General features: G+C 30.7%; 12 protein-coding genes, 4 long non-coding RNA genes, 1 other non-coding gene and 1 pseudogene across 21 annotated transcripts; 9 read left to right on the top strand and 9 right to left on the bottom strand.

The window, feature by feature from the left end:
- The first annotated feature begins 91,359 nt into the window (after positions 1 to 91,359).
- LOC136985345 (uncharacterized) lies at positions 91,360 to 132,535 on the top strand. Of its 2 annotated transcripts, none has more exons than XM_067282613.1 (6): positions 91,360 to 91,624; positions 115,801 to 115,975; positions 120,718 to 120,953; positions 125,790 to 125,962; positions 131,319 to 131,453; positions 131,516 to 132,535. In XM_067282613.1, the coding sequence occupies exons 1-6, from the start codon at positions 91,598 to 91,600 to the stop codon at positions 131,676 to 131,678; spliced, it is 909 nt and encodes a 302-aa protein (XP_067138714.1). In that variant the 5' UTR covers positions 91,360 to 91,597; the 3' UTR covers positions 131,679 to 132,535. The 2 variants fall into 2 exon arrangements, with proteins under 2 accessions (XP_067138714.1, XP_067138713.1); XM_067282612.1 differs by lacking the exon at positions 91,360 to 91,624 and adding an exon at positions 105,940 to 106,340.
- On the top strand, positions 104,181 to 104,253 carry TRNAT-UGU (transfer RNA threonine (anticodon UGU)). The gene has a single exon. It is a non-coding gene; the product is annotated as a tRNA-Thr (tRNA).
- Positions 132,536 to 140,076: 7,541 nt separating the features above from the next.
- LOC136985312 (uncharacterized) lies at positions 140,077 to 148,488 on the bottom strand. Its single transcript, XM_067282563.1, has 2 exons — positions 147,388 to 148,488; positions 140,077 to 140,139 (listed from the first exon to the last, which is right to left on the bottom strand). Exons 1-2 carry the CDS (start codon positions 148,486 to 148,488, stop codon positions 140,077 to 140,079), a joined length of 1,164 nt encoding a protein of 387 aa, XP_067138664.1.
- Positions 148,489 to 148,564: 76 nt separating this feature from the next.
- On the top strand, positions 148,565 to 150,567 carry LOC136985311 (uncharacterized). Its single transcript, XM_067282562.1, has 2 exons — positions 148,565 to 149,665; positions 150,490 to 150,567. Exons 1-2 carry the CDS (start codon positions 148,565 to 148,567, stop codon positions 150,565 to 150,567), a joined length of 1,179 nt encoding a protein of 392 aa, XP_067138663.1.
- Positions 150,568 to 157,071: 6,504 nt separating this feature from the next.
- On the bottom strand, positions 157,072 to 183,639 carry LOC136985327 (male-enhanced antigen 1). Its single transcript, XM_067282593.1, has 4 exons — positions 183,349 to 183,639; positions 173,446 to 173,517; positions 161,492 to 161,573; positions 157,072 to 157,623 (listed from the first exon to the last, which is right to left on the bottom strand). Exons 1-4 carry the CDS (start codon positions 183,529 to 183,531, stop codon positions 157,487 to 157,489), a joined length of 474 nt encoding a protein of 157 aa, XP_067138694.1. The 5' UTR covers positions 183,532 to 183,639; the 3' UTR covers positions 157,072 to 157,486.
- Positions 183,640 to 183,801: 162 nt separating this feature from the next.
- Positions 183,802 to 187,236, top strand: LOC136985339 (uncharacterized). The gene is made up of 3 exons (XR_010882329.1): positions 183,802 to 183,928; positions 186,673 to 186,771; positions 186,873 to 187,236. It is a non-coding gene; the product is annotated as an uncharacterized lncRNA (long non-coding RNA).
- Positions 187,237 to 189,177: 1,941 nt separating this feature from the next.
- Positions 189,178 to 189,793, top strand: LOC136985331 (uncharacterized). The gene is made up of 2 exons (XR_010882325.1): positions 189,178 to 189,258; positions 189,485 to 189,793. It is a non-coding gene; the product is annotated as an uncharacterized lncRNA (long non-coding RNA).
- A 7,330-nt stretch (positions 189,794 to 197,123) lies between these two features.
- On the bottom strand, positions 197,124 to 224,656 carry LOC136985310 (structural maintenance of chromosomes protein 5-like). Its single transcript, XM_067282561.1, has 21 exons — positions 224,587 to 224,656; positions 223,950 to 224,144; positions 223,774 to 223,873; positions 223,458 to 223,583; positions 223,317 to 223,373; positions 211,398 to 211,515; positions 211,152 to 211,306; positions 210,864 to 211,072; positions 210,599 to 210,779; positions 210,458 to 210,519; positions 210,307 to 210,373; positions 207,769 to 207,870; positions 207,489 to 207,680; positions 204,612 to 204,734; positions 204,411 to 204,536; positions 204,036 to 204,131; positions 203,727 to 203,954; positions 203,341 to 203,456; positions 199,267 to 199,333; positions 199,095 to 199,190; positions 197,124 to 197,252 (listed from the first exon to the last, which is right to left on the bottom strand). Exons 1-21 carry the CDS (start codon positions 224,649 to 224,651, stop codon positions 197,124 to 197,126), a joined length of 2,610 nt encoding a protein of 869 aa, XP_067138662.1. The 5' UTR covers positions 224,652 to 224,656.
- Positions 211,605 to 222,810, bottom strand: LOC136985330 (uncharacterized). The gene is made up of 3 exons (XR_010882324.1): positions 222,750 to 222,810; positions 215,204 to 215,265; positions 211,605 to 211,683 (listed from the first exon to the last, which is right to left on the bottom strand). It is a non-coding gene; the product is annotated as an uncharacterized lncRNA (long non-coding RNA).
- Positions 224,657 to 233,118: 8,462 nt separating the features above from the next.
- LOC136985317 (uncharacterized) lies at positions 233,119 to 286,479 on the top strand. The gene is made up of 15 exons (XM_067282574.1): positions 233,119 to 233,486; positions 239,644 to 239,826; positions 239,900 to 239,994; positions 246,703 to 246,851; positions 254,531 to 254,793; positions 257,453 to 257,643; positions 258,982 to 259,058; positions 262,682 to 262,796; positions 264,031 to 264,149; positions 265,232 to 265,421; positions 271,764 to 271,826; positions 281,693 to 281,848; positions 282,280 to 282,328; positions 285,157 to 285,370; positions 285,696 to 286,479. The coding sequence occupies exons 1-15, from the start codon at positions 233,381 to 233,383 to the stop codon at positions 286,090 to 286,092; spliced, it is 2,367 nt and encodes a 788-aa protein (XP_067138675.1). The 5' UTR covers positions 233,119 to 233,380; the 3' UTR covers positions 286,093 to 286,479.
- On the top strand, positions 236,842 to 237,575 carry LOC136985328 (calcyphosin-like protein pseudogene; annotated as a pseudogene).
- Positions 286,480 to 293,278: 6,799 nt separating the features above from the next.
- Positions 293,279 to 317,235, bottom strand: Amnionless (amnion associated transmembrane protein). 2 transcript variants are annotated; one of them, XM_067282536.1, is made up of 12 exons: positions 317,126 to 317,235; positions 316,867 to 317,027; positions 316,623 to 316,701; positions 316,161 to 316,390; positions 315,912 to 316,052; positions 315,742 to 315,838; positions 302,620 to 302,699; positions 302,392 to 302,527; positions 298,150 to 298,263; positions 293,906 to 293,990; positions 293,664 to 293,847; positions 293,279 to 293,584 (listed from the first exon to the last, which is right to left on the bottom strand). In XM_067282536.1, the coding sequence occupies exons 1-12, from the start codon at positions 317,157 to 317,159 to the stop codon at positions 293,459 to 293,461; spliced, it is 1,467 nt and encodes a 488-aa protein (XP_067138637.1). In that variant the 5' UTR covers positions 317,160 to 317,235; the 3' UTR covers positions 293,279 to 293,458. The 2 variants fall into 2 exon arrangements, with proteins under 2 accessions (XP_067138637.1, XP_067138638.1); XM_067282537.1 differs by having other exon boundaries at positions 293,281 to 293,584; positions 293,664 to 293,838.
- A 2,883-nt stretch (positions 317,236 to 320,118) lies between these two features.
- LOC136985321 (tight junction-associated protein 1-like) lies at positions 320,119 to 404,593 on the top strand. 3 transcript variants are annotated; one of them, XM_067282581.1, is made up of 9 exons: positions 320,119 to 320,130; positions 320,741 to 320,813; positions 353,434 to 353,474; positions 360,641 to 360,808; positions 370,634 to 370,700; positions 374,117 to 374,224; positions 380,069 to 380,152; positions 382,299 to 382,955; positions 403,964 to 404,593. In XM_067282581.1, exons 2-8 carry the CDS (start codon positions 320,787 to 320,789, stop codon positions 382,791 to 382,793), a joined length of 990 nt encoding a protein of 329 aa, XP_067138682.1. In that variant the 5' UTR covers positions 320,119 to 320,130; positions 320,741 to 320,786; the 3' UTR covers positions 382,794 to 382,955; positions 403,964 to 404,593. The 3 variants fall into 3 exon arrangements, with proteins under 3 accessions (XP_067138682.1, XP_067138681.1, XP_067138683.1); XM_067282580.1 differs by lacking the exons at positions 320,119 to 320,130; positions 320,741 to 320,813 and adding an exon at positions 326,046 to 326,577; XM_067282582.1 differs by lacking the exons at positions 320,119 to 320,130; positions 320,741 to 320,813 and adding an exon at positions 350,757 to 351,247.
- Positions 371,573 to 432,337, bottom strand: LOC136985333 (uncharacterized). Its single transcript, XR_010882328.1, has 2 exons — positions 431,959 to 432,337; positions 371,573 to 371,732 (listed from the first exon to the last, which is right to left on the bottom strand). It is a non-coding gene; the product is annotated as an uncharacterized lncRNA (long non-coding RNA).
- A 5,762-nt stretch (positions 432,338 to 438,099) lies between these two features.
- l(3)87Df (lethal (3) 87Df) lies at positions 438,100 to 456,166 on the top strand. The gene is made up of 4 exons (XM_067282528.1): positions 438,100 to 438,342; positions 445,924 to 446,032; positions 453,299 to 453,362; positions 455,958 to 456,166. Exons 1-4 carry the CDS (start codon positions 438,316 to 438,318, stop codon positions 456,085 to 456,087), a joined length of 330 nt encoding a protein of 109 aa, XP_067138629.1. The 5' UTR covers positions 438,100 to 438,315; the 3' UTR covers positions 456,088 to 456,166.
- A 4,976-nt stretch (positions 456,167 to 461,142) lies between these two features.
- LOC136985338 (NF-kappa-B inhibitor alpha-like) lies at positions 461,143 to 487,701 on the bottom strand. The gene is made up of 7 exons (XM_067282599.1): positions 487,495 to 487,701; positions 482,293 to 482,812; positions 474,730 to 474,835; positions 474,384 to 474,639; positions 471,556 to 471,644; positions 471,209 to 471,472; positions 461,143 to 462,577 (listed from the first exon to the last, which is right to left on the bottom strand). The coding sequence occupies exons 2-7, from the start codon at positions 482,799 to 482,801 to the stop codon at positions 462,500 to 462,502; spliced, it is 1,302 nt and encodes a 433-aa protein (XP_067138700.1). The 5' UTR covers positions 482,802 to 482,812; positions 487,495 to 487,701; the 3' UTR covers positions 461,143 to 462,499.
- Positions 487,702 to 512,949: 25,248 nt separating this feature from the next.
- On the bottom strand, positions 512,950 to 563,755 carry LOC136985320 (solute carrier family 35 member F6-like). The gene is made up of 13 exons (XM_067282579.1): positions 563,593 to 563,755; positions 553,125 to 553,216; positions 546,117 to 546,187; positions 542,396 to 542,466; positions 539,791 to 539,852; positions 530,439 to 530,518; positions 529,121 to 529,253; positions 528,562 to 528,656; positions 521,250 to 521,294; positions 516,916 to 517,096; positions 516,699 to 516,781; positions 516,581 to 516,623; positions 512,950 to 513,387 (listed from the first exon to the last, which is right to left on the bottom strand). Exons 1-13 carry the CDS (start codon positions 563,685 to 563,687, stop codon positions 513,179 to 513,181), a joined length of 1,260 nt encoding a protein of 419 aa, XP_067138680.1. The 5' UTR covers positions 563,688 to 563,755; the 3' UTR covers positions 512,950 to 513,178.
- Positions 563,756 to 567,933: 4,178 nt separating this feature from the next.
- On the bottom strand, positions 567,934 to 568,233 carry ND-B12 (NADH dehydrogenase [ubiquinone] 1 beta subcomplex subunit 3). Its single transcript, XM_067282560.1, has one exon. It carries the CDS (start codon positions 568,231 to 568,233, stop codon positions 567,934 to 567,936), a length of 300 nt encoding a protein of 99 aa, XP_067138661.1.
- Positions 568,234 to 576,716: the final 8,483 nt, after the last annotated feature.

Here is a 576,716-nt window from a genome sequence, read left to right as displayed (position 1 = left end):
CTTCATGAACACTAATCATCAAGAAGTTTTGTGTGACACCTTCATGATTAAAGACTTTTAATTAAAAAATACTTCGTCAGCCTTCTTAAAAATAATAATTTTATTTATTTAATCATAGTTTTTGAATTGATTTAATTAAACATCTATACTAGTGCAATTAATTATAAGTTTATTTGTCTGGAAAGGACCGAGTTAATCACATCAAATAATAATATGTTTACTGAAAAATTTTTAAATTAAAGTAAAATAAGAAACGATAAATATTAAAATATTAATTAAGATTAAATTTTAAACAATTTTATATATATATATATATATATTATAACATTCGATTATTTATTTTTTAATAATACACATAATACACACAGCGTATATCTGCTTCGTAGTCATTCATATTTTATAAATATTGAGTATTAGTAAATATTTTTGTAGCAAAGTGATACTAGTTGTGTCTACAACAATTTAATTCATACATTTTCGATGCCCAAATCTTACAATTTGATGCGGATTTTATAATTAATATACTCATAATTTATTTTTTACATTTGTCATTTTAATATCTAAAATCATTGAAAAACGTTTATATAAAATTTCCCTATCAAGATTTTATTAAAGAATTACAAAATCATTAATAAATTATTTTTAATAACCTCTTGTTGGTTTCAATTAAGACTGAAGCTAGGGAATCACAAAATGTAAACAATGGTTTCCAGTCAATTTTCCTTTTGAATTTCGTTCAAGTCCGATATTATTAACTTAAAAGGTAAATTTGGTAGGCACGTAAGCATCTTTTCCATCATCTGGTCCCAATAAGAAACATAAGTATATTGTATTACTCGTATGCATTTTTTAAAAAATAATTTGTCATTATTAATAATCCCATTCTATTTGATTTTCTTTACAAATTACGTTGAAGAATCTCTTGATTTTTCAATTTTGATATCATTAATTTCAAATCCATAATCGGATTTTTTCTGAGGAATAGGAATGTAATGATCTCCAAGTACCACTTCTAATATCTGCCTGTACTTTATCGAAACGAAGAAACATGTTCTGTACAATAATAGCATCTTTGCATATAATGACCTTCATTTCCAGTAATTTTTCTTTCGGTAAAATGATTATTTGGTGTCGTTCTGGTTTATGATTTCAAAAAGACTTCTATTGATGCTGTAAAAATGTAATTATTGATTTATTTAAATTTCAAAAACAAATATTTTTATTAGAAATTTTAGCAAACAAATTAATCATTAACACATATTTAAACACTTTATTGCTTTATTAAAATATAATGTTTTCTGTTTAGTAATTTTTAGAGTTCATGCCTAATAAAAACTTTAATATATATATATTCAATGAAACCTCTGAACAGCCTCCATTGTTAGAAACAAAGAGAAATGGCCGTTGTTTGAAGGTGGCCACTGTTTGGAGGTTATTTTGTATGGATTTGAAAAAGAAATGTTCCTGAAACAGTAGCTGCAGTTTAAGGGTGGCCATTATTGAGGATTCGACTATATACATATATCTTAATATAACAACTTGGTTAAATACATTATTTTTAAATCGTTATTAAATCCTCTTATGTTATTGATTAAACGACAGTCTTTAAACTAAGTATTTATATACAGTATAAGAATCTGTATTTGTAAATTAATTGATAAGAAATGAACTCAGTATTTAGTGTATTCACATGTAACCAGAATAAAAAAGAAATCTAAATACAATATTTTTATTTTTCAGACAATATTTGTACTTCTTTGTAGTTCTTATATTTCGCTGATTTATGAGATTTTGTTTGGAAGAAAAATTTCGAACTTATGGAAACGCACGTTGAATATTCATGAAGAATATCAAATAAAAACAAAATATCAAACCGAAATATTTGCTGGCTTTAAATTTTGAAGAATTTCGAGCGTCGAGAGTCTCCCAACACAATTAAAAAAATATTGGCTAGATGTGAATAAATGGCATTTAAATAGCATCAAATTCTGCAAAATGGCACCAACATGTACTTTTCAGATAAATGATATAAAATGTGATTTGAGTTGCGAGGGTGACGTTCCGAATAAGAAAGTGATATTTATGAGTAGAGAAAAGATAAATCTTCGATGATATTAACGATGCAAAATGTACTACAAGAAATTTCTAAAAATGCATGAATGTTATTCACGTCAATTACTATAAATGATAGATCCTAGCAAGAGCCTATAATGCTTTAAATAATCATAAAATATATTTTACTATTTATATTTCGAGAATAACAAATAATTGCAAGTTGCTATTCGAAAAGTCAAAGAAGAAATAACGATTAAATTAATATTTAATATTATTTGTAAAATTTCGAATTTTATTTTTCAAGATGTTTAAATTGCACGAAAATAAAGTTAAATATTATTAATTTAAAAGATTTTTATTTAAATATTTATATTATTTTTCGAATGTTTATCAAGGCGAAAATTTCATCAAAAACGAATGAAATATTTGCGAGTCCCTCAGAGATATACTTTATATAATATTCTTCTCGAAATGCGTACAAATATTTTGAGTTTTATACTTTATCACTATATACATGACATTGAAAATATTTCCTCTGCCAGAAAAGAACTATGTTGATATTTGTCCAAAGTCTTCCGACAGTTTTTGTGTAAATTCCTATATAAAAAGAATATTTTAAGGAAGAAGAATTTTGTTCTCAAAAAATTTTGACTCCTTATCGAAAGAAAATATTATTATATCAAACATTATACGTTATTATAAAAATATGTCGAGATTTTTTTGGGAATTTAATTGCTAATTATCCATTACTCTTCAATTTCCATTGTGTGCATCTAATAATTGGAAGTGAATGCTTTGATAAAACCTGAAGATGTACAGTACAGTACGTTAAATAACGAACAGATCACATTTGGAAAGTAAAAACTTTCAAATTCACCTGTCAACAAACAAAGTAATCTCTTCTGTTAAATTGATTATTTTGACGTTTTTTATTTTTTTTTAAAAAAAAGAATAAGATTTTTCCTAATTAAAATAGGATATTTTGTCCTTGTTAAACTTCAATAATTTCTTTCATATACTTGACATTAAACTTGTTTCTTTTACAAACCGAAAAGTAAGAATAAAAAATTTTATTTTTATAATATTTAAATTAATTTAATCGTTATTTATATTATTATAAATAAAACAGATTGGTGATCTCATATAATTTTTTTTATTTTTTAATTAATAATGTTTTATTTTTTAAATTAAATTACTCTATTGGTTTAAATATATAAAAAATTAAAACGTACTTTAATTTATATATTTTTATTTGGATTTTCAGAATAAAATTTAGTTTATAAGAAGCATTCTCAAAAGAATAAAAAATCAATAGACAGTAATAAGTTTTTGTAATTAAAATAAAATAAAAAATGGGGTTTTTATAACCTTTAGGAATTACATTTATAAGTAGCATACAAGTTTCTGATTTTTAAAAAAATTCTTTTAAAAACTATTGTTCACGTAAAAAATAGGAATTTTAAATTAGAATTAAGAGGAAAATTATCTCAATATTTCATCTTCTAAATAAATTTCTACGCGTATTCTTTGACCAATTACTTGGACTTACAAAATGGCAGACCATCTTGTGTATCTCACGAATCAATGAATTGGGCTGCTCTAGATAATAATATCTGTTATTATATCTACTTAAAACTCGTTTATATCGAACAATAAATAGTTTATTTTTCAAATAAATAGATTTTTCTGTAATGTCTTTCGAAAATCTGCATTATCGATATTATAGTAATGACGTTATTATACGTTATGATGCATATATTTATATAAGATTTCGTCTACGGCAGTATTATTTTTAGAAAATTCTTGTTTATCACACTATTCTTGTTTTCTTTTAGACTTAATCTAATATAAATAACTTTTGTATGTATAGTACTATATACATATGTAATGATTAATAGACTGAGGATAAACTGAGTATAGATACAGTAAATATCTTTTCTTCTATGTATTTTAATGTGTTTTTCTTTTATATATTTATATGGTAATTTATAAAAATGTATTATTATATGTTTTAGTATTTAGTATACAATATTTAGTATGCATACATTAGTATTAATATATATTATTGAAAACAAAAATTACTATTCAAAGAGTTTAGATATATTATTTTATAATAATTTTCTATAGAAATTTCTAAATTATTATTTTATATTTAAGAATAACATTACTGTAATTATTTTTACATAACAATTGTTTATTTTATCACTTCTATATAAAATAAAAAATTAATATATATAAAATATTTTCTTTCAAAAGTTTTTTTATTAAGGTTAGCTTGAAGCATTAAAAAAACATAAAGAAGTGAAGTTTATATATTTTGATAAAAAATTCCAATTATTTTTGAAACAAACTGTATATAAAATCAAATATTAAAATTATTTTAGATAACCTTAAATTTAATCCGAAGTGATTGTTAAAAAAAATAAAGATTAAAATATAATTCAATTATTTTATTCTATATTTTATAATTTTGATTTAAGAAACTTATTAAATTTAAAGTATTAATAATATTATTTTCTCTGTAATTATATTAGTAAAAGACAACTTTAATTATAAATTTTAAAAATAATATTGCCTTTATCTGAATATTTATATTAAAATGGATGGAAATGAGTTCATAAAGAAATAAAACTTTTAAAAAATTTATTACAAATTTTTTAATGATTTTGATAATGTTATTAAAATAGTTTGCTAGTAATCATTTTTAATAATTTCATCATAAAATGCAAGAAAAAGTAGCTTTGGCTTGCAATGGCATCTCTTGTTAAAAAGAAAAACTCTATGTTTATATATATTTTTGATGCTGCTTACGTTAGTTGCTGTTAATCTAAATTAAAAAGTCTTTGTATATTCGTAAGAGAGTTTGAAGAAGAGCAATAGAAAACTGAATTAACATATAAGTGTTGTAAAAAGAATTAATTTCCGTGCGTGGTGATAAAATATATCAAAGAGAAGGAAAGTAAAGGCAATAAAAAATAGAGAAGAGACTGTCATATTGTGTTGGAAAGCTGCCTATTGTTTGCCATATAGCTGAGTGTGGTAATCAAGGGAATAGTTGAAGCAGACTAGCAATCAGGTGTACTCTATATCTCTTTTGTCATTACCGTGAGAGGGCCTAGGGGCCCTTTGGGATGCCGCTACATCTCTCGGGATACACATCTTGTAAAAGTTGATGATGGGAGCATTCCAGTATTTGTGGAGATGTGCTTACTTCAGCTGTTAATTTACTTTCGCCAGCATTTGATCCATACAGACTGAATAGAATCCTTGGTGACTGAATAGCTTCGAATGGTATTGAAGAAGACGTATCGATAAAAAAAAATATTCAATCGTATCAATATCTCATTTTGTAAAGTTTTACGTTTTAAATTTGTCCTTACTTCGGTAAAGTTTGACTAAATTTATATTGTTACAAGAAACAAAATTTGTAAGGCACAATGAAATATATTCAACTAACGACATTTCCGATGAAATTTTAACGTCATTAGGATGATAGATTGTTGTTGTCTCGTAGTGACACTCCTCTATCAGAATCTCATCGCCTTGACTCTCTCCCTTCCAACAGAAATTTCATCTTGGAAATAACTTCTCCAGCGTATGACTAACAACATTAATAAAATAATACTTCAAAAGGATTCTCTATTGAAAAGCAATTTAGAAATTTACGTGATTGAACAACTTGTTTGTTTATCTAACTTTAATATTCTGCAATCGCTTTTCTTAATTTAAAAATATTCATTAAACAAGATGAAGGAAAGAGATTTGCAAGACATATTCAAACCCGTACTCGGAGAAACATTTAGTTTATGATTCTCACGGATTGAAGTAAATATCAAATTTCAACCATCCATGCACAGGTGCAGATTTAAGTTTTCACTCGACGTGTTTGGAAAGTTAATTTCGAATTTTTAGAATTTCTTCCATAAAATACCAAATTTTTATTTTCAATGAAAGAGAAGTTTCGGAAGAGTTATTGGCTAAAATTGATCAAATTTTAGACGACGAAACCTAAATAAACACATTGGTTCACAAATGAGCTTAGAGACGGGAATAAACATTGCTTTAAAAATGATTATATTTTATTAAATATAAATTTTCAATGCACGAAATCCTAAATCGCTTCAATATTTGCTACTGTACAGATTAAATTCATATTTAAAATACCAATAGGAATAAGTGTTTACATAACGTTCGATCCTAAAGTATTTACTCGAAAACTTGCTATTTTTATGCCGTGTACAGACTGTAGCATGTATTAAAACGATTATTCTATATGTATATAATTATTTCCAGTAACTACTTAGTTTCTGATTTTCTTATTTGACTTAATTTTCAATTAATTATTTAAGTACTTAAAGAGTAATTAACATGTTAGCAACACTTATTTAAAAACAAAATGACTTGTTTATGTTCAGAATTCGTGGAAGGAACTGTATCAAATGATTGATGTTGTACTCCAGAACATGATACTACACATAGACGACTTTAGTAAACACAAATTCGATCTTACGTTGTACTGTACATCATGAAATTATGATCGTAAGAAACGATGTTTTATTTTTTATTTTGTTCCTTCTCGTTTTCTGAATCTTTATAGGGGAAATTTACCCTTTTCTTAAACAAAATAATTGGTGTAATTGACGACGAATACAGGACACAATATAAATTGGAGAAAAATCTAATCGCAATTGTAGTGATAATAACTTAGATAAGCATTTAAGCACTTCAGGAAATGGAATATTATATTTATGTTAAAGGAGATAAAAAGTGAAAGCAAAAAGCGGACTTTTTCATGCATGTGATGCGGTTGCTCATCTTTTCGACTTACTTCATTACAATGTTATTGTAAGAAAAAAGCAAGAGAATTGTTCGGAATCCAACCTGCTGGGAAAGATGAATGACAACGAGAGGAGAGATTTGGGAAGGAAAAACGCTATTTAAGACGTTCCTTCCTGACTCCCTATACCAGACACATCGGAGGCGATTAATCAAGGTGATGGATGGAGCTCCAGCAGTGGCGACGTGTACTCTACTAACACAAGCGAAGCTTCTTCTCGTTACTGCGCCGATTATGACGCTCTCCTTACACAAATTATGTCCTCGGCTCTCACAATTTCTAATCTTTTTGTTTCTCTTTGCTTCTTTTCTGCTTCTTTTCTCGTAACACTACACCTCCTAATCGCATTTTCACAGCTTTGTTTATGTTTTACCGAGTTTAAAGTTCTAAATCAGTTTTAGAAGCTTTTAAGACCGTTAAGTTTATTCTATGCTTCTCTTCGATCAGTATTCTGAATGATGCCATTAGACAATGAAATGCGATACTTTCTTTTATAAATGTTGTCCTTCGTATTGCCATTAACTACTAGGATCTCGGTATGTGCAATGAACGTCGTTTAAAGCTCCGGAACTAAACCTATAACTTTTTTCATATTGAACACTTTGTTTTCTTTTCTAGATTCTCTTCTACTTTTTTCCTCTTTTCAACCTGTAATGGAGGGAGTATGGTCATTTATCACCCTTTTTTATTGTTGCTCCCGATCTAAACCACCTTCACTCTTGTCACCTCTACTTTTGCTTGATATCTATTACACCATTAATGACGTAAATCTCTTTAATGCATTATTATATACCATAATCTACCATGCGGTCTGTAGAAGCTATTTCTATAAATAAACTTTTAGCTTTTGTCCTTTAAAATTAATTATAAATAAGTGTAAATTAAAATGAATTATTTATATAAAAGACATAGAAAAAAGAAAAACCCTTTCGACCTCAATATTCTGCACGAAGTGGGAGATTTTAAAGAGGAAGCCATTAGAGCTGTTTAAATTCTAAAATTTAATAAAGTTTGTACCATTAAACAACCACTAATACACAAATTTCTTAAGTTTTGCGTTTAATATTATCATCAGAAAATCTATCACACTCAATAACTTTCGCTCCATGTGGTCTGTTCCTAAATTAATCTTCTCCTAACCAATCTGCAGCAACTTGCAAAATCCTTCGCCTTCATCGCATACCAATGAAGCTGTGAAGTATACACCTATCATTTGATGTAAGGGAAGTGGCTTTAACGATGCCGTTAAATAATTATACTTTACAGAATTTAAATTCCTGGCTTAAAGCGTTGCTCATTGACTTTATTCTGAAAGGCGATTTTGGCTCCCATCCAGCTTGATGTTTGAAAGTCCCTTTGGTGATATTACAGAATCTTTATTTAGATTGAAAATGCAAAATGGGCTTTGTTTCTGATAAAATCGATTCTCTTGTACTTCAATATTAGAAAATAAAATTACTTATTAGGCCCGTCTACAAGAAAAATTTTCATTTCTTTACACTTTCTAATGTTATGAAACTTTTACACAATTCAAACAAAAAATAATTACTCTAGAAAATATGTATTAAAATTCAAATCCTAGTTAATAACTCTAAATAATAATCATTTGTAACTCTAAAGTATTCATTTAAGAAATACGTAACAAAATTCTGAAGAGTGCTTTGTACGAGTTTATTGCAGATATAGATTTTACATTAACATAATTACAAGTATTTTTTAATTGTAAAGCATCACCGCGTTACATTTTCTCAGGTATATTTTTTATGAGCTTCTTGAAAAATTTACCATAAATCAGTTAAATTTAGTGAAGGGGAAGAAATTGTTTTGAAAAGAAAACAAAAAAACTTCAATATACATTTTATTCTAACTGGATGTTGCAAATGTTTACCTTTTACCTTTACAGCAGGAAACTCCTGTTCTTCAAAGGAAGTTTCTAAAGTTGAGAAAATCCCAATACTTTGATCCGAACGTGACTAGAAGAACGAGATGGAGCTAATAGTGACTGAGATTTCAGATGAAGCGTGACCAAGACAGTCCATTCTCACACAATGTTTACTGATTTTACGTTTTATTCGGATACGTGGATCCATTACCAGGATTTGCCTTAATTCTATTCAATCACTGAATGAATAAACCTTCTTATTAATACGCTTACGCTTAAAGACAATGACATTTCCTGTAAGAATTGATAACTTTAATTGATTAACAAATTTTAATTTGAATTTAACAAATATACAATGTTATGGGAAATTAAAAGTATGAAAAAGACATATATTTAGATTAATTATGAACTAAATTTACATTTTATACAAATATACGTTGAATTATTTATTTATTTAACAAGGCCCATAGTTCTGTAGCATATGTTAAACGTGATATTTTTAAATTTCTTCACTTGAAAAAATATATATTTGAAACTGGGATATTTAATCATTTTATTTTAAAACTTTTTATAATTTTATTTTTTAAATCAAAAATTCAATTTATTGTTCTCAGTTTAAGTAGACGCAACTGTTGCATTAAAAAAAATTATACAGGAGTTTCTTCTCTCTAATACTAAATTGCAAAATCTATTTCAATTTACTTTTTTTTAAATATAGATTTTATTCAAGCATTCAGCTTTATTAGTTAAAGAATTTCGGGGAAAAAATGAATAATTTAATTTGTATTTTTTCTTTACTTTTGTATAATAAAATAAATTTTATATTAAATACATTTATATCATTATAAAAAGTGCCAGACAACGAATATATTTTTATTAGAAATAAATTTTTAAGAACTATATACTTAAAAAATTGATTGATAGTTTTAAAAAATGAAAGAGTTTGATACTTTTTTCATTTCTCTTCATTAAAAGAAATTAAATATTTATATTCGTAATATATTTTTTATAGTAGTATGAATAGTCGCTTAATATTCTTTATTTTTCGATTATTTTACCTTATATATATATATTCTGATATATTATTAATATGAGATCATTTTAAACATATTTATTTTCTCCAATAAATACATTTTCTATGCTTTTTCTGTCATCTTTGCCATCTTCCAATCTTTCTTGAATATAATTGAGCTGCAATTTGAAAAAAATGTAAACCTATAAATTACCACTGTTGTCCGTCCATGTGTCTGTCTTCCTTAATCTCGAGAACAATTTTAGTTAGATGAAAGTTATGACAAATATGGAAAGCTTAGGGGAAGGAGTTTCCTATTAACTATATAAATATACTTTCAATTTAAATACTTTTCCCAGAAACAGAGTTACATAGATGATCGGCATGACTGTGTTGTCAGGAAAAGTATGATGTACAGGGACAAGGCACTAATAATTTGATATCCAGATCATACATTTTGAATTAAATAAATTAAAAATTGCAATTTTTACTTCTTTAATTTTTTTATATTTAATATATATTTATTCGACTTTTTCAATCTTAACAATTTTACATTATTTGTAAATTGTTAAATATGGAAGATTAAAAATGTTTATTCTAAATCGAAAAGACGTTCTTTCACGAAATATAATTATTTTAATATATAAATTTCATATTTAATTATATAAATTCTTTTCTTTTTTAAATTGGAGGTCATTTTTTAATGTTATGCAAATGATAAATTTGGAAATGGCATGTTTTATTGCTATCCAACATAAGACGATATATTGTTGTATAATGCAGAATAAAAGAAGAAATAATCTAGAAGATGGTTTTAAGGGCTTGTCTTATCGTTAGCCTATACCTCCGGGAAGAAGCCATCATCCGACTGTTTTTATATGGCCGATGAGGTTTGAAACAAGAGCCAATGCTACAACCAATGTATGATGTAGTATTTCATCGGGACGGAGAGTGCTGTAAAACAAGCCCATTCTATTATAAAGTGGATGAAATGTGCGTTAAGGCTTTGGCGGTTGATTATGTAGCACTGACTGGATCTTAGCTACATATTTAGTTGGGTGATTAAAACCCATTAGCACACAGTGGGAAGCGCTTCTGTTCGATCTTTCTGCAGCCGTAAAGAGGGTGTTTTGGGAGTTGGAACGTTACGAGAAACCGCCCATAAATGATCAAACGACCCAAAATCTTGCTATCTCCCTACATTGACGAAATGAAGATGATAAATAAGATTCCGTGTTTAAAGATCGTACGCAGTAAATTGAGCATTAAAAATATTTAATGGAATGAAAGATAAATAAAATTTAGAGCCAAAAACTTTTCTGATGGTAAAAACTGGAAAATATTTTTGTGCTTGAGAGATGCTTCCATTAAAAAAAAAATTGAATATAGCGTCAAACTTTTTCAATTTGATTCTGACAACAAATATCTGTTGTTGATTTATACTGAATAATAGTATATTTCACCAATAATATCCATAAAAGAATGATACCTTGCGAAAATAGAGTTTTCAGTTTCTGAAATCTCTCTTCTACCTACTCAGTTGACATCGCCGACAGCTGTCTCCCAATAGAACTGACGTATGGTGCACATTGGGATTTATCACATTGACATCTGTGTTTTTTAAAATTCTACCCCGTTCACTGACCCGCGTTTCGTTGCTATTCATATTAATTCTTGTCAAAACGTTAAAAATGTGTGGTTTGCTTTAAAACTTGCTAAATCCACGTCACTAACAATTATACAGTTCCTCCGAAATATCCAGAATTTACAAAAAAAAATAAACAAAAATCGATTATAAATTCTTAAATTAAAAAGCCAAAGTTGAAAAATGTAAAAATTAATAAAATTCTTTAAGAATTTGTCTTTTTATTTCCTTTTCAAATTGATATTTAATACAAGGAAGAATTGGAAACGAAATGGTATTTGATATTTTTTAAAAAAATTTAAAAAATGTTGGCATTTAACAAATTGCTTGAATCAAATTTAAGTTTGTTTTCGAAGATAGATTATAAGAATTACAGAAATTTCCTCTAACTTATCATATTTATCGATACAAAACGGAAAGTTTTAGAAAATGGTACTACTTACAAGTAAAACAGGTATTTTTAGTAGAAACATCTCGTCTGATAATAGTGAAAATTTAAAACTTCATATTTTAGAAAGCTTAACGATTACTAGAATAGAAAAACAAAAACAAAGGAAAAAACTAAATGTTTCGATACCTTCTGTTTATTCCCATTCCCAATTTTTTTTAGATTGGTTAAATTTCCGAAAATAAGATTGAAAAATATCCCTGTAAATTATGCAATTTTAAACGTTTTAATTTTACTTCGAAAATATGAAAAATTAAAGATAAATTTTAATATAAAATTATTTTTTTATTCAGTTTAAAAAAAACTTGGCATTTTCGGATTATAGCCCGACTCTTGACGTCATCTCTAATCGCATGAACTTCTGCAATAATGGAAGTGGTGAAGTTGTTTCCGCTTTTCTGCTCTCCATAGACCAAGGATCACTATCTGTAGCGGGTCAGGGATTTGCTGATGTTCAAAAAAATCACGGATTCACGTACAAGTCATTAGTAGGTAGTTCTTTACTCTGATGGTTACGCAAGAAAATCCGGGTGGACCTTATTATCTCGGTCCATGGCTATGCGATTTCTTTATATAATATATAGAGAGATATACAGTTTCTATGGAAACGGATCCTAAGAAAGATTTTATATTATTTGCAGTAAGACGAACACATTATTGAAACTTGGGAGAACCTCTATGGAAATAATACGACAGAAATGGTGTGGATAAAAGCTAGAAGTTTTTTTTTTTTACCATTATTGTGAAGCGAATTTCCAGATGATATTATTCGCATGTAAACGAATTTGCTAAAGGTAAAATACTGATGATAAAAGATATGAGCTATTCGATGTTTCCGCATTTTACGTCGGTCAATCAATCCTAATGTTTTCTTTCTAGAAACGTAGCAAAATATCTCGTGTATATATCGAATGGAATATTCCGGAAACAAATAACTCCATCAGCAAAATGTTTTTGGGTTAAAATCAAGTATTGGAAATTCCGGACGTTCAAGTACAGCTGTACCAAAAAATGTCGGAGCGGTATGTAAATGGATAGTGGAAATTCCGGACATGGTTGACTTAGCTTAACAGTATCATCACTCTTGGGAATTTTATACAGAGCAGTTACTTCAATGAAATAATTCTTTTAAATTATAATCAATCGAATTTTTGATTTGTTTAAACAGTTATTCTACAATTTCTGTAGCTGAAATGAATCATTTTACAGAGACTTCTTCGTTCAATATTGCAAATGGGGTTCAGTTTTTCTCTTTCTAATGTACCACACTTCAATTTATTTTACTTTTTTACTCTATAAAAGTATATCACTTCTTAATGGTTAATTTCAAATTACCGAAAGTTTTTTTTTCGATTAATGTATAGTAACGTAGGCATTTTAAAAAAGGATTTAAATCAGTGCACTTGTCTCTTAATAAAAGCGATTTTATTCACATTACAAATTCATTTTAAATTACATTTATTATAAATTTATTTATTCGATTTGGAAACATTTCTATCGTCAATTTGTTCGTTATTTATTTACTTTGCTTGTTTTCTTTTAGCTAATATCCTTACAGGTAAGAACTTTATATAATGTACTCCTAATAAATATTTATGAATAAAAATGTTAATAAATAATGAAGTAAATTTTAATAAATAATAAACTTCAGCCCATCAAACAATTTTAATTAAAATTAGAGTTAAAAGAAAATGTTCTTATTATCAAAGTGCAATATTATAATAATAAGTCTTTATATAATTTAAATATTCGCAAATATCATTGTCTTTGAATAGGATATAAATTACATTCGAAATAAATTTGAATAGACTATTTATTTCCAAAATGAGATGTTTTGTTAAGAATTGTCCAAGTTTAAATTTTAATTTGATAAATTATAATTTAAATTTTCCGAATTTTGATGAAGAAAATTTATAATATTCAATATAAACAGTAAACCTTGCCGCATTTCTCTCCATATATTCAATTTACGCAGAAATTGCATTACTTTATAACTAGATTAATTGATCATGCTCATTTACGCTTTCGTTATTACTAGTTACACATTGATAAGAATTATGGAATATAATTAAAATGCAAGTTTCTCTTAACTAAAGTTTCGGTGCCGGTCACATATTTCGAACATAAATCATTCTTGATTTGTAGCTGATGATGCTTAGTTCTGGATAATTCCATTTTCGAATTAAAAATTAGCGCATTCTGCTTATTTAACTTTGATTAAGTGTCAAACATATGATGCGGAAATTTATCACAGTCTGAAGTATCTTCTCTAAAGCAAAGTTTTAGATGAATGGTCATGACATTATTGATCACGAGGAGGACTGATATCTCTTTCCGCAACGGGGAGAACTTAAAGGGGACATTTCAGAACCATCCCGCTGATATTCCTCCCATCATACCATCAGGGGACCTAAAAGACTGGGAACGGTGAATTCCATCCCATTACAAAATCGCATTCTCCTCTCCAACATTCTTTTCGTGTTTGTCGACAATGGACGATTACAGCTGAAAATACTTCGATTTCTTTTTTTCCTGAGAAATCTCTGTTCAGTTTAAGATCTTTGCCTTATGACACTTGTAAAGATATTTCTTATAGGTTACAAAAGAATGAAGAAAGGCATCAAACTGGAAAAATTACATCACCGAGTTTAAAAGCTTTATATCCGAATCTGGCGTTTGGATGCGGCTATTTTTTCTATTTAAATTCAACTACGGATCTATTCCTTTGGCGCAAATGCCAACGACAAATACAAAGTTACAGTACAGAACTTTTCAATTAAATTTATAATAAAAAAATTAAATAATTAAGAGTAAAAAATGATAACTTTGCGTAAGTTCAGAAATTAGTTAAATTAATTTTATTCTTTTCGAATGAATATAGTCGAAAGTTTTTACACCATACATTTTTTCCTTAAGACCCGAGGCATCGTAAGCGGATTCAAAGTCCAACTTCAGCAAGTCTCTTCACTCGAGTCGCCTGAGGTGTCCTAACTGTAGACCAGTCAGCATTTTTCCTTTGGACTTGACTTAAATATAGTTACGATACTTGTATCAAATTTTATCTGTAAAAGTTTGATACCGGAGATGTCTATTATTAGATCATATTTTCATTCAATCGAATTTGTGAGATTTTTTATTAATTTATTAACGTGTAGCGGTATCTATATTTCAAAATATATAATAAAATTTCTCTTCAAATAAAGGTGTAAATAAAATACAGGACACATTTTTTTATTATCCAAAAATTCATTTTTTTCCTGAAATTACTCACACAAAAATAACGAGTTTCATAAAAATTTATTTGATTAATTTTATACAAATAATATGAAATTTTCTATCACTGAAGTAGAAAAATCCAAAATTCCATTAAATGTAAACAGTTGAAATATTTGCAAATTGCTGAAAATTTTTACATTTTGATAACACGGATCTTCTGTAAATGTGAAATAAAAATTTTTATATCAAAATTTACTGATTAAAAAAATTAGCAAAGAGAAAAACGTTCTTTTTATATGTTTAAAATGCAAAATTAAGAAGTTTTAGAATTCCACTTATAATTAAAATACAATTTAAAAATCCGGAATACTAAACGATATATTTTAAACGAAATATTAATTTAATATTTTAATTATCAAAAATATTTTATTAAAAAAATAAGTTATAGATTTATAGTTAAAAAAACAACCCGCTTATTTTTTCGAATATTTAAATAATTAAAAAAACAAATATCTAAACTATTCTATTTAATTTTAATATTAAAAAAAATTCATTTAATTAAATAGAATGATGCATTGATGCAATGATGCTAAAACGTGCAACATTTTTTAAAATTAAAAATTTACAATTTTATAAAAATTCAGGATACGATTTAAAAGGAAATTGGATGTTGTAAAATTCTGTAAATATCATTTCAACTCGTAGTTATGTGTTTACTTTTATAGTATGTCTAGTTGTAGTTATAAGTGAAAATACTGTAGAAGTAAAAATATGTAACAGCTAAAGATATACGATATTTTGAAAGAAGATGAAAACTTTTTCAACCAATGGGGATGGAAAAATTTTGGCTAAGCTTTTAGCCATTTACAGCAGTGGGACTAACGCTTGTTGGTGTTTACGGTTCAGAAGGCGCTTCTACTCTACACAGCAAGGCCATCGTCCATCTTCTGTTCAATCTCTCTCTCTCTTTCTAACCAAAGAGCCATAGATTCTCGTCTTCGGTCCATCCAGACTGATGTCAGTGATTCAGAGCATCTTGTATCCGATCTGACAGTAGATTAGTTCTGTCTGATAACACTCGAATCCAGAAGCTTTTAGCAGACTTACTAATCTGACACACAATAATTGAATATATCCTGATCTTCAACTCGGAATTAAATCCTATAAAATGATGCCAGTAAAGTATTTCGGTGATTATATCATCCAGCTACGAAAAGCTATCACATTTACTTTGAAAGAGCCATTTACTATCTCAAAACAGTCATTTACTTATATGCAATATTTATCTTCACGATTAAATTAATTTTTAATAATTTTAGTAAAGGATGTTTATTAAACTTTTCACTTAAATTGCACAAATTCTATAATAACTTAAATTGCAGTATTTTAAAGACACGCATAGTCACTTTTCGGTATCTTTAAAAATACAAAAGTAAATCCAAGATTTACGTTCGAATTTTCGTAGAGTACTAAAGGACTTGCAAAGATAGGCTTATACTTTGGAAATGTAGCGAGGTAAACTACTGTATATTAGAAGATTGAAAGCTTGTTCATGAGCTAATTGCTTTCTCCGAACTGAGCTTCCACACGATTAGCTTCTTGCTTGCTTGTTGCATCTGAAGAGAAGTGAGGGATTTTGTTTTTTCTTTTTTTTTCCTCTTTATCCATTCGACGATGTGTTTCATGCGTGGAAGATTACGATACTCTGATCCGGTGGTCGTTATTTGGTTGGAAAAATCAGTGAGGTGAAACTGAAACCGACAAAAATGAAATGAAAGTTTTCGAAATTTTAAATTTTCTTTTATTTTATGTAAAAATTGATACTTGAATATATTCACTGTTAAAGAAGATCGCATGGATTAATAAGATTGTATTTTATATATTTATTTCTTTTTCTCGTGTTTTATATTACAATAATTAATAATAGTAATAGGCTATATATAATATTATTCTATTAATAAAAACAACTGTTATGGTTAATAGAATTATAAAATCTATTAATGAATATATATCGTATTTTATATAATTAAGCTTAAATGCATTTAACAAATTAACATTTTAAGCCTATTAATATTTTTTATGTCGCTTGACAACGACAAAGAAGGATCCTTCGTGCTGCGAATAAGCTTCAAAAGAAAATATCTCGCGGACAATAAAATTGTTTATCTTCAAAGAAAAAATGTTTTGTCAATTAGAATAGAATTACTGGTATGTGGTTATTGTGTTTTGGATTTAAAACACAATAAGAACATAAAACTAAGAAGAAAATACCATTAAGAGTTGATATGTGGCAAATGCATTCTTGGCAATTTTTTCGCTTGTTATTTTAAAAAGAAAAATTATTTCTACTTCGTTAATCCGAATAAAAATTTTGATATCATTCCAAAAAACGAAAGTCCCATTTGTATACACTTATTTTTTGCAAAAACTTTCTGCAAAATAACAATTGCAGAATTAAGAAAACAAGTTCATTTCATTTTTCGTTCTCTGGAGAACAACATTTATATTAGAATATCATTAACTTTCGAAATTCTGACATTAATATTATTATAGTATGACACCATAACGAATTAGAAAATTTATAGCATGATTATTAAATTCCTCGTACGCGTACCTAAAGGTAATAACGAGTTAAATACAATAATTATTAAATGGCTAGTTTAATGGCATTACGGTTGTAGTCATTACATTAATATAATATTATAACGTCGGTACCTGTTGTATCACTCAACCTGGTTTGTTTACGTTATATGTTTATTGATAAATTTGACTTAAATATTGTAGCCACCATAATTCATAACATTTTGATATATCAAGAAAGTTGTCAGAGTAATGGATCGATGGGATCATTACATATGCATGTCTGCTCGTCTGCATAGATAGATATGAATGAAAATTAGGATACGTCTGGGTATTCTGCTGATTATGAACTTACGCAAAGATATAATGAAATAAAATAAAATGTTCAAATAAATTAAAATGTAATTTGAAATTTGTATCCTAGTAGTTAATTGTGATTTAAAAAGGAAGTGACAAAGCACTCTGAGAAATAGAACTATTAAAAAAGCCAGAATGTTCATTTTGAAAGTTAATGGCAAGATTATCGATCAGACTCATTTTCTTGAAAATAAATGCTTGGATAACACAATCATATTTGCTATTATCCTTTAATGAATAAGCTCTCGAGAGAAATAAAATTATTAGATTAATATAATTGAGACTTTAATCTATGTTAATACATTTTTTCCTCCTCTGTAATTACTTAGGAATGGATCTCTTTCGAATTTCGATAAGTTGGCCATTGATGTTTTCATCTTAATTGCCGTTAAATTTAATTTTAGGCTATATTATTTACTAATTTAATAGGAAATAACGAAGAAATTTTATCTTCGGAAATGTGAGAAGAATAACAAAATATATATTTTTCTTGGTATCTTTAAAAGATGATATCCTGTCTTTAACTAAATTTAATTTTTTTATTTTTTTCCTCTTTGTTCTATCGAAATTGTACGTGACAAGATTAGTTATAAGGAAAGAAAATGTTCAAATTTTATGAACTAACTTTGAGAGAAAGCATTAATTTATCGAGATAGATCTGACATTCGTGTAATTTATAAATTAATAAATATATTTCATTGGCAAATCAAATTAAAGTGGTAGGGAAAAATTTGTACATTCTGATAAATTATTGATTTTGTTCTTCTACCGGTAGAATTTATCTCTAGTTATTATTTTTATCTCTTATTGTGTTAGAGTTTTCTAGATAATCTGAAAGATCTCTTTAATAAGCGCCAAGTTCTAAGAAGTTCCATTCCTCCGTTCTCTCTGAATTTAATTTTATTGATAAAAATCTACAAAAAAAAATGTTCAGAGAGAGAGAGAGAGAGAAAACAGAACAGTTGCTTTAAACATTATTGATAAAATTTTGGCTCATCCTAATAACTTAAACTCGGTGATTGCTGCAAAGTTTTATAAATTGTCCAGAAGAAATCAATTCGGATTTTATCGATAAAGTTTTTTTTTCTTTTTTATTGGAAGCAGTTTTTGCAGGAAATTGAATCAGAACTGAGGCTAAATCTAACACGAAGGTGATGAGAGTATGGAAGCAATCTAGATACACACTATCATTGGAAGTGTCGCTGTGTGCTTGGACTCTATCCATCAAAAGTAATTGTACAGATTTAACCTGACGTACACAACGAGTCGTAGTTGGAACAATCACAACTGATTTCTCTTTTCTCTTTCTTTTTAATCACTCTTCGCGGTCTACATTCCATTCTCTCATTGGTTGGAAACTTCCAGAGCCTTACTCTTCATTTAACCTCATTAGCACTCTTACTTCGTAATAAAATTACTGTTTCTAATCAATTAAACTCACAAGTTTTCCTTCGTAGTTTTTTTTAAGTTTTAAATTGTTACGACGCTAATTTCAACTTAAAGTTATATTTTGAATGCGGTTATTTATGGTTGTCTTATTTATTTTATAATAGTAAATTGAAAAATAATCATACAATTGAGATGAGAACTTGTTTTTCTGTTGGAGTCTTATATTATACCTTAATTCCTGTAATACTAGTATCGGGTGATTAGCTGGAATCTGTTTTGTGGTTGCTTGCTGATATTTCGAAGATGACAAGTGGTTAGACTATCCTTTAGGCTTACTAGTCCTCTGTAGTTGACACTCGATAGTGCCTCATCTTTGCTTCTTCCACTGATAGACAGATGTTTATGAAGATAGAAGCCAATAGGCCGATTTTCTTAATTAACACAGTGTAAATTTACCGAGTGAAAATTGCCCGAAAACTTACTTTGAAAGTATTGTACTTTCTTTTTTTATGTGTTTTTACGCTCATTTTCTATGCAGAAGAGCAAAGAAAATATTGTAGAATCATTAGAATTTTCAAGAATTTAGAGTTATTTTCATTTCTGGTGTAATAATAACTATTATTTGGGACATAATTTTAGAAACAATTTTTTAACCTATTTCAATTTCTTATAAGATGCTTGAATGTATTTTTGGCGTGTTTCTGCAGATGTCCCCTCTCCCATTGCTAATAATGTAAGAAAGTATTGTGAAAAATACCATCTGGATTATAAAAATGAAAGAAAATTTACTTTTACGAATTCAATTTACAGAACAAACATTCCAATCTTGTCGCAACATGTGCATAATTTAATTCTGTCTCTTTTGTTCTTCGAGACATCAAAACAACACCAATGCCTTTTAAACTCTAAGAAATTTTCTATTCTTTTTTATGAGTCTGTTTCACTTCCTGGAGTGCTTAAATTTCAAGTTCAACAAGTCCGTTAATTAAAGTGGGAAAATATTTAACGGTTGACAATTGAATTTTTATTGCCTTGTACAAAATTCTTCGCTTTTCATTTCTTTAAAGTTAACAACTACCGCCAACTATAGTAAAGAATAATAAATGTTTTGTACACTCCCGTTTCTAATAATTTCATTAAAGAACTTTTCTCGGCATTATTTTTATTTCTGGAACAGAAAATAAAACGCCACTTTAATAATTCAGAAACTAACAAAATTAGAAGGATGCAATTTTCTTTCTTTTCTGAACTTCGTTAACGTTTGGTCACGGTTAAACTGAATAAGTTTCATATTAAACTCCCAAAGAATGTTTGGAATTCGATTAGAAACAACAAAAATGATAACTGTGTGCGCGCATTTTAAAGTATTTTATTAAGTTACTGTAAATATTTTTAATAATTTTGTGAGAACTTCTTTCAAATTCTCTTTAATGAATTTAGTTATTTTCGGCAAAAGAAAAACAAATTATTACTTCGTTTTACTGGAATATTTATTGCTTTAAACATTTTTGTAATTGGTTTATGATTTAAGAGTTATTCTTTAATGTTAATTAATAAAATGTTTAAAATATATAAAGCGTCGTAATTAAATTTTCTTTCCCATTATTCGCTTCAGAAAACTTTTAACTGTTAAATACGAACAATGTTTTCAATTTGATTCGAGTAAAATAATTAATGATTAAAAAAATTCATTTTATTTATTTATTTACTTTAAAAGCATGAATAATTTGTTATCAATATAAATATTATTTTAACGTACAAACTAAATTTATTTGAATATTTAAGTTGTCTCGTTTATTCATTTATTATCTTCTGTTTGTGAATTGTTTATGACTATTCCATATTTCTTAAAGATTCATAAATGACGAGAAGAATAATTTATGAATGGCATAAAGTCATCCATTCATCTTTCCTCTTCTTAATTTAATTAATTTTATTAGAAATTAACTTTAATTTATTAATATTTAATATGAATATAGAAATTTATGCTTATTTTTATAAAGTTTATTATTTCCATAAATGTTAGATAATAATCGTTTATATATTTTTGACAATTTATTTATATTATTTTTAATAAAGATTGTTTTATTTTCCTGTAAAATATTAATATATTTGTATAAAGAAAATTATTTTTTATGGGGATATAATTCAGGAAATTATTAAAAACAAGAAACTCTAACTGAAGGACCAAATTACAAGAGGAGTGGAAACAGCCTATAAAAGAAGTGCGAATTCCCAAACTATCAATTGTGTACAAAGATCACGTTAACCTAATATAATTGAAGTAGGAATGTTTGAAAGAAGCAAATTTTATGAATCCCCGGCCATCTATAAAGGTATAACAGCCTGATAGAATTTCTGAATTTGATTGCAATTCTCCACCAAATAATTTCTTGAGAATTGTAAAAGTCAAGTTTCTATTATCATATCTAACTTTTTTCTACAGCAGAATAATATAAACAGAACTTTTTATAACTATTTAATTAAGCAATCGTTATTTTCCTAATTATATTATTTCTTCAAAGAGAGAAACTCTATTTGGACCTGGTAAACATTACATTTTCTGTCTCTACTGTTTTAGTTGCAAAGTGGGTTGCGAGTATAGTAATGCTGTAATGTTCTGTGATATATTTCACTTGGGATTACACAGTTAATGTGGGTCTGCTGTCGTCACGTGATTTAGTTGGCCGAAAGAGACTGAAAACAACACAGCAATTTTGGGATTACTTATGGATCCAAAGCTATCACTAATACATCTGAGCTTTAAAAAAATAGTTTATCTACTATAAATTTATTTATCCCTCTTATATTATATATTAAATTGCAGTATTACTTTTGCTGCAAGAATTTTAATAAGCTCAGATGTCACGTAAAATTTTAAAAAATTCATTACAATGAATAACATTCATTTATAAATTATTCATTAAATCTATTGTCAAATTGAAAGAAACAATAAATTTTAATCACGACAAATGATATATTTGTAATGATGTTGGCATTAAGAAATTATAAACTTAAAATAATATTTAATAAAGACAGTTTCTATCAATTCAACAAGATTGTAATCGAAAATTGAACAAGTATGAATAATTTTTGGCATCTTTATTTATGAGTTTCGTCTCAACATCGATTACTGTTGAATTCTGAATTCCACCCCTTAGATATTTTTGTCTTTGTTAGTGAACAAAGATTTGATCAATATTTTTCATCTTCTCACTGATGGTTCTATCAGTGGAAGATGATTCTCTTGTGGCCATAGATTTCAGATAGTTTACGAGATCGATTGGCCACAATACCAAGAAGTCTCTTACGAACAATGGAAAACTGGGCATAAAAGACTATTGGTGTGCTTCATTTACTAACAGAGAGATTCATTGCATCAGAAAACATAGAAAAGCTTTTTATATATGGAATATGTATCTTATTCTGAAACAAAGTTATGTGTTGATCTTCGGATAAATATATGGCCACTTTATCACCTCATTATTTATGGCTTCCTTTATTTTTAAGAATATACACGCATTTCTTCATTTATATGTATTTCTGTTATAAAACTAAACTTTTTATTTTACAATGGTTGTAAAACGTTTTGGGATATTTTCAAAAACACATTTACAATGTGTACAACTATATATCATTTATCGCAATGCATTAAAACGGATGAAAATTCTCACATAACTCTTTATGACCGTAATTAATTTGATTAAAAATCGTTATAAAAATTAATTTTTATTATTAATAAGAAACTTTTATTAAAGTATCCATTTAATTTGTTGTAAATAAAATTAGCGTGTATTTTTCTTGGCAAGTTAATGATTAATCAGTCCGTCGCTGTTAAAAATAATTATATTAATTTTTTTAATTAAACAGCAGAATTTTAACGAGTTTCTTTTTTCATTTTTTAAAGCGTTAATAATTATATATAGCCTTGTTTGAATATCGATTGTTTTTAATGGAAAATGTTAACCGATATTGAGAAATTATGAAACGTTTTCTTATAAGAATTTCTAAGAATTATTATCATTTTAATAACTTTTGAGCAGGACGAGAATTTATGTCCGACTAACCGAGTAGAAGATAGAATTAACCTTAAAAGATGTTCGATCAACAAAATCCACTCGCAGACGGCAAACCTAATCACCTGTGATAGTCCATGCTCCAGAGGAAGATAGGAAGAAAATGAAATATATCTTTAGACACCGTCGTCGAGGGATTTTCTGTTCCCTCATTTACTCCCCCAGTTATTATTATCATTATATCATATTTCACCAGCGCTTGATGCAGAAGAATGGAAATCCGTCCCCTTACTCTGACAAGTAATAGCTGACAAGAGAAAGAAGAGAGAATATAATGGGTTGCCCCATTATTCAAGTAGACCCTCCCACTAATCGCTTCCTTCCCCTCGCTACCCCCAATGGAAGAAATATCTGGAAAGACTTCGCTGTCACCACGGCAGGTGGGAGTGACAGTTGCCTTACTTACGCACTAGACTAAATGGCAATTGAAGACTGCAGAGCCGAACGCAGCTGGGATTGTTGCAAAAGTTTCACGATGTCCCGTGGTGCTGCGGAATATCCCTTAGAGTGTTTCCTTAACATAAATCTAGGAACAAAAACTTCACGGAGACTGTAGATGACTGGCGAGTGTCTTATGGACACCTGCAGTTCCTTTATATAAATAGAACAACAGTCTTTAGGAGGGAAAGAATTTATGTTTGAAGATATGAAGTGGGATTATTTTACTATCGAAAGCAAATAGCGAAGCTTTCTAAATCACTCCTTGATTATATTAGGCTTTTCGAATTGATAATTTGTAAAGCATTCTACTTACGAAGATAAGAAAAATTCTTTTCACATCTAGACATTCGCTGCAGTTTCTTCTGAAGTAATTTATGAGAAATAATACCTGAAGATAGACCAGAGTTGTGTACAGTTTCGCGTTTATTTTTTAATTTTTGTAGAATTCAAATCAATTGTAGAACGACTTAATTAGAACGGGCTGCCGAAATTTGCGAATATTATGTAACGAAATTCGCAGAATCCAGCTACAGTAATTTATAAATTTCTAACATTACAGTTAAAACGTAATCTAATAAAGATTATAAAAATCATTTACTACACTTAAAAACAAATGATCATGGCAACAAATGGGAAATATTCGCGACTATTGAGTAATATATATTTTTTATTAAAATTAAAAATTACCCGACGGTATTTACATTGAAATGTAAAATATAAATATATTGAAGATACAACATTTTCCGCCGTATACAATAACCAGCGACAGTCCAAAACAATTTTCACTTACGGAAAAGACCTTTTATTTGAGGCTGCGCCTCTGCAAAAAATTGTAAAATGGATTTAAAAATAGTCCTCTGGCGACGATGCCAAATGCATTTTTATGGAGGCGCAGCCTCAAATAAAAGGTCTTTTCCGTAAGTGAAAATTGTTTTGGACTGTCGCTTGTGATTGTAAACGACGGAAAATGGAAACAATTTTATATCTTGAATGTATTTATGTTTTATATTTCTGTTGATAAATATACACGATCATTTATTACATTCAACCTGCGGTAAAAATCGTATAAATTGGTAGATTCTCAATCACAAGAATAACCAATATTTTTTGATGGAAACTTTGCAGATGTTTCAATCTTTTTAAATATTGCTTGCCCCGTAGATATTACTTACGAGCTTCGATATTAATTTTACTTTGTTGTTATTTCATAAATATTATATTACTACATTCCAAATATTAATCCCGTGTTAAACGAGAAGCAAGAATATCTGAAAATTAAATAAGCAGCTTTGTATGTATTAATCAGAAGAAAATTACTTTCTATCTCATAATCCCAATTCAGAGAGACATTTTTCAAAAAGTAATCTTTAATATTTCATATGTTTAATCTACGTGTCTAGTTTCATTATATTTAACTTTTTAATTTTGGCAATTCGATGCTTTTCTTAATTTAAAAATTCTTGAATAAAAATTTCGAATATTGTAATTATAAGATATGATTTTTCATTTAAAATAAATTATTCTTATACATTTCATTTTTAATTATTTAAATTAAATCAATTTTTAATCGAAATGCTGTTGAATCCATAAAATCTGATATTCTACCGTATATTATAAAGTATTAATTTTATCCGATTTAACAAAACAAGACAGAATTAATAATATAAAGGAATTAGTTGGAAAATTATTTATAAACTAAAACCAGTGCCTATTAATATTGTATTATTACGTCTTCTATTATAGAAGAAAATACAAGGTTTTCTTTTCTATTTGAATTTGCATTGTTTCTTAAAGTACTTCAAATTGTACAAGGATTGTGGTTACGTTATAGTTTCTATAGCGTAAGAAAAGTCTCATAAAATATTCATTTTAGTAAATATTTGTCACAAGATTGTCAACTTTATTCCTGTCTGAATATTCTTGCAAAATTAATATCCCTTTCCTCGACAAAAATCTGAAGCTTTTTCTGGTTTGAAACTCTCTTTAAAAATACAGTGCAAAATACCTGAAAATGGAATTTTTTCAGAAAATATGGTCTTATATGATACTTAAAAACTTCTTTCAATGATTTAAAAATCTCTTTTTATATACAAAATGTATAATGTTAGGATGTTATTTTTTTTTATTTAATATTTTGATTTCTACTGTTTCGTCCGTTTTCTTATTTATAAAGAAATTCATTAAGATTTCTAAAAATATAAGATTATAATAAACGTAAATAATTGCCATCAGTGTAAAGAATGATTTCAATAATCACAGTAAACACAGTAATCAAAAAAAGCAAAAAGTAATAAAACAATATAAACAAAGATAATTTTATTTTAGAAATACTCGGTGCCAAAGTTCCAGAAAACTTTAAGTAAACAAGGAAAGTAATTGTGTTGAATAGAACTGGCTCCGTTTGTGAATCCAACACAGCTACAAAGAAACCAACAGATGTTAGTTTGAGAGACAAGAAGATAAAATATTCAAGGTGCTAGCTTTGTTTGAATAAATTTCTTTCTAGAACTGATGGATGAAACAGAACTAGAAATAATTTTATTAGTCAGAAACGAACTAAAAAAAAAAAGACAACTCGTTTAAATAATTATTTTTTTCACGACTAAAAGTAAAAAAATAGTGAAGAAACTTTAAAAACTTTCTAAATAAAATATTCGAATAAACATTTACCTTAATTTTTCATTAATAAATCCTCTATATAATTTTTAAAAAAACAGAAAAAATTTAATTATTTTTATTTTTAATTAATTTAAAAGCCCGGTAATCGAATTACTCAATTATACTTTTCATTAAAAGCTAATTAATAAGAGATTATTAAGTTAAATAAAAATAAAATCATTTTATTGACGCTTTTATATATTTTAATTAATTTCGTCGAAAAGTTATTAAAATATTTTTTAAGTGTAAAGCGTATTTTAATAATTTTTTAATGAACGTAGTGGAAAAGTTTTGAAGTAGATGCATGTTATCACGTCAGTGAATAAACCTATAAAGTCGGTGCAGCTGCATAGAATAACAGGAAATATTAATCTCGTACAGGAGATGAACGAGTCGAATGGAGATTATAGATGTCGCTTAAAGCAGAACATGACGAGAATGTCAAACCTATGGCCTGCAGTATCTAAGAGGTTGAACGAGATTAGAAGAAAAGTGCAAAATGTTGTTCTGTTGGAGAGAGATTGCCAACCTTGAATTAATTGTAACGGAAAGTTTTCGAATTGTCCATTTAAATCCACTTTCAAACCTCTTTTTTCTTCTTTAAACATACATCTTTCTTACTTTCGCGAAATAATAATTGAAGTTTGGACGCGCTTTCCCTTCCCAATTTTTATTATTTTTGTATCCTTAAAAAGGTGGGGGAAAGACAAATTTTGATTTATATTTTTGCAATCTAAAATTATTTTAAAATATGAAATAAAGTTGCAGAAGAGAGAAAATGAAGATTCCATTTTTATAACTTTATAAAACATTTATCCGAAATAAATATTATTTAAGTAAATATTTTTACTCGAATATATTTTTATACGTTGCCGGTCATTTCTATTGATAAACTCATAAAATAAGCAATAAAAGAGCTCATTTGTAGAATAAATCTCTAGAAATAACCGATTTAATGCATTTTCACCTTTCATAAAATACCATGCTTCGTGTTTTGCAATAAATTTTTTAAACAATAAAAACCAAACTTTTATACATAAAATCTTGGGACAAATAATCTTATCTTTTAATATTAAAATATCGACTTCGTAGAATTTCGAATTTTGTATTCTTCTCCTATCACGGATATTTATTTTCATATGATATAGAAATGTTGGCTTTTTAATAATAGAAAAAATCTTTTATTCATTATTCGCCATTCAAAAACAGTAATTATTATTTTATCAATTTCTTTTTTAAATATATAAACGTATTTTATATATTCTGTTATTCGTGCAAAGATAGGCAGTGATGTCTTCTTTCTGGATTATGCGAATTGAAGATTGATATCTTTTTATAATTAACACTTTACGTTAATAAATTATCGATTGAGCGAAAGATGTTTATCAGAAATGCAGACATTATTCTTTGTTCTTATAAATAATGTAGCAGAAACAATCATATTTACCTGATGATTGTTTAGTAAAAAACAATTTGTTGCTCGTCGTCGTTCCAGCTGCTGCATATACCATCTCGTATTGGTAGTTTCTGTATTCCAGTGGTTACATCTCGAGTCGAAAGACACCATCTAATCAGAATCCTTACTTCACTACTCAATATTCTACTTGAATACAGAGTGTATTGCATCGGCAATAAGGTAAAGTGCATATTTTCAAAGATAGAATAGTATGTTTTCCATTGAATAGAAAGTTTTTGACGTGTTTTGTATAGATATGGAATTGTAGAAAAACGAACCCGTGAGAGGTACTCTTGCAATGAAAGAATAGTAAAAAATTGATTGTTTCTGGAAGTTTTTCTGACAATAAAACCGATTAAATATAAAAATATCCAAACATAAAAATATTAATTTAGTAATAATTTAAAATACAGTAGCCCCTCGTTATATCGCAGATTCGGATATAACGTGCTTTTTTTTGGTTCCCCAAACTTTAAAAGCACTCGAATCAATAAATTTTAAAATATCAATTTCCAGTGAATTTCTTTTTGCAATGAAATAAGATATTTTATTCTTACCATTGTCCTATAAAACTACACTGCAGGTGGAACAAAAAACTCGTCAAGATCTAAATAAACAGAACAGGTGTACGGATCAATTATCATTTACGTTTCCTTTTGGTATTAAAAGTTGTTTATTTATTGATTTAAAGTACTGTACCATCTCCTCATTTACAAGTTTCTGTGAATTCGAAATGTCACACAAAATGTGCAAGGGAAAGATTTTGTTATTTCTGTACGGAAAGTTCAAGTTTTATGATTTTTAAAATTTACTTTATACTGAGAAATTTTTTGTGATGTTAGAAAATTATTATAATATTTGAATAATATATTATTTGATAACTTTAATATGTACCCGTGAAAATTTAGAGTCGCTACGATTAAGAATTGTCCTAGTGAAATATTTATATGTTATTTTTATTTAAAGTTACGAAAGAGCAATTTAATACTTGAAACGAAGAGAAAACTTCTTTTTGTAAAGTTGTTATATAATTAATTGCTTCCAGTCTATATTAAATTCTATTTTTTAAATGATTTATTGGAAATAAAGCCTTTTTAAAACGTTGAAAAACGAAAAGTGTAACTAGTCACACATTTTTGTTACTTTAAAATGACTGCAATTAATCTTAAGATACGAAAACAAAACCATTTAATTTGACGTTTCGTTAGAAAATGTTTTTTATTATTTCATTTTGTTTAAGGTTTATTAACATAAGTTAAAATTTGGTTGTTATATTTCTTTATAAATTTTAACTTTTAAAGTAATATTTCTTGCGACTTATTATTTTCCTGATTGATGACTAATTTTATAACTTAAATTTTAAAATTTTCTTCGCCTTTTCCTTAATTTATTCAAAATCTGATATGAAAATATATTTAATATTTAAAAAAGAAAAATTACAGATAGACTAGAAAACGAAGTCTACAACTTAAATAAGTTATAAGTCAACATCATCTTTCTAAATTGTAAGTATTTATGACGACGTACACAATCACAACATATTTCTATAAACGTAGAAAACCAGTGGCCGGTTCGTATTTCTTCTGGCTTAAACTAGGAGAGTCCGGGTCGAATTTCTAGTCTAGTCAATCCCCACCTTCTATCGACTTCACCTAAACGTACTTGGCTTGTCGATGGCGAGTATTTTATCGGGTCTGGAGAATTATAATCCTAATGCAACTGAAAATCAATATCGAGCCACGTAAACGGAAACATTTGTGTTTAATAACTAAGTCTGTGGCCATTTATAAATAAATAAACTTCACTTTTATTCGTAGAAATATAAATATTCAAGTTAAATATAAAATTTAATTTGTATTATTTTATTAATAAACATGTTTATTTTGCTTACATTTGATAAAAACCAGCTTTCATTTTTTTGAAATTTCAATTTTATTTCATTATTTTCCAGTTTTTATGTATGGATCATCAACAACTATAATCAATCCACTGTTGGATGAAGGTCTTCTCTAATCTTTTCCATTTTTCTCTGTCCAATGCTTTGGTTTTCCATATATATTATATAGATATATGAAAAGTATATAAAATTATATACACTTTTGATCTTTTCATCTTTATATAAACATATAATATTTATCTTATCAATATTGATAAAGAATTCACAATATTACATTACGATATAACTTATTTTGGTATTAAATGTAGCAGTAAAGTAGTAAATAATAATTTTATAATCCACTTTTTATAATTTTGTAGAATCTTCCTTCTATCGCGTAAAATAAACATTTCTACTTGTTCATTTCATTTATTTACAGGCAAATATATAAAAATATCAATTATGAAGTAAATTATACACTTAAATAATCAACTACCGAGTTAAATTTAATGTCACGTGCAAATTAAATATTTCAAAATGAAGCTGCCAATCTTTTCCTAAGGCAATTTTATTGAACAGATCGCAGTCTTCTATGCTTAAATATTTCTGGAGTTTATACAGTAACATCTGAAAATCAAATTTATACAATAAACAAAGTAATTATATATTACTGTTTGCACAAAGTTTTTGGTTGTGGTAACTTGTTATATTCTTGAAATTATTAATATCTGAAAGACGTCACTTTTAGTTAGTTGCTATTGTCTTTTGTGTCGCCATATAACACAGTTGCTGTTATTAACGTCTAAAAATATTTAGATTTAAATATCACACGTTCTCATTGCATTTAATGCAAAATTTATACGAAGAAATAAATATTCCTTACATGACCTCATCTTAATATACAGTATATTTTACATCCATATTATGTATTTATTATGTTATGAAAAATCCAGATTACATATATATAGAAAAATAAAACAAAATACGTTTTTTTATCTTATAAATTTAATATATTTCAGTCGAACAAATGTTAACAACAATATTCATAACCTTATTTAAAAAGAATAATTTCTTAAAAACTCGTATTATAATTTGAAATTTAAAATAATAAAAGATTAAAATATATAAATGTTTATTTTAGCTACTAGCCTATTTACTTTATATTATGTAAAGAAACTTGCGTAATTACATAAACAAGATAAGCAATTAAATGTATTTTTAATGTAGACAACATTAAAGTAATGATTTTAAAATTCTTTCAATGTTTCAAGTGGATGCATTTACATATAAAATAATAGAAAACGATCTACATTTTAAATGCAGGATATTCTACATCCGACAATGTTTAAAAAAAAAAAAAAAATAGAGAAAACACTCCTATTTTTTCTAATTATCAAAATTTTTCCTCTTTTGTAGTTGGCCTAGTTATAATGTTCATACTAACAATAGTAATTGCATACTTGGTAAAAACATCATTATGGAGGATTCTCTTAATCTTTCATTACGTGAGAGTAACTTCTGAATCTTCTTTTGATCTTTTCATCTTTATCTAAGTTCCCTACCAGTTTTCACAATATCTATTTCTCTCTCATTACCAGATCCTAGATTCACTTCAATTTTGAAACATGCAATTTGTATTTTCTGAATTTCTAATTAGATTCTACAAATATATAAATTTAAAAAAAATTAATTATCTTGCATCTTAAGAACTATATTTTTCTTCATTATGTTATATTTAAAATTCCTGTCATGCATATATATATTAATTTAAAATCAATTTTTATTTACATTTTCTTAAAGAGAAGCTTATTGTATTATAAGTTTGTCCGTTTGTCTGTTACAGAACGATACAGATAACTTTCTCAAAATTACTTTAATTTGAATGAAACTTCAATTATAAATTCTTTCGCTTCTAAAAATTAACATAATTACAAATTAATGACATTATTTTAGTTCCTATATTTAAAAAAAAATTAATTAAAACAGAAATATATATATATATATATATAGGTGTTTAGAATTAACGCCATCTGCCGAATAAAAATACCACTAAAAGATGAAAAACAATTTATTTGATTAAATGGTATTAAAGGTAACAGAGCATGGAAGAAAATTAATCTCAATTAACCAATTTAGCAAATTATTGCAATCATTTTTATCGTTTAATACTAATCACATTGTATTAAATTATTTTTATTTTATTTTAAAATATAATTTTTTTTTCTTTCTTTATTGATATAAAAGAATAATTTTACATTATACAATAAAAAATGCATTTTCTTTTAGTCCATTTTTTCTAAATTTCTATTATTTCTACGGAGATGGATAAGATATTTTACACCAATATTGTTATTCAAAATGAACTAGTTTTGACGAGCTTGAATAAAAACAAGCTTAAATTGATTTTATAATTTTGTAATGCAGAAACGATGTAATTTCCGAAAAAAAGCGAAAAAAAATCTGTCTTCGATGATAATGCAACCAATTCATACATTATTTTCGATATTGTGTTGGAGCAAAAAAAATGGAGGAAAGAAAAAATTAGCATTATGTTATTCAAAAATTTAATCATTTTTATTAAATATTTATACAAAAATTGAAAAGAATTATCTGTTAAACATCTTTTTCTCCCTCCCTCCTTTCATCATGGAAAAATTCTTTAGAATTTGAATTAAATGTATGTATTTTCAATACTATTTCTGGTAATAAAAAAAAGCATCCGTAATATTTAAAATGCACATTTAAAATATTAAATAAAATAATATAGTTTTGGTGTGGAGAAAAATTTTTATCAAATTGTTGTATATCAGAAATTTGTAAACTTACTTCAGTCGTTTCTTAAGTTATGATCCTTATCACTTTGTACTAAAAATACGTACAATATATCAAAAAGTTCTTTATCGATTACCTAATAAATTATATCACTCATCTGGGCTAGCTTGTATTTTCAACAAGCAAATTTCACAATGATTAAGGAGGTAATAACCCCTTAGCTCTTTTGATGTTTGTTTCGCACGAGCAGGCGTGGTCAAACAAATCCATCTCCTAGGGATGTAGGACTTTCTACGAAACAATGAAATTCTGTAATCCAATAGGGAAAGGGGCACGCTGCTCTGGGAAAACACAACAGTTGGCAGAATCACTTAAATCAATAGGAAACAAAATAGAAAAACAGCAACAAAATAATAGAGGAAAATTCATTATTTGCATTTTTCTTTCATTCCTAACTGATTGTTGTCGATGCATAAGGATCCAACTAACAAAATTTAATCTCATAACTTTAAATTTCAATAGAATACGAATCTTTTGAATATTTATTTTTATACATTATTGTGTCCACCTTGGAGACGAATATAATAAAATTCAACTGTTTTTTAGATATTTCTCAAGTTAAACTTTTCCATTACATTCTCTATTTAAAAAAAGAACATGTAATGGAATTTTTTTTAAATATTATTACAGTTATACTCTCTATAAAAGATAATATTTTAAAAAACTATTGTATATATAATCGAAAAATAATAATTTTTTATAATAAAAAATAAGAGAAACTGATTAATTAATTTTCTTCTCGTGTTATTATTTTATGTGTGTAAAGTAGAAATCTATATTTGATAATTCATTTTTTTAATAATTTAAAAAAAAATCTATTTGTAAAATATGCCAATTAATTATTAATAAGCCTAAATTATATAACATGTAGTTGCCTGAGTAAAAATTATTTATATTATATAATAAAATATATAAAGTGGAAAAAAAGTTATTCAGAAAATTATAAATTTTATTCACTAAAAAATTAATGAACTTTTTTACGACGTTTTTATTAAAAATAATGAGTACACATTTTTTTATTAATTTAATTAATAAAAATAATTGAGAAATTTGGAATTAAGAATCAAAATAATGAGTAAGTATTCTGCCTGCTATTATGTTCTGTGTAAAAATAATAATCTTCTGTAACAAATAAAGAAAAGAAACTTTAAATTAAACTAATAAGTGATTTTTTTTCAATTTTTGTACTTTTATATCAAAGAAAGATTTTAAAAAAACTATTTTTACATGTAAAATAATCTTTCTTTACATTGGAATTCTTTAAAAATTCATTTATTTTAATAAAATCTGCAGTTATAATTTTTATCTGTTTTATTAAAAGATGATTAAAAAGTATGCAATTTGTGTTTCTTCAACAGGTTAGATTTTTCTAAATTAATTTATCACTTAGTAATAATTATTGTCAATTTAGTTTTTTTAGTGGTAAAACAGCAATTAAGATTTGTAAAAATTGGGAAAGTTGTTTTGGAAAATACTTATTACTTACTGAAATAATCGCCGTTATGAATATCTCAAAATTTTATCTTTACATTGATTCGATTTTTTTATATCATTAATAATTTAGACTTGGCCATAATTAGGTAACTCTAATGGAATTCCATTAAATATTTTAGATGATGATATAACATTATAGATTCTGTAATTATTTATACCGCTATTAAAAAATTCTTCACAGATCTCTCATAATACATTTTATTACTTTCTATATATATATATATATATATTTGTTTTTTTTCTGAGTAAAATTTTAACTTTATTCTTAGCAATTTACAAGAATAAATATTCGCGTGATGGTTTATTCCGAAAACAGCCTTCAGCCCACAACTATCCGATTTATTTAATATTTTATTTTGGGAATTTTCCAGGTCATTTTATTAGATAGAAGTCGCTAGAATTATTTGATATTCATAGAACGCAGTTATATTATTTGGAACAAGTTTTTAGAGTTTTGTAATAAAACTTCTTCCATGTTATTAGTTTGATGTATTTGCACATAAAACATATTTTACTTTATATACTTGTAAACTTAGATCTTATTTTCTCAAGAAAATTTTTTCGCATTATTGCATAATAATTTACTCAATAGTAACCTGAGCACTAGCAATTTTTGACAGTATTTTTTCCTTTTTTCTTAAAGAATAAAACATTCCTCAAACATTTTTTCTCACTTTTTATTCTCTGTATTTCATTTTATTTAAGAAAAATATATTCATTCGAAACAGGAATCCTCACGAAAATCTGGAATAAATTCTTTTTAACCAAGTTAATGAAAAATTTTTCCTAACTCGAAGTCTTAAAATTATTTGCACGTCACGTTAGCTTCCTTTTAATTAATATTAAATGCAATTTATAATAAATATATTTACTTAATTTTAAATATTTTAAAATTAGAAATTAATTATAAATATATAAAAATTGCAGAATTCTCTCCAGAGATTCTGTTCGAAGAAGTGTATACATTGATCGCAGCACTTAAATTCTAAAATGTGGCTTATAAATATGATGAAAATTTAGGATAATGTCGCTAGATGATTCATTGAAGAAGTGCGATATTAAAATTGCTATAAAAGTGAAAAGAACTTTTTAATACAATGAATATAACGGCGTAGGAATGGTCAGATGAGCAAAGCAGCTGCTATCATTCAGAAAGGTCACACCCTCTGCTATCTATATAAAACTCTAATCTTTCTTGACAATTTATAATTAAAACATGATTAAAATAAAATGCGCTAGTAACATTCTTCGCTATAGTTAATTCCGTTTCAATTAAATTTATTATAAAAGAATTATATACCATAAGAATTCGTAATTTATTTTTTCTTTAATTATCGTTGCTGCTCTCAAAGAATTTAATTTATTGTTGGTCAGTATTTTTCATAATTTTGGTTTATATTATAAACTAATTTAACTTAATAATTAATTGCAAAATTTTGTCTATTTAGAAGACTCTTGTAATTAAAAATGTATTTATTACACAACATTAAAATATGAAATTTTAAATATTTCCATTTTATAGAGTGAAATTCTTTATTGTATCAAAGTCTCGAAATCTATTGTTTCCTATATAATATTTTGATTCATAATTAATTATGTTGTTATTTTTGTTCGAAGCAAATAAACTATTACTTTATAACTTGTTTTAATACAAAATATACGTTTATTTATTTTATAATTTAATAAAATTAGTATTAGCGCATTATAATCATTGTAACATTTAAGTCTCTTAATATAATTTCTTTTCTTTTTCTTTTTATTAAATAATACATTTCTCTATACATTTTTATGATAATTTTTCGCGATGTACTCTTTGTTGAATAACAGAACAACGTCGATTGTGTAGAATATGGGATTACATAACTTATGTAGATGCTGTGAATTTGGACAAATGTCACTCCTGTGTGACGATTACATCTCCTGACCGTGGCTCTTTTCCCACAAGATAGAAAGGATGGTTGGCTTAACCTATTACTGTGTTCATCGAACGTAATTCCATAGATTACATCCATCCTTTAACAAATTCAATCGATACACAATCTCATTTTAGAAACTTTATTACATAACAAAGTATACGGCTAGTATTTACTATTAAAAATAACAGTCTCTCTCTAATCATAAAATGGTGTGAAGATGCGGAACTTATCGTTACACTGATCAGTCATACGATAAGTAGATGATTAAAATCATCCGAATATTAGTAACGTAATACTGTTAAATACTTCATGGTGTGCGGGACCATTTTCGATTTGGTGGTAACAGTTAACATCGGCCAACACCCTTACAATGAATGACTACGTAATGATTATAATGAAATATTAATTAGTTGGATGAATCATTATTTAAGACGATCCCGAATCTATCCAATAAATCCTTATAAGATTCTATGTTGGTCGTGTGGTATATTTACATTTTGACACGTGCTTCTTGTCAATTATTATAATGTCCGATCTCAATTCATGTTTTATGTATGAACCCATAAATATATTAAAAATTCATTCTTGTATTATTTATTACATATATGTGGAGATGAAGGCTTACTCTTAATCGTACAAAAAATTTATAAAACTATGCAAAGAATACCGCTTGATTAAATATACATTTTCCAAAGATAAACAGGAGTGAATCAAAGATTTTAGTAATATTTTTTTCCTTAATACAATTACATTTTTTAAAAAATCAAGATTTTAACAAAATAAATAAATATATATATTTTTTTCTTATTGATTTTCTCGTGAGAGGAATAAAGTCATTCTACTTGTGAAGTATTAATTTAAAAATTTAATTTTAAGAATAAACTAGTCTCGAAATCTTTACCAAACATCTTAACTTTAAAAAATGTAGTTTTTATTGTAATAAATCTATCTTAACAATCATTAAAAAGTTCATTATGAATCTCTCGTGGATAGTATTTTTTAATTATCATTTTAAACGAGAGAACTTAACTTAATCTACAAAATATTTTTTTTGTATATAAAAAAGCAGTTAATGAGCGGATGTTAAAAAAATAAACAAATTTTTATTTTATTACCGGAGAAAAGAAGTTATAAAGTTTTAAGTAACTGTTGCCGCTTTAATGGAAACATTAAAAGATTTTAATCCTGTACATTTCTCTATTGAGGAATGTTTAGAAGTTTAGAGAAACGGTTATTAATTTTATGAATAATTAAAAGTTTTGATAGTATGAGGAAATTTAAATTCTACTGATAAAATTCCTTTTCTACAACACGCCTTTAATTATGTAAGAAAAAAGTGAGAAGGAAAATTTACCTTAAAAGTTAAAATTTATGAATGAAATGATAAGAAAGAAACTTTCTGAATTTCATTTAAGATTATTTCCAGTTGAATATTATTCCGAAGAATTGATTTGAGAAACATCTTATATGTATAAACATCCTTCTCTTAAGACAACACTTAGAAAAACTTTTAAATTTACCTTTCTGTCATATGCAAACGCGTAATGGCTTCTCTAAGACGAGGATATTAAGAAAAGAAAAAAAAAGTTTTAAAATGATTTAATTTTGTGAGAAAAATTAAACTACGCTCGGACCATATTCCATTTATTATCTTATATTTTTAATATTGTAGGGAATGATGACAGGAGCGGCTCTTATTGACTTAAAACGTCAATATTTATAAGTAGATAAATTTATTTTCTCATTGTTAATTCTATTTTCACTTAAAATTTTCGTATTAAATTTTTGTTTTAGTCATTTATAACTAAAATATTGCAAGGAACAACTTAATATTATATAGAAAAAAGTTCTGTAGAATATTTTTTTCCTTCTAAAGAAACTAAAAATAGTAAAGAAAAGCGTACTCGGATTTATATTTATAATCCACTTATATTGTTATTTCCTATATCTATTAAGTCTTTTTCTTTTGATAAAGAATATGTTTACTACAAAAGAGAAAAGTAGCTATTTGTGTTTTTATTTAGGTTCTTGTAAATCGATCGATGTTTATTATCTTTAAAATGAATTCCGAATTTTTCTTTACTTGACGTAAAACCCTCAATTAATTAGATATTATTGAATTTTAACGAAATGAAGAGAGGATACAAACTTTTTAGCATTTGACGAATTTTTCTTGTTCAATCTGTCGATCTGCGAGACTAACTAAATGCTTAATGGATAGCAATTAGTCAAGATCTAGACGTCTAGGAAATACTTGGAGGTAGAATAACCTCCCAGCCGACAATTCCACAACCTCTGGCAAAATTCCAAATATATTTCTTTAATGATCAACGGAAACCTGAAAGAGTATAGAGGGAGAAATAGTGGGGAAGGGAAAACGATTATTGCCAAGCGCACTACCACTCATAACGTGGACGAAAATAATCGATATTCAAATTTTGGCTTCTTTTCTTTTTCTTTTTCGGTACCGGTTCCGTCATCTTCTCCTCACAGTACATTAGTGTCGTTAATGCGAAGGCAAATTAACGTCTTCCAGACTGAAGTAACTTCCTTTCTGATTTCTAAGTCAGCAAAACGTGACTAATGTTAACTAGCAAATTGTATCTGAAAACTTTATTAGTCAATATCGCTTTACACGTATTTAAATGGCAAGATTCTCATTTGTCACTTAATATATTCCTTTTTTCCTCGTGTTAAAATAATTTTATTTCCCGAGTAATGTAATAAAATGGCGCATTTTATTTTATTTTTTCCTCTGGAAATTTACTTAGAAGCTTTCTGTTGTACAACTTCTCTATTCGATTAGAACTCAATGTCTATTCGAAAAATATCGATGGTAAAATCTGAAGATTTGAAAAATTACGCAACTCTTGCCATTAATTATAATACGTTGGATATTTGAAAATGTCATTAATTATTTGATTATTTTTTTCCGATACTAATCATTCTTTGGAGGATTTTAATCGAGTAAATGACGTAGACAAATCTAATCTCACTTAAGGTGTTTTAAATATAGTTGCGAAATTACAAGTACAGTACAGTTGTGTGGGTTTTATACGCCCAGTCTAGACATTCAATTTATCTTTTTCTCTTTACCAATTGCATGGTAAATCCGGAGCAACTCAATCCGTTCCTGTCAAACTTGGTTTTATTGTTTTTAGACAGTTCTTGTGACTTAATACAACTGGGAGAATAAGTCATTTCGCTCGATACAGAGACAGATAAGTAAATTTTAAAAGAATCGAAATGGAAAAAATCTATATTTATTTTATAGCTTTTTTAAATTTTTAAAAGCAATGACAAAAATTTCCTCTTCGGTAATAAATCTGACTGATGTAAAACATAAATTTTCACTAGTGGGCCAGGAAAAACCTACATTTTACAGAAAAAATACTACAGCAAAATGGTAAACTAAACTAGAAGTTATTAAGAATTCAGTAGTGTGTAGATTTGTCTACATTTCGTATGAATTTTAAGTCAAGTATCACTTTCTATGTAAAGGATCACTCAAAAATGTAGAATCTCGACTTATTACTTATCGTTTTTGATCTTTCTCCTGTCTTCAAAAGGACTCCTGTATAACTCGATTCCTATTGAAAATATTAACTAAAATCATTATTATTTTCTCATTAAAACAACCACTTTAAAAGAACTTACTTCATTTAATGATTAAGAAAACAGTTGTTGAAGTTAAACCCTTCTTAAAAGATAAATCGTTAGTCGATCTTTTCTAGTTAAAGTTCTTTTAAACCTTTAAAAAGTGAATGGATAAAACAGCAGTTTAATCTCTTCAATTTTCTTCAAGTCGGAAATTGATGGCAAAACTTCTTGAGAAAATCACGCAATATTTTCCTGTACTTCAATCATGTTGGACAACTTCAGGTAAAATGCTCTCTGTCGAACCGCTGTCGGCTCTATTAAACGTCTTTCGAGTTCAATTTTAATTAAAATTATTTCTAGAGGATCTTCAAAAGACAAGCATTTAAAGTAACAAACCATAATATTCATCTATATATTCACAAAAATTTCATTTACGAGAATATAATCAGATTTCTGCAAATTAAATTCTGAATACGAATAATTACAATCTAAGTAAACTTGTATTTAATTTAAATGATGTACTGTATTTTATTTATAATTACATAAATATATACCTACAATTTTTATAAATAAAATTATATTCTCTTTTAAAATTAAGATTATTTTTGAAAGTTTTATTTGAATAATAATAATAATAATAATAATATATATTTATAATTATAAATATTTTATATTATTTTATATATTGTGTACGAATGTCGTACATTGAAAATAATACGAGCTCTAGGAAATTAATTATTATAATAAAGACGAATGAGAGTACAATCTGAAATTATATTTATTTCTCGCATCTCTTATTACTGTTTATTAAAAATTAAAAGACCTGTACGTGTTTAATTTCGAGCAAAGCTTTAATCTCGTGATATATAATCACCTCCTTTTAGAGTTTAATAATTTAAGCGTTAAAATAAGAATATATTATATAGACGATTTTATATTAAAATAAACAACAACAAAAAAACGACTGTACACAATATAGCATTTGTTTTACGGTAGAGGAAGGCTGTGCAGATTAATGTAAAAATGGGTGCGGGGATACAATGCTGTGTAATAATTCTAATAATTTATTTATTGAAAATTATTTACGTTTTACCATTTATAATATTGATGCTAGCTTCATATTTAAAATATATATATATATTGTAATTATAAACAAAATACAGTACATCATTTAAAATTAAAATATAAATATATATATTAGAAACTATCGCGATTTAATTGTAAGATCGAACATCTGTAATATCTTATACAGATCTATAAGATGTGCAAACTTTGCAGTTTACTTCATTCTTGCTGTGTAATATATATTTATATAGTGGTGAACTATTGGTTATATTAATGTTTAATATATATATATATATATTAAACATTAATATAACAAATAGTTCACCACTATATAAATATATATATCCTATCACAGTAATGTATATCACTTTATCACTATTGAAGTGATAGAGCGGCATAGAGTACATTTTTTACAAATTCGTTTAACTGATTCAACATTTTCCACTTTTCATTTGTCTAGAACAAATGATACAAGGTAGTAGAAACCCAATAAATAAAACATCCTTGTTTGTAAAAATAAATATATTTAATTTTTAAGATAAAAAATAAAGAACTTTCTGTATTTAAAACACAAAAACAAATAAATTTCTGGAGATTGTTTGTAAACTAAAAACATAACTCTCCCCAAATTTCGGTTACTTTATTGAATTATTACTAGCGTTTGATTAAAAGTCATAAATTTATCAGTCTTACTTTTATTCCGCTATCTTTCTTGAATTTATATAAATAGTTTGGATCATAGTATTATTTCCAATCCCTCGATTGCGCTAGTCGACCTCATTGAGAATTGAAGCTCGTTCGTAATAAATAAAATTGCAAATGCTATATTTCATTGTGTAATGGAGTTTTGCGAGAAAAAATACCAATTTATTCCACTGTTTATTGACAGCTTTATTAAAAGAAATCTCTTGTTCATTTAATTTTACTAAAAATAAACAAAATATATTAATAGTTCTTTTACTTATATACTAATTCAGCATAACGATAAATCGCGATAGAATAATTTCATTTATGTTAACAAAGTTTAATTTTAAAATTTTTTAAAATAAGAATATAAAAATATAAAATTAAAATAATTGTACATTTAACCTAAATTACAAAAATAAAAATAGAACAAGAACTAAATTAAGACTGAACCAATTAAAAAGTAATGTAATTTACGCTTGAGATTATTCGTGCTATACTACTTTTTTTTATCGGCAGAAGTTTATGCAAAAAATATTCAAATTGATGATAAATGTCATCTCCTGCACTGTCACTGTACTGAGAAAGCGGAACTGACATTTGACATGGATTCAAAGTTTCTGAAGATCCATGCATCGATTTCGACATTTCCTTATTCTTCTTTGATTTTGTATTTAAGCAATCAAATACATATTATAATAAGTAAGATTTTGGTGCTAGATGTATTTAAATATTTTAGCTGTGAATATCGCTAAAAATATCTTATTTAAATGCAAAATTGTTTTATAAATAAAGATATATGCAGTAGAATTATTTGATAAATTTTAATTATTCAAGATTTTTCTCTTCATTTAAAACATAATGAAGTATTAGAATATGTCACTTATTTTAGGAATTTTTAAAATTTAACTGTTTTAGGAGTATGAACTCAATAAAAATTAATTATTTAATATTTGCATATTATTACTATTATAGTAAAAGAATTTTATATTAGTATTTTCGTTATTAATATTAATGGTATATTGATGTACTGTACAGTACTTCCTATGTTATATGTACGAACTGTAGTCTAATTAATCTGCTGTATTTAATGTTCCGATTAATTATATTATGTAATTAATATTTTACATTTTAATGTAATATTATTATATATTTCGTGATATTTCGTATAATAATTATTAAAACTATTATAATCATTTTTGCTTGTGATTATTATGAAAGCTAAACTTAATTAAAGATGCATCCATAATTTCCTACGTAATTAAATTTCCCTTCAAAAATACAAACAACAAAAACAAAAAAATTATTAAATCTGAAGTTTACTTTAAATAAGTTTTTTTAAAAAATAAATTTTAAACTTGAGAGAGAAATGTATAATAACAATACAAAACATTTGATTTCAGTATGCAGTATGTTAACTACTGTATTATTATTTTTCCAGCTGTCATGTATAACAGAGGGAAAGTATGACGATCAGTCAAAAAATGACAACAAGATTTTTACCTTTTTGTACTCTGGGACCTTGAAACTCGATAAATGCAAAAAAATTCGGAGTTTTTTACCTGTTTGTATGGATGTTAATGTGTGTAATTTTGTTCACCTTCTTTGAAGCTTAATAACTCATGTATCTTTGGTCGAAAATTTCTGAAATTTTGCAGGGAGAATCGTGTTTTAGGGGAATTGATGTTATTAAGTTTTGGTGCCTAAAGGTCCAGCGGGTAGAGAGATAGAGGGGTCGTGTGTCGTATCTCGAGTAGGATCGGACTTAATGAATATTTTACTCGTGATTAGCATTTGAATTTTTTATAAACCTCATTTTTTTTTTTTTTTTTTTAAGGAAAATCATCATTTCCCCTTACGGGGATCAGAATACCCCTCTGTTCCGCATTAGCACTGCAGAGGGCTTCCCGTCCTTTATTAGCATTAATCTTTATGCCATACAACAAATAAAACAAGTAAACAAAACAAAGGTATATACAATGTCTACATTGGTGCGTTTCCAGTTGAACAAACACCGAGAGGTGGCCTCACACCACCAGAGCCACATGGGAGGCCTATCCCAGTGACTTAGGTCCGTTTAAAAATGGCGTTAATAAGCCTTGAGAATTCCGGGTAAGTAGATTTAGTCCGAGTAACGTTGTAGAGGTCAAAGGTATGACTTGGCTTTTCATGATAAAAGACACATTCCAGCTCCTGCCGCAGAGCGGCGAATTTGTGGCAATTAAAGATAAGGTGTAGAACGGTTTGCTGATCTTCCCCGCAATCGCACTCGTCAGTAGGGCTCCTATTAATCCTATGAAGGTAGGAGTTACAGAAAGCGTGCCCAGAGAGCACTTGAGTAAGGGTGAAGCCTGTGGGCATCCACCATAGGTCTTCCAGCCTTTCCTTGATGTTCGGCAGGATGTTATGAGTATGCCTGCCTTTGGTGGACTCTGTCCACCTAAGCTGCCACCTATTCCTCATTCCCTCTGCTATTTGCCTTTTTATATAAGTGGCTGGTAACACTGTGTAGTCTGTGTTATTCTTGTTAATTGCTGCCTTAGCAAGCTCATCCGCCCTTTCGTTGCCTATCAGGCCAACGTGGGCTCTGACCCACCTGAATTTGATGGTTCCACGTCCTCCACAGCTTTTAATAATATTCTTGATTTCCATCGCAAGATGGTTGCTGTCTTTAAATTGCTTTAATGCATCTATAGCACTCCTGCTATCTGAACACATGGTTACATCCTCGTCACTCATCTTATCGCTATAATACTTGACTGCCATTTTAAGAGCCAACAGCTCGGCCTGAAATACACTGCATCTTCCGTCAAGCTTATATTGTCGGTTGGTCAGTTCTTTCCCATGTTTGAACACCACGAAGGCTGCCCCGACTCCTTCATCCGTCTTGGATCCATCTGTATACACTTCTATATTCTCGTGTCCGTTCTCTGTTGATTCCATTATAGTTATCCGATCTGGTGGGCTGGGAAGGTCGGTGAGAGCCGGCCTGAAACCATAGGTGCCGGCATCAAACCTGAGATCCCCAACACTGATGGCATCCCCTTTCCTGACCCGATAGCGTTGGGCCTTTTCATGTAGCACAAGGTCAATTGGTAAGATTCCACATATCACCAGGAGAGCCTCTGTAGAGACAGTCCGGAAGGCTTTGGCCATACGTAAAGCAGCATGCCTCTGGGCGGCCAATAAGGTCCGTTTGTTCCTTACCTTGTCTGCTGCTATATGCCATGCATTCGCAGCGTAAGTGATCTTGGGAATAAAGACAGCATTGTAAAGTTCTTTGATGGCTGCTGAGTCTAACCCCCAGTCAGCTTTGGCCACCCTGGCAAGGTGATTGAAGAGTAAGTCGCTTCTGGTCTTGACCATAGTGATGTGATCTGCCCAATTCAGGTTCTTGTCCAGAACCACCCCTAAGTATTTCATGGATTGAACTATTTTGATCGAGTCGTTATTCATTTTTATAGTCGGGACTCTCTTATAAAGGTCCGTTTCTCCCGGCCTATGAAACACTATGCCTTGCGTCTTCTTTGAGTTGAATTCAAGCTTGTAATTATGCCCGACTTCCGTAACTTTTTCAAGCAGGGTTGTTCCAACTATCTCTATCTCCCTTCTGGAATTGGCACCAAATAGAAGCACCGTATCGTCAGCATAGGCGTATTCTGTCACTCCTTTGTCAACCCTCAAGAACCCGTCATACAAGACGTTCCAGAAGAAGGGGCCTGAGTTCGACCCCTGTGGGCATCCTCTATTGACCTTCCGAGTAATCTGGACATTGCCGTGTGTGTAACTGACGTTCCGGTTATTGAAGTAATTCCTCACAAGATTGTAGAGGTTTTTCGGACAGCGCCATTGCCTTAGATGCAAGAAGATCTGCGCCCACCAGGCGTGGTCAAACGCCCCTCTAATGTCCAAGCTTAGGAGGCAACAATACTTGTATGCTTTGATAGTGTCTTTGACATCGGTAACGACTGAACAGATGACATCTTCAGTAGATTTGCCCGGTAGGAATCCGTATTGTTTCGGGCTAAACGCCTTTTCATGCAGGACTTGGTAAGTTAGCCTTTGGACGATAAGGTAGTCCAAAACCTTTCCCATCACGGGAAGGAGGCTGATTGGCCTGTAACTGCCCGCCTCGTCTCTCGCCTTTCCTTCTCCTTTAGGTATTATAGTCAGTTTTCCCTGTTTCCAGCGTTCTGGAAAAACGCCATGTTCAAGACATGCGTTGTAAAGCGTGACCAAGGTGTCTGGTATCATCGTCCAAATCTTCTGAACAATCTCACTAGTCAGGTTATCCACGCCAGGGGCCTTGCCCCTCTTTAAGTGACGCACTCCATCTTCCACTTCTGCAAAGGAGAACGGAGGCCCATCCTCTGCCTGATAACTCTCTTCGATGGTTTCCCTGACCTTCCTATGCTCTGGACGGTCAGAGTCAGGGTCATCGACCGGAAAAAACCGGTCCATGAGGGCATTGATAGTGCTCTCAGTATCCATCGTAAACTCGCCGTTGGCATTGAGGCTCCGAAGAATGTTTGTTGTTTTAAGCTTTCCTGTGCAACTTTTATATAAATAACTCCATGGCCTGTTGGAACTAGAAGTACAAAAGTCCTTCCAGGAGGCAAGCTTTGTGCTCAAGATAGCCGCCTTATATTTCTTCTCGTGTTCTCGATAAAGAGTATATTTCCTTTGCCGTTCATTCTGGTCCCTTGCCCTTTGATAACGCCGCCTGAGGCAATTGTTCTCAGACCTTAAAGCCGAAAGCTCAGGGGTCCACCAGGGGACGGCCCTGTCCCGTTTTTTCTTCCTTGGAATTGTCTCACAACAAATATCCTCGAGGACATTAATAAAAGTACTGATTTTATATTCTGCAACTGTACTGTCCTGAATCTCATCCAGCCTAAGGGCCTCAACCGTTTCCCTAAGCTTTGATTCAAGGGTGGCCCAGTCGGCCCTTTTAACATCGTATTTCAGGACACCTTCTTCAGTCTCTCCCGTAATTCCGATCTTGTAAAAGATATAAGAATGATCACTAAGACTAGCGTGTGCCGACACTCTCCAGTCCGTAACATGCCCAAGCGACCTGCCGTTACAGCAAGTGATATCCACCCAGCTTTGCCCTATGGCGGCATCAAACGTGGGGAGGGAACTGGGGTCATTAATAACGTACAGCCCTTTGGCGCTGACAAACTGTAAGAATTCGTCGGCCCGGTCATCGTTATCGGGGTCGCCCCACAGTTGGGAGTGGGCGTTAATGTCCCCACCTATTATGATCTTCTCTCCTCGAAACTGCCCAACGATATTGTCCAATGGGGCAAGAATCTCCTCAAGATCTACGGTTATTTGGCAGTAGATGCTGACCAGAACATACTGGTTGGAACCAGTGCCTATAGTGGCGCAGGCCACCCTACGAGTGCTAAGGTTCCCGTGATAGAAAACTGGGATCCTGGCGTTCCTAACCACTATGGCGGCTAGTGGAGAGGGCTCGTGCAAAAGCACGTATTGCTTCCGAACACAACCTATTGAACCCCTAATACAGTAGGGTTCCTGAATAATAGCAACATCCACTCGCTCCATCGTTTTACATAAAGCTGCCATGGCTCCTTTAGACTTTTGTAGATTAACTTGTAAAACAGTCATTTCATTTTCTTGATTAATGACGGGACTATTGTCCATAATCGATCTTTGTCATTATCATTTTTCTGATTCTCATTATTGATGGGCAGCTCTTGTCGCATGAATTATGGTTATAGTTACTTCCCTTTTCTTTCTTGCAGTTAACACACTCCTTAATGGTCTTTTTGTTTGGACACTCACGATATGTATGGTCTTGGCCGCACTGACTACATACCCGTTTTCCTTCCGGGCAATCCTTGGCGAAATGCCCGAGACGACAACATTTAAAACATTGTATTACAGACACGAAGTCGTCGACTCCACATCTGATCCACTGTATGTTCACTTTCTTGAATTTTTTAAGAATATTCCTGTAAACTGGGGTAACTTCTAGTACCCAGTTTGTTCTGGGCTTGTCTCTCCCTCCCAGAGGGAACTTTGCTATGACTTCTGCTTTATATTTCTTGACATCGTTATGAACTGCGGCTATTCCTTCATTTTGGTGGTAAATGCTTTCTATTACTTCTTCCTTGGTGTAATCCTTGGGGACGCCATATATTATCACCCGTGGCTTCCTCTTGGTGGGCTCTGATGTTTTAAGCCCAACCCCTTCTATTTCCTTCCTTAGTTTGACTTTCTCCTCTGCGCTACCCACTTCAATAGCCACTCCGCCTTTCTTCAACTTTCTCACGGCCTGAATACCTACCCCAAGACTTTTGGGGTCAATCTTCTTCTTCAGCTTCTTCTTCGTCTCTTCGGGGTCATCCCCCTCTGCTTCTGGTTCCACGAAAATGACTTCTTTAGTAGACACCGCTTTCTTACTCGTCACAACTTGTGAATAGAGCGGTCTGGTTGGCTGCATAATGCTTTCTATTTTATCGTTAAGTTCTTTAATCTGGACTTGCAGATCTTCTCTCTCTCCCTTCCGAAATAAATCTATGATATCTCCTACCACACCCATTATATAGTCGTAATGTTCTCTCGTTCCCATGCAAGATCGCCCATTTTTAGTCAGGTACTTTCCTAACTCCCGCTGGAGTCTTTCAGCGGCTGCAAACCTGTTCCCATCGGGACCCAACTCCAACTCCCCTTCCTCCTTGCCAGCAGAGGAACTTTCCTCACTACAACTGTCTTCAGGGTTTGGCCTATTAGCCATAAAAGAGCCTTAAAAAGGCAAAAGAGATGCCTGCTTTTAGCTTCACTCTAACGAGCTACTGACAGGACGCACCTCGAGAAGGTAGCAGACTTTCCCAAAAGTCAGTCCGTGTGAACTACAGGTAAGCAAAAAGGCACGCAAACAAACGCTCCAAAAAAAAAAAAAAATCGCAAAATCACCTACGACACGTAAACGACTTCAAAAAGCTTGGGATCGCGTCCCTTTATAAACCTCATATCTACCCTCAAAATTAAGCTTTTTGCCAATTTATAATAGTTAATTATATAAAACTTTTTAAATAGAATGCCATAACAGATGGCGCCACTCGAAATTTTGAATGCTGTTGCCGGGAAAGTTACGCAGCTCGTTGCTGGATTTTTTATGTTGACTTATAATGAAAGTGTAAACAAATGATTTAAGAAAAGTAAAAATTTAATTGTAATTTGTTTTAATAATAATAATATTATTATTATATTTGTTAACAAATTTAGTAATAGAATAATATTTAAAAGAAAGTGTTACACTAAGCAACAGTCATGATAGTTCTTCAAATGTATAATTAGTCACATAAGTGATAAAATTATTCATAATTGTTTTAGTATTTAAAAATTTTTCTGCGTTACGTAGTTGAATATTGCAAATTTTTTAGTCACATAATTTTTTGAAATGCAGATAAATTTTCATATGCTTTGTGTTGAATATATGAAAATAACTCTTATTGAAGATAAGATTAAAGGTATAATGGTCACGTTCGTCTTTCTCAAAGATATTTGATTTGTTTCCGAGGTATTTTCACTTATTACTTTTAGTGTGTGCTTTTTATATTGAGTATGCTAGATATAGAAATATTTATGATGTAAGTTTGTTTTTATTCATCTAAGTAACTGATATTGGTTCTGTTGTGATATATATTTTTATTTAATTAGTTTAATCTTTAAAAATATCAGTTAAATAGGCTATTTTTTTAATAATCTAATTATTTAATAAAAATTTATTTTACTTTAAAACGTGTATACGATTGAATTAAATTTTGTTTATTTAAAAACAGTACAAGATGGCACTTATATTGTAAACCTCCCAACAAACCACCTTTTGTGCCATCTTCCACCAATGTTACATATCGAAAATATCCGGAAATAAAATAAGAATTTAAATTATAATTTTTTTTATTAAGTTTCCTAAATGAAATTTTGAATTGTTATTTTATGTAAGATTAAATTATAATGAACGAGAAACTGATTGAAACTAATTTATTTGGAACAATAGTGTGTGTATATACTTGTGTATAGACATAAACTGGATGCTATAATAATTGATTGCTGGTTTTGTTGGTAACAATAGTATAAATAATCATTAAAACAAGTTTAGAATTACTAAATTACAATCAATTATACCTTTATGAAAAATTTTCTATTCACTGATAATAGGTTCTAACAATTTTAAATTATTATGTTAATTATCAGCATATTTTGTACTTGATAAACAATTTAGAATCAACATAGTAAATTCATTTTAAATTGCTAAACTGTCTTTAATTATTTTAATAATGGAGTTAGTTTACTCATTTGGAGATGCCTGGAAACATCCATAATGTTATCAATATCCATAATATGCAATTTATAAAACTTATGGATTTGAGTAAATTCCTTCTAAATTTAGAATTTCAGTTCTGTATTATAATTTTTTTTTCCATAATAAATACATATTCATGACAGAAGCTGGAACTTCTAAAAGAACTAAGTCCATAAATACTTCGAAAAAATATTTTCTGAAACATTTTTTATTGAATATTTATTCATGTTAATAGGGCCTATACGGATGCAAAAATCAAAAATCGTTTTCATTTTAAATTACTTGGCTATAATTTTCAAATTGCAGATTTATAGATTTTCACTGTCGTCCGTCTGTTCGTCCGTCCGTCCGTCCGTCCTTCTTTAATCTCAAGAAGGGAGTTAGATACATGGAAATCGAGACCAGATCCATTATCTATATACGAACTTCGGTCTGGACCGGAAATCACGTGATTTTTTAAATTAAAATATAATTAAAAATTGCCAGACATTGTGATAATGTGACAATAATTTTTCGATTTTCATTATTACGTTCATACAGTTTTAATTTACTTTAATTAAATCCAAGTATAAAAATATTATTGACTTCAAAAAATAAAACATATTTTTACAAGTCGCTTGGAATAAGAAAAATTATCTACGATAAAATGATTGATTACAATAAAATATATTAAGTAATTAAGATAATTACACCGATCATCATTAATTCGAGAATCTAAGGCTATATTAAGGATTTATTAAGGACATCGCCATTATATTCGTGTTGAAGGTATTAAGTCTAAACAGAATTTATTTGCGAATTTTTATAATAATATCTATTAATTATTGTCAAATGACAATGAAACGGAAATTATTATTTTCGATAGGAATTTAGATTTTTTACAAAATTCCCGTTATTTTAATATTAAAATAAACATACTCTTTTAATTAATAATTACTATAGCAAAGCGCTATACAATATTTCGAATAATCAATGTATCAGATATATCAGAATTTTTTACATAATATTTTGTACTTGGATATAAACATATACCCATATTTTTATTTCCAGTTGAATAATATAAAGCCAATTTTTTATTTTACGTTATTAAAATAAAAACAAAGACACAAAATATTGAAAAATCTACAGTTTATACAGGATCCCAACAACCAGAGGAATTTTCAACAATTTTATATTTTATATGTCCAAAGAGAAGGAAATTTATGAGAGAAGATGAAAGCCATTGATGTAGACATTCGTGCTGATAGAAAGAGACAACAGAAAAATATCTAAATATTTGTTTTGATTTTTTCTTATCTTTAATAACTGATCTGCAGACTTATTTTTCTTTTATTTATTTATTTAAATTATAGTTATTTTACTTGTTAACATTGAATTTATTTACGATGACAAATAATAATCTTGTGATTTATTAAATATTATTCTTTTATAATTTATTATTTTGACACTATAAATAATTGGAAAGAGATCATTAACAAGGTAAACATTTTATTTTTTAATTAGAATACACATTCTTTCAAGTATTATATTAATACTTATATATATATACTATAAAATAGTAGTATATATAAGTATATATAATATATATATTATCTTAATACTTATATATACTATAAGTATTAATATAGTATATAGATATACTATTATTTTTTAAAATATATTTAATGGAAATTGATATAATGGATTTAATACGTCTTTAATTTTTTTACATAGTATAAAACATAAGTAACTCGAATCTATAATAGAAATCTGAAAAGAAATTTTATACTTCTTTTATCTAGAGACAAAAAGTTAAAATCTATAAATTTGTGCGTAACCTGTTTAGCTCTAGATAATATTATAAATGCTATTTTTCTACGTTTTTAATTTTGCCTGCTTTCTTTATGTGCAATAAAGAAGGCAGAGAAAGAAGAAAATTAGAAATACCCCGTATATACGGCAGGTCCTCGTTTTAACAGACCTCAATTTAACAGACTTCGGATTTAAAAGACATGAAAGTTTCTATCCTAAAGGAAAATTTAGAAACGTTTTTTAAATTTACGAATAGAACACGCAGAAAACAGGTTGGGTCGAGTAAATTATACTGAATTACTAAATGTAAATTATAATATTTGATTTGTACTTATACATTATAACAAAATGTTAACATACCCTATACGCTGTAAGTTCTTATTAATATACGTATTTTAAAATATATTCGATTTAACGGACTTTCGGCAATAGCGATTACCATTTTCCCAGTTGTCCATTAAATCGAGGACCTTCTGTATTTCCAAACTCCCACGCCGTATCATTGAATAAAAAATATAACTAAAAATTACAAATTCAGTTAAGGCTATAATTGAAATAAAATCGGTTTATTATATCGTGATCGATGGCAAAAAATGTGTTCGATGGCATACCAAGTTTGACTTTTATAAATAAATAATGAATGATATTTCTCACTGGAGAATATATCCGAACAATGTAAAAAAAAATTGAATCGAAAAATCAATATCAATATAAAATTTCAAACCGAGAAATATCTATCGTATGACCAGGCTGAATTTCAAGAATTCAAATAAATTTAAAACCACAAATGATTAATTTTATTATAATCGAAAGTAGATACGAGTACAATTATATTAGAATATGTGTAGCTGTAATGAAACGATAAAAAAGTTCAGTAAAACAGTTTTCGGTCATTCTTACTTTCTTACAAATCTAATTTTTTAAACTTTAATAAGAATTCAAGCAGCTTTAGGAATAGAATTCACTTTTTAAAGCCACAATTATAATTTATGGATCGTTTTATGGAACTAACGACAAGTATAAAAACAAAAATGAAATTGAAAAGTTTGATATTGATATTATAAAAATTGAATTGGATTCCATGTAGGTTTTGGATATTTATCACTATAATATTCTTAAACAGAGAGAGGGGAATTGCAAATTATGGCATAAATCAGTAGCGTAACCAGGTAAAAGCCCAAAAGACCCGACTTCCTCTTATCTTTGTAAATAAATAATTTAGAAAAATCAAATAAGTATAGAAAACAGAGTTGAATGAAAGAAACGTACTTTTACACACGTATAATTGCGTTATACGTGTGTAAAAGTACGTTTCTCTCATTCTTCAAATGTGAATGTATCCCTAGCACTGTGAATGAAGAGTAAACTCTTCATTCACAATTGAATGGAGTTTATACGTTCAAATTCGGACCCTCGAATATCGGTTCTGGTTACGCTATTGGTATTAATGCTCAGAAGAAAACATTCACATGGATATGAATATGAAGAGAAATTAGTTCGAAACGGAAACCATTACTAAGTATAAAAATACCAACTTTCTGAATACTTCGATTTTAATTTTTAAATATTAATTTACAATAATACTCCTATTAAATAACTACAAATTAGGACAAAGCTAGAATTAATAATGATAACATCAAATTAATGTTGATCAGATGTGAAAAATAAATCTCAAGTAATTTTGCAAAATATATAGACCTGTATACAAATTTGTGGTTTTTTTCCCCTTTCAGAATTTGACTTAACATATTATTTGTCCTATATTGTACTTCATTATTAAGTTTATATCGGTCATTTATCGAATTTTTATTTTGTCAGTTTTAAAAAATAGTTAATCCTAATTCTCTTTATATAAAATAAAGATTAGATATTTTTCAAAAATATATTTTACTAAGCAGTATTTATTTATCAAAAGTTTCTAAATTGAGAAAGAAAAGAACATTTTTATCGCTATATACATTATATGTATAATATAACACTATCAGTTCTTTCTATTGATCGTTATTTCATGTAAAATGTAACCATGGATCATTTAAACAGAAATATGTTCTAAGTTTATACCAACTTTAAGGATTTATAAATCTATAATATTATTAAAGTAATTTAATACCTTCATGAATATTTTAAACGAGGTGAGATATTTTAAAAATCGCAGATAGTCAAGAACTACGTGTTTGAATTTTTATTATTTTTACGACGAGAAGTGATTTATCAACATCATCATTTCAAAACTTCTGCAGTTTTGCAGTTTAGAATTTTTTAAACGTGTATACTCCGTACAATAACGTGGTAAACGAATATTCTTTTTCCTCTGTTGGAGAAGGTGTACATTAATTCCATGAACAATTACGATGAAGATTTTAGTCATTATCATTTATTCAATGTTTGTACCTTACAGAAATTTTATCGTATGTATTCGTAGATATAATGTAGAAAAATGTATCTTTTCTAACTTTTTAATAGCAAAAACTATTTACTTTTTAAAAATAGAAAACTGAAATTGAAGTAGTATTTGCATAATATTAGAAAATGCAAGAGAAAAAAGTGATGGAATTTTTATAAAATAATTGAAAAATACCAAACTGTTTCTGAATATATTAAAAATTTGTTTTAAATACGTTTTTTAACGAACCTGGGAGAATTTTCAGCAATGTTTTAAAGAAATAAATTGTTATTCCAATCGATATCAATGATATAGTAGATAGGAACAACTTACAATGGCTTCAATCATCTGGCTACGTCTCTGGAAAGAGGTAGTTTCTTTTTCAAGTTTTCGTACCGAGTTGGATTGGTTGGCAGAAAGATTTATATCAACAATGCTGTCGTCGCTGCAGAAACAATTTATTAAAGCTTCAACTCTTCGGCCATCTCCCTCTCTATGTGATGGGAAGCAGAAAAAGAACGAATCTGATCTCATTATACATCCCAACACCACATAAATATATCGATACTGGCAAGCGGGGATTCGCGAAACAATGGAAATTCATAGCAATGCCTGGATATTGGTCATTTTTTTCCTGCAAAAAATAGAAATGGAATTTCTCATAGAAGTCGTAGACGGTAAAATTTTTAATTTTGAATTATTATTTGTCTAGAAATTCTACAGTGATTTATACTATTTATAATTTTGTTTCTCCAAGAGTACAGATAATGAATTTCAATTTTTGTAGATAGAACTTTATATAATAGGTTTCGTATTTCTTTTTCGTTTGCAGTTAACAATTCTTCATACCTTACTAGAATTACACTCGGAGTCAAACAAGCTTTTCTTGACAGAACGACACGTAAATGACTTTAATTAACATCATTTCAATCGTAACTGTCAGGAGAGTCCTGTTACAATTTTCTCTATCACAAGAATACTTTCAATCACCTAACAATTTCAAACTGCTCTGTAATATCAGACTAATATTTCTAGGATGGATCGTTAGGAAGTAATTAGAGATTTCTCAGACACCAAGGTTGCTTTAGACCATATTTCTAATTAGGCACGACACTGGAAAAGACAGAAGTTAATGATTTGAGTTATCGAATGGACGTTGTCTCGACAGGTGACCACTTTTCTGTCGTCACATCTCGACTTGATTTCCATTGCAACTCTTTTATAATTGATTTGCTACACTAATTGACGTCCTAATGCACCCCAGATGTTTCTAATTGTACTCAGGTGTGCTTCTATCATCAATTTTTCTTGACACTAATCTATAAAAGGTTTCATTGTGAACTCAAGATGTTTACCTAACTATTACCGTTCGACAAAATTAAGCTATTGCCGGATATAACAATTTATTACACAGAAACTCGTAAGATCGATAAAATCGATTTCTTTATCACATAATTTTCTTCAGTTTCGATTAGAACCAGTAATTTTCGTATAATATTCTAATGTTTTCTTCTGCGCAATCCAATTTTAAGAGGTCGTCATTGGCGAATAAATTTAAATAAATTTACCAAATTCTAGACATTGTAATTAATGCGTAACATGTTCAAATTGATCATTACAAATGATTTAAACAAAGCAAATCACGAATCATAATCTGACAAACCAGATAATATGTCACTTTTAGCACGAAATTTTGTCTTTCCATTTTATAGAATTTCAATAACATCGTGTCTTCTATTAAATAAAACGAATTTTAATTTCTGTTTCACTTAATAAATATATAATTTTAATTTTCGTTTAACATTTCCAATTAAATTTTTATTGAATTAAGTAATCAATTTTTTTTAAAAATGAGAGTGTTAAAACGTGTTGATGAGTTGTATTCCCCAACGATTTAGGTATGTAACTCTCTGTAATTTGTGGTTTGGGATTAAGCCGAGAAGGCCAAGTATAATATGAATTGGACAGTTGGTGATCGAAGTTTGAGTCATTTACTCGAAGTGCCACTTAGTAGATTCGTGATTTATGACCCCGATGCAGAAATCAAAAAAGCTTAAGTTCTGTTGTTTCCTATCTTACAGAACTTACATTCTTGTGTTTCCGATGATTCCAACTCGAAACTTTAGTTTTATCTAAGATAAATTTGTTTTCTAAGCATTTAAATCAAATGACTTTTTCTGCGCTGGCAATTTATATATTAAATGGAGGAAGACAAAATTCAGAAAGTTTTACAACAATTTCAATGCTAATCAACATCCGGACCCCAACAGCCCTCTTTGGTGAGATGAAATTACTTTTATCAGATTTAAAAGGCATAAATACGGTCACTTTTATGATGCTATCGGACTGACACGTTCGAAATTATTGCCAACGCGTTCCTGCTAAGGGAAATTGAATGAAATCCTTCCATAAATCGTTACATCATTGCGCATTTTCCCGATTTTGGATAACATGTATTAAGAAGGATAATTGTAATGAATGGGATCACTACTACACCTTTAGATCATGCGGTGCCATCTCATCTATAGGGGCTCTTTTACTGTCTCTCTACTAATGGAAGCCATTGCGGGTGCTATAATTAAAGCCACCGTAGACGGTGACGACAACATCCTCCATTCACTGATATTAAATGCACCGTGACTAACAACAGTGTTTCAACTTACTGGTCGAAGTGGTCCCCGGAGAAACAATAATGCTTCAGACATATCAGGTTATTCCTGTTTACGCTTAATGTTTTAAACAATTGTTCTGTATAAGACATTCATCAATTCTCCTTTTGATTTAAACTACATTGCCTTAATGTACTCGATTCAATTGAGGTAAACATATTTAAGGTTTCAATGACAGTAAAAACAACTGTTTACTCTATGGCACTACTATAACAAAGTAACTAACTTTTCCATTAAACGAAACAATTCGGAAGAATCATCCAGTCGAAATTTTCTTTAAAAAGAAAAATAATAATAAAAGTTTAAAGTCAGAAAACATGAAATAACACACGACCTTTTTTCTCGTGTCGCAATTTTAAAATAGAAATAAATCGAAGCTTTGCATATAAATTAGAATTATCTATTGGATATTTCTCTTGGAAATAACTAATCCTCCTTTTATTATTTTTTATCAAAAGAAATTATAGAAGAATTAATTTTTTTCTTAACATAAATAAAAGCATTTTATCCGACATTTTTTCCTTAACGTTCTTTTCATTTTCCAAAGGAAAAAAGCCAAAAATTTATCTTACTATTTTCTGTCAAAAATATATAAGATACGGCGTCATCCTTCAAGCAAGTTAGACCTCATAAAAGCACAAAAAAGCCGCTTAAAACGCAAATAGATAGGGTCAAGAGAAATAACTTTTTGAAAGGCACTCGGACTGGGAGCCAAAGCGTTCTAGCGAAGAAAAGAAATGGCGTGAAACTGCCCTAAAAAAACATCAATAAAAAATAAAAGAAATATATTACAACAATCGGATTATTGGCGAAATGGCATCTTGACTCATCGCATCATTGACCAAAATCCAGTCAATAGAAAGTGAATAATGAGTAGGCTTAACTTTCCATTTTCCGCAAAGAAAAAATAGAACCACTTTCTAATTCACGGAGTCATTCTTATTCCTCGGAACGTTGCTTGTGAGTCCAGAAATTGATGCTCGCTATCCAGATTTCTAAAGCCCCCCCTACTGAAAGTGTGCGTCATACTTTAAATGGAAGCTCGCTCTTGCTATGAATCATGTTTTATTACAGAGCAGCGGAGTCTTGGCCAGAAAAATCTCTCCAACAACTATAAGCTCGTCACAAACGGCTGTTTATTAGAACATATCGGTTCCATTAGAAACGCGTCTCGAGCCGGATCTTTCTTACACCTGCAGAATATCTTTACTTTTTGCATCTTCCTTCCTGTTTTTATCTCCGTCTCGACACCGCCAATAGGAAAAAAGCCGTAAAGTCTCCAAAGGCCGCGCCAGATACGTATAAAGGTGAAACGCCCTACAAAATTTCCCCTCGTTTATCTCGGGGTGTACATTAATCACGTACAATTCGATAGGAGAGATGACAGGCGATATATTTCTTCGGCTTTTTTATGAATTGATTGACTTAAAGGACCTTTTTCATACATAAAATAACGGCACTCTTAAATAATTATCGCTCTAACTAGTTCTACTAAGAGCTAACGTCGCAACAGTAACAAAACTAATTTGCCGGAATAGATTTAAATTACTAGAATTAATTTAAAATTCCGACACATCTCCTTCGCGCAAACATTGCACTAGACCGGCGCTACAGTTTATCAAAAATCGAGGGATTCTATATTTTACATGACAAAAGCCACAACCCCATATAGTTAATTACACGGTAGATTGCACAGAGTATAAAGCAATTCTCAATGGGTTGTTTCTTACTCCAATTTATCTTCATTAGAAGAACATTGGTTCATTTTTCTCATTAAACTGCAGGTGTAGCATTTCCAAGTGACGCTTCCTTGCTTTATCGATTAGTTAAATGATCCACACAAATTGTACAACAAGCAGTTATAGTAGACGTTAACTTTTGTTTTGATACTTTACAAAATAGGTTTAGTATTGATCTTTAATCTCGCTTACATTATGGTTAAAGACTACAAATTAAGTTGTTTTTTAATCTTTAATGCTCCAACATATAATCTCTATAATATGATTTAAGATAACCGCGCGAAAATTTACTAACACACATAACACTCCCATCGATTTTTTCGCCTTTTTTTCATATCGAAACTATTAAAGCATCGTCTGTTTATCTCCAACCAAAATTCTATTATTCCTTACATAAATAACCGACTGGCACCGATATCCTATCTGATTCCACTATTATTTTGAATATTAATCACTCCATTATCTAAAAACACGATATATTATTCATAATATTGAGCCAACTTTTATCCCCTTATGTAAATTACTCGAATTAGCTTCGGATCTAATCAGAATTCTGATTAATGCCTATGAATCACCATGAATAAACTATAAAATTTGTTGTCGAGCAATTTTTATAGCTGCTGCGTTATGATTTTCGTAAGAGTGTTGGCATTTACTCCGACGACTCCGGTTAATGGTCGTAATTGCTTTCAACAATATGCAGAAACATAGACATTAAACTTTGTCATTAATAAATATACCTTACTTAAATCTTTCTCCCTTAACGTTCGACCCTTTTAACCTCTCTCCGTATTGTTTATACATATATATTCACCCGAGGGGGTATACTTGCCGTACAAATCTATCAATTTTTAATATGTCTTTCTTTTCGAATTCTTCAAGTTCTCCAAGGATTTTCTTATTAAAATCTGAAGTATTTTTGGAGTAAACATCGTAATGATCAGAAAAAGGAGACTCGACACGATAAACAAACGTATTGAATTTCACTTTTAATTTGGATTCAGTTTAACGAGAAATTTATTTAAGTGAAAAATAAAATAATTATTTTCTAATACGCTTAAGTCAATAAATAAATTACTTTTGTTTATGATTATTTCTCATCTATAATTCTATTTAACTGAATTAATAAATATGTTAAGATCCATTTGTGTACTTATCCCTCGCTTTATCATTTTTATATTAAATATTTACATTTTTATTTTAAAGATCGAGACAAATTTATTTCTTTAAATCATTTTTAAAATAATAATAATAATAATAATTGTGTAGCATTTATTAATTTCATATTTTATTAAATTATAAAAATAAAAAAAGAAATAGAAAATCCTTTGCATGTTCTATTTAAAAAAATAAATATTAATGGAATTTATTGATTTTTAGTAAATGTACAGTACAATACATTAACATAACGTCTTCGTCTCTACGCTTTAAAGTGTTTCTATACATAAAAAGTCGAATTATTAGCAAATTTTCTAATTTTACTTATATTTAGCTACCGGTAATTACTTAAAAAATTAAAAATATTAATTTTTTTAAACGTAATAAAAAGTGTGTAAAGAATGTAAATGTATTTATCCAAATCTCGTGGATAAAATTAGGGCGTAGGTATCGACAAATTTATGTGCTCATCCTTCATCAAATATTGACATCCGTTTGTCTGCAGCCTGATTAATTACTCCACGAAAACAATTAGATGCAGTGGAGAATGAGATACTCCATGATTGATATGATTGGACTGTAATTCTCGAAGAACTCGTTATTGACGCCTCAATCTTTGCAGTCGGATATTCTTTATAATTTTAATTTTTAAAGGAAAGGTGGGTGGAGAACTCATAAACCTACCGGTAGATATATGAGTTTTCTCCGAATCAACGTTTAATCAGTGAAGAAGCAGGGAGCAACTTAGTCATCACGAGGTGTGATTCTTGATTACGACAACGCCCTTCCCATTTTTTTTCTCTTCCAAATACTAATGTATGAATAACTTCTTATACAAATTTCTAGTAATAAAGTTCAATTTTCTTTAAATATATTTAAATTTTCTTATTACAAATGCTATCGTAATTTACGTACACATTTTATATTTCGTTGATCAGTTATGTAACTATTTGATTAAATTTAAATTAATTTAAAGGGGAAAAAATTGAAAAATTCGAGCGTATTTTTCTTCTTATTTATTTTTTAGATATATTTTTTAATTTCCTGTATATATATTTTTTTAAAATTTTAAATATACTACATGAGATTATTAAACTTATATGTAATTGAATAATTGAATAGCTAATGTATTTATTTACTTTTAATTTAATTCCCTAAAATATTTTTATTTTAAAACTCCTTAAAATGTTTTTTAGTTCAAAAAAAGAAGAAAATGCACAAAAAAATTATTATTTTTAGTTTTTAAGTTTTTAAAGTAATGAAATTCTAATTAACGTAAACATAAACTTGTAAATTTTCATTTTTTAAAATAATTATATCAAATTTATGCATGAAGATATTTAAATATATATATATATATATATATATATATATAAATTTTGCATACAAAAAAAATTACTTACCTTTGTTTAAATATAAATAAATTAACTTTTAATTCGTTAAACATTCTAAATTGATTAAATCATTATCGAGATATAAAAAGCGACATATTTTTTTGTAGTTAATCCGCAAATTTATGTAAATTTCGAGGGGAAAAAATATAATTATCATATTTTATAACCGAATATTAATTAAAAAATAAACAATTTTTAAAATTCATGTTTTAAAAAAAACGTTTTTTTAATATACGTATTTTTAAATATTTTTTATTTTTTTTAGGCAATTTTTTATGGCTTTGCGTGTAAATTCAATTAAAGAACTCTAAATATAATTTAAATAAAAGGGATTAAGTTGAAGAAAGTTAAAAGCCCAGGCATTAGATAGAAAGTTCTTTAACAAATTCAATACAAAGAGAAGAAAAATCTAGAAATCAACTTAATTCCCCAAAGTGGAGAAAGGCTTATATTTTTATACAAGAGCAGATCTTAAAGGCCTATCCTATATCATTTTAGCTTCTTTGGAAATCTGGATCGATATCTTCTAAAACGCGATTTGTGTGGAATTTCGAAAAGCGAAGTCTCAACTTAAGATAAGTCATCCATCTTGTTCTAACTTTTTACCTTTATTTTTTTCTTTCCTATCATTTTGTATCCACGACGAAAGATTTAGAACTAATTTTTTAAAATTATTTCCTCACAATTAACGGGGTAATTGGAACCGACTTATTTTTTCCTCTCTTAACTGCTACTCTATAAATTTAATTTGTATTTTTAACAAGAAAAGAAAGAAAATTTCTTTCTTAACTTTTCTTTCCTAAACTGTTTAAATGCTTCGTCTTTGTGTAAACTTTAGGAAAAAAAACGTGGAATTATTAAATGTGATGCGTTAATTTTTTTAATTTGCTTTTAATTGTATTTTTCAATATAAATTAATTAATATTGAAATACTTTTTCTGTATAATTTATGTAGAAATGAGTTTAAAAAGTGTTTAAAAATACAATTTTTTTTCAAACTTTTATACAAAATATTATCATTTTTTGCCAATGTAAAGTTTAATTTTTTTTTTTCCGGAAAAAATATTTTGTTTCGACAGAGTACTTTTATATATAAGAGCAATGACTTACTAACTATTAAGAGCCACTTTCTCTTACAGCTGTTACATCTCGGCTGATATACAGTATCACCAAATACAGAATTTTACAATTTTTCTTATGGTTGTGTTTATCCGCCAAAGGCTGACTGAAAACTGTTTCATTTTTAAAAAAAATCGCCTTGGATTTTTTTCTTAAAAATAAATGGAAAACGTGTAATAGTTGGAAGTTTTTCTTGTATAAATTTGTCGTTTATTCTTGTCAGGTTTTTCGTATTGTCTCGATTCTTTCAATCTGTGTTCTAAGGGAATACTAAGTCAATATGGCTCGCAGCAGTTCTTTTGCACCACCTGAGAAATCTATTGCCGAACATTTCATCTTCGTTTATTTGTTTTATAAAAGTTTCGTTTCCTCAATTTAGTTTACCTCTCTCCATCTTTAATACTTGGGAAATTAATTTGAAGCGAAAGTATCTGTCGTCGGTGCTTTTTATATTATCGTAGATTTCGACGAGTGGACGGCAAAGATAATTTATTTCCATACAGTAAACACCGAGTACAATGCAATTCGATGAAGTGAAAATTGACGAAGTTAGTTGCTCATCTTTAGAAAAGAAAAACGAATTGTCACGAACGAAATGTTAAGCCGAAATATAAAAAAATTTAACACCGACAGGAGATGGGACTAATTATCTCTAATTAGATTTTAATTACACTAAAAATTACATTCAATTCATCATTCGATACATTAAGCAGAATGAATATAAGGAAGAAGCTTGCACTTGGCAGATTTTCTCAAGAGCTTGTACTACTTTTAATTGTCCTTTTTAGTTTTGATGACCGATTTTATTATTTTAAAGCTATTAGAATCTTAATAACTACGTAATTTAATTTAACTTATGTATTTAATTACTTGTGATAAATATTTTACAAATGATTTTATTAAGATATTTTTTTTTCTTTTATCGTTTACAATTTCTTCTCGAGTCGAGTCCGCAGAAAATTTGAAATTTTTACAAAAATTAATTTGCTGAAAATTAAAAATTCTCGTTAATTAAACCGAGTGTTATGAAGAACTAAACCGTAGAGAAAAGTAATTAAAATAAAAGAAAAAAGATAAAGCAAAGTTGGAAAAAATCCTACTCTGTCTGTTCTTGTACTTCCTTTCGTAAATTAGATTCAACTTGCATCGGTCTGATAAAATTTGTGATAGAAGATAACGTCTGATCGATTAAATAACTAACTCGTTCTACATTTAGACGATCGTTTTATAAATGATTTTGGTGCTCGACGAGTTTCACGTGATAAGGATGAATTAATGAAAATGTCTCAAATGTTCCTCTCTACTCGATAAAACTGTATTCTAATTTTTCTTAAAAATTTTCAAATTATATAAATTTACATATTCGTAATTTTTTCTTATTTCGACATTAAAAAATTTACATTATTTTCGTCTAAAATGATAAGGTCAAGCAAGTTTCTCAATTGAAAATGCGTAACTTAAATTTACTATTTTCCGTACTAGAAAAACAACGATATTTACATAATAATATACATAAAATATTGTGTAGTTTAATATTGCTAATATCATATAGAATATAGAAGAAGTATGTAAATCGATAGTAAAAGTTATTTGTCAAAGGAACGACGAGGGAATAGTATTTCAAGGGAATTGTCGTTAACTAACCAACAATTTGTCTTTTATGGACGACTTCACAACGTCCACAAACGGAACACCTTCGAGAATAGCGTTGTTTTACTCGAGAGAGATAGGAGATGTCTTTCTTTTCCAGTTAAAGAAACGAAAGAAAAGAAAATCCCTGCCAAATTAAGGATGTGCCTAGGGGAAAAGGAACTTTTCTCATTCCCATAGCGTCAAGGTGTTTGAAAGTGAGCAGAAGCCTTAGGCCAACGAGGAAAGAACCGCATCTTGCTATGACCCTCCGGGAAAGTGGGCTTGATGCGATCCTTGAAATATAACTGTGCGATAGTTGGAATCGGAAGAACAAAAGACGGCAAAGAACAAAGACCTATTGATCGCATCAAAGAATTTCTTCTTTGAAAAATAAGATGAAGGAAGAAACTACAATTTCTTATTCCTTTCTCCTATTGTCTATTACAGACTCTCTTGTACTCTCGCGACCACAATATTGCTTCGGGTAAAGTGAGACAAAATGACTGTCTTCTAGTGAAATTGTCAGCTTAGATTACGGCCAGATGAAATGCTGATGAAGTCATCATCCCTTTAAGGATTAAACAATTTGCTACTTAATGTAAAAATGGCAAAGACCGCTTTTGTCTTTAGTTGACATTTTAAAATCATTCAAAATTTCTAATCACCGTCTTACACTTTTAACCCGCAAGATACATTATTTATAATGAAGTCGGACGAGAACATCGAACGAGATTGCCATTTTAATATCAAGTGTAATACATTTCTAATTATTATTATTAATTCGAATTCATTCTTTCAACATAATACTGTATATTAAAGCATCAATAATATTTAATAAATCCGATAAGAATTTTCCTGAACTTTTCATATATTTCTCCTAATTTCTGATTGTTTAGATTGGAGCAAACTACAATCAATTTGAAAATACCACTTAAAAAACTCAAAAATAGTGAATAATTTTACCGAATTCACAAAGTTTTCAAAGCGATTGCTTCATAGATTCACTCGATTTTGATGAACAATAAAAAAAATGAGAAAAAGGTAACAAGGGACGCAGTTTAATAACTTTTCGTCTAAGAAGATAAAAGATAGTCGTTTATGAAGTAAATTACAGAGGTTGTGCAAATCCCACGTGGCATGTAGGCGTGGCCCTTCTGTTTCAAAGTACACAGACGATGTGTTGGCCCAAAAGAGATGCAATACTGCTTTAACTTTTATATGTTTATACCCATTATATTTGAACTTAAATGGCTCAGATGTTCACGGAAATATAAGCGTAATTTAAACCTTACCAATTATGTAGAGTCATCTCGAAACTGGGTTACTTGTTTAGAATGATAATTCGTTTCCGTGGTAGATGTTTACAGGCATTTAATAATATAATAAAGAAAGGTATTTTTTGAATTAAATAATTTAAAATAATATAATTTATTAGTCATATATATTATATACACATATATAAAAGTTCGGTTCGATTTTTGTTGGTTATTCTTATTTTTCTGTACGACTGGATTCATCGCTCATTAAACCGAATAATAATAATAAATCTTCTTCAAACTGTACACGCAAAGTGTTGAAAGGAATCTGTTTATTCACGGGAGGAAAAAGTGCTCTGGTTATTTTTTTCTTTGGATGTCGTTGCGTGAGCTGCCATTGTTACATACAGTAGGCTGTATATGGAGAATCTAAACGGGTGGATATTCGTTTTATGAGATAATCCATCATGTAAGAGTCGAAGTAGCTACGTTGCTAAAGTACAGAAAAAGGTATTGAGAAAGACGTACCGGACATCTATCACTCGTAGCCTTTCTAGCTTCTACATGGTTGGGAAGACAGAAAGAACTGCCTCAAAAGGTCTTATTACGGCTCTTTCAACTGGATTCTGACGAAATGGGTTCATGGTGCTTCTACTTTATCGCTTCCAGATAACGTTAGTGAATAGTACAGGAAGCTTTTTTGACCCGAATAAATTCCTTATCAATTTTCTTCCTATATTTTCGCAATCCTTTTCTTAAAACAATAATATCCGTCTTATATTTACGCGCAATTTGCATAATTTGCATGTAATTTGCTAATATTTACTGTATAATATTTTTCGTTCGTTACTTTATTTTAAAACAATACTTTATAACGATACTTAAAAAAAGTTATTTAATTCAACTAATATTAATTGGTTTGTTAAAGTGCGCGAGTAGTAAAAAAGGAAAGTACTTAGAATTTTTAAATTTTCTTAGTTTTCCAAGAGAAAACAATAGAGTAATTTAAAAAAAAAACGAAGAGCAAAAAAGAGAATTCCTTGCATGGATCGTTTCGATTTTCTTGGTTTATACTTTTACTGGAACCACTCGAATCGAAAGGCATCTTCACAGATAAACTCCCTTCTTCGATATTGACAAGCGAACGAGCCCATTGTTCCTTTTTCGTGTTTCAAGAGTTTCTAAAAGTGTATTTTTCTTAAACTGTTATCATTTTAAAATAAAACTTTTTATGTTTGAAAAATGACGTTGAACGATTTTGTAATAATATCTTTGTCCCGATATAAGAAAAAAAAGTACAGGCTTCTTTCTTCAAACTGTAATCAGATAAAGTTTAAAAAATAATGTAGAATAAAAATAAAAATAGTTATTTTGTAAATTATTTAGTGTAGGTTTTAAAAAATAGCGTAGAAAACTGCTTACGCACGAAAAAAAATCAAATTACTGTATTTTGCATACACACATCAAGGATCTTCGCGCCTTAACGCGTTTAAAATATTTAAATAAATTATAATAAAAAATAATTTTTTAATTAACTAAACAGTAATTTAAAAAATTATTCTTAGCCCACTTCGCTGCTAGCTCCATCTATCGAATGACCGATAAATTAAAAATTATCATTTAAAAAATCGTTTTTTTCCCCTTTGTTATTAATAAAGATGTTATCGATAAAGGCAATTATTAATGGCAACCTCGTTAGTAAATCAAGTTTTTAGAAGGTAATAAATAGTTTCTAATTAAATTAATTTATTTAAGGATTGTAAAGATGTAACAAAGCAAAAATGGGAGAGTTTAATTGTTCGATTTGATTGCTTTTTAATGTGTATCTCTTTTCGACCAGAAATCTTTATTTGCAAATTAAGGGACAGACATTTTACAGAATGGCACTGAATTACCTAAGATAATAAACGTCAGAATAATGGATATCTGGATTATAATGTCACGTTGGTAATTGTAATTTTCGGTTCCAATGTTCCACTTCGGTAAACATAGCGAAACAGAGTAGAACATTTCTTGATAAATTATCCCGAAAAATACTTCTTTAATTAAACTCGTTGCTTTTCCTGTCTCTTTCCAATGACACTTTTATATTTAATAAAGACTTTTATCAAACAAAGCCAATTGTTTTCAATTTTTAGTAAAAATTAAATACTGGAAAATATGAAACAAACTTGCTTTTAATTTTTTTTATTGGATCGATGATTTTTTTAACTTCACATTTTATATGTTTCTTTATGTAAATATGCCGAAGCTATCGGAATATATTAAAAAGCTACTTATCGAACCGCTATTATTCTGGAAAAAGTGCTTAAGAAAGTCATTTCGTAAAGCGTGTTAAAAAAGTTTTGCCATCTTAAAAATTGTAAAAGTTTGCACCAAATATTCTAACGAGAAAAATAAGTTTTATCTTTTATTTTTTTCAAAATTTAAAATAACCGAACAAATCACTGAATAGACGAAATTTATTTTACGCTTCTGTAAAATAAAATGCTATGGTTGTATTTCTATTTTTTTCTAAGAATTTTGCCAGATATCCTATATTTAAAAAAATCTTTTAAGTCGATTTACATCGGATAAATGAACTCGAAAAAATAAAATCAAAAAACTGCTGTGGCTAAATACACTAAAGTACGAAAGAAAATGCTATCGAGAAAATTTTCCTGGCATTTTGCCACGGATGTTTAACATTTTGGACTCAAAACATTCTCTTGTTTGTTGTCTGTCCATTTACCCCTGAACTTTATTTCCGGATTTATGGAAAAAAAGGAAGAAAATTGGATATACTCCAAGAGAATGCAATGTTTTCTTCTAATATATCAAGTGAAACATCATTCTTAACACATCTACAGAGTTTCTAGACAGTTTCGGTCTTTCAGAAATTATTCGCTAACTTAATGTCGCGTGGAACATTCCATTACTCCAATATCAAATTTAGAAACGATCCAAATGACTGGTGTAACAACCTATTTTAATTCTATTAACCGAACACAAAACTAATAATTCTAATTTTCGATTTTATTATCTTGTTCTCTTATAAAGGGTTGATAACCCGAAAACTCATTTTAAAATGAATTTTCTGTATTACTTTATAAAATAAAATGGTTCGTAAGATTAAAATTTAGATGTCAACTAGATGAAGATAATCGATTGGAATATTGTCGTTAAAGTTAAATTGATTTTTACTTTAATATTAAAGCTGAGATTTAACAAGTTTCGCCGAGATGATAGAGAAGTAATCATCTCTATGATGTTTTTGTAAAGGGTAAACCGGCTATAATTTCCAGAAACGATAAATTTTCCATAATTTTATTCCTTTATTCGCATTAAATAGTTGTGATGGTGTGATGCGTCCAAAGGGCAAAAGAATTGAAAACTTATTTAGGAAGGCTTCGACAATTATCTCTGGCTAAATGGAATATAATAGCTTTGATGTTGGAGTTGACCTTGCCTCATTACCAAACTAATGGACACACCATTAACTTTCGAGTTTTCCTTTTCTTTAAAATACACGCTATTATCTAGAGGATAAGCTTTTTTAATTAATGTATGATTTTGGTTAAATTTCTTAACACTTTTTAACTTTTACAATAAGCTGTTATTAAAACATTGGGTTAATTAATAAGGTTATTATTTAGCGCGAGTTAAATTGTTACTTAAGAATACAACTCGGGAGAGGAAGTGTTTATAATTTAATTTTAAAGTTCATTTAAAAAAAAGTCTTTGTGCCGTGATAAGAAGCAGCTGTTAGCATTTCGCATCCAATCAAAAATAACCGCCTCGATTACCATTAGGATCAATCTAAGCCGCGTATGCGTCATTACACTGTATATTATTGGTGTATAATATCCGCATTAGGAATAACGACCTTTTTCCTTAATATCCATTTTATATAAAATTATCTCCATAATTCTCTTCGACTCGGATGCAAAAATGTAAATTGAAAGGAAGAAATTTAAAAACAATAATGAAGTTCCTATTGGTAATTTGAAGAAATCGAGACTTTAACAATTCGATTCCCTAAGCGTTAATAGATACGATAAACAAACGAAAAGTAAATGTTAAGTCAGTGAAAAATAAAAGTTACTTTAATACGAGCCGATGTACTTTCGATTGATCAAAACAATTCAAAAGTTTGTTTCACATAAAAAAAATTGAGATCTAAATTTCCAGCTGCCATATTGTTCTTCTTAGATTGAAGCCGGAGAGAAATATTAGTGCAATCTCCTCCCCAATCCCAAATCGATGTAGACGCCATATGGTAGGAGCTAAATTGAATTCCTCGGACAGGTTTTTTTTTCCACCTTGACTCTCTTCGGGGATTGGGGGCTAACCATACTGGACACACCAAGATACTCCAGTAGCTTCGCTGCTGGCCAAGTTCTTTATTGTTCTTGGCGGAAAATATTGCAACTTTGACACAATCTGGAATGAAGACGATTTCTATGATTCCAAGAGAAATAAACTCTTATCAAACTTAGGTTTCGGCTAACATTCTTTCGCTTTTACTTCAATTAAATGTATATCACGTTCGTCCTTATAAAAATAACGTTTTAAAATTCAAAAGCTATGTAAATATTTAACTATATATTTTACCGATCCTTGCTATAGAGATGTACGTATGCTTGATAAAACAAACAAATTAACTTTGTATGTGAAGCGAAAACTGTCACTTTTGGCATTTATCCGTGTACACGTCGCAGCTGTTGTTCTATTCAAACATAGTCGTAGCAATCATTACTTGTTTTACGCTTTTAAGATCAAATACACCAAGTGGCATCGTATATAAATGTAAATATCGTTCTACTTTCGGATAATGGCCTGGTTTCAATCGTATATTTTATCAACTTTACGGTAAAAATTTAAATATTTGAAATAAGAATATATACGAATTAGCATCGAGGACGTACAGAACGGTACATGAGACAGCTTTTACATATAATTATTTTCCCATTGACAAAAATATCACTTAATTGTAATCGCTATTAGAAACTAAATTTGTAAGGAGAATTTATTTCCGAATGTAAAAATTATACCATTTTAATTAACGATTGTGATTTAATTACGCATTTTTGATCGTAATTAAAGTATTTGTATGAAAGAACGTCGGTTTAAAAATCGTTTATCTTGAGGCAGGAATTACCTCTAATTGTTTCGTATTTTGGAAATAAAATGCTTTCTTCGAGTAAGCTGTTGTGTGCTCTATTAAAGGACTCTAAAATAGATGCGAATTGCTAGAAGTTGACTCGCTGTTTCGCTTCAATCGATACAAAGAGCAAAGGAGTAACGATGCGAAATACAAAAGGGGTTTCGGTTCAATCCAATTTGCTTATTCCTTACATTTGTTTCTTTAAGTAAATTTATCTCCTCTTTGAATTCTCTCGAAGCGAAAAACTAACTTAATTCCTATAAATAAACGATGGCTTAAATGGCACCCGAATTTATTATTGAGAAAAAGAATAATTTACGAAGGATAAAGTCGATAAAATAATTCTACAGTCAATAGTATAAGTTACCAATAGAATCTCGATTTAATACACATTAATACAAATAAAACTCTGAAAGAAAAAAACGGAGTCAGCTCTTTTCCGAGATCAATGTGTTGTAATAATTTTCGAATCCCCACATTCGTTTCTTTAAATAAAAATGTCCGGAATATATCTATATCGATATTTTTTTGAGAGGACCATTTCGGCTTAAGTTATGACAGAAACGTCTGCAAAGAAGAGATCCTACTTGACAGCCACCATACTATAACAAATAATTGTGTTTTCTTTAAAGAAAACAGACGTAACTCTTTCTGTCTTCTTACAGTGGCATTTTTCCTAGCTTCTTGCCATACTACAGGAAGTTGTTTCTGTATTTTTTTTTAATCGATACCCACTTTCCAGAATTTTCCAGTTTGTTTACAATTGTCTGTCATTGTATAGTAGGATGTATTTGTTACAAATGTCTCCATGTATCAACGACACAAAGAGACTATCCATCATTGGCTACAACCAATGGGTGCCCGATGTCGAAGTATGACAACCATTCAGCATCACTGATTGACGAGCCGTGCTCTTTTTTTTCTTCTTAGTTTCTGTGTCACTCCCTCCAGCGACACCCTGCCGCTTTCACGTGATTAATGGCGGTCGGGAAAGCTGGTGGTTGCGCCACAATGTTTGTTCATCTGGAATTCAATTTGTGTATATGTGTTAGAAGAACTGTCTTCATCTTGGAGTAATGCTGATTAAATGATAAAAACTGGAAGTTTTCCAGTTTCTCTTTGGAATCTCTTACACGTTAATGAGTTGAATTTACTTCTCTCTTGCGTAGTTTGCGGCTTGTTTACGTATGATTTTCCATTAATTAAAAATGAATCGCTTTATTTGATGGCATACAAATTGTTTAGACGAAAGAGAGGATAAATTTAATATAAATCGGTCAAACGAAACCGCGCCGATTGAATTATAGTATTGCTTTCAAAATTAATGTAAGACTTTCGGCCTTTCTTCTCCAGAGAAAACTATTTTGTTGCAGCCGAAGGAGAGATTTGCAATGGCATTAGCCTTACATAAATCTGTCTCAAAATAGTAGCTGATTGATTGCATCTAACGCAATATATCAGTCTCTGCTATCCAGCTAGATTGATGATTAAAAGAAACTTACGGTATCTTTAAATTTCCTTTTAGAATCCCGAAAGATTATCAATTAATTCTTATTAGCATATATTTAAATTTAATCAATATCTAATCTTTCCTTTCTACTTCTCCTACTCCATTGGTGACACTTTCATCCTGATAAATACCGAAAGCCCTATTTTAATAAACATTACATCCCAATCTTTTTTAAACACAGCATTCGTGTCTATCAGTAATTTTTTAAATTCATATATCTATAAATTATTTATAACAATATATTATCTTTATTTAATTCTCTATATCTAATTTTTAAGCTTCCTTAAATTTAGATTTTTTACTTAATTTTAATAGAATTTACAAATGATTTGTCGTTAATTCGGCTTCTTAGCAGTACAAGAAGTCATGCGGAGAAAACACTTTTACAGCTTAATTATAATACTATTAAAAAACAACGTTTAATTTCATTCGATCCGAAGGATGTTGTTATTAGCAAATTTATTATTACGAAAATAATGCAAAATTTTATGATTATGTAGGAGTGACACGTATTGAAAATTCAATGGAAGAGAAATTACTTTGGTGAAGCAGTTACACGGTTTCGATGTTGTCAGACACCTTAACTGTGTATTCTGCTTTCATCCCATCATTAATCACATCTTCATTTCGGAATTAACCACTCCGCTAATCCGGGACTTCTATTAATCACGATTAGAAGCAGCGATTAACTCGCAATGTTAATCTTCAAATTGAATTATTTCTCTGGACTATTCGAAAGCAAACGCTGTTATTTATTAAATTAACACCATATGTGGTTGAAATATAATAATTTCCCTTTATTTTACAGACTTTTACTTAATAATAAATAATTTTAATATATACAAACGGCATATTTTCAGTCGATAATGAAAATAATTAATTTTATTAAATATTAATAAACGCCCTTTTCATAATTATAAACGAGGTATTGTACTATTTATTTACTTCTGTATCGTTCCATTCATTAGATTTTCACAATTTGAGCCGAGAAACAACTTGATTAAACATTAGATTTGATTTATAGCTCGTGACTCGCTTATTAAATGAGTGGGATATTGTGGTATACAAGTAACTCTTTGTAAATTATACGACGTGTTTGCAATTAGAATATTCACGAAAGCAATCAGTTCTCTGATAATAAATTTTGTGAAATTTTTCATTTACTCCCTCGGAGCATTTCGTTTATCTTTGTTGGGGAAAATTTACGTTCGCGTTACAGAATTGTATCCCATATCAAGGAGATAAATACGTTAATGCATCATGCAGCGACATAAACTGAAGCACTATTATTGAAGGTGTTAGTAAATTGGCTCATACTTCACCAAAACAATGACGCCAACAAAAATAGTTTTTTCTAAAGAATTTCGTGTTTTATATTGGAAAATAAGCCTCGGATCCTAATGAGGATGTCGTATCGATTTCTCTCTCTCGCTCTCTCTTTTTTTAACTTTAAATTAGCATTAAAAATTAAATAATTTTTTTATTATTTATTCTAAAATAATTTCTCGTTTTTCATCTAACAAAAGTGTCCATTTTAATCATAAACATTAGAAAAATGACAATTTTCCGGTGTAATTAAAAGATAATTGCCGCTTTTTCTGACAAATAAGCGTATGCTGACGTCCAATTAAAGATAATATAGAGTAGTGATATGGATCGTGACCACCCTGCAAGACTAAGTACACCTCTGGTATATTTGACACTACGTTCAATCAAACTGACTTTGTCTCATGCGGATTTCCCAAACGACAAACGGAAATTGGAGTAAGACAAATTTTCGCCAGTCACGTGATGGAAAGTGATCGACGCTGATTCTTACTGTAATAAGATTTTACAACCAAATGTTTTTAGACACTAAACCTTTCCATTTACAGTCAAAAGTCTTTTATTACAATTAAAAATGTCTTCTCTATTTAGACTCGTTAAAAATTATCAGCGACTGATAAGTCTGCATCATTATATATTCTCACATGCAAGGTAATTATTTTTAATGTATATTTAAGGTTTACCGATAGTTTAGAAACTCCTTTTACATTCTATAGATAAAAATCTAATTTTCCTTCGACAGTTAATTTTATATTTATAGAATGAATTATTTAGTAACTATTAATGGTTGTAGATGGTAAGACGAGTATTCTATTAGGAGTCTTATCAGGATTTCAGCGAGTTAAGTGTAAGTCTGCTAGAGAATTTATAAGGTAAAGTGGAGAAATGTCATATAGATAGAGTATAAAATCCATAAGTTATCCTGATTGATGACGGATAGTTTTGAATTTACATTTATAATTGGCGTATGATAAATTAACGGGAAAATTTCAGTAAGAAATAAGAACGAACAAGTAAAAAGATGTAAAGAAATAGAAGAGTTTTGGGATCAATCCTGAGAGAGAGAAAAAATAATAATAAATGCGGTCAATCCATCACAAATTGCTTAAAAAAGATAAAAATATTATATTGAAACACGGATTTAGAAACTCGAACGAAAACAGTTCAAACTATTCTTAAAGTAATTTTACTTTAGTAACTTTAAAATCAATAAAATTGCTCGAATTTCTGGTTTTTTTAATATAATTTTTTTAAATAAAATAGTCTCGAAATTTTAAAAAAATGCCGACTGATACGAATGAATTTTAATATTTTTAAATTAATTCGTATACAAAATTAACTATCGACAACTTTCTCGTAATAAAAGTTAAATTGATAATTGGTTTCGGTCTTCGTCTTTAAAGGAAAGAAAGAAAAAAATTTCGAATATCAAATCTTCTAATTATAAATTGTCTTTTTATCAGAAAAATTACGAAACTTATCGATAATAATTAAATTTTGGATATTATAATTCTTTTGGATTTTTTTGCATCTTTAAAGCCTCATCAGTTATCTCCATCCACGATAAATCCATCTTTATGAAATTCTATCGAAATAAGAAGTAAAAAAAAAGAGAACTTTAATTACTTTGAAAAGTGGTGTCGTGTCTCATGCGTCACGTGTTTTATATAATAGCAATTCCGTGACGGATCACAGACGTCGTTAGAGAGAATCTCTTCAAGCGATTATAATTTATGGATAAATTCTCGGGGACATTAGCGAAGATACTCTTCAATTAACTTGGGTGATTAAATCGTTGAGTCGGTAGCTGTCTCACACAAAATTCAAACTTTGGCAACGCCTCTCGGTGCCATGCATCATACAACTACAATATATAAATTCCATACTACAAAGGATGCCATTTATTTACATATTCGCTCCGTTCCTCCGTTCTTCGCTCCAAATTCTATGAACGAGATGAATATATAATAAACGAGACCAAAAACTGTTGATGATAATGGCTTTGAAATGCTTGTCGACGTACTGTAAATTCTATCTTTCCCCTATCACATCCTTACCTGTAATATATATATCAAAGCAGTGCATCCTTATCGACCGAAAATAAAAAGTAATTTTCGTATTATACACGTAAAATCTGTATATTTTAATAGCAACGATTGTCATTAAGAATTCTCAGACTATATCATTTTTAAAATTAATATTATTATTAGGGATCTAAACTGAAGGAAGGAAGAGAATGAGGGGATGAGAAAGAGGAGAGAAGGTCCCAATAGGATACTGTGTAAGTCTGCTAGATATAGAGCGGGTAAGGTGAATGAGAAAGCATGAAAAAGATATTTAGAATACACATATTTGATATTAAAATATCAGAATTTAAAACGGTAATTTTCTAAATTAAAATACTGAACGAGCTTCGACATAAAATGTATCAACGTCAAGAAATTATTCATTTTAATATTACATAATAATGATAAAAAATCGGCAAGTTTTCTTATCTTTTACTATGTAGAAGTCATATTATAATAATTGTATTATAGTTTAATATATTAAAAATATGCGAAGTTATAAGCGAATATTAAGGTAAATTTCCAAAAGCCTATTATATAACTTTGCTAGACGGCGCCTTTTTTTGGGTGTTGACTAAACAGAAAAATTCGATAATGTACAGTATATATTGCAGGTGTAATTTTTATCGGCTGATTAATGTAGAGAATATTCTAAAGTCAGAGATAAGAGGTGGATGGCATATTAATTGACTAGAGAAAACGCTTTAGGAGAGAGTGACTATGATTAATCATTGCTAAATCAACAAAAGAATTAATAAAGCGCTAACTCTCTCTTCCACGAAACAATTCGAAACTTTCAACTTTCAACTTTACTCGCCCTTTCCAAATATACTCGAAGCTTTTACCGTTTAAAAATACCAGCATTGTAAATATATAGGAAAATATAAAACGTTGTTCTTCGTGACGACGCGTTATTGGCTGGCATTTTCTCAGTCGATGACATCACGGTTTGATAATACGATGACGAAGAAATCGTGACAATAGTTTCAATGACGTAACGCCGGCAGGAAATATCATTCGCGGTGTTTATGACGTCATCAGTCGTGACCGAAGATAACGTGACGAAAACATAATAGTTACGTCACGATTCCATTTATAACCGTTTATAAACATGTTGAATCATAAATAATCTTTTATAATTAATCCTATAAACATTTGAAAAATCCATTTAAAAAAAAAATTGATTTTACGCTTAAATAAATTAAGTGCCGCGCAATTTTAACAAGTTCGAGAGGAGATTAAAGGACACTTTTTGATATTTTTGTGGTTAGGTCGCTATTTAAATCAGAATTAAGAAGAAAAAAGCCAAGCAAAGTACAAGAACAGCTGTCTTTAATTCCCATGCGACAGCAACCACTTATTGACGTTACAAAGTGATTTATGAGACTGCTGTCCTAATAACTCTTTATTCCGTGATCAACATTCATCAACTATACCATCAAATCAGGTAAAAATTGTCAAGAAATATGGTGAATAATTACTATCTAATATTGCAATCTATTACTCACTAATGTTCAAACTTTAAAAATTAAATAATATATTTCTTCTTTCAATGGCTTACGGCGAATTAACACTTTCGCACAAAGTATCTTTTATAATAAAAATCCAAATTAATTACATTCATTGAATTAAATACGTTTCTTAATTATAGTCAAAGAATTTGTTATGTTTACATGAAACCAGTCGATCGGTTAAAGCGTTAGAGTACCGTCTAATGCGACTTTTCTTCGTCCCTATATAATATTTGGGGCAAGATGATGAATGGTGAACTGTAAAAAGGATATTAGAAAAACTTTCCCGCGTGTACAAGTAATAAAAATCCCAACGTTTAAAATTCCTTTGTGTTGTTAAGTCCTCGATAAAAGATACTTTACGCGACTGGCCATACGTAATATTACTTGGGGAGAGCATCTCGGAAGATTGCAACGATATTTTTTATGATACTAAATCACTGGGCTCAAAACTTGGAAATAATTACATAATTTAATCCCGATTAATAGAAAGAGGAGATGATAAAAAAAATACATTTTTTTCCAATTTCTTTCTGTTCTTTTTTAATCTGTTTAACTACCTTCGGAAACTGATTGAAAAAGAAAAGTTCTAATCTGAAATCTCAGAGCGCAATGAGCGTGAAATCTTGTTTAGTCTTGTCTAACAATACAAATCGCGATAACAAAACTTAATCCTCAGTTTCTCTTTCAGTGTCCTAATCGTCAAAAGTCTCGGTAGAAAGTTAACGAGCATCTCTTTCTCTAATTGCATCTTCACTTCCTTTTCAAAACACTACAAGGCCTTCTCGAGTGAAAAAGGAGACGTTGAAGAATAAGTGACCGAGAAAAACTATTCCCCGGATGGGTCATAAAATCATTCATCTCGTAAAATCGCGACGTGAAGGTGTCGACGTTGATCGCCTGTTAAACCTTACAGACACGGGCGTCGATTTACTGGTAAGCCCGAGATTTAGTAGGAAACCCGCTAACGAGAAGGGATCGGCCATCTTGGTTCCAGGCATTTCTCCATTTTCTTACGGGTCTACAGGGAATACACGATACGCTTCCTCACCCTCCCATTCCTATCCGTCTGCGTCAATAACCCCCTCCTACTAGCGCTGTATTTCAACGTTAGTGGATTCCACCAGGGACCGTTAGAGAAAGGCAGAAAACAAATGATACAACTCTCCCTGCGACGCCCGTTAGTAAGACAAATATCGCATTTGTACCACTACAGTGCTTTTCTGGAAGACTGCGAGATCAACATAAGCACGGAAGCCACTTACTCATCGTTTAGTCTTTCGTGGGATTCTTTCGCAAATTATATCACAAACATTGGCCGAAACCCACAAAACTGATATTGGTACGCATTGACATCAATATATAACAATTATTGAATGATGATAAATCAATTTGCATAATTATAATTAATTAATATAACATTTTCACGTTGATATCTAACTGGGTGCACATTTTTGTTATCTAAAACGTGCCAAAGGCGCTCGTAATCTTAAAAAATACAGAAACAAAAACCCATTTTGAATCTTTAAAGCGTTTTTACTGCCTTTACAAGGATTTTACCACCAAAAAAATATAAAAAGATATGTTATATTCTTCCGAAACCTTTTCAAATAGTGATGATAATCGTAAATTCGATTTGATTAGAAGAGATATGCAAGGAATTTTAAAAATAAAAATAAAAAAAAATTGAGAAAAGGAGAGAAGGCATCTGATAAAATCCAAACACCGATAAAAAAGGAATTCGCTATTTTTAAATCGAGAATAAATTTTATTCTTAGAAAACTACGCTTAAAATTACAAAAAATAAGAGTTTTTTGTGTGTAAGAATATTTAAAATTCGATAGTATTTAAACATTATTAACATTTCTTTAATGCGTGAAAGTGAGTTAACAAATTAGCATAGAAGCAAAGAATTGAGAAATTAATTTTTGTGAAAGAAGAGCGTTTATAAAGGAAGAGCTTTAGATAAGTAATATTGAAGAGTTTTTCGGTGGGAGATAGTCAAAAAAAAAACCGAGTTGTGCTCAACTGGCTTTAGCAGAGAAGGCAGATAGCGTTAGTTGCGTAGTGAGCGTTTGAGATAACTACACTGCATTCTGTTCTGTCACTGTAATTGTCACCAGACGTCGTCTTGGGAGGATTTGTGTCGATCTCAATCCCTTGTCATAAATAGCAGGGATTTAGTCGTACCTTCCCGAGATCAACAAACGTCAGACGGGGATTGGGTGCTGGCTGTTTCTTCTCTTTCGGAAACGCTGTCTGGTCAGTTTAGAAACACGATTCTCTACAATTGTTAGATGGTTTTAGAAAGAGATACGAACGTTGACCAATCGCGGCACTCCAATAAACTTTTAACTTAAGTTACAAAACTTTTTTCTTTTCACTGCGATTAGCATTAGGCGATCGATTGCATCCAATTTGAACGTTTCGTCCAAAGAGATAGCGGCAAATTATCTTTCCTTCTACAAACTAAATAACCTTAGATTTGAATCTTAAATCGATCTCCATTCTCGAAAAGTTCACCCAATTTATTATAGTATCGAAATAGGAACCAAATTTTTATATGTGTTATAATCGTCTTCGTAATAAATTTTACATGAAATAAATACTTATAAACTTTAAAAAATATTCCTTGTTTTATAAAGAAATAAATAAATAAATAAAAATGGCGTTAAAAATTAATAAAGTATTTAATATTCATTAAATTACTCGTGCTGCCATCTGGTGCAAAATTTAATTATTAAAAATTATTAAATTTTTAAATAACAAATTCGTAAAACGATAGAGCGAAAAATATACCGTTTTTAAAGTATTCAAATTGTAGTAAACACTACAATTTATAAAATATCGTTATAAGTAATATTATTTAACAAGTATATACGCATAACTTGTTATTGTAAGAAAAATCCTTTTTTTTTTTTATACACGCCGAAAACTAAACTGTTACGGAGTAAACTATGTTTTGAAGCACTAAAGTAAATTTTAGATTTCCGAATATGTTTTGAAATGCGTTTAGAGGTGAATACGTGATAATCCTATTAGCAGGAGCAAGCGCAACAAGTTATTTCGATGTCGCTCGAGATATAATCCTACTTGGATCAGTACCTTCTTCTAACATCAAAACGAATTTAAGAAGACATCGAAATATACTTTGGCAGGAATCTCTGATGTCGTTAATTTTCATAGCTTCTATCTACTAAAATTGAAATGGCCTCCGGTTGTTTTACTCCATTCCGTTTTAAGGGGGTCGATTACAATTAAACTGTATTTAATCGTAAATTTATCAAAATAATTTAATTTTTTACCATTAAATTTCACTTAATTTTAATGTCGCTGTAAAGGAAGAGGAAACTGAATTCGTTTCCATGTAAAATGCCCTTTTTTATCGAGAAAAATCGATTTTTTTCTTAATTATATAATTCTAAAATGATGTATTTTTATTATAAATTTCCATCGACCTACAGTTGCTAAAATTATAATATAGGAGTATAATAATTAAAATAGTTACATTTAATTAATAAAGAGGCGTATTTTCTTAATTACGCATTATAAATTGAAGTAAACATTAAAAGCGAAAATAGAAAAATATTTTTCTAGTGTTTAAACGACTTGAAAGTTTTCAACAGTTTTAATGAAGTTGTAGGAAATAATTTTATTAAATATTAAATTATCAAAGTTTGAAATTTTCTACTTTAATTTACATTCTTATAAACAAATTTAAAGTATTTTTCTTAATGTTTCCTATGCTCTTTTATAACATTAAAATGCTATAAAAAGAGAATCAATTTTGAAAAATATTTTTTAATATTTATTACCTAACTTTAATTCAACTTTCGTTGCTAAAAATTGTGAATATTTGCTTAGTAATTATTATTATTATTAATTTTTTAAATTTATTATAGTTACAATTTAAAAAAATGAAGAAAAATGATAAAGATTTTCTTTTTAATTTTTATTAATTGGGCGTATAAAAGTAAGCGTAACATTTGAATGTTTAAGATTATTGTTGTTGGGTGCGCCTTATATACGAAAATTTAATAGAAAATCTCCATTGAGAAGAGTCAAAAATCTTGAATTCTTTTCTAATATTAACGTTTTGAATGACAGATTTTATTATAATAAAGTTAAATTTAACTTTTATTATATTTTACATTTTAAAAATACTGTATAATAATAATAATAATAGCCTTAAGATTTAATTAAAACTTTTTAAAATTTGCTTTCTGATATAAATTATTTATCTGTGAAATAAATTATTCTTTCCTTTTAATGCATTGTCGTTTATAATTACATGAAAGGCAAAATTGATTTAATTATAAATATAATTAGAAAAATTGTATTTGAAGAAAAATAAATAAAAATAAACAATTTAGACATTTTATAATTTAAAATTCTTGTACAGTACATTGAATATTTTATTTCTTAAATAACAATTATTGTTATAAGTTAAGCTTATATGAACATAGTTGTGTATTATTTAAGACGATCCTTATGCCATATCAGGAATGAACAATCATCACGAAGCTCCTCTTATTATCTTCTACTATGCTAAGAATCTTTCATCCGATATCATAAAGGCCTTCATACATTTCTTTTATTTCTAAAGGTCGTCGAATGTCATTTCAGCCTTTACAAATACATGAAAATGCAATTACGAAAACATTAGTGCTTAGTAAAATTATGAATTTTTGTTTTCTCTAACCACGCATCATAATACTTAAGAGATTTTTTTTCCTACTTGTTTTTGTTTTATATAATATAAATGATATTTGTCCTTCGACTTTATAAATAAATATTTTAAAAATTACAATGTTTAAATCTATAAAAATTTTGATATTTCCACAGTAAGAAAATAATACATTTCGACGAGTGTCGAGTTTCGCCAACAGATGGCGAAACTTTATAGCTACGTATTATTTTTATAAAAATGTTTATCTGGACTCCATTTTTAGAGTATGTAGATAATTTTTATAACTTATTTATATATTAAAAATAAATTCAAATTAAACGTATTCCAATATGGCTCCATTTATATAAATATTTGTGTATTTATCTCTCTGGCCAGAGTTACCAGTTGCAGGACTTCTGAAGGGGGAGAAAAGTACCAAACTAAACAATCACACACTTCAACTTTCCACATATTTTTTCCTTTTCCTTCGTATAAACATCCTTCGAAATATTACATTATTTTTCATCCATTTATTTATCAAATTATTAACCATTATTTTCCAAGAGTAAGAAATTTCCGTGTATTTTTAAATTTATGATTTTAACCTTTCACCTGTAATTACACGCATAATATATTATCTACACGCTACCACGTATGCAAATTATCATTTTTAAGTTTTTATAAAATATTTTAACCTTCATTTTTACCAGTAAAATACACAATAACCATCGATTTTTTATAGAATTAAATCGAATTCATAATATATTCCAGACTCTTTTTAAAGCAAACAGTAAATAGTAAGTTATCTGAAAAGATAACATTTTATCATAATATAAACGAAAGAGTGAGCGGGATGTTTTGTATTCAATTCTGTATAATAACTTCCTGGAAAATATATCATTTGTTTCATTAAATATTCTTGAAATTGTAAACTTGGTATATTTAAAGCGTCGGGCGGTATCATTAAAAGGCGATGACAAAGGAAATAATCAGATGGAAGAAACAAAGAACCCAACCCAAAGAAAAAAATCTGTGATGAATAATAAATACAGTAAAGCTACTATCTTAAACTATATATAAATAGAATGATGGCATGTCACTAAAACAAAGAATGCAAATGATATTCACCCGCATTTGAATTTGTATTCATTACATCCGCAAATTGCGTATCAAAGATTAATTTATGCATTACTAATTCTTGGCATTTAAATATTTATCTTTAAGAAATAAATAGGTAACGCGATATATTAATTTACTTCGTAGAATTTTAATGTTTTTTTATTATTTAACGATAATTTCCTTTAAATTCTTTTCTCGATAAAAGAGACGAAAGAAAAATAGTTTTTCACTTGTCAAACGCGAGAATAAAGTAGGAAACTAATGCTTTATTTAAAAATAATGAAGCTGGTCAGAAGGGAAATTTCCATACGTCAAACTTTAAAGTTGGGATTGTTAGAGTTTAGAAAAGCTAAACGTGCTAAGTAACACCCCCAAGGCGGACAAAGTTTTTTACCTGACAGCGACAGAGGTCAGTCGGTGTTTCCCGACCTGCAACATTCCCTCACGTGTCGTTACTTAAACGGATACAAGATAGGATACAATGTCCTCAATATTTACAGTCTAAAGAGATATTTCGAAGTTCGATTTGGCTGCTGTTAATCTTAGTAAAGTGTAATTGTGGAAGATTACGAAGAAGAAATTCCGAAGAATAAAATCCGAGATTCTTATAAGATGAATATCTTTCTGCGAAATTCTTAGTCATACTTTGTTTGACGTGTGACAAAAAGAAATGTACTCGTCGCAGACGTAGACGTAGAGAAATGGCGTGATGGAGAAGGTTGGCTGGTCTAAAAGACGTCTTACAACGAGACATCTGACACCGTCCCTCGGTACAATCATTCCCTAACAATAGAAGAAGAATTTGCCACAGACTTGTTGAAGACCTTTTTGTGATGGAAAGACACAAGTCTACTCGACTATGAAAAAAGCGCTATTGATACGAATGAATGGATATAAAAGATTTTATATCCCACTCCAGTTCTTTTCCATTTATTCACAAAGCTTTCCTAATAAAAATATAAGAAACTCTAAGCTAACTTTATTTTATTTTATTTTAAATTTTGGTTAATATAATTATAAAATTTAAATTATTAAAAAGTGCATTTTTTCAGGTTATTATCCGGAAGGGACACATTTCAAATTACCATTGCAAATTAATATTTATGAATTAATCATTTAAAAATTTAATGTCTTAAAAATAAATTTTATATCCTCGATTTAATAATTTAATTAAACACTAAAACTGATGAATAATAAAGTGAAATTATGAAATTATTTGTTTGATTTGATTAATTTCGACTTTCTTGTCACGTAATTGTATTTTTAATTAAATACATCAACAATTTAAACAATTTTTTCCCCAAAAATTATTTTAATTATATTACAAATATTTATTTTAAACAGACTTTTATCTACGGAGATAAATGATAATTTCAAAATAAATATTTAAAATAAAATTTCCCTCATAAATATAAATTAAAACTAAAAATTCATTTAACCCAGAAAAGAAAAGAAATTCATACTCTCGATAATTGCAATGAAGAAAAACAAATTAATTAAATTATAAATCAAGATTCAAACGTAAGGTTTTAACTTTTAATTTTCTATATTTTTATAAATTTTAATCAGTCAAACGTAATACTCGATTAATTCGTAAATATTTCTTATTTAATAAAAAAAATAATAATTAACTGGTATAATTGTAATTTATTTATAGATCTTCCGTACAAATATCAAATATTAATTGATTGATTTACCCATTTTAAATTATGCGATAAATCATAGGAATTATATTAAATTGCCCGTGGCTTAAACATCTTTATTCAGTTGACAGACTTCGACCCTGGAGAGCAATTTCTGAAATGTATACAGTGCAACATAAATTCCCTGACGTTGACAGATGGTTATGCAATCATGACGTCATCCATCAAAACATAATAATTTATTCAAAAAAAGGAACTAGTTAACTTCACGCGAATATTACACGAACTTCTTTAGTTTGACCTCCATTGTACTATGATTGATCTCTGACTGCGTAACACTTGATAATCATCCCATAGTGAACTATTGTTTAATAGTTACGCAATGAAGAGATTCTCTTGAATATTTCCGTTATATTAAGACCGAGTAGAAATGTTTTTACGAGTATATTCACGTTTTTTTAACGGTACAATCATAGGATAGAGAGATAAAAACGTAAGTCGTAACGTCGAAATTATGCAAGGTTTTTTTTTTTGCATTGGATCTCATGTACGAGCATTAATTCCTTCCCGATATGAAATCATTAATAATCTTGTCTCGATCAGGTGCATGATTTGTGCCGTATTAACTTGCGTAAACACACCAGGTGGCACGGTACGTGTGGCAAAGCACCTGCTCCAAAATTATCCCTTAGGTAATGAAAGTAAAATTTAAGTATTGAATTCTATCATTAATGGAGAAAAACTAATGTTAAAAACATGAAGATCTTTTCTTAATGACGAGTAAAAATGATGTCCCCGCGTGTGTACAGTTATTTACTTTTTGTAGAACACATTAAATTCATTTGAAAGCATACTTCTTCTGAAACAAAACACAATACTTCACTAAGGTTTTGATCGTTTTAAATGATCGATGCGTTATATCTACTCCCGTCTCTTTTAATCTCTATCGAGTGGGTCGAGGATTTCGAGATAGTTTATGAGGTCTTTTAGCAGTAAACTCCATTATAACAATTTCTTTTCCTTTTTTCTAAACTATACTCTTAAAAATTATCTTTAATTTTATGAAATTTACTTTAAAGAATGTATTATTTATTGATAAAATCGTCGTTTTGACTTGTTAAATCTCTGTATAGTTTCTGTTTATTCAAGTATATTTCGCTGAAAGAAACGTGTATTAATTGATTGCATAAATCAGATGGTTGTAAGATAAGGGTAAATAATAAAAATAAAAGACGTGGAGGGTATTTAAGAGAAGAGATTGGACGAATTGTAAGAAAGAGATTTCATTGGAGAAGGGAAGACAAAAATAGAAAATGACAGGAGCTATTATGTCATATTGTTGAAAATCGGGGAAAATAAATGAAGGAAGTAAGGAAAAGAAGAGAATATAAATGGATAATGAAAAGACAAAGAAAAGAAAAAATGGTGAAATTAACCGATATTGGAGGTTCGAAGTAAATTGTGTACACCGTTACTTATATTAAATGTTTTTATCTTAAATTCAATTAATGTCTTACAATATTTATTACGCGATTTTGCCAAAAAGTAATTATTGTATTTAATATTTAGGTCCTATAATCCGTTTAAATGAAAAATTATAATTTATTAAGAAAGTTATTTTTCTCCAGTAATTATAATGCGTTTAATTCGCGATGCAAAATAATTGTATTTTCGTTTAATCATCTTTTCTCGTTTTTGCAATTAACGTAAAAAGTGTAATTATAAAAAAGTATAATTGCTTAATATTTCATTAAGTTTGTTTATTTTCGCTAGACAAATGATGCTAATTCTTAATACATTAAAACAACCAATTAATCTTATAAAAATATCAGAGAATTATTTAGTGAAAATTCTTCTTTCTAAGTAATTCTAATTAATTAACATTAAGAATAATTAAATTATGTTTCATTAGACTTCTTTTTTCCGCATTTAAATAAATTATTCCTATTAATGTTTAAAAATTTAATTTAAAGTAATTTTTATACTTCATCACTCATCTTTGTTGGCTACAGATTAAAGTAGTTACATCATCTCATTATTTCATTTTATTAATAAATATTCAAAATGCTTACGAGTGCATTTTTTTAAAAAAAGAGAGAGCGAGTCGAGTACTAATTTGCCCAATTTTTTAAAGGTTTTAAATCAAATAAATCGTGAGCAAACAGAAGAAATCTCGAGATGTTTCGAGATGTGTGAGAATTGTTTACTTAAATTGTTATTGATGTTTCTTGTCTACCTATCTTACACGACCTAGAAAAATAGGTCGAGGTTAAATAATTTTGTTGATTAATGTTTCCTGAAATTTCTTATTTCGTGTTATATTCTAAGAATTAACAGTAGAGAAAAATTCAAGCCGTCATATTAAAAAAAATTTATTAAATTTACTATCCGAAATACCTGGTTTCTTTTATCGTCGATATTATAAGAGAAGTTTTCGATGATGAATTATGCCATCCCTGTGATGCGGTAGAGATAAATCATGGCGGTAAACTTTGATTTGGGAGAGGTTATTCGATCTCCACCTATTCGACTGATTAAGATCTCAATTTCTTTTAACTTGCATCAATTAGTGTCTTAAAAGATGGCCAGAGTGTTGCTAATGTTACGCATCTACTCTATTAATAATTATTTATGAGGACTGATTAATTATATATGGCGAATTCGAATTTTTTTCTTCTTTTAAACTCGTCGAAATATTTTTCCATAACAGAAACCGTGGAATTATATTTCATGGCATTTACATTGGATATAGCTTTCAATCGATATATTGTACAAATACGTTCTTTAAACAGCGTGTTTCCTTATCTTTATTAGCAACAACCTGCTGATAATTTGTAATAAAATTCTTAATTTTATATCGCTTTCCATTTTTTATGCCTTAAAAGTAGATGTTGTTCTTAGAAAATATGTGGCATTAACATATTTTAAGATTTCTCCAACGGTTCAAAGACCCTATTCCGACCGCTTCTCGAGTTCTGCATAAAAACCCCACCCATGGGTGGCAGAAGACAAACCCATTGGACGCGAAGTTTATCTTTTCCCTATCAGAAGTGACGTCATGAGAATCGTGAACCGGAAGTTGACATCATCGCCGAATAACGGAGACACCTCTACAGTTATAATAGCTTTTAAATAAACAAATCTGGATGATTCCATAAACTCGGTAGTTTGGCTAACTTCTGACGTTATGTGGTTTAATATCGTTCCAACGTTAAAAAAGTTATTTGAAATTAAATTAAATTATTATTTTTTTAGTTAATAAAAATTTAAAATTATAATACTGTTTGAGAATAGAACATCACGCAGATGAATGTCCGATGCAAAATACCAAACGTAAATGGGCTATTTTAGACTTTGTGGGAGGTCTAATTTTAGAGAAACCAGAGCTATTATTGAATTACATGGCAAATAGAGGTTATTTACACAAGAAAATAGATATTTCATGAATATATTTGTACAGAGGCTTAACTAAACAGTTACGTTTTATGGATCGGATTTCTCGCGGGTATATTATATTATTACTACTTAAGGTCCGTTGTCAGATACGTAATATTGCAATTCCTGATTTATTATGAGATGTGATGCCGTGTCATAAACAGAAATCTGGATTCTGAGGTAACGTTAATGTCGACATAAAAAGTTCCTAACGACATTTCTCATTAGGATGAGAAACACGAATTGTCCATCCGTTAAATCGCCGCTTCTTATAATTAAGTAAGGCGTCGTTATAAAGATGAATTGTGATTCTTTCCTTATTCCTGCACTCATCCCATCCTAATTTTTTATCCTTAATATTTAAAAAGACTCCGAGTTAGTAAAAGACTCTCCCATCTAATGTTTCTAGCAGACCCTTTCTCTTCCTCAACCTCTTACAACCGTGACTTTCTCCGCCCTTTGTTAAAAACATTCTATCATCTTTGATTATAAGAGAACAGAACTAATCTATTTTCTTAACTTATTTTTCAATAAATAATTAAAAATTATCTTACAAGATTATCGGATCTAAGGTGGATGTGTGAGGAATTACGCCAAACAATATAGTTGTTGTCTCTATATTTTTAGAAAATTACATTAATCTTGCTTTCATCAAGTTTTTGTCGGGCATTTGATTAATTATTTATGTTCTAAACAATTTCCTGGTGCTAACGTAATTCAAAAATTCCTTGGCTAAAAGGGAGGAATCTAGGCATTTCCCAAGAGAATAGCTATTTTACTTATTTTCCAGAAAGACACTTAAATCTTTGCTGGACTTTGGAGGAGATTTCAAAGTAATCGCACGAGATGACTCAAAGAAGGGAATTCTTATTGTTCCCTTTTGGATTGGTCACTGCAAGCAGATATATATACAAATGTGTAGTAACTTGGGTTTTCGTATAGATTTACACTCTCTCGAGATTAAAGAGCCCCTTAAAAACTGCTTACAAATATATAAAAACATTTCGAAACACTTAGTGATATAAGAAAGTGTTTAATCGAATGCCGTCTAGAAAAAAATGAGTAATTATGTTTATTACTTATTTACGAAGAATAATATGTAATCTTAGCTTCGACAGCATTACGTATAGTATCTTTATAACACATTAAATTTAATGAGAAAATTTAAATAAGCAGTAGAAAGAACTGCTCACACTGAAAGTATCAGTTTACCCTTTCAATTTTCAAAGGTTGTAGAAATTGTGTTCATGTCAGACGTGGAGTCTATTAGATCATTCATCCTGTTGTAAACCTTCTCTCAGACACATAAAAACCTTTCGAGTACCCCAGCATTGGATTGCTTGACCCGTAACCATTACTTAACTGGGAAAAAGAAAAGCTTCGACTGTAATAATACACAGCCTTATATCACAATTTTCCCACCTTCCAGGACGTGAAATTCCAAAACTATCAATTCCAGGCATTCAATTAGATTTGTGATATAAAAGTACTACTGTTCGACTTATTTCTTCTTTGTTCTATCCAAGTAACAAACATTCAATTGTACCAGATATTATCTTAGTTTTAGACGCGAAACCTTCTCAGAAGTGATTAATAATTGCTTATTTTAACGTATCCTTATATTCTTTTTTATTGCTTAATAGCTCAATAGATCATTGAACAGCGAGAGTAAACATAAACACAATTCATTATACTCTGGCTAATGATGAAATAAGCTAAGTAATAAATTTTGATGATAGCTCTTAAGTGTAAATGAGTAATAATAATTAAATTTGTAAGAATCGAACACGTTTTTAATTATTTGATGATAAAAATCCTTTCATGGTTTATGCCAACAATTAAAGTTTGATTATTCTTATAAAATCTCAAAGGGGTTTTTGTTGAGTAATTTAAGTTCTTGACACGGATATAAATCCATTTTGCATCCTTTTCCCGATCGCATTTGTCTCGTTCTTAAATGACAGAACTTTATTGTAATTCACAGAATGGAACGGACACTTCTATAATTCGTCATTTCGTTGGATAATTAATATACGTCAGTTTGTCTTTATATCGGTTTAGAAAAACCGCATTTTGTATCATCGTAATTAATGACGTCAATAAATTGCTGCCATTAATAACAACACGTTATATTTGGAAGTCCTTAAAAAAGCAATGATGTCTTTATACTCGTCAGATGTGGTCTTCAAGGGCAAAAGGGGTAATATTGGGGCCAAAAGACCCACAGAGAGGCCATTTTGCAATGATTATCAGCAGTTTTGAAGTAACCCACAATATAATTATATCCAGAAATATAATTAAAACACGCCTAGTCGATTATCCAAGTAAAAATAATTAGCTTTAATGGGAACACCTTAAATTTCCAACACTCTTAAATGTTAATTGTATCTATCTTATATTTATTGAAGCGATCAATCTTGCAAAATTTACGAGGATTTCATTTGAATCTTAAATCGGAATTAAGCGATTCGATCTCATCTCTTCACATTTTGTTTATTCGTTAAACTAGAGATTGGAATCGAAAGGATAAAGTTTCTCACACGTGATCAGAGATTATGGGGTGCAGGTGGTCAAATTCACGTGACACATTGACAGTCAGAGCGATTGGAACGTCAAGAGATAGACGAGTCACGCAAAACTACAATTAAGAATTCTCTATCGACGAATGACGTTTCTGATTTTGTATTGTTAAACAATTCTTACAGTAAAAGATAAATTTTGGAAATTCTGAGAACTTTTTTTTCTCTCTTCCTTTATGGGCGCGCTCGACGGACAGGGACGTAGACAAAACAATAGAAGTACTCATATTCAAAGAATGATAACATTGTTGGACTCAAACTGGAAAGTGGGTTAACTCAGATGAGACAAGAATCCATTTTATATCTCCGAAATATGTCAGAGGCAGTAAACTTCATTTTCTGCATTCAAGGTTGCTTTTAAATAAATATTTCAGAAATGAAATATCTTGTTTGTACAGGTGACGAAACTACTTTTCTACACGAAAAAACAAGCAAAAAAAATCTCTGAAATCATGCAAGAAACACGTTTCTTATGTCAAAAATAACTAATTAATTTTATATTTTCCATTTTAAAAGCAAAATTACTTTTTGAAATTGCAAAGATAATTTATAACATTTTCTTTCCGTCATCCATACTTTCAGTATTTGATGTTTACATAAAGTAAATTCCTTTTTAAAAATAAGTTTTTTTTTAGACTCAAATAAATATTTTATATTAATATCGATTCAAATACGAATAATAAATATTAAAAGAAAAAACTTCTGAAAGATTGAAAATTTTTATGAACAAAATATTACAAGAAACGGAAAGAGGAAATAAATTTAAAAATGTAACTTTTACGAAATATAATGATGATTTCTTTCGAGAAAACTTCCAAAAAAGTTTCTTTTTTGTAAATAATAAATGTTATTTTACCTCGACATTTATCCTTAAGAATTAATATACTCGGTGACATAAAAAGATAACAAATACGACAATACCCGTCGGCAAAAAAATAATGATCCACTGACAGAATATTTTTTTTAACTCTTATGATTTCTCATTTTTCAAATGCTACATTTTTCCACCGAAAAAAAAAAGCAACTACACATAAATTTTTCACAGAATTTTAAACTTGACTCCTGTGTACGGTGGCAATTTAAATAAATTTAATTAAATTCCATCGATAAATTTAATCGTAATTATAAGTAACGAAGATTTCTAAACACCATTACTTAAGTTATATTTATTTTAATATTATTCTGCCGCACGAAAATTAAACAAAATTATTCGTGCCAGTTCATTCTTTTTTTATCTGAGAAGTTACACACTTTGCATTCAGTTCCTCAATGAGATACAAGCGAAACAATAAAATAAATCCAGCGAAACTCTTCTAGAATCTACAATGAATTAACCAAAACTTAAATAAATGTAATCTTTTCAGGTCTTAAAACATTTTTTCTAGAAAAAAAGTGAAAAGTTTATCGACAGAAGAATTGTTAAGATAATTTTGATAAGAGAGGAAAAAAATGCTTAAGGTTGCGAGCTTTAGAAAATTGAGATAACATCGATAACCTCTGTATTATAGAAATTCTACGCATTCGTATTATAGCTATTTTTCAAACTATCGGGAGAGATATCTTCGCGGATCAAATTGGACAGATATATCTTACCAATGATGGATGCAGAAATAGGTTATCAGGTAAGTTATCGTTTATGCTTTATTCTTATATCGAAATAGTCTAGGAATTTTCTATAGGAAGGCCTATACTAAACGGTAATTGTGTAAAAATTACGAGATTAGATTAAATTAACCGTATCCATTAATGCTTTTTTTCGATAGGAGAGAAGCGTGTTAAATGAATGAAATTTAAGAATATATTATCGTAATTTTATTAAAATTTAAATTAAATAAGCGTGAAATTAGTAAAAATGATATTTTTTCCTCGATAAAAATTTTAAAAAAGTGTTTACGTATGAATTTTTGTATAGATTTGGTGACAAAAAGAACCGAAAGACATCCTTTCGCTATTATTAAGCGGGCAGAATTTTAATTTGATCGATAGCATCTTTTTATATTTTCTTTTCGGTCATAATGATAAATTTCCTCCTATTCTGATCGTCGAGTCGACCGTATTTTTATTGTCCATTTTCAATGGGTTAAACTTAAAAGTACTATTGATCATCTTCCAGAAATTCGGTTCCATCGACCATTAAACGAAAACTTATCTTGCCTGGCTATTATTGGAAAAATAAAGGCACGCTTTAAGTGGCTCTTATAGTATTTTCAATATGATCTAAAAATCGTTATTAGATTGTGTTGCATCGTACGGCCATCGTTATAGCTCCATACTTTTCGATTATCGTTGTTTCGCCAGTTTTTCTGCTGCAATTACAAATATAAAGAGAACAATTTATAAAAATATTTCGGTAAGATATAGTAGACCTATTTTTAAAGTAAAAAAAAAATTTTAAAAACAGTGTACAGTACACTGCCTACTGTAGTATTATAATCGTTAAAATGATTTATTAATTAGTCATGGATATTTTATTATAAAAACGCTTCGAAGTTTTAAATAATTTTAATAATTATTGATTTGTATTTAATGAGAATGTAATTAATTTTAAAGGAATTTAAATAATATTTACGCCACTATATGCTCAAAATGAAAGAATAAATAAAAATTGTGTGCCTTGTTCATGTTTTAATGTACTCTACAGTACATTTTAGAAAATAGAATTTCATAAAATTTTGTTTTTAAAAATGTACAGTGTATTAAATTTAATATATATATAGTAACTTCTACAGATCCTCTACATAAATAAAAAACGAAATAAAATATTTATTTCGTACGTGCAAGGTTGACGTTTTCTGGTTATTCCTCGCTTCTCTACCAAATATTCAATAGAATAGGATATTAAAATTAGAGTTATGTTTATTTCTGCTAGAAAATGAACGATTTAAATATAAATATTTTATAATTTCTATATAATATAACATTAAAGTTTTGTTGTAAATTTTTACTCGGTTGTGGTATGAAAATTCTATTTGTAATAATAAAATAAAATTCTAGAAAACAATAAAAACTTATTGCGTGGAGTGGCATTTGCGGAATCTCTTATAATAATTAATGAACTTATTCCAGTCTTTAGCAATATTTTAAAGCGAAGCCATTTTAGTTACCGAGGCAACAAGCTTCTTATCTCGGTGTTAAAGTTCAAAATAATCTACCTTTTCAAAGTGCTAGCATCATTGTTTATTTACTTTTTAAATTAAAAATTTTATACGATTACGAACATAAATTTCGTTAAATCCGGTTTTTGTTTTATATTATTTTTTTTTTTTTTTTTTTTTTTTTTTTTTCTGGTCGCTCCAATGGCTCTTAACAAATGTTCTATTATACTTCTAACGCTGTTTATTTTTCCAAGCAAGACTACGCCTTTTGAAATAAACACTTGATCACAACTGCATTCAGTCTTATGACAACGTAATTTGTCATAACATTGTGACTCTTACCGATAATTCTACTCGTATTAAGGCATAAACTTCGTCAAAAAAATGATAAAATCCGTATTTAAATGACATAGTAACCATATTTTAAATAACTTTTACGCCATAATAAATCTAATAAAATTTATTCATAAATTTTTACGTAATTCTTTAAGCATTTCCTGCATAGCAAATAAATGCAGATTTGCATTTTAAATACATTCTTAATACATAATTCAGAGAATATGTAATTTATAATGTTTATATAATAATTAATTTCATTTAAGTATGTGCAAAATGTTATTTATAATTTACGAATATCTTAACTGTAATTATTCTTTCATTAACCGACTCGACCTTTGGAAATGACAAGTAAAAGTAAATGAGAGTAATCTTGTAGAGTTAATTAGATTTGGAAGGAAAAAAAATGAAATTTAAGAATTGTTTTTATTTGATTTTTTCGGTAATGGTGTGATAAATTCGAGTAATTGTAACTGGTAAAGGTATCCTAACAGTGAATTTAAGCAGAAACGATCGAATGATAGTATACATTGCGTGCTAGATGAAGACAGTTCTTTCCTCTCGGAGTAAACGGGTCGGTCACTTTGATGTGACATTCTATCAGTGACATGACATCTGGAGGGGAAAAAACACACTATGCCACATTGGACAAGTCACTAAATCTTAACTCGAGAATAACGCGTCCAGTTGAAAATATGCTTAGACAAACAACTAGTCTCTCCACCTGCAACTTTGTACACATACTAAGCTTGTTCACTTTTTTCACTTTTTTTGTATTATAACAGATGTTTTTCTCGATAACAAAGTTTTTACTCACGAAAGAAGAATGCAAGCTACAGTAGCAACAAGAGAAAATTCCTTAAAAAAAGTATTATACATTTTATCAGTTGTATATTGTGATATTCGAAGTAATCACTTGCACGTTTGGAGTAATGACTTCCAGATGGTTAAAAATAATATCTAGAATTAAGGCGTATCTATTGTGCAAAAGTCTTTAAAGTTTTTGAATGAACTCAAGAATATGGTTTCTTAAACAATAGACCTAAATAAATTGACTGCATAAACTCGAATTAAACGAGTGTGTAATTTTACTTACTAGTATCGTAATCTCGGTAATATTTATAATGAACCCAATTTTTAAAATGTATTCATTAATATCATAATTATAAGTACTTGAAAAGATTGAAATTCGTGTTAAAAGCTTGAAACTCGTGAGGTTAATACGAGTTTCATGATTGTAATCTTTTCAAGAGGATGTAATTAACAATCATAATAACCCAACAAACTGCTTTACTGCAAGTCGTATTATAACATCAAAAATGCTAAATAAATTTTAAAACTTTATTAGATTTATACGGGGTTAATTGGATGGAATGTCACCGTTTCGTCGAAAGGATGGCACTTTATTCTATATAAATATAAAATTTATTTATTTATATTAATTAAAACGAGAGGAAAAAAAATCATACAATTTATTTATTTCTTTATGTAAAGTCTGCAAATAGATGTTTAGTCTATCGTGGATATTTTTTGCAGGATATCGAATATAACGCAAATGTAGGTTGCTGTGGAAGTATATAAATATCGAACTGTTGATAAGGTTTCGATGAAATTCGTATTTTTTTAAAAAATGCGCGATTAAAAAAATAGTTGAAAGGTCACGAGAATTGAAGAGGTGTTAACCCACGAATTTTCCTTTCAAAAAAAAATGAAATTCTTCAAAAAAATAAAATTCTAACTAGTCTATTTAGTGTTGATATCCGCGAGTTAATTAAGTGGAAAGGGTGCCAAATTTATGTTTTTGCAAAATGACTTGCCCAAGCCCCGTTCACAATACACTTTGATATATTAGTCGTGCCAAACGGAGGAGGTTTACCTATCCCTGACACGTATTTTTAAATGTAACCGACTTTCTAAGCACACCTGACGTTTCCTTTTTTAGTAGTTTCCTGTACAAGGGTGACTTCAAAAATGTAAATTATGGACGGCACAACTCTTCTTGTTTGGTTGTCGCGTATTTGTAATCTCACTGGGAATCCTGTCTTTCATCAACTTATCTAGATACGTTCTTCGTGTACAAAGTGGATATATGTATAAACATACGATAGAGGTTCGTCTTCGTCAAGATTCTCAAATATAATTTTTGTTCGAAAATCATCAAAATTAAATTTTCTATTTGGATAAAAGTCCAAATGTATGCTTACGTTATTTATATTTAATTATTTTCAATTTTTGAATATTTTCGACAAAAATACTTTGACGTTAGACAGAGAAGTTACTTAGAAAACCGCACGAGATTATTCGAGTGGCAATCGGGATGAAATCCGAAACCCGGGAGTTAGACAAACTGTAAATCAGCAGCAATGTTTAAAGATTCGCAAAAGTGTGACATTCACCAGACACCGTGCATATAGTTTATGCTCTAAATATGGTTTACAAAAAAGAACTCTTCGGTGACACACGTTCAGCTGCTCAATAGTAATCTTAGTACTAAGATACGGTTGTGAAACCGTGTCGAGACTTCCGAGAAACATTTTCCGAATTGTAACTTCAAATTTCCAGGAAATTTGCATTTTTATGAGAAATTCTAAACGTTATGCCACCTTTTATATAACTTTCATATCGCTTACGACTTACGCTTATAAGACGTGAAGCGATAAATCGAGTTATTTTATGTCTCGTGAGCTTATATAGAGCAAAAAATAGCTCGATTCGTTATTCTAATCAAATATTTATTGAAATTGTCAGTAAAATATGATCCAAGGCCGACTACTTGCCAAGTCGGTTTCAAGAACATTTCTAATTAAAGTTACACAGTATATAACCCTTTCATTACAGCTTCCTCGGAAGAAATGGAGGAAAAAAAAATTATGATCTTATAATTATTGGCTGTGACCAATAATTAAAAGAGTATAACGAGTTCTTAAAGAAGCTAAATTTGTTTGCATATAATTTTAGTAACGTGTTATATAGAAGTATAAACAATTTACAAATCTGCAAACTTAAATCTGCTATTAATGACTTCATTGTTATTCAAATTAAGGAAAAAAAGTATTATAACTATAATATTCGTACTTGAAAACTTTTCTTGTTTCTTTTATTACGCGGCTCACCCACTCATAAAATTTATTCTAACCAAACTTTAGCGTGATGGAATTTCAATTGTGTTTTTTCTATTGTTCCAATTTCTTATTTAACATTAAGTAAGTTTACATTTATTTTATCAATATTATTTAAATTTTTATTTTCATCTGACGGTGAAAACTCAATTTAAATATCTCTGCGGCAATAAATTTATTTGTTTTCCTCGTTACAATCTATGCTTATTGTAAAAGATAATGTACGGTCGTGTTTCTAATTGTTCCCTTCCATCGATGTTATATTTTTGTAAAGCGTTGTAAGCGTGCAAATATATATTAACTTCATTCAGTATCGTGCGGATGTAAATTATTTCCTTTCAGCTTTGTTTATATGACTCACATTTTGAAGGTAATCTAGTAATTTGTCAAACCTCAGGCGAATTTTCTACAGTTAAATTACTTTCAGGAAAAAATAGTTGAAATGTTCGGCGCTACTATGAAAGAGATAGCTTTGATATGAACAAGTTTGAATGCTGGACTGTAAAATAAATTTTAAAGTTTATATCGTAACTTAAAGCATCTCTACATTAAAGCATTTTTTTGTGTTTTTTTATATCTTGTCAACATTAGAAATTTATTGAATTTTTATAAAACAGTTTAAACTCTCCAAATACATATTTACAAAATATTTAGACGTTGTAGAATTTATTTTTTAACATATAAAGATGAAATTATTATATAACAGTATGCGAACAATTTATTTCGTTATTTGTAACGATGTTTGTTCTTTCAGCTAGCCACTTTGTCAATGAAAATTTAAAAAGTACCAGCATAAAATGAACAATAAAAAAAATCTTTTTTTCTCTTCTGGAAATTGTTTTTTTTTTTTTTTTTTTTTTTTGCTTTCTTTGACATTATTTGGCAAATGATAAGACTTCATCAAACAAGAAACGATCTTCACAAATGATTTCATTGTTTGTGCTGCCTGTCATGGTCAATCAAAGCGAGGAAGAATGCCAAAGAATGTTAATAGTGAAAGAGGAGAGTTTTTACATTTTCTTATATTGCCCTAAATATAGAATCCGTTGTAAGTTTTTAAAAAAATCTAAACACAGGAGACGTCTTTCACTTGGTTCCACTAGACTATATTTAAGTGAAAGGTAGCGATATACTTGGAAATATCGTCAAGTTTAGTAGGACCTACTGCATGACGCTTTCGATGGTGTCCTCAAATGGATAGCTGTCAAAAACATTTCTCTTCTATCTGATCGCTAGACATTTACATTTGATTTTAAATAAAATTTATAATTGCTTTCCAGTACAAACTTCAGAATATCATTAAATAAAATGAATTCACCGAATACTTTTCTCAAGCGAGAAGGTTGTTTAATGTCATTTAGTTTTAAAAACGAAGAAACTATTTAATTAAAATAAATGAAGTCTTTAGAAAAAAAACTGTATGCTAAATGATCCGTATAAATTATTTCAATATAAAAGAAGATAAAAATATTCTCTAAACGTTCCTTTTAAAAAGTGTCCGCATTTTTCGTAACAAATAAAAGAAAGATAATGTCAGACAATTACAGAAGTTTTACTGTCCAGTAATGACGTCATAGAATCCGCTGAGAACTTAATGAGAATAAATGATGGTTCTAATATTACCCCTGAACTAAGAACGTCAGTCTGAGAATGTCAAGGACTTGGTTTGCTTGTGTATTCACTGGAATTTCATCAACCGTTAAGTTCTGGACTGGCATAATTTAGAGAAAACATTCTTGCTAACTACAAAGAACGATAAGATTGGGGATGTGATACAACTTCCGGAATACCAACAAATGTATTTACATCTATTCTCGTGGATACGCCTACCGAAAAGATTATATTAAGAACGGGCCTATAAGCTGAACAAGCTTAGGTCTTCGCAGTTTTATATTTATCATTATTTGATAGATGGGAAGGGCCCATTGTATGTTATAGCTTAAATCCGCATCGATTCTAAGTCCAAACTGATGAGAGCTTTTAAAAAATTAAATTTCTTTATTTTCTTTAGTACAATAAAGAATTATAAAATTCTTAGGAAACTTTTATAATTATAAAATTTTAAATGAATGTTTGCCAAGTTCCAGTTATAAATCTCGGGTAAGTGCTGATATAAAAGGAGCAGAATTAATAAATTTATGGCAGTAAATCATGAGAAGACGTTGACAAATTTTAAGTGTAATATCAATTTTATGGCTCAATTAAGATAGCCAAAGTCACAAATTTTAATAACTGGCTGCAGTCGCTGAAAGGCGTTTAATTCGAGATTTCTCGCTATTTATTTTCTAATACTCTCACTTAATGGAAACACACGCTTCAAATTGTTCACGGTTTATAACACCGTTAACAATGACAAGTTTTTCATATCGAAAAGAAGAATTTTTCTCCATAAAGCTGAAAATAAATTTTCTATCTTAAACAAACTTTCACGTTAATTTTAATAGAATGATGGCTCCTGTTTGTTCTCAAACGTCCTTTATTACTAACTAAAAATTATAAACGTCTTTATGAAATAAAAAAATAAGAACAAAATTAAGACATTTATAAATATTAAAATTTATTTTAAAGTGATATGAAATAATCGAGTCGGTAGTTAATCACCAACACTGAAGTTTTTTAGCATCATCATTATTCTGTCCTCTTCGTTATGTAAGTGCTCCAATAAATATTGAAGATACTCATCGAGTAGAAGCAGTAAATCACAATTTTCCCAATCAAATCTAATAATAATTTAGTTATGGCAAATATCTGAATATGCGTAATTTATTAGTCAGAGCAAAGTTTTAATTTCTCCTTAATAACGTTCCGTAGGTCTAATCGAATGCACTAATTATTATAACCCCCCACGGTTCTGGACTGCTGGATTGTATAATTAATCTTTATCACAGGCATCTCCTGCCTCTTATATCTTCGTCAAAGTGACCAATTAAGCTATATTGGTGGCAGATGGTAGGTGTCATTGTATTTCTCTCCAAAAAGAAATGATGGCAAGACTTTATAATGGCGAATGGCGCCGTTGTGTAGGTGTAGGTCTATTCGTTTGTAAATATTCTTAATTAAATTTGCAGTTCTGTTGCTTATTTTTTGTATTTACTGCATTTATTCTGCATCATCTAAAATTATTTTAAATGAAAATGTAAGGATTTTTTTTTTCAATAAATTTAAATTTTCCTGCATCTTAAATATATAAATTGGCATAAAATTATTTTAAATAAAACACCGAGAAGAATTTATAGATTTGTACGAATTGCTTTTGCCTAATTAAAATATGAATATTTTAAAACACTAAAAAACTATTTTTTAGTAATATTTTCGAGTTTATTTATTTATTTATTTATTGTTATTTTTAAATATTATTTAACGTTCGTCGTGGGAGTTTCCGTTACAGAAACTTGTATATCTTACATATCTAGTACGTAGAATATTACGTAAAATATACTTTTGAACTTTGCCGCCTTCATCAGTCGTCGAATTTGTTTACAAAACAAAAGTCCTGCGAGAAGTTTAGGAATAATGTCGAATGCCACATCTACCACAATATATCTTTTATGTAATCTTGACAAGATGCGATAAAAGTTTTAGAAAATTGAACCATTCAAACATTTCTATAGACAATTCGGCTTTTTCTTATCTTCTACAGCGCTCATTTCTGTTGCCAGACGCGCTGGGGGCTGGATTTTTGACGTCATCGTACCATCGCGTGAGTCTTGCCGTTGTTTTGTGGTTCGACTCGAGTCGGAAAAGTTCAAACGTGGGGTTGTGTAGGGTAACAAAGATTTAGGCGACCAGAAAAAGAAAAAGAAGAAGGGGGAAAAAAAACTCGACTATCGTCTCATTGAAGGGGAAAGTGGAGCATTCGCTCAAGCGTAACTCGCTAATTCTTACATAACCCTGATGCTACAGGAAGTAAATGTACGGATGTATTATTTTGTTGGACGAATATACAAATATAAACAAATAAATATACGTATGTCCATATTTTATTAAAACATTTAGTATATAATAACGTGTTCGTGAAAATTCCAATTACATGATTCATATAAGTTCGCGAACTTTAACCCCAGCTGATAAATCATGATAAAACTTTATGAATGGAATATAAAACTTTCGAGTGCCTTATCTAACGTGTATTAGCTATAGTTATGAAAACTTACGAAACATGAAAATTATTAGGCTGGCAAAGAAAACAATTTAAATTTAAGAAATAAAATTTTTTCCTCACCGAACAGTAATCATTTACAAGATTAAAGGAAAAACTTGATGGAAAATGTTTTTTGACCCTAATTTGGTGACCCGTAGATGTTTGTAATACATCTAACTACGTTTGTATTCCTTAAAAGTATACGTATAGAAAAGTTTTCATTTCTTATTTTTATATTGTAACAAAATATTTAAAATTTTCATTAATTTCTCGGTTTTACGTGAAAATAAAATTACGTAATTTAACTTTCTGTTATAATAAAATAATATCTTTATTTATTTTTAACCGGAATTTAATTTCCCTTTGTTTAAATGTGTACAAAAACTAACTTCAACTTTCAATTACGTTGTTCGCATGTTGACACCAGACGATGACTTCGGCTTTATTACTCTTTTCATCAGTTGACTAATGTTTTGCATATAAGTACAGATAGAGTTAAGTGGTTACAGCGATTTGAGGAAATCATAAGAACCGCTTTTCCATGTAGAAAGTAGGTCCAACTGACACTTGTGCGTTGACAGATGACGGTAGCGGTACAGGCATCTTAAGCCGTGTAAGTCAACATGGTGTTTTTTATTTTATTTTTTCTCGTAGAGTGAAAAGTACTTTATAAAAATGTAGCTTAAAACATCGAAACAAATGTTTAAAAAATTATACAAAAGTAAAATTGCACTAAAGAGGAGATAAACTTTATATAAAAATTTTATGGAGAGTTTATAAGATTCTATCTAAACGAACAGAGGATATTATCGCTAGTACTATCAGTAGTCGAGATTGACTGTATATATATTGCGATAGCTCTAATCAATGAAGTAGCTGAGGGGTACGTTAAAGTCTAGCTCCACCCGAAAACATACACTTGATTGACCATTTGTGATAGTTGCGTGCTTTTCTCTTTTTTTACTTTAGCAAATGTGAAATTATATAACTACATCCTGGAACACAAATTTAGATTTATATACACTTTTCTTTTTAGAACAGTTTCACAATTATTATACCCAGCAGCATTTACTTGTCCAAAATTGTATACAAAACATAAATGATAATTTAAATCTTTTATGTTAAAAATTATGTTCTTTATAGTAATGTATTATTTATTTATTTATATATATCTTTATACTTTTCCTCTCATTCATTCTATCGTAAAACAGGTTCCGTACTTTGTTTACAATCTGACCTTCAACATTTTTCGGGTTTCGATGGTTATCTCGAGAAATACATGCGAAACTCTCTAGATAACAAAAGTTTGGGGATAACTACCTGTTAAAAAAAACGCTAAAGGCAGTTATATAAAGTTTATAGCTTTTTAAAGATAAAGCAGTAAACCACAAATTTTGATACACCCCTATTTTATATCGTGGTCAATCACTAACAGCGTTGTTGGCTCTTATACCCGGAGGTGCTTTTGAAAATAAGAATAATGCTAAGTTTTTTGAATTGACATAAAACTCGGTGGCCTCGCACTATTCAACTAATAATATACTAGACGTGTCAGTTAAGCAAATCCCGACCGTCTTATTCGACAGCTGCAGTTATTAAAGACGAAGTAGGAGGTGTTTGCTTGTCTTCTCTTGCCTTCGGGTGTTTGAATCAAAAAAAAAAAGAAAAAAAAATCCCTTCATCTGTGTGTCTAAAAAGTTAAATCATATCCATTCGTAACGTAGCGAAAACCATAGTTATATAATATTGTTTTTAAATAAGTTATTCTTATTTAATATGTTAATAGCATCGTTTTTGATTCATACGAGAAATTGTCCTTTGTTTACTTTCGTTAATTTTGACTTATTATTGAGATAAAGATCTCTGGCATTGCGTGTCTGCTCAAGTAACGAAAAGGCACATTGTCCTCTTTAATATTCCATCCGTACTTATATTCGACCTAACCTAGAGCTCAACACTATCTTTATCCATTCGTTGTACAGCACTTTGTACTCGGAGGGTTATCTGGAGGTGATGTCAGCCTTTGGGCGTTTGATGCTTTAGTTCGAGGTTAAACTAACACATCTAAACCCCAGACTGATCTGGTAGCTAAAATGAGGAGTTAAAATTTAACCAAAGGTGCTATATAAATCCTCTTATCAGCCGAATATTTACCTCCAACCGTCTACGTCTACTGATTTATTGTTTTTCTATTGGGGAAATAACAGTATAATCTGTTTCCACTTTGACTTCCAAATAATCAATGGCCCATGGCATGATACGGAAAGTCCATTTCTACTAATAAAGAACTATAAATTATTTTTATGTACAGTACGTATCCCATATAGAAAAATCAATTAATGTTAATACTGATATTTAATAAAACATTTTCAAAAATAATCATATTAATAAAGATAAGAATCGGTTTCGATTTTATCTCTATTAATATCAAAGATTACTGTTTAAGCGTAAATAATTAAAGTGGGATAATGTGCCATTTAAGTGAGATATAAACGACTTTCTCAAAACAATTTTGTTTTCTTCACACTAAACGTAACCAATGAAATCGAGACGAATCTGACCTTGTAATTTAAGCCACAGACTACGTACTTGGAGTCTTATACTCCAAACACAATGTCTAACGATATCCAATATAACATTCATTTAAAACATTTATTTCTACAAAAAATTAAGTAACTTATTTGGTATACTCACTGGCATTACTTTGTATACAATAAGTTACAAGACGACAAACAAGCACCTACAGCTAACATCAATTAACAAGATTTAAAACAAGAATGTAGCCTACTTTAATCGTGACCCGATACAAAAAACTCAATATCGGATTTCTCCGGAAGAATATCTGAAGTTTAATCCCAAGGTTATAGTCTTGTTAGTTCATTTAAAGAAAATGTCAAACTTTAAATGAGTTACGAGGTTACGGGAGCGAGTAAAACGTCGATAGAGTTCTTATTAATAATTGGGAAAATATTTAATAAATTTCTACAATATATAAATGAATAGGTTATTGTCCATCTATAGTTTAAAATAGTCTTAAGTAAATAAACATTTGCTTTATTTTTTAATATAGCTAGCAATTATTCCCTACAAACAGTCTGCATTAGTGTTTAGTACACGCTGTATCAAATATTGTAATTATTCGTTTATCAGCTGTCTAATAAAAACTTTAACAGTGCGTAATTTTATTAAATAAATAGGCCCTATATAATTACTAAAGTTGTGATAAAACATTTAACTTGTCTAATAAAGACATTTCAATGTTTACATAGCTAATTTTACTACGTTACAAAAAATTGATATAGATTTTAGTAAGTTAGTTGAAAGCTACTGAGTTTTAATCTAAAGAAAAAAATTATCAATACACTTGTACATTAATAATCTTTATCGAAAAAATTTCCGAACACAGGTAACGCCCTTCATAAATCATTACTTGACACCAGACATAATTTCAGGTTTTTAACATCGAAAGTCGGAAGATACGACGGGTGCCATCATAGCTCAGTGGTGAGAGCACTGGTCTTGTAAACCAGGGGTCGTGAGTTCGATCCTCACTGGTGGCTACGCATTTTTTTTTCTTTTATAAGATTCCTTTTTTATATCTTTTAGAAATAACTAACACAATGTAACGTATTATTCCCTAACTTAGCAACTAGGGGATAATGTGTTATTCTTCATTCTCTGCAAAGAACGACATTGTGAAGAGAGGTACACACCGGTAAACAAGATCCACTTCAACGGGATTTTTACTGAATGCTCAACGGTACTTCAAAGGAGGATATTGAAGAAAGTACCGCGGACGCTTGAGTATTAGCGAGTCCTAAAGAATTAATTTTCTCCGAGTTTATAGCGTGAGTGAGATAAAACGTAAATAGAGTCATCGAGTGATGGGAGGCGTGGAATTAGTTCCATTGTTGCGCGTACGTTACGCTTTTGCTAGATGGGAGGCGTAACGACACCTGTTGAATACGTGAATAGCGTGGGCTTTTTTCTAAACTGATTCAAAACCTAGAAGGATGATAGTTAACGTGTATAAAAGTCAACCGACTAGTTTCTAGTAATCAACTTAATGCTTTATTATCTTCTTTTCCATCTTATTGATATCAAGTAGTACTACTCAACTCGAGTTTTTGTTTTTCATTTCGTGAATAAGATAGAGGAAGCTGTTATGATTTTTCTGACGGACTAGTCTACATTTCTCATTTATCTAGATATGTCAACTTATAAATCATTTCTTCATTGTACATATTCTTTAAACCGAAGCACGATTTCAGTTTCCACAACGTACAGATAATATAAGTTTAATCTCTTTGCGTCGGCATTTCGAGTGTCGCAGTTTTCTAAGCTCGGATAAGTCTAAGAGAATCCTATAAACGTATGCGGATCTATTATAAGTACAAAAACAAAGCTATTTTCTCCTCTGCTAAAGCACCATCTGTTTCATTATAAGTACTTTTTTCTCACTCGATTTATGTTGAATCAACATGGGTTTGTTTATATGCGCTAGCTATTCAAACACGCGTGAAATAAAATGTGTAAATGTTTACTGTAAAAATGTTTATAAAAAACTGATACCGATGCATTTTTTACAGATAATTTATCTCTATTCTAAAAGGAGCATTCCTTACGTACATCGATGTTGATCTTTAATCAAAAGTTACCGATTTTCTACGTTAAAATGCATCATTTTTTAACCTTAGAAAGTATATAAATCGAATAGCATCTTCGAGATATTAATAACATAAACATTTAGAATATAGAAGTTAATTCCGGAATGATAAGTTATATAAACAATTCAAAAATATATTTGGAGATTTATTTAGTCATTTTCTAAACATTATTTTAAACATTTTAAAGGAAACGAACACGATACATCCGAGGTCAAAGAACCGGAATGTAAAATTTGGAAAGTGGCTAGTTAAAATTGCTCTACTGTTATCGTTTTTTATTCCCTCCTCGAAACGTTACGCGATCGTAAAACAATGCGTTAAGCCAACATTACACGAATTGACTTTTAACGAAGTTTAAACTTTCCTCTAGTAAATTATAAAAAGAAATTATAACTCGATGACGTTGCAAACTTCCTCCCCCCAACTCCACCGTTGTTGTAAGAATATCTGTCCGAAACTTATTTTCGAGTGGGGCGAAGGTGTTGAGAGAACGAAATAGTTCGTTCGTCAAACATTCGATTCGACAAATTGATGCACGACCGCTTCATCCGCGGTCATGGCTGTAAAAAAGTGTCACGTGACTTGCGCGACTTGGGTGCGCATAAATATGAGAACGGCGATCTCGAAGTTGGCAGTGTGGAACCAGTCGACGGGTGCAAGGTACCATGTCGGGACAAACTTAACCGTGTTCTAATAACATTTGAATATATTCCAAGTGTCATAGTTTCACTCGTGCCAAATTTTCATGTCTCAGCATAATTCTAGTTTTTTTTCCTCCCTTCTATTATATTCGTCGGTAATGGTAATAATCGCCTATTAAGTGGAAAAAAATATATTATAAAATTTGGATAGCCATGCTGAGAAAAAGAGAATCCGTCTGTTTATGGTTTTTGGTGACTTATTTCTCTTTGACATTATCCGGGTCGGCTAAATATCATCATTCCACGTGGAAACCGGAAAATAGACAATTTGTCGAAGAGGTAAGTCGGAAGTTTGGTTATTTATCAGAAAACGTTGACTCGAGTACATAGAACGGCGGGGCACGTTTACCCTTTCTTTAAGTTCGGCTTATCTAATATGTAGAGCAGAGCATCACGTGGTCAGACTCGACTGCCACCTGCATCGCCGCCGGACACGTGTACGCTGTCGCCATTAAAGACTCTGCATAAACTCGTTACGTGTCTATGAATCGCACCGTGACGCAACTCCAGACCTCTTAGACTATGACGTTTTATGGCTATTTTACTTTTGAGGAACTTCATTTTTATCTATTTATAGTCCGTATCAATCAATTTCCCGTATTATTTAGTTCTATTTGTAACGCGACTTTTACTACTTTACTTTCACTGTTGCCTACGGGGCGTAAAATACACGGTAAAGCTTCGATATTTTCACGCATTCCAATTATATTACGGTTTAACTTTGGCGTGTTGTTTTTACCGAAGTTCTTCAACCGGAAAAATCATTAAATAATGGCTATCCAGATAGAAGGTCAAAATAAAGAAAGGGGGAAAACAGACGCGTTGAAGGACATAAACGACCCAAAGGATTACGCGTTTTGATAGTCAGGTAGTCGTAGAGGCTGTTTGATTAGTTTGATCTAACCGACGAGGAAAGTTTTATTTTCGCTCAATACAAAATTAAAGTTGTTTAAATTACACGTAAGCGATTGTTTTATAAAAATAATGTCCGCCTGTTTTTATCTTTGAAAATTCTTTTTTCTATCATTAATCTTAATAAAATTCGAAGATTTTTTTTGGAAATGTATTCTCAATTTACGTGACTATTAAATTTTGCTTAAACAAAGCTTGCTTATCGCAGCTATGCCCGAAGGGATGCTTAGTAAAGAATTTCCCTAAAGCGAACAAATCCCCAAATTATATAACGAAAAAGCCTATACGGGTGATCCATTTGCAATCGTATTTTCAAATCCATATCAATTATACTCTCCAGATCAACCTTGAGAATAGTCAATGAGAGGTTTATACTTTTCCTGTATAATTTTCATTAGTGAAGATCAGTACAATTATCAAAACTCAAGCACAATGAACAAGCGCTTCATTAATCATCTCGTTAAACTTTAATTAACGTTAATTGTTCGGACGTATCGAGTGATTGTTCGAGATAGGTAGCTGCACCGTCAAACAGGAAAGAAAAAAAGCTGCAGTAAGACGACACTACGAAAGATGTCGTCTCGGAGGACAGATGTTAGCGGGCTTAACCCCATCGAGTTAGCGATCAGCGAACTGTCAAACAAGTCCCCCGAGACTTTATAATATGATTAATAATATTTTAAATGCATTGATGAATCAGAAGTTTTTAATCAATCTTTCAAACGTATTGACAGCGTTGACAATCTTTAATCACATTTTCAGTTGCACCTTGAAGAATTTTATCGCGTTTAGTCTCACCTATGCTTCATTTCCGTATCAGCTTGTTTTTTCATTCCGATAATTATAATTCTGTTCTCATCTATAGCCAACTAACCGGTTATTATTTTAGATTTTTACTTTAATTAGATCGTTTGGTTAAAATTTCGATAACCAGATTGTGCTGAATTTTTCTTAATGCAATTCATTGGATTTACAACAGTGTCTTACAATGTTTCCTTAACAGAGTTGCAATAGACCGTGATGAAGGTCGCCCCCTTAGTTTATTAAAAGCTCAATTATCCCCTCCTCCGAGTTCACTAGATCTAATATTTCCAAGAATGCTCTCCCTACCGATCTCCGATGGTTGATCTTTCCGGGAAGTCAAGCTCTCCCCTGAAAAAATCGAACGACAAAAATGTCATAGTTAATTATTAAGTAGAAAGTTTAAAAATTGATAGCCCTTCGAGACCGAGTGATAAAAAGTTGCGATTAAAGTTTAATTGAAATTTAAAGAGCTATAAGGAGAAACTAAAGATGCTATTGATTCGAGCAGTATACAGACTGGTCACTTTTTTAATGCTGTTTGTATGATCGTCACGTATTCTTTAATTGTTGATTAAAATATTTTTACCGGAGGCAAAATAGTTTCTTCTAATCCAATTTCTATCTTTATATCTTCGTCTGATGCTTCTCATTTCAGCTTTATCAAAATCCACGCAACTTAAATTATATTACCGATAAGTTTTAAATTGTTATTACTGGTTAATTTCCTAAATGTTTATTATCGTTCTGTTTGCCAACTGGATTCGCTTCTCTTTACAATGACCTCGGAAAAACTGTTTAGAAAACCCACTCGAAAGCATTCACGTGCCAGTTAAGACCTCCTTATGCCGAGTGACTACAAGAATTGAAAATTAGCCAACTGCATCTACTCATTCATTTCGGTAGTTGATTGACTTATTTTAAGAGGAGGAACTTCACCACCAAGGTAAAATTATAAAGAAGGGTATAGAATTAATAGGGTGGAGAGGAAATCGTGGCGTATTTTGCAATTACTGAATTGCTATTTACATATTCTAAATATTTGCGGATAAAATGCACAAGAGATTTTTAAAAGAATTGATTAAAATTCATAAGATAGTCGTCACATTTTGTATTCATAAAATTTAATTATGGATAATTTAGTCTTATATTTAAATAAATATTTACTAGTTTCCCATTACTCGATTCTTCGTTGAGGCATCCATATCTTCGAATTATTCAGTTGTTTTTTTTGTATTTAAATAAATCCTTGAAACTTCAAATTTATGCCATTTCTATCACATTTTTTTTCTTTTAGATTAGTTTAATTTGCATATGACAGATTATTTTATCGCAAGGATGTGATTATTATTTCGATTCATTAATAAATTAAACAATATATGAATATGCATAAGAATTTATTATAAATCAAACACTTTGTCTTACCATGGCAAAATAGCATGCAGTCGCTAAAGGAAAACGGCTTGAAATTTTGCCAGCGGTCTTTCTTTAGAAAACAACATGCACACGTTAAATCGTTGTATAGGTCCTACTTGATATTCATTCGACGACCGGTCGTGTGTGAATATCAAGTAGTATTAGATCCCTCATTCGGAGGATGGTAGAATGTAAGACCTTGAACTCGTTCGAAAGAAGTGGCCAGCTATTGAATCGACATTAAAATATCGTATAGTAAAATATTGTCAACCGTGGTTAGTATCTGTGTGTCATTGTGGGCGTTAAGATTATCTCGAACTGTAGGGCGTTCAAGGATGATAATATATGACATCCTCAAGGAGATAATGTTTTGAATGCGGATATACTGACTATAGGTATTAAATATAGGCGAGAGAGTAAAGGTGATAAAGGAAGGGATTGTGCAAAGCTTTCTCCTCATTATGTGTGTAAAAAAAAAAATACGAAGTTTCAGGTATGTGGGACTCGATAATAATATCACTAGCCGAAAGCGAAAATGGCTGTCTTATAACTCATCGTTATATTTATATAAGCATTAAATAATTAAAGCGTTTGAATTTTTTAAACATAATTTTTAAATAAATATAAAAGTAGATTATTATTATAGATTAAATTCGAAAATTGCAAAGATAATCTCCTTCAAATTTTTGGCATCTATACATCAGATAAATTCGTGGATGATACAGAGAGGCGGGTGGACTAGGTTGTTAACTGGGTGTACACCCAAGTATAGGGGCGGTAGGGACTTTTTTACGTCCCCTTCCCCGGGGAAGAAAGGTGACAGGACGTCCACACCCCTCATGCGTCCGTGTCTAATCGGTAAAGTGTGGGAACTTGACACGCTCAAAGAACTGTATACTTTAGACTGTGACAGGTCTTGTTTGGGTGGTGTAGTCTAGATAACACATTAAAAATGCGGGCATATTTATGTTTTTGTTCGAGTTATTAAATTATTTATATAAGTTGATGCTGTATCAGATATCAACTTGGAAAAATTGAAAATATCCACCCTTGTACGAAATAGATATTACTGCGGATCATTACACATTTTACGCTGGACGTTATCAGTTTATCAACTATACAAAGCCGGATATCAATTTAGTAACTAATATCAGTTTAGCAATTGCTTTTAACAATTTACTTGCTAATTTTTTTATTATTTAAATAAAGGAGAAATTAAGGTATTTATTTGTGGAAAGAATGTTGCATTAATATTTTAATTATATCAAAGCTACGAAAGATGAATGTGTTTATTAAACAGAAATATCTGATCCGTAACTATCGTTTCACCGTTCTCAAATTTAGCTATACCCCTTATAACCATGGCCTCCTTTCTATTCTTAACATTTTGTATCACTTCGTTCCAATGACCTTTGGTCCCTGTCGTACAAACTAATGAGTTCCAAACGATGGTTAATGTTAATTGATGCAGTTTTTTTATATGACTGCTAGACTTTGCGCTCGACTGTCAACTATTATAATTAATTTTGTTTATTATTAAAGGACATCTTAAAACTTTTCTTTATACTATTACTTTAACTGCGCTCAAATTTACGCTGAAAATATATAAACTAGTTATTAATTATGTGAAAAAATAAGAATTTAATAAATTTCAATTTGAAAATGTTTAAATAATTTTTCAGTTCTACTGTAAATTATGCAACTGTTAAATGAATTTTGAACTAAGAAACTGAATAGTGATTTAATTTATTATTTTATCATAATTAATAATTTTGCTTTATAATTACAAAAGACATCTGCAGATAGGGTGAGGTTTATCTAAGAAAAGTAATTTTTATTTTAATTATTCTTTCATAAAGTTCAAGGTTATTGGAGTTTCGAATTACAAATTCAATGACCTTTGCAAATTTTTTTTGCACGTTATGTTTGCGGTAAAAGAATTTTTCTTGTTTACAAACAGTGGTTTATAGATGCCGATAGAGTATATCTTATTCAGCGCATATAAATAATTAAGCATAAAAACTCTGTGATGGCTGACTCAGAATGATATCTTTGGGAATGGAAATCTGGAAGGAATAACGATAGGTATTTTGTCACCTCTCACACATGACTCATCGGTATATTTGTATGAAGAAATTTTTAGCTTCCCTCCTCACTCTCTCTCTCTCTAAATGCTAATTTTTTTTTTAACCCACCCAATATATTTTTGTCAACAGCTTTTACGAACACGTTTAATTAACAATTTCCATTTGTTAATCTTTGTTTTATTATTTATTCTTCCATCATTCTGTTCTATCACGTGCTGATATGTATCTTCATTAAGAGTAGCCTATTAAAAACTAGAAGAGAAATTCTACCGCCTTCTTATTCAATGTCGATCACATACTTTCGACTGGCTTCCCCACAAAATGATTGGAATTCTGCCTACTTGATAAAAGAGTTATATTTCGGTACGTGTTCTTGTCCCATATATGGCTACTAAATTATAAATCGAATGTCATCAACCTCCGACTAGTCCAATTACTGACACGTGGTTCTACTAAAGTGCACCTCTCGTCACTTCCCTCTCGTAATAAAATTAATCGAAACGTGAAAGGATGTGAAGCATTTTATACAACATAATTAAAAAAATTCGATAGTGTAGTAAATAACTATCAGAATATCTATTCCGTTCATATTTGTAATATGTAATATTCTATAGATCGATCATCATTTCGTTGTATGGTTACCTTCCGACAAATAATAGATTCTTTTTAATAAGTAGATAGCATCTATCTGTCATCTTATTGTATGTGGACTGTATACTTAAATCATTTATAGCGAAGCAAATATATTTTACGGGAAGAAACTAAGCTATTATTTAATTCCAATTGGCTGTCACGGGTCACTCATTCATTCTTTACGTCTTAATCCTATAATAAGAGATGGGCGTAGTGTATAATTATTGCCTAGGGTATTCGTTTAATATCACACATAAAAGATATCACTTATGACGGATCAAAGGTAAGATAATATGTCTTTACAAAAAACATCATTTGCACAATAATTAAGACATTGCAAGTTACAGGTAAAAGATTTTCTTCTGCAAAAAAGAAAGGGAGGATTAATTTAATAAATTTACGAAACAAAAGAGTTCATATTCCAAAAATTCTTTTAATTTTTACGATGCTGTATATATAAAATGCATGGATATAAGATACTTGCTGTACAGTTGAATGACATCTATTTTGCAGTATTCTAAAGTATTGCGGAGAAGCCCTGTTCAATTTACAAATTAATGACATTGTATACTTGCGTCTATTCCAAGATAAATTTTTTTTAAAAGTTTTTCTTAATTTGTGCCAGAAAGAAAGTCACTATAAAAAAGCCGAAGTTAATATCCGAGGAAAAGCTAACAAAAAGATACGAATGAACATTTGAAAGAAGAAACCGTCTATTGTGCATCTGGGTCACGGGCGTGATTTTTGTTTCCGAAGGGAGAGGTGACCTAAATACCGAACTTCTCTTTATCCAGAATTTCTGTATTCATCCTGTATAAACGTGAGTTTTAAAGAAACATTTAAATTCTGTCAATAGGAAGTAATTGGTTTGACAATGAATAGCCTATGGTGTTTGAAACCAACGGGGGTAATCTGAAACATCGGAGAACGGACATCGTGGGGTGCTTAAAGGAGGTGCAAATCTTTAATAGCAGATTATAAAAAGACGGGATGGGGCTCCTAGAAGTTAAGAAAAAGATTGGAAAACTAATGTCGGTCCCAGCAGGGGAGAGGAGGTTGGTTGACCCGACATATAAAATGTGCTAGGTTTTGTGGACAGATCGTAAAAGTTCTAAGATTATATTGACGTTTAGTTTTGAAAATGAAGGGTTCTCTTATACTCTCGATAAAAAAAAAATCATATAATATTTCTTCTAATTTAATACCAGATATCGATTAGTGGCAATCTTTAAACTCGAAATCACTCTGTATTCGAGCCTAAATATTTTGCACCTTAAAAAAAAATATGGATTAATTTTCTGTAATACGAGTATATTAATATTACCCTGCTGTGTAGGAGTCGATTCGTTTGCAGATGGCGATGTGGGTGTCGGGATTTGTATAGAGACTTTTCATACTCACCCACTCACAAATTCAAACAATTCGGGTCATGTTTTGTCTATATTTTGATGTCCAATAGTAACTCACTTGTCCCAAGGATATGGTTTACACTGAATCATAAACAACAGTTTACTAATCCTTAAAAAAGTACGAAAAGACAGAAGCAAAGCGGTAGTTTAGATGTTTTCAATTTACCATGATTATTATAAATCTTCAAGGGAGTTAAACTTGTTTTACCAGTGGTTGACATTTCCTTTAACCCGGAGATCATATAAATAGACTAGTACGCGAAGAATGCACGAGATCTTAAAATTTATAAAATAATTATAGTTTCGACTGTTTCATGTTTCATATAAAATTTTATGATTTTAATATCGAATAATTTAAATTATCTTAAACCATATAAAAGCTATCATCACCAACAGTCATAAATAAAAATGTATTTTTTTTTAAATTAGTAGAGACGAGGGTGTGCCCTTTATCAACAGACACACCTTCGAATATGTAATATTGTTACGAGTCAAGTAACCGTTATGTATTATTCATAAAAAAATGTCTATCAATATAGACAAAGCATTTTTAACAAAATAATTTCTTATACAGTCAATGTTTGGTATGAAATTAAATTTTTCTAAAGATACAAGATACCATTAATTCCTACTAATATTGTGCAATCCTGAAATTACCGAGGGAGAGCTTTCGGCCGTATCATAAAATTAAATTGTAAAGAACGTAGAGAGAATCTTTTAAAATTCTTACAACAGGTATCTACTTTGATATACAGGATGTGCTTTAGATAAAAAAGAACACGCGGTATTCTCGTGTTTAACTCTCATTAATTCTTGTCTATGTGAAGAAGCTTTTCTCGAGATTTTTATGTCCAACGTTAAAAGCGGCATTTTAGAGACACACGACCGAAAGCCATGAGATATAAAAACCTATTCAGAAAATGATTTGGCTCGAGTGTTTTCCTATCAACATTTTTTTTTAAAAACTGATACGGTCCTTTCCATTACAGCGATCGTGACCTGAGTGTAGCAAGGAAACTGTTTCCATTAACAACGATGGATTACACAAGAACATATCACGATTTTAAACGCTGTCTCACACCCGATATCAATTCTCTTCGCAAGAATATCATTGCTCAAAGAGGAAAATCTTGATTAATACACCGAATCAGCCGCCAAAAGATTTTCTATGTAGAAAATCCTAATATTTTACGGCCATTCGTACGAAATTTATGCAGAATTACCCGTTATAAAAATTATAAAGAATAATTATCTGTGATTAAATATCGCAAAAATTAAAGAATTATTATATAACATTATTCATTTTTTTCTGGTGTATTTTATAAATAACGATAATATAACTTATAAAATTAATATTGGGATCGCATATAGATCATTATTCACGTAACGAAGTTAAATCTCGAATGACTGGTTCCGATCGTAAATTAATCGGGTTGCTTGGGTGCAGGATACTACTTTTAAATTCTACGTTTATATTCTGTTGGGAGTTTTTATTCACTATAATATATGATCCGTAGTTTATTTCTGAAGATTTCGTATGATTTATCGGCTACATATCCTCTCTAAGGACTTTTTAAGTGGATCTTGGTAAAGTTATAAATACTAATAAACACTCGAGCTATCTTTATGGTTAATAATGACGAAGTCGTCATCTTTTTTGCGTAGTTTTAACTATTTTTTTTTTCTTAGGAAGCTATTTCACCCACGCTGATGTAAATCGTACACTTTTTATGTTGATATTAAGGACCGAAAGTTGAAAAAACTTACAAGACTGTAATCTGTCAACTCGTTTTTTTCTTTACTTTTTTAGTATAGAGATTACTCAAATATTCGCGAGTTATTCTTTTTATTTTTACTAAATATTCTTGTTTTTAACACGAAGTTTCAATTAGCGTTTAACATATTAAAATAGTATAATCTCCACGTGGTTTACGTCAATGCAAATATTTAGTTAAAATTAAATTGATCGTAGATTTTTGCACTTAACTTTCATCCACTTTTTTCGTGCAATAAATTATACAACGTACTTTCGAACGATCGTATTACGCTCTTTATTTTTATTTACGTTATCGAACAATTTGTAAAAAGTTAAAGCATAAAGGACTTTCACCTTAACAACAAAGAAACCGATCGTCCGTTTAGTAAGACAGAAGAGTCAAGGTCAAATCCTAAATTAGGCAGTACGCGCTAATTGACCAAAAGTCGTGATTTCTATCCTCCTGATCCTATCTATATTCAGGAAGTGGTCAATGGTCTCTCTTCACTTTTCTTAATCACGACTTCCTAAATATTTTCAAATATTTCCTAAATATTTCCGGGATAGAAAATTCCTGTATAAATCACGAAGAAAATTAACGTAATTCGCATGAAGCTTGCTAATAATTAACGTAGTTTTGACGCTAAAACTTGTCTTTAAATGAAAATTTACCGAATAATTCATTGTTTATGGACAAAAATGAACTCTATTTGTATATTTTACAGACAGATACGTGGTCATCTACAGTGGCATCTGGCCCCAATCGATGGTCCACGACTCATTCGTTAGGAGGTTCTACGAGAACAATGTATGGAAGTCATGAAGGGGTGCAGCTCTCTCGAAAAAAGTATGGCCCCACCAATCCTCCAATGGCTCGTTCCGGATATATTATCAGTCAAGGTAAGGTTGGTTATAGGTCCTGGTTGTACCTCTCCAAATACTGATTTTAATCAGAAAAGGAGAGGATACATGTTAACCTCATTATATCGACCCAAGGGAGTGATCGACGAGAAGACAGACAGACCACCAGCAGTGTGTTAGTTTATCCCTTCATAAATTTCTTTCGTTGATGGAAAGGGTACATTCAATCGAAAACTTGAAAGGGTATTAATAAAAAGAATGGGTTGTTTCTCGTATACATATTGCTTTTAACAAAAGAAAAAACTTCTGTTTAAACTACAAGATTATATTTATTATAATAATAATAAAAATATTGATTTTCTTACCATCGATAGATAACATAATTTCGATTGCAATAAAAGTTTAACGAGAAAAGGAAACAGAATTGTTAAAAGAAAACTTTACAATTCTAAGTTTAATTTAAAGATGCCAATTGTACAGCAAATATCTAAAATAGTTATCAAGCCAAGGTCATTGAGGTTAAGGGTCAGGACGATTCCTCCCTGTAATCCGAGAAGTGGGGGAGATGCCTGTGAATCATCACCTGTGTTTGTAACAGACAGGTGGTGTAGTTATTAGAACTGTAATTTAGAAATGCCAAGGGTGAAACGCAGTCACACTCGTGATGTCGAGGTGGGTCCTCAATTCTGGGGATGCTTTGGCTGTTTTTTATGTATGTGTGTGTGTGTGTGTTTTCCCTCTTTAGTATTGCTTAGAATGCATTTTAAAAATAGTTTCCATTAACGTGAAGGTTGAGAGCGATAACTTATGTAAATGGAAACATAATTCAGTCTTTTATATTGATAAAATTTATTAATTACTATTATTTTCATGTAAATATGTTTAAATTTAATCTAAAAATCATTAAATAATTTTACACGTAAAGCAAAAATATTTTTGCACGTGTACTCATCGTGAATAATTTTCTAGTGATGTTTGTATTCGGTTTACTTCAAATTTAGCAAAATTGAAAGTAAATCGGACATACGAAACGATGATATCGAATGATTATGTCCTAAACAGTGTTTTTTTACAATGAAAATGAATGCGAAATATTAACAAGAAATTGACAAGTAACATAAAATTTAAAAAGAAATACTCGAAAAACCTCACAAAAGAACATTACATACCTCTTGTAAGGTAAACGCATTGAAATGTAAACAATGATAAATTTACTTAACAATCGTTATCTAAAGGAAATAAATTTCGAAGTAAAAGAGTTTCTTAAAACTAATTCAAACAAAGTTGGAAAAACAGTCAGCGGGAAATCTGTGATAAGAGAAATGGAACTACTTTAGATAACATCATACTAGGATGTAATAGAGGATAAACAGCCACTAATTTACTTTGATACCTTTATTTTACACTATAAACACATTTTCGTTATTAGGAGCGATATATCAACTTATCACTATTTAACAACAGTTTACAAAATGCACGTAATAATAAATCAATACATATTATTTTGTTTAAATAATCACTAGAATATATAATGTTGTTTTTCCTTGTTTTAAATATTTTTCATCACCCTAATAATTCCTTCAACTACGAAGTACAGTACTGTAATCCTAATGCCGAAGATTTACGACAGCAACACTACCTCTCCAGTCAAAGTCGATATTCGACACCTCGACTGTCAGGTTGTGCTGACACAGAAAAGTCTGTTTGGTCCCCGGACTATCGTTACTAGTCGTACGTCAAGAGTCTTTAATCGTACATCAACGTTTGTGCAACACTCTGAACAACCTAAAGATTCGAAAAATATTTGCAGCAGTTAAGAAATTGTTTAGATTTTTTTACATGACAGGTTTTTCATCGAAAAATAAAATGAACAAACTATTCGTCAGCGTAAATTTTCTGTCAGCACTCTTCGATTGATTTAAAATGTTAATATTTATTCGGTTCTAAATTTGGGTCGAAACTATCTGCAGTTTGGGAAAGATCACTAGCGATTGGCTTAACTTTTTTTTTAAACTTCGGAATTTTTAGGGGGAAAAAAGGTAATTTCGAGGTTCACCGGCCACATTTTTTGCCAGTAAGATAACGTGAGAAGACAATGGATGCTGATGATTATTTTTTTAACATAATTTCATCCAATGCAAGACCCACCTATAATTATGGGTGCGACTAAAAAACTCTACCTAAATTTTACTTTTTAATCTGAATTTGCACATTTGATAATTGAAATTCCAAATTTAGAAAATAATCTGCAAGTTTCGACTTTTTAATTTTTCAAAATAGATCTTCTTTTCTAAAAAAATAAATATACAATAAACATTGACCCGACACTTTTGCATGGTAAAAAGTAATAACGGGAAGTACTGTACAGTACATGGAACGTATCGCTGATGTTTTGAGTATAATCCAATACAACTTTTATTGCCGTTAAAATTTAATTCATCCATCATATCTTTCCCCTATTTGTGATGATTGACGGCTGTTTCTACCCACAACTTTTACTGCAGGAGAACTAAGGACTGGGTGGTCTACTTTTCTTAATCTTCTTCCTCGGTGGTCGTCAGTTTATCGAGAACTCGGGGAAAAGTTCCTAGCAATTAGACTAAGTGTCCCTTAAGGTGTCCCTGCTGCACAGACTTCTGTCATTGATCTTGATTACCGGACCATCTGTTCTGTTCCCTTCCAGACCCTGCATTGCTTATCTTTTGACCCAGTTACGTCATCGCTTCAAAATTCCAAAATATTTTTACTTATCTAAACCCTTGGTATTTTAGTACCGCGTGATATCTCGTTTCGTCCACATTTAATGCTAACTTTACGAGCCTTTTAAACTAGCGAATAGTACATTCTACACTATTGTAAGACCAAAACAGATAAAGATAAGAAGGGGATTATAACAAACGATAGCTATCTGACTAGATCCATTGTTTCTTATGAATGAAAATTTTTTTCTATCTCTGTAACAAGGTGACGATGCCTGTGGTTAAATATCTAAAATTATGTAACCGTCCTCATAATCGCATACTTTAACCTTATGTAATATCCATTTTATTATATGCTTTCGAATTATTTAAGCAAATTTATTCCGAAACAAGTTTCTCCACACGCTCTCGGAATATCATATAGAGGAGACTGCATAAATTTTAGGTCTACATCTTCAAAGAATCGATTACGCTTTTCACTGAATCGTTAATTAAGATCTGATACATTTCCGAAATACTTTCAAAGCAATTAAGAAATTATTTAGTTCATCTGAAGAATTATTTTAGGAAATAACTCTCAGCCAAATGATTCTTTTTGTGATTTAAGCTACGTTAGTTTGCTCCCTGAGCAGTGGCTTAACTTCTCATCAATTTCTCTAGTAAAACCTCGGTTATGTTTCTTTACATGGCTTCGGGGTCGATAATTCTTTCATGCTGAGGTATAATTAGACGTTCCATGAGTGGAAGACCTAGTTTTTCGGAAGTCGGAGTGACCCATCAAAGTAAGACAATATATTCCTTAACGTTGCGACCTTTCGCCTTCCGCTCACAACCTTCCAAAGTAGAAAAGGCGTGGCGTTTCTTTAGTGATGACAACTATAAATTGAAGTAAGAAACCTTCCGAATACTCCTCATAAAAATGGATTTTTCTTCCTTTAAGCGATTTGTTTACTTTGCCGTAAAGATTTCTGCAGGTGTTGCCAAACTAAACATACCTTCACGGATAAAACAGATTAACATTCTAAAAATTAAGAGAAGAATCCAGTAGAATTAACACAATTTTGATTTTACAAAGCAACTCTTATCTGGAAACTGTCCGGGCCAATTTGGTTATCTACACTTTCTATCTTGATAAGTTTGACATTCTTGATTGTGCCACTGACGTTCGGCTGTTCAACCCGTTCGGGTGTAACTAGATTTTATTTTTTATAGCTTCTTTTAAATTATAATTTTATAAAAAAATAATAATAATATAAATTTTCCAGCAATTAATTCGATAAAGTAACAAAAATTTATTCTTGAAACTACGTAGGCTCATAACGGTATATTAAAAAATGCGAGGATAGAAAAGTATTAATAACTGTCCTTAGGCGTGGGATGATAAATATGAGAAAAAAACAGGGTCAAGTGATTTAGTTTTTTGCCTTCTTCTGTTTCTACCGTCACAGCCGATGAGCGCAACGATGACGTCATTAGCCTCCGATGAGAATCCCGTTCTTTTAGGGCATCTAGCGGATGTCAATTATTGGCGAATGTTAGGTTAATTAATATGTCAAAATTATTACTTTCGAAAATTCTTGCCAATCAACGAAACTATTAAGTCGTTAAATACGTCAAATTATTATCGTGTCGGTTTGATTGCTATTCTCACTTATAACACGGATAAGGGTCAAACATTTCGTATAGAAATGCTCGACAAATATATATATATGAAACTTATTTTATTAAAGCGTTTATTCACTTCACTTTTATAGGTGTTGATTGCTAGTAGGCCTACTTTTTAAAGAAGAATTTGTATTTATAATACAAATAAAAATGATCTCATTAAAAAACCTACAAATTATATATATATAACATTAGTTTTAAATATATAGCAATTGTTCTTTTAATGAGCATTTACTTTAAAATTGTACAAATTAAAAATTTTACAGACTTAATCTACTTTAAATAGGGGTTATTCTATTAAAGTAAATCAAACTTTCCGTAGTTTTGATTCGTTAGATCTTATTCTGATTCAACAAAATGAACATAATTTCTATTTATGACCTGGAAATTCTCATAAATTCTAAAATTTAATTTCAGAATTGGAAGATATTCGATTAGCTAATGAACATTTTTTGAAAATGAGAGCGTCGGGAAGATGTAAAATTCCCAGAGAAAGAGTCGTTAGAGTAAAGGATTATTATCCGGATCCTTCGAAGGAATATCTTCCGAGATGCACTCTGTTGCACAGATGTGGGGACGAAAGTGGTTGCTGCGATAACGATGCTTTCGAATGTGTAGCGCATTCCGTCCAAGAAGTAACACTATCTTTTTATGTAAGTCCTTCTACAAATAATTAATAAAATCCTTTATTAAATTGCCTTTAATAACAGCTTTTAAAGAAATTACGGCGAAACGAGAACCATTAAGATGCAGTAAAGTTAATGATGTCTTTGTTTACGAATGCCGTGTTTATTAATTGGATACTTATTAATCTTGAATTGAATTAGCCTTGATATATTTAGATTAATAAATTCTTATTTAAATTATCAACACGTGCGTGTGTTAAAACGATGCATATAATTATTTACTCCGTTTTATTAAGCTAATTACAGTTTATAAAACTTTACAGTTTAATAGGATCTTTGAGATCTAATGTAAATAGTTTCTTTGATCCCACTGTAATTTAACGTTTAAATGAATATAAATTAATAAACTAAATTAACAATAATGGAAAGCTTTTTCACGGGTGTTTTCATTCGATTAAAAGAAGAAAACAAACAAAAAATAGATTAATCATAAAATATTTCATTATTAATAATAGAAAAGATTAGAGGAATACGTCTTTAAAATTCATACTTAAATTTATTTCTTTTGTCAACTAAGGACTGACAGAAGGGCATTTGAAGTAACAAAAGCAATTCGTTGGCACAATGGCAGATTCCGAAGAAGAAAACTCATTGGAAGTTGTAACCATTCAGTTTGAGATTCACCTATGAACTCAATTCTCAGCACGTTTTCATATTTACGCCCCAGAGCCGGTGGTAGGTTCTTGTGAATCACTATAGAAAGATTAATGAAAGAAAATCAGAGAGAAGAAACTAGGAGGACAGTCTTCCAACTGACTCCCGCCACGCGCCTCCCGCAGATCCCCGAGTGGCCCGTGTGGCCTTCTTTCTTCACGTTCTTAGTATGGACATCAATCAATATCCTCTCCCGAACAGATAACGTAAGAACTAGCGGAATCGAGAGAGAGAAGGTACCCCAAATAAATGACGGGGCGTATTTAGCCTCCAGCTTCCACTGGGTGCTGGTTGGGGGAAAGGGTCAGAAGTTGTAACTCACCCGCTTTAAGGGAAGCTTATTACAAACACAATGAATGGAAAATCTCAGGAAAATATGTCGTAGGCTTCACTCCTATATTGTAGTATATATTACAGTGAAGAGAATTTAATTCAAAGCTCGTAATATACGTCAAATCTTATAAGGATTATAATTGCCTTCGTTCTAGTAAATATTTAAAATAATTCTAGAGAAACTTGATCTCATAGGTATTTTGCTGAATTTTAAACAATCAAATAATTAAATTGATATAATGATAGTCATAATGTAGCTATAAATTGCTAATTGAATATTATATTTAAAAAAAACTTGGATACGTAAAATTATTTTTATAAACCTACTTAAAAGGAGTGGTTAATATTTTATAATTACAAAAAATGAATAAAAAATAATAATATAATCATAAATTACATGTACACTTTCCAAAAGAATTTTTAAAAATTACAGACAACCATATCATATAAAGAAAGGTCAATCTCCAAATAGAAGTGGTCTTTCAAGACGAATAATCTGAGTTTTTTCGACATTAAAAATGATTTCAAAATGAAATTTGAAGTCCATTCATGCTAATTAGCATTGCTGGCATCTCAGTAGCAAAACAAATAAACCGACTGCTCGTATATTTCAAAGTAAAAATTTCTTATGAAACACGTTATTGTGAATTCTACTTTGAAGTTTTTAATTATAACTTTAGTAATGTGTTCATTTTAAAACCGTCAAAAGTTACTCGATATATAAATGCATCGTTTAATGTAAAAGTTATCATTTCCGGAAGTACTCTACGGCTTTTTCAAGGACCTTCCAGCTGGTTACTGTTATTCAAATATGAATGAAAATAATAATGGCATTAATTAATTTATTTTCCGATTATATTATATAATAAAAAATCAAGTTGATTTGTCGTAACCGTATAAATATTAAGCAAAAAATAAATAAAATATTCAATAGAACTTTACGTAAAAAAACAAAAGAAAAATGGAAGAAACTAAATCTTCCTTCCTAGTTATTCTAAGTCCCACTTTGACCCAATCGACACGTGTTCCACACGTGTATAATAACTTGGTGGGTGTTTGCAGTTTACGATCAAATATCTCACCTTAACTGCGGGAATAAGAATCTAAAGATTTTAATGGTTGTTTATACACACTCAAACTTTTAGCCTGTAATATTTAAATGGTTTATATCCGAAGCGGATACGACCTATACATGTTTTCTAATCTACTTTTAATGAGAAACAGCGATATAAAATTCTACTTCTACACTCGCATCGGAATTCCGTAACGCTTTCTATTTATTTATGAAGTAATAGGCTCTTTCCTTCTCTAAATTTACGTGCCTTTGATTAAATAAATTTCTTTGTCGTAAATGATGTTCATTTCCTCTTTACATTAATATTTGCAAAGAATTTTCTGTTCTCGCATTGTCTCTCGGTAGGAGGTGGTTATACTTCGCAGGTGGAAATCGTTAGCATTAAATGACCTTTTGTGTCAAATGCGGTTATTAACAAGACGAGAGATGAATGTAGAAAACAAAACTTCTCTTTGGTATTTTCTCATACGAACAAATCTAAACATAATGGGCAGGTGTTATAAATGACTCGATTTATTTGTAACGCCTTGACATAGTTAGACCCTTTAAAGGTCAGTGATTTACAGTGACTGAAGGCTCAAAAACTTTTTTAGTTTCTACAAAATAATTTACGAAAATTTCAATTTTTTTTTCAAATTTCTTTGAAAAATAAAGTTCACTATTTTTAGACAAAATAAAAATTTGAAGAATTCTTCCAATAAAGATAAAACTAAAATAGAATTTAGTGTCTTACACAATTATCAAAGGCTTACACACAAATATTTCCTTATTTAAATTTATTATTATAAATTATGAAATTATTACATTACATCCATTCTTTTCTGAATTTATGAAAGAATAATTTCTATTTTTTCAGTTTGACCTTTCAGACGGCCATTATTATAAGGTTGTATCGAATAGGCGCCATGTCTGGCCTATTTGACCTACGATATGGCTTTTTTAGCATCGAGTATTATTCATTGAAAGTGGATCTCGTAGCAATGTAACACGATACTAAATTTGTAAGTCGGAGTGATTCTATTTTTACACGTCATTCTCTAATGATTTAGCACGTGTTAGACCCAAAAGTTAATATTAATATCAAGAGATTCATAATTCTGTCTAATTTTATTTTATATTAATAGTTTGAACGAAAGCAATTGACCTTTTAGAAGATTATTATTTCTAATTATTTTATTTATCAACGAAGGCGATGACAAAAAAAATAACGAAGAATAAATATAATTGATGATCGTATTAAGTAGCTCTTAATCGAGGTCTTTCACTAGATGTAATTTTTTAATATTCTGCAAACCAGCTTGACAGTATTATAAATTAAATACTGATCTGTGTAAACTCTTCTCGATGATGGTTATCATTTTGTATTTATTTGTTCACTATTTAGATTATTTACAACAAATAAAAGCAAAGAAATAACTGAAAAACACAAATTATTCATTTCTTCTTGGGTTTAAAATTACTTCTGAATGACAAAAACGCTTCTGATTTATGATTTAGTTTCAATAATATGGCGTGGGCTGAGTTTTTTTTCCGGAAAAAGTTTCTGGTTTCGCCTGTTTTGGTTTTTTAATATTAACTTTTATGGTTACGGAATGGAGATAAAACATTATATAATACCATAAAACAAAGGTTTCAAAAAAATATTAAAATGCGATAAATTTTCTGTTCGTCTAATGTAACCAGGTTAACGGGATCATCTTGTTAGGATATTTATGGGTGGAGTCCGGAAAAGTAAATTGCTACCATTTATCACCTAGGAATTCATGGTTTTGGACAACCGAGAAATTGTTTGCAAACATTTTACAGCAGGTTGTGATACTGGATCTCTATCATTAGCTTATTATTTTATTTATAACAAAATTAGGAAAATTTATTTTCACTTGTTAATGAATAAAATCCCAGCTAACTGGAACCTAAGTGAATTGAAATATTTATCATCCGTAAAGCGATATTTTGTATTGAAATTCATTAGTTAATTATATCTGGATTTCACTTTAACATTAATAAAATAGAATAGTTGAAAAGTTATTGATAAAGATAGTAAACGTTTTAGAAGTATAGAGGAGACTTATTTTTTCCTTTCTTGTATCTTTTGTAGAAATAAATAAATTGTGTATTTATTATAATTTAATTAGCTACAAAGTTTATATTATCCTATAAAAATTAATCAATTATAAATATGTAAATTAACCTTCTTTTTCGAATGAACTGGTTTTAAGTTAGAGATAAACCAACTGTAAATAACCTTTTGTGAAGAATTTAAAAATTGTTTTAATATCAATTCTTAAATAATATTTATGTTGTAAATTATTAATATAAATACTTATAATGAAATTTTACAGTTTATTTATCGAGACTTAATTTAATATTAAGATATTTGTAATTTCTATTAATAAAACTTGTTCTTATTATAGCATTCAGTCAATCTTTTATCGTTTAGTTTTTACAGAAATGACAATTTTCATCCCTATTAACAACAGCGTTTGATCATTTGAATCGTTAGAACAGATCAAACAAGAGATTTTCTAAGGATCTCCGCTGATCTTATTACAAAACATATAAAACATAAGTTTTATATGTTTTGGCACGAACTCTGGAATGAGAGCAATGAATAACTTGTCTAGTCACTTTAAAAAGAATCAGACGGAAAGTTATCAAAACATTCCAAAATGCTTTTCTCTTAATTCGAATATTTTCTCGATTTTAATTAGTTCGGTTATTATTATTTTTTCTTTGCGTAGACTATTCATTTGGGAAGACATAACAAAAATGTGGGCCTCAGCAACTCCGTTGAAAAACTACTCTTCATTAACCATACGGAATGTGAATGTCAACCAATCAATGATGTACCCAGAATCCAGGAATCGCCTCACGTTTCTAATAAAGAAGAAGATCGCCCTGTTGGTTACACCAGGTGAGTCTAAATCAGTAAAATTATTTATCTATAATTTACTGTTTCAATAACTTCTAGATATAAGCTTGCATTATTCATAAACAACATTTATGATTAATTAAACTGAAATGAATTATTAGTTATGGTTTAAAAATCTTTTAGGCCTATATCTTTATTATTTATCGATTAAGATAAAATTAAACTGTTTAAATATAAAATATATTAAATCTACCAAAATTTATTACGCTCTCATTTTAGAGGAAAATGTGCTTAATTTTAATTAATTGAAGAGATTCGGTGAATGTTTATGTAACATATTCACATACTGTTTGGCCTAATTAATCAAAAAAATAAAAATAATTTTGTTCCTGGTATCAAGAAACTGCTCTGTATGCGATTTCCCTTTAATATTACTTATCTTTTTATATGTAAATTTATATCGCGTGTTTTTATAATTTCAATGAATCCTTATTTTTTTGAGCCCGCAGGTGTACAGTTTAATCGCATTATGCGCATCTTGTCTTCGATACACGATTTTTCCCCGAAGGGAGGGCGGAGAATAGAAGTTAATAATTAAAGAAAAATGGAGTAATTAATTCATCTTCGGTGACATTGCTGATCAGTTATTAATTGTTATATTGCAAATGGCGATAGAAAAGGGTAGGGAAGTTACGTGATTAACATCATTCGTGACAGGTTGTCAGTTTAGATATTGCAGCGAAACATTTCCTATTCAGATATCATTGCTTGAAATTCGAGAAATTAGAAAATACTGTTATCAACATATTTATTCTTTTTTAATTCTTCAGTTATAAATTTAAGATTGCAATGCGTTTTTTCCTCTTTAGAAAAACTATAGGCTACCCGTCATTCAGTGGAATGATAATCTCGAAAGAAACCATCTTACTGGGTCGAGGCTGGTTATCTCAATCGATGAATGTAATTTTTGGAAACTAAATAACTGAAAAACTCAGGTTTCATTTCTTCTCCACCCAAAATTTTACGTCTCGGATATACCGGTATCTGCAAGGGGACGTTTCTCACATCTGGATGATTTTTCGTTTTAGTAGCTGTGGGGGTTTGATGAGTTTCGGTAGGTGGTCCTGTCGAACATAAGCAATATTTGCCAAGACACAGTAGATCCTCCATATTTATATAAACTTTGACAAAATAGAATAATAAACATCTCTGTTTCGGTAAGGCGTTTTCAACGCACTACTAAAACCGTTATATTTTTATTATATATATAATAAAATACATCATTATACGAACGTATATAGATAGAAAATGACTCATTATTAGTCGATTTGCACAACAGTTAATACATAATTGTCTATTTTTTTTAATGAGGAGACAGTAGTAACTTTATATAACTGAAGTTCAAAGCAATAAATCAGATTTGTTTCTAAGCTATGAAATCAAAGGGTTCAGTTCGTGACCCTTTAGAAAATCCAATACCATGTAGACCTCATAAAGATACTCTTATCTCTCGATACTTCCTGAGTCGCCACGTTGCTTCTCGTTTATAAACCTTAGACAATTATGTGATAAACTTATATTCTTTAATATTATTTATATCTTTTAAAATAACGCATAACGCATGTTTATATATTTATATTTATACGAGCTATTCGAACAATGAAAGGTTAAAAATTTAATCTCGGTAATACGTATAAATAAACAAGAAACTGGTTTATGTTGTTGAAAAAAAAACTGTTGAATTCAGACTATCGTTAAATAACATCGAGTTTTTCTTTTCCCTTCAACAGTAGAGAATAGAAAAAAAATGAATTAAAAAAACTGAAATTAGATATCTTTATTTAATATTTAATCATTTCGCACATCATTCCTTAGCTGATATTTGATTAAATTTTATTAGTATAATAATTATTTAAACTGTTTCAATTTAATGACGTAGTTTAGATTCGATAATGTTTTTCAGCCCATACACAAGTCATTTGACAAGCTCAATGCGATAAAATACAGTTCGTTTTCTGTATCGTGTAATCTGCAATAACTTTAGTGGAACTGATAAGAGATAGTCCCTACATATATTTCTGATATATTAAAACACAGCTGACAACATCGGAGATAGTCTAGCATTTCCTTAATTGCAATAGGCCTGTTAATATTACTTGTCACGTACTCTGGGATCCACGCCCCGTTTTTCTGTAGGTCATCAGACGGAGAGGGAAGATGTAACTCTATCGCACCGGTGGTGACATCGACCAGAAAAAATTATCCCGAATGTTTTTCCAACCTCCCACTAGTATCCTATGCGCCCCTTAGTTTTCGGGGCTAGGAGAGAAACAGCGTGTCACCTGACACTTCTAACCCTCAGTGAGTTTTCTAAGCTCGATGCTTGTCATAGTTTGCTAGCCAGTCACATTATTTACCTGCCAGTTGATACTCAGCACGTGCTTATACATAGATATCTTTACTTCTCGTTTTTTGTCTTTCTCACAGAGAGACAAACAGAGAGAAAAGAAAAAAGATATCTCACTTATGGGAGCCAGAAGATATTATAGTCGTGTCTGGACGTAATATAATGCCTTACCACAATGCAGAATTACATAAAGCACGACAGCTATGTGTTCATGTACACAAGTGAGAGGCAAAATATTGTATTCTCGAGTACTCTTTATAGATTATTTTTAAAAATTCTGTAGAAATAATATTAAATACATTTTTATAAACACTGAAAATGACCTGGACAATATTTATTTATGGCAGATAAATTTAAGAAAAAAGAATATTTGAATAAAAATTAAATAATTATTCTTAAAATATTCCACTTTAAATTTCTGCTATATATTTTGTAATAAAATATTTCCAACATTAATATGAAGGCCAAAAATCAGATTTTAAATATAATTCAAACAGTAATTTATGTAAATTACTACTTTGAATGAAATATGTTTAGAAAAATTCGACTGTTTCGTAGAAATAAGCAAGGACAAATTTAAATTGCCGGAAAGTAACATACAGAATCAATATTTCAAAATTTAAATTTATTCTAAAACAAAAAAATAAGCAGAAAAGAAAAATTGCCTTCCCATTATTACTGACAGAAATAGAAACATTACACATGAATTGATATTTATTTAGGCTATAACGTATCTATTAATAAAATGAAATTATTAAAAGTCTTTCCTGTGTATAAAAGACAGTTTTTAAATGTCATACACATTTAATTTTTAAAGGTGCATTCATTTTGTCCAAATAGTGTATGTCTATCTGACGTCATTCATCTAGTTTTCTTGTGAGAAAATGTAATAATGACGTCGATTTGACTTAAAAGTATGCATTATTTAGACAAAAGGAATAATTCAAACATTTTAAATCTAGAAATCGTAAATTTCAGCATGATAAAATATATTTTTTATATTATATTTTAAAATTAACTTTATTATGGTTTTAACATAAAAATATAAAACTTTTAGAGTAGTTGCCACAAATATTGCTCTAAAATTTATATAAAAAAAGCATGAACAGTTGTGGTTACATAAGTTTATAAAGATGATGAACTCTATTCTTCGTTTGAAGAAATTAAGGAAGCAATTATCAAAATTTAACAAGAAATCGACAAAAGACTTCTGGAGTAATTAATTATCAGTATAAAGGGGCCGTCCATTAGTTACAAATATGGTTTAAGAAAGGAGGGGAAGGTCGCTTAAAGTTGGTTACATCACTGTAAACGATAGGGAGTGAGGATCGCAGCATGGTTTACGTGGAATTTTTTTGGTGGTATTGATGGAATTAAAATGTGCTCTTGTAAGCTTAGTTTATCCACATGGTTTGTAAATATCAGTTAGAAAATATTTGCAGAACGTTTAAAGCTGTTTCTTTGATGTCAGGGAGTCCACGAACTATTGTACAGTGCATGTTATTAAAGGAAAGGGAATATACCATAAGTACTGTACCGGTACATCAATGTACTGTACAGAACATAACAGGGAGGGAAGGCGTCAAAAACTATACACGTAATTAATGGACGATCCCAAAGACATTTACAAATTGGAAATACATTATATATATTTATATATATTTACTCTATATATTTTTAAAATTTACCACTAATATTTAACTCAGATAATTTATTTATTTCATTTTATTAAATGATAAAAACTCTAAAAAGTTTCAATTAAATCTACTATAATAACGACTATAACTTTTTTATATTTCTTTAATGAAAAGTGAATTTTATATACATACATTATTCAATTATATTGTGAAACTACTTTCACCTATAAGTTCATTAAAACAAAAATATAAATAATAATATAAATCTCTCACTGTATGCTGATATATACAAAGATCAAAACGAAACACTATCTATAAATTCCTATGTATTAACACTATTAAAAATTTATATGTAAGTTATAATGTTTTGATAAGTTGAATTCAGCATTTAAAATGATTATTTGATCGCTTATTTAAAGTAACAGAACAGTTGAAAACAGTTTAATAAACACTTAATGCATTTATTAATTTATTTTTCAAACGTCAAATATTTTTAAATATAGACAGTATTTAAATATACTATGTGTAATATATTTTGCAATTTGTATACTCTATGTATATTATATATATTCAATTCTTTTAAAATATACAGTTTGTTATATTATTGCAATCTATTGTATACGGATTACACTTTAATAATCCAAGCTATTTATATTAAAATATATTTTATTAATATTAAATGCGAGATAAAATATAAATCATTTAAAATAATGATATCGCACATTTTTCCTCAAAAGATTGTAATATTTGATACTAAAATGTTGTTTATTTAACAAGTTTAATTCATATAAAATTTAAATGTTTGTTTATTTTAAATAAACACGGTGACAACACTGTGACAGGATATATGCTGATATCAACTATTTAAGTACGAGAATTTTCCCGCAGTTAATATAAATTTTCGACGATAATAATGATGTTTTCTTTAAGTTTAATGTATTTAATTTGCATCTTTTATTTTTCTTGTATTTTCATTTTATTTTGTATTTAGGAAACCATTAGATGTACATCGATAAATTATGTCCAAATAGGATATGCATTTCGAGCTTTTGATTTTATTTATTTTTTGTGGAGGAAAATAGGGGTAAAATATGGTTTATATTTTAAAAAATTGATTGAAATAAAAATATTAATATTTTTAAGGAAAAAAAGTATATATTTTTACTTGGAAAACTCCCAAAAATTGTATTTAATAATATTTCCAATATAAAGGTTATCTTGTTAGAAAATTTTGCGACTTTGCCAATGACAACTCAGTGATTCAAAATAAAACAAGCTTTACTGTGAATACTTTTATAAACTATATCCGTTGCTCGAATTTATAATTTTAAATTTAAAATTGTAAATATTTCAGGTGCAGAGATTGCCCATTTCCGTACGCAAGAAGAAATTACACGGATGGAAGATGCACTTGCGATTGCTTCGATCGCCATAAACCTTGTTTGAAGGTTAAAAGAGGAAGAGAGGCGTTATCCGAAGTAGAAAGAAGGTACTTAAAATAATATATTAATTATGATTTTTAAATTTTAAAATAATTATGTGACTTTCCAGATGCGTCGAAATTCATCATTGCCATAGACCCGAATGCGAATACGGCGATTTCGACGTAAATACAGGAAGATGCCCTAAAAGACCGGACGATTTTCATCGTCCTTCACATAAACGGCACAATCCAAATTATCCTAACAGATGGACTCATATCGAAAGAGATTAAAAATTAAGATCGAAATACGCAAACAGATAACCTAGTCCAACATTCTAGAGGACATCTCGACTTTCGCCTTGTCCTCGTCAAATACGAATGTTAGATATTATTATCTGACATATACTGCCAGCATTGCTCAGGACTGTGTAAATACAGTAGTTGGGTTGATAATCCAATAGAGCAAATTAGTTTTTCAACAGAATTATTATTAGCAGACATATCTGCCTGAGAAACGGAGAATGATATATTTTCGCTCTTTCTCGTACCAAAAATATCAAAAAAATAAAAAAAATAAAAAAAAACTTGGCTGTTACGCGTGAAGAATTGCAGAAAATGCAAAATAATTGAAAGTTTTTAAACGCATTACAAGGAATTTCCGTCCTTTTACTATATTTTTTTTTTTCCGCATGTCAAAGCCGAGTGCAGAAATCGATGACGTGCCTCAAAGTTTGAGGTGTATAAAATATTTTTCAAGCGATTTGCGTATATGCAAAACGATATATTATCAAGAAAAGAGTCGTATTAATAAAGTTTTAAGAATGATCATTTATATATAATTTACAACAATATTTTTTAAATGTCGAAAAGCTTCAAAGTAGAAGTTCTGCACATTTGTGAAGATGCTTACTGCAGCCTAATCACACCATTATTATTAAACGCCACAAAATTAATGATCTGATACCGTGTAAATGTAACTATCTCTTGCGTGTTTAGCGTTCAAATGTGAAAACGTCCAATTTAGAAACAGAATGAAGTTGTGCATTTTGTATATTGTTGATAATTAGTTAAGCCTCGTTAAACATTAATTAAGAATTTGTAATAAAATTTTTATTTTATGTTCTATTAAAATATTTATTTATTTATAATGTATGTAAATTTAACACCGACATTTTTCATTTTCATATTTCGACATTATATGCAGTACACATTGTGATATTATTTATATTGAATAATAACACCTGAAATCTTCTTTACAAGTCAATTATAAACCTGAAAAAAATAATTAAGGAAGAAAGATCTTATACGATTGCATTGAAAACGTGAAAAAACTAGAAATAGAGCAATAAAAGTTATTTTTATTGCTATCTGTGCCAATAAAAATAACTTTTGATTCCAGCTTCAGGAAGTAACTTGTGTTCTCTCAATTATTAACACTTAATTTTGATTTAACTTAATATTTAAACTTTTATAGACATAATTTGATAGTAATAAACATTTCCACTTAAATTTACACTTTTTAAACTAAAAGATATAAACAAAATTAGAAACTTTACTACATAAATTCATAAAATCTCACTGTAAAAATATCCTGTCTAATCAAAAGACTTTTTATACTTTCGAATTACAGTTATTTTCATTTTGAAAGATACAATTAAATAAACACAGCCATTATTTCCATTAAATTCTTATTAACGTTCAGTGTAAAACTGTTAAATTGCTTATCTACTATTTTATACAGGATGGGGCATGTACAGTTTGTCCTAGCAGGAAAACAGTGTAATTTTTGAACAGTTTGTTAGAAACGAGTTGTGTTTGAGAATTTGATAGAGGGAGGGATCGTTAGTGCACACTGTACACGTAAGCAAACAATAAACATGGAATTTGGTTCCAGATTTATAGGTCTGGGCGCACCGGAAAAGGCTGGAGGCGATATTGAATGGTCCCTGTTTAACCTCGATTTAAACCTTCTAGACTTTGCAATGTGTGGACAACTAAAGATAGTTTGTTTCTTCAATGGAGAACTTGCAGATTCTTCGGAAGTGCATCAGAGATGCAATGAAAGAAATTTCGGCAGAGATCAGACGACGTATTATTGACCAATTTTATGAATTCCTACAGAATTTGATTTTGTCTGAAGGCAAACATTTTGAATATCGTATTTCGTAGTCCGTTTACTACTAAATTAATAGCATTTATACTTTTTGAATAATTTAATTTTTCTTCCGAGACATATTGGACAGTACATATCCACCCTTACATGTAAATTTTAATTCTAATTTTTATACAAATTATTTTATTATATTAATATGTAAAAAGAAATTTTTAACTAAATATAATATTTATTAAACATTTCTTAGATACTATAATACATTCTATTAGTGTATAACACATATTAAGCGAGAAAGCTATAAATAATGTATAGAATTTAAGTGTATTAAACACAGCCTATCTGTTCTAATAAATAAATTTATAATAATGTTGTATTATTGAATTTAATAGCCTATTAATATAACATTGACTTATAAAACGAACTTTTAATGTATTAAATTTAAACATGACAAATTATCAACAACTTATTTAAGTCATACAAAATAATGATAAAATTATTTAAAAGTAGAACTCACTTTAACAAATTATTAAATATTCAAATACTCACAATATTTAATAATTTTGCAATATTGTGTATAGTTAGCCCGAAAATTGTTAAACATACGAGGTTAGGATGTTTATATGCTATAGTTTATAGATAGTCTTTAGCACTGGATCCAATTTACAGTATGTTTGTAGTATAGATGTACAGTACATTGAATCTAACCAAAATGCAAAAAAAATAGTTAAAATGAATTAAGTTGCAAAAACGCTGATAAGAAAGAGGTATAAGTTAATTTATGATCAGTATTTTGTTACAAGCTATATTCATTAGTCGTATATTACCTAATATATACAATAAATTGTTGAGTGTCTAATAAATATATACTACATTATATATATATATATATATAATATAGTAGGTCTATATATTTATTAGACACTCAACAAAATATTAATATAATATTATACAACAATAAATTTTATATTATACAGTATATGTAATACAGAATTTATGATATGAGGTTCATCTAGCAACCCATCGGTTTAGTTATAGTATCATAAAATTTTGCATTAAGAAAGAAGTAAATGGACGAACGTGAAGTGAATATACATTTCTATTCTCTAGATATTAAATCAAATCTCCAAGAAATTTATAATTTTATGCTTAGAAATAACATAATCGGATATAATCTTTTGAAAAATTATGCAAGAAAGCCATTTCGGTTGCGGTCATAAAAATTTCAAATGCTAATTTTCGAGAAATTTTATAGGTGAATGACAATAAAATAAATGAAAATGCTACTTTTAAATCTCTATAATTGATTTATTATTATTCCACGAAATATTTAGAAAGACTCTAACAATTTAATTCATTATTTATGTAGCTTATTAACTTTTTCACAATAGTTTTATTAATAAATAATCTTTAGAACTGCTGAGTTCCCACAAAACACTAAGCCAGGGTCTTGTATTGTTTCTAGTTTGATCTGAAAATGGTACAATATAAAAATAATTTTTCGGACATTTATTTTCATTTTTTAGATAGATAAAGTTTTTAAATATACATATACTTAGTTAAATGTCTTTATTTTTTATGCATGTATGATGAATATGTATGCAGTTCAAGTTTCTATACATATGACTTTATGAGATCTCTTTGAAATGAAATGTGGCCTCCCAATTAAAAAAAACGTTTTCACCTCTGCACTAAACAATTCCAAAGGTTATTTATTAATAAGCACTTAATAATAACAACAACAAATTCGGAGAGAGTTTGTTATTATAAAGAGTTTAAAAAATAAACATTTAGAATAAAGTCAAATTCTTAAAAATAGTTGAGATATCATATGAATACTATTATTATATTCTGAAGTAATCGAAAACAAATAAATCCATTGACGTCATTAATTTTCAAAGTTCGTACACAAAGAAGATACACAGGGTTTTTTTCTTTATTTTAATTACAAACTACTGTATATAGAAAGTGGAAAGAAATCTCCGCAAGCTTCTTCGAAAGTACACTTAATCATTATTTTCATAAATAATTAAATTATAGTAAAACCTCACTTATGTGGTCTCCTTCGAGCCACATAAGTGATATGGTCACCTAGGTACGGAGTTTTCAGGTACTTGGGGATAAAATCCGGGACAAGATGAGCTATTTCCAAAAGATATCGGAACGCTTTAATTCCAGGACATGCAATAGATATGTATTTTTATTCTGTCAGTGACAGAAATACATTTTAAATGATATTTAATTGTAGGAACAGTTTTTAGAATAGTCCTCTGTCTCTAGATGGCAGTCGAAAAACATCCGGGACAATCCCGGAAAACCGGGACATCTGGGAACTCCACTAGGTAAGATTATGAAAAAATTGACATACAGAACTGTAATAATAGTACCGTATTGAATCCTGCTAAAAGTTCAATACAGATTATAAAAGTAAAGGAAAAAATGAATAAATAAAAACATTTACACAATACGATACTATACGATTACATACTTTCAATATACAGTAATTCAATTTTCCATACAGATATTAACACTAAAAAATAGAGTATTGAAATACAGAACAATGTACAGTGAATGTTTTCAGTAGGATTCATTCAATTACTGTACAGCACTAAATAGAATTACAGTATTAGGTTATACCCATAAACGGAATCAATATGTTTATAAAATAATAGTAAAGGTTTTATTTAAATACTACATTTTATCAGGAACATTCATGAAAAAACGTTAAATAGAAGTCAGATATGCAGAATCAGAAGTGTCCAAGCGTCGAAAAAATGTTAATAATTAAACCGGCTTTTACATCATATCCGCTGATCTATTTCTTCGTGGAGTATTGCAAATAACGTATTAATGACGTACACCGATCATCGTCGATTTATATAGTTATGGTTTTTCTTTTTTTAAATAAAATACAGTCAGATTTTATGTAAAAATTGCACAAATATATAATTATTTTTTTCTTACTAAATCTTAGAGATAACTTAAATTGCGGAGTATAAGATTTATTTTCTTTGAAAGTCATCTGTCAGACGGATCTGGGCAAACTATAGCAACAAAGCTCAATTTATTTAAAGCTCTTTAAACAATACGTTGAATTTAAGAATGCATGGATTCTTATTCTGTTAGCCACGTAAACGGGTATAAATGTCACTTTTTGACACTCCTACTTTGGCCATTTAAATGTGAATTTGATTTATATTAAAACTTATGCAGTTTAACGGGGGAATTTCGGGAGTAGTCACTTAACTAAGGTAGCCACGAAGCAAAGTTTTACTGTAATGACAAAAAAAAATTAATTTATTTCTCTGTTTACATAAGAATAGAGCTATGCGAAATAACAAATTAAGAGGAAATTAATTAAATAATAGCTTATGCAATTATTAATAATTACATGAAAAATTTTTTCGAAATTCAGCATTATCATTCCGATCGCCGTGGGTTATCATCGTCGCAGACATTGGTGCATGAGATCGTTCACATTGTTACTCTATTATATTTTATGCATGCAGTTTGTGTCGTCTAAAAATTACTTGTGTAACCTACGAATATAAATTTTTTTATTTGCTGATTCGTTTTTTTCCCATCAAATTTTGATTGTTTAGTATGGCAAATGATAATAAGATTGATTTTCCTGTGTGGGGTTTGTTACCGAAGAGAGAAACGGGTGTTGCGGCATTTCTTAGCAAAAATCCCGAATACGATGGTAGGGGAGTAATTATCGGTATTCTCGATTCGGGTATTGATCCTGGTGCACCTGGATTGCAGAAAACTAGTGATGGAAAGCCAAAAATTATTGACATGATGGATGCGTCAGGAGCAGGAGATGTTGACACATCTAAAGTAGTAGAGGCAATAGATGGAGAAATTGTTGGATTGACTGGAAGAAAATTAAAGATTCCTTCATCTTGGATAAATCCTAGTGGAAAATATCATATAGGAATTAAATAATAATAATAATAATAATTACATGAAAATAGAGGTAGGAAAAAATTTATTATTATACAAATAGAGGTAGGAAAAAAATATTTTCGAAAACTGCAAAAAATTATTTGTTTTGATTTCTTAAAAATTTAGTAATAAATATAAATAACAAAAATGAGTCATAATATGCCTTTCTAAAATCAAGAATCATTAAGATTTATTATAAAATAAATATATGACTAAATTAACTTAATAATAAATTTTTAGAGTTTATTTTATTATTATTTTTTGTAAAATCTAAATTTATTTTTCTAATTTCTATAAAAATAGAAATGACATTCAATTGTATTTTAGATATAACAAAAGATTTAAATAAAAATTACACAGCACAAATTTATTAAAGTAATCATTGGACTAATAAATCTACTTATTATAAAAGCGTGGAATGTTCTTAAAGATTTTAAATTTAATTTTTTAAAATACTTACAGATAAAATATTCTTTTAAACTTTCTTTAATAGATCGAAGTCAAGATATTAAATATAAACTTTAAACTAATTTAGTTGTGAATAAATTTTATTTCGACTATTACGATTTAAGCTAATAAGTAGGGGGAGGAAAATGTTTATTTTACTGAATTTCGGATGTCAAAACTGTTCCAGACAAAATGTTTCGAAAATTCTTTAAAAGGTTATATTTTTATATATTTTTATCACTAATCTCAAACTGTATTTAAATTGGCCAAATAAGAAAGAATATATTGTATATATATTCAATATAATTGCATTTTTTTATTGGGCTGCAACTTGAAAAAATTGTAAGCTTATAAATTTTCATTGTCGTCTGTTTATCTGTTCGGCTGTCCATCCTTAATCTCGAGAACTGAGTTAGATAGATGAAAGCTGAGACCAAATATGGAAAAATTTTTCCCCGAAAGGAGTTAGATGACTCTATTTCTAAAGGAAAAGTATGATGTACAGGGGCAAGACACTACTAATTTGAAGGTGGAAATTAAAAAATTAAAAATATGATTAAACATTGCAGCCCGGCATTGTGATGATGTCACAATAAAATAATTGCTAGTTATTTGTAAATTTGTTTAAAAAATTTATTTATTCCACTGTCAACATTACGTTTTCTATTGAGAAATTCTATTCTATTCTACAATACATTGCAAATTCTATTATATTTTTCTATTATCCTTTTATATTGTTATATTAAGAGAATAACATTTTCTAGTACTTTCTAGTGAATTCTATATCTCTATTAATTTATATATATATATATATAATATATATATATATATATATACACATTATTATACATTATTTAAGTATATATATATTTAAATAATGTATAATAAAATCAATTTTGTTGTACTGTATTTAAAATGAAAATAAAAGATTTCAGTATTTCAATTGTTTAAAAAACCTATCAAAATGCTATATTAATTATTTAAAAAATTCTATTGAATGAATAGAACTTTTAATATTGTATAGGAAATTCTATTCATTTTTGTATTGTAGTTTATTTGTTTTGAAACATTATTATAGAAACAATGAAAACAAAAATATTTCTCTTTTCCAATTTTATTATTCACGAAAATTTAAAGTAACTCCTATAAATGATATTTACAAATGAAAATAATACAAATAAGAAAAACAAATATTAAAAAACATTAAAAATAAAAATAATAGTAATATTAAAAATATTAAAAAAAAAATAAACCAAATAAGAAATACTATAACCTTAAAATTCTTCCTGCGAATTAAAAATATTATATATCAAGTATATATGCATATAAATAATTATATATATATATGTTCTTGATAAGAATTGCTTTCGTCAAATGAATTATGAAAGCAATTCTTATCAAGAATTACCTCCTGTGAAGAATTAATTAATTTTTAAATGACTGCTACATCAGAATTTTCGAAATAATATAGTTTAATGTATTAAACGAAAAATATGTACATATATTCTCTCGAATTTCTATTCTTCTTATAAATTTCTTCGTTTTGAAACTCATAAATTAACTCATAAATTTTCATAAATCAATTACGTACAAGGCGCGTTGAAAAGTTCCAGGAAAGGGTGAGAAAAATCAAAAATGATGTTAGGTTAGAGAAATTTATTCAGCATTTTTTAAAATAATCACGCCAACTTTCAATATACTTTCGGCAATTCGGGAAACATTTAGAAAAATCATCTTCTTTCGGAGATGGCAAAATTTTCTTCGATTCGTCTTGTACAAGTTCTATTCACTCGAACCGTTTTTTCCTTTTAAACTAGGAATCGTTATTCTGCAGCATCCGTTCTATTCCTCTCTACGATACAGTTCCTAATGGCTTTTCTTTACACAAAGTTAAGAAAATCTTTAACAGGAAAACATTTTGAGTGAATAGAACTCGTACAAGTTGACTTTAGGAAATTAATGTTCTAAGATTCGTAAATTTTACATGTTAATTTATCAATTTTTATTTTATTGTTTATACAGTACATATCATAAAATAACAACCGATGTCAACACTGAAAGGAATTTTGCCATTCATTATATAAAATTTATTACAAAACATATTTAACATTTTTATTTATTAAACTTATTTTGAAATAGAAATTATTTTATTTCGCGATATATTATATTGTAATTTTACATATTTTAACCATCAAATTCTAATGTTTTCACGAAAATGATGCACCACGCAGCTTGTAGCCTATTTATCTATTTTAAAGGAGTTTTAATAAATATAAACAAAAATAAAAATAAAGTAAAATAAAACAAAACATAACTTGCGACAGTATTGGCACAAGTTGCCATTCCGCCTTCTGAGCCGAAACACTGCAACTTACTATCATTATTATAAGCATAGGTTGCTGTGGTGCTGTGGATTTTCTCCACTCAATATAATACAGTAACATATTTAAAAAATAATTTATACTCTTATATGAAAACTTTCTACTTATGAAATGGATGTTCCATTTGTATTAAAAAACCGACTTACCCAGTCATTCACAATGTCCAGCAAGAATTTTCATGGGTGAATCAATACTACACTGATATCGCTCTCTTTTCGCTTTTTGATTGATCGTTGGCCAGACTCTACTTCTCTATAAAACATATCTACTTCACCTGATGAAAATATCCCGAATTGTCCCGCTGACGAAATAATCGTAAGCATCTAATTTTTATACGCTTTTAATGACACTGCAATGCAAATTTCAGGAAAGTTAATCAAAGTAGTTATATCCTCAAACATAATTTTTGGCTATCTCTGGGTTTAAGGAAAATCTGGAGTGATAAAATGTCATCAAATGGATCGGAAAAAGAAACAGTAGGACACAGGTTTAATTTCCCGAGGTACCTTAATTTTTTGTTTGTTTGTTTGTTTTCTTCAGTATGGAGGATATACAAGGTATATTACTATATCATGTTTGTTTTATTTTAGTAAATGTATTTCTATATAACTGGTTTCTTTTGTAATTTTATTTTATACCTTTAAAAACATTATTCTGAGAAGGGTATCCGTGACCTTCATCTGACTAGAAAAGGGATCTATGAAACAAAAAAGGTTAAAAACCCTGTTTTAAGATATATCCGTTGTAAGACTTTATTAATATTTATTGATAAAGGAAAAGAAATTTTATAGCTGTATATTCTCCAAATAGTAAATTATTAGGCAAAATGCGTATAATGCAGAATACGTGCATCAGAATATTTATAAGAACAATAATTAAATACTAATCAGAAACGACAATTTAGGTGCTATACTAGTAGGACGGGAGAACAAAACAGATTGGAAGTTTTAAACGCTTATTATATTCTATTTAAACATCTTTTTCCTTTTTTAGGATTTAGAAATTCTAATGATAAGTTAATAAATACACAAGTTAATTTTCAAAGTAAAGAAGAAATAAAAAGAATAGAAACGTAAAAAACTTCATCACAAATCACCGTAGTCAGTAAACTTACGGAAAAGAGAAAAACTAGAAGCAGTTTTGCTCCTAGGTGAGCAAAACAATATGCGCATTGGTCAATTGTTTTGTATACAACCAATACCATCTATATGCAATGAAAACCCATTTTTGTATTATTGGCATATTTATTATTTTAATAAACAAAATTATATTCTACCTGTATATATATATTTAATTAAATATAACATTATATACTATAAAATATATTTAATTATTAAAATTAATCATTTTATAACTATACTTATATAATACTATAATAGATAAATTGTTTTATTTACTAAAATTCGTTTTTTTTAATAAGAAACTTCATCTCGCTATATAAAAATCATACAAAAGAGCTCACGAAAATTTTTCGTGATGTAGGCCTATTATCCTCAGAAGAAATTTGTAATAAAACTTAATATAATTTTTATGAATTATTTTTGTTACGAAGAAAAAATGTTCTAATTTTAAAACTTCCCAACACAACACTTATCGATATCAATGGGAAAGTTGTAACTAGTAATAAAACAGAAAGAACAGAGAAAGAACGAAATGAAACAAAGATAATCGAGTGTAAGAAATTTATACGTTGTGTTCAGTTGTATGGTTTCATATAAGTAAACACAATGAAATATTTTCAGTAAATGAACATCGTGAAAAACTTTTCGACTCACCCATATTCATTCTGGGTGGTCAATTATTTCAACTCATAAATGTATGTAGGCCTAACGAAATCTGTAACTTGTAGTAATGTAGTAATGACATTTAGTATACAAGACCTAATCGACTATATACAGTAAATATCTTTCAAAGAAAAACGACACTATTACGTTACTACTCAATATATATTTGATAGAATACCCGTAAACAAAATAATATTGAAATGTCGATATCAAATACACTGTCGGCATCGTGGTATTAGTTTTGTAGTAGGCCTGAGTGGGATTTCTTTTCTGGCTTTTACATGTTAAGTACGATATACTGTATTTCTAAGCAGCTTCATTAAATTACAGAGATATCGGCTTCGCTGTCGGATTGAACGTGACATCGTTGAGAAATCGTCATTGCAGAATACATTTCTTTACATTCGATTTTTTCCGTTTCTTTCATAGATACATTTTCATTTTTTCTCTTTTTACTTTTCCGGCTGTTATATATAACAGAGGGAAAGTGGGGTCATCTTTTGGCGATCGGTCAAAAGATGACTCCGAGATTTTTACATTTTTGGACTCAGGACACTTTGAAACGTCGAGAAATGCAAAAACATTTGAGTGTTTTTTCTGTGTGCATGGATTGTGTGGGGCATGATTTTGCTCACCCTCTTTGAAGCTTAATAACGCCTGTGCTTTTTTGTCGAAAATTTCTGAAATTTTGCAGGGAGGTTTGTGTATTAGGGTGATTGATGCTGTTAAATTTTGATGAATAAAGGTTGAGGGAGTGGGGGAGATAAAGAGGGTCGTGTGTATCTTCAGTAGGGTCGAAAATGCTAGTAACGATTTTACTCGTTATTAGCATTTAAAATTTTTATAAAATCCATCCCTACCTTCAAAATTAAGCTTTTTGCCATTTTATAATAGTTAAAAATATAAAGTTTTTAAAACAAAATATGATAACAGATGGCGCCACCAAATGTTGCCAGGAAAGTTAAGCAACTCGTTGTTGGATTTTTTCTGAGTATTAGATCTAAATGTATAGGATTAGAAAACTTTTCTCTATAGATAAAATTAAATTTTTTTTGCCTTAAATTTTTGATTGAAAATTCATTACCAGAATACAGGTATACCTCGTCTTACGTCGGTAATTGGTTCCAGGAGGGGCGACGTAAGTCGTTACTTGTGTACTTACGTGTACTTGTGTAATTTACTTGTGTAGTTGCGACGTAAGTCGAAACTACGACTTACGTCGTAACTAAACGCCAATAATGGAGGAAACGCCAATAATGAACACTTAAAGACCGCTAAATAAGACGACAACACAGAAACACAGATGTTTTCATGTTTCGTTCTCTAGGATTTATGATGATTATACTAACATTTACTGTAAATGTACATATTTTAATATGATTTTATGTGCTTTTAACGCTTTTCTAGTGATATTACGACTTCAATATTTGTGGCGGACGGATGTAAAGTCGAATAAAATGACTTAAACTTGATTTTTATTTTTCCATATACTTTTTTGACAAACGACGTATAATCGGGAACGACGTAACCAGTGGTGATATTCGAAATATTTAACAAAGGGTTCGCTAGCAGAAAATTTTTCCCTGACAATCACTGACAAACGAAATGGAAGTTTTGGCTAGAAATAAATACATCACCTTTTCTTGCGATATATCTAATAATCAGTGGCGTATTTGGAACGTAACGAGCCCTCGGTGAAGACCAGGTAACAATAGTATATTAGTGCTGTCGACCTTTTTTTTTTGTTTTTTTTTAGGCAGAGAAATAGTAAACAGATGTCATCATCTCTCGTAATACAATATCCTTTTTATTTCGCTGTCCATAGCCCGACACGTGTTCCACGGCCATCTTGTATTATCTTGCACGCGTGGGATTGTGGGATCTCTGTTATGACTGGATCTAGTTTCAAGAACTCTCTTGAATCGATCGCGATTAAACCTCGTTTCAGTCGAGATTGAAACGGTCGAGAGAGATCGCACCAAGACATAGTCCCTGATCTTGCTCACAATCTAGATTGAAATGCTCGGTGCGAACGGGGTATAAGGCTATAGTTTAGTAGTATTACAGAGTATAATCCGTATATTTTAATATATTTAAAAAAAAAAAAATCAAAACCACTGAGAAATGTTCCGTGTGTTTAACAAGGTTCGGAAAACTGAAAATTTTACCAACGGGTTCGGCCGAACCTGTGCGAACCCGTTGAATATCACCATTGGACGTAACTCGAGGTATACCTGTATTTCGTATAGAATTTTCTAACGAACTTAGTGATTATAATTAGGTTTTTCCGATGGACTGACACATGAATTAAAGAAATTATTGCGCAGAAAGATTTGTAGAATACGTTTCTAGAATATGTGAAAGATATACTTACAGAAACTAATTTTGATTTTCGTCATTAGCGTTATGCAATTCAAGAAGCGCCGTCAACCTACTTCTATGTCTACTCTAGTACGTGTTGAGAGAATTTTTTCCTTAATAAATGAACCTGCATTTCTATTTTTATATTGAAAAATCTTTATTAACTAAAGCAGTATCGAATAATGTTATGCACGTGTTCAACTATCTATTGCTTGTATAAGATTGGCATTATTATTTTTACAGTAAGTTACTCGATAGTTCTATAATGCATTCATAAGATTTCGCTCCAGACAGTGTTGAATAGGAAATTCTTAGTTTAATCATTTGTGTGTATGTATAACAATTTCAAGTTGAATTAAAGATTTATACGGATATAAACTTGAAGTTTTTAATATTATTTGTAATTATTATTTTATGGTGTTTAGAATGACTTTTAATTTATTAGATTGTTTTTTTGGTCGAAGACTGTAGACCAGCGATGGCAAGCTTTTGTCTGAAATAGGTGAAAATTCAATACGAAATTTATTAACTCCAAATTGCGGATCAAATATTTAATTCGAGTAATTGAAAAATAACAAAACGTGTTCACAAATAAACAATAAACTTTGTTAGAAATCCCACTATGGGTTCGGCCATGCCCACAATGGGGCGACCTGATATGTCGGCTCCTGTTTCTTACCACCCGGTCGCCTGGCTGAACTCATAATGGGCTTGCTAAAAGTGGCCTTCTTAGTGCACACAGGACGGAAAGAGTTTAAAATATATATATATATAAGTGAAAAGAGAGTAACAACAAACAAATATTTCGTGCAGTGCGTTAAAGTGCAGTGTAATGTGAAATCTGCTGCTTATTTGGTGATCATTTTTCTATCTGAGGTTTATAATTACAGTAGTGGTTTTTAAAGCTTTTCACGACAGCGTTAGGATACTGCTTTACATATGCAAAGTTTTGAAATCTATCAAATCGTCGGGTACCTTGAAATTGTCACGTGAATCATGGATTCGCCACTGCTGCTCTACAATCTCTGGATAACATATATTTTAGGAATAGAGAATGATACTTTAATTGGAATTGCTTATGAAATGCCATAACAGATTCGATTCGAACTCAGTTTTCTTATTAAGGTAAGAAAATGCTTTCCCATAAGGTCATAAAGTCAATTTTAGAAAGTTTCTCGTTTAAAATTGACCTGATTTTATTTAGTAGCTAAAATTATTTAAAAAAGTTTTGACACGTGCGTATATCCATTTATTATTAGCACAACTTTATATACATTCTTGTCCAAAAAATAAGTTTACTCGTCCAATCCGTAAATAGAAGTTCGGGTATGGTCTACAAAATTATTCTTGTCGAATTAGAACTGAAAAGAGAGGGAAAATCCGATTCTGTTCCATGAATATTGTGAAAAGAAACCTATTTGTAGGTGGTGGTATTAGGGCCTAAAATGGCGTTATACTTAATGGTCGCATCAATCACCACTTTTTGTAAGGGGCCATTACTGCAAGAAGGCACAACGATTAGGTTTTGGAATTTCGTGTCAGATTTTTCTGAGTTGCTGTGGGTGCAGATTTCATTTTCATGAATGATAGTGCCCAAGCACACAGGACTGCACTTGTCTATGACTTTCTTGGCAGTGAAGACATCCGTCGCATTGAATGACCAGCACGTGAATATATCAGCACCAGAAAATATCCGTATGTGCGGCATGTGAAGATGTGTTGCATCTCGTCAGTTTTCACGAAGAATACTCCAGGAGCTTCGAGATGCTCTTGTTCAAGAATGGACTTTTCTCCCGAGAAAGCCAATAAACAATGTTTTAACCAGGATGAGCAATCGTTGTGCAGTATGTGTGCGTGCATGAGGCAACTACATGTCATATTAATCATTTTCTGTGCAAAACATTTACAATACTTAATAGTTTATTTTGTTGTTTTTGGATTAGCTTAATTTAGATTAAATTTTTGCTTTTTAATTGTTTTATTGAATAAAGAATACAATATTCTGCTTGTATATTAAGTGTCACGCTGTTCTGAGATATATAGACTAAATTAATATGTTTATTTTTCCGACAAGAGTATAAGAGTGGACGCTAAAGATAACGAAAAGTTATAATTTTGTTCATTAAGGACGAATCTAATACGTACGTAACGGGTATTAATGAAGAATAGAAGATGATGATCTCTTCACGTAAAATCATTATAGGACTGATCAAACTCGAATTTGGAAGCACATGACAATATTTATTACATCGATATGCAATTATCTGTCAAGTATCTAATCATAACAATAAATCATTTTCTTGATTTCTTTTCTGATAGTATAGAGGCTTAATATAAAATAATATTTCTGCATTCATTATTATGTTTAAAAAGAAATGTGTTCCAAAATTATTTCAATTCTTAAACATAATATTCTGGTGTAAATGCCATAAATTTTGGTGGTGATTGAATTATAAAAATATTGTTAATTTTATGTAAAAATATCCCCATAAATAAAACGTGCCCAGCAAAAATTATATAAACAAAATCTAACACCTTATCTTCGCTGAGAAAGTTTAATTTTAAACAAACGTTTTCAGCCTATTCTATAGGCCATCATCAGGCTAAAAAATCGAATAGTATTGTTCCATAAGAACGAATACAAATATTTAAACTTTAAATTAACAACGGATTAATACAAATATTTAAATTTAAAAAAATGAAACATAATAAACTAATAACGTATAGAATTAAAAACAAAATAAAAAAACAAAATAAAAATCAAAAATAAACTCAGAAAAACTTCTAAACACAAGCATAGAACCATAAAATAAACATGTAAATTAAGAGTTCCTTGCAGAGTTCTTAACCATATACTTCCAGGCCGATGGAAGGCCTTCAGCGTCCCTCGCATTTATACACGCCCCTTCCAGCTTGCTCTTGTAAATCTCTATTTTCTCAGCGGTCTTCGCCAACGTTGGGGAGCTCACGGGTTTTATAATGTCCGCTTCATTCCATTTAACTATCGAGCTTTCGGTCTGAGCCATTTGGGATAGTACCGTGGCGTTGGAGCTTTTTCTGATGTTATACTTGTGCTCCTTGAGTCTTACACTCAAACTCCTTGTCGTAACGCCGATATAATCTTTCTTAATTCCTAGCTGTGCGTTCTCGTATGGTATCCTATACACACCCGCTTTTTCTTCCTTCCTAATGCTATCCTTGTCATTCCTTAAAATCTTATAAAGGTTCGGGGCTCTTTTCAGAATTATTGATGTCTCATTGCGGTTCGCAATTTCTTTCATAATGCTTTTGGCATATCTGTTATAAGTGAATTTAGTGATCTTAGCGGGACGTTGTTTAGAGCCTCTTGCTACGTTCTTCTCGTACCTTTTAACCATTCCTGTTATTGCGCTTTTCCTGTATCCTAAGGTTTCGGCTACCAGTAGAATTCTGTTAATTTCCTTTGCTCTGTCCATAACGTTATCACAATATAGAAAGGCCCTTCGGATTAGATCCCGGAATGCCGCCATCTTATAATGATACGGATCATTTGATTGCGAAGGGATATAAAGCGGACTGTGCGTTGGTTTAACGTAAACACTGGTAGATAAATGCCCGTTCTTGAACTGGATGTTGATGTCTAAAAAATGAATTGTTACGGAACTTTTCTGTTCTAATTTCAGTTTTAGGCCGTCGTTATTACGATTGATGCCTTCAATGAACTCATTAATCTTACGGTTATTCTTCCATAATATAAAGATGTCGTCTACATATCTTTTAAAATATACTATATCCTTACGGAAGTCAAACAAAACTCTTTTCTCCAGCTTTCTCACAACCAACTCACATAGAATTCCTGAGATTGGACTTCCCATTGGAACCCCTCTTTTTTGCCTATATGCTTGTCCATCATAGCTGAAGATAGATTCGTAGCATATCAGGTTAGCCAGTTCTACTACTTCGTTGTTGTAATGTAACAATTCAGGGATTCTGCTGAACAATAATTCGAGTAGTGCTTCCTTGCATGATAGAATTCTTATGGACGGATATAAGCTTTCATAATCTAATACCGTTCCTACTTCATTTTCCATTAACGATATGTGTTGAATTTCCTTAACCACAGTTCCAGGATCCTCTGCCACTAAGGAAATTCAACACATATCGTTAATGGAAAATGAAGTAGGAACGGTATTAGATTATGAAAGCTTATATCCGTCCATAAGAATTCTATCATGCAAGGAAGCACTACTCGAATTATTGTTCAGCAGAATCCCTGAATTGTTACATTACAACAACGAAGTAGTAGAACTGGCTAACCTGATATGCTACGAATCTATCTTCAGCTATGATGGACAAGCATATAGGCAAAAAAGAGGGGTTCCAATGGGAAGTCCAATCTCAGGAATTCTATGTGAGTTGGTTGTGAGAAAGCTGGAGAAAAGAGTTTTGTTTGACTTCCGTAAGGATATAGTATATTTTAAAAGATATGTAGACGACATCTTTATATTATGGAAGAATAACCGTAAGATTAATGAGTTCATTGAAGGCATCAATCGTAATAACGACGGCCTAAAACTGAAATTAGAACAGAAAAGTTCCGTAACAATTCATTTTTTAGACATCAACATCCAGTTCAAGAACGGGCATTTATCTACCAGTGTTTACGTTAAACCAACGCACAGTCCGCTTTATATCCCTTCGCAATCAAATGATCCGTATCATTATAAGATGGCGGCATTCCGGGCTCTAATCCGAAGGGCCTTTCTATATTGTGATAACGTTATGGACAGAGCAAAGGAAATTAACAGAATTCTACTGGTAGCCGAAACCTTAGGATACAGGAAAAGCGCAATAACAGGAATGGTTAAAAGGTACGAGAAGAACGTAGCAAGAGGCTCTAAACAACGTCCCGCTAAGATCACTAAATTCACTTATAACAGATATGCCAAAAGCATTATGAAAGAAATTGCGAACCGCAATGAGACATCAATAATTCTGAAAAGAGCCCCGAACCTTTATAAGATTTTAAGGAATGACAAGGATAGCATTAGGAAGGAAGAAAAAGCGGGTGTGTATAGGATACCATACGAGAACGCACAGCTAGGAATTAAGAAAGATTATATCGGCGTTACGACAAGGAGTTTGAGTGTAAGACTCAAGGAGCACAAGTATAACATCAGAAAAAGCTCCAACGCCACGGTACTATCCCAAATGGCTCAGACCGAAAGCTCGATAGTTAAATGGGATGAAGCGGACATTATAAAACCCGTGAGCTCCCCAACGTTGGCGAGGACCGCTGAGAAAATAGAGATTTACAAGAGCAAGCTGGAAGGGGCGTGTATAAATGCGAGGGACGCTGAGGGCCTTCCATCGGCCTGGAAGTATATGGTTAAGAACTCTGCAAGGAACTCTTAATTTACATGTTTATTTTATGGTTCTATGCTTGTGTTTAGAAGTTTTTCTGAGTTTATTTTTGATTTTTATTTTGTTTTTTATTTTGTTTTTAATTCTATACGTTATTAGTTTATTATGTATCATCTTTTAATCCGTTGTTATTTTTAAATTTAAATATTTGTATTAATCCGTTGTTAATTTAAAGTTTAAATATTTGTATTCGTTCTTATGGAACGATACTATTCGATTTTTTAGCCTGATGATGGCCTATAGAATAGGCTGAAAACGTTTGTTTAAAATTAAACTTTCTCAGCGAAGATAAGGTGTTAGATTTTGTTTAAATATCCCCATAATTTTAGCATTAGCATTTACATTTTAGAAAAAAATATATTTTCTTCTGATTTATCCCATAGTTTTTTCATTTTTAACTCTTTTTAACTCCTAGTAAGAGAGCCTTTTTTTAGGCTCATCTTGGGTTCGATCAGGTCCACAGTGAGATGGCTGGGGATGAGGTATGGGCTCGGCATATCCGGTGCTTCAAGATGCTCTTGTTGTACACGAACCCATTTCACTGTACTTGAAGATACGCTTATTGCATTGCAAATGCAATTAAACGTTTGCAATGCAATTAAGTACAGTGCTACAATGCAATTCCTGTAATAGAATTTTAAAATAAAGAAAACGATTTTTATTTACAGTTATCTTTTCCAGATTATGACCATCTCACCTTACAGAGACTTATCAGAGATCATTTAAACCGTAAATGTTTAGGTTGAATCTTTAATTATTCACTCTGTCAAAATTTCAGTATTGCAAGCGTCAATCACTAAATTCTCTCCAAGTCTAATCACTCATCTTTCTATTTTTCCTGACGTTACAGCAATGCAATCAGTAACTAACTTTTCAATATATTTGATGGCTCATTCTTTCTATAACTAATCTAAACACGAGCCGAAATAGAACTTCTCACGGTCCACGAGGAATGATCATAATAAGTGGTATTCGTTTTCCTCCCCGAATCTGTATATAGATTCATTAATCAAATAGTTACTTGCAATTACAATTAGTTTTCGAACATTTATTTTAGAAAAATTTAAAATATCTTAAATATTTCAATTTATCCCTCATCAATATTAATATTTAGATAAAATATCTTTTATATTGAACTTATATTTGGCAGATGAGGTATTTAATTAACGTCAATTGGAACAAATTGTACTTTCGGGAAAATTTTCAGTCGGCCACAATTTTAATTTATAAATATTTTAAAATTTCTACTTCAAAACTAAAATAGTTTATATTTATATCTCGGCAATGTATCAGAAATTTCTCACGCAAAGAAGATAAAATTATGAAATAAAAAAATAGTGATACTGTACAATATATATGCATTCAGATGTATTAATTCTCATTTTTAATTAAAATTTTAAAAATATTCTATTCTATTTCTAAAAGATAAATATATTAATTTAGCTTTCAAAAATAATACTTTAGATAAAAGTATTAATATTTAATGTAGGAGAAGTAACCTTAATAACAAAGAGCAAAATAAATTAATTCAGAAAAGAAAACTTACAAAATGAAATATATTTTATCATTTTATGTATTCTTAATAAATACTTAGAAAAATAAAAAAATACAGTTTTATTTTTCTATTTTCTAAGAAAAACTTTCTAGCCAAATATTTTGAAACGGGCGAAAAGATTTATGTCTTTTGTAACATCGTAACAATAACAAATGCTATTGAAATAAAACATCGAAGGAAAGTCTTTTTTTATCACACGAAAGTAACTTCTGTGTAAAGATAATAATTCATAAATGCTAAAATAATTATACTCGTAATTCACTTTTTAGTGTTTATTTTGAATAAAACATATTTTATAATAAAATTTAATTTGAAAAACTCGATGCGTGATTATTTTTTCTTCTTATATATAAATCAATTTTATAATATTGTTTTGTGTAAGAAAATAGAAAATATTATAAATAATATTAAAATTTTAAATTACTAAAAAATAATTGATAGTATCAATTATTGGTAGCACGAGTCTCAAAATTCTTTAATTTATCTTCAACAGTTCATTAATTACATGCACAAATTCTCAAAAAGAGAAAAGTTTTATACTTTGCAGTTGAGAAGATAAACATTTTTCCAAATAAATCGTAGTAGAACGGCTAGATGGCCGACTTGTTAAAGTATCAGCTTGGGGATCCGGGATCGAATTCCATCGCGTGAATAATCCCAGAAATTTTTCGAGAGTGGTCGTTCCCAAATATATCGGGGGGACTAGACAAAACCGGCAAAAAAAAGCCCTCTTATCGCTCACATTTCGAAAAAATGAGAAAATAATAGATAACAACAATAAACTTTGAATGTTCAATTAATAAGTGGTGGAAGGTAAATGAGGACTGCTTGAAAAACAAAATTCACACAAAACGCATTGAAATACGTTGTAGTTAAAATTTTAAGGTTAATTTTACGCATGAAAATATAATGCTCCTTCCAATTATCCAATCACAAATGACAATATGCAATTAAAACGTAGTTTCGCTTTTTAAGTAGCAAGACACGTAGCTATGTGTTACGCTATAGTTTCTTTTATTTAATATATAATATATTAATTTTGTATTTTTGAAAATATCAAAAGTAGTTAAATCATTTGAATTTATTTGTTTATTCAAATTTGAAACTTACTAAGATATCAAAATTATACATTATTTAAATTGTACACGTAAAAATTCTTATTTGTTAAAAACGGATTTTTTTCGTATAAATATTTATATTTATTAATTTATTATTCTACTTGTAAAATATAAAGTAAACTGCAATTTTGGACAAACGTGACGACTGGAAATTGAATTCGAACAGTCGTGCTTATTTAACGCGTAGCGCCATCTTTTGAACATTGAAAAATTTATTTCTAGTCGAAAAATTTTTTGAATTAATTTTAGTAATACAGAAATTTAATGTATTTTTATATACGAGATTTTCTATGGAATCGAAGTCTATTGCCGGAATTCTCTGCCTGACCGTCATCAGAAAGAAAAATCCTGCGAAATTGGTTTTTGATTATTCTTCGGTGAATTTTTTCTGAAAGGGGGATTTATTTTAAATTGACATCGCGGTCTCCAGTAATCTAAAGTTGATTTTCTTTTCCGAAATTTCTTCTATTATGTCAACTTATGAGTGTCAGATTGGTACAGTATATATTTATAGCTTTTACAACTTTAACTTATAACTAAGCTAAACAAGAAAATGCTGTCTTAATAATTCCATAAAACGTGAATTTATAATTTTTTTTTCTGTGTAATATTTTCGAGTATGCTGAAAATATCAAAATTATATAAAAATAAATCGAAATTCCAATTTTTTTACGTAGAACGATATTTTAAGATTTAACTGAATTAAAGTTAATTTCATAAATATGAAACGGTTTTACTTTACACCATTGTAATTTCCGGTGTTATAAACCTCCTTATGACATTTCAAATTTATTCATTTTCCGTTGATTCAGTTATTGTTATTCTATTTTAGATATTTTCTGTAATGCATTCATCAAAATACTTCAATAATTTTTTGGAATTTTAGGTAAAAATTAAAATAAACCACATTATTATTTTGTGAATTGTTGCTAATTTATTAATTCGAAAATAAAAATCAATAATGTATTTTTATACACTTTGTGTAAATATTTGATAAGTAAGAATCCTAAATTTTTTTCCTCTTTTCCATTTTTTCTCACTTTGCGAATTAACAATAACAGTCAGCGTATACCTGGACAACTTGGAACTTTTTGTAACGTCTCGATCGAACAAGTTGAGTGATTCTTCTAATAAGAAGGTGCATCACTATATTGGGGTTAAGTTTCCTTATTGCCGCATTTTTCGACAGGTGAATTGGACATCCGATATCCTGGCCACCATCATCTTCAAACATAACCCTCATGGATTTTTTCCTGTGAGGTTATGTCAAAGACTGTCTCTTCAACGTGTGTCTAATGTTGCAACACTGAAGAGGAGGATAACAGACGCTATTGCGTATGTCTCTGCAAAGTTGTAGAGAAAGCTTGACAAGAAATTGAATACCGGTTAGATGTACTGTACTCAGTCACAAAAAGTGCAAGCGTAGTGCACACAAAGGTGAAAATTAATTCAAATATTCCACACTATAAGAACATGATTCTATCATTTGTATCTGCAGATATTCCAATGGCTAACTTACTGTAAAAAGAATAATGCCACCCTTATTCAAGCAATAGATTATCCGACAATGGTTTAGTGAAAGTTTTTTTCAATATACAAATAATAGAAATGCAGGTGTAAAATATTCATCTTCTCGTGAACAGCGGTCACGTGATCGTTTATTTTGTTTTACAGACCCTCTTAGTGGATACTAAGAGTGTCTTTTTAGCAAGCCCATTATGAGTTCCGCTGGGTGGCGAGGGACGGAGACCTACGTAGCCGGAACAATTCCTGAGAAATGTCGGGATTTAAAACCCGTATGGATTCGATTTCGGGTCTGCAGAACGGCAAGCTGCCATCTTAATCACTCGGCCATCCGGCCGATCGTAATCGGGATTGAAGAATTCGTGCTGCTATCTTATCAGAAGTTCCACACTGACACGATATGAAAATACAGTATAAGTTTGGTTTAACGAAGACCGTACATCAGGCAATATAAAATGAAGTTAAAGCAAATGCGTTGTCAAATAAGCTTTGAATTTATACCGCAAAACCAGAAGAGAATATCATAGAATTAAGTCTAAATTTCATGGCATTTAAACAGTGACATAACTAGAAATTTTAGTCCCTTAAGCAAAATATGATAAAGAGCTCTTCACATTGCGATAGTTTCCAGAGAAGATTCGTGTATTTTCCCTTACTGTAGCGCCGCCATAAAGATTCTGCAAAAACTTCGGTATATGGCAGAACTATACAATTAAGAGTATAATTGACTTTGAAATGAATAATAGAAATTGGTTTATGATGCCCACTTTTTTAGTAATTGTAAGGGTTTTACATTTTAAATTATAAAGAAAATATTTTTAATCGTTTTTACACAAGTTTAATTTTTTCTAACATAAAGAAAAAAAAGCGTACTACATGTTTCGTGAGGAAATATCTTTTAAACCTAATAAAAATTTAAATTAAGAAATCCTAAATCATATTTTTTATCTATTATTTTTAATTCTAGAAAATAATCGGCAAAATTAGCTTCTGTAATTTTACTAATATTCCACTGTTATTATCTGTCAGGAAATATTTATATCGCCGTCTAATTCATAAAGTAGACCAAAATATTCACAGATTATCATAGAATTAAGTCTAATGCAAAATTTTCGGATTTTTGTATAATTTTTTCGACAAACTTGTATTCTCTAATTTATTTTCAGATGGACAGTCGTTTACATCAATCAGTACTACAAAATCGTAGAACAATGAGAGAATGACTACCTTTGAAATATCCAGCATATTTGAGTAACTTATTAAAAATAAAGCCTGTGATTTCCAAAAGATGCTTAATTATAGGAGTCTTGAGTCTTATAATTATTTTTCATGTAGTAAAATAGGTAAAAGTTTAATTAATAGTCACAAAACACTTGTGTCCTTAAGACAAATGTACAGTACAGCCATCACAAATCCTATCTGCAAGTAATCATTCTGTGTGGACTTGTGTCTTATGATGGCAAAGATATTTATCTAGCTGGATGTACAGTACATGTATATCCGGTTACCCATTATCTTCTTAAATTTTTATCGTGTGGAAATGAATGTAACTGGAATGGTTCAATAAATACATAGACAATCTCGATGCATCATGTTTTCGAGTACTGTACATTGCATACAGCTTCAAACCACTTATAAATAACTCTCTGGCTATTATGGCAACCAATTACTGTACAATGTTAACCTGGACTGGTTTTATAAAGCATGTCGCCAATGAAAAACTAAAAATTGCAGACCTACGCTAACACCTAGCAATATTTCAATGGTTGCCGAGACATAACGTCCTTGTGCGGCAAAATTCAAAAACACGTTCTGGAAACTTGTGGTTACAAATTTAAACAAAATTGTTAAATCGTTATAAACTATTATAGGTAAGCAATATTAAAAAATTCTTTTGTTCTAACCAAATTTAATATCGAACACAAAAGGAAAAAATATTTCAAAGTCCATAATGTTTACAGCCGATATTTTGAAAGGAAAAATTGATCAAGTAGAACAATGTATCAATCACAAGAACCTCTATAAATAAATAACGACTAACCCGTTACAAAGCTACACATCCACAAGAGCCGAATTATCGGGCTAGAGTTGGCTATAATAAATAAATAATTAATAAGACAATTTGGCACTAGAGCTTGGCGTTAGGCGCCATCTCTTACTAAACTTAATAATTACAATTAAATTAAATAAATAATTTTAATAATTTCGAACTGGAGGAAAAGAAGTTTTCCTCCAGTTCCAAATTATTAAAATTATTTATTTAATTTAATTGTAATTATTAAGTTTAGTAAGAGATGGCGCCTAACGCCAAGCTCTAGTGCCAAATTGTCTTATTAATTATTTATTTATTATAGCCAACTCTAGCCCGATAATTCGGCTCTTATGGATGTGTCACAAGAACCTCATTCGTTTGTATGGTTCTGGGAAGTTTTGATTTTGTAGAATAATCCCGAAATACTCGGAAGTGTTATATAATATGAAATATAAATGAACATGATATGAAATTTGTTAAGTCCGGTCTGATAATGTTCAATTATTAATATTTTCTAACTATTTTTTTAATCAACATATTAACATATCCAGGTACAATGCCCTGCGCTGGGGATATTACCGAACTGACAATGAATTAAATCTGATCAGCATATCGATCCTTACATAATACCGAAACGAGGATGAGTTATTTTTGTTAAATATATCTCGTATAAGTAATGCCATTTGGACATACTATTTCTCGTATATTATTGTATAACTACAATAGGACTACGTTGTTTTTTCAAAACTGTAGAGTTCAGAATTTCCGAGAAAAACAAATGTAGTCTATATAGTTTGACTTCGTATTTTATATTCTCGTTCAAGAATAACGCTAGACTATTTATTTGATTTACTTTTTCTTATTCGTAATTACCGTGTGTTGCAGTTATCTTCTAGTGAATTGTGAATTGAAATTTTGTTTAAGGAAATTGAATATTTAAAAATGTGTGTATAAATTTAATGTTTACACACATTTTAAATTGAAATATATATATAATAAATAAGTTCAGAAAATACACAAGTATATTACAATTTAAACTTTATTATATATGCAGTTTTAAAATAGAAAAGAATCTTAAAAAAGATTGTGTCAAAAGCAGTTTCAGTTATCTTTGTCGAGTCTAGAATGATGCCAAACCGGATTACAATAAATAATTATGCAAAATTATACATTGATATATTAAGATATTTTTTATTGCACAAATTGAACTTCATTTATAAACAGCATTCATTAATACAGCAGCAGTTAAATATTCTATTTATTTCATAATTTACAATTGGCTTTCTAAAGAAATGGACCCTTCATCTGCAATATCTCAATATTTTACAACTAATAAAGTTATTCTAAGTATCAACTTTTAAGAACAAAAATACAATATGTACAATTAAGTTTTCATAATTTACATTTATTTTATAGAATTACATTAAAATTGAATTTTAATTTGTTTTCTTCTGTAATATTGTGACTAATCTTTCTTTCCATTCATCTTCTGGAATGTTGAATGCCCAATTTGGGACTGAAGAACATGGTAGGGTGAATCCAGCCATTGCTTGCTTTATTTTATCAACTCGTTCTGAAAAAATTCACAAAATAAAAGGTAAGAGCTCTTGATTATTTTCACAGTATTTAATCAATTTCATTCACCTTACAGCTAAAATTTATCATTTTTATAATTCTGTAAACAATTATTATTATTATTTATGTTAAACATTTTATAATTTTTATGCATCATATTTTCAATGAATCATTAAATTTTGATTCCTATCAATCTATTTTGTTCAGAATTTTAAATAAATAATTTGTTGAAAGAAATTAAAAAACAAAAACCTTAAATTTTTTGTTTTTTAATACTTTATTTTCCAGTAGCTAGTTTACTTATTGTTGAAAGAAATTAAAAGTAATAATTAAAACCACATTACCATGCAATTATTATTATTATTAAAACAAATGAATACCCTTCATAATTATGTTTAATTTTTGCTTTTCAAATGAATTCTTTATTGTTAAGAAATACAAAAGAAATAATTTTGTCAATTTTTAGTTTAAAAAATAATAAGTACAGATAAAAAAAACGTACGAGGGTAGGCTGAAAAGTAATGCACACATGCTTGTAGAACACGAACAAAAACAAATAGCAAGATTTGGTGAAAAGTAAAAAATAGTGTAGAATTGGTTCAAACTTCAGGTTTCGCAGAGCCTGTCCAGTTGGCGTGCAAGGTGTGTGGATGAGTGTTGTCATGTTGCAAGATTATTGGCGCCAGGTGATTATTTGTCGCGTTAGAGGCAGCCTGGTGCCAATAATCTTGCAACATGACAACACTTGTCCACACACCCTTGTGTGCAACTGGAGAGGCTCTGCAAAACCTGAAGTTAAAACCGATTCTACACCCTCCTTATTCCCTTGATCTTGCGCCTTGCAATTTTTATTTTTTCCTCTACTCAAGAGAGACCTCAAGAGTAATCATTACACCTTGGATGATGAGGTGAAGACAGCTGTCAAGTCCTGGATCTGAGAAAAGTCAAAAGAATTTTTCAGTGATGGAATGAAAAAAACTTGTTTCACGTTGGGAGAAATGTGTTAGCCTTAACGATGACTATGTTGAAAAATAAATATATGATTTTGAAGCTTAAGAATTGTATTTCAATGTACTTTTCTCTCGATCTTGATATTTGTTTTTGTTTGTGTTCTACAAGCATGTGTGCATTATTTTTCAGCCTATCCTCGTATTTCCAAGTTCAGAATTATTTGATCAAGAATGGCATTCAAAATTTTAAAAAATCTATAATGCCAACAGCCAACTTCTCCAGACTCAAGGGTAACAATTTTTGTAAGTGGCCAGGGTTGCAATTTGACATACCGTGTAACTACCCACTTATCTTCTCTACAAATACTGTATTACCAAACCCAAGCTTACTCCATAACATTGTGTTATAAGAAAACATAAAATATTGAAAAATATATTTTATCTTTATTTAATGCTGCTAATGTGAACACTTTGAGTGCTCACAAAGACAAAGTAAGATTTGTAATTGGTGCAAGATTTTTGGACAGCACTGTATTCAGCATGATTATTGAAAAAAATGTGCTGAAACATGTCATTATTGTCTGTCTTGTGGAGCCTGCCTTTGGGCCATCACTGTTTCATAATAATATGAAAAGTCAAATAAAAATGAATCAATGTAATATATTTGCAAACTTACCTGTAAGTTAAAAGTACTAGTTAACTACCATCATGGAGGCATTTGTCCCACTGGGGAATGAGGCATGATCATAGAAGTTTTCTGGTTTCTGCTTTAGGAAGTCTGTGACCACCACTTGCCATCTGCACCTCTACTGGTATCTATCAGGTGCTTCTTCAAGTCACCAAACACATGAAAGTGACATGGTGGAAGATCAGGACAGTAGGATAGGTTCTGCAGAATTTCCCATTTGAAATCCTCAAGCTTGTCACAAGTCATATTGGCAGTGTGCAATCTCATATAGTCATGTAAGAGGATCATGCCTTCTGACAATAGACCTTTGTGCTCATTCTATTCTTGATTGCTGTGCAGGGTTGTTGCAAAGTTTTACCCTACATCCAGACCTTTCACTATGCAACTTTCATGTGTTCAGTGAATTATTAGGAAGGTACTGTACCTGAAGGGCTGCAGTTTCACCTGAAGGGCTGCACTCTGTTTCATGAAGTTTGATCATCTGCACCTCAGACACACAGGTGCAGATGATTAAACTTCATGAAACAGAAACCAAAGAACTTCTACTAGCAAGAAATCACCAGGCATTGAGGCATTTGTTATTCAGTGGGACAAATGTTTCAATGCTAGTGGTGATTACTTTTAACTTAAAGATAATAGTTTGCAAAAAAAAAAAAAATTAATTGGTTCATTTCATTTGACTCACCCTAATAAAAAATATTTTTTCATTTTTAACTCTTTCCACCCTGTAGGCACTAAGAGGGCCTTTTTCATAAACTTTTTTCATATTCTGGGTTTGGCCAGACTCTCAATGACAATGGCTAGGTGGTGAGGGGCAGGCTTCAACTTTTTTCACATAAACTTCCCCTGAAAAATTTCTGAGGAGTTGCTTGCCAAAATTTTACCCCAGATCCTCAGAATGGTAGGCTGACACCGTAATCAATTCAATCATCATATCTAATTTGATTTAAGTGTGAATAAAATGATGAATTGTTAAGAACTATTAATGTAATCATTGTGGTTTTCCACTTTGATAAAATTTATTTATTTATTGCTATATCTTATTAAACTGGTAAACAGTTATTAAAAACAATTCAATATTCTCTGCAATAAATCAAAAGGTCTAGTCAAGTAAAATAATTTTCTGCTGATTTTTATTAAAACATTGACTCTTTAAATTGTTTTGATAAAGTAAAACATACAGTGTTTTACTTTATCAAAACAAATTTTAAACTTATAATCTACATTAAATTATTAAAAATGATAGCAACCAGTGTTTATATCAGTACTATTAGTTTCATTTTGATCATTAGATATACAAACAACCCAATAATTATTACTAATCAAATGTTAGTCAGATTCTTATGGGGTTATCATGAAACAAATTAATTAATCTGATAGTAAGCAATTTGGACTAGAGATAGGTGGTGCAAACACAAACATTTTCGATCTGCACAGGAGATGGTTAAAATGTTTTCAAATGGAATGTGGAAATAGAACATCCTTAAGATCATTTGAAAAAATAATCTTAAGAATGTTCTATTTCTGCATTCCACTTGAAAACATTTTAACCAGAAGATCTGTGCAGACAGAAAACATTTGTGTTTGCATTAAAATATCCTGGAAGTTTTTAAGGTTCAGAGGCATGCTGTATTTTATAATATATATTCCAGTCTTACAGCATTTGATCTAGAGATAGGTGGTTAAGCCTTGGCATCTTGTGTTAAATCAAAAATAAATAAATTTAATTTAGAATATTCTGAAAGAAAAAAAGTCAGCCCAGAGCAGAACTCAAAGTTGTAATGCATCTATACATCAATGAGTTCAATTACCATACTTTAATTATTAAATTTAACACAAGATGGTAATTTAACTGCCTATCTCTAGTCCAAATCTAGTTTAATATTGGTATTATGAGAATCCAGCAGTAAGTTTTCATTTTTATCATAAAGATGAAACTGATAGTTAATTATATTAGTTTATGGAATATTTACATATTTATGAAACATCTTCATAAGAATATATTTATTAAAACTCAGATCATAACTGTGTTAAGTTTTAATTAAAAAAGCCATTTATTCAGAAAACTTTATTTGTAAAATGCTGTCTATGCATTTTACAAATAAGATAAATTATTGCAAAGGAATATACTTTTAATATATAAACATTACATGAACATATTACAGAAATCAATTTTATGAACTGAATATTAAATAAAATTATGTTCTCTGAAGTACTGTAAATTATACCTTGATTCATTGGACAACTGTCAATTTCTTCGGGTGTCTTCTCCTCAGTATTATCTCTGCTAGTGAAACATGAAGTTTCTACCTAAAAATAAAATTAATTTTTAAATAATAAATACTTTTAACGAATACTACTTCATCTAAGAAGGAATATTAGAAATTAAGTCTTCCTATTATTCTGTATTCAGATAAAATAAATAAATATCATATTCTACATGTTTTGAATCTTTACCAGGAGAATATACAATCTTGTACTTGTATAACTAAAGTCTCCTCCAATATTACCAATTTTTATTGGAATTGCAAATTACATTTAAACAAAATAAATTCTATTAACTAAATAATGTGCGAGGACCGGGTTTAACCCAGCCCAAAATCTTTTTTGTTCAAACCCCCTCGTGGGAAACAGAGAAAAAAGGTCGAAATTCAAAGGATGTGCAGCCTTCCGCCGTCGGAAAGCACTTCCTTTCTCTCCGGATCCAAACTCTTAGTCACGGAGATCGAATCATCAGTGATTCACCAACTATCGCGATTGGTGATCGAAGATAACGTGACCTGTAGTATATAAGGGGGGAAAAGGCTGATAACGAGGTTGCTGAAGGTCCACATAAGATGCACGTCCTGAGAATCGAGAGCCGAAACCTGAGGACTCCGAAGCCCGGCGATGACGAGCCACCCCGACCGATCCTCCTGCTTGCCTCCACGACTGGAGAACGACCAATCCTCCTGCTTATCGAGGTGATATTCCTACGATTACAGCCGATATATCCTAGGAAGAGGTATGACCCCTAAATTTGTAAACTCTCTCTCTCCCCCGCGGTTAGGAACTGGACGCGTTAGATTTTCTGTATTTTGTTTATCTGTCTAAATAAATCGTTATTTGTTTTCATCATGGTTCCGTTATTTCGAACATCGCCTTAAACTTATCGATGAACCCACACAATTCCGGCACTCGACCTGACAAATAATTACCCAATCCCAATGAGTCGGGATATCATAAAAATTTAGCCATCCGTGTCAGTGGGGTGGGTCTTGCCGACCTGTTCGCCGAGGAAAAAGGAGGTACAACTCCGTCCTACCTCCCAGCGTTCCACAAATATATACAGAAAATATCAAAAAATAAAATCAGTTTGTATATAGAATTAATAATTTATGCCAGAAAATGTTTCCAAAGTCATCACACACACTGCATTGTTAGATGAGTCTAAATCTGTTCTTTGTAGTGGAATATATTCAATATGGTCCTGGAAACTAAAGTCCAATTATTTTGGTCTCACTTTCTAATTACATACTATACAGTGACTAACTTGTAGTATGCCATTAATGAACAGCAAGCTGTGCTCAGTTTTTTTAAGTCCAAAGCTTGTCAAATCTTAAATCTATAAAAAAATATTAGTATTCTTCTTTTGTGATGTGTTAAACTTCTCTGATGTTTTTCTCCATATTATTGTAAGAATAGGTAGAAAAATTCAATGTAAAATAGCAAAACAAAGGTAACTGACAAAGATCACAATTTTTTAAAATCATCTCTGAACATTTTAATAATAATAAACATCATTGATTCAGCTACTCAAGAGCTATTTCAGCTATTCAGCTACTGTTTCCATTATTTGTTAGTAGATTAGATATCTGCACCATATTCTTAAAATACTACAGAAAAATATAATTTTATATTTGTATTACAACCTAAAATGATGGCAATGGAAATCTAAAGTAATATAAGAACTGTTTACAGAACAAAGGGTCCACATTGAAAACTAATTTGAAAAAACTTGCATATTTTCTTCTCCATGATTTAATAAAAACAAATTTCCTTTTCTTTTTGATTTAGTCTCATGTTTTGTTTTTATCATTCTTTTATAAAATTAACAAATATAAACAGTAACAATTTCAGGATATATGAAGTATATCCAGAAAGTTCTAATGGGCTATTAAAACCAGACAATTTAGTTTCAAACCATGTTTATTGTCATGGGATATAAACATCTTACATACTTTTTGACAGTTTCCACTATTGTTGAGGAACCAGTTTCTGTATCCCCGGAATGATGCTGCATGTGATGCAACCACATGTTCATGGCTTCTTTGGCATTGTTATCATCATGAAAATGCCAGCCACCAAGGAACCTTTCAGTTGCAGGAAATATGGAAATTGCTTGGCATTAGGCTGGATTGTAGGAAGATGATTTATTTGTTCCCAGTTGAATGTTGTGATGAGATTTTGTATGTTGGCAGCAGTATATGAGCAGGCATTGTCATGAAGCAGTGCAACATCCCAATTAAACAAAGCAGTTTCTTCGTTCTGGATTATACAAAGTGGTTTCTTTAATGTCTCACAATAGAAAGTTAAACCTGGAGACTAGAATTCCACAAGCAAAACATCTACTCACTCCCAAATTACTACGCATATGATCTTTTGGATTAAAATGGTCTATTTGAATTTTTTCTTGCTTGGTGATAATACATGTCTCCACTCCATATACTGCTGTTTCAATTGAGGGGTCATGAGCAACATCACCACCAGTAACAATGCAGCTCAAGAATTCATCACCTTTCTCACTGTATCTGCCAGTCCATTTCATTTTGTGTTCCTTGATGAACATCTTTGGCACCCAATGTGAGCAGAACTTTTAAAAATCCAGATAATCAGACACAATTTTATGGAGAAATGACAGCAAAATTTGTGGGAAATGAAGAAAAATTGATGAAATGGTATATTGTCTATGCTCACAAAACTTCTCTTCCATCACATGCACATTTTCATGTCCATCAGTAAAGTTTCTCACCCATCTCTATGTCATTACCATTCATGGCCTGTTTGCCATACACTGAATGGCCAAAAAATTAGACACACCCTCTAATAACAAGTTGGTCTACCTTTAGCTCTGATCATAGCTGACATTCTTCTTAGAATGGATTCAACAAGTTGCTGATACCGTTGGCCCATGCTGACATAATGGCAGTTCTAAATTGGGTCAAATTGAATGGTGGCATTTCCAAGCTTTGAAATGATCTTTTGACTTTGTCCCACAAATGCTCCATAGGATTGAGGTCAGGGACTGAGCTGGCCATGGAAGCAGGTTAAACTCTGATTGATGTTCCTCAAAACAATTTGAGACCAATTAAGCATAGTGGCAAGGTGAATTGTCTTGCTGAAAGTGACCATCTCCATCAGGGAACATTACAGCCATAAACGAGTGTACATGATTGGCAATGATGTTGAGGTAAGCTGTGCTATTCAGAGATGTGTCCACAAATATCAAGGAACCCAGTGTACTCCAGGAAAACATTTCCCATACCATAATTCCACTGCCACCAGCCTGAAGAGTTATCATTTGGCAGGAGGAGTCCACGAATTCATGTTTGCACCATATTCTGATCCTGCCATCTGCATGATGGAGCAGGAAACAAGATTCATCGGACCAGGCTACTTTTTCCAGTCCTCAAGTGACCAATTTCATCATTCCTGGGCCCACAACAGGTGCCTTTTCCTATTTTTCTGTGATACCAAAGGCACACTTGATGGTCTCCTGCTGCTAAAGCTCATTCTTTGTAAAGTCCGTCTTGTTGTACATTGGGAGATGCTTTATGATGCACCTGCATTGAATTAAACTGTAATTTGTCATGTTGTTGCCCTTCTGTTGCTGAAGACTGTGTGCGCTAATTGCCTTTTACCTTTCTCATTCACCAGCCTTTTTCAACCAGAATTGTCCTTGATGCTTGAAGTTTTTTTCCCTTCATCCGCCACTCTCTAAACACCTGAGATACTGTTGGGTGAGAAAATCCTAAAAGAGTCATCATTTCAGAGATGCTGGCACCAGCTCTTCTTATACCAATGATCACCCCTCATTCAAAGTCACTTAAATCATTCGTCTTACCTATTTTGATATTAACTTCTGTGATAACATCATCGTCCGAAGCCGAGCATTCCTTATATAAGCAACTCTATGTTGTTACGTATCTATGTCACTTCATTCATTCATTCATTAAGTTTATTTAACGTAACATTTGTTTGTTACATGCCCTGATATCACATGGCATAATCAGGCATACAGAAAACAATGGATACAATATACATGAAATTCTACATAAGATTGAAATGTATTTAAATATAAAATATAACAATATAATATTAAATAGAGTATTAACAATAATACATTCAAAGATGATGCATAGTACATAGTGTAGCATATAATTATCATGAGATTAAGATGATAATATTTACAAGAGAGATACTAACTATATACAATTATATACATATCTTGGTAAGTTGCATACATCAACTAAGAGAAAATAAGTGTTAACATATTGATGAAACATGCACTCAGTAAACAGATTCTTAAGACTCATTAGTATGCAGAGTAATTAACAATTTACCAATAAGAGGATAACATTACAAAATAATGTATCCAAAATATTATAGTCCTGTAAACAAGGCGGATTTTCTCTCTGTTGCAATGGCATAGTCAGTCTTTAGTTGTAATTTGGTTTTTTCCTTAAGAAATACTGGGCAAGTTTTGTCCATTGTATTGTGACAAGTATCAGTTTTATTTTCACGTGAACAATTGGTACACTTTGGTGGACAAAGTATGTTGGGACAATTTTTGTATAGATGAAGCTCACCACAGTGACTACACACATTATCTGTAGAAGTACAGTTTTTTGCAAAATGTCCAAAAGATAAACAGCGATAACACTGAATAATGGGGAAAAAGTCAAAAACTTGGCAGGTCGTCCAAAGGAGGTGGATCTTTCCCGCTTTTACCATTTTTTCTCTGACCATAGGAGTTACCTCAAGAATCCAGGAGATGTGATCTTGATTCTTTTCATTAAGTGAAAACCTGATATGAGTATTTTCAAGGAAAGTGCATTCTGTGAAATCGGATCCTAAAAGGTGTCCATTTTGTTCAAAAATATCCTCAATGAGGTCCTCTTTATTGATATCTTTGGGGACTGAAGCAATTTTGATTAGTGGAAGTCTCTTTTTCGGTAGTTTTGAAATTAAGCCCGGTATCTGTTCAACATTCTCCTTAAAATAGTTTAGCATCACTCTTATGATTCAAATCAATTGCAAGTCCTCCATTTCTTATTTTTCTTATACGACATATACCTATTCCAAATTTATCTGGTTGCACATTATTAGTTAAATGAGATTTAGTTTCCTCACTCGTAGTTCCTTGTTTGTTGCTAAATACCAATACTGTATACTCTGGTGCAGGTGGATCATTTGTAACTGAGGTTGATTTTATTCCCTTTGAAAGAGTATCTCTATAGCTTGGAGTGCAAGAAACTTTTACGCTAGCTGGATCATTGGAAGAGGTTTCCTTATGATTATGTACTGTGTGTTGTATATCCAATAAGGTTTCTTTAGATTCGTTAATTTGAGTAACTTTAAATTCATTTAGATCCTCTTTAGTAACAAATTTTGAAAGTGCTCGTTCAATTAAATTATTTTTCTTTAGTGTAGTTTCGGCTAATTCAATAACTCTTGTAAACTGTGTCAATATGTATGTGAGATGACAATCAACTCCAAATTTAGCATTTTGATTATGCTGGGAATATTTCTTAATTTCATCAACAATGCCATAGGCAGTATCATGAAAAATTTGTATTTCAGCATCCATATTAAACTATAAAAATTAATTTTGTCTAAAATATTAAATTTACTATCTTAAAATTATCAGCAATGTCTTCTTCTACTTGAGACAAATCTAAAAATATATGATATGCCCAGGAAATTATTAATACAAACAGAAAAAAAAAAAAAAAAAAAAATGAAACTTCTGGTAAAAGTTCTAGAAGTTTCCGGAAGAGGTCAATGACCGTTACTGTGGAGACTGTGAATGTTGAAGAATGTTGATTTAGTGGAATGTGAATAATTTAAAAACTATTGAAGATAAATGGATGAAATTTTCAGAAAAAATCATATTTATCATCTTCTAAGAACTGCCCGAATATTTTTTAAAAATATCCCACCGGAAGAGAGTTACGTCTTGTTGAAAATTAACCGGAAGTGATTCATATCTCATAAACTACTGGGCCAATAACCCCAAAATTTCTGAAGTTGTACTCACTTATTATGTGCGAGTCAGATTCCGCTATCACTTCCGGTTGACCCATTCCATAAATCCGGATAATCGAATTAGAATATCCCAAATTTTTAAACTTGCACAGATTCTCACAAAATGGTCTGATTTTTATAAATTTGACATTTTCATGATCCGGAAATGAAACGGAATCCAAAAATGTATAACACTATAGGCAAACAATAAAAAATCCACGAAAAAAACATTGGAAAAATGAAGAGCACAAAATTCCACCATTTAACCACATCGGTACAGCGCCGCCTCTTTCGTATCTGTGTCACTGTTGGACTGGTATATTTCAAATAAGGGGGGGTCTCTAATTTTTTGGTCATTCAGTGCACGTCTTGCACAGTTGACAATGAATGTCAGCAGTATGCAAATGGATAAAGGAACTCACTTTCCAGACATGCCTCTTATAATAATGAAAACTATATCAATTAAAAACTTCATTCAACTTAGTGCCTTTTTTTGTTTCCAGTACTGTTTAAAACCTGTCCTGCGTTGTTCCCGAAAATTTTCGCGTTGACCTCACTGACCTGCGTGGGCGATCCCAAATATTTTCGTGTCTGCATCAGAACGTTTTTGATACTAGATGTTGCTATGCATCACAATTTTTATATTGAAATGAACTTTTAAAATATAATTTTTTTTGTTTTTATATTTTTCAATATATTTATTTTGTTTGTGCAACATAAAAAATAATTTTTAACAACACAGTAAACACAATTATTATTTTTAAAAAAATTTTTTGTTAGGCTTAATATCGACGAAAATTCAACAAGGCATCACAGGCAACAGAGAAGAATTTCAACATTGATTAAGGCAAATGTTTTTGATCCAATTGAGATCTTCCTCAGATCTACATGAACTAGAATGTGTTTTGGAATGTTAACATATTTTGAAAAAATGAAACGTTTGAATACATAAAATACAGAAATTGTGCAATAACAATATAACTACAGGAAAAGTATCATAAAAGCATAAAAATAAACATTAAAGAATCGATGTATCCCATATACTATCATAATGACACAATCATGTTGTGTTTGTGTCGTTGTTGTTCTTATGCACATATGGTGTTTTCCAAGCATTGACAAGTGTTGATGTTCTTAGTTGACAGTGGCCTTTGTTCTCCGATTTAAAAATTACTATGGTATCCAGGGTTTTTATGTACTCAGGATGTCTAGATGTTTTGATAATAGTTGCCTTGTTGAGAAGGGCATGTACACTGTTATCATATGTGTAAGTGGCCATGGTGATGCAGTTTTTCTTTTTATTTATATCATATTTGTGTTCTGCTATTCTAACTTCAAGGGAGCATAAGCTTGTTAAGCCTAAATATTCCAGGTTGTTGCCAAATCTATCATCTCTCATGGGAATCTTACAAACTCCTGGAATTCTGAGCAAGTTGTTACAATCCTTCCCATTTTTAAGTATATTAAAGATGGTATGGTTGCATCTGAATATTAATTGTATACCCCTGTGTTTTGCTATCTCTTTATGTATTGGTAGCATGTTGTGATGGTAATCAAGAATGATATGTCATGTGTTTGTGTGTTGTGCATAGTCATGGGGAGTGTTAGCATTCATGTGGTGTATGTTGTTAGAAAGGGCCCAGGCTATATTCCAAATCAGATTCTTTTGGTATCTGTGATTAATAGCTACCCGCTTGAGGTGTTTGAGTTCTTTGAGTGTATTTGTGTATTTTAAACTTTTGTTTATCATTAAACAGTACTGGAAACAAAAAATCTCAAAAAAAAGTTGAATAAGGTTTTTATTAGTATTACTTTCAGTCTAATTTGGTGAGAAGTTATTTGTATATCAATTACAAAGTATGATCAAAAAGTTTCTGGACTGGCTTAATATAAAGAAAAATGAAGAGAAAAAAATACAAATAGGTTTAAAACAGCAGATATACTTAACTTTATTGCATGAGCAATACCAATCTCATATTTCTAGAAAATATTATTTGAAGCAGATTTAGTAACATCATTTTGGCAATTTCCAATGGAAGATTTATACAAACACTGCATATGCTTGAAGTTTTGCTTCAATTTGGGAAAATCAGTCATTGAAAGCCATTAAATGATACAAAAAGCTTTTGGAACAGCTTCAATAAAAATTACAGGAGCATTTGAATAGTACAAGAGGCTTAAAGATGGCCACAAATCAATTATAGAAGACTCAAGATCTCAATGCATAAAAGTGATGAGACAACCCAAAATTGTTGAAAAAATTAAGAATTTGATATTTAAAAATTGGAAGATAATTTTGAGAAGTTGCTGAAGTCAACTTGTCATATGAATTGCATCATTCAATTATTCAGGAAGATCTTGGCTTAAAAAGAAGAGCAAGCAAGTTTGTTTCTTAGGATATTGACCCAAGAGCAGAAAAAGGAACAAATGTCTGCCAAAACATGCTCCAAATGGCTAAAAATGACATGATGTGACAGATAAAGTGATAAGTGACAATGAGATTTTGGTCTATGGGTATCACCCTGAAACAAAACACCAATGAAGTCAATGGCTGGCAGACACCAACTCAAAATAAAAAAAGCCAGGATGTTGAAAGTTCAAGTTAATGTCTTGCTAATCAAGATGAAAAGTCAAGTTAAAGTCACCTTCAACAATAAAGGTCTAGTCCAACATTAATTCATGCCAGAAGGAGTAACAATCAACCAAGAAATTTATTTATCCATTTTGTGAAGGCTGTGGAAGCTGTGAGAAGGAGGCCTGAAAAATGGTGCATTTGGAATTGGTCTCTTCATTATAATAATGCTCAGCCACATACAACCCAAGTTAGTTTACTTCAGTTTTCTTTACTGGCTAAAAGCAATACTCCCATACTTCCTCAGCCACCTACTCTCCAGATTTAGTCCTAAATAGATTCCCCCCCCCAAAATTAATGATGCTGCTGAAAAATAAAAGATTCAATACAAAGGAGATGATGAAATAAGCAAAAATTATTATGACTTCTTCACAATGCTGGACTGCAATTTTTAATCATATTTTTAATTTATTTAATTTAAAATATACGCTCTTAATTTTATTAGTGTCTTGCCTCTGCACATCATACTTTTTCTGATAAAAACAAAGTCATGCTGGTCTTCTATCTAATTTTGCTCTGGAGAAAAGTTTTAAATTGAAATCATGTGACTTCTGGTACAGACCTGAAGTTCGTTTATAGTTAATCGGGGCCTCCAGTCTCTAAGCTTTCCATATCTAGTCTTGACTTTCATCTATCTGATGCATTCTCGAGATTAAGGAAGGACAGACAAACAGATGAATGCAAATGGGAATTTATAGGTCTGCCCAACAAAAATCATTGGAAGTTTTGAGAAGCTTGCAAAAGAATGATTTTTCTGCATATTTTCAGAACTGGGAAAAAAATGAAGGTATTATTGTTTAGATTCAGGAGTATCCTATTTTTAAACTTTTAAAATAATTTTTTTTTTTCATTTTTATTTATAAAGTTGTGTGCACAGTCAGAACTTTTTGATCATTCATTGTGTGTTTATAAAAATTTGTACATCTCTGTCTTTTTCACTTTAAAATATGTAACAACAATAAAATAAAAGAATTTCACAAAATTAGTATGTATGTAATACTGGACATACTAAACTTTATATGACAATATTGACATAAAAGTACACCAAAACTGTTTCTATGAAGTATTGTTATAGATACATATAGTGAATATGTCACCAAATAATTTTGAGAATAAAAATATACTTCATGATTCATGGAATTAAATTAAGTTTGAAAAACAGAATGGTTTTAGTCAATTTTAATAACTCAGTAGAGTTCCTTTAGAAGTGTTGAACACGAGATCATGTTATTAACCAATCACATGGCTTCTTTTCCACCTTTATTTAGTACCAACTAAATAAAGGTGGAAAAGAAGCCATGTGATTGGTTAATAACACGATCTCGTGTTCAACACTTCTAAAGAAAATCTAGTACAACATGGATTCACAACAAATGAACTCAGTAGAGTTATTAAAATAGAGTTAAATTGGAAGAAAAGAATCGGCCCAATGGTTAATAACCTGGATGGTTATATCTTAGTCTTATATATGCTGGAAGAGGAGATTGGACTGAAGGTCTGGGTAGCATAACTGGCAACGCGTCCGCATGGTAAGCAGGAGTCTGTAAATGGTTAAATTTTGCAGCTGAAAATTCACAACTATACACAGCACTCTGAATTATTTCTAATGCTATTTTTAATGCATTTGTGGAAGAAGAATATTTGTAAGTCCTCCATGTGTAATGTAAAAGCAGGATTAACAAACCTACTAAACTGATATTAGACATATGCTGTTTTCATGATAAACACTGAATGTTGTGCCTCTAGCAAGAACTGAACAGACAGAAATATACTATTAATATGATTAAAGAAAATATCAAAATTACTTTCACCATGTTGCCACTATTAAGCTATCATCCATGCACTTCACCTTAAAACTGGGTATGGGACTGCAAAAAGTCTATACCGTTTCCCCGAAAATAAGACAGTGTCTTATATTAATTTTTGCTCCCAAAGATGCGCTAGGTCTTATTTTCAGGGGATGTGTTATTTTTTTGTATGGTATGGCGGCTTCCGGCCACCAGGGGGAGCTCACCACAGTACACTCGTACAGCACAGCAGGGACAGCATATGGTATAGTGGCAGGCGATGGGCTTCTTGATGCCTTGCCTGCACATTTACAAGTGACGGCCATGGAAGGGAACATCAGGGTTGGTGGTAAGTGACGGTCTTCATGTCCTGCATGCATCTGCTCTGCAATGGACAGTGAAGGTAGGGATAATGGCAACAAGCTAAAAAGAATCACAGCTGCATGCTCTGGTGTTCTGTTCGGCGAGCATGCTTTCAAACGAAAACTTTGCTAGGTCTTACTTTCTGGGAAGGCCTTATATTTAGCAATTCAGCAAAACCTCTACTAGGTCTTATTTTTAGGGGATGTCTTATTTTCGGGGAAACACGGTAGAATACCCATTCTTCTGCATATAACAATTTCTGCCAAAAGGGCTGACAACAGCAAGTCCATTGGAATGTCAACTGTTATAGGTAAAATTTGTTTTTAAATCAAAAATAATTCATATGACAAATTAAATATAGCATGCCAACAATAGCTTGCCTAGTATCCATAGCTATTTCTTCTGCTAATAATAAGTTTCTGTAAATTGTATAGTTAAGTGTATAAAGAAAGGTGTAAGATATATAATATACCTTATAAAATTTTAGATTTTGATCTATTTGACTGAACAAATACAAGCAGTATATTGTTTGAATCCCAAAACTTACAATGTAAGTGAAATCACACAAAATGTGTTGCAAAAGATGAGTTAGTTTTTTTTTCTAAAACAAAAGTAGAATGACAATGTTTATTTACCAAAGGTCTTAAAGGTCAATTAGCTTTGTGTTCTTTAGCTTCAAGAAATATTCTCGCATAAAATGTTTCCACACTTAAAATTTTAAATTTAGGGAATCACATTGCTGCTTCTTTAAAAATGTAACCTTTTGAACACTTGAACCATCTGAAAACCCAAGTATTCAAATTTGAATTGTATTCATTTTAGAACAGTATAAACTGAAGAAGTTTAAGTTTTATATAAACAAAAGTGTTTGTTTATATAAAACTTTTAAAATCATTATTGTAGTTTATATTTTTTTAAAAAACTGCTTAATATTATGGACTGTTTGAATCATGCTTTTGTTAAGTTGACTTTCTAGGAGTTAAAACAAAGTTAATTCAGGATTTAAAATGTATTGCAAAGATTATAAATAGTTAATTTTTATTTAGAGTAAATTTTTAAAATTAATTTTGAAATGCAAATTTTCTAATTTAACAATTATTAAAATCATATTTACCTCGGAAATTTCTAAATGTCTCGCTGAATCCTCAACTTCATCAGTATCAAATAAAGATTCAACAACTAATTCCTAGAAAGAAAAATTTAAATTTTACATTACATAATACAATTTGCATAGTATTATATAATACAAAAATATGCAAATATCAGTTATTTTTATTCTTTGTTATCAAATCTATGAAGGAACTGAAATAGAATTTTCAATGGGTTGAAGCCAGCTTTAAGTTGTTATATTTAAAATTTTCTAATTTAAATTTAGTTTATAGTTTATGTAACTATGATTCCCAAATATTTTAAATTACAGAGTGAAATAAAAAATTATTTTAAACTGTTTTTGATTATAACAGTTCAAGCCTTTTCCAATGCTAAATATTTTATCTATCAAATGTTTTTGATTATAAAGCAATATATAAACATCGAAATAGCTTTAAAAATAATCATAAATAGTAAGAAATAATAACTCTCTATCAGACACTCAAGCCTATTTCAAGAAATCAAAAATTGTTCTCACCAAAATATTTTCTGGAGTGTTACCCTAACATCAGCAATTCAATTTAAATTTTTATTTTTAAAATTTCTGTGTATATCCTGTCTATCTGGACCTTGTTTATTAATAGGACTTATATTGGTGTAGTTTCTGATTAGCAGATAGAGGAGAATTTAGTCAAAAGTCAAAACAAAATATCTTTATTTTCACCTGTACACTCTGTGTTTTGGATCTGAAAACACCTCTTCAGGAAGTTTACAACATTAGTTCCTTTATTGTCTATTATTAATACAACATTAATACAGACATAAATTATCCATAAAATAGAGTGTAACATAATGTTTTTTAAAATATGGTGATCAAAGTTTTGTTTTTTTTTTCCTGTTCTACTTATATTCTTATCTCCTTTTTCTACAAACACACAAGAGTGTACAGGTGAAAATAAAGATTTTGTTTTGACTTTTGACAAAATTCTCTTCTATTTGCTAATCGGAAACTACACTATAATAAGGCCTATTAATAAACAAGGTCCAAATAGACAGGCTATACACAGAAATTTATAAGAATAAGGACACAGAGGTAAAAAGAATTTATTTTTTAAGTTGAAAGTTTAAATTGCTGTTTATAGAATGATACACTTCAAAAATGTTTTAAGACAAACTTTTAGTTCCATTAAACAGATTTGATGTTCTAAAAGTTTAAAAATTAATTTAAAAAAAATAAATAAATTTTACATTATTTTCTATTTGATTTTATTTACTACTGAATATACAAATATAATAAAGACTGTTAATAAATTTTAAACTAATTTAAATGTGTATAAAAATATATGTAACCAATTTTTCAAATTTATATTTTAGAAAACAGATATTTATCTAAAATTTTTAGGTAGTTTTCTCTATCTTCTGTTTTTGATGATTTCTAAATTGGACTGAATTCTAGAAATAGATTTTTATTCTTAAACTTCCAATATATTCCAATGCAGTCTAAAAATTACAATAATGTCTTATTTAAAATTACAAAACTAGAAAATAAATGTTTTTAAGCTTAACAGCTCAGCCTATAAAATGTTATCATATTGAACATTTTAATAACTATGTAGCAACAATTTCTGTTAATGTTGTATAAAGTTAAAATCTAACATCCAAAATTAAATCATATTTTCTGAATTTTTTACAAAACAAAACACTTTCCAAAAATTTAACTGAAATGTTCAAAAACTAATCTAAAAATTCAGCCTCTTTTCAATCTCTACAAACTTTTGTCAACTTTATACATTTCATTATTGGCCTGATATGCCTAAATTCATATATTAATCATTATTTATTTTTCTTCTTTTTGTTGTAAATCAATCTTATATACTCTGCTAATTCTATTAACAGAAAATCTTTATTCTTACCATTGTTTGACAAGTGAACAATGTCAAATAAATTTGAATACCTTTTGCATATTGTATCTTTTTCAGGTTTCTTAGGTTTCCCTTTCCAAAATTATCTGGAAATGTTTCTGAAAAACAAATCAATATCTATTCTGATATTGTTTTTCTCCTATTCTGTGAAAAATTTATCAAAAAATTTTTAATTTCTGAAATTATAGTTTAGTTATAACAATTTAAAACTTACTCTTAGTGCATAGTAACTTTTATTGTAGTTTTATCATAGAATATGGTTGCCAAGCGGAGACCATAGTGAAACATTTATTGTCTGATTTCAAATATAATTAGATATAATATATATTTTAAAGCAAACTACAATCCTCATAATAAGCTATTTAACTCAAAAATGTTTATTTTCTTGTTTTGTATAACTTCATATTACCAACTGAAGTATTTTATAATTATTTTTACAATTTTTGAGTTTACATATAGGATAGGATAGGATGTTAAAGGAAAGGCCTGACTCAATGGTATAGCCTTGGGAAAGAAAGGGGGATAGGTAAGGTAGTAGAGAGTGGGGTGGGTGGGGATGAGGAGGAAAAAAAAAAAAAAGAGGAAAGGAGGGTTGTAGGGTGTCTGCCGGAAACTGAGGAGGATGCAATTGAAACAGAAGGGACCGCAAGTAGAAAGTAAACAAAAAGGGAGTAAGACGCGACGGTAACCGATTAGGGGGAGCGAGCTACAGGAATAACCATAGCAGCAGGGAACCGGAGAGAGGAGGTAGAGGTTAGTAAGGGATAGGTGTCGGAAAATGATGCACCAAGATACAGGGTATGGCAAGGAAGTTACGTAGAACGGATGTTGAACATAAAACAGCAGAAATACAAAGACCAGTGGATAAAAATGTAACAGAGGATGAACGGTACAGGATACGGAGATTGTACATAATACGGGGGGAGACGAAATACAGTGGTTATACAATAAGCAAAGAATGTACAGTACATTATACAATGGTAGCCTTATGATAAAGGATAAATAAAATATAATGGTTAAACATGATGAGAAAGAGCTCGATGATGCCAAAGTTAAACAGGATACAACACACTAGGCTGAATAGGAGCATGGTAACACTGCAACGAGGATGTGGAATTATGAGTTGCTTAAGAAGGTCTGTTGATAGTTCATAAGATTAAGGTTGTGAACAAAGTTTGTAAAGGCACGGAAGATTTTCCTATTGTCGATGAAGGTGTTTAGTTTACAGGGCCAGTGGTGCCCGTCTTTTTCCACCAGTTGCCTCAGATGAGAGCGGTGAGTAACGTACTTAGTGCAAGTAAAGATAAGGTGATGAGGGTCATCACCTTCTACACCGCAGTCACACAGACCGTTGCCTTTCTTTAAGAAACGACAAAGGTAGGCCTTAAAGTTACCATGTGCCGTCATAATCTGAGTGAGAGCATGCGAGGTTTCTAGGTGTTTGTTAAACATCCTATTGTTAACATTAGGGATGAATTCATGAGTGATGCGACCGGTGTTGCTTTTATCCCACTCATTTTGCCACCTGTCCATGATGATATTATTAAGTTTGCTACAGAGATAGGACATTGGGAGTGACGAGTGGTTGCAATTCGTTGCAATATCCTTAGCTTTTTTGGCCAAGTGGTCAGCTTTATCATTCCCGACGTTTCCAGAGTGACCTCTTATCCAGTAGAAGTTTATTTTGGTGGAGTCTTCGAGTGCATATATTAACTTGAGGCTGTTTTCAATTATGGGGAGTTTGACATTTTCATTTTTAATTTGATGGAGGGCAATCCGGCTATCACTGATAATATTGATTGTCCTGTGTTGTAGCCATTGGATATTAGTATGAATATACTTTAATGAGTTGAAGATTGCTAGTGATTCTGCCTGGTTAATAGAGCAGTTTTTATGCAGTTTGTATACTGCTTGCCAAAAGTTCCTTTTTGAAGAATCTTCGAGGCATACTGAGGCACCTACATCATCTGACGTTTTCGAGCCGTCGGTAAAGAAGTTGAGGCCGTTCGGGATAAAGGTTTCTTTGAGGTAAAAGTTGCTAGAGATATTATTGGCTGGGTGTTTGTTTTCCATTTTCGTGTTAAGGTCAATACCATTCTTAACAATTTCATTGACAAGAGAGTGGGTAAGATCAGGAAGCTTTAAGTCGGAGATGTGTTTATGGAGTTGATCTTGATTGATGTCTGCTGTGATCATCTTTATGAAGAGATTCTTAATATACCTGTATAAGATAGTCAGATGAATAGGGAGTAGCCCTGCAATAACCAATAGGGCATCCGTAGGAGCTGTTCTATAGGATTTGGTAATTGCAATGGCTGAGGTCCGTTGTGCTGAGAGGAGTTTACGGCGTATGTGGGTCTTGGCAACAGCATGGCCCCAGACCTCACAGCCATACGTGAGAATTGGCTCTACGGCCCCCTTGTAGATTGTCCTGCTGTTTTGATGATTTAAGCCCCAGTAATTACGGGCGATGCACCTAAGTGCATGATTAACTCTAACAGCCTTGTCGTAAGTGTAGTGGATGTGGTCCCTCCAAGTCAGTTTTGGGTCTAGGATCAGACCTAGATACTTGATATTGTTTGTCCACTGGATTTTTTGATTGTTAATTTTAATAGAAGGACGCTTCTGAAGGGGATTCCCTTTAGGGAAAACCATACAGTTACATTTATTATAATTGATAATGAGCTTGTTCTCCTCACTCCACTTGTGTACCAACTTCAGCAGATTATTAGTATAAGTCTGTAAGGTATCATGATTATGATGGCTTAGCAGGATGGCTGTGTCGTCTGCATAGCCTTGAATATATGGGTCTCCATTTAGATTTGTTCCTTTAGTGATGTTCAATAGACCATTATATAGGATATTCCAAAGGAGAGGTCCTGATTTTGAGCCCTGAGGGCATCCTCTGGAGATAAACGATCTATAGTGGATTTTACCAGTCTCAATTGCCATTACCTCCCTTTCCGAAAGGAAGCTGCGAAGAAGTTTTAGAATGTTGGCCGGACAGTTTGTTTTGATCAGAGTAGACAGGATGGCTGGCCACCATGCGTGGTCGAAAGCGCCCTTGAAGTCAATGGTGACCATCATGGTGTGCCTACCTTCGAGTTTTGCAGTCTGAATATATTGGATGATTTTTCCAATGGCCTGATGTGTATTCTTACCTTTTCTAAAGCCATATTGTGCTTCATTTAGGGCTGCCTGATTCTCGAGGTGATGGAGGATTCTTCCCGCCATCAGTGCATCCAGAACCTTCCCAATCACTGCTAGGAGAGAGATTGGGCGATAGCCGGAGGCGTCAGTCGGTGATGAGTTCTTCTCTTTTTGAATGAGTCTAACAGAGGCTTCTTTCCAAAGTTTTGGGAAGTATCCCAGAGATAAACACTTGTTGAACAGTATGAGAAAAGTGGTGGGGATGGCAGAGAACGCATGCTGGGCCATCCTCCAATCGATAAGATCTGGGCCTGGGGCCTTTCTCTTCTTTATCCTTTGAAATTCTTTGCCAATTTCGTTTGAAGTGAAAGGACAATCATTGCAAGTAGTTAATTCCTTTTGGCTTTTTTCCCTCGTGTTTTTATGTTCTGCGGAGTCGTTAATAGGATCATCAGGGGGGAAAAGAGCTGAGAAAATAGCTCTATATGTCTCTCTCAGGTTGGTGGTATGAATATTGGGATTAGAAATGGTGGCCGGAATGGTAGAGGCTTTGTTTTTTTTAATTACAGTATAATATGGAATACTCCAAGGGCCCTTTGAGTTAGAAGAAGTGCAGAAGTTCTTCCAAGAATTACTTCTAGTGCGATTTATGAGAGTTTTATAATCCCTGAAAAGAGTTAGGTACGTCTGCTTAAGAGAGAGTTTAGTAGTGGGGTCTACCTCTCGCACGTAGCGCCTCTTTGCCGCCCGGACTTTTTTCCTGTTTGTCTCCAGTTCCTTGTTCCACCAGGGAGCCGAGGGCTTTTTAGCTTTGATGTGGGTGGACCAATAGAATGCTTCCCTTAGAGCCCTTTGGAGCTGTTCAACAGCGATGTCAATTTCCTGACAAGAGTTGATGCTAATGAGGTCAGAGGGGTCCCACATACATTTGATATTTTCCTCATAATGATCCCAATTTGTGTTGTTACAGATGTTGATGTTAGCAGGGCAGTTGATGTCTGTTATCTTGGTGAGGATGTAAGCATGGTCGCTTGCAGAAACCTGATGCTGAGTCCTGCAGTCGATGTTAAATATGGTAGATTTCCTGTTGCCCAGACATAGGTCGATCCAACTTTTCCCGTTACTACTGGAGAAAGTTGGAAGCGTGCTGACGTTATAGGACTGAATGTCCAGTTCGGTCATAAGTTCACAGACTGCACGGCCCCTTGAATCTTCTACTGGGCTGTGCCAGATCGGTGATTTTGAATTAAAATCTCCACAGATGAGTATAGAGTTAGCAGGGAGTTCTTTAAAGATGTCTCTAATTTCTTGTAGGGGAGCCTCTATTTCCTCCGAAGGCGGGCAGTAGGCACTGATAATAAAAATTTGACGCTCTCCATAGTCAACACTGATCGTAGTGGTATAAATTTTGCTACACTGAGTGACTAGCTGGCAGTTAAGGTGCCTATTGGTTATCATGAAACCTGTGCGGATCGGGTAATTGTCTATTCGTCTAGTGAGGATTTTACCACTTCCGAGCATTGAGACCGTATTATCGCGAAGGTAGGGCTCCTGGAAAACTAGGATGTCTGCTTCTTTCTCAATTATTGCTTGTATTGCATTAGTGGAAGCAGCCATGCTCCGTTGGAGATTGATTTGCAGTATATTTAGAGAACTTTTTGTCTTGTTTTTATTTTTCAGATAGGTAGCTTTTATGTTATTGTCCATACTGGGGGATGGGATAAGAGGAGGCTGACTATTCATAATGGGTGTTGTGAACTTGATTAGCTCTGTGCCATTTTGTTATTGGGCAGTGTTTATCAAATGCATTATGATTAGTATTCATTGCCTTATTCTCTGGTACGGTTTTGTTATAATTGATACAGTTTATACATTTCGGTTCCTTCTGTAGGTTAGGACAGTCCTTAAATTTATGACGTCTAGTGCAATGGCTACAGCGTTGCCTATCCTCACATCTATGTGAGGTGTGCCAGTATCCCGAACAGTTAAAGCATCGGATGGTTGAGATGTAATCATCCACGGTTAGGGAGTACCATCCCACGAAGACCCTTTTTTCTTGCATAAGTATGTTCCTAATACTAGGAGTAACGCTTAGGATTACATGCCTTGAATGAGTTGTTCCTTTTGGTTGAAAGCTATGGCTCAGTTTGGTGTTTTCCATGAAGTCTTCCTGTGTGATTTGTTCCTTTATTTGATGGTTCTGATCATATATTTGCTGAATTAGCTCTTCATTTTCTGTGCTGTTTGGCACATTGAGTAGTATTATTTTCGGGAGCTTTTTATTTCGCTCTGTTACTCTAATTTGCTGTGAGAGGTGCTCATTGTTTTGTATTGCTGTTTTTAAGGATATTAGGTCCTGCTCGTCATGCAGCTGTATTGCAATATCTCCACTTGGGAGAGGCCTCACATGGTTTATTTTGACTCCAAGTTGTCTTGGGTCGATGTGAGATTGCACTATATTCATTGTTTCCTCTGGTAGAGGGACAGGCTGATTTGGGTCTTTGACTGCTGATACGATGATGTTGTGGTTAGCTTTCTTAGGGTTCTTTCTCCCCTCTAACTTTGCTGAATTTTCAGAAATTAATTTAGTCGTTTTACTCATTGATTTTAGATTTCTCTTTAGGACGTCCGAGAAGGATCCCTTATCCAGAGAAGATACTGGCTTTGAAAGTTCCTTGACCCTTTCTCTTAGCGCTAGGACCACTCCAAAAATTTGGTTAGCGGCCGCATGCAAACTGACGGCCGCTACCCTGGCATGGGTCCGTTCTTCTTTATTGACAGCTATGCTCATGTTTGTTGGAATACAGTTGAGAATGGTTTCCAGGTGTCCATTGATTGATGTTATAAGATCTTCTTCGATGAAGCTATTGTTTAAACTTTCTGCTGCACTTTCCCTTGACATGTCAGGAGAGGTAATTTACTCAGCAGGTTAGGTTGTATAGCACAAATAAAACGATACCCGGCAAGGACCGGCTTTGCAATAAGAGTTATGATCAGGGCTAAAACTTGCCACAGCAGCGGCTTAAGCAACTAGTGTGACGTCTGAGGTAGTTGAGAGGCGCTGAACGGCGACCTCACGCCGAATGGCTAGGACTTCCACGTGGCTGAGAACAATGCTCTTTGTTCGGTGCGGGATTTTGAGCGGCAATGATGTGGCTCTTAATTAATGGATTACCACGATATTTGCATGGTATATTAACTTCATATCAGAGCATACAATATCAGTCGTAGAAGAATGTAATCCAGTACGATCACGCGTAACGGCGACAAAGTCCAAAGACGCGTGCGACGATGGCCACTCAGTGCAACGTTCGATTCGAAGAGAAAAATAATAAGACAAGTGTACTCACAGAAACCAGGCTTTTTACACGTCCCAATGATATATAATTTATCGGTGTCTACCTCACCAATTATCCAAGTTTTCGATCAAAACACGGAGCACGTTAATCCAACACCACGGAACGACGATGACATCAATGTTTTTACATATAGTGAAGGATATTTTCACTTAAGTAATTTTGGTGGATTTGTTTTGTTACATTCTTTCCTTTTACTTATGCTAAATTAAAACAGATAGTTCTGAAAGGTTTAAAAATCAAAACATGGAATATTTTTATAAATATTATCAAAACATGTTCAAGGCAAAAAATATTTTACGACGATAACCTAATAACTATTATATAAGAATTACATTACAGTCACTAAATAATCACTGTAAAATAATCTCTGTTTTGAACATACTACATTGATCTATCTGCTAGCATATTTCAAAATAATAAAAAATAGCTAATTACATGTATAAATTTAATATCATACTAATAGAATAAATCTAGGTGTTCTTGAAACCGTGTTTTCTTATATGTTGAGCATCAAACACAAGACCGTGTTATTTATTAAACACTTGGCACTTTATAGAATAATATCTATCACAGAATAAATCTAAATAAAAAAATTATGATAAAAATGCATCTAGGTAGTCCCTGTGGTGCAAAGGTCAGTTTTTAACATGTATCAGTCTACTGCCTATTCTACATGCTTCACATGTAAACTTGCGCCTCAGTGCCTGGGTAGGGGCAAGCTCCCACACCCCCCTAAAACTATATAACATGAAGTACTTCATGAACAGTCAAGTGGGCTACTAGAAGCAAGCAGTCACTTGGGCCAAATAATTAAACAGTTGAACTTCAGATATGTATACTGCCATGGCGGCGCTATGGCCGTGCTTCTGACTATTCGTGCACTTGACTGACCTCCCGGAGGGGAGCTGCCGGCAGGCCGCCATGTGCTAAACATCACTAGTTATTGATTCACGGTAGTTATTGAACAGAAGAAAAAGGAAACGTCTACTAAAAATATAGTTAATCTAATCTAACCTAACCTAACGGAAGTGCCGCCATGACAGTATACATAAGTGAAATTTAACAGACTATATAAATCAGACGAATGTCAAAAACCATTGCAAAAATGGTATTTTCTTATCTTATAACATTCATAGATTTGAAAATGTTGAATATCTTATTGAAACACTTCATTAAAAACAAAAAATAAATAAAATAAAACAAATAACCTGTTTATCATAAAATTTTGTATTGTAAACTTACTGTTATATAAATATCGGATTTACTGAATATAATCAATTTTACATAACGTTTATGTAATAACTGTACATAATTTATATTTAATTAAATCTAATAAACTTTATTCATTTATTTCTTAAATTGATGCTTGTCAAGACTCCAACTCATCTATGGGGTACAATTGCAGATGTGAATGACATTAACAGAGCTGTAGAATAGTCTTATTATATTTTGGACGTTCTTTTTACTCTAATCTTACCAAATACATTGGAAACTAACAATTCCATCATCGTTGTCTGTGTCTTGAGGTAATAATTGATAACCACCAATGTCGATCGCATCATCTTCGTCCGAACTGGGATCGGATTCAAAATTATTAATGACAATTTCGCGAGAATAAAGCTCTTCGTCGTCATTTTCTGGACGATCGCTCTGATTTGGAGAATGTACGATCGGCGCCATCTTTCCTTCTCTGATTTGCTCGAAATACAGTGCTGCCAGATACTTAATAGTTCCTGTTGTGGTGTGATCGAGATTATGGCTACTTTGCCTCACTCTGTAACGATTACGCTGAATTTATGGTAATCGCTGGATTCCCCTTCTAACTATTACTAGAATATATTCTAGTAATCGTGCTCTAGTCAGATCCCATATGCCCTTTCCTTTTGTTCCGTGTTCATACTGCGATCACCATAAATTCAGCGTACTCGTAGAGAGTAGGGCAAAGTAGCCATAATCTCGATTACACCACGGGTGTATATACTTTTCGTTTCAGATAGATCGATCTGCAAGATCGCATCAATCTTTATCATGTGATAGATCGATTTTGTCATTTCTGCTAGTTGGCGAAAGTATACAAGTAAGATTGAATCGTATTTACTCTGTGAATAAAATTACTCACAAAAGGCAAAATGGGAAAGTGCATGCCATGCATTCTTGCACTTTCTCAGCCCGTAGAATAAAACGACCTTGTGATACGAGCGAAATCCCGTAGATATGCTGTATCAACATTAGTACTTATTCTTTCCGCCAGGAGAAGAAGTGTTCGGCCTATATGTCCAAGGACTATAAACAAAGTCAGGACACCAATGTTCAAGTGGAGCTGCCATATTGGGTCCATGGTTACTAGATAAACTGGTTGTTAGCCACCATAGCTCAGTGGTTTACACCTGGTTTTACCTGGTTTTTACCTGGTTTACACTGGTCGTGTAAACCAGGGGTCGTGAGTTCGATCCTCACTGGTGGCTTAAATCTGATAATTTTGACGGCCGGATGGCCGATCGGTTAAGGTAGCAGCCTACCGCTCTGGGGGACCCGGGGTCGAATAATCCCCAGGAATTTTTCGGGGGTGGTCCGTTCGGATATGTCGGGCCCCGTCCCTCACCACCCGGTCGCCCCATTGTGGGCCTGGCCGAACCCATAATGGGCCTTCTAAAAGAGGCCCTCTTAGTGCCCACAGGGCGGAAAGAGTTAAAAAAAAGAAGGATTAATTGCTGTGTTTTTTTTTTATTCGTAACGATATTTCATTTGCACACAAATTGCTATCGGTGAATATTTATTATTATTAATTCCTCCAGTATTAGTAAGTATTATTATTTCTTTATTACAATTTAATCCTAAAAGTTAGAGAACCAAGTAATCAGATATTAAGGAAAGACCGTGTTTTTTCCTCTCCTTATCTCCCCGCGTTTAGTTTATTGCTAATTGTTCGATAATGACTAGTTTTGCCGTTTTGAGTTGCAACGACGAATTTGGGCGAATTTGGACGAATATTCTATAAGAGGCCCTCTTAGTGCCCACAGGGCGGAAAGAGTTAAAAAAAAAAAAAAAAAACACATGATTGTAAATTCGGCTGCAGATAATCTCTTTTGAATGAGACGCGGCTGAAATCGTCGGTTTTTTCGAAGAACCAAGTTAATTTAGAATCGGTGGATTTCTAGCAACTGGGATGTGAAAATGTTATAACAGTAAAAGTACATTTTTACATCATTTGCAGACTGCACTTTTTTGCAAGATGCAGAAGCAAGATATTTGGCAAGAAAGTTGTTCTGCTGACATAAATTCGTAATAAAATTTTGGATAAGTTTATGAAAATATTGCTAATAAACTGGATATTGAAGTATACCGTATTTACTCGCATACAAGACAGGGTTTTTATTCATTTTTCACTGCTTTAAAAACGTAGGTCGTTCTATACGCGCGTGCGAAGGATTTGCGTTTTTGCAATAATTTTTGTAAACCGTGTATTCGCATTTTTTACCGGATGCTCACTCTCTGGTGTTTAAAAAAAAGTATTTTATCTGACTCGTTTCAATTATTCTTGTGTATTGTCAGGAGTAAAGATGAATAGCAATAGGAAAAGCAAAGTTTTTGAATTGAATTCCAGAATCACACGGGAACCCTATATGAGTTTTAATCCATTCTCACGTGAAAACAGATTATTCGGAAATCAGAATTCGGAAGAAACTCATCAGTGTAATCGAGGTGTAGGAGAGTGGATTCGACTGTTAACAATGGGCAAAAAAGGATTGTCCAGCTTTACATGAACAAATTGTGAGCTCGCGGATTTTTAAGGGGATCTGAAAAATTGATGTTAATCGTTTTGTTTTTTTTTTTTGAAATGTAAATATCCCCGATAGAAAAAACGGAGAATCAGAGCGGAGGTCACCAGTTGTAATAACAAATCAGTGGGAAAGTTGACACTTGGCTGTCAAGAATGTTTTGTCACCGTCAAAACGGACGATCACGTAACTCCTTTCTCACGACAATTGTATAAAGGCGCAGCCACTGAAAGCGCGGGAGTTCAGCCCACCAGTGGCCGAGTGGACTCCGTTGCCGCTCATAGCGGTGGTGACCAGACCGTAAACATTGGGAAGTTCATGGGTTCACGCCCCGGTCAGACAGGCTGACAGCTTGGAGTTTTCCGATTTTCTCCTTGCAGATAACGCCTAAATAGGGGCTAGCTCCCCATAAAAGCCCTCCCGGAAGGCATTCTATCTTTCCCCGCGCTCCGTTCGGCCGTCTTCTAAAAGACCAGCTCTTCAGTCGCTTTTTTTTTAAAACTCTTTCCGCCCTGTGGGCACTAAGAGGGCCTCTTTTAGAAGGCCCATTATGGGTTCGGCCAGGCCCACAATGGGGCGACCGGGTGGTGAGGGACGGCGCTCGACATATCCGAACGGACCACCCCCCGAAAAATTCCTGGGGATTATTCGACCCGTTCGGATTCGATCCCGGGTCCCCCAGAGCGGTAGGCTACCACCTTGACCGCTCGGCCATTCGGCCGTCTCTTCAGTCGCTTAGCGATCAACCACTGTCTCTCGGAGTAAAAGCGAATAGCAATAAACTCCAATCGTCAGGTTCCACATAGAAGAAAAGAAAGGAAAAGAAAATGTAGCTCGGGAGTTCGCACCTGAAAGTTATAATCAAATAGTTTATTACGACAATAGTGGAAACTTCTGCTAAAAATTGGCGACAAGCTTCTGCCCGCCATCTAGCGGTTCGAGGAGATAACTATACTTCACTCCATTTGTACCGCGTGTATAAGGAGACGTTTTGGGGTATTAATATAAAGTTTTGAATATTTTTATATCTTCCAATAATTAGAATGGCCGAAAGAGGGGTTATTTGCGCTATGTATGGCTGTTTTAATTACAAGATACAAAGTGATCGCAAGTCGTTTTACAGATTCCCGAAAAAACAAGTGTAAGTAAATTAATAAACGATTAGATTGTTTTCATTTATATTAACATTCCTCCTTTAAAATATTGTTATCATTCAACGTATGTATTTATATTGATTTTCAGATGCACTCTGTGGGTTATTAAAAGCAAACGGTCCGATTTAGACGAGATTTTGAAAACGAAAGGGCCAGAATATTTAAATAGAAATTACGTCGTGTGTTCCGACCATTTTACGGAAAAAGATTATTTTCAGAAATATCAGCAATATTTCAAAACAATTTTAATATATTTTTGTTACAGAGCCCATAAGGAATTAAAACTACGTTAATTAATTATATCTTAAAGAATGCAAATTTTAAAGGTGTTTGTGACAATTGTATTAAATTATTGGCAGATAAATATTTCAAAGTCCTTATTAAAGCATTTGTGACAAAAAATAATGGTTCATCTGAAGGTTTTCTGAGAACAAAAAATGCTAAATCAAAGATTTCACATATGTAATAACTGTATTATCCATGACCTGTATGATCAAACTGTGAACATAATACACTTTGGTGTTCAATGTGTTTTAATTTAATGTAAAAATGTTTTATTTTTAAAAATTGTTTCAATTTTAAAAATTAAGTTAAAACCTCAGATTTTAATTTAAAAAAATCGGTTAATGTTACCTAAGGATCCAAAATGGCGGCCGGGGAAATTTTTCCCTACCTCGCCGACTACGACAGGGAAACAATTTTCCCCGCAATTCAAGATGGCCGCGTTACCGGCCGCCATCTTGAATTTCTCTGCAGACTCCGCGGATTTTTTAACCGAAAAACACAATAAAAAACAACAAAAAGAGGAGGTTTTTACTCACTTTTCGATTGTTCGATATTCTGAGTATGATCTCCTCTTTGGGGGTCGACATAATTTTTCGAATGGTTGATTGTTCTATGTTCGACCGCTACTCCTCCTATGTCGCCAATGTGCATATATCCTTTCCATTCGTCCGTTATTATCGTACTGCCGGAATTCACGTATTTACAAACGATCCAATTCACAGTGTTTTCTGATCTGTCGTTCACCTGACATATGAAGTATTTATCTTCATCGCAATGAATGCAAACGGACTCGGTCGGCTGTATGCTTAATTTTACAGCAAAATTCGATGCGTTATCGATACGGGGAGGCAAACCTAGCTCCGAAAAGTCGTCTTCCATTAACTTGTAGAAATCACGGGAAGTGCATCTCGACCAAAATTCGTCGTTGCAACTCAAAACGGCAAAACTAGTCATTATCGAACAATTAGCAATAAACTAAACGCGGGGAGATAAGGAGAGGAAAAAAACACGGTCTTTCCTTAATTTCTAATTACTTGGTTCTCTAACTTTTAGGATTAAATTGTAATAAAGAAATAATAATACTTACTAATACTGGAGGAATTAATAATAATAAATATTCACCGATAGCAATTTGTGTGCAAATGAAATATCGTTACGAATAAAAAAAAACACAGCAATTAATTCTTCTTTTTTTTTAACTCTTTCCGCCCTGTGGGCACTAAGAGGGCCTCTTTTTAGAAGGCCCATTATGGGTTCGGCCAGGCCCACAATGGGGCGACCGGGTGGTGAGGGACGGGGCCCGACATATCCGAACGGACCACCCCCCGAAAAATTCCTGGGGATTTTCGACCCGTTCGGATTCGATCCCGGGTCCCCCAGAGCGGTAGGCTGCCACCTTGACCGCTCGGCCATCCGGCCGTCTAGCAATTAATCCAATACGCAATTCGTCGCAACACAGCAGTAAACGATTCCAACAGGAAACTAGTCGATTTGCATAAAATTGCCCAGAAATGAACAGAAATCACGTCACAGATCATGCATTTGCATATTCGTTCGTAACATCCCTACGAATTTTCCGCCGATTTTACTCTCGCATGACGTCACGAAAAGGCTCCCTCTACCGTCTCCGTTTCGAGGTTACAGGATACTCGGCAACGTCGAACGCAAGGTAGAAACCGAACGGGGAAAAAATCCCCACGTCGTCGACGTCTGGACTCTAGGGAAAAATTTTTTCCCTGTCGCAGTCGGCGAGGTAGGGAAAAATTTCCCCGGCCGCCATTTTGGATCCTTAGGTAACATTAACCAAAAAATCTGACTCTTATTGCATTTGATTTGGTTTGTTGCTATTATTCCTTCCATTAAATCACTATTCATCCACGTTTCCTACAAATAAAATTATAATTCATGTTTTAAGATCATAAAATAAAGACAAAAGATGATAAAATATTTATTTTGTTGCATTTTTGCAAGTTTTGTTAGACTTTACATAGTCTGCGGTGTTAGTGTTCTACTCGAACCGCTAGATATCACTAGTTTGCGCTGTCGCCACTACGGTACATGCTAATTCACGAGAGTTTCCACTATTGTATAAGCCAGGGGTGGGCAAGCAAGAGTTCAGTGGGAGCCGAAATGTAGGTTTTGCAAAATGCATGAGAGCCGCAGTTCTATGCTGTCGTGGCGAATAGTAGGTAAGGCGCGCGATTCGATTATATAATATAAATATAATATAAAACAAATATTGAATATTTTTTAATAAACATATTTTCACAAAATTATAAAAATAAAATTGTAATAATAATAATAATAAAAAAGAAATTAACACTTTCAGCAAGAGCCGCATGTAACTCAAAAAGAGCCGCATTTGCCCATGTCTGGTATAAGCTATTTGTTATAATTGTGAATGTTCCATTTTAGTCTCCCGGACCCGCACTGACTCAGCGAAAGGAGAAGACCCGGTTGGAGGACATGCAACGGCTCCAGAACTTCCATACAGTATCGCCGCATATAGCTCACAACCCACATTCGAGGTAGTGTGTTGCTCTCACTCTCTCACTCTCTAGAAAATAGGCCTAGCTGGTAGATTAGTCCTTTGTAAAGGATTAGACTGAGTAACCGCATCTTAATCGCAATTAGCCGTATATAACCTGTCTACGTATCGAATTTTGTGTAACATCTGTATCTTATAGTTAGTAATATAATAAATGCTTTATTTTATTTGTTAAACCTGTCTCCTGTCTATTCAAGGACACCTGTCGACTTGCTCACCTCCCACGCCACTCGATTTAAACCATCCAAACGACAAAGTGGGCGAGTTTTACCAACTGGACGTGTAAGTGATAAGTAGAGTACTGACTCTGTGCCCTCGTATTCTCACAAAATTATGTTGTCGATTTTACAAGATTTTTCCTTAAAGTTTAAAATGCCAGAATTTTTGCGGGAAAATGTATGCATTTACGTGCATTTGATATTTTATTTCTGATTAAACGAAATAAAAGTAGAATTGTATTAATAAATCTAATTTTCTATATTTTGATCTTTAAAGTCACATCTCGTCCTATATGCGAGATCGTCTTATACGCGAGTAAATACAGTATCTTCCTAAGTTCTCCCAGCTTAAAGGGATAAGGCTTCTGAATTTTCTTTTCTGCCTCAGCCATCCACTCTTGCTTAATTAACCCAATCAATTCAATTTCATAATGTCCTGACTGTTTTAAACAGTTCAAAATAGTCGTAAGGGACAATCATTATTTCGTGTTTACGAATTAGTTTTTCAACTCTGTCAAAGGCTTTATCTGGAAGTTTGAACTTTTACCTACTTCTTTCCCATAAGGAGTTCTGATCCCTTACGGAAAGAAGTAGGTGAAAGTAAGATTGTATGTGCGTGCCATTACAGATAACCTAGAAATAATTCTTACTTTTGACTAGGGCTATTACTAAATGGTCTCACACGCTTTATAACTACGTTCCCATTACTATACAATGATAACGTATTTAAAATATTTATTATTCTACATAAATATTAACATCTATAAACCCGAATCTTACAATAAAGTCAAATAATTTCCGGATTACATCAAGCTATATTTAATGCTACTAATTACTAATTAAATGTTAAGTAATTTCGCCGGAGGCAGTCTTTAGGCGATAAATTTAATAATTATAATGAAATTAATATATAAAATTTATATATTAATTTCATTATAATTATTAAATTTTTACGCACAACTTTTACGCAAAATTAACTATTAATTAATTTCTATTACTGTATTTATAAATAATTCTGGCACTTAACACTATTCTACCAATATATATCGAGGGCATTGCGGTAGAAAAGAACTTCAATATGTCTGATCTTCACTGAGTTCCTTTAAGAAAACTTTCGAATCCAAATTATTCGGGTCCTAATAGTCTAATACAGTGGGTGATCGGTTAACGAACAAATCGGATAACGAACACTTCTGCGAACGATTTTTATGTTCGGACAACGAACACCCCACAGAACAAACACAAGAAGCGACGTAAAATAACGAATACCGATTGGTCTTCTCTTGTCTTCAGGCAACAATTCGAAACTTTTCGGAGTGCGGGAGACGTCGACATCGACACTCATTCCGGTATATACTGATCGGATAAGCATTCCTCCGAACTTTGAAACTCTCCCTTGCAATTCCAGCCTTTTATTTTTCTGACAAAAACAATTCTTTTATAGTATTTGCGAGACTGTCGGGCGGGAACTCGTTAAGTTTTGCATCGTTTTTATTTTCAAAAGGTGAGCGTATAACAGCAAAGATAGAGAGTGGGCAGAAGATGTCTGATGTTGCTGGGCAGTATGGCTTGAACAGGTCTACAGTAGGCTGCAGTTCAACCTTATCTGTGAAAGATACTGTATAATCAAGAAGACTCAAGCATCTTAAGGAGTAACAAAAATCACATCTGAGAAATAAAGAACATTAAACAGCTCATAATGGAATCTGAAACTGATCCGGCGATAGAAGAACGCCAAGAACTCTTGAATGAAGAACACCAAGAAACTAGGTTAGATATGTTTTCTTCTGAAAAAGAGAGTTAATGTCGATATCTGCTATTAAACATTTTTTTTTTTTTAAGAAGTGGGAGGGTGTCAGAACGACGGTCTTAGAATGGCATCCAAACCAGGTTGAGGTTAATAGGCTTGGGGATCTCTGCAATTACAATGCTATTAATTACTTCCGAAAACTCTTGAAAAAGAGAAAAAAACAACCAACAGTAGACAGATTCTTTAACCCCCACAAACGGAAAAACATGACTAATAAAAATGCAAGACTGCGTATATATGTATTTTTATTATTACATATAAATAAACGTAATAAGAAAGTATATACAGTCAAACCTGTTTTTATGCGGGGGATAGGGACCGCATTAAAAAAAACGCATTAAAAAAAAATCTCACGAAACTTCACGAATGGCTGTAAATAATAGTTTTCGCAACACAATTAAAAAATATTTTTTTTATGCGGTCAACAGGGACCGCATAAAAAAGTCTCACATAGAAAATAACTCAAAACCGTACGAAATAGAATTTATTGACAACAGATGTCAGCACTTGACTGCATCGTCTGGTCTATCGTCTGTTTTACATATTTTTGTCCAGGTGGTGTTTTGTTGACTTAAAAAGTAAATTATTTCATTTTTCGCATATTCATGCAATAATATTACTATAATAAGTGCATTTATGCTATAATAAGTTTATTTAGCTATAATAAGTCAACGTAAGACATGACGAATCGCACGAGACTAGTCGCCAACTATACCGCACAAATTAAAAATTCGCATTAAAAAAATCGCACAAATAAAAATCGCACATAAAAAGAGCGCATAAAAACAGGTTTGACTGTATTTTTTTATTTTTTGGGGTCTCCAGAACGAATTAATCAAATTCCCATAAAAAGCTATGGTAAATCGATAATCGGTTAACGAACAATTCGGATAGCGAACAAAGTCTTGGAATGGATTATGTTCGTTAACCGATCACCCACTGTATTATGAAGTAAAATAATATAGGTATACCTCGAGTTACGTCGTTTCGAGTTACGTCGTTTGTCAAAAAAGTATATGGAAAAATAAAAATCAAGTTTAAGTCATTTTATTCGACTTTACATCCGTCCGCCACAAATATTGAAGTCGTAATATCACTAGAAAAGCGTTAAAAGCACATAAAATCATATTAAAATATGTACATTTACAGTAAATGTTAGTATAATCATCATAAATCCTAGAGAACGAAACATGAAAACATCTGTGTTTCTGTGTTGTCGTCTTATTTAGCGGTCTTTAAATGCTCATTATTGGCGTTTTCCACCGTAGCTTCGACTTACGTCGCCTCTCCTGGAACCAATTACCGACGTAAGGCGAGGTATACCTGTATACATTTGCAATATTCATTTCCCGCTAGAGGCGCTACGGTAGTTCTCAGCCAATGTGTTCCTGCAGCTAAAAGCTTGTCATTTGTATCCAAGGTCGATGCAATGCATCACGGTAGTCGCCACATTGGGTCCTTTGAGGTTGTGTGTAGGTTGTTTCTAGAGCGAATTTGGTTATTTACTTTTTTCGATCTCAATTGAATTTCTTGTTATCAATAAAAAAAAAAAAAAAAATGATTTGGTGTTCAGCACCGAATTGTAAAAATTCGACAGCGAAAGGTATAAGATCGTTCCGTTTTCCCTGTGACAAATCCAGGAGAGTGATGATTTAAGAGGTAATAAAAGTAATGGTTTATTAATGATTATATACAGAAAAACCAGATTTATTAGAATTGAATAATACGGTAAGTGAAATTTCACACATTTTAGATATAACGCTTATCTTTTCTTCCCACATATTACTCAAAGTAAGTAAAAAGGGGTTGAATTAATTTTGGTTGTGGCAATGCGACACGTGGGCGACCTTCCGGAGAGACTTTCATGGAAAACTGACCCCCTATTTAGCTTTTGAAAACGTGAATAAAACCTAAAAACTCTAAGTAACCAGCCCGAATCCACGACCAACTAGCAATGATCAGTAGGTAAAGTACCCTCCCATTCGAGCACTGGGGGACACGGGCAAAAAGTAGCTTCCGAGTAATGTTAATGCATTGCCCGGATTTCACAGGCAAGAGGATAAAAAGGCCGTTATAAAAAGGCTTCTGAAGTTTCTGGAGATTACGGAATGTCACGAATACTATTATTTCTATAAGAGGGTGTTAGATTCAAGAAGCGTATCTGATGAGGTGCAGTACAGAACAGTACATACAGTACAAATCCGATAAAAATAAATAATTCTCGGTCGAACCATATGAATAAAGTTTGTTGTGTTAGAGCCGCCGCAAACTAGCGCTTTGCGAGAACAAAATGCTAGCAAACGTGCCCTAGCACAATCGATGACGTCAAATGCTCCGCCCCTCTCTTCTTGCTCACGTGGTTTTTCCTTTGCTACAGCAGCGATACGAGAGTACTTTCGCTGTTCATAGAATTCAAAAACGAGAGCAGTCACGCTAGCAAGAGAGCAGGAGAAAATGGATTTTTTTTTTTTTTGTAACTCTTTCCGCCCAGTGGGTACTAAGAGGGCCTCTTATAGCAAGCCCATTATGGGTTCGGCCAGGCCCCCAATGAGGCGGCCGGGTGGTGAGGGACGGGGACCGACATATCCGGACGGACCACCCCCCGAAAAATTCCTGGGGATTTCTCGACCCGTCCGGATTCGATCCCGGGTCCCCCAGGGCGGCAGGCTGCTAACCTTGACCGCTCGGCCATCCGGCCGCTGGAGAAAATGGATAACTACATAAACATACCACATGTCGAAAAAGAAATTATAAAAAAAATTATTATTAATTTATTTAATATTACAAATATTAATTTATATACAGTAGAGCGTCGATAAGTGGAACGATTTTATGGTCGGACTGTGTCGTGCTGAATCGAATGTTTTTGATACTAAATTTACTTCTAAAGTATAATTTTCATGTTTTTTATATTCTTTAATATATTTATTTTGTTTGTACAAAATGCAGAAATAATTTTTAACGATACGATAGCCTCGATGATTATTATAAAAATTTTCGTTAGGCTTAAAATCGACGAAAATTCAACACGAAGCGATACGCAACGGAGAAAAATTCAACTGGAAGCGATACGCAACGGAGAAAAATTTGAACATCGGACAGGTTAATGTATTTTTTCGTACAAAGTCGGAAACTGGAACAAATCATTAACTGGAAGGACCCCAGTCCCCAATTGGTTCCACTTATCGACGCTCTACTGTATTTATATTATATAAATATTATAAATATAATATGAAATTATAAATACAGTAGAGCATCGATTATCCGACTTAATTGGGGACTGAGGTTGTCGGATAACCGAAAAGTATGAAAAAATACATTATTAGTATAGAGTATTAGGCCTGGTTTAAATATTAGCCTCCCTTTCATGGTCGAGCCAGTGCTACCAGCTAAAACATGCAAAAATTTAACAAAAATAATATTAAAGTAGCCAAGACATAACCAAATATTGTAGCGCCACATCACTAGCGGACATTTGAATTTGCCGACTAGAACGCGGTCGGTTAGCCGATAAATTGGTTAATCGAGGGTCGGATAATCGATGCTCTACTGTATTATTATTATAAGAAATTATAGAATTTTATCGATGTAAGTAAATTACATGATTAATACATTCAGTATTGAAAAGAAAATAGTATAAACTTTGTATATAAATAGTTTTCGGCTAGTTAAGCCTAGTTAGGCTTAACTAGTAGGCATGTTTTTCTCATACTGTTTCAAAGTTCGGAACGAAAACTGACTGATTACAAGTATAGGTTATAATAAAATCTTTGTTCTATAGCCAATCCACGTCATGTGGAATCCATGTTCTGGTAGGTCTCCGCTTTCTACGCCATTTGTTTTCGTGTTGTTTTTCCAGCGACGCAACTATGATGGCACACACTGAATAATCTATTTTATCTTCGCGATCGTCCATTCTTTTTGTCGAACAACTAACTACACGATACAATTAACGATCTGCCAGCACGCTTAGCTGAAAGGGAAAATCACGATAACACGTCTTCACATAAATCGCGAAGTTGCCACCTTTTCAAAATTGCTGACCCGGACATTTTAAAATTAGGATGTCATACCGAGGCATTGCAAGTGGGGTAAGTTTTTTTTTTTTTTATTTACCGTATTTTACGGACTATAAGACGCATTTTTTTCTTCGAAAAATTGCCTCCAAAATTCAGGTGCGTCTTATAGTCCGTAGCATCTTATATGTATTTTATATGTATTTTTTTTTTTTTAAAAATGCTTAAAAATTAAAGTGCGTCTTATAGTCTGTAGCGTCTTATAGTCCGTAAAATACGGTAACTCTTTTCACCCTGTTTGGATTCAGAGGGCCTTTTTTGGCAATTAGTTTGGGTGGGGGTGTGAAGGTAGTCTTTAACTATTAAAATAAAATACTCGCAAATATTTTTATAAATTTATTTTGTATAATTTCACAATTTCTACGAAAACGGGACAAATTAAGAATTAATCCGGACAATGAATTTAAAACCGGCATGGTGGCAACACTAGTCCTAATCTCCCATGATGCAGCACTTTTACGCGAGCAAACGTTGTGTAGTTTGCGGATGCTTCGTGCCCGCGTAGCTTACCTAGCAAAAATGGCCCATAGCATCATGGGAAAAAAGGCGGGGCTTGGAAGCGCGACCGAGCGTACGCTAGCTCTCGATTCCTGTAGTTTGCGGCGGCTCTTAAAGATAATTGACTTAAAAGGTAAAATTAATATAACTCGAACAGGCACGTATAAATACGTAAAATATTTAACTTTATACGCCAAAATATAGTTCGAAGATTTCCGCTTCTAACACAAAGTTTCCAAAAGACGATACACACAAAGAAACTACATACGGTGGAGCGTAATGTGACATAGTTCTTCGAAATACATCCTCGGAGAGGAATAATATTCCGTTACGAAAATCTAGTTTACTTGTAAATTTTCATTTTTTAAATTATGAAAGATAACGTTTAATAAGAATAAAATATTTTTTTTATTTTGTAATAAATGAAAAATATAAAACGTTTCCTTTGTAAAAACGCTTTTTTTTTAAAACTAAGAACACGTTATAACTGTATAACAAATTGAATGTACTGTATATATAAACCCAACTGAGGTTTAGGAATGTCGTAGCTTAATAACAATGAATATTTTTGGTATATTCCCCATATAATTATTAAAAATAGTAAGAACTCTAGAAAAACAAACAACCAATGTGCTGTAGTAATAGAACTGACTAGAACAACAACAATACGTAAGTAATAATATGTGATGCATTTTCTACAGATAAAAAAAAAAAAAAAAAATCAGCACAATATATCTTTTTAAAATACACGCTTATCCAATCAGAAATACTAGATAATACATTTGAACATGTTTTAGAAAATAAATATAAATGTAAACTTTTAAGGCAGAAAAGGAACTTTTTAATAGTCGTTCCTTCCCGAAAATTGCCTGGTTTAAAGGTATAGAGAAATGTTAACGGTATTTTAAGTTGCCAATCTTTGTCGTCTTTTAATAAACGCTTGCATGTTCCACTTCTTGTGACTGATAAGATTCGGTCCATTGTGAATCAGAAGTACTGTCATGTTTTCTGAATATTCCAAGTCTGGTAACAGCTGCAAAATGGCAAAAAAGAGGGGTGGAAATAAATTGTTTTTATTTATTATTTTTTTCTATTAATTATAATACATGAAGAATCATTTAAGGAAAGAACTTCGGGTTATTGGTTCATGTCTTTTAACGCATACAATTAAAAGATTGAACTTCAGATTATTGAATAACAATAGCATGCAATAGATACAGAAAGCAAACACACGGCCCAACTAAGCATATAAAACTGTTTTATCACATCAATAGCTACTATGTACAGAAAAATATCCTTTCCTCTACATGTTCAATGCTAAATGTGTGGCATTAGTCACCAACAAGTCACCAAATTCATTGATAATTTAACAAACTTTTTAGATCTAATCAGGTAAAGTCAAATGAATGAAGTGATCCCCTCCAGCTCACTAATGTTAACTGGAAAGGATCACTTTAGTCGAGTTACGTAATAAAACCTGTCTCGCACCTAATGCTATCAAAAGATGTTTGAGGTATCAAAATCCTCTCATCTCGAAACATATGTTTATAGGCCTATGCCTTTCTTTTCCTGCGAGGAATCATTCGCAAAGTTTCTCCATCTATTTCAGAAACACCCCCTGTATTTATATCATTGTATGAGATTTCTATGAAGATAAATATTGCAAATTTTTGAAATCAATTCAAAGTTACGTATAATGTAATTAATACTAAGCAATGATGTTTTTGCTTTATAAATTTCAGTTTAATTCGAAATATGTAAAATGAATTTAGTTTCTGACAAACTGGGCTCGTTTGGCAGTTTCTACTAATTTATAAATACAACACGCAACGTCACAAATCGAGATGAGTAGAACAGATTTTAACAATCAGAGTTCCGTTACGAATGTAGAAGGGACTAAATATAATTGCGTGCCAGTTAGATTTGTAATTACTTAAAATGGATCGAACAAATTAAATAAAAAATTATATTGTGGGACGCAAGAATAAATAAAAATCTTTGATGTTTTGTAGAAAGAAAAGGTAGCTTACGTAAATGAAATAGGCACTGCACACCCAAGTTGACAACGACCGGAGCATTTAAGACGATAAACATTTTCGTAAAATATATTTAACGTAACAAAAAAAGTAGGTACGTAATATCAGAAGTGACATAATACATATTCGTAAAATAATTTGACGAGCGGCGAGTCATTGTTTCGTACTTTTCACATTTAGAAGGATTAAATAACGATGGTTATTATAAGATTTGATTGCGTCTTTTATAACGGGTGCTTCATACATACTTCTATTAATAAAAACTATTACTAAACCGTTATTTCCGGTAACATAGCATTTAATACAATATCGAACTAACGCTTTCGACCTTACTCAAGGTCTGCTTCAGGTTCTTAAATAAATTGTATTCCAAAAATAGAATGCTTGGAATCGAAAGTTTTTAAATGCATCAAAATTTTAAAATTTGGAACATAAATCAAAATTAAACCTAATGGTGGCATTTACGCAAATTCAATATATAAATATAAGGATGCTTATATGTACTTATTAATTGAGGATCCCGCGATTATGCAGGATCCTCAAATATGAAGCAGACCTTGAGTAAGATCGAAAGCGTTAGTTCGATATTGTATTAAATGCTATATGTTACCGGAATTAAAGGTTTAGTAATGGTGTTTATTGGTACCGGTAATTAAATTAGAAGATATCGTTAAGTTAAAAAACGCTTTTCGTTTTGTCGAAATAACAAATAATAATTGGAACCATAAAAAATTGCTTTCCGTTCGATATATAATTTTAAAAACACTTAAATTCTAACCTTGCACGCAGTTAAAATTAATGGCACATTCTAACCGTATTTTATACTAACAAATAATTACCTTGGGCGTTAAAAGGAAATACTGAGAACTGTTTTCCTGGCAGGCGGTTTTCACCACGAGTTCGTAAACCTTCCTCTCATTAGTGGAATCCATACCCTGAACGAACGAATGAGTTTTTAAAAATTTTTTTGGCAAATTAATACGATTTGGTCACAAAACAAACTGTTCCCACCTGGTTGATTTCGTCCACGCACCGAAACGGCACCTTGGTCAGCTCCTGTAGGGATATCATGTACAGTCTAGGCCACTGACGTTGACGCCAGGTAGATCGATTGCGCAGCTCAGGCAGTTGATCGCTTAATATGCCTGGACGTCCTATCTGTTAGCATAGGCGTTTCAGGTGGACTGACCCGATTTCCGCCATAATAGGGGTGAGGAAATCGAGCTGGAGGGACTTACCTGTGCAGTCAAGCGTGCTACAGGTTGACAAGACTAATCGCTCATCGCTTGCCTAGCACTGGGATCGAGGCATCGGTCGTTTGTTTTTTTTTAATTGTAAATTTCCGTCACTGATCATCAGAAATATAATTTTAGCTGTTATTTTCATACGTTTCTTTCCTTATAACGTTTTATTCGCGTTTATTTTCCTGTAATTTGAGACGATACAGCTTTAAAATAAACAGATCAGGTCTCACTTGCCAATAGACTATCTCAACTTTCACAGATTGTCGTCGGTTCCTTTGTAATCGGAGAGGAAAAGATCGTGTGTCCGTGTTAAGTGTTTATTGCTTTTGCGGTAATCTGAGTAGAGCTGGAGAGGTCACTTAATAAACCGCCAAGTGTTTTATTATCCTTTAAACAACTCCTCCCCATTTGTTATTTTTAGTAATCAGAGAAGGGTAGATCGTGGGTCAAGGTCGGTGAAAGTTTATTGCTTTAGCAACAGGGTGTCATATGAGCTGCCACCCACTCCCCACTCTTAATGACAACAACGCGCTAAGTGTATTATTACTATGTAAACAAAAACTCCTTTTCCTGTCAGAAGTGGGTCAGATGTCAAGGCTACTGTTTAATTGTATTGAACAGAATGCTGTCCATGATATTTACGAATCATTTTGTCAGAACTGTTTACTTTTAATACCTTTCTTGTAATTTATTTCCGTTTCGGTTATAAAATTGTTTTTATCATATTTTAAATCTGCGCGTTTTATAATACGCTTGTATAAAGTAACGAATTAAAATTGAAATGCACATTTCATTGTTTCATAAAATATTTATTGATTATACAGAGTTGAAGTTTGCAAAAATGTTTCCATATCTCTACATCTTCGTTATTACATATATATGAATAAAATATATTGCCATTTTATAAACAGATCTTATTGAATTCAATTTGTTTTATTTTCTTGCATTTATATTCGTATTGTATTCGAATTCGCCATTTTATAATTTGTAAATATGCACGTATCACATTATATTTCATTCGTTTAATTCTATACTACTTATGTAAAAACTATTTTTATATCATTTAATTTCCTTTTATATGTTTTAATTAGTTTTTTAAGCTAATGCGACCTAATCTACGAATGGCAGCTTCCCACGCATCACATAGAATTCTACGGGGAAGCCATCATTGCAGGCGTAAAGTTGCCTCTGTAAAGTTGTTTATCTGGGTAACATACCGATCAGGAATCCTTTTCGACATTTTAAAAGAAAATAAATATACACACTTGTTTAAATTTTTAATGAATACTTTTTTATTTTAACAAAGCTATACATTTTTCTGAGCACGATTTCGATAGAAGCCTTCTAATGAAGAAGTTAACATATTGGAAACAATCTGAAGATGTTTTGAACTACAATGACAATATTTATTCTAAATGGCGTAATTAAGAGCGAGTTTTGTTAACGAGTTGTTTGTAACTAGAGTTAATAAATGTATTTACTCATTTCTAATCTGATTGTTTTGCAAAGAAGTCATAAAATCGTTGCAGAATTAAATGTTATAATAGTTATTATAACTGTTACTTGATATTAATGTGCATTGCTGGCAGATTGGTCGCTTACATATATTTGTGACCTCTGATTGGCGATTCTGATATAGGTCGGTAATGATTTACGGCCAATACGCTTTATGCAGGGTGTGACCAACAATAATGACCAATCAAGCAATTAGAAGAAGGTGTGGCTAAAACCATTTAACAAATCATGTTCAAGGAAATTTTCCAATGTTTTATTGGATAATAACAAACCAATAAACTTCGTGTTTTGTCTGTCAACTTTCAAAACTTAATCAGTAAGCAATACAGTGGTGTGTTTGCGAAAAGGGGAGGGGAAATAAAATTCAGAAAGAAAAAGCGATTAGGAAAGAAACGTAGATGTGGAAAAAAACAAAAGCATGTCACCTTTATAGTTGAACCTGTTTACTTAGAAAAACAAATTGGAATCTTAAAGAGTGGGTCTTCGAAGCAACACATGAGTCCCAATTTCCTGTCGTTGCTCTCCAATTAATTTCTTTTCTATATCCAGGTAACGGCAGACTAGATCAGTTGTAGAGAAAGGACAATGTTCGATATTCATCAACCGAATTGTAAGAATAAAAGTTTCATTACCTGGTTTGACATTCGTAGCATTACAAATCGTGTGTTTGTCGAGTCAACTCAGAACCCGAAAATTGATGATGACGATAATGCGATGTATCGCTCTCAATTATGCCATTTAGAATAAATATTGTCATTGTAGTTCAAAACATCTTCAGATTGTTTCCAATATGTTAACTTCTTCATTAGAAGGCTTCTATCGAAATCGTGCTCAGAAAAATGTATAGCTTTGTTAAAATAAAAAAGTATTCATTAAAAATTTAAACAAGTGTGTATATTTATTTTCTTTTAAAATGTCGAAAAGGATTCCTGATCGGTATGTTACCCAGATAAACAACTTTACAGAGGCAACTTTACGCCTGCAATGATGGCTTCCCCGTAGAATTCTATGTGATGCGTGGGAAGCTGCCATTCGTAGATTAGGTCGCATTAGCTTAAAAAACTAATTAAAACATATAAAAGGAAATTAAATGATATAAAAATAGTTTTTACATAAGTAGTATAGAATTAAACGAATGAAATATAATGTGATACGTGCATATTTACAAATTATAAAATGGCGAATTCGAATACAATACGAATATAAATGCAAGAAAATAAAACAAATTGAATTCAATAAGATCTGTTTATAAAATGGCAATATATTTTATTCATATATATGTAATAACGAAGATGTAGAGATATGGAAACATTTTTGCAAACTTCAACTCTGTATAATCAATAAATATTTTATGAAACAATGAAATGTGCATTTCAATTTTAATTCGTTACTTTATACAAGCGTATTATAAAACGCGCAGATTTAAAATATGATAAAAACAATTTTATAACCGAAACGGAAATAAATTACAAGAAAGGTATTAAAAGTAAACAGTTCTGACAAAATGATTCGTAAATATCATGGACAGCATTCTGTTCAATACAATTAAACAGTAGCCTTGACATCTGACCCACTTCTGACAGGAAAAGGAGTTTTTGTTTACATAGTAATAATACACTTAGCGCGTTGTTGTCATTAAGAGTGGGGAGTGGGTGGCAGCTCATATGACACCCTGTTGCTAAAGCAATAAACTTTCACCGACCTTGACCCACGATCTACCCTTCTCTGATTACTAAAAATAACAAATGGGGAGGAGTTGTTTAAAGGATAATAAAACACTTGGCGGTTTATTAAGTGACCTCTCCAGCTCTACTCAGATTACCGCAAAAGCAATAAACACTTAACACGGACACACGATCTTTTCCTCTCCGATTACAAAGGAACCGACGACAATCTGTGAAAGTTGAGATAGTCTATTGGCAAGTGAGACCTGATCTGTTTATTTTAAAGCTGTATCGTCTCAAATTACAGGAAAATAAACGCGAATAAAACGTTATAAGGAAAGAAACGTATGAAAATAACAGCTAAAATTATATTTCTGATGATCAGTGACGGAAATTTACAATTAAAAAAAAACAAACGACCGATGCCTCGATCCCAGTGCTAGGCAAGCGATGAGCGATTAGTCTTGTCAACCTGTAGCACGCTTGACTGCACAGGTAAGTCCCTCCAGCTCGATTTCCTCACCCCTATTATGGCGGAAATCGGGTCAGTCCACCTGAAACGCCTATGCTAACAGATAGGACGTCCAGGCATATTAAGCGATCAACTGCCTGAGCTGCGCAATCGATCTACCTGGCGTCAACGTCAGTGGCCTAGACTGTACAGTACGGTGGCCACGCTGCGTTCGCCTCCGCTCTGCTGATACGGCGTCAGTTCTTTTAACCGTTCGCTCTCTCGGTATTTCACCTTGATGCATATCCCGTACTTTTCGAAATCGTCCTTTAAAATTCATTTGCGATATAAATATTAACGAATATATTAGAGAAAAGAAAACTTTCTTATATACATTTATATATAATTATTGTAATTAAAGTTCTAAAATTGTCATTTATACTGTTGTAAGATAATTGAAATTTAAAATACGGATTTAAATAGAGATTAAATACTTATGAAAAAGTAGTTAAATTTTTAAAAATATTGTTACTTATATACTGCTGGCCATTAACTCGGTAATTCTCGACGTGATTTAATAAACGAATGCTCGTTTACCTGGTTTTCGCCCTTGTTCAGACTAATTTCGCCCGCGTAATGCATCATGGACATGAAACGACTGAAGTTATTGTTTATTGTACTTATCAAACCTTCCAAATGAGGAAGCCAACATTTCTTAATTTCTTCTATTTTCTCCTTCAGCTTATCTAGTTTGTTTTGTTTTTCGGTCACGTCCTTCTCCAGTTGATGGACGTAGTTGAGTTTCTGCTGATATTGACGAACGATCTACACGGAAAAGTTTCGCGTCATACAGAGATTAATTAATTAACAATAAAAAAAGACAAAAATTACGGAAAAATATATTACGTTTCCGTCTTTCTCGAAAATGCAATCGGCCTTGGCTTGTTTCTCGTGAATTTGATCGTCTATTTCGTCTAATGTTTTCGGCAGACAATTAAAGAGCTAAATGAGAGAGTAAGTATGGATTCTTTTACCTCTATGTCCTTACTGTTTTACTTTTTTGTTTCTATATTGTCTATTTGGACCAGGTGAAAATAACGATATTTTATTTTGACTTTTGACTAAGCTTTCCTTTCTTTGCTAATCAGAAATTACACCAAAGTCCTATTAATAAACAAGGTCCAAGTAGACAATATAGAAACAGAATAGTAAGAGATAGTGAGCAATTTTAATGTTATACTTTAATTAAAATCGTTGGGAATTATCATATATTTCGCTTACTTTTTTACATTTTTCTGGCAGTTCTCCGTTGCCATCGACGCCGGTGATCTCTCTCGCCTTTTTTAAGAGATGTTCTGCACTGTTTCTTATTTCCATAACGGCTTTTTTTGTGACTTCAAACTCTTCCTATAAAAATTACGTGGCATACAAAAGTTAAAGCATGCTATATATTGTTACATAAATAGCATCGTGACAGCTAACCTCCAAACTCTGTAAATTCTGGTTGGCTTCGTGCAATTCTCTTTCTGCTTTCAGTTTATCAGCAAGAGTCTGATCGTAATGGAGACTAACGCGAATTTTATTCATGACCAATTTGGCGTATTGCTGAAATTTCACAAAACAAACAACTGCTAAATAAGAAAAACTTTCCAATTATGTATACAAATATATAGCTATTTTTAGCACGCTTCACGGTGTGAAGTGCTTATGTTAGGACTTTTGTCCGTTTGTCTATTTCCACGCGCATGCACAATGACTTCACTTTTGTTACCTAAGTGTTATGGTCCGTCGATCCATTCGATTCAAACGTTGAAAATTAGTCTTATAACTTAAGCCTAAACTCGATCAACAAGAAATTTCAAACGCTAGGCTTAGCAGTTAGGCCTAAACTCGGTCGGCTAAAAATTTCCAACGTTTGGCTTTGAGTTACCTAAGTGTTACGTTCCGTTCAATCCCTTCATTGCGCATGTCCTCGTGCATGCGCAAAAGGGAACTGAACATTTTCGTTTACGGTCACTGTAAGCTATAGTAAAAACTACAGTGATACCTCGGTCTTCGTCGATAATCCGTCCGAAAACAATCGGTGAAATCCGAAACCGACGAAAACCGAGGCAATTATTTCCATATAAATCAATGTAAATCCAATTAATTCGTTCTAGACACTCCAAAATACATACCAAAAACACATTTTATAGAGAATTAATAGAGCGCTAAATGCTAAAAGCAATAAGAAATTAACATAAAAGACTAATTAGCATAAAGATAAAAGCATTAAGATTAAACATAAGATAATTAGCATTAAGATGAAAGCAATGGAATTGTTCGGCTAGACACGCGGGGTAATGTCTTGTCTTGTAGAAGCTAGTTGGACATGAGGTTCTAGCCTATATCGCCCGTGGTAAAGTGTGACGTAATTGTCATGTAATAGTAGTTGCATGCGTTTATTATGGTCGTATCGAGGGAAATAATTCCTTCCGGGAAATCTGTTTAAGGACTGGTCCCTATTCAGGCGTTAAAGACGTGGAGAAACCCAGAAAACTTCACAAGGCCAGCCCGCCCTGGCGAAGCGCGAACCCACGACCAAACTCCCACAGCCGATTGCAGAGACAGAGTTTACGTTAAACGACATTTAACAACAAAACGGCCTATAGATGTTGGTTGGCTGAACCGCGGTTTAAAATGCGTCGCAAAGATGACGAGCGTCTATTTCTGAACGCCCTCTACATGATCTTCGGCAAAACATTGGCTCTTACTTTCTTGGCCATTACTCCCGTTTTAGGAGTCGTTCGGCCAATCGGGTTATTCGTTTGTGACGTCAGAAATGATCGCCAGCTATATTCCGAAAGCTTCCGGAAATAAATTCTTAAAGCCGTCAACAACCATTGTTCGGCAGTTAATGATAACCCTTTTCCATTTCGATATTTAATTTCGTCGCCAATACGGTTTAAAATACGAACAAATCCATATTTAGAAAATTTATACCGAATTCGAAATTCGTCTTCGGAATAGATTTTTAAGGAATTATTTCGACATCGTATTACTGTCTCCCTTCGTAACTGTCGAAATGAATAATTTTAAATTTTTTATTTCTATAAAAATATTTCGGTAATTATTAAAATTGTCTCGTTTGTTTAACAGTACGTTCTGACTAAGGGATTAACTACAATGACCCCGAAATGCATTAACGTTTTATAATCGACACGATACTCGAATTTTAAATAAATGCATCTAATTTAAATTAATTGTAATTTTAAGTCTTCGCCCATTTAAATATCGAAATTGGCACATTTAAAACAAATTTAAAGGATTTAATTTTGTTATTTTTGCTCCAAGCAATTAATTAATGAATAATTTTGTCGATTCGTACCGTTTACAACATTTATCGAAGGAACGATATCCATTTTTATCTAAACTTTTCCACCAATAAAACTATCACTCGAATTTTTTAATTCGAGTGGTAGCCCTCTAATCCTGCTGTCGAGTGAATCTAGAAAGTAGGTCAAATAACTTGTTTGTAATCGCTGTCTACATTGTGGCAAGCGAGAAACGCCGTCTCTGCAATGACATTTATCTGAACCGCGGTCTACCCGAACTGTAAACCGTCGTCGGCCTCTAAACGTTGTCTCTGCAATCGGGTGCCAGTGTTCAGGGAACGGAACCGTTGGCCAGTGGTGGGCCGTCGCGGGGTAATGTTCACAGAACGAGAAATAACGCCACACTGCGCCGGAAAACGCGTGGGTCGCTTTTTGTTTTCGCAAAATTAACAGCGAGGTCACTTGAGCACGCCGACAAAATCCGAGGCAATCAACGAAAGCCAAGGTATTACTGTACTCTACTCGGATAGTATACTGTATTAAATTAAATTTTATAATAAATTTAATATAATAATAATATTCTATATAAATAAAAATGTAATGTTCGTTTGTTCCTAATAGCTAATCTCCGAAAGTTCTTCACCGATTGTTTTGAAATTTTGACACAACGTTGCATTCGAATACGCGCGTTTTTATATAATATAGATATTGAAATTCCCCCTCCCGCGCGGGAGAGGGAAAGGATTAAGGCTTACAGTGAAGAACTCAACTTCTATTATACTATTTTAGCTGCGGTTTTTTGCGTTTTTCATTGCGTTTAGAGTACGTCAAGAGAATGTACAGTACACTTAGAAGGGATTTTTCGAAATTTCTCCCGCGGGAAAGTGTTATACATTTATAATAGATACATTTTGAGCCACAGCAACGTGTGGCGGATACTGCTAGTTATTATTATAAATTTATTTTTAAAAATATTTGATTCTCTTTTATGGAGCGTGCTATCAGATAAGCTTGACTAGTCTTTAGTAGTTTAAAATTAACGTACCTTTGAATGACCATTTAAATCTTGAAGAGCGGCACATCTCTCATTGTTAATAGTTAATGTCTGGCTGGCAGCTTTTGCCGTCTCCTCTTCGATGTTGATCGCAGCTCTCTCGCTGTGTTGAATACGCTCCGTTTTCTCGTTAATTTTCGTCATTAAAGTTTTCGTTTTGTCTCTTTCGACTATTAATTCTTTCTATTTATTACAATAATATAAAAATTATATATATATATATATTAACAATATTAAAAATTTTAAATTAATCCTTAACAATAAACTTTACCTTCTCCTTTCGTAATTTATCCTGTTCTACGTAGAGCTGCTGTAGTTCTTGATGTAATTTATTAAAAACAATGTTATCTTGCTCGATTTGTTGTTGCTTCATCTAAAATATATTTAAATAATTTGAGTTATGGATAAATACGAGGTCTGTTTCAGTGGCGTAGCGTAGTGGGGGCGGCAGGGGCGGCCCGCCCCGGGCGGCACTTATAGGGGGCGGCAAAATTTCACAATAAATAATAATATCTTGTAAAAATATCTAAATAAGGGGGCGGCGAAATTTTCCTCCGTCCCGGGCGGCTGACACCCACACTACGCCGCTGGTCTGTTCAAAAAATACGCGAACTGTTTGAATTGCGCGGCTTCAGTTGGTTCCAGGGGAATCAGCTTAGCGTCGCTAGGTTTGTACGGATCGTCTCGTGATAAAGCCGTTTCGCGATTACAGATATCTTTATTTGTTGATTAGCTACGCAGTGTTTAGTGAAGTGCGATTTTTTCGTTTGTCGGATTTCAGAATGAATGACCTGAAGGAGCAACGACTTGCTGTGAAATTTTGTGTTAAACTTGGAAAATCTGCAACTGAAACATTTGCTATGCTCAACACGGCTTACGGTAATGTTGCTATGAAGCGTGCGGAATGTTTCAAATGGCATGAACATTTTAAAGATGGTCGACAGCAGTCGATTGAAGAAGATGAGCGTTCCACGTCAACTGACGACCCACACATCGACAAAATCACTGTGGTGCGGGCAAATCGACGTCTGACCATCAGGGAGCGTGCTGAAGAGTGTGGGATATCAGTTGGATCTTGTTACGAAATTTTGACCGAAAAATTGAAGATGCACCGCGTAGCTGCGAAATTTGTGCCACACCTGATGACAGACGACCAAAAAGCCAATCGCGTCCAGGTTTGTCAGGAACTGCTTGATCGTTCTGAAAAAGATGAAAACTTGTTGTCGAAGATCATAACAGGTATGAATCATGGGTTTACGAAGGTCCAATCGTCCCAGTGGGTGGGTGAAACATCCCCCAGACTCAAAAAAGATCGCCAAGTTCGATCCAATGTCAAGGTGATGCTGACAGTTTTCTTTAATGCTAAGGGTGTTGTTCACCACGAGTACCTCCCCAAGGCTCCACAATGAACCAGACTTACTACATTGAAGTTCTGAAACGTCTGAGGGACGCCATCCGTCGCAAAAGGCCAGAAATGTAGAGGAGTGGCGACTGGTTTCTCCATCACGACAACGCTCCAGCCCATTCAGCCCTCAGAACTCGCGAGTTTTTGGCCAAACACTCGATCACTGTTCTTCCCCTACTCCCTACTCACCTGACTTTGCTCCTTGTGACTTTTTCTTGTTCCCCAAACTCAAAAGATCCTTGAAAGGAAGAAGATTTGAGACGATTCCCGAGATTAAAGCAAATGCGACGCAGGCGCTGAAGGACATTACAAAAGAAGCATACCAGGACTGTTTCAACAAGTGGAAACACCGTTGGGATAAGTGTGTGCGTTGGAAAGGAGAGTACTTTGAAGGGGACCCAGACATGTAACTTCTACATAAAGTACATTTTGTTTTTTGACGTCCGCGTATTTTTTGAACAGACCTCGTAAACTAGATTTATTATCAATTGTGCACTAACATAAATTTTAACTTTTATACAATCACGGTCTTAACAAATTCCTTAATACAAATACCTTCCTATTCTAGATTCGAATCCAATCTGGATTCTCAAATTTTCATAGGCAATTCGATTTCAAACATTAGTGTAATGAGTTATTATGGATTACATATAATCCATAATCCATAGTAGCTGGTGTCTCGCGTTTCAGTTTAATGAATCTAAGCTAACTTTTGCTTTTGGACTATACTTTAAAAGCAAGTTTTGATTGAGTGTAAGAAAGTTCTGTTTAAAGATAAGATAGAGCATCATAACCATCTAAGTAAATTACTAATTTAATTAATTAAGTATTTACAAAACTGTACAGAAAATCATGGATCTGGAAAAGGATTCAAATTCACAAATCCCACATTCCAGACAGGTTAGTTAATTAAGCTATGGTTCTATGTTATCCGTTACTAGATCCTCATCCGATTATCATTAATTTGAAATGTATATATCATGTAGATTAACTGTCCTCATTTCAACTAGGCATTCAGAACGATATATAATATAACTAAATTAACAGTCCAATATCTACCATAAAAATAGTTTATACTTGGCTATTAATTCTATTTCAAATGTAGTGTGTTTTGTTAGTTTAAGCTCTAAGATCAAATACATACATATACATACGAAATGTGCTGTTTATTAGAATAAATACAGTATTTATAGCATGTATCATAAATTTACTTAGAAAACACGTAAGATGAAAATTATTTATACAGTATAGTATACTTAAAATGCCATAATTCAAAGATTGATAATGATGACGTCCACGTAAATTTATTAAAGTATCGTTTTCTCCCATTAGATGACGTATCAAGGATCAACAGTAAATTAATCAATCATAAGAATAAACATTATTACTTTTACATTTCCTTACCTGAAGTTTAGACGTCAACTCTTGGTGCAGAGTCATGTCGATGGATACGGTCAACAGAGTCGGTTTCCTTCGGTAAATTTATTTATTTATTTATCGTGGATTAAATTCGGCAAAAACAATTTTTAAACATGCTAAAATGTCTAACGCTTACCTGACTTCCATACTCAAAACCGATTTGGCGTTTGGATCGTAACGAGAATATTTAATAGAATACTAAAACAACCACATAAAAATGTTTACTTAAAAATAAGAAAATGTAAATTTATTATTTATACTGAAGTAATTAACTAACCATATAATCATCTGTATAAAATCTGCGAAATTTAACATCACTTAAAACTTGTTCTATATTATCCTGAGTATATTTATTACCGACGGGAATTTCGTGAATTTTGTACATCAGGCACAAGTATCTCATGATGGCATTGGGAGCAGTGAATAAATCTTTCAAATAACTATGAAATCCCCATTTTCTACAAATAATAATAACTCATTACGTAACTCGACTTTTAATTTGAAAATCGCATAAAATAAATTTAACATTTGACATCGGTTACCTATAATATTCGATGGGTTTGGAAGGTACAAAGCTTTCTAGGGGATCGGACGGCGCGAGCACAGCACTTATCTTATATTTGAGGTTGTCTCGGACGATATCCATAAAAACTTTCAGGTCGTCCTTATCTTCGAAAACGAAGGCTGTCATATCGTTAAATGAAATGTGCATTTCGACGTACTTGGCATTCTGCTGATGTATTACGTTAATCTATGAATAAATAAATAAATCTTTATAAAAAGCAACCTATTCCTTTTATATCATTTTGGAAAACGGAAATAATTCACACCTGTGTCATTATCGGATCGTATACGGGTTTTTTGAATTGGTTCTTATTTTTCCAAAGCCACAGAGAAGCCTCGTAGGCGGCGTTATGCCTCTGACGAAGAATGTTAAATTTAATTTGAGCCACGTCTTGATTTCTCTGCAGATCTCGTTGTAAAGCTAAAAAATAAATAAATAAGAAATGATATGCACAGAACACACAAATTACGAACGCTCGCTTTAAAATTCCATTTAATAAAACAACACCAACTATTAATTTCTCCGTCCTTCTTCTGAATCGAGGACCAACACTTGTCTTTCTCGTTCTGTACCCGCAACAGTTCTTGAGATACTTTTTGTTGTTTTAGATTGACTTCTTTTAGTAATGACTTAATTAAATAAGAAAATGATATTAATTGAATTAAATAGACGTTTAAAAAAAATAGGTAACTTTACGGTTGTTAAAATTTCAATATACCTCGATGTCTCGAATGTTCTGCATGACGGAGGCTAATTCGTTCTTCATTCCTTCTAATTGTTGTTTCATCGTGTGGAGTCTTTAAAATACGAGAATTGTTAGAATTCTAGATTAGTGGTGCCCACCCGTCGGTCGCGAGAAAATTTTTCGGGGTCGCCAAATTCAAAGAAATTTATTTGACAATAAAAAATTTAAGTCTTTTCTTCAGCAAGTATCAGGTACCAGTAAAATAGAGAGATGAAATTATATTACAGTAGAGCGTCGTTTATCCGAATCAATTGGGGACTGGGGTTGTTCGGATAACAGATTATGTACTGTATGAAAAAATATATTAACCTATCCCATGTTGAAATTATTTTCCGTTGCGTATCGCTACACGTTGAATTTTCGTCGATGTTTAGCCTAATGTAAATTTTTTAAAATAATAATTGTAGCTATTGTATTGTTAAAAATTATTTCTTTATTTTGTACAAACAAAATAAATATATTGAAAAATATAAAAACAAAAAATTATATTTTGGAAGTTAATCTAGTATCAAAAACGTTCGATTCAGCACGACACAGTTCGACTCGAACGCTTTCGGTTAACCGACGTTTCAGTTGATCGGATTTTGGATAAACGACGCTCTACTGTATTTATAAATACAGGTAACCCCGTATAACACGGGAGTTACGTTCCAAAAAATTGCCGTGTTATGCGAATCCGTGTTATACGAAACAAAGAACTAGAACGAAAAGGGGGGTTAGGTTCCAAAAATTAAAAAACATGCTATTATATTTTCATAATTAAGATAAATATCTTTTTTTGTTTAAAATTCAATTTCTTTAAAAAAGATCTTTCTTTCTTAAAAGTAATTGATGAAACTTCACAGTTAAGAACGATAAGTTCAACCGTTGTTATTTTATCTGGACCGCATTTCATCAGAGACAAAGACTACTGGGTATTATCTTCGTTATTCTTTAGTTTACTATGCATTTCGGGTGCAATCTTTTGATCTAACTTGCACCCCTCATCAGGAGTTACATTTCTTTTTTTACATTTAGACATTCAGTTACGAGGTGTTGTGTTTTGTCCCCTAAGGCATTTCTAACCTATGAAATGCCTTAGGGGACATTATCGTTCTTAACTGTAAAGTTTTATCAATTACTTTTAAGAAAGAAAGATCTTTTTTAAAGAAATTGAATTTTAAACAATATAAAGAAGCCGCATCATTGATATTACATATCTGTTACTTATAGAAGATAAATATCTTTATTAAAATTTTCTTAAGTGATACATATTAATATAAATTAAACGATGTTTTCTTCGTCATCACTAAGCACTTTTAACCGAGGGCGTTTCCTTTTTGGCAAGTTATCCTTATCCTCTGAGCATTTTTCTGCATTATCTTCAGATCCATGCTTTACGTTTTGCAAAAAGTATGTAATTTTAGATTGCTTGCTTTTAGTTAAAAGATCTTTATAAATTTCTTTATATGGTGCTAAGCACTTATGAAGAATAAAGCAAGTATAGAATAAGGAAAAAACATCTGGTAACATCAAAAGCAGAAGCGTCGAGTTCTGGCAACATTTAAACAAGTAGGCCGCGTTTCTTTATGCAGCGAGAGTGTAGCGAAATGACGTCACGAGCAGTGTTGGCCAATTAGAAACCAGTTTCAGTGTGTTCGCTGTAAAGCGCTTCTCGAGCGCTGCATAAAGAAACGCGGCCGTATCGAGAAGGACCATGTGTATCGACAGAAGGCGGGAAAAGAAAATTTACATACTTAAGTGCTAATAGTTCACGAAAATTATTATTTTCGTGAACTATATACAATACTTAAGTATGTAAAAATTTATTACATTTCATGTTGTACGAGGGTTTTACCCAATTCTCGAATCGTGTCAGAGTGAATCCGTGCTATAAAAGTACCGTGTTATACGGGGATGGTCCCAATTCTCGAACCGCGTTAGAGTGAATCCGTGCTATAGAAGTGCCGTGTTATACGGGGGTTACCTGTATAGAACTTATTTTTTTTACGAAAACAACTGTCTGAATTAGTACCTAATACCTATACTCTGGCAGGCGAACAGAGAAGGTAATACTGATAACGTTGTGGCAACAGAAACACATGTTGACACATGCATATTTAGCTTGCAGTGCAAGAGTATAGTCACAGCACAGTAAAAAGACTATATCAGACCAGCATTCAATTTAAGTCTCTGACTTGCCAAAAATTTTGGTTATCGATTGGAAACAAATATGCCGATTTGAAGAAAAAGACAATCAATATTTTGATTCAGTTTGCATTGACTCACTTATGTGAAACCGGCTTTTAAAAATTAGTTGCCATTAAAACAAAATATCGATCTCGATACAGGTCCTAACACAGAAGCAATCATGAGCTCTTTGCAAATGCATACCTCACATTGAATTCTTATGATGTAAAGTTATTTTAAAAGAATTTTTTATTAAATAAATATTTATACCCAAATACATAAATAAAACCATTGTTTCATAAAATTATGTTTTATTCAGACCTCTAATAAGGCAGAAATATAAGCGCAAATCTCAGATCTTTAACTACGTTGACAATTAAAAAAATGTCCGCTGTCTATCCAGGGACTGCGACAAAATTTTTCACAAAACGGGAAGTCGGAAATAAAGATAGTTTGCGTACCACTATTCTAGATTATGAGTAGTGAGAGAAGAGTTATTTAATAATAATTTTTAAAATTAATTAGCTAAGGTTATCTTTATCTCATGCAACAAGCGAGAGAAAGCAAACTGCCCAAACATTCAAATGATATAATTTTTTACAATTTATGCAACTGTTAATAATTACAAATGAGCACGTGGATTACAGGTATCCTATTTAAATATATATAATTCAACATTTTTTATTTGTGAATCCTGTTAGATCAATATACTACAAATGCAATTCTTTCAGTAGATATTCTTATTACAATTTCATTGTTCAGTATTATTCATTTTCACTATGTTCAATCTTTTTGAAACTTTTGTCTATTTTCATCTTTTTAATTTGTTAGATTAAACTTTATTTTAAAAACTTCCTACAATTTACAACAATTAATTTTATAGGAGATACGAGAATCTTGTGATAAGTTTTTAGAAATAAATGCAGTCTTATGTATGACACTGTTCAAAAATAATAATACATAAGTAAATTTAAATTATAATTCTGGAATATGTACTTTTTCACCTTCACCTTGCATATTTTTAAACATGTTTATTGCATCAGATTCATTAACACACACAACTTGCTAATCGGATAGTTTACCAAACACACAAGCGTCTTTCGTGTTGGCGATATCAAATACTCCATTAACGATTAGTGGTCGTTAATTTTTACAAACTTCTTTAAATTTAAAATTATTAAGTTCAATGCTCATATTTAACATTTGTACCTGAAATGCTAATTTGATAATTTGTGGATAAAGAAATGTAAACAAAGATTTTGATGTTAACTTAGAAATTTTTAAACAATATCAATATTATTTTTCACTTTTGAAAGAAAGTAACTATGTGCAAACTCGAGAAAACGTGCTATTTCAATATCACCGTATTATAAATAAAATTTTATCGTATTCTTGAATCATACCTGGCTAATCTTTGCATTTCGTCCTGTTGTTTAGCTGCTAATTCATTGTTGCATTCGATTATCTGTCCGAAAAGAAAACAAAAGGGATCAGAAAAAATATAAAGTCTGTTTTTGAAAATAATGAATAAAAATTCTAAAAAAACAATCTAGAAAAAGTTGTCTAATTTTCAGTTTTTATGAGATTTTATTAAAATAATAACTTTTATATTATTAATTATAATAAAAGGCAAAAGGCATAATTTTGAGGGCAGAGATGAGTTTTTAAAAATATTGCAAATGCCAGTAACTAAAATTTTCATTACGTCCAACTCCACCTGAAATAGACATATGACCCCCTCTCTATCTCCCCACCCTCTCACTGTAACCACCAAAATTGTATTATCATCAATGCACCTTACATACAGGTTAACCGATCATTCACCATCCGATACATAACAGCCAGGAGGAGTTAAAATACTCAAAGAAGGACAGTCTATACCAGCGTTTCTCAACCTGGGGTTCGCGGTGGTATTAAAGGGGGTTGCGAAACAATAATGAAATCATTTTATGAGAAAAAATCATTTATTATAAACTTATAAACATTTTACTTACAATAAGTACACATGTAAAGAAAAGAAATTAATGTGATGGTTGCATTTGTTTACATTTATAATTACAGTCAAAATTCAATTAGTAATAGTAAAGCTTACTGTTATTATTTTTTTGAGTGAGGATCGCGAAATATTAATTTTATTTATATTTACTATTTGAGGGGTCGCGGAGCTAGGAAGGTTGAGAATCGCTGGTCTATACTAATTCTACAATATAGATTAAGTTAAATATTTTAATAGCATCATTAACTTAACCACTCTGTCAATTTATGTCTAACAAGGGAACTGTCGGAGTGTCATCTAATAGATTTTAATAAAATTTAGTTAATAATTACGTTAAAAGTATACAAACTCTATGACAAATTTCTAGTATTCACTAAAAGTGTTAATCAGAGTTATTAGCAATCAAATGTCGTACTATTTTATAGTACTTAAACACAAATATGCAAATTTTTAGAAGTGAAAGGGTCGCGGAGGAAGACGGCGATATTACATTTAGAATAAATTCTGGAATTTTCGAAAATGGGAGAAGAATTAATAAAATTTAGTTTAATTACGTTAAAAGTATACAAACTCTATATTAAATTTGTAATGTTTACTAAAAGTGTTAATCAGGATTAATAGCAATCAAATGTCGTACTATTTTATAGTAGTTTAACACAAATATGAAAATTTTTAGTAGTGAAAGGGTCGCGGAGGAAGATACAGTAATACCTCGATTTTCGTTGACTTTGGTTTTCGTCGATTTTTTGCAAAAAATTTGCCTCGGATTTCGTCGGCGTGCCACATGATCTCGTTGCTAATTTTGCGAAAACAAAGAGCGACCCACGCATTTTTCTGCTCACAAGTCCTCGTGGCGGTGTTTTTTGCTGTACGAGCATTACTCCGCGCGTCTAGCCAAACAATTCCATTGCTTCCATTCTTTTTAGTTCCATCGTGGGACCAAAGAAAGTTTCCAGAGCCAGTAGCCCTTCGAACAAGGCCAGGAACACGATCGAGTTGAAGGAAATCATTAAAAAATACGTGACTGGCATTAAAATTGCTGAAATCGGTCGCATGTACTGTACTTTTCGGGAAGTCATCATCCACGATAAGTTTCGTTGTGGCGAAAAAGGAAGCAAAAAGGAGGCTAATGTAGCGAAAGGCGTAAATGTGCTAATGAAACAGAGACCGCAAACAATTGAAGAGGCCGAACAGTTATTATTAATTTCGATCAATCAAAAACAGTTAGATGGTGATTCTGTTTCGGAGACCATTGTATTAGTTTTTTATACTCATTTTATATTAATTCCTTAATTTTTTAGTATTAAACACTACGAAAACAGAGGTATCACTGTATTACATTTACAGAGTAGAAGAAGGAATAACTCAAATAGGAAACTCAATAACTCAATAAGGAAACTCAAATAAATATTATAAAAGATTAGATATATATACTAGTTTAACAATGAAATTTAATATAAAAGTATTGATAGAATAAATATAAAGAAAACAATCGAAACGTAATAAATAAATACATTTTAATAGATATATTTAAAAGTTATTATATTCACAAATTATTAGATGGACAACTATTTACATGATATTTTTCAACAAAGCAAAATAAACAAAGAATCTGTTGGCATCGTGCACATTTAACAAATCGAAGATTTTCGCAATTACTCTCGACACAATTTAAACTGTCAGTGTTTAAAAAAGAAAAACAAACTTGTTTTACATTTAAGAATTGACACTTTTCATTTACGAGTCCAGAAGCGAACCATGCATGTTTAATCAAATTATTAAATATTGGCGCAGATAATTGATGATGAAGAATCGAATGTAATTTTATAATGCCATTTCTAGTTGTCCAAAACAATTTCATCGAAGAATCATTACAGAATAATTGTATAGCATTTAAAATTTCTTTAGCTAAAAGTTTTAATTGTCTATGAAATCCGACATCTAAAGGTTGGCATATAGACGTACACTTTGGTGGAATAATTAATATTTCGCATGAATTTTGATTTGTAGATGTTTGAAATACTGTATTATAAATATTAATATTTGTTTGTCCACTCCACGAGTCAATTATTAATAAAGAGTTTTCTGTTATATTTGGAGATAATACGTCTTTTACATAGTTTGTAATAATTGCTGTAGATAATTTGCCAGATGAGCTAGCTGTAACAGTTACGTTTGGGGCATTGAACAGCGATGCTTGAACTCTACGTCCAAAGGTTCCATGAGCCTCTTGTAAGCAAATAAATACATTACCTACAACTTGTCCGTTAGCATTAATTAAATATTGAACAGTGTAGGAATGCGTTACTTTATTACTTGGAGAATGTGCAAATCCAATAGTGTTTTTTTCTCCTTTATATGAAAGTGTTCTTGGTGAAATCATTTCGTATGAAAAACCACACTGATCCGTATTGAATATGAAGTTACGTGAATAAGACGGCAATAAATTTTTTACTGTTGTTTGAAATTGCGCAGCTTTTACTAATATATCCTTTTCGTTCACTATTTCTGTTTTATTTACAAGTTTTGTAATCTTTCGAGATACTAATCTATATTCTTTTTTAAATTTTGCAACCCAAGAATCACTAGCTGTAAACTTAATTGAACTATTCAGTTGAAGAAATTTCTGTAATGCCCATATTTTTAATTGATTTCCTTTAACAATTTTATAGCTGCCTCGAGCTTCGTCAAACATTTGTTTAGTATGTTCTTTAATGATTTTTAACGTTTCAATTCTATGCTTTCGAGATTTAAATTGTTTTTCCCATTTATATAAATCACTAAAACGTTTTAATTCTTTAGCTCCTTTCCGCTGTAATGTGTGTAATTTCCATTTTGGGTGTTTCTTATGCAAGTTAAGAATTTCTTCTTTTCGTTTTGTTGAGATTATATTCTTATCGAATTTTTCATCATCTGAATATCCCGATTCACAGTCAGTGTCTGCGTTATCAGTTTCTTTCTCTAGAAGCAGACGTGTTATTTTATTATCTGAAATAGGCCTATCTATAATCAAATTATTATTTTCCATCTGACAAAACTCTTCGTCATCTCTACTTACATAACTACTTAAAATATCGCTAAATGCATTAAAAAGCAGTTTGGCTACCTGTTTATCAACGTCTGAAATATTAGGCCTACAAATATTTTCTGTAGGCCAAACATTATCACATAAACTTTTAAATTCTGCTATAATGTTTTGAACATTTACATTTAATTCTCCCATTTTCGAAAACTAGAATTCATTCATAAATGTAATGGCGCCGTCTTCCTCCGCGACCTCTTCACTACTAAAATTTGCATATTTGTGTTAACACTTTTAGTAAACATTACAAATTTAATATAGAGTTTGTATATTTTTAACGTAATTAAACTAAATTTTATTAATTCTTCTCCCATTTTCGAAAATTCCAGAATTTATTCTAAATGTAATATCGCCGTCTTCCTCCGCGACCCTTTCACTTCTATAAATTTGCATATTTGTGTTTAAGTACTATAAAATAGTACGACATTTGATTGCTAATAACTCTGATTAACACTTTTAGTGAATACTAAAAATTTGTCATAGAGTTTGTATACTTTTAACGTAATTATTAACTAAATTTTATTAAAATCTATTAGATGACACTCCGACAGTTCCCTTGTAAGTAGATCGAGATACTTTAATCATACCTTTATAAATCTTATCAATTTAGTCTGAATATCCTTTATCTATAACTAAAGTATTAACCATAAGTATTTACTTTTATCGGGTTTTCCATGTTGTGCCTCCTAGTAACAAGGTCTGAAAACCCTGACTAACGGTGGCTCTGGTCTCCAATGACAGACTCTGCGACAAGCCGGTTGGAGTATCTTTCGTCGCATCTTATGGAATGCTACTAAACGGATTTCGAAATAGGGCTAGGGCACACCCCGTAGGCGACGCATGCCGCCGACGCCCAGATGACACTAGAAATGAACGAGGGCTACCTGCTCAAGGACAAAACAGGCTAATCTATCATGGTCAAAGTACAAAACGAAATGGAGTCGCAATAGCAGTCAACCAGAGATTCCGGGACAGTCACTGCTGTCAATCAAATCTCTGATCGCATAATATCTATCAAGCTCAGCTACGACTCGATCATTATGCATGTCATCTCATGTTACGCCCCACAAACTGGATGCCCTGATGCAAAGAAAGATGATTTTTGGGTTACACTTGATGGGCACCTTCAGACATTTGCTCCAGAAGATTATGTCCTAATCGGCGGTGACCTAAATGGACATGTGGGGTCCTCTAGGCAGGGATATGCACAATATCATGGCAGTCACGGACTTGGCGAACGAAATGAGGATGGCTGCCTCATCCTGAATTTCGCTGAAGCGCATGACTGCTATTACTAACACATTCTTCAAAAAGAGGCCCACACACCTAGCCACTTACAGCAATGGAGACCATGCAACTCAAATCGATTACTGATTGATCAAACGCTGTGATCTGAAGCTCGCAATAAATGCTGAAGTGATCCCATCGGACAACATTGGTCCCTACACCGCTCACTCATTCTGGACTTTCGAATCATCCAACCTCAAAAAGCGAAACCAAAATAACCGGACCTGAACGAATGGTGAAAATTGGGTAAAACCGGAACGAATGGTGAAAATTGGGTAAATTGAAAACCGGACCTGAAGTGGCGAAAATTGAGCAAATGAGAACATAAACAATTGACTGCCAGGTTGGTCAGTTTTGCTGTGAATCCTGACCAGCCTGTGGATGCACTCTGGAGTGAAATAGTAGAACAGATCCAGGGTGCTGCTGCAGATATCTTAGGAAAGACCAAACCAGGACGCAGATTTATTGACAAACAAACCTGGTGGTGGAACGATGAGATTCAAGTAGCTATTAAAGCAAAAAAGTTTGCCTTCAAGGCCTGGAGAAGAACATGGCTTGATACTGATCTCTGACACTACAAAACCATGAAGTCAGCGGCAAAACAAGCAGTGGCCATAGCAAAAGGTCGTCACTACCAGCAGTTGTATGCTCAGTTGGACACGCCAGAAGGCACTAACCAAATCTACTGCTTGGTAAAAGCACGCCACAAGGCAACTGAGCACATCGGCCAAGTCAGGCAAATCAAAAATAGTCACCAGCAAATCCTGCGAAACCCGCAAGATATCCTAAACCGATGGTCTGAGTATTTTGCAGGCATATGCAATGAGAAGTTCCCCCATCCACCCATCCCAGTCACAGCCTATTCATAGATCCGCACCGCCCATAACACAAGAAGTCAAAGCAGCCAAAGGATAAAGAACGGAAGATCAACAGGTCCAGACGACATTTCAGCTGAAGCCTGGAAGTTACTTGGGGACAAGGGAACTGAAACCCTTACTAAACTATTCAATCATATTACAACTAAAAATAAAGCCTCCAGTACCTGGATGACAAGCATCGTGGTGCCAATCTGGAAGGCCAAAGGTGATGTCAGTAAATGTGCAAATTATCGATCCATCCGTCACACAATGAAAATCTTTGAACGCATCATAGATAATCGCCTCCGCAATATCGTGTCCATTACCCCAAACCAGTGTGGCTTTGTCAGGGGCTGCGGGACCACAGATGCAATCTATGCGGCACAAATGCTTGTTGAAAAGCACTGGGAAAAGAACACAACCATACATATGGCATTCCTGGACCTCGAGAAGGCCTTTGATAGGGTTCCAACATTACCTTATTTGGCATGCAATACGAAACCATGAAGTCCCTGAAGTCTATGTGAAGTGGACCCAAATGCTTTACCACAATGTCACAAGTTCTGTCAGATGTCCTGCGGGAATTTCACCATCATTTACGATTAATGTTGGAGTTCACCAGGGATCTGCGCTGTCACTGCTGCTGTTTATTTTATGTATGGACACAGCAACTGCTGATATACAAGCGCCCCACCCATGGTCCTTCCTGTATGCAGATGTTGTGGCCCTTACCAGTGACTCAGGACAACTTGCAACATCAAACACAGGAATGGAATGAACATCTAGAGGCAAACGGCTTGTGACTGAATCTTGGGAAAATTGAATACCATGAGTGTGGGCAGCAAAATCCTGGCACTATCAATGTCAGTGGCATAGAACTCCCAAAAACCACCCAGTTTAAATACCTATGCTCCTTGATTACGTCTGACGTAGACACCCTCCCTGATGAACGAGCACGAGTCAACGCGGCATGGTTGAAATGGAGACAGGTCACTGGAGTCCTTTGTGACAGGAAAATGCCCATTCTACTCAAATCGAAGATCTATAAAACTCTCGTCCGACCGCGTTGTATGGGACAGAGTGCTGGCTGGCGACTGCAAGGCATGAGCAAGCTTTTCATGGAATAGCGATAAAAATGCTTCGCTGGTCATTAGGACTCACTCGACTTGACCATGTTGCGAACACACATATCCGCAAGATCACGGAAGTGGCGCCTATTATTGAGAAAATGCGTGAGAACCGCCTATGCTGGTATGGCCATGTTGTCAGAAGCAGTGAACAATCTGTTGCAAAAACGGCCACCCATCTCAACCCAGCTGGACAGCGCCCTCGCGAGAGGCCCAGGAAACGCTGGATGGACAGGATAAGGGAGATATGCGGCTAGTGGGTGTCACTCCAGGATGCCTTGGATCGAAAGAGGTGGAGATTGGAATGCCAAAAAGCGGACCCTGCACTACAGTGGGACTAACGCTAGAACAGAAAGAAATTTACTTTTATTGGGTTTCAAAGCACGAACTACCTGAAATGGCGCAGGTGATATAAAATAGTGCTAGGACAAATTTCTAGAAGAGTACAGGCTGTAAAAGATTTCATTTGACACTTGAAAATAAAATCAATTGCTTATATAATTAATATAATAAAATAGTTTTCTGCATTTAATGATAAATAATGCAAAGATAACGTGTTACTATATATGTATGCATAACTCCCAAAATATTTATTCTTACCTTATCTTTATACGATTGTATTACTCTTGTAACATTAGTAGCATTCACACCTTGACTCCTTATTTTCAAACTCTGTAAATATTATAGTCTTTACCTATCATATATTTATTCCAAAGTAAACATCCACGTAATAGTTTAAATAATTTTATGATAAACTTACAATTTCTTTCAGTTCCTCATCAAACGTAGAAACTCTATTTCTTGATTCATGAACTTTTTTTTCTAAAGACTGATTGGAATTTCTTAAAGCTTTTAATTTGTCTGAGAGTTTATTCTTTTCTTGTTTCTTAGCACAGAAAACCTTACGAATCTCGTTGTATTCCTAAAAAAATCAATGGTATTATATTCAGTTTTGATGCAGAGATGAATAACTTTCCTCAATGGAGATTAATAATTTTCTTCAAAACTTACCACCCAAGCCCTCTTCTCTTTTAAAACTGCCACTTCTTCGAGGTATCTCTGACATTCTTCAAAGTTTTCTCGCTGTTTCTCGAAATGAATAAGTATCTTTCTTTCTTTCTCGAGATGGCTTATCCCACTTTTATTAGAGTTCTGTAAGTCGCGAACTTCCGCTTGTAGTTTTTTCAGCTGCAGGTGATATTCAAGCATCTCTGGAGTCCCCACCTAGATTCAACAGCAGAAAAAATCCGTGCAAATCAAGATATAAGAAAGATTAAGTTAGTTTCCCTCTGTTACGTATTAACTTACGGCCTTTTCTGTATTGATTAAGAGATCCTGCTGCGACATTCTCGCAAACTCGCAGACACGATCTTGAGGTAAGAACTGGCATAAGTTTCCAGTCTGAATGTTTAGTTCGTTAGTAAGCCTTCCTATCTGTTAAAAATTACAATTATTAGTAAAATTATAGCAAAATCCATTAACAATTAGTTTTTTTTTTTATCAATTTAATGAACAAAATTTATTTTCACTAAGAATATTAAGAGAAAAATCTTGAGAATTTTACAATGAACTTTTTCATTTTTATAGTTTTAATTATTTCAGTTTTTATTCGAATGTATCTTACCTCTTTCTGAGACGACGACTGTTTGTTCAACATCCAAGTCGAAGTGTTATCGGGGAATATTTCTCTGTTCACGATCCAATTATCTCCATTGCTGTTGTATCTATAATGCAAAAACTACTTAATAAAATTAAAGTTTTAACTTAAAAATTTGGTTACAGATCAGTTTTATGACGTACAATTCTATCTCCATCATTGCCTTGTCATTTCCGTGTTTGATATAGTCCGATATTCGACTGGCACGGCCCATGATATTCGGTCTACCTCCCAGTCCAAGACATATCAGACAGACGATAGTAGACTTTCCCGTGCCATTTGGTCCAACGATGAGATTCAGTCCAGGTCCTGGTATCAGTTCAACCGAATCGTAAGTTCTGTATTAAAAAAATCAACAAAAATAATGACAATAAATTAATTTCTTTAAATTATAAAATAATAAAAGCAGAAAAGTACTACAAGAAATAATTCACGAAATCTCATCATATTACTTCAACCAAGAGGATTTTTTTGAAGTTAATTTTTGAGCACTCCAGCTCGATTGCAACTGAGCCGAAGAGTAGAAACACTTCTCCGCCTGGACTCGTCAAGTTACCCACCTCTTGGCATAATCGACTTAAAATATTAAAAAATCATAATTCTTCGATTAAGATACAAGTAATTGCGATGTTTCATACCGGCTCGAGGGCATCGCCATTAAGGGGAGTAATTGGGGGAAAAAGGCGGGAAGACTAACCGAAGCCATCCAAACTAATGGTGGACGCCATCGTTGGTTAATGATATCGCACTGAATATCTACGTTTATTCGTCGATACTTACAAAAAGTTTTCGCATTTTATTCGGACGATGGATCCCAATGCAAATTCCTTACGAATCGTCGCCATTATTTTATAAATCTAAGAAAATATCCGCGTTGTCCACTTTTCGTTTTGCACTCCGCGGCGTCCTGACGCTGTCTTTACGTCTTCTCCCGCCGTTTATATTAATTAATTTATTGTCGTTTCATTAGCACTTAAATTAAAAAATAATTCATGTAATTCTATTTAATGAAATAATATAATAATTCGAAAATTTTATATTTTAAATATTCGTGTTATGAATAGTAAGTTCAGCCATCGTAACTTATGAAATGCGGGCGGATCATTCTGATGATCCGTCCAATGAAAGATAAGCTTTTCGAAGTATTTTCCGATGATCGCTTAGTTACAAACTTTAAAAAAAATTCACAAATGAATTTCTTCTTGGACTAACTGTATAAGTGTGTAATTTTATTTTATTATTTTATTTTATTACTTTATCGCTCAGTTACGTTCATAGACCAAGATCACGTGCCACCAGAATTGTCGGCCCTACCGTAAATCGCGCCAAGATTTTACAAACTTTTAGGTGTGGCCGCGTTTTTTTATGCAGCGCTCGAGAAGCGCTTTACAGCAAACACTATGAAACGCGTTTCTAAATGCAGCGCTGCAAAGTAGCGAATCGTTTTTAAACGTTTGATGCAAGAGGTCGCTACAGCAAACAGAACATTCCAATTTTCAACACGATTGTTGTGTTGAAACCAACAATTTGACGTCATCAATGACGTTCCAACTTTGAGAACGAAGTGCTTGCTTCTCATAATTCCGTTCTCAGCAAGACGGATGTTGCACCAATTATCCAAAATTCATTGGAAAGTAGCGGTCAACATATCTGTTGGGTGCTGAGTGTGTTGAATCAGCGTTGACAACAGCGCCACTTCAATGTTGAAAAAATGAATCACTTTTAACGAACGTTGAGATCAGCGCTTAGTTAGCGTTAAAAATTGGAATGTCTCGAAAGATAAAGCAGCTTTTACGTGTAAAGCAAAATGGACGCTTGTGTGTATAATACGATATTATGCTGTAAAAATAAAAAAGTCGAAGTGAATGTTGATAAAAATATTATGGAAAGATTAAGAAGGATTAAATTTTATAAAATGGCTCTGAAAGTTATCTAAAGAATAAGAAAATACTAGATTTTAAATATAATTATATATCTCCTATCTCTTTGTTCACATTTTTGGAAAGATAAACTCTCAATTCTTTATATCTCTTTATTTAAATATTGTAGTTCTTTAACTAAAGCACTACTTTCGGCTGTAACTGGAATTAAAGGATAAATTACGGCGTCCATGTTTCGCTCGAGCGGAAAGCGTTTCTAAACCATGATGCAGCGACGTGTAGCGATAGCTGTTCGTGACGTCATTTCCGCTACACTCTCCGCACAAAGAAACGCAACATGCAGGAACACATTGGGCCTACCAGTGCCCAAGCGGTCTTCGTTCCTGAACACAGAGTTCGGTCGTGGGTTCGCGCCTCGCTCGGACGGGCTGGCCACGTGAAGTTTTCCGGGTTTGCTCCACGTCTGTAACGCCTAAATAGGGGCCAGTTTCCCTTAAAAGACATCCCGGAAGGCATTATTTCCCCGCTCGCGTATGGCCATTCCATCCGAAGGCTGGCTAATCGGATCTATTCTCGTCTCTCGGAGTAAATAGCTTATATGAGCTGCACACTCCATATTAACCATTGTATGAAGGAAAGGAACACATTGGCTGAGACCGACCGTAGGCTTTACGGCCGGTAAACTTGTAATTAAACACATTTATGTGTACAATTACCGAAATATACGCCAAATAGATTTTGCTTATTTTGAAAAATTCTTTCAAAATAATAATATAAATATACGAATCGATTTGCTAAATTATTGTATAAATTATACATTGATAAATTTAAAAGTATTATTTGTTTATAAAACTTTAATATAATTCTCGGGTGTTAAAAATTAAGTAAAATGTTTTAATTTAAAAATATATTTTTCATAAATAAAAAGGTTTAAATACGAGTTTATTCTAATTTCATTTATTGAATTAATGATAAATTGATAAAAAATAATTTTTCTGGAAGTTCGTAATTCTAAAGTTATTTTAACAGATAAAAAAAATTCATTTACTGTATCATAACAAGTGTAAATTAATTTGAAATTTTCACTATTTTGCACTGAGAATTTGACATTATTACTAAAGAGACACAAATTTATTAAATATAAAACAAAACAATCGGTACAATAACGCAATATAATAATCAATACAACACAATAATCTAGGTCTGTACGGTAATCGGCAATTTGCTTTTCTGACAACCAACAGAAAAAGTTAAAATGAAGAGAAGTGTAAGTTATGAAAAATCATTAAATTGATGGAAATTTAACATGACCCAAACTAGAGATTGCACTCCAAACATACAACACGATCGCCTACCATAAGTTACAAAATGCTCCTCTACGGTAGGGCTCAGCCAATAGGTTCCTGCAGCTAAAAGCTTGTTGCAACAAGGTCTATAAACATAAGGTCAGGACACCAATGTTCTCTATGGAGCTGCCATTTTGGATCCGCAGTTTCAAGGTTACGGTATAGATTTCATGCTATCTACGTGCTGTAAACTTCACGTTCCTTCGAGTTCGAGTCACGGAATTTCTTTTGTAATTTCAAATAGAGTATCTTTTCGTTTAGAGATTACTTTGACACACAATTAAAGGCTTTAACTAAGTAGATTTCAAAATAAAAAGCTATGTCAATGGTACGTATAATAAAGTACGAGGATAAATTTATTTAGTTTTGAAATGCAAAATTAGAGAAGAAATTTGGAGATATTTGTTAAAATAAGAATATATTTAGTTTTCGATATTCGCATGTACTTTTAAATTCCACAAACTGCAAACAAGAGCTCAGATTAAACATTTTTATAAATTAAAATTATATGAAGAGAAAGAAAACCATTCTCACAAACTTTACATGTTATGTAAACTAAACTTTCAAAAGTATTTGCAAGAGATAACAACTTACTTTATTTAGGAACTTTCTTATGCATTATAATTAAATTTAATTATTTTTATAGAGAATTAAATAAATATTTTTATAAAAATTTATTAAACAGTATTCAATACCAATAAATAGAAATAGCAGCTTCAACTTTATTTATTGTTTATTTTATAATAAAATATTATTAAGCAACATAATTATTCATTGGACTATGCAATTTCCACTATGTTAAATTACTTTCAATAATTATGAAATACTAGCGGGTGGACCCGGCGTTGCTCGGGCAAAATTAACGATAGTGAAGATTAATTTAAGATTATTACATTATAGTCAACCTTACCCGTTTTCACAGAATGCAAGAATTGGGATCCCCTGTTTTCAAACTAATTAGAGAATTTTTAGATGGGTCTAAAAATATGTTCGATTTCCCGCAAAAACGAAAAAAACTGCATCTGCGTCTTGCACGTCGCTTTCTCTTAACAATTGCATTGTTATACAATACTTCCATTGTTGACAATTCCATTGTTACGCAACACTTTTATTGTTGACAATTCCATTGTTATGTAACACTTTTATTGTTGACAAAACGAACATTTCAATTGTTACGTAACACTTCCATTGTTGATGGAAGTGTTAAGCCTTATTTCTGTCCCTCTCCTCCGTGGAGAAGAATTTCGAAAAATCCCTTCTTAGTGTGCGTTTTCGTAACGTACCCTAACTGTGTACCAAATTTCAACTTTCAACTCCTACCCGTTTGGGCTCTGCGCTGATTATTATTATTATTATTGTGTTGGGTTAAGTGAGAGATACTCGGTTAACACCGGTGGCTGTGTACTATGCCGGACCAAAGTCAAGGCATAGTAACCAAAACAGAAATTAAAGAAGTGTATCAGTGTGTGTGTCTGTATTCAGGAATTTTCTCACAATACGACATGTATTCAATATAGTGGCCTTCTGTAGTGTGATGTATATGTTTCTATTCAATTGTAATGTGCCCAGGCTTTTGTGTAGTGTGTGTGGTATGACACCTGTAGAGGAGAGAACAACAGGTACAATAAGCACCCTATCCATCCTCCACAGATGCCTTATTTCCTGGGCGAGTTCTGTGTACTTGCTAATTTTTTCAGTGCATGCGTTTTGTACATTGTGAGTGTTTGGAATGGATATGTCTATAATGTATGTGATTTTATTGTGTTTGTCAATGAGTGTGATGTCTGGTCTGTTGTGGTAAATTGTTTTATCTGTGATTATGGCTCTGTCGTAGTACATTTTGTGCGTGTTGTTTTCCAATACTGTCTGTGGAATGTATTTGTAGTATGGCTCGTGGATGTCTACTAATTTGTGTTTCTTATTATTATTATTATTATTATTATTATTATCAACTCGTCTCGATTATATATATAGATATATAGATTAATTTAAATGACTGAAATTTTTAATTTCAATTACTGTATTTCATTTAAAATTTTAAAGTATGTTTTCAGTTCACAAACATATTATAACATTTATTCTGTTTAACAAGTCTGTTTAATGTTGTTATAAAACCTGTTAGAAACCTAAAACTTTACCACAAACAGTCTATAGACTAAAACTGATCTGAGAACCATGTTTTCATGTTGTGATAATCGGGGGTTACAGATTGCTATTGTTAACCCTTTTTCCCGCGTCGGGCCTGTGAGGTCCAGTGACAAGGAGAGCATCTTGTCACTGGATGGCTATATATTTCATTTGTCGTCGTAATTGTATGATTCCTTCGACGTCAGCTCTTGACACCAGTTAAGATAGTTATTCGTATCTTAACTCGCGGTTATAAAGGTCTATTTTTAGCGATTCGTGCTAATAGGAAGGCTTGTACGTGCGGGGAGAGTCGTGGATATGCAGATAGGGTAATCCGCCCTCAAAAGAATTCGATTCGAAACCAAGTACCAGTACATAAAACCAACAAGTTTAATATTATAAATGAATCGATGCTTATATATGAACTAATAAAATAATACTACATAGGGATATAGTGATCAATAATACAGTATATCAAAGGGATAAAATATATTTAGTTCGATAACTAACTAAACACGCCTCTAAAAGACCGAGAGAGAGAGAGAGAGAGAGAGAGAGAGAGAGAGAGAGAGAGAGAGAAGAGAGAGAGAGAGAGTTTACAAATGGTTGAACAAAATACCTCATGTTGCTTAGACGGTCAGTTGTCTTTTCTATAGTGACCAGAGGCAGCGAGATGGCTAGGAATAGTATCCTTGCTGAAGACAGACTTCGGTGGAGAGACGGGAGACGAGGGCTAGCGGACAGAGCTTTGGTCCACGCTCCTTGAGGGGAATGTCCGCCCCGGGCCTTGGGTGCAAACCGTTATACGCCTATTCCTATCGGGTGTGGGAATTTGATCAGATGACCTTATGTCACTGCTGCGATGTCATTCCAGATGTATCGTCAATGGGCCGACTAGAGCCATGGGAATTTGACAAACTGGGCGGAAGGTTTATTTCCCCCTCTTTGTTATTCGACTCTCATTACCGTGTAATTGTTTAAGTGATGATGTTCACACACATTAACAGTTAGTTGTTATGTATCCAAGGAACTTTCTCAAGTAACGTAGAGAGGGAAGCTCGTCGTCTCGAAGTTTACATACAAAAAGTTTCCTCCCTACACGATTTGTTGATTTTTGAAATAATAGTCGATATGGGAAAGGAATTATAGCGGATGTCTTCGGTTTACCGATCCCGTGGGATACGGACGGAAGGCGGAAATACCGATGTGGAGAAAAATGTCTTATGATTTTTTCCCACGTTATAACTACCGTATTTTAAGGACTATAAGATGCTACGGACTATAAGACGCACCTGAATTTTGGAGGCAATTTTTCGAAGAAAAAAGTACGTCTTATAGTCCGTAAAATACGGTAATCGTAAGAATAATTCCAGAATCTCATGTCGTAATTTAAACAGGGTTAATTAAAACTACTTTATGATGCATACTGCAAACATTTTAGAATAAGTGTTAAATATTAAAGCAGTTTATTTACTAGATTTTTGTTTTCATCTAACCACATAAAATATTTAAGAGAAATCTCTATTAGTAACCTGATAATATATTTTCCAATTTCACTAAAACTGTTACTTCAGAAAATGCAACATGTTCACACTGAATGACAGTATATGCAGAAAATAGCATTATTTATATCAAAATATGAATTTATAAAATTAATAATAATTATAAAATATGCACTAAATTTCAGTTGAAGTTTTCTTATTGGATATATTCAAGTAATCTTGTATGGCTGCTGTTCCTGCTAAAGGAAAATATCAACTAGAAGAAGAAAATAATTTTCTGTAGTCTTTAAGCAAGTAATCATTATTTATTAAAACATTTAATATTATATTTCAAATCTCACACAGTAGAAATCTTCATAATAATTAATAAATAATAATAATGATTTAATTAATATAAATAAGATGTTTTTGAAAAATAATTGATTAGTGAATATCTCTTACGATAATGTTATGTAGTTCCTGTGATAAATATATCTTTTTAAATCTGAAAAAATGTTTAATGTCCTAAAAACATCCTTAAAAAAGCTCCTAAAATGTAAGCAAATCATGTTTTTTTCTTAATTTACAGTACATTAAGAAAGTTGAGAACATTCAAACAATGAAATGTCATCTTGAGACAAAAATCTTTAACGCATTTCTTCAAATATATACGGTGAAAATTTACTATTATTCAATTCTAATAAGTCTAGTTCCTCTGTATATAATCATTAATAAACCATTACTTATATTAACTCTTAAATCATCACTCTCCTGGATTTGTCACAGAGAAAGGCCCATCAGTGGCCAAGAGGTCTTTGCACCCTAAACACTTGTAGCAGGGCCCGCTCTGGGGGCGGACAACCCGGACGGCAAATCTAAAAGCGGCATTTTGGTTGTGAACGTGACAAAATATTTATAAATTAAATAATTAATCGAAATTTATATTTGTCGATTTTTTCTGTGGCTAAAATTACCATGCAATTTACATTTCGCATTTATTATTTTTGCCTAAAAGCTAAGAAAATATTTGCATTCTTTAATTCTGAAGAAAACAACCATAAAAGAGGGTTTTTGAGCAAAAAGGAAAGCATAAGCAACAATGTTAAATTTTGTCCCAAACCTTAGTGTCACCTTAAGAAACCTGCCGATCATACCAATAACTGTAGCTAGTGGGGGAAAGGAGTTTCTCTAAATAAAAATTAATTAAAAACTTTTACGTTCCACTACCACGCAAAATCACCTTAATAGTTTGGCCATTTTGGCGATTGCGCATGAAACTGCCGATCAAGTAAACTTAAAAGAGTTAATAAAAAAGTTTGCAGAATTAAAAGTAAGAAAAAAATTCTTTTGATTTTAGTATAGTTGATGTACTTTTGTTTAATTTTTATAGGATATAAGTTTTTTGTTTGATTGTACAATAATACATTTTTGTAATATTTAAAATGCATCTAGTTAACAATTTGTAACTAGGTAAAGGTATATTTTAACTTTTACCGTTTTGTACTACTTGATTCTTAATTTCATATTACATGTTTCTCTGTAAATAAATTTAAGGGGCGGCAATTTGTCTTTTTGTCCGGGGCGACATAAATGCTTGAGCGGGCGCTGCTGGGAGTTCGGTCGTGAGTTTGCACCTCGCTCAGACGGGCTGGCCACGTGGAGTTTTCCGGGTTTTCTCCACGCGCTAATGCCTAAATAGAGGCCAGTTTTCCTCCTGGAAGGCATCCCCCCAGGCAGATCGCCTAAGTGTAGCGTTGCCATAACTGAACCAAACAGACAATAACTTAGATTTACAGTTTATCCACGCCATTTCAACTTGCCGTCAACTTTTTATTTGAGACCATTGAAATTTAACAGAAACAGTACAAATAAATTCCTTTCCGGTATTTGTTAAAAATAAATCTTTATTTCTAGAACGCATTCAGATAAGTTATAATCCAGTTTTTAAATTAAAATAAAACGTTTTATTCAACTTTAAAGGAAAAAAAATTAAGAAGAAAAAAACGCGTGACGTAGTGACTTTTTCTAAAATATGTAAAAATGAAGAAAAATGGAATCATATAAAGAATTTCAAAACCGTCAATCAAGAATTTGTGGCCGAGTGGTCTCCGTTGCCGCTCATCGGTAGTGACCAGACCCTGAACGCTGGGAAGTTCGGTCGTGGGTTCGCGCCGCGACTCAGACAGGCTAGCTGCTAGGAGTTTTCCGGGTTTTCTCCTACCCGAAACGACTGACTAGGAGGCCAGTTCCCCATAAAAAGTCCTCCCGGAAGGCATTATTTCCCGCGCGCGTTTAGGCCGTTCGATATACAGCTGGCTCTTCGGTCGCGTCGCGATCATATTCACACGTCTAGTCGGAGAAAGAGCCTTTATGAGCTAAAATCTCCATATCAAACACCTGTAGAAGACGAAAGAAATCAAAAATTTGGCAATTCAAACTCTGGCAATACTGATTGGAAGAGAAATCTTCCGATAGGGGGTGTAACGATAGCAAAGTTTTCGTGTTTGCGATTTTAAATTTGGCTTAATCAGTTTGGCTTGTTGACAGATGACCATTATTATATAAATTAAATAATTAATGTTATGCAAAAGGAGTTTTTGGCCGTCGATGAATGAAAGGAAGTTTAATCATGTAAAACATGTTGCGCAATCGCGTGAAATCATAATTCATAAATCACCGTAAACGAAAACGCAAATTTTCACTTAATTGCGTGTTTGCTTCCTGTGTCCCGTTAACAAAAATGGCAAAGGCTAAACCACTGGAAAAATACATTTACGATATTCCTGGCAAAGAAAGATTGAATTTATGTCGAATATTAGATGCTGAAGAATCGTGGTTTGAATTAGGTTTGTAAAATAATTTTACTGTAATAAATAATATATAGTAATTTACGGAAATAACTAGATTATTTCAATGGATAATTAATTTTTCTGATGTTTTAAATTTGAAAGTATTCAATTCCAGTTTTTCTATTTTCTCTTAGCATGGGGAGTAAAATATATAATACAAGTAAATGAAAGTAACTACGACTTTAGATTATATCGCTCTTTATTAAGTACATTCTGATTGAATCGCACTCCATTAAATATATTTCTTTGAAACTTATAACAATGTTGCTCTGTCTGTGATTGGTGTTCTTTCTTGTGTGAATAGGACCTGCAATTTGCTGAGAAAATAATGAGAATTATGATGATGATGAAAGAAACAAGAAAAGATGGAGTGGATTATGAAAAACGTGTGAGGATATGTTGACTGAGTGCTACGTGCTCTGTATTCATGCTTACCTTGTTACAATTGGTCGTCGTAACAGAAGATAAATAGAATATTAAACTGTCCTATATAGAAATTATTTTGAATAAAAATCTTACAAAATATAAAACTGAAATTCTCTAGAATAATTTCATTTATTACAGTTTGTTCATCTGTTCACTGTTAATAGTCTTTGTTAGGAAAAAATATAATAAAAATTTTTCAAGTTGTAACTATACATTCATATGATTCCAGTAGCAAGGGGTTTGCAACATAGATAATACTGTAAATAAATATATAAAATTGTAAAATTAATCATTTTACAGTTATATAAATATTCTGCTAGAGCAGTGGTTCCCAACCTTTTTTTGACCAGGGACCACTTTGATTTCATTGTTGTTAGCAGGGACCACAAGGTTTAAGAAAAATAAACTGTCAGTCTAAAAATAAACTTTAATCAAAACTTTTAACATAAGTAATTGTTAAACTGGAGTAACATGCTTTAACAGTACTATTATAATAGAAAACATAACATTTTCATAACATACAAACTGAATTTAATTTTTAGTAAAAATTAAATTCAGTTTGTATCAATGTGGGAATAATAATTTAAAATGAATAAAAGTTTTAAATCTTTCGCGAACCATATTTTAGCTCTTGCGGACCACTGGTTGGGAACTGCTGTGCTAGAGCATAGTTTAATTTTATTTCTGACTGGTTCATAGTTAAAGAAAAGATTTAAATAAATTTCTAGAGTGAGTTCCTTTCACAAAGGAATAAATAGTTTTCTTATTTTTGCATATATTAAAAAGTATATTATAAGAAATTTCTGCAAATGTGTTTAATCTTCTCTCCAGTAACATCATAGATCAATGTTATTTTCTTTATTGCCCCAACACATTGTAAAATTTTTGTTTAAAAAATAAATTATTATTTCACAATTTGCCTTTCAGTTTTTTCAATGCCATAATCCTTGTGTTTTCTCAATTAATGATAGCATATTATGAGTACTATTCACATAGGAAAGAACACCCACTGCTAGTCGATGACCTATAGACATAGTCTACTATTATGACATTCCATATTTTATACCAAAACAATTCTCTACCATTTAACATTATCATTTTATAATAATTATACAACCATTAAACAAAAATTCCATCTCATTTCAGAACTTTTCCAGCCAAAAAATAAACATTTTTCAACATAATGTAAATTTGTTATTTTTTGACTATAAAAAGTAACTATTTATTCCCAGCTTAGCTATCACTTTTAAAAAGTACATTAGACCCCCCTATAACACAGTAGATACGTTCCGTGTTATATGAATCCGTGTTTTACAAGTCACTTAAATACATGAGCCAATCACAGCCCGGCACATGTGCAGTTTAGGGACACTACGGCTGTTTGAGAGGTTTTCTTCCATAAAATTAATCGATTCTAGACTAATTTGACTCAACATTTCCAAATCACGTATAATCCATATAAACTATGCTATAAATAAAAAATTGTAGGATTACTTACCGAGTGCGCACCGTTCAATGACGCCATTGCTTAAGCTTGTTTTTGTCGCAGAACGGCTCATCGAACGGTGGGCGCGTGCTTCCTGATCAGCGAATTTTTTGCAGAAAAATAACTTAACTTTGGAGACATCATTAATATAAATGTAATTTTTATGGCCATTGAATAATAATTGTGTTTTTAGTAGGTCCAGTGCTCGTTTAAACTCGACAGTTTGTACAATATTCGCTATTGGTCCAGATTCGACCCATCCTGTCGCGACACGAGTTGGTGATGACATTTTACCGTGTTATACGAGTCTCTTTTAGCGTGTTATATGAACATGATCACAATTTTTTCACTGTGTTATATGAACCCATGTTATAGGGGGTCTACTGTATTAACAAAGTATAAAAGTAAAAATATAAGTAATAACAGAACAGAAGAGAATTTACACAGAGGTTTGATACCTATAACTAAGTGCATTCAAATACTGTTTAGAGTTTGTTATATCAGTTTACTTTGTAATAGGCCTATATACAGTATGTGTAATGGCTAGCCTGCCTACAATAATTAAAATTTATATATGAGAAATAAACTTACTTTATCTGTGATGATAGCAATTGAAAGAACCTGGTCATAAACTCACTTTAATGTGAGATTTTGTATATCTGTTTTGATAGTATATTTAGTGTACAGTACTTCTTTATAAAGTTAGCAATACAGAATTCTTGCAGTTTGATTATAAATATTTTAATTGCTGAATGCTAAATTGTGTTTTTAGTATGTTAATGGATTTACAAAATTAGTTATGTAATAAATGAAAATTTGCATTTAATGAGTAAATACTTCTAGTAAAACATGCATTTATTAACACTTTTGGACAGAGCTATTCATTATATGTCATTATTATTATTTTTTTTTTTTGGTTTAAAAGATTTTTGTAATGAAAATATGTTGATTATAATTTAGTTTCAAATTTTTGTTATAGCTGTGTTTTTTTTAAAATACTTTAATACAAATTTAATACAAGTTAAATACAAATTTTTCTTTAAATTTAAAAAAATTTAAAGAAAAATTTGTGATTACCAGTATCTAATGTTTGTAGACGGTGCTTTACTGGAGATAAACATTTTATCTACTTTTGAATTTAAAGTATTCCAAAATGTTTATTGTAGTTTATTTTTAAATTTTTCATGCAAGTTTGTTCATTAAGGCCTTACCTTAGGGGCTAGATAATTCTGAAAATGCTTGAGGATAAGTAAAGTATTGGAGAAAAAAATGAAACAAAGCAGTGCTTGTGTGATGTTTGAAGATATAATGTCATTAAGGTTTTTTGCTTTAATTTTGCACGTATGTATGTTTAAATATTTAAGAGCAAATTTATCTTACAATGGTAATATAGTAATAATATTGGGCCAAATGATCTGCCAGATGTGGTTTTGTGAGGGAAAGGGTAGGATTGAAGTTTTTGCCTTTAGTTAATATCAACAGAAATTAAGAGGATGGCAACAACCGCTAGATATGAATTAGAATCTAATCCTCAGAAAAAGGTTATCCAAGTGAGAACTCCTATTGAGAAACTGAGATATCAATGTCTCCAAAGAGGAGTTGATGGTATCAAGACATAGGGAAGAACATTCCGTATTATGGACGATAACAGAGATAAAAAATTGGATGAAGCAGAATTTGAAAAAGGATTGCATGATTATGGAGTTAATTTAGAACAACATGATGTTGATTCTCTTTTTTCGGAATTTGATAAAGATGGAAGTGGTACAATATATTTTAATGAATTTCTTTTATCTCTGAGACCTCCAATGTTGGTGGCTCACATAAATCTGATAAATCAGGCATTTAAAAAGATGGATTGCACTGGTGACAGCGTGATAACTATTGAAGATTTGAAGGGTGTCTATAATGCACGAAAACATCCTAAGTACTTAAATGGAGAAATGACCGAAGATCAGGTTTTTCTAATGTTTTTGAAAAGCTTTGATTGTCCAAATAATCCTGATGGAAAGGTAACAGAAGAATAATTCCTTAATTACTATGCAGGCATTAGTTCCTCTATTGATACAGATGCATATTTTGACTTAATGATGAGAAATTCATGGAAAATTTAAAATAAATTTTACATTCCATATATCTCCAGTATTTCCATTCTGAGAAAAAATTTTTTATTGAATTAAGCAGATCCAGCAGATTGTTTGGCCTTAATGAAAAAGCAAGTTAATGGATGTTTATATTTGAATAATAATTTCATTATTATTATGCTGGGTTATGTGAGATATACTGTTAACACCGGTGGCTGTGTACTATGCCGGACCAAAGTCAAGGCATAATAACCAAAACAAAAATTAAAAAAGTGTATCAGTGTGTGTGTCTGTATTCAGGAATTTTCTCACAATATGACATGTATTCAATATAGTGGCCTTCTGTAGTGTGATGTATGTGTTTCTATTCAATTGTAATGTGCCCAGGCTTTTGTGTAGTGTGTGTGGTATGACACCTGTAGAGGAGAGAACAACAGGTACAATAAGCACACTACCCATCCTCTACAGATGCCTTATTTCCTGGGCGAGTTCTGTGTACTTGCTGACTTTATCAGTATGTGTGTTTTGTACATTGTGAGTGTTTGGAATAGATATGATTATTATTATTACTGTTATTTTTTTGAAGCAATTATATTTTTATAATAATTTAAAATTTATTATTAAAATATTGATGTCAAAATCTGTATATGAAAAATAAAGGAAAATAATGTTTATAAAAAGATGATAAAATAGCTATTTAGTTTGAGGCAGTTCAGAAAAAGTTTTCAAATGTGGTCATCTATCCTTTTATGAACTATCATATGTTGATGTTTGCTTTGGCTGTTTTCATTTGTTGCCTGTTTGGCAGAAATGTAATAAATAAATGAAAACAAAAACGGGGGCATCATAAACAACGGATTTGCTGTCATATTTACATAACTTTTATAATTTCAATAAAATTAATGAAATTATTTATATTTTTACATCTATGAAACTCTATCAAACAAACTTCGATTTGTAATCCCAGTGTAGCAAAGCCATTGCTGAAATGAGACAAATCACAATATAAATATGTGCAAGGCTTGTTTGTGGTCTACATTATGTGTTCCTTTCTTGCAAACTTTCAAATGTGTATGAGCATCTCTAAATCATCACCCAAAAAAATCAAACATGTTTAATCTGAGAGTCATCGAAGGGATGGCCTACTTTCTGTTGAAGAGTATGACGTAGAGTGATGTTGAGTTGATGATCATGTGGTTGATGGTTGAACTTTCAATGATTGAGTAGACTTTACCTCCAATTAGTTTGCCGCGATATAGACTAATTTGCACCAGGTGGATTGACAAGCATATCCTCTCATCATCCATCTGCCTCCAAAACATGTTAAAAAGCTTCTGTTAATGAAACATGTAGCATATTTTTATTTCATAACTATAGTTTAGTAAACAAATTAATATGCATAGCAGAGAGTTGTGTATTTGGACTTGAAGTAGGATGTAAATAGCCTCTGAACACTTTTGATTTTTTAAGTAAATATATGTAAGTCAATTGTTGTACTTCAATTGAACAAATTAACTCAATGTTATTCTATCTATGAATTTTTTCTGTTTAGTTGTATCTAATTAATCTAGTTGTTCAAGAGAATCATTTTATGACTGGTTCAAAATGATTATTATTTATAAAAATTTTTATTACATATAGAATATTTTATAATTTAAGTTGGTATCTTTTTTAATAATTTTTCTTTTAGGTAAATTTTTATCATTTTAAAGCTGTAGATTTAGAACATTATGATAAAAATTGACTAAATATACAATTATGATTTCATGATTTCTGATTTTAAGTTTGCCTAATAAATTTTTTCTTCATTTAAGTTATTTTCTTTTAATACAAAAAACCTAGTTTATTACTAACCAGTTCATTAAAAACTATCATAATTGAGTTACAAATACAAAACATAACTCATTATCCTGTTTAATGTTTAATACTGTCTATGATAAGTATCTATCAAGAATCTGAATTTGTTAAATTGATCTAATTTTTTGATTATGTATGTCTTTATAGAAAATCTAATTATATTTTATTTAAAATTATATACATTCTTATTTTTTTTTAAGTATGTAGTAATCTATATCTTATGCTTAACTTGAATAAGAACAAAAATTTTACAAATACCAGTGAGATGATTTTATATGGAAATGATTCATGTATTTTTCAGGAGCACAAATGAATGTAGATAGAATCACTTTAGCATTAATTGGGAAAGCAGTTCAAAGACGTCAAAGTCCAACAGATGAACTTCTTACAAAATTAGGTGATAAAAATATCACTATTAATAGATTATTTAAAAAATTATATGAAATTGAACAGTATCGTGCTATGAAAATATTGAAACCATTTGGTAAGCATAATTTTTATAAAATTTTTAAATTATAAATATACAGTCTTACAGCTATTATGTTATTAAATTGCAGTAGATCAAAAGTATCTGGTACTATTAAGAGATGACATAAATAATAGTGAAACTATTGAATTTTCACAAAAATCATGCAATTTAACATCTAAGCAGGTATTTATTATTATTAATTATTTTATTTTGAAATAAAACTTGTTTGTTACTTTATACGTCACATTAATTTGTAAGCATATGAAGTAAATTCTAGTATGTTGTGAACATTCTAATATATAAAAATATAATGAAATCTATGTAGAAAAAAATTATACAAACCAGGAAAACTTTTCTCCTTAAATGTGATTTTATTTTATAATTTTTATATTCAGATGTACAAGGAGAGTCAGGAGGAGAGGGAATTATCTTGGGAAAAGATAGTATAGATCATTGTAAGCAAAATATTTTATGTGAATGTGGGTATTATTCTCTGTAGTTTTGGAGGTACTGTTGTATGAAAAGTTACTCATGTACAACAATAATAATAAATGATGTGTATTACATTTAAAACAAATGTTCAAAAATTGAATCCTGAACTTCAATACACTTTACAACTCATGTCCAAACATCAAATGTCATTTATCTGAGTTAGCAGTGATGACCACCACATAACTCAGACAAAATTTAAGTCTCATTGCAGCATAACCTGGAAACAAATTTTGGACATGCTGATAGTGGTAGTGTAAGTAAATTGATGTAAAGATCAATTGACTTGACTGTAAAATGTATTGAAGTTCAGCATATGATTTTTGAGCATTTGTTTTGAATGTAACACATTTATCATTCATTGTTATTATTTTATGTGAGCAACTTTCATACAGCTATATCTCTGAAACTACTGAGAATAATACCCACATTCATATAAAATTTTTTGCTTACAACAATCTATACCCATGGTGGCCAAACTGTGGCTCTTGAGCCACATGCGGCTCTTTTCTAGTATACTTGTGGCTCACTGTAAGATACTTAAATTTATACCAAATTTGTTATTATTTTTTTTAATTTTGCGTTTATTATTTTTTATGTATGATTCCTGGATAATATAAAATAAATAATATATTGTTTGAAATAAAAAAGTCAAAATATGGTAGCGTTATACATTATTTATTAAATAACATAATACGTAAAAACATTAATAGAAAAAATAATTATAATTATGGTCATTTAAAAAATGCAGCATGTCGACTGTTATCATTATTTGGGTCAATGTATGAAGTTGAATCTTTATATTCTAATATGAAATTTATTAAATTGAAATTTCGTTCGCAGCTTACCAATTCCCATTTAAATGAATTGCTCAAAAGTGCCGTTAAAAATTACACACCAAATTATCCAAACTCAGTTTCCAATTTACAAATTCATCCTTCAACTAGTAAAGACTAAATATTAAATGATTTCGTTTTGTATTTTTTTTTTTTTGTGTTAGTCAGTCAATTTATTGTTATTATTTTTAATAGTGGTGCAATCTTTTAAAGCTTTATGTATCAATGTGATTTTTTTTTATTTTCATGCAAGTTAATTAATAAATGTGATTTTTTCAAAATTGTGTTAGTACTGTTTATTTTACTATATAAAAACTGACCAAATTTGTCTTTAGCTGTGGAAAAATATGTATATATGTATATGCGGCTCTTCAACGAATTCTGTTTTCAATATATGGCTCAAGTTCTAAAAAGTCTGGCCACCCCTGATCTATACTGTCATTTTCCAAAATATTTACCTCTCCTCCTGACTCACCCTGTATATTCATTTGTAAATATTATTTGTAATTTTAATGTTAACTTTTGTTTTTACTTTAAAAAGTTATGAATTCAATAACAGGTTTAAAAATATAATTATTAAGATAACGAATAATTGTTGAACATAATTTATTCCAACAGTAAACTGTGTGTGTTAGTAAGAGAGGGAAATCAGTTGGGAGATGATAATATGGATCATTGAACAAAAAACTTTATGAATATAGATATTCTCAGTAGTTTTGAGGATATAGCTATTTGAAAGTTGCTTAGGTATCATTCATTATTAATGATATATATATGTTACATTTACAACAAATGCTCAAAAATTGAACAGTGAACCTCAGTATACTTACAACTTGTCCAAAGTTGTCATGTCATTTCTCTGAGTTACTTGGCATGACCACATGTCCACTGACAGAATTTCAATTGCATTACAGCATCTTCCAGTAGCAGATGTTGGACATGCTGATAATGATAAGGATGTAAACTAAAGTAATGTAAATTTTAATTTGTTGTTGTCTGTGAAACACTGAGGCATGTACTAACTCATTGTGGTGTAGTAGGAGAGGATTCTATTATTGGTAGAATAATTTCTTTTTCATTTGTGTGTAGATGATAAAAATTCAAGGACGATTATACAATTAAATATTTTGTATAATGGAAGAAATATTAAAAGAATATAATCTCTTTTTTCACACACCTCAGAAACCATAAAATAAGCACATAGCAGCTTCAAAATATAGGTCAAATCTGCTATGTTGCTTTGTTCCTGAAGTGTGTGAAAAAAAGAATAGATTATGAAGATGTTCTTTAATTTTTTTAATACTTCTTCCATTATATAAAATTTTTAATATAATTGAAAACATTTGATATTTTATATCATTGAATGTTAAAATTTAAAAATTTGATTTTGTGATATAAAATTTTTTTTCTCCTTGAAATTAGAGAAAGAGAAATAAGGGTACGTTCTTGTTCCTTTAGCTTTAAGCATTAATTTTAGTTCCTGAAATAATGTTTTAAAGCTAAACCATTAATTTGTGAAGCAAATATCTAGGATTATAATGTGTAAGATTAGACTTTGTGATTAAATAACTTATTTTATCACAAAAGAGTCATAGATAAACTAAAGAAATTCTATCAAAATCTTATTAGACCAAGAATAACATCTTTAAATTGAATCCATGAGTGGTTTAGAGAATTTTTAAAAATTAAAATTATTGATTAATCATTACCACTTTGAATCTATAATGAAGAAAACATCTTTGTTATAGATTTAAAGTGGTGACAATCAGTGCTTTTTTTCTAAAAATATTACTGTTGATATGCATATCTGGTAACTAAAAATAAAGTTCTGTTTTAAAAGAATGTAACAATAACTAAAACACATTGTGTAATACTATAATTTATTTATTTTATTTTTTATAAATGTACACACTTCAAAATATGTAACACCTACAAACCAGCATGAAGTAGATTTAATTAAACGAAAACAAACATTTTCCTCCATTTTTAACAGTCATCACCAGGTTTACATTACCTAGAACTAATAGAATGCTTATTTTTTAAAAAGGAACAAAAATTTTATAAGTTTTGAACATTGTGAAATACATGCATGCCCAATGTTGCATTTTAACAGGTACTTCTAACTGGATAACAATTACAAAAATACACAGTCTATACAAAATATAAAATTCCAAACTTAATTTAAGACCTATTGTAAGTCAAAGCATGCCCTCCACATGATTGCAAGTGAGTCCATTTCTTTAAAATTAATTGCTGTCCCTCTTATAAATGTTTTGAATATTTCTAGCCTTTCAAGATACTTCAGTTTGACCAGGTCATCACTGCAATGTAGTAATCAGACATCCTCAAATTTAACTTGCAATGGCGTTATCAATGGCGAACGAAGCTAATGTGGTAGTGGAAAGACCCTTTTGAATTGTGTATTTATGCTCCTTGATCCTCATTCGTAGGGTGAATATATTGGAGTTACTGCTTATGTGAATATATTGGAGCTACTGCTTGTGGTCTAAAAATGAGGATCAAGGAGCATAAATACACAATTCAGAAGGGTCTTTCCACTACTGCATTAACTTTTTTTGCCATTTGATAATGATGTGCAAGTTAAATTTGAGGATGCCCGATTACTATCAGGGCTATTTTTCAGCCAGAATGCACCAGAACACTGTACTAGCAGTTGCTCAGTAAGAGAAACTCTATATGTTCAGGCAAAAAGTCTGGTGACTGGCATGATAAAAACAGACAAAATGAATTGGGCCCCTCTATTCGCTGTACTAATTTATTGTGGTGTAGTAGGGAGAGCATTGGCATTTTTCTAAGTGAAATTAGAGACTTTCTTGGCTGCGAGATCAATATTGACAATTAATTTGACACAGAATTCAATCACAGTTGCAGATGTTTGTTGATTTTGGAACTCTTGTTGTCTTAAATCAGACAATGCATATCTCTTCATGACAGTTATTCCTAACTTTGAAATTATTAATTTTTTAACTGTGGAAATTATTAAGTTATTTAAAATATTATTAGATGAAGGTTACAGTGAGTGTTTGGATAGTGTGAAGATCAGGACTTTTATATTGTGAACTTTAACAGTTTTATATAATTTTAATTAAAATATTTAACTACATTTTATACAAAAACGGAACAAAGTAAACCAAAAATGGTTAGTTTAACGGGAAATCAACTGATAAAACTTTCTGATAACATCAGTTTAAACTCGATTTCCATAAGTTGAGTTCCTTGTTAAGAGGAGTAAAATCTCTGTGTCACCCATTGTTCTATTGGTCCAAGGAGATCATCTCCTCTGACGAAATCAAGGAAGGGCCTGCAAAACAACTTTCCATATAAAAAGGGCATACAATGAGTAAGGATGTAGAAGTTGTCATTTGACGTGTGTGTGTGTGTGTTCCCATACTGATCTACCTATTGTCGTTGAGCTCCTCATCTATTCCATCCTCGCCAGACTATCGTCGAAATCTACAGTTGGACTGAACCCATCTTTAACGATTACAAGTTACTATATCATCTATTATTTTATTGCTGTTTGCTGATACGATCAACAAGTATCTTAAGGTATTTATCCTGCTCGCGATAATCTGTAAGCTCTCTCCCTAATCCATCTAGAATTGATAACGATCATGACTCTTCTAAATAGGAATAGTTATCGTTCTAATGACTGAGTTATGTATACTAATGATGCTCCTTTAATTAACCTATAAATCTCTACGTCAATTAACTGTACCTAACTAAACATGTAGTTAAATAAATGGGTATTTTTGTTGTAAATCTCTGAGTGCTTTCCTTCTGCCATTCTCTCTATTCACTCCATTCCAAGTCTAACCCATAAGTAACCACTCGTGCGAATTTATGATCTCTGTATTGATCTAAGGGATACAGTGGTGTCATCCTGACGTGGTATCGAAGAGATACCAGCCCTATGGTCACAATAGTGTCCTAGACCTCACACAATCAAATAAAAATGAACATTTTAGTTAATTATGAATCAATGATACCAATATTTACAGTTATATTGGTTGATCAAACAATAGATTTCTTTATAAGAATTATAGCAAGGAAAACTCCATACTATAATTCTTATAGCAAGGAGTGGCACTATGAGTCAGTGTAACCTGACTGACTGGTTACATGTGATTAAATTAAGTGTTGTTATAATGGAAAAACTACACGAGAGAACAGAATTTTTATAGTATTACTAATTACATAAGTTATAAGGAAAATCACATAATTAAGGAAAGTTACTGAAAATTAAGATAATTTACTTTATGAAAATATCCTGAATCATCTGTGTCTACAAAGATATATGTACAAATTTTTTATATACAGTAGTGAACCGAAAATCGGAATCAATTGGGGACTGGGGTTGTTCAGATTAGGGATTTGTTCCGATTACGGATTATGTACGAAAAAATATATTAACCTGTCCGATGTTCAAATTTTTCTCCGTTGCGTGTCGCTTCGTGTTGAATTTTTCTCTGTTGCGTGTTGCTTTGTGTTGAATTTTCATCGATTTTAAGACTAACGAAAATTTTTATAATAATAATTGAGGCTATCGTATCGTTAAAAATTATTTCTGCATTTTGTACAAACAAAATAAATATATTGAAGAATATAAAAACACGAAAATTATACTTTAGAAGTAAATTTAGTATCGAAAACATTCGATTCAGCACGACACAGTCCGACTGAAAATCGTGCCGATTACTGGCAATTCCGATTACCGGGGTTCCGATTTACGAGTCTCTACTGTAGTGGCAGTTTTGGGGTATATATGTAATAATAAGAAAGTTGTAAACTAAAACTTATCTGATGAAAGACATTTGGCACATGATTAGAAGGAAGATCTACAAAATATAGGACATTTTTATCAATGGACCTTGTTATCTTATTATTCTGTTCTTATTATAACTTTTGATAAGGTTTTGCCTTATTTGGAAATTAATACATTAGCATTTTAAGAAAATTTTGAGATTGTGTATACTGTAAATTTTAATTAGCAGAACTAAGAATTTTATTGTTATTTTGAAATAATATGTGATTTTTTTAATTAAGTAACTTTTATCAGCTTTATTATTTTAATAACTCAGCTTTATAATGATAACTCAGACTGAATGTCTGAGTTATCATTAGTGATAAGATTTTATTTAAACGGAAAGTTTATAATCAAATAGATAATAAATACTTATAGATATTTTGCATTCGTTTTTTTTCTTTATTTGTAGTTAAGAAAGAAGAAATACTCTCATAAACAGAATGATTCAAATACGCTTAAATTTTATATATTTGATGATTATTATAAATTACAATAACAATTTCTCAATATTAAAATTAGTAAAAGCAAAAAGAATTTAAAAATTTGAAAGTTTAAAAAGATTAAGCGCTTTTATATTTTTGTTTGAATTGTGGAATGATCATATTTCATTTCCATAAAAATGATATAAAAATTAATCATTTAAATGATATTTATTAAAATGTTTTAAAATTTAAAGATAGAATTATTACTTATATTAAAATCTGTGATTAAAATTAAACTTAAACTTTTTTATTGTAGTTTTTTACTGATTCAGATTATCTGGAAAAATCTGATCATTGGAAAATTAAATTTAAACTTGATTCAAACAATTTAAACAATAAATTTTCTTCATCTGTAACAAAATTACAGAATAGTAACTATTACGACAGAAGAAATTCTTCTGAAAAGTAAGATGATTTTTTTCTTTATAATACTCCTATATTTATATTTTATTTGATTTATATTATTTTTATATTTTTCATTTTATTTTCTTTGTTAAATCTTCAATTGTACAGTAATAGAGAAGAAACATTTCATATTTAAATAAATAAAAATATAACAATAAAAGAAATTTGATGTATTATAACTATGAAAAATACTTTTAATTTTTAGTGGCAAAATTTATACAGAATAAACAGTGATATGCTTCAGTTTTAGAGAAATGTTATAAATTTAAAACATTTTTGTCTACAAATTATTATAAAAACATATTTGAAGGGTTTGAGTGTAAAAAGGTGCTTTAATGGAAGTTTAGAGAAAATGGAACAATTAAATGTCTTAAAGCATTTTCTGCTTTGTTTAACATGCACTTCATTCTGATTAAAGTATAGTTAAAAAGTACATGTAACAGTTAAATTGAAATACGTGGAGAAACCCAAAAATAACAGGAAAAAATCATGTATTTATTTTAACAACTTCATATTTTAATCTCTTTCAAAATAGTCTCCATTAGCCTCAATTCAATACCTTTGTCCAAAATTTTTTTCAATTGTTCAAAACACCTAGAAAATTCCTGTTCTGAAATGCATCTTAGTGCCTCTGTCATTTTTGTTTTCATCTCTTCTACTGTCTGAAATTGCTTCCTTTTGAGTTCTCTCTTCATCTTGGGGAACAAAAAAAATTGCAAGGTGCTTGATCTGTTAATCTACATCCCTTATTTGCCTGATTGCAAAATTGCAATCAGGCAAATAAGGGGTGGGGGATGAGGGTCACACCATTGCTGCACAGAGTGCGCTGTGTGAGTGGGTGTGTTGTTGTGATGAAAAAACCAATTCTCTGTTTGCCACAAGTTCCTTCTTTTTCTTCTCACAGCATCACAGTCTTTTGAGGACTTCCAGATAACAATGTCGATTGACTGTTTAGCCTGGATGGACGAATTCAGAATAAACAGTTCCTTTCACATCAAAAAAACAGATTAACATGGTTTTCACATTCGACTTAATTTGTCTTGCTTTTTTGGGTGAGGAGATTCTGTGATGTTTTCCACTGGATGCATTGACATTTGGTTTCTGGATCATAACCATAACACCACAATTCATCATTAGTTATCATCTTAGAAAACAAGTCTGGATCATTTTTCAAATGTTCTTTCAAAGTCCGACAAGCTGCCAAGAGATTGCCTTTCTGATCGGCAGTCAACAAGCACGGAACAAACTTTGTGGAAATTCTTCTTGTGCCGAGTTTTTGTGACAAAATTAGCTGAATCGAACTCCATGAAATAATAGACAAATCAACAAGTTCATCAATGGTTCAATGGCGATCTTTGTTAATGAGATTGCAATTTTCTCAACATTTTCATTGGTTCAAATGTTGGATGGGCAACCAGATCTGGGTTGATCTTCAAGAGACATTTCTTCCTTTTGAAAGTGGGAAAAACCATTTGTTAAACTTTTGTCTTACTCATGGCAGCTTGTTTGTAAGCACATTGAATCATTTCAGCCATTTCTGAACCACTTTTCCTTAACAGGAAACAAAATTTTGCAGCAGCGTTTTGCTTTTTAAAATTTGACATCACATTTTCGATGAAAATGAATAAACAGCTCTCACAAAACAATTGCTACAGGCCAATAAGTCTTGACATGCCGATGCTGCTTCACTTACTGATTCCAGAAAATTCTGTCTACTGATATCTAGTACAAACCTCCCATCCTCCACAAAATTATTCCCATTATTTTTGGGTCTCTCATGTAAATTGCTGTTTAGCTGTTAGAATGCATTATAACATACTGATGAAAATGGTACATACTATCTTTTACACCCAAACTTGTCATTTATAAACATCCAAAACTTCAATAGAACTTTTGTTCTTTGTGTTTGTTGTTTTTATGCTGTCAGATCTTTTTATAATTTAATAAGTTATTAAAATGATGCACTGAATGAAAATATATATTAAGTAAAAAGTGTGAAATATAATTTTTAATGAATTATCAATACCACCTTGTGCTGCTGAAAAATGTTTATTAAACAAAACATAAATATTTTCAGGTGGTATTGATAATTTATTAAGTATTTCAGTTTGATTTTTGGTTCATCAATTTTTAAATTGTATATAAAAAAATTTAAAATTTACTATTGTAGTGGACTCTCATATAACACAATATATGGGTCCAATATTCATAAAATGTGTTTAACTTTTTGACTATTTCACCATTAGACCACACTCACAGCTCATACATAACATGTGGTTGTATAATATGGTTTACTATCATGTGGAATCTATTCCCATATCATATGGGAATTCACTACAAAAATTTTAAAATGTTATTTTTAATAGTGACACAAATTTTGTTTTAATGTGTTTATTGAGCATGTATAATAAGACATACATAACATTAGAATGCAGTTAAAGCACATCAAACACTAGCAACACTACAAATTATTTATTCCAACAAACATTTTATTCCATATACACAGACATCATCAGGTTTGATTTAGAAAATAGAACAGCAAATTGAAAACTGGAACAGAACATTAAAATTAATCTTAAGCATGTAAAGGTCATTACACATGTCTATTACAGGATACTGCTACAGTGATTTAGGTAAGCTCGAATAATGCTCTCCATACCAACAAAATTGAGTCTGCTTCTTTATAATTAATTGCTGTCCCTCTTCAGAAGTTAATGGAGTAAATGATTTGTAGTTTTTTCTGGTATTTTTGTGTGTTTGATGTGCTTATAGATTTAGCCAGTATCTCCACCACAGACTTTAGAATTCAGTTTTTAGAAGCAATAGTATTTTTTAATAGTTTAAAAATCCAAAAAATTATGTACCCAGAACCTTTTATGGTGTGATAACTCAAATATCGTCACACAAATGTTTTCAAACCCCTTCTGGGCTCCAAATCGTTTCTAGATGGATGTTCAATTGCCATTAAAAATTTGTTCGATTGGCATGTCATTTAAATATCAGTTCGATCATATTTTGAAAGGATTTACAAAAAACCCACGTCACGCATGTGCGACAAGTCAGCCTGTCCATGTATAATGGGTTGACTAGAGTGTGCTGTGAATTAATTCTTGCCAGGCCAATGATAAAACCATCTCCTCTTTAAAATTTTATGCACCTGCTGGTGATGGAGGATTTAAAAATGTGCATAGCCTCCAACCATTTGAGGTGTTCAATGGGAGGTGCATTGTGGAGGAGATTTGCCTGGGTGAAGTCTGTTACTATGTCTGGATTGGTTACATAAGTAGCGAGGGCCGTGGAGGTTCTCTCATGACAAATATCCGCTTGATGATCTTGTAATCTGACACCCATGGATTGTTTAATAGTGCCTATATATATCAGGCTCCTATCGCACCAATTATCCCTTAAAGGGACACTATAGATTCTGGGGCATCTGCTGGGGTTAGGAGGGTCCTTCCTATTACATAGGATGTTGAAAATAGTAGGTCACCTCCTGAAAGCAAGACATAGCTGGCACTTCATGGCAACCTTGGTGTATGAGTTATCACATCGTAAAAGGTTCTGGGTACATAATTTTTTGGAAGTAATTCTGGTGTGGTGAGTAGTGAGTTATTTAATTTAAAAATCTTTTACTTATTCAGATACGTATCTACTCTATTTTTTCTCATTGTCTTTCATATAAGTTAAATTTGTTTAATAATCACAATTAGATTAGAAATGATATTTTTTCTTGTACAGTCCTATTTGTGAAAATCTGTTTTCATACGGATGGCACCTCTAACATAATCTTGATTCCAACTGTTTACAGTTGTAACAGTGGTTTTTTATTTTTCTTTTTTCCAATGATTTGTCTTTTCTTTTATGATTACTTTGACAGAGACTTCTGGGTTTTTTACTTGTTAGGAGGTTTACCTTCCTTTTATGATTTCCTCTGCAATAATTGCACATAATGTAGGGTAATTAACAAGAGACAGGATTAGCGTGTTTATTACTTGTTAAATGATATGTCATGCAAGAAAAAGTTATTAAATTCAGAAAATTTCATTTAACAAAACATGAATTACAAAACAAACTTAAATACAATTCTTTATTTTATAAATTTTAATAAGTTTGTTTTGTAATTCATGTTTTGCTAAATGAAATTTTCTGAATTTAATAACTTTTTCTTACATGACATATCATTTAACAAGTAATAAACACTCTAATCCTGTCTCTTGTTAATTATCCTACATTATGTGCAATTATTGCAGAGCAAATCATAAAAGGAAGGTAAACCTCCTAACAAGTAAAAACCCAGAAGTCTCTGTCAAAGTAATCATAAAAGAAAAGACAAATCATTGGAAAATAAAAAAATAAAAAACCGCTGTTGTGTATAAAAAAAAAATTTAGTTGTCTTCACTACTATTTTTCGAAACATTATTTCATCAATATTTATTTGCCAACAGTCATTGTTATAATTTTTTTCATCACTAATATACCATTATGCAATTTTTACAGTTATAAAAATTAATAATATATGCTATTCACCAGGATATATGATTTTGATCACTCAGGATTGATATACACTTACTACTTTAACTAACTTGTCCACGTTTATTATCTAATTTAATGCTATTTTCAAGAATGCAACTGAAAAAGAAAATTACAAGCAGTATGCAGCTTAGACAAGAATTTCCAGTTTATAAAATTGTCTTGTTAGCACAGAACAGTTTAGTCTTTTAAATTTTCTAACAAGGTTGCCATGAAAAATAAAAAGCTTTCACCAAACAGAGGGAAAATGCACAATCTACATTTGCAAACTATTGTATTAACTGAAAGAACATTTACTAGAATAAGATAAACAGATGATTTCATATAAATTCTTACATTGAAATTGCATTGTATAGGTACTGCATTATACAAGAATTACTTTTATTAAGAAGTAAATATATTTTAAAAATTAATATTTTTGAGTCATATTTTTTATATAATGCATTAATTTCAATTTTCAAGAACTAAATTTTTGTGTCAACACACTAAGCAATTTTTTTCTCTTCTGTTGATATAGTAGAACTTCTGATAAACCTCTTCAATTTGTTGGGCTGCAATTTGAAAAAATTGTAGACCTATAAATTCTCACTATTATCTGTTTCTTTCCTTAATCTCAAGAACAGAGTTAGATAGATGAAAGATGAGATCAGATATGGAAACCTTGGGCAAGAGGCCCTGATTAACTATATATGAAGTTTTAATGCAAACCAGAATTTGTGCTGTAATTACAAAGTTAAAGATGTAATGTTTTTATTTTCTAGGGTTAAAAAACAAATTTTTTTCCTTAAAAATAATGTTGGAATCATTTGAAAATAATTCATAACTGCTTAAAAAATTTATAAAATAGAAATATTTGCAATATTTACATTATAAGGAAATATTACTGTATATTTTAAATGAAAGAATACATGGCACAGACCTGTAGTATAAGGAGGAAAAAACTGAGGACACTAAATATTTTAGCATTTCTTCTATTTGTTATTTTAAAAGCTTTTTACATATCATTGATGATGATTTTATGATTACTACTTAATGCAAAGATTTGACTTATTTTAAAGAATATTATTACAGTAAGACCCTGCTTAACGTGTGAGGGATGCATTCCTAGACAACAAAGCGTTAAATGAAACAGCATTAATGAAGTCATTTTAACATAGAGTAAATAGGGATAGGGGAACACATGACCAAAAATAAACAAATTTTACTTTAATTTTAAGTTATTTTTATATTAATTTGTATAATAATATATGCTAAATAACACACAAACATATACACACAGAAATGTAAAGTTCATTTTTTGTGAAGAAGATCCTGACTTTTCTGAAATTCTTTTTTTTATTTTTATTTTGCAATAAAGTTCTAAAGTTTTATTTGTCACTTTTTTCTTTCCTTAAGCAAATGTCGGTAGCAGAAGATTGCATCCAAAATGCCTCGTTTTGCTTTTGTACTCCTCTCAAAATCGGGATCGTTCACTACGATTAGATCAATGATTTCGGTTATCGTTACCAAACTTTTACTAAGGAAGTCTGTAGAGAAATTTTTTGGGTTCTTTGTTTTCAGATTCTATTTTCCGGTTCTACACAAATTCCTTGTTCTGCCTGTTCTTGAAGGTCGTCATTGGTAAGACTCTCATCAGAAACCTGTGGTAACTCCTCAATATCCTGCTCATCTACATCTTCTAGTCCTGCTGTATCGATTAGGTTGAGTTTGGTTAACCTAACGATACGGCAATAGGCTCTTCTTGTTGAGAATTCTTGGATACCTTCAGCCATAACTTCTTCCACACTTCGTTCATGCATTTATCAGTTAATTCTAGGCAAGCAGAGCCAATATTGCCTATTGCATCCATGATGATGTATTTTTTCCAAAATTGCATCAAACAAACATAGATTTAAAGAAAGTGCACCTTTTTCTGATTGGTTTGTGTTCGTAAATAATCCTATTATATATGAATCAATAAAATGCCGCGATAATTTAAATCAGCATAAATTTTTACCTTTTTTAAGGCTTCGAGCAGACCACATTATATCGAATCGGCGTTAAGCGAGGCAGCATTAAGCAGGGTCTTACTGTATTATGTTGGGTTTAGTGAGTTATACTCAGTTGACACTGGTGGCTGTGTACTATGCTAGACCAGAGTCAAGGCATAGTAACCAAAACAAGACAAAAATTAAGTAAGTGTGTGTGTGTGTGTCTGTATTCAGGAATTTCCTAACAATATGACATGTATTCAATATAGTGGCCTTCTGTAGTGTGATGTATGTGTTTCTATTCAATTGTAATGTTCCCAGGTTTTTGTGTAGTGTGTATGGTATCACACTTGTAGAGGAGAGAACAACAGGTATAATAAGCACCCTATCCATTCTCCACAGATGCCTTATTTCCTGGGTGAGTTCCATGTACAGTACTTGCTGATTTTTTTCATTGCATATGTTTTGTATATTGTGAGTGTTTGGAATGGATATGTCTATAATGTATGTAATTTTATTGTGTTTGTTAATAATTGTGGTGTCTGATCTGTTGTGGTAATTGTTGTGTGTGTGATTATGGCTCTATCATAGTACATTTTGTGCATGTTGTTTTTCAATACTATCTGGAATGTATTTGTAGTATGATTTATAGATGTCTAATAATTTGTGTTTCTTTGCAAGCTCTTGGTGTATTATATTTGCTACTTGGTTATGTCTATGTAAATAATCTGTCTGTGCCAAAAGTTTGCAACCAGAAATGATGTTTTATATAGTTTCTGGCATGATGTGACATTTTCTGCACATGTCATTTGTGAGTGTTGTATCTTTGAGTATGTTTTTTCTGTAGTTTTTAGTATTTGACCTATTATTATTATTGTTAATTAACAATTAATTAATTTTTGTTTTTTGAAGAATAAGTTCAAAATCCAATGAATAAGCCATAAAATTGAAAAGTGCATGTTTATTAATTAGAAGTGCCAATAAAACAAAGTTTGATTACTTCTTCAGATAAACATATTTATTAGGATTAGACAACAAACTAATCTTAGCAACAGTATTAACTATAATATAAAATAATTTATATTTTTTATTGTTGTTTTTAAAGATGTATATTATCTCTATTTTAGAATATTATATTGATATTATTTAGTTATTGATTTATTCTGTAATTTTAATTAGGTTGGTTAGTTATCATTCGGCTGAAGTTACTCGAAACTCTGATTCAAAAATTTTGAATAAAGAATCAAAGTTAAATTCATTATCACAAAATGCATATGAAAAAAGCATTCCAAAAGAAGATACACACAAGTTGCCAACAACTAATAAAAAGTCTGAAAATAGTTCTGAGTCTGCAAATTTTGAATATCATAAAAAAGAGAAAAATGATAAAGCATTACAGAAAGAAGGAAAAGTTCCTCACAACATTTCAAAAAAACATAAAAGTAAGTTTTTTACATATTTTTTTGATTATAGTAGATTTAGAGTATAGTTATTGAGTTAATATTTATTAATACTAATTCAAACTGTTACCAAATTAAAATTTACATGGAAATATTTATTGGTTTTATTGTTATAGTTGATATTGATAATAAATAGATTGCTCTTTTATTATGTTTGACTATTTTTGGTAAATTTATAGTATATTTCATTTTATGAATGTTCAAGCATTTCATTTTGAGTAATTCTTGCTTTATATGTTTAAAAAAAAAATTATAATTTAAAAAACAATGCATCTTCAAATTTTTTAAATCATATTGTACTAGTTATTGAATATATTTATTATATTTATACATCAACTGTATATCTATTCTTTGCAACAGATTTATTTAAATTTGAATTTGAACTATTAAAAAAGTATACATATACAGGGTGGTTCATTTTAAGCAATTTACTGAAATAACTTGAAAAATATGCACATTTGCATCTTTTTACAATACAATACAATACAAAAATTCATTGAACCAAAATGTTACATCAAAGGGAGCCACAAGATGGGACTACAATAGATGGCACTACAACTAGTAAAAACTGGATTAACTTTATTTTCTTTAATGGGAACTCTCAGTTTTTATAGCATATTGTGATTCTGCATTAAAAACAAACTTTTATTCGAAACATTTTTTCAGAAGATGCACTTAAGAGAAGTTATGAGAATTTGAAGTTTCATGCAGCCACCACACAGTACATGCGTGAATCTGGGGCTATCTGTGAAGTTCATTGAAAAAAGGAAGGAAAAAGCTAACAAAAATAGATAGGAAACTATTATTATTTGATAGAATTAAGATCAACATGTCTATCATAAGCTTAATGGCTTTAACACGCTTTGACTCTAGTTTTTTGTATCAGTTCATTATTTGAAGAAAAAGAATGATTCCATCAAATAATAATAGTTTCCTAATGTTTCTAAGCATTCTTTTTTCTTTTTTTGACAAATTTTGTCAATATCTGTACAGGTAACCCTCAGTTTACACTGCAGTTCTGTTCCTACAAAAATTGGTGCAAATCGAATTGGCGTAAAATGAACCCATATTTACAGTGAGGTATAGGGTTAGGTTCTACATAAGTGAGAAATAAACAAATAATTTTATTTATTAATACAATATAATACAAAATACATATATTATAAATTTAATTTTTTAAATGTATTTTATGATAAAATAAAGTGAAATGTTTTTATTAAAAATTCTTCTACTTTTTTGGCTATTTTAGACGTATGTTTCTATTTTCTGCAAGTCTTTTTATTTTTGTGAGACGCGGCTTCTTTGTTGACAATATTTTCCTGTTTTAAAGGCATAGACGTTTGTTTTTTAGATATTTCTTTCAATTTTCCTACGCAAACGAAAACAAGTGCCGCTTCACGATGCTTGTTTCCATCGCGGAGCGGCTCATTGAATGGTGGACACATTTCCTGATAAGTTATTCTTTCTGCAAAAAATTCACTGAACTTTGGAGATATCATTAATAGAAATATAATTTTTATGGCCGTTGAATAATAAATGTTTTTTAATAGGTCCGCTGCTCATTTAAACTCAATGGTTTGTGCAATGTCCACTATTGGTCCAGATTCGACCAATCCTGTCAAGACAAGTCGGCCATGGCAATCTGTCTCATTCTTTTACCGTGTTATACAAGCCTCTTTTAGAGTGTTAGACAAACACGATCGCAATTTTTTCACCGTGTTATACGAATCCGTCTTATATGAACCCGTGTTATAGGGGGGTCTACTGTATTTAAATTATTTCCATTATTAAAACTATATATTATGAGCTAATTAATTATCTAGTTATAAATTGTTAAATGATTAAATTCAGACATCACCTGATTTAGTACAAATATTCAATGTTTTGAACCATGTAGGGTGGATAATTATGAACATACAAATACTCTCATGCCATCAATTAATTAAACCATGTTTAACCACCATTTAGAATTTTCATATTCAACTAAATGTTTGTGGGTTGTAATGTAAACATTTGTTGCTATAAGACCTATTTTTACATGAGTATTTTTATTATTTATAACATGTACTTTTACAGTTACACAGCTATATTTTAAAATTTGAAATTATCTGTTTTATTTTAAATCAATTAGTATATAATGTCTTATTTATTTTAATGACATCTTCAAGTGTTTATTATTAAAGATAGGTTAGGTTTGGTTTGGTAAACTATGGCAATGCAGTATGTGGGCAATCTGTCAATAGGGAAAGAGATGCCTTCTGGGAGAACTCTTATAAGAAACTGGGGCCTATAGGTGATAAAGAATATAAAGAAAACTTTGAAAACTGTACGTGGCCAGTCTGTTGGTGGGGCATGAACTGTGACCAACTACCAGTATTTAGTGGTTTTATTCATTTAGCCACTGAAAGGCCATTTGTTTGAGATTTATTTTATGTTCAATAAATAATAATAATAATAATGTAATATAAAAAAATTTATAGGCCTATATTACCAGTAAAATTCAGTATTAATCAATATATATTTGATATATTTTGAATATTTATACTTACTAATCATATTTGTAGTAAAAATTAGTAATATATATATGAATTAATATGTTCAGATTAATTTTTCAGATATAAAATTTGATTTTTTTTAACAGCTGCAGTCAGTGAATTCAGTTCTTTGGAAGAAGCCCTTCCTTCAATTTCTATTAAGCAAGTATCATATATTGATATTGTAAAATCTACAAATAATTTTAGTTCAGAGAGAATTTTAGGTCAAGGAGGATTTGGCATAGTATATAAGGGAGAATTATGGAAAATTCCTGTTGCTATAAAGAGACTGAAACCAGTAAGTAAAAATTAATGTTTTATCTTCTTGGTTCAATGTTTTTAATGTTTTCAACTTTCTAATAATAATTTCTTAAATGAATATTTTACTTATAATAATATTTTGATTATTTTCTTTTTCATCTTTTGAATTGTTTATTGATTTTACTAAAGAAAATAAAAAAATATTGTGATAAATCTGAATATTTTTTTATCTTTGGCACATTATTTTCTATCTAAACATATAATATAAATATTGCTTAACTATTTGTATTTACAAATTAAATTATTACAGTTTAAAAGCATAAAAATAAGATGATTATTATTTTTATACTTTCTAATAAAGTTTTTGCATTATGCACTATAATAATAAATGAATGTATTTGTTATTAACTGCTCAACATTGTTGCATGCCTGGCGTGGTGTCATCGTCATTATCACAACTAGTGGTCCAGTTGAATGGCATCAGGTATTGTTTACAGATAAATTCTGCTTCTGTCTGTGAGAAATGACAGCTGTGGACAGGTCTGGTGATATCCTGAGAATCATATTCATGCCAAGCCTTTTTGCCACCAGCCCCACATCAGGCATTGTTGTTTGGGGAGGCATCATGTTCAATCAGCAAATCCCTGGTGCACATTCCTGGTACTTTGACAGTGGACCAGTATGTTGCAAGAATTGTGGGCTTGTTGTATGTCTTTGTAGTTGCTGCACCCAACATGGTGTTCCAGCAAGATAATGCCTGACCACATGTTGCATGGCAAACTCTCACCAGCCTGAATGGAATTCACAGCCTTCCCTGGTTGGCAGCCTTGCCATATCTTTCTCCCATCAAACACCTGTGGGACTTCATTCAACATGAGGTGCACTAGATACCACTGCTACATACCATAGATGACATGCATGCCACAGTGGATGCAGCTTAGCAAGGGATACTTTAGGCAACCATTAATTGCCTCATTGATAGTATGCCTCACTGTATAGTGTTCTCTATAGCTGCCTGAGGGAGCCATATTCATTACTGAATAAACAAGTCTGTTGCATGTCTTTGTTTGTTCTTTTAATCATTTGTGTATCTCTGTCACCACTACAAGTCCTTCAATGTGCATGTGGCTGTGCACATTTCTTCATGGTGTTGTGATTTTACTTTTGGGGAGAGTACATGCTTTCATTCATTTTAATGAAAGTTTGCTAAATAAATTGTCATCTGACTTGTATATTTGTATGTAAATGCACCAATGTTCACAATTTGTGTGTGTGTGTGTGTTTAAATTGTATAATAAAAGAATTACATTTTTTATTATAATTTAGCTTTAAATATTTATTTCTCTGAGTAAATAAAATTAATATTTCATTTTAGAAAAATGATCATAATAAAATATCTAAAGAAGAAGTTAGCATAAAACAATCATTGAATGAACTTAAATTCTTGAATTGGTATGTATTATTATAAAAAAATTACATAAAAATTATTTTAAGTTTAATAATGAAAGATATATTAAATATTCAATTTATACTGTCAAAAAATATTAGTGTAAAATGCCATAAATTTGAATAAATTTAAATAAAATTATTAGTTTTCACAATATATATCAAAAGAATTGCTTTTCGTAATGATTTAAGATAATGAAACAATAATTTACTATTTTATATTTTAAAAAATATTCTCAACATTGAAATTAAGTGATTCCATCTTCACTTTTTGAATACGTTATTTGGAGTTTGTTATCAAGAAAAACATATTTGGTATTTAACACCATATTTATACTTACAATAACTCATTTGCATATATTGCAGCAAAATTAATTTATTAAATATTGTAAATGAAGATGCCTAATGTACAGAGTGATCTAAAAAAAGAACTTTACAACTTTCAAAGCATGTAGAATTTTAATCAGAAGACTTAGAGTTATTTGAAGTGTTGATTTACAGCAGAATGCATTAAGTTTTACCTTAAACAGTCATTTTAGTTTGATGTGAGTGCATTGGTATATTACCAATGACAGACATTCTATCTAAATTGAATTTCTTGCCAAACTCAAACCAGAAGAAAAATCAAGAAGTTGTCTACAGAATGAAATAGCCAGTTTAGCCAGATTATATTTTGTTCAACCAATCCACTGATTTGGGAAATATATATAGAGTGATTCAGCTAAGCACATACAAATTTCTAGGAGTTGGTTGCACAAAGACAAATTGGAATCATATAGCAATGCTGGGTCGGAAATGCCATCTTTGTGCGGTAGATGGCATTTTGGATATTTTTGGAGGACATCTTGTTAGAGTTATTGCACAAACAACAGATTCTTCAGTCACTGCATCATGCAATGTGATTCCAGCGTAATGGGTCTCTGCCCATTTCAGCGATGATGTTTATCACTGAAACATGACATTTGGACATCAGTGGATCAGGCATGGTGGTCCCATTCATTGCTAGACTTAACATGTCTTGATTACTTCTTCTGGAGTTACATCAAAGGACTGGTGTACAACATTCCTGCTAAAAGTGATGAGGATCTTGTAGCACACATTTCTGTAGCTGCTTCAGAAGTTTGAAGCACACCAGGATTTTTCCAAAATGTACGTGATGCCATGTGCTGATGATGTCAAGTGTGTATTACAGTTCATGGTCACCAAAGTTATGACCATGAACTTTTGTAACTTCAATGCATTTTGCAAATGTCTTGTGAGTAATAAAAAGTATTTTGTTCTCTTATATGCTACTCTTTCATTTCTTGTTCTCTCTGTACATTAGCACATGAAGATGGTGTTTCTGACCCAGCATTGCTATATGATTCAGATTTGTCTTTGTGCAACCCACCCCTTCCAGAAGTTTGTACACTCTTAGCTGAATTTCTCTTTATTGAGGAAATCTCAGTCATCTGTACAACTATATAACAACATACACAACCTGATGTGTTAGCAATATCAAATGATCTGTTTATTTTTATTGTGCTATTGATTTGTTTTGGCTGCATTTTCTCTTTTTTGGCTGCATTTTCTCTGTTTTAATCTCATATAAGTTTTTCATATTAGTTTTTCATAATAGAATTCTTTTTGACAGAAAAGAAGAATTTTTTTTTGAAGAATAGAATTCTTCTTTTCTTTTTGATTTTTCCTTTGTCCTCAAATTTAATTTTTAAAAATATGTATATTTCTTTAAAAAGATACATAATAGCTTTGGAACTAAGCTATTATGTATCTTTTTAAAAAAATATACATATTTTTAAAAATTAAATTTGAGGACAAGGGAAAATCATGATAAATGAAACATAGCATATTTTAAAATAAATATTTGAAATCTCATCAATAAAGCTTATTTTTTAGTAAGAGAAAGGGTAATTACTGTATTATTTTAACTGTATTGCAATCATTATAATTGTTAAATTTGATTCTTCTCAAGCAGACATTGATGCTAATGTAAGGTAGACTAAAAATAATGGGTAAATTAAAATAAACAAAATTCATTTTCAACTTTTAATAATTAGTATGAATATATAATTGTAAGTAAAAAACCAAAATCAGATGAAAGATGAGCATTTATGAAATCAACTTTATTCTTGATGAGAATCTTTGTTCTTAATAAAAGCAGCAAAAACTTGTAATGAGTAAAAGTTTGTATTATATTGAAAATTTTTATGACTATCATGAGTTGAGTTAACTTTCAATATGATAACATAAATGAAATATTTAATTAAACAACTTTCCTTTCTTTAAAGATTTTAGTGTTGAGTTTTTTGCATTGGTAAAAGTTTCAATCAAGTATATTAAACTGTTATACAATCTAGAGGATTTAGTCAAATTATGTACAAGTTATGTTTTTATTTACAAGAGAGGAAAAATAGAAGTTTATTAAAAATAATACTTAAATATTTTTAGATTTGAACATATACCTAAGCACTAATTTTCCAGTTTTTTGAGGAAGTTCTATTTGGTATTAAATATTTTTAGAGATTAACAAAATTTTTAAAGTTTAAAGAAATTTACATTAAAAACAAAGATTTATGATATTCTTACAATGATGATAGTATTGAAGAAATTTATTCTGAAATTAGAAAACTAAATTATATTTAGATTTGAATTGCAAATTAATGAGTTGAATTCTTAATTGATATTAAATAACTGAAAATTTTAAAATTATATACTGTATTTCCTTGATTTAAATCCTGGGGAATAAAGGTGCTGTTAAAAATAAACCCTGGATTGAAAAGCACAGGAAACATGTAGAAATATTGCATTGTGTATGTTAATGCACTTCAGAGTGGCAGGTGAGGAGTTTAACTAAAATTCTACTTCTTTCAATTGTCCAAGATTGAATAATGCTTTGTTTTAAGGTTCACAGAAACATTTTTAAAATGAAAAATAAATATTGTTGAATATTGAACATAGGAAAATTGCAATCAAGTTTTTAAGTTGAGAGTTTATTGGTCAGAGTGGAATTGGAAAAAGATGATGAGTTTGAACCAGAAGAGGTAGTCAAGATGTTGATTCCTACAATGACATCAAAGCAGACAAGAATGACAATGTAATAACCAAATTGGAAAACACTGAATCAGGTTAACTATGAAAATAGTAATTATTTCAAATGTAGGTGTAATTCATATTGACAATCAATGGTTTTGATAGTTGGAAGACAATCAGTGGCTGAGTGGATAAAACCACAGAATACTGGTAGTTGGTCATGGGTTTATGCCTTGCCAATAGGCTGCCCAGGTGGAGTTTTGAGTTTTCTTTACATTAGTAACTCCTAAATAGGGGCCAATTTCCCATAAAAGACCTCCCAGGAGGTGCACTCCCATCATCAGATTGCCCATGTGTTGTATTGCTGTATATGAATAAAACTTAAAACCAAATGATAGTTTGGAAAATGTATGAGTAATTAAGGTATTTCTTTCAATTTTTATCCACTCATCTCCAGTTGCAAGATAATAAACATTGGCCTTGAAAAATCCCCTGAGATACGTTTAAAAATAAACCCAGGAATTAATTGAGGAAATATGGAATGTATATTAGTACTTAATTATTAAATTATGATTTAAAATGAACTGTTTTATTTTCAGTGCTCGTATTGATAATATTCTTCCATTATATGGTGTAAGTCTTGATGGCCAAGAACCCTGTCTTGTTTATCAATATATGGATAATGGTTCTTTAGAAGATCGCTTGAGGTGTAAAGTAAGTAGAAATGGAATAAATTAAGTCTTAGTTTTATTATGATGATACATAGATTAAGTCTTATGTTTTATTATGAAAGAAGTACCGTATTTACTCTCATATAAGATGATCTCGCATATGGGATGAGGTGCAACTTTTAAGATCAAAATAAAGAAAATTAGATTTATTAATACAATTCTAATTTTATTTCGTTTAATCACAAGTAAAATATTAAATGCCCGTAAATGCACACATTGTCCTGCAAAAATTACTGGCAATTTAAACTTCAAGGAAAAATCTTGTAAAATCAACAACATAATTTGTTTGTGTAAAGCTGGACAATTGGGAACCTTTTTGCCAATTCTTAACAGTCGAATTCACTCTTTGTCGATTACACTTATGAGTTTCTCTGAATTCTGATTTCTGAATAATCAAATAGCAATAGGAAAACAAAGCTTTTGAATTGAATTCCAAAATTACACGGAAGCCCGATATAAGTTTTAATTCATTCCCACATGAAAACTGCTATTCATCTTTACTCCTGACAATACACAAGAACAATTCAAATGACCCATATAAAATTACTTTTGTTTTTAAACACCAGAAGGTGAGAATCCGGTAAAAAATGCAAATACACATTCACAAAAATTATTGCAAAAATGAACAGAATTCTTCACTCACATGTATAGGACAACCTAGGTTTTTGAAGCAGTGAAAAATGGATAAAAACCTCGTCTTATATGCAAGTAAATATGGTCTTCCATTATCCAAAAGCATGGATAAAATTAATTATGGTAGAATGCATTTGTATTAAAATGCTATTAAAATTAGTAGTGTTTATATTAAATGCTGCTAATTTTATTTAAAAAGTTTATTCAGTATTATTATTAAGTTTTATTAATCTTTTTGTATATCATAAAAATGACTTTTTTAATTGAGTTTTTAATTTTAATTGAGTATAACATAAATTTATGTATTTTTTTTATTTATATACTTGTATGTATGGCTTGAGATTGGCTAAATAATAGTCAAAACAAGTTCCTAAAAATTGATTAAATTTAAGTATGTTTAAAAATTGCATATCTTTTTAAAATTAAAATATTTTGTGCATTTTCAAATGGTAAAAGAATTAAGATATAAATAAATTATTTATTTAAGATTTATAGTCAGCTACTGTATTATTAAATAATCTTCAATATTTTATATTGATTATTTTATGAAAGCATTGTTAATGAATATATTCCTTTTTTTTTAGAATGGTACAGCACCTTTGACTTGGTTTCAACGAAGCTTTATTGCAATAGGGACAGCCAAAGGGTTGAACTATTTACATACAGCTGATAAGGTACCTTTGATTCATGGTGATATAAAAAGGTATTTTTATAATTTTCTATTACAAAATTTTTCTTAGCTTAACTTGTACCACTTACAAAAAAGTAAGTGGTACAAGTTAATAATTAGTAGTAATAAAAAAATTAATACTATAAAATAAGTTGGCACTGAGGTTAGTTTTTATTTGGATCTAAAAAGTGTAGAATGATAGGATTGTTTAATTAAACAGTTATATTTAAAATTTACCTACTTATTTTATGAATATTTATAGTTATAAGAACATAATAAAAGTTTACAATTTATATTAGTTAAAAGATAAATATCACTAATTTTTAATAAAAATTACTAATGCAACTATATCATATGCTTAATTAGATATTAAAAATCCACTAATTGATCTTGAAAGATTTATTTGTTATTTTAACTTCATATGAGGATTATCCTGATATGTTAGTTACAAAAACAGAAACTACTAAGTACATTAGTTTTCACAATATAATGTTAAGTTTATTATTGGTTTTTTTTTTCCAATGGTAAACCTTATGTTGTGGTAGACCTTTATTTTTTTTACTTTTGCTTGAATGGTTACCAATCTGAACTGTCTCAATATTGACAGATCTACAACATAACAATAAACATTATCTATAGCTATAGTACTTATTAACAAAGCACTGATCATATGAAATGACACAATTTGAGCCATTTTGATGAAGACATTGACTAGCTTATGGAAAATGGGAGGGAATGGTTATTAACACACAGTCTACTGGTAGATGGGCATTTGAATTGCTGCCAGAAAACATCATTTTGGGCATGAGGAAAACCATGGGCAGTTGTCATGTTTTGATGAATGTACACATGATTTTGTTAGTTAAATGAATAGTTTTATTTACAAAAGTGATTTGACTATTGGATAACAGGGGTAATGCATCTTAAAAGCTAAAAGTGACAATGTAACACAAGCACAAAATCAAGAAGTTTGAACGGTACAGATTTTTAATGATTTTTGAATAAAACATGAAAAACTTAATATAAAACTTTAATTTAGATTTACAATAATTTAATAAAATAATAATAAAACTTTAATTTAGATTTACAATAATTTAATTTTTTTATGCATTTAGTGCCAATATTTTGCTAGATACCAATTTTAATCCAAAAATTGGTGATTTTGGTTTAACAAGAGAAGGTCCTTTAGAAAATCGAACTCATACAAAAGTTACTACTGTTCATGGAACTCAACCATATCTACCTTTAGAATATTTAAAATATCATAAGCTCTCTACAAAAGTAGACATATATAGTTATGGAATAGTAAGTATGATTATATTACTGTTTTTAAAATTTTATTTAAAAAATTTAAAATGTTTGAAATAAGGTATTTATTAAAATAAAATAATAATAAATAATAAAATATAAAATAATTTATACAGTGATACCCCGAACTTACGCGATAGGTGAGACCAAGCGATAACCACGTAAGTTGGGGTATAATTTCGCATATAAGTACATACAAATTATTTTTAATTGGAACCAGAGACTAAAGAAAACAATAATTTAGAAAAAAAATGTTTAATAAAATCTTAGATAATACACATGTATAACAAATTATATTATTAAAATCATAAACCGAAGTTATTTTGATGTAGAAGGCTTCATAAAATCAGCGATTCTCGATCAATCTCGGTCGACCAATCAGCAATTCCCGATGGTCATAGCTTTATTAAAGGTCCGCAGGTGGTGTGATGGTCTGACGACCAATTAGTGGATATGCATTCAAACTCTAACAGTCACTTCCTCAATCGTCTTTTTGTAACGGAGACCATTACCAGTTTAGAAAAAAGGCGGGAATCGTGTTCCTGCACGATTCTACCCCGACAAACACAAAATAAATTGTAGCTATGCGTCGATTCCGTGCGACACATCCGAACATGTAAGCTGAACAATAATGTGGGGGGAGTGAGTAATCAAGAGTTGCATGGTGCTCAAACAAAAGATGAATTGATGAGATTTGAAAATCGCGTAACTCCGGGTTTGCGTAAATCGAGGTATTACTGTAATCAATTATTATAATTGTCAATGGTAATATTTTGTTGAATTAATTACATTGTATAATTATTACAAAATGTTAATAGAATCACAACTGCTTCTGAAGTCAACATTTTAATATGGTAAAACCTGTCAATTTGGACATCCCTATATCTGGGGCACTTCCATATCTCAAACACTTTCATATTGAACAAGACAAATCCATAGCCTTTAGGATGCAACTATGCAGACGCGAGCGAGCGAGAATATGTGGCAAGAAGAGGCGAGATGCGATAAATATCAAAACCTGTCAGATATGTGCGAGAACCAGAAATTTGCTCTCACCAGCATTATTTCTCACTTCTTGCTTGTGCATGGTTTTCCTTTACGAAAACTAAATCGCTCGCAACCTCTCGCTCGCTCTAAATTCATGTCTGCATAGTCACACCCTTACTGTATATGATACTCTGCATCTCAGACACTTCTCTACCTTGAATTTTGGACATCTTTTTATGATGTACATTTTCAGAAATTTGTCTCTCTTCTTTTTAACTGTTGAATCATTCTACATAGCTGTCCTATTTTAAGGTCTTGTAAGTTTTCTTATCAGCTTTTAACTAATAACAAACACCCTTTTTATTGCATTTGGGCAGATTTTCCACATTCCTGACCACCAATAGCCTTAAGCATCATTTCTTAAAGAACAGGGTGCCATACTTGGCTATTTCAAAATCCATTCTTTGCACCCAAAAAATTACACTGGCAATTGGCTATAAATTTGGCTATAGTTATTAGCTTTGGAGGGGAAAAAAGGCATCTTTTATGTGCCTTAGTTGGCATTTATTATTGTGAATCTGGTCAATGTTTTATTGTATTTTTGAACCTACATCAGCCATTGAGTGTAAATTGTATGTAAATATTTTTTTATTTTTGTTTCTGTCCAGATATAAGGTCTCTTTTCAAGCATATGGTAAGTTTAATCAGATTCACAATAGAGTAACTGGATACTTAGAGACGAGACTTAACATATTCAGTATAGATCACTCCCAAAAAAAATCCTTGGGTTTGTTGAGCTGTCTGATTTCAGATACTCCAAAGCAGTAGGCTAATAGCTTATTCACCTTATCCATCCAGCCTTCATGTATTTGATAACCATCAGTGGCCATGTGAATAAAATCACTGAACACTAGATAGACTGGTCATGGGTTTGCTCCTCACCAGCAGGCTGGTGTGTGGAGATTCCCTGTTTTCTTCACATATATTGGGGCTAGTTTCACCATAGGTTTTCCTGGGAGGCATTCCTTTGGCAAATTGCCCATTTCTTGCTTTGACATATCCCATTAAATTAATCATGTGACTATGAGTTCTCAAAGGACAATATAATGATTTAAGAGCATTAAAGTGCTAGCAGCAATAAAACGTTACTTTAAACATATTTAATGCCTTTTTGTGAAAGGTTTCCTTTTTTATTTTAGTAAAAAAGAAGGACATGGCATTCAACCTTTAAGTTTGATTAACTTGCATTAAAGCTCTGAAGCAAGATTAAATAATTGTGACAGTGATTGTGATTGTGTTTGTTTAAAATGTTAATACTGTATAATACCTGAAGAAAAAGCAATAATTTGATGATGTTATTCGTTCAATGGAGACACATTTTGCTCTATAAATCTTAGAATAGGCACAGCATGCCAGCAAATTTAGATTAAGTTCCATGCTTTCAGGACCAAAACTACTTGCTCTATATTTTGGACACCTGTCTAAATCGGATGCATTCTTATGGAACCAAAGGTTTCCAATGTAAATAGATTTTACTGTATATTAAAGAAAAAGAACTTGGTGATAATTAGCAGATTATTACTTCAATTTATAATTTATTCAATTTCAAATTACTTTTTCATTTAAAAAAAAAAATCATTTGTATAAATGAAAAATTGTTTGATCTTAGAAATTTAGTATTTTAATCTTAATTCACTAATATATGAATATAACTAATTAATATATTAAGATTAAATTATTAAATATTAAACCATTGTATGGAATTCCTAATATAATTTAAAGTTTTTCTAATATTCTGAAGATTAGGATTTAATACAAAAGCAATCTGTATATTAATATTGAAAGAAAAATTTCATGTTTGAGAGCTATTTTGTTCTTTTTTAAGAAAAATTGCAAACAAAATTGAACAGATATTTCTTAAAGAAGTTTTTCTCAGTTTTATTAACTGTCATCACCATCTGGCTATAATACCAGACTTATTAGTCCAGCATAAACCCAGAACCAACTACCAATAGTAATGGAATTATTGCCTGATTAAATAAGTGTTTTTAAAATTACTAAAATAGTAATTTAAAAACTGTAATAATTATAAGTTATATTTAATATGAAAATATTAATTGTAGAAGAAAGTAAATTAAGATTCACATATACAAAGAGTAAATTATTATCCTATGCTAATTGATTTAAATGCTTAGATTGTAGGTCATAAACTATTTTTTTAAATTTTGATTTTTTGACTATATCATTCAAATTTACAATTAAATAAAACTGTTTAGATATTGATTATGTAGAAAGTATCTAGAAATAATTAATCTAGAAGTCCATATAGAAGTAATTAATTCAGCATGGCCCAAAAATTAGTTAATTGAAATGTATTTTTAAAATTTAAGAACGGTTAACACTAATTTGGAATAACTGCATGTTGTTATTTGTTAAAACCACATGCAGCTGTTAAATGATTAAAAAAAAAAAAGAAATGTCAATTAGAACTTTAGAAGACTTAGTAACAGTTTTAGGTGATAAAGTAATAAACAAGAAACATGAAGGTGTTTATGAAACCGTGCCGGTGCTTATTCTGCAACTTGAACACAAACTATATGGTGTATTTTCTCGGACACATGGCAAATTTCATCACTAAGTTTTCCTCAGTTGATACGTGTATTAAGTTTTGTACACGTTTCAGGCTGTTGACACCCCTCTTCAGCCAACTTTAAATCACAGATTTTTGCAAACATAAAATAGGCCCATCTACCACATCACTATGTAAATGAATAGAGTCATACGCAACAAAACCAATAAGAATTCGTTTGTACAACAGAATCTCTGGCCTCGATGAAAAAGATCGACTAGATGATAAAAAATTAATTAATGTACAGAGAGGTTTTAAAACAATTTTATGTTTGCAAAAATCTGTGATTTAAAGTTGGCTGAAGAGGGCGTCAACAGCCCGAAACGTGTACAAAACTTAATACACGTATCAACTGAGGAAAACTTAGTGATGAAATTTGCCATGTGTCCGAGAAAATACACCATATAGTTTGTGTTCAAGTTGCAAAAGAAACATGAAGGTCAAACTTTAGACCCATGTTTGAAATAAATAAGTAATTTACATATATAGAAAGACCTCATTTTACAAAGATTTGGTTCATCAGTTCTGTTCATAAAGAAATTATTTGTAAATTTAGGTATTTATATATTTAAATGAGTTTAGTTCTTTCTGTAAGAAAACTGATATCTATGAAGTAGTAATTTTATAATTTTTATAAGGAATTTTGGTAGTTTTATGATTTTAGAAAAATAACATTTATAAATAAAATAAAAGAAAGTTAGAGTAAAAATATAATAGAAATTTCATTAGGTAAATTGGTCCAAGCCATTATTGGAGTAATACCACTGTCTGGTTTCCACATTGATGGTTTTTTGATAGGTATAATAGAGAAGACTTGGTTGATGAGATAGGTTTAATTTTGTTTGATATGATTGGGTAAGGCAATGCTATGGCCAATCTGTCAAGGGGGATGCCTCCTGGAAGGACTTTCTGTAGAAGAACTGACCACTATTTAGATATTGGACATTAGACACATGAAATAAATGTAGAAAGCTCTGAACAGTCAACCCATTGGTCAAGCATAAACCCAGAACCAATTACCAGTGTTTGTTGATTTTGTGCACTCAATCAATTGTAGTTATCCACTCCTGGTTAAAATCTCAGGTAGTGATTTTAACTGTGAGAGATATGGAGCCTATCTATTCTCATGTTGATAGACAAGCTCCCCATTCCTCTTGGTTAAGAATTATTTTTAAATTTTAAATTCAGTTCTGTTTAAAATGAACATTTTATTTTATTTTTGTTAAAGACCATTAGAAATGGTATCAGGAATGCCAAAAAGTGTGGATTTTCTGTTTTTATCTTAATTTTATTGATTTCTATATCAATAAAATTTATTGTTTGAGTTTAAAATGCAAGTAATAAGAGGTTAAAGAATTTTTATGTCGTCATTAAAAAGAAATATTAAAAAAAATCTGATTATATATTAAAAATCATTTTGGTTTTGAAAATTATCACAAGCTCTATTTAGTAATTTACATAATTTTATCTGTTTTATATGAGAAATGTCACCTCATAAATACAAACCTTCTTTCTCAACCTGAAGCTTGGTGGGTAGCAAGTTCATCAACTATTAGTCTTCTTTTTACAATAAGACTCTTAATACTTAATACTAGTTAAGTAGGGCTTCCTTGCTTGATAGTGTCCATGAATTTAGTTCTTGTCTTCCTTTTTCCAGTATTCCCTTCCATACATCCTTCTAATAGTGTTATAACACTAGTAGAAGGATATATGGAGATTCACTCAGAAAGATTAAACTACTAACATGTATTTGAAGCATTATTAAATTAATATTAAAAAAATAAATTATAAATAAGGTATACAGTCAAACCTGTTTTTATGCGGGGGATAGGGACCGCATTAAAAAAAACGCATAAAAAAATCTCACAAAACTTCACGAATGGCTGTAAATAATAGTTTTCGCAACACAATTAAAAAAATATTTTTTTTTTATGCGGTCAACAGGGACCGCATAAAAAAGTCTCACGTAGAAAATAACTCAAAACCGTACGAAATAGAATTTATTGACAACAGATGTCAGCACTTGACTGCATCGTCTGGTCTATCGTCTGTTTTACATATTTTTGTCCAGGTGGTGTTTTGTTGACTTAAAAAGTAAATAATTTCATTTTTCGCATATTCATGCAATAATATTGCTATAATAAGTTTATTTAGCTATAATAAGTCAACGTGAGACATGACGAATCGCACGAGACTAGTCGCCAACTATACCGCACAAATAAAAAATCGCACAAAAAAAACTGCACAAATTAAAAATTCACATTAAAAAAATCGCACAAATAAAAATCGCACATAAAAAGAGCGCATGAAAACAGGTTTGACTGTATATACAGGGTGAACCAAAAGTAGGTGGACAGTAAATGGTAACATACATTGAGATTACATATACAATTATATGGAGTAATACAATATGATTTTACCAATGCAGGTGCTCAAACTGCTATCCATCACAATTTACACCACTTTGAAGTGTACATTTCATGCTTTGACAAACATTATTAATTTCTTGAAATGCATCTCTGATGCAATTTTTTAACCATAACCAAGTTAAATATACACCATCGCTATAGTATAACCCTAACACAAACCCTATTTCATCTACTGTCCACCTACTTTTGGTTCACACCCTATATATATATATATATATATATATTTTGAACATTTACTATATATAGTAAATGTTCAAAATTATTTTATTCTATTTTAAATTTTTTTATTTTCAGGTATTGTTGGAAATGGCTACAGGCCAAAGAGCTTATGATCAGAAACGAGAAAAGAAACTTTTGGTAAATTTTCAAGATATCTTTATTTAGTTTTATTGTTTACTTTATGTAAAATAAATGTTGTTGATTCTATACCTTCAAAGTTTAGTTAATGGAACATATAGATACATATTAATTGATAGAATATTTAGACATAAAATTTTCAAAAATATGTAGATAATTTTTTACTTATTTAAAAATTCTGAAAATTACATTTAAAACTAATGAGAGAATTGTTTACAGCTGCCTCTTTAAAGTCTAGCGTTAATAGCCTTTTTTTCTTATTGTAAAATTTATTTTATTTTAAATCCAGAAAAAAGATACTTTAGCTTTCTTGTCAAACTAATTATGTTTAAAACAGAAATACATCCCATTGTACATATATATTATATGTTAATTTGAACTATCTTCTGTGGTATTTTATTTTCTTTTAACAAAAATAGTACTTAAATAAATAGCAGTTTGATATTAATTTTAATAATTTACTTTTTTATTATTAATACAACAGTATACTTTACAGAAAGCATTACTTAATATAAACAAATAAATATTTATTTATTTATACCTAGTGTTTAAAGATTTAAACATGTATGCTTTATATTTAATGTTAAAAATGTGTAATAACTTGCTCTTAAAACACTTTTGGTAGAATTTAAAAACATTCTAAATTTAATCATGAAAACAGGCCTCAGAATGGATCACTGTTTTCACTATTTTTAAATTTAGTCACTTTTTCTCAACTATTTCAGCGGTATATCACTATTTCTTACTTTTTCTGTCATTATGGGCAAGAACATTGTTGTGAAGCCAAGCTGTCACATGGAGTGGAAAGATAGAAAGGGATCACATGTCATAAATCAAGTGGAGTCAGACTTCATGAAGATTTTACACGTTATTAGCATTAATAATTTTATATAGAACTTGTCTATACCCTCAAAATTAAACTGTTTGCAGTTTTGTAATTATTAATAATATAAAAGTTGTTTTTTAACAAAATCTTATAACAATAGTGCCGTAAACTAATATTAAACTTGCTCTATTACATTGTTGTGTTTTTGTCGGTTAAGTTATGCATTTTATTTCTGTATTTTTTATTTAATGAAACGTCTTGTTTTAAGTTTTAATAATTTGTGACTCTGAAAACTTTTTTCTAATTAATAATTTTAACCAATTAAAAATTTTAATTTGCAAAATTTAAGAAGATAACTCATTAGAAAGAACAGTAAATATACAGGTGATTTTTCTTTCAATTTTTTTAAAAGAGAGATATGCTGTATATCCTCTAATAGTATCCTCCAATAGCCTCCTGTGTTTAATTGCCGAACTGGTTGATTGACCTGGTGCTTATTAACCTATGGTTATGTTGTACAAAAAATAAAGAAATCGAATAAAGAACACATCAAAATATACAGATATAGCAGATGATAATTAACAAAGCATTTTGCTAATTTTGGTCAACTCGACTTGGATATGATGCACTCAAAAACGAAACCAGAAATTCCCGAGTTTTGGTTTTGCAAGTGACTGGCGTCTGTTTGAGTCTTTGCTGTAAGTCTGCATTTATGCAAACACAAGGAGAGGGAAATCACGCTAAAATGAACTTTTTGGACCAGAATCTGCAATTGTGAAACCATTTATGCAGAAGTGAAAAACAAATTTCTCGTGCAAACATGTGAGAAATGCACACAAATGTCTAGAACCTGTGCAAGCATTATTATTGCTTTATATGTAATTACTATTAGTTAATAATGAAAATAAGTTATAGCCTTTTAAACAAAAGAAAATGTTCTCAAACTACTATATTTACTCACATATAAGACGATCTCACATATAGGACAAGGTGTGACTTTAAAGATCAAAATAAAGAAAATTAGATGTATTAATATAATTCTAATTTTATTTCATTTAATCACAAATAAAATATTATCAAATGCACGTATTAAGACAAACAACCATTGTTGTCTTAATACAGCATTTCTCAAAGTGGGCGATAATGCCTCCTTGTGGGCGGTGAGTAAATCTAGGGGGCGCTGGTGGCAGGGTACTGAATGGTGACCAAAGGCAAAAGTTGGGGTCACTGACAGCCGTTCCCTTTTCCTCTGTTAAACGGATAAGAGGAAAACATTGCATTTAATGGTTTCCAGATGTTGAGAACAATGTACAGTAAGGGCACAAAGTGTGAGATTCATAGAAAAGTTTTCCTAAGAATATTTCCAATCCTTTCTCACACAAGAGAAAATGTGTTAGGGGGCGTTGGGTATAACTTCATGGAACAAAGGGGGCGGTGGATCGAAAAAGTTTGAGAATCACTGTCTTAATACATGATGAATGGAAAACAAAACCAAAACATTATAATTGTGAGGTTTGCCAACTGACTGCTTTAGCCATGATAGTCACACGGTCACGACCAATGTGTGGGGAGTGAAAAAAAAACTTTCAGAGACAGACTCATCTTTAACCCGTTTATATAACAAAAGGTGCTTACAACTATGATACACTTTTGTCAGCGACGGTGTTTGAGTCTTCTGGGCCCCTTTTCGAATGCGAAGGTCCACAAGAAAAGTTCTCCGATGTTTTCGCAGGAGTTTGATGGCCCCGGGGCGCACTGTTCAGTTTCTCGAGGGAAAGTTCCGGAAGCAGGGACGATTCAGATAACAGGTGGCAAATCCAGGGGAGCGGGTGACATTCCAAAAGAGATGTAATCCAACTGCCAAAGATCACTGAAACAGTCGTAAGATCGCGAGACAAAGCTCCAAGAACCAAGAACAAAGAACCAAGAGCATCACATCCTCTCTTTTATGGTTTTATACGTTTTTCTTGAGTCCTAGATCGAACATTGCGATAGGTCAATGCCGACTGGCTCCCACTCTCCAATTGGTCCCCCCCTCGTTACGAATTGTAACGAGATCAGAACCCCGATCATTGGATGAGGTCAACATCGACTGACAATTCGATTCCTATCGAAGATGTTTGATCACAGTACTCAAATTCATTTATTGTTTCAACCTGAGAAGCCTCTGTCTACTTTCTTGGAAATTTCCACAGACAAATATTCATTTTTTGTTTTCCCTTGTTTTTACTTGTTGATGGGTTTTTTTTACAATATTAATTTATTATAATAATAATAATAATAATAATTATTTGCTTCTATTCAAAAACAATAAAATATTTTCTTTTTTCATAAATTCTAAACCCATTTCCGAAGCTTCACATAATGTTCATGACCGAAAAAGTTTATTTAATGATTCAGAATATGCTAATATTCATAAAAAATAACAATTTAACAAATATGAAATAACTATATTTATAATCATTGCTAACTGACTGTATTTCATTAATGATTTTATAAGTAATGAAGAGCTATTTTCTGTGGACAAATGAGATGCAATATGTTATTTATTGATGGATGTAGGTTTAAACCAATAAACAAAGAGGGGTGTGTCTTAGTTTGTTTACAGTAGGTGCCGAATTACAATAAATAGAGTATAGACCTATAATGGCAGCATGAACTATACACAGTTCACAGAAATTATTGCAAAAATGCAAAGAATTCTTTGCTCACACATATAGGATAACCTAGGTTTTTGAAGCAGTGAAAAATGAATGAAAACCTTGTCTTATACGTGAGTAAATATGGTAACATCATTATAACATCAAATGAAACAAAATGCATAAACATAAAATAACATTCGGACTTGATTCCTTACAAATAATGTATATCATCTTGGTCAACTATTATAATTTTATTTCAGTCACTGTTTAGTCACTTTTTCTTGCTTGGAGTTACTATTCTCACTTATTTTGAAGTCATTTTCTGTTCTAAGGCCTGTGAAAAACATTGAGTAATTAACATTACATTACTTCTACATCAAACTTTACATATTGTATAAGAGAATAAAAGTGAATTGTTAAATCATTGATGATAAACAGATTTTAATATTACCAACTAATATTTTTATTACTAAACAAATTCATGCACATAAAGCATTTTTAATAGTGTACTCTAGTTATAATGGAATTCCTTCTTTTCATAAGGGCAATTAGTTTGGTAGGAATCAAAAAATGGCACACTTATAAACTGGAACTGTGTGATCAAATAAACAACACCTAACTGTGTTTTCCAGCAAACAATTAAAAAATTTTACTGCTCAAACGTTTTTGGCCATCATTTAGAGGCCCTCATCAGGAATGAATACATAAAAACTGTTCTATCTTTCTAAAATTTCCATCGTTTGAACTTTGCTGCGTTCCAATCTTTTAAACATTTGAAAAGATGTTTGATATGGAATAGTCTTGTTTACACCGTAAAATTAAATAATTATTTCTCCCTGTTGCGATGAAGCTACCTTTTTCATAGGGTCTTTGACCAACACGACATACGATCTTTGCAGGCTTTGGAAATTTATATAGCTGGCATGAAAGGAAATTGCATAAACTTGGATGGTATTCCAGTACTGCAAGCATGGAAATATTATTTAGATTGCCACAGAGTGTAGTAGTAATAATTTTATATGTAGCTTTATTTAAAAATAATTATTTATTTAATTTTGTGATGTAAATGAGACTATGTCCGTATCGAACATTTTTGAAATCTTTAAAAGTTTGGAATCCAGCAAAGTTCGAATGATAGAAATTTTCAAAAGATAAGAGAGGTTTTTATGTATTCTTTCCTGATAAGGGCCTCTAAATGATGATTGAAAACATTTAAGCAGTAAAATTTTTTGTTTATTGTTTGCTGGAAAATGCAGTTAGGTGTTGGTTGTTTGGTAGGAAATATATATATCTTATTAATGAGTTTTTTAATACAAAATATAATCAAATTACATTAATTATTTTAATTTTTAGTTTTAAAGAGAGTAGGAACATCTTTTTAATGCAAACTATTTAATAGTGTTGTCAAAATTAATTAACTTTCAGTTGTTTTTGGTTGCCAATGATTTGGCTAAGGAATTAATTGTTTAGCCAAATTGATCAGTCTGTAAAGTTTGTCAAATTATTATGTTATATATATATACTATATTCTACTATCAGTAAAGACTGTTTTAACCTGGCATAGGTGTTGCAGTAATCTTAATTATAGACCTATTCTATGGTATCCATCGCTACAGTATTTATCTTTCTATGATCTTTACCTACAGAGTATGTTTATTATTACAATAAATCTTCACCTATCATCATATTGCGAGTGATAATGATATTTAACATATCCTGAGATTCTTTATTTCGATTTACTTTAACGATAAATGAGTTCGTCGGTATTGAGGCACCCATTTATTACTGTTTAAAATATAGATGTATTCTCATTAGTTATAATTATAACCTATACAATGTCCGTATCGAACATTTTTGAAATCTTTAAAAGTTTGGAATCCAGCAAAGTTCGAATGATAGAAATTTTCAAAAGATAAGAGAGGTTTTTATGTATTCTTTCCTGATAAGGGCCTCTAAATGATGATTGAAAACATTTAAGCAGTAAAATTTTTTGTTTATTGTTTGCTGGAAAATGCAGTTAGGTGTTGGTTGTTTGGTAGGAAATATATATATCTTATTAATGAGTTTTTTAATACAAAATATAATCAAATTACATTAATTATTTTAATTTTTAGTTTTAAAGAGAGTAGGAACATCTTTTTAATGCAAACTATTTAATAGTGTTGTCAAAATTAATTAACTTTCAGTTGTTTTTGGTTGCCAATGATTTGGCTAAGGAATTAATTGTTTAGCCAAATTGATCAGTCTGTAAAGTTTGTCAAATTATTATGTTATATATATATACTATATTCTACTATCAGTAAAGACTGTTTTAACCTGGCATAGGTGTTGCCAATGAGAGTAAAATATTTGTTGCAATAGGGTCTTTAACAATCCCATCAAGTTGAGGACTCATAATGTTCATAGTCATAATTTTTATCAGAAAAATGCTCAAGCATAAAAACTTTTGAATGTTTCTCTTGTGTATTCTTGTTTCTCATATTTTCATCTGATTGATTGTCATAGCAAACCTTGCATATAATCACCTTGTGGCTCTGATGATGAAGCTTTTGGCATTTTTTGTGTGTTCCATTACATTTGTAATCATTTTGAAAGTTGTTATAATGTTTGTTCAAAAAATTTTTAGGAAGATTGTGGTGTAACAATATGTTTAGTGTCTTTGACAAACTTTGAGATTCTCCTTTTCAGTTTTTGTGATTGTCTTCATGCCTTAAAATGACTATACAATTTGGGAAGTATACAAGAAACATTATAGGCTGCCTTGTTATACTGCAACTGTTAGGTGTTAAATGAAACAATAGGTCTATGATATAAATATAGAATTATACTAGAAAAACTCGTTTTTGTATTTGAGTACCAAGTTATTAAATACAGCTTTTTTTCCAGCAAAACTTTCATATTAGATAAGTTTATTACATATTTATATACTTTAATGTGAATGTTGAAGCTACAAAATACATTGTCTTTATTTCACATTTTTATCATTCAATATTTTGACAATTTTCAATTTCCAAAAATTCAGTTGACCAAACTCTGGAACATATTTTGTGAGGATGAAAAAGACCTCAATATGGTTTATGTATTCTAATAATAATGATCAGGAAAACTAAATTATTATCCAACATAATTTCAATTAGACATTTTTAGGAAAGTAGGAGATTGAGTGATAAGAATAGTAGTGTAAGAGCAAATTTCAAAATTAAAACATCAGGGTCTTAATGACCTCATCACACAATTCCCAGGTTAATGCTAATTTAAATATAAATTTTTTTAAAAAAATTTATATTTAAATTAGTGTTAGATACTTAAATTATTTCACTTGACTAATACCTGGATTAATCAAGTTTGAATTAATCAGATTTGACTATATATATGTGTTAAAGCTAATGCCCAAAATGTTATTTCTAGTTTTTGCTAGCTAACATATATAGCTTAGAGTTGTACTTTACATTTTAGGGTCTGGTCAACCAATTCTAATTTTGGCCAGAAAATGTTGGCAAGAGTAAGAAGTTTGTTTTCCTTAAAGAAGAATTTTAAATTTATCAAAATTTAAACTCAGCTTAGAAATAGGAACCTGTTTTTTAAAATTTTCTCGTACAGTAAACACCTGCTAACTTGGACTAATATGGGTGAAGATCAGAGCCGTAACTAGGGTTTTGGACGCCTATGGCCAAGAATAAAAATGGTGCCTTTTTAATTTTTATTATTAAAAATATTATTATTTTATTCTAAAAAAGCTATTGTAAAAAAATTATCTAATGACATTCAAAATACTATATAAATATAAAAATATTTTTGTGTTATTAATTTCGAATACATATTATTCCGAAACCTTCTCGTTGGCGCCTTTATTAAATCGGCACCTATGGCGGGGGCCACATTGGCCATACCCTAGTTCCGGCTCTGGTGAAGATTGTCCGAGTTTATGAAAGTCTGAATTGGGTAGTGTTTTCTCTGATGATGTGGAAAATGAGAAGCTTGATATATAGTACAGAAATTTTTTAAGAACAACTTTGTGCAGAAGTTTTACTGAGCCTTAGTAGGTTATACTGCTGAATTTATTATTACAGGAAATGAGCTCAAAAAATTTCATTCGAATACAGCAATATACAACTTTTAGTAACTTACTGACTGCAGTTACAATGCATGCAAAGACTTTCAGACATTGAAAATACTTATTAATTGTAATTTTGTTGGGCTGCAATTTGAAAAAATTGTAGATCTATAAATTCCCACTGTTGTCTATCCATCTGTTGTATAATCTTGAGAACAGAGTTAGATAGATGAAAGATGAGACCAGATATGGAAAACTTAGGGACAGAAAGCCCCAATTAACTATATATGAACTTCTGGTGCAAACTAGAAGTCGTGTTATCAGTTTAAAATTTTCTCAAGAACTGAGTTAGATAGATGACTAGCATGACTCTATTGCTAACAGAAAAAGTATGATGTACAGGGGCAAGCCACTACTAATTTGAAGATGGAGAGCATATATTTTAAATTAAATAAATTAAAAATATGATAAAAAATTGTAGCCTGGCATTGTGACAATGTTTATAATTAAAGTTTTTGTTAATTATAACTTTTCTATTATCAAGAAATTTTAAAATACTGTACAATTTTTTAAAAATTTGTTTGTCATGCAAAGTCAGAGTTTGCAGTTTGATTTAGCAGCAATCTGTAATTTAAAAATGTTTCATTTATTAACACATTTTTATAAGTTTATAGTTAGTAAAATGTTGCAGCAGGATATGTTGACTATAATTCTGATATTTATTCTTTAGAATGAATATACATATTAACATGTGAAAAATTTAATATGAGATAATTTGCAATTTTTTTTTATGCATTTTCAACTGTATATTTGGTAATATAATGTTTGACATTTCTTCATTTTAACTGCAGCTCACTAATAGATAGATTTATGCACTAATGGGTTAGTGCATAAATCCCTGCCATATGTTTTTTGTATGTCAGATTTAAAAAAGTTAGTTTTATTCAAGATTTCCATTTTTTCCATTAAGTATGTATGGAAAATAATGTCAGTTTGATGACCTTGATGGCACAAATATACTTTTTTCTTTTTCAGTTTATTACTAAAGCAATTTTTCATGTCACTCGTCAGTTCTGTTTTACTGCTAGGTTTCTAACTCTGCACAACTTCTCACTCTGAATTTGACATCTTTTAAGAAAAGATGTTTGAAAATGTAATTATTAGGACATCATGCTTTGGAATGACTCTCATTTATACTATCATAAATTGCACAAGATAAGAATGGGATGATAACAGACTAGCTATAATTTGTTCAAACATATCCATTTGATGTAACATGTTGGGTTTTAGCCATTCATTATCAGCCACATCCCAAACTGACCAAACCAAGTGTGAATCAACAAATTTATAGCACATGACACATGCATCAATGTGAGAAGTGGTGGCTAGATTAAAAATTGGCCAATTCAGACATTGACCTATACTGTATATACATCCATACATTATATATGCATGCATGCAAGTACTTATTTTTGCAGAATGACTGGCATGCCAGTCTATTCGGGGAGACCATTAAATCAGATATTTCTGTATGGTAAAAATTGGCATGCTGGTTTAAGTGAGGTTATAGATTTCTTTCTAGAGGACACATTAAAAAAACAAATGAATTCACAAAAATGATTGAGTTTTTATTCTAAAACTGTGAAACTGTCTACATTACATCAAAAACTATGATTATATGTTCAATTTCTTCATTTTGTCTTCTTAATGACATAAAATACTATTGGTGCTTTTTTTTTTTTTTGTGTATTTTATTGTTTGATTCAAATGATCAATGATTCAAAAATGCAAAAATAAACATATTAAATTTAAGAAACTATCTGTAAATTATCTCAGCTTACACAGATTAACATTGGCTTTGTGTGAAATTTGAGAGGAAGGTATTATTTTTAAGGTCAGGTTAGATGGTTGGTGTAGCCCACACTGACTAACTACTACTATTATTAATGTCAATAAGTCATTAATTGTTTTATTGTCTTGTAAACCAAAACTCTTCCTGATTTTAAGTTGGTCAAATTAAGATGTTATTATTTTATTGTACTGGGAAGAATGTTTTCTGTAATGTTTAAATAACAACTAATGTTATTAGATCTGATTAATTTTATATTTTAGTCTCAGTTTAACCAGCATGCTGGTAACTCCAGGGTTAATGACATGCTGGTTCCCCCATTTTTATGCAGTATGTTGGTTATCCCATGAAAATATGGTATATATAAAAATCAATATAGACATGCATATGCATAATAATTAAATAGCATAATTGTTCATGTAACCTTATTATGTCTGAATTGGAAAGATTTACTATATTCTTTTAATGATTAGCAATTTGTTTTATAATATTTAGGTTGATTATGCCATGCAGTGTGTAGCTGAAAATTTGGGAGAAAAAATAATTGATAAAAAAGCTGGAGAAGAAGGAATACCATGGTTTAACATGTTTTTAGATAGAGGACTAAAATGTACTTCAAAAAATAAAAGTGAAAGACCAGAAATGGCTCAGGTAAGTCAAAATTTACTTTTACTTTATTTATCCATGATTTATTGGAGGTGATTATATGTATTATTCGAAAAATAACAATAAGTATAATCATGTTGCATTGTGAATGATATGTTAGGAAAATAGTTATTTCTCAGCTTATTAGAAAATTTCTTATGTGGTTTATACAAATTTAGAAGTTTCATTTTTCCTTGTTTTGGTACATACAGTTACAAATATTAATTACAAGTCATAAACACAATATTATATTCTATTGTCATAAAATAATATATTATTAATTAACTTATCATTCTAATATACATATTAATTGGATAAGACTGTTACTATTTACATTAATTTGGAAAAATTAAATATTGGATTGTTTTCTTTCAATTTTTTTTTCATATTAATATTTTCAACATGTTTCATATAGTTTTATTCTCTTAATTTTTTAGGTTCTTGATCATTTCAAAGAATTTGAAAATGCTGTAGAAAAGTTGAGAAGTAAGTACAAATAAATTACTTTACAATAAATTTTATTATAATTGAAATGTGCAGTTTCCCTGAAATACAAAATGCATAAATTATTAACTCATATTGCACAAAAACAATAATAAACCATTAGCTGAAGAGTAGTGGTTTATTATTGTTTTTATTGATAAAAATATATTCATGGTCTTGAATTTACACAGCTGTATATTTTATCTTTCAGAGGAAATGTCATATAACTATAATCATTTTAGATTTATTAACAACATTAATTTAAATAATGACATGATAATAGATGCATTCTGGGATAGAATCATCTATTATCATGCTTAGTTGTGTGAAGGTTCTTATTATAAGAACCTTCACACAACTAAGCATGTTATCAAGATTGTGATGAGGGCAATAACAAATACTCTTCCCACTGAAGAGGCTTGAGCTTCATTACTTAGCATATGCATTTAACCTATGTTGATTTTTTTCTAATAAATACTTTACATCTTATTGTTGTATTTATTGGCACCCTCAAAAGTAGGTAAAGAAAGAGAATAAACTTTTTTTTTTTGCAAGAATTAATTTTTTTTAACAGTGTGTGTGTGTATATGTATATGTATATATATATATATATATATACATATACACAGTAGAGCATCGATTATCCGACTCAATTGGGGACTGGGGTTGGTCGGATAACTGAAAAAACGGATAACCAAAAAGTACGAAAAAATACATCATTATTATAGTATATCCCATGTAGTTAGTATATTAGTATATCACTATTAACCTACTTCGCGTTGAATTTTCATCGATGTTAAGCTTAACAAAATTTTTTTAAAATAATAATCGTTGCTATTGTAGCGTTAAAAATTATTTCTTTATTTTGCACAAAATAATTACAAAAATAAAGCAAAAAATAGAAAATTAAGCCTGGTTTAAATACTGGCCTCCCTTTCATGGTCGTGCCAGTGTTGCCAGCTAAAACATGCAAAAATTTAACAAAAATAATATTAAAGTAGCCAAGACATAGCTAAATATTGTAGCGTGACATCACTAGCGGACATTTGAATTTGCAGACTAGAACGTGGTTGGTTAACCAATGTGATGGTTAATCGGTGGTCGGATAATCGATGCTCTACTGTATGTATATGTATATATATATATATATATATATATATTATGTATATAATATATATTGTTGTTTTTAAATATATTTGGAATGTTGTAATACTTTTTTCCTGATATAATTATAAGTAAAGGATAACTAAGTTTTGCTTGTCTGTGAGAAAGTTCAATTTGAGAACAATTGCCTGCAATGATGAATGAATTATATAAAGAAATTTTAGATATAAAAATTTATCATGTTCAATTAAATTGTTTGAATCAATTTTGTTATGGACCAAGAACAGAGTTTTTAACAAATTCTACAGCTTGATTGAATTATAAAATCTGGATTATAAATCACAATCCTGATATATTATCTTCATAAACTATGTAGGAACTTATATAAATACAATAATTTGACATTGATTATATTTTAAATACTTAATGTTAGATTTGTTAGAAAAACAATATTATATATTAGTTTATTCATTAAAATCTGTAGTTTTTTTTTATAGCTATTGTAAATTTTAAAAATATTTTTAAAATTGTTATTAAGTTTTGCTTTACATCTTCAATTAAATGTTGATTAAAAAACAATGTTTTTGTATCAACTTGTTTTTTTTTCTTTTAAATATTGAATTAATGCTAAAAGATAATTCAAAAATGCTGAATATTTCAAAAATTTTGAAAATTTCAATAAAAAAAATAAGTGTATTTTGTAAAATTAACATCAAAATAATAATTCCATTTTAAATAATTTATACCGTGTGTAATGTACCACGTGACACAAAATGGGGGGTTATGCAATTTAGGGTTCAAATCACGTACCAGGCCTGGACTTAATGGGAAGCAAAATTTAATGATCCAAAATAACACTTATGTAAATAAAAATCCACAATGATATTTATTAGATTGAACAGTATTATTTATATATAAACAACAATGATTATAACAAGAATTAATAATAAGTCTACACTGTATTTCAAATATTCCAAAAATAATTCAAGATCAGTTATATACAAAATAAACAATCAGTCTATGAAAGAAATTCTTTTTTGTATAATTAATGAAACCTCCACCAAAATAATTAAACAAAGAATATGCTTTTCACGAGCTGATCGGTTAACAAAGACTGCCAGACAATTCTCTTTGATGAAGGTTGCTGTCAGGCGCTACACCACGCTTGAACAGGCGTGTCATCTTTTATCTGTCTATCAGTGTAACTCCGCATTGCCCTATTTACATATCTGCGTGTCACAGGATTAGTCACTGATGTAAATTAGTATATTTAGATTTTTAGTTTTGAATTTAGCACATTTTGGGGGTTTCTTAGAGTTTGTCATAAAAAAAGACCCCAAAAAGAAAATAGCTGTAACTAAAAATAATGCCCAAAACATAAAATAACGATTGGACTTTGACTCCTTACAGGTGTTAACAAAATTATAATAATGACTCTTTTATTCTAAAAGTGTTTAGAATCAAAAAACATAAATTATAATATATATATATATATATATATATATATATATATATATATATTATAATTTCAAACTTTGTAAATGAAGATTCAAAATTAAATAAAATATAATATTACATATAAATTAATAAAAGTATTTTTTGACAGTAATAATTCATTGAATTTGAGTGATTAAAAATTATTTAGTATGATTATCTTGTTAAAAAAATAAGACTAATGGAGTGTAAAATGATTAATCTTTTGTAATAATTGCATCTTCTCTTTTAAGGATCATCTAATGACTTTAATCATCCACCCAATTTAAATCAGTTGAGCCCATTAGATCTTCAATTGGTTCATGATATCTTTCGAGAACAAATACAACCAGATAAAAAGCAGTCTCCTATTCAAATTGATTTTTCAAAATTACAATTGCCTAAAATGGAAAATATGGTTGTGAGAGGTCCACCAGCTTCCGATAATATTAATATATCAGATATCAAGTAAGTAAAAGTAATAAGTTCTATGAAAATCAATTTTATCATTTCTTTATCTTTAATTGGGTCTAACTTAGTCAGATTATTGAATTAGAAAATATGTTAAAACATCTTTTATTACATTTTAAAATTGTTCTTAAACATTTCTACATATGAATATTTTTTCCATTTAATTTTAATGGTTGTGGCATTTATATATTTTTTATTAAAGAATTAATGGAGGAAAATTCATAAATTTTTGCTTTATTTTAAAAGTATTATATACTTTTAAAGTGCTCTATTTAAAATTTTTAAATTTAACTAAACTGAATTTGAGTGTAAACATTTACAGAGCCCCACCGGGTGACAATTTTCTAGAGAAAAAGTGTTTTCTTTCACCATTAAAGCAGCAACAGAATTCATCTATGGCTGTGATTGTGAATACCAATCATAGTAATAGTTGTCAAGCAGAATTTCCTGCTAATGGGAATGTTGTATTTACATCAAATCCTTCACTGCCTTTGGTAACTATTCTAAATCAACAAGGTAATGTTACTAATGAACTAGGTTCGGCACCATCGAGATCCTGCGTACTTAGTGATATGAACTTTTCAGATAAAATAGTAAATGCAGAAAACTCATCAGATAGCAATGTTAAAAATTTTCAAACATCTCAGGCAATTGGAGATGATGATGATGATAATGAAGAAGAAAATTATTCAAAATGCAATTTGAATATTAATGAATAATTTTCTATTTTTTTATATTTCATTAAATTGCATTTATATTAAAGTATTTATGAATGTGACTATTATGATTGTATTTCTGAAATAGATGATTGCATTTATTTACAAACTTAAATTTCAGTTATAAAAAGATAAAATCTGATACAGTATATTGTTAGTTGTTGTTGTTAATATTTTAAAATAAGGTAGAATCGAAATTAATTTTAAACATTTATAATTCATATAATAGATGTGTGAATTTTGAAGTATATCATCATATTAATCTGTATATTAAGAATTTTGCTTAAGAAATTTGAATATTTTTTTATCATTATCTATTAGTCTATTTCATACAAAATATATTTTTTTAATATTGATAAATATGTAGTGCTACTATATTTTTAAAATATAGACTTGTATATAAAATAAGAGTTTTATTAAATAATTTTTGTTATATAAAATTTTTATGTTAATGTTTAAAAAAAAATTATATTTGTTACTTATATTAATAATTTATAAAAAAGCAATAATTATTATTATGAATGGTATAGAGTGCCTTAAATGAATATAATTATTAAATATAATTATTAATGCCAATTTTTGAATAAAATACATTTATTATTGTTAAGTATGGATACAAAATTTATGATTATATTATTCAAAAAGTAAAAATATTTTTTGAAAAATATACTGCATATATTTTTAATTTGTAATAATTTTTTATAACATATCTTTTCTGTTACATGTAAATTAAAAATTATGCATTTAATTTTATATTTTATGTCATTGCTACCAAAATAAATACATTTATGTAATTTATGAAAAGTAATAAATTGTTTTGAATCTAATTGAATGAGAAAATAAGAATTTTCTCCATGCTTCCGGTAATATATAAGATTCGATGCCATTAAATTGGAATAAGCATTTTTTTAATGCAAGTTATTATTTTGTATTAATAGTCAGAATAATTTTATAAAGCCACATTAATTACACATTACCCACTTAAATATTCCTAGGATGTTAACAAGGTAGAAATTTTTGTTTCATGTAAAAAATTGTTAGATTTAGAGAGAAGTTTATGTTTTTAGTTTATACTTGTTTTAATGGTGATAATTCTAATGTTCAGAATTAAAAAGAGAGTTAGTGAATTTTTCTGTGGAAAGTTTTTTCTTTTTAAAAGGTATTTGATTTTAGGCCAATTTTAATTTATTAGACTAAGATGAATAAAAAGTTCTGTATTCTTTATTGGTGTGAAAATTTCTATTATTAAAGAAGTTTTACTTTCTGAAACTTGCATGTCTCACAATTTTTAATGTAGTTATAGGAAGACATTTTACTTTGGCTTGTTGTTGTTAAGTTACATTTAACTTGATTATATAAAATTATACACAATCAAATATTTAATTCTTAATATAGTACAGGGTAATTATAGACTCAATCCATTTTTGTGAAAATGATGATAAAATCATTTGTATGCAGGTCATTTGAACCATGCTGAACCAAGAAGACAGTATTATTGCTGTTTGTGCATATTTTAGTGGGGGAACGTACAAACTTCACCAAGAAATTCAGGAAGTTTGCTCTTACTAGGTCCAATATCCAACTGTTGGTTACCAAATTCAGGCTAACAGAAATGTATACAATGCACAATGTTCCAGGGGATCCATCATACCAGACGAAACAATTAAACATGTAGAAACTGCAATAACAAGAGTCTACATCAGAATACTAAGCTGGGTGCTCACTGTGCCACAACTGACAATGTGGGAGATCAATACAAAGTTATAAAACATGCAATAAGTGTCCAGGTGTTATATAAGCTGGAGGAAACTAAAGAATATTATACCACTTGCCAAGCAATTTGTCACGATGTCTTGAAAGCTATGGAACAAGAGGATTTGATGGTACTTCTGTGTATGTTGTTCCACTCAAACATGTGAAAAACCATGGCAATTCTCTTTTCTTGGATCAGCAAACAAACAATTTTATTACCATTTTCACAAAATGGATCGAGACTTAATCACTGTATTATCAACTAAAAATATTTGAGTGTTTATTCATAACTCAGACTTACAATATAATAAAACGGATAAAAATTTTAAGAATTTTTATATTAGTGCAATATATTTCGTAGGATCCGATGGATATTTGACATCAAATGTTCTTTATGCATGACTGTGCTCCAGCATATTTTAATCACTATGCACAAGAATATCTTAAAAATGAGTATCTGAATAGATGGATTGGAAGAGGAGGATCAGTAACTTAGTCCTCAAGCTTTTCCAATTTAAATACTCTAGACTTTTTTCTTATGAGAACAATTAGAAACTATGGTTTATGCTACTGCAATTGTCAATGCACAAGTTCTAAGTTATTGGTTGTTCAAAAGTCACGTAACAGTTTACAATATGCTTGGTGTAATTGAGCGTATTCAACAATCAATGGTAAGACTCTGGCAGACTTATGTGGATGCTCACTGGGACATTTTGAGCACTTGCTATGGTGTCACAAGCTTGGATTTAATAAATCAATTTTTTGAAAATATCTTTTTAATATCTAAAACATAGAGATTAATTCAAAATGAGCTGTTTAATAAAGAAATTATATTAGTAAATGAATTTAATTACAGATAAATTACATAGACTCAAAAAATGAAATGTCACTGCACTTTGACCTCAATAATTTGCTAATTAAACTTCAGATAGAAAAAAGGGCCTCGACTTTTTGATGGTTTTTCCCTCTAAAGCCTGTAAAATTTGACCGACATTTCTAAAACACCCTGTATATTTTTTATTTTAGAACTATATTGTATAGAGTAGTCTTTCCCTTATCAAATTTTATTAGACAACAACTATTGCAGGTATAACGAACAGATTTTACCAGAATGTAAGGCAAGAAGTTATTTAAAGTTTTTTTGACATATTAATAAACTTCTGTGTGTGTACGTTTTGTAACCCTGAGTACATCTAACAGATATTCAATTTTCTTGCTTTCTCCAACATCTCTCCAGAGACAGAAGCAATACTTGCAACTCATGTTATCCTCATGCTTAATGTCTCAACATTAGGTACAATACACATATTGAATAGACTCTATTCTGAAATAGCCTGACAGGAAAAATCCGAAAGAGATTGTCTATCGATCGTGATGGCAAGGTTATCGGACCGTCACGTCCAATCTACATGTCGGAAAATGTAGCATTGAGGAAGTCACGAACACTTAACCCCAATGTGGTGATGCACAGTCTTATTAGAAAAATCCCTCGACTTCTTCAGTTGAGGTGCTACAAAAACTCCAACATATCCAAGTACACGCTAACTATTATTGGACGTGGTGCCTAATAAAGCAGTTTTAATACAGTTGAATAAGCATACCAATGATCTAGTCCGTTTCATCTGAAACTGTCTACCGTTGGCTTGCTTGTCCAGATATATTAAAGTCACTTTATTAGGTAACGCGACCATTGTCTATTCTGCAATGAAGGAAAAATGGGATGGGGAAAAGGAAAAAAAAAGATTTAAATGTTCCTTTATCTTCGGTGCAAATCGAACATTATTAACTTTAATAAATTTTTTAAAATAAAATTTTATAATGGAAAGACTATGCCTGTCTTATATATCATGCCATATTAGATTTCTTTTTAAATGATAAGTTAGTTATCGTTTTGTAATTACTGTACTGTACAGTACTGTACAGTACATACTCGCACTGCTGTCGCATCACTCGTTCTGAATCGAAATTGCTGATTTATTGCCCTCGCTTAAAGTTGCTTCTGCTAATAGTTTTCCAGATAGGTGCATAACATTGTGCTGTAACACCTTCAACAGATAGACTACACTGCAACCATAACGATTTTTTTTGTATAGAAGCAGCCAGGCTATGTGACTAGCTCCCCTCCCTCATTGTAGTGGAAATAGCCCACTAGAAAGGAGTAAGGGTACCGACTTACCCTTAATGCTTTCTACTGGGCTATTTTCTTGCAATCATTACGGATTGGCCTGATTCAGAATGGAGTCAAACCGGCAGGGTCGGTCGGGACAGAAAATTAGGCCGGGAGAAGAAACAGTATAAGCCCATAGCCATTAAAAAATAAACCAACAACGAGTTACTCAACTTTCCCGGCAATATTTAAAATTTTGGTGGCGCCATCTGTTATCATATTTTATTTTAAAACTTTTTATATTTTAAATATTATAAAATGGCAAAAAGCTTAATTTTGAGGGATAGGAATGAGTTTTATAAAAAAAAAAAATTGTAAATGTTAGCGATCATCATCAAGTCCGACCTTACTGGAGATACACACGACCCCCATTATCTCCTCAGCCCCTCGATCTTTAACCACCAAAATTTAATAACACCAATCCCCGTAATAAACAAACCTCCCTGCAAAATTTCAGAAATTTTCGACAAAAAACACGGGCGTTTCAAACAGGGTGAACAAAATCGTGATTCCCTCCACACACAAACATCCATACATACAGAAATTACCCCTAATTTTTTTGCATTTCTCGTCGTTTCAAGGTGTCCTGTCTAAAAATGTAAAAATTTTGGAGGGATTATTTTTGACCATACGTTCCCTCTGTTAAATGTAACAGCCGGAAAAGTAATTATTGCAATATAATTTTAAAATTTATATTTATACGTATATATACAACATTGATATATTAATTAAATCTCGTTAGATTAACACACGTCTTAATAAATTACTATTTTCGCTCATTTTATCCGTAATTACTTCATTTTTTATTTTCGTCAATAGGTCATATCCTGACTACATAAGTATGTTTCTAAACAACATCGACTTAAATTATTACGAACTATTTCGAGATGAAAATGAATTTTAAATAATGATTTTTCGCGAGATATCAGAGCGAATGATACAGTTAAAATGAATTTATACGCTAAAAATATAATAGTATGTGCTACCGAAATAAAATGTTTGCAATAACTGTGTAACAACAAAACATGCAAGTTTTACATGAACCAAAAGTTTTGACTTCTGAAAGGTTATTTCTATATATGGAATATTATTGCTATTAAATTTTGGAGGTTAAAAGTCGAGGGGGTGGGGAGATAGGGGGAGGACTCTTGTTATATCTCAGATGGGGAAGGTCTTAATGAAAATCTCATTTGTTATTAGCGTTTACATTTGTTTTTATTATCAAACTCACTTCTACCCTCAAAATTACGGTAAGGTTTTTGACATTACATTATTAATTATAATAAAAGCACTTAAAAAATAAAATCTCATAACAGATGGCGCCGCACACAATCTGTAACTCCTGCCGGGAAAGTTACGCAACTCGTTGCTGGGCTTTTTTAAACATTTTAAAACCTGATTTTGGATCATCAGAATCTGAACATTCACATTCATCTCTTAAGATTTTGACTACAAATAGTCCATTTTTGCAAAAAGGAACACTTCCGTCTGTAAAAGTTTCTTTGTGCATCAGAATTCAAGTTATTTATCAAACCCGCTATACTCTGATATATCAATTTTTTTGTTTACATCTCTCTCTCGGCCATCCGACGGGGCAAGATACCATGATTATTACCAATGTGTATACCATTGTAAATGTATTTTCTAAAACGATTATTTTTACTTTAGTGGCTATTATATATCTGTAACCGAATAAATGTAATTTTTTAAAAATGTGAATAAAAATGCTTGTATTTTTTGTTAAATATTTTGATGAATAAAATTATTTTAAACTTCACATTTAATTACTTTCTCAATAGGAGGACAGTTTGAAAATACCATTTTTTGATTATTTGAATGATTTCTGAAAAAAAAACTGTGTGTTTGGACTTTGAGGAGTATTATTTCATCACGAGTTGGTCAAACCCTCGCAGGAGATTTGTACAGTGAGCAACTACAAAGAGTACATGACAAATTAAAGCTAAAACAGCTATCTTTGGCGAATCGTCGAGGTGTTTTTGTTTTTTACAAGAAACGCTTACCCACACATTGCAGAAATTTCAAGAAACAAAATAATGCAATTGGGATGGGAACTTTATTTCATCCTTTCTATTCTACTGACTTATCTCTTTAGGCGTACCAAACTTTATCTTTGGATAATCATATTCATAGAAAACAATTTACAAATCACGCATCTATAAAAGAGGAATTAACTCAATTTTTAATGCTAAAAATGGTATTTTTAAACTGCCTCCCATTGGGAAAGTGTAATTGAAGGTAAAGGTGAATATTTTGATGAATAAAATTTTCAACAAAAAATACAAGAACTTTTATTCACATTAAAAAAATCATCATCATTTATTTGGTTCTGATATAACACAACGAAATGTTGCAATCGGTCAAAAAATTATTCCTTCCCAAGATTTTTATAATTTTAGACTCGGAACCCTGAAATGTCGAGTAATGCGAAAACTTCGGTATTTATGGATGTGCAGTGTTGGTGTGGGGGCATGATTTTGTTGGCCCGCTTTTGTCGTAAATTTCTTAAATTTTGCAGGAAGGTTTTTGTGTTGAGGTATTGATGCTATTAAATTTTGGTGGTTAAAAGTCAAGGTGATGTGGAGGTAGAGAGGGTCAAGTGTCATATCTCGAGTAGAGTCTGGGTACGTTCGCAAAGTCGAACGAGTTAAACGCGTTAGTAACGAATCGGTCAAAAAGTAGTAGTTTCGCTCAGTGCGCATGCTCTGCGGTGATGACTTTTCGAACCAAACTCTAACGAAGTTCACGAAGGCAAGAATTAGTTCATTTCGTTAAGAAAATGGCGCCCGACGATATCGATGTTTCTAAATCTACTCGAGTGTTTAAATTGTGAATTAAAAGGTGAAATGATAGAAATAACTGTCCACCTGAAGCAATCTAAGAAAAATATTTCGGATAAGGGTTCACTAGCATCATTCATATCTTCGATTTTAGAAACAGCCATTTAGTTAGTTATAAACGAATCGGTCGAAAAGTCTAACGAAATAAGAATAATGTTTAACTCGTTCGACTTTACGAACGTACACAATGCAACAAATACGGGATTCTTGTTATAAAATTAATATAGAATTCCTAAAACTATTGCTGTTTTATTTTTATTATGTTATGTTGTACTAAATTATTATTTTGATGACTGTCCAACGAGGTGAGCCAGTCCAACCCTGTCAATCAGTATGAACAAAGAATATAAAAGAAAGCCCCGACCCATAATAAATGATGGGTGTCTGACGACGTAGGCTGAGATTTTATCGCGCTAGCGACTTTAATTGATATTGTTAAATGTTCACATAAAATTTATATTCAGTTTTTCATAAATTTAATTATTTTTTTATTGATAAAAATTTACTCTCAAAAAGTTTTTGAGTTTGATCGAAGGCAAATTTTTATATTAAGAATCTATTTAGTATTAAACACGTTTTGATTGTATTTAATTTAGTATTTGACTAAATCGGAGCTTTCTCCATCTTCGTCTAAAACCATAAACATAGGATTTTCTCGAGTTTCGGTTGTCTTCGATATTTTGCCTTCCGTGATTTCTTCTATGTACGACTGATTTTCCTGAAAATTTCGTGTAATATTTTAATACACAATTACATTATTTTCGAAATTTTAATTCGTTAAATTAAAATTTATTTACCAACGATGTCATCGATTTATCGTAGACTGGATTATCAAAACCTTTATCTTCGGCTTGCTGAACAGGAAGAATGGATGACGACGAAGGATCTAACATCTCGTGAGGAGTAGTTCCCAATTCTACTTCAATTCTACTGCCGTCGGAATCGAATCGTGCAAAAGCAAATCCCGGTATCCTAAGAATACTTAACTACATTATAATAATATTAATTAATAAATTTCTACGATATATTTTCTGCTTACCTTCTTTTTTTATACATCATAAACAATGCTAGCAAAATAGCTGCTCCAATAAAAATTGCCAAAATGATACCTACGGTTTTACCAGCTGCAATAAGACAAAAATTTAATAAAAAATTTGACAATTTAGTTGTTTAATTATTATTAAGAATACATGTTATAAGCTATGAGTTTTTTATACAGTATTGCAGATACCATATGTACTACAATGGCTACTTGTCCATAAGGGCTGCAGCCCGTATAAACAAGTCGCCATAAGGCCCCTTTTTTATTTTTTTAACTCTCCGCCCTGTGGGCACTAAGAGGGCCTCTTTTAGAAGGCCCATTATGGGTTCGGCCAGGCCCACAATGGGGCGACCGGGTGGTGAGGGACGGGGCCCGACATATCCGAACGGACCACCCCCGAAAAATTCCTGGGGATTAATCGACCCGTTCGGATTCGATCCCGGGTCCCCCAGAGCGGTTGGCTGCCACCTTGACCGCTCGGCCATCCGGCCGTCGCCATAAGGGGCTTACTAATATGTCCTCTTAGTGCCCACACTCCCACAGGGCGGAAAGAGTTTAAAAAGTTTCTATGGCTTCTTTAAGAGTTGTATCAGGAAATTTTTTTTTCTTTGGTCGTACTGATGAATGGCAGGCGGTCCAAGTACAATACTGCATACATTCTAATAACTCCAGTGCTGTTGCTACGTAAGATTGTAAGGATGTTAAGTCACCTACGAATTAAGTACAATACTGCATACATTCTAATAACTCCAGTGCTGTTGCTACGTAAGATTGTAAGGATGTTAAGTCACCTACGAATTAAGTACAATACTGCATACATTCTAATAACTCCAGTGCTGTTGCTACGTAAGATTGTAAGGATGTTAAGTCACCTACGAATTATAATAGCCCTAGTTTAGTGCAGTATTGCCCATAGAATCTTTCATCACGTAAACTTAGACTACTGTTGCTTTTTGACAGGTGGACTGTAACTAATAGGGCTGGCTGGAAAATAGAAAAATACTACGCATTTGTTATAATCTTGTTCTCTCTATAACATTTTAATTTTTTGTTGTGTGTCCAACCCTTCTGTTTCTGGATTATTAGATAATGTAAACCTATTTTTAACATTTTAAATTAACAACTATCGCTTACATCGAGCTTGGAAAAGCGGAAAAATTAAAATGATAAAGTTGAAGGTGTTCGTCTAGGCCAGGGATGGCGAACCTTTTTGAGTCCGCGTGCCATATTGTAAGCATACTTAGCTTTAAAGATGTTAATGCGTGCCAAAGTCTTAGATTTCGAATAATGACATTTAAAGAAATTAAACGAATACGCTTTAATTCAAATAAATGTAAAAAATCTGATTGAAAAGAGGATGATCAGGTGATAAACAGAAATGATTTCTGTCCTTTTCAATCATCCTATGATGCATTACGTGCCAGATGATTTCTCTTACGTGCCACTTTGGGCACGCGTGCCATAGGTTCGCCACCCCTGGTCTAGGCAATCATACCAATACCTGGCCTATTTATACACCTATACAAGTTTCTCATCTTGCCTTCATTTATTAATTTAGCCCGCCACCGATTTACTCTTAGCTACCAGGACTGGATAACTCTTTTATTCTCTGCGAAAATGCAAAATTTGGTGCCTAGATCCAATAAACCCAATAATCTAGATTTATGATTAGCATTCATTATTGCATTGTTCAGCTTGCCGTCAGTTTTCTTTCATCCAATCGCAATATAACACAATATAAGTCGTATAAATTCCTCATTTGTTAAAAATAAAATCTTTATTTCAAGAACACATTTAAATAAGTTATGTCCTAGTTTTTTAAAAAAAATGCGCAAACAAAACAAAAATAAGTTTATTTTTATACACAAACTTATAAAACAAATACTAAAAGCAGACGGTAACAGTTGCCTTTTAATATGTAAGTGAAGAAAAGTCGAACCAAATGAATTCCAAAGCTGTAATGAAGAATTCAGCCATAGTCTACAAAGACTATGATTCAGCAATTCAAAATTTGGCAACGTGCTTTCGTTTGGATGTCGTAAGTACAGTAGTTTCTTTACATATTAAATATATGCCTACTGTGTATATATATATTTACATTACACACATTAAAACTTTATCTCAAAAATCTCTAACTGTATTTATAAACAGATTCAACTCGAAATTTATTTCCGCTCTGCATTTTCGGCCTAAATGCAATATATATTCCATGTTTATCTCAAATATTCTTCCACAAACATCTACATCTCAAATTATGGACTGAAGTGTCAATTACAAATTTAAAGCTCAGAGACTACATTTTGATAGTCTAAATCGTATCTAATAAACGTCTATTACAATATAATACATAATTGCAATTAATGCTGCTTTTCTCCGATCGGCTACGAGTTTGGCTTGTGTCTTATTAGTCGAAGAAAGTCGGGCATCAAACTATTGAGAAACTATTTCCGTTAAGGTATGTATAAAATATTTTATTTATACCTATTGCAGATATGTACTGTACCTGCTATTGCATTAATAAAATACAATAGCATAAATATAGTATCTTTCTCCAATCGAACTTAGAGAGAGATGCAATAAGAAGTACTTTCTCCTCAACCAATGGTTGGTGGGCAAACATGGATGTGTGCAGTCTTATAGCTTCTCTCTTTGCTTAGCTAGCTGTTTTATCTGTTACTAAGGCCTTTTTCGTAATAACTCGTCGAGATATTCCACTCTGAGTCTCCCACGTCCCCATATGCCTTCTATCTTTCCTTCCAGTAAAACATTCATCCATTCCGAGTGTCGAATTAGGTGACCAATCATGTCATTTCTTCTTTTCGCTATCGTTCTCAAAATCTGTCTCTTCTCTGTTGCTTCTTCCAAAACATCCTCATTCTTCTTTCTCTCCGTCTACGACACTCGCACCATTCTTCTCCAGTACCACATCTCAAAGGCCTCCAGTTTTCTTTTCTCCGCTGTTCAGTGTGTCCGTGTCGCCGAACCGTACAATGCTATGCTCCAGATGAAACTCTTAATGAATCGCTTCCTAACATCTATTGATATATTTTTCCATGTTAACGTATGTCGTTGCCTATAGAATACCTGTTTTGCTTGGGCTATTCTTGCTGTAATATCTCTTTCACTCCTTCCGTCTGAGGTAATTATGTTTCCTAGGTACTGTACGTGAACTCATTGACTTCTGTTTTTTCATCGTCCAAATAGACGTTCATTCTTCCTTGTTCCTTTTTTTCGAACATCTCATTATCTTCGTTTTTTCCCCTATTTATTCTCATCCCACGTCTTTTAAATTGTTTCCTAAACACTAATAAGTGCCACACATTTCAACACCTGGCGTTTTTTCTCATCTTTATTTAGTTGAATTAATTATCTTTTAAATTGTTCGTTTAAATTTTCAAGAGCTATCTGTAGATCGTCTACATCTTCCGCTATCATTGCGATGTCGTCAGCAAATCTTATTGTGCTGTACAACTTTCCGTTCACTTTTATACATTTTGTATTAGTAGCGTTGAATTCTTTCATTGCCTCTTCTATGTATACGTTGAACAATAGTAGTGATGGTCCACAACCTTGTCTTACGTTTTTCATTATATTGGCTTCTTCTTCTCTTCCTGTAACCACAGTTTGATTCTTGTATAGCTGGTATAGTATTCGCCTATCCCTGTACTCTACCTTCAGGTTCATCAGTGATCTGAACATTATGTTCCAGTCCACGTTGTCGAAGGCCTTCTCTATGTCCATAAATGTTATGATTGCATAGGAACCTATATATCTCGAAACCTGTCTATCTCGATTTTTTTTCTCGTTCCCGTGAGATTCAAGGTAGAAAGGTTCAACTACATATTACTAATTTCGCAAGAAATGTCGGAAATTTCAAATACATTATAACAGTTTAAATATATCTTAAAATTTTCTAATATTGGCCTCACTATTTATACGGATCGACCTGGATGCAGTGAGAGACTACAGAAAGATGTTTAAGACTAATATGAAAATAGATTTTAACATATGAGCGTTAATGCTTAATTAAAAAAATGTTTAATTTTGATAATCTTTCTTAAAGAAGTGTTAAAAGGATTCTGAAATTTAAAAACATAAATAAATGTGTGTAACTGCATGCATGAAAAATGAATAAAAATCGTAAAATGGTTTTAGAATAAACGAGAGAAAATAAAATATGATAAAATTAAGGCAAAGGAATAAATTAAAAATTACAGTAGTGATTTTAAAATTATTCTTACCTGATCCCTGCAAAGATTGTGAAACTGGAGGGATAACATCGTCACCAGAATACCAGTTTGATGATACTTTTAATGTAGCAGACGTTAAATTATACATTTTCAGATCAGCAATATCTTAAAATTTTGAAATTTTATTATTTTAGTATTTTATTTTAATATAAAAACACATAAGAAATAAATTGTGAACATTTTGAGATACACGATAAATTAGTTTTACTTAAAGTAGCCAGTGGACTTTGACAAACGATCGCCGAGAAAGAAGAAATATAAAATAGACGATTGACACTTTTAGTTTTTCGGCTTTGTTATATATGACAGAGAACGTATGGCGATATGGTCAAAAAATGACCCCCCAAGATTTTTACATGTTTGGAATCAGAGGATCTTCAAACGTTGAGAAATGCAAAAATTTCGAGGGTTTTCTTTGTATGTCTGGATTGTGTGGGGGACACGAATTTTGTTCATCTCTTTGAAAGCTTAATAACTCCTGTGCTTTTTGTCGAAATTTTTTGAAATTTTGAAAGGTAGGTTTGTGTATTAAGGGAATTAATGCTATTAAATTTTGGTGGTTATAGGTTATGGGGTGGGAAGATAGAGGGGGTCGTATGTCATATCTCGAGTAGTCGAAAATTTAATAGTATCAATGCCCCTTACACACAAGCTACCGTGCCAAATTTCGTTTCTTAATCTTCACTTCTCCTGAGATAAACGAAATAGACGCCAGCACACACATCCACGGAATTTTGTTGACTTTTTTTAGGTTCAGGGGTTTTAAAACATGGAGATTTGCAAAAAAAACTTGGTGGGTCAAATTTGACACTATTCCAATACTTCCCCTTGTTACATTAATACATAACGGCCAGGTAAAGTAAGACTAACTCATTAAAATGTCATAACAAAGTTATAAATCTAAATATATTCATCACATTATTTGGCCAAAAATAAAAAGTGTAAAAATATTAAAAATTTTTTTTTATCTAAGTATACCTACAAATTTAATGTGCAATTAAATATATATTTAGACTATCAACTATCAACAAGAATAAGAGCTTTTTCACTGAAAAGAGGTAATTTTCAAACTGCAGACCAATATATTCCCACTGGCTGTTTGTCCTTCGTTACTCTCGAGAACGGAGTTAGATAGATGAAAATCGAGACCAAATATGAAAAGCGTAGAGACCGGAGGTGGTCTATACAGGAACTTCTGGTCTGGACCGGAGGTCTCGTGTTTTCAATTCAAAAGTTTCTCGAGAACGGAGTTAGATAGATGATCGGCATAACTCGACTGTTATCAGGAGAAGTATGATGTACAGGGGCAAGACACCACTAAAATCCAGATTAGATATGGATAGCTTAGGAGCCGACTGTGGGTTATGTATACAAAACAAGGGGAAATATTGGAATCGTGTCAAATTTGACCATCCGCGTTTTTTTTTTTTTTGTTTTGCAAGTCTCCAAGTTTTGAAATACCTCGAAACCAATAAAGTAAAAAGAAGGAAAAAATTCCGTGGATATATGTGTGTATGTGTCTTGGCGTCTATTTCGTTTAATATCTCGGGAGGGGGTGATAATTAAGAAACGAAATTGAGCACGGTGGCTTGTATATAAGGAGCATTTATGCTATTAAATTTTGGTGATTAATTAAAAATCGAGACGGTGGAAAGATACAGGGGTGTCATGTGTCATATCTCGAGAGGGGTCGGATTTAAATGACGACTTTACTCGTTATAGGCATTTACCATTTTTTTATAAAACTTATCTATTCCCTCAGCGTTTCGCCATTTTATAAAAATTAATAATAATAAAAATTTTTTATAATGAAATCTCTTAAGAGATGGCGCCAAACACTTTATTTATTAATAGTATGATTCATAATATAAAGGTTATTTTTAAAATAAAAATCTCTTAATAGCCGAGAAAGATGCGCAACTTTTTGATGAATTTTTTATTTTTTGGCTTTTTCTGTCTTACGCGCATCAAGAGGTATTTTTCCATACCTGTCGTGAATTCGTCTTCACACACCAGGCCTATAATGGGGGTGACTTGATTTGAAGGACGGGATCCAACATATTCTGGGACAGAACGCTCATGAAAATATTTCTGGGGATGGCTCGCTGGAGTTGGCGATTCTCGATCCAGGAATCGAATCCGAACGATTTTTATTTTCGGAAAAAATTTTACTTCAAAATTTAGCCGATAGGAAAAAGTTTTGTGCTGTTGTTCCTTAATGCGCATATTACGCACGTTTTCTAACGAATTTTGGAAAACGAAATGCGATAATTTCATTTCAATTACAAATGTGGTTATAGAAATGGAATGTGGAATTGACGAATTGACGAAAGTTTTGTAATCGGAGATGAACGACAGAGCCATACCTTTGCAAAGGTATGTCTTTCATCTCCTTGTTCTAAAAATTGTATTCGCTGCAAAACACACTCGACGGTCTGCGTGGATTTGTCGAGCATGCGACATTTTGTCTTTTAAGACAGCTACGTTGGGAACATTGCCTTAATAAACGAGGCTCTTTAGGTAATATATACCAAAAGTCAAAGGAGTTCAGAGCTGGTGATCGTGGTGGCCATCATGTTGAATTATTGATCGGCTACTCAATTTTGTGAAAAATATGTTGTTGCAATAAGTTTAACATATTTAAGCCGTATTGTAGGGTGCATCTTGCATAAAGATCGTGGTGTTCAGACAATTTCTTTGCTGCAGTGCTGAAATGGCGAAGTTTTGAACATATCTTGTATCAAGCGACATTAGCAAAACATGTCACTAGCCCAGATCTAGAGTTTTCTTTTAAGAAAATAAGGAGCAATGGTAAAGGATGCTGAGAAATCACACCAAATCATTACTTTTGGTGAATGAACGGAATTTGTTGGTGAACTTGTAGATTTTCGTCAGACCAAACACAGCAGTTGCATATGTTCATATCATCATGCAAATGAAAATGATCTTTATTGCTTCACAGATTTTACCATGTATCATCAATCATCATTCAGGTTGCAAATGTCACGGCAAACGTTTTCCGCTTTTTATTACTATAGTAAATTAATTCTTGACTCTGGGATATTTTGTATGAATAAATTTGCAAGATTTTTTGCAGAACTTTCCATACTATCGTACAGCGCGTTTCTAAAGGTATGATATTGCATGTGTACTACTGTTGCCACAAGAATTTTTCATTTGTTACTCCGCTAATGCAGTAACAACGTCTTCCGTTTTCAGATGTCCAATCGGTTAGCGATCCAATCCTAGTTTTACAAGAAAAGTTTCAGTCTTCTCAAAACGCCAAATCATTTTGCTAAGATTTCAATAGTCAGAGGACCCACTTCATAACATTTTAAGCGCTAAAATTTCATAAATGCCGAGCTGGCATTGCTGTTTCGTTGATAGAAAAGTTTAAGAAGTAACTTACGATCTGGAAAAATGAATACCGTGACTTAGTTACCTGTATTACCTGTCAAAGAATTGTGAAGAACTTTTTGCAACCCTTTTATATCTGAAATTCGTTAGAAAACGTACGCAGTGTGCACATTAAAGAGACAGGAACGCCAAATTTTGCCCTAGCGGCAGAATTTTGAAATTAAATTTTTTCGAAAATCGATACCACATACTCAGGACAGTACATATACCAAATTTCATTGAAATTTATCCAATAGTTCTTTCTAGAAAGAGCTCCGAATACCTACTCTTTAATTGTGACCACTCCATATGTTTTTAGATTACAGCCAATTTAACGGACAGTCGACATAGCAGATATCCTTTCCCAATTATTGTAGTCTATTAAATCGAGGGACTTCTGCATATACATATACAGAAGCAGACGTTAAATTGATTCAGTTATATATGATTATGAATCGAAAAGTATAAATACCACGTAATTAAGTAAAGACATATTAATCTTCAATTTTACTCCACGTTTAAATATCTTTTTATAAAAAACATATTCAAGAAAAATAAACCTATAACAAAAGTAATCTATGTACAGTACGTGTAAATAAAGTTATATTGGTCTTAAGACTCACTGACACAATGAATGAAAGCGGATTTCTTATAGGAAAACGAAATAGTGTGGTCGAAAAGTATGTTAGTGAATATGTTACTCCGAAATCTATAAATCTACGATTTCGTGTAACCTTAGACCATATGTTTTGAAATATTTAATTTAATAATTACATCGATTTAAGCTGTGAAGTAATTTTTAATAAAGAAATTATCATAATGTAATGCACTATTTACCTTGTTGTAAATAAGCATGAATATTTCCTGCTAAATTAGCAGCAAGTCCTTTTTCACGACCCGCATCAGTAAATATCATTTGTATTTTAGCATCATACGTTTTTGATATATATCCTTGAACAGATTGGAACTCGGGCTGCAAGAACGAAAAATTAAAAAAATAATAAGTACATTAATTATGTAACGATTTTCTTTTAATGTTAAAAAAATAATTTATTCAAAATTTACTTTTTTAATATACATCAAGAAGAGCTGTTTCATCGTATTCCATATAAAACCCTCTTTATATGCCAGTATTATAGATGATCCTGAGAATAAAAATCATTTTCTTGTAATAATGTGTTTTAAGTTTAGGGAATTGAGTCTAAAACCAATAACTTCTTAAATAATGAGGATATAAACAAATTATACTGTTGTAGAGCGAGATTACTTACATAAGAATGTAAGACTATAAACCAAATTTACTCATTTCATCTTTCCCGGTTGTTATAGAAAAGGAAAAGTATTGTGATCGGTCAAATGTTGACCCCCCGGTATTTTTGCATTTCTCGACTTCAGGAGCCAAAAAATGTAAAAAAAAAAACCGTACAACATTCTGTGTCGGCGTCTTTTTGTTTTAGCCTATATTTCAGTACTGGATAAGCCAAAAATTTTGAAACTTTGAAGGGTTATTTCTATATATGGGGCATCGATGCTATTAATATTGATAATTAAAAGTAAAGGGATAAAGAGATAGAGGATGATCAGATGTTATATCTCGAGTGAAGTCGGATTAAAAGAAAGTTTTTTATTAGCGAGGTTGAGGCCGAAGTTTTCAACGCGAAAACGTGTACGTCGGACGTTCAGCGCAGCTTTCCTGTAAGCCTAGAAGTTTGACAATGGTGTTTGGAATGTCAGTGGAATCATGCTCGACATTCCAAACGCTATTCGCTTGTGCCAACGATAGATCTGACACCTAGTGGTATTAGCGCGAACTACATAAAGGCGGCTGCTATGAGTATAAAGTAGTTTGTTAGAATAGAAAGTGTTCACCCTTGCTAATATTGTGTTGTGTCCTTTGTCAAAACTGTATGTATCTTATCGCAGACGTACCGCCAGGTTTCTTTTAGTCATACCCACATAATCTTTTTCGATTCCTAACTGTTGATTTTCAAATGGAATTTTATATACCCCAGCTTTACCTTCCTTTTTTACGCTGTCTTTATCGTTCCGTAGCAAGCTACAGATATTAAGTGCTCTTTTATAGATTATTCTCGATTTTTATAAGAAAAAGAGCACTTGATACAACGTTGACAAACGACACAACAGCACAATATTATCAATTATAGCACAGACTGAAGGAGCGATTGTAAAATGGGAAGAGGCTAAAGTCATTTAAACGGTGCACTCTCCATCCATTGCGTTGGAGAAGGAAAAAGTGGAAATTTATAAAATTAAAATGAAAAACCGTTGCCTAAATGCCATGGATGCTAATGCGCTTCCAACAGCGTGGAAATATATAATAGAAAAAAGAATGACACTTAAAAACCCTTAAATCTTTTCTTTTTACTTAGCTTTGTTTTCTGTTTTATTTGTTTATTTATTTATTTAATATACACACTTCTTTCAATTTATTTTAAAGTTAAATTATTTTATTGAATTTTAAATATGTAAAATATTCGAAAACGGTACGTTCCATCTTGGAACATTTATAATATTAAATCTGACGATGGCCTATATTAGATAGAGTGAAAACATTTGTATAAAAGAATTTTAAGCACAGCAAAATTAGCTGTGGGAAACTGAAGTGAATTGTTTGCTGAGAAAGAGCTGGATAGATATGAAGTTATCAGTTTTGGTATTTCCTCTCCTTCTGTAAGACATCTTTTTCGATCAGCCACATATTCTAAAATGTCACAAAGTGTAATCATAGTGACTTAAACAACTACGAAATCAACTAGGATTAATGTCGGATACAAATGCGAATAAAACGTTTTGACTACAGAGAGAAAAGTTATTAAAAAGACAACACACAGGTAACTCTCGTACATTGTCAAGCACGCTATACCCTTTGTGGCAGCCATTTTGGTCGACTCATACGCCACCTATATTTACTGGCACAAGCGAATTGTCAAACTTCTAGGCTTACAGGAAAGCGGCGCTGAACGTCCGACGTACACGTTTCCGCGTTGAAAACTTCGGCCTCAACCTCGCTATTAACGGCTAACTCAACGCCGATGATACGATTTTACGAAATTTATATTCCTCTCAACTGGGAAAGAACAATTTATATTTCCTTTCATTGTGGATGAATGATAGTTAAGATAATAATAATTGTTTGGTCCAAAAATTAAAACCTATTGTTGGAATGAACGAATACAATGAAATCGGACAGTATCTAAAGCCTCATACAATAGGTATTATTTACATTAGAAAGTATTATTTTTTGCATAATATTTTAAAATTTCTTGAAATTGGATTTTTTTTATTGAAATTATATCGAATTTACGTTATATTGATATTATACTCATTTTAAATTTTCAACAAAATAGTATATTTCCCTAAAAATGATATATTTACAATATATTTAATTTATATTAATACAGAAGATTTTATTGTGCCTCGTTATTGTTATTTAATTATAGTTAATCAGTTTACATTAATTAATAAATAAATGTATAGCTTTCATTATTAACTTAATTAAATAAATTAAACTTCTCTTTAAACAGTTTTAAGTAAATTTAGAATAAATACTTAATTTCTTAATTAAACTTAATGTGAAAAATTTCCAATGTTGTGAAATAGGCTATGCTTCATCCTCGTTCTAAACTCATCATTAATTATAATTATGATTCATAGAACTTATCACATTGAGCTGAAGGGAAAAAAGCAAATTCATTATTCACATTATTTAAATTTTATGATTATTTATATTATTTTAAATGCAGTTCTTTGTTGACATAGGAAGGAATTCCCCGATCTAGGGTATACAAATATGAAACAAAAAGTAATTAACGTAAATTTTCATGCTGATATAATTTCAGAAAATAAACTCAATACTTATTTCAGTCTAAACATACAAAAATAGCTTTTATAAAGTTTACATAGCCTATTTGTATATGTTAGCCTTTGAGAAAACTCTACAACAGAATCATTTCCTGGAAGAATGTGAAGCAACAAATCAATTGGTAATTTAATATTTTTCTTTCTGAATTTTCATTTAGAGCAGGGATGTCCAACCCACAGTCCACGGGCCGTACTGCGGCCCACTTAATATTTTTATGCGGCCCACTGCACCCTAAATTTTTCGGTACATTTTCATTTATTTTGGTAAAGTATGTTGTAAAAAATATTCTCGTTTCACTGGATACGCTTTGATGTCGTAATTCGTGCTAGAAAACTGTTATGCGTGTGTGGTAGTACTGTACATACTATTGTGAACAATTCTTTTCGTGCATGAAAAACATCAAAACTTCTGAAAGAAATAGGTTGAGTGATTCCCATTAAATTAACATTCTTACAATTAAGACTAGTACCATAAAAGCAGATATTGACAATATTGTAAAAGGAAGACAATGTCAAAAATCGCATTTATTTTTATTTTGTGTGAGTATAATTTCTTTTTTTTTACTATCAATAAATAATACTGTTTTTTGTAATTATATATATTTGTTATTAAAATTTGATATTCACATTTTGAACATTTTTAAAAAAATAAATTTGTATAAGGTATCTTTGTGGCCCGCTGAATATACGTAAATTTTTAATTTGGCCTATTAGGAGAAAAAATTGGACAACCCTAGTTTAGAGGATCTAAATTCGAGAAAACTATGATTAAATTAAATATGTAAAGGGGTTAATAAGATTGACTTTAATAAGAATCTACTCGATTCTAATCTAATCGCGTAGCCAAGAACCGAACGACTCAACTAGAAAAGCATTTTTAAGAATTGGATTTGAATCTTTTCAACTCTATCCAAATTGATGCAGAATAAAAACAATTGTTTAAACGTAAAGACCGAAAAAGACAAATAATTATATTTATTTTTAGATGCGAAAATAAGTAAATGAGATTTTTATTCACCCATGTAACATGAGAAATTTTAAAATAAGTTAAATGCAGTGCAGGTGCGATGGGTGCACAGACATGGGGCCCAGGACAAAGGGGAATACTAAAGTAGGGTATCAAAAAATGATTAATATTATATTTTTATTTTCAAATTTTAAATTTTACCGCTGTGGGCTCGATTTCGTAACATTTTCGGTTAAAGTTAAAAAATAATCAACTATTTCTATCGCATTTATTTTTTAATATTTTTTCCCCAAAAAACAGGCAGTCAAAAATAAAATCTTGTACAGAGCACACGAAAAGCTAGTTACAGCATTGGTTAAATAACAAAATAGTATCAATTATAAATTATATTACATTTGGCCATTATCCCACAAAAACACTTATCCAAATTTCTTAAAAGACCGTCGAAATACCACAATCTGATTTGTTAACATTAATTAATCTTCGTTCCTTTTCTAAACAAGAGTTATGAAAATAATTAGTTTTCCTTTGCTTTTCAATTTGGGTTTAGACAATAGCAATATCCTCTACATATGCTATGTGAGATATTGTACCTAATAATTTGAATATTATTCAAAGAAGGCCGAGAAAGATAACTATGAAGATCGACAATATACAAAAATACATTCATTGACAAAAAAGCTGCATATCAGAACAGTGAAAGTAGTTTATGTCTAATCTCTTTCGGTCTCTTTAATATACTAGCACAAGGCGATTGATTTGTGCAAAAAAATGTTACACACAAAGAAGGGAACGTTGGAATCGAATGAAACTTCATTAGTGAAAACGTAACGACGATGATAATAAGTAATTACTATATTGTAGAAACGAACAATTTTCTGTGGAACAATGATACAATTTAAAGAAATATTTAGTATTTTGTAAGATTTCCTCTTGCTTTGGATACAGATGGCGTTACGGTCGGCATGGAGACATACAGGCAGGCGGACACTATATTCTAACCTAGGGTTACCAACTTCTAAAGGAGTGATCACTCCAGGAGTAAAATATTCCGAGAGACAATCTTGAAAGCAAAATCACTACCTAATATTACCAAAGAACATGCATTCCTTATTATTAAAAAACACAAATCTTCGTTAGATTCCGATTTGAGTATAAATGCTAGCTAAATCCATATATCAGAGGAACTCGAACATATTTTCAACTATCTTAAGATGAAAATGATGTATGAATTTGATTTTCTCAGCATGAGCATGAAAAAAAACTTTGATACCTACTTTTATTGTGAATCTATGAAAAGTTGTTCACTCTCTTTTATTCCAAATTTTTGTGTCGTTTTCGCTCGTACTTCAGCATTTTTTCGTTTGCTTTAAAAAACAAAAATTTGTTCTTCGACGCCGATCCAGAATTGACTAAGAAATGTCGACTAAGACTTACGAGTGAACTTGTTTCCTCGAGAAGTAGTTATAATGTAACTAATTTTCCAATGCGTTTCCTTTAAACTCACAGAGAGCAAGCCAGTTTACTAAGTGGAATTGGTATTCTGGCAGGAGAAATAAAGATTATTCTTGAGGATCTTTCAGAAAGTTTTCTTTATTTTTCCTGTAATATTGTGGTTTCCAAAAACAACAACTTGACTAATTCTCGATTTAATAATATACATTTGAAAAAATCATAAGACTATCTGTCTTATGATTTTTTCTTGTTGAGAAAAAACGGGAGAGACAGGTCTCAAATCGGTAGTCGGGAGAATTTCAACAAGTTTTTAAAATTCTGGGAATCTTCCAGAGAATTTGGGAGAGTTGGAAAACCTATACTTACCTGCGACAGATGTTGCAAATGCCGCTCTGAATCCTTCCCACTCTTAGATGATAGATGCTGGTCCCATCGAGTCCCATAAGTGTTCGATGGGCGATAAAACCCGGAGATTACGCCTGAATAGGGGCCAGCTTCCCCCAAGTCCTCCCGGAAGGCACTTCTATCTCCCTTTCTCGCGGGGGCCGTCTCCTATAAGGCCGACTTTGGTCGCGTCCGTGACCTCTCCTCTGTCTTCTCGGATTGGCTGTCTTCTATAAGGCCGACTCTTCCCACTCTGTTCTCTTCCGGCGTAAAGGCCTGAGTAGCCGCAGACGCCTCTAGAATACGAATACGAATACGAAACCCGGAGATTGAAGCCAAGGAAGTGTGAAAATTTGACAAAGATACTTCTGGAAAACCCTAACAGCGTGCACCGAGTTGCCGAAAAATGGCTGTTTGCAGTTCTGCCGCGAAAAGTGTGGCATTGCTGCAACACATGACGGCACAGGATTTCTTGAACATATCGCTGCGCCATCAATGTTTCCCGGTATACTATTTGATAGTGACTGACTGTCAGACGAGGTAGCTTACCAGATCAACACGTCAACAATGGGGGCAGTATGCGCTCAACAGATTGAAGCGCTTACCGGTGGTCTTGCATGTGGTCGTCTATTCCCAAACGGAACCAGGTTCTGTCGTTAAAGATGCTACCTCTTCTCTGTCACGGAACCGCTGCAAACGGATCCGACGATGTTGGAGTGCTAATGGTAGAAAACGCAGTGGTCACTGTGCATGTAAATTTGCATTAGTAAGTGGACTGCTGATGGTACGGGAAGAGACGGGGTTTTGCAGCGAGACTTCTAGCTGCGTCTGGATGGTGGACAAAGACGCCGTTAGAACTGTTTGTGTTAGAACTAGTCTGTTTTGGTGACCTGTCTAGAGCATCCAAAATTTTCCCGTCGTGTAGGCTATATGTGCCTTCAGGTATTCACCTCCTGACAGTCGAATCAGATTAATCCCGATAACAAGCAACTAGGCAAAACGGCCATTCTACCTCTAGTATTCCAGTGATGCGGTCTTTGTTAAACACCGTGAATTATGTGCAATGTCTTTGACTGCGTCTTGAGGCGTGTCCGGCGTTCGAACATCTCTAAACATTTCAAACATAATTAGTTTCTGCGAGCCTTTTTACAGAATACTGGATTACCCGACGTACAATCGGAGCACAACTGTAATAGTTTACATATCTGTTTGAGACAGCTATAGGAGTATGCCGAGTTTTGCAGTAATCGGACAATTCTATCAGAGTACATAACTTTTTGTCATTGAGTGTATACACGTATTCAATGTATTTATTTATTATTCTTATCTCAATATAGAATCTTCCCTTGCATCCGGAAACCTAGTAGTCTGCACGACTCTCATCGAAACCAAACACACAAGGATGAAATATTGATAGATTTCACCATTGTTTTAAGAGTGCTTAGTGAAGAATATGCTGACTTTTGGCCTGGATACAACGCAAATGTTTATATTTCCATACTCGAACAGTTAACAGAAAGTAGCCTAAACTACAATGATAAAAATGCTACATCGATTTCGTATACGTCATACAAACATTTGATTCTATTTCACATATGGATTGTAGAAAGTTTTGTACAGTACATATTCGAAATTCCAAATAAAAATATAAGACTAAATAAAAACGCTTACAGTAAACCGATAACTGCAATAAAAGTAGAAAATAATTTAGTGGAAAAATGGTTCTTAATCTGGTTAATGGTTAGTTCGGCTATAGTTCATCGTGGATGTAATTTATCATATTGATTTATTCACTCTGGCATTAAAAATGACAATATTTTTTAGCATTAAAATATGAAAAAGTTGGATCTATTATACGACAATTTTAAATTACAAACTTTCGGTTTGTAATTTAAAATTGCAGCTTTTAAAAATTCTGTCTTGGTAATTCGGAAAAAATTTGTAATGAATAACAAACAAGCTAAAAATGAATGTCCAGTATTTGGTTTATAAAATAATCCTTTATAAATATAGTTATAAATAATGATTTTACTATAATTTACATAAAATGCTTCTAATAATTGTTATGAAATACTTAATATTAAAAAAACAACAAAATTCTAACAAAATTCTAACATAATAGCCACAAACATCGCTGTTTGTGGCTATTATGGCGAATTTACACGGTGATAGTTTTCAAGAGAGTACTGTCATGATAGTACTATTTGAAATTTTGTTGTTTTTTAATATTAAATATTTACGGATACTGTCATAGTACTATCATGGCAGTACTCGCATCACGTAAACCGCATGATAGTTTCTTTAGAGCACTCTCGCACTATCAAATTTGACGAGATAGTTGAGAGTGCTATTGGGAAAGTGAGAATCTCATATTCACGTCAAACTATCACCGTGTAAACATCGCGATAGTTGCAACGGCGAACTCTTTCGATGTCGTCCTTTTTTTTCCTTTTTGGAAGAATATGAAAATTCCCCGTTTCTGGAAGAAGAATTATGCCAGTTTTTAAAAATAAAGAGGGATGCAGCTGAAGAAGCGTTGCTGCCTCTGCTAGGCCTATATTTTCTGTTTTCCATAAGGGATAACTCCTTTATGAAAGACAGACAATATAGGGTTTCCATTCAAACGTAAAAAATTATGAAAACTTTTTCGATCTTTAATACAAAAATCTCTTATGAGAGTTTCAGAAGCACCCAATGTATACCTTTGTATGCATTTTCTCACATTTTTCTTCTTTTCCTCCCATTTCTGATTTTTATACTTATAATTTTATCACCAATGTCTGAAGTGCAACCAGCTGCACTTCAGACATTGCTGTAATAGTATGCTAACAATGTTATCTTGTAGACAACAGGCTATCGTTAACAAGATGGCAGACCATTTGAAAAAAGCACTGATGACAGTAACTGTCGTGATAGTCAATTATCACCATGTAAACATCAAACTATCGTACTGTCGCACTCTTACATTATCGATCGTTGTTCTCATGACTCAAAACTATCACCGTGTAAACCCGCCATTATTGATAGACTTAAAGATCCTAAACTTAATACCATTTTAAAAGCGTCATGATTTTCTGTTTTAATTACATTTAAAATTAAGAAAATTCTCACTTTCGTTACTGAAAAATAAATATTTATGAACAATAATAATAATAATTGGGAATTAGTATAATAAATCTTCGCTACAAACAAATGGAAGTAGACTTACTATTTGACTGTTCATTGTTCATTGTCTTACTAAAAATAAGAACACGACAATTAAATAACAATGACCTTTAGACTAATAACTGCAAACAAAGAATACACCACTAAACTTAAAAAAATAATATAATCTGGATGTAATATACAGTAGCCTATATAAATAACATTGACATAGAGAAGCTGTATGATAGACTCCCTACGACTTTAATTAAGATTATATTGACAAAACTGCGTCAAATTGCTGTCTGGCTTAAAGTTATTTCTTTGAGAAGACTGAAAGATTGACACGCAAGATCAGAATATAAATACAAAAAATTACGAAAAATATATATTAAAAGATAGACACTTATATAATGCATATTGTATTTCTGTCATGCCTGGGACGCAATATATCACGTCAGAATACAAACTCTAAGCCAGGGCCATCGAGAGGGAGGGAGCTGGTGACTTTTCCAGGATCCTTAGAGGCCTGTAGTAGTTTCTATCCGTATAAATTAATATTATTTTTAAAATAAAAAATAAGATCTTTAAAACTACTTTTTATCAATAAGGAAACATTTTACGTATTTTGTTTATTCAAAAAAAAAACAAAAAAACAAAAAAAATCAACTTCACTTCTGGGTCCCGTACAAGCTTTCGACGGTCCTGCTCTTAACACATAGCAAATTAAGTTGCATAGACCTAATTAAATAAAAAATATAATACACCCAAAACTTGCGTATAGACACAAATTATATTCTCAGGAATTTTTCACACACATAGTATAGATATTATATATATATATGTATTTCTTGTTTATATATGTATATCTTGTATATATGTATTCTTGTATATATATGTATATCTTGTTTTACCTTTTCAATTTTTCTCAACTTTTATCATCCATCACAAGTTTTCCCATTTATTTTTATACTTAATGAATTTGATGATTTGTCTGAAGCATCACATATAATTCCAATAATTCCAAATTTTCTTTTCAAAATGTTTTTATTATTTCATTTATTATTCCGAGTTTTTTTCTACATAATTTCGTTACACTTGATATTTTTCTATGCCACTTTATTTCAGCAAATAAGAATTTTCTATTTTAATTATTTTTTTAACGTCGAATAGCTTATTGGCTTTCATAAAGAAGAGAAAATTCCGTATTCTCATAAACTCTAATTTCGTTCTTTTTATTAAAAGTTTCAAATTTCCAAATGTGTCAATAGTTAAATTTATTTTTTCTTTACGTCTTTATTGATTTTTACCTTGTTCGAAGTTTCAAAGTTTTAGTGTCTATTTTTATTTAAATTTCTTTCTTGTTTTGCTTTTAAGAAAATGTTTGATGTTTACATTATTTGTTTAATTTTTAAACAAACAGCAGACATCAAATATTTCCACAAGATGTTATAAGTCCAGGGGCGTCGAGGGATGTTGCTTGATCTGGGGAGGCCCCAAGTAAATAAATTATTTGAAAATTTATTTCGAGTATTTTATGGATATATTAGTATTTTACACAGTAAAGGACAATAGTTATTGTTAAGCATTTTATATTACAATAACGCGTTAAAAAATGTGGGATGATGTCCTGGCCCCTATGAATCCAGGGCCCGGGGAATTTTACTCCATCATCTCCTCCCTCTCGTTGGTCCTATAAGTCAACTATAATTTTTTTTTCATTATGTGAAAATCAACAACTTATATTAAAAAACGTCAAATGGGGAAGATGAAAATCAAATGAGAAAAATAATATTTGACTTGTGTCTAACAAATAAATCCTAAATAAATGATAAGGAATACAATAAATAAATTATTTTGTGGTAAAGGAAATCTCGACGTAATCCATACGAAAGTCAAATGTCTCATGTTATAAATAGGAATCCGTTCCAGAGAGCTAAAAGAAAACATCATAAAATCTTTTATTAAGGCAGAAAAGTTTTATTTTTTACAGTGAATATGCTATAATGAGTTAACATTGTCCATATGACGAATGTCCGAAAATCGTTTGTCATATAGACCCGATGACACGAGAACCAGTTCTTATAAAACAAGGTGTTAGAACACGTTCATTTATATGGCAGACAGCATATACTATACCGCATAAAAAACTTTAGTAAACATAGGTCGAAAATTCCATTTCTAAGATAAATAATCCGACAAAGACCCGGAATTTTTGAGAGAGTTTGCAACTCTGCAAGAAGATGCCAACCGTGCGTGGAAATGGAAGGAAGACGTAAGCAGCACCTTCTTTAAATATCGAGGTAAAGATTTGGCAAGATTATCCTGTCTTTTCACGTTTCATGCAGCACATAACATAGAAACCAATAAGTATCATGATACTAACATACAAAACTGGAAAATTTCAGAAACGGTGGAGTTTTTAACCTGTGATTACTAAGGTTTTTGATGCGTACTATTGTACCACATAAATGCCGAATGCCGTTTATAATATTACCTATATTGTGATAATATTAAATACTAAATTGTACACAAAAAACTCAATATACTGTACATACTTATATAGAGTATATTGAGTACACTACCCTATGTATATAAAAATAATTACATTTTCAAAATTCCTAACTTCATATTTTTAACGAATCGATTTAAAATATTTAAAGATGATTGAATTGACAAAGCCAGATAAGAACTATTTTAATTATAGGAAGAAATTTAAGAATTGAGAAAAACTGAAAATATGATTATAATATATGCAGTTTTTATATCTATAATATACATTTCATTTAAAACTTTTCGACAGTTGCTAAATCTTGAAGATGGAAGACCTAACGAATAATTGATTAATGCAATTTCAGACAAAAGTAAGGAATAAATTCAATAGATTCGGTTATTATAATATAAATTACAAGAATGTATTACGAGAAATGTAATAAAGTTATTCATAAAATAACTAAAAATAATTTTAAAATTTTCATAACGATTTAAAATTAAAACAAGTTTATACTACATTAAAATTTGAGCATAAATTACATAGCAATGAAAAAGCTGTTTCTTATCTTTGTTTATCTTATAAAATAAAGATGCAAATTTTATAAAGCAGTTTTTACTCTTAACAAATGAGCTTCTGTTTAGAATTAAATTAGTTACAAAAGTGAAATAGTCGAGTAAAAAAAAAAAAATATATATATATATATATATATAATATATATATACACTAAATAATAGAAAGTGAAAGATGGCTATTACAATGAAAGATGCAGATGAGACCTTTGTCTCCGATTTCGCAAAAAACGAAGAGTAAATATAGATTCAATTTTAAAAAAATCTCAATTAAGAAAATGGCAGAAAGATCGATAGAGATGATTTTAGAAGAGTCCAGAATCATAAAAAAAAGTAGTAAAATGTAACGAAAATGATAACTGAAAAGCTTACAATTTACATTTTTACGTCAACGTGATTATTTAAGCTATAAAAAATGTTTGCAAAATGTGAAATCAAATATCATATCAATATTTTTTTTTACTTAGCTACTTATTTTACTTATTCTATTTGCAGTATATCTCTTTCTTTAGTTTTACTTCGTCTATGGACAATAACTGATTTGTTTTACAATAAAAAGCTATCATAAGATTTTGACTATATATTTTTAAATTTAAAAAAAAAATTGATTTGTTTTTAATTTAAATTATCGCTACCAGTTTTTAGAAAATTGGCATTATCAAGTGACTAAAAAATTCAGTGTAAATTAATTATTTTATTCAATTATCATTGCGTATTTTACGTTAATATATTCTTAAATTTAACATCTTAGTTTTATGTCAAAAATACTTTTGATTAGTTTAGAATTTTGCTTTTAAAGAAAAATATAGAGATTATAAATTATTCATATAAGAAAAAACGTTTTAAAAATGATATTAAAATTAATAGAATATAAAAAATGTGACATTCATTGAGAACTACTTAATTTAATATGAAACTAAAAGTTTATTAATAGAATTCTCGTATATATATTCTATATATAATCACATATATGTATGAATTAATTTCACAAGTTCGAAAGATATAAAAGTATTACTTTTTAAATTAAAATTATATACAAGAATTTAGCCTGAGTAGTCTATTAATAAACGTATAGTTTTATATTAAATTTAATAGTTCTTAATGAATATCAATAAAACGTTTACTTCAATATACGTTTTAGAATAATATACAGTATAAATTAATGTAAAATATATATTTTATATTATTCTAAGACGTATATTTTAGTTACATAATTATTCGTAATTCGTATAAATATCTTAGTTAATCTTGGAAACTCAACTGTTAATGACATTGCAAAAAAAAGTGTCATTTACCACAAATAGAACAGCAATGACCTTGAGGAGTAATAGGATCCGCACATTTCGGGTTCGGACATTTCGGTGCAGCGTGAATACAAATTTTCGATTTAATCTTAATAAAAGTAAATTTAAAAAATTAAAAAATATGTAAAATTATATATAATATAATTAAATACAATCCATACTTGCGGTTTATCATTTTCACAAGCGCATCCGGATGGATTATTACATAAATCTTCTGTTAATGTTAGTTGAGGAGGATTAACAAATAATAATTTACCCATATCTGACGTCAGAAATTCTCTAACATTAGAGGATCTAAGTAGCTATAACATTTCCAATTTATGAGAAAAACGAAAATGGTTATTAGTAATAATAATATATTATTTTGCAAATAAGAAAAGTTTGAAAAACTTCTTTATCTAGACCTATACCTTTCCATTGATAGATATCGATCGCATCTGTAACGGAATTACATCAAAAAGTATTCGAAATGTTGTATCAATTGGAAATATAATATCGTCTTGCTGACAAGGCACTTGTTCCGAGTGGGGGATTGGAAATGAATCTTTATCTCCTACCACATTAATCGCTTCAGGTGATGTAACATTCCAATTTTTTGGATCGTACCAATAACTGGAACGTCCTCCAATAAAAGTTATATCTAAAATCCATAATATTTCTTTACGTATAAATTTATCTTAAAAAAGAGGAGAATGTAACCAACTAATTGACGAACTTTTAATTTAAAATAACGATATATTATTATAACTTTTAAGCAAAAATAGGCAATAATGTGTTATATTTAATAAGACATTATTGTCTTATTAAATAAAACAAATGAAATTATTGATAGATAAGTTATAATATTTATTAAAACAAAACATTACATTTACCTTCACTTGGAAGATTTGACTCAGAAAGACGCATTTCGCCATTAGTTGGAAATACTAACATTCCATTAACTGGCAAAAGCTAAAATATTTTATTTAAATATACAATAATTATGTTTGATTAAAGAAATTATTGCGCTATAAATATTCTATAAGTATTCAAAATTAACTAAGATAGAAAATTGAGTTTATTTATGTAATTACAGATAAATATTGTAGATTAAAGATGAAAACTCATTTAACCTACCAGTTCCTTAACAATAAGAGATTTTGGCATAAATATTGCCATTTCACTATCTGTCATTATCGCTACGTCGCTTTCTTTGGGAATTCTCTTTAAATTCCAATTGTTAAAATTATCAAAATTTGTATTATCCGTCCAAGTTTTAATGGCCGATTCTGTTAAAACTAAACAAATGAAGAGTTCAGAAAATATTAACTCTCTAAACTCTTTAAACATTCAAAATTACAATTTAAATGAAAATTTTAATTAACCTAAACGTTACCTGATAATGATAAAATACTAATAAATAATTTCATTGTGAAATTCGCATCCGAAGCGATGTGATTGTAAAATTGTATAGAAAGAGGGGCGTTTGAGAGATGATCGGTACTGGTCACATGATCGTACATTTCGGTAATACGATCTTCGAAGATCTACATTTAACACCAACCGATATTTTAAAATTTATATTTGACTAAAATCAAAATAAATGTAATATTTGCATACTTTAAACTCGCTAATGAGAGAAATTAATAAATATTTGGGATAATATTTATTAATTTTTCTCGTTAGAGTAATGTACTAATGAATGTTTTAAGTAGTGAAAATTATCATAAAATTTGATCGTTTAAACTTTATTTAATAATTACACAAATTTTCTAGAAAAATGAAATATTTTCTAAATTTTTTATAAATTATTTATTGTAAAAATAAATAATTTAAATGTATATATTTGTTGATAATAACCTTAATAAATGCGCATTAATAAAATAATGAAGATTTAGTTGAGTAGAAGAATTAAAATTGAGTATTATTTTTAAATTTAAATTTTTTTATACGAAAAATATCTTTCGTACATTAAAACATTGAATAACACTACTGTATTATGTTAAATTATACTATTACATTACATGAATGAAGAGATATTCTTCAAAGAGTAATTGATGTTGTTTGCTTTAGCGATAAATTTTAATATATTTACTGTATTCTGGCCGTTGAAAAATTGGTCGATTAAACAACAATCATCATTTAATGTTACTCCAAGGGTTGTTTATCTGATTTTCTAATCGAATAAGACCGTTATTTTCCAATAAAGAATGAATAAGAACACTTGTTTATTATTTCATTACTTCGTAGTATAGTTTAACGCATAATTAAACGAAGAGATTCTAGTTTATTACGGTAAGTAAATATTATAATTGTATTAACAGGTTATTGTATACGAAATAGCAATCTCTCTTAAGTATACACCTGTATTATAATAAATATACTTAAGTTTTAAAATTAAATTTGAAATATTTAAACTAAATAAGTTAAATAATTTAATAAATTTTGAATGGAAAAGTAAAATAATATTGCTACATTCGGAATTAACGATACAAAATTGTTAAATTTACGTTCATTTTATAGCGAAATTAAATAAATAGAGGCATAAGGAATTTCAATCGATAATACTTTATTTAAATATTAAAATCTGTAACTACCATTAGATGATATTTATAACAATAACTTTAATACATTTTCTTTATAATATTGAAGTAAAAAATAAATTTATTCCCCTTTGTTCGCTATCGTACATAACTTAATTACAATCTCTTTTCCTAATATAAAAATATATTCACTTTTGCAGTTGAAAGTTTTAAAATAATTAAAATTTTTTCAATAGATTTTTCTAAAGATACACTTTACTTTATTTTCTATTTTTCGTTAAACTTCATTATCATAAATTCAAAATTATTTATTTTTTAATACTTCGATTTTTGATAAAATTTTCATGTAATTTAATTTCTGTTGCTAAATTCTAATCAGATTTCAATCATAATTTTATGAAATATTCGATTGCAAATCTATTTTTAAGTTTTGCATAAAAATCAGATTTGAAAACTTTTTCTTTATTATTAAATGCAAATATAAGCTAAAATTTTAATAAAGTAAAAATAAGTCAGGCTTTTAAATTTATCTCGTTAATTATAACTTCTATATTTAATTTTATAACTTTAAGAAAGTTGTGTTATATAGCTTCATTTTATATTCTTTAGAATTAAACCTGCAAAATTAAATATATAAATATATCATCGTTACGTTTTGAAAATTACTATATTTAGAATTATTTGCTAAGTGAATACCTCGATATTTCGATAACTTTTTACTAATCATTCTCCATAAATTTTGTTCTTGGAAATTCGACAGGAAAGGGTGTGGTTCTCTTAACCAAGCAAACACTGGGCGTGCCTCCGACTAGTAAAAGTACATAAATAGATTTAAGAAGTGATAAGAATGTGCAATGACCAGTGCTAGGTTTTTGCACTCGCATTTCATTGTGAAGGACAGGGAAACAATGTAACCACTCGCCTAAGGAAATATCAAGAGTCTAATTTTTCTTATCTTCGCTTTAAGTAAGATAAACGAACCAAAATAGCTATAATACTTTCTTGTACAGATAATATCTATATAGTCATATATATACATTCTTTCGATTAATTTCCTTTATAAAAATATTTATTTTGTCTTAAATATTTTATTAGCGAGCTATGTTTTAATTAAAAGAATAAAATAATTACAGTTTAAAGACAAAAATAATTTTTTGTATAGATAATTTTAATAAATTTTCCATGTTTTCATTTAAATATATATATTTATTTATTTATCTATTAAATTTTTAATATATTCTATCCAAGAAAAGCACACTTTATGTCGATAAACACATCAATATGTATGAAAAGAATCGGTCTCTAATATGTATTTTTTATATTATTTACTGCAGACATAACTCTTAATTTTGTGCTTATTTACAACTTGATTTTAAACTTTGAATTCGTTTAACTTTTGTTTTTCACAGAATTATTGATTCTTGTTTCGATCCGAGTTTTAATTTTAATAATCTAAACAGCTTTTAATTGAAATTAAAAGTAAAAATTGCGAAAATACTTTTAATTTAATTGATTATAAGATTGTGAATATTTTACTAATTAATTTTATGTTATTTTAGTCGGTTAATTATTTTATAAAAACTTGTTGAATAATTAGTGAAAATTGTAAATACAGATAATATTTATTTAAATAAAACAATATATAATATAACGGTAATATTAATAACTTATAAGCAATAAGGATAAAGAAGCGACGCATATTTAAATTACATTTTTAATTCTTTAATTAAACTTTAAATAATCAGAGTAAATTGCACCAATGTTCGGTAGCTTCTCTGCTTGCTATAAACACTGTGCAGCAAAATCTACCGATAGGGGCATCACCGGCGCAGAGGAGAGAAGAAGACGGAGGAGTGAGGTAAGTGCAGCTGCTCTGTTAGTATTGATAATGGAAACAGTACTGATCGAGAATGTACCCATTTAAACTTACTGATTGTAATGCTGCATCTTGCATTAGGCAAATTACCTCTGTTTATTAAAATCGACACAATTCTTTTCTCTCGAACAGACGTGAGCTTTGGATGACAGTGATTTTCATTTGACAGGTTTAATCATTCTAAATAAAATAATAATGTCTTGATGAAAAATAAATGTTCATAAAGGAAAGATCATAATCGATTCTACAAAAGCTAAATGAATTATAAAATAGTTTCATTCTGAAATTCAAAAATAAATAAAATAAATAAATAAAACTATAAATAATTATTTATAGTAAGAATAAAGTTTCTAGAAAAAAATATTAATTTATAAATTTATAAACTTAATAAATAAACTTTTAAATAAAATAATTGAATAATCGTATAAAACAATCGTAAAAATATTCTCCTTTATCTTTAAATAATTTTTAATTCTTCCATATTTTAAATTAAATTCTCTGTATTGAAAAAATAAATTGAAAACGGAATTATGAAAAGTACTTTGCCAACATTTTATTCGATATTTTTATTATGAGATGTTAATCTTTGCAGCTATCATCTTACAGGAAATAATGTGAAAGTTATTTTTCACTTCAGGATGGATCAAAAGCAGCAAACATGCCAGGTAAGCTTACTTTTGCTTATTATCTCTGTTGGGTGCAATGTAAATAGCGTTAAGTGATCGTTATACTGTACATTTATTAACGAATTAATAATAATATTTACTTTTACTTTTCATCCATATTCGTTTAAATGTCAGTTTATAAAATGATTTGCTCTTGAAGTAAACAAACTTTTGCTAATTTCAATCAGTTGAATTAAATTATTAATATCAATATTTTCCAGACATTTATGAAACTAATCATTTATGTAATGGATAATTTGAAATTTAAACAATCATATCTTAAAATTTATCTACTTTACTGTTACATTTTATGTTTGGAACTTGATTAGAAAGAAATCGAAGAAATTCAATTCGAAATTGGAATGAGACCTGATTGAAGTAGTAAAGTATATAACGATTATTTTTTCCATTCCGTTTTAATCTGAAGAAGTATGTTTTTTTTTCTTTCTTTTTAAAGTTTCAGTTCAATTTTCGGAATGTTGAATTTTTCTTCGAAATCTGAATCCATTTAGATATTCGAGAAAGGAATAATGGATGCATAAATGGAATTCAGACCTGGTCTATACTAGTCAATACAATAAATCAGTCAACAAACCTTCTTATATGACAGAAATAAGTCAATTCGACAATAAGAGAATATAAATAACTGTCGACAATTATTTATATAGCGTATTTATATCCCATTTTATGAGTGAATTTCGTTGTTTCGTCATCATAGATTCGAAAAAGAGCATAAAATGAATTTTCTAGTACACAGATATTTTACATAAGCTTGAAATAAAAATATATAGGAAAAGAGAGAAGAAAATACAAATTTAAAGCTTCCTCAATTTTTAAAGTAGTGTAAGGTTTTAATGATATAAATTGATATAGGCTTCAGCATATTGTTTGATATCAAATTAGCGCAGTAAATATTCTTATAATAAAATGCTAGGGATTCATTAAATATTCCTATGCCATCATTATAAAATTAAGACTTTAACTTTTATGATTGATTTTGAACAAATCATGCATAATTAATTAAACTTTATCTTTTAATAAATAATCAATAAAATAATTTATTTAAACTTCTAATTAAATAGAGACCCATTCTAAGAATCCTTATAACTCAGTGAATGTTTCATTTTTATCTGATATAAGATTTATTTGATTTTTTTAAAGTTGAATCTTAACTTCTTCCTACTTCACAATTTATTTATATAATAATGGCACGCTTGCTTAAGTATAAAAATATTTTTATTAATATTATTATTGTGTTAAAACTGACATTACAAAAATTATTCAAAAGAATATTTTATATAAAATAGGAATATATTATTATATTTACAACAAAAACTCATAGATGGCGCCAACAAGTAAATAACAATGCAGTGTACTGTAACTGTCAATTAATATTTTTAAAGACTAAATAGAATATGAAAATATTACTTTATATAATAATTTTTAATTGTTAATTTGTTTAACTTCTTGCATGTATCTACATAGAAATAAATAAATAATTAATTACAATAAATGGCAGATTTTTATATTTTTAAATATTTAATTATGTTCTACACATTTAAAGTGTATTAGAAAATTAAACAAACATATTTCATGAATAAAACTAATTTAGATTTACTAAATATTGAAATGCATTGTGAAATTAATTTTATTTCTTGATTTAGACTTACATTCATCTTTGACATGAGATATCAAACTCAAATATTTTATTTCAGTCGTTAATTTCATTTGATACAGTACACTCTCGATGATCCGACCATTCGATAGTTCGATACGTCTAGTAATTCGACACCAGTCGACTCTCGGGTATTATCAGCTTCCTACTAAATACGGCATGACGTCGAGCCCGAGCTCGGGGTACGATATTAAGGATTGTTAGGGTCGTAATTTTGGCTGCTCAAAAAAGTACCACAATACTGCATGAGTATAAAAATAAGTTCCCGAAATTCCCCACTAAAAATACTGTACTTTCCACTAAATTTCTCACGGTCACTTTAATTTCCCATTAAGTTTAGTTGGAATCTACCAACTTGGCAACATAGATTACCGGTGGCGGCGGCAGCGCGCTCGGATAACAAAACGACAGAAAATAATTGAAAATTATTTTGAAAAGATCGACGATTACTTTGAGAAGTTTAAAATACAGTAGCATAATGATTGCTCTTCTTTCATATTTTCTTGACACTTGATTCCTTGATTCCTGGTATATATTTTGATTAATACAATATACTGATAACACGTAAATAAACAAATGTTTTCATTCTAAATGTTTAAACCCTTGAATTCATCTTACTTCCAATAATCCGGCAGTCTCCATAATTTGACGCTGTTCGGTTCCATACGTGCCGGATTATCGAGATCGTAGTATACTTATGCTATTTTACGCTAACTGTTTTTACAAACTGTAAAGTTCCTAAATTGTATCTAATAATTGACGAATGCCATTAAAATCAAGCATATAAATACTACATCGTTAATCTTTTAAATATAAACGTAACGATGTGTTATAATGAAAAACTGTTAGTAAATTTCTCATATTATTCATTACGAATATTTATTTATCCATTGAATATATTTCTAACGTTACAAAATTGTTTAAATTATAAATGTTTTATTTCGTACTTTTATAGAATAATTGAGTATTTCATATTTCTCGTGAAATTTATTATAAACTTAATTATTCGAATTTCGTAATGTGAATTCTCTTTTTATCATTATTAACATGGAATAACTAAAGTTACCCATGTGTATCAGAATGATAAATTTACTTCAGTATCGAGTATACGAGTTTTTGAAGAGAAATATCCATCATTATCAATTGTAATTATGATCGATGTTTCTTCTTTTAAATATATATAAACATTAATATTCGTTGATTAGGAATTATCAGTTTTTATAGCGTGTTTAATAAATTATTTCATTATAGAAATGAAAAGTTTTTAATGTTTTGTTTAAATACCGAGAAAGTTTTGCTAAAACTATAAAAAAATTAAAGGTAAAAATAGTTCAATTGGAAAGGTATCAAGATGTCAAGGTTTATTTAAAGAGAAAAATCGATATGAATTATTTTTAGAATTAGTAATCTAGAGATTAAATCGGCAGAAAAATAAACACGCAAATTTGTATCAATTCAATAAACGATAAAGTCATGCATTATTGTTTCCTCTTAATAATCCTTCATTATTGTTTTCATATAAGCTCTAGTTTCTGCACAACGTGTAAATATTGCGATACAATATTTGCCACGGAAAATGAGTAAAGTCGCATTGAAAATGACTAAATTATCATTAATAATGCTTTCAAATTAGCATTAAAGTAATTTTTCGTGAAGAAATTTTCAGCTTCAATTTGAATTATAACGAAATATAAAAAGGCTCTATTCTATTATCACGTTGTTATTAAGTTAGTTCCTAAAAGAGGATGAAACTTGCCAGAATATTAATTATAATTAATATTTTTATAAGTTGAAAAGATAACAGCGAACAATACAGATCAATAATTTGTCCTCAAAGTTAAATTTATACAAGAATAATAACAAAAAGATATAGCTTAATTTATATTCTAATGTATTTTTTATTATATTTTTAATATCAGTTTTATAACGATCGTATCAATAAAAATGTTCATTTTATTTATATATATTATATGTTATTTTAAATGCATTTAATTGATAATAATATTAGTCATGAATCTATAAACAAAAATAGTAATAATAGTATTATCATCCTGATTACTGTAAGTCTATTTTTCTGAGGCAAAGACAAACAATCATCAAATTTCCAATGTAATTACGATGGTTTCTATATAAACATCTTGATAGAAAACTGATACAAAGTCGAGTTTTTGTAATTAGAAATCTTTAAAACTAACACGAAACTTATATATTCAGAAATATTTATATAAAAATAGTAAAAAAAATTTCATTTTGAGATTATAATAAAAGTTTTATTACGAAGTTGAAATGTTTCAAAAATCAATAGTAATTTCAAATATTCAACTTACCATGAAAATCTAATACTGTATTAAATTTAACTATAACTTATGTGTATTCTATAATTTAATATAAATATAATATATTACAATATCTTACTACTTATTGATGAATAGCTAAATTGGCTTATATAAAATATATTAATAAAAACTATGCAATTTCTAAGCAAAATATAGTATTATTATTAATGAGAAAAATAAATTATTTCACCATTGTTTTGTAATTAATTCATATTTTTAGGAGAATTGTCATATCAAATGTGTTTTTGGTCTGTGAAATATTCATTAGATTATTTTTCTATTTAATCAAGACGATTTCAAAGTTCTGCAGATTTTTATTATTTATAAAACAAAATATATATATATATATTTAAACCTTCAATCGCCAATCATTCAAATAAAAGAATACCAATAAAATTATTTAATTTAATTTTTATCATTTTGATATAATTTAATATTTTAATCACGTTATAAACGAAATTATTTAATTAATAAATTTAATTTGTTACATCATTATTGAATATTTTAATTAACCGAAAATAACTTTTATCGAACGATTTAATGGATTTTAGTAACATTTGATTATAAATTTAATTTTTTTTTTTCTATAGAATTATCTAATTTCAAATTTTCAATTAATTAACATTCAATGATTATTAATTATTCTTGTTTCGAGATTTATTCCATTAATACGACGTTGTTGGCTTTACGCATCTAAAAACGAGTGACGTATTGTGAAGAAATATAAAATAGTTCATTCGATGTTTTTATTTTTAATATAATAAATATGAGTTGATTGAAATATTTTAAAACTGGAAAAAAATATTTTGGAAATTGGTAGATTTTCATTCAACGATAGACGTCTATCGCTCGAAAATGTATCGAAAAAAGCACGATAAAGACCTTTCGGGGCAGAGAAAAATATATTTCACTACACAATAAATCTCGTTTATCTGCACCGAGAGACGGTTTATTTAACTTGGTGACAAATATTACGACATTAGAATTTACATATTTAAACGATACATCGATAAGTCGAGATATAAAAGTTGGAAGTGCGCGAAGCAGGCGTCGATATTCATTATTTTCTTATCTGTAAGAAAATAGCGAAACCCATTAAAGTCATTCAAATATTTAATCAAGCAAGAGTCTAATTCCAAATGACTAAGTTTTGGTCATTTGCCAATTTTTATTTTCGAAAAAAATTCGACCAGGAAATCGGTACCCGAGAATTAATGCCGAAAAAGTACTGGACGTGAATAAATGAAGCTAAACTGGACCATAGTGTAATTGCATTTATGAATAAATCATTTTAATTAACGAAAATTAAATTAAAAGAATAGTTAATAGGAAATTGGTACATTTTTGCATAAAAAAGAAATGGAAAACTCGCTGAAGAGTTAGAAGATTATTCGAAAAGCGTCGAAAGAATTCGATTGGTAATCATTTGATTGCATTTTTTAGCAGCTATTTCGGAATTTACGCAATTTTAGCGGTTGTTTTTCCTAGCTAGAGATATCTATTTATGGAAAGTAGACATTTTTATGCAGCGTGCTTTACGTTGACAGTCGAAAGTCGATCGATTAACTTCCTTTTACTGTGCTACAGAGTCGAAAGTGTGCGCACCTGCTGCACCCGTTCCCCAGCACGTGGGACCTAACCATGCTGCCGAAAAGGTGTTTCTTTTCAGAGTGTTTCTATAATGGAAACTGCTGCGGGAATCAGCGTGATGACTGTCTTATTACCCCATTCGCGAGATCTCTCTTCGTGGCAGGTAGGTGGTGACGCCTCTCCTCTTTGTTGTTAGGTACACCTCCATTTTTGTTGCTGTACGAACCGTTAACGATGCTTTAATCTTGATTACGTTAGAAAATCAACGAAAAGTTTTGCAGTTAATATGTATATTTTATAATCGGTTTTGTTCCGTTTTTTAATACGAAAAGTTTTTGCGGATTAAAAATATTTAAAAACTTATCAGTTCTAAGCTAACGGGGATATCCTCTTTCGGTGCAAAGATATATCGAATGTCAATCGATATCTCTGAAGCGCTTCCGTCAAGACAAAACATAAAAAATTTTATCTAATCAATAATTTTTCTAATTTACTTTTTTAATATATATCATTTTAGAAATGGTTATTTTCTAGAAATTGTTTCGAGAAGTTTATTTCGCTCTTCAATATAGCTTTTTTCATATAAGTAAAATTTTCTAATTTAAATCTACAATGATATTGATTAATGTATATTCTTATAGCAGTAATACAAATCATTTTATATTTCATTAAAAGTAATATTTGAAATAATAATTTTTAAGCAAGGTTTTCCGTTGTTTTACAAATAAGAATATTAAGTGTGAAATATGTGTACGCGCGAATAACATACTTTTAAATAGACGAAAATAAGAAAAGGTAATGAAAAATAAGGTACATTTTTTATTGAATATTTTCTACTCGATATTATCTACACGGCAGAATATCGATGAGTTCTTATATAACTCAAGATTAGTTTTGTTAAGAACGTTTCCTAATAAGTGTTTAACTAAAGAAATTGTTATTATAAAAAACTTCCTGGTATTAATTATAAATTGGGAAATCCCTAATTCTTGGACGATTTTTAATCCGAAGTAATATATAAGTTTCTAAAATCACAAATACTTTATTATAATAATTGAAAATAAATGTATAAAAATACTGAATATAAGTGGACCGACGACTTAAATAAATTTTAATTACCTTAAAGCTTAAGTTACTTTTCAATAATATCGAGTATTATTTTGCCTCGCTATACATTTACGTAACAGTTTTCGTAAACTTACTCTAAGTTTTCCATTAAATTACATCATTACAATGTCCACTTGTTGATATTCTCTTTTAAAAGTAATTTTGATAATCCTTAAAATTCTTAGTAAGATTAACTCTGTTTAATTTATTATGTTTATGCAAATTATTATTGAAAAATCTTAGTAATAAATAATTGGCATTGAAATTCAATATTACCTTCTTGCTCCTCTTTTGTGAATTAAGCTATCTTATATATTTTATGTCATATAATATAGCGAGTCGTTATTAAAAATGTATTAAATTTTAATAATAGTTAAATAAAAAAATATATACAAAATTAATATTTAGCTTTAAAATTAATTAATGAAATTTTAGTTTATATTATTAAGATCTTTCCTTTTAACAAAAGTTATAATTTATGATTATTAATATTATACCATTTAAGTTCGATCAGAAATAGAATTGCGTTTGAAATTATTAAAATAAATGTTACTGTTATAAACTATTCGATTTATAAAATGCCTTTGTATCTCAATTTAAATAATACAATTTTTATTAACTTTTGTCTCGTAGTGAAATTTAGGTTCTGAATTTTTTATATCGAAATCTTTCATGCAATGTACTGTACAAAACTTACGTGGATTCGTGATTAAAATTGCCAATCTAATTTTAATAAAATGTTTAAAAAATAAGAAAATTTAATATACTGACTAAATGGACATGTAATCAATCAAGCAAAACATAACACCTTAATTTAATATTTTATATATATACTGACATTATCAAAATCAGGTTTTTAGGCCTCGTTTCGATTTCAAAGTTTGTCATTTAATAAAACTTGTGTCCTAAAAATGTAAATACAAAATTCAATTTATAAATTGCAGAAGTTATTAATAAATAAATAAGATCTTCCAATCTACAGATGTTAACTTCATTAGATTTCAAGTCCTGTTGGCAAATTGATGTCTCTTTGCGTAATATATTTAATATATTTACCAAAGTAATGATATATCGTTTTGATACATTATTTCTAGGAATTGTTGAACTAGAAAATCAGAAGCATTACATTAATAGAAGATGAATGATTTTCGTAAATAAAAAATTGACATTAAGAGACTTCTAACGTAAAACTCATTAAACTTGATTACAAAGTTTAATTTTAAAAAATTCAGATTTAATTTTAAATTATCAATTGAATTTTATTTCTATTTAAATTTAATTTTTCTTTCGATTTTGAAATCTTTTTCTTCTTTAAATTTATAAAGTTTTGATCAAATCTTTCCTGAAAGTATTTTTTAAAAATATTTCTATTGATAAAATAATTAAATACGATTTTTATTAATAAATGATAATAGTACAATTTTTTGTAATTATTATTAATTAATATAAAAATGATTTTGATCTTACGATAAAAAAATAAAAATAAATTTTAGAAATCATTTATTTGCCTTTAAAAATCTTCACTGATTTTATTAATAAGCAATTTTCCATCCATAATGTATTTTATAACTTAATTTTTAACATACGTAAGCAAAATGAGACGATTGAATATTTGTGAATATTTTATTAATTATCTTGACCTATATTATTAAATGATTTTTTCTGGAGAAATTTAAACACTTTTCTTTAGTTTTATTAAATTTTATAAGAAAGTAAACTGATATAAAATGGAAAAGTCAAGAATAACTTTCGAGACTCAACTACTTCGAGAAAATCGATAAATGCAATATAGTAATGCATTTCGAAAATTTATTCCTCAACCGATATGGTAGAATTAAGCATTGGTATAATATTTATAGGATTTTAAGAGTTTTTCCAAAATAAATAGTTTAATTAATGATGTAAACTTTTAAAATTTTAATGCGATTTTTATTTTATTATTCTAATCTTATTAAAATTTTAAATCACCAAAATCTAAATAAAACCTTTTCCGTAGCGAAATATAAGAATATTATGCTACAATAATATGATAATTAAACTTTTTAGAGCTTTTCTTTAGATAATTATACTTCTTTATCTTACTGAATTAAGACTTTGTTTTTAATTATTAAATCTACATTTATTTTTAAGAATTAAATCGTTTAAAATATTTTTTTTAAATATTAATATTTATCTAAACGATTTCAAAATGGATAAGATAATAATCATTACTAATAGAAACGGATGTAGGGATCTACAGTTTCGTGATAAAAATTTTAGCCAGTTTCCATAAAATATATGTAGAAAAGTCGTGAGAGCAAAAGCAGATTTCAAACATGATTTTTATAGGTTTCTTTGCCAAGTTGGTATATTGTCACTAGTAGTTATGGCAACGTTTTTATCTCATCTCCATATCACAGGACTTTTTTTTTAAAATTGGATATATCGAACTTGACTGTTGCTTTGTTTCCAAGTTAAAAAAAAAATTGATTCGCATTAGGTTTTTAAATTAATTGTCTTGAAAATTTATTTTTAACTTATCAATATCAAAACGAATAATCGTTATCGCTTTGAGGCAATATTTTAATTATTATTAGTTTATAAATTTAATAATTTAATATTAAATACAGTATATAAATTTATAGAAAAAAGTAGTAGTAGTTTAACAAGTTAATTAATCGATCTACAAAATCGAATTACTACTACTTTACTTCCGATTTTTCAACCAAGTATATTGCTTAAGCTATTTTTTATTTTAGTAGCCTTTTTAATGCTTAATTTCTTTCTATATTTATATTTAATATAGAAAAAATTAAGCATTTAATTAAGCAATTAAGCAATGATAATAATAATAATATTATTATTATTATAGCAGTGCAGTTATAATAATTATTATTCGTTGTAGACTATTTTATTAAATTTATATTCTACCACTAGATTATATTGCTAATTATTCTCCAACTAAAAACATCAATTTCTCAATTGGCACGCATTCAATAGAAGTGTCGAACAACTAACAACATAAAAGTATCATTAAAGATAGATTAAAATTTTCGCTAAAAATACTAAAAATTTACTTCGCACACTCGTTCGATTTTAATTTCTCAAATGCATCTATTTTTGAACTGTTATAAATGAAAGCAGTTTAAAAAAATTTTTATATTTATTGGCTAATTATGCAATATTTATTGTTAGAAACTGAATGTTTAATATTAAAGACAGCGAAAAAAATATTAGACAGCGATTTATTGAGAAAATATCAATTAGATCAAACAATTAAAAATAAATTAAACGATTTTTCTCTGCTGAATGATATATTCGCAGAAAGAATTTTCATTAAAGCTTAAAGTTTAAAAATTTATTAATTTGATATAAAATTTAAGATAAATCCTATAGTTTTAAGACGTTTAAAAATTATATATATATATATATATAAACAATAAAAGTGATAATCGATGTCTAAATAATGATGCATGTTTTACGCTCTATTATTAAACTAAACTTTTATTATTTATGTTTAAGCATAATGTGAATCAGTTATTCAGTAGATTATTGAGTTGCAATTTGAAAAAATTGTAGACCTATAAATTTCCATTATCGTCCGTCCGTCCGTCTGTCCTTCCTGAGAAAGGAGTTAGATACATGTAAATCGATACCAGATATGGAAAGCTTAGGGCAGAAATCCCTGATTAAATATACGAACTTTCAGTTTGGACCGTAAGTCACGTTATTTCAATTCAAAAATTTTCCCTTGCAAGAAGTTAGATAGATGACCGGCATGATTCGTTTGTTGTCAGGAAAAGTATGATGTACTGTACAGGGGAAAGGAACTACTAATTTGATGTGGAGAGCATATACTTTTAATTAAAAATATGATTAAAAATTGCAGCCCGGCATTGTGACGATGTCACAATAGATAATTTATCGTTGATAATTAACTTATATAACTTTGAATAATTATAATTTAATAAACTAAACTAATATACTTATATTTGTTAAAAGCGTCAATAACTAAAAACAGGAACAACCCGAAGCGAATATTTTAACCTATCGCTATTGTACTAAATATTCAAAATTAAAGCTCAAATGTCATTGTTGATAAACAAAGCACTTAATAGAATTGATTAAAATATATGTTTTTAGGCTGAGAAACATTATACAATTAAACATGTGTCCTTATTTTGATAACTAATGATCATAGATTCCGGACTAAGGCATTGATATTATCAGTGAAAGAGATTAATAGGAATATGATCGTTTTTTACGGCCAAACAGCTATCGCAACGACGAATTATGCTAATTAAGTTGTTCATCGGCTCCGCAAGTAACGTATTTAATTTCTCACCAAGAACAAAATTTATGTAGAATTCTAGGAAAACACCCGACGAACTACATTTAGTTTCTTGATTCGGGTTCTGAAATCTAATGATTAATCTTTTTGTTCGGATGTTTTCATTAGCTGGGATAGAGGATCCATGTTCTAATTTATACGAACACGGTTCAAGTCACAGTCAAGAATGCCCGCAAGATTTTGTCTCAAGAGGATAAACGTATACGAGTTAGATAAACTAATCATCGAATGATTCATTAAAATCATATTCCTTAAACAGATTTATTGCTATTTATACTTTTATATATTTAAATTTTTCAAATAATTTCGTGCCTGCGTAAGGCTTAAAGGACAATTAGAAGTTGCATTTTATTGTGTGCTGAATCTAATAATTGTAAATGTAACCAACTATTAAAATAAATTTACTCTTATAAAATACCTTTTAATTTATAAAACTGTTATTAGAAAAAAACCAAAGAAAATTGAAATTATAAAATAAATCTCAGGAGGATGAACTGTCCTTCCTAACTCCCCTGTGTTTAGAGTCCTTGGTCAAAAAATCATTTCCCATTTCTCACTCATACTCGCCGATCTAAAACGAGCCAAATTAGCCCATAATGTAAGTAATTGTAACTGGTCTTGAGTTAATTACGCATTTTAAAGGAAATTTCTGAGAAATTTAGTTTTTTACCAGCTATAATTATTATTTAGAAAATAAATTGGGATTCAATAACGTTTTGGGTTACATCGTCGTCATTAATGTTTTTTTTTCTAGATAAAAGCATGTCAAAAATTAATCTGTAAAATAAATGCTGGTTTGGCATCCATTAGTTTGGAATCCAAGAATAGTGATGCCTACACCAGTTTGCACGAACTTTCTTATGAGAGGAGTTAAGGAGGATACAGATGATCTGGTCGCGCATAAAGACTTTTAACATATAATTTTCCTTAAAACAATCATCCATTGGCCGATAAGAATTCTTGAGAGTTTTTAGAGTTTATTTCCTATAGAACTTTCGTAAGTTTCCTATAAGTTTCGTGTAGTGTCTTACATTTAAAGAACGATAGCAGTAGTCGCAAGTTGTAATATCTCTTGGGATTTGCCTAGACCTCTTTGACACTGTCTCTTGGAATTCGTCCTATAATAGTGAAATTACTACTGGATGGATACTCATACCGAGTCAGATTGGCCCGAGTCCAGTTTTTCGGAGATTCCACTTTATTAAAATTTATAAGTATGCTTAATATTTTTAAACATTATTAAATTATTTTTTTATTAACAAGAGAAGTTTTTATATTTATTTTTGATAAAAAAAAATAGTTATTGTTTAATTCGCATATTAAAGTGTAAATTTAAATGTATGCAGAAATGGATTGATCTTGTTTAAAATCAATACGTAGAATTTAGTTAATTGATTTTTATTTTTAATTTTAAATTAGAAATCTTTTGCACTTTACGTATAATTAGTATTCAAAATTAATGAATAATAAATTAAGTCCAGATTGATAACAGTTGAATTTGCAAATTTTAATATTTTAATAATAATAATAATTAATAATAATAATAATAATTTAATTAAGTTATAAAATAAAAGCATGTTTATAATAAATGAATTTAAATAAAATGTAGCGTAAAATCTGTCTAAAACAATCCAGCAACGAGTTGCTTAACTTTTCCGGTAACATTTGGTGGTACCATCTGTTTTGATATTTTATTTTAAAACTTAACTAATTTTTAACTATTATAAAATGGTAAGAAGCTTAATTTTGAGGTAGGGATGGGTTTTATAAAAAATTTTAGATAACGAGTAAAATCGTCATTAAATTCGACTCTACCGGAGATACACACGACTCCCATTATCTTCCCACTATGGTTAAACGGGTTAAAAAAAAACAGCCGGGATCCCGGCTATTTTTTTAACCCGGGAAATATCCTGGGATATTCTTTTCATCCCGGAAAATCCCGCAAATTTCTTAAAAGTTCACTTTTTTCTTATTTTGTATTGAAGTTGAGGAAATTTTGCAATAGAAAGTATAATTATTCATAAACTGTCAGAATACATTTTGTATTTATTAATTTTAAACCTGCTTATTCGTTTTTTTAAAATTTTTGTTTGTTATGGCATCTCACAGATTATTAGTAATCAATATGTAGCCTATTTGTGATAAAACTTGAAAACTCTTTACTTGTCAGAACCTGTAGTATCTTTAATAATTGCGCTGATGCTATCTTAATTTTTAACCATGACCAGTAGCCTCAATAACTGCATTATGCCAGGTTGTGCAAATTGGACAAGGATACAAACGAGTATGAAGTATGTAAGTATGAAGTTTTTCTTCATAAACCTGGTTATTAAAGCCAAACGAACTACCTATACCGCTGTTAAAGCGCAAATCAAGAATACTAGAGAGCAAAAGAAGTACTACAACGTATCTCAAAAACGAACTAGAAATCTTCGAGGCTACAAGTGAAAAACCAAATAATATCTGTCTTTTCTTAAATGCATTAAAGACGATTCCACCCACATCAATTGAATCAGAAAGGGCATTCTCGGTAGCACGACTTTTCATTACTTAAATAAGAACCAGATTGAGTGATTTGAGTATTGACCATCTTTGCTTTTTAAAATCTTAATACAAAATATTATTATAAATTTTATAATATGTTTTATTTAAATAAAAAAAAAACGAAAATTACCTTCTAAGTTAGAAGTTTGATCTAAGTTCATTTTCTCATTAAATTTTCAACTTGATTCAAAGGTTTTTTTTTGTTGTAAGCAGTTTCCAACAAACTTAATAAATGTTTTCTATTTGTGAAAATTCAAAGGTAATTTTTAATACATATTTTACACAGTATTATTTTAAATATTATTTTGGAGGTAGCAGAATGTATTAAATTATTTCAAAAAATAAAAAATAATAATTATATCATTTGATTCAAGATTAATTTTATATCTTAATTATATCACGGGATTTCCTGGTATCCCGGGAAACAGTTCACTTTTTTCCCTACATCCCAGGACAAGCAAAAGATCGGGAAATGAGAAACCCTACTTCCCACCCCTCGGCCTTTTAAACTTTTAATTTGAAATTTAATAGCATTAGTCCCCCTAACAAACAAACATCCATGCAAAATTTCAGAAAATTTCTACAAAAAGCACAGAAGTTATTAAGCTTCGAAGAGGGTGAACAAAATCGAGCCACAAACACACGCACACACTAACAAACATACATACAGAAATGACCCTCGAATGTTTTTACATTTCTCGACGTTTCAAGATTTCGTAAGTCTAAAAATGTAAAAATCTTGGGGGGGGATTAGTTTGTGTATGATGGCGTGTATTTTGTTTAATATCTCGGGGTGGATAATGATTAACTCTTTCGCTCTGTGAGCACTAAGGAGGCCTATTTAAGAAACGAAATTTGGCATGATAGCTTGTACATAAGAAACATTGATGCTATTAAATTTTGTTGGTTAAGGTCAAGAGGAAGGGAAGATAGGATCTCGAGAGGGATTAGACTTTTAGATGTTATTCATTATTAGCATCTACAATTTTCTATGAAACTCACCCACTACCATCAAAATTAAGCCTTTTGAAATTTTATAATAATTAAAAATATAAAAAGAATTTTATAACAAAATATCATAACAGATGGCGCCATACACAATTTTATTTAATATAATAAAAATATACTGTAAAAGTTTGTTTTTAACAGCCGAGAAAGTTACGCAACTCGATACTGGATTTTTTTAAATTTTATCTATTGTATAGCCATGTACAGTGAACTCCCGTACAACGTTCCTCGATAACGCGAATTCGTATACCGCAATAAGTTTAAACTCGTATAAATCGTTTGATAATGCATGTCTCGTATACCACGATTTTCTATAACGCAGAATGTATCCCGCGTTGTACGGGAGTACTCTGTAATTGTTACTTTAATGGCGCTTTGGATATACAAAGTACTGTATATTGCGCTTATATAAGAGATTCCGAGCTCGATTGTTGATGTACTATATTTTGTCTTTCTTCCTCTCGGACATTCCTTCCGAATATTTTCTATGAGGAAATTGAATTAAAAAAGAATAGAGATAACATCTATTTAGTCCTAATTTTTATTAATTCAATTTGTTAACATGCGTAATTATTATTCATTAAAAAATTTTGTTGATACGATTTCATACAAGAGAGCCAAATTATTCAATGCAGTAAAATAGAAGAAAAATGACGAAAATAATGGGTAAAATGAATTTTAAAATAAAACTTTTTGAGAAATTCTGTAAAAAATAAATAAAATTGTATATTTTTCATCAAAAATTGAGTAATTTTGGTTTGTTTTGATTGTTCTTACAGTCAAATTACTCATAATTGTATTCTTGCTTTCTGAAATTAATATTTTCTTTAGACTGAAAATAAATAAATATTTTAAAATGAATTTTATAATAAATAAATAGTAAATAAAAAGAGAATTTACTACTTTTTATTATCCTACTTTTTACTATCCCGGCTCTGTTATATATAACAGAGGGAAAATATAACGATCTGTAAGGCCAGGAACACACATACGTAAAATTCAGCGTAAAATCTAGTATAAAACAGAAAACGTAAAAATTTTTCTGAAATTTTGGCTGAAACAGAACTGAAAATAGAGTAGAGCATGTCTCTACTTTTTACGCCAAAATTTCTCCAATAAAGAGAAGTCTTTTCTGTGATGTCAAAGTAGACACGTGGTTTTTATTCTAACAATGGTGGTAATGAGGGTTAATCCTACAATTCTGACGGTCTGAAAAAAATAAATGAAATAGGGGAGTTTATTGAATCCGTTCGACCACATCAGTGTCATGTATAAAGACACTGTATTTAAACAACGTTTATGGATGGCTATAGGTGCAAAATTTCAAATAACAGGTAGGTCTAGTAGAATCGATATATAGGCTTAGTAGTTAGATCGCACGTTCTTTATTTCAATTCAGAATACAAGTTTATTAATTTAAATTTTCTAAATTATAGCAGAGGCAGTACAGAAAAATGGAAGATACAAAGGGATAGATATATGAGAGGAAAAAAAATTAATAAAATTAGCACTGTTAGTGGCAGTGATGTTTCCTATTCGGCCAGAATTTTTATGTATGTGTGTTCTGGCATAAAAGCGTAAAACAGAAACTGAACTGAAAGCTTATTTCTGATTCAGTTTTCTGCCAAACAATTTTACGCATGTGTGTTCCTGGCCTTACAGTCAAAACCCGTTTTTAGTTAGAACGCATTTTAACTAGTTGAAACTAGTTTATACTGGATGTCTTTGTTAAAACCCGTTTTGTCTAGTTAAAACTAGTTTTAACTCAAATTCATTTTTGACTAGCAGTAAATTTTAGTTTTAACTAGACAAAACGGGTTTTGTCTAGTTAATTTACTGCTGTACATGTTTTGATTTTAGATAAAACTAATTTTAACTTTTAACATTAGTTAAAACTAATTTTAGCTACATAAATATGTTTGGAGGAAATAAATAAAGTTATGTATAGTGATTCGGGGGAAGATTCCTAACATTTTGCTTATGAAGGAAATTATAGCGATAATTTGGGTTTTGGAGGCCTCTAACGAAAATATCATATTCTTGAGTATGTTTTTCAAATAAAACTTTAGAGTATATGAAAAATAATTGTATATTGTGTTTGCAATGACGACTTTTTCACTGTCTGGCATTTTAGGCATCTCACCCCAAGTATCCGGGTGAGATGCCAAATGCCATTAGGGTAAGATACCAAATATAATTGCATGAAATTAATTTTCGAATATCTTAACCAAATTTAATTCATTGCATATGTAGTACAAAGTACTTCGTAGTAAGTATAACAGCACAGTATACGTATTGTTAAGTTTTCGCCCGTTCTAACGTGCTCTATAGCTAGCTGAAAGCTTTTTTCAGTCCAAAAACCTTTTTGAGAAGTCCTTATATAATTTCTATGCATATCCTGCAATAAAACGAGAAAACAAAAATTTATTAAAAATAGGCATATTGGAATTCAATTAACAAAAAATAGGCATGTTACCCCAAGAAAAATGTGACATCTTTCCTATTAGACGGGATAAGATGCCTAGTGGAGTCACGTGTTCCAGCGTGTCCGATCGGGATCGACGGTAGCTCACAATGGAAACTTTAAAACCTTAACTGCATCACACATTAGTTGTTTTTCGCAATTTTTAATAAATTCTATTTTAACTTTTAGTTTTAAAATGATTCTAGAAACATTTCACAACAAAAACTTCGTTCTTGCTTTTATTCTTCTCAGATGTAGAAAATGAGGTAACGGTAGCCAACTACAGCTTTCCGCACTCAATATTGGCCCAACGATTCATCATACAAACGCATGACAATATCTGACGTCACCGTTTGAAAATATCAAAAAGTAGGCATCTTCCCTGCTTACCATCTTACCCCGAATCACTCTATATGTTGCAGTCAAAACCAGTTTTTAGTTAGGATGCGTTTTAACTAGTTGAAACTAGTTTATACTGGATGTTTTTGTTGAAACCCGTTTTGTCTAGTTAAAACTAGAATTTACTGCTAGTCAAAAATGAATTTGAGTTAAAACTAGTTTTAACAAAGACATCCAGTATAAACTAGTTTCAACTAATTAAAACGCGTTCTAACTAAAAACGGGTTTTGACTGTAACAGATCGGTCAAGAAATAACCTGCCTCCAAGATTTTTATATTTTTGGACTCTGGACTTTGAAACGTCGAGAAATGCAAAAAAAAAAAAAAAAAAAAATTCGAGGGTTTCTTCGTATGTATGGATGTTAGAGTGTGGATGTGGGTGGGTGGCATGATTTTGTACACCCACTTTGAAGCTTAATAACTCTTGTGCTTTTTTTGTCGAAAATTTCTGAAATTTTGCTGGGAGGATTGATGCTATTTAATTTTGGTGGTTAAAAGTCGAAGGGATGGGAAGTAAAGGGGAATCGTGTGTCGTATCTCGAGTAGGGTCGGACTTAATGACGATTTTACTCGTTATTAGCATTTACAATTTTTTATAAAACTCATCCCAACCTTCGAAATTAAGCTTTTACCATTTTATAAAATGATTAAAAATATAGTTTTAAATAAGTTTTAAATAAAATATCATAACAGATGGCGCCACAGGCAGTTTTAAATGTTGCCGGGAGAGTTAAGCAACTCATTGCTGTTGTTGTTTTCTTAAGATTACATTTTTATTCCCGAAAAGTAGTTTTATTTGTTTGTTTAGTGAGGATGCTGTATCGCAGTTTTCTCTGTCTGAAAGAGTTTGTTCCCCAAGAGTAATAAATATTTGTAAAATATACACCATCTTTGGGAAACGTTACGTGCTAAACATCTAAAAATGTAATTATTAAAAAATAAAACAAAATTTTATATACTTTTATTTCTTTGTAAATAAATGTTATCAAGCAATTAAGCGAAACGTTTTAATTTTCTTGATATTAACTAAAGTAGAAATAAGTTGTTACCACAAAGTAAAATTTTTAGAACTAATCAAATTTCGGTACTATGCTTTATTACACTAGCACGAGGTATAATAATAATTAATCTGTAAAAGTGATTACGCTTATAGATAATATAAGAATAATTTTTTAATAAAAATTCTGTTCTGTGTTAATTTAACTTTACAATATTAAGTACTAGCTATTCTTGAGAATAGCGTAATTAAAACAAGTGCGTTTGGGCTTTTACATAATTTCGATGTTTTCAAAATGTCTTCGAAACGTAAAACACTCACATTAATAGAGAAATAGTTATATGAAATAGTTACATTAATGAAATAGTTATACACTCTGTTGCAGAGCTGACCGAAAATATTTCACGAAAGAAAGTATACATTTCAAAAATAAGATCATCATTGTAATTTATTCTCATAAAGATTTTACGAATCACAAATTTTACTATTGACGATTAAAAGTTCACGAATTTGCCAACGATGTGCAATAACGAAAGAAAAATTTTTCGCGATTTAGTCAAAATGTTTTATAAAACGCGCGACATACAGGCAGTGGTGATATTCGAAATAGTTAACAAAGGGTTCGCTAGCAGAAAATTTTCCCCTGACAATCACCGACAAACGAAGTGGAAGTTTTGGCTAGAAATAAATACAATACCTTTTCTTGCGATATATCTAATAATCAGTGGCGTATTTGGAACGTAACGAGCCCTGGGCGAAGACTAGGTGACAATAGTATAGTAGTGCTGTCGACCTTTTTGTTTTTTTCAGGCAGAGAAATTTTTCACCCCGAATGGCACTGCTGATAATAGACAGATGTCATCATCTCTCGAAATACAATATCCTTTTAATTTCGCTGTCCATAGCTCGACACGTGTTCCACAGCCATCTTGTATTATCTCGCGCGCGTGAGATTGTGGGATCTCTCTTATGACTGGATCTAGTTTCAAGAACTCTCTTGAATCGATCGCGATTAAACCTCGTTTTGGTCGAGATTGAAACGGTCGAGAGAGATCGCACCAAGACATAGTCCCTGATCTTGCTCACAATCTAGATTGAAATGCTCGGTGCGAACGGGGTATAAGGCTCTAGTTTAGTAGTGTTACAGAGTATAATACGTATATTTTAATATATTTAAAAAAAAACCACTGAGAAATGTTCCGTGTGTTTAACAAGGTTTGGAAAACTGAAAATTTTAACAACGGGTTCGGGCGAACCTGTGCGAACCCGCTGAATATCACCACTGCATACAGGCGACAGATTTCACAAATTAACAAATCTAAGACAAAGTATTATCGAAGTTTCCATAACATTATTTCTAATTTTAATTCAATAGTTTCGTTTCCTGTAACATCGTAGGTTTCTTTGATATACATTTTAATACTATATATAAAAATATACAACGCGAATTCTTGATAAAGTAATATACCGTGATGAAACGATGTTATATAAACAATATAAAAAATATGCTACAAATTTTTCTGACGTAAATGAATAACTACACGGTAACAGGTTATAACAGAGGCAAGTCATTGCACGTTTTTTGTAGCATTCCTTCGTAAAGTGAAACGATCGAACTAAAATTAGAATTATTATTGAAACCATGATAATAATTTGCATTAGATTTATTGAAAACCGTTGTTTAATATGTGAAATCAGAAGCCTCTATTCTGCATTATTTCGCGAAAAGTTTTCACTAAATCGCGAAGACTTTTCTTTCGTTATTACACTTCTTTGGTAAATTTGTGAACTTTAATCGTCAATCATGAAATCTGTGTATAGATTTGTGAGATCTTTTTGAGAATTAATTGAAAATATCTTATTTTTGAAATGTATATTTTCTTCCGTGAAATGTTTTCTCTAAATGTTGCAACGGAATGTAATATGAATTTATTATTTTTTCGACTTTTCTCTTTTATTCATTAATAAAAATATAATCTTTTATAAAACGGAAAATTCTGGCTAGTAACGTCTTATTCCATAATACACTTTTCCGTCTACCAACGGACTATTATTATTCCAAACTTGTACGTTCAATAACGAGTAGATAAATAAATTAACTTAAAGAAACAGCTTTATTTTTCAGTATGCATTTCGAGTCCTCCACGACTCCTCCTCTGCTGAAATGTACAGTACAGTACATAAAAATACACTTAAGTAGATCGGTACGGATGACCTGCTTATTAAATCTATAACTTTAATTACTAAACACTACACCAAATCAAAACAATAAAAACCTTAAAACTTTAATTAGAACCCACGCATCGGAAGACATTACAAGCAGGATTTTTACCTCTCCATAAAAGCACAAATACTATAATTCTAGTCACAATTTTTAGTTTACCATTATTACATAACTTCACATCCAGAAAGTCACTTCCTTGTTATCATCCTATTTCTTAACCGAAAACCGCACCTCTACACTGGATATAACCACTTGCACAGGTGAAAAATTTCCAAGAGTCTAGTTTCGAGACAAATAATTACATCAAAATATCAAATAATTAAATAAAAATTTATTGGAGTTTTATACACAAGTAGATTGTAGAATACAGTCATAGTCGATGGTGTAAGGTTACATATCATAATCACTTTTCAGATGATAATTTGCAGAATTGTTTACTTGATTTCAAAGTGTTTCGTTTCCTCCTACGGACTCCCTTGACATTGCATACTTGAAAACGAGTTAATTTCTTTAAGTTAATATATTTATGTCCTCGTTATTGAACGTATGGAATAATAACAGTCCGTTGGTATACTAAAAAGTGTATTAAACAATATTAGGACAGGAAAGCTAAACTCGGTCTCATTCCATTTTAGACAGGTTTTTACTGTGTTAATATCTTGTTTTATTTAAATTAATTCATTAAATTAGTTATACTTTTACATAAATTATTAAATTTAATAATTTGGCACCTACTTGAAGTTAGAAATATTCAAGACAACTTTTTAAGATTAGTCTTAAGCGCATCGATTCAAGAGAATCACCTCATGCGTTTGCATTCAAGGTTGATTTTTTTAACACGATTTAAGATTTTGTTATTAGTATTATTGTTACACTTAATTTGGGTTTTTTTATTAAATAAATATTTGACTACATTTATTTTAAATTAGAATCTTTTTTGCTCCTATTAGTGAAATGTTTTATCAAAAGTTCATGATATTATTCACAAAAAGTTAAAATTTTAATTTTTCTACAATGAAAAATTACATATACCATCATAAAATTTGAATAATTTTGTAATGCGCACTTATAATATTTTCTGTATCCGTATTAACACGAATTTATATTTTAAAAACATTTTGTTCTGGATTTTCAATTGATTATTTAACTCGTGGCATCTACTAAGAGTACTCACGGTTGATTATCTGTTGTAAATATGCAATGGAGTTAAACCAATGTTTCTTGAACTGTAGAGCGCGAAACCCTTTTTAGGGGCGCGAAGAATGATCAATAACATTATTTTCGAGTATAACTCCCGTGCGCACTCAATTTTCTATCCACTAGTTTTAAGACAATGTAGCATTAAAAACACCCTCATTTCTGTGTTTATTTCATTAACATTGTTACATTGTAATTTATAATTATTTATACCATCAAGCTTTGTTATATCATCAAACTTTATTCCGTTTAGCGGTATCTCTGTATGCTATTTTACTTTAGTTTTGTTCGAAATGTAATTGTATACTTGTCAAAAAACTAAGAACATTCTGTGTAAGCAGATAACAGAAGATAACAGACACAATGAAAAGTGTAGGGGCACAAGAGACGTCCAGTTTTTTTTTTTTTTATAAAATTGGGCGTATTTTGATAAAGATGGAGAGTCGCCGAGTTAAATGATTTCCTTTTTATCTAGGAATTGAAATCCTTCTTGACCTGAAAATCATACAGCCTATTTTGAAAACATTCCACGAATCATATGTATGAATTCGTATACGAATTACGGATATATTCATTTTTTACTTTATCCAGGAGAAATAGGAACATTTCTTAACTGGGAAAAACTCTTAAGATATGGAACCTACTTCTTGTTCTAAAAATTTTTTATTGTGGGTTGTGTTGGTGACATGCAAAAACCATTTTCTAACTTATCCAAATTTTCTGAGATCGTGTTGTTTATTCATCATTATATAGGTATCATTTTACAATTTCAACGATTTCCCTATCTAATAAATGAAACACTGGTCAGAAAATTATATCTACTAGAGAATAAATCCGTATATCTAAAGCCCGGTCGATGCGGTTGCTTGGACGCATAAACAGAAACTGGTTCTCATGTCACGTGACTTTGCTTTCGACTACTGTCGACGATGATTAGGTATTGACGATCGAGTGATCACGAGCGTCGCTAGTCACCGAACGAAAATATCCAAGTCGAATACGCTCTTCGTCAATAGAACTGACTTCGAGTCCACCGTTCGATTGCTGGCAAATATGCTTCGACATCGAAGGAGACCAGTTTGCGCCGGGCTGAAGGAAATAAAGTGCTTTCATCCCTTTATGTCTTTATATGTCCCTCTTTAGGAGTCAATATTCCCTCAGTGCTCAGTCATCAGCTTTCGGATAAAGTATAAATGGCTCTTAACTTTGACTGCCTACAGTAAGGTTTCCCGACCATAAGGGAATTTATTCTTTTTATTGGGAATGGGATAAATAGCGAAACAGAACTAGAGGAAATTAGCAATACCTTTTAATGAGGCGCCTGAACCTTTTGAGAACGTAGAGAAACTGTTTATCGTTTTAATTGAGAGATCAACTTATATTATGTTTACTTTCCCTTCTCTGCTATATATAACAGAGGGCAAGTATGACAATCGGTCAAAACATGACCCCCCAAGAATTTTACATTTTTGGATTTCAGGAGACTTTTAAACGTCGAGAAATGCAAGGGGAAAAAACAAAAAATCTCCGACTGTTTTTTTATATCTGGATGTTAGTGTGTATGGGGGGACACGATTTTTTTCACTCTCTTCGAAGCTTAATAACTCCTATGCTTTTTGTCGAAAATTTCTGAAATTTTGCAGGAAAGATTTGTATATTAAGGGGATTGATACTATTAAATTTGGTGGTTAAAAGTCGACGGGGTGGGGGATAAAGGGGGTCGTGTATCACATCTCCAGTTAGGTTGGACTTAATGACGATTTTACTCGTTATTAACATTTACAATTTTTTTTATAAACCCATCCCTGCTCTCAAAATTAAGCTTTTTGACATTTTATAATAATTAAAAATATTTTATTTAACAAACTTTTTATATCATAATAGATGGCTCTACACACGCAGTTTTAAATCTTGCGAGGAAAGTTAAGTAACTCGTTGCTGGATTTTTCATCTGGCTTTAAATGTCATAAATAAAATTGTTGTAATTTATTCCCGTACTTTTTATTTTTCTGTTTTCATAAATAATCTTTAGAATATAAGCAAATTTCACTTATACTTCCCCGGCTGTTATGTAGGCTATACAAAACACGGGAAAGTATGGAAATCGTGTCAATTTTGACCCTCCGAGTTTTTTGTAAATCTCCATGTTTTGAGACCTCCTGACTCTAGAAAATCAAAAATACGGCAAAAAATTCCGTGGATGTATGGATGTGTGTGTGTGTGGTGTTTTGGCATCTTTTTCGCTTAATATTTCAGGACGAGGTGAAGATAAAATAACGAAAATTGGCATGGTAGCTTGTATATAAGGGGCATTGATACTATTAAATTTTTGTTGTGAAAGGTCAAAAGGATGGAGAGATAGAAGGTGGTCATGTGTCATATCTCGCGAAGAGTCGGACTTAATGAATATTATACTTGTTCTTAGCATTTACAGTGTTTTATAAAACTCATCTTAACCCTGAAAATTAAGTCTTTTGCTATTTTATAATAATTAAAAATACAGTATATAAAGTTTTTATAACAAAATCTCATAACAGATGACGCCACATGCAATTTTAGTTACTTATTTTGATTAATAATACAAATTTTATTTTTAAAATAAAATTTCATAAAAGCCGGGAAAGTTACGCAACTCGTTGCTAGATTATTTTATTTTTAAAAAGGTCCCCTGACACTCGACATTTCAGAGTCATTCAACGTTATGCTAAAACGTTGTGCTAATTTCGCGTTGGTTAATTTTGTTACAAATGAAATAAAATGAATTGTCTAAAAAGTTTAATTTAAAATATGACGTAAACGAACAAATTTAGATTATAACAATTTATTATACTATAATTTAAATGCGCAGATTTCGGCAATAATGATGTTTTTATACAATGAAAACAAAAACATTCTATTAAAGTATTAACGCATATCGTAAGCAGATTTTATAATACTGTATTAAAAATATTAATTAAATTGAACATTTTAGCTCTTCTGTGATTAATTAATAAACTTATTTGAAATAATAAAATGAGAATTCTTACAAATTGGAGCATTTGCATATTTTAGAAAGCGTGCCTCTAATAAATATTCTGAATAATACAAGTACTAACCTACTTATCTGGCAATTACAGTTTGGAATTTAAAATATGTCTAAATGGATTTGCTATTATACGAATTATAGATTTAATTACCAAACAAGCTTATGTAGTCTAGAAAGCAATATGTTTGGAATAAATGAATTAAATAATACCGAGAATAAAATAAGTAAAAGTTAATAAGCGATACAGAAAAAAAATACAGACGTTTTCCATCACTAGGCAAAATTATAATGTTGAAAAATCGTATACGTAATTTGTTTATTTATTAATTTTTGTATTTTATTATTACTAAACCGGGATGTATCATGAAATTTTATTGTAGGAACTATCCTTTCTAAAATTGCAAACAATAAATTAGTATAATAGCGTGGATAATGCAATATATAATGTAATTTTGGAGTTATTGACACAACAGAAATACTCTCGAGTATGTTACAGAATATATAAATGAATATGTCATGTTTTATTTCTCTAACATGTTTTTATAACCGACTATACTTATTATTTTTTATATCGTTAAATTTAAACAATTTTCTAAACAAAATACGTATTAAATTCTTAATGTAAAAAAATACAAAATACAAAAATACATTAGCTGCAATTATTAATATAGCTTCTGCCTAGTTTCTGTGTTTTTTTTTCATTTTTTACAACTATATAGTGCCGTAGCATTTTGTATGTACTGTGCAAAATTTTACTTTTGGCTCCTCCCTTTTTTTGGAAAATATCTTTTTTTTTATATACGATAGAAAGGTTATTTTTTAACTTTAACCAAAAACGTTATGAAATCGGTCCCACGGCGACAAAATTTAAAATTTGAAAATAAAAATATAATAATGATATATTTTTATACCTATTTTTGCTCCTCTTTGTCCATGGCCATGAGTCTGTGCACTCGTTGCATCTGCTTAGTTACGGCATTGCAATTATACATATTAAAATATTTGTTAGATTAAATAATTTGAAAATATTACAAATTATCTTTGTAATAAGGCTACAAATTTATTTTTGGCTTTATAAAGGTTTTACAATTATTGATATTTAAAAAATATATATATAATTCAGCCTTCTGCTTAAAGTTTTAGCTGTATGCAATTAATTTTTATTCGTTTCATAGATTTAGAATAAAAATATTTTTGATATTTTTACAGAAAATTTGGTATTTCATTCACATTCTTAAAGAATGTGAATGAAATACCAAATTCGACTTGTGAAAAAAACATACTTTCGCATAGAGAAAGTAATTACTTTTTCTATAGAAAAATATCTGCGAAAGAAAAATAAATAAAGCTTTTACTTGAAATGTTAGGATAAAATAGATTAAACTATCACAAAAATATTATTTAATGTATCGTTTGATAAATAATTTCTGAAGTTAGAATCGACTAATTCTAAACAGAAAATCAGTAATAAATTATTTTATCTTTTTTCTTTTTACCTTAGAAAAACGGGTTTAATTCCAAATTCAAAGATGGGCATCGACAAGCGATCCTGCTGTGAGTAAATTCAACTACAGTGCTACCCAATTCGTCGTCTCATTTCCTCACCTGTCGGTCTTTCGTATGTTACACTATTTACATTGGAGTACTCATAACTCGTAACTTTATTTTTAAATTGTGGATCTTAAAGTTACCTTTCGATCACCCCGACATATTCTGGAGGGTTTGGATCGGGACGTCCTCTTTCATTCTTCTCTCATGCTATTTTTTCTTTTTCACATTTGACTCTCCGCCTTATGCCTGTTTTGAATTCGGCAATATTCACAATGTAGCAGCCGGCTGGGAAAGATGGGACCCAACATATCCGGGACAGATCGCCCATAAAAAAATCTTGGGATTGCTTGCACAGGATTTCATTCTTGTTCCTCAGAGAGGGACTGGCACCTTATCCGTCCCCGTCTGAATGCGATTCCGGTCCCAGAGCGGTAGGCTGCCACCTTAACCGATCGATCATCCGGCTGTTGATGATTAATATTAACAACAAAATACATAAAGTACTTCACAAATAAGAATTTTCGCTACTCGAGAATTTAAATAATTGCAAGAATGCATTAAGTTTCAACGAGCAATTATTTATTGTGACATCCTCACAATGCCAGGCAGCAATTTTTAATCATATTTTAAAAAATTTATTTAACTTAAAATATATGCTCCCCACCTCAAATTAGTAGTGTCGTGCCCCTGTACATCATACTTTTCCTGTTAGCAATCGATTCGTGCCGGTCATCCATTAACTCCTTTCAAGGGAAGTTTTGAATTGAAATAACGTGACTTCCGGTTTGCATCGGAAGTTCGTATGTAGTTAATCGGGGACTCCTGCTCCTAATATTTCCACATCTGGTCTCGGCTTTCATCCATTTAACTCCGTTCTCGAGATTAAGGAAGGAAGGACAGATAGACGGATGACAGTGGAAAGGTTTCATTTTGGTTTCGAACCGCAATTGAATGGTTGGTGTCATTTTTTGGTACATGAGTGTCATGTTTCTCCAAGTCAAAAGGTAAAATAACCAAGAAAATATATGCGCATAACAAATAAGCAACAAATGTAAAATATAGCAGGATACATAAATATTAATTAAGTTATGTAAATAATAAAACAGTGGAATATCTAAAAATATGAAACATAATAACAACAGATACTATTAGTTTTTATGAACGATAAATGTTCTTTGCTACATTGCGCTATTTTCTTCATTTTTTTTTTTTTTTTTTTTGTCTGGAATGTTTTATTTCCAACATTCCAATTCATTGATGCTATCGGAGTCTCTTCTAATTTTTATTTATTTATTTCTTTTAAAGTTTGTCCTTGGTACTCTGTTGTCTTTTTATGGTTAATTCTGCTAAAAATAGGCTTTATTTCTCTTTCATCAGCCAATCTCATGACATGACCAAGTTTCACTTTTAATGATTTAACGTAGTCAGTTATTTCAGATTTGTATACAGTGTAGTTTTCAAAGGTTTCCTTTTTCTTCAAGGATCTTATATTTGTATCATAGATAGGTCTACTATGCATTCAAATATGTTCCATTCTCTTATTGCAATTTTTTTTTTTTTTTTTTTTTTAAGTCATTGTCTAGGTTTGATAGTCTTGTACGTCGTCCTCGGTATGATCAGTGTTGGTAAATTCTAGTTTTTGATTTAACAGTATTGATAGGGTTAAAATTAACATAAAAATGACTAAATAAGTATTAATTTAACTGCTATATAAGTTGCATATTTATCCACACCGTTCATATATTTCTGACGTATTTTGTTTTGACATTCGAACTTTTTCATAGCAAAAATAAAATGAGATTTGTTTTGGATTTAGCTTTATAGTATTTGCGTTTATTCATATGGACTCTAACTTAGAGAACATCTATACACTATTCTTGCATTTATAATATAAAAAATACATTAAAAGACACATTGATGTCTAGAATGTAGTTTCCAAATGGCTTTGATAGCTATAATGGCCCATTTCCCATTTTTAAAGCATTTATTTAAATTTAACCTCTTTGTCAGGTGGATTCTTTGTTTCTGTATTTTTCAAATGAGATTTTAAGTTTATATAATCTAATCGCATTTATTTAAAAAAATCCTTATTCTGAAATAGCATCCTTATTTTGTTTGAAAAGTTATATATATCATAATGTTTGTAGAGCTATTTCTGTTGTCATTATTTAAAGAAAAAGGAAAAAATGATAAAAGTGTACTTTGTGCTTGAAATATGCTATAGTGAATAGAATATACTAAAATATACTTAAAAAACATCACGTAATATATTTTAATTTACGATTAATAAAATAAATCAATTAATGATTTATTGAACCTTATAATTAAATTTAAAAATTTTTTGAGTTGAAAAAAAATAATTTTTTAATAAAATTACAGTAATGATTTTAAATTGTTAATGAAAATTAACAATAATAAATGAAAACAAAATAACATACACGTCCAAGATATTAAAGTGATATGATATATCACTAAAGCACTCTTAAACCTTTACCAGCATGGGAAGCATATCCCATATATCACTTTATACCGGTATTAATTTCGTAAACATTGTGAATATGATTATTTTACAGTAGAATAGAATTTTCACTTTATGTGAAAGGGTTATGTCTCTTGATGTGAAACTAAATTACATATGCTAATGAAAAAGTTATTTTTCTTGTTTTTGTACTTTTTTTCTTTCCTGCGATCCACAAAATTAACTAAAACGAACATTTGCAACAAACTCTCAAAGGAAACTATTAATAGTTTTCTATTAGCTTCGAAAAGTACCAATAAAGAATGTTTTTCGTTAAATGTCTGTCAAAAAATGCTAAATGGGATGAATGTATGCTAAATACTTTTTGTATAGTTTTATTTGCTTAAAGGTAGAGGGACTCGTGCTGTTTCGTTACTTCTTTCCCTTTGTTAAAATCTACGTATCTTTTTTTTCTTTTTACTCTCCGCCCTGTAGGCACTAAGAGGGCCTCATTTAGCAAGCCCATTATGGGTTCGGCCAGGCCCAAATGGGGCGCCAGGTGGTGAGAGACGGGGGCAGACACACCCGGTCTGACCACCTCCCGAAAAATTCCTGGGGATTTTTCGGCCAGTCCGGATTTGATCCCGGGTCCCCCAGAGCGGGCTGCCACCTTGACCGCTTGGCCATCCGGCCGTCGTAAAATCTCTGTATCAGTACGATCTAGGCCAACTAATAATATTTGTCCCCTCGATTTATTTCTTGTTTTTCTGTAAATAACTTTAAATTGAATGAAAACATTTTATAATTACACCAATATTTTTTATGTATTGTAGGTAATATTTTAATTTATCTCGGGGCGTTATTTTTCATTGTTTTTAAAATGGTTTATTTTTTGGTTTAATGACGTAAAAATTTGTTTTATTTTAGTCTTTTTTTGACCCCGTATTTGATTTATTTTAAAGAAACAGAAATGGTAACACTGACTCAAAGTGTCAGCCTACGGATCTGAGGACTAATTTAGAATCCGTATCGTCTGTTTGGAAATTTTCGTGGGCAATTTGCCCTATATGTCGGACTTATTCCAAACTATACGACGTTTCTCATATACGTAGCGTTTCCATACGTCTCGTATATACGGGATTACCCTTCCCTTTTTAAGAAATGTCCTGGTGTCCCAACACATTTTGTCGAGACGCCCACTTGTCTCGTACTTAGCAAAAGAAATGATTAATTTAAATTTCAGAATAATTTTATACGAAACAAGAAATTAATTAATAACACTATCCAAGTTGGATACCCCCAATCCTCATATAAATTGTTAAAGTAGAACAGGGAAATATGACATTGCTTTAAATATTAGCATAATGAATAGTTTATAGTGGCAACAATGGATTACATATTTATGTCATTGCAGTGTAGGCGTTTAAATTCAAACATTCACTCATAATTTCATAAACTCCCAATAGCTATCAGTTGTTGCTTTTGCTTGAACTGGATCAGAAAGGAGTGGTTGATTCAGGACTCAGGTACTCTAGTTTTCTTTTACTTTGTCATGCTAAAAAGAAATTGCTCTTACAGCAGTTACTATTCTAAACAATGAGATTTATTTCAAGAAGTGATGACGAACGTGAAATCTCGTGTAAATTGTGCCACTACATTCGACGTCTGTGGTGGAAAGACAGACATTTTTCAGCATATTTAAACCCGAAAACATTGTTAGAACTAAATATATAGCCTCGATAAAAAATGTGATTGCTCCCAATTCCAAGAAAGATGCTATTAATGATGTAAACAAAGGAAGACTATTCTATTTCCACTGATGCTTCCAATCATGGCAATGAAAAGATATTTCTTGTGCAATATTTCATACCTAAGAACAGAATAGTAATAAAATTGCTGCTAGTTGTTTCACTCAAAACTGAATTGTCAGATTCCTTTGAACTTTGAATGAGCAAATTGTGCTCATTCAGTCTTGTGGTTTGGATGCTAAAAAGTGTATCGCATTCTGCAGAGATAATTGCAATATGAATTTTGGAGGTAGAGTGCCACGGAACTGACAATGTTTACTTTAAATTATGGCATGTAGTGGATTGGCTTCCTTGCTCATCTCTTGCATAACACCGTTGCAGATACTTTGTCAATCGATGGTGAAACCATAGCAATGAAAATATTTTCTCATTTTTTAATATATACTGTATGGAATGAACTATTGAAGGAGTTTTGTGTATTTGTGGAAATTCACTAACAAACAGTTCTATCTCATTCCAAGACATATTGGCTTTTGTTGGCTCCTGTCCTTGAAAGAGTATTGAAGTTGTTTGATGCTTTGAAATCCTATTTTCTCTCACAAGATAATGCTTGCTCCTGTAATTTTAGTTAATTTTGTTTTCTTCTCCCCTAAGTGAAGCCTATTTGTATTTTGTACACAGCTTTGTTTATGTATTCAATGTAAAAATAATGGAAATTGAAGGGAAAGACAAAAGAATTTTTAAAGTTTTGTTCACACTCAGAGAGACAAAGAAGATTATCAATGAATGTTATGAAGTGAACTCTCTATCAGCATGAAGAACATTTTAGAGTCAGAAGACATTTTCTCCTGAGATGAGTGAACAGTACTTGGCTGAAACAAGAAAGTTGTATAAAGTTGATCATGATTATCTGGTGAGTTGGATGAATGAAATTATGAAATATGAACTACAGTAGAGCATCGATTATCCGACCCCCGATTAACCGACCGCGTTCTAGTCGGCAAATTCAAATGTCCGCTAGTGATGTGGCGCTACAATATTTGGTTATGTCTTGGCTACTTTAATATTATTTTTGTTAAATTTTTGCATGTTTTAGCTGGCAGCACTAGCTCGACCATGAAAGGGAGGCTAGTATTTAAACCAGGCCTAATACACTTTACTAATAATGTATTTTTTCATACTTTTTGGTTATTCGACCAACCCCAGTCCCCAATTGAGTCGGATAATCAATGCTCTACTGTATTTACATCGATGCTTCTTAATAATTCACCGACCTTTCAAGAGGTGGAAGAAACATGTGCTGCTTTGATTGAGAAATACTTGAAAATTAACAATAATGGTCTTTTAAGCCAATGCATGAATCTTTGCAAATTTGTGGAAAATAAGCAGAAAAAATGGAGTGCAATGGAGAAATGAAGAGCAATGTCTAGCCAGCAGAATTGGCAAACAAATTTTTAGAGTTGTAAATTTAAGTGTCAGTATTCAGAGTTACTGTTAATATGCCAATATCTTTTCTGCACACAATGCATATGTGGAATGAATATTTTCTATGATGACTGTTCAGTGGATCAAAGAATGAAATCTCCTAGACCAGGTTGGCAAACCTTTTTGAGCCCACACCTGTAAAGTTTTCTTCACATTTTATACTTATAAAGTAACAGTTCAATGTCTGTTTTGAAATATTGACTGAAATGTGTTAATTTGCGACTACAAAATACATTCTCATAATTATAAATTAAAAGTTTCTTAGAGTTAATTTTCTGTTGTGATAAATTTTTGAGTTTTATCATATACTGTATATAAATTCTCATATTTCTTTAAATTTTAAATTTCCATTTATATCTTATTTTAATAAATTTTCCATATAATTACTATTTACATTTCTTGAATGAAAATGATAAAAATATATATATTAAAATGAAACTTTTGGTAAATTTTTTAAAATAACATATTATTTAATATAGGTCTGTAATGATTCATCTATAAAATGTACAGAACAAAACAAGTAAGAATTTTTATTTTTTTAAAGAATAATGAATAGTTATAAGAAACTATAATACATTAATTGTATAATATTTACTTATTTTAGATCAGATTGGAAATAAAACATTAAATGATTAAAATAAATTGCAGTGAGTCTAATAAAATCCATAAAACAAAATTTTTCTTTGTAAGGATAATATATTTAAAAAGTCTTTGTATTGTTACTTCAAATCAAATAAATTTATCAATATTAACATTTAAAATTATATCTAAGAAGAAACTTTAAAATCTGGTTTCTGAAAATGTTTATTTTGAAACCTTAAAGATTTCAAAGTTTTTAGACATTTGGCTGTGATAAAGTTAATATTGACAAAAGAACTTTAAAGAATGATAATATGAAATGAAATGAACAATAAAACAGTTATTTGATTTTATTTTTTATTTAAAGAACTGTTATCTGATAAAGGAATTATTTCCAGTATTAATTTAATGAAAAGAATAACTAAGTATTAATTTAAAAAACATGCAGAAATATATTTTTTACTTGGGGGGACTAATTAATGTGACATACAGAATCTTAAGTTTATTATTTCATTACATTTGAACAACATTAACCTGCAGCAAATTAATAATTCAAATCCATTAACTGTATTTATAATTTTGTCATATAACAATCTCCTTAAGATTATTTATAAATTCTTAATGTATTTCTTCAACTTTATTTACAACTCAACACATTTGAGAGGGGAATTTTGTATTGCCTAAATATTTTCAGTTTACATAAAACTTTTCTTTTGTAAAAGTAACATTAATTTTATCTTGCTATCTAAATTTACAAAATCTAATAATTTTATAACTAGATAAAATTAATGTTATTTTTAAATATTTATATAAAAGATAAAATGAATAGTGAAATAAGATATTTTGTGTAAGGATTATAAAACTAATAACTAAAACCAATTTAAAAATTAAATGAAGAAATTATTTTAATTTAAAATATGCCACTATTTGATAATATGTAACATAAAAAATCAACTGAATCAAAAATTATACTTTTCTGTTGTATAATGTTCAATCATATCTATTTTTAACTGTTACAAAGAAAATGTTTGTATTGATAAATAATTGCAGTAGAGATGTAGAAAAATGTTATAAAACACATCAAATATCACATAATGTTTGCTGAGTACAATTTTATTCATTACACCAACATTTTCAACCTCTTTTTAGTATAGGCCATCCTCAAGTTTTAGAATACAATATAAATGTTCCAAAATGGAACATACCGTTTTTCGAATTCAAACTATTTTAAATTCGAACATAATTCAAAACAAACTAAAAGAACTGTGTATATTAAATAATAAATAAATAAAGTAAACAAATAAATAAAACATATTAAACAAAGTTAACCACAAGGAATACATGATTTAAGGGTATTTAAGTCCCCCTTTTTTTTTCTATTATATATATATGTTACCGGCAAAACCCGATTTTACACCAAACTACCAGGTTGTTCAATAAGTTTTGTCCTTCAATAAGAGATGGCGCTATTAGGTTTGTCGTTTTATTACTCTAAAAATAGTACTACTATTTTATAAACACGTGTGAAGTTTCATGTAGATCTGTCAACTCATTTCTATATTTGCAGCTGTTCAAAGTTGACGTGTCAGTGTATTTTTTTACAATGGAAAAAATTGAATATCGTGCAGTGATAAAATTCTTATTTTTGGAAGGTGTAGCACCAAAACAAATTCATGAACGTTTGATAAAAGTGTATAAGGACTCTTCACCTTCAATTAGAACAGCAGAAAGATGGGTTGCTGAATTTAAACGTGGCCGTACAAGTCTTGAAGACGATCCACGTGAAGGATGTCCAAAAAGTGCATCAACACCAGAAATCGTAGCAAAAATACAGCATATGGTTTTGGAAGATCGTCGATTAACTGAGAGAGATTTAGTAGAAGCCCTAGGGATCTCATTAGGCAGTGTGAGCAATATTTTGGCTGATGTTTTGGGTTACAGAAAGCTGTGTGCACAATGGGTGCCGCATTCGCTAACTATGGAGCAAAAACACATTCGAATGCAACTTTCTCAGCAACATTTGGAGCGTTTTAGAAAAAATAAAAAGGATTTTGTGCGTCGTTTCATTACTATGGATGAGACTTGGGTCTACCACCATGATCCTGAATCAAAACAAGAAGCTAAGGAGTGGTGTGAACCCGGTACTTCGGCTCCGAAGCGAGTTAGGGTCCAGAAATCGGCCAAGAAGGTGTTAGCATCAGTTTTTTGGGATGCAAAAGGAATTTTGTTTGTGGATTATCTCCAAACTGGTAAAACAATCAACTCAGACTATTATTGTAATCTTTTGGACCAGCTGGATGTAAAAATTCGTGAGAAAAGACCTGGTTTACAGAAGAAAAAAATCATTTTTCATCAAGATAACGCACCCTCTCATACAGCTCAAAAAACCATCGCGAAAATCAGCGAATTAAAATACGAATTGTTGCAACATCCTCCCTATTCGCCAGATTTAGCTCCCTCTGACTTCTGGCTGTTCTCACATCTTAAAAAATTCATGCATGGGAAACGATTTTCATCGAACGAAGAGGTAATAGCAGCCGTGGAAGCGTATTTCGACAGTCTTCCGGATTCTCACTTCAGGGATGGAATCCATAAATTAGAAGATCACTGGAACAAGTGTATTGAAGTTCAGGGAAATTATATTGAATAATAAAATGTATTTCAAACCATAAAATTGTGTTTTTTTTATCGAACGACAAAACTTATTGAACAACCTGGTAGTTTTGCCTAGGCCAAACTAGTTTAGAATTATTATTCAAGTATGTTAATGGTTAAAATAAAATTAAAAGGCAATCAATTAGATGAACAATATTTATTCAAACATAGTCTACTTAGCAATTATGGTAATTTATTAGAATAAGTTAGTGTGAATGTATGTCTCTTTAATTCAAATAAATAAATCTGGTAGACTTCCTCACAGCTATTGCTGTTTTGTTTAAAAAGCAGTAGGCTATATTAGATTATTTTGCATTTGAATGTAATATTTACTCTTAAATCTTAACAAAAAACCTAATGCATAATTTTCTAAGTAAAATTGGCATGTTGAGCGATTGCATAATTTAACTTTGGCAAAATGTATAAAAAGGTTGACAACTTTGTTAGGAATTTTTAATGGAAGAGAGACAGTTGACAATGATATCAGATTGTACTACTATTCCACCTCAGATATAGTTTAATATTGTTTAGATCCATAATCTTTCATGGTGATTTGCTTGCAAAAAAATTAAAAATTTAATCAAAATTTTCAACTATATGTGAATTGGAAAAGTAGTCTAACATGGCATCATTTACAATTATTTTAATTTTTTTTTTACAAAAAATATTTATACCACAATAAAATAAATATGTATATTTCTGTGACCTTTAATCTCACTGGAAACAAAAATTAATGTTTATTATTTATTCATTCATTGCCACAGTTCACTATTTGTTATAAAATATTGTGACAGCAAAGACCTCATTTGTGAAATGAAGAAATTACTGGTAATCTGGTTTTACAACCAAATATAAAAAGAAATGTTGATGAGTCTCTTAATAATTCAAGCCAAGGCACACAGTATCTTTGAGACTTTGAAGGAGCACAAAGGCAAAGAATTGATGGCAAAGCCATGGATGATTTCAACAGTTTCATCAGAGATTCAACCTGCATAATTGGAGTATCAGTAGTGAGGTGGCAAACATGGACATAGTAGCAGCAGAAAAATTTGTTGACCATTTTTATGAAATTATTGAGAAAGACAATTACCACCTGGAACAAATTTTAACGTGGATGAAACCAGACATTTTTGGAAAAAATACCCAAAAGGTCCTACAGACACAAAGAAGCTAAAACAGTGCCTGGTTTTAAGACTTTTAAGTGCTTACTATTTTTATGAATAAACTTTTTTGGTACCTCATTTTTATAATTTTTTCTGATTGTATTTTTATGTTTTGTAATATGTAAGAGATGCAAATTGCAACAAAGTTATCAAGTTGAAGTTTCCTTTAGATATTTTCTTTATCCAGAAAAAATAAAACAATTAAGTTTCTTGTTTATCAACCAATTTGCTTAATTTAACAACCTAGTCATAGGAACAGAACTCAGTCATTAAGTGAGGAGTGCTTGTATCTATACTAGTAAATATGTACAGTACATTTAAATTAAAGACTTACAAAATTAGGAATCTTTTTTTTTCAATAAATTTACATTATTTTAATTTTAGATCCATGTTACTTGCATGTTTTGATAAAAATTAGAATTTGATTTGATTTTTATATGCACAAATAATTTTAACATTGTAATGTGTAATCTTTTTCTGATGATTTTAGTATAGATTAAGTTTGCTTTCAATAGATTCTTTTGTATTGAATGTTATTTTTCAGAATGGAAAGAAATAGTAAAACAAAATCAAAATTAATAATAATTTGAATGATGAAGAAATGAAATGAAGTTAACAACAGCTTAAAAGATTGTTATAGATTATTGGGAGACATTTGAATAGATATTTACACATTCATTAGTCTCATTTTATATTTGCCAATTTATTTGCAAGTATCCAGCTTATTAAGAAATTAATTTTTTATTTTTGGAATTGAACTTCTTTCAAAATTTTGTTTTTAATTAGCTCATTCATTGTAATATGAATGTTATAATAAAAATCCAAAATTTTAACATATTTTATTGTGTTTAAAGTTTTTATAATTTCATATTTGCTACTGGTAAGATAATAGAAAGTTCAGTGTTCTGAAGATGACATGTATGATGGTAAAATATATCTTTGGAAACTTTTTAAGTTAAAATTATAAATATCTTTAAAACTTATATTTTCTGCTGAAAATAAAAAATTAAACAACACAAAATAGAATAATAATTATTTGTCTACAAAATATATGTTTAGATATATATTTTGTACAATTATAATTGCTACAAAATGAAATAAACAGTTTTTGCTTCATGAGAATATATAAGTTTTGGAAGTTTTTCAAATAATATTTATTTCCCAATATCAGACATAACTATAATAAATTCTGTGTTAAGTCTAATTAGCTGTAATTAATTTTATATTACAAGATTATGGTTGTTGATCAAAAATAAAATTATCTGAAAATTTCTAAAATGTGCACAGTTTATGAATTTTTGAGAAAGAACTTTATTATATTCATATAAATCTATTTTATTTTCTTCCTAAAATATTAATAATTTTAGTAATTACAGAATTGTTGCAATTACAAATTTTCAATATGTAGTTATTAATTGCAATAAATTGGAGCAATTTGAATGATAAATAAACGGACCTTAGTTTTCCAGCAAAAATTTAATCTTTACTGTAGTTTTTGACATATTTGATATGTCTTCCTCAGATACAAATAGAAAAACTACTATAACATTAAAAAGAATATAATTTAGAATAACCATATATAATATTCAAAATATAGAAATTGTCATGCAACAAACTTGCTTTAAATACAAATATATGAAATTTACAATAATAAAGACACATGAAAATATTAACAAATAATAACAGTACAATACATATATCCATACATAATATATAGGATTATATGTTTAAAATTATTGTACTGAAATTTTAACGTAAAATGAAATATTATTTTGATTTTAGTTACTTTTATATTTGTTATAATCCAGAATGACTTTTGTATATTGATAATATATTATAATTTAAAGCTACTTTTTAAAAAAATGTTAATTGAGTTACCACTTGTTATGGTTATACAGAAAAATTCAGAAATATGATATGGTTTGGAAAGTATAACAGTACTTGACTAATTTAAGGAAATGTTAAATTCTTTTCCAATTTGTTTTTCTACATTATAATAATATTTAGTTTAATTTATTAACATCCTAATATATGCAAAAACTGTTTAGCACAAGATTCAAAATTATTGGGGTTATTTTTAGACTAACTTAATAATTAGTTACTAGTATACTACTAGTCTGCACAGTGAAAGAGGAGACTTGAACATACATAGACATGTATCTGACATAGACCCTTCCTGCTCAGACTGATTCACTGTCTGAGCAAGAAGGGTCTATGTCAAATGAAAAGGGTGGAACTAGATATGTGAGAGTTGACACATGGCTCAAAGTAATAAAATTTTTATAAAAAATGTAAAACAATAAAATAATTTATGATAAAGATGGTATAAAAGCATTTTAAAAATGTAAAAAACAGAATAGTTGAAAGAGATCAGATTCATGTGTCAACTTTCATATCTTCTTCCATCCCTTTCATCTGATATAAACCTTTCCAGCTCAGGCTGACTATCTCTACTCATTTGCTGTGTGGACTATAAATGATTTGACTAGAGGTAGGTAGGCGGTTATGCCACCATCTCATATTGATTTTTAATTTAGAAATTTTCTGGAAGAAAAGAATCATCCTGGTACAGGAATTGAACCCGCAACTCCTGCATACCATTCAGATGTCTAGTCAAATTAATTAGTAACTGATTAAGTGATTATTAACTTAGCCTAAAAATAACCTGATAATTTGGCAGATTGTTTGGAGTTAATTAATTAAATCCAGTTATGAGTTGTTTGTATTATATATGTAATTATATATATAAAATTAACTCATATGTACATACACCAATATTTAGTTGAATGCTCAAATATTTTAAGATTATAATATTTTCAGTGTTATTATATTTTGAAAGTACTATGAAGTTGAAGATTTACACAAGCAAATCTTTAATGCCTGTTATTTTCGTTAGTATATAAAATTTTGTTCTTAATATAACAGTTAGTTAATAAGACAAAATGAAAATATATTATATTTATATAATTAAAAACTTTACATTGAAAAATATGAACATGGCATGTATTCATATGACATCTAATAGGTTTTCACCAAAAAGTTCTCACACATTTTGTAGAAGAATACAACAAATATTAACTGAATGTAATAAAGTATATATCATTGTGAAAATGCATTTAAACAGAAACTGGCTGCAATAGAATAATTGCATAAATAACAGAAATTTAAAGAAGAGAGTTTTTAATGATAGTAATAAATAAGAAATTGAATAAATGTCTAATATTAAAAAGATTTTTATTTGGTATATATTCCATGTTTCAATCTTTTCTTTTCTAAATTTTAATTTCAGTTTGGGTCTTCAGAGAGAAATTGAATTTCTTCGAAGAGAAGTATTAGAAAGAGAGATCCATATCATGCAAGTAGAAAGTGGGATGATTTCTCACAAACGTCAGATTCATGGTGGTGAATGGGATCTGCTTCGAGAAAAACTAAGCATTTGGCAAGAAAAATATGAAAGGTATAAATGTAAAATAAGTTTAAGAATTTTAATATTTCACTATATTTTAGTTTAAATTTTTATTCAAAATAGAACTTTTTAAATCTAGTAAGATTTTATTGTAAATAAATCACTATTCACTTATATATATATTATATATTGATTATATATACAGTGGAACCCTGGTTAATGAACTTAATCTGTTCTGCGAGTCCATTCGTTAACCTAAGCAATTTTTCCCATAGAAATTAATGCAAGTACAATTAATTCGTTCTAGCTGTCTGTATTTTTGTAATTTTATTTGTAAAATGGGTTTTCTTTGATGAAAATATAAGAAAATGTAGTATCTGTCATTACAGTAACAAATATGTAAACTTTATTTAATAAAGTAGCACTGTACATACCTTTGTTTCTACGGAGCTTAATGCTTGGAAGAGGAATCCCCCTCCATAAAAATATTGGGTAGGACTGCATCGAGAGATTCTTAGAGTCGAGGTCTCTTTTGATAAGGAACAAGAAAGTGGTCTAAAGTTGATTGTCTTACTCTCTTAATCAAAATTTTTCTAAAATGTGCTAGCACAGTGTTGTTCATTAAATTAATTACCCTATTAGCCACAACTTTGTTAGGATGATGCTTGTCGATAAATTCCTACACATAATTCCATTTTCTGCAAATTTCCTTAATCTCAGCACTGGTGATTTTTTCCCTAGCCTCTTTCTCTGATGAATGCTCTTCTTGTTATGACTTTCATCTGTTCTTCCTTCATGGCAACCAGATCTTCTGTCATTAGTTCATTTTGATGGTCTTTCAGCAACTCCTCCACATCTGCATCATCTACCTGTACTCAAACTCTTGCCAATGGACACAATTTCATGCACTACATCAGGCGAGCTCTCTTCTTCAAATTCCTGAAAGTTTCGCTCTGGGACACAAGTTGACCAAAGTTTCCTTCAAGCTGATTGCAAAGTGTGGTGAGAGACCTCACTCCAGGCTTTGTCAATAAGGTTGATACAATGCAGGATGTTAAAGTGCTCCTTCCAAAAAGCTCTAAGAGTTAAGTTGGTATCATTGGTAACCTGAAAACACTTGGTGAACAGTGCCTTGGTATACAGCTTTTTAAAATTGGACTATTGTAGGACCAGCGATACGCCACACCTCAGTGCCGGGAGAAAATACTGTAGATAAACCATTTCCAACCACCTCAAATATGTAATCATTTTCCCATTCTAATAAATGATTTTCACTGTAAAATACTTGTCATCTTTGTCTCTTCTGCCATTACCAACGTACAAATGGACCCTAGACCATCACCAATGCACGATTAACTGATTCCCCATGAAAGTCGGCAAGCTTACAGATTTGATACAAAAACCATTAAGTTCGTTATCCGAATTTCGTACGTTATCCGAATTTCATACGTTATCCGAGACAAAAATTTTTGCAAAATAAGTTTGTTAACTGATTTGGTCATTAACCAGGGCGTTCATTAACTAGGGTTCCACTGTACTTAATATTAGGACTTATCATACATATACAGTTGTTTTTAATTACTATTTTATGTTATATTCATCAAGATGCATTTTGGATTAATGGTCTTCAGTTGGATTTTTTCAATATATAATTTACAAATAAATTTAAACCCAAAACTGACTTTGATAACAATTATTATAACACACTTTTTGCTGGTAATTATCCTTACACTACATTTGATTTAATAAAACTTAAAATTTTCCAATTAATTAAACATTATTTTCATTTTTGCTTTCTTTTCTTCTTGGCTTTTAATTCATTTAATACAATTTTTAATAATTACTATTTTTTTTTATAAAAAACAATTATTTCATTCAGAAAACTATTTACTTTCAGTTAACATTTTTATTCAATTGATGATTTTTGTGAAACCGTGTTGTATTATTCTTCGAAGTATCAAACACAAATCCGTGTTAATAACAACCACTTGGCTTTTTTCCACCTTTATAAGTTCAGACTAAAACTTATACCCAAAGTTGGTCTACAAATTTGTCTTTTAAAAAAAGCCAAGTGGTTGTTATTAACACGGATTTGTGTTTGATACTTCGATTTTTATTCAACTTTGTTTTAAATGCATTTTCATTATTAAATGACTTTTTTACATTTTAATAGAACAGTAAATGAAAACCACTGTAATGACATTATTTTATGTAACATGACATTGCTCTGCTATTTATTTGCTTGTTTCTCCTGCCCTCTATCATCCAAATATTTAAACCAAATATTGTCTAATTCAATCCCTCATTCTCATTTATTTGAAGTTTCTTTTTAATTTTTCTGCCTTCTATATTTCTTTTTAATGTGTTTTTCTTTTTGAATATTTTAACTGAATATTCAGCTAGAATTGACGAATTATGGATTTTTTAAATAGCGGATAGGCTACTTTAAAAATCTACAGAGAAGTTTAATTTTTGTCCAGTCTACAATCAAAATTTCTATAAACTTTAACTTGAATAAATAGATAAATTTTTTCCAATTTTTTTTTTTTCCTGTATTTTGAATAATTGAAAATTTTGAAATTCAACTAAATTCAAAATTTTATAATATAATATAAATGGGCAATTATTTTATTGTGACATCGTCATGATGCTGAGCTGCAATTTTTAATCGTGTTTTTAATCGTGTTTAATCATGTTTTTAATTTATTTAATTTAAAATATATGTTCACCTCAAATTTGTAGTGTCTTGCCCCTGTACATCATACTTTTCCTGTTAGCAATAAATATGTGCCAGTCATCTATCTAACTCGTTTCATGGGAAAGTTTTGAATTGAAATAACATGACCTCTAGTGCAAACTGGAAGTTTGTATATAGTTAATCAGGGCCTCCTGTCCTGATTAACTATAGACAAACTCCTGTCTTAAAGGTTTCCATATCTGGTCTTGGCTTTCATCTATCTAACTTTGTTCTCGAGATTAAGGAAGGACAGACAGCAACAGTGGGATTATGTAGATCTACAATTTTTTCAAATTGCAGCCCAATCAATGCTGTTTGATGACATTTTAATCTTTTATAATATTATCTAACAGCAATAATTTTAGCCATGTAGTAGACATATTTTGCTTTAATGGAATATAAAAACTTAGAACAAAACAAATTTAAATGCTTTTGTACTTATGTCCATCTTCAGCAAATACATAGAATGTTTTAATTTAAATTAATACAAGGTTTCCCAACCTTTGTAAAGGGAACAAAATAATAGAAATATATCAAAATAGAATTACATTAAATGAACAAATAATGTACAAAATTCAAATAATTATACACTTTAACTATATGTTGTATAATAATCAAATAAATAATAAACAGTAATCAAACTGTGATGGTCTGGTGCCGTATAATAAAGATAAAAATGTATTTGAACAATATTTAACATAAACCAAAAAGATGTAAATTTTATTGTTATTACTATTTGATAAAAATAATAATAATAATAATGATACTATAAGGGGGACATCTAGTTTTTTCAGTAATTAATGTATTAACATGATTATGCCAGCCAAACTCTACAGAAAACTTGTTTGTTTATGTCATACCAATGCTAAGTTGGATTTTATACTTTTCTGTCAGTCCCTCCTTGTATTTCTGACTTCTATCAAGAGGATTAACCTCTCACTGTTTGATTTTATTAGCCACAGTCAAGAAAAAGTGTCTGGTGCAATCTATAAGGCTTACAAGAAGATGCAGAATTCCATCATTGATAAAATTATTTGTTTGGAAAATCAGCTTTATGAAGTTGATCCACCTGTATTAATGGAAATCAACACAAGAGTTGTCTCCCTAACTGACTGTTGATAAGATGTGCAGAAACAATCAGCAAAAGAAGTTAGTTATATCGAAGGCAACATCTTCATTGAGAGAAAGATCTTAGTACCAGGTTCATCTGTTAGGATAACATTAATCCTCCTACTCAAATACCAGAAATTACTAGATTGGGTCCATCACTGATCCACACAGTCCTTGACACATCATTCCACAGTTGGAGGGTATCATTGAAGACCTGGATCATACCCATATAGAATTTTATCATTGGAGGGCTGCTTTTAAAATCCATAATTCCTCTGTTCCTAGACACAATAGTCTTCTGAAATACTTTACATGCATCGATAATGTGATTATGGGTTGAAGATGTTGTAGCTATCAGGACTGATAAATCAAAGGAGTCTTGTTATCATGAACTACATACAATACAGCCATCCTTAATTACATACATGAGACTGAATGTGTAACTATGCCACAGGATTACTTACAAAACAAAAGTCTAGATTTTGATGACACATTTTCAAACACAGCTTACTGGTCTACTACACATGTGGAATGCTACACTGTCAGCTCCTACTACTACTTGCATGTTTGCCTTTGCAAAAATCCACAAACAAGTAAAATTTTGACCATACAAATAATTTTGGGACAATCCAAAAAAAATTTTTTTTTAATATTCCATCTAGAGACAGATGGTTGACAACTTTAAAACCGATGACATGATATTAAAAAATACATACAATATACAATTGACGCTGACCTTTTCTTGGAGGATCCAACATCAACAACACAGAATTAAAAATTCTTCACAATATCACTCAGGTACAAATCAGCCGTATTTATACTCATCTACAGACCTCTGGTGGAAAACTAGGAGAACATCATAATTATATATTTACATGAATAACAAAGTCCCAAGGATAAATTTGATTTAATCAAAAATTTTATCCTTGGGACTTTGTTATCCACAAACAAGGTTCTCAGCTATGTCCTGTTGTTGATAAAACGGCATCTCCCACAATATACATTGAAAGTATTCTTAATTGTTTTATTACTGAACACCGACAGCAATCTTATGTAACCTTAATGTGTCAATCCACTGTATTTCTCCATTTGTGATTTTCAATCATTTTTCCTTCCATTAGGATTGAGCCCTGCTTTTGCAAATTGTGTGATTTTCTGTTTTCCAACATTGAACATTTGCACAACTATCATTCTTCTATCTTAGAGTTGGTTTACCTCTTCTGCCACTCCTCCTCCTCCTGCTATGAGGATTCCACATATCTCCAGTCAAGTGGCAAACTTATGGGTAGTCCAATTTTGGTACCCTTCATGAACTTGTGGTTCAACAATTGGAAGTGATTGTGCTCTGACCTTTGAAGACTGCATCCTTCTTTATTCCAAATACAGCAGTGATAGCCAGCCTGATTTTATGGACTTGTAACTCTCCCATACAAAGTTTCATGGATATAATCACAACAACCCTTGCAAATTAACATTATGCCTGGAACAGCAAAGAATAGGATAGAATGTCTCTATGAATATTTTGGTGCTACATGTAAACCTCTGCATACAAGGATCAAAGAACATGAAGACTCTATCAGAAAATACCTGACTACAACTACCTTAAGGGCCGCCATAATGATATTGAACATAAACATACTCAGCAAAAAACATAAACTCCAATAACCACCACCTTATAAGTTGCTGAGGGAATATTTAATTAAGAAAACAAACGTTTTCGATCTATTCCATAGATCATCTTCAGGTTTAAACTGACGAACAAAAATAATTCCAAAGAATGGAACACAAAATATTTAAATTAAAAAAACCCGACAACGGAGCAACTAATTAGAATTAAAGCGCAAAAAATACCCAAATGTAAATTAACAAACACATAACAATATTAAAGTTATTAGTACACGCTAAAAATCATTTAACAGATAATAAAATATTAAGGTTCTCCAAATACGAAACACATCGCAAATCATGAGCCATTTGTAAGTCTCTTAATTGCAAATTTCCAAGCTGACGGTAATCCCTCAGCGTCCCTGGCGTTAATGCATCTATTCTCGAGTCTACTCTTGTAAATTTCTATTTTTTCCGCCGTCTTTGCTAAAGTTGGAGAATATATTTGTTTGACGATTTCCGCCTCTTCCCATCCAACGACGGATCCTTCGGCCTGGGCCATCTGGGCCAGAACAGTTGCATTAGAACTTCTCCTTACATCATATTTATGCTCTTTGATTCTTACACCTAGGTTCCTTGTTGTAACCCCTATATACTCCTGTTTTAGTCCTAATTGCTGATTTTCATAAGGGATCCTATAGACCCCAGCTCTATCCTCTTTCTTAATCTTCCCTTTATCAGTTCTCAGAATTTTGTAGAGGTTCGGGGCTCGTTTGAAGATCAATGTTGATTTTTTAATGTCCGCTATCTCCTTCATAATGCCCCGTACATTTTTGTTGAAAGTAAACTTGGTATATCCACTAGGTCTTTGTTTAGAGGTTCTTGTGTCACTCTTTTCAAACTTCCTCACGATACCATTAATTACGCTTCTTCTGTAGCCCAAGCTCTCTGCTATTCGCATGATCCTGTCGATCTCGATTAACCCTGTCCATAACGTTATCGCAATAAGTAAAAGCCCTCCTGACTAAGGTACGAAAGGCTGCCAATTTATAACGAAATGGATCATTTGACTGTGGCGGGATGTAGAGTGGGCTATGTGTGGGTTTAGTATACACTTTAGTGGATAGATGCCCTCTCTTAAAAGTGATATTGATGTCTAAGAAGTGTACCTCCACTGAACTTTTTTGCTCTAGTTTCAGACGTAGGCCGTCTTCGTTATCGTTAATCCTTTCTATAAAGGTACTAATTCCTCGATTACTTCTCCAAATTATAAGGATATCGTCAACATATCTCTTGTAGTAAACTATACTGTTTCTGAAGCTGTGCAGAACCTGTGGGTTTAGTATACACTAAAGTGTATACTAAACCCACACATAGCCCACTCTACATCCCGCCACAGTCAAATGATCCATTTCGTTATAAATTGGCAGCCTTTCGTACCTTAGTCAGGAGGGCTTTTACTTATTGCGATAACGTTATGGACAGGGTTAACGAGATCGACAGGATCATGCGAATAGCAGAGAGCTTGGGCTACAGAAGAAGCGTAATTAATGGTATCGTGAGGAAGTTTGAAAAGAGTGACACAAGAACCTCTAAACAAAGACCTAGTGGATATACCAAGTTTACTTTCAACAAAAATGTACGGGGCATTATGAAGGAGATAGCGGACATTAAAAAATCAGCATTGATCTTCAAACGAGCCCCGAACCTCTACAAAATTCTGAGAACTGATAAAGGGAAGATTAAGAAAGAGGATAGAGCTGGGGTCTATAGGATCCCTTATGAAAATCAGCAATTAGGACTAAAACAGGAGTATATAGGGGTTACAACAAGGAACCTAGGTGTAAGAATCAAAGAGCATAAATATGATGTAAGGAAAAGTTCTAATGCAACTGTTCTGGCCCAGATGGCCCAGGCCGAAGGATCCGTCGTTGGATGGGAAGAGGCGGAAATCGTCAAACAAATATATTCTCCAACTTTAGCAAAGACGGCAGAAAAAATAGAAATTTACAAGAGTAGACTCGAGAATAGATGCATTAACGCCAGGGACGCTGAGGGATTACCGTCAGCTTGGAAATTTGCAATTAAGAGACTTACAAATGGCTCATGATTTGCGATGTGTTTCGTATTTGGAGAACCTTAATATTTTATTATCTGTTAAATGATTTTTAGCGTGTACTAATAACTTTAATATTGTTATGTGTTTGTTAATTTACATTTGGGTATTTTTTGCGCTTTAATTCTAATTAGTTGCTCCGTTGTCGGGTTTTTTTAATTTAAATATTTTGTGTTCCATTCTTTGGAATTATTTTTGTTCGTCAGTTTAAACCTGAAGATGATCTATGGAATAGATCGAAAACGTTTGTTTTCTTAATTAAATATTCCCTCAGCAACTTATAAGGTGGTGGTTATTGGAGTTTACCTTAAGGGCCTTTGCCTCTGACCAGGACATTGATGTCTTTTTTTGATAGCACACATCTAATACATCATGAATTAACCCCATCTCATCTAAAATATCTGGAAGTACTCAAAATCTATAAGGCATAAGCTGCCAGAGTGATGGTTGCAAAGAATTTTTTTTTATGGCTAAACTCCAACCAAATGCCAAATTCAATCGGGCTAGATATGGCTAAGTACTAAATAAATTATGTAACCAATTTGGCACTAGAGGGAGGCGTTAGGCACCATTTCTTATTAACTTTAATAATTATAATTTAATTAATTAATTAATTTTAAATAATTTAGAATTACTGGAAGAAAAAAAATCGGCCTGGAGCGGGACTCAAATCCACAACTCCTGCTTACCATGCAGATGCATTGCCAGTTATGCTATCTGGACCTCCAGTCCGATTTCCTCTTCCAGCATATATAAGCTTGCATTATAATCATCAATGGTTATTACAGTGCCAGCTGGAGACGTTTACAGGACATGGGCACTGGATATATCTTACAAAGCACTCAACCAGCCATCGCAAACCCCAGCAAGGCGTATAAATATATATAAATAACATTGCTAGATCTGATATACTATAAAACTAAACTCCAACCAAATGCCAAATTCTATCGGGCTAGATATGGTTAAATACGAAATAAATTATGCAACCAATTTGGCACAATTTTTTTTTTACTTTTTCATGCTCTCAAATGCAAATGTTTTAAAGATCTGTTCATTGCTCCCACATATTTTAAATTTTGGTTGATTCTGTTATAAATGATGAGGATAGTGTAAATCCCAGGTAGATATTTCCTATCAACCAGGTCCTTAGCATTTCTAAGTAAGTAAAACATTGTAGGATGTCTTCTGTAAACAAGTATATGTTGGCATTTGCTTCTTTACATATGCTGGAAAGTCTATATTGTAGGTTACAGCCTTGCATGTTTTGTCTTGGTTCAGGTTGTGGAACATATTTGACCTGTGATGTCAAATAAGGACATTGATGAGATTATGTGAGTAGTCATGCTGGGAAGCCAATATTGATATGCAGCAAAGTTCTTGATCTCAGTTCTGAATGTTGATAGACTGTGTGAAGACCTGGAAATGAGGACTCTGAAGACAGCCAGCTTGAAGATATATGGATTATGTGAAGGAGCTAGGATAAATATGGATTGAAGGTAGGCTTACAGAATACCTACAATAGTCTTCTGTATTCTTAAGCATACCTATAATTCTCTATTCAGATTCTGTCTTTAGAGTCCTTGCCACCATCAACTTTTGGGAGGCAGAATCCATTTATCCTGCATGGAAATCACTCTTTGACATTGTCTAAGATTTATTAAAATTTAAGAGAATAAAGATTTAGGTCTTTACCTTTTCCCATGGCTATCATGTGAGCAGTATTTTCCAAAACTTTGACAGATTTTTAAATTTTGTGTTCTATTCTCATTTTGTTCTTTTATGGAACTTTCTTAAACTTGAAGATGGCCATTATAAATGGTATAAAATGTTTGTTTTTACATTAAATTACTTTTACTTGCTGTATGTTTGATATTAATTTTATTTAAGCTTATCTAGCAACTCTCATACACAGATGTTATACTTTGCTTTCATCATAAAATAGTATTTTACTTTTTATGATGGAGAAATGCAATCATTGAAACACTATTAAGTTATTTTATTCTATTTTAAAATTTTTTACATTGTAGAAATATATTCATCCAGAAAATGAGTTTATTTGTAACTCAAACATTTAGACTTTGTGTATTGTAGAAAAAGTACTGGTAATTAGGAATTTATTTAATAAAAATTACATAAAATTTTTATCATTGTTCTTAATTTAATAAAACTTTTTATTAAATTTTTATTTAGGTGAAATGTTTGCTATGTAATAATTTTCAAAATTGTTAGTGTTTAGCATACTAGTAATAAATTTACAACAATTGATTTAAACATATATAACATGATATAATATTTTCAACATTTACAGATTATCAGAAAGCCATAAAAAATTACAAAAATTAAATCAAGGTTTAGAAGAAAAAATGTTAAAAGTTGTAAGTAATATTCATATCAATTTCATATTGCATTGTTTTTTGTAAACCATAATATAATTAAAATTCATTTTATTTTAAAATATAATAATAATGACAAATATCCATATTTGACACTTTATAATTTTCAAAAATTGTTCTTTAAAATTTTTTGAACATATGAGACAACTTAACCATGCTAATTATTCTTTAAAATTTAATAAAGTTTTGAAGAATAACTAGCAGTTATAAGCTCAGAAGTTCACAATGTTAGGTTGCAATTTTTAATCATATTTTTAATATATTTAATTTTAAAATACTCTGCCTCAAATTAGTATTGTCTTGTCCCTGTACATCATAATTTTCCTGTTAGCAATAGAGTTGCACTGGTCATCTATCTAACTCCTTTCAGGGGAAAATTTTTGAATTGACATAATGTGACCTTTGGTCTAGCCCAGAAGTTCATATATATTAAATAGTTAATCAGGGCCTCCTACCTCTAAGCTTTTCATATCTGGCCTTGGCTTTCATCTACCTAACTCTGTTCTTGAGATTAAGGAAGAACAGACAGTAGGCAACAGTGAAAATTTATAGATCTACAATTTCTTCAAATTGCAGTCTAATTAGCATGATTATGTTGTCTCACATTATCTCTGAACTCAAAACATTACTAAAAGTAATAACAATATATGTCTGCTGGTGTCAATATATTCTGAATATTCTGATTAATCATTCACTAGGCAGTGAAAAATTTGCTTTTCATTATTGTTATGTTATTTCATAAAAACAAAAATTCTCTTGGACATATTGAAGAGAACAAGTATGAGAGGAAGCTGAAAAGTTATGTATCCTTTAATAAAACAACAATGAGTTGACCTAACTTAACGAAACAAAAGTGGAAATCTAAATTTACCATTTATTTACAAGACTACATAATTAAACATTCTCCACTTCTAATACACCGGGATGATATACTCAACGTATGCAACAGACCCAGACATCACGGCGGAATTTGACAAGGCACGTATCGTTCTCACCACCTCACATCATGATCACCTGAAAATATTGGAAGCTATTGAAATTTTTAGAGTGGAGTGCGAAGCCACGAGCATTAATTTTAAAGAAGAAATGTCCCTATCTATAGCGTGGCAATTCGTAATGGACGACAGTGTTTAAATTATATTTATTTCATGCGTTTCGAGCTTATAGTAGGAGGGAGGATAAGCGGTTCACAGTTAGAAGTTTTATTAGGCTTGGTGATTCATGCACTTTAGAGTATTACATAATTGAACACCGTCGGATGGGGAAGTGTGAAGGTCAACAACCAACTCACTACGATGTTTATTGAATGCTTGAGGAAGAACCCAGGTGGGGCATCAAAAGCGTTAGCAAATATCGAAAAGTATTACTCCAGTTAATAGGTTGGAGAAAACGTTGACTACATAATTATTTTTCAACATAATCTTCTCTAACCTCAATACATTTACGCCAACATGTCACAAGTTTGCAGAGTACATTATTGAAAAACTGAGTTTTTTGTGAAAGCCACTGACATACTATTGACTTTATTATTAAAGACAAGAATCTGACAAGAAAGTAATGTAAATGTAACTATTTTCTTTTTTAAATTTTCTCCTTTCTTAAATAGTGGATGATTCAAAAGTCACAGAAATTAAAAAAATTAATAACTCACAATCTATTGATGATGCAGTTTCACAGAAATGCTTAGAAAGAAACGGATTTTTTTAAGTGTAATAAAAATTTTAGTCCAAAATAGTTACATTTCTTGCCATAGATTGTGCTGTAAAAAACTGAAATCATTTGTGAATTTGTTAAAGTAAGAATAAAAAAATAAAAATGTAAATGTTCTTAGTATACGCTCTAGTAACAACTTCACAAATTGTGTAATTCATAACGTGCCATCTATGGCAAGAAATGTAACTATTTTGGTACTAAAATTTTTATTACATCTAAAAAAAATCCCGTTTCTTTCTAAACATTTTTGTGAAAACTGCATCATCTTACTGTAAATAGTTTGCGAGTTATTAATTTTTTAAAATTTCTGTTGAATCACCTTGTATACTAATAATTATTAAGGCATCTTTGGCTATAAATGAAACTTTTCATTGTTTAAGAGTTAATAAACTAAATTCACAATTTAGAAAGAGTAATTTCTTTGATGCTATTAATAATAAGTAATTTAGCCTTGGCATTTGGAGTCTGGCATAAAACACTATGCAAATGTAGCATAAAAATTTACTGTTTAACATAGTTTTTCTAATTTCTTTTTGTTTTCATTTGTAAAGCAAAAAGCGTGTATTGAATAGATAATATATATATATATATGAGTAAATTTATTAGAAATAATTTGATAAAAGAAACATTTTATATTAGAAAATTATTGAATAGAAGTTGAGAAAAGCAAATATGAAAATTTAAAAAAGCCTTTATACTTGAGATAGTTATTGTGACTTATTCACAAACTAGATAAATATCTTGTATTTATTGGTTGATTCATATGAAAAAGAACATTCAACTAAGCTTTTTATAATGTTTAAACACATTATAAAAAGCTTAGTTGAATGTTCATTTTAAAACTGATGAGAGATTCTAATTGTCACATGCATGATCATGATTGAATTATTTTTAATGATAGAATCAACTGTTTGATTGTATTATTCATATTTATCTATTGCTTTGATAACATATTTATATCTTAGAATTATGTAATCTCTCATTTATTTAAATTTTAAAATTACTAAGTTTTGTTTATGGAATTATGAAATTAACGTGAAATATTAATACTAATGATTAAAATATATATACAGATACATAGGCAAATGGTTGCCTTAAATACTAGGGCTATAAATTCGCTATTTTTAATAATTAATACCAAGTAATTTGCTACTGGAGGTAGATGTTAGATGCCATCTCTTATCTAAGTTAATAATTCTAAATTATTTAATATATTATTTAAATTATAATCATCTGGAAGAAAAGAACTGGCCTGGGGTGGGGGCCTGAACCCACAACCTCCGCTTGCACTGTGGTGTGCTTGCCAGTCATGCCCCCCAGACCCCAAGCAAGCCTTTGCTTCCAGATGTATTTAAATATAGATATAACCTTACGTGGGGTCCAGGTGGTATGGCTGCAAGACATTGCATGGCAAACAAAGGCTGCAGGTTCAGACCCCTCCCCAGGCCAGTTCTTTTCTCCCAGATGATTCTAAAGTATTTAATAAATTATTTAAATTATAATTATTAACTTAGATAAGTGATAGTGCCTAATGTCTACCTCTAGTAGCAAATTACTTAGTATTAATTATTGAAAATAGCAGATTTATAGCCCGAGTATTTAAGGCAATCATTTGGCTATGTAGCTACATTGAGTTAAATTTATTATATTTATTTTAAATATTCATATTTTTTAATATTTTGCAGGTTGAAAAATTTGAAACTGAGAAAAATGCTCTTACTAGAGATATTGCAGATCTAACATCTAAATTAGTTGATGCTCGTCTTACAATTGCTGAATTAGAAGAAGAAAATGTATATTTAAAAAAGTTATATTTTGAAATTATGCAATATTTTATTTAATTAATAAGTAGAAATAGCATCTGTAGAATTAATATTTAATTACCTCTATCTTTATAAATGTTAATCCCATCAATTTTACAATCACATTTTAACTCTTGAAATAGTCTGACATATTGAGTCATTTCAATTTATTAAAAGTCTAATAATTTAAATATAAGCATCCAAACCTGATAGTTATATATTTAAGTTAAATGATTGCTGAATTATATTGAATTATATGATGAACTATACTAGTGTTATTTCAGCAAAATGTTGTGATAAGTTTGGCAAAACAGCACTAACAACTTCAATATATTATAAAACTCTTCTTTTAATCCTTCTAAGTACCTTTAACAAAATGCATTTAGGATTCATATTGTCAATTGCTCTTCAATTGCTTTATAGTCATTAAAATTAAATTTCAGTGTACTTTTCAGATTATTAAATACACATTTACTATCCAAAACTTCAAAAAATAACATTATTAAAACCAATGAAACACAAACCATGAGACAAAAAGCAAATATTTAAAATTATAACTAAAGTATGTAGTGAGGAATCTAGGATCATCCCTCAGCATTTACCCAACATCATACTATATAAATGGTACATCGACGATATTCTCATCTTATGGAGGGTAAAGCCAAATATATCAGCGTTTATTGATTCATTCAATGATAACCCATCATGGCTTGACCCTAGAGATGGACCAGGCTCATGCTTCCAAGGCCCATTTCCTCGACATTAACATCAAGTTTGAGCAAACAGCAATCCACACGGAAGTATACCGTAAACTGGGGTCGGAACATCTATATATACTGGTAGCGTCATGTGACCCTCCCCATCATAAAATGGCAGCCTTTAATGCCTTAATTAAGAGGGCCTACACACACTCCTCTTCTCGGATAGCTCTCCAAACCGAGCTGAGGCATATTGAACATACAGGCAAAGAACATGGTTATCCTGCGATCACACGTAAATTGATCCTCAAATGGCACTGCTACCAAGAACTAGACCCAACCCAGGCACCCAACAAAGTTCCATCCAGTATCATCCTGGTTACATACAATCTGTACCTTAAATTGCTATACACTGCGATTGATAAGAAAAATAATATTTGCATCACTTATAGAAGATGTCCTACAATATTTGACATTTTACGGAACAGAAAAAACACCCCCAACAAAGAACTACTCCCGGGTGTGTACACCATCCCAATCATGGACCATAGATGGGACAGAAGCCTAGTCTACGTAGGATCCACCAAATGCTCCCTAGAAGTGAGAATGAAAGAACATACAGCAGATATTCTATATGCGAGGACCACCACTGCTCTAGCCATCTATGCCTCAGACCTGGGCGTAGAACCAATTGTCGTGGCAGGAATCGCCCAGATGCTTTTTGTTTAGTTATAACGTACTTTGACAATTCATATCGATGGCCGTTACAAGGTCAGTTGGAGAGTGACCGTTAGAAGAATGACGGTTGGGAAAACTGCTGGTTGTTTGAAATCTACGATCAACGATTGGCATGGGAAAGATCGTATGTCAGCTGGACGAGCTGGAGACATCAGGCGCTGATTGGTGGAGTCAATTAACTCCAATGAGTATAAAAACAGCAACTTTAGGCAGGAAAGGGGTTCCCTTCTTGAACTTGGAAAGGTTGGAATATCACATCGAAGTGCCAAGTGTGAGGAGTGATCGAAGGACTCGTGGACTTTACGGCTGATCGTCATGGAAGGAAGGTCGCAAGGTGTTCTTCCGACAGACCTGATACGGATTTAGTGTTGTTTGAACTTTTAGTTTGAAACGTGTGTGGAAAGTCACTTTGTAAACATCTTCCATTTATATTTGTAATGGTTTGTGAACATTGTACTTTGTAACATTAGTCTTTCACTATAAATGTTTGTGTTATCGTCAATTGTACGTAGTGGTGACTCATTTTGAATTTGACTCCAACGTTCAATCAAGTGAAGGTGATCCACACTACGCAACACATACACCATCTTAGATGGCTAGAGGCTATTTACATCTGCATGACTACACTCAAAGATGGTAATTGCGTTAACCATAATGACGAAATTACTTTGTCAACAGCCTGGCAGGCACTCGTAAACAAGAACTTACAATAATCTACAGCGGTTAAAGGGGCACATGCCCAAATGATGTTATCGATATCCACGCAATAGAGTAGTTCTGACATGCTCCAATTGAATTTAATTTGAATTGCATTTGTTCAGAAGTTATTAGTTACCTGAGGAAGAACCTGAGAGTTCGAAAATGTTCGTAACGGTCTGTAATTAATGAACATGTTAATAGTTTTCAGATATGTAACAAATCTTTCATGACTTTTGAGCCTTTCTTTGTTGTTCTAATCATTTGATTCTTTTTGTAGACTTGTTTTGTACTGCAGAAACATGAACTGCCATAATGAGGTCATATTTTGCCAACTAAAAAAAAACTGTAGCTAAAAAAATTGCCATGATTCAGAATCTCATCCAGAGTGTAGGCTGATTCATTTCTGTGACCTCAAAAAGGAAGTGCTTTGCCTAACATCTTTATGACGTCTATAATCCTTTATATTTAAATTAAAAGGCATGGGTGATTGGGTAACAAACAGTTTGGACTGCAAAAAAATTGGACAACAAACACTTTTGCGAAAGATTTTTATGTTTGGACAACAAGTGCATGTTCGGATAACGAACACCCGACAGAACAAACACAAGAAGTGATGATACATTTAAGATTTCTAAAACTAGGCCTATATCTTACTGGTATCTATGAATGGTTTAAGGTGTGATAACTGACAGCGAATGACAAGCGAGGATTAACAAACACACTGTGTTAATTTACAAACAATACTTTTATTCACTACAGTATCGGGTTCTTTGTACACTGGATCCCAACGTGTAGGCGGTGAAATTACAAAATCCGGAATACATAAAATAATACTATTAATATTACAAGTATCCTTATATCTATACTTAACCTACTTACAAAGTAGGAGAAGGAAAGAAGAGAGAATATAAGTACAGAATAAGGGAAAGGTGGAAATACCCGGGTTTCTGCTCTGGGTGCTCCGTGATACTGGACGGGGTTACTGATGTCTCCGATCATCCACTCCTATCAACGAGGCTTTCCTTGGCTCTTTCTTTAATCTATTTTAATAGATTTCTATCGTTCACTTTGTCGATAATCCACTGCCGAATCAGTCCAACAAAATTGGCAGATCAGTAAGAAGTTCTTTGTCTACTTTAACAGACTAGATGGCTTCTCCGCCTTGACCTCACTTGTTGAGCCTCAATTCCTATCTTCTGTCGTTCTGCTTTAGAGCCTGTTCTCCTCGACTTTCCTCGTCGAGAGCCGAGATCCCTTCTCTCCGTTCTTTCTTCTCCTTTCTTTTATTACTTTGTTTTTAACAATGTTGTTTTTCATGTCAGAGGCATCACTCCCCACCAGGTAGTAAAGCAATTAGATAATAAAGTAATTAAATAGTAAAGTAATTAAGAAGGAAGTCTTTTTAGTCAACAGGAAAGGGAAACAAAAGAAATCTTAAGCCTAACTTAAATTTATAGAATTATTAATTACAAAAATATACATTAATATGGCCAATGGCCACAAAGGAATGAGACTTTCACAGTTGTATACATAACCTTTGTTGCACTAGTTAATTTCTGTTCTTACAATTTTTGTGTTTTTCTGAACTTTTTATTTAAAAAAAAACTGATAATATTATGGGACCTAAAAGGAATGGAGTGTCAAGAACTGTGTTCACTATAGAAACTTAGCAAGAGATAATAGCCAAGGTAGATCTAATGTTGCTAGGCAATATGATTTCAACAGGTCTACAGTAGATACAATCTTAGCTAAGAAAGATATAATCAAAAAGACTCAAGCAGATAAAGGAGTAACAAAAATCACATCTGAGAAACAAAGATGTGCCATCCATGAAAAAATGGAGAGATTGCTTTTAGTTTGTTATTACATGTAAATAAACATGTTAAGAAATTATATAATTATTATTATTTTTTTTTTGGAGTCACTAGAACAAATTAATCAAATTCCCATAAAAATCTATGGTAAATCGATAATCGGTTACTGATCAATTCAGGTAGCAAACATTGTCTTTGAACGGATTATGTTTGTTAACTGATCACCCACTGTATTAATTAAAGAAAAAACACATAAAACACAACCAGCATGAGGTGAAGAGCTAATGAAGCACACTCAAACTGAGGCTGACACAATTAAAAAAATATTTCCTGCCTTTGCAATGTATCCATAAGCTCAATACAAAGTTGACTCCAGCTGTATGTCACATTCCCAGCTAGGATATGCAGCAAAGTTTCATTGTGTAGTCACAATAGTAAAGATCCAAGCTTATATACTGTATGCATTGGTCTAACATAACCCAAATCAAAATTATTTTTTCAGTTATTTTTTATGTTCTTAAATATAAAGTATTCTGGGAAAATGATTTTATTAAAATAGCAATACAACATAAATTTTAGTTGCACACAGTAATAATATTAGAATTTCTATTATATTTTTAAGCTAAAATAAAATGTCATTAACATTTTTAACATATTGTGTATTGTTTAAGGGGGCCGACTTGTCATCAGGCAAGCTGACACCCTGGCCAGTCTTCCACTGTGTATAAATACATTAATTTTTAATATTTTAATTAACAAAATTCTTCAAATTGTGTATTGTAAAATTTACTGTAAACTTGGAAATACTTCAGATACTTCAGCTATGTTTTGTTTAAAAAGAAAATACACAGGGCCAATAACTTTCAAAAAAAAATATACATATATATATTTTAATTATTAAGTTAACCATATTATTTTATAAAGTATATATAATTTTTTAAACTTATTTATTAACACTAAAAATATGCCCTGTACCACTATTATTTATTTATTTAGCAGTATTATTTCAGTAAAATAAAAAGGAATACCAACTGAAATTTTTTTATAAGAGGAACCAAAACCAACCTTTATTCAGATCCAGCAGGGTATGTAAACATAATTAAAATACATAATTGAAATGCATTGAAATGTTAAAATATATAACCAGATACCTAATTATATATTTTAATGTTCATCTAATTATATATTTAATACAAGTCATTGCTTATTTAAACAAAATAGAATAAGTGCAATGTATTCTAAAAATACTGTGAATCTGAAGAAGGATTACAAAATAACTCAAAAATATTTATTTAGTAAAAGTTTGCAGCTTGAACTAAATAAAGGTTATTTTTGTTTCCTCTATTCATTGTGTTTACCTTAGCTTTTTCTTACTTTTGAATGATCCTACAAGGTTATTTTGATATTAAATAAATAAATAATTCAAAATATTTTGTCTGTTAATAAGACCTCCAGCAAATTATTTCTTTATTTTATTTTTAGTCAAAGTTATAATTGTTAGAAAAGGAGTTTTCAGTATTGAAATATTATATGATATTTCAGTACTGTAAAAATTTTTACTGTATTATATTATCTATAATATAGATTGTTCTATTAATTTAGAATGAAAAAGTTTGAAAGTAATTAAAAAGTATATTATAATTATTGATGATTATTAATAATTAACAACAAATAATTTTAAATGCACTTCCCAAAAATTAAAATTTTTATTTTTCATAATTAATAATCATTCAACTTACTCTCTGAACTAGTTCTATTATAATATGATTAAATAATCAATATTCTTAGAGAAGCTTTTTTCTCAATTGTTTTTATTTTAAAATATTCAATTCAAAATATTGCCTTAAACTGAATATTGTGTAATTAAATTATATTATTTTTCTTAGGAACAATATAGAAATGATTGTAATGTTGCTGTCCAACTATTGCAATGCAAACCTTCAAGTTTTATGTCTCATAAATTAAACTCTGTAAGTATATAATTCATATTTGCAAATATCTATAAATTAAATTTTTTTCTTGTTTATATAGTGTTTAAATATATGCTTTGAGTTTTAAAAAAATTGAATGCAAGAAGATTGAATAACATTTTAATAAATTCATATTATACATTCTAGACACTTCTTTTATTTACAAATCTTTCTACATGAATTTATTTTTGATTTAGACTGTAAAAACTTAACTTTTTTAATTATAATTAAAAAATTTGTTACACATTTGTTAATACAGGATATGAAAGCATTCTTAGTTTAATAAGTGTTTATCTAGAATATATCCAGCATGAAATTGTTTTTATTGTCAAAAATTTGTTTCTAAAAAAACTAATTCTCCAGTAAAATCTTTTATTAACAGGTACTAATATTTTCAGACAGTCTCAAATAGAACTACAGAATAGAATGCAGGGTCCATCAGTTTAAACTTAACCTAAAGCAGCATCTATGAATGGGGTTCCTCCTGGCCCTTTACCACTTATCAATTCATACAACAATTTCCATGCATTGGAAATTCCTTTTGCATCCTGGAAATTAATACAGCTGTATTATCCCCAGATGGATGAATTTCCTTAAGTTTGTCCAATAAAATATATTTATATATAATTATAAAAAGAAACCCATAGCCTAACATAAATCCTAATGGAAAACAATGCAAGTTTAACCAAGATACTCACATCATTACTGTTGTTGTTTCATTAATATTAGTTTTCCATATGTATGCAAATGGCAGATTTGCTAGGTGGGTCAAGATGAAAGGTGTTAAAACATTTATAAACAAGCACAAAAATGCAGTGCAATAATGATAAAGTTTTATGATACTTAACAGAGATTTTGCACAAATAAAGAATCAAAAAAACTCAAACAATGAGCTATGAAAAATTTCAATTTTTTCAAATATTATGAAAGTTTACAAAATAATTTATGTAATGAATGTTATATATGTATAAGTTTTAAAAATTCCTTGTACACTCCTGAATAAAATGATACCATTTTGATCATAGACAAATACTAAGTTGAGATATGTTGATTTGAATACTTCTAAATTATTTATTTAATTATTTTATTTTTGTATTTAATATTTTTCTTGTTTATTATTTTTCCTATTTTCTATGTTTTATTTGGAATATTTATGCTCCTGCACATGTGACGTGGTATGTAAATTTGTAATTTTTGAACGTTTTTAATTCCAAATGTGCTTCCTATTCTATTTATTAATTCCATTCTAGAATCTGAAGGTGGCCATTGTGCATGGTCAAAAACATTCATTCCATTAATAAACATTTTATTTTTATTAGATTTAAGGTTTTTTTTTCTAATATTAATTTTAAATAAAGAATTAGTGATATTATAGTACAACTTTTCTACACTTACTTCAAATTAGTGTTAAAATTTAGTTTATTATACTGTAGTTCATGATTTAGTACATTCATAGCATGCATATAAGAAAACAAAATATTAAATTTCATTTCTAAGAACAGTGCTTGTAACAATAACAGTGAACTCGTTTGCTTTTCTTTTAGGACCTTGTTCATTTATAAACTTGATTTATTCATTTGATTCTAGTTTTTAGTTTAATTACATTAAATAAGTTTAATTTTTTTATACATATACAAACATCCTGAAACCTGATACATAATGATAGGCCAAATGACTGCTAATAGGTCTGGAAGCTTGGGTAGCATGACTGGCAACATATCCACATGGTAAGCAGGAGTTGCAGGTTGGTGTCTTGCTCCAGTCCAATTTTTTTCTTCCACAATATTCTAAATTATTTATAAATTATTAATTTAATTATAATTATTAAATTTAATAAGAGATGGCAGATAATGCCTGCCTTTAGTGACAAATTATTTAGAAATTAATCAAAATAATAGCAGAGAAGTATCTTGATTTAATCCATCAGTCATTTGGCCTATTAATTTTTTTACAGAAGAATAATAAATACATATGTTAAAAAATTTCATAACTTTTTATTTTTGTATAATTAAGTTTCATCTTTTGTTTAATATTTAATTCAATAAACAATTTTATTAAAACTTTAACTACGATATATTCAATATAATAAATATGCTTGAAAACTTGTAAAAGTAATCATTAATATTAAATAAGTGATATATTCCAGCTTCCTCATGATTTGCAAGAAAAAGTTAAGAAACATTTGACTCCACGTACAAAACGTGAAATGCCATCCCCTCAAAGTACTGAGATACGTACTATTAGAGTTCCAATACCAACTTTGCCTTCAACAGCAATGGTATATTCTGTGAGTGATGTAACATCATCAATTAATTCACAAGAAGATGTAGGAAATGGTTCTAATGGTGTAACTCCAGATTATGTATCTGCAGCAATTATGGCCAAAGTTTTAGAAGAACGTGCTAAAGAAAGAACTTCACGTAGACAGTATAAATGCCAGTTATGTCGAAGATGTAAATATCCAACTGATTTAAAAGATAAATCTACTCAGACAAAACTGTTAGCAAAATCATTTACACTTTGTAAATGCATTGATGGATTTTATCATTCACAAGAAAGATCCAATTGTTTTTCTAATTGGGAATTACCAAATTATCGAATTCGATCTGCCCCGTCCATGAGTGTTGAAACTGAAATTTAAAATATAAAATAATATCACTTCAAAACATACACAAAATTACCAATGCACCCTTTTCCAAGCTTTTGTGATGTTGAGCTTTCAACTTTATTTTGCTAAATGCAATATCACAAATATTTTATAATTCAGTTTATAATGGAAATTTTGTTTTTGAAATAATCTCAGGTAAGTTATTGATAAATTTAGAACTTTTGTAAAATTGATATAGAAAAAATATAAATTTGAAAATACTGATTTCAGCATAGCTTTATTTTAAAAAAATTTCAAATGTTTTTGAATTATGCAGAATCATTTTCAGGATATCAAAGTACAGAATTTTAATAATACAAATTGTTATATTAAGACAGAACATCAGATGAAAATAAAAATCAAAACATGTTTTACATATCTAAAGACAATATGAAACTCAATTAAGATTTAAATATGATTCATAAAAAATAATATAATCATGTAATAGAAAGTTTATTTATATACAGCGTGTGTTTATATGTATCCAAATTCATAGGCCAGTCTATATATGTTTTGTATCTTGAAGAATTATTCAGCTACAGAATAGCAATATTTAGTTCAGAAATTGCTCTTTATTCAGATTAAAATTAGTGATGTAACGGATATTCGGTTACTACCCAGTATTTGGCCTATTCGGCCTATTTTTCTCTATTCGGCCGAATACCGAATTCCTAAAAACAGGAGTAAGAAATAACAAAAACACAGTAAATTAATCATTTTGGAAACTTTTATTAATGCTAAACATTAAATTATAATTATTAAAGTTAATAAGAAATAGCATATAACTCTAGTAAATTATTTCGTAATTAAAATAATATTATAGCCTTTATCTAGCCCGATATCTTATGGCATTGATGGCATGTAGGTTAGAATGTATCGGGCATTAGTGTTATTGTTTAGTTAATTATGTTATATTCGTATTCTTGTATATTTTAATATTTTTTACGATATTTTAAAATGATTTACGAAATGTTTTATTGAAACTTATCGTATTTAATGAAAGAATTATTTATCTATTTCTAGAAGATGAATAACTAATATATAATTTATTTTATATATAAAGCAAAGAATGAGCATTTCTCATTATATGCAAAAGATAACATTTGAAATCATGTTAATTTTAAAAATATTGACAAAAACAACAGCAACAAATTATCACAAAACTTCACAAATAGAAACCCCCAATAATATATTTGAACTGTTCCACATCTGAGGAGAAACTAGACCATATGTTCCCACTAAAGTATATATCCTTAGGGTACTATTCAGTCTACAAATACGTAGTAAAAATAAAATTTTACTGCTTAATTAAAGAGTTAAAAAGATCGATTGCAAATAAAATAACTTATAAGTTATAACTTACATCTAAATACCAACAACTGCTGAATCATATCGGGCTATTTACAGCTATTACATAAATTATAAACCAATTCGGTACTAGAGGTAGACGTTAGGCTCCATCTCATATTAACTTTAATAATTATAATTTAATTAATTAATTTAAATAATTTAGACCTACTGGAAGAAAAAATTGTAGTGACATCGGGCCAATAGAGAGCAGGGTGCGCGATCCTTGAATAATGAGGTTTGCGCGCTAATTTTTATATGTGCGTTAATCAAGCCAAATAGTTTGGCCGAATATTCGGCCATTCGGCCACGCTCCTGGCCGAATATTTGGTATTCGACTGAGGCCGAATATACTATTCGTTACATCACTAATTAAAGTAAATTGCAGAAGGAAATAGAAAGTATTAAAAATACAAAACAGAATAAATTATTTGAAGCTGTATGTAATGGAAATATCAAAAGTTATAAGTATACTGCTTTTTTAAGGCAACTGAAAAATATTTATTTGTCAAAACATTATCATCTTTCTCAAAGCCATCCTCAATTTTCAAATAAGTGTCCGTTTTGGAATATGTATAACTTCTCTAATTTCAGTAGCTGAGAATGGCCTTGAAAAAGCCAAAATTTCTGAGAAATTTTTATTCATTTCTGAAGAAATATTTAAGGCAACCAAAAATTACTTAAGCAGTATAATCATAAGTTTTGATACGTTGGTAGTACCAAGTTCAATGGAATTTGTAGGTGTAATGGAAATGTATCAAAAGAAACAAATGGAAGGACAAAATAAATAATAAGAGAACAAGATTATTTCCTTTTACTTTGATTAGAAAAATGGAAAAAAAATTAAAATATTCATCAATAAGAATATATAGAGAAACAGAATATGTTCTTAACTTTCAGTTAAACCAATCTTCTGTATATCTCATATCTTACTTATATACAAAGTTGAACTGCTATATACAAGTAAATGTTACTAAAGAACATTAGACAAAAGGCTAAAAAGATTTATTTTCATTAACTCTTTAAACATGGATTTGGCCAAAATCAGCCTTATCTGTTAAAAACAAAATTGGCAGATTGATTAGTTGTTAGGCTAGTTTTGCTATACAAGTTTCCCTTGTAGCCTGAGAGGTAAAAACAATTTAGTCATTAACAACAGAGATGGAGTGAGTTTTCAGAACTTAGATTTAACTCTATCAAGATAGAATGAAAAAGGGTAATTGAATTAAGTTAAATAGATTGTTAATTAGGTTTAATTATGCTCACAATAAATTTAAATTAATATCTATTTTCTTTTCAAATTTTATTATTCATTTAGCTAATACATATTTTAGAATGATCTCAGAGTTTTCATGCAAGTTTTCCCATGTATTGTTAGTTATATAACAAACAATACAATATAAACAAACAATATTTTAATCCTATGTAGGCAGTGTTGTAATGATCTGGTACTTGTTTTCAGAGCCAGAATGTATTCTAGAAATCTTCCAATACAATTATTAACATGTATTCTGTATAAAAGTAATTATATAGACAGATTTTACCCACTTTTACTCATTTGTTATAAAAAAGCCAAAAGTTTACCCAGACATTGTTGAGTTGTTCATATGCAAGTCTACATAACTGGAGATGGGAATTTTAATTTCCAAGCACACTGCACCTACTGCAAAGCAATGCAATTCAATACAGTTATAAATATATTGTATTTTCTAGATGTACTGTTACTGATACTGACAATAGCAGGCCCAGAAGAACCCGAAAGGAGGCTAATTCAAAAATTTAAAAATATTTGAATAATTGTAACTACCTTTCATTAACATGTGCAAGACAATTGCACATGTTAATGGTCCAATAAACCATATTTGTCATCATAAATGTTTTAAAAAATATTTTGAAGTTTAAACGAATAAATTTTAATTTATTTTTATGTTAATGGGGAGGGCTTAATCTCCTGTAGTCCATTGTGGATCTGCCTGTTTATTGAAATATTTGTTACACACTGATTGATGCTTATGCTATCATATGCAATATTTTTATGCAGGGCAGAAGCATTTAAACCGAAAATTGCCAATAAATATTTTACTACAAGATATCCATTCAGAAATTGTATTAATAGCATAATATTGTAGCATATTCCAAAATCATAACATGTAGCTCTGCTTATGTGAATGTGGCTTCAGCAAGATAAATTTCACTATAACTGAAAAAAGCTCCTGCATTCTTTTTGAAAATAATGTTCCATCTTTATTTATTAAACTGCATGATTTATACTAGTAATGTTGTATCTGAACTATTATGAGCAGATGAAACTTGTTCAAGCAGCAGCATGGGATATGTATGGACCAGTGCAAGCATCAATGAATATGAAGGGAGGAAGTTGACCAATCATCCATTTTTTATTTTTATAAATGTCTTACATCATAAATTAAGTACATAAAAACAATATTTATTGATAAAAACATTATATATTTATTACTGAATTATTACAAAACAATCATACATATGCAATAACTAAAAATAAAAAGATAAACTAATGATTTATAACACATTGAAAAAAACTATTTAGGTAGGCTACTCTCCTTAAGGAACTCAGAACAAAATATCATAGAAATGAAGCCTAAGATAAGTAAAATAAAGACTTGTTTTCTTATTTTCCTGTATCAAATGGATATAGAAAAATAGTATCTATGCATTAAAATAATAATTTTTTGATTATAGGGATGCAATTTGGATAGAGTTGTGGTAATTTCTTCATTTTCAACCTTGCTAATAATTCCTTTTTTGCAATTCATTAGCATGAATGCTTCCAGTTGAAATTCAGTCAAGATTGATCTTAATCTATTATTTTTTGTTTTAATTTTGAAAAAGTCCATTTGTAGACTACTTGAGAAATTAGCAAAGTTAAAAATATATTGATATCAAGAGTGAATATAGGATAAGCTTTCTGGTACATATTGTATTCGTATATATTAATAACTTGCATAAGGTAACATGTACCATACATAATTTATCCAGAATTTTTTGTTATTAAGAGCAATATGAGGTAAGCTCCAAGAAAAACTTTGGATGTATCACTGACGTATCTATGAATGTACAATTAAAACTTAGAATGACTTGTATACTAAGTTTTAATTGTAATTTTATAATAAAAATTTAGATCATCTGACACCTCTAGAAATTTCTTGACATCTCAATGGATCCCTCTGTCACTGACTATTAATATTATGTACAGACCTGGGGTCATATTCTGGTCATCGTCTCTCATTTTCAAGAGAAAGTGTCTATGTCAAAAGCTGGTCACTGATTAGTTAAACATTTGCTTAGGTTCAAGAGATCATCACTTCTCCTGAAAAACAACTCTGGACAACTTTTTCTCTCAAAGAATCTCTTGTCTTTCAGAGATCAGCAGATAGTTGTCTTTTGTCTGTAACCTCAATTTCATTATATGCAATATGGATGCTACTTTCACAATATAATTGCATTAAAGAACTTTCCTATCTCAGGAAAGAGTAGTTTGAGATAGAGATAATGCTCTTGATCTTGTTTTAAAGTAGCCACTTTACATTTTTCACAGGAATGCCATTGACTTCATCTTTTTTTTAATAATTCTTCATCAATTACTGAACCACTGAACATGCTATTAACCTTATCCATTACTTCTAGTATTCATTTCTCAAAGTATTTTTTGAAATACAGTAGAGCATTGATTATCTGACTCAATTGGGGACTGGGGTTGGTCAGATAACTGAAAAAACAGATAACCGAAAAGTATGAAAAAATACATTATTGGTATAGTATATTAGTATATCCCATGTAATTAGTATATTAGTATATCGCTATTAATTAACCTACTTCGCGTTGAATTTTCATTGATGTTAAGCCTAACAAAATTTTTTTAAAAATAATAATCTTTGCTATTGTATCGTTAAAAATTATTTCTTTATTTTGCAAAAATAAATACAAAAATAAAGGAAAAATTGAAAATTAAGCCTGGTTTAAATACTGGCCTCCCTTTCATGATCGAGCCAGTGTTGTCAGCTAAAACACGCAAAAATTTAACAAAAATAATATTAAAGTAGCCAAGACATAGCCAAATATTGTAGCGCCACATCACTAGCGGACATTTGAATTTGCCGACTAGAACACAGTCGGTTAACTAATGTGAAGGTTGATTCAGGGGGGGTCATTAATTGATGCTCTACTGTATTACCATCTAAGTTCTCCTTAACTTAAGTACACATCCTTTTCTAACTAACTTAACAAAATATAAATTTTTGTAACCTAAGAGAAAATGTTACCTGAAAGATTTTGACATTACAATCTGTAATGATGTTATAAAACAAATTCATATCTTTGTCAATACTACATGGTTTATTTGAATCTCATTCTCTCCCCATGACCTATAATTTTGTACTCTGTATTTTTGAAAATTTTACAAATTTATTAGTTGAAATTCTATACTGTGTTGTGCATGCAGATAACTTGAATGTATATAATCAACCTAATAGAATTGTGACATCAACAATAAAGATAAGAGTGGTAAGAGTGATCAGAATTGCCTCTGTCTATGGAAGATCAGTTTTGTCTCTTGTTTTGACATTATTTGTCTCTGAAAGAAGAGATGAGAGAAAGGTTACCAAAATATGGCCCCTGGTTTGCATTAAAGAACTTTCCTATCTTACTTTTCTGTTGTTGAGTGACTGCTGAAGAAAAGCTATAGCACAAGAATAAAAGTTTCAAAATAGCCTTGACAGACTGATGACTTCTTAATATTAGTTTAATAATAATTTCAATTATGATTTATGTAATTTTACTTCAATATACCCTGCAATCAAAAAGTATCAGGAATGGCTTAATAAAATACAAGATTTGAATTTATTCATCAAAATTTACTTCATTTCCTTCAAAGTAATTCCTTCCTACTGAAATGCACTTATGCAATGTTTTTCCAATCCTCAAAACATGTTTTAAAGTTGTTTTCAGGAAACCTCTTCACGACTTGCAATGAATTTTGTTTTATGGCATCAGTTGACTCAAAATGGTGAACATGAAGTGGCAATTTTAGCCAAGGAAACAGGAAAAAATCACACAGTGCCATATCATGTTAATATGGAGCTTGCAAAACTGTATTTGTTAAATTTTAGCCAAAAATTCATGAACAAGAGCATTTTGAGCAGATGCATTATTGTGGTGCAAAATTCATGAGTTTTCTTGATACAAACAGGATGTTTTCTATGAATTGCTTTGTTGACAGTTTGGTCAGTCAGAAGGAATTTGTGATACACAACACCATGACATTTGTTTTCTGGTTTTCTGAAAAGACTGTCAAAGTGGTCAAAAATCAAGGTCAGCATGAGCTTGATTTTTGACCACTTTGACAGTCTGTTCAGTCTTGCTTCACCTTTCAAGTGCCATTCACTTGATTGTTGAGCTTTTTCAGTGTCAAAAGTGTAGATCCATGTTTCATGATCCACTTGTAATCATGTGTTTTAAAATGATTTGCCTGGAGAAAGCATTTCCTCAGTCACTCAAACACATTGTTGTTTTTTGAAAAAATTCATCATTTTCAGGACGACTCAAGAAGCAAGATGCTGCAAGCCCAAATGATCTTTTAAAATTGCTTGACAGGATCCAAACGATACTGGAGCATGTTCAATACTGTCTCTAATTGTTAAACGACGATCATTGAGTACTAATTGTCTGACTCGAGCAATGTGTTGTTCTTCAAGTTGATGTGGATAGTCTACCAGAGCATGGTTTGCCTTTGATACATTCTCTGCTTTCCTTGAACATCTTGTATCACTTGAAAACTCTTGTTTTTGATAGACTATTGTCATCAAAAGCTTTTTGCAACATTTTCAATGTTTTTATAACAGTAGACTAATTCTGTTGCAGAAACAAAATTTAGTAATTCACATTCTTTTCTCAATTACACTCAACATTTTTAAAAATCACTGGCACAAAAATTCTTTACACACAGATCAAGCATTTATTTGTAAATGAAAACAAACGATGACAAATGGATTGCTGCTACGTTTTGATGAAAGTCGTAATGTCAAACAAAACAATGAGTGTGTCCTCTTGCATGTGTGCAGTTTAAATGAACCATTCCTGATACTTTTTGATCACAGTAGTATAAATAAATGGAAAAAAATTTGTAAAAGTATTTAATGAAATTGTACTTATCAGTTACATAGTAATGTTCCAGTATTTTTATTTTAGCAATACATCGATGTTTGTTGGCCATTTTTAAACATGAAAAAAAGAAAAACTTAAAACATAAAGAAATATTTTAAATGTTTAATTATTACGTTTATTCTTGTCTGATGTTCTTGTTCAATATAACAGAGTATACTTTTAAAATTTTACATTTTGATATACTAAATATAGATACTGTGTAATCCAGAACATTTTGCATTTTGTAAATAAAACGTTGTTGATAATGGTTTTTCTTTATCATTTCAGTAAAATTTCAATAAGGGAAATAAAATTAAAGATATGAAAATTATTATTTTTAGAATGTTCTTAAAAATTCCTACCATTCTCATAATATTATACAATTATTATTATTAAATGATGCATATATATTTAACAAACAAAAATATATTTTTTGTGTAAGAAATATTGTACTTAAATAATACATTGAATGAAGTATATTAATTATTACTCACATTTCTCTACATCTTAACTATTTCAAAAATTTTGTTTATTTTATTAAAATTTTAATAAATAATTTGAAATGGCATTAGAGGAAGAGAAATGTTTAATATATTCTATTTTATAATTTTAAAGAATAATTACTAACTTGTAAAATTTGTAATAGCTATAATCTAAATAATGAATCTTATTAGATAAAAATGTTTGTTCTCTATTCTATTTTCAATTTAAGAAATCTTTATGATCATTTCTAAATGTTTCACATTTATATAATTTTTTTACAAGAAAACTTTTAATTTTTTTAACAAGATATTTTTGATATTATGATAACAAGTATATAAAATAAAAAATGACTAAGTACAGATATCCACCATATAACCCAGTAGTTAATTCCAAAAAAGTGCCATGTTATGCAAATCTATGCTATAACTAAACAAAGGACTACTAAAAAACATAGGGTTAGGTTCCAAAAGTTAGTAAAAGTTACTTTTTTTTCAATTAAGAGAAATATGTTTATTAAAGCAATCAATAATTAATTAACAATTACAATCAAAAGTATTGCATGTTAATATTATTTTGTTCTTCACTGTAAACACCAATTTTGATTTTTCTCTACCTTTTTTCATAAACTCTGATATTTTCATTTGCTTGCATTTGCCTAAGAGATCTTTAAAAAATTTTTCTTTTTATGTAATAACTTTTTAATTTAATGTATAAAAACAAAACACTGTGACAATCTTTTGGGTTCATTTACAGCACTATCACCAATGACAATGACATCTAGTTTATAGGAAAACTAGAATAAGAAGCCAGGACAAGAAAGAAGAAAAATTGTACAATCAGTTCTCATGAAAATAAACCAGATGAAAGGCACAAAACATCATCACAAATTTCAATATTCTAGAATCTATGGTAAAATATTAGACAACATGAATTATTTTTGTTATTTTCATTTTTTCAGTACAGAGGGTCACAAAATCTGAAAGCATGCTAATTAGAAATTTTCTGTATGCTCTTCTTCATTTTAAGCACAAATTTCAATGTAAAATAAATATTCATAATTTCTTCAAATCATTTCTAGCATATATTATTTACAGGTTACTATCTCACAAAACTTTATAAGTCAGTAACTAAAATGTTTTTTAATCTATAGATCAATGCAAACAATTATTTGGACATATTTTGAACATTAAATAAATTAGAAGATATCTGAGCAGAATTTTCTATATTTAATTGCAACAAATAGATGGCAACAGACCTACTTCTGATACCAAATTCATTTGTAAATTAATTTTGGTTTACCTTAAAACTTAACCAAAACTTGCTAAATTTTTTTTATTTGGCTATAATTATTTAGGCTTATAGTTATTAATTTATTTTTCTTTCATTGTAAAAATATTGCATTAAATACATTTTCAAATAAAATATGTTAAAAAAACAGTTGTGACTTTATACATTTATATGTGAAATAATAATGTTTCTTAAAAATAGTTGAGATGTTTTATGCAGTTATCAATAAATGAATCTTGACAAGTACAGTAAAATAAACACATTTAAATTTCAAATACAGTCAAACCTGTTTTTATGCGGGGGATAGGGACCGCATTAAAAAAAACGCATTAAAAAAATCTCACGAAACTTCACGAATGGCTGTAAATAATAGTTTTCGCAACACAATTAAAAAATATTTTTTTTAATGCGGTCAACAGGGACCGCATAAAAAAGTCTCACATAGAAAATAACTCAAAACCGTACGAAATAGAATTTATTGACAACAGATGTCAGCACTTGACTGCATCGTCTGGTCTATCGTCTGTTTTACATATTTTTGTCCAGGTGGTGTTTTGTTGACTTAAAAAGTAAATTATTTCATTTTTCGCATATTCATGCAATAATATTACTATAATAAGTGCATTTATGCTATAATAAGTTTATTTAGCTATAATAAGTCAACGTAAGACATGACGAATCGCACGAGACTAGTCGCCAACTATACCGCACAAATTAAAAATTCGCATTAAAAAAAATCGCACAAATAAAAATCGCACATAAAAAGAGCGCATAAAAACAGGTTTAACTGTACTATAGTTTATAAACACTGCACATATAACCAATATCAGCAAGAAGAAACTAAAAGAAAACAAATGTCTTCATCTATGTTTATGGGCAACATCAGGCCAGTAACTTTCCTGTTTGTTTTAACAGCTGCATTCAAACTGCAAAGAGCAGTTCAAATGCAGCTGTTAAAACAAACAGAAAAGTTACTAGAAATAGGTGATTGCCATCTGTATTAAAAAAAGATGAGGTGTGAGAGAGAGGGAGCGTGAGAGGGATTGTAGGATTAAACTTTGTAAATCAACTTCCATGCAGGGGTGGAGTCTACATTTCTAAAGTTGATAGCTGCATTTTTTTCTCACGGTGTTGTAAAGTTTCCTGTCAGATACCCTTTGCAAACTGGTTATTTGGCAACTTGAGGCCTCTGTACTTCCCACTTTTGACCATCACATTCTCTTATATTCATGTTATGTTGATGACATTCTTATCTTGTGGCAGCAAAAATCTTGTATTCAAGATTTCTTGCATAAAATCAACATTAACCCCTGCCTCCACCTGGAATAGGACAGTGAGCAAGAAGTTCACTTCCTTGATCTCCAGTTTACCTTTTCCAATGGTTGCATCTCAACTAAAGTCTACAAGAAGCCTAAACACCATCTGATCTTTATCCCTGCCTCTTCTCATGATCCTTTTTACTTCAAGATGGCCAGCTTCAGTATCCTAATTAGTTGACCATACACCCATTCATCTGATAGTCAAGACAGGAATAACAAATTCAAAACTATTGCCTGGCTACTCTCTGAACACCACCAAAGGCCTAATTTGTTGTCATTCCTCTGCCACATCTCGCTCCCATCAATCACTCTCATGACTGTATTGTATACAAAGATGTTACAAGGCTGCCCTGTACAAGGAAATTGTCAGAAATGATAATTTTCAATTAGCTTTCAGAAGTCTCTTAGTTTTTAGTTTTCACCTTCTTTTGCAATGCTAAAGACCATCCAGATATACACCGCCAACCTGATATATATATCAGGATGGTGGTGCATATCTGGATGGTACTTAACATGGAAATATATATAATCTTCCCATTACGACAGATCACAGTGCCAATTGCAACTTAGAATATGTGGGTGCTACAGGGTGACTTTTAAACACCCGCCTCAAAGAACAATAGACTTCCATCATGAAAGGGCTAGCCAACACCACATTAACAACCACAACCCCAACAAAGATGTACTATACATTTTGACCGAACACACTTCATACATAGCACCTCCCACAAAGAATGGCTTAGATATTTAGAATAATTAGAAATTTACAAAGTCCACGGATGTAATAAGGATGTAGTATAAGGACTCAAGATAATGACCAATTACACGTGCACGAATTGGCGAAACAACAGTAATTTATTCTAACAGTACAATAACCGCGAGATGCTTCCTAACCCTCAAGTTTACACGATACACGACTTAAAACTAACGAAATTTACAATACTCTATATACATATATACATACACATTTTCCTTCTATACAATAATTGCATATATTAGCCTTCGACGAATCACGGTATTATGTTAAGTAAATGCAACACGATCTCGAGTTCCAAGCGTTCCTTTTCTTTACGTTAATTCACAAAACTAATAGTTCTTTCCGATACCTGAACGTAATTTACGTCACCAGAAGTACGTCCCTCGTTGATACTTCTCAATTACACTACGATGGAAACGGATTGTGCTTCCCGACTGAAAGTGGTCGCCCTTTCTAGACTCCTGTTCTCCCGGTCTAACTCCGACGTCCTTGCTGACCCTTCCTCGGCAACCTTCCTCGACGAATCCAAAAGCAGCCAAAAAGTGTCCTCAATCGTGAGAGTCCCTCAATTTATATTTCCCGCTCTCCGGAAGTCCGCTTCACTTATTGTCCCACTCTGGACCAATCAGAAAGCTTCTCACGTATCCTAAGGTGACATCATAAGAAAATTCCACGCGACACGGTACAAACCAAGAAAACCCGATACATACAAAAAGGAAACCGAGAAAATAATTAATAATAATAATAATAACAATAATACATAGTTGCGTAGCACTACATATCTCCCCCCCAAGCGACTCACTTCCCGTAGTGCAAACTACGGAAATCAATTTTGCGTTCACGTAGGTTATAAGGTTTCTTACGCACCTCAAGGTCAGTGCACTTCTGCACACCACTTGTGTCAACACCTTGCGTGTTAGTGACCACCCCACGTCTCCTCACCAACCGATCATCCAGGACTTCATCATCATCCTCCAGTACAATTCCTCTATCCTCCCTCTTTTTTTTCTTATTACAAATCGGATAGCCATAGCAAGGTTTTAGGCGATCGACATGGACAGTCTCCTGATCCTTCATATTGCAACCCTCCACACGATACGTAGTTGGGTTTATCACCTTGGTGATCCGAAAGGGTCCTTTATAATTATAAGAAAACTTATTCCCTTTAACACCTTTCTTTCTCACCCAAACCCTCTGCCCTTCCGAAAAACTTACTAATGTTCTCCCTTTGCTTTGATAATCCCTTCCTTTCTTGTTGTAATTTCGCGCATGGATACTCGCATTTTCCCGTAATGCACGGAGTTTCGTGACCAGGAATGCCCTACGCTCATCGGTAGACATATCATCAGGCAGGTATTCGATATTAGGGGTACGGGGATCAACACCATACAAGAGGAAGGCAGGTGACTCATTTATGGCAGTGTGGTGCGAATTGTTATAGGCAAAACATGCAGAAGGTATCATTTCATCCCATTCAACTCTCCCATCGTCAGAGGATTTAGTTATCATTTCGACTAACGATCTGTTCACCCGTTCGCACGTGCCATTCGCACAAGGTCGATAAGCGGTAGTAATGTTCCTCCTAATTCCTAACCACTTGCAACAGTCCGAGAATAAAGATGATAGAAAGTTGGTACCTCTATCGGAAATAATTACTTCTGGGGCACCGTACCTACAAACGATTTCATTAAATATTGTATTACTCACGGACCATGCAGTTTGGTCCTTCAAAGGGTGTGCTTCGACGAAACGAGTGAAAATATCTACTATTACAAGGATGAATCGGTTACCGCTGCTCGATGTGCGGATAGGTCCTACTATATCCACAGCAATCTTTTGGAAAGGTGCCTCAGCCGTCTCGTTTTCTTGGAAAGGAGCCTTTCCTTTGTGTACATTATGCCTCTGGCACCTTTCACACGTCTTAATGACACCTTCGACCTTCTCTCTCAAATTCCGAATATAATAGTGTTTCTCAATGTTAATTATAGTTTTTCGCACGCCCCAATGCCCCGACAGATTGTTTTCGTGAACAGCCTTAATCACTTCCCTAGCAAGATCCTCCCCTACGCATAATTGGCTAACATACTTGTCACGGGACTTCAAGAGGCTTCTTCTATACAGGCATTCGCTTATTACTACATACTGGTGCATATAGCTCCCAATATTTCTATTCCCGGGGCTTCTCAGTAAATCCCTTTTTATGGGGCCAAAAGTTTCATCGCGATCCTGTGATAAACCAATCTCGTATCTATTAGGGATTACAGCCCTTGTAGATTCAACATCGAAGTGATGAACCCCGTTAACGTTCCTCGAAAGGAAGTCCGCTACTTTATTGTCAACGCCTTTCACATGTTGGACTTCTATATGGTAGTCCATAATCTCCATTATCCAACGAGTCAGACGCTTGCTCCCATTTTGAATGTTGCTAAGGAACACAAGGGGTTTATGGTCAGAGAGTATTATCGTTTTTTGGCCTAGAATTAAAAATTTGAAGTGTCTTAAGGCTAAAACAATTGCTAGACATTCTTTCTCAATTGTGGAATAATTGATTTCTGCCCCTTGAAATCTCCTACTAAAATAGCCTATCGGAGCCAGTCCCTTTTCGTGCCGTTGTTCGAGCACCGCAGCTGCCGCGTTGTCAGATGCGTCAGTGTGCAAATAGAATGGTCTATCAAAATCCGGGTGAGCTAGAATTGGTGGGCTTGCTATTGCCTCTTTTAACTTTTCAAAACCTCTCTGACATTCTGGGCTCCATAAAAATCTCTTCCCTTTCTTGGTGAGTTCTGTTAATGGAGCAGCGATATCGGAAAACGACGGGATAAAATTCCGAAAAAATCCAACCACACCGAGAAAACTGCGGACCTCTTTTACACTACGAGGTGTTTCCACTTTCTTGATCGACTCAACATTGTTGGGATCAGGTCGCACACCCTCGCTATTAATAATATGTCCTAAATATCTCACCTCCTTTGCTAATATTTGGCATTTACTCGGATTTAATTTTAGGCCCTCATCCCTTAATGTACTAATTACTCGATCGACAAGCTCAAGATGATCCTCCAAACTTTGTGAAAATAATACAATATCATCTTGAAACACAAAGCAGCTATTTCCGACAAATTTTGCTAAGATCTTCGTCATAATGTATTGGAAAAACCTCCCACTATTCTTCCCACCCTGAGGCATCCTACAAAGTTGGTATTTTCCCCATGGTGTGGAGAACGCAAATATGTGTCTTACCTTGGGATCTAGAGGAATCTGGAAATACCCTGCTTTTAAGTCCAATACCGAGAAATATCTGTTCCCATTAAGTTGGGATAAGATGTCGTCTATTCGAGCCATCGGGAATATTTGGGGTTCTGTTATATCATTAATTTTTCGCAGGTCCAAAGTGATACGAATCTCACCAGAGCTTTTAGGAACAACATGTATAGGAGAGTTCCACTCCGATGAGCTCTCCTCACATATACCTGCTTTTATCAGCTCACTAACTTGCTTCTTAAGGCCAGGTAAGTAACTGTACGGAATTCGGTACTGTCTAACATTGACCGGACGTTCCGACGTCAGGCTAACAGAGTGCATATGTCTGCTAGTGCCAGATAACTCGGCAATTTCGCTAGCAATAGCGTCCGGATACTTTCTCAAAATATTTATTATTTTCCTCTTAACCGGTTCATCTAGGTGATCCAATCTCCACACCTCTCTTTCTACCTCTGCCACCCCTACCTCACTATTTATATTAATACAAAATCTCCCTTCACGACCTTGCTTATCTGCCTTAACCACTGATTCGATCCCCACCAACAGCCCAGGGTGCTGGCAAATAATGTCCATCCCGATGATCATCTCGTAACCTGCCCTTTCAGGAAACCCAACACTTGGTGTTGTCGTGCATACCTTTTTCCCATCGTGGAAACAGCACTCGATTGCTACGGCCTCATCACTGTTTATGAGTGCTCCCGACATCCCACTAATACATGAATTGTTTGGGACCACCCAATTCCTATTTTCACGCCTGATATATTCAGTCAATTCATTCTTAATTACGGTCCTTTCTGCACCTGTATCTACTAGACCAGCAATTTCACGTCCTAGGATTACACCTCTTACAATCGGTAACCCCCGGTCTGACAAGTGGATCTTTCTGGTCAGTTCTAATTTAACTAACCGGTCATTCGCCTGACCTTTCAAATGACCTCTGACTAGTTTAAACCTCTTCTCTTGTTGCATTTTCTCGAAATATGGCCTATTTCACCACACGTGTAACAACGGCGCTCTTTTCCCCACCTCTCGCGGTTATTGTTCCCCTTCATGTGCTCGAGTAAAGATGCCATGGACTCGGTCAAACTCCTTATTTGAGTCTCCAACTCCTCTACACGCTTACCCAATTGTACTTCCCTTCTCTCCAACCCCCTTTCATGCTCAACATTTGCGCATACCTCACTTATCCCACCTCGTTTGTTGCAGGCCGATTCGATTTCCTCTTCTTCTTCGGCCTTTACTATCGCCTCATCCAAGGTGTCCGGCCGCCTCTGCATCACCTGCCTCCTAATCTCCGCTAGTAGTCCTTTTATAAAGCATTCCTTAACAGCATTGTCGCGAAGCGTCGCTAAATTAGAATTGCGCGTCACCGCTCGTGAAAACAACGACTTAATCCTAATCCCGTATTCGCAAACCCTCTCCCCTCTTCTCTGGGAGATCTTTAATACCTGATCAAACGGGTCCTGTTCTTTTTCTTTACGACCAAAGCACTTTATAAGAGCCCTCCTTATTTCATCATAGCTCATGACGCCCTGGTCCCTTAAATCGAAAAATAAAGACAAGGGCTCACCTTTTAGGCGGGCTTGAACTACGGTGACCTTCACAGTCTCATCCCAGCTTGCCAACGACGCGACGTTCTCGACGGTTTGGAAAAACCTACTCACATCTAAAATATCTCCGGGCAGGTTCGAAAAACATGGGATCATGCCCATAAATCCCGTTACAATAGGCACATTGCCCAATTCCCCTGCCCCTGAAGATCCGCTGGTAATTTGTTCATCCATAGTTTACCGAAACCTTTTGGTTTTACAATAATATAATTTACAATTCCAATGGCTATAATTACAGATATAAGCGGCAGTAGGATGAGGGGTTAATACAAGATGCACGTTTGGTCGGTCCTTTTACAACAAACAACCCGATCAATATCCTGTCGCGGACGCCAATGTTGATTATCCGATGGATCTAAGTCCACGGATGTAATAAGGATGTATGTTAAGGACTCAAGTAATGACCAATTACACGTGCACGAATTTGGCGAAACAACAGTAATTTATTCTAACAGTACAATAACCGCGAGATGCTTCCTAACCCTCAAGTTTACACGATACACGACTTAAAACTAACGAAATTTACAATACTCTATATACATATATACATACACATTTTCCTTCTATACAATAATTGCATATATTAGCCTTCGACGAATCACGGTATTATGTTAAGTAAATGCAACACGATCTCGAGTTCCAAGCGTTCCTTTTCTTTACGTTAATTCACAAAACTAATAGTTCTTTCCGATACCTGAACGTAATTTACGTCACCAGAAGTACGTCCCTCGTTGATACTTCTCAATTACACTACGATGGAAACGGATTGTGCTTCCCGACTGAAAGTGGTCGCCCTTTCTAGACTCCTGTTCTCCCGGTCTAACTCCGACGTCCTTGCTGACCCTTCCTCGGCAACCTTCCTCGACGAATCCAAAAGCAGCCAAAAAGTGTCCTCAATCGTGAGAGTCCCTCAATTTATATTTCCCGCTCTCCGGAAGTCCGCTTCACTTATTGTCCCACTCTGGACCAATCAGAAAGCTTCTCACGTATCCTAAGGTGACATCATAAGAAAATTCCACGCGACACGGTACAAACCAAGAAAACCCGATACATACATAAAAGGAAACCGAGAAAATAATTAATATACATATTGACCGAACACACTTCATACATAGCACCTCCCACAAAGAATGGCTTAGATATTTAGAATAATTAGAAATTTACAAAGCACGAGAAAAAATGTGGCTATCAACTTTAGAGATATAGATTTCTTCATCCCCGAATAGAAATCAATCTATGAAATTTAATCTTACAACCCTCTGCATCTCCCTCTCTCTCACATCTCCCCTTTTTAACACATGGACAGCAATCAGCCATTCCTAGTAATTTTTTGTTTTAACAGTTGTACAGTACTTGAGCTGCAACATTTGTTTTCTTGTAGTTTCTTCTTGCTGATATTGATTGTGTGTATAGTGCTTATTAATGTATACCCAGTTTTGAGTAGTTGAATTAGTACTATAATGTGTTATTAGGACTGGAAGAAAGCAATGATAATTTCAGTGCATTTGCATCATAAACAGTATTCTAATTAAATAACAAAAATTAATATCAAAAAACCTTAAATCCAGTAAAAATGGAATGTTTGTTAATGGAACAAATGTTTTTGACCACGAACAATGGTTATCTTCAGATTGTAGAATCTGAAGATAATTTGAGGATTCGAAGAATGTTTTACATGGTCAAAAACATTCATTCCATTAATAAATGTTCTATTTTTATTACTACAGAATGTATTTATGAGATGCGAGTGGATTGGAATAAACATATACAGACTCAATGGTAGCATTTGAAGGAATATATGGTTTATTGATAGGAAATTATGGTACAAAAAAGGTATATGACAAGATTGACACTAGGGGCAGGACTATTAGTGATGATTAGAACATAGTATACTGGATTTAAGGATTTTTAATATTAATTTTAATTAATACATCCAGTTTTTAATGTTTTTTCATGTTAAATAACAAATATTGCTGAACAATAATGTCCATGAAAAACCAAAAACAGTGCATTATCTCATATAAATAAAATTGTCACAAATGTTTTCAAACATAAAAGTTCTTCATCGGGTGAAAAACGGACAAATTGCAAAAAAACGTTCGATGGAACAGTTTTCGAAAGAGCTGTGTGAAAGGTTTGAAACGAAACTCGTGCAGATGTCGTCATCGTTGCGCATGGGTGGAAGTAGAAACTTTTCTGTAATGACGACATCCGCACAAGTTTTGTTTCGAATCTTTCACACAGCTCTTTCAAAAACTGTTCCATCAAACGTTTTTTTGCAATTTGTCCGTTTTTCACCTGATGAAGAACTTTTATGTTTGAAAACATTTGTGACAATTTTATTTATGAGATAACACACCGTTTTTGGTTTTTTGTGGACATTATCGTTTATTTATCGCGGTGTGCGGTTGATGTTTTAAATATTGCTGAATTTTAGAATACTTATATACAGTGGCGTAGCATGGGTGACACCCGGTGCGGATATCATGATGTTACCCTTTTTAACTCTTATAAAACACTGTTGAATTGTAATATCTTCACACTCAAACAACTTGAACGCTATATTGAATATGCAATGTTGCAATGTATGAGTTTAGATTTATAGAATAAATCATAGTAAGATTTTTAGCTGGTGCTGGTGCAATCTTTTTTTTTTTCTTTTTTAGGTACAGGCCTACCGGGTGTCACCCCTGCACGGGTGACACCCGGGGTGGGCCGCCCCCACTGCCCTGCCCTAAGCTACGCCTATGCTTATATACAATACATACCCAGGGCAGTCAAGAGAGGGAGCTGGGAACTTTCTTCCTGGGCCTAGATAAAACTTAGGGGTTTTTAATGATTCATACTACCTATAAAATTAATGTTATTTTTACTAATAAAAAATAAACCTTTAAAACAACTTTTTATTGATAAAGAAATATTGTACATATTTCATTTGTTTAAAAAACAAAAGGAAAAAGTGTCCCATACAAGCTCTCAATGGCTCTGTGGGAGTATACTAAGTACAAACGAGTCAACACGGAGAATTTTAGCGATATCTTCAATGGGCCAAATTAATAACGTGTGTGCTTGATAGAGCAGATGCTTGAAAGGGAAAACCCACTGATCTCAGTAGGGACTAGACAAAGACAACTATCCAAATTAACAAGATAACCATTTAATTTTCCTCAAATGAACATACAGTACTTCCAAGGAACTCGCCGGAAAGTACAGAGCCTGACAATCCAATTTACCGAATAACGTTAACACACGATTTTCCCAACGATGTACTACTACAGAATTCCCGTAACATACAGATGTAAAAGTATCGAAAATGAATTTGAAGCATACTTCTTCTTTTACACTGGACAGACACTGTTCGAAGCTAAATCTCACTGACCCAATTCTACAGTTTTTCCTTTTCACTTCCCGATTATTTCACCACACACTTTCACACACTATCCTGCACCTATCCTCGAAATTCTTTCTTTTCTCTCTCCTTCCGTCCTCCTCTTGTTGCCGAGACACCCCGAATAAATCTCCCCACCACTAGTTACACACACTGTTTTACACACATCACCCCGATCCAGACACACCCGGGTTTTAACCTAGGAGCATGCCACTGAGTCAAACCCACCATGTGGTGAAGGGGGAAGCAGGAAAAGATGTAAGGCACAACCCTATACCTATATAAATAATCAAGCTCAAATAGATTGCAAATTATCTTACAAATATATAGATATGGAAGCAACAATTGGATGGAGGTCCAGCAGTCTTAAAGATTTTATTTTCTGTTAGTAAAAATAACATTAATTTTATAGAGGTAGGAATCACTACAAGCCCCTAAGTTTTCTCTGGGCCTGGAAAAATTTTCAGCTCTTTCTCTTTACTTCCCTGTTTATGTATTTAAGTATGCTAAAACATTTAGCAATATATGTTTATTTAATTAGAATTCTGTTCTTCCAAAATATTCTAAATTACTAAGTTTATTTAATTATTAATATTAGTATAAGATGGTTGACTAACCAACTTTAGTACAAATTGCTTAATATGGTTAATTATTAGTATCAAAATGTATTCTGAAATAATTTGACATTTTACTGATTTGATTTAGATTAATTTTAATTTGCTGAAAAGTTCTAGATTGATTTGATATATATTCCAATTGAACATCCACCAAATCAAAGATTACTTACAGAAGTATGATAATTTCAGGAAATAAATTCTGTTCAATCCATGTTTTCTTTGCTAAATTCCTTTGGTGTCTTTGTTGTTATAAATGGAATTTTAAATGAGGATAATTACAGAGTACGCACAAAGTCCATCACCCTGTAGAAAATTAATTGCAAGTTCTACTTGTTTGTTTGTTTCAGATAAAAGACTATGAATAATGGCTGATATAAGTAACTATACTATTGAAGCAAGTATAAATGCTAGTTATTCAGTTTATGAAAGGGAAAGAACAGGAAAAACAATGAAAGAAGTACATGCAGACTTTCAGCAGAGATTTGGATGACAGCCTCCAAAAAAGAACATAAGATTTTTACAACAGGTAACACAAAGGGTAAGCTTATGCGTTGTTGTTCAGGTATACTCAGTTCCACAGAATGTTTCCACATTGAAAATCTCGGCACTGATTCCTTGATTTCACTAAATTTTTCACATCTACTGGAAGTCTGCTGTTTATTCAATTATCTTTTGTGTTACCTGTTGTAAAAATCTTGTGCTTCCACCAGAAAACTGTTCTTTTTGGAGGAGATTATCAAAATGTCTGTTGTAAGTCCATGTGCACATGCATGCACATATCCACACCATTATAATAATAAGATAAATATAATAAGATAAAAAAATTACAATTGTAGAATTATAGAAATTAATTTCATTTTTTAATAAGAAAATTATGTATTATTCACTTTTAAAAAATGTTCCAATTATTTTTTTCAGGTGCAGCTGTTAAAATACATTATTACTTATGTTTATATAAATGTTGATAGAAGAATATTCAGTGGATACATATGTAATAATTGCCATCAAAAACAAATATAGTCTATTTTAACTAAATATAAATTAATTTTAACTACAATACCTATATCAAAAAGAATTAAATAATTGAATATATTAGTATTGCATTACATGATAATCATCAAATCTACAGTGCCAGTACATCAAATTAATATGTACACAACGAATTTCTGTGATCTTATTATTGTATATTTTATAATATACTGTATTTGTAAGCATAAAACAGTTATTTAAATTATAAGGATTTTATATTTCTTAATTGACATTTTAAGTGAAATCTTTAAATGATGTATATCTGAAATGAAATATTTGACTAGAGACAAGATGTTTGAGATAATGCATATCAATCAGAATATATAAAAATATGGCCCAAAAATTATCAGTGTTACTATATTGTAAAAAATACAAGTTGATAATAAATATTGATTATATACAAATATATAAAATAATATATTAAAATAATTTTATCAAACTGTTTTATTTGCAACAAAAAAATTTTATTTGTTTCAGATAAAACATTTTGATCAAATTATATGATTGAGAAATTTTCAACACAAGGGCTAATCTATTAAATAATAAAATTTTAATGACAAATTATTTTAATTTTTACAATTTAATATGATTCATATGAATCAATGATTACTTTAAAATAAGTCAGTAATTAAAAAATAGTTACTTTAATTTGTTAATATATAGTTTTTATGTTTAAAATCATTTTTAATATCTTTTTTCTTTTATTTTTAAAGATTTATAAGCCCCTCTCTTTGTTTTTGTTTTATTTTTCTGTACAATATATAGTTAACTGATCAAATATTATATTGATCAAGTAATGATAATTTTAGATATTTATCTAAGCTATATAATGAAATTGTGAAATGAAAAATACCAAGCAATGAAAATATTTTACTAAATTTATTATAATGAAATGTTACCATCTGTGACAATAAAAATTTATATTATGAACTTAAACTATAAATTTATAAAGTCCAAGATATCACTATTTACTGTACTCTTAAAATGTATGCATTTTGTTTTTAGTGGAATAAACAATATAACTTTAAAATATATTATTTACAAAATATAATTATATGCAATATAGATATATGAAATACATTTATATATATAAAACTTAATCACAAATTATAAAACTTTTAATACTGTCAACAGTTTAGTGTAATTAATATAAACGATAGAAACATAATATAATATGTGGTATGAAATCTATATTTTATGATTATTGTCTTTTTAAACAATTTTAAAATATTGTAAATATGTATTTATAAAATTTGAAAAATCATATCTTTAAGTTATTGTTTATTCTTGGCCAATATTTTCTTATAAGTTTAAAATAAAGAATTTGGGAAAAACTTTGTTTTAGTATAGATTTACTGGTTAATTAATTTTTAGGTCCTATATTCTAATCATAAATACTATGATGTAACCTAAAATATGCCTAAGAACTTAACATTAAATTAAAGTTTTAATTAAAAATTACCTAAATAGACATCAAAAAGTTACATTCAAAATTTAAATATATGATTTAAGAGAAAATATTGGCTGAAAGTAAATAATATATAATTTATTGAAATATTTTTTCTATATCAACAAAACTGAAAACATACAAAAACCAAAAATATTCTAAAAACAAATTTTCACTTGTAATGCACTAGTAAAAGAACACAAATCAAATGTCAATGTCTTCATTGTTATGCTCTGTCTGTAGCAATTTTTTCAATGTAAATAAAATTTTATTAGTGTACACGTTTATGTTTTTATTATTTTATATTACATATAAAATAATAAAAACATAATTAAATGCATAATAAATTCATAATAAAGACTTAAAATAGAAGTAAGATTTGTTTTAAAGTTGCAGTTTAAAATGAATAGCATCATAGAATACTAAGTCACTTATTAATTGAACATTACAGTGCAATTATAATTTTTTTTCTATAAAATTCTCAAATTATAGTTTGCTTTAGAATAAATCCTTTATTATTCTTTATCATCTATTCACTAGATTACAAATTTAATGTAAATTAATAGAGCCTATTTTATTTTTCTTTAGTACCATTATTTTTTTTATTATAGGTCATATAAATTTAAATGTAAATAAATGCAATATGTTAAAAAATATACATATATTATTGTTATTAGCATCAGAAATAATTGTGAAATTTTGATTAATTTACTTTTTAATTAGTGTTTTTCTTTTGATTTTTTACATACTTATTTCATGTTTATTTTTCACTAATTACATAATAAATTTTTGTCAACTTATTCTAAAACAAATGTAACTACTGTCCATCAACATTAAACAATTTTAACTGACAAAAATAATAGCAAATCTCATGAAACCTTGCAAGTACTTTCAAAGTTTATTACTATCATCCTCAGGTAAAAATTCAAAATTAGAACAAATATTTTCGAACTTCATAGAAGATTCAAAAAATAACATATTTTTGATTTACTATATTTTAAACCTAAAACAAGATACAAAAATTTAAAAAAATAATTGATAAGAAACATTATTATTATGTTAATATTAGTGACTTTTATAACATCATTATTTACCCAAAACTATCCTATCCAAGGATATTTAATTGACTTTAAAAGAGATGCTCAATAATCTGGAGGTTCAAAAGTTAGCTAATTACAATTCACAAGACAAGATGTAATAACATCTCCCAAATAAACAACATGTTACAATCATTGCACTGATGGCGTAAACTTATGACCACTAAGGCTCATAATAATAATCTAACACCTTTTTAACTAGATCTGTGGTGTATCTTCCATGCATATCAAAATCCTAGTGCTCAGATAATCTATTACCTGAGCAATATAGATTAGCTCCTAACATATCCCAAAGTTTTTTGAGATTGCTTATTATTTTTGTCAATTAAAATTATTTAATGCTGATAGACAGTAGTTACATTTATTTTATTGTGTACCTTGGCATCAAGTGCATCTTGGAATATGTTAACTTATTATTTTATTATTTCTATTTTTCATTTCGTAAGTATTTATTTAATAACAACTTACATTTAATAATTATTATAGTGTGATATGTTTGAAAAGTATATTTGAAAGTATATTTTAAAATGAATGAATAGAAACTATAGAAAATTATCATATATACCAGTATCAAATTTTTGTTATTTATCTTTATTTTTGAAATAAACCTGTTCTAAATAAATAAATATATATATATACAGTAGTGAGTCGTTAATCCGAATCAATTGGGGACTGGAGTTGTTCGGATTAGTGATTTGTTTGGATAACCGATTATGTACGAAAAAATATATTAACCTGTCCGATGTTCAAATGTTTCTCCGTTGCGTGTCGCTTCGTGTTGAATTTTCATCGATTTTAAGTGTAACAAAAATTTTTATAATAATAATTGAGGCTATTGTATCGTTAAAAATTATTTATTTTGTACAAACAAAATAAATATATTGAAGAATATAAAAACATGAAAATTATACTTTAGAAGTAAATCTAGTATCAAAAATGTTCAATTCAGCACGACACAGTCCGACTGAAAATCATTCAGATAATCGGCGATTCGGATTAACGACTCTCTACTGTATATCCTTTCCCAAATTTAATACTTTTATGGCAATTTAAATTTTTATTTTTTTTAAAAAAGTAAGAACATAAATAAAATTTAATGCAAAAAATATCTTGTTTTTAAAAATAAACATTTTCCTACATTAGAATGCATATTACAAAATACAAAAAATTTAATTGTATGTACAGTCATTTTTTCAAAATCTTGAAATATTAAAATTTTTCTTATTTGCAAATTTAAATAATTTTATTTTTTTATGCTAACAAACATTTTAAAAATGTTTTTATAATTAACAATGAAAAATCAATAAAGAGATTAAGCTCTGGATTAATGTATGGAGGATTTAATTCTAAAGTGGACCAAGTCCACAAAAACTATTTCAGAGATAATGATATACTTAGGAAATGTTATTTTACGGAATTTAAAAAAAATTACAAAATATCCCAATTGGGTACTATATATACTTACTTGAATCATATTTTTTTTTTTTTTTTTGCTATGTTTAGTCATTTATTTGAAAATTTTTAGTTTCTTTTTAAATTTAAAGAATATATACACTAGACTGGACTTGATTTGTTTTGGAAATGATATAAAACAAAAAGTATTATTATGTTTTCCAATGAAAATTCTATTTTATTTCAAACATAAAATGCAAAAAACTTAATGATTGCATAGTATGTCCACATTGCTGCTTTTTAAAATATATTCCATGGATGTGTTTCTTTGAATTTTATCATAAATTGATCTTTCTCATACTGAAATCAATATATATTCAATCAGTTTGCTTTATAGCTATGTATGGTAACTTTTCTGTTAATTATCACATCATCTAAAGATTTTGTAGATAGGAAGGTATCTTTAGAAATCATCTTAACTTGAATATGATCTTTATTTTTCTGTTAATATATCTTTGCAAATCATTGGGAGTGAAAATATTGCTGAGTTTGCAACTAGCATTTTCAGTTATTCCAAATTCACCATCATTTGGAAGATATCGATTTATATATTTTAAATTTCCAAATTATAGCCCAATGATTTACGACAGTTGTTGATGTAGCATTTATATATTTTATTACCTAACTAGAGATACAGAATATCTTATATTTAGAAAATGAATACCTACCTATTCAATCTACTACATTTGGACTTGGTCTCTATTAGAATTGTCTTTAGTATAATTTTTAAATAATCTATTAATATTATATATTATAGAAATGAATAGTTTGGAAAATAAAAATGCCATATATTAACATTTTATGTGTAGATTTGATTTTGCTGTTTTATGTAATTGCAATAGTATAAAGAAAAAACTTTAGTATCTAATATTTTTTTGTGCTTACAAGTTATCTAAATAAAGTATTACCTCAAAATATGAGTTTAGATTAACAGAAGAAGGTAACTTGATAGATTTGTTTAATGGCAGATTTGAAGGTTAGTGGCCTTAAGTGTGCAACTAAAATGATCTTCACAATTAGGTAAACTATTTTTCTCTGCTATTTTTGGAAAATACTAGTAAATACTTTAAAACATCAATTTATTTTTGCGATATTTCATATGATATTGTTTAAATTGAAATTATTGGTATTGAGATAATTGAAATGGCATTAAATGATGATAGTATCATTTGAAATATGAATTTATGCCATGCTATAGGAATTGTTTCAAATAAATATTTTTGAACTTTAAAATGGCAACTGAACATTTTGTATCAATTAATATTCAGATGATATCTATTAAGGGGTCTTCCATAAGTGATGTCACGTTCCAAGAGGGAATTTAATAAATGTGATGATCTGTGGGTAGGGAAGGGAGTTTAGGGCAGCATGTTGTTACTACTTACTAAATATACAATTTCAGTTATGGGTGGATCTTGTATAATAAAATTTTACATGCATTGCACTCTTATTCTGCAACTCTCACTATTGATATTGCAAAACTCCCTCAGAGGTTCCACTGACTATGGGCATTTGTATGGCAATAAAAACACCAAAACTGTGGAACTGTTGGTTATGATATGACAACAGTAGCCCAATAGCATGTCACATCATCATTTACCACATGTTTCCCAGAATGAGACATATGGCAATTGTAGATTATATCATGTCTCCTTGGTAAGCTTGCACACACAATAGTGTACTGCAAATTCTCAAGGCCAAGCTCTAGTCCAGTGATTTCCAAAGTGGGTGCTACAGCCGTATGGAAACGATGAGTAAATCTAGGGGACAAAAAAGAAGCACAGGGTGACGGCACTGGAGGCAGGGTCCTGAACAAATGGTGACCATAGGCAAGGGTTTGGATCACTCAACCTTTCCTTTTCCTCCATTAAAATAGGTAAGAAGAAACATTGCATTTAATGGTTTGAACATGTGGAGAACAATGTATGGTAAGGACACAAAGTGTGAGGTTTGTAGAAAAGCTTTTCTAAGAATATTTCCAAGTCTTTCTCAATAAGGGAAAACAGGTTGGGAGTATTGGGTATAAGTTTATGGAATGAAGGTGGTGGTGGCTCAAAAATGTTTGGAAATTATTGCTATAGTCAGACAAGAACAACAACCAGTGCAGGCAGAAAGAAGGCAGAGGGAGCTAATGGTGAAGATTGTACATGACTCTGCCTAAGACATTAAATGGATAGACAAATAATTTATTGACATAGAAAATCTTCCCAAAGTGTTCATACAGAAACCAAAGTAACCATTTTTGGTATAGTTTCAATAAAAGAAAACTTATCTAGTGCATGGGAGTAAAAAGTATTGGAATAATATACTTGATATTTATACTGTAGATAAAACTTCTTAAACTGAATTTCACTTTTGATTGTTGTACTTTTTAAAAAATAAAAAAGCGTATGATTCATATGAGATTATTTTAAACGGGGATTAGAAAAATGTGATAACATGTGACAAGGGGTTAAAGTTAAAATTCACCAAAAATAGCATGACATCATAAATGACCTCCTAATGTTAACATCAGTGGCGTGCTGTCATTGGAAGCGATGGAAGCGCCGATTCCACCTTTCAATGACCTTCCCTTGAATTTTATAAAATATAAATTTTCATATTTTAACGTACTTTGAATTAATTAAAATTAATATTTTATTATAACTGCATTATGTATCTTTTACAAATTTCTATACTACATGTGAAAAAAACGATAAGATTGCTATTGTATATTCGAATAATTCGGTGGCGGAAGGAATGTCGAAACCGGGTCAGTCTCCAATCAGCCAGATTATATAGGCATTAGCACATGCGGTTTACAGTGCACCAACCTCACCCGGTTTAGCTGGTAGAAGCGACACACTCGTAAAGAGTACAGCTTTATATCCCGGAGCGGTTGTGGGCTGTTATCCGCCTGCCTGTCAACTTCCAAGCAGCCAGATTATAGGCATTGGCGCATGCGCTTTACATAGCACAAACGTCACGGTTTAGCTGGTAGAAGCGACACACGCGTAAAGAGTACGCGACTTTATATCCCGGAGCGGTTGTGGGCTGTTAGCCGCCTGCTAGATATTCGGCCACCCTCGCCCGATTATGTGAATCACGAGCAGACTAGATCAACGGCGGGCAACCCGCGGGCCAGCTACGGCTGGCGAAAAGTTTCTATCCGGCCCGCGAGATCTTTAATAGATTATTAAATTGGAAAAATAACTAATTAATAGTTATTTTTCCAATTCTTTGTAATTTTCGAAAACGATAAGAGAAATAAATGTAGTAATTAACTTTTTATTTATTTATTTCATATTTGCAGACTAAAAAAATTACGAGTCACAAGAAGGTGTCAATTAACTACTACAGCGCGGAAAAAAACGTAAAATTTATTCTGGCCCATGTTATAAAAAGGGTTGCCCACCCTAGACTAGATTTATAACAACCCAACCGATAGGAGTTTACTGGCACGTTTTTATGATAGTTCTGTATAGTTGACAGGAGTTTAAAAAAACTCCATTAAAATATTTGATATATTTATTCTGCGTTTATTCGCTCTCCCATCTTATATTACTTACGGATTTCAATGTTAAACCGGTGATATTACGATTTAGTATGTCCCATCTGTAAGGGGATGCAGAAAAAACATGTACAATTCTAGTACAGTGTTAAAAATTAACTATTACTTTGGCAGCATCATTTACAACCAAATTTAATGAATGAGATGTACAGTACATACAATGGTACAAAAAAAAAGCTCTAGAATTTATTTTCCTTAAATTTACGATTTATATATCCGTTGTCATAAAAATTTGTCTTTCCACTGTTTTCCCAAGACTACAGATATTCAGGTACAAAGTAACTGGTTTCGACTTATTTCTACTTAAGAAGTGACTAAATAATTAAGAAATTAGGGAATGGGGACATAAATAAAACCCTGTTGAAAGAGCCAGAATTTCACTTCAACAAAAGCTTAACAGAACCAATCACTCGCTCAGTACAGTGGGAAACTGATTTCCGTGTACACCTGGTATTAAAACGAATTAGTTAGAAAACGAATGACTATTAAGTTTAACATAGTTAGATTTTTACAGCTACGGTGAGAAACGTTTAAAATTTACAACAGCCCTGTGGCGTCCTTTGAGATATACTAGTGATGCGACAAAAGAGGCATTTGACATTGACCGGTATCGGCACCCTCGGGATTTGGCACACGCACACTCACTACACACCTACCTGGACCGTCACTAGTTCCATCCATTAGCTACTCGTATCAAGATATTTGACTAAGTGGATTGTTTTAAGATTTAAAAAGTAAAGAATATTTTATGTTATTTTTATGTACGTTTCTTTACAAAGCTATATTTTAATTATAATTTTCTTTAAAAGTATATTAATACGATCGAACAATACATTGTACCAGGTATGTATATCCACCGCACATTTTATTTCACCGAGTAAGTTTTTATAATTTATTTTTAATTTTAGCCCTTATATCGTGGCTAGCGATTCAGAATGTAATTGTGATATTAAAAATACATTTAGAGAAGTCTACAGTTTTTACTGGCTTATCGAACAAATGAATACGAATGGACCTTAGACCAGTGATTCTTAACAGGGAGGCCGCGGCCCCCTGGGGGTCCATAAGAAGTTTGCCGGGGGCCGCCAAATTATGCAAAATTTCCTTCAGAATATAATAAAAAGAAAATTGATGTATAATCTGAATATCGTATTGAAAAGTGAAATAAGAAAGATAAAGTTTTCCTATTTAGTTTTTATTTATTTATTTTGTATTTCTTCCTACATACAACTTTGTTAGTACAGAAGAAATAAATGCAAATATGCTACTTACACCGCAGTATTTACTTCTTTTATTCCAAAGCAATTTTAAGAAACTATTAATGCTTGGAATTTTAAAAATAATTAGGAAAAATAGTAGGCTTTGAAAATTTAAATATTTTTGCAAAAGTTATGCAAAATCCTTACGACAAGTGGGCGTTTTAGTTTAGTTTTAGCATCGACATTGGATCGATTTATCGACATGTTTCTTATTTTATTTTCTGTTAAAAATTAATGAGTTTTCATGTTTAATTGTGAAGTTTGAATGTTATTTAAATAGATAATGAAATAATAAAGTTATGATTTACATTTATTATATAAAAATAAAGCAATAATAAAAAAATCAATTTATTATAGATAAATTATCAAATTATCAAATATAAATTATTATTAAAAAATGGGGGTCACAAAAAAATTATGAAATATTTGGTGGGCGGCGAGTATAAAAAGGTTAAGAACCACTGCCCTAGACCATCACTGACGCGCAATTAACTGATTGCCCCTGGAAGTCGGCTTCTTACAGAAACACAGCTTCCCTGTCATCAAATGTCACGGCACGCCACTGGTTAACATGAATATTTCATATTTCATTTATCATTTTAAAATCTAAAGTATCCATTCAAAACACTTCATAGTAAATGATATTAGCTGTTAATGTTAAACAAAATTATTTTCATTTAATCAACCAATGCTTCAAAAATAAGATAAATATATGTATATCTCAGCAGATAAGACGAGGTATAAATTTTCATCAAAGTTTTATAGTTTTAGCATATATCTGTCCTATAAGACGACCCCCAAACTATCAATGGCCTATGAATTTAGTTTAGATCAGCGATCATCATCTGGATAATAATACTGTATAGCGTATACGGAATTATGTCCTATTTGTAATTTTTTGAATGAACAAATTTTATTTTCTTGCACTGCCTTGCAATTGTTGCAGACATTTGCACTGATTTGGCATTTGGGTAATGACCTTGACTATTCACAAAAACGTCATATGGGCTTTTCTATTTTGTGCACATACCCTACTCTCTACTAGTAAATAATTACAGTTTGTCCGTTTTTTTATAATGGTTTTAATTTATAGAAATTTCAATCTAATTTTTTTTGTATCTGTCCTATAAGATGACCTCGGATTTTGGGGGCCTTTTTTTTATGATTCAACTATCGTCTTATCTGCTGAGATATACGGTAATAACAATAAACTGCTTAATTGAAGCATAAGGGAGACAAAAATGTGTGATGCCTGCCTGAAGATTGCTGAGCCAAATACTCTCATTTTTTGGGCTGCAATTTAAAAAAATTGTAGATGTATAAATTTTCACTGTCATTGTCTGTCCTTCCTTAATCTCAAAAATGGAGTTAAGTAAATGAAAGCTGAGACCAGATATGGAGATATGGAAAGATTAGGAGCAGGAGGCCTTGATTAACTATATATGTTACTGGCAAAACCCGATTTTACGCCAAACTAGTTTGGCGTAAGTGTGTCAGGCCAAACTAGTTTAAAATTATTATTAAAGTATATTAATGGTTCAAATAAAATTAAAAGGCAATCAATTAGATGAACAATATTTATTCAAACATAGTCTACTTAATAATTATGGTAATTTATTAGAATAGGTTAGTGTGAATGTATGTCTCTTTAATTCGAATAAATAAATCTGGTAGACTTCCTCACAGCTATTGCTGTCAGGAAGTCTGCCAGATTTATTTATTTGGATTAAAGAGACATACATTCACATTACATATATACAGCTACCACATCTGACATTGGGAAAAATAGGTTATGTTAGGTTAGAACGCGCGTCCCCACTGTTCCCTGTCTTCTGATTGCTGGAATCGGAGATGAGCCACCACCGGGGACGCACATTCTAACCTAACCTAACCTATTCTAATAATTTGGTTGCTAATAATTATGGTAATTTGTTACAATAGGTTAGGTTAGGTTAGAACACGTCCCCACTGTTCCCTGTCTTCTGATTGCTGGACTCGGAGACAAGCCGCCACCTTCGATACATAGGGTAACATTAACCTCATTTTTCATAATTAAGTAGACTATGTTTGAATAAAAATTGTTTATCTAATTGATTGCCCTTTAATTTTATTTGAACCATTAATATACTTGAATAATAATTCTAAACTAGTTTGGCCTAGACAAAACTAGTTTGGAGTAAAATCAGGTTTTGCCGGTAACATATACAAACTTCTGATGCAAACCAGAAGTCACATTATTTCAATTCAAAAATTTTATCCTGAAAGATGTTAGATAGATGATATTGTTAAAAGAAAAGTATGATGTACCGGGGCAAGCCATTACTGATTGGATGTGGAGAGCATATATGTTAAGTTAAATAAATTAAAAATATGATTAAAAATTGTAACCAGCATTGTGACAATATCACAATAAATAATTGCTCGTTTTCATTTGAAATAATATCAAATGATATCATTTAATGTGAGTTGCTTTAAATGAATATTTTTAGCTTATGAAATTGAAATAAAATTTACAGTTAAGGGATTAATATTTAATTTTTGTAGATGCAGATACAATTCTTATTTATCCAAGAACACATAAACACTATTTCCTTCCAGAATCTTTATTTAGACTACATATGCATTTCAGGAAAGAATTAAAAATGCCCAAGCCTGAAATGCACATGTAACTATGGACAACAACAGAGAGGGATAAACAGGGAATTTGCCCTCCCCTAGGATTGAATAAAAGATTCCACAGATTATAATTGTAAAAGTGACAGATGTATGTTTACCCCCTTGACCATGAGATGCTTTGTCTCCAAGCTTTGCCCCCCTGCTGGAAAACTTTGTGGATGCCTATCCATGTAGCCTAAAAAAAGATTCCAGAAGGAAGCAATGTTTGTGTGTTAAATGAGACTTATGTTTACATTTACAAAAATAAAATTTTCTAGCTGAAAGTTAGAGATAGATAGATTAAAATTGTAGATAGAGATTTAAAATTGTTATAAAAAATATAAAATTATTTTGAAAAAATATATATGATTTTGATATATATACTTTTCTGGAAGCCAAGAAATGAAAATATCTCACTTAATCTCAGTGGTGCATTATAGCTTCATGGGGCCCAGGCAAATTTGAATTAGGGGACCCTCATGTATAGTGTTGACTTCAGACATTTTTCTTTGGAGGAATTTTTTGGGGAAATATTTTCTTATAAAAGATTGGTTTGAGGGCCCCATGCAATTATCCTTTTGCCCATAGGATAATGTGCCACTGCTTAAGACTAAAGAAATCCACAGTTTTTGGGTCTTCAAGAAAGCAGAGAAGTATACTTGTTAAGGTCATTGGAAAAATTAATTTGTTAATGATTTTAAATAATCTAAGATTATTTCAATTGATTTGAATCAATACCCATAATTGCCAAACAATGTAAATTTAACCAAATTATTTGAAATATTTCTTAAACTTAGATCTATTTAAAGATTTAATTTTAAATGTTATAAATTAAATAATTTGAAATGCTCTATTGACAAGTCCATTCATATCTTTTTATATTTCATTTGAATGCCAAACAGTATCAATTATTACTATTAGAGTAAAATGACAACATCCCAAATTAGGTGGGACAATTCCAGTTTTTAAACTGTTTGAAAAATTCCTCTTTTGGACTCTTTTCTAATTATTTAATATTCATTATATGAATTATAAGTCAAAGATAATCACATATAACTTATAGTGTAAAAATTTTAATATCAATTTATAGAAACAGTAGCTCAATTGGCAATTTATTACCCAGTTTGGCAACTCTGTTTGTCAGAGAACAGTGAATATATACCATGTGTAAGTACCACAGTTGTGCAGATCAGTTATAAAAGGAAATTGACGTTAATTATCTGAGTTAAAAAATGGTGAGTAAAGCAAATAAAGCTATACTCAGTGTGGTAATTAATTATTAATTGTCACTATTGCTGTAGGTCATTATTTTGTAAATTAACATGTGGATAAATAAAATGATCATTGATTGTTTGTAACATCTATCAACAATGATGTCAAAAAGCTTGACAGTTGATGATCTTTGAGCAGGATTGCATGACTCATCTAACTCCCACTTTTTACATTTCAGGATCTGATCATTTTATACTAAAATATTTTTTATAAAAGTAAAATACGGGTGTACTATAGATTACCACCTATGGAATTTCAGGACTTTGATTATATATTTGAACTCAGGGGACTGAGACGAGTTCAACGGTACCCTATTTTTGGACCGGAGACGAAAAATAAAAAAAGTTATCATACTTTTTAAGTTATTATACTTTTTTAATGCTCTCATGAAGACGGCACTATAGTTGCTAGTACTGCCATCTTGCGGTAAAGTCTGCAAACCATGACATCGGACTACGGTCATCTCCAGTAGGGTTAAACACGCGATACGAGAGTGGAGAGAGTGACGCGACTTCCAATCATCGTGCGATTGCCATTTCAATTAGTGTTACCAAATAGCTTATACGACGTATAGTCGTATAAGCTATTTGGTGTTACTTATGGCAGCGAACATGGCGGCCATTCCCACTGTTTGTGCTCCTGACTGACCTCCCGGAGGGGAGCCGCCGGCAGGCCGCCATGTGCTAAACGTCACTAGTTATTGATTCACGGTAGTTCTTGAACAAAGTAAAAAAAGGGGAAAGTCTACTAAAGGCAATTTTAATGGCAAGCAACGCGACTCCTGATCACGATAGCGAGGCCGACTTAGCAGAGAGAGCGACACGACTCCCTATCATCGCGCAATCACTGGAAAAAAGTATGATAACTTTTTTATTTTTCGTCTCCGGTCCAAAAGTAGGGTATCGTTTAACTCATCTCGGTCTCCTGAGTTCAGATATATACCCAAAGACCTGAAATTCCATAGGTGGTAATCTATAGTATCCCCTAAAATACTTATATGTTTCTTATTTATAAATAATTATTTAGTACTTACTAATAACAACAAGACTTTAACAAACAAATAATTATAAATTCACAGAAGGGCTATCCAGTAATTATGAGTACAGTTTAAGGGAGAAGGGGTTCACAAAAGTACAGTACATCCTTATACAAGTATATAATGGAGAGATGGAATCAAGGCATTGTCTATGTAGACATTTTTAATGATATTACAGGGCATATGAATTTGTTTTTATAAGCCTACTAGTCATATGAATAAACTATCAGAAAATATTTATAAAACTTTTTTCCAGTCATTTCTTCAATGTCTGGAGATCCATGAATTATTGTACATGTAATTAAAGGGGAGGGAGTTTGCCATAAGTATATCATTGTGTCAAAAGGAAGGAGAGAGTCAAAAATGGCTTAAAAACTGTAGTGCAATTAATATACAACCCAAAACAGTTTGGTAGCTTTCAATAGCCAGAGTTCTAAGCAGTAGTCTGCATATTGGTAAAACATTTGTTCATCATGATTAGATTATGAAATTCAGATAGATCTGCTATCAAATGAAATTGCATTAAGCTTTCATCAACCAAAGTTGGACAAATTGCAAAATTTCATCTGTAAATCAAATCCATCTCATTTTCAATTCAGATTTATTTGATTTGAAAACAATATGTATATTTCATTTTATTATTGGAATTTTTTTTTCTATTAATCCTTGAAAATAAAATCTTCAGACTATATGCAAATTTTCCAAATATATTGCCTGAAATTTACTTTCCACGAAGAAAGAAAGAAAATGAATTTTTCATCTCAACGATATTTTTTATTATAATTTAGTGCAAATTCATGCTGTTTTTATACATTTTATCAATCATTCCATAAAAGCATTGCCATATCTATAAAAATTGTTTTAATGTCTGAATCTTAGATCGTTTTTCTTTGTACTAATTAAATTTAGCTAAATTTTTTATTGAATGTTCATTTTTATAGTATTAGCTGAAAGTAAAGGATTATAGTAATAGAAAATTTTAAAAAATATTGTAAATATTGAAAAATATATAGTCTGTGTGATTGTTTTGCATTATATAGCTTCAAGAATATAGTGTGTTGTAGCCAATGACTAAATATAAATTTGAGATTTTAGTTGTGAAAAAATTAATAATAGAATCATAGAATTTAAAAGTAAATTACAATTATTATTATTAAAAATGATTATTTTAAATAAAATAATAATTTTTAATAATAATCAGATAAATAAAATATCTGAGAATTAATCATCATCTGAGTAATTCTTGAACTCGGGTGAACTTCAGATTCGAAGGACATAAAAGGGATTTTTTGAACAAATAAACTAAAATGTTAAGTGGTTATAAAAGTGAATGATTATATCCAGCAAATATTGCTAATTTTAGCTTCCTATTAAACAAAATATAATTATTATATTTCATTTCTTTATTTTTCAATAACTATTGATAACTTGTTCTAGTCAGTATTTTGGCTTGGAAAAACAATTGGTCCAATAATGATAGCTGTTTGAAAAAAACATTACTATTTGAACAAGAAAATAAATTATCACAAAAGGCGTTAATTACGTATGAATACCACTTTATTCACTAGCACTTTCGATGTATTATAAGGCAAATCACAAAAGGTAATTAATGCCTTTTGTAATAATTTATTTTCTTGTTCAACTAAAAGATTGGTGTGACATCCGACCCTCAAATTCGATTAACTTACAAGCATTACTATTGTATATTTACTTAAAAATACCAGTATGAATTTAAATGTGCTTAAATATTTTTAATATTTTAATAGTAGTTACTGTATATATTAATACTAAATAATTTACACTAGTTATAATTATTGAAACTATTAAAAAAAGCATTTTAGTTCAAATGTAATTTAATTGATTAATTAGTAACCAACAAAATTTCTTTTGAAGAATTAACTATCATTAAAATATTTTAAAAAATTAAATAAAATTATTATATTTCAATTTATTTTAATAAAACACATTTGAATAATTATTTCTAATTATACAAATATTAAAATATCAATATTTAATTACAAATTTTATAAAAATTTAACTAATATTTCAGGTATAAAAAGATATTTTGTTTGGGGTTTTATATCATAATAAGAGTTGATTCTGGGAGTTTTCCTTTCCAGGAGTAAAATTTTTGGGAGATTTGATGGTTTTTGTTCTCAGCAATATCGAAATGCTGTTGTCTATGTCAGTCTGTTTTAATATATATCCAAAAATGTATCTTGTCATCTAAATATAGGAGAATAGGCCTCAATTTGGAAACTAGAAAACTTTAAAATTTTTTCCAAATTCCAGAGGTCTCCTAACAAATCCAAGAAAGTTGGCAACCTGTATCATAATAATCCTGGAAAAATCTGTTTTTATTCAGATGATGAGGATAAATTCCAGATTTTGAAGAACTGACTGTATAAAAATATATAAATATCACATTTAATATTAATTAATTAACCATAACCACTCCACTATTAACTTATTGTTGAGTATACTAGAAAAAATACTGTATATATTTAGCAATAAAAATGATACATAAGTATTAACACTTCAAAGATTTTTTTTATTAATTAATTTTGAAATCATTTCTAAATAAAATATCTTAGAAATTATATAGTATATTCATTAATGTATATTTTAACTATTAATAATTTTAATTAGCAAAACAAACTATTTTCATTTTTTTTTTTATTCTCAAAAATCTTGTCTTCTAGTAATTGATTATTTGGTTTGGCATAATTCGAAAGTAGTTTAAGGGCTTCCACACTATCTTAGAATTTTAAGATCATATTGCATCTTAAAAAAATAGTATAAACTAACATCTATAACAATATATGATAATATTTAAAATTTGCTAATTTTTATGTGCTGGCATTTATATAACTCAGGTAAATTTATAAGAATTTTTAATTTCTATAATTAAATGCCATTTATAACATTGATCTTACAATTTATATATTTTAATGTTGTTTATACACAAAATGATTATATTTTGTTTATGCAATTTTAATTACGGATTTTAATATAAAATCTTGTCTTTGCTTATAAACATTTTTTAAATTAAAAATATGAAATATACTTCATTTATTACAGCAATATTGCTTTTTCTATGGCAAATATGATTTAAAATTTACTTATAATTTGTAAATATTATGAATAAAATAATACTTATTTGTTATCATCAACAATCATATATTATTAGTAATGATATTATATGATATTAATAGTAATGATATGATGAGTTTTTCTAAATGATATAGATTCAGTTTATTAATATGTACCATGTGTAATAAAAATATCATGTAGCCTGTTTATAAAAAAAAAAATGTCTTTACATATAATTTATTCTTTATATACAACTAGTGTTGCCACCTTTACAAAATCACTGACCTGGACGGCAGGTCAGGTTTGTTTGAACAGAAGTTCCTGACACATGCACAATGCCATTTTACAATGCAAAGAAGAACGTGCATGCTGGTTCTAATCAGTTACAGTTAGAGACTAGGGAAAAAAAAGGTTGAGAGGCAGGTTGCACATCACACGTCAGCATAGAGTAGCATGGCAGAATGGAAGATGAGTTTCAGTGAGTGTGAGGTCTTTCATTGTTCAAATGGTGTAAATTTATAACAATATTTGCAAGAACTTTGTTTCATCATAATTTCTACGAAATTCCCGGACAAAATTAATAGTTCACCCGGACAGAGAGTCAATTCCCGGACTGTCCGGGTAAAAACCAGACGAGTGGTAACACTATATACAACTGATAAACTTCATGGATATGATGTTATCATATGGATTAAAATTTAGGCTAATTTATGTTATAGATAATAATTTGAATTAGTACATTTTTTCAAATCTGTCATCAAAAATAAATAAAATAGGTTAGAAGATAACTTATAACAAGTATTTATTCATATATAAATTTAATAAAAATATTTGACTAAAAAAATCAAATATATAGGCCTAACTCCATAAAAAATACAGTCAAACCTGTTTTATGCGGGGGATAGGGACCGCATTAAAAAAAACGCATTAAAAAAATCTCACAAAACTTCACGAATGGCTGTAAATAATAGTTTTCGCAACACAATTAAAAAATATTTTTTTATGCGGTCAACAGGGACTGCATAAAAAAAGTCTCACATAGAAAATAACTCAAAACCGTACGAAATAGAATTTATTGACAACAGATGTCAGCACTTGACTGCATCGTCTGGTCTATCGTCTGTTTTACATATTTTTGTCCAGGTGGTGTTTTGTTGACTTAAAAAGTAAATTATTTCATTTTTCGCATATTCATGTAATAATATTACTATAATAAGTGCATTTATGCTATAATAAGTTTATTTAGCTATAATAAGTCAACGTAAGACATGACGAATCGCAGGAGACTAGTCGCCAACTATACCGCACAAATAAAAAATCGCACAAAAAAAACCCGCACAAATTAAAAATTCACATTAAAAAATCGCACAAATAAAAATCGCACATAAAAAGAGCGCATAAAAACAGGTTTGACTGTATTTGGAAAATTTTCATTTACAGCAATTTAGATTTTCTGATTCAAGTAGCTTTCTTTATCAAACAATAATGAAAAATACTCAAAAAAATTATTACAATTAAATTAAACAGAAAAATGCATTAAATATATGTCATTCGTTATGTATTTAATATAAAATTTATTAATTATTGATTAGCTTATTTTCATGTTTATAAAATTAAGATGATGAAATTTTATATATAATCACTTTTCAGAATATCAACTCACATTTTATTCAAAATTAAACTGCATTAATAAATAAAGTAAATGAAACCAATTTCCAGCACAATGCATTGATACAGTAGCAAAATAACTAAAAGTACTATTCAAGACCCCTTTTTTTAGGAAAAGTTACATTATGCCATAGTAACAAAAATACAGTGGAAGATATAAAATTTAATAACACAAGCTTACACTTAAAATATATTTTTAATGCCCATGAATTATACTTTTTCCCACATTGGATCCAACATGTCTTTGATTCAAACTATAGCTGTTCCATTTTTATTAAATTTTCTCTAAATCTTCTAGATCCACTTCTCTTCTCAATTTATACAGTCAAACCTGTCTATAATGGAATCTATATATAGCAAAAACCTATTATTAACAGAAAATTTCTTTGGTTTCTTGAATTGTTTGTAAAAATTAATGTAAATTAACCTATATGTAACAGAACCTGTGTTATGTGGAAATGGAAAGGAAAATTGGGCCGTATAACAGAAAAATTGGTATTTTTATCTAATTTAACAAGAAGTTTACAAGCCTAGCATGTACAAATCATAAAAAAGTCAAAAAGTACACATGCAATACAGAATTGCAAAATATGACCACTGTATTTCAGTAATTTTGTTGGGATTTAAATGGAAAGTTTTTGCATATTTTTATTAATGGCTGTCTTCACTTAACATAAATATGTGATGTAATTATAAGTTGTGAAATTTAACTCATTATTCCTGATGCAAGAATGTTTTCTTTGTTTTGAAGTTTATCTTAAACTTTTTTACATCACATTTCGTTTGAATAAAATCAAGTCGAAATGTCTGCAGATAAAATGTACATCAAGCATATTATGCATGCTTTTTAAGTTTCATACTGTTTGTATAGCAATATCACATTATACAAACAGTATACTTGTACTGTGTATGGGAAAGATGCTTCTAAACTCCGGATGTCTCGAACGTGGTTTTGAAAGCTTTGTTCAGGAAATTTTGAACTAAAGGATACAAAATGTACGGGCCTCCAAAAGCTGTTGAAGAGAAATTGTGGGAAAAAATTGTTAAAGATTGACGAATGACAACTCATGAATTTGCAACAAATCTTAGTGTGTCACAGACACGTATTTTTGAAACACTTCATCCACTTGAAATGATTATAAAACATGCTGATGATTGTGTTCTGCATGCAGTTTGTGTTTTTTTTTTTTTTTTTTTTTTCACTTATGAAGAAAATGAACTGAATTGAGTATAATTTTGTCTTACGAAGATTTGCAGCTGTAAGGTTTTATTTTTTTAAACTGGTCACTCAATTTTACCTTACAGAACTTTTTTACAGATGAATGAAAAAATTAAAGTTAAAATAAAAATATTTGTTATTAACCAAAAATTTGTTCTAGTGGGTGGTGATTGTTTGGTTGAGACCAAGGTACCACTGTATTTGATTAATGCAGTACACATCAAGAAATTTATTAATTGCATTAGTGAAGGGATACATATAGTAGGTACAGCAAAAACTTGTCTACTACAGAAAAGTTGTTTGGGCCCTTGGGGTTCCATGATAGACAGCTTTAACTGTATAATCAATTACTCAAAACTGGGTATATTTAATAAATAAAGCAAATGAAACCAATTTCCAGCACAATTTTATAAGAAAGTAAAAATAAAACTTAAAAAATTGTGCTGGAAATTGTTTTCATTCACTTTGTTTCCCAATTTATAGTTTTATAACCTTATGTATAATTAATTTTATATTTAATAACAACAATTTTTAAAATAATTTTTTTCTCCAGAGTTTGATTTGCTTAGCCAAAATCACAAAATACTGGTAGTTAGTTGCAAGTTTGCACCTCACCAATGGTCTGGCCATATGTTTTCTGGGTTTAATTCACAGATGTAATATCTGAATAGAGGCCAGTTTCTCATTAAAAGTCCACCCAGGATGCAACCTTCTTGGCAGATCAACTAAGTGCTGCATTGCCTTATTCTATCCTATCCATTCAGAGTCAGATTCCTTTAAGTACAGTTTTTCAGTCTTTCAAATAATAAAATGAATTTTATTTTCAATACATCAGTATCGGAATTGATTTCATCAATAGTTTTTTTGAAGCACCTGCATTTCCATACAGTCCAGGTGCTGATTAAAGAGGGCAAATAGTATTCAAATAGAACTTTCACTTAACATGGATCATGCACTGATGTTACAAGAAAATTGGCTAATTTAATTGACTGCCTGTAAAAAATATCAATGCATTATTAAATGAAAAATATAATTTTTTAAGTTTTCTAAATTGATTTATTTTATTAAAATAATTATAACCATGTGTGTTTTTGCATTATCCATCCCCTATGTGGTCTTTTCTTATATCCTTCCCTCTCTCTAAACTGGGACACATGGTTTATGGAAGAACCATAATCTAGAAGTTAATAGCAAAAGAAATTTTGTAACTCATATATTTGCATTTCATTGTTTTCATAAATAATCCAAACTTATTAAATAATTACATTTAAGTTAATCTGAATTATCAATGATATTTATAGGTATCCAAATTAACATAACAGTATATCATTTCTATATTTCCAATGTTGTCATTAGAATTACTGTACTATTATAAAAAGTGTTTTATGTATAAATAATGTTTATTTATTAGAAACAGATTCACATACACTTCATTAGAAAAATACTGAGACTAAGTGAATTAGGATAATTTCAGATTGTATTCTAAGAAAAGAACTTCATTATAAAAGATTACACATTTAAATATGTCAAAAATCAAGTTTTAGTACAAAGCAATAAAATTAAAAAAGGTTATTCCCTTTTTCAAAAAATACAGTAGAGCATCGATTATCCGACCCCCAATCAACCGTCACATCGGTTAACTGACCACTGTTATAACACGCACGTGGTGATTTGTGATCTAACAAAGAGATGACAAGAAATACAATAAAAAAAACGTTTTTTTTTATTTCACCCGTGGTCTTTACAATAATCAGGATTCTTATGGATTCCGATGCTCCTCGTAGTCCGTTCGTTCTCTTGTACGATCAATTAACACTAAACCCAGACAGAACGGTTGACGCGATTCCCGCGACAAAAAATAAAAATAAACGATCAATAAAAATCTACCGCGGTACAAAGAAGTCTTATATCTAAAAAACTAAAAACTACTTATGCTAACAAATAAAAAGGGAAGAAGGAAAAGAATAGAGAATAGGACGAGTATATCGATAGAATGAGACAAGAAGGGTACCCAAAATTGGTGAACACTCTGGTGGTGGTGGTGGTGGCCGAAATATTTCTTTCGTGAGGGTTGAGGAAAAACGACGTAAATATCTTCAATCAAAAAAACTTTCCTATAACTTTCCAGAATTCCTGAGATCAAAATATTCAGTCTTAGCTTGACTAATGTCTCTCCAACTGATGCTAAAACAGTCTGGAGAACACTACACTGCGTCTTCTTCCTTCGACGCCCCAGCTAAAAGTAGCTTATCCTTTCTTACTTTTGCCCTCAGGGTTACCACCTTTCTTTTGTGTTCGAAGTAGGTGACTCACCACCCATACTAAGAAGCTTCTAGAAATTGAAAGACAAAAGAATCGAGAACAAAGAAGGAAGAAAGTATAGAAATATATACATATATATTAGATATATACAAATAAATATTGGTGTACTGTACTACCACACCACGTTCTAGTCAGCAAATGCAAATGTACGCTAGTGATGTGGCGCTACAATATTTGACTGTCTTTGCTACTTTAATATTATTTTTGTTAAATTTTTGCGTGTTTTAGCTGGAAACATTGGCTTGACCATGAAAGGGAGGCCAGTATTTAAACCAGGCTTAATTTTCTATTGTTTCTTTATTTCTGTATTTATTTTGTGCAAAATAAAGAAATAATTTAACAATGATTAGTATTTAAAAAAAAAAAATTGTTAGGCTTAACATCGATGAAAATTCAACGCGAAGTAGGTTAATACTAATATGCTTATTACATGGGATATACTAATATACTATACTAATAATGTATTTTTTTCATACTTTTCGGTTATCCATTTTTTCAGTTATCCAACCAACCCCAGTCCCTTATTGAGTCGGATAATCGATGCTCTACTGTAATTCTGAACAGATTCAGTTGTAGAATTGTTTAAAATACTTAAAATTTAATCTTTCACCTAGCATTTTAAATAATCTTGTAACTCCTTATATTGTTATTTATATTATTACATTAATAATCTCACATAATATCCCAATTGAGTTCATTAATCTATCACTTTTGGAACTAAAGTGATGGATTAATGAAGTTCATAAATAATTGCTATACATTTTGTACCAGTACATGTGGTTATATGTTTCCAATTTGTTTATGCATGCTCTCTAATCAGTTTGAAGATGATACATTACATGACTAAACTGTGTTAAAATTGACTGAAAAACCTGTAGAAACATTAGAGAACATGTTATTGCATAAAATTAAAATTAGCAGTAATTTGTGTAATATTTTCTAGACATGTATCCTACTGCATACATACAATTTACAAAAACTGTACAAACTTCAACTATGAGACCTGCTTTTAGGTTGCTGTCCTTGCATTGGCCTGTAGAAAAGAAAATACATCAATCATACACATTACTGAACACAATGTGTGTTAGCTCTAACAAAGCAATATTTCAGCACAATAAAATGTATACTATGTATAGTTTACTGAAGTACTGTCAGAGGATGCTGAATTACTAATATTCTGGATTATTGAGTACTAGAGTAATGCACTTCTATTGTTTATGTTAATATAAAATAATCCATATTATGAAGTGACAATGTTGTACGTTCAAAAATATAAATTTATTCAGTGTATGTCTCATTAGTTGCTGCAAAACTACTATACATAAATAGAACTCCTATAACTTAATAAATATTTCAATTGACCAGTTTTAATTTCACATCCATAGACCAATACTCATTTCCTCTTATTACCTTAGAAAATAAATTACTACTATTCAGTGATGATGATAATTAGAATTATTATATATAAACTTGAATAAAATTTAACATTATAATGTATAAAATGTATAATTGATCATTTTATTAAAATATTTCAACTGAGTATTTATTAAATCAGTTCCACGTAGATTAAAAAAGTAACAAAGAAAATTAAATTAATTTTAATAAAGTAAAAATTACATTACAGATACTAGACATATCTTCATTGCCATGTCCAATCACCAGGAACAACTATTCTCTACTGCAGAGATGACCTTTCTTTGTAGGCTACTACTCTGGACAAATATGTAAAACAGTCTAAAATGTCCACAGGTGATAATCCCAACACAGTTAAAAATAAAACATTTCTTTGTAAAAAAAGGGCTTTTTTAATTTCCCTTGTGGGATAAAAACAATTTTGTCTCAGGTGCTATACATAGAAAGTAGGAATTTTCAGAGTTTAGAGTTAAGTATGTTAAGATTATTTGCAGATATTTTTTCTTGACACAGTTTGACTTTTTCTGTTCTCATATCAGTGATAAAGCTATTTCAGTATAGATGTGATGAGATAAAAAACTGTAGGTTTATATGAAAATCTTACCACAGTTGATTTGATTTTTTATAATAATTTGTTAGTTATGGTATATAACAGTGGTGGCGAACTTATGACCCGTGGGCCAGACACTGACCCACACAGACTTTTTAAATGACCCTTGCATTGATTTTTATATCATAAAAGAGAGAACAGACAATCAAAAATATTAAAAAAATAAAGTATATATATATCTAATGTCAAATTTATAAAAAAAAAAACAGTCTAAAGGCCCGATGCACGCATCAGGACATGCGCAAAAAAGTAGTTTTTAACCACCTTCCCTCCCCTTTCCAAATGACATCACTCAGTGACCCATGAGCTAGTACTAAAAAAATTAATGAACATAATTTGACCCACTTCTCAAAAAGGTTCACCATCACTGGTATATAGTAGTAAAAAGAATTAAGTTGAAATTGTTCAATAATTCTTAAATTGAATTTATTCAAACGTAGCACAAATATTACACTAAAATATCTTAAAAAATTATTCACATTATCAATATTCACAAGAATTTTATCAAGAGATTATTTGGAATTCACAAAATTATTTTAAAACATTTTATGCATATAGAAATATAAATTAATTTATTGAATTCAAAAATTTGGATTTTTCTTCCTGGTAGTTTACATTATAAGAATGTAAATCAATTTTTTCTGAAAAAATACTTCTTTCATCATGCTCTTTTCTTTCCTGCTGACAGCCGTTTATGAGTTTCCTCATTTTTGTGGTCTACAACTTAATTTCTGAACTGAATTATCTAATTTATATATTTGTATAATACCTATGATTAATATAACAAACATTTTTACAAATTGATTCAATGTTACATTTGTAAACTTTAAATTTTATAGCCTTAGGAAAAGACTTATAATGCATATTTTTTAAAGACTAATTAAAATCTAAAATATTAGCATTTTCCAAAACTTTGTAATTTATATTTTTAATATGATAAATGAATCACTAGATTTTTATAAGTTTTAAATTTGGCAAAGTTGATTCTCAAAAATGAACAAAACAAATCTTCACTACAAGCTACAGTCAAGACCATTTCAAAGTTGACATAGCTTGTTTTTTGAACTTTTGAGTTTATCATCCTCTTATCAATATGTAAAAATTGAATTAACCTTAATTTTACTTTTCAGACTTACAAGTTAGTTTTTTATTAAATCCAACAAAAACTTTTGAATAAAATATGTATGTTTTACAAATTGTAAATTTGTGTTGTATGGCAAAACCATTTCAAAATTGACATGAAATAAAACATTAAGAAAGAGTCAAATCAGAACTTTGTTGGACTATCTTTGGCCTGAATTACATGAAGTCAACTTTGCATACTGTTAATTAATTTATCAGTGATATCCTGCCCAATTTCTGACCAAACCTTAAATAATAATTCTTTGTACGATGATAAAGATTTTCTATGGCTAAGAGGAATACAGTGGTCTAATTCAGCGGTCGGCAACTGGTACTCCATGGACCATTGATGGTCCATGGAGAAATTTGGACATTGATCAACTGAAGGTTACGCAAAATGTTACGAAAGAAATGCAAAATGCTTAGTTGATTTTTTCACTCATTGGGAGTTTTTATTCGAATCTAAAACCAAATATGAAGTGACTGTTATCAATAAATAATGAACAATAAACAATATTGTGAGTGTGATTGTTGTCCTTCATGGAAAGTGCTAAGAATTTATAAACTTACTTCAAACAAGCAGCAATGAACTTTAGGCTTGCATTAATTTGTTATAATTAAACACGTGAGTTTCATATTAATATAGTAAAATTGAACTTTTATGATCATTATTCTACAGATTTTGTATCATTTAAAAAATAAATGAAAATCAACAACTTTAGTGCCTTTGACCGGTGTGCTTCTCTCTTCTTTCTCTGTAAAACGCAAACGTTTTCGAACCTCGTTGGTTCGAAAACGTTTGCGTTTTACAGAGAAAGAAGAGAGAAGCACACCGGTCAAAGGCACTAAAGTTGTTGATTTTCATTTATTTTCACTCCGGTGTTGTTCCTTTATATATTTTATCATTTAAAAAAATTCATGATAGTGGTCCACAGGATTCAAAATTGTGAGTTTAGTGGTATGTGAGGTCAGAAAGGTTGCCGACTGCTGGTCTGATTCATCCCACAGATGTTCTATTAAATTTAAGTCTGGTGACTGTGGTGGCCATTCAAGAACTTTGATATCATTTTTATTGAAATATCTTCTGAGAAGCAATGCTGTATGTTTGGGATCATTGTCTTGTTGAAAGGCAAAATTCATTTTCAATTCCCATTTTCCTTGCTGATGCCATTAAATTGTCTTCAAGTATCTGTTTGTAATGTACTGCTTTCATGTGATTGTGAATTTGAACAATATTGCCCATTCTGAACCCTGAAAAAACACCCCCAAACCATTTATAAGGTGAGTGTTTTATTGTTCCCACAGTTTTATTTTTATCGAATGCTTGATTTTTCTTTCTCCAAACAAATTTTCATTGTTTAGCATCCTTCAACTCTCATTTTGACTCATCACTCCAAATAACATGCTTCCAAAACTCTAGAGGCTTGTCACAAATTTTTTGGCAAAGCTAATGTTTTCTTCTGATTCACTGCTGAAATTATTGTTGGTTTTTTACTAGTCACTCTTCCATGGAGACCCTTTTTATTTAATCTTCTCTTAATAGTTGAAACACTGGCTTCAAGCTGTTCTTTTATTTCTTTAGCTGTTATCAGAGGCGTAGCTAGGGGGGGCGGTGGGAGCGGCCCTCCCGGGTGTCACCCGTGTAGGGGTGACACCCGGTAGGCCTGTACCTAAAAAAATAAAAAAAAAAGGTCAACGGCTCGCCTCCCATGACAGTTTCTCACTATGAGGAGATGCTACGAGAGCTCGGATTATTCTATAAATCTAAACTCATGTTGCGACATCGCATACTCAATATAGCGTTCAAGTTGCTCGAGTGCAAAGATATTACAATTCAACAGTGTTTTATAAAAGAGTTAAAAAGGGTGACACCACGATATCCGCACCGAGTGTCACCCATGCTAACTACGCCACTGGCTGTTATAAAGGAGTTTTTGGTGGCCTCACAGTAAATCATGCATTTTCTCTTGATGTTGTGGCCTTAGGGTGGTGTCCTGGTAATCAGTTTCTCACTGTATTGTTATTTAAATATTTTACCATTATTTTTCTGACACCTTCTCATGACATTTGATACTTTTTTGCAATAGTAGCAAGAGAATTGCCATTTTTATGCTCACGTACAATCTGAAGGCTTTCTTCGAGATTCAATTCTCTCTTCTTTGGCATACTTTCTTATTGATACTAAAAAACTATTTAATTGACAATTCTGGAATTAAATTTTGTGTTATACTCAATTTGAAATTAATATTTTTTCTGTATTTACAATGTTTTCTTTGTTGTCAACTTTCAATTGATATAACGATACTTCACTTGTTGCTCTTCGATAGTTTATTGGTGAAACAAACTAATCAGTTATGTGTTGTTTTATGCAAATTAGCAAGGCTATTGCAATATGCAAAGTAGTTAAGAACAGAAATGCATTTTTTTCCCTTAAAATGTTAAAAAAAAACAATTTTTTTCAGTTGTCAACTTTGAAATGATCTTGATTATATATCATTTACAGTAATGACGTTTCATTTCATTGTAAAGAAGTTATTACAAAATGTTTTTGTCGGCCACATGGTTCACTGATGAACTCAGAGAACGATAATATTGGTCTTATCCAGTTATACACTCCAAATACTCAGTCTAATGATAATGATAAAGATAATTTATCATGTGTAACTTACTACGATGCAATCAGATTGCTTCTCGAGTGGTTTGCTACCAGTCGTCCAAACCGAGTCGTGTCCTTTCTTCCTACTTCACTCCCCACTCCAAACAAGCCTATGTACAGTACGTCCGATCCAAGTCCCGGTTAGGAAAAAAGGGTCGGACTTAATGACGATTTTACTCGTTATAGGCATTTAATTATTTATAAAACTCCTCCCTACTTTTTTTTTTTTTTTTTGTAACTCTTTCCGCCCAGTGGGCACTAAGAGGGCCTCTTATAGCAAGCCCATTATGGGTTCGGCCAGGCCCACAATGGGGCGGCCGGGTGGTGAGGGACGGGGACCGACATATCCGGACGGACCACCCCACGAAAAATTCCTGGGGATTTTTCGACCCGTCCGGATTCGATCCCGAGTCCCCCAGGACGGCAGGCTGCTAACCTTGACCGCTCGGCCATCCGGCCGCTACTCCTCCCTACTCTCAAAACTAACCCCTCGATACTACCGCGCGTATCAAAATCGCGTTAAATAGCGAAATAATTATGAATGTAAAACGTAGTCTTTGAATGCCAATTTCATACTTTATTGTATACAATGGAACCTCGCTTAACGAGCATAATTCGTTCCAGAGCAGGGCTGTGGAGTCGGAGTCGGAGTCGTGGAGTTTTGCTATTTTAGCCGGAGTCGGAGTCGTCAAAAATCCCCCGACTCCGACTCTTTTTCACTTTCCCAACTTGTTATGTATGTAAAAAACGAAAAAGTATTTCAATCGTGTCACATTTGACTCTCCGAGTTTTTATTTTATTTTATTTTATTTTTTTTATTTTTTTTTATTTATTTATTTTTTTTTTTTTTGCAAATCCATACGTTTGGAGATCTCTCGAACCCAAAAAATGTCAAATAAAGGGAAAAATTCGCGCATCCACGCGCGTATGTTGGCGTCTAATTTGTGTAATTTCTTTATTCTGTTCTGAACTAGTAAACAATATTTCAGAATGAGTAAAGTTTAAGAAACAAAATTTGGCACAGTAGCGTGTGTATAAAGGGCATTAATGCTATTAAATTTTGGTTCTTTATTAAAGGTCGACAGGGTAGAGCAGTGGCGTAGCGTGAGTTTCAGCCGCCGGGGCGGAGGAAAATTTCGTCACCCCTTATTTAGGTATAAGTAATGAAAAATTCCGTGCTCATTTCAATCGATCCGAGTCGTAGGTGCGACAAAAATATGAAATGAAATGGTTCAAATTTTTACAAGATATTATTATTTATTGTGAAATTTTGCCGCCCCCTAAAAGTGCCGCCCGAAGCGGGCCGCCCCTGCCGCCCCCACTACGCTACGCCACTGGGGTAGAGACATAGAAGGGATCATGTGTCATATCTCTAGTATGGTCGGACCTAATGAATATTTTACTCGTATTAGCATTCACAATCTTATAATCGAGATGTGTTAATAATAATAACAGTACTGTAATAATAATGATAAGCTCAGAGTTCAAACGGTTAAGGATTACCTCGAAAAACTCCGTTTCTACCGTGCTATTTTAGATGCGGTATTTTGCGGTTTTGTGAAAAATCTAACATACTTTTAGACCCATCTAAAAATTCTCTAATTAGTCTCGAAAGAGAGAGGACCTAATTCTTGTACCCAGTGAGAACGGATAAAATCGGCTATAATCTAAATATCTTAATCTTCGTTATTGTTACTTTTTGCGTGAGCAATATATGGCTCATCTGCTAGTTCTTATTTTTTATTTTTTTATAAAACTAGTCTCTACCTTCAAAATTAAGCTTGAGTTCTAATATGAGAACAGACAGAAAAGGAAATCTTACAAAATTTGAAAATGATATTTATTATGCACTGGAAAAAATAAATCACATTGACCACTCTTCAAGTTTTGATGTTAAAACGGCAATACTGCACTATCCAGACATTATCCAAAATACAACATTGATTGTCACAGCATTGTCACCAACCAAGTTTCGGTAGAGCGTTTATTTTCCGCTTTTAAAATTATTAAATATGATTTAAAAAGTTCAGTGAATGCTGACTTAATAGAAGTGATCTTTTTTTGTAAGGAGTAATTCAGTTTATAACAGAGATGAAAAATAATAAATTAATCAACATGGCAAAATAAGCAACCTGTTTTTTACCATTCTAAATGTTATATTTATCATTCTTGACTTAGTTTAATGTATCTGTATACTTATATATTATCCAATATACTCGTATATTATGTACTTTACAACATTTTTATTAAACTAATTTGTTTGTATAAGAATGTATTTACTATTTTTATTCATACACGCTTACCAAATACCAATGCCATCATCAAACAAGTCAATAAATGTGAACTTATATATTCAGTAGATGTGTCAAATTTTAATGTTTAATTAATTTTTTAAAATCGTTTTATTTTGTATTTTTTTAAAAAAATAATCAGAATCGTCGTCATTATTACTTTCCCGGTTGTTATACAGTAAGGCCTATAACAAAGGAAAAGAATGACGATCGGTCAAAAAATGATTTTCTCAGATTTTTACGCTTTTGGACTCGGGAAGCCTCGAAACGTAGTGCAAAAACATTCGAGGTTTTTCTGTACGCACGGGTGTTAGAATGTGTACCAACCGATTTACTTCAACCGTTTTCAAGCTTAATAACTCCTGTGTTAAACCATCTCACTCTGATTCAAAATCGTGCCTCCCATACAGTCTAACATTCGTACATACAGAAAAAAAACCGAATCTTTTGCAAATCTCGACATTTCGAGGTGCCCTGAGTCCAAAAATGCAAAAGTTTGGGGTGGGATCATTTTTTGAACTATCGCTACACTTTTTTTCTGTTATATAGGCCTATAACAACAGCAAAGTAAAAATTATCGTATTGACTCATTACTTAGAGGCATATTTTAGCTTTGGAATAAAAAAGTTTCTACGTTCTATCTTTATTAGAACTATATTTATTGATGCTAATATTCTGAGGTCACGTGATGACGTCAGAATTTTCGGGCCTACTTTGTTAACGAGTCCGCCCTTGGTCGGAGTCGGAGTCGGAGTCGTGTAAAAATCTACTGACTCCACAGCCCTGTTCCAGAGTCTTATTCGTAATGCGAAACACTCGTTAAGCGAAACAATTTTTCCCATAGAAATTAATGTAAAATACGATAATGCGTTCCATGCCGAAAACATGCTGAAATGTTTTATGTATAACGTTTATTAAAAAAAAAAACAAATTGTACAATATACACTGTTAAGGAGCGTGAATCATCATAATCTTTTCATCTAGAGCAGAATGAACCATCCTGGAATGAGAATTCGATTTACAGAAACAAAAAAAAAAAAAATTACAGCTAATATGTTTGATAAACACTCCAAACGATATGCCAAATTCTTGGGTTATGTAAAGGCTATAATTAAATATTAGAAATTAATTAATTTGGCTAGAGGTAGGCAGTTACGTTTCCATCTCGTATTAAATTTAATAATTGTAAATACAGTAGTTAATATTTAATTCAGACATTTCTAAAATTTAATTTGGAATCGGTCATTAAATTTAATGACCCAAGAATTTGGCATATCGTTTGGCGTGTTTATTATATAACGGACTATGGTTGTTGATATTTATAAGTAATGTGTGAACACAAGTTTGGAAAAATATGTGATCGCAAGCAACACTAAGATGCTAGCGGAACGAGTGCTAAACACAGACTGAGGGAGCATGCCGCATGCGCACAATTCGGGACTTCTCCTCTCCTCATCACTCGTTATACGAAACATCGCTCGTTAAGCGAGGCAAATTTTTACAATCTGTTTTGCTCGTTATGCGAAGTACTTGTTGTGCGAGATGCTCGTTAAACGAGGTTCCACTGTATTTGTGTACATCAGTGACTCTCAACCACTGTGCCGCCACTGCGAATACCCATACATAAACGACGTCAGACAAGTAGTTCAATTAGTTCTATCGTCCTAGGCGGCGTTTGGAAATTGTAACCGGTGTTACCGGTAACTGCTGGTAGTTACCAAGGCGTTTAGAAAACGAGACTTAAATAACCAAGTGCGTTTAAAAATCACTGTTATGATGTCACCGGTTGTCTTTCGGTACTTACCGAAGTAACCGTGTGTGCCGCCAAATTTTTAAATTATTAAAAGTGTACCGTGACGAAAAAAGGTTGAGAATCACTGGTGTACTTCTAAGATAAAACAGTTATAATTTCAAAAGATTGTTCTACGCGTGCTTGACAACAGTTTCTGTACCTGTAAAGTTTACAGGTATGTTTTTGCAGATATCACTGGTTTTTTCAATTCGTATACTTTATAAACAGTTACATTAGTTCACTCATCTACCATGTATTTTTCTGTGGAAGGCCGTAAGACGAAAAACGTCGCATATGGATTTCCCATAATGGAGAAATAAATGGAAGATAAATTTGAAAATAATTCTTGAAATATATTTCAAATTATTATTCGGAGCAAGTGGCAAGGGTTTCATTTTCCAACAACACTTTTAAATGGTAACTGTGAAAAATACTATAATTTAGATGAATTAATTAAATATTTTCAACAAATGAAAATGCATTTATTATGATCATATCAAATTGCATTGGATTTGACACCAAATGCTAAGGAGACAGAAAAAGACATTTCATGTACTGTACACCGCACTCGACTATTTGGTTGTTACTGTACTCTCACTGTTGCCACGCCGATTAGCTTGCCATGGGTAGATTTCTTAGGCAATTTTCGGTAGATCGACTTTTTGTGGCAGAAAAAGGGTTGCACATAAATAATAACACGTTTTTTTTTGTCATTTATTCTATTATAAACTATAAAACAATAAAAAACAAAAAACTAACACAGAACACTTACGTAAAAAAATAATAATTTACTTATGTGAAGGTATGTCTCTTTAATCCGAATGAATAAATCCGGAGACTCCCTTACAACTATCAGGTTAGGTACTCCTTTATTGAAAATTACAAATGCATTTCGGGCCTATGTAGCGTTTATCTACACGCGCGTTTTTTGTAAATTAACTAAGTTTTTTGTTATTTTTATTTTCAATATTTCTGTAGCATTACACTGAGGAGGGGCTTAAACGCTACATAGGCCCGAAATGCATTTGTAATTTCCAATAAAGGAGTACCTAACCTGATAGCTGTAAGGAAGTCTACCGGATTTATTCATTCGGATTAAAGAGACATACATTCACATTACGTATATACAGCTACCACATCTGACATTGAGAATAATTTACTAATTTATTTTTCGGATATTAATAATAATTATTATTATTCAATATCTTCCGTTTCTATGTTGTTTAACACTATTTTTTATTTTTGAAATAAAATTATCTTTCACAGGAAAATCGTAACTGTAATTTTTTTCAACTAATTGTTTAGTGAGAAGTAAGCCAGTGATTGTTTCAGAGCTCAGTTTATTTCTTTGTTTTGTTTTTAACAGATTTATTGACGAAATTTATTAGCTGAAGAATGAGGCAGACACAAGATATTCTCAACAAAACCAGACAACACTGGAAAAACAAGAGTTTCATCGCCCAGAGTAATAGTTTTAATATTTCGCCAGAAAACTTGAACATCATTGCTAAATGACTGTATTTCTTAATTATTTATTAATAGTCTCCATTCGGAATCTAAACTTTGAAGCTCGCGATCAGTTATGAGATTAGGAAATAACAAAGCAACATCTGTAATTGTATGTATAGTCCCACTTTTAACAACGGTTGGGTTCAAAAAACTAAATTTTTTTATAGAGTTGTTTTTAAGAGGAAATCTAACAGTAATTTGGGTGCAGCCTTCAAAAATGGTGGTTTATTTCTGAAATATATGTTCGTAGAAATTACAGATAATAAATACTATATAAATATAATTATAGAAGTTTTTTTTGTGTTATTAATTTCGAATACATATAATACCGAAACCTTCTCGTTGGCGCCTTTATTAAATCGGCGCTTTGGCGGGAGCCACGTTGGCCATACCCTAGTTATGGCTCTGATGCTTACTATATGGCACGCGGCCTCAAAAAAGTTCGCCATCCCTGGTCTAGCTTATAACAGTTCCGATAGAACCGGGACAGTTTTGCACTCGGATCAGTTCTAACAGTTCCAGTTCCAGTTCCAGCATGAACGGGAACTGGATCTCTAGCTTTTAAACCGCTAGGTGATGCTGCAGGAAAGCTAGATTTCACGGATTTTTAGTTTACGGAGCGAATAACGGAACAGCCCCTGACCAACCCTCGCTCGTCAAGTGTAGGGGATTTTCCGCTAAATTTGCAAATGTTTGATTAAATTGTCTAGTGGAGGAGAAAAAAAATGTTTAAATTTCAAATGGCAGGTGGCGTTAGTAACTGAAAAAGAATAGAAGCATGGAGGATGATAGTGGATCGAGGAAGGTATATTATATTCTTATAAGAATGTTTATGTTTTAATAATTGAGAGAAGGGAAAGATAGAAACGAAAACGTAGAGAGTAGTTATTAACAATTAGCCTTGGTGGTTTCATCTACGTATATTCGTGTCTTCATTTATTTGTGATGTGAAAGTATAGCTTCGGTTAAAATGCAACAAGCGTGATAATTTCTGCTCGACTTTAATATGTGCTAAAGTGGAAATGCAAAAGAATTTGAATGTATAAAACAATTTTTAAAAACACTTTTGCATCATTATAATGCATTTTAAATACGTGCATCCGAACCATTCATTACTCACAAATGTTACTGATTAAAATTATATTGTTAATTTTTCGGAATTGATGTTGAGCCACACTCACCATATATGTTACTACAATGCATTTATGCATATACAGGCGGCCCTCAACTTTCGCACATAATTGCTTCCTGAAAGTGTGTGCAAATGTTGAATGTTCGAAAGTACAGGGATGTAAAAAAATATGCACCAAAAACTGTGCTTTAAAGTATTTATTTATCAATACATATACATAATGAAGTTAACGAGGTGTGTTTAAGTGCTTTCAGATGTTTTCTTTATAAAGTTGTCAAGAGTTAGTTGAATACCGTATCATTTTAAATTTGTCAAACCGCCATTACCTGATCGAAACACCGTGTTAGAATCTTCATTTAATCTAGTCTTCCAATCTTTGTGCAAACTAAGAACCTTAGCTTGAATAATTGAAAAACTCAGGACATCAACATCAATCCATGATGACAATGATCTTTCCATTTCATCCATCACTATGTCATGTCTTTTTGAATCAATCTTTGAAGATATATTTCCACAATTTTGAACGTATTCCTTAATTTTAATCTTATTTTTCAAAATTGAACATATCATAGATCTGTTTACATCGTACAAACGTCCAATTGAAGCAAAAGATTCACAGTTTTCAGAATGTTTAATTATTTCCATCTTTGTCTCGATCATATGAAGTTTATGAATAATTTCTTTTTGTTTGTATCAACACTGCAGTTTCTCCATTTCTCACTCATGTTTATCAATTAATAAGGACGAAATATTTAAACATAATCAAATAAATTGGCAAAACACATCAACGCACGCCCTAATGCAAGACTGAAACTGTTTTGACCTCTTGCTCGGAACAACACAGTAGTGAGTAGGATTCCGAGAAGTCCACTGTTGTAGGAAGTAATGTGTGTCCAAGAACGTACAGTGAACTACCGCACTTTATAGTATATGAGCATTCTGCATGGAAGCAAATTTTTTTATTATCAACAAAAATATTTAAAAAGTTGAATTTTTTAAAAATGTGCGAAATAGCGAATTGTGCAAAAGTCGAGGGCTGCCTGTACATCTAAAATATCATTCACAAATAATATTACTAGTTAAATTCTACTTTTAATAATTTTTTAAGGAATTGAGAGCAGGATGGATCACCTCACCCGGTTACAATACCTTTACACATGCACACCTGAAATAATATTTGCAAATGTGGCTATTGATTAAATTATGTTTTTGGTCATGCTTTTCGAGATTGAAGGCGGTGATGGGCTCTTAAAATATTGGTAAAAATTTTTTGCATTGTCATTGGACTTAGAAGGCTGAAACTTTGAGGATGTACCCATTTTAATTAGAAGTGGACAAAATTTGAGTTGCAGGATTTGAGGATGTGATAAAAAGCAAGTTAAATAGTATTTGTATTGAAATTGAGGGAAAAATTATGATTAAAATAAGTGTTCTTACATACTTATGTTAAAATAGTAATTTTTGCCTTCTTTTTCACCAAAAGTTATTTTACTTTAAACAAACTATTCTAGTTTCATCATTTGGTTGGTGTCTAGTCTTATAATATATCGGGTTTAGCGATGTTGCTTATATACAAACTATTCTAATTTATTATATAAATGTCTACTAGGACATATTGTATTGTTAGGACTTATTGTACTGGTTATGGCAGTATGTCATAGTTTGCATATATTTTATTTTTGCATAGGATATATATCATATTTTCTTGATTTTTTTTCCCTTTCTCTTTGTTTATTGTTTTTCATCTTTCTGGAACAACCTTTCCTCCTCAGGTGTGAGTGACTCACAACTAAGACAAAAGAAAGTAAGAAGCCCTGAGGGCTAAAGAGAGTGAGGTGTAGACCAATGTTGCCAGATTGGACTATAAGTAGTGGATTGGGTGATTTTTTTTTTTTTTAAGTGCCCTTGCTACAAAAATTTCAAATTGGGCAACTCACTACTTTTTGGGCTAGTTTTAATTATCTGCGGGCTACAAATCTTAAAAATATGCTACTTTTTATTTTCATATGTAAAATTGCAAAACATTGTTAGTTTTGTATAATACAATAAAAGTTTTGTTTGTTGAATATTTCTACTTGCAATGAACGATAGTTTTACTAAAACGTAACATGTTTGATACTTGTTTAATTCTTGTTTTAGTACTTTTTAATTTTTAGATCTGGCAAACTAGACTTTTGTTGAGTTCATGCTGTTGCAGTATCACTGACCATGTTGCTGTCTCAGTTAATGCCTAGGTCTACTAGTTGAACAGTATTGTGTAAACACAAACATTGAAAATTTAATTGTGTTACTGTATTACTCGTACTAGCATAATTGGTAAATGGAGTGAGTACAATAAAAACTTCCATGGCACACAGATAAAGAATTTAGCAAATGGATTGAAGAAGTGAGAAACCAGTGAAAAAGCATACTGTAAACTTTGTAAAGTGTATCTCAGAGCCCTCAAAACTGACTCAAGCAAACATGCATCTACTGCAAAACATTAAGAATACTGCATGCATAACTTTGCCGTCTCAACAAAGGTTGATAATCATATTTTCTCAAAAGTGTATGGTCACTACACTTGAACTCAAGTTAGCTGCATTTGTTATTTGCTATAAAAGCATTAGAAATGTTGATCATTTAACAGAGTTAGTAAAAAATGAATTCCCTTCGTCGAGTTCATTATCTATAGTGGTAAACACAAAAAATTTAAAAATGCATAGAAGTAAGTGCTCTGCTATTATTTAAGAATGTCATAGCTCCTGTACTGCTACAAGAACAAATTGAGAATATTAAGGATCATGTTTTATCTCTTATTGATGAATCAACCAATATTTCTTGTGTGAAACATTTATGCTTGTGTATTAGATATAATAACTCAAAGGATAATCGAATAGTGTCTCAATTCCTCAGATTAATTCCTATCACAGTTACTACTGCAGAGGCACTGCATGATGCTGTTAAACACTTTTTGTCTGATGTTGGTATCAATATTCAACAATGCTTTGCTATTGCAACTGATGGTGCATCTAACCTGTGCAGTATTAACAACTCTCTTTACACACGCATGAAAAAGGATAACCCAAATATAATAATAATAAAGTGCATCTGCCATTCTCTTCATTTATCTTGTTCACACACATCAGAGGAATTGCCTGAAAATATAGATTATTTGCTCAGAGAAACATAACTGGTTTCGCAGATCTGCTTTGCACAGTGATTCCTATATGGAGCTATACAAATTGATAAAAGATGGCGAGGAACCCCTAAAAATTCTTCCTCTTTCTCCTACAAGAAGCAATTGCATAAATAGATTCCTACATCAATGGGATGCTTTACAATTGCATTTTAAAATTAATTATTTTTTATTATTAATTAAAAATTAATAATTAAATATATATTTATTTATTTAGCGTATGGCAACACATCTAATTCAAAAAAGAACAAATCATAAATGAAAGAACACAAATCATAAATGTAAATCTAAGTTAGAAATATAGTTTAAAGCACTTTCAGTCACAATCAGGAAGTCACTCAGTTGTCCCAGAAAAGATCTTACTGGACAATCTTCCAAGATATGGTGTATAGTCTGTCTTTCAGCACCACAGTCACACTGCGGGGATGCAACTTTTCCCCACCTAAAAAGACTGTCCCTGCACAACCCATGTTTGGTCCGAATCCGATTTAACACACTCCAAAGATTTCTGGATAACTCAAATCCAGGTGGTCGCTTTGTGATACAAGGAAGTTGTCGGCTGTCCACCGGAGAGACATCAGCCCAGAGCCTTTTCCAAGATTCAGTGAGGTTGAAATTATTGGAATGCAGGGATTTAGCTCTTAATAGGGGAGGGTGTCTTGATTTAAGCCGGTTTATGCTGAGGTCATCAATATCCTGATGAATCGGGAGTTGTGGATTAGATAATATTTTCCTATATTCCCTGAGCAGAGTGCTATCCCTTCGGAGTGTAGATGGAGGGATATGGCTCAGAATAGGTAACCAATGGACAGGAGTTGATTTGAGAGTACCCTTAACCCTGCCCTTAAACAAATAAAAGCTGGCAAAGCCCCTGGAAATGATGGTGTCCATCCTGAATTCCTGTTACATAGTGGCAAGTACACTAAGCAATGGCTGGCTCATTTCTTTACTGACATCCTACAGAAAGGTACTATTCCTTTCGCTATGAAACAAGCTAAAATCATAGCTATCCCGAAACCTGGAAAACCTAATGATAGACCAGAGAGCTATCGACCTATCTCACTCTTGAGTGTGATGTATAAGCTTTTAGAGAGACTTCTTTACAACAGATTGAGCAAGACAATTTTTGAGAATATTCCGGTTGAACAGGCTGGCTTTCGACCGAATAGGAGCTGTATGGACCAGGTACTAGCCTTTACTACTTTTGTAGAGGCTGGATATCAAAGGCAATTAAAAACATCTGCAGTATACATCGATCTTACTGCAGCATATGATACTGTCTGGCGGCATGGCTTAATCTATAAGCTGCTCCGAGTGATACCCTGTTTAAAAATGGTTAAAATAATTGATGAGATGTTAAGTAACCGACCCTTTCAAGTTGTCATGGGAAATTCGAGAAGTAGGATAAGAAAACTAAATAATGGCCTACCTCAGGGTTCTGTCCTGGCACCACTGCTCTTTAGTCTTTACATAGCTGATCTGCCTCAAACGAAGGCAAGGAAATTCGGATATGCAGACGATTGGGTGATTGCCACGAGACATAAAGACCTTGCAATTACTGAAAAGATCCTGACAGAGGACTTATCAATCTTAGGACAATATTTTCGCCAGTGGAGACTTCAACTGAGTAAGACAAAAACTGAAGCTACATGCTTTCACCTTAATAACAAGCTGGCAAATGAAGAATTAAAGATTTATTTTGACAATAATTTACTGAAATATAATAAGAACCCGAAATATCTTGGTGTCACTCTGGATAGAACTTTATCCTTTAAAACACATCTGATGAATTTGGCTGCCAAGGTTAATACCAGAAACAACATCCTCCAAAGGTTATGTGGAACCACATGGGGTTCTTCACCGTCCACCTTACGGATCACTGCTCTTGGCTTGGTTTTCTCTGCAGCGGAATACTGTGCACCGGTATGGATAAACAGTACTCACATTAATAAACTGGATGCCCAACTAAACACTACCCTACATATCATTAAATATATAATTATTAATTAACTAAATTAATTATTTTTCCAGTTGCAACAATTGTTGCAATAATAATGTTCATTTCGTCTGCCATTTTGCCTAGTTGTCTAACAAAGAATAGTCGTTCAATGATGCTCAAAGCATTCTTAGTTTTACTCACTAAGCCACTGAGAATTCTAACTTAGGTGTTCTGCGTTACTGAACACGGTCCGATACAATAAGTCCTACTAATATGATATGTCCTAGAATTCAAGCTATTCTAACTTTAGATAAACAAACAAATCTTCCATCAGGAAGTCCTTATCATCTTCCTGACAGAAATTATTTCTTACAGTTTTGAAAGTATTAAAAATATTATTTATTTGAAATTATTTCCGGATAAAATACTTTGATGTCTTTAGGAGTACAGTAAAGAAGTCTATGGATATTGTACTATACTTGTATCAGCCATCCAATGGTAACAGTTGCAGAAATGAATGATTTTAACAAATTTTAATATTTATCAATTAAAAAAAAAATAAGATATTTATTTCATTTGACTTTCAAAAATTCATTATGTAAAAATTAAATTTCATTAAATAAAGATATTTTGAAATGTTTAAAAAAATGTTTTTAATATTTAACAGAAAAATTCATTAAAAAGTGAAATTCATAATATGGAAATTTGATTGTATTTGAAAAGAATTATGTTGATTTATGTGAGAACCTGGACTTTAACAAAAATCTTTTTTTGATTTTATCATATTTATTTTGACAACTAATGTTGTTGATTATCCTTTACTATCTGAGAACTTCTCAGTTTGTGTGTTCCTAGTGGTGAAAGCAATGCTTTCCCATGATTCTTTGACCCCCAGCCATGCACTACCATTTTAATATCAGAACTGATGGCTGAATGGGGGCAGTCACCGCCTGTTCCTCCAATGGTTACAGTTGTCACCTGGTCCTATAACGGCAGTCGCCACTTATTTCTCCCCGACTCAACAAGTTATTGCCTGTTCCTCAACCAACATAGAACTCTGTGCCTTTGAATACAGATTACCATCCTCTCCGAATACGGAATAGTCTCAATCCCAATGGGAGTACATCACCGCATCTCAAACACTCTCAACATGCTGACCTTCTCCAGTGTTAAATCAAGTAATGGACAGACCAACCTGTTCTTTTAGAGGATCTCACCAAAACCCCAGGTATTTACATCAATGCATGATTTAATTGTAAACTCTTTCTCTCATGACCATTTATGTTATATAGATCCATTAATTTAATATCTTACAAAATTTGTATCATGTACTCATTTTCTTTGAAAATAAACTGTTATTAGTTGTTAACCTGGCATCTGAGTGCAACACTTTCGATGCGCCATCTCTCCGATCTCCTCTATCCTGAACCCAAGTGCCTGTGCACACAGCTGCTTGCATGCTCATAACAACAACATTGAGATTAAACCAAAAACAACCTAGTTGCTGTCTGGTGTCTTCTATCTTGATGTACTCATCGCTGAAGTGATGATGACCCTTCGGTTAAGTGGTGCAAAGCATAGGGGCGCTTTGCATGTTATCACATTTACAGATCCTTATTTATTAGATATTTTCTTGCTTTATGACACCATTAAATGGCTTTATATAAAAGTGCTTGACTATTGAATATTTTTTCCTGAATATAATCACAATGCAAACAAGTTTTGAAAAACAAATAAAATTAATATAAACAATTTTTTAAACATTTTGTAGTTTTAGTTTTTTATTTTATTAAGTAAATGATAGAAAATATTGAATCATTTGAACCTTTCTCAATGAAAAATAATATAAAAGTTGTGTTAAAGTATTCAAATATTTTAATATTTCTCATTATGACTTACCATATTTTCCAGTGTATAAGACAACTGGGCGTATAAGATGACCCCCGACTTTTACAGTTAAAATATAGAGTTTGGGATATACTCGCCCTATAAGACGACACCCAGTGTATAAGACAACCCCTGACTTTTGAGAAGACTTTCCTGGGTTAAAAAGTCGTCTTATACACTGGAAAATACGGTATTTAATCATTAATTAAAATAACATAATTTAAAATCAATGATTTTTATTTCATTCTAGTTTTCATTATTTGGAAGGAATTTGGCAGAAGTACCATGCTTTAAACGGTGTTTTACAACTGGAATTTTAAGTGGATTGGGAGTAGGAACTGGATATTTTTTATTTACAAGTAAATATTATTTTCTATAAACTATGATATTAATAAGCCAAACAACCACCGGATTACTTCAGGCTACTTTTCTGTGATTAGTAGCCAGGTGTAATCTGGTGATTGTTGGCTTATTACAAATTTAAAAGCAAAGAACCTATTCCAACAATTATTTTAATTCATCAAATGCTTTCGGCTATCTTTGTAGCCATCTTCAAGATCAAACACATTTTGAATAAATTCTTTAACGTTTAAATATTGTGTTCTAAACAAGAATTATTTAAATATATAAAATTGAATAAATTGAGAATACAAATAAACATGTACAACACTGACAAAGGTATACAGAATGAAATAAATAAAAATAAAAGTAAAATATAAAAGAAAGTAAATAAATGTGTAAATGAAATATTTGTTTTAGACTTTGGTATCACATTGAGGAGGTACTTCCAAGCTGCTGATAAATAGGTGGCATTGTTATGGTTTATGCGTGAATTTAGGACACTGTGCTTATATATATATATTTTTCAAGAGTTTTACCTGCTTGCTGATCCCTATTATTTTTAAAAGCTTAGCTTCATTAAAGTTTGGTGCATTTTCTGGTACAATGGCCATTATAGCTAGCACAGTTGTAGTTTGCCTTTACATACATCATATTGATGCTCTTTAAGTCTTGTAGGGAGGTTTCTGGAAGTGTATCCTATGTATTTGCTTGTTTTGTTTCCCAGACTTAGATTGACTGCTATCTCATATACCTCGGGTCGTGTCAGGATCTATTGGGTCTTTGTCATTACATAAGCAGCTGTAAATAGTTTTGTTGCAGTCTTCTGTAGTGCCATGTATATATTTTCATTAAGGTTTAACATTTTTAGATTTTTGTGTAGTTCATGTAGTATGATACCAGTGGAAGAGAAGGCAATAGGGTATGATAAATACCTTATCCATCCTCCACAGATGCCTTATTTCTTGGATTAGCAGAATCTACTTGTTGATTTTTTCAGTGTGAGCATTTTTTATGTTTATTATTATTATTATGGGTTAAGTGAGATACACTCGGTTAACACTGGTGGCTGTGTACTATGCTGGACCAAAGTCAAAGCATTGTAACCAAAACAGGAATTAAAGAAGTGTATCAGTGTGTGTGTGTCTGTATTCAGGAATTTTCTCACAATATGACATGTATTCAATATAGTGGCCTTCTGTAGTGTGATGTATGTGTTTCTATTCAATTGTAATGTGCCCAGGCTTTTGTGTAGTGTGTGTGGTATGACACCTGTCGAGGAGAGAACAACAGGTACAATAAGCACTCTATCCATCCTCCACAGATGCCTTATTTCCTGGGCGACTTCTGTGTACTTGCTAATTTTTTCAGTGCATGCGTTTTGTATATTGTGAGTGTTTGGAATGGATATGTCTATAATGTATGTGATTTTATTGTGTTTGTCAATGAGTGTGTTGTCTGGTCTGTTGTAAATTGTTTTATCTGTGATTATGGTTCTGTCGTATTACATTTTGTGCATGTTGTTTTCCAATACTGTCTGTGGAATGTATTTGTAGTATGGTTCATGGATGTCTACTAATTTGTGTTTCTTTGCAAGCTCTTGGTGTATTATATTTGCTACTTGATTATGTCTGTGTAAATAATCTATCTGTGCCAAGAGCTTGCAACTAGAGGTGATGTGTTGTATAGTTTCTGGCATGATGTGATTATTATTATTATTATTATAATATTACTACTACTATCACTACATATTTTAAACATATAATCAATGTTCTCTCTAAGCTGCACGGCCGTGCACTGCTGAAATTGTTGCCACGCACGAGAATTTATGTGCCGCACAGGCGAGCATGCACACTGATTTGAATTGTTGTTTACTTATTTCTCACTCTGTCTGCAACATGATTATTGCTATGTATATTTTGATTAAATACATTAAATCATTGACAAAAGATAATATTTTGTATGGAAGTATGTTTTAAAATGAATTTTAATCTCTACTTTATAATTATTTATTTTAATTTTTATAGGAAAAAATAAGATTTTATATATATATACAGTAGAGCATCGATTATCCGACTTAATTAGGGACTGGGGTTGGTCGGATAACCGAAAAGTATAAAAAAATACATTATTAGTATAGTGTATTAGGCCTGGTTTAAATACTAGCCTGTCTTTCATGGTCGAGCCAGTGCTGCCAGCTAAAACATGCAAAAATTTAACAAAAATAATATTAAAGTAGCCAAGACATAGTCAAATATTGTAGCGCCACATCACTAGCGGATATTTGAATTTGCCGACTAGAACACGGTCGGTTAATCGAGGGTTGGATAATTGATGCTCTACTGTGTATATATATATATATATATATATAAAATCTTATTTTTATATATAGAGCATAAATTTTTCTGAGCATATATATAAGCTGAGCTGAGCATTATTTTCTGAGCATATATGTATATGCTCAGAAAAATTTTTTGCTAAGAATCTGCTCAGAAAAAATTTTTTTTGCTCAGAGAAGTATATGTTTCGCTCATCTACAAAAAAAATTAGAGGGAACATTGCATATAATAATCATTATGTCCATTTATTGAATATTAAGTAATAATTCATTTTAATATCATAGACAAACATCTCAAAACCCAATCTCATATATTGATCTTGAACTGGATTATTATAAATATTTAAAAACAAAGAACCTATTTCAGCAATTATTTTAATTCATCAAATGCTTTCAGCAGTCTTTGTAGCCATCTTCAGGATCGAACACATTTTGAATAAATTCTTTAACATTTAACCTGTCCTGCGTTGTTCCCAAACATTTTCGTGTTGACCTCATTTGACCTGCGTGGGCATTCCTGAATATATTCATCTCTGCATCGGAACATTTTTGGTACTAGATGTCACTATGCGTCATAATTTTTATATTAAAACGAACTTTCAAAATATAATTTTTTTTCAGAATCTATTTTTTAAAATTTACTTGTTAAAAGTATACGGAAAATTATTTCCTTTCTATTCCGACTTATAGATCTGAAATATAACTAAAAAATTTTTCTCAAAACATTTATAAAATGAACTTAAAAAATCTTAAAGTTAATAAAAAGTTAAAACGAAATCAATTCGCAGAGAAAAAATATCATTTATTACTTTAACAATGCTCCTAAATGCATTTCGCCTTTACCAGGCCTCTTCAGTAGGTTTAACATTACAAAGCTCATTTCTCGACAGTAACTCAGTGGAGAAAACCACTTAAATGATTTACAAAGACTTCCCAGCATTCCGCTGTTAACACTCCCGTATTCAAATTTACATTATTACTTTGCATAATAATAGCAAAGTGTTCTTTAACTTTTCGCTTTACATTATTTTTCTCTCTAAATACAATTTTTAAATTATTAACATTTATATTACAATTATTAATATTACAATGTTGGAAGATAGGAGAATTACTAATTTTTAATCTTACAGCGGCTAGATGTTCCGACAATCTGATTTTTAATTTTCATTTAGTTTCACCAACATAATAACGGGTTGTTACATGTACATTCCAATCTGTAAACTACTCCATCTTCTTCCAATAAATCTTTTTTGTTGTTAGTACTTCTTACAATCATCAGTTCCGATAACCTATTATTTTGGGATGGAGCCAATCTAATTAATTTTTGATTAAGAAACTTATTATATTTTTCATAAATACCTTTGATATATGGAAAGGATACATACTGCTTTATTTCTGGACGTTGTTTAACTTTAAATCTATTTTTAAGAAATCTGTTGTACCATTTAGTTAATAATTTTCTCGGATATCCATTTATGTTGATGACATTCTGATCATATATAATAGTGCTGTAACAACAAATTTGCAAATCTTGGAACAAGCTAATAACATTAATCCAAATATTAAATTTACTCAAGAGCATGAATTAAATAATCAGTTAAACTATTTGGATATAACAATTAAACGTTTTGATGATCATTTGGAATACTGTAAGTTTGAAAAACCATGTAATACGAAAAAAGTAATTAATTTCAAATCATATTGTCCTTTAAACCAAAAATATAATGTATATTTAATGGAATTAACAAAGATTTTTTCTAGAACAACAAATATAGACCAAAGGAATAAAGAGATTGTAAATACACATAGGAAATACATCTTAAATGGATATCCGAAAGTTTCTTAATCAAAAATTAATTAGATTGGCTCCATCCCAAAATAATAGGTTATCGGAACTGATGATTGTAAGAAGTACTAACAACAAAAAAGATTTATTGGAAGAAGATGGAGTAGTTTACAGATTGGAATGTACATGTAACAACCCCAGTTATTATGTTGGTGAAACTAAATGAAAATTAAAAATCAGATTGTCGGAACATCTAGCCGCTGTAAGATTAAAAATTAGTAATTCTCCTATCTTCCAACATTGTAATATTAATAATTGTAATATAAATGTTAATAATTTAAAAATTGTATTTAGAGAGAAAAATAATGTAAAGCGAAAAGTTAAAGAACACTTTGCTATTATTATGCAAAGTAATAATGTAAATTTGAATACGGGAGTGTTAACAGCGGAATGCTGGGAAGTCTTTGTAAATCATTTAAGTGGTTTTCTCCACTGAGTTACTGTCGAGAAATGAGCTTTGTAATGTTAAACCTACTGAAGAGGCCTGGTAAAGGCGAAATGCATTTAGGAGCATTATTAAAGTAATAAATGATATTTTTTCTCTGCGAATTGATTTCGTTTTAACTTTTTATTAACTTTAAGATTTTTTAAGTTCATTTTATAAATGTTTTGAGAAAAATTTTTTAGTTATATTTCAGATCTATAAGTCGGAATAGAAAGGAAATAATTTTCCGTATACTTTTAACAAGTAAATTTTAAAAAATAGATTCTGACTCCATCGCTTTGATAATTATTTTGGATAATTTTTTTTGTTTTTATATTTATTAATATATCTATTTTGTTTGTGAAAAATAAAAGAATAATTTTGAACAATAAAATAGCCATGATTACTTTTATAAAAAATGTGTAATTTTCATTAGGCTTAACATCAACAAAAATTCAACATGGTGTCACAGGCGCCAGAGAAGAATTTCAACATCAGATAGGTTAAATATTGTGTTCTAAATGAGAATTATTTAAATATATAAAATTGAATAAATTCAGAATACAAATAAACGTGTACAAAACACTGAGGAAGATATACAGAATTAAATAAATAAATAAATAAAAAGAAAAGTAAAAAAATGCAGTGAACAGTGATACCAAAGACTAAAACAAATATTTCATTTACACATTTATTTACTTTATTTTATTTTTTACTTTTATTTTTATTTATTTCATTCTGTATACCTTTGTCAGTGTTGTGCATGTTTATTTGTATTCTCAATTTATTCAATTTTATATATTTAAATAATTCTTGTTTAGAACACAATATTTAAACGTTAAAGAATTTATTCAAAATGTGTTTGATCCTGAAGATGGCTACAAAGATAGCCGAAAGCGTTTGATGAATTAAAATAATTGGTGGAATAGGTTCTTTGTTTTTAAATATTTACAATAATCCAGTTCAAGATCAATATATGACATTAATATGGCAGTGCCGGCCACAGAGTATTTAAAACTTGTCATAAAAATGACAAGAATCAGCTGTAGACTGACATTTCTACAGAAGTGCAAACTCAATAAGGTATACCCGACATCAGTTTGGAGTATCAAATTTACCAATCATTGTGATACAATTTTTAGGAAGATTAGGGATAACTGCATGAAACAAATAATTAGAATAACGAGAAGTAAATATGGATTAATCCAAACAATCATACATCTAGAAGACAAACTCATATATATAGATTCCTCTATCTTTTATGAAACCAATGCTAAAGCAGTGGCAATCACAACTAGAAATGAATACAAACTTAAGAAAAAGTATGTGAAAAAGATTAAATGGCTATGTAAATGACAACCCAAGAAGTGTAGCACTTCCTTAACTAACCAGCTAATATGGTGGGATGCACTGGTTTTCCAAAATGTCTACTGGAGGCCAGAAAGAAAGGTCCATTCTATGCACCATACATTCCTCTCCCTCTGAAATGGAAAGAATAGTCACTCCACTTAAGGATCCAGAAAAAAAGGCTCACAGATGGGAAGCAACCTTGAAAATATTAAGCCAGAAATGATGGGAAACCAACAGGGAAAGAAGATATATCACCAACTCAAAGAAATGGCTAACAGAAAATGATATAGTTCTAACCAGAGCGGATAAATCTAAATCTGCGGTCATCATGAACAAGGGTTCATGATGACCACAGATTTATGAATATTTAGGATTTCAACAGGCCAAACTCACAGAACACACAAAAATAAACAAAGACTAACAAAAGAATATAACAGTAGATTAAACTTAATAGTAGCAACACAGCTGAATTCAAAACACATTTAAAATAATTAACACATATGTTGTCCTAGTAGTTACATATTCATTTGTTGTTTTACATTTGACATATACAGAACTAGAACAACTCCAAAGGAAAAAAAACTAACATTAGCAAAACACAATAATCATCACCCTAAGTCATATATAGAAAGGCTGGCTCTTTCTTGTAAAGAGGGAGGGCAAGGCCTCACATATATTTTAAACTTTGCACTATAAACAAATATAGACACTGTAAGAGATTTTTTTACAGAAAATAAGAAACATCACAATTACACAAAGCAGCAACTCTTGCAGACAAAAACAATACACTATTACACTTGTTGCTGACCTGGATCTAACTCAATACACAAAATGTACATATACCATCAGACAATCTTGGGCTTGGAAAGGAGCTCAATGATTTCAGCCAGAATTACATTGACTGAACTGTGTCAAATTTCTGACTGAACAGAGAGTATTGGACCCTCACTCCATTCCCTGACTTCATCCCCACAAATTGCCAAACCCTTTGGCTGACAGATCAAATTTTGCATAGTTACTCTCTGCCATTCTGTGGGAAACATACACTGTCTCATAATGAGGACAACTCAACCCTTTCCCTGAGTTTCAGGGCAACACTGGACATTCTGTGCTAGTATAACAATACTATACATAAAAATTTATTTTTATATTTCTTAATATAATTCTTTAGAAAAATAGGCCTACTTTTACAATTAATTGCTAGATTTTTGATTTGATTTAGATTATCTATTATCTTGTATTTTTAACTTCATTATAAACATAATAATGAAAACATAAAATAAATTCTATAATACTTCTTATTTACAATAGTGTTAATTTTATTGTAGGTCGTCCAAAACGTTCAGCAGATTTAGGAGTGTTAACATTTACTGTTGTTACTTTAGGATACTGGTAATTATGATTTTAATTAGATGATAATTCATTATTAACTAAAATTGAACATTTTTAATGAGACAAATATGTTGTTTTAACTTATTTTGTTTTTTGCCTTGTGAACACCTATTAGGGCCTTTTTCTAGGTCCATCATGTGTTTGGCTGGATCAAAATGGGCAACCAGTGGTGAGGGATAGGGTCCAACTTGCTCATGAAAAATTTCTGGCTTTCTCCTGTTCTGATTCAATCCCATATCCTCACAGGCATGTTGATGCTTTAAAGCCTTAACTATTTCACCCATCCAGCTGACAAAATTTTACCCCAGTAGGAATGTAACTTAAACAGGAATACTTAAAACAGAAAAAGCTCTTCAGTAGTTTAAAGTATTGTTTATCAAAGTAGAGAAACAGTATAACAGATTTTTTTAATTATGGTGAATAATGTTTTAGCTCTCACACTATTAGTTATAGAGAAAACAATTGAAATCTTAATATTCCAAGTAATTTATAACTGGTTTGATAAATTATTTTTATCATTAATGTTTCAATTATTTTAACAAATAATTAATTAACGTTAAAATTTAGAAATATGGATTTAAGTATTTGAGAAATTAGATGAAAAGTAGAAAGATTTTTTTGAGATAATATTAATGCTAATTAAAAAATTAAACTTTATTCTGAACTATTACATGTTATATTTACTTACATAATTAGGCCTACTTATTTATACACTATGTATATTTATATTATATTGATTTATTTATATATTTACTTTATTTATGTTTACTTATGTTAATCAAAGTATATGAATTGGGAGCAAAATAATAGTTTCTAAAACAAATCTAAAATTTTAACAAATTAAGGTATACTTGTAGGTATACTATCTATTTATTGTGTTAACAAATTTTCAAATTTAATAATTACTTTATACACTGTATATACTGACAGAATTTTGGTTTACAGATTTTCTAAATTTAAAAAGTAAGAAAAGTTTGATTTAACTGTTTGGTTAAAAATAAGAAGAAATAAATTTTGTTTTATCAATTTTAAAAATTTGCAGATTTAATATTCTGATCATGGTCCCCACATGATAGTGACTGACTCATGAACCTCCAGGATGTGGGCCTCCATTCTGATTTTCCGGGTTCATGAGGGCCAGCTTCAATTTTTTGCTTTGCTTGGATTTTCATGTGGAATATTGAGTTCAATTTAATTGGAGTATTTAATTCTTGACATATATTAAGTTAATAATAGTCACTTAGAATATTAATTAAATTAACAATCATAAAAGTATAAAAATTACCTTTGAGTCATGAGGAAAGTTGAAAAAACTTTTATCAGAATTTTTCTGTTTACAATTGAAGAGCTTATTTTCTTAGTGACATATCTCCATTTTTTTTTAAATTCATGGCACCAATACATTAATAGGCTTCTCTATAGTGATACAATATTTTTTTCCTAAATGGGTGTTTTTTTTTCTATTGAAAAATATATCAAAAAATTGGTTTTCTTTTCAAATGTTCCTGGGGGCCCAGCTGTAGGATGTGGGCCTCCATTCTGATTTTCACTTGTTTAATCATTTTGGAATATACAGTAGAAAGTTGAAAATCGGAATCAATTGGGGACTGGGGTTGTTCTGATTAATCATTTGTTCTGATTACCCATTATGTACGAAAAAATACATTAACCTGTTCGATGTTCAAATTTTTCTCCAATGCGTGTCGCTTCGTGTTGAATTTTTCTCCGTTGCGTGTCGCTTTGCGTTGAATTTTTGTCAATTTTAAGCCTAACAAAAATTTTTATAATAATAATCGAGGCTATTGTATTGTTAAAAATTATTTCTTTATTTTGTACAAACAAAATAAATATATTGAAGAATATAAAAACATGAAAATTATACTTTAGAAATAAATCTAGTATCAAAAACGTTCGATTCAGCATGACACAGTCCGACCGAAAATCGTTCCGATTACCGTCGTTCCGATTAACGACACTCTACTGTAATTCACAAAATAGGATTTAGTGTGATCCAAAATGATTAATGAAATTAAATAAAACTATATTATTAGAAATATTTAAAAAAATTCTTTTAAAGATAAAACCACATTGCACATCTATATTACATAATCATACAAAACATACTCAAAACTACTAAAATAATCATGATCTTTGTTCTGATTTTCTGATTAAGTCACGTTTTGAGAGATTTTATTCATCTGTAGCTAGCTAGTTAATATTTTGAATTTACATTTCTTTCATGAATCATTAAATATTTTTTCCATGAAATCTTGTAAAACAATAATTTAGAGTTTTTAAATAAAAATGTAATTGAAGTTGATATTGATAATTTCAAATATTTTATGTTGGCTTCTGTTTAAAGTATATAACTACAGAATAAAAATCATTTCATAATTATATCTAATTGTTGATATAGCTTCCAAGATCAATATAGATTATAAATCTTTAGAAAGACTCAAAATCATTAGCTATTATTAAAGTATAAAGATAGCTAAAATATACATTTTATAGATTGAGAGAAACTATTATTATTTTATAAATGAAGCAAAATTAAAATTGTTAACCTTTACTAACAAAATAATTTTTAAATTATAGGTTTTTCTGTAGATATGATTATTCAAAGAAAAGATTTCAAATGGCTCAACTAAAAAAAGGACTTCAAACTTCTGTTTTATTAGAAGGAACAGAAAAAGATTTTCTACATAGTGACAAAAATCAAAAATAATTTTTATTCATGTTTATGTTTAATAAAAATTTATTTATTTTGTAGAGTATTATGCTTATATAAAATTTTTCACAGCTAATACAGTATGATCTCTTTATATTCATATTTATGCCAACACATATTAAGCTTTTAGCCTCTACACTCAACAACAAAATTACAAAAAATTTTTGTTTCCAGTCAAGTTCCATCTGTGATCACAAGTAGTAAAAAATTACTATTACTGTAATTTCACAAAATTTATTTATAATGCTTAAAACCACATTGTTTTACCTTTGTATTCAATAATAGAATTGATTTTATTCTTAAAAATGTTTGAATAAAAATTTTTTAAAATAAAATTTGTATGTAGAGCAAAATTATGGAAACTTCTAAAAATAATTTTAAAAAGGAAATTTAATACTTTGTCCAGCTTTCTTTAGCTGAGATAAGTGCAACTGTATCTTTAGTTTCAATTAAAGCATTACACTCTTTTGTAATGTTTAGCCACACTTCTTCCATAGCAGTTTTCAATGATGCAACACCATGTGGCTTTGCTTCTGTCGCTTTTTTCTTCATTTTAACTCATGGCATTCATATTAGGATTATTTCCTGACCAATATAATAGTAGAATTGACTTCAAACTGATGTTTGGTTGAACCTGCTAAATTGCGTGGTGCTCTATCCCACTGATAGGGAAAATTTTGAACTTTTTTTAATCTTTCACTCCTAAAATTGAGCAGTGGGAATTAAATGATCTAATATTTTAATGTAGCTAGTCAAATTCAAAGTGTTCTAAGTCAAACAAATACTTCCAACACCATTAGTGAAGATTGTTATATATGCTTTGCCTTCTGACTTATAAAAGCTGCATAATATTTTTCATGTGGACAGCAAATAACTCTTCAAGCATTTCACTTCTGACTTGCAAAATTAATTTTAAATGCTCTTATTTGTTAGTCAATTCAAAATAATTTGGAACTGAAATATTTACATGATTAACAATTATTATAAACATATAATAAAGTATATTTTTTTTTATTATAAACAATGTTCTTGTATTATGGATGTAACCAGTTGAAAGCACGTGGACCATAGTACAATAAGACCTCGTTTAGTGCTTAGGATGCATTCCTAGACAACAAAGTGTTAAACAAGGTCATTTTAACCCATAGTAAATAGGGAAAGGGAAACACACAACCAAAAATAAACAAACTTTAATTTTAAGTTGTTGTTATATTAATTTGCATAATAATAATATGTTACATAACACACAAACATATGCACACAGAAATGTAAAGTTCATTTTTTGTGAAGGTTCTGGCTCCTGAAATTCTTGATTTTTTTGCAATGAAGTCATCTAGTGTCATTTGTCACTTTCTTTTTCTTTTGTTAGCAAATGTCAGTAGCAAAAGATCACATACAGAATGCCTCATCTTTTGCACTCCTTTCAAAATCTGGATCATTGCTATAATTTGATCAACAATTTTGATTATCATTATCAAACTTTTACTAAGGAAATTTGTAGCAAGTTCTTTGGGTTCTTTGTTTTCAGAATCACTATTTTCCAGTTCTATATGAATTCCTTGTTCTGCCAGTTCTTGAAGGTTGTTATTGGTAAGGCTCACACCAGAAACCTGCAGTAACTCTCAATATCCTGCTCATGTACAGTACATCTCCTAGTCCTGCTATATGGATTAGGTTGACAATTTGGTCAACGATAGACTCTTCTCATTGAGAATCCTTGGATACCTCTAGCCATACCGTCTTCCATACTCCATTCATGTATTTATCAGTTAATTGTTGCCAAGCAAAGTCGATATTGTCTATGACATCCACGATGTTATATTTTTTCCAAAATTGCACCAAACAAACATAGTTTTAGGGGAAGTACAGCGCTATGATGAATTGCCACATTTTGCTGATCTGTTCATGTTCAGGAATAATCTTATTATATACGAATCGATGAAATGCAGCAATAATTTGAATAAGCATAACCCTTGACCCTTTTTAGACTTCAAGCAGACTGCGTTAATTGAGGAAGTGCTAAATGAGGTCTTACTGTATGCACTATTAAAAAGTTACTAATATTACACATTTTCTGAGGAAGAGGAAAGTGCATATGCAGTATTATAATTGTCATACCACTTAATTAGCAAGAACAAATGATTACTGGGATTCAAAAATATATTTTAACTAGTAGAGTTGCTTGGGCAAAAAGTAACGATAGCAAAGATTAAGATTATTAGATTATAGCCGACCTTCCCGTTTTCACTGGGTGCAAGAATTAGGTCCCCCCTCTTCGGAGGCTAATTAGAAAATTTTTAGATGGGGCTAAAAATATGTCTGATTTCCTGCAAAAATGCAAAACACCACATCTAAAATAGTATAGTATAAACTGAGTTCTTCAGGGTAATCCTTAACCCTTTTCCCCTCCCCTGTGGGGGGATTTCCAAAAATCCCTTTTTAGTGTGCATTCTCATGACATACTCTAACTGTGCACCAAATTTCAACTTTCAACTCCTAACCATTTGGGCCTGCAATTATTATTATTATTATCAACCCATCTTGATTATATTATGCGTCTCGGCTGTCTTAAGTACAGTATCATTTTAAATTGAGGACTGACATCATTTTACAAGCGTTTTATCTTGCTAATCAAGAGTTTTGTAAATTCCAAAGTTTTGGAGAGTTCTGGAATCTTTCATTTTATATTCCAGAAAATTTGGAAAGTTTAAAATCTAGTTTTGCCAGACACCTTGGTTGTATATGGTTCTGCATGAGAATTTACTCATTAGATGTTGGATCCAATCCAACATTCAAGTATTGTATGTGCACTGGTGCTTTCCATACCTCCCCTGTTCAAAGTCTTTATAAGGATGCTTTTGAGCTTCCACTGTCACTTGGGAGAAAACTCTTTTCTCTTTTATTACATTGAATTGAAATTTCAGACTAAACCTCCTGTATGAGCATTGTCTGAATCAAACTTAAAAGATTATTTGAAGCTTGCCCATTCTGTATCCACTTTGATGTACAAATGGATATTATAACCAGCATGATTGTCACGAACAGAACCAACATCTTGGTGTGAGGCTGCTACTGTTCCACTCTGGTTATCTCCTGTTATACTGTAGAAGTTAACTTTAGCTTAAAGCAGTTGCCTGAATAATCTACTCCAACCTGTATGCAGACAGTATTTTGTAGAAATCCATCACAGAAACAAGAATATAATTCTCACATACACAGGTGGATCAAAATCAGATAACTATGTTGATCAACCTTTTCCTGCTGTGATGAAATCCTTGCAGATAAAATTACACTTTTGGCTTACATTTTTACTGCAGAGTTGTAGGCTTTCTACTTAGCTTTAAAACATATAAGGAGAAAATGCCATCAATGCTTTATGATTTATGACAACAATATACTTCAAGCTTTGATCTTGTCTAAGCCTATTTCATACAGTATACTTTTTAAAATTGTGAGGCTTTGGAAATGTCCTGGAACCATATTTGTTAATATTTTAATATATAATTTTCTTTCCATAAAAGGTAAAATTAATAATAAAAATGAAATAAAACTTTTTCTCAGAAATAAGACAAAGAAAAACTAAACAATGTTAAGTCCTAAGACCAACTATCTCTGGTTGGGATCAAATTAAATGCTGATTTTGACTCATTTCGCAATCTAAGTTGAGATCTCATTACACTTAGTAATGAGTGAGGATGAGGAAAGATGACCATTCAGAATGGGCAGTCAGGGACAGAAAATAATAACTCTGAATTTCAAGAAAAATAGAGCTTCTCTCTCCAATTTCTCAGTGCCACATCTTACTTGCATTCTCTACCTTGTCCTCAACACTATCTGGATTGACCTCACCTGCTGTGTAGACTTTTAACAATAATGTCCTGGAGCAGCCAAAACAATAGAAGGATCCTCTCAGGACTCTCTCTTACAAAAGGAGAAATAGAAGATTTACAGTCTTGCTCTTCTTTATTTCTGTAAGTATTTTCTTTTCTTTTTTTGTTTAAATAAATCAGAATGATTTTTTTTCCCTTGTAACTGTTGAGTCTGACTCAGTGTCTATCACACCAAATACAAATCTACATCTCTCTTCCATTCTGATTTGAGAGCACAACTCAGCAACCTCACAAAATTCATCTTTTCACAATGAATTTCTCTAAAATTTTGCTGTGTCCCAGACCATAAAGGCATAAAAGGAAATGAACAAGCTCTCAGCTACAAAGTTAGCCCATTCTTCAATGCATTTAATACCTGAAAGTAGTGACTTGTCATTGAAAAATGGCTAGCAGAGATATGACAGAATATGAAGAATGAACAAGTTCACATTAAACTACACAAGATCCGTCGATAGAAAATTGAACACTTAATGAGGTCTAAGACAGGAGATCTGAAGTTTTTCTTACTCATCTGACTCATAAATACCTTTTGAAGGATGAAAACCAGCCATTATGCTAATACTGGTAGTGTTCGAAACATGAAAGTGCACTGATGAATTTCTAAATTCCATGGCTTCTCACATGTGGAACAAAGCGATGTCATTCAAAGCTAAAACAACGCATTCTTTTAAGTGTACAAATCTTTCTCTTGTTTTTCTGTAGTTGAAAGATTTCTCCTTATTGCAGGGAGAATTGAACGCTTTTAGGTGTAGGGCGATTTTTTTTGTTTTTGTAGTTAGTTTTATGAAACTTAGTATTTAACAATATTCCCATTTTATGTCAGAGGATTTTGTGTCAAAATGCTGATGTTTTTAATCAAATAATTAATTTATATGTTTAAGTCTGGGCTCAAAAACTGGCTTTTTAGTTGGGAAACCCTGGTTTTCAAATTATATAAATTTCTTCAAAAAATTGGTTTTTCAAAACTGACAAACCCTATTGGCAGTAGTGTAAGTTATTTATTTTTATATTTTATATCTACTAAACAGATTATTAATTTAACAAACATTCAAAACTGGAAAGTAAATTCTAATACTAATAAAAATTCTATAAATTATGTCAGTATTTTTTTATCAATGCACGAGATTTTAACTAGCAACTAAAACATATCAAACACACCAAATTTTTAAAATTTAAATGTGTATTTATTGAATTTTTTTTCATTAATTTTAAAAGTGTAAACTATCACACAATTACAGCAGTGATCATTTCACAGTTTACCATATTTAAATATAATACACGTTACATAATCAAATTTTCATTATTAACTTTTTACATTTTACAAACCGAAGTAGGCTATTTTAACGAATTGACACTTCTCATTTAAATAAAAATTGACCAAATCCACAAATTAAATAGTTTTTAAGACATTCATACAAGTATAAATTCAAAATTACATTTGTACCACAATTTTATTTTCTTTTAATTCCAAATATTCAACAACAGGAACTATGTTGTTAACAATCTACAGTTTTAACAGAACCAGCTATTTGTACTAACATTGGAAATGTATAATAGTTTTATTTTTGAATTTGTTTTTTTATGTATCAAAAAGTGTATTATTAATAATTGAATTCTGTTGTTATTTTCTTGAATTAATTCAAATTTGAAAATGATTTTGAACATCAATAATTATAAAAAAATTAATTATGAAATACATTAATATGTTTCTTTGTATATAAAGTGCATAACTTTAACAATATTAAAGAAATATATTAAATATTTTATTGGAATTAATCTTGCGGATAACAAATGCTTAACTTTGGTACTTCGGTATGCCGATTAATACAAATATGGTTATTGGACGTTCGAATATAAAACTAATTATATAATACATTCGTTACTTTACTTACATAGTTTATTAGAAGTTATTCCGTAATTATTATTTTAAATATGTTTGTAAATGAATAGCTAGACTCACAAGAGCAATACTAATGTAAATCAACATTAAGATATAAAAATTCTTATTAAAATAATTATATGCGAAAAAAATATTAACAGTTTAAAAATTATGATGAAATATCAAAATCCAAGGATTAATGATTCCAATTATTGAAATTTTAAAAATGGGTTATGTAACCAAGATCTCGCTGCCTACGTTTAATTGTCTAGTGTAACACAGAAGATATGTACAATTCACAATAGCAAAAACCATAGAACAATTCTTAACAATAACTCTGACCAACAGTTCGATAACCTTCAACAGTAATAAAAGTAACTGCAAATACAACCGACTTGATCTACAAAAAAATTTAGTTGTTACTCTCTTGTACGCATTAATTTGAACGTTCAGGGAAATGATAACGGACAGACTGGCTTATCCTCCTGGTATAACTTTAGGTACTGGCCATTGTGCAACTATTTTATAGAATAAGAATGAACCCGTTATTAAAAATGAAGTCATGACATCACTTTTTTTTTTTTTTAAATGATTATGGTCGTATTTTCACCAGTGACCATATTTCTAAAAATACAAGCAATCAGAGTGGTTGGCCACCAATTCTTATATCATTATATGGACTCTGTATGTTGTCATCTGTTTCTGTCTCATCAGCATCCTATAAAAAGAATTAAAAAAAAAAAAAGTAAAATTTTAATACAATTTTTTCTAAAGTTTTATTAAATTTTTTAATTTTTATGCATATGTGTTTAAAAATTAATAAAAAATAACAAATTAACACACAAACTAACTTTGGGTAATATTAATAATTTTAACAATTTTATTATAATAAATGTTCTTAATTTCACTATTAACCAAAGTTGGATTGTTCAGCAGCTGGTGCTGCTTCATGCCTTTTTTATTTAGAATTTGCCTTATATCATTCAAGTAACCAAAGCAACATTAAGGTCTCTATTCATCAGGAAAAACAGTAAGAGGTTTCCCATGCCGAGCAATGCAATGGGCAACTTGAAAACTAGCAGCTGTAATGTTATTTTTTGGAATCAAAAAAGTTTTTAAAACACTGGTTTGTGAATGATTCTTTTTTTTCTTTCGTAAAAAATGTTTTTCTTTATCTGTTGAAAGGCCAAGACTAGAATGCAACTTTTCAAAATGTCTTTTTACATTGTGTGTAATTTGTATCAAAAAAGTCACATCACGTACATACAAAGTTGTTTTATTCTTTTCAATCACACCATATTTATCAAACCATTCTGTTTGATATGGTCTGGAACTTGTATCGTTTGTTTTTACTTTTTTAACTGCCGCCAACATAGTACAGGGCTACAACTAAAAATATTTATATTTAGAATACAATAATTTGAGAAGAAATTTCTTATTAATATACCTGATATACATGCATATGTAGATGAGAAACTTAATAATTCAAAAAATTATTATTAATTTTTTTATTAAACACTTCTAGACACGTACAACAAGGCTGCCATTTAGTTCAGCACTGGTACATTTCCTCGTTCTACGATGCAATGAATGTGTATGCGTGTCAAGTTTATGACTACATGTCATGAATCATACACAGGTGCAGTGATGCGATAGAAAATCAGCTAGCCAATGTCCTCTTGGAAATATCTACTATATGGGCAGTTTTGTGACGGTATGCCAAAAATGGCCACTAGGAGACACCTAGCTATTATTTAAATTAACAATATAAATTCTTTTATATTTACTTAATAAATTCCTATTACAAAATAATTATATTTTTACAGTATAATTCAGTATATTAATTTACGAATTTATTATTTATACCACGGAATGACACTGTGCACCCCATCAGGCCTTGAAAACAGGCAATCTCTGTCGGTGTATCAAACGCCGGCAAAGCTAGGAATTTCCAGAGACCATGCACATGCCCTGATGCCTGCATCATGCCTTTAGACTGGGGGTTTTTTTTTTTAATATAAATTTGACATTAGATATAAGTTTATAAAAATCAGACAATCAAAAATATAAAAGAAAATAAAGTATATATATCATAAAAGAGAGAACAATGTGTGGGTCATTTAAAAAGCATGCGTGGGTCATTGTCTGACCCGTGAGTCATAGGTTCGCCACCACTGGTCCAACCCAACCAGGAAAGCATGGCAGACTAGTGAATAGTGTTTGATGGGAATGTAATATAATAATTAACAAGCAATTATTTATTGTGACATTAAAAATATGATAAATAGAAATTGCAGCCCAGCATTGTGTCAAATTTAATTTAAAATATATGCTCTCCCACCTCAAATTAGCAATGTCTTGCCCCTGTACTGTACATCATACTTTTCCTGTTAGAAGACAAGCACGACTCTATTGCTATCTTAACTCCTTTCAGGAAAAATTTTTGAATTGAAATAATGTAGATATGCTAACAGAGGGGGATGACAAAAGGTCATTTTTCATGTGGGTGGTGGTGATAGAGACAAGGATTTTGTAAAGGTGTTGAGTAATCAGTTTATTAAAAATGAAGGTTTTGCTTACATAGATGAGTCTACTTCATTACTTTAAGAGGCAAAAGTCGTCGTGTGGGTTTTGGCCAGTCGTCGAAAGAGTTCGTGGGCAGCAGCAAGATGGAATCCTGCTGGGTAGTTCGGCACTAGTTACTAATTAAGCACAATAAAAACAAAATGGAGGTCCATCTTTCAGGTTGAAGCTGTACAGAATTGACACACTTGCAGACTATATGTTGATGCTGGCAGAGGGAGATCTCTTTGCAGAGAGCAACCAACACTTTCAGAGGGAGCAACCCTGTGTCCTTGAACATTGGGGTTTTATAGACTTTTTCATTTCTAATTCTTCTTTTGATTGGCTGGACTTCCCTTTCCTCACTCCTCAATTGATCTCTCACCTGCCTCCAGGTGGAAATTCAGATCAATTTGGGTCGTGAGAAAGGTCTGCCTGACACCATCCTTCCTCTGACTGGGATTAGAGATAAAGCTTGTCAGTAAACTAAAGGTACTAACTACGTAAGGTAATGGTTGGAATTTCCGAGATATATTTGTAGAATGTTTTCCCCACAAGAAACCGTTTGTTTTTAAACAAAATGAATCTGATATTAGAACTGATCAAGTATAGAAAGCCTGGGAATGGCAATGCATCTTTAGTGAAAAATCTTGCTTGTGTCTGACACAGATGACTACTGTACTTGAAGAGAAAAATTGGAAGCACCAAAATCCTGACTTCATTATTGAGAGTCATACTGCATCAATGGTGTGACATTGTGGTCTGGGGGAGTCAGTTTCCATTACTAGTGGTCAAGGAATATTGACTTAATATGTTCATGAGATCCCTGACTCTGTGTTGCCTTTCATGGCATATCTACAATGGGCCATTTTTCAACAGAATGTCCAGTGCACAGCTTAACTTTCCAGTGTTTCTGTCATGTTGATGTACTTTTTTTAGCTTACAGTCTCCAAGCCTCGGTCCCAATTGTGAACTATACGAGTGTGTTTTTTGGCGATTTTTCGAGCTATTTGCTTTGATTTTCATTGCTTTAACTCGTGTTCTTTGGGAAAGTGACTGTCTACCTCTGAGTGGTGAGGCCCGCAAGTACCTAAAGGGAAACCAAAGACAGGTTGCGTTTACTTTAAGTTGCCTTTTAAGGCAGGTTTGATGGGAGTGGTATGGCTTTTGAGCCTCCACTTCCAGGGACACAAGTTGTGCTTCCCCGCAATGAAGAGGCAGATGTCACGCTTGAGCGTAAAGATGGCTTCCCTAGCCTTGCCAGTCAGCAAGGTAAAGGGAAAAGTGCAGGAGTCATTACAGCTAATCAACTACAAAAGGAACTTCATCAGTATCTTATTGCCAACAAGACATCAAAGATAGGATCTAGAGATCATATTACCCAAATTATGGAAAAGTTCAAGAAAATTATCGATTTATTGTCTGCAAAGGAGGATTTACTGCAGATGGTTACCAGTATAAAAGAACAACTGAATGAAATACAAGGTCATGGACAGAGATTCGGAGGAAAAACTTTTGCTCAGGCCATTACAGGAGCGCCTTTTGTTAATAGAAGGCCAGTGGAATCCAGAGAAGTACTTATAGTGCAACCTACGCTAGGAGAGGAAGATGGAGATGCAGAACACACAAAGCGGATCATTAAGGAAAACATTAATACCAATCCTCAAAACGTCCGGTTTAAAGGTTTGAGGAAGTTACGGAATGGGGCAGTTGTGGTTGAATTCGATAGGAAGGAAGATAAGCTAAAGTTAAAGGAGGCTGTTGAGGCCATTTCTGGTATGTCGGCGAAGGAACCTAAAAAGAAATTGCCTAAAGTAATAATTCATGCCGTTCCAAAGGAAATTGTCAAAACCGAGTTATTTAAGTATGTTTTTGAACAGAATGAGGATATCTATAAGGATTATAAAGAGTTGGATAAATTTTCCCAGGATTTCGTGGTGAGGTTTGCTCTCGGGAACAGGAATAAACAGACTACTAGTTGGGTTGTGGATGTGACGCCCAGTTTAAGGAAAAAATTGATCAGGATTGGGAAGTTGAGCGTTAATTGGGTCAGGTGCCCCGTGGATGATTTTGTTCCCGTTGTGCAGTGTTTTCACTGCTGCAAGATGGGACATTTTGCTCGGGATTGCACTCAGGAAGATCCGGTCTGCAGTCAGTGTGGTCAAGGACATCGGTATAGAGATTGCCCTAATAGGAATACAATTAGGTTGTGTATAAACTGCAAAAATGAAAAACAAGGAGATACAAGGCATAATGCTTTGGACAAGAAATGCCCTATTGTTCAGAGGATAAAAGCGATAACTATTAGTAGAACTGATTATGGAGACGATAGATCATGATACTTTACAGGAAATTACAGTGTTGCAAATTAATCTTCAAAAGGCAGTTGCAGCCAACTCAGAGCTGAATAAATTGGTGGAACAGATGGATATTGCGGTTATTCAAGAGCCGTACTCGATCCGTAATAAGGTGGCTTGTCTTGGGAGGAAATTACGTGTTCTTCAAGTGGATGGTGGTCGACCACTAGCTGCTGTGGTTGTTTCCAACAATGATGTTGATATTCTTCTTCATCAGGACTTAAGTGATCTCTGTTGTGTCTGCTGTGAGGCGCTTTCTTATGGTCAACGGATTATCATTTCAAGTTTATATCGGCCATTTGGTGACACGATGAGTGGGATATTTGAACAGATCGAGCAGATTGTTCGGAAATTTTAACGTTCATTTTCCCATATGGGGTGGTACGTCGCAGGATTTTGAGGCTGATGACTTTATTGATTTCTTAGCTGAGCAGGAGTTGCATGTTGTTAACGATCCCCTATCACCGCCAACTTTTGTGGGTCCACACGGACAGAGCTGGATCGATCTTACAGTTTGTAACAATCATGGGCTAATTTGGATTAAGGACTGGGAAGCTAGGGCTGAAGGTTGCCTTAGTGATCATTCACCGATCTCGTTTAATATTCGACTTCCTAATGTTTGTGAAAAGATTGTGCGCAGGAGATTTGACATTAACAGGACCAACTGGTCAAGGTTTTCAGCTAGGTGTATTGCGGATCTTGGTATGTTGGTACACAGGAATTCCCTGACTAGGGAGGACTCTAAGGATAAGCTGGATATGGTTTTACAGGAAATTGATAATATCTGCGAGGAATGTATCCCGTTAAGACATCAAGGGAAACACCTGGTTCCATGGTGGAATAGTGATCTTACGTACATGAAGAGGAATAATAATAGGCTGAGGAGGTAGTTCCAAAGCTGCCGGAATACTATTGAAAGGAGCAGAAGGAGAAATGTTTACTTACAGTTTGAGAGGTTTTATAAGGCTAAGATTAAGGATTACAAGCTGGCTTCATGGAGGACCTATTGTGAAGAAAATTCGGCCAACCCTTGGAATTTTATCTTCAAGATTAGTACTGGAAAGCTTAGGAAAAGGATTATTCCTACATCTGTTCGGACCCCTACTGGGTACACCTCTTCAATTAGTGAAACTATGAAGTTTCTTCTTGATAAATTTTTTCCAGAGGATGATATTTCGTCTGATCAAGAAATTCATCGGCAAATCAGGCAGGAGGTGAAAGAGAGCTATATGGAGAGAGACGACCCTCCTTTTACTGTTGAGGAAATTCAGGAGTGTATAAGGAAGATTAAGGCTAATCGGGCCCCTGGTGAAGATGGTATCGTTATTCAGGCGATTTGGGAGGTCTGTCCGGCAGTTTTCCAGGATGTGTTTAATACTTGTCTGCAATATGGTGTTTTTCCTACTAGGTGGAAGAAGGCACAAGTGGTGATAATTCCAAAGCCGAGTAAAACAGATATGACGGACCCTGGTAGCTTTCGGCCAATTAGTCTTTTGCCTGTCATGGGGAAGATTCTCGATGACCTGATGATTAAGAAGATTATGTGGTATTGGGAGCATGACGACATGTTACACGATGTCCAATTTGGATTTAGGGCTCAACGAGCCACTGACGATGCGATAAATAAGGTAATTTGGGATATTAAGGATGTATTACGTGAGGCCAAGTACGCAGTGACAATAAGTTTGGATATTCAGGGTGCGTTTGATTGTGCTTGATGGCAAATTATTCTACATCAATTACGGACCCATCACTGCCCACGGAACTTGTACGAACTTGTGAAGGATTATTTTACTGAGCGTAAAGCAAGGTATACTCTTAACTACATTGATGTTGAGAAAACCCTCGAGAGGGGTTGCCCTCAGGGATCGAAGTCTGGGCCAAGTTTCTGGATTATTCAATTTGATATTATTCTACGGAAGATTTTGGAGAAAGGTATTCGTTGTACAGCGTATGCCGACGATATCATGGTGGTTTATCCGGGGAAGTCCCGTAGAGATATTGAGGTTGGCTGCGGTCATCTATTGGACGATGTTGTCCGGTGGGGGATGGATAGTAAGTTGCTCTTTAAAATCGGAAGCTATGGAAGCAATATATGACGGGATGTTTGTACCGATCATGACCTACGCTGCGTCAGCCTGGTGGGAAAAGGCGAACAATACCACTCAAAAGAAGTGTCTTCAGCAGGCGCAACGGACGGCGCTCTTAAGGATGACAAGGTGTTTCAGGACCACTTCTACCGAGGCACTCATGGTTTTGGCAGGCAAGGTGCCATTGGAGCTGCTAATTGAGGAGCGAGCCAAGAGGTACTGGATAAAGAAAACAGGAGAGGGATTTATGTTTGGTCTCTCGTTACCTTTACATAATTTCGAAAGGGGTGTTCCTGCTAAGTATCTGCCACATCCAGCTAATAGGCGTACTATTAATGTTAAGGATGTTTACCAAGTAAAGACGGAAATTTATACTGACGGTTCCCGGTTGGATTCGGGGACAGGTGCCAGCTTTGTGGTTTACGAATTTAAGGAAGAAATTTATAATGACTGTTCACGTTGGAATCATATTGTTCTATTTATCAAGCGGAGTTATTGGCAATTGAGAAGGCAGTAGACTGGTGTATCATAAATCATCGGCATGAAGGAATACGGATTAACACCGACAGCCGGAGTGCTTTGGAAGCCATGTTGGATAGGAGCTCTACTCATGCGCAGGTATTCAGGATTCACTCTATGTTATGTGATAATCATCTGGTGGATCAAATTCAGTTCAAGTGGTTTCGAGCACATGCTGGTATTCCTGGTAACGAGCGTGCAGATTACTTGGTAAAAGAAGTGGCTAAAGGGGATGTTCGTGTTTTTCATTCTGTTCCCATGAGTTGGGTCAAAAAGGAACTGAGGACATTAACTATTAGGAAATGGCAGGAGAAGTGGATTCAAAGCAAAAAAGGTCGAAGGACATTTGCATTCCTGCCCAATGTCGAAGAAAGGATTGGGCAGTTGACTTGGTTCAGGTTGCAGCGGACATGCTGGTGTGTCTTTCCGGACATGATTGTAAGTTCCTAGACCAACAACAATTCAATATACTTAGTGAGAGGACGTGCGTTTGTGGAGAGGAAGTAGTAACTTTGGAACATCTGGTGTATGATTGTCCTCAATGGCAAGTGAATAGGTATTACCTGGAGTGGATGGCCAAGGAAGAAGGTTTGTCTTGGCCCTGCGATATGTATCATCTCATTTGGAAGGAAACTACTTTTAATCAACTTAATGACTTTTTCTGGATTATTTTGAAGAGCAAAGTGGCTCTTATTCAGTATTAACTCTACTTTCTGAGCGAGGTGCTCAGTTTGGTTCTTTTCATCTTATTTTGTTTGTACCTATGTTACGTTTTGGATAAATGATTTTATGTATGCTGGTATTTAACCCCGTTGTGCGTCAGCGGTGCGGGGAGACTGATCCCCGGGAGGGGAAGTGATGATCCCTAATGGAAAAAAATCTGGAGACTGTAAGCTTTTTTTTTTTGTCACGTAAAGAGTATGCTTGGGACATGATGATGGCGAAGTTGCCATCTCAGTAAGTATGCAGAATTTGGACAATTGCAATAGAAAAATTTTATAAGACACTATAAGGCCATCTCCTATGACTATACCATACTATCTCTGAATATATATGTACAGTACATGCAAGAGAGGGTGCTACAAGACTATCTTCATTATCATTGCCATCTGCTTAAGAAGCAAGTTGCAAGTTTTTTTTTGTCTAAAGCCTGGCCTCCACATTACCTGAAACTGCAACAGAATCATAAAACTGACAGCCAAACTGATAAAATTTTCAGTTCTGGAACATTCAGTTGGACAGAAACAAAATTGAAAGCAGAGTTAAAAATTAACTTCCATTTTCGTTCCACTTTTCTGTCATACTGCAACCAATAAAAACATTTAGATTTGTGACGTGTAGTCAAGTGTGATTTGATTGTCATAATGGTGGAAAGTATAGCAAAGAGTGAGAACTATTTATTGAAGAAGTTAGAAAATATAGATGTCTATACAACAAAAAGGACACATCATTAAAACAATTGGTAAGAAAGTTTGATAAACTGCACTGAGATCTTAAAGTGGAATTGTTTAATTATAAAATGTTTTAAATAAGAAACAAAGCAGAGTAGAAATGGAAAGTGCAGAGATATTAAAAGAATTGAACAGGTGGCACATTCCATGTAACATTCATTTCAGTCAAGTTAAAATGTAAACATAACCAAAACGAAACCTCTGTTTGTAGGTAGTGTGGAGTCCAGGCTTAAGAGTGTATTGCATTAAAAAAATAATTATAAAATTTAAATAATTAAATGCATTATAAATAAAACTCTATAAACATTTTTTAATATGAATACATTTAATAAGTAAATTTCATAATACAAAATTAATGCAAGTAACATACCTCATCAGTTTGTAGACTTTCATCGGAATCTGTCTCACTTTCCGATATATCATATTGTTCTCCACCATGAAACTTCAATATTGATAATATATTAGTCAGAGACGAAGTAGCATTTTTTGTATTCCAAGCAATTGAAAGTGCAGTCTGTCCAGCATAATTCCTCATGTTAATATTAGCTTGACAAGTCGATAAAAGGAAACGAACCAGATCTAATTTTTGTGTTTCTACTGCGTAATGAAGAGCAGTTTTACCACTTTTACCTTCCTTTAAATCATTAAAAAATATATTATTTAAAATCCCTCACATCAATATAAAACATTTATAATGGACTGTTCTTAAAAACTTACTTGTGCATTTATGTCAGCTCCACACTTTACTAAATATTCAATTATTTTCTTATTTCCATTCATAGTTGATATGTGAATACATGTCTGCCCTAGAGAAAAAACAGAAGACAAGTTTTTTAATAAATATAATATAAAATTTATATAAATGTTTTCTAATATGTCAAAATATTAAAACATGAAATGTATGCGTTACTTTCTACTAAATTAATGTGTTATTTTCTAATACTATTACATACATAACTAAAAAAAAATTATTTTGTTCATGTTATTTATAATGATTTCATATTGATTCTTTTATTTTTACATTTATAAAATCAGGAAAAATATTAAAAATTTTCCTTGGTATTTTTCTTCAAGACTGTATCCTAACAAAGCTTAAAAATCTAAATCAGCATCTTATTTGATTTTTCATTATGCACACTGTGAACTTATTAAAAATTTTAGACAACTTCTCAAGTATAACATTTTAAATGCAGAGAATTATCATATATTCTATTTGATAAAGTGTTTGCATCGATACTGCTAATGTAAAACAAAAGTTATGAATAAAATGAAAGCGGTTATTAGTCTTTCAAAAAGTTCGGTAAAAAATTAAATGTTTGGCATAGTAACTCAAATCAGAACAACAATACATTTTTAAATTTGTAATTCCATTAAGATAAAAGACAAATATTTAATTTACAATCACAATACTAAATAAATCACGAGGAATAATTTTTTCATTAGAATAAATAAGCACCATCAAATTTTAATGGTTTTTGAAATATGTTACAAATTATCGTAGCTATATTTTAGACGTTGCATTTTTTAATTTTTTTAATACACTGTCTCAAATCAATAGATCATGACTCTTGGAAACTATTTTCCAGAATTGTAATTAATCAATCAAAAATCCAATTTTAAAGAATAAAATTGCAACTTAAAATTCGTATTACTTTAAATTGACGTTTTCAGTTTATCTGATAATATTGAAATATGCCTTAATGTGAAATAGGCTTATCAATCATTTAAATAAATTTATTTATCTACAAATATTTTTAATAACTAATATAAAATATTTTTGTTTTTTAATAAATAAATCCTTATACTTCTGTCTGGTTCTTTACATAGGAAGTTACTAAATATCTAGAATCAGTTAATCTTTATTTTACAATAAATAACTAAACATAAAATCAATTTGTTTACTTTAAATTAAAACATTTTTTAAAAAATTACGTAAATATACAAATAAATGTGAATATGTAGTTAGTTTTAATTTTTATTTAATCAATAGAAATTGGTTAAAATTTGAAAATACAGTGGAGCATCGTTTATCCAAATCAATTGGGGACTGGGGTTGTTCGGATAACTTATATTTTTTGTATATAATCGGTTATCTGAAAAATATTAACCTATCCCATGTTGAAATTTTTCTCTGTTGCATGTCACTTTGCATTGAATTTTCGTCGATTTTAAGCCTAACAAAAATTTTTATAATAATAATCGTGACTATTGTATCATTAAAAATTATTTCTTTATTTTGTACAAACAAAATAACTTCTAAAGTATAATTTTTTGTGTTTTTATATTTTTCAATATATTTAATCTAGTATCAAAAATGTTCGATTCAGCATGATACAGTCTGACTGGCAAGCATTCGGTTAACTGGCTTTTGGATAAACGATGCTATACTGTATTTCAAAATTTATTGGTATCTACAGATGCTTGATTCTTCATATAAAATCCAATTCTAATAGATGGAAAAGTTGACAATTTTAAAATTTTGAATGAAACTGGAAAAAACATCAGAAGAATGTTCAGTTTGTATTAAAAGTAGGATCTTTCAATATTTATATCATTTAGCTTAAAATTTTGAAAACTATCAATGGAGTTCCAATTGGTTCTTACAGCAAATCTTAATGGTTAAGAATTTACATTTTCTCAAAAACTAAATTCAAATTGTGATTAGTGAAATCAAAACTTTGACTTTACACAAGATTTGAGATTGGTATTTATGAACAAAGTTTTGTTTAATTATTCATGATTCAGATTCTAGAAAGTGTATTGCACAATTAAAAACAGAAGAAGAAACTATTTAATAAACAAAAATACCTTTTTATCATTACTTTTTATGTATCAAATTTGAAAATAAAAATGAAACTATTTAACACTTGTATAATTATGTCTTAAAGTTTATATGTAACAATTTTATTATTATTCACTATCATATAAAAATTATAGATAAAATTTAATAGCAGGTTTAAGTAGTATTTAAGCCTGCTACAAAATATTGTTCAAAAACTAAAAGCTTCAACAAGTATTTGCTTTAAAAAATAGTTCTTTAAAAGCAATTACCTCACTAAAAATGGATGAGGAATAATAATACACCACTACAATAATCTGGTACTGGACTAGATCAAGGTATATATTATAAATATAATAAGAATAACTAGGGATAAATATTTTTTTGGGTTTTTTGAAAGCTATTTAATTCCCTACAAATGCATTTCAAATAGTCTTCTTGTGATCTTTTTCAGTTTAGAGATTAATATGTACAGTATAATTTTCCATAACATGTTAGATTAAACAAAACTCATTACATAATACAAATATGTTTCATTTTTATAGCCACAATTTGATATTTCTGTAAAAATAGTTTTTATTTTTAGCTAAATTGTTATTTTCTGGAAATGAATTTAGTATTAAGATCAGTTTCCAAAATTAAATTCTTGGTTTAAATAAATTATTTTTTTTTACATCATTCAACCATAAACAATTGTTATTTTCATTATGAACTAATCTACAAAATCATACTTTACATATATAATAATAAAAGAATTAAAACCTACCTTCATAATTTCTTAATTCCAATAACTCAGTAGAAATATATTGTTGATATAAAGGGTATTGAACATTAAGCAGTTCTATTTCCTTATTATCTATCTGTGAAATTAGTGCCTGGACACATGAAATATCACCACATCTGCAAGCAATATGGAGGGCTGTATTACCATGACGATCTCTAAGATCAACTGTTGCACCAGCTACAACTAGAGTTCGAGCTATTTTGGGTTGACCAGTTAATACAGCAAGATGTAATGGTGTCTAAGAGAATAAACAATTTTTTAAATTTATTAATATGATTTAGCTATCAAAAATTTTGTTTTAAAAATTATTATTGACAAAAGCAATTACCTGATGAAGATCATTAATTATATCAAGGAAATCTGGATGTGGAACAGCTTGTACAAAACTTTTTACTAAATCCAATGAGCCTTTAATTACTGCTATATGTAATATTCTGAAATAATTATTAATTAAATTTAATTTAATACACTGTATTTAACATACTTTAATAAAATAAAAACCAAAAGTAGAATGCCCAATTAATAATTTTTAAGTGATGAAGGGAACAAAATTTATTATTATTATTGTGTTGGGTTAAGTGAGATACTCAGTTAAGACCGGTGGCTGTTTACTATGCTGGATCAAAGTCAAGGCATAGTAACCAAAACAGAAATTAAAGAAGTGTGTGTCAGTGTCAGTATTCAGGAATTTCCTAACAATATGACATGTATTCAATATAGTGGCCTTCTGTAGTGTGATATATATATTTCTATTCAATTGTAATGTTCCCAGGCTTTTGTATAGTGTGTGGGGTATGACACCTGCAGAGGAGAAAACAGGTACAATAAGCACCCTATCCATCCTCCACAGATGCCTTATTTCCTGGGAGAGTTCCATGTACAGTACTTGCTGATTTTTTCATTGCATATGTTTTGTATATTGTGAGTGTTTGGAATGGATATGTCTATAATGTATGTGATTTTATTGTGTTTGTCAATGAGTGTGATGTCTGGTTGTTGTGGTAAATTGTTTTATCTGTGATTATGGCTCTGTCATAGTACATTTTGTGTGTGTTGTTTTCCAATACTGTCTGTGGAATACAAGAAACAGAATGTACTGTACAATAATTGCTTATGCATGGAAACAATATCACCAAAATTTGCAACTTTTGAAGACATTAGAGCAGTGTCTTTTCAGATTTTTTAACTTTTGTCTCTTAATTGCCTCCAATTCTGCCTGAAAGAAGTGTAGCTGGGATATTTAAAATTAAAACATTTTAAATATCCCAAGTGAAGGTGCTCCAAATGCAAACCTCTAAAAATACACAGTCCTGCACCAACAGAGGAATCCTTTTTAGAGCCATCAATATATAATGACAAATCACCTTTGCCACGAATGTTAGGATTCAAAAGATGTTGGGCCTTCTTCATTGATGAGGACAGACCTTACTATTGATGAGTTCTGAGTTAGATATCAAATTTACTGCCATGGCTTTCAACATGTTTTGGGAGTACTTATTTATATTACTTGTCCTTAAACAGTAAATTAAAATCATTCTTGTGCTATATTGGCCAAGGAATTTGTTTAGTCAGAAATATAAACTGTTTTGTAGCTTTGCACCATTTTCTATACAAAGTGTCTTTGCACTTACAGGAATTCATCTGACACAGTTTTCTTGTTTAAAAAATGATCCCAGGAAGAGATTGCATAAAATACCAGCAACTGCAGTGCACCATGAAAAAGAACCTTTATTCCCCTGGATTTCTGACACCAGGTATTCCTTGCACTCTTGCATGCTGATCAGCTAACTGCTTTGTTTCATTGAGTGTGGGGTCAACATGCTGATAACACATGCATTATAATACAGCTTGGTATCAAGGATTACTCCTAGTGTGACCCCTCCACATCGATTTCATTTAGTTGAATACAAGGATGACAATATTTGTATCTTCTAGTAAAAAGCATAGCTTTAGACTTACCAGGATCAAACATAAGATTTAGAATACAGTAGACTCTCCCCACATCCAACTCCCCCATATGTAGATTCTCCATTATCTGAACTGATCAAAGGCAACCAGAAATTTTTGAAAATATCATACACTACTACAAATCTTACCTTTCGATATTGCAGTGTATATATTTAAAAAAATATTTTTATTAATGTTGCCTTTAAGTTTGTAGAAAAGCACAGTGCATCAACCACCACTGATGTGATGATGATGAGGAGCATTGGCATGATGTAGCAACTTGTCTGCAAATCAAGAAAAACAAAACAAAGCATTGTGCTAAAGTTGTTTAATTGTAACTCCCAAAGTCAAAATAAACATTTTTTTTTATATGTATAGTAGGCATATAAGTTACAGTCTAATTTAAAACTTATCACACTCCTTTATCTGGATTTTTCTAATATCCGAATCACTTCTGCCCACAATAGTTTGGATACAGGAGAGTCTACTGTACTTGTCATAACCTCTAAACTACAAACGAGTTCTTCCAGCTTAGATTGAATGCACGACATAGTGCTGCCTTGCACTGCATCTTGGTCACATCATCAGCATATACTGTAATAAGAGTGGAGCTGTCAGCATTCACTGAAAGGATAGGGGATAAAATACTAAATTTATACAACAGTTGAGATACTAGGATATCATGATAGTTCAGTATAACTATCCTTTCCTCTAAGTAGGCTTTCATAAATTTTATAGTGTATATATATATAGGGCAGTTGACAGATAAAAGATTATTGATTATGGCTAGATGCCAGGTATTATCAAAAGCAACTTATATGTCTAGGAAAAGAACAGCAATAAAAAGGAATTCCTGATCTCAATCTCAATGGAAGTTGTGAGCCTACACGTTGCATCCTCTGCAGATTTTCCTTGAATAAATTCATATTGGTTAGTATATACATACAACCATATTTTGTTAAGAAATGTCAATCTGGTAAACAAAATCTTTTCTAGAACTTTTCCTACAGCTGGAAGAAAACTGATTGGATGAAATTTATTTGAATAGCCTGGCTTCTTTAAAATAACCATTGCTATTTTCTAGTATTTCAGATAATAGGAACATTTAAGACATGCATTATACAGATGAAAAAAACATGTGTTCAGAGTAACCTGAAGGATTTTTGCAGTATTAATGCATTGAGATTATCCCAGCTGGATGCCTTTGAAGGATCTAGGGAAAATAGAACAGTTTCAATTTCATGTTTAGTTATTTCTGGGAATTTATCCACCACCATGCTGTCCAATGTTTCGTATTTTTCCAATGCCAGTTGCTAATAACAGACTGCAGGTACACTGCATATCTAGTGAAAAAAGATTAGCAGCAATGGTTTCCAGTGTTGATTGCATGTTGGGATTAGGATTATTAGAAGACAAAGTATTGTAAATTCTATCAGGGTGCCACCTAGCTAATATCTTCCTAGGTTGAACAGTACTGTACTGCTTCCAAGATTTAAGTTTTTCTCTAACCAGTTCTCTCCTGTAGAATCCTGATATACACTTACATTCCTCTTCCTACATCTAATTTGCTTTCTTACACTGGAATCCAGTATTTACTCCTCACTGGAACAGCTTGAAAAAAAGAGGGTCCAATAATCTGAAATATATCCTCATCTATCAGATGTCATCCATTAATATATTGCTGTGCAGAAAGTCCAACTAGACTAAGATCAATTCAACTCTCACCCTAGGAAGACTTGAATGTAGGAGTGGACTCTTCAATAAAGATACAAAGATCTAATTCATTAATAAACTCAGTTCTGCTTCTTTCATTTTCCAATCTATAAAACCATATTTCACTTCTAGTATTAAAATCAGTACAAATAATGCATGCAAAGTGGCATTTTCATTGATGATTATAAAACCAAAATGTCAGTCAACTCTGAAAATTGTTGAAGATGCCCTGCAGTAACAAATATTCAACCAAGATTTAATTATTTACATAAAAATAAACAAGTACATCCATCTCATTAATACATAAATTTGCGTTTATCTTTAATAAATAGTAAAAGAGCATATGTATCAAAGAACTGTTTTGGAATAAATTGTTTTATGATTTATTAACAGTGAGTGATTTTATTATATCTATTTTATATCCCTATATACAGGGATTCATAAAATTTTCTCAGGTAAAAGGGGGCTTACAAATGGAAAAGGTTTAAGAAGCAGCCCTGATCTAGACAAATGCAAAGCACTTCAAACAGAAAAAGGGAATGCTGAAGAACTGTTTTGCATTTGGAAATGAAAACATTATTGAATCAACGAATGAGGGTACAAATATTTAGGAGTTCAATAGACCAAGCTAAAGAACATGTACAAATCAGAGACTAACAAAGTAACAGATCACTTGGCAAGAATTAACTGGTAAATGCATGAATGGAGTGTGGAAGAAGATATGGGCAGAGGTATCCAAGGATTCTCAACGAGAAGTCTATCATTGACCAAATTGTCAACCTAATCGATACAGCAGGACTAGATATACTGTACATGAGCAGGATATTGAGTTACTGCAGGTTTCTAGTGAGAGTCTTACCAACAATGACCTTCAAGAATTGACAGAACAAGGAATTCATGTAGAATTGGAAAATAGTGATTCTGAAAACAAAGAACCCAAAGAACTTGCTACAAATTTCCTTAGTAAAAGTTTGATAATGATAATCAAAATCGTTGATCAAATTATAGCAATGATCCAGATTTTGAAAGGAGTGCAAAAGATGAGGCATTCTGTATGTGATCTTTTGCTACTGACATTTGCTAACAAAAGAAAAAGAAAGCGACAAATGACACTAGATGACTTCATTGCTAAAAAAAATCAAGAATTTCAGAAGAGCCAGGACCTTCATCATAAAAATGAACTTTATATTTCTGTGTGCATGTGTGTCATGTAACATATATTATGCAAATTAATATGAAAATAAACAAATTTAGTTTACTTTTAAGTTATTTTTTGTTGCATGTTCCCCTTTCCCTATTTACTATGTGTTAAAACGACCTCGTTTAATGCTGTTTCATTTAGCACTTTGTCAAGTAGGAATGTATCCTAAGTGCTAAATGAGGTCTTACTGTAGGGTAATACAGGTATACCTCAAGTTACGTCGTTTCGAGTTACATCGTTCTCGATTATATGTCGTTTGTCAGAAAAGTATATGGAAAAATAAAAATCAAGTTTAAGTCATTTTATTCGACTTTACATCCGTCTGCTACAAATATTGAAGTCGTAGTATCACAAGAAAAGCGTTAAAAGCACATAAATTAAAATATGTACATTTACAGTAAATGTTAATATAATCATCATAAATCTTAGAGAACAAAACACGAAAACATCTGTGTTTCTGTGTTGTTGTCTTATTTAGCAGTCTTTAAGTGCTCATTATTGGCGTTTTCCATGGTAGTTCCAATATCTACCATTTGGCGTCATTGTCAGCGCCACTCGATATTGGTAAATTTAACATAAATTAGTTTATTTTCTACTATCACAAAATAATTTTAATAACTGTATTTGTTATTTAACCTTAAAAAATCATCTTATTTTATAATGTCTTAGAGAAACCACATTCACAAATAAAGAGTCCGCAACGTACTGTAAACATCACCAAATTGTAAACATGTACAGTACATTTGCAAGTATGAACTGTATGTAGTGTACATGTATTTATAAATTTAGATTACTTTTTTCTGTACTATATTAAAAACGAAAATGTATTTGTTTGTAAGCTTAAAATAGATTCTTATTAACCATATATTATTAAAAATGCATTTATAAATAAAATACAGAACTGGGAATGGTAATTTGTGGTTTAGCCTAGTGACAAGTAAATTCGGAGACAAGTAAATTTGACTTACATTGTTTTTTGACTCATGTCGCCTCTCCTGGAACAAATTACCGACGTAAGGCGAGGTATACCTGTACATTTAAAGCAATAAACCTAATGTCATTCCAATGCTCACATACTCATTTGGAGTTTTGAACATTCAGAATGAGTATCAAATTCAAATTCATACTGTTTCCAAAAACATTAAATATTTATCCTTTTCTCTATTTGTAAGTTTCACTCCATTAATTACTACCACTGATAATTAAACAATTTTAAAAACACATTATTCTTTCTTACTGATTTAAAGTTTTAGGGAAACTATTTCTCACAGAAGCATGCACAAGGTTAGAATAAACAGACTAGATGTTGTAACCTTGTGAGACTATACCGAAATTTTGTGATTAATAAAACCTCACTAAACTGGAAACTTCATTAATAAACTCAAAAAAAGTCTGCCTCTTTCATTTTCTGCTATATAACATATACAATGCTACCGAAAAAAACAAGAACAAATGCTGAAATGGAATCATTTCCTAATTCTCATTTTTAATAGCGAGGTTGCAGACATACACGTTTTTACATTGAAAACATCGGCCGCAACCTCGCTATTAGCACAATTTTTGAATTTTTCATAAAATGCACTTTGAGGAAATTTTTAACACCAAAATTATCAATTCAGATATTACAGTAAGTATTAAAGATAATTTGTTGTAGCAGGAATTTGAATTCCAGGATACAGTTGTATTTTCAAATCAACCTATAATATATCACAGAAATTGTATAAATGAAATAACAGGTTTCTTTTAGATGAAATTATAGCTAAAAGACAGGGCTAAATATTTTCTTATTTACTTTGTAATTTTTTATTTTACCTAGTTATAGTTATTGTCATTTAAGGTATGGCACATTGTGATGGAATTAAAATATTCTAAACTTTTTGAACTGATTACTAATCAGAAGTAATGAGAAAAGGTTATAGTCATTCATAAATTACTGTATAAGAGAAAGGAATGAGTATGGATTACAATTTATTCAAAAATAGTTATTTTTGTTTAATAGAATTGTTATTATATTATAGCCCAGGGATCAGCAACCTTTTAATGGTGTTATGCCGAACGTAAGTTACAGTGTTATTCTGAGTGCTGATATGATTCTATCAAGTTTATTACATGTTATCAAAATTAGTCCAGTTATAATGGACTTCAAAAATGTATAGTTTTGAAGTTAAGCTGTTAATTGAATTATGTTCTTACATGTGAAGCACTTGCATAACACATTGATGGTGACACAGAGTGTAAATGCATGCGCTGTAATAGAAACATACAAACAAGAGATTCATTTTTAATGTACCATTGCCTTCGCAGAACTGTGATTTCCATTTAAATGTGTAATTAATAATTAAAATATAATTTTTACTACACATCTATTCAATCCGAGTGCCAGTGAAAATCGTCCCACGTGCCATAGGTTGCCAACCCGTTATAGCCTAAACTATACTATCATTATTAAATTTAAAGTAACACATAATAAACAACTAAAGCAAAATTCTGGTCAATACAAAGAAAATGCTTTTTAATTCTATGCATCCAGTAACTTAATATATATAAAATCATAAATTCAACTTAAATATTTGACTGTAATATAATTAACCTGAAACTAGAAAAAAACTATAAAGCTCTATTATTTGTATTATTATTTTGGAAGTAATTGTAACATTTCTAATTTCATATTTATAAAATAAGAAATCATACAATTATAACAGAAATCAGCATCAATTGAAATTATAAAAACAATTCTGAATATTTAAAATACTAAATTAAAAATGTCAAAGCAGCAGCAATAACAACAAACTGAGCTATAAATAATATAAATCAATTGACTAAGAAGATATTAGTCACAGAAATTAGATTGGATTAAAACATTCTAAACTATGTAAATTGTTTATTTAAAAATTTTAAATTATTTTCAATATTTAAAATAATGTTTTTCTTTTATAGTACAAATGCATATACTATAATTGATAAAAAGATATTCAGGTTAAAATCGTTACTATAAAAAATAATAATTTAATAAATTATAAGTATACTTACGTATCACCATCGTGATCTTGACGAAATATCTCTTTCCATAAAAAAGAATCATTCATATCCTTCAAAACCATTTGCTCTGATTGTTGTTTTGAATTAATATCAATTTCAGATACAGATGAAGAGTATAAGTCAGATATCACTCCACTATCATGAGTAACAGTAGAACTGCCCCATTTTTCATCAAGTTCTGAATCAGGTAATGCTGGAGTGTCATCAGTACTTGAAGTCTTTTCAAAGCTTATATTTAATTTTGAAAAACTTATTGAACTGGCACTGTCAAACATTCCACTATCAATACTAAATTGAGACGATGAAGAAAAGCTAATAGAACTACATCCTGAATCTGTACGCATGGATTCATAACTCGATATTTTCTCTGAATCAGAAGTTACATGTTTATGAAGCTTCTTTTCAGATGTTTTCACAGGATTTTCAGTCTTTTCCATTTTATACTCTTGAATAGCTTCAGTCTTCTGAAAAGTGTTTTTATTATGGCTTCTTCCTTTCATAACTTTAGATTCTAAAATATAAATTCACTAAATAAGAAAACTTATCATTTAATTACTACTTGTCTTATAAAATTAATTATTATAAATATAGGTGGTTATAAAGTTGCCCTACTCAGACCTGTATAGAGTCTGTTCTCGTTGACGTATTTCAATGAAACTTGGGTATATACGTTTATGGACCATGGGGAAAAAAAAATTGCAAGAAAATAACTAGTTCAAATTTCTACCACTAGGTGAAAAAATGGCACATGAAGAAGAAGAAACACAAAATGGGAACACGCAAAAAAGGTTTTTATTCACGACATTTGTTCAATGTGCAATCCATTTGCGTCAATCACATGTTCAAAGTGCCTTACAGCGTGTTCAACAGTAGCCCGATAGGTTTCTTGAGAAATTGCAGCAATATGGTGTGTTATGCTTGCTTTCAATTCAGGCAGAGTTTGTATAGACGTGGCCTTTCAGATATTCCCACAACCAAAAGGGACTCTGCCTGAATTGAAAGCAAGCATAATGCACCATATTTCTGCAATTTCTCAAGAAACCTATCGGGCTATTGTTGAACATGCTGTAAGGCGCTTTGAACATGTGATTGATGCACATTGAACAAATGTCGTGAATAAAAACCTCTTGTGTGTTTCCATTTTGTGTTTCTTCTTCTTCATGTGCCATTTTTTCACCTAGTGATAGAAATTTGAACTAATTATTTTTTTGCATTTTCCTTTTCCCCATGGTCCATATAACATATATACCAAGTTTCATCAAAATATGTCAACAAGAATGGACTCTATACACAGGTCTGAGTAGGGCAACTTTAATTATAACCACCCTGTATAAATAAATTTTTGTATTCATAATAATTTAACTAAATATGTAATTTAAAAGTGTTAGAATTATTTATACATAATGATTTAGAATATTCTAATTGTTTTAACAAAATTAGAACATAAGCTACTAAATGAGTCAGGATTAAATAGTCTATCTTGGAATTGGCTTGTGATATTAATTCACAGAATTTTCCCATATAAACTGATGAGTTGAAAGCAATGCTTTATTTCATAAATTGATGCAATTAGCAATTTATGAAATAAGGCATTGTTTTGGACTAATAGTTCTTATGGGGAAACTCAGTAAATTAAATGTTAAAAACATAAGAAAACATATATTTTATCATTTGATTTTATGTTTATTACTTTCATAATCAATTCACATTTTTCATTATTAATTAATTGTTATTATGGTAGGTGACAATGCTGTCTTTCCAACTGATTACATTGAATACATACATACCCTCACATTCATAATTCATAAAAGGATGAGCAAGAGACAAAAGGAGAATACAATCTTACAAACTATCCATTCAGCAATTTCCACACCTTCCTGTCTAGACACACTCATGCCTCTTCTAACAGACTTCCTTACATTCTCTTTCTGACTTGACACCTTACATTCTTTCAGATACAGATAATCGATGCTCTACTGTATATTAATTTTGAATTTTGCTTAAATAAACAAAAATTTTGAAGATTAATGGTAACAGACATTAAACAATTTGGTTCTTTAGAGCTGCATTTCCTAAAGAATGAATCCATTTTTCTCACCACAAATCAGATACTTTTCTACAAAGGTTTTGTGCAAATGATGCAAAGTGCTCAAATAAATTCTTTGTTGACAATTGGAATTCTTTCAGACAGTTGACAGCTGGAAGGAATTCGTGATGCACAACACCATGACAATCGAAGAAAACAGTCAACATGATCTCGATTTTCGACCACTTTGACATAGTCTTATCAGTCTTGATTTACCTTTTGAGAGCCATTCGCTTGATTGTTGAGCTGTTTCAGTGTTAAAAGCATAGATCCAGGTTTCCTCACCCATAATGATGCATTTTAAGAATGATTTGTCTCAAGAAAGCATTTCCTCAGCCACTCAAAAGCATTGTTGGTTTTGGAAAATAAATTGACATTTTCAGGATAACTCCAGAAGTGACGCACTGCAAGCTAAAATGATCTTTTAAAATTGCTTGACAAGATCCAAATGATACTGGAACATGTCCAATAATGCCCCTAATTGTTAAATGATAATCACCGAGCACCAACTCTGACTTGAAAATGTTCATCAGTTGAAGTGGATGGTCTACCAGAGCATGGTTCATCTTCAATGCATTCTCTTCCTTCCTTGAACATCTTGTATCACTCAAAAACTCTTGCTTTTGATAGATTATCATAACCAAAAGCTTTTTTTGCAACATTTCCAACATTTTTGAAAAGTACTTCCTTTGCAAAAACAAAATTTAATGCACATTCTTTGCTCAATTACACTTGACATTTTACATTTGAAAAATTGTTGGTACAAAAATTCTTTATGCACAGAACAAGTGTTTAATTACAAACAAAAAAATGATGACATGAATTGCTGCTAGATGTTGATAAGTCTTACCAAATGACAAAAATAACTGACGACAGCACCCTCTTGTATGCATACAGTTTAAATGAACCATTCCAGATACTTTTTGATCACAGTAGTATATAATAAATTTAAAATTTTAAGAAAAGTTACATATTCTAGTATGAATTTTCATACCATAGGCTTTCTTGGATTAATATATTAATATGCTAAAAGAGGAGTTGTCAAATAAAAACAGTCTTAAACTTTTTTTAATCTCAGTCAAATATATAAAATACAACTTCAACTTTAAATGCATCCATGCTGAAAGTTTAAAAACTAAATCAAAAAGCAACAAATGGCAAAAACCAAAATTGCTTATTATTGATAGGCCTAAATTTAAAGTATTCACCTTTTTAAATTAAACAAGTTCTTAGCATTTTCTCTATCTGTGTAAATCCATATATGTTTCATAGATTTTTCAAAACTTATTTGAAACTGCCAAGTTAGTTTTAATAAATTCTTACTAAATTCAATCAAAATCATATCAAAAGATACAGAAGCTTTTGTAAAATAATTCAGATGTTAAATCTTTTTTTTTGCATATTTTCAAAATTAATGATTTTATTTGATTTTTGCTTAGAAAAATATTCAATGCTGAAGTAACTTTGATATATGAAGTAAACTTACATTTAAACGATTATTTCAAAATGAATGTTTTAGTCTATTTTGAATTGCTTAATCAATAGTTTTATGGATAGGTAAACAAAATCTCTTCAATTGACAAAATATCTTAACAGCTAGATAATACTGTATAAAATTTAAATGGTTCAAGAACTTTATTTTAAATAATATTTAATCAATACAGTAAGATTGGATAAATAAAAATTGTAAAAACAAAACATTTGATAAATGAAAGAAACAAAATTTATTTATTTAGATATGCATTCTTATGATTTCTCAATGTAATTGTTGATTATTATAAAGATATTAAAAGACAAATAGAAATATTTTAATGAGCAAAAAGCTAAGGTTTAAGTATTTAAACAAATATTTCAAATAAAAACTTATTTTTTTACTATTAGTTGTAAATTAAAATTAAAGTCCAAGTAGATCAAATATCAGAAAAAAATAAAAACTTTTGACTTTATTCAGTCAAAATAAAAACATAATTAAGTGAACTACTTTTGATATACAGGGGGGTACAAAAGTAGGTATACCGTAGAAAATCTGAGAAATACAAATGCTTGGAGTTCATTATTATTATTTTTGTTATCATCTTTTATTAGTTTGTATTCCTTATTTGTGATTTAATTATTACATAAAAATAAATGGTTTTTCTTCCTATTTTCTCCTTGTATGTTTTTTTCCATAATAACAACTGTATACCTACTTTTGCACCCCCGTGTGTATATATATATATATATATATATATATATAATGAATTTAACTATATACTAAAAAGTATATAGTTAAATTCATACACACTAATAAAAGATGTAAAATGATCATTTTACATCTCTTATTATTATATATTATAGAAGAGTATAGTTATACAAATGAGAAGAGCATTTATTTCACTTATTATTATTGTTTTCCAAAAAACATTTCCAGAAATACATAAAGAATTTTAAAAATTATTAAATTCAATTAATTAACAGTTTATATTGCTTATTAACTGAAAATTAGTTCTTTATTTTTTATAACTTTAAAAGGCAATGCTTTAAAATGACATGACATCATCTCGAGAATTAACCCAAACGTGACATCACTATATTACAAACAGTTAAAATGTGTGATATCAAAATTATAAACAATAGTATAATTTAGAAATTATAAATCAAGATTAATAAAGTCCAATAGATTTTAAAAACACATAATATTAATTTGGCTCTGAAGTATTTAGAACTAGACAAATAAAGCATTGTTTACATCAGTGTTGGAATTTGATAAATTAATCAAATTAAGATTAAATCATTGTAATGTTTAAACTATATTTTATGTATCTTTTTTAAATATTTTAATTCAATTTTGGAAAGTCCAGTATATATTTTCATAAGAATTGAGGTCAATGAAAACACTCTTCTGTTATTACATGTATAACAAATAGACTATTTACACATAAAGTAAGGTTTTTAAACGGTGCAAAATGTGCTCATTTTAATGTAAAGTTAATAAATACATTAATTGTTTTCGAGTACAACTGAGTATTGTTTTTAAACATACGTGTTTACAATTACCTCATAGCGTTATAAAGCCGAATTAAAGCTATATTTTTGATATTTTCGAGTGTATATAAGTCATGACTTACCTTATAAATATGCGTAAAGAACTGAGGTGAATCGCAATATTCTGATTTTCAGTTTGAGAATTGTTTCCTGTCCCATTTTCTTAACTGGGAATTTCTAACTTGGGAAAAACCCCGACCACAATTCATTGCGAAAGGAAGTCACATCCTGATTCGTACGAGGTCTTAGATATAATTATGACGTATACGCCGATAAGATTGTTATTATTAAATAAATAAACCTGTTATATATTATCATTTATGTAAAAAGATAAATCAAATATAAATATCATTTTTGGCTTAATAATAATAAACTGCAAATGTTTTTAGTTTTATTGTAATAGTGTGTTCAAATGTTACGACATGGAAAATTACAAGTGTTATTTTAAAAAAAAAGGATCATTTAAACGTATTTAAATAGCGCGTGTGAGTTTTATGTATAAATTGAATTGTTTATATCTTACATAATTGTTAGATTTTGTGATAAATCGTCATCGACTAATTCCCCATTTTCTATTGCATAAAAGTATTTTTGTACCGTACCAATTTACGACACAGTTGGAAAATTTCGAAGATTTTTCTCTAGAAATATTTAAACTTTATTCGAATCTTTTGTTCTTAGAATTTTCTGATTTGTTACACTTATTTGCATGATTTTATTAATTTTTTAAAATATTAACAATAAGAATATTTGTTTATTTAGTACCTCTGTATAAATTTTTTACATTTATCGTGCCTACATTATGATTTTGGAATGTCATTCAAGTAGTTAAGTATGCCTTAATTACCAGACAAAATGATATACCGAAAGTTAATACTATTCAGTTTAGACTAAAATTTAATTTAATTAATTAACGCAAAATAATTAAAATTCTTAAAAAATAAAATTTATGCATTTTTAGATAATTTTCAGCTTTTTTTAATGTGACGAAATATTTCAATGTTGCTAACGGCTTTAGTTATTCCTTGTTAAATGTAAGCATTTTATTAACATTTACATATGGTGTAATCGTTTTGCTTAATAATGTATACGTAAATCAATAAGTACATTTATTTTTGGCTCTAATTTTCAAATAATTTTATTTATCCACTTTAAGAGCAAACTGTGAAAGACAAACATGAATAAAATAAGCGAATATTTTTAATTAAAATATAAAAATAGTCTGTGAATTTAAATAACATATTATCCTAGTTTATTCTAAAAATTCTCATTCGAACTTTAGTTATTATTAAGCTTTAGCAAACATAAATGAATTTGCTAACATTTATTTGTATTTGAACTTTTTTGTTTCTATATTCTATTGTATGTACTGTACAGTACTACAAGGTACTGTACATACGATGCTCAAAAGAACTTTTTCGATATATTGTATATGCAGTTAATAAAATGCATTTGTATATTATAATTGCGAAAGAAAAAATATATTGAAATTACGTGTTGTATATATTTTAGAAAGAATTTTTAAACGTTACTTTTTTTTTATTTTTAAATCACCGCATTAATGTTTGCTTATTTACGAAATTTTGAATGAATTTCCAAAATAATGTTTTACGTTTTTTGCGTGTATTCGTGCAATAACAACGAAGGCAGAAACTTCCTTCAAATGTTCCGTCGAATAAAACAAATGCAAGTTAATTCTAAACTCTTAAAAAAACAAAAGTATTCTCTTGAAATAAAAAATAATAGACTATCCTCGAAAGAGGAAAAATTAGTATATATCTATGATGTAAAATAGTCATTAATCAATTATTAATCTAAAAAAACTATAGATAAAATTTTTTAAATTACAAAAAGTTTATATTTGCTTTTCTGTATAAATTATATTTACGTAGACATAAAAATGCCAATGTGTAATATCGATTTAAAACAGGAAAAGCAAACACAGCATGCTAAATACATATCTTTTTTTTTTTTTTTTTTTGTATGTATGTATATTTCCTACAGGATAAAGTATCGTAATTAAAGAATAGATAAAATGATAAGATATCAGAGGAAATTTTGAAACACATTACTATAAAATAAACAATAAAACAGTTTAAAAAGTAAGATTAAAATATCAATTCTGTAGATATCTTGGGAAAACCGAAACGATAAATATATTGATTACAATTAATAAGTAAATATTCAAAGCTATATACATCTTAAGTAAGGATTTTTTTTATCTTATTTAAAAATACAAAATTTATAATCTACTCAATCAGCTTTTCTCGTTTTATTTTCAATGTTTTTCATCATTTTTTTTTTAAGTTTTGGGGACTATTTTCAAAACGCATGACGATAAAAAAGAGCTATTAAATCACGCATATATAAACTTATGTTAAAAAATACGTTTTAGGAGTTACATTTTAAAGTAAAAAATTAGTTTTATCTCTTTATATTATATATAATCACGCACTTCCATTTCTCAGATTAAAAATCTACTCGTAGAAACTGCTCATTAGACTAAAATTCGAAAGTCGAAATGACAAATACCATTACTTTCTTTTAGGGAAAATCCTAACTCGTTACAAGCAAAGCCTGTGTGTACAGTACATCCAATAACAATAAGAAATATGAAAAAAAAATTTCTATTTTATGATAAACTATCCTACATATAATAAACAATAAAATTAACTCGCTAGAAAGTGACTAGTCTAGCGAGTTCGTTCGTGAAGTTTGAAAAGGAAAATAGATACAGAGATACAAAGTAAACATTTTAGATAATAATTTCATATTAATTTAAACATATGCATTAAAGTATTTAGGATTTGCGAAGTTTTTCTAAGGTTTCAAGATCTCTCGGTGGATGTAGGTTTACAGAGCTGCGATGTGCTTCCCCTGGACAGTGAGCGGTAGGCTAGTACCAGAAGCCAAACTGAGGTTTATGTGAAGAGTGGACCCAAATTCGAGACGAGCCTACTCGTAATGAGGGCTGGTGAGCCAGAAAAGCCTGGTATTTTCAATATTACCGCAGTGGGTGTAAGAAGAGGAATCGGAACTGTAGAAAGTGTTGTAACGGAGCAGTTTCCGCGCGAAGGCGACACAAGATTGTTTCGAAACGCCTGGAGACGCTTGTTCGCAGGCCCAGTGTCTTTGTTTCTTCCTTGTATGTTCGTTCTGTTCTTGTTTCTCACAAATTAGGGGCGCTACGTCTTCAGAAAATGGCTACGTTATCTGGATTATGCGTTTATGTTGAACGAAAAATTAATCTACTATTTACTTTTATATCTAATAATTTTTTTTATCACCATCACTTTTTGAAAACTTTTGGCGTAGTATTTACAACACATTAGGATTGTTTTGATATTTAACAAATAATCGCGATGCACAAAACAAACACGGTGAGGGATTAGTTCAGTCCCATATTACTCATTATTACAGAGATGTAAAGAATCAACTAGAGCATAATTCAAATTTCGGTACTGGTGATAAAATACGCTAAAATTTGTTTCATATCCAAACAGAAATATTCGTTTTACTTTCTCGGCTGTTATAGCCTATATATAACGCGAGAAAATATTGGAAACGCGTCAAATTTTATCCTCCGGTTTTTTTGAAAATCTCGATGTTTTGACACCCTGAACAAAAAAAAAAAAAAAAAAAAAAAAGCGGCCGGATGGCCGAGCGGTTAAGGTTAGCAGCCTGCTGCCCTGGGGGACCCGGGATCGCATCCGGACGGATCGAAAAATCTCCAGGAATTTTTCGGGAGTGGTCCGTTCGGATATGTCGGTCCCTGTTCCTCACTATCCGGCCGCCCCATTGTGAGCCTGGCCGAACCCATAATGGGCTTGTTATAAGAGGCCCTCTTAGTGCCCACAGGGCAGAAAGAGTTACAAAAAAAAAGAACCAAAAAAAAAAAAACGGGGAAATTTCGTGGATGTGGGCAGTATTTCGTTTAATTAATATCTCAGGAAGGAATAAAGGTTAAGAAACGAAGTTTTGCACGGTAACTTGTGTATATGGGGCCTTAATGATATTAAATTTTGGTGGTTAATGGTCGAAGAAATGGGGAGATAGGGTCGAGTGAAGTCGGACTTATGAAAATTTTAATCGTTATTGGCATTTACAATTTCTTAAGAAACTCGTTTTTGGCCTGAAAATTAACCCTTTTGCCTTTTTATAATAATTAATAATATATAATTTACTTTTTAATAAAATCTCTTAACAGATAGCGCCACATAATTTTATTTAAATAATTACTATATTAGTCAAAATAAATAATTTTAAAAACCAAATAAAAATATGTATCTAGTAGATTTAGATTTTGCCCTAGGAAATTTTCTACAAAGGGAGGCGAAGCCTGGAGCAACATAAATTTTGGCGGATGGAGTCCTACAAAAAAGCGTGTTGCAAACTTTTCTCAAGCAGGAAAAGTTATGCAACTCGCTGCTGAATCTTTTTTGAAGGGCTATTATCCATAAAACAAATTTAAATATAAATTCAATAGTTTTGGATAAGTGAAAATTCATAATTCATAAGTAAATTACGAATGGAAACGGAATTACAAATGGAATTGTTCAATTTACTATTACCTTGATGATAATGGTTTAATTTAAGTGACACCATTTGTAATAGCGCAACATAGCTTATATGGCTCTTGTTCCAAGAAACACAAACAAACCAACTTATTTTAAATAAGTTAATATTTATCTATATATTTAAATGAGGATGTTTGTTTGTTTGTTCGCTATACACTCCTAGGCTGTTCGACCAATTGCTACGAAACTCGGAAGTTACGTTTAAATACTTCCAATTTAGAAAATGTCTTTATCCCACCCTAAAATATCTATTGGATTTCTGTGAATCAATTAATTTCTATCTAAATTTGATTTGCTGGTTTACACGTAGCGCCATCTATTGGCAAAAATTTTAAATAATAAGCTAAATATAATTCTTCTTAAAATGGATATAATTTAAAATAATATATATATATATATATATATTATATTCACTTAATTACTGCGACAGGTAGCACATAGCACTTGCCTGCAGAGAATTGAGTGTTACCCCGTGAAAAGCCATCCCTGTACATTATACTTCTCCAGAGTAGTGTCTGTCGTTTGTTTTAAATAAACTTTCTCGGCGACGATAAAAGTGTTTGGTTATTGTGTAGTGTCCGTTTTTTTTAAAACTCTTTCTGCCCTCTGGGTACTAAGAAGGCCTCTTTTTGCAAGCCCATTATGGACTTGGCTAGGCACATAATGGGGCAGCCGAGTGGTGAGGGACAGGGCCCAACATATCCGAATGGACCAATTCCGACGACCCCCGAAAAATTCCTGGGAATTATTCGACCTAGTCCGGATTCGGTCCCGGCTGCTCCGGAGTAGTAGGGTGCCACCTTGACCGCTCGGCCATCCTGCCCTCTCGTAACTCTGTTCAGGGAAAAATTTTGAATCGAAGTAAAGTGACTTTCGTCTTAAACCGGAGGTTCGTATATAGTTAATCTGGGCCTCCTACCCTATGCTTTCCACATTTCGTCTCGATTTTCATCTATCTAACTCCTTTCTAGAGACTAAGGAAGGACACAGACAGACAAACAGACAGGGAACGACAGTTGGAATTTATAGGTCTACAATTTTTTCAAATTGCAGCACAATAATTTTTCTATAAATGCAATATTTACGAGAAAATACTTCCCACGTAGTTTATACAATTTGTTGCCAAAATTTAAACACTTTATTATTACATAAAAAGAATTATTTTAGCATTTTACAATATTTTTTTTATTTAAAGAAGTTTTATACGAAGTCTTTCGAACGTTAAGGTTAGCAACTTCGATCACGTGTGAGGCCTTCACAATCTATCACTTTTCAAATATTAATAGCTGACCGATATTAATTAGTAGTCGTTGACCCTCCTATCTCCTGGGAGGAGGTCAACTACTACTTTTGGTCAAATTACTTCAAACTCCTTCTGCGACGGTCCCCACTTTCTATCGGACTAGTGTTGCCACCCTTTATAAAATCGCTGACCCGGACGGCAGGTCAGGGGTGCATATACTTTTCGTTTTGTATGGATCGATCTGTAAAATCTGATCAGTCCTTGTCACGTGATACAAATAGCTTCTGTCATGGCAGAAAGTATACAAGTAGAATCGAAGATGGCGGCAAACATTTGTTAGTTAATAATAATCACTGCTTGCTAGTTAACGTATACTGAATTTTTAAAATATTATACGTATATCTTTGAAATTCTGTATATGTTAACTAACAAGGATCAATTAATTAAATTAAAATAATTCATTTTATCCCTCGATATTAAAACTGTAGTTAGTAAGTCTAAACGAGTCTGTTAGTTAGTCTAAACGACATGCGCTGGACATTTGGAAGGTGCCGAATGTTATGAATTATCGTTTATTTGACAAAATTGTTTGTGCTCATTCATACGAATTTTTAAATCGTATTACTCTGTGAATAAAATTGTTTTCCGCAAAATAAAATTCAAATAACAATTTCACGAAATTAAAAAATAAATCTTGCAGAAAAGATGAAAGTGCACGCCATACATTCTTGCTATACAATCTAGCAAAATTCTTTCTAAATACTTATTTTTTCATCTCAGTTTATCGGATATTTTAATAATGATGTTTTTACTTGTCATTTATAAGTTTTAAATAAGTTTCCTTGTCAACAATTAAACGTGTTTCTTCGTTATTTACTGTAAGCTTAACTTCAACCATGGAAGCCGCCATCTTTAATCTCTTTTATCCGATCCAAACGATCCTACCCTCCGCTCGGATTAGTTTGATCGCGATCCAGTTGATCCTAGATGGCGTTTGTATACGCAAATAGAGATTGATCGGATCGCAGTAGTTCCTTTGTATACACGATTTGAACGATCGAAGTGATCTTAGATCAGTTTGATTCCAAAAGTATATGCACCCCAGGTTTGTTCGAACAGACGTTCCTGACGCATGCGCAATATAATTTTACAATGCGAAGAATAACGTGCATGCTAGTTCTAAATCAGTTACAGTTAAGGACTAGGGACTTGCGTAGGAGTAATATACAAGCAAAAGAAAAAAAAAAGGTCGAGAGGCAGGTTGCGCGTCGCACGTCAGCATAAACAGAGTAACATGGCGGAATGGTAGATGAGTTTCAGTGAGTGTGAGGTCTTTTGTTGTTCAAATGGTGTAAATTTATAACAATATTTGCAAGAACTTTGTTTCATCGTAATTTCACAATTTCTACGAAATTCCCAGACAAAATTAATAGTTCACCCGGACAGTGAGTCGATTCCCGGACTGTCCGGGTGAAAACCGGACGGGTGGTAACACTATATCGGACCAACGGTATGGTGATATTCGAATAGGAAAATTACTTAATACGAGGTTACCGGCCAGCACAAAATATGTTTTAAGTGGTTTTGGAAGGTGCCGAATTTAAACGTTTGGTCCGTTTTTTGCGAAATTTGATTGGTTGGCAGATTACCGTTTGATATTCGGCTGTGAATGGCAGTTTCTTAGAGTTAATATTAGGAAATATTATATCTGAAAATTTTAAGATATATTTTAAATTCCCCTCTATTGAATTTGTGCCTTTTCGTACCATTCGAGTATCGCGATAAACGTGACAAAAATAGGCAGAAATAACCACACTATATGGTTTTCGTTTTAATGTTCGTTATATTATAGTATTTGATTTATATAACTAAAAAGGTTATCTTACGTAAGGATTTATCACACCGAGTGACCAATCTAACACATTTTTAAAATTCTTTATTCCTCTACACAGTTTAAAGAATTTTTAAAATGTGTTAGATTGGTCGCTTGATGTGATAAACTCTTATGTAAGATAACTTTTGTAGTTATATAAATCAAATAATATAATATAATAGACGGGTTAGAAGTACGAAATAATCTAATAATCTTAAGATTTGTTGTTATTTTTTGCCCAGGCAATTCCGGACTCATCCGCAAGTTTTATATAAATTTAATAACAATAAATACATGCAAGTTAAACAATGCAATGAAACATGAGATTTTCAGCATTCGTCGTTTAAAAATAATTACTGAAATTTTAATGTTTTTAAATACATTAATCAAAATTCATAAAATTATTTTGAAAATATTAAGAAAGCACACATTTTTCATGATTTTTGTAATTTATTTTGACATTTTTATTGATATAAGTTAATTTGTTTATTGGGTTGCAATTTGAAAATTGCAGACCAAGGTTACTAGATAATATGGCTGGGGAGCGGCTATTGTAATCACCTTTCGTTTTCGTTCTAGAGATAACTGCTCCCGATAGGGTCACGTTCCTATCCTTCGACAAATAAAGTTGCGCGAGAATTGTGTATTTTTAAATGTTTTTAGTTTTTAAAGAGACGCAGCGGAAATCGTCGGTTTTTTAAAAGGGGAAACGCGTAGCGAAAGTCACATGGCTTTTACGAAGAGGCGCATGAATTCGGAATCGGTGGATTTCTTGGATTCGTTATGCCCGTAACCTGACAGAAGAGTGAATTGCATCCAGCCTCTGATCTTGCAGTAGTAATGATATTTATATCGACATCGTTACAATTCTGTTGTCAAATTCCCAGCTAGCAGATAAGCGGTGGAATGTAAAACTGTCAGTCACAAAGTTGCTATAACAGCACAACTTGCACATTTTTACATCACTCGCAGACTGAATTTTTTCCAATATACGTAAACAAGATATTTGCTTCAAGCCAGAACACTAAATCAGCAAGAAAGTTGTCCTACCTACATTAAATTCTTAACCATAATAAAACTTTGGATAAATTTATGTAAATATTGCTAATAAACTGGATGTTGAACTATATACTATATTTATATATTATTTTTAATTTTCATTGTTCTAACAGGAAACAGTTTTAATTAAAAAGTTCAAAAAATCATTTTTAACTTTTAATTTCTTATCCATTTCTATTAGTTAAAGATATCACTTCTCTCTTTAATGATGATTTTCTCCCTTTTGATTTCTATGTCATCAATATTTATGGAGTTTTGGTGTTATAGAGTAAGCTAGCCTTTTCTAATTTTTTAATGCAGTGCCAAAATAATATATAGTTGTGTAGGATGTTATTATTGTATACGTTCATATTGAATATTAAAATATGTTCAAAAGAAATTTGAAATTAAAAAAGACTTGCAAATTAAAAAAAAAAAATTCACAAATTTTTAAAGAAATGAAGATTTTGAAAGAAACAATTTTACTGCTTTTAAATATTTTTTTTCTTATTTAAAAAATTAAAATTAATCATGCAATTTTAGATCATATTAACTTTTTGTCATTTATTCGGAAGTGTGATCTTGAAATTTCGGAAAAAGGCTCGACAATTATTTTTTATGAATTTATTTACATTCAGAAATGCCTGAATTTATATTTAGAAGTTGAGTTACGTATCAGTTTTATATACGATTTGTATATTTTTGGCCCGCTTTCCGTCTGAATTCTAGACGTAGTGCTCCTAGTGAATAAAAGTGGATCTAGACAGAAAATTCTGCTCTGTTACCCAACCATATTATCTAGTAACCTTGTTGCATACCTATACATTGTCACTGTCGTCCGTTTGTCTGACTTAACAAAAGGTAGACGGACGGACGACAGATGAAAATCGAGATCAGATATGGAAAGCTTAGAGGCCGGAGGCCTGAACTAACTATACACGAACTTTCGGCGTAGACCGGAAGCCACGTGATTTTTTAAATTAGAATATGATTAAAATATGATTAAAATTGTAGCCTGCCAATGTGACGATGTTACAATAATATACATTCGGTTTTTCTTATTAGTCAGTTAGATTATATTATGTTATATTGTATTCTTGAGTTTTTTCAAATACTGTACTGCACTTATAAATCTAAAAATTTAAATGAACTTATTTATTCACAGCATAAATATTTTTGGGAATAACTTACTTGTTCGTTGAAGGTATCTATTATTCCTAAAATAAATAAATACCATTTGCTAACTTGGCGCTAAAATTATATGCATTAGATTTTATTATGAGAAATGGAATTTTAAATAATAAAACGAATTTAAATAAAAAAAAGAATTTCTATGATTTAGCCAAATATTACAAAATTTGTCACATTAAAAATGTTATTCTATTATATATTTATTAATCATCTATCTATTTTGACGGCCGGATGACCGAGCGTATCGAAAAATCCCCAGGAATTTTTCGAGGGGATGGTCCGTCCGGATATGTCGGGCCCCGTCCCTCACCACCCGGCCGCCCCATTGTGGGCCTGGACGAACCCATAATGGGCCTGCTAAAAAGAGGCCCTCTAGTGTCCACAGAGTGGGGAGAGTTAAAAATATCATCTAACTATTCAGTACAAATAGGCTACAGCATTCAGGTAGGGGCCTATTTTGAAATTCACATTTTTCGATTTTTCTTTTATTACATACATATAAATCTTAAAATATATATATATATATAATTCAGCTTTACCTTTTGAATTTAAATGCCAACTCAAAAATTTAAGATGTGTAGTCAATTTAATATTTAAACTGAATATTATACAAGTATTTAAAATTAGGAAATACTAAGAAGAAAAATAGTTACCGATATGCATTTTTTATTCTTTAAAGATATACATTTTAACAAATACGAACCTGAATTTATAAAGAGCTTATATACTTTAAGTCTTTCCTTCCTGCGGACACTAAGAGGGGTTCGGCCAGGCCTGCAATGGGGTGTTCGAGTAATGAGAGACGGGGCCGGCATATAAAAATCAAACCATCCCCAAAAAATTTCTGAGATTATTATTATTTTCTTTTGTTTTTCTATTTAAAAAAATGTTTTTTGACCCGTCCGAATCCGATCCGGGTCCTCAAGAGTGGTATTCTGTCGACATATTAAATGATTTGCTTTCGATCATTAGGGTTAATTCATTAAATAGTTCTGTAAATTAATTAAATAGGCCTAATTTATACTTGAATGAATTCTATTTAGATTTATTCTATACATAAATTATTTTAAAAAAAATTATTTGAAGTTTATTGTGTTAATTTCACGACCGCCTCAAAATCTCTATCAGATTAGAACTTTCTAAAATGATTTAGGCCTATTCATTTTTCTATTGTTTTTATAAGTTTCCCAAGACAAAATCGTATTTAGTTACGATATCAGCTGTCGGTCATTCTCATCGCAGAGAAAATATCAAATGTACTGTACTGTACACAATCAAAATGGAAAAGATTTAAGGTAATAAATATAATTGCTATTTAAAAAATCAAAAGTTTAAATATACAATTAAAGTCAGAAAGTAAATCAATCTAAATTATTTATATCCATTTTTCTTTCGAGATTTTAAAAATCGAACATTTATCAATTTGAAAGTAGAATATGTTACTATTTAGTGGACAGGAATATGTAATGATTAAATGGGATTTCAACCTTTTAAATAACGTATTTCAAAAGTTTTGTTGCAGTTTAGACAGAAATGATAAATTACAATTTCCTTTCTAGCAATATAAGAACATTTTAAAATTAATCTTTTCATTCCTAGTTTGAATTCTTTACCTGATAATTTAACATGGGTTTTAATAACACAATGACTTAAATAATTTAAACTAAATCCTAATAATAAATCAAACTTGATAGAACTTTTACTCTAATATTCCGGGGAATTTAAAACATTTAATTCTATATTTTATTTAAAACATAAAATTTATTGAAAATGAAACGTATGATAATTAATTTTATGCTTGTCTGTAAATGTAAATTACTTATTTTCACAATTTTCCTGTGAGAATAATTGAACAGAAAAAGTGGACATATAAATTTAAGATTATCTGATTAACAACTTGAAGTCTGGATGCAAATATGAACAAGTATGTTTTATACATCAAAATGGTTGTACGAAATATTAATTTAAAAAGTTCCATCAAGTTTCGAAACATTATTACAATTCTCAGCAATTAATTTAAAACTAAATATTTCTACTTACTTTTAAGCGTTTATCTAAAATAGAATTATATACGTAGGCCCACGCAATATTCATTTTCCAGAATATTTTTCTATTTACTCACTTACTTTATAATTCTAAGAATTATTATGTTAAAATTTTTCAATTTAATTAATTCTGCTAAACGATAGTACTATCTGCAGTAATTATTTGTTGAAAAAATAAATACAAGTAAAAATTGAAAATAAAATAGATATTTAAAAATGGTTATTAAAAGCATTTTAAATTCAAATAAGATAAGGAAAGAGAATCTTGTATGCGCGCGAGCGTGAGGAAAATATAGCCAATTATTCAAAAATTCAATATAATTATGGGCGGAGGTTAAACATAAGTTGGTAGTTGTCAACCTAGATTAACGATTTCTGAACTATTCATTGAAGAAAAAAGATAGGGAAAAAAGGGGTAACCAATATCCCAGGACTTCAATAAAGAATTAACTATTTACAACTATCGAGCAGAATAGTGGTTTTTTTTTTTTTTTTTTTTTTTTTTTTTTTTGTAACTCTTTCCGCCCTGTGGGCACTAAGAGGGAACAGCAGAATAGTGGTTAGACCCATGATAGAAATATAAAGATATGGCTATTGTTTGGCTTGATTTCATACAGTCTTGCGCGTCGTTCTCGGAGTAGAGTGATATAGTTAATAAATCTTATGCAAATTCTGAGTTTGTTTTGTCTTGGACGTACTGTACATTAGAAAAAATATACCCGGTTATCTATTTATGGTTGTTTTAATTATTCGAAGAAGTTTAAAGGAATGGGAATTAGATACTTTAGTTTTTAAAAAATAAAAATTTGGTCAAAAACTGAATTGATGTTTGTCGACGAATGACGTTTTTAACATAGAACGTATTGCTTCATTCGTTTAAATTGTTTATTATTGTTTTTATTGTACTTAAAATATCATATAAGAAATTTCATCAACAGATTTTGTTGAATAATTTTGTTAGTGTATTATTTAAAAACCTGAGTTTTGATCCTTCAAGGATAATGCTTGTAAACTGTCACAACTGAGTTGTAATATTACTGTAGCCTGCAGATATATTTTCCAATTTGTATTTGTTCTCTTGTAATGTTATGTAATCGATTCAAACTTTTAATTTACTGAAAAAGTTACAATTCATTTTTTTTTATTTTATAATATTTAAGCCTACATGTAATTGAATTATTATTTGTCTTTTTATTTTTTTAAGTAGAAAAATAAAAGTTCTAATAGAATTAAAAGAATCAATTTATAAGTTATTAATTTGTGCAGTGGCATCACCTGTATGTGTCCATAAATTGACAAATTAACGAATGCAATATTGAATTATCATCAAAATATTGAAGTTTATTTAGACTTCAGTCCAGATGAAAAATAAAAATTTTGGAAATTATTTTAATATAATTATAATAAGCAACAGTGCACTTCTAGGAAAATTATTACAGAGGAAAATATACAAGTAAATATATTGCATGCAATATCAAGAAAGAAAGAATTTGGCAATTTCCGCTTAGTTTTGAATCATTCACTACTAATATTTAGATAAAAGATTAACTACCCAAAAGTAAATAACCGACATGAATCAAGAAATTACTTTAACACCTATAAAACGATTTTTATGAATGCTTTATTCGTGGCCATCGTTATCTCCAGGCCAGAATACTCGCTGTATGACGTCACAATGCCGTCCAAAGCTCCTACTTTGAATCTGGTTAAATTTTGGTTTTAAGTTCATACTTTAAAGCTGATTAATTATAATATACTAGAATGGAATTTTTGTTGTATTATATTTAGATATATATGTTACTGTGAATGACCGATATCCGGCGAATGTCGACATTCTCCGGTTAATGTCAGCATTCACACAGTCGTTTCGTGTATGCACGAAATATTTGCTAAATATCATTGTTTCTCACTTACACCGGCAAATATCGGCATTCAGCATGAATTGATGGTGAATGATGAATAAAAATATTTTTCTTACGTTAAGACAAAAATTCAACTTTTTATATGTCAAAATAGAAGAAAGCTTAAGTAACAGCACATGTAAATAAACTATTAAACTTAAAACAAACAGTACATTCTAAATCATTAAAGAAAATAATGCAATAATAAACTTACACATAAATTATGTGATTAACATTATACAATCTTATTTATTGCAACAACTTAAACTGTTATGGCATTCTGAATTGCACAAGAGTCCCTTGCTTTTACAACTGCATTTATTCGTGGAACAATTCTTTTTGCAATGATAGCGTGTATAGTCTTGCCCTTCACTTTTCGAATTAGCTGCAGCTGCTTTTTTCAGCGATATTTCTTGAGAAGAAATCTCGTCTATGGAAAGTAACTTTTCTTCACAAATTACGAACTGATTACTGATATAAAGCTGACAAACCAATCTCCACCTCACGGGATCAAAAGAACTAAAACGCCATCCAGCGACAAAGTGAGCAGTTTCCACCAAACCGTTGCCAGGAAAAGAGGTACGACTTTGTCTTACCTCTGGCTACCCACAAAAGATTTGGTGACAGACTTTCGCCTCTCTGTCGACATCGGCTTCTCGGGTGTCGTTTCGACCTCCACCAAAGCTTATCTGTGTTTGTCAACATACCCCGGCGATTGTTCGAATGTATAATATAACCAAATATTCGGTCTTTCACCGACGTATTTTGTATGTGTGGACATTCACCGGAGAATATTGACATTCTCTAATTTCGGTCTTTCACAGTAACATATATATATGCAATGTTAAATGCAAACAGCTATTATACATATTTAACAAAATAAAATGAAGTTATACATTACCTTATGCTGCGTTATGCAGGAGGAGAAACTAAATGAAGTTTTATTGAAGAAGCTGTGTTTGTACTTAGACAAAGTACGCGATAGCTGGGCGCTAGTCAAATAGGCGACAGAAACTTAAAAATTCGACTTGGAGAATTTTTAAAAATAAATATTGGTAAAATATATATAAACATAAATCACAAGTCATCCAAATTTACGGATTTTTTAATGGACTACAAAGCATTTTTAAAATATGCGATGATTGTGAAAGAGTAATAGCAGGTTTTCAACATAAGACATAAACGTGGATGTTAGGATGAAGTAGTGTTGGGCACTACTTCGGTTGTAAAAAAGCGATTATTCAATTGTTCTTCTTAGAATCGACTGATTCAGTCGGTTCTGACATACTTTTATAGAAATAAAAATTTTTGAAGTAATATATAAGAAAAATATTTTCGATCAAAAAACTTAAAATTTATAAATTTGTATTAAATTAGAATAAAAATTATTATATGATTTCATTTATTTTAATTAATTAAACAAATCCGAAAATTAGAAATTAGTTAAAGCGGCATCTACTTCAGAGTTTCAATTTTAAGGTGGTGTTTCCTGCTAGTTTTACCGACTTTTTAAGCGCGATAGCTCTTCAAAGAACATTCTCGAAAGCTGGTTAGATAGTGAATGAAAGGCGAAGTTGAATAAAACCAGAAAAATTAGATACTCTAATTTTTTTAAATAAAAAGTTGTAATAAAAATTTATAATCATTTTAATATTTACAATCTTCGAAATAATATTTAAAATTATGTTAATATGTTCAGTTTATTATTTTAATAAATAATAAAGTTTAAAACAGTAGATCAATTATTACATTACCAGTTTTATAATTTAATAAGGATTTTTTCAGATTGCAATATTTCGCGCCTAGAATCGATCTGTTCTTTATTTTTTATCTTAAAATTTAAAATTTTTACCTAGAATAGTACCATAACTGCTTTCTTAATTTATAAAAAATCCATTTATTTATTACGTCGGCTACTCCGAGAAATCAATCTGCAATAAAATAAAACAAAAAGAAAAAAATTTCTAGGTTTCTAAGCCGGTTCGAATAGTAGTCAATTATCTAAGTCAGCCATCCCTAACCTTTCTGACATCACGGACCTAAACTCACAATTTCGGGCCCCACCAGTGGCCAAGCGGTCTTCGTTCCCTGAACACTGGAAGTTCGGTCGTGGGTTCACGCCTCGCTCGGATGGGCAGGCCACGTAGAGTCAGTGGCGTAGCTAGGGGGATGCGGTAGGTGCGGTTCGCACCGGGCCCCTGGAAAGCGATAGGCCTATGGGGGCCCCAAAATCACAAGAGAAAAGACCCAAAAAATGGTTTCGGGGGCCCACAAATCTGGTTTCGCACCGGGCCCGGAGAACCGTAGCTACGCCACTGCGTACAGTTCCGGGTTTTCTCCACGTCTGTAACGCCTAAATAGGAGCCAGTTATCCTTAAAAAGATCTCCCGGAAGACATCCCCCCCTAGGCAGATCGCCTAAGTGTTGCGTTGCCATAACTTAACCAAACAACCACAATTTTCGAATTGCACGGACCACTATCATAATTTTTTTTAACGATACAAACATCTATAGAAACGTTCATTCAGATCACAAACGTTCCATTTAATTTTACTTTATTAATACAAAATCCACTTGTTTAATTTCAACAAATAAGTGTGAAGTTAGTTGCTGCTTCGAAATAAGTTTATGGATTCTTGGATCTTTTCCACGAAGGACGACAATCGCACTCACATTATTAATTTATTGATAACAGTCATTTCGTGTTTTGAGTGAGAAAAATTGATAGAATGATAAATTTAATAAAAACATTTACAAAATTAATTCTGTTGTGAGCTCCTACTGTGTATTTAATGTTATATTTACTCTCACATATTTAAAAAATATACAAATATTGCACTTGTATTAATGTGATATTTTGAAAGAGGAAGTTAGCAACAGTTTTAAAATGCTAACTTTAATAATTTCAATAAAATGTTTTTTCTTCTATTTTATAATAAACGATATATCAATTTAAACAATATATTTAAGGAACTGTTTACAAACGGTACTAATCCGATTGAAAAAAACCGATTGCCTTTTCAGTCGATTGAACCCATCACTAGGATGAAGCTGACCAAAGAATTTTGAAAAAAAGCTTTAAATCACGATAGGGAAAATATAATATTTACATGGTTGCATATAACTATAATGTGAAATTATTAAATTTAAAATAAAAATTTTGTTTCGAACTTCACATACATATATGCATTAAAAGAAAGAAGTAACTTGTCATCATTTTGTAATTAACAAACATACTTAAACAAATGAATTAAAAATCTGTATTTTTCTTTATTTCAATATTGTGTAATTATACCTTTTTTATTTTAAAATCATTTTCGGAACCACATTTTTAAAATCATTTCTTTCGTAAATGATTCTACAAATTTTGATCTGTGTTTTAAACGAAAATATTTATTAACTAGCTGACTCATTTTTGCTTGAGAAATTTCAATGTAATTTCTATACAGTTTTGTAATTCTACACAATAAAAAATAAACTTAAGTTTAAGCAAGGTTTTTAAAATTTTGTTTAGACAGGTAGTAAATTAATGGAAAAGAATGGTGATTTTAATAAAAAAAACGATTAAAAAATTTACTTTCCCTATTGTTGATCTATTGTTTTGTAGCCCAGATAACCATAGCTCTCTTCAGAAGAATATATCAAAGACGAAGGTTTTGTGTTTACAGTCTTCTAATGTAATATCGAGTCTCCAAGAAATTGTGAAGACTTATTAAATACTATATTATTTTATTAATATTAAAAGAATAGCATTTTAAAGAAAAGAATTTAAAAGAATAGCAATAGTATAAAAATAAGATATGAAGTGAAAGATTGACTTGAACAAAAGTAAAGCAGCATTTATTTTAAAAAATTAATATATAATATCGTACCGTAGTTAAGAGTTTAAATTATTACTAGGACATCGAGCGACTTTGTCCTATCGCGATAGAATTGAAGCGGAGCCGGAAGGAAAGAAGCGATCCCTGCATCTGTTAGGCATAGAAGAGGCGATTTTTGTACGGTACCTGACAGACGCGGACAGGTGAGTTTTGCCACCACAAAACAGGCTATCCTCGTACCTGCAGGCCATGGGAGACACAATTCTTGCACTGGCCAGGTACGGAGAGACGATCTAAGAACAAAGCAATTAACATCGATTGGTTTGTTCTTGTGTTTTGTTCGTTTTTCGCGTCTATTTTCCGTTAGGAGCACGCAATACTCACAATACTGTTTTAATTTTTGAGCCCTAGGCCTAAATTCCATTAGATGTGCTCGTCGCATCAGATAGCATGGACATTATTACTGTAATACCTTTGGATATCGAAAACGAAGTCATGGACTCCTATTTTTACTTTCCTGGCTCTGTTATAGATAACAGAGCCAGGAAAGTAAAAATAGATAAAAGATAACAGAGCCAGGTAAAAATGAGAAATTTATCAAACTCACCAAGATGATTGGTGATTATGCATAATAACCGGCTATTATGAATAATTACGATTGATCACTTTTACCGCATATACAGTATGTGTATATGCGGTAAAACATTAAAAAATGATTATGCACACAACAACAACGTGAACATAATTACTTCAGGTAAAAGACACTTCAAGTTAATCTACACAATATACATTCCATTTTACGACTGTGTTGAAAAGCTTTTCCCACACTTCTGTATTTAAAATAGGAATGTGGAAACTGGATGTATAGCCAAACTCAATACAACTCTCCATCGCTGAGCTAAATATTATTATTCTTATGGTAAAATAACATCAGATCTTTGACACAACTCAATTATAAGTAATATGTGAGAGGTCGGACTTGACGAAAAAAATTTTATTCAAAAAATCTTTCGAAAGGAAAAAAAGATCGATACGGATATGATTATATCCTTTCCCACGGACTTGCTTCCTTGTTTCGGGGTGACACATCGAATGTGTCACCAGGAATCAAATGCAAAAATCGCCATTGTACGTGGAGGACGATTTTACCAAAATAGGACAAGAGTTGCGAGGGGAGGACCCCAAATAAGAGAGAAGGTCCGATGACGCGACAAAGGAGTTCGCCGTCATCTAGTTATCAGTGACTTGTGTGTTCCGAACCGCCGTTTCAACCGTCGCCCCTCGCCGCTGCTCAAGACGAGGAAAAAAAAAGGATTACCCTCCGAACTGACCGTTGCCGACCTTTCATCAATTTGTGCATCGATACATCTAGAACCCACGAGTGTTTTAAGGTATTATCATCTCGCGAACTTACTGTGAGCTCTTTCTCTCCCGGTCAGGGTTGCGTTAGGTTTATCCCTTTATATCCCTCTCCCTTTAGTAATTGTGCTAAGCGTCCAAAATACTCTTTAGCCATTGTACTAAGCTTCTGAAATAATCGTAAAACTTGTAAACAATATTTTATAAATTATCGTAGAGCTTGTAAATAATAGCGAGGTTGAGGTCGAAGTTTTCAACGCGAAAACGTGTACAGTACGTCGGACGTTCAGCGCCGCTTTCATGTAAGCCTAGAAGTTTGGCAATGGCCTTTGGAATGTCGATCGTGATTCCCCTGACATTCCAAAAGCCATTGCCAAACTTCTAGGCTTACAGGAAAGCGGCGCTGAACGCCCGACGTACACGTTTTCGCGTTGAAAACTTCGGCCTCAACCTCGCTAATATCTATCAATAAACGGGTATTTTCGTTAAATGTTAATTTGTGGAGTGTACTTCTTCCGGTCGTTTCCATCCGCCTCCATTCCGTGTCCGGAAGACACAGTGGTGTCAGTCCTGACAAGGTGCCGACCCTGCGGTCACAAATAAAATTATTATGAAAGTCTTAGCTCGAAAATTGTTGAAACTAATATCTCAAGTCTGTTATATCTACTATAGTATTTATCACACTGCTACTGGTAACATCAAAAATGAACACTTCTATCATAAAAATGCAACTTTATTACTAGTTTGCAATTTGGTACATAAGACCCTCATCAGCCATACATAAAAATATGTAGATATCTGTTGTCAATTTCTCTGCGAATTTGTTCTACGTTAATTATGATCTACAATTTAAAAGATACCTGTTCAAGATTTATTTCCATCCACACTGCACAGTACCACGAGGATTACATTATAAACAGGCAATATCTAAAAAGAAAATCTCTTGATAGTCCACTATTAGGGTTTCTCGTTTCCCGGTCTTTTGCTTGTCCCGGGATTCCGGGATAAAAGTGAACTGTTTCCCGGGATCCCGGGACAAAATTAATTATTTTTAAGATATGCAAAAATATGAAATCAAATGATATAATTATTTTTCGTTTTTTAAAGTAATTTAATACGTTCTGCAACCTCCAAAACCATATTAATAATGCAGTGTAAGATATATGTTTAAAAATTATCTTTGAATTACGTAGAAATGTTCACTAATAGAAAAAATTTATTAAAGTTTGCTGGAAACTGCAAACAACAACAACGAAAAAATGCTTTGAATTGAGTTGAAAATTAAAAAAAAAAAAAAAAAACAACTTAGATCAACTTTCTAACTTAAAAAGTAATTTTTGTTTTTAAATAAAACACAATACAAAAAATTATTGGAAAATTTTATAATAAGATTTTAAAAAGCAAAGATGGTCAATACTCCAATCACTCCATCTGGTTCTTATTTAACTAATGAAAAGCCTGCTACTAAGAATGCCCTTTCCAATGTGATTGGAATCGTGTTTAATGCATTCAAGAGAAAACAGATGTTATATGTTTTTTCACGTGTAGCATGGAGGATTTCTAGTTCGTTTTCGAGATAGTAGTACAGTAGAGCGTCGATAAGTGAAACGTCGGTAAGTGGAATGGCCGGAAAGTGGAACGATTTTCAGTCGGACTGTGTCGTGCTGAATCGAATGTTTTTGATACTAAATTTACTTCTAAAGTATAATTTTCATGTTTTTATATTCTTCAATATATTTATTTTGTTTGTACAAAATGCAGAAATAATTTTTAACGATACGATAGCCTCGATGATTATTATAAAATTTTCGTTAGGCTTAAAATCGACGAAAATTCAACACGAAGCGACACGCAACGGAGAAAAATTCAACAGGAAGCGATACGCAACGGAGAAAAATTTGAACATCGGACAGGCTAATGTATTTTTTCGTACAAAGTCGGAAACTGGAACAAATCATTAACTGGAAGGACCCCAGTCCCCAATTGGTTCCACTTATCGACGCTCTACTGTACTTCTTTTGCTCTCTAGTATTCTTGATTTGCAGTGGCGTGCCGTCACATTTGATGACAGGGAAGCTGTGTTTCTGTAAGAAGCCGACTTCCAGGGGCAATCAGTTAATTGCGCGTCAGTGGTGGTCTAGGGCAGTGGTTCTTAACCTTTTTATACACGCCGCCCACCAAATATTTCACAATTTTTTTGTGACCCCCATTTTTTAATAATAATTTATATTTGATAATTTGAAAATTTATCTATAATAAATTGATTTTTTTATTATTGCTTTATTTTTTATATAATAAATGTAAATTATAATTTTTATTATTTCATTATCTATTTAAATAACATTCAAACTTCACAATTAAACATGAAAACTCATTAATTTTTAACAGAAAATAAAATAAGAAACATGTCGATAAATCGATCCAATGTCGATGCTAAAACTAAACTAAAACTAAAACGCCCACTTGTCGTAAGGATTTTGCATAACTTTTGCAAAAATATTTAAATTTTTAAAGCCTACTATTTTTCCTAATTATTTTTAAAATTCCAAGCATTAATAGTTTCTTAAAATTGCTTTGGAATAAAAGAAGTAAATACTGCGGTGTAAGTAGCATATTTACATTTATTTCTTCTGTACTAACAAAGTTGTATGTAGGAAGAAATACAAAATAAATAAATAAAAACTAAATAGGAAAACTTTATCTTTCTTATTTCACTTTTCAATACGATATTCGGATTATACATCAATTTTCTTTTTATTATATTCTGAAGGAAATTTTGCATAATTTGGCGGCCCCCGGCAAACTTCTCATGGACCCCCAGGGGCCGCGGCCCCCTGTTAAGAATCACTGGTCTTTTTTTTTATTTTTTATTTTTTTAAACTCTTTCCGCCCAGTGGGCACTAAGAGGGCCTCTTATAGCAAGCCCATTATGGGTTCGGCCAGGCCCACAATGGGGCGGCCGGGTGGTGAGGGACGGGGACCGACATATCCTAACGGACCACCCCCCGAAAAATTCCTGGGGATTTTTCGACCCGTCCGGATTTGATCCCCGGTTGCCCAGGGCGGCAGGCTGCTAACCTTGACCGCTCGGCCATCCGGCCGCTTATAGAATCACTGGTCTAGGGTCCATTCGTATTCATTTGTTCGATAAGCCAGTAAAAACTGTAGACTTCTCTAAATGTATTTTTAATATCACAATTACATTCTGAATCGCTAGCCACGATATAAGGGCTAAAATTAAAAATAAATTATAAAAACTTACTCGGTGAAATAAAATGTGCGGTGGATATACATACCTGGTACAATGTATTGTTCGATTGTATTAATATACTTTTAAAGAAAATTATAATTAAAATATAGCTTTGTAAAGAAACGTACATAAAAATAACATAAAATATTCTTTACTTTTTAAATCTTAAAACAATCCACTTAGTCAAATATCTTGATACGAGTAGCTAATGGATGGAACTAGTGACGGTCCAGGTAGGTGTGTAGTGAGTGTGTGCGTGCCAAATCCCGAGGGTGCCGATACCGGTCAATGTCAAATGCCTCTTTTGTCGCATCACTAGTATATCTCAAAGGACGCCACAGGGCTGTTGTAAATTTTAAACGTTTCTCACCGTAGCTGTAAAAATCTAACTATGTTAAACTTAATAGTCATTCGTTTTCTAACTAATTCGTTTTAATACCAGGTGTACACGGAAATCAGTTTTCCACTGTACTGAGCGAGTGATTGGTTCTGTTAAGATTTCGTTGAAGTAAAATTCGGGCTCTTTCAACAGGATTTTATTTATGTCCCCATTCCCTAATCTCTTAATTATTTAGTCACTTCTTAAGTAGAAATAAGTCGAAACCAGTTACTTTGTACCTGAATATCTGTAGTCTTGGGAAAACAGTGGAAAGACAAATTTTTATGACAACGGATATATAAATCGTAAATTTAAGGAAAATAAATTCTAGAGCTTTTTTTTGTACCATTGTATGTACTGTACGTCTCATTCATTAAATTTGGTTGTAAATGATTCTGCCAAAGTAACAGTTAATTTTTAACACTGTACTAGAATTGTACACGTTTTTTCTGCATCCCCTTACAGATGGGACATACTAAATCGTAATATCACCGGTTTAACATTGAAATCCGTAAGTAATATAAGATGGGAGAGCGGAATAAACGCAGAATAAATATATCAAATATTTTAATGGAGTTTTTTAAAATTTCTGTCAACTATACAGAACTATCATAAAAACATGCCAGTAAACTCCTATCGGTTGGGTTGTTATAAATCTAGTCTAGGGTGGGCAACCCTTTTTATAACATGGGCCAGAATAAATTTTACGTTTTTTTCCGCGGCCGTAGTAGTTAATTGACGCCTTCTTGTGACTCGTAATTTTTTTAGTCTGCAAATATGAAATAAATAAATAAAAAGTTAATTACTACATTTATTTTTTTTATCGTTTTCGAAAATTACAAAGAATTGGAAAAATAACTAATTAATAGTTATTTTTCCAATTTAATAATCTATTAAAGATCTCGCGGGCCGGATAGAAACTTTTCGCCAGCCGTAGCTGGCCCGCGGGTTGCCCGCCGTTGATCTAGTCTGCTCATGATTCACATAATCGGGCGAGGGTGGCCGAATATCTAGCAGGCGGCTAACAGCCCACAACCGCTCCGGGATATAAAGTCGCGTACTCTTTACGCGTGTGTCGCTTCTACCAGCTAAACCGTGACGTTGGTGCTCTGTAAAGCGCATGCGCCAATGCCTATAATCTGGCTGCTTGAAAGTTGACAGGCAGGCGGCTAACAGCTCAGAACCGGTCCGGGTTATAAAGTTGGACTCCGTACGCGTGTGTCGCTTCTACCAGCTAAACCGGGTGAGGTTGGTGCTCTGTAAACCGCATGTGCTAATGCCTATATAATCTGGCTGATTAGAAACTGACCCGGTTTCGACATTCCTTCCGCCACCGAATTTTCGAATATACAATAGCAATCTTATCGTTTTTTTTCACATGTAGTATAGAAATTTGTAAAAGATACATAATGCAGTTATAATAAAATATTCATTTTAATTAATTCAAAGTACGTTAAAATATGAAAATTTATATTTTATAAAATACAAGGAAAGGTCATTGGAAGGTGGAATCAGCGCTTCCATCGCTTCCAATGACGGCACGCCACTGTTGATTTGTCTACCTTGGCTGCTTTAATAACGGTATTAAGCTTGTAGCCCGATAATTCGACAGTTCGTTTGTCTTTAATAATTAGGTTTATGAAGAAAAACTTCATACTTGCAGACTTCGTACTCGTTTGTATCTTTGTCCAATTTGCACAATCTGGCGTTAGGCAGTTATTGAAGCTACTGGGCATGGTTAAAAACTAAAACAGCATAATCACAATTATTCCAGATATTACGGGTTCCGACAAATAAAGAATTTTCAGAATCCTGCCACAAATAAGCTACGCATTGATTATTGACCATTTGTGACATGCCATAACGAGCAAAAATTTAAAAAAACTAATAAGTAGGTTTAAAATTAATAAATACAAATTTATTTTGACAGTTTATGAGTTAATTATACTTTCTATTTGTAAAATTTCTTCAACTTTAACACAAAATAAGATAAAAGTGAATTTTTAAGAAATTTGTGGGATTTCTGGAACAAGAAAAATTTCCCGGGTTAAAAAAACAACCGGGATCCCATTTGATAAACCCTATCCACTATATAGTATTTGAGATATTAGTTTCAATAATAAAATTATTACTTTTTAAATGCTAATATTTATAATTTAAATTAATACAAACAAACCTCTCTTTAAGGCATTTCACTAATGTTTTCCTATTTTATTCATGTTTGTTATTTTCAGCACTTGTCTTCTTTTAAAAGGGTGTTTTTGGGATTTTAATATTTTCTTTCATTTGCATTGTTTTTTAGGTCTAGCACTATTGCACATTTAAGAAGTGTGCATAAATACATTCTTAGACTTTTATATACACTGACAGGCAAAATAACAGATGCAATTTGCTTTAAGGTTGTGGTCTAGATCACTAGAACTTAACCCACTGTATTAGTTAAGCATGTCTGTAAATATCTTTTCTTGAACATGGAGTTTTTCTTTAAATTGAAAATTTCACAGGAAATGTGTCCTCCAAAAATTTAAAATATTGAAATGTTTATGCTCAATTTTTGTACTTGTAAATTCAGGTTTTATTAACAAGTTTTATTGTAAATAAAAGATTTATTTTAAAAAGTCATTTTTTTAAGTATATTTTCTTGAGTTTTCTTCCAGGACCCAAACATAATTGGAACAACAAAGTATTCAATATTTTTCTAAACAATTATTTATAACTAACTCTTTAAATCTTATAAAAGAATTTGTATTTTCTTTGCAAATAAACCATAATATACAAAATATGTCAATAAATTAATACATATATATACACATGATGTTTTCTTTAAACAAAATATCTTGAAACAATTATCTTGTAAAAAGGATATATTTTACGAAATATTTACAAGAAAATTATTTATCAATGCTGAGTATTAAAATTGAATCTTATATACATTTGTATAATTTATAATTATGGAACATTATCAACATCAATTTAAAACATTTTCATTATTCACATAAAAAAATATCTCAATTCAATTATATTAGAAAAATCTTTGCACAAAATATTTTTATAAAAATTTATCTAATTTATTTTATTAAACTAACTATGTTAATCATTTTGAATAGAGGAATAAGAATCATCTAATAGAGGTGCTGATTCATCATCATTATGATTAACTCCTCTTACTGAAGTAATACCAGAATCTACCAAACTGGGGTAAGATTCTACAGGCGTTTTCCGGAGTTGTGGAATAAAAGGAAAGTCAATAATTTCATTGTAAAAAGCTGTACCCATAATTAAAAACAGAAAGCCATCCACTGAAAAAATTTAATGTATATTAGTTTCTTCATAGAAAAAATATTTTATGAAAACTATCAAAATGAATTGAGATTTTATAACAAACATTTTAATTAAAAAATTAAATTTTCAAATATTTATCTATACAAATATTGAATATCTATGCAGCTATATTTATCTTTCACATACTGCAAATTCATGAAAATTCTACTTGACAACTAATCATTGTAAGAGATCATAATTTATTGTCTTAAGTCTTTGTTAAATTTTTATAGAAGACTAAATTTAAATAACTATTTTATCAAATATTTCACTAATATTCTCAGAAAAAAAAAAGAATTTTCAAATATTCATTTTTATTAAATGATAATTAACTAGTTCAGTCAAAACTTAATTGATAAATTACAGTATAATGATAATACAGTAAGACCCCGCTTAATGCTGCCTTGATTAATGCTGATTCGATTCTGCTTGAAGCCTAAAAATATGATACACACTTACACTGATACAAATTATCGCTGCATTTCATTGTTTCGTATATAATATGATTATTCCCAAACACAAACCAATCAGCAAAAGGTGGCAATTTGTCTTAGTGCTGTACTTTCCTTAAATCTATGTTTGTTTGGTGTAATTTTGGAAAAAAAAATAACATCATGGATGCCATAGGCAATAAAGACTTCACTTGGCAAGAATTAACTGATAAATGCATGAACAAAGTGTATAAGTTATGGCTGAAGATATCCAAGAATTCTCAACAAGAAAGGGCCTATCGTTGACCAAATTGTCAACCTAATTGATACAGCAGGACTAGGAGATGTAGACGAGCAGAATATTGAGGAGTTACTGCAGGTTTCTGGTGAGAGCGTTACTGCCGACGACCTTCAAGAACTGGTAGAACAAGGAATTCATGTAGAACTGGAAAATAGTGATTCTAAAAATGAAGAACCCAAAGAATTTCTCTACAAATTTCCTTAGTAAAAGTTTAGTAACAATAACCGAAATCGTTGATCAAATTATAGCAAATGATCCAGATTTTGAAAGGAGTGCAAAAGCAAGAAGAGGTGTTTTGGATGCAATCTCTTGCTACCAACATTTGCTTAAAGAAAGAAAAAGAAAGCGACAAATGAAACTACATGACTTTATTGCAAAAAACAAGAATTTCAGAAGAGCCAGGGCCTTAATTACAAAAAAATGAATTCTACATTCCTGTGTGCATATGTTTGTGTGTTATTTAACATATATTATTATTCAAATTAATATAAAAATAATTTAAAATTAAAGTAAAATCTGTATTTTTGGTCACGTGTTCCCCTTTCCCTATTTACTCTGTGTTAAAATGACCTGGTTTAATGCTGTTTTGTTTAGTGCTTTGTCATCTAGGAATGTATCTCCTTGCATTAAGAGGGTTCTTACTGTATAATATTAACTCTCAGTAATTATAGTTTATATTATTATAAATTTTGGAATTTTATTTTAAACTGTATAGGGTTATTGCTTTTTATAGTTTTAATATTTATATTCTTAAATATAAATATTAAAACTATTATCAATTTTTAATGTAGATTCTAAAAACGTTTTTTAATTACATTTGAATCTTAAATATTCATTTTGTACTTTTAATAGAGTAAAAATGTTGCTTTCTATTAAATGATTTATATTATTGAAAAAGCTTTGACTAGCACCAAATGATCTGTTGGATTATCACCAACCAAAGCCAAAATTACCGGGCTGGAAATGGCTATATTAATTATAAATTACAAGATAATTTGCTATTAGAGTGTGGCGTTAGGCACCATCTCTTGCTAAATTTAATAATTATAAATAATTTAAATAAATTTAGACCGAACTGGAAGAAAAGAATCGGTCCGAAGTGGGACTCGAACCCGCAACTCCTGCTTACCGTGCAGACACATTACCAGTTATGCTACCCAGACCTTCGGTCCAATCTCCCCTCCCAGTATATCTAAGCATAAGCTACGACCATCGACGGCCATTACAATGCCGGCTGGGGATACATCAAGCGCTCACGTCCTCCCAAGGCACTCAACCAGCCATCGCAAGCCCGGCTGGTTGAGTGCCTTATAATTATTAAATTTAGCAAGAGATGGTGCCTAACGCCACACTCTAATAGCAAATTATCTTGTAATTTATAATTAATATAGCCATTTCCAGCCCAGTAATTTTGGCTTTGGTTGGTGGTAGCTTTATATGTTATGGGTTGGCTGTTGATGTTTAATTGATCTGTTGGATTATTTATCAGAATAGATAGTTAATTCAGCAGATCGTTTGACACTAAAAGTGAATTGGGTTGATGTATATGTTATAAGTTTTGACTACTTTAACTTTATTAATAACTGTAAAATAATTACATTTTCAACATTAGGTGTATTGATTTGTATTTAAAAGTAGATTAAAAATTGATCTGCTATTTTATTTATTATTTCTTTATCAAATCTTTACAAAAATTATGTAATTTTATTCAAGAAAATTTATAGATTATTACTATAATATTGAATTATAATAATAAAAAATAAAAAAATAACAGATACATTCATCATTTTATCACCAATTTGATACGTTAATGTAAAAAAAGACGAGTACTCGTGATGCCAAAATGTAATAAAATGTGTGTCCAAAACTGTCTTTTGGCATTAAAAATGATACCTTACTTTATCAAAAATCAAGTGAGTATTAATAGTAATCAAGTATGAGTAATCAAGTATCAAGTATTTTTGATGGTACATTGCCGTCATCTTTAGGCTAGTAAATGATAAAATAGAACAAAGAACGTGATCAAATTCCAAATCAGAAATTCGAATTGAGAACAAACATGTAGAATATTAACATACAAGTTTTCTTTTAAATTACAGAATAAAAAAAAATTGTTACATTAATATTCTATTAGTTTATTCTCAATTCAAATTCCTGATTTGTAATTTGAATAAGTTCTTTGTTCTATTTTTCCATTTGTTAGCTTGATGACAGTAATGTACTGTACCATTAAAAGTACTTGAGCTATTTTTAATGAAATAAAGTGTGGAAATATTAAGAATTATATAACATTTTGGACTCTTATTTTATTGATTTTTTAATGTAATTTCATTTTTTGAGTTTTGGGTATTTTAACCAGTTTTATTAATATCACTATTTTTCTATAAATTTCAATATACATTATATTAAGAATTATATAACATTTTACTGCTAAATTACCTTGAAAAATTCCATATCTTTTATCAAAAGGTTCACCAAAACTCTACAGATAATAAATACAAAATTATTAATATTTAAATTAACAATTATAATAAAAGAAACATTTGAAAAACTTTACCTTATCAAAGAAATAGTAAATTATTAAACCACAAATCCAAATAACAATTGTTCGACAAGCATCAATTAATGTTCTATGGACAGCTATGATTAGAAAATAAAATTTCATTCAAATGATATTTATTAATTATAAATTTATATATTAAATATAATTTTCATTAAATTAATGTTCTTGTGTATTTAAATAACAGGTTTAATTAAGTACTTTATTACCCTACCTGTTAAATTCTTGGTTACTGATAACCCAAAATAATTATAAAATGCAATTGATATTAAATATAACAAAGAGAATATAAGTAATTCCATATTATTTCCAATTTGATATAATGCATCAATACTATTTTCATATACTCCACCAACTTGATTCCCAGGTATAAAGTATAATATAGGCAAAACAACCTACAAGAAATGGAGTAACAATAAGACCAGATTTATAAATGAAAAATCATTTTAAGATAAAAAGCAGAATGCATATAAATAATAAATATTTTATATTAAAAACATGCAACATATAATAAATATATTTAATGTTTTATGTCTGTGCATATTCCCATATCAGATGATCTGAGAAACCATTCCATTGAGTCTCTACACTTGAACCAACACTAAGATGCTAAATGATCTCAAATCATTGTAAGTCATTCTGTATGCAATATTAAAGATTAAGGCACTTCCAACAGTCTGGACAGTTGTTTTAGTATATTAAATTCCTGATGCATATCTCAGATTTTTGTAGGCTGCATACAAACAATTACTAAATAGTTTCAATATGGTCTTCACTCACAGGCACTTATACAGTATAAGAAAAAATTGATGACTTTCTTGAAATAAAGTTTTCTATACTTCCATTAAAATTCTTGATAATAGGTTTTTCCTCTCATTCAACTTGACAAAAATGCCATGTTTACCTACCTATGCAGCATTGCCTGATGGCAAACCTCATAATCTAGTATCATATACAAACTTTCAAATTTGTTCTTTCATAGTGACAAAGTGGTTACTTAAACAAAGTGCGAGTGATGAAATATCAAAATTGGAAAAATTTAGAGCCATCCTATACTTAAATACGTAAAACTAGCAGTACCCGCCACGCATTGCTGTGGCTCAAAATGTATCTATTATAAATGTATAACACTTCCCCCGCAGGAAGGATTTCGAAAAATTCCTTCTTGGTGTACATTCTCTTGACATACCCTATTAAAACACAATCAAAAAAACAAAAAACCGCATCTAAAATAGTATAATAGAAGTCCAGTTCTTCACGGTATGCCTTAATTTTGCCCTCTCCCCAGCGGAAGGAGGAATTTCAACATCTATATTATATAAAAACGCATGTATTCAAATGCAACTTTGTTTCAAAATTTCAAAGCAATTGATGAAGAGCTTTCAGAGATTAGCTATTAGGAACAAATGAACATGTACATTTTTATTTATATAGATAAAGAAATATTTCCTATTCAATGCTTTCTGGCACTATTGAAAAACAATGAACAATTATTTATTGTGACATTATCACAATGCTGGGCTGCAATTTTTAATTACATTTTATTTAAAATATATGCTCACCACTTCAAATTAGTACTGTAGTGTCTTGCCCCTGTATATCAGACTTTCCTGTTAGCAATGGAGTTGTGCCACTCATCTATTAACTGCTTTCAGGGGAAAAGTTTTGAATTGAAATAACATCACTTCCAGTTTGCATCAGAAGTTCATATATAGTTAATTGGGCCTCTGGTCCCTAAGGTTTCCTTATTGGGTCTCATCTTTCATCTATCTAACTCCGTTCTTGAGATTAAGGAAAGACAGATGACAATGGAAATTTATAGGTCTATAATTTTTTCAAATTGCAGCACAAAAATGTTACTAAATTTTTTAAGTATATTATTCAAGATATGAGGAAAAGAATGACAAATATTTGTACCATTAACCAATTTAAAATTAAAATATATTTTGTGTAGTGCTACTTTCATATAAAGTTACTGAATTTTGCACTAATTAATAATTTGGAATGGGGCTCCATTATATTTTTTCTTTAAAATTATTTAAAATTTTTTAAACTTTATAATACTTTTAAAGTTTTTTTTATTATTAAATTTATAATATTTAACTGGTTTTCTTGATTTGTAGTCTTAAAATCAACCAACAGACACAAAAATATTTATACATACACAAATTAATATTATCAAAAATATTTAAGATATATTTTGCACAGTATTGTTCCAACAAAACAGTTTGTGTGAAATTATTATTGTGAGGAACCAGGGGGTAGAGAGTCTAACTCTTCCTGTTTTAACGGTGATGGTCAGGTGATGACTGCTCACGGTGTCTGTGGATGGTGTGAAATTTAGTCGAGTGGGAGGGTTAGTGATGTCATCAATAAGGTGTTGGCAATACACAAAGGATGACACTTAGTTAAATATAAGCATAACATATTTAATGTAACTAGAGCATACAAAAAGGAAACAAATTAAACAAGACATTTGATAGATACTTAACAATTCTATTTGATTATGGTAGTTTAACATTAAACAAACTGACATTAACAGAAGTCTGGTGCAAAGGAAGTGGATTGAACTAATTCGTCCCCTTATTTAGTTTCGTTAAACTAGTCTAACTTATAGTCTAAAGTTTCCCCGAAGAGAGAGAGCTTACAACCGTTTAGCTAAAATACCTCTGAGAAAGGATTAATGTCTCGAGATCCTGTTCATTCGATCATGGATCTTCGTGGAGGTAGTATTGGCTATCATCGGGTTTCATGGGGGAGACAGGAGTTGGGCGGCGGGAACTTCTCAACGCTTATGGCGGGATGAGTCCTTCTATAGCTGCTGTTGTCCGCCATTGTCTGTACCCGGATAAACAGGTGCAACCCCTTTTTATATGCATTTTGCATGAGAACTGTTTAAGGTCATTTTTGATGTAATGCATTCTAAGTTCAATCTGGGTCCGGGGTTTGTGGATACGGGCTGCCAAGTATTGGATGTATCAATGATTTATGGATATTCTCTATCCATTATTATTACTCATTTTACCTCATAATGTCATTTGTTTGACAGCTGTTATCATGACTAATTGCCTATAATGACTAAGGTCAGGACTTAGGTTATGACCTGAGTAATACTTGTCAATTTAGAGGGATATTTGATCAGTTTTATCTATCAAGAAATCAGGAGAAATAGGATGTGTGTGGGTTTTTCTCACTTTGTCATCCTTTCCCCGTTTGACCTTTTGTTCATCCTTTCCTCGGGAATTGGATTAAAATATTGCTTTAAATATTTAATTATTACTTAAAATACTCCCTTAATTGGTTGAATTCTCACATTATTATAGTTCTGAAATTAATGCATCTACTAAATTCAAATTGAAGCAGATAGTTTCTCTCCTATAAATTTTAATTTCTATCTGATTTATGGATAAGAGACTAATCAGATTCTTTCTTTTTCTATTTTATAAGAGGCATTTGTGCAGTATGGTTGATTCGTCTTTGGATGCATATCATGTGATAGCAGTTTGTGCCTTTTTGTAAAAATTATGTAAAAATATTTTTAGTGTTCCTTATTTTTAATAATTTTGTGAAGGTAACTTGATATAGATTCTTTCTTCAAGGTATTTATTTTTATTAAAAAGGTTAAATTTTTAATCTGCTAACATTGGTGTAATAGTAATTTGGGGCTTTTTCCATTTAGGTTCATAGTATAAAACTTGGTGATTTTATGTTAATTGTGTCCCAGGGATGTGGTTTGCAGACTATTTAACTACTGGTTAGTTTTGGTGGTTTGTCCACTATCCAATTTATGGATAAGAGACTAATCTGATTTTTTTTTTCATTTTAAGTAAGATACTGTTATATAAGTTTGTATTTTTCTTTTCTTTTTACTTTTTTGGATAATTCTCCCACTTTTAAGTTTAAGATTGAATTTACTCATATTGTATTGGTAGGTTGTGTATATCTATGACTTGTATTAATGGATATATTTGTGGTACTTTTTGTATGATTTCTCTCCACATATGGTTGTACTAGTATGCAAAATAAATAAATTAATCTAAAAATCATAATTAAACATGCACAAAAATTAAATTATCAGATTAAATAGAATAATCACAATTAGCTAATATTAAGCCTAGAAAAAATGAAAAAAAGCTTTATTAATATAATAAGATTAATAAACTTTTAATACAAAACTTTATTAATCTTATTGCATTAAGTGAACATAAATTTGTATATCTTTATCAGATATACAATTAATTTTTTCCTTGGTATTTTTATCCTTTAATACTATGTGAACTTGTAAACTGAGTACTGTCATAATGAATGCTACAAACTATTGTGTGAAAGCTGCTATTTTGTTATGATAAATTAGTAAACTTTGTTAAGTATGTAATAAATCCAGTATCTTAACAAATGGGATGCATAGATTACTCAAGGTGCAGATGTATTAAGTAAATATTTATTTATAACTTTTTTTAATGCAATGCCAATCAACTATAATGTATACATAACAAAACAACATTGTACTGTTTACATATTATTTAAGGATAAAGAAAAATGTCTTACCAAACTTGTTATAATAAATCCATAAAATCCTTCCATTCCAACTACCTGTAAATTTATTTGAATTTATTTTAAATATTTTTAAAAAATTACTTTTAATCCAGTAATATTTTTATTTATATAATATTTATAATTCAAATAATGCTGCTAAATATCATATTTACTTGAATAATCTGCACACACTTTTCCAAAGTATTGTGACAAAGTCAGTGCAGTCTAGTCAAAACATATTTGGTGATACAACCCACAAAGTCCAGGGAGCTTCCAATTAGTTTTTATAACACATTTTTACTTACTTTACTAATGATAAATATAGTCAACAGTTATGAGAATGATTATTACACATTTTGCTGTGACTAATTTTGTGAAAACAAGGATAAATGAAGTAAGTTAAATATACAATTAAGACTGACAGTAAATAACTTTTATACCTATATTACCTCTTAGTTGAAGCTATTGGTCTATTAGTACTCTTTACCTTCATTTCAAATTGAAAAAGCAAAATAGTCTTACTTTCATTTAATTAGAAGTTAAATAAGTTAATTGATTATAAAATAAATAATTTTCAAATTATAATAATGTGTCTTTATCAGATATACAAATAACTTATTTTTTTTCCTTGGTATTTTTATCTTTTAATACTATGTGGACTTATAAACAGAGTGCTTCATACTGAATGCTACAAACCAGTGTGTGAAAGCTGCTATTGTGTTGCAATCATCAATTAGTAAACTTTGTTAAGTATGTAATAAATTAAATTGATCCAGTATCTTAAAAAATGGGATGTGAGGATTACTCAAGATACAGATTATTCGAGTAAATACAATAATTCCAAACTGTAATTTCAAAAAATAAATTAGATCAAAATTTTTTTTTCTATTTATGAAAAAATCCACCAGATTTTTTTGTAAAAATGCTTTTATCATCAACCAACTCAAAATAAAAGTACATCAAATGTTTTCAGCTTCATTGGATTATCCTTCAAAGATAAATATTTTAAAACTACAAATAAGATTTAAGGATTGTAATAGAAATCAGTAAATTCAGAAAACTTTTTTGTTTATTATTTATAATTTTGTTTGTTGTCAAAGCAACAATTTCAAATAATTAGAATAATAAAACTGATAATGGAATTCTTAAAGTAACTGTGCTGTTGTTTTAAACAATGAATGAAATAGAAATTCCCCAAGTACATTGGATGGAGTGTTAAAAATCGGCATGCAAGATATCGTCCATTTCTCAAAAGCCAGATTCTGGTGAAAAATATGGTGATCAGAAGATAATCAGTCATTTCCAAAAATCATAGTACAGGTAGGCCTCCTACAATGCGGTAGATACATTCCTTGAAAATACTGCGTTGTGGGAAATCGCGTTATAGGAGACACCAACTTAATACAAAAACTGGGATTCAGTTCTAGAAAGAGAAAAACTGCCTTTTATGGTGTAACATTTTCATCATTTTTTAAATTTATGTACATAAAAAGCTTAAATAAAATTCAACATCATATAAAAACTAAAAACATTATGATTTCAAGTCAAAATCAAAAAGAAACATAATGTTATGCTCAAATTCAGTCCTCGTCATCACTTATTATAGTTGTTCGAGAATGTTTGACTGGCCTTATTTCAAGATCTGAGCTTGTTCCATCAAGTTCTACTGCACTTATGTGATCCGTTGCGATTTTTCTGTTATGTGAAAGATAATTCGTTTCTAAATACCTTAAATCGCATTGTAAAAGTACCATGTTGTAAGAAAATTTCTGCATTTTTCCAACTGCATTGGAGCGAAAATGCGTTGTAAAGGTACCGCGTTGTAGGAAGCCTACCTGTACATCAGTGAGACATTTTGCAGAAAATTGTGAAACTAATCAAACAATGGTTCAAACGAATAAGCAGTGTCCAAGTATGAAATCATATAAAAACAAAATACCTAGAGTGACTGAAAAACAAAAGAAGGTAATTAAAACTAGAGCTCAAAAATTGTATTCTTTAATTAGCAAGAAGAATGTTTGTTTGGTTTTAGACATGAAAAAAACTCTCTTCAAAAGTGAAATTGCAAAATCACAAAGGAATGCACACAGCCACATGCAAATTGCAGGTGACAGACATATATATATATATATGCAAACGTTTGCATAAACATCAGGTCATATGGTACCCAGTAATGGGCTATAAAGTCCAGCAGCCTGCTCGGGCCATAAATGCTATCAGTGACAGTTCACAGCAGTCAAACTTTCAAAGAAGCTTAGAAAATGTCTCGGAGAAGACAGCGAGCTGAATACCACCAGTTAATTTTTGGGGAATGAGACTGGAATAATAAAATCAAAGTTTTATATGACTATATTTTGAAATAAATGACTATATTTTGACTTAAATATGATAGGTATTGTAAATTAACTAACATCAAGATTATCTAATTAGGGGGAGTTGGCTCGGCTTCGATGCTGTTGGCGACTTTGTTTCAACTTTGAAGTGTTGTTGAAGTGCTTGGGTTTTTTTCTGACGTTGTGAAGAGCTACTGGATGATTCAATTTAAAATGGATAATCTAGGTTTAAAGTTAATTAGATGTCTACTATTAATTTCTGGGATTGAGCCCAACCCTGGTCTGTTATCGAGATCCCCTCCGGACATCGAGAGGGTGGATATGCAAAAGAGAGGTCGAGGCAGACCTCGTAAGGGGGATTCTAGTGAAACTGAAAGACGTAATTTAACTGATGATGTTAAAGAGGATCTTGTTTTATCAGACGGAACACCATCAAAACGGAATCCGGTGGGAGTAAGAGATGCAAATATTCAGGACTATTTTACTTTGTCAGCTGTTGCGGAGGATGATCTTGGTGAGGAACCGCAATACACCATTAAAGCAGTGTACGACCTAATACAGGAGAAGTTCTCTCAACTCTCTGTTGATTTGGGTGCAATTAAGGAAGAACTAAGTATATTGAAGAAGAGATATGATGACCTAAAGGAGGACTTGAATATTGTGTCTCAAAATGGAAAAATTGGAACAGGGTGTTATGACGGTCTGTTGAGAGGTAAGATTGAATTTCAATTAGATAAGTTAATAAATGAAAAAATGAGGAGTAATATTGTTATCTTTAATTTCTCGTTTACTACTGAAGACCCGTCTGCCGAGATTTCTCATTTTATTAGAAATGAGTTAGGTGTCAAGGAATTTTGTTTGTCCAGTTTGGTCAGAATTTCCAGAAACGATACCAAGTCTATAGTCAAAATCTCCCTTGCCTCTGTATATGAGAAAAACTTAATCCTGCATGCATTTTGGAAGGCAAAGCCTAACTTGTTGAAAAGGTGTTAGGAGAATATAATATTGATGGCTGACTTATGTAAACGGTCTAGGGTCAGGAGGCAAAAACTAGTTGCAAAAATTGCCCAGGAGAGGTCCAATGGCCATAAAATCATCATTCGAGATGATTATTATATTAAGAATGGCATAATGTTCACATACGTTATATATTCAAACGAAATCATCCAATTAGACCGTTTTTTATAAGGAACCAGGGATCTCGCACTGATAATCTGCCAGGGTTGACAAATGATAGTAAGAAGTTATTAAATGGCTTAAGGACCAATAACTTTGTGACTCTGCAAAATAACAACCTGAATTCAATGGTTTTGACTACTCTGGCGTTGGGTCATTGCGCCGATGCTGGGAATGCTTACATTACTTTCTGGAATATCCAAGGTATGGTTAATAAGATTAATGACCGATCTATAAAGCATTACCTAATGTCAAATGATGTCGCTGGTATCTCTGAGACTTGGTCGATCAGTTCTAGTTTTTTGGGGAACATGGGCTTACAGGATGATTTCTGGTTAACCTATAGTGCAGCACACAAGGAACGAAGATTCAGTAGACCTGCAAGAGGTCTTTTATTATTAATTAAGAGATTGTTTGGCTACTTAAGGTATGTACAAGTTAAACCTTGGTATATTTTTAATTTAATTGGGCTAAATCCCAAACTTCACAAATTGTGGAGAATGAAGTTATTGGGAATTATATTAGTATATATTAATCCAACTGCAAATTATAGTAATTACATCGAGGAATTGCAAATAGTGATTAACTGTTGGATCTTGGGGGGAAACTTTAATGCACGTATTGGCGAAAATATGGATGTAGTTTATCAAGGAGATAATCTTGGTTGTTAATAATGTTAGGAAATCCAAAAACAGAGTTATTAACCCAGTGGGAGGATGTTTCTTGGAATTTTCACAGGATAACAATTTAACTATACTAAATGGAAGAATAGCTGGAGATGTTCTGGGAGAATATATGTTCCTGAGTCACATTGGGAAATCTGTTATTGACTATATTATAGTCAATGAAGATATGCTTTATTTCTGCCAGTCAATGTCGGTGGTTGACTATGATCAGTCCAATCATTTCCCAATTCAACTAACCCTATTGGGTCACTTGAGGAAAACAAATTCTTTATATCCTGGCAGTCAGAAGCAATTAAGATTTGACAAAATAAGAAGCCTAAGATTTAATTTACAAAGGTTAACAAGAGAAGTTCCAGAGAGGTTCCACAAAGTGTTAAATCAAGAGAATAAGTTAAGTCCGCTGGTTAACCACAAAAATTTTATTAGTCTATTAAATTCGTTTCGTGCTAAATTTTGTTTCAAAAGTTTGCCGCGAAGGTTTATAGAAAGATGGTATGACAATAAATGCTATTATCACAAGAAGAAAAAACAGCGAAGTTTGAATCAGTTTAGAAAATCTAATAAGGATTGGAAAGATTGGATTGAAATCTAATAAGATTGGAAGAAATATATTGATAATAAAAGAATTTATATCAGTTTGATTGAGCAAAACGAAGAAGATATTATGCTGATTTAAACAAATACTTAATAGGAACCAAAGATTCCAAAACATTTTGGGAAGTGATCAATAGTTTTCGACGGCCTGTTGTTCATTCGAAAGGATCTGTTAATATACCTTTAGTTGAATGGAATAAATTCTTCGATAATTTTTCGACTAGATATAAAGATAAATTGGCGATTACTAAAATGGGAAAATTTAAAGAGATGGAGTTTTTACCAATGGAAGAGGCCTTAAATATACAAAAACTTCAATCATGTGTCAAGAAGCTCATAACTAAATCGGCCCTGGGTTTTGACGGGTTTCCTAATAAAATATTAAAACTTCTACCCAGTACAATTTTAAATTATATAATCAGGAAATACAATAGATTTTATGTAATGGGTGTTATTCCTAACTTGTGGAACCATGTGGTTTTTCAAATGGTGTATAAGAAAGGAGATAGAGCCAATCCAGCTAACTATCACCTGATAGCTTTACTTTCGACATTTCACAAACTTTTTACTGCTATGTTGTCTACAAGATTTATTGAATGGACTGAACATGAGAATCTGTTAAATCCAACCCAATTCGCCTTCATTTCAAATGGTGGTACTCAGGTAACTTTGTTTATTTTGTTGGCCACTATCCAGATCCAGTTATTTAAAAAAAGACACAAAGTTTTTGCTTTGTTTGTTGATCTTGAGAAAGCATATGACTCAGTGAATGTTCAGGTTTTACAGAATAAAATGTTATATTGTGGAGCGGATAGTTATATGGTCAAATTGGTCGGTCTATTGTTTGGGCATTATGAGATGATCTGTAGATATAATGGTGAACAGGGATGTCTCCATTCGATTGATCGAGGCCTGTTACAGGGAGACCCTTGTTCTCCCTATTTGTTTAATTTTTATACTTATGATATTAATGATATTTTTGATAATGAGGATGATGGATTCATGATAGATAGTACTCTGGTCCATTCTATTTCGTATGCCGACGATATTGTTATTCTAGTACTGACAGTGGTTGCTCTTAGAAGAAAAATACGACTATTAACCATGTACTTTTCTTAATTGGATTTGAGCATTAATCCTAAGAAATCTCACATAATGATATTCAGGAATGGAGCAAGACTTCCTAAGAAAAACAAGACTTTCTATATTAATAATACAGAGATTGATGTGGTCAAGGAAACAAAATTTCTAGGAGTAATTTTTTCACCTTTGCTTTCTTTTGAAAGACAGATTAAAGATATGATGGTCAAGGCCAATCGGTTAATCCAGGGTGTTATGAAGCTGTGTGCCAAGACTCATTTGGGTTCTATCCAAATTCAGTTTAACCTATTTCAGTCCTTGGTTTTTAACTCGGTGAGCTATGCATCTCCTTTATGGTGTCTCTCCAATGTTCAGAAGCTGGAAATTATACAGAATAAATTCATACGTAGGCTGTTTTGGTTGGATTACAAAACCCCAGGAAGTATGTTAAGATTGGAGACAAGCAGATTTAGCCCTATGGCACTCTTCATAAAAAGATGATAATTAAGCTAAGAGACAGTGGTGGAATTACATTCAATCTCTTATATCAATTATATAAGAATTCCATACAGAAACCATCTAAAAGAAACTGGGTTTTTCTAATTTCTAAAATGATAAACGGTTTTGGCTGCTCGATTGAACCATTTATATTCTCGTCGGATCTTGAAGAAGAACTGTGTCAGCAACTTATTCGGAATGTTCTTGATATTTCTTAATCGCGAGACATAGAAGACACTCGTTTAAGAATATCACTAAATTGTTATAGTTCGATATTATTATACCCAAGTAATAATAGTTATATATTTTCGAATTTGCCGTTTAGAATGAAGAGTCTTTTCATTCAATTTTGACTTAATTCTAATACTCTAATGATAGATAACAAACTCTATATATATGAGAATAATTTATGCCCAAGATGTCACATGTCTTTTTTCCAAATTTCATCTGATTTGTAAATGTGAGAAGAGCATAGAGTTAAGGCAGAAATATGTCTTATTGGTTTAAATGAATGTGATTCGGTGGCCAGCAATGTATAGAATGTTCCATCGGGCAACATATCAATTTATTTGCAATTTATATAACTATGTTATAAAGTTTTTTAATACTTAATTGTTTTTGTAATATTCTTTATGATACAGTTAAGTGGAATAACTTCCTTTGTAACAGGCTGTTAGGCCTTGTACTAATAAATTTGATTTGATTTGATTTGATTATCTAATTAAACAAACTGAAATAACAGTAATAAATTGTGAAAATTTGATTTATTAAGCAATTGAATTCAAACCTTAATCCGTTATTACAGTTCTATTTACAAAAAATCTATATTATACTTACAATTAGTAGCAACCATAGTCTAACATACACACTAAATTATATTGTTAAAGTAGAATCAATTGAATATATATTAATTAAAATTTCAAAAATTAGTTAATGATCTAATAATAATTTCTATACCTGAAGTGGATGAAAATTCCTACTTTTTAAGAATATTTCTTCAACTATCATCTGAATAGCACTAAAAACTTGCCCAACTATTATGAGTATTATTCCTAAAAACAACAAAGTTCATAATAAAAAGTTAAGAATTTAACAAACACATAACCATTAAATATGCAGTAACTAACATTTACTAATCATGTAACATTTTCACTCCTTTTGATTGACCTTCTTCAGGAAAATACAAAGTTTCATAAAAAGAACAAAGCCTTCCTTATTCCAAGAAGTTTTTTAAGCTTCTATTTTTGGAATAATACAAATTTTATATTTATTCCCAAAATAGAAACTTATAAAAAACCGTTTTTGAAATACGATGGCTTTGTTCTTTTTGTAAAACTTTAAATTTTATGTATTTTCCTGAAGGACTGAAAATGAACTGAAAATGTTAGATGATTAGTAAATGTTAGTTACTGCATTTTTAATGGTTATGTGCTTGTTATTATGATAGTGCACTTACAGAAAGGATCAAGTATTAACAATTTATAAAGAAAATACTAAAAATAGAATATATTATTACCCAGAACAATTTTGTGATTTGGATGTGCAGAATGTTTTAAAACACCTGATAAACCAACAAGAATCAAGCCTATTACTGTGGTTGTCATACCTAGCCACTGTAATCCTTTTAAATTTTTCTTCAAAAAAATTTTCTAAAATGAAAAAAATTTTAAAAATTTAGATTTAAATGTACAATAATTTTACTATAAAAATTATTCATGAGAATCTTTTAAAAACATTATTTTCCTATTACAATGTAAAATTTTTAATGTATTAGTAATGATTAAACTATGATATTCAAAACTTTCTATAGAACATTTAAAGATAAAAAGTTAAAATTTGAAAATCAAGCTTCTTAAAATATATAAAAGAATTTATAGGAAAAATTTTACTTTTATTCTTATCGTGATTTAGCATTTTTTAAATAAATGCTTGATATCTGCTTTCCTTGTAAATTAATGGTGTATTTTATCTGCATACATTTTGACTTGATTTTATTCAAACAAAATGTGATGTAAAAAAGTTTAAGATAAACTTCAAAACAAAGAAAACATTCTTGCATCAGGAATAATGAGTTAAATTTCACAACTTATAATTACATCACTATATGTTAAGTAAAAACAGCTTTAACAAAAAATATATAAAACTTTTCATTCAAATCCCAATAAAATTACTGAAATACAGTAGTCATATTTTGCTTTTCTGTATTGCATGTGTGTTATTTCTTGACTTTTTTATGATTTATACATGCTAGGCTTGTAAACTTCTTGTTAAATTTGTGTTAAATTGAATAGAGAGATCAATTTTTCTGTTATACGATCCAATTTTCCTTTCTATTTCCGCATTAGACAGGTTCTTCTATATACAGGTTAATTTACATTAATTTTTGCAAAAAATTCAAGGGACCAAAGAAATTTTCCATTAATGACAGGTTTTTGCTATATACAGGTTGTTATGGGCAGGGTTGACTGTTCATTTAAAATTTATTTTTAAATTCACTTTTATGAAAAACTCAGTTATATAATAATAGACTTTTAAAAAATTTATTATTTCTCATTAATTGCAACAGCTATATGCTCAGAAAGAACAAATAAATTTGATTTAACTACTACAGGTCTTATATGCCAAAATTTATATTTTAATTTGATTAATAATTAAGAACAAAAAAAATTATTAACTTTACTTAAACATATAATCTTACACACAGATCTTACAATAACTGTTAGAGATAGAATATGTTATTTTGAGGATAATTTCTTTCTTTAATCAACATAAAATTATGTTAAAAATTTAATTCCAACATTAACAAATCAAAATATAAATTAGTTATATCTTACGGACAGCAAGCCTGTAAATATAACAAGTGATCCACGTAGCATCTGCCAAATAGATGCATCAACATATAGCAGTCCAATACCTATTTATATAAAAAAATAATGTACACTATATTAATTATAATATATATATATATATATATTTTAAAGTTTATTAAAAGTTCAAAAAACTTAAATTAAATCACTTAATAAAACATTTAACACCTTCTACACTGAGAATACTTTATTTAATTAAACACAAACGTTTTCAGCCTAACGGAATAAGGCCATACTCAGGTGAACTGACTTTTGAACGTATTTCAAAATTGTAATAAATGGAATGTTCAATCATTATATATTCAAATTTAAAATAAAAAAATAGATAAATTAACAAATAACAAAATAAAATATACTAAATACACTGAAGCCACAATGTAAATAATAAAATAAATACATAAAAATTAAATATATAAAAAGGTATCACAATATAAGGGCAAATACAGACTAAGAATTTTTATATTTTAATTTTTTTTATGTAGACCTTCCATGCAGAAGATAATCCATCTGCATCCCTTGCATTAATACAATCATCTCTTAATTTACTTCTATAGATTTCAATCTTTTCTTCTTGCAAAGCTAATGATGGGGACCCGCATGGTCTTGAGGATAGTTACTTCACTCCATTTAACTACAGAGTCCTCCGCTTGTGCCATACTTGACAAAACTGTGTTGCAGTGCCCTTTATTAATGTCATATTTGTGTTCCTTAAGTCAAATAGCTAAAGTCCTTCTTGTGACTCCAATATAGTCCTTCTTAATTCTTAACTGCTGATTTTCAAATGGAATTCTATATACGCCTGCTTTTTCTTCTTTCTTAAGCATGTCTTTGTCATTTGAGAATACTATGCAAATTAGGAGCTCTTTTGTAAACTATTTTGGAGTGTTTTTTGTCCAATACTTGCTTCATAATGTCCTTGATGTTTTTATTATAAGTGAACTTGATGATTTTCAACTGATTTGTTTGGGTCCTTAACCTTTTGCCTCCTTCATATCTTTTAATTAGCCCTTCTATCGTACTTTTTTTATATCCCAAGTTTGAAGCTATTTCTTGGATTCTATTAATCTCCTTCATCCTGTCTAGTACATTAGAGCAATATGAATACGCTCTTCTAATTAGTGAACGAAAAGCTGAGAGTTTGTATCCATACAGGTCATTTGAGTTAGCTGGAATGTAAAGAGGACTGTGTGTTGGTTTTCTGTAAAGCTGAGTTTGATATTTAAGTAGTATTAAATTAAATCACTACATATTTCAGGTAGCCAACATTTTTATTAAAAGAAACATTTTTGGCAAATATTTGATCATCTTCAGTTTACAACTTATTTAACAGCTTAAAATGATAAAAAAACTTATATTGGTTTCATGTTTCACATCATTCTAAGCTGAAAGTGGTCAGGTATGAGCACTAGCAATTTTGCCATGAATTTTAATGTTCTTAAATCTACAACATTTTTGAAACTGATGAAACCAACCATTTGATGCCAGAAAATTCTTAGCTTTCATTGCTTCCTCTTCTACCACCTTTCAAATATCTTCATACAAAAGATAAAACTTTTTCTTGGATTAGGGCTAAACTTATAGGTATATGTTGTTTGATAGAGATCTTCAATACATTACATTAAAAAATTGCCAGGACGATTTCATATTTAGAAAATAAAAATATATTGTTTAAGTATCAATTTTCCTTAAAAAAAATTTCTTTTTTCAAAAAAATTAATTGATTTAACTTCACAATTAGTTTAACCGTTGTTATTTTGTCTGTACCGCATTTTATCAGAGAAAGACTATTGGGTTTTATTCTCATCATTCTTTATTCCACTATGCATTTCAGGTGCAATCTTTTCCATCTATTTTGCGCCCCTCATCAGGTGTTACATTTCTACAATTGATAGAGAACACATTTGTTACATTGATTATTGTAGTTGGGTTTTTTTATATATATACAAGTTATAAAAGATTATTACAGTTTTTTTGTACTCGTCATAAGGAATTATTACAATTATTTAGATTAATTTAACACAAATTATTACAAGAGATTATTTCAAATTGTATTATTGTTAATATTATTCGGAACTAACCTTTTTTTTAAAAAATTCTGTTACGAGGTGTTGATGTCACCGTCCCCCGAGGCATTTCTAATGGTCTTTCTTTCAGTTTCTTAAGTCCCTCCCATTTCCTCCCACACTACATCTATCTCCATGCCGTTGTTTAAGTTTATTGTGTTGCTTTTATTGACTATTGCAAAGTGTTCTTTGAATTTTTGTAAGTAGTTGTCCTTCTCTCTGTGGATTATTTTTACACTTTTTTTATCGATTGTGCATCCGAATTTGCTGCAGTGATTGGTCCATGGTGATTGGTTATATTTGAGTCTGATTGCTGCTTCATGTTCTTTAATTCTGGTCTTTAGTTGTCTTCCTGTTTCTCCTATGTATATTACTGGTTTTTTGCATGTACATTTTATTTCGTACACCACTCCTGTTTCGTCTAATTTGTTTTCATTTTTGATTTCATGGATGTTGATGCTGTTTTTAATTTTATTTTTTAGTTTGGCTGCTATTATAATACCATTTTTTCTGAAGACTTTTCTGTATTTTTCATATGTGTCTTTAATATAGGGAAAAGACGTATATGTAATATTCTCATTGTTATTTTTGATGTTGAATCTGTTTTTTATAAATTTAGTTGTCCATTTTTTTAATAATCTGTTTGGGTAATTGTTTAGAATAAAAGTATTTATTAGGTCATTTTTTTGTTTTTCTCTCTCTTTAACTTTAGATGTTCTGTTCCATATTTTAGACAATGCTGTTATAAAGTTATTTCTTTTAATAGTTATGGGGCAATACGATTTATAGTTAAGGATTTTGTCCACATTGCTGCTTTTTTTGTATGGTTTTATGTTGATGATGTTTCCTTCCCTGGTTATAGTTACGTCTAGATAATTTATTGCTTTTTTACTTTCAGTTTCACTTTTAAATTTTATTGTATTGCTTAGTGTGTTTGCATAGTTGCATATTATATTTTCATTGGTTATTGCTTTGTCGTATATTATTATTATATCATCTACATATCTAGCCATAAAGGCTATCCCATTTGTGTTTGCTAATTTTTTATCTATTTCTGTCATGCATATTTCGGCGAGTTTCGGTCCAATTATTGTTCCCATACTAATGCCATTTTTTTGTCTGTATATTTTTTCCTCTATATGGTAGTAATTATTGTAAAAACTGTATTTTATTAGTTCTAGTAGCCAGTTATGTATGTCTATCTTGTGTAGGCTTTCTTCAATGAGTTCCTATTTTATTGATGGGTACATGGAAATTATGCCCAAACTTAATAACCTGTATGTTGGTTTCATTTTAACCGTCATTAGTTTCCTTATTAGTTCGTCGGTGTTTTTTATAGAGTAGGTTGAGTATGGGACTATTTTTAGTTTTTTCTTTATGAACAATTCTAGGTTAGATAATATTGTGTTTTTAAAGTCCACTAGTGGTCTGCATATATCGCCTGGTTTCTGTGTTTTAAGACGGATTTTAAGTTGTGGTTTTCTAATGTCTTTGTCATTGAGTATTTGTTTTTTTCCCCTGGTGTTATCTTTTTTTGTTTGTATAGTTTCGTAATTTCTTTTTTCATCCATTTTTTAATTTCATCTTTTGGGTCTTCGGTTAGTTCAACAAAGTCGTCTGTTAGGACTATTTCTGATTTTTTCTTTTTTCCCATTCTTTATTAACAATGATAATTTGGTTGGTTTTATCAGCTTTGATTATGTTTAAGTTATTTTTCTTTTAAATAATTTTTTAATATTATGCATTTTTTTGAGTAATCTTTTCCTCCTCTATCACTTAGCATTTTTTCACCTAGTTTAGTGCTGTTTTCTAGTCTTTTTATGTCATTTCTTATTTGGTGTTTTAGATTGCTCCTGTCCCCTATTTTTAATTGATTTACTGTTTTATCGATTTCAGATACTATATTGATTGCTTTATCGTTTAGTGGCATGTTGTGTTCTAGACCTAGTTTCAGTATGTTTGTTATTTTCTTTGGTATGCTTTTAGTTGTTTTATTGACTATTAACTTACTTTCCCATCTTCTTTTTTCACTTGGCATTGGGTATCCAAACATTTTTTTTAATTTCCAGTTTTTTCTTTTTTTATATTTTCAATCAGTAAATTCTTGGGTTGGTTCTGTGTTTCCTTGCAGTCTTCTTATTTGTCGTTTCAATATGAAAATCTTTTTTATTTTGAATTTTATTGTAGCTTTTATGATTTGTCTCTCGATCTCCCATATGTCTCTACATTGTATGTTTTCTGTTGTATGTTATTATTTCATTAATATCTAATACTTATAGAAGAATAAAAATATATTTCTTACTAGACTATACATGAGTCCATTTCTATCGGTCCCTTCACACGCTTTCTTAGAGGTATTAACAAGTCTACGGCGGAACCATCCTTTTATTTGAGGCTACTGTCCGCCAACAAATGTAAAAAAGTTAAAAGTCCTCTAGCGGTGGCATACATAATTCTTTAAAAATAAATTATTACATTAAAAAATTGCCGAGACGATTTCATATGTAGAAAATAAAAATATATTTCTTACTAGACTATACATAGACTAGTAAGGAATATATTTTTATTTTCTAAATCTTCAATCCATGTTGCTAGATACTTTTCCATTATCTTCATTACATCATTCCTCAGTTGTGTTAGTTTCACTTCAGAATGGCATAGTCTAGTTTTAGCTTTGGCTTCAAAATCCAAGGCCTTGACAATTGTGTGAACTGTAGTCTCAGGAATGTTAAGGGCATGAGAAATATCAATTACACATTCTCCTTTCTTCTTTTCATTAATTATGTCTATTTTAACATCGACCATATGAGGCATGCTTCCTTTTAGGAACTCCATCAGTTTTGCTATGCTTCATTGACATAACTTCAATACAAAAATCTAAAAACAAACCAGAACCGAAATGACAAATGCACGCACAATAATGTATCTTGAGTATGGTGTTATGTATCAATTTGCACATAGATCATGTGATGAAAGAGGAAGTTACCATCTGCTGGGGAAACTTCATAAGTGTGGAAAATTTTTTGATAATGCAGATAATGCATACGCATTAAACAAGGACCCCTGTATGACAAAACAAAGCATTTTTTTCCTGTTATTAACATTCATTAATATGTCTTTTTAAAGTTAAAATCTTATAATTAATTATTAAACATTTGCTAGCAAAAAATTTGCCCAAAAATATTTATGGAAAATTTATTTTCTATACATAGCTTCAAACATCAAATTAAATAAAATTTATAATCTAAATTTGTTGAATATAATTTGATAATGTAATTAAACTGAAAATCCCAACAACATCCTTTCATTTTAAGCAAACACATTAAGAACAAATGTTTTCAGAATATTTCATAAGTCTGCATCAGGTTTCCAATCTAGCTTCAATTTGATAACATTTAAAATTGGAATGTTACTCAATAAGTGACGTTACTTAACTTTTTAAGATGTAGAACATCTTACATTTCTAATGCATCCATAATTAAAAAAGGTATCAAATATTTATCATAATTATGTATATTTATTTGTCTTATAATCATTTAATGTTATATAACAGAGGTGGGCAAGCAAGAGTTCAGTGGGAACCAAAATGTAGGTTTTGCAAAATGCATGGGAGCCGCAGTTCTGTACTGTTGTGGCGGATAGTACGGTAAGGCAAGAAAGGATAGGATGTCCTCCATCTGGATCGAGAACTTGTTTTAAATGAATAGATTTGAAATGTCAATTTAATTTATTGCACCAACTTGGAAATAAATTACTAAATATTACATATAGAGTGGAACCTCACTTAACGAGCATAATTCATTCCAGAGTCTTACTCGAAATGCGAAACACTCGTTAAGTGAAACAATTTTTCCCATAGAAATTAATGTAAAATGTGATAATGCGTTCCATGCTGAAAAAATGCTCAAATGTTTTATGTATAACATTTATTCAAAAAAAAAAATTGTACAATATACACTGTTAAAGAGCGTAAATCATCATCTTTTCTTCTAGTGCGGAATGAATCATCCTGAATTGATTCAATTGAAATTTAATGACCCAAGAATTTGGCATATCGTTTGGCGTGTTTATTATATAACGGACTATGGTTGTTGATGTTTATAAGTAATATGCGTGAACACAAGTTTGGAAAAATATGTGATCACAAGCGACACTAAGATGCTAGCGGAAGGAGCATGCTAAACAGACTGATGGAGCATGCCACATGCGCACAATTCAGGACTTCCCCTCTCCTCACCATTCGTTATGCAAAATATCGCTTGTTAAGCAAGGCAAATTTTTACAGTTTGTTTTGCTCGTTATGCGAAACACTCGTTGTGCAAGGTGCTCGTTAAGTGAGGTAGTGGGTCCACTGTATATAATTACATATTTTCACAAAATTGTGGAAATAAAATTGTAAAAATAATAATAAAAAGCAGAAATTAACACTTTCAGCAAGAGCCACATGTAACTCAAAAAGAGCCGCATTTGCCCATGTCTGTTATATAAAGATATATATTTCTACACATGGATAACTTGCCCGTCTTGTGATGAAACATTCTTATGCAGATCATCATATAAAGATTGCTGTGCAGCAGATAGAGATTCACAGTCTTTATGATTTATGCATCCTCCTTTTAATGTAACCTTAAATATTTCTAATATTTCTAGTTTGTGTTCCTCATAAACGTGCATTAATAATTTGGCCTCATTAAGGTTTACAGATATTCTAGGCTCCATTGCATATTGTGCTAAAGTAGTTACTAGATTGTTGTTATCAATATTATGTTTATGATTCACCAGTCTGCTTGTTAAAGATCTATTTGTAGGACCAAAATACACCAACTGTTGGTTAAATCTTCCATCTATCACAGGAATGGAATATACTCCAGGCACTCTCTTGCTGTTTACTTTATCTTTGCCATTCCTTAATAATTTGTAAACAGTAGCATTTTTGTGATAGCATACTCAAGTATTTGACTATCTGGCTATTTGTTTGCAAATTGAATTTAGTCTGAAATTGTACTTGACTATTCTAGGCTTAGGTGCTGGGAGCTGGGGTTGTATAATTCAGTCCTCACCCATGTGCACTAGCTATTTTTTGATGTGTTTAATTTCTTTTATGGTGTCTTTCTTATCCATATCTGTATGTAGGCCTTTCTGACTAAAGACATGAAAGTAGCTATTTTATATGCATACAGGTCATTAGATTGCAAAAGGATAAAAAACAGGTGATACACTCAAACCTGTTTTTGTGCGGTCTTTTTTGTGCAATTTTTTATACGTGCAATGTGTTTTGTGCAATTATTTTTGTGCAGTATACCAATTTGATTGAAATTCATATACCGCACACAAAAAAATCACACAAAAATAGACCGCACAAAAACAGGTTTGAGTGTAGTTTGGTTTGTAGTAAACTTTCATGTGAATGGATCCATTCTGATAAGCAATATTTACATCTAAAACATGAGCCTCAGTGTTGGTGTATTGGTCCATGTGTAATATTAGGCCATAAGGGTTATTAAATTCTGCCAGAAATTTATGTATATTAGGTTTAGTCCTCCATAATATAAGTATATCATCCACATATCTGGTGTAAATATCATAAAAATTTATGATATCTGATGATGATATAAAAATTTTTTATTACTTGGTTTTCGAGTGCCCTTACTACCTACTAACTCACAAGTCCCTCAAAAGGGGCTGCCCATAAGAACTCCCAGTTTTTGGAGGTATGTGTTGTTATAAGTGAAGAAAGACATATAGCAAAAAATATGGACCAATTCCAAGCTTTGTTGATAGTACAAATGAACAAACTTAATGCCATTAAATAAGAAATCTGCAAATCCCTATCTACTGCATGGCAATCTTTATACGATAATCCATATAAGAATGTTTCATCACAAGACAGGCAAATCAACCACAACATGTGGAAATATGTATTTCATTGTCTTATGATTTAATGTTATATTTATCATAATTATATATATTTATATATAATACTTTGTTCTTAATTATGAATGCATGAAAAATATAGGACATTCTACATCTTAAAAAATTAAATAACGTCATTTATCATGTAACATTCCAATTTCAAACATTACCAAATTGAAGCTAGATTGGAAACTTGACACAGACTTATGAAATATGCTGAAAACATTTGTGTTCTTAATAAATGTGTTTGATGGAAATGCAAGAATGGTGTTGAAATTTTCAGGTTAATCATAGTTCCAGCTTTGTTCATCACTTTTAATGTAATTAATTTTTTATATCTATAACAACAATGTTTAAATATAAAAACTCATTCATGAATACAGTATTTATGGAAATGAAAAAAATTACATTAATAATTACAAAACAATGAAATTTTTAAATTAACAGAAATGACTTGCACTCATTTAATAATATCAGATCATAACAAATTTAAATAATTTATTGAAGCATGACATTAAAAATATAAAGGATTTATTTTGGTTTATGAATTAAGAAAGAAGTAAGAGAATTCATTAGTTCAATTTGTTAATAATGGAAATAATATGACTAATATTGCAACATTTAAACTAAAGTATCTATATACTACTTATCTATATTATATTTCAAATGTTTACCGAAAATTAATATCTTCTTTTTTAAGTAAATACAGGCGTGATTAATTTCAGTTATATATACATTATAAATAAATCAGTGCAGATAATTAAAATAATTTCAATCTTAAACAAATTTTTAAAAAAATGCAAAACATTTGAAAAAAAATTAATTTATGTCAAGAATATTCAAAAATTTATTCAAAATTAATGCTATTTGAATTTTTTCATTTTATTGAAATTTTGTAGCGAGACCAATAAAAATGACCTCAATTTCTTAAAATAAACATTCTGGTTCATTAGAGTTTATACATACTGAATAATAATTTCTTTGGAACTTTTGAGCAACAAAGTCCATTGTTAGAAGATACACTAGTAAACTAGTATAATATCTACATCACTTAAATCTATTTACATAACATCTGATACTGGATCTTTTGATCTAATTCCAACAAAATATAATAAGAAAGTATGTTATTTCTTAAAACTCTCTTGAATATTTTTACTTTATCTTGAAATAATTTTTCAAATAATCATTTGTAATAAAATAATGACTTGAAAAATCATTGACTAAGTATTAATACAAGCTTTTTCTTTTAAATAGCTCAAAAAACTTAAGTTCAATAAATATAATGTAAAGACAAGGTAATATTCTTTTAAAGCACTTATAATTAAATTTGTCTTGTGACATACCTGCAACAGAAGTTCCAATCAAATCTAGGAATGTAGGAATGGCAAATATCCAATGAAATACACTGAAAAATAAGATTTTCATAAATTATTACAATTCTAATTATAAAATATAAAAATTTAATCAAAAATTTTCTTACATTTTATTAAATGAGAAAAGAATTACTTACATTTTATTAAATATAACAATAATTATTTAAAAATGATGATATTGTAATTATATCATATTAAAAGTTTTATTAAAAAATTATTAGAATTAAATTACTATTTTCAGACAACAAAAATATCTTGGTTGTCTGAAAATAGCAGTGTAATCATAATAATTTATAATTTAGTGTAAAGCCTCACCCATTTTCAATTTTTATTAATAGAAATAGCTTTTAAAATAAAAAATATATATATATAAAGAATGAATACCAGCTATACATAGAACATGTGATTAACAATAGATATGATCATTATGATATAGAGAATCTTAAAATATTTCAAATAATTGTATATATAAACTAATATCTTGAGTTACATGACAAATATTGTATGCTTAAGTAACAGATAATGTACATATTTTAAATTCAAAATGTAGTAATAACTGATCATTTAACAAATTTTATAACAGTTTTCACAATAAACGTCATCTTCTATTAACACTGTAGTGAGTAACAGTTTTCATTAAGCAAGCACAGAACAATATCCCAGCTCAAAAATATATCTGAAATCAGAACTACAATTTTATAATTGAAGAAAAAAAAGCAATATTGGGATTTCGTGAATATACTCTAACTTAAAAATAAAAATATATGATAATTATATATTTTTATTTTAATCAATAATTACTGATCTAAATGTAAAATCAAAATTTTAATTAATAATGTTAATACAAATGTCAAAATTTTATAATTTAGGTTAAGAATGTTTCATAACTAAATAATAGAATATGGTTTAAACTTTAAATTTAATTTTTAAATTATCTTTTTCAAAATTTTAACTTTTTGTTCTGGAATTACAAAAAAAAGCTCTTGTGTTTTACTATTATATGACAATTTTTTCTTTGATATTGATTGATATTCAAATGAAAAATAGTCAATTATTAAAAAATAATTATATGTAAAATATAATTTTCATCAATAAAAAGATTATTTAAATTTTTTTTATTATTAATTTATTTATTTAAACTTGTCTATTAAAGTTAATAAAAACAAAATAAATTTATAAGATTCACTTAAGTGTAAAAACATTTATTCTAATTTTTCATAGTTTGTTTTACTAAATTTTTGCAAGCAATCAAAATTCATTTGATTGCTTCATTTGATTATAAATGATATTCATTTTTTGATCTAAGTGGCTATCTTGTTTAAAAAATCTTTTGCTTCTTTCTACAAATGTATGTATTTAAATAGTTATAGAGTCACAGTAAAATTAGTAAAAAACTCTCTTGCAACCAATAACAAAGTTTATGAAATAAAATTAGTTATTGGTAAAAACTAACTTAACTTTTAATTGCTAAATATTCAAATTCACAAAACAGAAGCAACAGAGCTTGCTCTTTCTAGAACAGAAGCATTCCTCTATTTAAACAGTATCTTTTTAAAGTTATGCCATGGTATCACCTGATTGGTCAATCGCCATGACAGAAGTCCATTTTGCCACATACAATGTTGTTACTAAAGAATGACAGAAAATTTAGTTATTAAGCTAAATTAGAAATTCTGTTCTTTCATCAACTTTTCTGATTAAATGACTCATTTCTCCCAAAAATCACAAAAAAAACATTTTATCAAAAAGTCACAGATGACAGATAAGTTCCATCAGAAGTGCAGATAGATAATCAACAAATATTAGATAAATGATATATCATTCATATTAAAACAACAAATTTTCATTAAATACTAAATAATTGAATAATTCATTAATAAATTTTTGTACTAAGTATTTTACCATTATTATTATAACAATATCTATATTTACAATATCATGTAATATACCTGAATATATAGTGAATCACTGTTTTATGAGTTTTGCAAATTTTATATTACAATTTATGATTTTTTTTGTTTTTTTTTTTTGAGACTTTTCAATGTGGTATTTACATAGTTTTATTCTTCAAAACAACTTAAACTTCAATTTGGAATACTGAATGCATGAGGAATCAAAGTTTAAGAAAAACTTACTTAATGAGTTCTCTAGAAAACAATAAAGTCATACATAATTGGTTTACTGTATACATAAAAATGTCAACAAAAACATTTTAAATGTTAAAAAGTAACATTGTATTTCAAATATAAGCTACTTTATCTGTATGACAATGTACTTGCTGTTCCTTCACAATATCAATATCAGCAAATACTAATACTTGTATGAGATGAGGATTTTCACATTTAATTCACTATTTACAAAGTTCAGTAAAATGAAACCTTCATATATTTATAATGTGCAAATTTTAAGTAATTATATATATACATTGATAAAATAATGTTAGATTTCTAAAGTATCTACTCCAATATATAAACAAGATTTTCATATTATGATTTTACTAAAATGTTCAAATAGTTATATTTTTTAGTTTAGTAACAAGTTTTAATTTATCTTCATAAACTATATCTGATCTTACTGTTCTTGATTAATAACAACTGCTTTTGCTGAAGGAAGTGAAGAACCAGGAGTCACCATTAATCTGTTATGCTGGAAGTATTTCAATAAAATAAAAGTTTACTAAGAAAATTTTTAAATAAAGTGAATTAAATAAACAAAAATTATAAAATAATGAATTTTAAAAAAGTTAAGGGAAAAACAAGGATAAATTTAAAAAATATAAAATAAATTTATTAAAACATTGAACTTAAAAATAACTTTTATTTGCAGTCCTTTGAAAATATGATAAAAAGCATTTAATAATACTGGGTTAGTAACTACATATTAATGAAATAGTGTGATTTCACTTTTCAATCCAGTAGAAAAACTAAATTCTACTTAAAATCTTATATTTAATTGTAAAAGTAATGAAGTAAACTGAAATTACATATAAAACAATATTTCTATCACAGTCTTTATATAAATGCTAATGCAATCATTTTATAGTATGATACCAACATTGTAATTTTATGATTGTTCTTGTTATATAAGAAATTAATATATACTGTAAGCTAAGCTATTATGAAATTTTTCTAGGTTAAATGATAATCATTATTTCAGATATTATTTCTGATTAATTTTCCAAGACATAAAAACAAAAATGTTATGTACTATCAATTATTTAGTGAGAAGTCAATTTACAATTTCACTTCTTATTTCAAAAATTTGTTTTGCTAAAATTTCTTCATAAGTATGTTTTCCCTTAAAATCAGATAATAAAGTAAATTTTATATAATAACAAAAATAACTTTTATTAATTCTAATTAATTAATAAATTAATTAGATAGAAATTCCTTAATTTGTTTAAATTTAGTCAAAATATTATACCATTTTACATTATAAAATATTTTTAACAAAAATAAATAAAATTTTCTTACCAGCAATATATTTAGGAATTTTCTCCTCATTTTAAAATATACAGGTAACTCTCTTATAACATGATAGTTAGGTTCCACAAAAATGTCTCATTATAAAAGTCATATTTAAATCTTGATATAATCTTGGTTGATGAATGTTATATCAAGATTTAAATGTGTCTGGAAGCAAAGAATCACTCAGAGGTCCAGATGATGTAACTATAAAAATCACATTATGCAAGTCTCACATTACACACAAAAAGTGAGTTTATGTTCCAAAACAATTTTTTCAATATAAGCTTTATCTATCATGTAAGAAAAATCTGTTTTATTTAATTCAGAAAACTTCACTTAACAAACCATGAATTACAAAACAAAAACAAACTTATTAACATTTGTAAAATATGATTTTCATCACTCAGGATTGATAAGCACTTACTGTATGTCTTTGACTAACTTGTCCACACTTATTATCTAATTAAATGCTATTTTCAAGAATGCAACCAAAAAAAAAAAAAAAAAAAAAAAAAAAAAAAAAAAACAAAATTATAAACAGCATGCAGCTTACAATGCCAAAGGGAAATTCTGGTGTATAAAATTACACACGGCACAAAATAGAATTTTATATTTTTCTAACAAGATTGCCATGAAAAACAAAAAGCTTTTATCATTAGAGAAAAAACTTTCACCACATAGAGAAAAATTGCACAGTAAACTGGCAAAGTATGCTGTATTAACTGAAAGAACATTTATTAAAATAAGATAAATAGATGATTTTAAATGAACTCTTATCTAAATCACATTGTATAAGTAATGCATTATACAACGATTTTTGTAATTTGTGAATCATACAATACAGTTTCAATAGAATACAAGTACCATGTTATACAAGGGTTACCTGTATATGTATATACAGGGTGGGCCAACGAAAACGAAACGGCAGAGTGTTCGTGTTCGTCCAAGCTAATCGCTCGGACAGGTCGATTTTATTTTCGAGGGGACATCTTATGCAATAAAGTTTTTGCGAATCTGAATATTAACTAAACAAACATTTTTTTTTCGAAATAAATGTTTGTTTAGTTAATACAAAATAAATGAGTTTTTAAAATTTTTGTTGTCTGTTGTATTCAGAATCGCAAAAACTTTATTGCAAAAGATGTCCCCTCGAGAATAAAATCGACCTGTCCGAGCGATTAGCTTGGACGAACACAAACACTCTGCCGTTTCGTTTTCATTGGCCCACCCTGTATATATATTAAATAAAACAGAAAAAGAAATTTTAATGAAAAATGTATAATTTTAACAATTTAATTATAAAAATGCAGAATTCTTTAGTTAATAATATAATGTACGTTAAATAAACAAAAGTCTGATATTTAAAATACATCATCTTATCAATAAATTTTATAAAAATTGTTTTATTAGTTAGATGGAAAAGTAAATGTTTCTTTCGTTGCATTAATAACTTAAATGATTATTGAAATAATGGTTAGCAAGTATTAGACAAAAATATTTAATATCTTTCAATTTTTAATTTTATTTACAATACAATTTATTTAACATAAAAACATAGTAATAATTTATTTACGAACAAAATGATTGAAAATCTAGACACTTGATGTGAATCAGCAAAGAGTTTTGTAAAATTCAAGCTTAAAAATTAGTATTAATAAAAAAAAAAAAAAATAGAGTATATACCATATTATTAATACACACTACATCCAGGAAGTTCATATACTGTTATAATAAACCTTTACAATTTCCATTACCAAAGAAATTGTAAAGGTTTGTCCACATATCCCTATAAATCTTTAATGTTTGGAGATGAAGTCATGAGCATATGACCTCGTTTGCAGGCATGTTGGAAACTTCACATCAGTATTAGGGTGTGACTATGCGACATGAATTTAGAGCAAGCGAGAGGTTGTGAGCGATTTAGTTTTCACAAAGGAAAACCATGCACAAGCGAGAAGCGAGAAATAACGCTGGCAAGACCAAATTTCTGGTTCTCACACACATATGACAGGTTTTGATATTTATCACGTCTCGTCGCTTCTCGCCACATATTCTCGCTCACTTGCGTCTGCATAGTCGCACCCTTAGAGTTGACAAGTTGAGGAGAGGTTGGTTGCAAGTTTGTGGATACATGAACCTCCTTACAAAAATGTCACTAAAAACTTGGCAGCACAAACTTGTGTGTCAGACATAATGGCACACAGACCCTTTGGACAACTAGCCTGATGAGTTCACTATTAAAAGATTTATACAGGAGTATACAGACTCCTGATGTACTGTATAACAAAAAAAAAATGAAATTCATGTATTTTAAATTTTTGGTAAAGTATTAAAGAAACTAACAGAGTATCAAATATGACATTATAGATTAAGTAGCTGCCTTAAATCTATAACATTAACATTTATTGTTATAAATTATTATTTTAATCTTATAGAATATAAATTATAAAAATATCATTAAATTAAATACAGTCAAAGTCATTATTGAAGAAATAGCAAAGTGCAAAATGCAGAAGGCTGTACTAAGCATTAAAAAAGAATTTATTTTTTAATGCTTTTCTAATTTTATAAACTATAATCATCATCATAAATCTTATATTTAAAGATGTCACATGTACAGTACAGAGTTGTATATATTAATATAATTTCAATTTTTCAAATAATTATCTTGCCTCCATTTTCTTTTAATAAAGAATATATTATGAAAAAATAAATTATAGCATTTATTGAGGAGAATAAATTTTCTCCTCAATAAATGCTATAATTTTGCAATATGTTCTCTAATTATCATTATTAATATATCAAAGTAAATTTCAATAATTTACTTACATACTCTTGAATTCTAGTTTTTCTTTCTTTCCATCTTAAATAATATAAGCCTATAAGGCAAGACATTTCTCCTAAAGAATAAAATTTAATTTAATTTTCACTTTTACAACAACACATTGTAAATTAAATATGATAATATATTTTTATGAAATAATGTAATGCAAGTCACAAATTAAATGAACTTCACATTTTCTCTTACATTCTGTTTTAAATAAAGATATACAATGTAAATTTATTACTTAAAATACTTATATATGTCTTTTTATAAAATTAACCGCTTGTACCTCTGTTGACAAAAACTACAATTTAGAAAAGTATATCTGTTGGCAAGAATATTGTGGCACTCTCCTAGGGACATTCCAGGTGGTGCTTATATTTATCCATATATAAGAAAATCATGTTCTATGTAGACCTTCTTGTGCTTTTGTAACTCTACTGTATATAGCATATATTAAACTGTTTCAACAAAGCAGTTCCTTTTCCTTACATCACTACAAAACACTGTACCAACTACAACAATATCAGAATCTAAATAGAAAATTAAGTCTCATTGTTTTGTTCATATTCATTTGTATGTATAAGCATGCATAATTTGTTGAATAAATTTTTTTCCAATAAAAATTTTAAATTTTGCCAAAATTCAGACTTGAGGTATACCTGTATTTGTTGCATTACATGAGTCACTTTTGCTAGGAATAGCCAGTGTATGTATAAAGCATTTATGGTACTAAATATACTACTGTACCAAGTAGTTGTTAAAGATGTGATACAGATAGATATGTTTTGTTTCTAGCCAATGTATACAAATCTCAAAAACAGATAAATAAATCTGCAGAAAGAGACTTTATGGAAGAGCTCAGAACTGAGACAGAATATCAACATCCAACAAAAAATAAAACTGCTATATTTGTTTCAAGATTATGAGGAGTTAAAAGATCTTTGGATAGTCAAAGAAATAATAAATAATGATAAACAATTATTATTATATTAAATTAAATGATAAAAGGTAATAGAAACAAATTGTTTTGTAATACAGGATATTATTTTATACTTTCTTTTATGAATTACAGTATAAGAAAAGTTGTGTATTTTGGATTGGTGGAAAACTGTAAATATTGTTTTAATATTTAGTTTCTCCTTTAATGTGCTATTCATTAGAAAAATTCTGACATAATTTATACATTCTGAACAATGCCAGAGCAACAGTTAGTGGCCAAAAAGAAATTAATTTAGTTTAGAAATATTTAGTTTGGAAATATCTAAATCTATTTATATGCCAAAATTAAATTATATAGATTTAGAAGATAATTTAGAATATGATAGAATTCATAAAAAAATTTTTAAAAAACAAGCAAAAAAGAAACAATGATAAAAAAAAAAAAGTAAAATTAATAAGAGACTTGTAATGTTTAACTGAACAAATAATAGTCTTAAACCAGACAATGATCATTTAAAACCATCAAAAATATTGTCTAAAATTTCTTCTTGGATTGTAAGGCTTTTGTAGTTTAAATCAAAAATAATATACATAAAAATTTTATATATTTGTATGATAAAAACTGAAATAAAACTTATTTGATTTACATGTTTATTAAAATTTCATTATACTTAATGTATTTTTAAAAAATGCATAAATAAATCTGAAATTTACAGACATCAAAAATGTCTTATTAAACTATTTTCTTCAACATTAATAAAATTTCAGCAGCCATCAATATGAATGACAGTAATTGATTAATTTACTATAATAGGAAACCGGAACTTTATCTCTCATCCAATAACACTACCAGTTTAACATGGAAGTAAGATATATAATCTTGATAATCTAATAATTATTTGCTGAATACATTCTGTTAAATGTTAAATGCAAGATACATAGATTTTCTCCTGATCTAACATTCTAAATCATCCTAAAGATACACTTTAAACTTTAGATCAAGATTCTGATATTGTTAAACAATTATTCATCTTTGGTTTTCTCAAGCCAAATGTGTTCAATAGTAGCTTTATAAGCTTTATTCTGGAAATCCACTTTATAAAACTACCCAAGTCCAAAACACCTAATATGTTAACACACAATTGAGAATATTTAGCACTATAATTAGTAGTTCCAACTCAAATAAGTAGTAGTCCTATACCATGATATCATCCCCTCCAATGGGACAATGCACTGAAATAATGTTCTATTAACCTTAAAATTCTCTAAAACTATATATCAATCTTCTCTGGAACTTATCAGTTATATTCCACAATTCATCTTGGTTGTTACTGAATTTCCTGTTTTCTGCATGCTCTTATAGTTAGTATTTACAAGGGTGATTCAACTATTGTCCAGAATTTCAGTAGTGGCAATGGACAAAGGAGGAGCACGTAGAGAACTGTGTGTTATGTAACACATACAGAACTCTAGGTATTCCTCCTCCATATGCTACACATCTTCCATTGTTTTGGCATCAATACTATGCCTGCAGAATAGAAGTCTTTTGATTGATGTCACAGCATGGCTGTAAGCATGTAGAGGCAATCAACAGACTTAGTTGGAAAATTCTGGATCACCAAACACAGTCCAAATCTGTCACCATGTGATCATCACCTATTTAGCCTATTGAAGAAACCTTTGGAAACAGGAAATTCACTCAAAATGCTAAAGTCTCTCTAACTTCAGCATGAGAATTTGTCATGTAGTGGCTCTGACACCAACAAAAGACTTCTATTTTGTAAGCACAATATTGTTGCCAAAATGATGATAGCAGCATGTAGAAAAGAGCACCTACAAAAAGAAGCATAAACTGGAACTATGCAACACACAGAATTCCATTGACATTACTGGAATTCCAGACAGAAGTTGAACCATCCTTTTATTATTATTATGTTAAGTTAAGTGAGATATACTCGGTTAACACCAGTGGCTGTGTACTATGCCGGACCAAAGTCAAGGCATAGTAACCAAAACAGAAATTAAAGAAGTGTATCAGTGTGTGTGTCTGTATTCAAGAATTTTCTCACAATATGACATGTATTCAATATAGTGGCCTTCTGTAGTGTGATGTATGTGTTTCTATTCAATTGTAATGTGCCCAGGCTTTTGTGTAGTGTGTGTGGTATGACACCTGTAGAGGAGAGAACAACAGGTACAATAAGCACCCTATCCATCCTCCACAGATGCCTTATTTCCTGGGCGAGTTCTGTGTACTTGCTAATTTTTTCAGTGCATGCATTTTGTATATTGTGAGTGTTTGGAATGGATATGTCTATAATGTATGTGATTTTATTGTGTTTGTCAATGAGTGTGATGTCTGGTCTGTTGTGGTAAATTGTTTTATCTGTGATTATGGTTCTGTCGTAGTACATTTTGTGCATGTTGTTTTCCAATACTGTCTGTGGAATGTATTTGTAGTACGGTTCGTGAATGTCTACTAATTTGTGTTTCTTTGCAAGCTCTTGGTGTATTATATTTGCTACTTGGTTATGTCTGTGCAAATACTCTGTCTGTGCCAAGAGCTTGCAACCAGAGGTGATGTGTTGTATAGTTTCTGGCATGATGTGACATTTTCTGCATGTGTCATTTGTGAGTGTTGCATCTTTGAGTATGTGTTTTCTGTAGTTTTTAGTATTTATGACCTGATCCTGTATGGCGATCATGAATCCTTCCGTCTCCCCAAAGAGGCATCCCCGAGCTAGCCAGCTGTTTGACGCAGTTTTGTCCACAAAATCCTGGGCCAGATCACAAGGATGCCTGCCATGGAGTGCCTTTCGAGCCCACGATTGCTTAATGGTGTCTGTGCTTTTTATACATTGTGTTGTGTCCATATGATGTGAGTGTAAGTTTAATGGTGTGTTATTCGAGTCTGCTAGAGTTACTGCTTTATGTAATTGTGATGTTTCTTGTTTTTTGTAGAAAAACTCTCGCAGTGACTGTATTTGTTTGTAGTGAAGGTTAACTATGTCAATCAGGCCACGTCCGCCATCTTTATGTGGAAGGGTTAATCTTTCTGTGGCGGATTTAGGATGATGATGTTTATGCTTAGTAAGTGTTGTTCTTGTTTTCCTTTGGAGTTGCTCAAGATCTGTGTGAGTCCAATGTATAACTCCAAAAGAATATGTGAGTACTGGGATGACATATGTGTTTATTGCTTTAACTGTGTGTTTTGCATTTAATTGTGTTCTGAGAATAGCATTTAACCTACTTTGGTATTCTTTAATTAATCTTTGCTTTATTTGTGCATGTTCTGTTAGTTTGGCCTGTTGGAATCCTAAATACTTGTAGAACTCGCCCTCTTCCATGGATTCAATAATGTCTCCATTTCCAAGTGCAAAATCATCTTTCTTCAGGATTCCTTTTTCTATGTGAACTGTTTTGCATTTATCTAGGCCAAATTCCATTTGTATGTCCTTGGTGTATGAATGTGTGATTTGTAGGAGTTGATGAAGTTGTTTTTGTGTGGATGCATAAAGTTTTATGTCATCCATGTACATGAGATGTGACAGTGTAAACTGTGTTGTTTTTTCGTGTCTGATATTGTAACCATATTGCATGTTGTTTAACATGTTGGATAATGGGTTCAGGGCTAAGCAGAACCAGAGAGGACTCAAGGAATCTCCTTGAAAAATTCCTCGCTAATAAAAATTTGGTTTGTTTGTATGGAAGTGTTATGAACCATGAGATGTAGTGTTGTTCTCCAGTGCTGCATAGTGTTTTGAAAGAATGCAATGAGTGATGGATGTATTTTGTACATGTGTAGAATATGTAGCAGCCAACTGTGTGGAACACTGTCGAATGCTTTTCTGTAGTCTATATATGCCATGTGTATGTTTCTGTGTTGTTTGTGTGCTTGCCGTAGAATGACTGAATCTATGAGTAACTGTTCTTTGCATCCCCTGTGATTTCTACGACAACCTTTTTGTTGTTCTGTTAGAATGTCGTGTTCTTCAATATGTTTGTATATTTTGTTTGCAATACAGGATGTCAATAATTTGTAGAGTGTTGGAAGACATGTAATTGGTCTGTATTGTGTGGGGTCTGTGGTATTGTTGTTTTTAGGTTTCATGTAGGTGATGCCCTGAGTAAGAAAATTTGGCATGTCTTGTGGATTGATGATGATGTGTGTTAGGTGTTTAGCTAGTTCCTGGTGCAGTGATGTAAACTTTTTGTACCAGAAATTGTGAATGTTGTCTACACCAGGTGTCTTCCAGTTGTGTGTTCTGTTAACAGTGTATTGGAAATCATGTATGTTTATTTCAACACAGGGCATAGTTGGTATGTTGTGCAAGTTTCTGTTCTCCTCCTCGATCCAGCCTACATCAGCATTATGCGTGACAGCACTGGATCAAAGAGAAGACCAATATGTTGTGAGTTGTTCTTCTGTTGGTGTGCCACTGTGCTGTGTATCAGTGTTTGCTTTGTTATTAATTTGTCTGTAAAAGAGTTTTTCATTGTTTGTAAATAATTTATTTTGTTGTTTTCGTAGTGTACATGTTTTGTATCGTTTGAGTCTACGTGCTTTGGCAGCAAGTTTTTGTTTTAGTGTATCGATGTATTCTGTAATGTGTGCATTGTGATGTTCGTGTTTTGTGTGTGTTTTTATTTTCTTGAAAATGTTTTTGAGCTGTTTCCTTAATTTGGGTGTTATGTTGTTTTTAGTGTATTGTGTCAGCCTGCCTAATTGCTGTCTAATGTCATTTATTTGTGTTTCTATTTTTCTCTTCCAGGCAGGCTTGTGATAGAATTGTGTTTTCTGTGTATTTGTCTGTGATTGTACTTTCAGTCCATGGTGTGTCACTACTGCGACTGCCCCAGCATGAACTAATGTATGAATGTCTGCGAGTGTAGAAATTGAATGAATGTAGTGTGGTAGTAAGTGAGTGTTTACATAATTTAGTGTTTTTCCTACTTCCTTGGTCGTGTTGATTTTTAGTATTCGTGGTCGTTGTGTGGGATCTGTGCCTGTATATTTAGTGAGTGTTTCCTGAAATATAAGTGAGAGCGTATTAACTAAATCCATGTCTATGTTATCAGTGATGGACGAGGAAGTGTCTGTAGTATCATTAGTGGTAATTGTTGTATGTGTGTTATTATCAATGCTTGTTGCTGGATTATCCTGACAGGTTACATGATCTTCATTAATGTTAAATGTTTCTGTCTGTTGATGTATTTGATCAGCAACCTGTTGTTTGATAAGTTCAAGTGTTGTTTGTGGAATAAGGTTGTTGTGTATAATTGTTCTTTTTTGATCAACAACCCTTTGTTCAATGACAGTGAGATGAGGATACTGTTGTATGAATCTGTGGTGTAGTTGTTGTCTGTATGCTGTCATGTTTGTTTCGAGTTTTGTGATGGTGTAGTAAGTACAGATGATAAACTTGTTCATTTCTACTGTCCATTTCATCTGTTGGCGTGGTTTTCCAGCTTTTATGGTCTGTGGATGCATTGCCACAGAAACACCAAGGCTGGGTTGGTTCCTCACATCTGTTGAGGGCATTGCAGTAGCCATGCTTGGGCCAGTGCTGCTTTCGCCACCGGTAACCAAGGGAGACTGTGGCCTATTTTTCAAACATGAGCCACTGCCTAACCCACGAATGTGGACCTTGTTAACCCGGGCGACGTCCGAGCCGGTATCAGACTTTGATCTGGTTATTACCATAATAAGTATCTCCACAGAATGTGGGTGTGGTCACTCTTAGCTTCATTTCTCCCCATAGACCTTACTGGCATGGGTGTCTCTACCAGGAGCTTGTGCTCCCGCCTGCATTGCCCTATGGATCAGTAAAATTACTGGGCTCTCCCATCATGACCAGGTGGTGACCACGAGAGTGTTATTATTATTGTTGTTGTTGTTGTTTATATCATTCATCACTTTTCTCTAATTAAGAGACCAAATACTTTTCATAAGTTATTGTATGTTAAAATGATAAAAATAAAAGTATCTGAAAAATAATGATAATTTAAATTTCCATAATTTATAAAAAGAAATTCACATGCTTTATTATATTATAAATTATATTACATACCTATAAACATAATAACTGTTTGAAACCATGGATGATCAAATTTATGTACTGTTGTTGTTGAATTGGTTTTTGAATCAGGATAACCAGCAGCACTATAAAAGTTTTAAAATTAATTTCATATACAATTCATGTACATAACTAAAAATTGCACATTTCTATAAAATAATTGGCAAAGTTTATTACAAAAACAAAGTCATTTATTAGTTCTAAAATATTAATTAATAAACATTACTCATCTATATCAATCAGTTTTAATCATACCATAGAACCAGCATCAGTCAATATGATAGTAAACATATCAAACACTAATGTAATAAAGATAACAGTAAATTTAAATATACAGTTCCTCTAACAGCTCATCAAAGTAAAATTAGTTACCATAGATGAATGCCTATGATAACTAATCAGTCTCTGACTAGCTTATATACATCTCAGATAGACGACAAATTATTTTAGTTACTCTATAAGTCTTCTATAATAAATCATCATCATATTGATTTCAGCTGCAGTCACAATTTAATCTGAAATTAATTCAAATCAAAGTTTCATAATGACAGATGACTAATAACTTATTGCACACACATTTGTGTTAAAAATAACATATAATTCATTTAATTTTAAAACATTTCTTATTACTAAATGAGGAATACTTTAATAAATTAATCTGAGTCTATTTCTTCAACTTTTAAGCTAGGATTTGCCAATTTTTCAATATTTTTGAAATGAATTCTGCAGTCTTATAGTCTTACTTCAAGATGTGATTGATCATTAATTTTATTACTAGTTTTTTTTTTTAATAAAATTTTTATTACAAGTTTAATATAACCTTTAAATGCAATTTATCAAACCAGTAATTATTATAATAATATAGTGTAAGATTATCTCTCTCACAGTGTTAATCTTTTTAATAAATTTACCTTTTTTCTGTGAAGTTACCAAGCAATCTATTAAAAAAATTGGTTGGTCAAACTACGGAATTTTAAGAACCAAATGTGTGGCTAACAGCTGAGTCCAATCACTCACTTGAATCCTTATGTGCACTTTTAATCAACCTTAGACAAGGTATTTTGCCTCATTTGCCGCAGTACCATATACATCCCATTTATATGACTTAACAATTTTGTAGGAAAAAGTTAGGTCATAGAAAGCAGAATACACTGTAATTCCATTACCAACAATATAATACTGTATATCTCAGTCACTCATTTCTAACCAATTAAAAAGATTACAATAAAGCAATAAAGAAACATGCTAAGAAAAAAAAATTGATTTCAAATAGTTTCAAATCAGTAAAACTATAATAACTACTGAAAAATATTAGAGGAAATGAGTCAAACATATAATACAGAAGAGAGAACAAGTACAAATTAACAAGACTGCAAAATTACTAAATTATAAACACATTGTAAAGATCCTGGCCATGTTATCAGATAAAACATTCTAAGTGGCCAGGATCTTCAAATGTGCTTTTTAATTTATTAATTTTGCTATCTTGTTATAAACAGAGCAAGATGTAAGGACAAACTAACAAGATGTGATGTAAGAGAGAAGAAAAAGCTGAAAAATGATATACAAAGCTAAATCAAGTCAAAGCAAAATATAAAAGGCTCATTTTTGTCAAGACTAATAATTTTTCCAAAATAGAAAAATTTTTTTTTCATGTTTCAAATTGAATAACTTTTAATGTATTTTACCTATAGAAAACCACTGGCTTCATAATAAATATAGTAGAGCATCGATTATCCGACCCCCGATTAACCGACTTATAGGTTAACCGACTGCATTCTAGTTGGCAAATTCAAAAATCTGCTAGTGATGTGGTGCTACAATATTTGGCTATGTCTTGGCTACTTTAATATTATTTTTGTTAAATTTTTGCATGTTTTAGCTGGCAGCACTGGCTCGACCATAAAATGGAGGCCAGTATTTAAACCAGGCCTAATACACTATACTAATAATGTATTTTTTCATACTTTTCGGTTATCAGACTTTTCAGTTGTCCGACCAACCCCAGTCCCCAATTAAGTCGGATAATCGATGCTCTACTGTAATAGTTTTGCTTTAATGATTAATGGATGATAACACCTGATTAATGAATTCTTTAATTCATTTTAGTTTATTTTTCATTTTACTTAGCCTACATATAGTGTTGAATAATAAATTTTATTCAATATCCAATTAGTTTTGTGTACTTATTAAAAAGAATTTTAGTGTGATTCTTAACATCATTTTTAATACTGTAACCAATTATAGTTTTGGTATAATTTTTCATGAAAATGCCTTCTGTATCTTTATTGTTAATAAACTTTGCTGTTTTGGATGTAAATTTCCAGTTGCTTGTGACTTTAATTCAAAGGTTACAAACCAGACAAATCAAACTAGCCACTTGTAAATCAACTTGAATCTTTAATATAGAGGAAATCCAAAGTGATTTATTAGTGGCCAGACTGATTTGTCCAGCCTGTAATCTCTCTGAACTAAACAGTCTCAAGCAACTAGAAATAGAAGTCACTTGTAATGTCACTTTTCAGGTATTATTTTATATAGAGAATTTTAAAATCACCTTTTATTTAATTATTCAAGTAACATGAGCTCGAATAAACATTCAATTTGATGGAGGTGAAAATGCTTTAAATATTAAAACAAAATCATTTTCATGACATTTAGCCCTAATTTTGTGTTTAAAATAATCCTCACAAACATTTTAATTGTTATTTCATAATTTCATTATTACAACATATGTTATAGTAGAAGAAAAGTTTAACAACTTCAAAATAATAACAAAAAGATTTTTATTTGAAATGAATAAAATGATTTTAAAAAACTCATACTTTTTCAAGTTGAAATAATAAACATGAATTAAGTAATTAGTTAATATGTAGGAGAGGATAGAGTAATAAGATATTTAAGATACAAAAAAAAAAAAAAAAAAATTCATAAAGTACTATTTTAAAGCTATTTTAAAGGTTTTTACCTTTAAAATAGCTTTAAAGATATTCCTCTAATTCTTTTTCTTTGTAAGATATGTTTATGTTTATTAAAAGCATTATCAACAAGTAGTAGTGCTTTTTGCAAACATTTTTTATCCAAACTTTGGTAAGAACTTTTTTCTTGTTATTTTTTATCCGAGCTTATTGGCAATTAAAAGGGCTTTCAAATAAAATTTTTATTTATCTCTCATAAATGGAGGATCTAGAATCCAAACTGATTGAATTGCTTGAAAATGATCAGAAAGTACAAAGTGTGAGAGTCACCTTTGACCCATATACCTTCTATGAACCTGTTAAATTGATAAACAATGGCCTTTTGACTTTTAAAAAATCCAATTTTTGTCAAATTTAAATGTCTTTATTCTGCAAAGAAAACAAAACTTTGAGGAAAAAATACCCTATATTCTGTTTTTGTGGGTTTTCTTTTACATATTTTTCAGAAACATATCTACTACGTAAATTGGGTATAAGCTTTATAATTTTTTTCTTTTAGACAGGTATATTTTAAAGATATATGATGTTTTTTCATTATAAATTTATGTCTGAACTTTCATCTAAATGCTGACTATTAATTTTTTATAATAAACTTACATTAAAACTTTCAATGGGGTACAGAGTCTGTTGCTTATTGTCTCTCTTATACAGCTTAATATAATTTTATTCTGTGCTAACACTTGAAAGTCAAATACAGTAGAGCATCGTGTATCCGAAAGCCGGTTAACCGAAAGCTTTCCAGTCAGACTGTGTCGTACTGAATTGAACGTTTTTGATACTAGATTAACTTCTAAAGTATAATTTTTTTGTTTTTATATTTTTCAATATATTTATTCTGTTTGTACAAAATAAAGAAATAATTTTTAACAATACAATAGCCTCGATTATTATTATAAAAATTTTCGTTAGGCTTAAAATCGACGAAAATTCAACACGAAGCGACACGCAATGGAGAAAAATTTCAACATCAGATAAGTCAATATATTTTTTCGTGCATAATCGGTTATCTGAAAAAATCAGTTATTCAAACTACCCCAGTCCCCAATTGATTCGGATAAACAACACTCTACTGTAATATAATAAGATACATCTGTAACACAGTATATCTTATTACCTCTGAAGAGGCAATTAGATAAACTTAGCAAAAATGAAAATATAATTTTTTTGCCCTGTATTTGATGGAAAAAAAAGGAAATTCTATTTTTTTTTTTTTTTTTTTTACAAAGACCTCAGGTGAAAGATCAGAAAAGAACAAAAATTAAAGCTACAAGCTTAAAACTGTCTGGTGTACTAATTTTGTATGTTTCTTATTACTCTATTGCATATATTATCATCTGTTAGGAAGTTGTAAATATAACCTTTAAACTTGGAATTGTTGCACCCTCTACTCTACAGTCTGTGCCGTGATCTAACTTGTGTGACCCTATTAAGTGGCATGTTGTTTCTCGTTCTTTTTCTACAGAATAAATATGCATTGTGTTCTTACCTTCATTTCATATCTATTTTCTTTGTCTTACCTCAACATGAGCCTACATCAATTGCATCCTTACATGAGTAGTATAGGTTTGAGCAGCTCTAATCACAAAATTAATTTTTACAAATAATGTTTTAGATTTGTAAATTTTACAAAAAAGTTTTATTATTAAATTGTTGAAGTGAGTGGTAATTTAAAATAATACAACACTGAATTTATTTTGAAAAAATTTTTTTATTTTTACATTATTACATGAATACAGTTTATTCTAGTTTTCTCCTTCAGTTTATGTAAAGCAAGACACATTTCTCCAAGTAAGTACAGGAGTATATTTTCGTGACATTATCTCTCCTGAAAGTTTGTAACTGCTGTACTGATACATCCTGTATATGGAGCAACTAAAACACTTCAAAACACAGAGACAAGAAGATAAAGTATGCCATTTAACTAAACCCCTATATGGACTAAAACAGGTAGAACGTGAATGGTACAAGAGATTAGATAGCTACCTGCTAAATATATAGCTACCTGCTAAATTATTATAGACAAATTGACGGTATTGGTATGGGATCAAGGATTGGGCCAAAACTTGCCGAGTTAGTAATGAAGAATATTGACGTTAAAATACAAAATATACCTGGGGTAAAAATAGTAAAAAGGTATGTAGATGATTACTTATTAATTTTTAATAATAAAATCATAAATGAAAAAGATATTTTAAAGATTGTAAATAATATAAATCAGCACATAAAATTTGATATAGAGTTAGAACAAAATAATAAAATTAATTTTCTAGATATAACAATAATTAAAGAAAATGAAAAATATTCATTTACTACTTATACAAAATCCCCCAACGTACAAAAAACAATGAACTATTACTCAAGTGCACCAATAAGTTTCAAAAAGAATGTTTATATAATGGAACTGAGGAAAATATATACAAGAATCACTAATAATAACGAACAAATCATAGCATATAATAAATTAAATTTAAAATTTATTCTTAATGGTTATCCACAATACATATTAAAGAAATGGCATACTAATTATGAAAGAAATAAATTTAATATTAAGCAAAATAAAAAACATCTTTATAATAGTTTCCCTTATGTTGATATTGTATATAATAAGTGTAAAAATTTTTTTAAAAATGATGAAATTGTATTGGCCCCGTCCTTGACCAATAAAATATTAAATAATATTAAAGTAAAAACTAACCCAATTAAAATTGATAAGGAGAAAAAGATGGTACTGTATATAAAATTAATTGCAACTGTCAGAATCCGAATGTTTATATCGGGGAAACAGGTCGTATATTGGAAAAACGAATTAAAGAACATGAAGCAGCTATGCGTTTGAAAAATAATATTTCTCCTTGGTACCCTCATGTTGTTAATAGTGATTGTCAAATTGATAGAAATAATATACAAATTTTACATAATGAACGGGATATTTATAAACGTAAATTTAAAGAACACATAGAAATAATAAAATACAACAATAGTAAAAATAATAATTTGATCAACATTTCTAACGGTATGCAAATTGATAAGAGATGGTATCCTCTGATAGATGGCGCAGTGAGATAGTACGGTATAACGATTGTTACAGTGAGTAAAATTGTATGGGTTAGTTATGTGATGTATTACCACTGAAGATTGTATACCACAGTGATGTTTTATTGGTATATATATATATTGTACGAAATTGATTCCACTGTCACCAAAAAAGTATGTAATTTTATAAGTTTTTCCAAATTTTTTTAAATCGGTTTACAACATATAATTACAACAAATTAGTGTTGTACATTGAATGTAATTTTTTAACCGTTTTAGCACCACAGTCAACAACTGGGTGAATATTTCCATGTATATTGGTTATATTAGTGCAGTAGAAGTGTATATAAGATCCGGGAGTATGAAGGTATTGAAGAGGGTCCATGATGTAAAATAGGACCGAAATGCATTTACCATACTAAATAAAAGAAGTTATTAGCAGTTTGGCTGAAAGATAGTCTACCGATTTACAAGTATTATTTGTTCGGATTACAGAGACTTTTATATATCTGCTAAATATAGGCATGAAAAGAATGAGTGCTGACCCTTGCACCTACATCTAAAATGAAGGTGGAGACAACATTGTGATCATAGTTTATGTTGATAACATGCTGATTGCCTCAACTTAGAGATGATAAGAAAAGTCAAACACATTCTTCAGAAAGAATTCAAAATGAAAGATTTGGGCATGGCAAGTGAAGTTCTTGGAATATGCATAGAAAGAGAAGGGAAAGATGAGACTTACTCAAGAAAAGTATGCAAAAGACCTCTTAAAAAAATTTAGCATGCAAGCATGTAAACCCATTTCAACACCAATAGAATCAAATCAGAAATTGACAAAAGAAATGGCTCCACAGTCAGAGCGAAATGAATAAAATGAAAGGAAAACCATACAGAGAACATATCGGCAGACTCCTTTATCTGGCAAACTCGATTCGTCCAGATCTGGCATTTGTGGCCAGCATGTTAAGTCGTTTTTGCACCAATCCAGGCGTCCTTCATTGGAAAATGGCCAGGAGAGTACTCAGATACATTCAAGCAACTATAAATTACAGGCTAAAGTACAAGAAGTGCAATAAGAAGCTGTGTGCATACGTTGACTCAGATTGGGCCAGTGATGTTGACGACCAGAAGTCATCATCATTTTGTACCAGGAAAAATGCTAATTCTAGCTAATGGACCTGTTAGTTGGGAATCAACAAAGCAAAAGTCTGTTGCACTTTCAATGATGGAAGCAGAATACATGGCCTTATCCAATGTGACCAAGGAAGACATCCACACGAGAAGGATGCCGAGAGAAATGCGATTTGAGTTATGTGGCTACACCGACAATAGTTCACTGCAACAGCCAGAGTGCTATTCAGCTAAGCAAGAATGCCATTCACTGTGGCAGAAGCAAACACATTGATATCAGGTATCACTTCTCCCGTGAAGCTCAAGAAGGTGAAATTAAAATAGAATACATCCCAACCACAGAGATGAAAGTGGATATACTAACAAAGACTCTCCTGAGAAGTAAACATGAATTGAATGTCAAGCTACTTGGACTGAGCAAAAACCTAGGCAGAACTACCAGTAACTGTTTGTGTTAGTAAAAGTAGTTAATACTATATATATGATATACAGGGTGGGCCAGCGAAAACGAAACGGCAGAGTGTTCGGGTTCGTCCAAGCAAAGCGCTCGGACAGGTCGATTTTACTCTCGAGGGGACATCTTTTGCAATAAAGTTTTTGCGATTCTGAATACAACAAAAAACAAAAAATTTTAAAAACTCATTTATTTTGTGTTAACTAAATAAACATTTATTTCGAAAAAAATGTTTGTTTAGTTAATATTCAGAATCACAAAAACTTTATTGCAAAAGATGTCCCCTCGAGAGTAAAATCGACCTGTCCGAGCGCTTTGCTTGGACGAACACGAACACTCTGCCGTTTCGTTTTCGCTGGCCCACCCTGTATATGTGTTACAATGTATACACAAGTGTTTGTAGAGAAATTATTACACATTTAATTATAGCCTACGTGTAGACTTCGGGCACACCGATAGAGGAAGTGTTAGGGTATTAGGAAGTTATAAATGTAACCTTTAAACTTGAAATCGTCGTGCCCTCTACTGTCCATGCTGTGATCTAACTTGTGTGAACCCCATTAAGTGGCGTGTTGTTTCTCATTCTTTTTCTACAGAATAAATGTGCATCGTGTTCTTACCTCCATTTTGTATCTATTTTCAATGTCTTACCTTGACAGGACCCTATATCAATTGGTATCCTTACATTATCAATACTTCTTATACCTTATTAATAAAATGTCTTAATGACAGCTTAATGTAATTTTATTTTAAAAATAAACTGAATATGTGATAAAATATATTTCTGTTTACATAAAAGATGAGTAAGATTCTCATTTGCAGTCAGGGCCAGATTTGCACATAAGCTAAACAAGCTGCAGCTTAGGGCATTACATTATAATTCTATAGCTTAGCTTACATATATCATTATTTGATGTAGGAGAAGGGCCTGTTATGTTATCAGGAGTCATGGCAGTGACTCCCCACCAAGTAAAAAAGTCACTGACCGACTACATGCACAGGAATCAGAGTTGCCAATTTTCGGTGTCGATTTCTCTGCCACTCCGAACATCTGAAGTAATTCCAAATATCTCACTTAAAAGAAAATTGTTTTCTTAGGTAGTGCACACAATTTCAAGATTTTCTATAATGTGGTTGCCAAAATATAAGCAATTGAAAGTGCAAAAACTGCCCAAAAAAAAAGCTGTATTTTCTTCTCCTTTTCATATATATAGGAAATATAACTCACTGTGTATGGCGTTATTACATATTTTTCTTTTCTTTCGAGCACTTTTGACAAATGTATTACTGCTGAACAAGAATGCTGGCTACCCGCTTGACCAAACACCAGGATGATGTGGCAAGAGGAAGACACAACACCGAACTTGCAAAAAGGGTGCATGACATGAATAAAATGGGCTCAAGCCTCTATACTCAGGACCTGCAACGACCAAAAGCTCCTCTTCATATGGGAATCGCTATACATAACAACGTTGGAAACGTGCAATGCACCTACGCTGGAACTGCTCAACATATGGATCGCCCTATACAAGCAATTAAACGAAGAGTTACGTCACATCTCGCACTATTAATGAAAAACAGCACCACGCATGCGCCATATTACACCACGTTCACATCATCATACGTTTTCAAAAATCGTGGATTCGTATCGAATGTCGCCAAAAAGCATTAAATTTAAATTTTGTATGTGTTCTCCTTCGTTTCGAACGTTCATATTCTATAAAAAATCGTTCGATTGCCTGAGGACGACGGAAATACATTCGTCAAAAGCGCTCGAAAGAAAAGAAAAATATGTAATAACACCGTACACAGTGAGTTATATTTCCTATATATAGTAAACATGGCGTGAGCAACATACTAGTCTTCTCCTTTTTCTTCATCCAGCACTGCAGATGCTCATAGAGAAAAAACTACAGGGTCTAGAAAGCTGAAATTTTAAACATCAGCCTTTCTCATTATCAGTGAAATGCTTGCAAACCTTCAAAGCCAATAGATCAAAGTTCACCCCATAGAGCTAATTCAGTTTATGGCTTAATTTTATGCTTATAAAGATATAATTGCATACCAAATGAATTTTATTCAAAATGTTACTCAGAATTACAAAATTTACGCCAATTAAAACTTTTTATAACAATTTTTCTAAATGGCACATCAAAAGCATCAGTCACCAGCATATTCAATTGGCGGTGCATTCAGTTGCAGAGTGCCGACCGAATTGTACATCATCTTTTGTCATACGATTATTAAACAAAATCAATTGATATATATATATATATAAAATCTGAGATGTAATAAAAAATTTATGACAATTTAAACAACAGTCAAAATTTTTCTTAGCATTTTCTTTGATAAAGATAAGCATGGCACTTGAAAGCTGCACCTGTAAGATTTTTACCTATTATTGTTTTCTACATTTTGCCTCCATATAGAAAATAATACAAATAAAAACCTTGAGGGCACAACTTTCAAGTGCCAAGTTTATCTTTACCAAAGAAAATGCTAAGAAAAATTTTGACTGTTGTCTAAATTGTCAAATTTTTACTTGGCAATTTTTTTACATCTCAGATGTTTTTGTTTGGATAGTTTAAGTCCACAAGTCCAGTCTCGTTTATAGTGATCATGAGATACTTTCCAGGAGTGTCTATCCCCCTGTACGACCAAAAAAAAAAATCATCAAAAGGGCCACGATCCAAAATATGACACTACGAAACATTTAGTAATTATTATATCGAAAAAAATTTAAATTATGTAACTTGCCGTATTTGACAATATGAAAAGCTACCATTATCATTAGTATCATCTCTGCAAATAATGTTATTTACTGGAATTTATTAAAAGAAAACTTTATTACAGAAAATTTTACCTGCAATCATTTTGAGCCTTTTTACTTAGAGTGTTAATAGAACCCGTAATCAACATTCCAATACATAAAAGTAACTGTTTAAGAGTCAGAGCCATTTCGAAAGACTATTTCCAAAAAGCTAGACGTGCCATTCAAACACGAACAACAATAATCATATGATTGAAAGTTGCCAACTGGACAAATCGATGCTACTGCCTCCTTTCCCATGGTTATTTACAATTTTCAAAGAAAGAAGAAATTATAATATTTATATTATTATAATAATTTTATTGTAAAAATTTTGAAATAAAAACAAGTTAAGTAATAATTATGAATTTATTTATTTTTTATTTTGTCAATTTAAATAAAAGAAAAATATTCATTGTCTCTTCATAGTGCTGATTAAGCAATAATGGAACAAAGACCTATTTAAAATTTTAATTGTAAAAAATGAAGATATCTCTATCCCGAAATCGAATTCTAAAGATAATCTTTTATTCGACCTTCGCCATTACTATCTACGTATTGGCCGGATGGCTAAAGCATCTTACTGCTCTGGGTGACCCGGGATCGACTCCAGATGGGTCGAGAAATCCCCAGGAATTTTTTGGGGGTGGCCTGTCCCTCACCGCCTGGCCGAACCCATAATGGGCTTGCTAAAAAGAGGCCAATGTCATGTTTGTCTTACGAACGCCTTCGAAATACTGAAAACATTTGTTCGGTTTTTTTACAACTTTTGTAGAACTTTTTTAACGTATAAACATCAATTAATTCAATTTTTTTAGATTCATTAATGACGGTATCGTTATTGATTTTTTTTCTAAGATAGATTCTTTTAGTTTCTAGTAATTATCATAAATTCATATATAAGAATTTATGGGAATTTGTTTTTGTTCTATATGAATTTTGTATATTGTTATGCTATATAATTTACTTAACTAATAATACAACTAATAATAAATATTAATTAAATTGTCCAATAACTACATTGCAATTTTACGGAACAGACTCTAGACTTGCAGAAACATCTGTTCATTTAGAAGTTTGGACAAGAAGTTTTACTGAAACCCTTCTTGTCCACCCTTTAAAAGAAAGTTCAGCAAAACTGCTTAGTAAAACTGAAGTGCAATTATAAAATAAAATTAAACTGCGTGGTTCCAACAAGATCAATATAATAGTAACATAAATTTTTTTTTTTTTTTCGCTTTCAATAAGTAAAACTTTTTCAGTGTATTTATTATGATTATTATTATTTTTTTATGGTGTCTCGAACCGTGTTCGGCAACGTAGAATGCTAATTGTTCTGAACTCTTAGTTTGAGGTTTTGAATACCTCGAAATGTATCCAGAGTCAGTCGGTCGTGTTTAAGATGATGGAAGTAAAAACAATTTTATAGTGGAAACATTCATATTGGTATTATTTTCCTTGTCTTTGAATCTTCATATTTAATATAGAGAGGCAAATCCCAGTTCTTCTTGCCTTACTATTTAAGTCGCTCATCCTTTTTTACTCCTTTCTTCTAAAGAAAATGGAGTCACGAGTAATTTATGAAATGCTCGTTCGAAAGCTCATCATTTACTCTGATCTAGGGTTTCTCATTTCCCGGTCTTTTGCTTGTCCCGGAATCCCGGGATAAAAGTGAACTGTTTCCTGGGATCCCGGGACAAAATTAATTATTTTTAAGATATACAAAATGTCATGAAATCAAATGATTTAATTATTTTTCGTTTTTTAAAGTAATTTAATACGTTCTGCATCCTCCAAAATCATATTAATAATGCTGTATATGTATTAAAAATTACCTTTGAATTACGTAGAAATTTTCACAAATAGAAAACAATTATTAAAGTTTGCTGGAAACTGCATACAGCAACGACAAAAATGCCTTTGAATTGAGTTGAAAATTAAAAAAAAAAAAAAAAAAAAAAAAAGAGAACTTAGATCAAACTTCTAACTTAGAAGGTAATTTTTGATTTTTTAAATAAAATTAAAAATTTACAATATTTTGTATTATAAAGCAAATATAGTCAATACTCCGATCACTCAATCTAATTCTTATTTTAGTAATGAAAAGTCTTGCTACCGAGAATGCGTTTTCCGATTCAATTGATGTGATTGGAATCGTGTTTAATGCATTTAAGAAAAGACAAATATTATGTTTTCATCTGTATCCTGAAGATTTCTAGTTCGTTTTCGAGATTATAGTACTTCTTTTGTTCTCTAGTATTCTTGATTTGTCTACCTCGGCTGCATTAATAGAAAGATCATAGCCCAATAATTCGGCAGTTCGTTTGTCTTTAATAATCAGGTTATGAAGAAAAACTTCATACTTGCAGACTTCGTACTCGTTTGTATCCTTGCCCAATTTGCACAACTTGGCGTTACACAGTTATTGAAGCTACTAAGCATGGTTAAAAATTAAGACAGCATAAGCACACTTATTCCAGATATTACAGATAAAGAATTTTGAGAGTTCTGCCACAAATAAGCTACGTATTGATTATTGACCATTTGTGTCCTGCCATAACGAACAAAAGTTAAAAAAACTAATAAGTAGGTTTAAAATTAATAAATACAAATGTATTCTGACAGTTTATGAGTTAATGATACTTTCTATTTGCAAAATTTCCTCAACCTTAACATAAAATAAGAAAAAAGTGAATTTTTAAAAAGTTTGCGGGATTTCCCAGGATAAAAAAACGACCAGGATCCTGTTTGAGGAACCCTACTCTGATCCCATTAAGTGCTAGATTTAACACATATTTGCCTTCTTTTGCTTTTGGGAATACCAGATATAATTACATTAAAGTGTTTTTTCCCGTAATCATGGGGTACAGGTGTTTAATGGCTCTTTGGATGACTCAACAGTCCACAATTTTAGAATTTAACCTTTATTTTCTCAGATTATGTTAATAAAGAATGCACCCAATCATTGAAAATAAAGGTTAAATTAAGTTGTGAACTGTTTATTCTGAAAGAGCCATTAAACATCTGTACCCACAGGATTATGGGAAAAACATATTTACCTTGTTTTAGATATATCCAACCATTGGTACAGTAGGAAACAATTCACTAAAAACATTGATAAAAACATTCACTAATAGCAGTTATATAATAATCCTTAAATAACTAAACAAATATTTGAGTATAAGGTTTTAGTAGTGCTGTCATCAGGCATAACTTATCTTAAACTATCAAACAATTCAACTAGACAACCTGATGATATAAACAAAATTGAAAATGTAATAGCTTTTCTTAAATTTGACAAAATAAGTAAATATAATAAATTTTAAAAAATTCTTTTACTGGTTTAGATAAATGAAAAACGTAGTATAGACCCACTATATATATGCTATATTTCAATTTTGGATAATTGTTTAAAAATTAGATTACATTCTTTTCTAATTTCATTGATGTTGAAATATCAAGTATAACACATCCTATATTTTTTCCTTTCCTTTGAATTATTATAAAATCTAAAAAAATAGTAAATAAATTCAACTTTGGTGTAACTGTTTGATTTAAATATCAAATATAATTCTAAAACAAGCAGAATCATTAGCTAAAAAGGAAATAAGCAATATAACCATCATAGCATTATCAATCTGTTATTGAATAGTCGAAGCTTTTAACAAATTATAATTTAACTACTTTTTAAATACAATCTCAAGTTCTTCATTGCAGTCATAATTTCTATGCCATTCAAAAACTATAAATTTTGTTCCACTTGCTGAAACAATTAGTAAATTACACATAAAATTAATGCCTACAAATAAAATTATCACAATTAATAAAATTAACAAGATTTGATGAATTATTCCTTCTGCTATGCAAAAGATTTTTGTGAGATACATTTGCAAGAAACTAATTGCTAAATAATCTTAAAAATTAAAAGAATATTTGCTGAACTTTGATTATTACTATAAATAAATTTATAAATTTTTTCTCAATAGTATATTACTTACAAAGCATCAGTAAGTGTAGTATTGACTGAGGATACAGTACAATACATATTTAGATATTATTTATCGTTAGGTTAGTTTTCAATTATTAAAAACAAAAAGATATCTTGTACAAAATAGAGCTAAATTTGTATTGTATAAAAGCAAAAAGAATATAGTTTAGCAATTCTTTGTATATATTTAAATCAACTAAAATATTTTCTTTGGATGAACGTGCTTCGTTTCCATAAGTGTGTATTATTTGATAATTACGTAAAAAGAAAATAAGTCTATTATACAACTTTTCGTATTCTTTAATATAGATACTAATAACAGAAATAAAAGTTGTATCTACATTTTAGGCAAGAATCAGATTAGATTTAAACTATACAATTTTCTTGATCTACTGAATACCGTGAATTCAATGATGACCGTGAGCAGAATCATCACCTTTCAACTTATTATAAGCTGTTTCTGCAGCAAGTGACAGCAAGAAAGCTAAAGTTCCCCATTTAGCTCCTCGGAAGTAAAACATAATTCCTCTCTGTCGCATAGTCAGAAATCCAGGATGATATCTCCATACTTCGTTCCGCAACCACGGATCTTTTAATCCTATACTATGCAGAGCTTTCTTCACTTGAAGTAATTCTGGTACATCTTCTACTTTGTAAATTCTCCAATCGGGAATTTCATACGGTTTTCCTCCGTGACCTCCACCCATCGCAATTTTTGTCACCTTCCTACGATACGGCGGCCATTAAGTTATAAATATGCATTTGAGCGGTAGAGGGCGCTTCTCTGTTCGTTCTTTATTCGATTAAAAATTAATAAATTCTTCTGTAAAAAGATAAATAGAAACGATATCAAAATTTAAATAAGATGTATTTTTAATATGTATAGAAAAATATAATAAATTTTAAAACTAGAATAACAAAAATAGAATAAGAATATCGAAACACATTATTAAATTTAAATTAAAAATTTTTAGATTGTTTTTCATTGTCCTTAAGTTTTCTTATTACAATAAATTAATATTTTGATTCATTTCGTCTAAGACGTCCAAATCGTGTTTTATGGTTTTTAAAGTGTTCAGATAAATTATACATTTAACTCTTTCTGTCATCTATGGACACTAAGAAGGTCTTTATATCAAGCCCATTATGGATTCCGATAAGTCCGTAATGGGGCAACCGGGTGGTAAAGGATGGGGCCCGACATATAGTCGGATGGTCCACCCTCAAAAAAAATCTATCTCCTTTTTCGATCATTCGATCCGAATTCGATCCCAAGTTTTCTAGAGCGGTAATCTGACGCCTGGACCGCCTCTACTACTGCATACTTGTATGGGTGCGTTCTTTAATAGCGGTCGTTCTGCGTCTCCGCTACTACAGGAGTGCGCTGCCGTTTGTAGGCATTTAGGAACGACGGCGAAAGAAAGAAAGATGGCGGCACCCGCACTATCGATAGTATAGTGATGGAAGAATCTATAATTCTAAAATATGAGCTTTTAAAGGCAAAAGAAGGGTCCCAATTGTAAAATTTAACCATAAAATGGATTATTTGTTGAAAGAGCATTCAAAATAGCCACGAAAAAAATTTGAATGCCGGCTACCATTCGAAAAGATACTTACATCACCGCGTGCACTAACTTGCGTTTTCACAACTTCTAAATTTTCATTCATAAAACCACATAATGGACACCGAAACGAAACTATATTTGAGCCATGGAGGACGCCATGTTGCTTTCCACCTTAAACTACTACTACAAGCGGCCGTTTTTGCCGTTCGACGGCGCGCACTCTGACCGGAATTTAGGAACGCGTTCCGCAGGAATTTTTAAACGAATGTCGCTCGCGCGGAGTTACGCGGAGGAATAAAAGAACGCACCCTATGTGTTACATTGTTCGGTTACAATGTTTGGGGAACACTATAATCTAACGATGTTTTTTAAAAATCCGAACACTGACGACCGGATTGCCGAGCAGCTAAAGCGGCAGTTCACCGCTCTCTGGAAAACTCGAAATCGAACTCGGATGGTCTTCCCCAGATATGTCGGACCCCGTCTCTTACTACCCGTCCTGCCCGTTGTGAGTCTAATCGAGCCCACGATGGGCTCGGTAAAAGCTCTCTCAGTGCCACAAGACGGAAAGAACCAAAATGAAAGTAAACAAATAAGATCATCTTTTGCTGCCCATCCCTGGCGTTTCGTTCCATTTTGTGATGTTTTCCACGTCTCTGTTGAAATTTATGATAATTATTTATGTAAATAATATTAATTTTATATATACTAGATTAAATACATGTAAAATAATGTTTTAAGAAAAATTAATCAAGACTGAGAAAAAAATACTACAAATTTCAGGGTTAGACTGGCTCACGGGTACCGGGATTTCCCCCGTGGTCCGTCATTTTTAGATGGTCGATTGACCATCGTTAAAAAATTAATACAAAGTAGTAATAATACTATATAATAAGAATAAAACACGGCACTATTTTTGTTGTATTATTTTGTTGTATTATTCTTATAACAAGAATCCTGTATTCGTCTGTTACATTGTTGCATCGTTGCAACCGCGTAGGATAATTACCGATATTTTAAAAAAATACTGGTTCCAGGAAATGCATTTTCAATGTTACACAAATTGGTGATAACCAAAGAATAATGGCTGTCGGGCAGTGGCGTGCCGTGACATTTGATGATAGGGAAGCTGTGTTTCTGTAAGAAGCCGACTTCCAGGGGCAATCAGTTAATTGCGCGTCAGTGATGGCCTAGGGTCCATTCGTACGTGCGTGGTGGCGGAAGAGACGTACCTGACAAAAACCGACAAAAAAGAAACATAAAATAAACATATACTATGTACAAAATAGTTTTCTTTAGGACAATCAGCCGTTCGGACATCCCGGGCGTCGATGTGGTTCTTTGATGGTCGATCGAAGGTGGCCCCGGGACAGTGGCGTTGACAAGTCTGTAGGGCACGGGGAGACTTCCTCTGTTTGCGTCGGGGACACGGTCTAAGTCCGAGGTGGCACCGGTTACAGGTTGGCACAATAGACGAGAAATTGTAGTTTTTTTTTTTTTTTTTTTTTTTTGCGCGTTGTGTTTGCGCGTTTGGTTATTCGGAACGTTAACCGAGTGCGAGGTGTCCTCGATTGTCGGAGATTATATCAATCTCCGTTCTTTCTTTTGTCCATTTTATTGGTCATTCTCCCTCAATCACGCTTCCCGAGTGGTTGGTCCCTGGTTACTAAACGTAATGAGACTCTTACCTGGAGCGGAAGAAAAGTCAAAATCGAAGATGAATTCGATCTTCCGCCGATCATAGGACGACTTCCTTCCGCGATTTATGGTTTCCGCCTCGCAGTTTGATATAAACAATGGTCCGACTACAAACGACATTTACCTATGTTTCTTTAAACTAATAAATTTTTCTCTAAATTAACCGTTTTTTCGCGTCTTTCGTGACGGGTCAGACCTGTCCGGTACATCACATTTCCATAAAAGTTTTAAACAAATACTGGAAATGACAAAAATAAACAATTTATGTATTTCAGTTCTAAAATACATAAATAATACATACATAATACAAATAGATATGATACAAACAATGATAGAAAATCTTGTTTTTTTAATTTTTTATAAACTAACTCTATTCGGCGATTTTTTCTGCAAAGTCGTTAATTACTTTATCATAAAAGTCGCTGGTCGTCGACTCCATCAACGTATTTGAAAGCTCTTTTTCTATCGAAAGCAACGCTAGCGACGACAATTTTTCCTCCGACCGAGTGAGTGTTCCTGGCCAATGTATGAATTTGCTTCGTGGTCGAAAAACTACGCTCAACAGACGCACTGGTAGATGGTATTATAAAAATTAATGATATTAAATCATATAATTCTTTTAGTACATCTTTGTTCGGATCGACACTAATTATAATATGTTTTATGTTTAAGAGTTACTTGTCAATATAGTCCGGACACGAATATAAATATTGCGATTCGCTACGTAATTTAGATAAATCAAAAAATTTCCCATAAAATTTACTTAATTTAAAGAATTAAAACACGCTTGGAAAAATTGTTTTTCATAATATTAAAATTATTAACATTTTTTTTTTTTAACTCTTTCCACCCTGTGGGCACTAAGAGGGCCTCTTTTTAGTAGTCCCATTATGGGTTCGGCCAGGCCCACAATGGGGCGACCGGGTGGTGAGGGACGGGGCCCGACATATCCGAACGGACCACCCCCCGAAAAATTCCTGGGGATTATTCGTCCCGTTCGGATTCGATCCCGGGTCTCCCAGAGCGGTAGGCTGCCACCTTTACCGCTCGGCCATCCGGCCGTTAATTATTAACATCTAAAAGTGATAAAAATTTTAAAGATTTTGTCTGAAAATCTGTCAATATAATTACAGTATAATTATAATTAAATATAACTTTGCAAAAAAACGTACATAAAAATAACATTGAATACTTTTTACTTTTTAAATCTTAAAATAATTTACTTAGTCAGATACAGTAGCTCCCTACCCGGTGGCTAAGGGTAGGAAGCGTTACACGTGTGTAGCTTCCACCAGCTAAACCGGGTGAGGTTGTAAAGCGCATGCGCCAATGCCTTCTGGCTGCTTTACACCATTCAGTTATTCTCGCCGTGGAAGCTGTCTCGTAAGCGCTTCCATTCCGCCACTGATATTCGAATATACAATAGCAATCTTTTCGTTTTTTTCACATGTAGTATAGAAATTTGTAATAAGATACATAATGCAGTTATAATAAAATATCAATTTTAATTAATTGAAAGTACGTTAAAATATGAAAAATTTATATTTTAGAAACTACAAGGAAAGATCATTAGAAAGTGGAAGCGGCGCTTCCACCGCTTCCAATGACAAAACGCCACTGCTGTCGGGTGTTCGAGGGAAGATGTAAATGAAGAATTCGAGAAAAGAAAAATTAATATTTATGTGGAAATAGATTTTGCAGATAAAAAAAGGAGCAAGAAGCTAAATGTTAGCGATAATATTCGAATTAATTGTAGAATTTCGTCGGATGGCAATTTTATGAAAATTAATTTGAAGACAAAGTCTGTCCAAAACAGAACCACCATTTATTTATTTTTAGTGTTCCAGAATACAAACATTTTACGACCCGACCTTCCTTTTTAGGCTGTATTGCCGTCAAAATAAAAAAATCCTTTAAAAAACACAGAAATATAATTAAAATTACAAATTTAAAAATTGGAACTGGCGTATCTTACAGACATCTTCGTTTTCTTTCCATCCTTACCACTCGGGGATATTTATGCTTTATATCTACTGAGGAAAAGGCACTGGTAAATGTAGATTTTTTGGTGTTAAATGGTAGTTCCCAGTTTTGGACAGACTGTCTTCAAATTAATTTTTATTCGTATTAATGTTTGTAAAGTAATCGTGGATCTAGAGTAACAATAAGTTCTAACAGTCAATACTTCATGAACAATGTCATTTATAATGATTTTTATCATTTAGATCCGAATAATCTTCATAAAATTTTATGCTGTACTAACGAAATCCCATTTGATATATCTGCGAGTGTAGCGGGTTTGATAAATAAAAACTTGAATGCTGACAAAAGAAACTTTACAGACGAAGCGATAAGATTTTGCAAAAACATGGACTATTTTTAATGAAATCCTAAGAGATGAATAGGGATGTTTAAATTCTGATTCGAATGATGATTTGTATCATCATTCGAATCAGAATAACAGCATAAATATGAAAACAGGTTAAAAAAAAAAAAAAATGTTTAAAAATACAAAACTTGTAAAAATTTCATACCTTGTTGTTATGCAGTATTGCAAAAATTTAATTTGCTTACTGTAGTATATTTTCAGCGTGTAATTCGTTTTGATTCGGGTATCTTGAGAAAGATCATTTTCGAAATGAAAAAAATATATTTTAAATAGGGACGCACAGTTCGTCATAAGGGACGTCAAAGTCAATGTCATTCAGAGGCATTTATGTTTATGTATTATTTATGCTTATTTATGCTTATGTATGATGAGGATATAAAATGAAGCTATTATGGATGAAATGATTAAAAATAATAATTTATTAAGAAGCATATTAATGTAATGTGCTTGAATTATTTGTAATATACTAATTTTATATCTATATCTTGTATGTATAATGCAATAACTATAAAAATTTTTAAATTATAAAGTTTTTTAATGGCTGTAGGTCTACATTCTAGCTTTTCCCAGAGCTTAATTTTCTGTTCAGTCCGACCCTAACGATTTTACTTTTTCTCATTTTTGACTTTTTCCAACCAACGACATATAACTACGAGACTCCGAACCTGGCCGCCATCTTTGAAGCGAATTGAACGTGACACTTTAAGGCAGAAAGCAGGAAATACCTGATACAGATACAATTGTTCATCACAAAAACACAATTTCCATGACTGTAATTTGCAGATCTGATAAATAATAAATGAAATAGTCAAAATGCTCTGAAAAATATTAAACTAATCTTTAATAGTAAATACCAGTAGTTAAATTATTATTCGTATCGGCTGAACATTTTGCCAAATTAAGGAGTACAGATATATCAGGCGCTAGGATTACAAACTGACACGGTCATTTTAAACACACACTTGCAGGAATAACAATGATGCAATTAAAGTTAAGTGACTTCTGTAATGTGACTCAGATCAAAACAGACGCAGCACTGCAAACTATGAGAAAATAGTTTTCTTTGATTTCTATTCGCATTGTATCTTAACTTTCCGAATAAACCTCGTATGTGGTGAATTTACCGCAATCAAACGACGACGACCAATTTCTGAACTGTTGTAGACGGCCTACAGTTTATACTTCTCGTGTTCTTCGGCAACGGAAAAATTCAATATCTCACAAAAGAATGTGAAAGCTCAGACGAACTTCATCCGAGACATTTTTTAAAAACTCTTTTCGCCCTGTGGGCACTAAGATAGCCTTTTTTTTTAGCAAGTCCATTATGGGTTCGGCCAGGCCCACAATGGGCCGGACGGGTAGTGAGGGATGAAGCCCGACATATCCGAACGGATCACCCCTCGAAAAATTACAAGGAATTTTTCGAGCCTTTGGATGTGATCCCGGTCTCCCAGAGCAGTAGGCTGCCACCTTGACCGTTCGGCTATCCTGCTGTCAAAATCCTCCGAGACATTATTAAGCCAGTGGAATATTTAATAACATGAAAATAACTCATAGTATATCTTTCTTATTCGCAATTAAATGGAACGAACGTATATTCAAGAAATAGGCAACTTTGTTTCTCATGGATAAAGTTTTATAGTTTTATAAAAGGAAAATGAGACCTAAGTTAAAGTAGTTTATTGAACATATAACAGATTTTTAAAATACTGTGTTATTAAAATATATTCAAAATATACTTATCTTAGAAGGCAACAATACATTCTATAGCAATAAATTCTTTATTCCTCCAAAAATAAAGAATTTAGGGGTTTTCGGCAATTTTTCAAAATTAATTTTTTCACTTAGACACGTTTCTCCTCCAACGCCTGAATTGATATCTTACGATTACGTGTTTTAGATAATACACGTAATGCGTTAATATATCTTTCGATAAGAATTCATGTCTTTTCTTATGTTAATCCAACCCACATCTTTTCTCGTATTTTTTTCTTATATAATTTATATATAAATTCAATTTTAAATAAGTTAAATTTACTATTTAAAAACCAAAAATCCACGAACAAGTTAATCAATTTTCTTTTTTCACTGTTAAGTTTGATTATACTAGTCTACAAAATTTTTGAAGTTTTTAGTAATAGATAAAACATCATAGTTACATTAATTTAAGTATGCTGATTCCAAAAATGTCTAGTTTTTCACAACACATATTGCTTTCAAGTTACCATATACTCCATTACATAATTATAACACGAGAAGCTACACATAAATAAAATTAAGTGCAACGAAAAAGTCACAAATAATAATACCTAATAATAGTTTATTAACTCAGATACATTGTCTCCTGGCATATTAACGGTCAGTTACTTTTCAAATTAATTCCTACGCGAGAGAGCAAGGCTTCTATATGCTATTTACCGCTTTCTTTCATTATCCTTTTAAAAACTTGACTAGGTCTTTACCTTTCTTTAGTTTCCTGTTTCCTTCAAATTTCGTCTTCACTATTAGAAAAATCTACAATGTTTTAGTAAAAAACTCTATACACATTTCACACAAAGGCCACCATGTGGAAAATTAGCGCCATTTATTGGCGTCTGTTAATAAATTATCAAAAAGTCACAAAGATATGTATTGCTTCTTTCACGTAAGTCCTTTTTTATATAAAACGCACTCAAGAAAATATAAAAAGGAATAAGGGACCTACGTAACCTTAAGTATCTTATTCCATCGAATACCTCAATTATAAACTTATAGACCTAAAGGAAAGTAGTAAAAACGAATAATTTCTGATGATATAGGAAGTACAGCATACGATATACAGAAATAATTGAACGAGTAATGATTTCAAATGTTCTCGAATACAGGAAATATTCGTGCCAATTATTCTAAATAATTTTCCTAATAAAGGGCTCACATAAATGTTTAATGTGAAATTTTTAATTTAATTATTTCTATGACTGCTTTAATAAGCGTTACTTTATAAACTGTATAAATGTTATAAAATATCATTATCTGAAAAGTTAATGCATTATTAGCAAAAATCATGTGTGTTTCTGTCGTCGATCTACGTCGACGTTTCCTATTAATTCGAATAAACTTATTACTAAAAATGTTTACATCGATATTCCAAATCCAAAAGAATTTTGTTTTTGTTACTTCTGCTTACATTTTATTAAGATTGTATATGAAGTGTTGAATAGGGTTAAAAAGTGGTTCTCGAAATCTAGACTTAACCCGGATGTGAATAATATAGTAGCTTTGAACCGGAAACCGATTGTCAAACCCGGTTCTACCAAAAGGTATAGTTAAGTTCAATTTTTGCTGTTCTTAGTTACTCCTTAAAAACAAAAATAACATAAAATATAAACTGATTATATATTTAATATTTTTAAAATTTTATTTCAAAGAAAATAAATAGTAAACTTCTTTCAAAATCAAAAACAATTTCCGTTTTATCAAAAGGCTCCGTTATATCAAAATTTTGTTTTGGCTTACATATAGTCTAATTATTCTTTAAATTCTTCTTTTGATAAATTTT

The sequence above is a fragment of the Centruroides vittatus genome, unplaced genomic scaffold (genome assembly GCF_030686945.1).
Source record: "Centruroides vittatus isolate TY-2023 unplaced genomic scaffold, ASM3068694v2 contig_958, whole genome shotgun sequence".
In the NCBI taxonomy this organism is placed as follows: Eukaryota; Metazoa; Arthropoda; class Arachnida; order Scorpiones; family Buthidae; genus Centruroides; species Centruroides vittatus.
This window is presented reverse-complemented; position numbering and strand designations above follow the sequence as displayed.

Coding starts and splice junctions, on each gene's coding strand:
- LOC136985345 (XM_067282612.1), top strand. CDS start 106,215: ATGCTGAGAAAAAGAGAATCCGTCTGTTTATGGTTTTTGGTGACTTAT. Junction 125,963..131,318: donor CGCCCTGTTGGTTACACCAG/GTGAGTCTAAAT, acceptor TAAATATTTCAG/GTGCAGAGATTGCCCATTTC. Junction 131,454..131,515: donor TTATCCGAAGTAGAAAGAAG/GTACTTAAAATA, acceptor GTGACTTTCCAG/ATGCGTCGAAATTCATCATT.
- LOC136985312 (XM_067282563.1), bottom strand. CDS start 148,488: ATGGAAAATGAAGTAGGAACGGTATTAGATTATGAAAGCTTATATCCG. Junction 140,140..147,387: donor AAGCGGACATTATAAAACCC/GTGAGCTCCCCA, acceptor CCTTTAAAATAG/ATAAATAGGCTACAAGCTGC.
- LOC136985311 (XM_067282562.1), top strand. CDS start 148,565: ATGGAAAATGAAGTAGGAACGGTATTAGATTATGAAAGCTTATATCCG. Junction 149,666..150,489: donor AAGCGGACATTATAAAACCC/GTGAGCTCCCCA, acceptor TTTTATTTACAG/TTATCTTTTCCAGATTATGA.
- LOC136985327 (XM_067282593.1), bottom strand. CDS start 183,531: ATGGCGCCGATCGTACATTCTCCAAATCAGAGCGATCGTCCAGAAAAT. Junction 173,518..183,348: donor CAGACAACGATGATGGAATT/GTTAGTTTCCAA, acceptor TTTTCTTTCTAG/GAATTAGTTGTTGAATCTTT. Junction 161,574..173,445: donor GACATTTAGAAATTTCCGAG/GTAAATATGATT, acceptor TTTTATTTTTAG/GTAGAAACTTCATGTTTCAC.
- LOC136985310 (XM_067282561.1), bottom strand. CDS start 224,651: ATGGCGACGATTCGTAAGGAATTTGCATTGGGATCCATCGTCCGAATA. Junction 223,374..223,457: donor TAATCAATACAGAAAAGGCC/GTAAGTTAATAC, acceptor TGTTGAATCTAG/GTGGGGACTCCAGAGATGCT. Junction 204,132..204,410: donor TGCCAGAAAAATGTAAAAAA/GTAAGCGAAATA, acceptor TCTCTCATTTAG/CTCTTTAATTGTCTGCCGAA.
- LOC136985317 (XM_067282574.1), top strand. CDS start 233,381: ATGGCAAAGGCTAAACCACTGGAAAAATACATTTACGATATTCCTGGC. Junction 239,995..246,702: donor GCAATTTAACATCTAAGCAG/GTATTTATTATT, acceptor TTTTTATTGTAG/TTTTTTACTGATTCAGATTA. Junction 246,852..254,530: donor AGAAGAAATTCTTCTGAAAA/GTAAGATGATTT, acceptor AATTTTAATTAG/GTTGGTTAGTTATCATTCGG.
- Amnionless (XM_067282536.1), bottom strand. CDS start 317,159: ATGAAATTATTTATTAGTATTTTATCATTATCAG. Junction 316,391..316,622: donor GTCAAATCTTCCAAGTGAAG/GTAAATGTAATG, acceptor TATGGATTTTAG/ATATAACTTTTATTGGAGGA. Junction 316,053..316,160: donor CGATATCTATCAATGGAAAG/GTATAGGTCTAG, acceptor GAAATGTTATAG/CTACTTAGATCCTCTAATGT.
- LOC136985321 (XM_067282580.1), top strand. CDS start 326,506: ATGGAAACTGCTGCGGGAATCAGCGTGATGACTGTCTTATTACCCCAT. Junction 326,578..353,433: donor GAGATCTCTCTTCGTGGCAG/GTAGGTGGTGAC, acceptor TATTTAATATAG/GTCTGTAATGATTCATCTAT. Junction 360,809..370,633: donor TGGCAAGAAAAATATGAAAG/GTATAAATGTAA, acceptor CAACATTTACAG/ATTATCAGAAAGCCATAAAA.
- LOC136985338 (XM_067282599.1), bottom strand. CDS start 482,801: ATGAAAGGAAGAAGCCATAATAAAAACACTTTTCAGAAGACTGAAGCT. Junction 474,836..482,292: donor CAAGATCACGATGGTGATAC/GTAAGTATACTT, acceptor TAATTATTTCAG/AATATTACATATAGCAGTAA. Junction 474,640..474,729: donor TAATTAATGATCTTCATCAG/GTAATTGCTTTT, acceptor TTATTCTCTTAG/ACACCATTACATCTTGCTGT.
- LOC136985320 (XM_067282579.1), bottom strand. CDS start 563,687: ATGGCTCTGACTCTTAAACAGTTACTTTTATGTATTGGAATGTTGATT. Junction 542,467..546,116: donor AAACTAGAATTCAAGAGTAT/GTAAGTAAATTA, acceptor AAATACTTCCAG/CATAACAGATTAATGGTGAC. Junction 529,254..530,438: donor TATTTACAGGCTTGCTGTCC/GTAAGATATAAC, acceptor TTTTCATTTTAG/AAAATTTTTTTGAAGAAAAA.
- ND-B12 (XM_067282560.1), bottom strand. CDS start 568,233: ATGGGTGGAGGTCACGGAGGAAAACCGTATGAAATTCCCGATTGGAGA.